The sequence below is a fragment of the Pinus tabuliformis genome, chromosome 2_2 (genome assembly GCF_031772625.1).
Source record: "Pinus tabuliformis cultivar Carrire ecotype Pingquan chromosome 2_2, CPIR1, whole genome shotgun sequence".
NCBI classification, from domain to species: domain Eukaryota; kingdom Viridiplantae; phylum Streptophyta; class Pinopsida; order Pinales; family Pinaceae; genus Pinus; species Pinus tabuliformis.
The window spans coordinates 84,891,594-85,388,610 of record NC_142300.1 but is presented as its reverse complement, the minus strand read 5'-3'; the positions used below and the strand labels follow the sequence as shown (position 1 = coordinate 85,388,610).

The window sequence follows — 497,017 nt, the reverse complement described above, 5'->3', positions numbered from 1 at the left end:
GTCTCAATAATCAATTACAACCATTAGAGCACCTTCTAGGAAAATAAAATATAAAGAAAACTTCAATAAGTACATGAGGAAGGAGTTTCCAACATAGATAGTAAAGTAACAATTTCAATAATGTTTAACCTTGTTCATTTCTTCTTAGTTAGCAGTCATCCAACCTTTCTTTTTTAGAGTTTTTGAATATCAAAGGTCGATTCCTAACCATGTCTTCTCTTTTCTTCCAGGTCTTTTTCATCCATTATATGGTTCATGGGAGCCCCATCACAATTTATTACGATGAACACATTTCTTATTTTTTAGATAGTATAAAATATTTTTAAGACATTTATATTTTTAAAGCTCTGAGACAACTACTTGGGGCACATAACTAGTGTTATTTCAAGACTTTGAGTTTAAAGCATGAGATTTCAAGAGTGTGTCTCTTTAAATCCCTTATGATCTTTATTGAAAGATCATATCAGGTTCTCTACATATGTGGTCCTTTAATTTCATATTGCCAAGTGATATGATTGGCTTTACTTCATGCTATGCTGAAAATGGTATGCTATGAGACTTTTCATTTTATTCTTTTGGGTCTTATATAATAATTATCTTTGTGAATGCTATTATTGTGAATACTTATTTTGAGTAGGCCTGGTCCTATCTCATGAAACTCCCAAATGATTAACAAGCTCATATGCAAAACATGCCAGTAGGAATGTCCAAAAAAGTGTACAAGGAGATGGTCAAAGAAATGGACATAATTGCATCACAAGAGAAGCCATCTCAACAACAACGTGCTTCAAATGTATGTAATCATGATTGACTTTGTACATATAAAAAAATAATTTAGCATTAAATATTATTTTTCAAGTATTTTCTTGCAGAAATGAAAACAAAATGGAACTCATTCAACACATAAAATAGGTCGACAAGAAAGAAAAGAGTTGATATCAAAGTTTGTGAGTAATTGCTAATATTTACATATAACAACTCGAGGTTTCATTTTTGTATATTTTAAATTGTTTTACAACAACCATTCTTGAATGTCTTCAAATAGGTGCTAACATACAAAGAAGAGTCATCAGAAGAATTGATTCACGTTGGGTTAAATATGGGCTCTGCGTATATGTTGGCATATAAAAAATTAATTGTGGAAGTTGTAAGTATCTATGTTGTTTTACTTCTCCGAGTTTATAATTAATAGAACAAAAAATCATTTATATTAAATATATGATTTATAATGGGGTTTAAAACATGCAGGAAACAAAATATGGAACTACATTGGCAAAAGACTTGTTGCAACAAGGCATGAGACTTGTTGCAACAAGGCATGAGACTTGTTGCAACAAGGCATGAGACTTGGTTTTGAAACCATCTACACAATTTATGAGTCACTTCTTGCTATGGTACATTGTTATTCGATTTACATTGATGTATATTATTTATTTCAATTTTCATTATTCTCACCAATGTAGATACATTCATTACACTTTATTTGTATGTTTGCAGTGGAACAATATCAAGAAGATGAAAACAATTGATGCAATCAACAAAACATTCCTCCAAATAACCCAATTAATGGAAGTAGCTTGAGCACTGAAAAACAGTTATAGTGAAGAATCATGATCTATTTGGATTGCAACCTATTGTATTTTTTGAAATAATTGTCTTTGAAAATAAGACATTTTGTTTAATGTAATGGACATAGTGTCCCAATTGAAAGATAAGGGGTTACCAATAATAATCCCATTTTGTATGGCAAAGAGCCTCTTATTGATATATAATAAAATACATTTTAATTTATTCTACTGTGTTATCTAATGTCATTGTGAAATGTTAAATCACTGATTAAATACATGGATGATTAAATATTATAATGAAGAGATGTGAAATCTAATAATATAACAAATTAATCCAAACATCATGTACACATGCACTAATCAAATTTTAATTTATATGAATATTGTTATAAGATATATGCCAATTTTTTTTAATGAATAATGGATATAAAAAATTACAATAATTGCATTGTCACAGGTCAATGTTTCCATAAAAATGTAAATCTCATACAAAAAACTTGTGTGTCCATAACATAAAAGTGCATAGGTGCGTTATGTTATATAAAAGCATCGTGAATGCATCTTTTTGCATGACTGGTGCCTTTTCAGAAAATAATGGCACTGGAGCGTTTAGTTCTGTAAGAACCGGTATTGTTTGCAATTAACGCCCTAGTGCATTGTAATTATTAGTGTATCAATGCTTTCATAGAACTAACACCTCGGTCCTACAAAATATTATTTCCATCCCTGGTGCATTATTAAAATTAACATCACCAATCCTTTTATATCACTAACCCACTGATGCATTTATATAAACAATACATATCGTCGTTGCGAATTTAAACAAAAGCATTGGGATTGCAATTATTTTTTGCGTGAATTGGTGTCGTTCCTTAAAAGAATGCCCCGTGGTGTTTTTTAATATATAAGCATCAGGGAAATATACATTTCAAGCACCGATGTTCTTTGCATTCAACGTTAAAACCTCCATCCGCCCTTATTTTTTCAATTGTGATGAAGTTTCATCTCTGCTAAAACATCCGCTATCACAAGCAGATGTTTTAACGAACATTTTTTGACAATTTTTGCCAATTTTATAACGCTAAAAAGCTTTGTTATAACCTCCGCTAGAAGGTATTTTCCTTGTAATGAACTTGACAAGGGGAAAAATATCATTGATGCAGAACCTAATGCCACCATTTCCACCACCAAGGTCAAGAAGAGTGAGGTCGAAGATCCGAAGGAGGGTGAGCATCTCTTTCGCTCACAAATGTTTGTCAAGGATTCTCCACTGCAATTCATTATCAATAGTGGGAGCTAAAAGAACTTCATCTCAATAGAGGTCATTAAGTGGTTGGGCCTGCCGACAACACCACACCTACAACCATATACCATTGGGTGGCTCCACCAAGGGCGATATCTCTGCATTAGCCAATAGTGTCGCCTTCCCTACAACATCAAGCCTTTCACAGATGAGGTATTGTGTTATGTTGCTACCCTTGAAGTTTGTGATGTTTTATTAAGCCAACCATACTTGTGGAAGTATCATGTTGTGTATGAATCCATGCCGCATACAATTATTATTACTCTGGGTATAAAACTATATAGGATATTCAAGGTAGCCCCGCCAACTGCCATTTCTTCGATCTCTGCTAAGAAATGTGGTAAGATCATCTCCCAGACCGAGAAATTTGTTTTCTTCTTGATTCGCTCTCAAAGTAAGGGGAAGGTTGTGGCCACATATATGGCCCCCATAAAGAGTTCCTATGTGTAGCAAAATAAATTTGATAAGGATGTGGAATAGTTTAGGGACACCTTCTCCTCACCCACAGGGGTACCTTTTGCACTGTCAGGTCAAGCATTCAATCAATGTGACTCTCATAGCACCTTTACCCAATGGGACAATCTATAGTTGCTCTCTTCTGGAAAACGAGGAAATCAAACGACAAATCCAAGAGTTGCTACAAAAAGGGCACATTCGACCAAGTTCCTCACCTTATGGGAGCCCAATTGTATTCATATAGAAGAAAGATGGGACTTGGAGACTTTGCATTGATTATCGAGTACTGAATAAAATCATCGTTAGGAACATGTAACCAATCCCACAAATTTATGACCTTCTTGACTATATCAAGGGGGCTAAGTACTTCAACAAGATTGATTTAAAGTATGGCTATCATTAAGTTCCAATAGAACTCACATCTGTATGGAATATCGCCTTCAAGTCCAAGGAGGATCTCTTTGAGTGGTTGGTCATGCCCTTCAGGTTGACAAATGCCCCTGCAACTTTTATGAGGCCGATGGATGACATCTTGTGGCCTTTCACCAAATCGTTCGTGGTTGTATATCTGGATGATATCCTCATATTTAACAAGATTTGGGTAGAGTACTTGCACCATATTCAACAGGTCCTTCAAACCCTACGACAACACAAGCTATGTGCCAACCTGAAGAAATGCTCCTTGAGCATGGACTAGGTCCAATATCTGGGTTATATAATTGACGAGCAAGGTGTGCATGTGGATCCAGCTAAGATCCAAGTCATTCGGGATTAGCCAACCCCGAGGAATCTAACAAAGCTTCAAAGCTTCTTGGGCCTTGCCAATTTCTATCTAAGAGTTGTGTTGGGGTTCTCTCATATCACTTGGCCCTTGAATCAAGTTACCAAGGGCAAATTGAAAGCAAATATTTTTTGGTCCAAGTCAAAGCATAAGGAATTTTTTGAACTGAAACATCGCCTTCGCTCTGCACCAGTCCTCATCTTGACAGACTTGCAATAACCATTTTAGACTAAGACAAATGATTTTGATTATGCGATTGGTGTAGTCCTCACTCAACAAGGGCATCCAGTGGCATATCATAGTGAGATACCATATGATATTGTTCGAAGATACCCCACCTATGAAAGGAAATGTATTCCATCGTGCACGGCTTCCAACAATGGAAACATTATATTTTGGGGAAGGAGACGATCATCCACACGGATCATCAACCCCTTCAATTTATGTAGACACAGGGGAAGTTGCAGAAGGATTGCCATAAAAAATGGTCCACATACCTAAAACAATTATATTTGAACATTAAATATAAGAAGGGTAGCACCAATCACGTCGCAGACTGCCTCAATTGGCCCCCGATTGTGGCACTAAGCACAATTCTCAACTCTTGTGGGCACAATATCTCTAGATGGTCACAATTATATGAAAATGATAAGGAATTCATTGCCACCTACAATATGTTGATGGCTAGAAAGCTAGTTCCAGACTTCCACCTTCAGAATCGATTGTTGTGCTATTTGGGACATCATTGTGTTCCTTCAAGATAGCATGCCAAGTTAATTTGGGAGGCGCATTACAGCCAGGTCGTAATAGAATTTGGTGTGGAAAAGATAGTAGCAATACTGCAAGAATATTTTTATTGGCCCAAGCTCCAACATGATGTTGGAAAATATACCACATCCTGCATTACTTGTGACATCGCCAAGCCAACCATTAAGAAGCATGGCATGTACACTCCTTTACCTACTCCTATTCGACCTTGGGAATCCATCTTCATGGATTGTATGTTTGGCCTTCCTTATACCAAGCATGGTAATGACTATGTATTTGTGGTTGTTGATAGATTTTCCAAGATGGCCATATTGGTTACCTGCAATAAGAGTATCACAATAGAAGCCACTGCCAAACTCTTCTTCGAACTAGGGTACATTTTGTTATCTCATACACCATTATATTAGATCGGGATAGCAGGTTCCTAAGCACATTCTAGTTGAGCCTCTAGTCATTATTAGACAATTAACTCACCAAGTGGACTGCATTCCACCCCCATATAGAGGTCGTCAACAAGATGATAATGAACATACTACGCATGTACAAATCTAAGCATATACGAACATGGGATGAGAGTCTTCCCTCTGTCCAACACAACTGCAAAAAATCTCTCCATAGCTCGACTTGCCACAACCCCTTTCAAGTGAGCCTGGGATTTCAACCATTGTTTCCCATTAATGTTGCAATGCCTCTTGTAACTACATAGACAAAATTTGCACATGTTCAATCTAAAGATGATAAGGGCATCAATTTTATTGAACACATTCAAAACATCTGCTAGCAGGTTCATGATATCATTGATAAATCCAATAATAAGTGCAAACAACGTCATGATCAACATCAGGTGCCAAATAAGTTTCAAGTGCGCGAGAAGGTTTGGTTGCATTTGCAGAAGGAAATCCTTGCTGGAGCCCATTGAAAGGTTCAACCACTTCGATAGGGGCCTTACACCATCACCAAGGTTGTGGGTGACAATGCTTTTGAGCAAAGTATCCCCCCCATTCCTTGGCCTACACTAATTATTCAATGTGGATTGCCCTTGGCCATACTTTCCACCATTATTGGACACATCAGACATTGTTGACCAACTGACACCAACAAGGCTTAACTCATATTGTATTAAACATACCACAACTCATCATATCATGGACACACAAATCAAGAACACTCACTAATAAAGGATCCAAATATAGTTGTCAAAGTCAACCAACTCCTTCACCATGGTAAGTGGCTCACCAAGGACCAAATTCAACAGAAGTTTCCCCATCTCATGGAGGCACTCAATGCAATGTGAACCATTACTTCCTAAGGGGGGAGGATTAATCCAGGTGGATATTGGTGGCCACCCACCTATTCCATTTGGACCCCCATCATTGTTCCTTTTAGTTTCCTATTTTCCAGCACAATTTCATATTTTGGCAGTTTTCTATTTTTGACAGTTTTCCGATCCTGAACTTTTGGAGTCGTTTTGAGGCCCTAAACAATGTTTTTTTGGGATACTTGCCAACATAGATCAAGGATGGATGCTTGTAGTCAAAAGTAGTTGTCCTTAGATAGAAAATTTTAATGAGTTATCGTCCACACCAAACGAAGATTGTATGTCAAAGTTACAACCCTAGGAAGTTGATGTTCTGGCTAACCCTATCGAGGCCCACAAGCTTTTGGTGCTTCATCTCCTAGGGTTAGATTTTGGGATGTTTATGGATTCTCGTTATTTCTTCACGATGAAAAGGCCTCAGAGCCTCATTGTAACTCAATTAAGAGGGCATGCAACCGTCACATCTCTTCTTAGAGATAAGATACCATCGCCCAAATTAGTTTGTTTTCATTTTGCATGTAAACAACTTTCAACATTTTTTATTTATTAATTGACAGTTTCATTGTATCTATGTGTTGTTGCTTAAATCTGTATTTCATTTCGTTCCTTCATAAATCCAGATATAAGGTTTTGAATAAAGTTGAGGAACTAATGAATATGCATACTTTGATTAATTTTTCTATGGTATGAAATACTTTTGGACATACAAGACTTTATATGAGATTTATAAAAAATGTGTTACCATCATTATAGTACTTAAGGATTTGTTGAAGAAAGGAATAAGTTTGTGTAAGTAGACCAAGAATGTGATATATCACTTAATACTTCGTAGGAGAAGTTAGGCATTTCGCTATCTTAAATTATATGAATCTATCTCATGTGCATGTGGATGCCCCATCCATAATAGTTATATTTGTTCCAACATGACCCAAATAAAGTAATATGAACCACCTTATGTTCTTTACAAGTAGAAGTTTGTCCAATGTGGAGAAAAACTACTCAAAGATTGAAAAGGCTATTTGGAGCCAGGGTTATGGGATCATTATCTCAATATACAAGGCACAATTTCTATGTAAGGAGATGATACCCAAGCATTCTATTGAAACTAAGATTAATAAAAAATGTGTAATATCAATGATGATGAATTAAAAATTGCAAAAAAAGGCACAAGCTATTTGGGATGCAATTTTTTCCATGAAAATGAGCTTTTTGTGTGTTTTATACATGAAAATCCCAATTAACTAAAGGCTTCTCGATTATAATATATTGGCTTTGTTTCTCCTATGTGTTTATTTGTTAAGGAGGCTCGAACTTGAATACAAAGCCTTTCTATAGGTATTTTCATATAACACCTCTAACGTTGCACTATCATTCTTAGGAATCCTTAATGTTATGCCAAATTTGTCTAGAGTGTCAAATAAACAATGAAGATAATGATATTTTCCTCCTTAGGATGAAAGATATGTGTGAGAACATTAAAAGTGTTGTCAAAAGAAAGATTAATTATAATTGATAAATACTCGAAATTGGATAGTTTTTTTGTTGTGTAAGTTTAGAGATTGTATTGATATTTCAAACTTTTATATTTCACTAGAGATATTGTCTGTCTCTAGCTTGACACAAGGGAAACTAGATGAGATATAGATTAAATAACAATCCATATTCCAAAAAATAGCTAAGTAAAAGCACACCCAACATGTAAAGAATCTAGCTAGAGATGCTGCCCCACATAGGAGGAAACCAACATTGAGGAACATTAAAATATAGGATGACTTGTATGAGAACATGTCTAGTTTAAACAAAGTTTTACCAAAAATAAAAATGTCTATCCCATAGGTGGGATGATGCAGGGGCATCCGTAATTCTCATTGACTGAGAGGTCAAAAAAATTTACTAGAGGAGTTGGTTCCTCAATGAGTGGTTTGTTAGGATAGGAATTATTTGAAAATGCCATGTAATTCTTTAAATTAGGTAATTTGTTGCAGTGGTTGTAGTTTTTGTTATTTTCCCTAAAATGGTCTTTTGATCCTACATTCATGGATCTGGACCAAACCATTGTAATCTTTATATTACTTGAATTTTAATAAAACGAGTTTGAGAGTGTTGTGTGAGAGCTCTTAATTTTATTCAAACCAATCCTTTGCATCCTTTATATATATATATATATATATATATATATATACACACACACACACACACACACACACACACACACACACAATGCGCACGATCTTGTGGTTTTCTGAGCTTAATTGTTGTAGGCATGAACAACAGACACACACACACATGTTTCTGGATTGCGGAAGGAGTGAAAGAAATGACGAATGGAGAGAACACAGAGAGTGGCAAGGCCAAAGGAGAGTGAGAGAAAGTGTTTAAAAGAGTGCATATAGCTAAGAGAATCCATAGTATAGAGGCACTGATATAAGCTAGAAGCACCAACACTTAGCCAATTTGCATTGCAGTGAAGTTTGCTAATTAACGCAACCTGGGGTCGTCAGTGGACATAACCCGTAACGACAAGAGCCTGAAACTATTGAACCTGGAGGTTTCCACCCGACGACTTTTAGCAGCCTCCCTTTCCATCGGGCCAGGCTACTCTTACCAGACTTACGTGACAAAGTGGGTCAACGTAGAGGAGAAAAGCAAAGGAGTCATTATAGTTGACAGTGGACCATGGGTCCCACCCGAGGGCTTACCCCAACACTCTTTGTGAACGCGATATATATAGAGCGACTCAGGACTATTAATTGTGGGTTCTACCTGGAGGGCTTACCCTGACGGCCTTTGCAAACATTTTTCCCATTACGTTGGGACATGAAGAGAGGGTTGGAGATATTATATGGAGTTTTGAGCAAGCCACTGTTTACTGTGTTATTTGTGGACGGTGCCTCTTAGGCCCGATCTAAAGCCTAAAAAAAGGGTCATGAAGGTCCTGCTCCAAGAAACAGGGAATTAAGGAAAATCTTGAGCCATACTTGCTTAGAGTTGGACATCCTTCTAACTCCTCCCACTGTTAATAGATCTTCCACTGTGATTATTAACGAGATTTCTATCCCGAAAGCGATTGAAGGAAACGTCGATTTTGGGAATAAAAATGTGATTAAAGGGTAAAGAGGGACCGATTTTGAGCAAATCTAATTTAGATTTGCATCATGGTATAATCCTCTGGTAAAACCAATAGGAGAAACAAATTTCTAAGCAACATAAACATAACCATAATAAAGAATAACCTTGGCACGAAGAAGACAAGGACGTGTCCAAATTGATGGACTAATTTGTTTCCTTGTTGTAGGGTGACATTATAGAACTTGGAGGTGAACCCATCTCCAGACATGCCTACCGACCTTCCATATCTATGAGTAACATATTCGACTCCTTGAGCTTGCTCGTGAGGTTATCGAGTGCTCGTCTTCTGTCAATGAGGACCTTCCCAATAGGAATTTTAATCTGCTAGTAATGATCAATTGTGTAGAGGTAATGGTTCTAGCGACCTCTAGTGTTTTAAGTGTCTGGAATCCAAGCTACCACTCCCTCCATAACCTCTGAATCCAAAATGAACTAACATTTGTGACATACCTCCTCTTCAACTTCTTGAATTTCAGCTAGGGTATGAGCTTGATATTGACCGAGTGACAATTCAATGTAAAATCTGGCTCGAGAACCACCTACATTACCATATCCTCCCTCCCCTCTTGGTGATAATGGGTTTGCTGTCTCGTCATGGTAGCTGGAGGAATTGAATTTAGAAAACTCAAAACATAGGGATGACAGAAATGGAAGCCAAAGAAGAAGGAGAAACTATCCACATAAATAATGAAGAGTTAGAGGAAGCTGGAGCAAAGCCTTCCCTATTTGACAGAACCAACAAAAGTGTGAGAAAAGCCAGGGGGAAGAGATCACACATAGACGCATGAGAAGGGGAGTTCCAATTGAACGTAATGGCGGGAGCGAGGAGTGTCATGGAGAAAATGAGTTGAAATAAAATAGAAACTATAACCTCACATTAGAGGAAATCCCCCTTATCAAAAACTCTAGATTATCTGCAATGAGTGGGATTATTGTAATCCATAATGCGCTATCAGTGGCGCCTTAAAGAGTGAAGGTCATAAATGAATCGCTGAGTCGAAAATGGCATGAAGTCTTATCATGTCATGTGCTTTGATCGAAGTTATCCACCAAAGTCACTCCCATAATAAAAATTTAAATTTCATAATTATTCAATATTTAATTAATTAATTTATCTTATAGAAAAATATTCAATAATTGACATAGAAGTTATATATTATTCACTAACCTTATAAAACTAGGATAAAATAAAAGATTATTTTAATATAATGACCAGTTAAAAAAAAATATAAATTTCTACTACATTTACATTATTACATTCTTTTAACAATATAAATATTATATCACTTTAAAAATCATTTATAAAAATATTTAAAAATACTAAATTAACACCTATTTAGCCATAACAATAAAATCCCACTTCGCCCTCGAGTATGCCGTAAAACTGCTTCTGCTTGGCTAAGAGCTCGTCTTCCTCGGACGTAAGGAAACAGGTTAACGGCCCAAGACCCAGAGGCATCTGGTAGGAGTGAAAGCCTGCTCCCTTACGGACCACCAGCGGGTTATTACAGGTGGCGTGGTTTTCCTTGATAACAGTGATGAGTCAAACCGACATTCGCGGATAACAGCCAGAGATGGTTGTCCTCACTGTTAGTTTAACACCTGAGTTTGATAGGTTTTGCTACCAAAAAAAAAAGATGGTGCTCAGTCGGTACCGCATAAAGGTGACAGGATTTGAACCTATGACTCTCTGTACCCACAACAGATGCGCCACACCCTTTTGAGAAATTCTGTCCGATACAGCATTTCACCTGCTTCACACCGCTGGCGTGGTCCCATCAATCGATCAATCACGGACAAGCTAAGGAATAGGAAGGCCGAATAAGCGAGAAGAGAAAGAAGAAGAAAGGCAGGTTGTTTTATTATATAACTTTGATTTCAGTCGAGCCCCGTTGCAGGTCCTTATCAGTCGAGCCCCGTTGCAGGTCCTTATCAGTCGAGCCTGTGCTTAAGCATCCTCTCCTTAACAGTTGAGCCCCTCCGGTCCTCGTGGGGCCAAATTAGGCTATTTCTGATGTCTACACAGGTTACCCAGCTTGGGCATGTCAAGTAGCCATAAAACGCACGCAAATGACCTTTCAGACGATTTCTGAGGTTCCCAACCGCTTTTAAAAAATAATATTACAATATCCTTTATTCTTTAACTACATAATTGATGTAAAAAAAATACTCCATAATCATTTGCGAAAAGTAAAATTATATAAAATTATTAATAATTAATATAAAACAAAAAAAATTACTAAATTAACACAGATTTTTTTATAACAATAAAATATCACTTTAAAAAAATAATAGTTAACTACACAAGAAAAATAATATTACAATCCCTTTATTCCTTAACTACACAAGGGGTTTGGGGTTGGTATAAGATAAAAACAGCAAATATTATAACATACAATTATCAAACAAATTGAAGCCTCCGCCGCCACCGCCGCCGCCGCCGCCACCACCACCCCTTCTTCTATGACAATGAAAAGCAATATTTATTTCACATGAAAACCCTTTTGAAAAAGGTCAATTTTGGACACTATAAATACTCTTTTGGGTGTATTTTGGATGGATGTGGACTTGCGGATGAAAAATGAAATATAAGCCCATGTCAACTTGAGGAGGAGGGAGAAAGAGTCTGCATCAGAGCAGTGTGCAGTGGAACAGTGGAGGCTACTTTGACGACATGGCTACTTGTCAGGACAAGCTGGACAGTTTTGTGCAATGGTTGCAGGTGCATCTCTGTCCTTGAGTTTTTCCGCTAATTATTCCTATAAAAAAAACCTGGTATTTCACCCGTCAATGAGCCATGTTCTCAGAGACGTGTTTGTAAGAATAGCAATTGCAAGAAGAAAATTTGTACTTTTCATTCGTGTTTGACGGTGACTCTCGCATAAACATATTAAATTCCAGAGTTTAAAATCAGAAAAAAAAACAAACATACGTAGGGCTTCTAAACAAGAGATGTTTTCGAGGACAATGCATACACAGGTCTACATTTCAATCTTCTAAATTTATCCACGACAGGGAGCTATAAATATCATTCCCTACGCCTCCTACAAGTACAAATAGAGCAATAAGAATCTTCAGAATATTGTATATCATAAGAAAACCAACACAAAATCCATACAGTTAACTTTGGTCTTCATTTGTTCGAAAGCAGGGGCATTTCATACCCCACAAATTTTCGAGCCTTCAGAGACACGTTTTATTTCTCGTGGCCGTATCACCTGTGCAAGCTGATCATTTTCTGAGAGTGCGGAAGGGCATGTTTTCCACTCGCTAATAATAATAAGCATCGTGTCAAAAAACCCAAAAAATCATGTTGAATATGGTTTTGTGTGATCACTTATCACCAGATAAATACATGATTACAGTCCATACAGTTGTATTTATCTATTTTAGAATCCACTCAGGCTATACAGGTTGATTGGAGGCTATAGAGGACGAACATAAGATCTCATTATATTAGATTATTATTAATTTTTTTTGTTCCAATATAGAATGCCCGTTTCATGTTTGGATCTCGTAACCTCTTATGTAGGTGTGTCGTAGTCCCGGGTTGTCTGATCTAACAAACTGATGATATACTCCCTGGTCATATATTGGAATTTGGAAAGAGGGGCAGGTGTAGGATGACCTATCTGGCCAAACATTAAATAAACTAACCAGACCTCAATGTAGATAGGCTGTTGTCACAGCAATTACATTCCCTACATTGATTCTACGTAGATTACCATTGAGATTTAATTGCAATTGGATCATCATACAATTTGTCATCTATCTTGGTACTCTTTGCATGGAAAAATTGGAGCAAATAGTTTGTAGGGACCATTTTAGTGGCAGGTCTTAGTTTGGAAAATGGGGGTTCAGAACCTTTTGGAGCCATTTTGAGGAATCAAATGGTATATTTTGGGATTAAAAAATTGCAAGTTTAGCTCCATTCCCTCGACACAGTGCTACACTTTGAGGCCTTTTCAACGGTGCAAAAATCGCCTCAACCAAAGCTTGTACTTGGAAGTTATGTCTCCCGCAAGTTGACCTACGTTGTTGACCACCATGTTACAAGTGGATGTCATGTCAACCCCCATTACTCACATATGTGGGGCTACCCACTTGTGGACTTTCAAGAAGATTCTAGAAGGTCCAAAACTTTATCACTAATTGAGGGTTGAGGAAGTCAAAACTCTAACCCTAGATGGCTATTGAGCTATGCTAAATATCAGGCTACTAGGAGGAGAAGGGGTTCGATTGTTTAGTATCATTGGTCCATAACCGAGCAAAACATCTGGGAGTGGTATTTTGAGAGAATAACATAGGAGGATGATTCTGTAGCAACCGTTCAGGCCATAGTGTCAAAAGGTAACTCCATAGTGAGTTCTCATTCCTTTGTATGTGCATTTTAAAATTGAAGCAAAGAGAGAAGAGCACATGCCTCACCTTCTAGTTGGGTTTTCTCCCATATTAGGTTTCCCAAGATATATTTTGTGTCTATTTGTGTGGACGATGTGTTCTTTTACTGATTTCTTTCATTTTTGATTTAGTCATTTCATAAATTCAGGCAATAAGCTAGAAATAATTAATTTTGGATCTAAGGAAATAATATGCATGAATCTAAGATTTGACAAATTGTTCTAGCGGAATATCCACGACAGTTTACAGATCAAGATTGGTACCATTGTGTCTCGATAGTGTTGGATAAGATTTGGGTAAGAAGGGCTGAATGGTTTTTAAATTAAAGTCATACAACTCACGTTGAGATCCATAGGAGAGAGAAAAGGATTGAATGTAGCCATTGGCGAACTCTAATACTTGTAATAATCGGAGAAAATAACAATGCTACCCTAGAGATACCTATCATTAACAATCAAAATAACAATAAATACCAGTGTTAGAGATGATCCATGGTAGAGCTAGAGAGATATAAAGCCATGCATGAGAGGGGTTGGGGCGTTGGGGGTAGGATGCCCAAGCACAAGTGGGAGAGAGAGAGAGATGCCCAAAGCACAAATGAACACCGAAGATATAGGTGCCTTTTGGCATAAACACTTTATAAAAGAACAAGGCTTATAGGCTCATGAATGATCAAGTAGATTACAGGTTTACGAGTTACGAATGACTCTTGAGTGTGTATTTATGGACAATTCAAGAGATAGGGTGCCCTCGCCATATGGGCCCACATACAAGTTGACTGGGTTGTAATATTTCCTTTAGGGTTGAAAAGAGCACATGACAAAATTGTACCAATATCACAATATTTATTCTAATTTCAAATAGAGATGATATTGAATGCACTACAATGTAAACAAGTAGTTGATTTTACCAACAACATCAATAGGACATAACAGGCTGCAAATTCACAATCTTACTCCTAGTGTTGTTACACCACCAGACCTTGCTGTATAGTCTCATCAATTTATAAACATTGGCAATCTTTTATTGGATGTACCAATAATATACATAGGGATTACAACATCAGTTAATCCTATCAACAACATTGTACATTCGGCTGATTCAATGCACAAATAACCAACTTACAAGATCATCAATTTCTTTGCTGCCTCAGGAAACACCTTAACAATGTCCTTCACTCCTCAGATTGCACCTCACAGACTTTGCTACCTAGAATACAATAACAGACCTTTGCTACCTCTGGAGATGCTCTAACAGGCCTTCACTATTGCCTTGCTGCTCCTAGAGATGCCCTAACATGCCTCGTTGTTGCCTAGTGGTTTCCCTAAGAGACCTCACTGTTGTTGTAGTGCCCCCTATGGATTAATGGCCCAAGGGAGTATGAAGTAGCCTATCCAGCCCCATAGGCTATAGTCATTGATAAAGGGGGAAACCCATTGTCCAATATTTTGGGGCAACATTGGATAAATTTTGGGGTAGCTTGGGGCAAAGCCCCCAACTTGGGGTTTGCACTTATAACCCCTCACATTAATTTAAGGATAAGGACCCCCACAAGGAAAATCTATAAATAAAGGAGAGATGGAATCATTTTCTCATCATCAAATTGGATTGAGTTATTTCTGTTTTTCTTGTGCTGAGGCTCTGAGGATTTTAAGACCCCTGTTTTCCTTTGTCTAGCTTCGGTGGAGGTGATCCCACCCTAGCTAGTCTTTTTTGATTTTAGTGGTGAAAGATTCCACCCTAGCCAGGCGTCCTTCTTCAAATTGACTAGAAACATTCGTCTGCAACCAATCATTCTAGTATGATCTGGCTCATAAGAGGGATTTCTATGGAAGATTCACTGTCATTCCTTACTCATTTGAGATATCATATTTTTGGGTAGTGAAGGTACAATTATGGATGTCTCTGCGTCACAGGTTAATACAACAAGATAGTTAGCGGTCAAACATCCTAGGGCTATGGCCATCCATTGGAGGAGCTACTGAGCTCTAGTACATACAATTGTTCAAGTCTGCGACAATGTTAGAATCTCTGCATGCTGGATAAAGGTCTCTTGTGGCTATCCTGAGGTCCATCTGTGTTAAACAAGTTTTGTGTGCCTGATTAGCGCATCTGTGCAAGGTCTTCTATAGCACCTTGTTAAGGTACTACGGCCTAATCCAGACCCTCCCTGCGGCTGGTCAAGGACACTCCTACAGCCCCTAGTTAGGGTTTTGTGCAGCGCGAGCAACAACTATATCCAACAAACAGGTCCAAGAAATTGCAACTATTCTCCAGGTCGGCAGGTGATCTTCAAGACAATTCACACTCATGTTATAGTAAGCTTAGAACAACACAATAGATAGAAAATTAACATAGCATGCTTGGATTAGTTAATATAACATAGTTATAGTTGAAGGTTGGTTTACTAAATTGTTGACACTGAAAATCAGTGCTGTATTGGTGGATTATTGGTTGGATATATTAACTGTTTCTTGGGCAGTCAACCCTAAATTGTTGACTGCGTCACATGTTCAATACAACAAGATAGTTAGCGGTCAGAACATCCTAGGGCTGTGGCCATCTATCGGAGGAGCTACCGAGCTCTAGTACATATAATTGTTCAAGTCTGCGATAGTGTTAGAATCTCTGCATGCTAGATAAAAGTCTCCCGCGACTATCTTGAGTTCCATCTATGTTAAACAAGTTTTGTGTGCTTGATTAGGGCATCTGTGCAAGGTCTTCTATAACATCCTGTTAAGGTACTACGACCTAATCCAGACCCTTCCTGTGGATGGTCAAGGACACTCCTACAACCCCTCGTTAGGGTTTTGTGCAGCACGAGCAACAACTATCTCCAACAAACAGGTCGAAGAAATTGCAACTGTTCTCCACGTCTGCAGGTTATCTTCAAAACAATTCAGACTCCTGTTATAGTAAGCTTAGAACAACATAATAGATAGTAAATTAACATAACACACTTGGATTAGTTAATATAACATAGTTATAGTTGAAGGTTGGTTTACTAAATTGCTGACACTAAAAATCAGTGATGTATTTGTGAATTATTGGTTGGATATATTCACTCTTTCTTGGGCAGTCAACCTTAAATTGTTGACTGCGTCACAGGTCAATACAACAAGATAGTTAGCGGTCAAACATCTTAGGGATGTGGCCATCCATTGGAGGAGCTACCGAGCTCTAGTACATACAATTGTTCAAGTCTGCAACAGTGTTAGAATCTCTGCGCGCTAGATAAAGGTCTCTTGCGGCTATCCTGACGTCCATATGTGTTAACAAGTTTTGTGTGACTGATTAGGGCATTTGTGCAAGGTCTTCTATAGCATCTTGTTAAGGTACTACGGCCTAATCCAGACCCTCCCTGCGGCTGGTCAAGGAAACTCGTACAACCCCTAGTTAAGGTTTTGTGCACGAGCAACAACTATCTCCAACAAACAGGTCTAAGAAATTGCAACTATTCTCCAGGTCTGCAGGTTATCTTCAAGACAATTCAGACTCCTGTTATTGTAAGCTTAGAACAACACAATAGATAGTAAATTAACATAACACACTTGGATTGGTTAACATAACATAGTTATAGTTGAAGGTTGGTTTACTAAATTGTTGACAATGAAAATCAATGATGTATTGGAGGATTATTGGTTGGATATATTCACTGTTTCTTGGGCATATTGTTGTGGAAATCTTTATATTCATGTATCCATAGAAGGATACATATTGTTGTATGAATGCGCATTACTGTTGCATATTATTTTTTGATTTATTTGGGAAAACCCTAGTCAAAATTAGAACCCTAAGGAAAAATTTCCTTAGGATATTATAGTGGTATCAAAGCTGTGCATCCTTCTAGTTTGTGAATGTATGAGCCTCGTATGCTTCCAGAAGATACAAGTAACGATACAATTAGAAAAGAATTATTTGTAAGTTGCATGAAACGCCGAAACATTTCGGAGTTTCTGAAACGGGTACGTTTAGATACGTCATCTCCCAAAAATGGAAACGTTGGCCAAAACGTTAGCCGAAATGTCATATATGTATATATTAAAAAATATATATAAATAAATAAGTGAATAACACATTATCTTGCAAGAAAAAAGGGAATAAGACCCATAGATGACATTTTAGAAGGAAAACAAGTCTATATTAAGTCTCATATATGATTACATGATGGTATAGTTTTGGTCAAGTTTCGGCCAAGTTTCAGAGTTTCGGGTACGGGTACGGCCTAAAATGCTGGGTTCCTAGAAGTTTCGTGCAACATAGAATTGTCCACAGCAGGGTTGTGGTGGAGCGCTCCCCCTCCTTGAACCCGCTCCCGATTTGTGCTCCGCTTGGGAGCGATCTCGAGAGTGCGCTCTTGAAATCGCTCCCTTTAAAAAAATTTCGCTCCTTGTTTTTTTGAGAGCGATTGCTCCTTGAGCGCTCCCTTTTGCTCCGGGGGCGAAATTTTAAAAGAGGGAGTAGTCGGGGAGTGACTTCACCCTCTTTTAAAATTTCGCTCCCATCAATGGGCAAAATGGGCTGCACAACGGAGAGGGAGGGTCGGCCGACGGATAGAGAGGGACGGGTGGTGGACAGGGAGGAAAGGGGAGGGGGGAAAAGGTTAAAAAGGCCCTCTCCCCTCCCATTATTTACCATTTGTCTTGTTGGAGAGAGCAAGAGAGAGTTTGGAGCTTGGAGAGAGCAAGAGAGAGGAGCTTGGAGCTTGAGTTGAGGAGGGAGATTGAAGGAGCTTGAGGAGCTTGCAAGGGAGATTGGAGCTTGGGATTGAAGGCCAAAGAGGTAGGATCTACACTCTAATCTAGCATTTTTGTTTTTTATATGTTCATTGCTAAATAAAAATGTTCTCTTCTCTATTTCCCATTCCCATTCCTCCATTTTTTTGCAGACTCAAAACTTCAAACATCATGGCTATATGGCTTGGCATTTTCTTGTTGTTGGTTCTTTTTTTTGTTATTATGGTGTTGGAGAGTAGAAGGAGGGTTGATCATGATGAAGAGGATGAAGAAGTGGGTTATAGTGGATTTGATGAAAACCCTGGAGAGGAGTACCTTGGTGAGGAGGAAGAGAGTGGAGATGATGAGGCCCCAAAAACTAAACAAGACCAAACCCCATTGTGGAAATATGTTTCTAGGTCTGAAGTAGGGAAAGGGGGTGGAACCACTAAATTTACATGCAACCATTGCAACAACACTTACATAGGTTCATACACCCATGCCAGAAGGCACCTTTGTGGGAAAAGGCCATGGGATGGAGATAAACAAATAGGAATCAAAGCTTGTGTAAGTGTGTCAGCAACACAAAGAGCCAAATACATAAGGGAAGAGGAGGAAGCCCAATACAAATCTAAAAAATCAAAGGGTTTCTTTGAACATAGCTCACAATCACATGCACAAAGAACTCCATCAACATCCTCCCATGGCAGTGGATATGGAGGCACAAGAACAAACATCTCGTTAAGGCGTTGAATCATATTAGATTTCCTTGACGAAGGGTGTAGGAATGATGTGGATTCAAAAGTTTATCGGTTTCTCTATGCATGTGGGATACGATTCAATGTTCTTCGCTCACCTTATTGGCATGAAATGGTTTTTGCCATAAATTATGCCCCTAAAAGATACAAGAGCCTTGGATATGACATGGCTAGAACAATTGGATTTGATCATGAAAAAGCAAAAATAGCACATTCTTTGAGTAAAATGACAAATTCTTGGAATGAGCATGGGGTGTCCATTGTATCTGATGGATGGACAAAAGTAAAAGGCAAGCCATTGGTAAGTGTTCTTGTTGTGTCTGTTAGTGGTGCCATCTTCCTTTCAGCATATGATTATTTAGAGAAGTTCAAGATCGACATCAACATTGCAGAACCATTACTTGAAACAATTGAACGTATTGGGCCATACAATGTCATCCAAGTCATCACTAATAATGCTGCTAATTGTAAGGCAATAAGAGCAATTATTGAGGATAAATACCCCAACATATTTTGGTCTGGTTGTTTGGTTCACACAATGAACCTTTTGATGCATGATATTATTAAGAACAAAAACCGACAATACAAATGGATTGGTGATTTGTACAAGAGAGGCAAAAAAATGATAAAATTTATTACAAATCATAGCCATACCCATGGGCTTTTCTACATTCATTCAGGATTGGAGCTGTTGAAGATTGCGAAGACTAGATTTGCTAGATATTACTTCACCTTCAGGCGCCTTTTGAAGGTAAGAGAGTCATTGGCTATCATGGTATCAAGTCAACATTGGCATGTATTAAAGGACAGGGCTCCAACCGCAGTTTACAAGCAAGGTTTTGAACAAGTGGAGGAGACCGCTCTTGATGGTCTATTTTGGGCACGTGTGAGGGAAGTATTGCAATTCACCAAGCCCATTTATAACATGGTTTATTTTGCAGATATAGATAAACCAATAATTGGGGAGGTGTATGAGCGGATGGATAGCATGTTGGGGCAAATAAAAGATATTGTTCAAGAAAATGATCCCAACTTGTATACAATGATTCACAATTGTGTGTGTGCACGGTGGAATAAACTTAATGTTCCACTACATGCCTTGGCATATATCCTTATGCCAAAATACTACTCTCCATCTTGGTTGGGCCAACTTGCACCTGGGGGTGGGGTTAGGATCAAACCCCATACAGATCCAGAGGTATCTAAAGGATATATGGAAGCATTAGACAAGTTGGTACCTGACAAGGAGGAGTGTGCTAATCTGCATCTTGAATTAGGTAGATACTTCAGTTGCACTGGTTTGTTTGGTTCTTTGCATGCAATGGAAGATAGAGATAGATTTGATGCTCTCACATGGTGGGAAGCATATGGCGGCATGGGACTTTTGCCAAAATTGGCAAAAAATGTTCTCTCACAGGTTGTAAATACTTCTTCTGCAGAGAGGTGTTGGAGCACCTACAACTTCATACATAATGTGAGAAGAAACAGACTCAATGAAAACCAGGCAGAAAGCTTGGTTTATGTGCACTACAACTTGAGGTTGTTGAGTCATTATTGTGATCGGGCTTATGAGGATCCAACATATAAAATTTGGGACAACCACCCAGAGGATGATAATTTGGAGGATGGCACTATACATCTTGAAGAATTGGAAGCAAAACTTTTGAGAGATGATGATGAAGCAACAACAATCATGCCACCCTCGATCCCACCATCTAGTAGCAGTGCTAGTGCTTGAGTTCCAACTATTGTTCCTTTGCTTCTGTCGCCTCTATCTACATCCTCACGTGGAGGGCATGTGCCTTCATGTTGTGCAACTATGTGGGAAGAGACTCTTAGAAGACCACTAGTACCACGACCTGCTTAGAAATTAGACATTTCTCGTGGCGGCAAGAGGAAGCTGTAGGTAATAGATTTACTTGTCTTTTGAAGTTTGAAGTTGGCAATTATAACTCATTGGTAATGAATTATGAATATGATGCTTCGTGAAAGTTGTTTCATTTAATTTCATTTTATAACCTTTCATTTCATGTTAGAATTTTTATATAATTTTGGTGATCAATGATGATAAATGTTATGTATTGAATTTTGAAAGCTTGAAACTTTAAGATTGATGAATCATGAGACTCAATATGTTGTATGTTACTAACTTGTGGACGTGGTTGATGAAGATTATAACTTCTAGATGATTGATGTTATATGGTACAATCTATGTTTTTATGCCTTTTATATCTAATTCATCATTCTACATGCTTTTGTTGACATATATGCATCAATATATATATATATATATATATAATTCGCTCCCCGATTCGCTCCCAAATCAGGAGCTTTTGAAAATGTCGCTCCCGCTCCTGCCCCCCGTTTTCACTCCCACTCCCACTCCCAAGTAACCTTGATCCACAGTACAATCATGGGGGATAGGGAAGGATGAGGAGGACCGACTATTAATGACCTCTTGCATGTGATAATCCATGTGCAGACAAAAATAACCAGTTTGTTGGTGCAAGGGCTGTAGTAGATGGCCCAGGGACAACAACAAATGACGCAACTCATCCAAACCATAAACAATCTAAGTGACAATGTTGCTAATGGTTTGAATGTTGGTAACAAGACTAGTGTTGAAGGGAGTAGCAACCATAATCCTGGCCCCTTCAATACTTTTGCACAATCTAATGCTAGGGCAACCAATGGAAGTAATCATAGGCCCTTACTTCCTCAATTTTTAGACGGTTAACCAGTGACAACCCAAGGCGCAACAAATCATAATGGATACTTTCAAGAGTATGCATCACTAGAAGAAAATACACGAGCAACCATATCTTTCCAAGAATATAAAAACATCGAATACAAGAATAGACCCAGGGGGCAACATTAATCAGGGTCTGATGTGAAAGGTAGGAAAACTACCCATTCACTCTTTTGATGGATCATCTAAATGCTCAGCTAGGGCTTGGGTACAAAAGTTGGACACCTATTTCCGACTTAATCCCATGCAGGAAACATACACTATCCAATTTGCCACATTATATTTGGAAGGGGAGGCACATGAATGGTGGTACCATGGACTGGTCACCTTGGGGCACTCCAACATAACCTCATATGTGGACTTCACTCGAAGATTGGTAGAGCGTTTTGACCAAAAGGATCCTGATATACACTTTAGAGAGCTAGCATAGCTCAAGCAGACTGGGTCGCTGGAGTCCTACATCTCGAAATTTTAGCAATTGGTAGTCATGGTGACAAATATTTCGGAACAGAGGTTGGTTATGTTCTTTGTAGAAGGTCTAGTTGAACCATTGTACAAGTGGGTCAAGGCTTTCAAACCCACCACATTGTTGGAGGCCATCACCAAGACTCGAGATACGGGATGTGTAGCACCAAAAGTGAAGACTCCACCCACACCACAAACCCTCCAAGGGATACGGACAAGAAGTCATCTTAGGAAGATGGAACCAAGAAGACTCTGTTGGATGACGAGACTTGTAACGAGTTAAGAAGAAAGAAACTCTGTTTCACTTGCAAGGAGCCATGGGAATCTAGTCATCAATGTTTGGGAAAGGGAAGGATTAACTACATTGAAGTAGTGTCTGATAGCGACAAGGAAAATGACACAACATCGACACCAAGCAAGGAGCCTAGCATTTTCGAAGAAGTATTGCCCTTGGAAGAGGTCGAGGGAGACATGAAGCCACATCCAAAAATTGAAGGAGGCACTATCACCACCCTCTCAAGAGTCCCTAAATATCACACCCGCAAAATCAAGGGTGTCATAAAAGGACAATGAATCATAGCATTGATTGATGGTGGAGCAACGTACAACTTCATTGATGTAGTCGTGGTGGTAAGGAGAGGCATCCCTACCCAGGAATTTGAAGGTTTTGAAGTGAGGGCAACTGATGGGTATAATATGACATGCACATAGGTAGTTCCATGTTTGAGCATCACATTAGGTAATTATACACTTACTGATGATTTTTATGTGATAGAATTGGCAGATACTAATGTGGTGTTGGGAGTACAATGGTTGTACTCGCTAGGAAGATTTGTAATGAACTACCAAGTGATGGAAATGGAATTCCGAGACCCAAATGGCAGCAAGGTAGTATTAAGAGGCATGACCAATGGTGGCCCCTGAGTTGTAACAACCAAGCAAATGGAGGTCATACCTAAGCAGGACGAGGTAATTTGCATGGCAGCTTGTAGAAGTGCAAGCCCCAGATCGTCAAGTAGCAACTTACAAGCTTATGAGTTGGAATGCAAAAAGGACATTGGACCTGACATATGCACGCTCATGAGAGATTGGAGAGCCCACCTCTTAGTAGAGTACTCCAAAAATAATTTTGCCTGCAAATTAGTGGATGGTCTCATCCTTGATGACAGGTACAAGGTAGAAGATGGGATCATTTTCTATGAACACTAGATGTATTTTGTCCCTGAATCTACACTCAGGAAAAGGCTCCTTAAGACCACCCACAGTAGACCAGCTGAAGTCACATTGGAGTCTTACCCTCAATCCAGGGATTGCACCAATATGGAGCAAACATTTGGCAAAAACAGGTTAAAGGCTGATGACAAGGACCACAAAGAAAATCATATTGCAACAAAATACTACACAACTAAGCATATTTTAATTGCAACGGTAGTTGAGCTGCGTGCCTAAATGTTCCTAGACAGGAGTCAACAATAACTTCAAATGAGGCACTAAGTCTGGAAGAGCTACCAAAATGAGCTGCAATATTTGGTGGAGGACACATAGTTGTTGAATTTTCAACCATTTGGATTGGGATGGGTGCCAAAGTAGATCTATTCTATAGATGCAAACTTCCTCTAAGAGGTTTTGATGATGAAATGCAAGTTGTTGTGGCAAAGAACCTTGAAAGTAGGTTTATTAATTTACACCCAAATACAAACTTGTCAAAGTTGGTAAGAACAAAAGGGGGGATTAAGGTCTATATAGATCGGGGTGATGAATTGACAGTAGATGTTGTGTTGTTTGTTGTTGGTAGAAAGCCTAACACAAATAGTCTCAACCTTGATGCTGTTGGTGTTGAGTATGATAATTTAGGTGTTGTGAAGGTTGAGGAGTACTCTCGAAGTACAATTCCAAATATATGGGCAATTGGAGATGTGACAAATTGGATTAAGCTTACACCTGTGGCACTAATGGAGGGTACTTTCTTTGCTTATTCTGGTGAAAGCAACAACTATGGCATGATGACATCTCTCACCAACATGTTTATTATTGGGTTGCAAAAACTAAGGAAGGATGCTGTAAAAATTGAAGAGGAGTTCTCATTCTTAGAGATAGAAGGGCAAATTTTGCAGCACCCAGGTTTGTCATTACTTGGGGACAAGCAATGTCGCGAGGGGGGGCTGTAATGCTCCCTATGGATTAATGGCCCAAGGGAGGACGAAGCAGCCTATCCAACCTCGTCGGCTATAGTCATTGATAAGGGGGGAAACCCATTATCTAATGTTTTGGGGTAACATTGGATAAATTTTGGGGTAGTTGGGGCAAAAAGCCCAAATTGGGGGTTGCACTTGTAGCCTCTCACATTAATTTAGGGATAAGAACCCCCACAAGGAAAATCTATAAATAAAGGAAAGATGGAATCATTTTCCCATCATTGAATTGGATTGAGTTATCTTTGTTTTCTTGAACTGAGGCTTTTGAGGGTTTTAAGACCCATATTTTCCTTTGTTTAGTTTCGGTGGACGTGATCCCACCCTAACTAGTATTTTCCCATTTCGATGGTGAAAGATTCCACCCTAGTTAGATATCCTTTAAATTGATTGGAAACATTCGTATGTGACTGATCATTCAAGTATTATTTGGCTTATCAAATGGATTTTTGTGGAAGATTCGTTGTCATTCTTTACTCATCTAAGATCTCGCATTTCTGGGCAACGAAGGTACAATTGAGGACGTCTCTGTGTCACTGGTCAAAACAATAAGCCAGTCAACGATCAAACATCCCAAGGCTACGACCATCCATTAGAGGAGATACTGAGCTCTAATACAGATAGTTGTTTAAGTCTGCAGCAGTATTAGAATCTTTGTGTGTTAGATCAAGGTCTCCTGCGGCTATCCCGAAGTCAGTCTGTGTTAAACGAGTTTTGTGTGGTTGATTAGGGCAGCTGTGCAAGCTCTTTTGCGACATCCTGTCAGGGTTTTGTGCAACACGACTAACAACTATCTCCGACAAACAGGTTTGAGAAATTGCAACTATTCTCTAGGTTTGCGGTTATCTTCAGGGCAATTCAGACTCTTGTTACAGTAAGCTTAGAACAACACAATAGAGAGTAAATTAACATAACACACTTGTATTGGTTAGTATAACATAGTTAGAGTTGAAGGATGGTTTACTAAATTGTTGTTACTGAAAATTAGTGCCATATTGTTGGATTATTGGTTGGATATATTCACTGTTTATTGGGTAGTCAACCCTAAATTGTTGTGATTTGATTGAAGAATCATATTGCTGTAGAAATCTTTATATTCATGTATGCATAGAAGGATACCTACTGCTGTATGAATGTGCATTGCTGTTACATAGTCTTTTCTGATTTATTCGGGAAAGCTGTAGTCAAAAGTAGAACCCTAAGGGCAAAATTAAAATTTCCTTAGGATATCATAGTTGCCCAGAGAAGTCTTAATTGACCTTCGCTGTCCCAGCAATGCCCTAGTAGGCCTCATTGCTGTCCAGATATGCCCTAGTAGACCTTGCTGCTGCTCAGAGGTGCCCTAACAACCTACGTTGTATGCCCAGAGATGCCTCAAGCCCTTGTTGTTGCCCCAATTGCCAAGAGGCCTTTGCTACTGCCTGTAATTGATCCTTACTGCTATTCATAATGCCTTAAACCCTACTGCTACCAGAATCTCCCTACAACCCTTCGCCGTTGCCTAAATATACCCTTACGACTTCCAAAATTACTCTAAACTCTTTGCTTTTGCCCGAATGGAGCTTCACTGCTTCTAGAATGGAGCTTCGCTGCTCCCAGACTACCTTTCTCTTCCTCAACACTATCCTAACAACTCCTTGTTGCCCATAATTCACTTCGCTACCCTTGCTATCCTAGAAAAGCCTTGTTGCAAACCTATGCTATCCTAGAATAGTCCTTTGCTGCCTTAGAGAAGAAGACACTAGCCAGAGTTTGAGCCTGTAGCCAGAACAAGTGGAGAGATTGGCTAAGGTGGGATATTTCACCACTGAAACCAATAATAAGAGAAAAAACAGTTCTAAACCCTCTAGGAGCCTTAGCTCAAAATCAAAAGAGATAACAATCCATGATGATCAAATTGAATCTCTTCTCTCCTTTTTATATATTTCCTTTGGGGTTTTTCCCTCCTAATTTAAATTTTGAATGGCTCACAAATTTCCCCCCATTTTCTCGAAATTTGACTTCTATTGCAAGTTTCCCTCCATTTACCCCAAATTATCTAATGTTACCCAAACAACATCAAATAATTGGCTTCCTCTTTACAAATGACTATAGCCTACGAGGTTAAATAGGCTACTATGTTCTCCCTTGGGCAATTTAATTAGAAGAGGACATTACATAGGTTGACTTAATTATAACCCAATATTACAATAAATGAGTATAAGATGGCATTAACCACATCCTTTAATGATTTAATATCGGTTTGCCATAATCACATGTGACCATTACACGCTTCCCAACACCTCCCCTTTAGTTGAATAGGGGCCATAAAGAAAGGATGAAATACAAATGTGAGTGGGTTTATAGATATACAACTCAATAGAGTCGATCGTGGTTGATATACAAAAGTGAGTGGGTTTATGAATATTCAATTTTAATACCACTAAGAGAGCTCAAATGTTGAGATTGGATTTATGGATACCCATTTCAATTATAGCTAAGAGTGGGTTTATGGATACCGAGCTTGAATATAGCTCACCCAATTACATCTAAGATTTTGTGTATGAATACCAAATAAGATATTAGTTGTCTATACTCTATATTGTACCTTCATTCTTAATATCAAAAGTAGGATCTAAGGGTCTAAGATTTCATTGATGGGAGCTATATGTAAATCAAAATACAACACATTAGGACCATTTACAACATAGAAACCATTCTTCTAATTACTATGATAGAGTTTGGCATTACACCAGTGGACATAAGGTCAAGCTTTCAATCTTTACATGGAAGGTCTAGACAATGATTTTTTTAGACAACAAAAGCAAGTTCAAGATATCCATTGAATTAGAACTAGCACTTCACAATTTGCCACATAATACTTTTTCAATATGGTGACACCAAAGCATGGATAACATAACCAAATTACAATAAGCATAAGCATATGATTCACATTTCATAAATTCATCAATTATTTCATCTCATTAATTCCATATAATCTCTTAGATGGAGGTCTTGTTTTTTCCAAATGATAATCTTAGGGTTTAGGGTCAAAGTCCTTAGTCTCATACATATAATACCTGCTCCCTTGATTAGAAGTGTGATTCCTTGATCATCAGGGTCATAATAAACAAAAGGAAATGGTTATTTAATTTACAATATTCTTGCCTAATGATTATTTAATCTATAGGTCTCTTGCCTTATTATTCACAAATACATTGCTATATAAAATGGCTTAAAGTCTTATAGAAAGGTGTTAAAATTAGCAACTAGGGCCAAACTCCATGTGGGTCATCTTATTTATGGCAACTGATATTTTTCTTGGATTCCTCTCATCGAGAGGTGTAGGATTGATCTAAAGATCATACGATTCTGAGAAGTATTCATGGAGTTATGAATTTATTTGTGTTATAAGACAATTCGTCAAGGTCGGCCAACAACTAAATAACACCCACATGTGCTCAACGTTTTAGTATAAAAGGAGATGACTTGAGAGTCATTTCACACACACTTCTCTCTTGATTTCTCTCCACTCGCTTTGGGTTTTAGTGGAAGAGAAATCTAGGAGTGGAAGCCCTAGATGTTGGAGGAAAGGAGGCTACCCTAGCCGCAACAAAGAAGACATGCCAAGCGAAGCTATGGAAGGGATCTATACGTTGACCTAAAGGAGCCCTTACCTTTGTCATGGATGAAGTTTAACACAGCTATGGAGGAGGCCTTAGCAAGCCCTAGCCGCAGGTAGCCGCAACAAGAAGAGGCCAAGGCAGCGAGGAGATCAGGGACTGGTTTGTGGGTTAAACAGGGCACCGAGTTGCTGAAAGGAAGGCCAAGTTGCTTGCTGGGAAGACCGAATTAGGAGACCTCTCTCGCAGGTTTGTTTGGGCACTGTTTTATGGACAAAATTCTTATATGGTGCTGGTTGTATGCTATAGGTGGACTGTGTGCTAGGCCGTAGGCCATAGCACCACAGTTAGGGTTTGCGTAGGGAGGATTAAGGGCTAGTATATGCCCATAACAACAACGTACTAAGTGTGGAGTCTCATGAAGGTGTGCCACAGTCTTTGAGGGTTGTTTGTGGACTGTTAGATGTGTTTGTAAGGGCTGTTGCAGCATGACCAGATGCCCTAACCAGTCACAGTATAAACAACAGTGAAAGCAAACTTGGAACAACAATGTTTAAGGTATGTTGGGTTGCTGTAGGTTACAATGGGACAACAACAAGCATGATGTTGCAAACACAAATGGGACAAGAAGCAATCATAGGAGTAGCAGTCACTAACAGTGGGACAACAGTGCCAGGAATGTGACAACAAGGTGACCCATGAAGTTTGAATGCATGATAGTGCAACAACATGCATGGGCAACATGATAACAATGATGGCATGGTACAACAATGTTACAATGACAACATGATAGCAGCAATGTTACAGTGATGGCATGGTACAACAATGTTACAATGATGGCATGGTACAACAATGTAACAATGGGACAACAACAAAGGCATTCTCACAATGAAACAACAGTAAGCACATGGTGGCAAGCATGGTGCAACAAATGGCACATGATGGTACATGATGCAGTATAGTGATGGGTACTGTCATGATTGGTGAAGCATGATGAGATGTAGCATAGTGATGATGGGTGCAACATGGTGCAGCATGGTGAAGTGCAGCATGATGATGAGGAGCAACAAAACGATAGGTGCAACAAGGTGATGGAGTCACCTTGGAGAATTAGTTGAAGCAGCATGTCTTCAACTGAGTTCAACTACCTCATATATCATCTACTTAGATATGATCTATGCTCTTACTTAGATAATTCAAAGTGTTGACTTCTGTTGAATATGTACTATCTCTCTCTCTCTCTCTTTACTGAACTATTGAAGAACATATAAGAATTGATCAAGGGTTTCCCCACATTGGGGTTTGTCCTTGGCTAGCGCCACATCTTGTGTCCTCTTGTCTTGGCTTGTCTTCTGCGATCTATGTTTATGTTCTATCTGCAATTTACTTTAATGTTGATGTGAATGCTAATTTGGAAAAGATATTGAGCTAACTATGAAAATTGAAATAAATTGCTCTAAGCATAGAGCATACCTAAAATTTACAAAAGGTCACTCATGGACTTGAAGCCAAAATATGATACAAGCCATCATACGATATAGTTAAATACCCCACGACAATCTTCAAAATCATCTATAACACATACACAATAATCTATGCATAGCGTTCATATAATTTCAGGGGTGGGGGGATCTAGCCTCTTCCTTCTTGCAAGAGGCCAATGTAAGACTAAACATGGTTCAAACCAATCCTTAACAAAGATAACCATCTAACCATCTAAGTTAATCTGTTAAAAGCATTCACATTAGTTGCCAAAACTTTCCATACATAACAAACACAATTTTTTAGGGTATGGGGGATTTGAGTAGCCTTTCTTGAGCTGGTTATATTTTCATCTTTTGGGAAATGAAATGGATGAGCCTAAATTTGAAATTTGGTGAGCATGTGGATATTGATTGCAACTACTTGTTAAAATTTGAATGTCGACGAACACAGTATGGCCAAGTTATAGCATAATTTCATTTGCAACCTTTTTGCATTTTTAAAGGTCATATAGGAAAATTTGAAGTTGATTTTTGGTGGACACACTTGTCATTACTTTAACCTTCACTCCTTTGTGATGTTAATGTTGGGCCTAACCTATAATTTAATCCAAGATGAGAGAAGTGGGTTTTTTAATCTTCTAAATCTTTGCAACCCCCTCCTACATTTAATGAAATTTGTCCCCCACATAACTTGAACAAAAAGAAGTTGATTTTTGGTGGACACATGGGGATATGTGCTAGTTAGTCCAAATTTGGTACTTGTTATTGCAAAATCTAGCACCTTAGCTCAAAGCCTCACTAAGCAACCTAGAGTGAGCACAACAAGGGGAGTGTTACCACTGTCACCTTAGCAACAACTCCCCTTATTTAGTGATGGACACAATCCACGACAAGGGAGGCTTCTCTAGTAGATCTTAGGGATTAGGTAACCCAATTTGACTTGAACTAAATGCCCCCTGTTACATGCCAGATGTACCTTGCAGAGAAAGGAAGAAAACCATCAAAGTTGGACAAGACACCGGTTAATGTTTCAAGTCTAGAAGTCCTATAGGGCAATTTTGCTCCTCCTCTCTTCTTTCTCTATGCAATTTCTGTACCCCATGGGGAGATTGTAAAAAATGTTACTAGCATGATGAAATTATGTAAAAGGCTTAGCCCCTTGGGACTTGGTTATCAAGGAAGTTGCTCTAGAGTGTTTTTTTTTTTTACTTAATTATTTTTTTCTTTTTAGCGATTAATAATTAATTGAGTTTTTTCACTCACATTCTCCAAAGCTATTGTGTGTCTTAATAACTAGGCCATAAAGGTGTTTTGTGAGTCTAGGGTCAATGTATATTACCATGCTAGGCATTATATTGAGTCTTATGAAATTGCATTAGGTATTATTGTTGGACACAGATTGTCATTGATGTCAATATGGCAATATTCGAGGAGCAGACAGAGCCAAGAGGAGCAGAACAGAGGCATAAGGAGCTACAGGAGCAAACGGAGCGAACAAAACCGAGCATATATATATATATATATATATATATATATATATATATATGCCAAAGAAGAGGAGCAAACGCAGCCAAGAGGAGCAGAACAGAGGCAGAAGGAGCTACAAGAGCACACAGAGCCATCGGAGGAGCCAAGAGGCAGCAAACAGAGCTATCAGAGCTATAGAGGAAATAGATTGCACTATTGGGAGCCATCGGAGGAGCAATGGATGCATTTAACAGCTATCAGGAGCTATCGGAGCAAGAATGTCAAAAAATGCACTATCGGGAGCTATCGGCGGCCAAAAACCCATATATGTGTGCTTTAACATTATTGGCAGCCAAAAACCATATAAATATGCATTTAATGCAAACGGAGGCGGAAGACTTGGTTATATATGCAAATACACCATCGGCAACAAAAACCATGCTTATATGCGTTTAACACTATCGGAGGCGCAAACGAAGGCCAAAGCATATATATATATATATATTCCAAATCCATTATCGGAGGCGGAGCAGTATATTATATCGGCGGGTTCTATCTAAGTGTCACCCTCGAAACCTCCGATTGCGATACTGTATGTGAATCCGATGGCCCTATTATATTGCACCCTATTGCTATATCGCATCCGCGGTAATCGCGATGTATAAAGGGCTATCAACCCCAAACTCCCAACTGCGATATTTATATCGATATCATATAACTATGATATGTGCGAACCTGCTGCGCATTGTGTTATGGTTGAATGCTATATTGCATCCACCCATCACAACAATACACAAAGGAATTTCACTCTCCCGAGCGCCGATTGCGATGTAAATCATGGACCCGATGGTCCGATTGCAACATGGTTCAATGCAATATCGCATCTTCAAGTGGATCGGCCGTTGGCCATCGACGGTGTCATGGGCCTGACATATAAAGGACCTCCGGAAGTCGCAAATCGCCGATTGCAATTTAAGTAGCGGACCCGATACAATAATAGATGTGGGTAAAATAAATTTGAAGTCCGCCATTAGCGTTTTTCGCCTGTTTTTCATATATTTCCTGTGTAACTCAAAAATTTATTATGCTGGGCTTTTGAGGCAAAAATACATTAAGGAACTATTCTGATGGTTTAGGAGGCTGAATGTCAGTTAAATGGGGTGATTTATGGCGAGTGTGATTGTGATTGGGACACGACATCTCCGTTAAACTGAAAAAATCTGTGTATGTCCATAATGATTGGAAAATGAAACACTGTTACAACGTAACGTGCTACAATGATTTCTCTGAGTTTTCCTTGGACTTCTCTTATGAAGTTACGTGTCCATGGAGTATCAGTGAACTCGAACAGCTCAGAGGAAGCCACAACGATTGCGGAGGGAAGCCGAAAGATCAAGTGAGGTAGAGGAATCTATAGTGATGGAGGAGGAAGCCAAAGAGGCAGTGGAAAGTGGAAACGATCAGTCAGAGGTGTATGAAACACATAAAAACAGAAAAACAAGGGGAAGTACTATTGATGAATGCATAATCTGTAAGAGAGGAAGCCGAAGAACAGGCAAGAGGCAGGAGAGACCAGAGAAGCGGGAGAATTGGAGAAAGGCAAAAGATGAGTAGTTTTGGGTGTAGAAAACTACAACAAAACAGTTGATACCAGGTTTGGGTTGGAGCCCAAGAGGTTGAGCCTCTGAACTAAACAGGATTGAAATCCTTGGGAGTTGGTGCTCCTAAGTGCAGAACTATTGCAAGATAGAGTTGGTGCTCTGGAGGTTTGGAGCCTCACTAAAGTCCAAGTTGGAGCTTGACAACAATTGCAACCATATATATATATATATATATATGTATTTATTTCATTGCACTGTTTTTGGGTTAATAAAAGCATTAATTCCAGCTATCCGTTTTTGCGTTTCATATATATATATATATATGTGCTTTTGGTAACAACAAGAACAACAAAAAAAAAGAAATACTGATTGAACCCCCTCTCAGTGTTTCCAACAATTGGTATCAAAGCAGGCTTCTTCATACTAGCCTAACAGCTTGAAGAAGGATCCTCAGCCATGATGAGAAATCACGAAGCATCAGGAAGACCTCCTTTGTTCGATGGCACTAACTTTGGTTTCTGGAAAAAAAGAATGACCTACTACTTGATGTCCGTTGGACTTGAAGTCTGGCATTTTGTTCAAAATGAATACCAAATGACTACCACTCTTCCAACAGATCAAGACGAGAGGAAAGCCTACATCGCAAATGCAAAGGCTTGAACTCCATCACTAGCGGAATCACTGATTCCGAGTTCACAAAAGTCATGCATTGTACCTCTGCCAAAGAAATGTGGGAGAAGCTAGTTGGCTTATACGATGGAGACTCAAAAGTCAAGAAGGCAAAGCTTCAAACTCACAGAAGACAATGTGAAAGTCTGAGGATGGAAGATGAAGAAGATATTGCAGCATACCTCCTCCGAGTAGCTAAGTGGTCAACTCCAGGATTAGACAAAAAAATTGAAGAAAGTACCATTGTTCAAAAGGTATTAAGATCTCTTCTAGACAGATTTGAATCCAAAATAAGCGCCATAGAAGAAGCAAAGGATCTAGATACCCTCAAGATGGATGAACTCCATGGAATCCTCACTGCCTATGAGATGAGGAAAGGTGGCCCAAGCTCCAAAGATGCAGCATTCAAGGCCTCAAAGTCAAAGAAGGGGAAAGAAAGGAATGACTGTAGTGATGAATCCAATGTGGAATCCGAATTGCCTCAATATGTACGAAAGCTGAAGAAAGGATCTAAGCTTAAAGGCAAGTACCCTCTTATCTGTTTTAAATGTGGAAAAATAGGTCATTATGCAGCAAAATGTCCTCATAAACATGATAGTGATGATGAAGGAAATTCTAAAAGAATGGCACACAAAAAGAAAGGGTTCAATAAGAAGAACTTCTTCTCTAAGCAAGATGAGTCTGATGAGGATGAGTTTATGGTCATCAAAAAGAAATTAGATGAGGAAAGTGACCATGATGAAAACCAAGAAACATTATTCATGGCATTCACAAATGATGATGACTCAGGGCTGGAAGGAAATGTAGATGAACTGTTAATAAGTGCCATTGAAGAAAATGAGAAACTACGGAATAAAATCATTTCTCTCAAAGTGGAAAACGAGGAAACAAGAAGGAGAGAAGATCTCTTGGAAGCAAAGCTAAAAGAAAAAGAAGAGACTTGCGAAGAACGTGAAGCCGAGATAGTGTCTCTAAGAAAGGAGTTGGAGCAAATTAAAAAGGGCTGTAAAAGCTCTCAAATACTTGAGACTATTCTAAAAAGTCAAAAACCTCAACATGACAAGTCTGGAATAGGTTTCAAAGGAGAATCCTCAAGCACTAAGAATAGTGCGAAAAGCTATGCCGATGCACTCTCCTGCAGTCCAAAAGAAGAAAAAGTATGTTATCAAAAGCGCATTCTAGATCCGAAGAATGAAGAGAGAATTACTCCAAAGAAGAATGTGGAGTCGAATCATGGATACTACAACAAATACAAACCTGTATTCCACCAAGGGCCCATCTCAAATCCAAAGAATGAGGCAGGAGTAATTCTCAAAAAGGAAATCGACTCAAACCGTCGTTGTTTCAACAGGTACAAAACCATCTTTCTTGGACACTGTTTTCACTGTAAAAACTTCGGTCATCAAGCCAGACATTGCATGGCTCGCAGAAGTGAAACGCCAAAGCTAAAGGACCAAATAATCAATTCATATGCCCCTAAAAGGCAGGGACAAATCAAAACCTTCAATTCATTTGATCCCTTGACCAAATTTGATATGATTTGCTCATTCTGCTACAATAATGGACACTATGAACAAGACTGCCCACTCAAAGGAAGAAAGACGAGTAGTAAGAATTCCAACATGGATAAATGCGGCTTGGCTCTATATGCTCAAAATAATGAAAATCATTGGTTTGTGGATAGTGGGTGCTCCAGACACATGACAGGAGACAAAAGGAAGTTTGTCTCATTGAGCAAAAAGGAAGGGAATGTGTCCTTTGGAAGTGGATCTGGCAGAATTGCGGGAAAAGGAATTGTTACTCTGATCAATGGAAAAGGAAAAGCTCAAGATGCTCTGCTAGTAGACGGGCTCAAACACAATCTCCTGAGTGTCAGCCAAATCTGTGATCAAGGACATAAGGTTGTCTTCAACACCAAAGACTGTGAAATAAGGAACTCTTCCTTAGGGGAACTTGTGGCAAAAGGGGTTAGAACACCAGACAACATTTACATTTTGAACAAGATTCAAGAAAATAAATGCTACCTGAGTCAGACAGATGAAAGTTGGCTGTGGCACAAGCGACTTGGACATACAAGCTTCGAAAATCTGATCAATATCAGCAAGATTAGAGCTGTACGAGACATCCCAAGGCTGTTCAAACCAAATCAAGGAGTATGTGGTCCATGTCAACATGGAAAGCAAACCAGAACTAGCCACAAGACAAAGGAGCTCTCTACATCAAAGCCCTTGGAGATCATCCATGCTGATTTGTGTGGACCAACTAGAAATCAGGCACTCCAAGGAGAAAGGTACTTTGTGTTATTTGTTGATGACTATACTAGAATGATGTGGATTTATTTTATAAAGTATAAATTTGAAACTTTTGAGTGTTTTAAGAATCTAAAAGCCCTTGTAGAAAATGAAAAAGATTCAAAAATTAAGTGCCTCAGAACAGACAGAGGGGGAGAATTCACATCAAACGAGTTTAGTGAGTTCTGTAATATTCATGGAATTAAAAGGGAATTCTCTGCTGCCAGAACACCTCAGCAAAATGGGGTAGTTGAAAGAAGAAACCGAACAGTCCAAGAAATGGCAAGAACAATGTTATTAGCAGCAGACTTGCAGCCAAAATTCTGGAGAGAAGCAGTAGGGACAACTGTCTATACATTGAATCGAACTCAATTAAGACCAAACTGTGAAAAAACTCCTTATGAGTTATGGAAAGGAAGACCTGCTTCAGTGAAGTACTTCAAGATCTTTGGAAGCAAGTGCTTCATAAAAATCAAGGATGGCTCACCAAGAAAGTTTGATTCTCAGGTTGATGAAGGGATATTTCTTGGATACTCTACACGGAGTAAGGCTTACAAGTGCTACAATTTTCGACTGAAGAAAATAGTGGAAAGCATTGATGTAAAGGTTGATGAAGACCTTCCAGAAAAAGAAATTGAAAAACATGAAGATGATCTTCTCATTGAAGAAGAACCTAAAGAAGAAGAACCTGAAGAAGAAGAAATAGATGAGGAAGAAGAAGAAGAGGAGAAAGAACCACCTCATACCCCTTCAAAGATGAAGTTTATCCAGAAATATCATCCAGAAGAGCAGATTATTGGCAACAGAGATGAAGGGATGCAAACCCGAAGAAGGGTGACCATTACACCAAAGAGAAACGTTATTGCTCTGCTATCTATGATAGAACCAGAAACATTTGCAGAAGCAAGTAAGGATCCTCATTGGGTAAAAGCCATGGAAGAAGAAATGTCCCAAATTGAGAAGAACAAGACATGGGAGCTGGTACCTCGTCCAAAGGACAAAAACATAATAGGAACCAAATGGGTGTTCAAAAATAAAATGAATGAGGAAGGACAGGTTATCAGAAACAAGGCAAGGCTTGTCTGCAAAGGCTATTCACAAATTGAAGGAATTGACTTTGAAGAGACATTTGCACCAGTAGCTCGTATGGAAGCTATCAGGATGTTCTTGGCATTTGCTTGCTCAAAAGGATTCAAAATCTATCAAATGGACGTGAAATCAACATTTCTAAATGGGGAACTCAAGGAAGAAGTCTACATGGAGTAGCTAGAAGGGTTTGATCTAATAGAATGAAAGGACTTAGTCTGTAAGTTGAAAAAGTCTTTATATGGGTTGAAACAAGCTCCTAGAGCTTGGTATGCAAGATTGGATCACTATCTACAACAACAAGGCTTCAAAAAGGGAGTGGCTGGAAGTAATCTATACATAAAGACAGATGAAGGTAAGTTACTAGTTACTCTTGTTTATGTCGATGATCTGATTTTTGCTAGCAATAATGATGAAATGAGCCATGAATTTTCTCAAAACATGTCAAAAGAGTTTGAGATGTCAATGATAGGAGAGCTGTCTCACTTCCTTGGACTTCAAGTATCTCAAACCAGAGCAGGATTGTGTATATCTCAAACCAAATATCTAAAAGACATGCTCAAAAGATATGGAATGGAGGACTGTGCACCCATGAGCACACCTATGATCACAAACTGCAAATTGAGCAAAGATGATGACTCACCTCCAGTAGATGCAACTCATTACAGGGCAATAATTGGAGCCCTTCTATACTTAACAACTACAAGACCAGACATAATGCAGGTAGTAGGAACGGTGGGAAGATTTCAATCTACTCCCAAACAATCCCATTTATTAGCTGTAAAAAGAATTCTTAGATATCTGAAAGGAACTCTTGATTTCAGTCTTTATTACCCAAGGAGCTCAACACTGACTGTAACCAGTGTTCCACGGGGACTCGCCTTCCCCCCTTAGGGGTCTAGTTTCCTCGCTCCCCCGTGCTCCGGGGACTTGGGGACAAGTAGGGGACGTTTCCCCACGCTCCCAAAAATGAGGAAACTCAGGGGGACGTGCCAGGGGGACGTTTCCCTTTCCTGAGGGGGCGTTTCTGAAAAGGGGGACGAGGGGGGACGTGGGGGGACGAGGGGGGGTGAGGGTGGGGGGCGAGAGGGGACGTGGGGGGACGAGGGGGGACGTGGCACACCTTTAATGCATTAAAAACCATTTTAATTAACTAAACGCTGAACCTAATCTTTAATTAACAGTTAATTAACGCTTAGGGTTTTGGAAAATCGTTGTTTCATGTTATAAAAATGGCAGCCTGAACCATGAACAACACACTCACAGCCTTTGCAAGTTTGCTGAGCGCTCCACTCACAACGTTCGATTTCACTGTTCAGATTCATCATTCCAGAACTCCTCCCTCCCTCTCATCGAGCGTCCTACAAGCAGCAGCTCCCATCGAGCATCGTGCGAGCAGCACCTCCCTTCAAGCATCGTGCGAGCAGCGCTGCGTGCGAGGAGCGGACTGCTACAGCCTAACAGGTTAGTAACAGTTCATTTCATGAGCATTTGCCACTGCGTAACTGCGTTTAGAGTGCATCTAAAGAATGCGTTTGGATATGTTTGTGTATATGAACTGCTGTTCATTGAAGACGTGTTCACTGTTTCGGTGTTTCCAAGCCCAAATTCTTCTGAATGCATGGCAAACACTGCCCTTCCAAATTTTCCCATGTGATGGGGTTCAAATGTGATATAACTTATAAGTCTCCAACAGATCAATAGTGCGCATTGTTTGGTGTGTCTTGACGGCTGTTTTTTTTAAGCGACAATGCTATCGTAACTAAACTACAGATGGAGGTTCCATGTTTTGATATTTTCTTCCAGCCATCAGTTCTTCCGTGGAGTCACCATGGTTCCGTGGAGCACCTCTGCTTTGACATTTTGATTTTACTCTTGCGATGAGATCCGAAACATAGAAGTCACGCCAACTAACCTTGTGTCAAAATATTTTAATTTCAGTATGAATGCAACTTTCTCGAAAGAAACCAGGTTTCCATGTTTCACTTATAAATTTAAAATTTTAAATATATTCTGCAGGTTTTCATATGACGGCCTTGTCTACGGCCACACTGGTTTTCATATGACGACCTTGTCTCGATTTTAAATATATTCTACAGGTTTTATCATTGCATAGTACAACAGCCCTTTCCGAATCATTGGGCATGTGAATGAAGTTTGGGCAATCATCACAGCGTCTGTCTCAGAGCAGTGTCAACCAAACTTGACTGTGCTGAAGAGTGTGAGTTGAATGCAGCTTCTCAATGTGTATATATTGTAATGACCCTTTGCAAGTACTATTGTGGAATCCATGAAAAATAAATTCTCTCGCTCTAGAACTTCGCTATAGTAACTTAAATTTTTAATAATACAAAAGATGGGGACCTGTGTATACTTGCTGGCTTGTTTGTATAATCTCTAGACTCCTGTAGATCCTTACGCGATATTGTTATTTAGAACCTATCTAAACTAGTACCAAGGGCATATATTTAAGTTAAAACTTTTCATATGATGGCCTTTTGTCGGACGCTGTTCAATTTCATAGATGAAATGCATTCGTATTAAAAACACAGATCTATAAACCAAGATTTGAATGGGACGTAACTTACCAGCCAGTCATTATGTTACTAGTTTTAATTTTAAAGCCTTAAAGTCTGGATATTTTATTATTTTGGGCATATCACTTACATCTTTATGATCTGATCTTCAATACAAAACTGTGCAAGAGGAAGTTTGTAATGGTCGAGGTCTTCTATACATCTGAATTCACTTGCTATCAATAGACCTTGTCATGATTCTCGGTCTCCCTTTTAGAGCAAAATAGTGGCATCTTCAGAGATCTGAAGCAAAGTTTGTAACTAATTCAGGGCACGTTGACAGAGCTGAGAGATTTATCATTTATGTGCAGACTACAGAACAATTGAGCATAGGTTTACAATTTTAAATTATATCCTTTTCTTTCCTAAACACAGAAGGTATTAGAGTCTCGACTATTAGTTGAGTGAATAGATTATAGAAACAGTTTTAACTTTAGGAGCAAAGGATTTTTTTTCATTTCTTTTTTTATCATTATGTTTTGACTCTTTCAATTCAAACCAAATTGTCATAGTGGACTCAATTAATAAATTATATTTTATATTTATAAGTTTTTAAGACCCTGACGCTCCCCCACGTTTCCTAAAAAATGGTGGGGAGCTTTTGCATAGGCCGCTCCCATGCCCCCTCGCTCCCTCGCCCCCTCGTCTCAGAACCTTGGTGGAACATTGACTGTAACTACATACACCGATGTTGATTGGGCTGGAAGTATAGATGATCGGAAAAGTACTAGTGGAAATGTGTTTTTCCTAGGAGACTGTTTAGTATCCTGGCTCAGCAAAAAACAGTCATCCATATCATTATCCACAACCGAAGCCGAGTGTATTGCTGCAACAGACTGTTGTACTAAGATACTATGGATGAAGGAAGCTCTAAAAGATGTCAACATATGTACAGATCAACTAATTACCGTCTATTGTGACAACACAAGTGCTATCAGTCTCAGCAAAAATCCAGTGATGCACTCAAGGACCAAACACATACCAATCAAGTATCATTTCCTTCGTGAGCAAGTAGCTGAACAAAACACCGTCCTGGAATATATCAGTATTAAGGAGCAGATAGCTGATATTTTCACAAAACCTCTTCCTCGAGAAGCATTTGAACATCTGTGTCAAAAGATGGGGGTTATCTCTTTATCATCACTCAAGTTCATTCATCAAGATGCAACAGGACAGGGGGAGCAGTTTGACAGGGGGAGTCTGTATGCATTCCTTTGCCATTGATGACAAAGGGGGAGAGCAGAAGAATATTGCCATCAATAACGAAGGGGGAGATTGTTGGACACAAATTGTCATTGATGTCAATATGGCAATATTCGAGGAGCAGACAGAGCCAAGAGGAGCAGAACAGAGGCATAAGGAGCTACAGGAGCAAATAGAGCGAGTAGAACAGAGCATATATATATGCCAAAGAAGAGGAGCAAACAGAGCCAAGAGGAGCAGAACAGAGGCATGAGGAGCTACAAGAGCACACAGAGCCATTGGAGGAGCCAAGAGGAGCAAACAGAGCCATCGGAGGAGCCGAGAGGTAGCAAACAGAGCTATCAGAGTTATAGAGAAAACAAACTGCACTATCGGGAGCCATCAGAGAAGCAATGGATGCATTTAACAACTATCGGGAGCTATCGGAGCAAGAATGTCAAAAAAATGGACTATCGGGAGCTATCGGCGGGCAAAAACCCATACATGTGTGCTTTAACATTATCGACGGCCAAAAACCATATAAATAAGCATTTAATGCAAACGGAGGCGGAAGACTTGGTTATATATGCAAATACTCCATCGGCAGCAAAAACCATGCTTATATGCGTTTAACACTATCGAAGGCGCAAATGGAGGCCAAAGCATGCATATATATATGTATATTCCAAATACACTATTGGAGGCGGAGCAGTATATTATATCGGCGGGTTCTATCTAAGTGTCACCCCCGAAACCTCCGATTGCGATAATGTATGCGGACCCGATGGTCCTATTATATCGCACCCTATTGTTATATCGCATCCGCGGTAATCGCGATGTATAAAGGGCTGTCAACCCCAAACTCCCGACTGCGATATTTATATGGATATCATATAACTATGATATGTGCGGACCTGCTGCGGCATTGTGTTATGGTTGAATGCTATATCGCATCTGCCCATCGCAACAATACACAAAGGAATTTCACTCTCCCGAGCGCATTGTGATGTCAATCATGGACCTGATGGTCGATTGTAACATGGTTCAATGCAATATTGCATCCGCAAGTAGATCGATCGTCGGCCATCGGTGGTGTCATGGGCCCGACATATAAAGGGCCTCCGAAAGTCGTGAATCGCCGATTGCGATTTAAGCAGCGGACCCAATACAGGAATAAATGCGGGTAAAATAAATTTGAAGTCCGCCCTTAGCGTTTTTCGCCTGTTTTTCATATATTTCCTGTGTAACTCAAAAATGTATTGCGCTGGGCTTTTGAGGCAAAAATACATTAAGGATCTGTTTTGATGGTTCAGGGAGCTGAACGTCGATTAAATGGGGTGATTTATGGCGAGTGTGATTGCGATTGGGACACAACATCTCCGTTAAACTGAAAACCCTGTGCATGTCCATAATGATTGGAAAATGAAACACTGTCACGGTGTAACGCGTTACAATGATTTCTTTGAGTTTTCCTTGGACTTCTCTTATGAAGTTACGTGTCCATGGAGTATCAGTGAACTCGAACAACTCAGAGGAAACCACAGTGATTGCAGAGGGAAGCTGAAAGATCAAGTGAGGCAGAGGAATCTACAACGATGGAGGAGGAAGCCAAAGAGGCAGTGGAAAGTGGAAACGATCAGTCAGAGGTGTATGAAACACAAAAAAACAGAAAAGCAAGGGGAAATACTGTTGATGAATGCATAATCTGTAAGAGAGGAAGCCGAAGAACAGGCAAGAGGCAGGAGAGACTAGAGAAGCAAGAGAACTGGAGAAAGGCAGAAGCTCAGCAGTGTTGGGTGCAGAAAACTGCAACAAAACAGTTGATACCAGGTTTGGGTTGGAGCCCAAGAGGTTGGAGCCTTTGAACTAAACAGGATTGAAATCCTTGGGAGTTGGTGCTCCTAAATGCAGAACTATTGCAACACAGAGTTGGTGCTCTGGAGGTTTGGAGCCTCATTGAAGTCCAAGTTGGAGCTTGGCAACAATTGCAACCAGTTATATATATATATTGTATTTATTTCATTGCATTGTTTTTGGGTTAATAAAAGCATTAATTCTAGCTATCTGTTTCTGTGTTTCATATATATATATATATATATATGCTTTTGGTAACAACAAGAACAACAAAAAAATAAAACACTGATTCACCCCCCCTCTCAGTGTTTCCAACATTTATAAGACTTTTTAATAATTAAAAATTTCCCGCAAAACAGAAAATTTTAAATAAATTTCATGTAACAAATAAAAGTGGTACTAGGATGTTTCATTTGGTATGTAGGTACTCATTTTCATTCTTAGAGTACCCTTATTTCCTTAGTACTCGTACCCCCTTTTGGGTGAATTTTTTTGATTTTTTCTTTATGAAAAATCAATTTTAGTAAAAAAGGTGAGGAAAAAGACAAAAAAAAGCAAATTTAATAAAAAGATAACATGTTCCAAACAAGTTTTTCTTTGTCTCTAGTCAAACTAGTGCTCTCAATCACTTGAGAGAAGTTGATGAAGCACTTAAGTGGAGTTCATGACGGCTAAAAATACACTTGGCATTGGGAGGAGATTCCAATGAAGGGTTGCGCGTTTCCTTCAAGATGTGGCGCTTCCTCATGAGGGGGTGCAATTTCCAATGAGGGATTCACCTTCCTTGACACATGTGGCGCCTTGGAGTGGGTGTTTAGTGGTCTTATGAGGGAGTTGTGGCAGCTGCCACTCCACACATAGCAGCTCCATCTATCTCAAGTGGCAACCCTCTCTCTCAAGGTAGCGCAAACCCCAAGGGGGGTGCGCCTCCTTCTCACATCTATAAATTGCAACTCTCTTTCATTGTTTGGGCCAGTTGGAAAGAGTGGGGAAGAGATTGCTGCTGCTCATCGTAATTGTTTTATCATTTTGTATTGGAATAAAAGAAAGGCTTTGGAGGCTACCATTGTGCATTTGTCTTGTGTGGTGGCTTGATTTTTACTCGTGGTATTATTGTTTATAATGTATTGTCTTGAATTTCTTGTTATTATAGGCCTTTAAAGGGGTATTTCTGCCCATAGGAGTAGATACACGAATTTAGTTATTTGTTTATCTTCTTGTTGTCTTACATTTGGAATGAAAGATTACATGTACTTCGATTTTGATTGCCATGTTTTCCAAGTTTCATATGTAAAATTGCATGTATTTTAACCTTTTTCTTGGCAAGTCTTTAAGAAATTGCAGGTATCTCAAGATTGAAGGATTGGGTCCTCTTTGGATAGAGTATCCATTGTCCTTCAACACATAAGGAGCTACATGCCAACCAAGCACCAACAATAGTTACCATTTTGCTAAAGATTCCACTCAGTCTCTTTCCTTTCTTACTGCTTACAAGTTCTAGAAAAATCTCACAGAATTCCTTGGTTATTTTTATGAAATTTCCCTGTCATATCCAGCAGATTAAGTGCTAAATTGCTGGTGTCCTAGCAGCAACAATAAGCAGCTAGGAAAGGTTAATTTATTTTGGCTTTTCTTTAGTTGTTTTATAGTAGAATTTGCTTCTTTTCTTCAATAAATTTCACTTGGAATATTTCGTATTTTTCTACTAACATTGCAGGTGTTCCCAAGTGTTTTGGGGCATCTTTCGCAAGTCTTTTGTTTGCTGATTTTTTCAGGTTCATGAACATACAAGGGGAGGTGCTACTGAATTTATCTGATTTGAACCATCCAAGGAACCGGAAAGAAACCCATAACTGTCCTTCTTGTAAAAGAAGATAAAAAATCGTTATTTCCCTTTATTCATAAGGGATACCCAACATCATAACAACAATTGTAACTTCTATACATACTTCCTTCACCTTGTCAACCACCTCATATTCATATAAGGACATATTATGTTGATTTCATCTTATCAATATGTGAATATGTTCAAGTTATATGCCTTCATGTGTCTTTCTAAAGGGAGAGGTATTTCTTCATCGACCATGCCCATGAGATAGAGCATTCAACCATGCTATATGCAACTAAATGATGGCATGACTTAATCTATAAAATACATGCATACATACCTTTGGTCATCTAGACTTCCTGCGACAACTTCCTTTCCTTACCTTAAAGTACTTCGACCATGCTGCATTCTTATGTCATCATACCATCATCCTTCTAAATAGTAGATCCCACACACGGTGAAATGATCAGTGAGACACTTGCTTCTTCCAAGTGGAGGTGAACCTTCTAATGAAGATTCCAATAGAGGATCTTGATTATCCTCATCCTGCAAATGTTCCTCTCTAATGATGATGATGCATGATGAATTCTTTTTATCTTCTATCATGCTAGATGACATTCTTTCAACCATATATACTACCTATGCTTTCAATGTTCTTACCAACATCTAATTCTTTTCTATGATGACTGTTACATCCATGTAGACTTCTACTTCAACTATCCTTTCAAGTTTCTATAATGATATCATGAGCTCTTGTTTCAATCATATGCTTCTATGATGCCATCTCTTAATATGATGCATCCTATCATACTTACAATGCATTCTACCATGATAGCTATCTTTCACAAAACTGAAAAGAACTAAGTGAAGAAGATCTTCCACTTCTTTGGTGACATGGGCTTCATTCCTTTCTTTCCTTTTCTTGTTGTCCTTCGTGAGTTTCAAACAATCTCTCTTGAAATGCCCATATTCCTGACATATCACTCTTTTTTTTAGGACCAAACTTCCCAAACTTTCCTTTTCTCCTAGACATGGCAGCAAATGCTTGAATTTCTTCGTTTGGTCCTACATCGCTTTTTTCTTTTAACCTGGTTTCTTCAATCTTGCACAATGACCAAAGTTCATTGAATGGGGTGGATTCCTTCTTTCCATAGATGTTTGATACGAGGTTGCGCAATTCATCAGGTAGTGCATTAAGCACCATAGTGGTCATTTCTTTATCAGAGATTATTTACCCCAACTCTTGCAGTTCTGGTATTTCTGACACCCTCATAAGATATGAGGCTATCCCTTCTTCTTTTGATACCTTCAGTTTATGTAGTGCGGTTCTCAAAGATATTACTTCTCTTGTAGTGCTTACGGAGAATAATTCTACCAGCTTATCATAAATGTTTTTTGACTTTTCCAATTTTGCTACGTAAGGGATGAGAGAATCCTTGATTGATCCTATAAGGATTCTTTGAGCCCTTATTTCCCCCTTCATATACTTTTCTGGAGCTTGAGCTTCTTCCTTTGGCGGTTCGACAATTAAACCCTTAACATATCCAATGAATTCATTTTTTATGAGGATTGAATCTGTCCTCTTCTTCCATGCAAGGAAATTTGATGACCCGAACAATTTATTGCTCTCCTTGCAGAATGAAGTCATTTTGATAGTAGATTCAGTCATAGATATAAGGATACTTACTTGTCAAGTGAAGATGCTTCTTGATGATGATATCTTCAACTTGATGCCTTCTTGAAGATGTTGATAATACAAGATGTCTTCTTGATGAAGATGTCTTCCTTCAAGTATGCTTTGAAAAGTGATCCTTTCTTCAATGAGAGGGAGATTGCTTTGATTTCCTTGATGATGATGATGGCAATGCTTCTTCTTGCTTTCCTTGGATATAGAGACTTCAAGATGCTTCAATGTGTAGTCCTTCTTTGAGTGGAGGTAGGGTCCTTGAGGTCTTCTTTTCCTTGTGATGATGATTGTAAAATGTGTGAGCTTCCCAAGAATGCTTCAAGTGTAGAACCCTTCTTTAGATGAGCTAGGGTTTTGAGGTCTTCTTAGATACTCCTTAGTTCCTTCCTTCAAGATGATGAGTGTGTTAGTCCCTTCTTGATGATTTCCTTGTGCTTGACCCTTATGTATCCTTCTTCAATAATGATCTTCAAGCTGCCTTTTCTTCTTGTCGTGGTCACTGTTGACCATTGGAGTGGCACCTGATGATTATATGAAGACTCCATGCCCGAGGATGATCCAAAAGACACTTGTACCATCGGATAGCATTCGTCAACAAAGTTTTTTAATTCTACTTTTATTTCTCATCATCTTTCTTGTACCCAGATTCCACACGCTGCGGAGAATTGTAATAAGTGATATTAGTAATGATGAATTTTGAGTCTGTAATAGGCTTAGAATGTTGGGACTCGATCAACAAACGAGTACACCTTGGAGTGTTTTTTTATCTTGTTAATTATCCCTTATTTTTTAGAGGCGGATAATTTTCAAGGTTTTTTCACTCACTTTTTACTCCAAAGCCGGGGTGGCAGTTTGAAGGTTGAACCCGTAACACATCTTAGTGTCTAGAGTCGATGTATATTACCATACTAGATCACACACAAAATTTCGTGGAATTTGGTTAGGTCTAGGTAGTCATTTTTTAATTTTTTAGATTTTCCACAGGTCTAAAATTGCAAATCTATGTTGCACGGGTTCCCGAACTCGGGGGTGGGTTCTCGAACCCGTCCCTAAGTACCGGATTCGGGTACGGGTTCTTCTCAGAAGAACCCATAAGAACCGAGTTCTCCAAAAACAAAATTGGGTTCTTTTCCTTTAACGGGTTCTTTGGGTTCTTGAGTTCTTCGGTTTGGCTTCTTCGGGTTCTTCAGAAAAAAAATTATATTAAAAATTTAATTTTCAAGTAAATTTCTTTATTTAAATTTAAAAAATAAAAAATAAAAATGAATAATATGATATTTATTATTAACAAATGTCAAAAACTTAAAAGTTAAAACCTAAACTTTTTACTAACCCACAGCCATCGAATTTCATTTTTGTTTTTGGTTGAGCTGTTCCGATATACCCATTTCACGTGGCCGAGGTGTCTTTGGTTCACATGCATCTTTGGCAGATACAGACAAGAAGAAGGATCCAATTGATTGGTGGTGGCTTCATGGTGTTGATGCTCGTGAGTTGCAGCAATTTGCCATACGGTTATTTGGATAGGTGGCTTGTTTGAAGTTCCTCATCTTATTCAAAGTTTGAAAAATTCTCAATTAAAAATAGGAAATTAATTTTAATTTTAAATTTTTAAATTTTCATTTTAGTTTTAGTTTCTATTTTTAAAATTTTAATTAATTTAATGGGCTTACCCTAATATTTCAGGTAGCTAGTTCTTCATCTTGTGAGAGGAATTGGAGTACTTATGCCTTTATTCATTCAGTAAAGAGAAATAGGTTGGGCTCAAAGAAGGCAAAGAACTTAGTGTACATTCATAGCACACTTCGTCTCATATCTCGAAAAAACCCAGGGTACAAGGAGGGTCCTTTCAAGAGATGATACCAACACATAGATGATGCTATGTGTGTGGAAGAGGAGATACAAACAGATGGCCTTATTGAGATACCTCCAATTGCTATGGATGAGCAAGAGCCTCAAGATGAGAGTGATTCCTACCTAGAGAGCATGCTAGCTGAAGATCTAAGTGATGTTGGTGACATGGCTTGAGGAAGCCATTGTTCATTAGGCTTTAGCTATTTTTATTTTAGTATTTTAAAATTTCCTAGTTCATGTTTGGAGATGCCTCAAGGCAAATTTTGAGTGTAGTATGACAATGGACATATATCATGATTCATGATTCTTATTAATATGCAAACACTGAACAATTTTTTAGCGATAAATTTTGAAATATCAATGTGAATGTTGAATGTTCAATGAAGTGCATGTTTAAATGATTAAAGTTTTCTTGTTTAAAGTTGAAAAATATACAAATTCAAATTTCATATATATTATTAATTATAATTTATAAAATATAATTATTAAAATTTAATATTATTATATTACCTGACGAATCCACGTACCCTGTTTCAAAAAATGTCGTCCCCGTCCCCGTCCACGAATTCACGTTTCCTGGCAACATAGTTGCAAATAAATTGTAATAAGTGTAGTCTAGAGAAGTTGTATGGGGTATGAGTAATAAAAATTACACTTCTCTCCTTCAACTTTCTACTAGGGGTTAATAATGTGTTTTGGACCCTCAAAGCCCACATTTCCTAAGTCTAGTGGAAATTGTGGCATTTAATTAGGCTAGAATTAAATAAAATAGAGATAAATAAATTATTCCATGTGAAAGAATGACGTGGAAACGACTTGGAAATTATCTTAAGTCAAAGAGTTGAGCACACTGCATCATAAATACACCATTATTTGGCAAAATTGAATTTCCCAGAGATAAAGCAACAGTTGCACTGTGGAAAATCGAATTTGTTAGAGGAACTCATGTAATAAAGGGATATTCTATGGAATATTTAGACTAAGGATTTCATGGGGCCTTCTCTCACTGTTAGCTCGAGTGTTTCTACACTTAGCATTTCACATGGAGGATCACGAGTTTCACTTGGAGGAGATCACGCAGTTCCTAGGGATCTGCACAGAGCATATTTGGATCATCATCTGAGGTGGCAACACTTGGTTTGAGTTTGATTTGGTTTGACGAGAGTTATCTCATTGCTTTGGTTCACTCATGGATATGTTTACTATGCCATATAGAGAAACCGATTTTCTCTGGGTGCCACATGAGGAATTCGATTTGCCTTGGTGTTTCTATCATCTCCACTTGGAACTCGACTTGTTTTTTCTTGGGATTTGCTCCCAACTCTCTATATAATGAGGCTATCAACTCTCATATTGTATCATGTAATACGAGCTATTGTGCTTGAAGAGAGGCTGTGGGATTGTATTCCCTACTTGCAATATAATACAACAGTCTTTGGGGTAAATTGTGATGGTGTTCTTCTCTTTGCATATGTGGTAAATTCTTGACTTTTTGTTATGCTTCTACTTATTTCCTCATGCCATTGTTTCTTTCATGCTTGTTTCAAGTTATGTTAGTATGTAACTATCTCATATTACCATTAGAATTACTTATTTGCTTTAGGAAAAGAAGTCTTCTAGTAGATGTTAGATGTATATCTAGGAACTCTTTCCACTACATTTATTTAATTTCATGTGGACTTAATGATTTGTGGTGAAGTTTTGTAGAGGAATCGTTCTTTGGTCAAGCTTTTTTAAGCGTGAGGGGAAATTCTCGGAGGAATCAACCCATTCTTGAAAAATATTCAAGGAGAACCCGCATCTGTTGAACTCCAAAGTCTCATCTATATCTTATTTTTGTCTTGCAGGGATTCTTTCAAGTTTCTTAAGTGTCTTATTTATTACATCAAAATCACATTAAAATTTTTATTGTTCACGTATTGCACTTCATTTATCAATATCTGGCTATTTCAAAGAGCCAAGTCATGGCTAGTCAAAGAGGAGAGCTTGCTCATACTCTTTGGCCTAGCCTCTTGTAAATTATTTTGTAACATATTTTGTAGTTTTCCTAAGCTAATATTTGTTGTGTTGTTGTAGCCATTTCTAACCTGTTCCTTGCAGCTGCGGGATTCATCATCAAAAAACTACTTACAAGTTTGCGTTCGGGACCTTGGGGCTCGAGTTTACTTACTGCTTCCACCTTTAGGCCAAGTTCTTCTTGGACGAAGCCGTGTTCTTCTTAAGAAAGGTCGAGCTTTTTTGGCCATCTCTTTCTCTCTCTTGGCCATGGCCATAGAGGAGGCTTATTTTCTCTTCTCCTTCTTAAAAAATCTGCACTTTCTTGAGCCTTTGTGGGCCTCAAACTACATAAATTTTCAGCTTGAAAATGTTTATGGTTTGAAGCCAAATTATTAAGACTTTCCTTGGATTTTATAGAAGACTTCATTGTCTTTTCCTTCTTGTAACAACTAATAAATTTTTTGATTTTGGCAGCGTGAGCTTTACCCATTGGTATCCCACCTTTGGAGAGGCTTGGTGGTTTGATTTTGTTGGTTCATTTCATTTTGTATGCATATCATCTAATTGAGAAATTAACACAACATGCATCACACTTATTTTGCATGCTTTTTAATTTAATTTACTGCATGTTTCAAGTTCTTAACAAGTTCAAATTTGTTTTTATGCAAACACTTTTTACTTGATCTTATTTGGCTTGAACATAGTTCCAAGTTTACTTATGCTTCACCATTAAACACATCTTACATGCATCAAGTATTTGGACAAATTTTCTCCATAAAGTAACATTTTATTTCATGTCAAGCAAGGACATTTCAAGTTGAAGTTAATTTTCATGGTTTGATTAATTTACTTACATGCCCCAAGCATCATTAAAACTTACCTCCAACTCAAGTTGGTTGAATAGGCTTTTTTAGGGACCCTCTACCTCTATTGACTCCTCATTGTGAAATCCAAATATTTGGGCGAGGATGAAGCCTAAGGACTAGAGTTCAATTGTAACTTTGCTTTAGCGCTAGATAATAAAATAAACCAAGAACACCATTTCATCACATTTCCTTTACTTGCAAAGTTCTTAAATTTCTTGCTATTGATGGTTAAAAGTCTCACAAATCTTATGTCAAGAAGCACTTTGGATGCAAGCATTGTAATCTCTTAATTGTGCAACAAGTTTAATTTTCTTGTACTCGGAAATTGGCTTACCTTTGTAACTTAATTGCATATTGTCATGAATGGTTGATTTCATTTTCAAGTACTATTATTTTGGGTTGCAAACTTAATTGCATGTTGTCATCTTGGTCTAACATTTGAGTTCCTTTCATCATCTCATTCTCACAAGTAGATTTCTAATTGTATCCTTTTGATCAAGATAGTTTCCATGCTTTGATTTGTAAACTTGTTCATCTTAAAAGCATTTATAAAATCTTGTGCTAACAGTTTATCGTTTCACTTTTCAGGATTACTTTTGCTTTCCATTTGAAAGCATTTCACCTCATTTAAGCAAATATAATTTCATTTTAGAGCAATTTATTTGAAGGCATTGGTTGAATACTCATGTATTGGTTCTTGTCATAATTATTTGATGTCATATTGCTCATATCACATTTGCTTATAAATCTCTAAAAGTAATCCATAACACTTTACTCTCTCCTAGAAACTCACATCTTAATTTTTCTTTAGGTACCACCCCCCTTAGCTAACCTAGGAGATAACTTAAATGAAGAGAGTCGGGATTAGTGTGACAACCCCTTCTCTGAGTTCCCTGCCACCAACCACACCTTGTGGGGTTGAAAGCTTTTCTCACTGACTTGTAGGTAGGTGTAGGCGGCAAGAGTAACAGTCACCTTAGCTTTGATACCATGTTGAGAAATCTAGGGGCAACAAATTAGGTGATTTCTCTTACTGCTTGTGATGTATTTTTCACAACTTATTTAGATTCTTCTTTTACTTGATTATATTTAGTGTTCTTATCAAACAACTACCAAATCATAAAGAACAATAAGACAAGAGGACACAGGAAATAGGCAATCATCCAGGGCCCAAAACCTCTCCTCTTGAGAGGAAAACCCACAAGAATTCTTCTCCTCTTATAGAACTTCAATTGATGAATTCCAAGACCTAAGACCCTTGACCAAGACTCCTCTAAGACCAAGTCAATGCCTCTCCTTGATGAACTTTCTTTCCAGTGATTTCGACCCCAACAACTTCTTCAACAACTTTGACCCCAACAATTTCTTCTACAACTTCGACCCAATAGTTTCTTCTGCAACTTCAACGCAATAGTAACTAGTCAACACTTTGACTTGCCCAACAATTTTTCCAGCGCTTTGACTTGCCCATCAACTTTCTAGCACTTCGACTTTCCCAACAACTTTCTAGCACTTCGGCTTGCCCAATAACTTTCTAGCAACTCGACTTTCCCAGCAACTTTAGAAACCCTAACACAAGAGAGAGAGAGAGAGGCCCAAATCTTCGATCTTTCTCTTTGTCTTTTTTTTTGTCCTTTCCAGCTTCTATCTTGAGGAGATCGAACTTGCATGTTGTGTGTCCAAATGAGGTTGAGTTACTTCTTATTTATAGGTTTTCTAGGGGTACAAATTGCTTCCTTGAGGCTGACTTGTTCTTTCATGTACGCTGACTTGCTTGAGGCATCATGACAAGGTCTTGGATGGTCTTTTGACTCTATTTGACTCAAATATTTTTCCTTTTACAATATGTAACATGCCCAATGGGTCTTCCATACATGAGAATGACTCAATTGACTTGTAGACTCAATGACAATCCCTAGAAGCACTCAATGGGTGCTTGAACTATAACTAAATTTCCCTTGAGCATGAAACCCATGCCCTAAGAATGACAATAATAAATTTATTTTTTTCTTTACATCAAATGCATAAAATCATGATAACATATGTCATTATGAAGACCGAACTTAGGTACATATTTCAACAAGTATCACATGCAACAGGGATCCCTTGAGAGGTAGCTTGACTCCTTTCCAACACCTTTCAAGGGGTACTTTGCCTTGTTTTGAGAGAAAATCTGACTTTGTGGCCCCAACGTTGCCTCTCCAGAGATGAGCTTTGGGCCTTGAGCAACTTCTACATGATTCTACACCTCTGGATGTGCCTCTAGATGCTAAAATGTTGAGCTTGAGAATGTGGGCATTAGACTATTTGATGATGTGCCCAAATGGACCTAGGGCACCCCCAGGTTGGCCTTTATCTTGTTTGATAGATGATGCCTTGTTCTGCAGCCTAGATGAGGCTGGCTATCACTTAGATGACTTGGGAGGGTTAGCACATTATTCCTTGATGCCGATGCTTGCTCTAGATGGTGCCATGTCACTCCCACATGCCTTGGAAGGCGACGTAAGCCTATTTTTGGATGATGTCATGGTCGAGGAGGTTCCTTTGGAGATGTACATGTGCACTTTGAGGATTTCTTGAAGTGAGGAGTACTCTTGGACCATTGGCTCACTTACTTGATGCATTATCGACCATTCCTGGAGCATGGCGTCAATGTGGAGAGCATTTATTCCCACGTGTGTGACCTATTATTTTTTGGCATTTAATTATGTTTTAGAGCTATCTCAAGGCCGGTTTGTGAACTTTGACCCAGTTGAACACTCAAGTAAACTCATTTTAGGATTTGTTTGTAAAATTAGTGAGATGATACTTTGTTGTCCTAATATAAATAAAGGGTAGTCTCACTCAATCATCGTCATCATTCATCTCACTTCTCTCTCTTTGGAAGTGTGCACTAGCTATTGTTCTCTTTTCTACTTGGAGGAAATGAAATTTTATGGAACAAATTGTTATTTAGAGGAGAAATTTTGTACGAGGTGACTTCTTTGGGATTGATTGACAAGATTCTTGTGCAATGTTGTAAGTTTATTGTTGATTTTCTTCCATTCTGCGTGCTATATTACATGAATTAGGGTTTCTATATGTGCCATGTTAAAATTGCTATATTTTTCTTGAAATCTTGATTGTTCATGATATGTAAAATTGTTTTCTAGCAAAATTGTTTTTTAGGTCAAACCCCATGATGCATTATGCCCAATGAAACGTTAGCCCTAGATTGCTGCTTTATAACTGACATCCATAATCTTAGATTTCTTTCAATTAACAAATATGCTACTAGGAGAAAATCTGTCACAAATTTCCCATTGCCCCCTGTCTCAACCAAAGCAAACTCCTCACGTGGATGACACTGTTAGTTGCCTGAAACTCCATGGATTCCTGTCCATCCATAATGTGTTCATACAGTTTCTAGACTCTAGACAACATTAACAATCTATTCCAAGTCAGCGTTGTTTCGATCTTAGTAGGACTCTGCAGTGCAACTTTAAAGTTAGAAAAAATTTCCATTAGATACTTTCAATGTGGCATCAGAGATTTGATCACCATTCTCCTTGCTCTATTTGTATTCGGCAGGAGAAAAATGATGAGTACCAGCTCAATAAGAAAAAACCAAAAAAAAGATGGATGTGCCTGCTAGCATGGTGTTATATTTCTATCATGAGCCTCACCAGCGCAAAAGTAAGAAAAAGGACAAAAGACATGGTTGCTCTTGGAGAATATTTACAATGGAAAAAAGCCTAAAGGTAATAATAGGAAATAAGTGGAATGCAATCTTGTAGTGGAGCAATGAGATGAGACTAGATAATCTTATTAATGTCCAATGAAAGATAACAAAAGTAGGTTAAAGCAATGTTGGACGAAGTGGGGACGTTTTTTGGAAGCGAAGTGTTAGAAGCGTCAATTTCCAAAAATCTAGGAAGCGAGGCATCTACTATATATATATATTTAATTTTTTGCATTTATATTCAATAAAAACATCCAAAATACCAAATTAGTTGTAGAAGATATGAAAACTTGCATATTTGTACATAAATCAAGATAGATATGGCATCCATTGTACATCAATGATTAATTATTCGAGCATCAACCATCTAGATTCTAGCAATTACAAACATACATCAAATTTTTAAGCATTAGCAATTTAGCATATCATAAAGCAAAAAAACATTTAGAACATAAAATCATAAAACATTCAAATAACTTATCTAGCATGTGAACCACTGTCAACATGAGTCATGTCCAAAATTCAAATAATAATGTTTACAAATAGGCTACTCGGCCACCACCAAGTACACATTGAACTAGGAAGAGTAAGGCAAAAAAGGTTCAAATTCCCAAAAAGGCTACAAGTCTAATCTATGACAAAAGTAGTAAACTGTGAATATATCTACTCATCTCTCCTCCTTCCACCACGAACAATACGCGAGCCTCCACATGGTGGCAATGAAGAAGATGTTGGCTGTGGAAGTTGTGGTAGTGGAACTGATGAAGATGAAGCCCCTGCTGTTGGTGTTGAAGCATGGAATCTTGGAACCATGGGACCGGATGGGGGTGGCATCTCAACTCGATCATCATCATCCTGGATAAGGGAATCCTCCAATTGCTCTAATCGCAACACTCCATCCTCCAAATTGGCTTCCTATGGATTTTTGTCCCAAAGCTTAAGGTCTTTATTAGTCTTTGCATCATCACAGTAATGGGACAACAATTGTAAGTCTTTGCATCATCACAATAATGGGACAACAATTGTAAGTTGTGGCGAACATAAACCAAGCTCTCCGCCCTATCTAAATTTAACCTATTCCTTTTAACACTGTGGATGAAATAATAAGAGCTCCAACACCTCTCTGCAGAAGAAGTGTTTACCACCTGTGATAGCACCCAAAATGCCAAAGTTTGTAGAATTGGAGTAACACCTCCATGCATGTTCCACCACTTAAGAGAAGATAAATTCTCTTAATCTCTAATTGCATGATTGCTCCCACATGGACCAGTGCCAAGTGTATAGTTGCTCAAATGTTTCCGTAGCATGGCAGACTCCTCCTCATCAGGGACTAATTTATCTAATGCTTTCATATAACTAGATAGAACCTCTAGATCTAGGTGTGGTTTCCTCTTGCTCCCCCCCAGATGTTGGTGTTGAAAGCCATGATGGATGATAATGTTTAGGTGTTAGAACATATGCTAAGGCATGCAATGGAATGTTTAGCATTTCCCATCGTTTTTCCACCTCTGCACGAATATAATTGTACAAGGGGATATCTCCAAGCTCAACAATGTCTTTAATTTGCCCCAACATACTATCCATTTGCTCATACACCTCCCCAATTATTGGCCGATTTGAAACTGCAAACTTGATCATGTAATAAATTGGTTTGGTGAATTGCAAAACATATTTAATCTGTGACCAAAAGTAACTGTCAAGAATAGTGTCCTTGACTACATTAGCACCATCTCTATCAGTGTTAATGTCATCCCATGATTCAAAGGTCACCATATTAGTTAAAGCTTGTCTCACCTTCACTAGCCGCCTAAAGGTGAGGTAATAACTTGCAAATCTTGTTTTTGAAAGTTTAAGCAACTGCAACTTGGAGTAAGTGCCATAAAAGTAGTTTACCCTTGTATGCCCTGTGATAAATTTAATGAGTTGCTTCCCTTTCTTGTAAAGCTCATTAATCCATCCACATTCTTTATGCTTCACAATATCATGCATCAAAAGGTTCAATGTGTGCACCAAGCACCCAAACCAAAAGATGTGTGGATGAGTATGCTCAATAATTTTTCCTGTTGCCTTACAATTTGCTGCATTATCAATGATCACTTGAACCACATTATTAGGACCAACATCTTTGATTGATTTCAATAGGAGATTTGCAATGTTTTGGGAGTTGCACTGATGGAGGAGTCATGACTTGCAAGAAACAATACACTGCTAGTAGAAACACCAAGAACATTTATCAAATGTTGGTTTCTAACATTTGTCCACCCATCTAATATAATGGATACCCCACAATCCACCCACTCATTTATAAAACGTGTCAAAGCTCTTTGAACCTTTTCTTTTTCTCTTTCTAATAGCACAGTTATAACTTTCTCATAGTTGGGGCTCTTGTATCCTTTTGGGTCTTCATTGATAGCCTTAACCATATCATGCCAACAAGGAGAGCGAAGGACATTGAATGGTACACCACAAGCACAAAGAAACCGGACCACCTTTCCATCCACATCATCCCTCCCAGCAACATTCAAGAAATCTGCTATTGTTCTTCTATTTTCAAAGGTTGCAGAAGCACCATGAGGAGATGAGCTACCAAATCTAGAGGTTGCACTTGATTCAGAATGAGTTTTTTGTTTCTTGTTTTTCTGTTGTGCAACCTCCTCTATTTCAACATATTTTCTTCTTTGTTCCATTGAAATCTTAGGGCAAATTGCTATCCCCACGGGACCCTTTTTCTCATCATTGTCCATCACCCCACAAAGATGCCTCCTCACACGGGTATATGAACCACTATATGGTTTTCCTCCATGACAACCATGAGGGCACACAAACTTGTAGCTTCCACCACCTTTCCCCCCTCAAGTTTGGTCACATAATTCCACAAGGGTGTCAATGCTTTCCCCTCATGCATTTCAGTGTCCTCTTCAAACCCTTCCTCCTCATCATACATTGGATCACTCATATGGGTACCACTATCCTCTTCTTCTTCTTCCTTTCTATTCCTACTCCCCAACACCATCATGAAAACCAAAAGTGGAATGATACATATAAGCCAAAAGAACACCATTTTGGAATATAAATATAGATGGACAACCTGCAATGAAATGAGCAAGAAGAAAGGATGGGAACAAGTAGGAGAGAGAGGAGAAAAAATACAAACAACAATGACAAAAAAATGAGGGAGTTTGGGGTTTGCACTTATCTCTTTAGCTCTCGTAGATGGCAGCCCTTATTTACTCCTCCTTCACTCCTGCAAGCTACTCCAAGCTCTCTTCTCCTCCCTTCTCCAAGCTTTCTTCTCCTCTCTTCTCCAAGCTCTCCAAAGATGCAAGAATGAGGAAAGAGAGGGGGAAATAGCTTTTAACCCCATCTATCTTTTCCCTAATTCATCATAAACCCACCCCCAACCTAAGTTAGAGCCTCAAAAAAATTAAAAATAAAATAAAAAAGGCTGCCTCTGCGGAACTACCCATCGGGCCTCGAAACAGCTCGAGATCTGCCCGGATCCATGTCCGATCCGCCGCGGATCTGAGTTGGATCCCAATCCGGAATTGTGGATTATGCTCGCGCGGTTCCGGATTTCCAGGGATTGGCTCAATCTGGCAGAACCACGGATCTGATTTTCGGATCTGTGGTTCCGCCGAAGGATCACCCAAGGATTTGTACGGACGCGGTTCCACCCTTGGATCCTTGGGGTGGGGGGATCGTGCAACATTGGGTTAAAGGGGCTAACAAACTACTTCCAGGTCTAGTTCAAAGTGGAAGGGCCAAGGCATCTCCTAAGATCAATGCTAAAAACAGAAAGATAATAATGTATAAGATTTAAGAGACAGCTAGAGGCTAGCCACTAAATGTTTAACTAAAGAAAGCTATAAAAGTCTGAAAGAGAATATAATTGTTCAAAGAGAATTTGACATATGAAAGATGACAATTGTTTTCTTAGTTGATAGATGCTCTATTTGAATAAAGTGGAAACAAAAATTTGATTGATTAAAATTGTATATAGATATGGTTGAATTATTGGTGACATTAACAAATTCAAAAAATTATTCTTGGGTATCATAAAATGAACAAGAGGATAAATCTATGTATGGAAATAATTTTGTGTTATGTCATATACTAAAGACTAGATCAAAAGCCAATTGCATGTGCATGAGGCCTTAGTGTGGATGCAATCAAGGGGGAACGATGCGAAAAGGACTGAAATTTAATTCTCACGAGTCACAAGAATGTTTTCAGTTTCATAAAATACAGGCAATTATAATGATGAAATATGCTGGTGAACTGGTAAGAAAGGGAAGGCCAAGTAGGATATTTCTATTGAAGGTATTTACCTTTACCATAAAACTGAGTTATGCCAATGGCATAGCTTGTGCTTCTAATTATCTCATTTTTCAGCTTGTCCATGATGAGGTTTTACTTGAAAAACAGGTTAATGGAGTCCAGCTGCGGGGTTGCAAGATTAGACCCTGTGATTTGGGAGGATTTGGTTTATATTCGGAAACTGATAATAATAGAGGTACATTTTTCAGGCCACGACATCTTGTCTCATTAGACTAAAGAATAATAATCAGTGTTGCTGTAAATGATTTCAATTTTTTTTGAGCAATTTTATATTTTCTTAGTTGGAATCTTCAGTACCGTAAAGAACACTCTACTAAAAGTAGCTTCAGCAGAGAGCATGCAAGGTGAATTCTAGAAAACACTGAAAGATATTAGTGCACAATTTTTTTGCTTCTGTTACATTCTACATTGGCTTGTTCTATTATAAACTAACAATACCATGACTCCCACAGTAAAATCGTTTGCATTTTTATGATTTAATATATAACTTTTGGAGCTCTTTATTTTTTTTTCTTGGAAAAAATTGTAACGATTTCATTTCAGCAAAAAATATAATGTTACATTTTGGATGTGCATGGTTCCCCTAACTATGATCACTGTGGATCTTTCCAAAACATAAAAAGTAAAATTATCAAAAGAGTCTCTGACTGTCCTAGAGGCCCGGATCCTAGGTTCACTTAAAACATATATAAAAAGCAGATTAATAGTCCGTCCAACAAACATTTAATCAGTCCATTATGCTACCTAAAATAAGTAACCTTCGATCATTTACATCAACAGTGTAAAAGACTAAATATCCCAAACCAAAGCGAAAACTACAGCCAAGGTATTGACTGGAAAAAGGAAGGTTTGACAGCGACTCGGGAAGCAATCCCAGCATTAACTTCATAAAGCTCTAAGGTCCCAACTGGTAGCTCCGAGGCCCTCTCCAACAACATATCAGCTTCCAAGTTCAGTTCTCTATATCCATGGATAAAAGAGATGAGAGTATATTGGTGTGGGATCCATTTGACTTGATCATAAACTAGCTTCAGAATCAGATCATGGATGCTGACAGTTATATTGACCCACTCAATGGCAAGCTTTGAGTAGCAAATAACATGCAATCTTGTCAATCCTCTCTACTGCTTGCGCATTCTCTAAAGCCAGAGCATTTCACTCTGCTCAGTTGTTCATTCCTTCTCCAGGACCAGCCCTGAAACATAAACTGTTAGTATAGGAAAGATAAAGAATGCCTCCTGTACCACATACATCTAGCAGCCCTTGACGGACCCCATCAAATTAGGCCTAAGGAAATGATTTATAATATTTATCTCTGCTATCTGCCTTGGAGGCTTAACAGTCCCAGCAGACCAAATACCCTTGTAAGAATAGCTGGTCTCGTTTTGTCATCACAGAAATCTGCACAGGCAGATTTGGTCTGATAAACCAACCCTTATCATGGTTGGAGAGCCTCTCCATTTGGACGGGTGCTTTTCCAATCACGGGGGATGTTGATTTTCAAGTGCTAATTATACAAGCACAAGTTTCTGAAATTGATAATTACTTCCAAGGATTACTTTGACACTTTAGAACATCATTAAGCAATTATACTTAGAAAATTAAACTGTAAATACGATAGAAACAGTAGAGAGCACAGTAAACACTGGAAATTTACCCTGGAAAATCATAACTAGGGAAAAACCCAGTAAACTTTTCTTAGGAGAAATGATTCAATTCAACAAAGGTACAATCTGATTTTTCCCAGTCAATCTTGGTCAACCAGACCATAGAATTCAACATAAGTCAAACCTGGTCAAACAGAGAAGTCATTGCAGGTCAAAGGTCCTTCCTGCGGTCAAACTTCGGCCGTGTGGCTTCTGCGGTCAACTGTGGTTGACTGCGGCCCTGTTATGTGGTCAGCTGAGCCTCTGTAGTGGTCAACTCTGCTCAGAGTCTCGGTCAATTCTGGTCAAACAGACCGTAGAACAGTTCAGTCAAACCTTAGAAGAAACTCCTCTTTATCTCGCACGTGTGAACAGAAGAATAGAGATGAGTTGATCTGGATTAGTGTGTTGAAATGAGGGAATCAAGTGTCTATTTATAGTGATTTACGGTGTCCAAGTGGCACATCCTTTAGCTGGGCTGACCTGTCCTTTTGGAGCTGACTTGAGCAAAACTAAGTCACCTGACACGGGGACACAGGACATGCAGGACACGAAAATAAAAGAGTTCGATACGGGACACGGAGACCCCCTGGAACAGGACTCATAGGACACGTTATATATATATAGAATTTGTGTACTATCATAATATGATGTATCTATTAATTCTTTTAATATATATATATTAAAAAAATTAATAGATACATCATATTATGATATTACACAAATTCTCATGATGATACAAGTAACAAATTCAATCATAGATTCATACATGTACATTGTAAGTTTGTAACATTATGCATACAATCATGATTCATCAATGATACAAGTTTACAACTAGAAATTAACCATAAACTGCAGCTTTCTCATTAAGTCATCAAAATCAAAATGTATTACATAGGTATTGAGTCCTGAGGACTCTTGACTAGGAATGCCAATGGAAAATAGCAAATACAAAACAAGGTAGACACTAGAACCCGGAACCATAGAATAGGAAGGAAGAATCTCATATGCTGCTGGCTGCTGCAGTGCCGCCTATAGCTCAGAGTCATCAACATCAATACCACCACTGCTCTCTTCTGCATCCTCCTGCTCTTTATCAAATGTAATCTTTGCATCTACTGGTGTGGAGGATGACCCCTCAAGAGTATCACCATCATCAAAAGTGACAGGCCCTAGCACTGGGTCAATAAGATCCAAGTTTACCAATGCCAACTCAACATTGTTGTTCAAACCCATGTCATCAAGAAATACATCCCACATCTTTGTCTTTCCCTTCAACCACTCCTCCCTCTGCTTGTAAATAAGACAAATGTTGGCGTGCACATACACCATTTTCTTTGCCCTGGACTCCTCAAGCCTACTTTTCTTCAAACTATACAGATTCCCATATGTGCTCCAATTCTTCTCGTAACAAGAGGATGAAGTAACTTGAGAGAGGAGCCTCATGGATAATTGCTATAGAGGAGGGCATGTTTCCCCATGAGTTGCCCACCAAGAATAGGGCTTCTTAGCCCCCCCCATCTCTGATAACATCATAGCCTGCAAATTGTCCAGTGCCAATGGAAAACTCTGCAAAGGCATCCTCCACCTCATCAAGGGATGCTCTATCCTGAAATATCCATCTCAATGCATCCTTCCTTTCTTGTGAAATCTCACCATCCATGTGAGGAGGGAATCTGTGTGAAGGTCCACCATTCAACCACTCATGGTTGTAGTATTTTGGATTCAATGAGTGAGACAAGCAATGCAAAGGTGTGCAATTCTTGTCCTACCTGCTGACAAGAATATCTAGTATGGTGGTGAAGAAGGCCTCCGCTGATGTCTCATACTCATGGCACTCATTTTGAAAAATAATGGTCCTTATGGACTCAATCATGGAATCCCATCCCTCATAAACCTCTCCTAGGATGGGTTGGTCTCCACAAATCACAACAAAACAATGATAGGGTCCATGATCTTAATAGTAAGATCTACCCTCTCCCACCAAACATCATCTAACACTGTGTCCTTGACTCTTTTTGAGGCTGCTTGATTTGTCTTTCTCCAAAAAGACCAAAACTTTGAAATAACCATGGACCCAAGAGCGGTCTTGACCTCCCTCAACCTCTTCAACATGATGAATGTAGAGGCAAATCATGTATCTGCAATCTTCAACAATGATAGATGTGTGTACTCTTTGTAGATTGTGAGGGCATTGGTATGATTTTGTACAAAGTTGCGGATATGCCGTGCATCCTCAATAAGAGTTCCAATCCAAGGTACATCAGAAGCAATAGATTTAAGTGCTAAATTCAAGGAATGGACAATGCAAGGTGTCCAAAATACTTGTGGATATTTAGCTTCCACAATCATGCCAATAACTTTGCAAATAGGTGCATTGTCTGTAATAATTTGCACACAAGAATCAATACCTACATCTTCAATAACTTTAATGAACAACTCACCCATATATTGTGCATCCTTGTATTTTCCAAGAGCATCCACTGCTTTCAAGAAAACTGGTCCATTCAAGGAAGACACCATGAAGTTGATGAGTGGATGGTGTGCTGCATCTGTCCATCCATTAGAAACAATACTAACCCTAGATGTTGGCCATGCTGATTTAATAGGCTCAAGCATTTTATCCACCTCCTTCTTTGCCTTACTCAACAATGTAGTTCTAAGCCTCTCTGACCCAGGAGGCACATACCCCGATGGAGCCCCTTGAGTTAGAGCTCGGCACATCTCAATAAATAAAGGTGATCGTGCAACATTAAATGATATGAAGTTGAGATAGAAGGCAATGGTGATATCAATCTCTTCTTGCCTCTCTTGCTAAAATATTTTGTCCATTGGACCAAGTGCCCTCTTTTTTGTTGCTTGACCTGCACCCCCAAGAACTCTCAGATGGATAATTGGCATTGCTTTTCCTTAAGAATGGAAGGGGATCCTCATCCTTGTTTTTCTTAGATGATGTAGCCACCATTGTCACACCAACATTGGCCTCTCTTTCTAATTCTTTCCTCTTAGATGCAGTCACTCCTAAACATGCTCCAATTCCACAAGATGGTAAGCCTAACAAGTGTGCTTTCACACAAAAATAGGTGCTCTTGAATTGAGTGTTGCAAAAGTTTCATTTCCAAATAACATTGCCTCCTCCCTTTAACTTGTTGCATGGCCCTTGATCTCTTGAAACATACTTCCACAAGGGATATTTACTTTCTTGAGCTTGTTTTCTTGCTAAATTGATGTTTCTCTTAATGTTTGGAGCTACTGTTGCAACCCCACTTCCAACAAATGGAACACTAGCAGATCCTGATGAAATTGAAAGGGGGGCATTTCCTTGCTGCGTTTGATTGAGGTATGACTGTTGTAAAATTAAAAAAAGAATGTAAACAAAATGACAGGCACACTGCTATTGCAAAACTAGAAAAAATATGGAAGGGAAATCCATATACTCGTATCTTGAATCACCTCCAAGACACGCTTATCTCGTTTGCTGGTTGTTCCCACAGTCCCACAACTCCAAAACCACAATTGCAAATGAGGAAAAACGGCCCAATTCTGGCTTTTATCAAGCCCATGGGCCCCTTGTTGCCTGACATGTGTCCGAAAATCGTGATTCGTTGTGGGAGCGAATCAGACTCCTATGTGACACAAATTGCGATTTCGGGACAATCTCTAGCCTTGAATCAGACACGTGTCCCTTGAGAATTGTTTCCGACAAGTTTGATTCGGGAAATGTGGGGGGGGGGAGCGAATCCAGTGACATAGGAACAAAATAAATTAAAATTTAATTTTTCCCTCCTTCAATCTGGTCAAATCAAATTTAAATAAAAATTACCTATTTAAATTTCTTTCATTTAATTTCTTTTAAGGGCCGACTTGAGTCGCTAGGGAATATTGACCACAACTACCCAAAAATCAACACTCCCTCTTAGCTAGGGATGTATTCACCTTGACTTCTTCAGATGTCCACTTTGTTGAAAAAATTCTCCTCCCCAAGAAAAGATTGAATGAACTAGCCATGTTGATGTATCCATCTGCTTCATGTTATATTCTAGAACCATGTGGAAAGCATCTTGCATCAACATCATGCAAAGGATATAGTCATCTACTAGCCAAATCCCCTTTGCAAATGGATCTAGTTAGTGAGTCACCCACTAGCCAAAACCCTTTGGCAATATGATCAAAACCTTCTGACCAGAGTCAAACAAGACTAGTCCTAGTTCACTAGCTCAACAAGTTGTCACTTGGAGCAAAGTCAATACCTTTGACCAAAAAATGGTGAAACCTTGGGTCAATTACCATTCTTACATGCCAATTGAATGGTAAAACACTTGCTCGATGCTAAAGGCACTCACTATACCCACTAGCCAAGTACCTCTTGGCAAAATGGTCAAAACCGTCTGACTTGGGGAGCACTTTGGGCCTTGATGCTCTCTGGACCATTCTCCCTAGCCACATTACACGGCCCTTGATCAATACCCTTGATTTGTCAATATCTCGACCTAGGGAGAATGTTTGCCCTTGATAATACAACATCAACACTCCCTCTCATGGACAGAGACATTCTCAACTACTCTAAGCTTGTCCCTGAAGTAAACAAACTTCATTTTGGGATAGAGGCTTTTGTGAGATTGTCAGTAACCTGCTTGTCTATAGAAATATACTGGAGCCTCACTACTCGTTTCTGCACCATATCTCGGTACTTTATCTCATTGTGCTTCGACCTATCATCATAGCTGTCTCCAACACTTGGTCAAACAATCCCGCGAGTAGCTTTCGAACCCACATTGCTTCACAACTCGCCAAACTAGCTGCAATATACTTAGCCTTTGCAAAGTTGAGTGCGACAGATGCCTGCGTCCTGCAAAACACAGACTGAAGCAACATCTTGATGTGCTCTTCTCGTCTTCGGCACTCCCTGCTCAATCAAAATCTATATATCCCAGCAGCTGTACTTCATCATTTGAGACATATCTCAATCCATATCTCAATACATGTTGTGCCACATGCCTCAACTCAACTATAAACTAATCGACTTCCTTCATTGGATTTATTGCACTCAAATTATCAAAGTTCCAGGGAAGCGGACGTACCAATTTTTTCAATGCAATCAGATCACATATCAGTGGTCTGTGTGTCATGGTTATCCCATTCTGCAAGTTATGTCATGTAAATGATCTTTAGTAAAACCTTGAGTCTATGTAACAACCTAGGTAAGCCTATAATTTTGATGACAAATTTCATCCTAGGAGGTTTTTTAACCTCCCTGATTACCTGTGTTTCTAAACACGGCTAATCAGAAGAGTTTTTTCCCTCTAGCTTAAACTCCAAAGCTAGGGTGAAATTTATTGTCAAATTATTAGGTGATTCCTATTGTTTTTAGTCGAGTCTGATGTAAAAGTGGCTTGGGAATAATTTAAGCTAGTCTGCTTAATTATTTTATTACAAATCACTTGGTTTACTAGATCATCTAATGTCGCAGATGGGTTATATGTCTTGAGGGTATAAGCCAAATGTGTATTCCCTCTTTGAGTCTTGTAAATGTAAAATCTTATGTATTAGAGGGTGGAGAAATAATTAAATCCCCTCATGTGTAAATTAATTAATTTTTCTGGCAAAATAAAATTAAATCCTAAGCCAAAAAATTAATTAATTAGAGTTAAATTAAGTTGTTTTAGGAAAAATAATTCTCCCAGTGGAAAAATTCGTGGGTCCTAAAGGAATCAATTTTTAAAGGTTCTCTACCAAGGGAATATTGTATATTTCAAGAAAAATTGGACCCTTGAACCTTGGTGGTTAAATCAAAGTCAAATTTTTGAGGAAATTAGCTCAAAATAATTAACTTTGAGCTAATAGAAATGGAATTAAATGATAAATTCGAAAATTCCTCAAAAATAAAAAATCAAGGGCCAAAATTAAAAGACCTTGAAGTGTTTATCAGCGACCAAGATTATTTTGACAAGGATCAAAGAAACTGACTGTTATTTTTCCACTTGGAAGATAAATCTATAAATTAGAGAGTCATTTGAGTCTCTTGCATCTTGATCTCTGGCTAGAATATTGCTGCTGAAACATTTTTGTAAACTATTGTCTCGCTAGGAATTATTTTTTCTGCTATAATAAAAGACTTTGGGGTGCAACTCGAGGTGTTTTTGTTCATTGATTTGTAGTATGTATTGACTACGAGTTTCCTATGTTGTGCCTTATGTGATTATTTTGAGATAATACATAGTGTTTGCAAGTACTCAATCCTTGGTCTCCAAGTTCATAGACTGTGGGCAAGGATTATTTTGTTTGGATCTTTAGTTTTGATATGGTGGATTAAATCTTTGCTAAAGCTATAGTGAGCATAAGTTTTTTGAAGCATTTTTGGCTATTCATCAAAGGAAAAATACTATAAAATTTATTTTCTCAAAATTCATTTAAAAACCCTTGTATAATTTGTAACATAATTTTGTAATTTAAATTGTAAATTATTTTCTAACTTGGGTTGGTTTTTTTTTTAGATTTATTTTGTATATATTTGGGATTTGGGTGTTTTATTTTTATTTTTTGCAGGTTGGATCAAGGGATCAAGTGAATAAATAACTAGATCTAGGCTCTTGAGGGGAAGATCTAGCCTCTTGAAGATTTTGCAGGGCTACCCATTGAAGATTTTTTAGCAAAATTCAGATCCAAGGAAGATTTTTTTCTTTTCTTTTCGAGATAAGGGTTTTACTTTTCAGCCCTCCTGGGACCAGATTTGGCCCCTCCAAGGCCAGTGTCAGCCTCCCAGGCCCCAACATTAGCCCTTTCTCCTCCCGTGTCAGCTTTTTTGGCCTCTCTAAGGCAAGTCGTGAGGCCTAGAGGCCTCGACCTCCTCTCTAACCCCCTGCGCAGAGGGTTTTAGTCCTTTCCCGGGCTAGCCGTGGGCTTTTTTGGTCTCGGCCTCCCTCTGGAGGGCTAGACGGCAACCCTAGAGGGTTTGTCGTGGGCTTTTAGCCCTTGAAACCCTCAACATCCTCCTTGTAGCCTCCTCTACCAACGTCCAGCCTCTGAGCCCCAACGTTCACCTTTTTGGGCCTTCTCTCTCCTCCTTAGCCCCTGATCTGCCGTTCTAAGCCTCTTTTCCCTCAACGCTGGCCTTCCTTGGCCTAGCGTTGGCTCTTCTTGACCAATTTTAGCCATACTTTGCCCTAAACCCTAGATCTAAAGCTTTTTGGACTGAATATTTGATGGCTTTGCAGGTTTTGAAGCTCAAAAATTCTATTTTTCAAGTGCCAACTTGATCCCAAAGTTTCAACAAATTTTGACCAAGGGATCTTCAAGGCCTTGGGCCTAAGGCTTGACCTCTAAACCCTAGTTTTATTTATGTTCTATTTAAGCAATTAAATTAGTAATAATTAAGCCCTAAAATCACATACTAAATGGTCAAAATTGATCAAAATTGCTAAATCTTGATTTTCGTGAATTTTGGTCTCTTGGGCATCTTGGATTTGGGTTAAATCTGATTTTTTGTTGGCTGGAATTTTCTGCATAACTGAAAATTCCAGATCTGAATTTTCTGAAGCACATTCTTAATTAGGATAAACAATTTGAAATTTTCAGTTTCCAGTGAATTTTTGCCATTATTAGATATTTTGGGCATTGTCTTAGGCATTGTTAGTTGGCTGATCTGTCATTTATTTACTGCTGTAAGAAACATACCAGATCTGAAATTTTTTGAATCATACTCTCTAAAGACCCTAAAAAATGATTTTTTCCAAGTCTGGTGAGTTCTTACTATTTTTGGGCATTTTGGGTATTGGTGTTGATATCATTTGTTTGCTGATCTGTTGGTTAATATACTGCTGTAACAAATATTTCAGATCTGAAAATTTACTGAAGAATTCATCTTTAGAAGAATAAAATATCTAATTTTTCAATTAATCAAGATTACTTGGCATTTGGGAAAATTTTTGTAGCATTGGGCAAGCATATGCATTGTTGGATTGGCATTTACTTACTGCTGTCACAACTTCTTTACTGTTGTCATAAATTGTTTACTGCTATCATAATAGTGACTTCCTGCTCATCAAAAGATCATAGGAACATAGAGTGCCTAAGTGTCTTCATATTTTGTTCCTAGCATTTACATTGTTAAAGTGACTAACGTTTTTTCTCTTGTTAGGTTACATGCTATAAGAATTCATACTTCACACTCACTTAAAGCACTTAGATCATAAGTCAAATCTGGTGATAAGTCTCTTGGGAATATTGACATCTTGTGAATCTAATTTTATATTTCTTGGCATTGAGTAATAAGATCACGTGTAATCTTGTTTTACATCTTTGATAACTATGATTGGCATCTTGATTGATAAGTGTATAAGTTGGTTTAATTGGTTAAACATCTTGTGGAAATTTCTTGAAGATTGCACTTGTATCTTTCAACATCTATCCTGCATAAGATTGTATCTTAATATTAAGTACTCTTGCTTTAAGACAATTCACAATAAGTACTTAAGCAAGATAAACAATTTTAACTCAACATAATCTCACCCATAATCTCTTGCACAAGCATACTAAGTCTAGATTGCATTAATAATTTACCTCCTAGCATAAGCTAGGTTGATAAAAGTCTAGGACAATCCTTCTCACCTAGCTGGAAGGGCCTAACAACTCTTCGGTGGTTAATACGGTGACCTTGCAGTCGTCAGAGCCATAGTCTTTGCAGCACTAGAGGCATCAGGTGGTAGGAGCCTAACAAAAGGTATCGTTAATCAGGCCTTAGCATGCTTCTTGTTGGCCTCCTTCCCACAACCTACCTTGGAGCCTGACTTCAAAATAGTTAAGGGAAGGTTACACTTTTTTTTTTTTGACAAGAACGGTTATAGGATTTCATTATTTGCTTGGCTAACGGCCACACAATCGGTTACAAAGGAAGGAGCAATTTTCAACGTGCCTTTCTACCAAATGGGAATTGGCTCTTGCTCTTATCAGCTTCCTCTTTTTACAATTGTTAAAGTGCACTTTTGTTGCTAATTGTCCAAGCTGAAAGATACAAACGAACTGATTTAAAAAAAAGCAGTAAAACATGGCTTTTTACGGGATAGGCGCCCACAGGATTTCCTTATTTTTGAGAATAGTTCCAGCCTCTAAGTGAACTGCCTTGTTTGCCTGAATGTCTGCTGCTTTATTATTTGTTCTCAGTACATGAAAATAAGTCAAGTGTAGAGACTTTGACATGCTTTTGATTCTTGTAATTAACCTTGCTAGCTGCAGATCTGTTGGGTTGGAGTTGGTCGCCACTGCTCTTATGATTACTTGGGAGTCTCCAAAGATATTTGCTTCCTGAATTCCCAGCTCTTTGAGGAAGATTACACCTTGAAAGAGGGCCAACGCCTCGGCTTGCATGCTAGATGTATGGCCTAGACCCCAGGCAAAATTATGTGGAGATGTGTTGTCTGGCATAATAATGTGTCCTCCAGCCCCGACCTTCCCTGGGTTCCCTTTAGCTGCTCCATCAAAGAATAGGGAGGGAATTGGTTGATTGGACAGCCAATCTTGAAAATCTTTCTCATTTTTCCTAATTTGCCAATCTTCGAGTGCTGGAGGTGAGCTTCTTGGCTTGTGGAAGCTAAGCTTAAGGACAAAACCCAGTTCTCTGTCTTGCTGACTAAGATTTGAGTCGTCACCTATGCCTTCCAGCCACTCGTTTAATTGGCATTTCACTGAGTTGGCTACTATTCTATGATCCTGAACTTTGTTCTGGAATATCCTCCTGTTCCTTTCCAACCAAACCTGCCAACTGATGAATTTTGGCAATGCACTCCAAGTTGTTCTGATCGTTTTGTTTTTTGGTTGAGTGCCTGAATATCTGGCAATCCAACCCACGAACAAATCTTGAACATAAGTGGGAAAAATGAGGTCATAATTCCAAGGATCTAGCAACTCCTGCCAAATAGAGACTGTAAAATTGCATTCAATCATAAGATGAAGGGCAGTTTCTGAGTTTGCCTTGCAAAGAATGCATCTGGAAGGTCCATTGAATCCTCTTTTTTGGAGTTTGTCCTCAGTGAGGATTTTTTGGTGACAGAGAATCCAACAAAAATGGTCTATTTTGGGAATAGTGGGGAAATTCCATATGCCTGCCCAAGGGGCAGGATTGGGAGGCACGTGGGGGCGCTCTAGATACTTAGAGTATCCCTGCTTGACTGTGTAGCCTGCTCGTTTTTTCCCCAGCCTCTCACGTCCTTCCTGCATGCGTGGATAGGGGCCAACCCGTGTAAAAGAGATCTGAGCGTTGTCCATTTAGTTTGCAAGACGCTGGGCACAGAAAATTGTTTCCAACCCGCCCAGGAATCCTTTGTCCACATCGAAATGTCCCACAAAGTGTGGACATTTGCCGCAGCAAGCCAAGTCTTTAACGCTGTAAGCTCTCCCAATTCTTCCAATGGAGGGCGATCTAGTATTCTGTCACTCCATAACTGAATACGCTTGCCATTTCCAGGGATCCAATGCGAGTGGTTTTTATCATCGGAGCAGTTCTGTTAATGAAGCTGCTGAAGTGAGTTCTGAATGTGTTTTTTGGCTGATCCAAACACCTGAGCCTCATTCCTCTGAAATATTTCCTCCATAATGCAATCTGTGCCCAATTTGGATTAGGAGCAATAATTTTCCAAATTAATTTGGCTCCCATAGCTAGATTTTGAGCCTTGAGATCTTTAAGATTCAGTCCCCCTTCAAAAATTGGTTTTGTGACTGTTTCCCAATTGATTAGGGAAAATCTCTTATCATTTTGTTTGCCACCTTTCCAGAAGAAATGCCTGATTAGTTCCTCCATCTTTTTGATAATTCCCATAGGTGCCAGGAGGACAGAGAATTTGAAAATTGGAAGACTGCTGAGAACTGCCTTGATGAGCACTGCTTTGCCGGCGATGTTGAGCCAAGAGGATCCCCAGGCTTGCATCTTTGCTTTGAATTTGTCTAGCTGAGGAGACCAGTCTTTGCTTGACGCCCTCTTGTTGAAGATTGGCAGCCCAAGATATTTGAATGAGGACCAAATAGTGGAGGCTGCAAATCCCAGACATCTAGCTATGGAGTTTGCAGTAGAAGCAGGGATGTTCCAGCAGAATATTTGACATTTCCCCTTGTTTAACACACTGCCTGAGATCTTACAGAAGTCGTCCAAAACTACTTTGAAATTAATAGCTGATTGCGGTGTGGTAGCTCCCAGCAGAAGAGTATCATCAGCAAAAAGGGCATGATTGATGTGTTTCATCCCTCTTGCAATGCACAGCCTAGTAATGACTTGTTCTTGCTGCTTTTTATTCAAGTAGAAACTGAGAAAAGAAGCCTGAATGACGAAAAGGAGAGGTGAGAGAGGGCACCCCTGCCTCAGCCCTCTAGAAGCTTTGAAAAAATCAACGGCCCTACCATTCACCAACGGGGCAATCCAAGGCTCCGATATGCAAGCTTTTATCCACTTTATGAGGCTTTGCCCGAATCCCAATTTATACATTACATCAAACAAAAACCTATGTCTAACACGATCAAAGGCATTGGCTAGATCTAGTTTGATAACCATACCTTTTTCCTTTCGGTGCTATCTGGAATGAATTGCCTCTTGCACCAGCACGAAGTTGTCCACCAGCTGCCTACCTTTGATGAATCCCCCTTGATTGCCCGGTATGATTTTAGGGAGGAATCTTTTCAACTTGTTTGCTATCACTTTGGTGATCACTTTGTACCCAATGTTACATAATGAAATTGGACGAAATCTATTGAAGGAGTTTGCCCCTTTTTCCTTAGGGATGAGGGTGAGAAATGCCGAATTTGTGCAGCCTCCAATCTTTTGACAGTCCTGGGATTTCTGAATCATTTTGAGGAATTCCTTCTCAATTATCTGCCAACAAGTTTGTAAAAATCTCGGTGTGAAACCGTCCGGTCCCGGGGCTTTATCCGGATCCATGGCGAAGAGGGCCTCCTTGGTTTCCTTGTGCGTGATTTTGCTTTCTAGAACCTGGTTCATTTTGGGGGTGATGAGATTAGGGAAAACGTTTAGTAGACTATCATTTTGTTCAACTCCTATTTCTTCCCTGTACAGCTTCTCAAAATGATCTGAAGCTGCCTTTTTTATGCTTGCAAAGTCCTTTAGAACGCTGTTTTCTTCTTTTATTTCAATGATGGAGTTCCGTCCTTTCCTAGCTTGAGCTTGTTTATGGAAAAAAGAGGAATTCCTGTCTCCAGATTTGAGCCAAAGATTTCTAGACTTGAGCCTCCAGTACTCTTCTGCCAGGCATGCCTTATGGAAATTTGCTGAAGCTTGGCCCCCTTTTCCAAATCCTCTTTTGAAATTTCAGCTGTTTCAAGATAGAGATGCTGGCTTTCAAGTTCTATTTGAGATTTTTTCCTTTCCGCAGCTGGGTTGGGCAGGGTCTTGGCCCAATTTTTTAGCATGGCTTTAACTCTTCTAAGTTTTTCCTCCCACACAAAGAAGGCAGAACCCTTGACTGGATCTTTCCAGCAGTCTCTGACCTTGTCCATAAAGTCTGCCTCTTTGATCCAGAGAGAGCTGAACCAGAATGGAATAGGCCCCAGGTCCTTAGTGGTCAGCAGTTCCAAGCTAATAGGCTTGTGATCTGATATGCTGTTGTGTAGGATGTGCGATCTAGCTTCTAATCCGAGAAGCAGGAAGGAACTTTGCACCAAAAAACGGTCCAGTCTTGCAGCTATGTGTCCTCTGAAAGCGCGTGTATACGTGGCTTTGTCAACTGGAACCTACGTATACCTCCTTTTCCTTTATTCTGGGAGCTAGTGAGCCTGAACTGTCATCTGAGTGATTTGCCGAGTGAGTTGCCATCAAGGACAATACCTGTGTCATACCTCTATCATAATGCTAACAATCTCCCCCTTTGGACTTGATGGCAACAACCACACCAAGTCACTCTCCCCCTTTGACATCAAGGGCAAAGGGGCAGACCAAGATATTCTCTTCCTTGATATACATTCCACTGTCCATACTCCCCATGAGTACTTGCTGAAATCTCTGCTCTGCTGAAGTGCGCTGATCATGCTCCCCCTGACTGTAAGCAAGGTCTGCAAAAAGATGTTCTACAAGAAGAACATGACTCTATACATCATAAATGACCTTCCTATCACCAAAGACTCATACATACATCCATCTCCCAACCAAATGGGGATATACCAATATTGACTCATCCACCCAACCAAGTGGGGATACACCAAAAACTTATACATGATAAGAAAATTACATCATCCATCCCAGGCATAGTGGGGAAACAAGATAGGTCGTTACATGACCTTGATAATAAAAGAAATACATGACATAGAGACTAAATATCTAAGACAAGACCATGATAGTCATCAACAAGTATCATCAACAGTATCTGTCAATCACCATCCAGACCAGCAACCATGATCTCCCTTTGCACCTGTTCCACCTGAAACAAAAACAGCTGTGAAATTGAACCAAGATCTTCTAAGATAATGCCAACAATGCATTATTAGAAGTATATGCTCCCCCTGAACCTGTGCCAGATGGTCTCTGTCAGACCCATATCAGACTCTTTTCATCCTGAGTTTGGCCCACTGTTTGTCTTCAAACCAACATATACGCGACTGTATCCACAGAAACCGGCGTATGTACGCGGATACTCTTCATGAAACTCGCGTACAACCACTGTTCTTTGAAGCAGATAAGTGTTAATTAGCAAGATGATGCCTCAACTACTCCCAGCTTATGTCTGAGGTATTCAAATGTCTCTCTGGGCAGTGGTTTGGTGAATATATCAACAACCTGTTCCTTGGAGGGAACATACTCCAATTTGATCTTTTGTTCAAGCACTTGTTCCCGGAGAAAATGATATTTGATACGTATGTGCTTGGTCTTTGAATGCATGACTAGATTCTTTGAAATACTGATTGCACTTGTATTATCACAAAAAACAGAGATAGGTGGAGTACAAGTGATTTGAATGTCTTGCAATGTTTGCATCATCCAAAGGAGTTGTGTGCAGCAAGATGCAGCAGCCACATATTTTGCTTCAGCTGTAGATAATGCAATTGAACTTTGTTTCTTGTTGAACCAAGACACTAATCTGGAACTCATAAAGAATGCACGACCACTAATACTTTTTCTGTCATCCACGCTTCCTGCCCCAATCTGCATCTGTATATGCATGAAGTGTGAGATATGTATCTCTAGGATACCATAAGCCATAGTTTTGTGTTCCCTGAAGATATTTGAAAATCCTTTTAACTGCTTGAAGGTGTGCTTCCTTTGGATTTGCCTGGAACATTCCAACTATTCCCACTGCATGCATGATGTCTGGTTGGGTACCTATCAGATAGAGAAGACTACCAATCATGGATCTATATGTTGGTTGATGTACTGCTGTTGATTCATCATTTGCGCTGAGGCTGCATCCTGTTACCATAGGGGTACATACTGGTTTCGAATCTTCCGTCCCATATTTCTTCAAGATCTGCTTGAGGTACTTGGTTTGTGATGGAAAGATACCGTCTTTGTTTTGTTGGACTTGTAAACCAAGAAAATATGTGAGCTCACCAAGCAGGGACATTTCAAATTCTTTCTGCATCACCAAAGCAAATTTTTGACTCATGGTTTTTTCATTGCTACCAAAGATGATATCATCAACATACACAACAAGTATTAGCAATTTATCATTGTCAATTTTTATATATAGATTGCTATCTGTTGATCCTTTTGAAAAACCTTGTTGATGGAGGTATTTGTCCAAACGATAATACCAAGCCCTTGGAGCCTGTTTAAGGCCATAGAGAGCCTTTTTAAGTTTGCATACAAGTTTTGGATCATTCCCAAGGATGAATCCATCTGGTTGCTCAATATACACTTCTTCTAAGTCTCCATTTAGAAAGGCAGATTTCACATCCATTTGATATACTTTGAACTTCTGAAAACTAGAAAGAGCAAGGAACATTCTTATGGCTTCAAGTCTAGCAAATAATGCATAAGTTTCTTCAAAGTCTACACCTTCTTGTTGAGCATACCCTTTACAAACAAGTCTGGCCTTGTTTCTAATAACATCTCCATTTTCATTCAGCTTGTTTTTGAATATCCATTTGGTCCCTATGACATTCTTATTATTAGGTCTAGGAACCAATTCCCAGGTGTTATTCTTTTCAATCTGCTTTTGTTCTTCATTCATGGCCTTGATCCAGCATTCATTTTGCATGCTTCACTTACATTTCGTGGTTCGATGGAGGAGAGCAATGCTAGATAACTTGAAGCTTCGGTAATAGTTCTTGTTTGAACACTTGCCTCTTTCTGCCCCAAAATTTGATTCTCTGGATGATTCTTTTGGACGTACCTGGATGGAGTCTTTTCTTCTACCCTTATCTGTTCTTGTCTTTTCTTCTACCCTTATCTGTTCTTCTAGTGCCTCATAGGTTTCTTCTTCATCATTAGTTTGATTTGAAGTTGAAGGATAGTCCTCTTCATCTTCAAAATCTTGGGTTTTTATCTGCTTTGGATTGTCGCTTGCTTCATCAACCACCACATCAATACTTTCTCAACAATTTTTCCAAGTCTTTTATTGTGACACTTATATCCTTTACTTTGGGAAGAGTAACCAAGGAGAATGCCTTCATCTGCTCTAGGTTCAAACTTGCCAAGCTTTTCATCAGTCCTTTTGATGTAACATTTGCTTCCAAAAACTTTGAAGTATTTTACCGTAGGAGTCTTACCATACCAAAGTTCATGAGGAGTTTGAGTGTTGTTTACCCGGACGTTTGTTTTGTTGAGAATAGTAACGGCAGCAAATGCAGCTTCACCCCAGAAGGTTGCAGGAGTTCCAGACTCATCAAGCATAGCACGAGCCATTTGTTGAACCATTCTGTTCATCCTTTCTACCACTCCATTTTGCTGAGGAGTCCTTGCAGTAGAGAATTCCCTTCTTATTCCATGTTCTTCACAAAAGTCGAAAAATTCATCCGAGGTAAATTCCCCTCCTCGATCAGACCTGAGGCATTTGATTTTGCGATCTGATTCATTTTCAACCAAGGCTTTGAAAGCTTTGAACTTTTCGAAAGCTTCGTCTTTATGCTTCAGAAGTCCTATCCAACACATCCTGGAAAAGTCGTCAATGAACAATATAAAGTATTCTTCTCCACGAGGTGACTTTTTCCTTGATGGACCACATAAATCAGTATGGACAAGTTCAAGTGGCTTACTAGCTAATCCTTCCTTCTCAGGAAAATGTGTTCTGGTTTGCTTACCAAACTGACATGATTTGCATATTGTATTGTCTAGAATTCTGATGTCAGGAAGATCGCGAACAACCTGATATTTGCATGCTTTCCTTATCTGAGGGAAGCTTAGATGCCCCAATCTTCTGTGCCATAGCCAGTGTTCATCATTTTTACTTAGATAACATTGTTGCTGTCCTCCCTTGAGTATGTATAGATTATTTGGAGTTCTTATGCCTTTGATCACTGTTTCTTCTGTATCAAGCTCACAAACAATACATCCATTTGATCGAAATACTACCTCGTTTCTTTGATCACACATTTGACTAACACTCAATAGATTATGCTTTCATCCATCAACATACATAACATTTCCAGCTTTGACTTTTTCTTTCAAAATAACAGAGCCTTTACCTTTTATGAGTGCAGGAGTGTCATTTTCAAATGAGACCTTCCTATCCTTTTCTAAGGCACTATATGACTGAAGTTTTTCTTTATCACCCGTCATATGTTTCGAGCATCCACTGTCGATGTACCACTGATTTTCTTGTCCTTTCGCATGTAAGGCTATACCACATTTTTCTGGTTGTGGTTCTTTCTTTCTCCATGTTTTGGGACCCAATGAAGCTTGCTCCTTCTGAGATGTTTGCCGAAACATACTCCTGCTTTTAGAATCTTCCTGAACGAAATTGTTAAAAATAGAACATTCTATTTCATTTTCAAGAGCAGAAAAGTTATTGTAGGTCCTTTTCATGATCCCAGTCGTGCTTCTCTAGTCATGATGGTCTTGTAGGCAACACATTGAGCAGCTTTGTGTCCAAAATTATGACAAGAGAAACATTGGCCATTAAAGAAATTCCTGCGGTTATCAAATCTACCGACCAGGTGATTGTAGTTTCCATTGACATTCATTCTTGAGGCAAATTGAGAATGATTTACCTGCGGTTAGTTGTAGCTTCTATTCATCCTTGAAGTAGATTGACCCCGATTTGTCTGGTGATCCTTTTTATGCCTTTGCTGACGATTGTCAACCTGTTCACTTCTCCTTGTTGCATCAAGATAACTTTTGGAGGTGGATGGCTTCTATGCTTGAGATGCTTCTTCAGTATATCCAAGACCTGTCTTGATCAGAGAAGAACGCTGCACTTTGATAATCTCATCTAAAGTTTCAGATCCTTTAGCAAATCTAAGATTAAGAGCTTTTGTTTTCTCAATATATTTTCTAAGTCCCACAATTTCACATTTTAAGTTTTCATTGTGTTTTTCCCTTTCAGCAAGTTGAAATGTCAGATTATCTATAATCATACTCTTTTCTTCTAAACAAATTTTAAGTTTAGAAATTTCTTCATAGAGACCTTCTTCATGTATAGCATCCAAGATATCATCATCTTTAAAAGCCATCAAAAGTCTATAATCATTACCATGTTCATCTTCATCACTATTTGAAAATCCATCGTTGTCTTCATGTGTATAATAGCTCTTCTTACTTACGTTCTGTTTTCTGTTCCATCTAACTGGTTCCTTACCTTTATCAAGCTTATCTTTATGAGGACATTTGGCTGCATAGTGACCGACTCTTCTACAAGCAAAGCATTTGAAAGGTAGCTTACCTCTGAATCTTCCAGAACCCCGTTGAAGGTTCTTGACAAAGTTTGATTCTTCCTCTCCTTCTGACATATGTCCTGACTCATTGTATTCTCCTTTTCCTGAAGCTTTGAATGCGACTTCTCTCATGTCTGATGGACCCCTTTTTCTCATTTCGAAAGTAGTCAGAATTCTGTGCAGCTGTGACATGGTAATACTCTGAAGATTTTGCTTTTCTTCTATGGCAGAAACTTTTGATTCAAACTTAGAAGACAAAGATCTTAGAACTTTTTCAACTAAAGTAACTTCTTTTATCTCTTCACCCAAGTTTTTCATGCGATTAACAATCTCATCTATACGTAAGAAATAATTAGCCACACTTTCATCATTTTGCATTTTGAGAGTTTCATATTGAATTCTGAGAGATTGTAGTTTTGCACGTTTTACCTGATCATCTCCTTCATAACTTAGAATGATCTTGTCCCATATTTCTTTGGCGGTTTTGAGCTGCATAACCTTGATGAATTCTGATTGAGATAGAGTCCCCAATAGAGTATTGACAACCTTTGCATTTGTTTCATACTGCTTTTTACCAGCCGTATCTGTAGGAGTTGCTGATGGAAATGTGTATCCTCCTTCCACGATATCCCAAACTTCTGTACCAAGAGATTGAAGATAGGCTGTGGTTCTTACCTTCCAATAGACGAAGTTGCTCCCATCAAAGATTGGTGGCCTGATGGATGCCTCCTTTTCGTAGTTGCTCATGATGATAGATCTTCCTTCAAGTGATCAAGCTTCTTCTGAAGGACCTGCTCTGATACCAATTGTTGGAAATAATATTGAGAGGGGGGGGGGGGTGGGGTGAATCAGTATTGGCAATTTAACAATCTTTCATTTCCATAAACAAATTATTATAGGCTACTTCTTTTAATTAAATCTGCGTATATACGCAACTGTGTCTAGAGAAAACCGCGTATATCTTGTAGATTTCTAATTTAGTTCACTGATCTTAATCTGTGTATTAGAACCATAAAACAATAATCAAGTGCAATAAACAGTACAGGCAATCACACACATGAACACAAGATATAAGGTGGAAACCTAATGTGGGTGAAAACCACCTGCTGCAATTTGTCTCTATCTTCTTCTAATAAGAAACTTCTTTTTACAATGTTTTTGTATTGGTGCAGTCTTATACCTGTACGCAGGCTTCTACTTGCAGAAGGCTACAACCTTCTCTCGTTCTCTAGCTTCTCCTGGAAGGGAGCTACAACCCCCTTAGCTCTTGTACTAGCTGATGTACTAGTACGTAGGTGCTGACCTACAGAAGGCTACAACCTTCTCTTTTCTTCTAGGGACCACGTTTCATAAATTTTCAGACTGGATCCATCGATAACATTAATCAAACATCAAATATATCTGCATTAACCAATTTCCTTTGCACCAACCAAAACTGAATCCAACAATCACTTCTCTGAATGCTGTAACCAGAATACAATAACAGTAACTAGAAACCAATCTTGAACTCAGAACACTGCAGCAATAAACAAAAGTAGCTAAAACATATTTCATGAGACGTACGCTACTTCAATATGTATAACTTGCGTGCATACGTTGTTATATTAAGGCAAACCTGCGTATATGTAGTTTTGAAATACCGAACTAGCGTGTATACGCGCCTTTTCTATGCGGAACCTGCGTACAAATCTATAAAAGATAATTTACCCTTTTCAAATATTCAGACATCAGTTATACCCAAATCATCAGATTTATAGATCAAGTCATGCGCCAAATATAACAGATCAAAATCACACAAAGATACTTCTCTTCAAGCCTTGAGATCTTGACCCATCAATAGAACTTATCCTTCTTCCAGTGCTCAGGTTCCTCCTTGATTCAGATCCAGCTATGCACCATTACCCAAAGACCAGTGTTCTAGATCTTGCTCTTCATAAGATATTCGATCCTTGAGTGCCTTTGCCTAATGATATCCTTCCTCTTTTATAGTCTTAGGCCTTACTCAATACCATGGTCCAAAACCATATAGAATCAATACCTTGGACTCAATACTTGGGTCAATACTTCGGACCAAATACCATGGACCAATACCAAAATACCATGGACCAAAACCAAGTTTTCCAACCTATACGCTCTTTTTGTGCATGAAAGTGCGTGTATACGCATACGTGCCTTTTGGTTTGTGAAAGCGTGTGTATACGCGGCTTTGTCAACGGGAACCTGCGTATACCTCCTTTTCCTTTATTCTGAGAGCCAGTGAGCCTAAATTGTCATCTGAGTGATTTACCGAGTGAGTTGCCTTCAAGGGCAATACCTGTATCATACCTCTATTATAATGCCAACAGTTTGATTCTCAATCCATGATGATGCAGGAGCATCCTGCTTTAGAAAAATATGGGGGGTGTGATGTTTTCAATTTATTTGTATATTTTTAATAAATTGAGTGACAAATATGTGTGTGAGGTTTTAATTGTAAATATTCTCAATTATGAGAGAATATGAGTGATGATAGACTTGTAAAGATCTCATAGAGATCTTAGGGATTAGGGGATCCTAGAATAGAGGATTAGTTGAGTTAAAAGTGGAATTAGAGGATTTTTAGGATTTGGATGAGAGATTTACGGATCAAGAGAGATATTGTTGGAGTTTGTTAAGGGATCTAGAACCTACTTGGGTTCTAATCCATTTGTATATATTTAAGAGGAGCCCATGAGGCATGAGAAGGTAGGAGTTTGAGAGTGAGGAATGAGAATAATTCTCATGTAAATATCTTATTAATGAATTATTTCTGAGTTTTAATGTAGATAAGTATTGTGCAGGATTGAATGTTATGTGTTAATCTTTAATTTTGAGGCCCTTAGATTTGTTGCGTAATGGATTAAGCCACAGGCCCGAGGATCGTTTCAAAGTTGCAGCTTTGCTGCATTACATGAGCCGAACTCTCATTGGAATCTCATATATCCATAGGAGCAATGAATACATTATTATATAGCAAACATATTTCTAATTTGATTATCCATTATCTGACTAATCCACTTCCCCTAATAATTTGCTGAATGATAACTGACTACGTCTATTAATTTGCTGCCCTAATTCTGATAACTCAGAACTCAAAATTTACTGGCTAATTTGTCAGTGATTACATAACATAATATAAGCATTATCTTCAACAATAGTGGCCCCCTTTGAGGTGCAGTGGGTCTTGCACTTGAGCTTTTGGACTTTATCTCAAAAGTGCGAGATTTTGCTTTAATATATTTGGCACTATTACCAAGGATAAAGTCCACTTCCCAGAAGACAACATTGGATGAAGTTCAAGCCTTAAGATCTTTCCATCTAGACGACTCCGTTGGAAGAACAAAGACCTTGTTCTTACAGATTTTGAAGACTTTGTGCTTGTGAGATGAGACAAGCACGATTGTGAAGGCACTTGCAACTCACCTTGGCAACTCCAGTGTGAAGAGGTATGAAATTGCATTTATCATCAAATTGGAAATTTTCATGGTGGAAAATTTGCATGGATGAAGGATGGCTCCTTAAGATTTGCATACATTATTTCTTGCATATATATTGAAAATATCTTGGGATACTCAAGTAAGTCTCCTTTAAAGCTTTATGAGAAGCTTCCACAGTTTGAAGGAAACTCTTTTGCTACTATCCCATATGTCTTTGTATTTATGAGACACATGTCAAAATACAAGGAAAGAGACGAAGATGCCATGATGAGAGTCTTCATTCTTTCTTTGGGGCAAGGGAGCTATGGTTGGCTAAAGCAAGCACTCTTGCAGTCCGAAGAGTGTACCATCCGTCAAAGTGTTAATTGAGGAGTTTCTCAAGCATCATAGTCCTAGACATCAGAGTTTCAAAGACATCTACCGGTACTTGTTGGAATCCCTAAAATAGGAAGAGCCTCTTGCCCTCATTGGAGCCAATGATGTCCTAGACCAAGAAGACAAAGATGGTTTTGCAGCTGTCATAAATGAAGAGAGCAACATAGAATTTGAAGAAGAGAGTACTGTTGATCCCACCAATGAAGGTCATGATGAATATTATGATGATAATACCATACAAGATTTTGAAGATGTTGAAAATATCATTGTGTTTGGGGTAGATGGGCACCATTTCAATGACAACATCAAGTGGCAAGTAGACAATCTCAGAAACTACTTAGTGTATTTTGATTGTCCTCCAAATTTTGATAAGAAATGGTTGCGTGAAAAAGGAAATGAACAAGTTCCTGAAAATGATGGAGATGAGTGTAATACATAACAATGTAGGGCTGTCATCATGATGAAATTTGACCCTAAATCTGGTCAAAGGGTCACAGGTGGGTTGGTCCACAATACCAAACTTTTTTTTAAGAATGGACTAAAATTTAAGCAGTGAAGCACAACATGGCCAAGGAAATAATTGCAGTGTTCCACGGGGATGCGTCCCCCCACCTAGGAAACGCGTCCCTGTGCTTCCTTGTGCTCTGGGGAGGTTGGGACGTCTAGGGGACGTTTCCCCACGTCCCCAAAATGTAGAAACGTGAGGAAACTTGAAGTAGGGACGTTTCCAAAAAAATTCGAGGTCAAATCATAAAAAAAAGTCAAATCCCTAATATTTTTTATAGAATATTATAAATATACTATGAATCGATGGGGGGGAAGGGTTTTTGGTTATTTCATATTTGAAGGGACGAACAACATGGTGGTATGTTGATCCAGATGATGATACATAGGTAGATATGGAGAGGGACTTGGTGAGACACAAATGGGGTTGGTTGATGTGCCACTTAGCATGTTTGAGAATGCAAGTGATTCAAATTTAGATGGTGACATGGTTGATCTTGATTTATTCATGCAACAACTGGATGTAGAGACTAGCAGGGCATTACCTTGAGCAATTATGCTTATTTGTCATTTGATATGTTCTTACGTTATCTGCTTTTCTGTTTCAGACTTTGGTTTGTTTTGAATCTTGATATATGATATATTAGACTTGACTCTACAAAAATTTGAATCTTGATGTATCAAACTTGACTTTTATTTCAATATTCAATATTCATAGTTGGAACTTCAACGTGGTTTAAACTTTTATTTTCATTGTACAATGTTACAGTTACATGTATGATTCTATCATGCTTTTTGTTTTAAATTTGTTTCAGTTATATGGTTCATCGATTTATCCTTCATGATGTAAGTGTTATACAGTTAAATTATAAAACTTCAATGATATATTTATAATTTTTTGGTATTTTACTATTTTTGTTTGGATCCCTTGTGTTAAAGACCCCGACGTCCCCCCACGTTTCCTAAAAATTGGTGGGGAGCTTTTGCATAGGCCGCTCCAGTGTTTCCCCGCTCCCTCGTCCCCACATTCCGGAATCTTGGTGGAACTATGCATAATTGTTTTGGAGACGGGTATGTGGCATTCTGATGGTCATATTACTGAAGAGAAGGCAAGTGGCATCCAAGGAAGCGATAGGCTAGGCCAACCCCTTTTTGTGACACATGACAACTTTACACATCACATCCTGGAATTTAATGTACCACTTGTTTATGGCAACAATGATGAATATAACAGAGCATACCCGAACTCCATGGGAGGTCGGTTCTTATAAGCCAGTTTTGAAAAAGACTGAGACCTTTGAGCAATTTTTGATTTGTTCCAAAAGTCTTGTCTATGACAAGTAGGGTAGCAAGGAGAGATAGGTTGCTGATGATCACATGGATGAGAAAGATCTGAATGCGATCCTAAGGATAAGGGGGTGTGTGTTGATCTTGTCACAGGGCCATTGTAGGAGTATGGTAGAAAGAATAAGGCTGCCACTTGTTTTTGCCTCACACACACACCTAAGTTAGTGAGAAAAGCCCTTAACCCCACAAGGTGTGGTTGGTGGAAAAATTAAGAGATGGGGCTGTCACCTATTCCCAACTCTCTCCGTTTAAGCTCTCTTCTAGGTAAGCTAAGGGGGGTGGTTCCTAAATGAAAAAACTAAGTTAAAAGGTGATGTGAGGTTTCTAGGAGAGATCAAGGTTAATTTGGATTACTTGAGATTATGAACAAATATAATAAGAAATATGAAATGAAATATACTTCAATAACCATCAACACACAAATAAAAGATGAACATATAAAACCAGTGCCTTCAATATTGCTTCAAAATAAATAACACTTTTTCTAGAAATGAAATGTTTCAAAGTGAAACACAAGTAACCCTGTCAATCAAATAGATGTTAGATATCACTTGCAAGATTTAAAATTGTTGTCAAAGAAATGCTTTCAAAGTATAACCATTCACAATTCTAAAGCATGTAAAGAAGCAATATAAAATAACTTGCAAAATGAAACAAGCTAAAACTTCACTTGCAAAATGAAAGATATGGTACTTGCCCAAATGAGATATTACAAAATAATCAATTCAAAACATCTTTATCATGGCAAGTATATAAATGGATTGCAAGTAAAATAGCTTGAAAGGTAAAGTATGTTAATATGAAATGCACTTAACTAAGATTAGATGCAATTATCCTTGTTAATTTTAAGCTAAATGGCTACTCTAAGTGAGAGATCTTCTTCTTGAACTCTTGCCAAAGGGTAAAAATTGGGGTGATTGTAAGAAAGAGGGGCTGAGGACACAATGGTGTCGTTAACGGTACCCTTCCCCTGAGACTTACTAGCCAACTTGTGCCTTCGTTCCTACAAGGGGACAAACCACCTTCATAACTGCAGGGTCACACACTCTTTACCTTACTTCGTACCAATTGAAATAATTTCCAAGAAAATCTTTTCCCTATGATGTCTATCAACCAAGCTTATGCTTGGAGGTTAATTGAGTTAAAATGCAAACTATGCTAAAATGCCTAAATGCTATGCAAGTAAGTTTTCCCAAGAGAGATTTGCAATGCTTCAATATAATGGAAATGAGATAGTGTTCAAAGTAAATTGCAAATGTAACTTCAATTGGAAAAAGAAATTAGCTTGAAAATGAATTAAAGTGATGCAAGTAAGTTTGCTTTGCAAAATAGGAACTGCCTCAAGTAAATGGGAAATGCTCACAATGATATAACTTCAAAATTGTTCAAGACACATAAACATAAACTTCATAAGCAAATGAAATTGTAAATTGCTCCAAGTAAATGCCACAAACCATAAACTTATAGCAATTGGAAATGAGATGAAGCTAAAGAAAAGTGAATGCTCGCTTGTAAAGTATGCTTGGAAAATAAGTGAGCAAGATAACAAATGAGCCTATAGTGAGACAATTGTATCCCAAATAAAGAAAATTGTTAAGCAACTAAATTAAACTTGCCACATAACTCCAAATACTTGCATGTAAGAAATGAGTTGCTCTAAAGAAAAATATCAACTTGTACCTCAAAGTAAGAATGAAATGCGGTTGTGTTAATATTAAGATGAACTAAAAAAGAAGGTTAGAAAAGATGCAAAATTAATCCACCCACACAAAATCCTCCTTTTAAAAGAGGAGAAAGGATGCCTTGGGTAAACCCAAGCTCCCACAAGAAAAAAAGATCTTTTATTATGATATTACAATGGAGTTAAAGACTCTGAGAGGGCTGCCCAAATGATGAAGGGAAATAGTACAAGATTTGGAGCTAGAGATAGCTATAATATCCCTCCAACAATAACAACCTCAAGGGCCAATGATAACTTGCTAAAATCTGAAAATTACAGTCTCCACAAAGGTCCACGGCCTATCCTTATTTGCAGCTCCTTCTAGTGTCCACGACTTCTTTGAAATAAATCTTGTTTGCTTGAGAGGTCCTACAAGAAAACTAGTTAGAGTTTTGTTACAACTTGCTACCTACAGCTACCCGTTAGTGAGAAAACCCTTTAACCCCACAAGGTGTGGTTGATGGAAAGGACTAAGAGAAGAGGCTATCACCTATTCCCAACCTCTTTGTTTAAGCTATCTCCTAGGCTAGCTAAGGGGGTGGTCCCTAAATGGAAAACTAAGTTAAAATATATAAGTTTTCTAGGAGATGTTAGAGTGAAATGGAATACTTTTTATTTTGAAATTACAAGCAAATATAATATCAATAATGCTAAAATCAATTTCAACCACCATCAACATATGAGATAATAATAAGCATATGTAAAACCGGTGCCTTCAAAATATTGCTCAAAAATGAATGATACTTGCTCAAAAAAAAAAATGCTTCAAACTGAAACACAAGTAATCCTGAAAATGAAACAAAAGATGTTAGCAAACTAAAATATTAATGCAAGATATTAAAATTCTTTCAAGATATATGATTACTTATTAATCCAAATCATACAAGGAAAAATTATCTTGCAAAGGAAACCAATTAGAATTCTACTTGCAAAATGAGGTGGTACTTACCCAAAATATCCAATTCAACACATAGTCATAAATGACAAGTGTAATGATTATTTGCAAGTAAAACAATAAGACGTGTTAATATGAAATGCACCTAAACTAAAATTGGATGCAATTATCTTGGTTACTTTATCTAAATGTTTAATCTAGGTGAGAGATTTTCCTCTTGAGCTCTTGCCAATGGGTAAAAATTGGGGTGACTATAAGAAAGAGGGGACGAGGACACAAGGGTGTCATTAACAATACCCTTCCCCTGAGTCTTACTAGCCAGCATGTGCTTTTGTTCCTACAAGGGGACAAACCACCTTCATAACTGCAGGGTCACACGCCTTTACCTTATTTCGTATCAATTGAAAGAAATTTCCAAGAAATCTTTTTTCCTATGATTTCTATCAACCAAGCTTATGTTTGGAGGTTAATTTGTTTAAAATGAAACTAAATTAGAATGCTTAATATGATATGCAAGTGAGTTTGCAAGTGTTATGTAAATGATAAAATTGCTTCAAGTAAATATGCTCCACAAGATCACTTGTATAGTTGTTCAAGTAAACACAAGAGGCATAAGCTTCATGAACAATTTAAAATTGTGAGTTGCTAAAGATAAATGATGAACCAATAACAAACTAGAACAAATGAAGCTTGGAATAAAACAATGTAAAATTCCTCAATGTAAATTGCAATGCTTTGAAAATGAATTGAGATAAGATTGATGTTCACAATAGCTTTGCAAAAAGAACTTTAAACTTGAGAAAAGAAGATTAACTTGATATGAAAGTAAATAGTTGCTTGTCCAATACACAATGCTTCAATATACTCAAAATGGAAATGTGGCATAACAATAAAACATGGATTATTTAGACAAGTGCCAATCTAAATGTATCCAAGTTTGCTGAAAAAATGATAGAGATGCTTGCACAAAGTAAGAATAAATTGCTTTGCAAATAAAAATGTAAACTTGAAACTTGTAGCAACAAATAATAAGTGGTGCAAGTTTAAAGCATGTAGTAAACTTGAAGAAAAGGAAATGTGATTTGTGTTACTTCCCAATTAGAGCATGTATGTGAAAATGAAAGAAATGGAGATGTTAACCAATGAATCCACCCACAAGCCTTTCTCCTTAAATGGAGAAGTAGGATGCCATGGCTAAAAACCCACGCTCCCACACAAAATACATAAATTTTTATTATTATGGTTTACAATGATGGTTAGAGCTTCTTAGAGGGCTACCCAAGGAATTGAGGGGAAAATACATTGTGAGATCTTGAAACAATAAGGAAATCCCTTAAATTATGGGAGCCTCAAAAGAGATGAAGAGTTTCTACAATTAGAGAATACAAGCTCCAAAATGATACAAGGCCTAGCCTCTTTGACAAACTTTCCTAATGCCCACGACCTCCTTGGAATAGGAATTGAAGCTTGAGAGAACCTACAAGAAAGAATGTTAGGGTTGCAAAACTAAAAAAATTGATAGTCTGAAATCGAGAGCATGTAAGTGAGTGATAATGCTACAAAATAATATACAAAAAACTAAATCAAGTGATGGGAAAAGACCCTATCACCTGCCTAGCTTATAAGAAGCTCTTGATTAGCTAGATAAAGAGATGGAAGTGTTGAAATTTCTAAGTATTACCCATTAGAAATTTTATTTGTATTTTCTAGTTTATTTTTCCTACTTGTTTAATTTCTAACAAGTTATTTAACCATATAAACACTGAAATAAACACAATACAGTCTCAACCATCTATAGATCAACAGCTGAAAGAAATAGACAAACACACAAGGGACACCGTTATTTTTGGACAATCGTCCCCGGAAAAACCCATCTTGGGAAAACCAGTGCATCAGTTCTGAGGGTTTTAGTATTCCGCAGCTTTTCTGAGTACATTGGGTGCCAAACTGGCTCACCCGACAAAGATAAAAAATCCAGCAGTAATAACTCTCTTTAGAAGCAGATATTCTGAAAATCTGCCCCATGAAACCCTCTCCAGCACAATCTGAAGCACTGCATCAACCCTCTTGGCCTCTGCGTTAGCCTGAAACCCTCTACGTTAACCCTCTGAGGCTCTGTCCAACCTCTCTGGCTCTCTGCGTCACTCCTGTAGCCTCTACGTGGATGACGCAGGCCCTTCTAGTTTCTACATAGTCATTGTTGGCCTTTGCATGGCTCCCTCTGGCTCTGCGTCTGCCTCTCTACTTCTGCGCTAGTCTCTCGGCACTATCTCTGCCTCTTTGCCTCGTACTCACTGCCTCTTGCTGCAACTCTGATCATTGGTTCGATTTCTCTTAGTAAACCCCGCTCTAGAAAGTCGAACTGACTAATCACTCTGGTGTATCTCAAACTGACCCTCAAGCCTCCTCTTATACTTTTTCTTTTGACTCTTCAACGACCAAGATTACATCTCTATTCAACGGCTAAGATTAGATTTGGCTTGTTCCATGTCATTTAGAACCTTCTAACCCAGTTTTATATTAATACCCATTAATATTTTTATTTTCCTAAGTTTAGACTTAGGAACCATTAAAAATATTAATTATTTTAATATCTCCTTCACCGCTCAAAATTTCCCCAAACTAATTCTGGGTCTTGGAGATCTCATGTACTTTAGCCTCTCCACCAATTTTCATGGCTAGAGCACATTTGATGCTATCCCAAGTCAACACTCCCTCTTAGCGAGGATTGTGCTCTAGTAATACTCCACCACTGAGCATCACCCTGATTATACGACACTGGTACCTATGCTGATGCTAGGCCTTCCCGCCCAACATCCTCTGCACTGCTGCATCCTGTACTGTTGCCCATGGCTCTGCTAGTGCCACTGCTACATGTGTACGACAACCCCCTCTGCATTCATGCTGCTACTAGTCCTTTCTCCCAACACTGCATTTGCATTGCAGTTCTCTTTCATCATGCTGCATCGTGCTACTGCTACTGCACTGCGACTCAGTTATTAAGAAGTAAGTAACTGATCCATCCAACTACTGACATCCTTGTCAGGCTAGAAACCCTCTCGATGTTGGAGCTCTCTCTGCTGCTATAGTGTGCTCCCTCTACTGCCTTTGTGTTGCTACAACAACTCTGTGCCTCTCGCACCGCTGCAAACCTCTCTGTGCCATCCTGCACTGCTGCAACCTCCTCTTTGCCTCTCACATTGATGCATTTTTGTGCATAGAAATCAAGGCTAAACGACTCCCTGTTGACCAGCATTGTCTGCAGCTAGGGTTGAAAGCAGGTGGGCTGCTTGACTAGACTTTGACTAGGCTGAATTTCACTGTTTTGAGGGTTGTTTTATCTTGCTGTTTGGAGGCCGAAGTTGACCAATTTGCTGAGGGTCAAATCTGCCTTGTTGACCAACGTTGACTTTTCTGGTTAGGGCTCTTTTATTGCTGTTATAAATTATCAGATTTATAAATTGTACTATCTCTGTTGAACTATTGAAGACTAAAAGAAGATTTGATCAAGGGTTCCCCACATTGGGGTTTGTCCCTAGTTGGTGCCACATCTTGTGTCCTCTTGTCTTAGCTTGTCTTCCACTGTTTATGTTTATGTTCTATCTGCATTTGACTATCATGTTGATGTGATTGCTAATCTGAATATTGATACTTGGCTAATAAAGAAATTGAAGTAAAATTTCTCTAAAGCATAGAACATACCATTGTTGCCTAAAATTAACATGGTATCAGAGCTGAGGTGAAGACAATGCCCAAGCAAGAGTGAAAGAGAAATCACCAAAGACAGTTGGACAATGACAAAAGGCTCAATGGGTTCATCATCCTACTTCTTGGCTGAAGACAAACTCCATGATAAATGTCACTATCATGGATGGAAGATGTCTCTTGATTTGACCTCAGAAGAAAAAGAAGTGATGGACTATGTGCAGGGTAAAATCCCTGAACCTCCTTCAAGTGCACCGACTGTTGCGAAGACCAAGTATAATAGGGTTGAAGTCAAAGCAAAGAAGATTATCAGGGATTCCATTAACAAGCATTTGCTGGCCTACATCTCTGAATTGAAGAGCTCCAAGGAGATCTACGACAGGTTGGTCGGCATGTTCAAGGTTAGTAATGCTAATCAAATTCTATTTCTTAAGAATAAGTTGAAGGATATTAAGAAGGGCAAGGACGAGGGCATTCAATCCTATTTCTTGAGGATTACTGAGATCAAGAATGATCTACTCTCCATTGGAGAAGTCATTCCTGACAGGGAACTTACTCTCGCCCACCCTTGGAGGACTCCCACTTGAGTGGTATGTATTTAAAACCACTATACTCAACAATGATCGAATTCCAAGGTTTGGAGAATTGATGTCGAGATGCATTCAAGAAGAAACAAGAATGGAGCAAGAAATGCCTTCTAATAGAAGCAACCCCACTGCATGCTCCACTCATGCCAAAAGGAGAAATAATGTAGCGTCTAAAGGTCATTTCCATGGAAAGCTTGGATCTAAGGGAGGAAGGAAGGGCAGGTGCTTTGTTTGCAATAAGTTTGGCCACTATGCAAGGGAGTGTCCAAATAGAAGGGACACATTGCATGATGATGATCATAATCATTCCAGGGGCAACTTCAACAACAACAATCAAGGGAATGGCAGGTCCAATGGCGAAGAAAAAAGGAATGCGAGACATCAAGGAAATGGCCAACCCTCCAAGAAATCAAGGAACTCTAGGTATGAAGAATCAAATATTGTTAACAATAAGCAAGAAGAGTACTATCTTATATGGGTCCTCTCCATTGCCTCTCCTCCAGACATGTTGGGAAATTGGTTGATTGATAGTGGTGCCTCAAGGCACTTCACCGGATGCAAGGAAGCCCTCTCTAATCTAATAGAAAAAGAGACAAACTTGAAGATCATCCTTGGAGATGATGCCACCTATCTCGTGAAGGAAGTAGGGAATGTTACCCTTCAATTGAATCAAGGTAACACTATTAATTTGCAAGAAGTACTATATGTACCGATCTCAAGAAGAACTTGGTGTCCATTTTAGCCATGTAGGACAAAGGATTCAAGGTGGCATTCATCAATGGAAAGGTATGTGTTTGGAAAAGAAATTTTAAAGATGCTTTTACTCTTGGGTTTAGGGTTGACACTTTGTATCAAGTTGGAGGAAGTCCATTGGGAGCCATGTCTTGCAACACATCTCTACAATCTGAACTATGGCACCGGAGGTTTGCCCATCTTCATTATAAGGCCCTACCCGATGTGACACAGATAGTGACAGGTATGCCCGAGTTCAAAGTAGAGAATGAGGGTGTATGTTCGGGATGTGCCGAAGGAAAACTTACAAGGGGACCATTCCCCTCAAGTAATAGCAAGACCATAGATATATTGCAATTGATCCACCTCGACGTATCTGGTATGATGCCTGTAAACTCTTTGGGAGAATACTTATATACTCATATAGATGTAGAAAATGCAATGATAAGAAAACTCTAGAAATTTATTGGAAAATAGTGAGAGATTTGTACACCTAGAGCATACTCCAAAATCAATTGTCAATGCAAGATAACTTTACATTAACAAATTTACAAGAGCATATGGAAATAACATAAATCAAAAGCATGAGCAAAAGAATTTATACCAATAGTGAGCCAATCATCATACTCGACTGCAACAACACTCATGAATGAACCCCAAAGTCTTTTATTACAATTGAGAACAAGTGTACATAAGAGCAGACTTGCAGAGCTCCTGGAGGACTTGCATCTTGCTCATATTTGGGAGATCCGGCCTGGATCTACAGGGATCGGGCCATGCCAATGTGTACATAAGCGGGTCTGCCCCATGCAACCCTTCGCCTTTGCATGCATGAAGCCACTGTAGAGGGGTGAGCCAGACTATCACTAAGCTGGCAGATCCTATATATATCATGCCGATTTCTGACAAAATTCGGCCCCCAACTTGAGTTCTGAGCCCAAACTCTGCTCCAGCTATGAATGTAGGGCTGAGTGTGCTCGTTAGAACCCAGAAATCGTGTTCATTCAGGGCCTCGTCTCCGTCTACAATCCTTTCGCTCCTTGTCGCCCTTGGCTCTGAATCCGTTATGGGTTCTAACCCTAGCAGATCCGTATTTCTCTTCAAAACCCCCAGAAATTCCAAGACCCGTCTGAGATCTGCCACACGACGGAAGCCGTTGTATAGCTCCACCATGGATTCGTGCTCTCTTTGTTTCACTGCCGTTTTTTCGTTCCAGATCTGCCTGGAAGATTTGGTCACGTTTTCTACCGCTGCGGAAAAAGAAAAGGAGGGGGCCGAGATCGGATCCGTCACATATATTTCAGGGTTCCTGCAACCCTCATACAGACCGGAGATTGTAACCACCACGGGAGCCATGGAAAAGCAGTTTTTGGGTTCGAGTCACCCGGTCTCCTCGTCCGCTCGAAATTCTCCTTCGTAAAAATAAGAGATATCTGCATAGCCCATATCACTTATTACATATTACATTCAGATTTCATTTAAATTTCTGTCCTGTGGAAAACTTAAAAAATTTAAAAAATGGCCTTTAGACTTAATCAAATTCCATGAAACTCCAGTACTCCAACTTTGAGGTTATGCTTGGAGGAAAAAGCTCAATTAATTATTAAGTCCTCGTAAAGATATAATAATTAACCAAGTGAAAAAAAACTTCCTAGAGTAAACTCACTTGATGACAAGGTCTCAAGTTACCCAGGCTTGTTACATGACTCAACTTCATTATACTAGCATCACTTTACATCATCCCCACAGGGTTTGTGGAATTTGAGTAAAATAGAAGAAGATGAGAAGAAGTAGAGTTGAAAAACTTTGGTGATATGATGATCTTTGATAGTACATGGAGCTTCTAATACATCCTTGGGCATGGAGTCTTAAAAAAATCTTTGGGTACACTCTAGTGGTCAACACCACTGAAAATGATTTTTCGCATCAGTTTTTGGTTAAATATGACTGTATTCTAAATTTCTAAAGCAAGAGGACAGCTTAAAAGGTGTTCAGTCAGTTCCTTCCAGAATGGAAGGCAGAAAAATGTGAAATCATCATCCATGATCCAGATTGCCAGCTGATCAATGATGAAGGAGATGAAAATTTGCCACACCTAAAGAGAGTCGTTGAAGGATGTCTGGTTCTGTTTCCAGTTGGTGATCACATCCAAACAGATACTAATTTTATGTATCCACTAGCAATGTTGAAACCTCCAACATGTAATTATTCATGTTTGGACATCTCCCTGTTTCCAATGGTAATCAAACACAGAGGGAAGGGACATTGTTCTTTGGAGGTTGATGAGGTGGTCATATTGGACCATGGATTTCACTTTAGCAGATTTCTTTGTGATATGCTAGGGATGAGATTCTGGGATTCTCAAGCACTCTGTTAAGGAGCACTTGTCCCGAAGTAGGAGCCAGATGTTACCCACCCTTTAGTTGGGTAGTTGTGAAATTTTGAGCCTATCAGCACTCATATACTGATATCATGGTTTTGTATATAAAACTTTGACTCTCTATGAAACTAAAGTTTTAGTGAAGCATCTCCATACAAGGTACATGGTTGACTTTCAAGCTTTGAACCTAACAATCTTCAAAAATACATAGGCTATGTGTTGAAAAATTATACCCAGACCTTGTTCAACTTGTTGAGAAGGATACTCTAATGATAAATGTGAAGGATCAGCAGGCTAGCAAAGAAAACAAAGACTGGACGTATGCAGAAGAGAGAAATTGCAATTCTTGCATCCTGTAGAGTATTTCAATTGGGGCTGTAGTTGATAGGATGAATAGTCCAAGGTCTGATCTCCTCTGGTAATTTTGAAAGTCACATGGGCAATCTTTCTTATGGAAGATTATGCCAAAATCCTGTTGGGCATGGTTCTATTGCATGGTCTCCAGTTCCACCTCAGTATACCCATGAACACTGCCTATTGGAAGGTCCTGGAAGACATGTACATCCAAACATGAATATGCTCCCCCATATCCATGGGCAAGACGGGAACTTTGGGTTTGGAATGAAATTTTTACGTGGCAAGTGCAAGCTTTGTGGAGTTTTCAGGATCAATTCTTGAGAATAAGAAGCATGATACGAAGGAGAATGCTTCAACTGGGGTAGATGGGTCTCAATATGCAGAAACAGTTGGCCAATCTAGTAATTTAAAATCTAAAATTATCATGACTGATGAGAGTTTAACTTCATCCTCTGTTGGAGACATGGCTGTAATGGTGCAATCTGATGGCACTGACTTGAACATTGTTTAAATGAAGAGCAATGATGCATTATTGCATGTTGGTGAAATGGGTTCATGGCAGGCTGGATTTAGGGGAAAAGATATTGGTGATAATAACAATATCAGAGCAAGTTTTACTTCTGCTTCTTCATTTAAAGAGCAGGAAGCAGCATTAGGAGCCCATGAATCCCCACAAGCTCAGTGGTCCAGGCTACCTTAGTCTCCACTGTCCAAACAAAAAGCATTGGGATGCCATTGCTTGCACCTAAATCAAATGGAGCAGTTTAAAAGCAAGGTATGATATGGAGGACTACCATGTTGAGCGACCTGTGGCAGCAATGATCAAAATACCAGGTACATAGCGATAAAGGGAGGTTTTTCTAATGGTTCTAGACTGTAATGCGTATATTTCAGACATGTGGTGCTCTCATGTACTGAAAACAGAGCAAATGGTTATTATAAACAGGCTTTATATATATATATGCAGTGCTGGAAGAGTATGGAGCTGGTCTGTGTGTGTAATTGAACTTTAGTTTAAATATGCTGAGCCGACATCTGTTTTGATTTAAAATATGAATCTGAAATAGAGACAAAGACCTGGGGCGACCCCTGTATGCTTGAAATGATGAGATCCTTGTGAATTGCACCCTTTGAATGACACTTTTGACTTGAAGGTTGCACCTGTGAATGGGGATATATCATATGCTAGCATTGCAAGATTGACGGAGAAGACTTTAGTTTTGGGGTGGCTTGATTGCATGTTTAGTTGGAACAGCTGGTCAGCATTGAAGGTGGGATATGGCTTGGAAAAGGCCATTTGGATGATGTTGTACTTGCTAGGTTCGTGTGTGCCCACTTCAAAGGGTTACATGGCAGGTTCTAACTTTTAACGATTAATTGAAGGTTTCTTGCACTTTGAAGTGCCTTTGAAGGCTAGATACTGCACCAAAGCACCTCTTTACCCCTTATTTGTGGAGATGGGTCATTGTTGAGGGATTTTCCCCTTAATTTTTGTACATGTGGCTTGGATGCCTCTAAAGTTTTGTACTTTAGATTAATTAATTGAAGAAGAGGGGGCCTTTTGCCCCTCAATAGGCTAGAATATGGGATTTTAGCCTTAAAATTAATATTTTAATGTAAGAGGAAGTTGAGCACCTCGTCTATAGGTAGAGGTGCACTTCCTCTCTTTTTCTAATGGTTGGATTAGGGGAAGAAATCCCTTAAGAGTTTGGAAATTTCTATGATTTTTCTCTGTTATAATTTGGCTATGGATGGATGAGTTGTGTGACTTTCTTGGGGAATTTGTTTATGTGGATTTTGATATCTTTTCATGGATGGTTATGGTGAAGCGGACAAATGAATTGTAAATGAAGTAGGTTAACTTCTTTAATCTTGGTTTTATGTTCTATTGGATGGATGAATGATGTATTAAGCATGTTAGCATGATATTTGCTTCATGATCCTTGTTAGACTAACCCTTCCTCCAAGTCTTTGAGGAAGCAGCATGTTAGCTCCTTCCCTTAAGTCTGTGACAATTGAGAGCCTCGATTCAAAACCCTAAGGTTGGTTTATTTGCCTTAGTTGTTATTGTGTCTTGTATCTACTCCAAGTCTTCCAAGTGTGCAGTTCCTTGACCCCATATGCCCCCAAAAGAATATACTGGAAAGCTAAGGCACTGATTTTCTATCCTCCATTGCCCATATTTCTTGTAAAATCTTCTATACCATTTTGTTAGGGTTTTACTCTCATGGTGATTCCTAGGTTGTGTTTGACGATTTTTCCCTTTGAAATCAAATCTGGAAGTAGCGCTAAAGTCATAACAATGCTATTCACCATGAACCCTAATTGTTCTATCTGTTGATTGATGGAAGTACAAGTAAAAGCCTTAGGGGGCTCTTGACTTGGCTTGTCCGGGCCATTTGATCCCTATGATCTACTAGGGAGAACCCCTTTTGAGCTGGAGGAGAGCTGGCCAGAAGCGAGAAGAGGGTTCTTATGGTGAAAGTGGCCCCCTTTGAAGTGCAGTGGGTCTCACGCTTGAGATTTTGGGCTTTATTCATGAAGTGTGAGATTTTTCTGTAACAGGTCTGTACTTCCTACATGCAATGATGAGGGAAATTGTGCAAATTCCTAGGCTTGACACTATTCTTGTCATGGAATTGTTGTGGTTGCATCTTTATAAGATTACTTCTACCATGATGTTCATGAATTCCATATGGCTGGGTATTTTCACTAATTTAGTTCATCAGATCTTGTCTCTTGACCCCTTTTAGTTCTATATTCTATCAGATATAGGCAGTCTAGACAATGACCAATGAGAGTAGAGTATTTTCTATTCTTCCATTTCTGATTAGTATTTGTTGAAGCAATAAGTTGAGTTTTTCTTTTGTTTTAGAACATGGCTCTTTAACTCATCTATATGCAAATAATAACAGTTCACATACTGTTGTCTTTTGAAATGAGAACCTATCGTTGATAACCTGATTCCTGTCTGCTGACTGAGAAAACAAAGAAAGTGATGTAGAATTACGTCAAATGCAAATGCTAAAATCCTGCCAAAATTATAGAAGTGAAAAGAAATATATATAGTAAGATTTTGACAGTCAGCAAAGCTTATAATCAAGAAATTCGATGTGACTTCACAATTTTGTTAAAATGCCACATTTAGTATTTGACCTCTGTTGGCATTTGTTGTACAGGTACACTTCTCGTGGCTCCACTCAGATTGGCTATCACTCCAATGACAGTACTACAAGATCCTTCTTTAGGACCAGAGTATGGGAAGCTCTTTGAGGAAGGAGATGTTGATGATAGGTTTCTTATGATTCTGTTTTTACTTGTAGAACGTGCTCGTGAAGATTCATTTTGGTCACTGTATCTTTGATGATCTTTTTTAGTTTTATTAGATGATATTTTTAAAGAGAGAAAATATTCGTTTCTTGCAATTGCATGGCCTCAATTAGGGTAAGAGTTAATTTCAGTGAGAGCAAATTGGAATGATGAGATTCAAAAATTAAAATAAGCCATGCAATGGGTATTGGTTAGAATGCACCTACATACGCCTGCCCTTAGCTTTTCTTTGGATAGCAGATATCTGGATATGCTACCTTCTACATTTGGAACTCCCCTTTGGTTTACAGATGATGAGTTTTCAGAGCTCAAGGGCACTGCACTCTATCATGCAACCAAGCTGCAGGTATAGCTTTTCATTTGATGTGACTAATGTTTATGTTCAATGAAACTGGATGTATTCTTTGCCTTCATTGGTACTTAAACCCGAATTTTCAGTAGTCTAAGTCTAATATTAAGCTGGATAAGGAATGAACAATGATTTCAGATACTTTCCAAGAGATATGGAACGTAGAGCTTCTGCAGGACAAATTTTGAACAAATTAGCTAGGTTTTTTTATGGCAAGCAAACCAATTAAGCTGAGCAGTATACCAGGTTTGAGGCTGTTTAATGGGCAAATCAGAAGCTTGTATCCATGAACTAGCCATCACTATGATAATTAGGCAATGAGAGTCCAAAGGGTGAAGCAAAGTGTTAATCAGGGTTACTATTGACAGATAATTAGAGTCATATGGAGAGTAGACCAAAATGCTTGATCAATGTCTATCATGAGTGGGTCAAAGGGAACAACTCCTCAAACTAGTATATTTTGTGCATTCAGCAGCCTCAGGGCTTTGAGGTAAATGGGAAGGAGTCCTGTGTTTACAAGCTTAAGAAAGATTTGTATGGACTCAATTAGGCATTGAGAGCATGGTATTCTAGGATAGATGGATACCTTCAAAATATGGGCTTCACCAAAAGTGAAGCAGATCCTCACCTATATTATATACTTCTTGTTGATGTTAATAGTTTGGATAGGTGCTTCTTGTTGATGTTAATAGTTTGGATAGGTGCTTCTAGCTTTGTAGACCTCCTTGATGAATGATCGATTATAGACCCTTCTTGTCCTTGAAGTGATTGAGACTTCTAGGCTTGATGCTTCGACTTTGTAGATGCTTCTCCTTGATGAGTGTTCTTGAGTTGCCCTTTCCTTGATGTGTCACCTTAGCTCTGATACCATGTTAAAGAATCTAGGGCAAAGTAGTGTAGTGTGATTCTTTGTTACTTGATAACAATTTGTGGAGTCTTTTTACTTCTCTTGTTAGCGTAATCTTCTTCTTCTTCTTGTTAATGCATGTGTGTGTACTTCATCAAACTGCTACCAAAACATAGGAACAAGAACACAAGATATTGGCTGTCTGCCAGGGCAAAAACCTCTCTTCTCTTATTGAAGCTTCTATTGATCAATGCCAAACTCTAGACCCTTGACAAGAGTATCCTCCAAGCATAAGTCAAGTCCTTCCTTCTGTTTGCAACTTATTCCCCGGTACTTCTTCCAGCACTTTATTCTCCGATGCTTCGTCCTCCTTCTGACACCTCGTTCTCTTACTTTGATTCTTATCTAGAGATAGACCTTCTTTGAGTGAGTCTTCTAGATGAGGTGTTCCTCTTCTATCCCTTGCTCAAGTATACTTCAACTTTGACCAATCGAGATCCTTATTGAGTGTATCACTGTTTTGCTAACCCAGTTTCTCGCACTCGTGGGAGGTTGACTAGGTGTTATATGCCCTTCTCTCCTTTGCTTGAGTGTCTTTCTTCTACGCTGGAGTAGGAGGCCTTGTAGGCCTAGTTTTAGCCCCAAACGAAGGTAGATGAGTGTCTATGGATTGCTGCTGTCCTAGCCACAGGGACAACCCTTTGTTTTCCTTGCACGTGTGACTGCAGCAGCCCTAGAACAAACCTCTTGACTTCGGTGGTATATCCTTCATCTTCATTGCCCTTGGAGACCCTCTTCCTTCTTTCTTTCTTCACTTTACCCTTCGCAGATTTTAGAGCTCATTGAGTGCGTTATGGAGGAGTGGACAACCTCTATATATAGAGGTCTATCCCTCCATTTAGGCCGACTAGCCACCTTGTTTGTGGGCCGACTTTGAGGGTTGTTTGGAGGTTGATTTGTTGAGTAGAATTCAGATAGTTTCCATGGTGGTGTAGCATGCTTGAAGGAGCTTCTTGATGGTGCCATTGCATAGGAGTAGAGTTGATTTTGCTTGGAGGTTTTCCCTTCGACTTTAATATATATTTATACATGGTGTAACATGCCCTTAAGGTCTTCAACGTAATTCTTTTGACTCTTTGACTCACCTATAACACTTTGACATGTGCTAGACCTACTTCAATGAGCAAGAAACTCATTGACATATACTATAAAAATAATATTTCTTTTCTTGAATAAGTACAAATATCAAAAATACATTTATGAATACTGAACCCAGTTATATTTCCTTCAATAGGGCCTGGTTAACGGTACCTCCCCTTAGGTTCTAACCACTCGATGCCTCCGGGCCTGCAGAGATTGTGGCTCTAACGACTGCAAGGTCACCATGTTAACCATTAAAGAGGTGCTAGGCTCCTCAAGCTAGGTGAGAAAGGTGGTCCTATTCTCTATCGACCGAGCATATGCTTGGAAGTAAATTGGTTAATGCAAGGAACTAATCCTAGTATGCAAGTGCAAGAGATGGGTGAGTGCCCTTTAGGTGATATTATTTAATGTTCTGAAGTACTTAATCACAAATGATCTTCGATTATGACAATAGAGTACTTAAACCATATATGGATGATAATCCTAACCACAAGAGAAAAGTGGTTAAACTTAATGGTGCCAGAAAATGAGACAAGTAATACCAATAGACAAGATCAATGCTACATTGATACAATTAGCAACTTCAAGATTTAAAATCAATGAACAACCAATATGCCAATTAGATACACAATTAGATTCTCTTATCACACTTATGTTTAAACTTGATTATGAGATCCACAAGAAATATCTAATTCAACAATGAACAATGAATGCACTTAAAGAATGACCATAATAGCATTGAGAAGCTAAGAGCATTAATCTACAATGCCACTTAGAGCAATTTTGGCAATTAAATCAAACACTTATTAACTTGATTAGAGCACTTGTGTGTGAGGATGCAAGAGTGAAACTAGATTCCAATGACCAAAATTCAGCCCAAATCACTTCAACCAAGAAGTTATTATGAATTACAAGAGTCTATTAGCCAATTTTAGAGACTTATATGTGTTTTATCACTGCTGCAACCTTGTATTCAGAGGTTTGCAATTTTATATCAGCAGTCAAAAGACAATGTTCAATGCCCAAAATAAGCTAGAAAATTTATGCATTCAACTTTCCAATGATTACCAATGATTATGAGACTGCTTAGAAGTTATAGATTAGAAGTATTATATTCAAATTAGACCTCAAATTGATGTATATCAGACTTAGAACAACTCAGAAAATCAGTGATTCAGTCCTTAATAAAACCATAAGGTGCCAAATTTTTGACGCCACAATGGCTCCAATGATTAGCTAGTTAGGATGAGTGATTATCAAGTGATTTTTTAGTGAATTTTAATGAGTTAATTTGAGTTATATGACTGCATTAAATGGTTGTAGGAAAACAGACAGGAAAAATAAGAGGGAAAGAGGCAAACCCTTAGGCCTAATGGCCTAGTTTGATGACTAGTTGTCCTTCAAATGACTTGAGACTTGGACCAATGACCTGCAACACAAATTGTCAACTGAAAACAAGTAGATCAACCCTCTTATGACTGTAATTAGGGCACTAATGGCTGGTTGAGGCCTTGTTTGACAACTTTGGCCCTTGGAACCCTGGCCCAAGAGGATAGTTAATCTACAAAACCAAGTGTTAGCCAGATAAACTCAATTTTTTTGATTCAAATTACAATAAACCAATGCCAAATAATTTTCAATGATGTCCCAAACCTGCAACCACAAAAAAATAGCTCATTAACTGTTGCAAAACCTACAACTTGGCTAAACTGACTTCAAAACCCCATAAAAACCCTAGCGATGGAGAGAAAAAGCTTAATAGGGTTAGCGGCTAGGACTAAATGCCCTCCTAGGTCTACGGCCTAGGGCTGCAAGGCCTCTATGGTTTGCGGTTGCCTGGGAAAAGGCATTTAAGGCCTGCCGCAAGCCATCCAAGGGTCGCTGCTCAGGGGAAAAGGCCCTTACGGCCTGCGACTTAGCCCCAAAGGGCTGCCACTAGAAGGGAGAGCCCTAAAAGGGCTTTGGCAGGGGGAAAGGAGGGGGGCCTAGGCTTCCAAGAGGCTGGACAACTCCCTTAGAGGGAGGCCGAGGGGTTAGGAAGCCCTTAGAGGCTCAAGGCTAGGGCTGGACGTCTAGGCCCTAGGCCTTAAAAAAATTACAAACCTTGCAAAATACCAAAATGCCGAATAATCACTGCCAAATTGCTGGATGCTGGGCTTGGAGGATGAATGGAGGCTAGATCTTGCCTTCCTAGGCCTAGATCTACCCCAAAACCCCAACAAAAATCCTTTTGATCAATCTTAACCTCACCTGCACGAATGAATAAAAAAATCCCACAACCCCAAATATATACAAAATATAAAAAACCCCAAAAAACAATAAAACCACAATTGTTGCAAAACAAATGAGTTAGAAATATTTTATAAATTATTTACAAATAATTTACAAGTTATTTACAAATATATAATGTTTGCAAATTAAAAATTTTTGGAAAATATTTTTGTTTATTGAGTAATAGCAATGGATGAATGTATTTTTTGAAAAATTTGAATATTGGCCAAAACCTGTCCTGCAAAATTAAAATACCATATAGAAATCTTAGAGCCCAAACACAGTCGACTTTTCCCCACAGTCTGTGAACTTGGAGCCCAAGGGTCAGTGTACCTGCAAATCTCTATAGTTTTTCTCAAGTAGAATTGTCAGATCATATGGTGAATCAGATCACCTAAGATAAAAAAATATTTACCAATAGAATGCTCTTATCACCGACAAATGAAATAACAATTCATAATTTTTTTAGCACAATATAGGAAAGCACATAACTAGCACATACCACAGATCAATGGAAGAAAAACACCATGAACTGAATCCCAAAGTCTTTCTCTTATGATACAAAATTTTTTCCTGCAGAGCAATGCTCAGTACTAGCGTTACAAAATTTACATCATCCAAAAGATATCCAATAGAAGCAAAGTGACTTCTATTTATAGAGAAACGCCTCCGAGTGGAAAATAACGGCTAGTTGGCTTGATCTTTGTCAAAATAATCTCAATCGTTGAAAGTATCTTGATGATTTTTTAATCTCCATCATCAAATTTTTAATTTTGAGGAAAAATTCGAAATTTTCTTAAAACCCATTTTTAATTAATCCAAAAATTAATATTTTGGATTAATTTCCGTAGAAATTTGACTTTGACTTAACCACCAAGGTCCAAGGGCTCATTTTTTCTTAAAATATCCATTTTTGCCTTGGTGGGGGATCTCCAAAAATTGACTTTCCTTTGACTCGCGATTTTTTGATTATTTTCCAATGGGAGAATATTAATTTCTCTATAATTATTTTTTGACTCGAAATTAATTAAATTTCTGGCTTAGGGTTTTTATCTATGTTGCATAGGTTCCCGAACCCAAGGGTGGGGTTCTCGAACCCGTCTCGGGTTCCTGTCTCCACGTTTCGGGTGCTGAAACGGGGACCTTTGAGAAGAACCCTGAAGAATCCGATTCTTCTTGAAAGAACCCGAGACTTCGAAATCATAAACCGGGTTCTTTTGATACATCGGAAAAGATTGCAAAGTGTCGATGTAGATGTAATATTCCCAACTCAGATATACTCAATTTTCTCTTAAAAGCTCTGAGTTTTTAATAGAGTTTTAATGAGTCTTAATTGAGGTATTTTATCAAATAATTGAAGGACAACTGCTGTAGATGTTGGTTTTATATTTTCTCTCAAGTGACATGGACATGTGGTCATTGCAACAATGGCAAAATGCTTCAAATAACTAGACAACTTATTTATAAACTCAGAATTAGACTTTCACTGTTGTTACAACTTAAAATGATGAAAAATTCTGAGCATAAACAGCCATGCAATTAACTAGACACCAATAGATATAGTGAAGGTCAAAACGGTGGAACCTGGTAGCATTACAGTAGTATATAAATGGAATATCAACCTTTAAATAATAGATCTTCAGCCATTAAAATCAGTCTTCTACAGCAGAGATGGATCAACAATAAACATAGCTTGTTCTCTGAAAGAGCTAATATTGTTTAAGAGCAAATTTCCCAAATTTTACAATGCCATTGCAAATGACACACCTGGAACATGCTCCATCTGATAAGAACTTAAACTTGTTGATTGTCAGAGTTTCTGCAATTAACTTGATTTCTTGAGTAGGCACAAGCTGCTACAGGATTTGGCAAAAATCTTGAAATTTGGACAGTGAATAAGGATACATAAATTGCGCTCTATTATCTCTTGCGTCCTCCTTGTATCCCAAAACATCACCGCCTTCCCCAAATAATAAGGTTTCCGCCTTTTGTTGGTCAACTGACATCCTGAAGGGTTTGACGAGGCGGTCACACCTTTATAAGCTTTATGGTCTTAAGTTCAATGTATATTTAGTTAATGAGACAACGAAGTTTATAATTTTCAATTTTTATTGAGATAATTAATATTATTTATTGAATCTCACTTTTATTGAAGTTTATTAATTTAATTCGTATCTTATGAACTTATATTTAAAATTAATTATTGAAGTTATTTGGGTTTTAATAAAAGAAATGTTAATGTCATACATCCTTTTTAAACATATTTATTTTGTTCCTTTTAGTTAATATAATATATACAATTTCTTTTAGTTACTATAATAAATAATATATAATTATAATTCCCTTTTATTTTGTATAATCCATTGTATTTACTTTATTTTTGAATAATGTATTAATTATATATTATGATGGTCGTATACATATCAAGTATCCCACTCGATATATTCATTATATTTTGGTGAGTTAGGTATTTACTTCAATAATCAGTTCATTACCCTATACTTGGACATTTTTCAATATTAGCTAGTATGTATACTAGTGTAGTACATGCGATGCATGCATATGTAGCTATCATGTGCATGTCTCCTATGCATGTTAATAGTCCTATCCACCCTTTAATTCGAGATGGGTAATTACACCTATTAGGTGCTTCTAATCCTAAGGGGAGGGACATTTCATAGGTAGGCCCATCAATCCATAGATGCATGCGATAACTATGGTTATGGAATGGGGAAGACTTCAAGGAAGATGGCCATAGCCATGGTACCAATTAAAGGAGGTCCAACATCTTTGAGTATAATGATGATAAGAGGGAGCAATCGTGGAGGCATGAGCTACCCCTTTCCTCGGCCTTCCTTTTCCACCCCTTTGGTGCACCTCTTACTTTAATAATTTATGTTTCTTCTTGCATAGCATAGGTGACCCAACTTGCTTTATGCTTTTCCAATACCCCTTAAAGATGTAGTAGTGTATTGCTCATTGGGTTTGGGATATTCATAAGTTTCTCTATTTAGATAGAGCATGAAATGCTTAGAACTGGGTGATGGCTAATTAGTGGGGTAGATCTCATGCTAGGATTTGTCCCACGCTCTTATTCAATGTCAACCATCTTTTGCATTTATCATTTTCTTTCATTTGTGACTTCATATGCTTTTATCTTTCTTTGCGTCAACCTCTTAGGGCAAATTTCTAGGCCCTGTAAAGGATTATTGTGAAGGATTATTGTATGAACAGGCATATGGCTTGTGGAGTGTTCTCCTTCCTTAACGAGTGAATGTATGGTGTTGCCCTACCTTAAGGGTTTGATCAATAAAGAATCATTTCATATTATTTCTGGGTTTATTTGCATTATCTTATATTTTCATATCAGATCTATAATATTTCCGGGTTAGATCTATAACAAGTGGTATCAGAGCTATAACAAGAATTTCAGATCTGCACTGCTATTTTCCCGCCGTCATCAAAATTCCTGAAAAAAAGAGCTGATTTTAAATCAATGATATCTCCCTCATCCTGACTTCGATTCGACTGATTTTTTTTGGAAATTGAGTATTTTTTCACAAAGAATCCAGATTTACAATTAGATTTTGCAAATCTTGTACCAAGACGTACATATCTGTGCCTCAAACTCGCTGCCCCGAAAAATTGTCTACAACCCCATTGATTTTTAAATCAGCGATATCTCCTTTAGCCGGACTCCGATTCGACCAATTTTTTTTTTGAAATCGGGTATTTTTTCACATAGAATCCAGATCTACAATGAGATTTTGCAGATCTTTCAGCAAAACGTACAGATCTGATCTGCAAACTCGTCGACCCCAAAATCCTACAAAAAAAATAAAATAAAAAAATTCTCCACTATTTGCCCAAGAAAGTGCTCTGATACCACTTGTTATAGATATAACCCGGAAATACTATAGATCTGATATGAAAATATAAGATAATGCAAATAAACCCAGAAATAATATGAAATGATTCTTTATTGATATCAAACCCTTATGGTAGGGCAACACCATACATTCACTCTTTAAGGAAGGAGAACACTCCACAAGCCATATGCCTGTTCATACAATAATCCTTGACACTATTCCTTGACATGGAGTCTTTAGCCTCTATATAGACCTCATACATACAATACCATGGGTCATTACTATGGTTCCCTCATACCATCAAACTAATACCATGGGCCCATTACATTATTACCAACTACTTGTGGTCCCTTACATGATATGGGTTAACCACCTTATTTATTACTATGGCCCATCCCATTATTACATTATTACCTTGGGTACCTCCCTTAGTACCCCATATTATCCCCCTAGGTATATAACATTCCACCCCCCTTAGCATGTTTCGTCCCCGAAACATGGGAAGAACACAAATAATAAGATCTACTCAAAAGAGTAGTCCACTGGTACCATGCACGTGAATCTAGCCATCCAAGAGAAAGGTGAACCCTCGGTCTCGCTGGTGCCTCGCTCGCTTGAGATGGAAGTTGACTGTGGTAGCTCTTCTGTGTTGATGTGTAGTAGGTGGATCTTCGCTCCTCTCTATATGTCCTGCGGGGGTTGTTGTCTATGTGGCTAATTGGTTGCCATCTTGATGGTTGTCTTGCGGGGTGATGTGGGTGATGATATGTTGAAGTTTTAACCCACGATAGCTTTTTCTTTAATTCACCCTGCTGTGGTGCCTGTTGTGGTGTCTTCTTTTCCAATATGACTTCAACCACTGAGCCCTCCTCTGATGTATCAACACCTGTAACCTTTTCTGCTTCAGCCTCTGTTTGTGTTTGATTGTCTATCATCACTGGCTCATCATCTAATATGTCAGACCCTGGAACATCTTCTCCTTCAGCCTCCTTGGACTCTACCTGTTTATTAATGGAAATATCCTGTAATTCAATTTTCTTCTTTTTATACCAGAGCTTTTGGAATTTCTTCTACACATTAATATTGATAGTACCCGCAGATTCCATCCAAGGATATCCCAAAACAACATCCATATTATCCATCTTTGAAGTATAAAAATCACCATGCAACACATACTTATCCATAGAAAGCTTCAAATCCTTATAAATTTGAACATCCTCATCATCAACCTGTGTATTTTCAATTTGTTTTGCTGGAACTTGCAATTTTTTTGCCAAATTAACATTGATGAAATTATGCTTGCAACTAGGATTTATAGAAACAATGATCTTCTCTTTCTGAATCAATCCATGAACCTACAATAAGGAGATACCAGCAGAAAATAACCCTTTAGGTTCCTTGGTTTCCTTCTTTTCTGTAAAAATAAAATCTTTGCTAGGTTGTGTGTCTGTCTGTGTGAGCTTATCCACAAGATTAGTTTTACGGTCAAAGTGGTCCATAAGATCTTTTGTGAATGTGTCCCAAGTCAAGGGCCTTCGATAGCAACGTTGATGCCATTGCCACCATTGCCGTCTTTCATTGTCCAAGTACAGTAATCCCACACTCAACTGAGTCTCATCATCCATGATGTAATTCAATCTAAAATATTTCTCCATTTGTGCTAGCCATTTGGCTGGATGAGAGCCATCAAATTTATACAAGTCCCTGAAATTCTGACCTAGGGCCGCCATCACAAAAAAAATTGGCGAAAATTTGAAATGGTCACAATTCCATCAATATTGCTCAGAATTCGTATTATGACCTGTTTTCGGAAATGGAACAACCATTCTGCATCTGCCCATGTGATAGAAATCCTGATCCAGACACTGGAATTTCAGATCTACGCTGCTACTCTCCCGTCGTCACCACAATTTCTGCAAAAAAGAGCTGATTTTAAATCAGCGATATCTCCCTCATCCGGACTCCGATTCGACTGATTTTTTTTGAAATTGGGTATTTTTTCACAAAGAATCCAGATCTGCAATTAGATTTTGCAGATCTTGTGCCAAGACGTCCAGATCTGCGCCGCAAATTCGCTGCCCCGAAAAATTGTCTGCAACACCACTGATTTTTAGATTAGTGATATCTCCTTCATCCGGACTCCGATTCAGCCGATTTTTTTTTTTGAAATCGGGTATTTTTTCACATAGAATCCAGATCTGTAATTAGATTTTGTAGATCTTGTACCAAAACGTACAGATCTGATCTGTAAACTCGCCGCCCCCGAAATCCTGCAAAAATAATAAAAAAATTCTCCACTTTTTTGCCCAAGAAAGTGCTCTGATACCACTTGTTATAGCTCTGATACCACTTGTTATAGATCTAACCCAGAAATATTATAGATCTGATATGAAAATATAAGACAATGCAAATAAACCCAGAAATAATATGAAATGATTCTTTATTGATCAAACCCTTAAGGTAGGGCAACACCATACATTTACTCCTTAAGGAAGAAGAACACTCCACAAGCCATATGCCTGTTCATACAATAATCCTTCACAATATTCCTTGACATGGAGTCTCTAGCCTCTATATAGGCCTCATACATACAATACCATGGGTCATTACCATGGTTCCCTCATACCATCAAACTAATACCATGGGCCCATTACATTATTACTAACTATTTGTGGTCCCTTACATGACATGGGTTAACCACCTTATTTATTACTATGGCCCATCCCATTATTACATTATTACCTTGAGTACCTCCCTTGGTACCCCATATTATCCCCCTAGGTATATAACACCCTGACTCAAAGATGTGGATATAAGGTGCCATATCCAATGACTAATGAAAATCAACCCAAAGAATGAAGTGGATATAAGGGAGAAATGGAAGGTGGTATGGGTTTCCTTGAGCACACTATATCAATTAGTGCATCTCCTAATAATGAAGGAAAAGGACCTCAAGGGAGGTCACACTATACTAGGAGCAAAAGATAATCTCCTAGGTGAAGCATGGGAGAAAGGGTACGATCAAGAGCGGTCAGTCATCTAGCTTGGCATATGATCCATATTAGTATGCCCCAAACATTAAATGAAAGCACATAATTAAAAAAATAGTTAGTGTACCTCCTGATAGATGACCACCTTTCTTCAAGTTGTATGCTAGATGGGCGAGAGCAGTAACCATAGCATAGGTGGAGAGCTCTGAAGCAAAGCTCTATGTGGATCATCATAGGGGTGTTGGCTGGCTGACCAATGGGTAGAATTTTTTTCTCATAGGGGTCACCCACTTTTGGTGGTTAAAACTTAATAGTTCCCATGATGCCTTAAACTTTCCAATCTAGCAGTTCAATTGGCCTTCATTTTGAAGAATAGGCCATCTCAACTCATCATAGGAAGGGGTTTCGTATCTCGAGTCAACAATAGCAACAACATCAAACATAGGTTGGTAGAATGAATAGTTCTTGGCAATGTTGAAAGGAATATAACTCCATAGAAAACACCTACCCAATATATTGTTAGCTTCTTCCTTCTCCTTTATTTTAAGCACCGATCTGATAGAAGGTTATGAACTAGGTGTGGTTTTATAAACGAAAAAAGATGAGGTAGATGCGGGATTGACCATTGTGGAAGGTGATGCAACTTGAATTTTCACAGCGCCTTTGCTCTCTTTGGCTTCATCCTTATATTGCAATGCTTTGGTGGCAATATGGATGGTTTTTGGACTTGCTTTTGAGCAAATCTCTTTATCATGTCCCAAAATTTGTGCAAGGTGGAATTTCAACTAGGAGATTCCCCCTGTCATATGCTTCTCACACAACTTGCAATTCAAAGTTTGTCTATTGAATCCCCCATTAGGTACATCAAATTCCCATATAGGGTTGAAATTTCTTGGCAGTTTTAGTCTTCAATGTAATGATTAAACCTAGGGCACGAAAAATATGAAAAAAATTAGAATCAACATTCTGAGAATCAAAATACACAAAAATTGCACAAAAAAATACAAAGTAAATGATATATAAATGGTAGATCTCCTAAATTCCAATAAAAATTTAAGGAAAAAGTGGGAAAATTGATAGGCATTCAAAACCTATCAAAAATTTGTAAAGACTAAAAAATGGAAGTGGACATACCTGCAAATACACCACTAGTTGTGGGAAACCCTCCCCACTCCACAATAAATTGATGATGGCAAACAAAACACACTCTCGCCCTAGCAAGATGAAGGACACTAATGGGTAAAGGAAATCCCATGAAAAAAAGACAGTGAAAATGGATGCCTGTACCTGCAGATGCGTCCGTGGTTGAGAGAAATCAATCCCCATTCCAAAAGAACACGGTGATGGCAAAGGAAAATGGTGTTCTCTTCCTCCTTAGCTCAAATAAAACAAGTCTCCTCCTCTTTTTCTCTCCAAATCCTTCTTTCTGTTTGCAAAATGAATCAAAAAAACCACTTAAAGCACCCTTGTTCGCAGCTTGGCAATTTTTTGGATTGTTTCGCTATTTCATCATTATTTTTACAATAAAATTGTGATTTTTTTGGCTGGTAAAAATAACTGATTTTTAGCTGTGATAAAAAGAAAGGGGTAAATACTAAAAATCACAAATGCATGATTTTTTTGTGATGCTCGTAACACTGATTTATACTGATGCATAATTAGGGCTACATGTCTTGTTTTAGTTCGCTGTTATGTGTTGTAATTTTTAGATCTTAAAAGTTAACCAATTCTAGATTTATGCATTTGCTCTAGCACTATTTTCTACTAGTTTATAATTCATTTTGAGGGCTAAATTGTATTGTTGTTGTAACTTGTTTACTTCTGTAATTTCCTACCTTTTATGCAATTTTTGCTGCAGCCATTGGTAATTTCCAGATTTGAGTGGGCTAGGGATTGTTTTGCCTAAGATTGTTGCTTGTTAATCCCCTAGATCAGCTCTGGAATATCTTAAACCAAAATTTGGAATTGACTTCAATAGCGACCTAGGTCCTAATCCCTAACTCACTTGAGAATTCTGATTGGTGGTGTTTTGGGTAGCTACCTAGGAGGCCTTAGACTTGATTGTGTCTTGCCTTACTACCAAGGAAGCCTCCATTGTTTTGGGATTTAGCCTTCACTAAAACAAGGGAAGTTGTTGCTAAGGTGACAATGGTCATGCTTCCGATGTTTCATTAAATCTTGGCACCTTGTGAAAGCTTTGCACTAAGGTGCTAGATTTTTTGATAACATAGCTTTCGTAGGATGAGGGTCTTTATGTAACTCTTATGTCTTTTTGTTGTAAACATTATGTTTATTTGTTGTATCTTTGGTGTTTATTTGAAGTAATATAAGCTGCATTTGAAAAACAAAACAAAAATTAGAGGATCTCAAATGTTACATAACCTTGTAATCAATGAGCCACAGAATAGTTAAATATATAGAGACATTATTTTCTATAAAGGCGCACACGTGCATATATTAGGAATGGAAAAGACATTGATACCTTTGAGTTGGGGATAATCGGACTTAGGGATGCTGTCATTTTGATCAACAATAGAACTTCATGATTTGTTCTCCCATGAGCTTAATGAGAAGGTTACATGGACATTTTCATTATTTATTGTATGCTCAATTTTTACATCCATTCCAATTGTTTCTTAACCTGGGTCATACACCAAGTGCTAAATTTAGCTTCATGGGTTGTCAATCCACGTTTGAATATCCTATAGCCACCTTTATCTTCTAGATGATTGACATACCTGGTTACCCTGGCACTTGATCACTCCATCATCATGAGTGGGTTTAAATAATTGTGTCTTACTATGTGAACTTAGCAAAGACAACAACACCAAGAAGTGACCACCCTATAAGGCCCTTCAATACAATACACATAAATACCCTTGCCTTTTAGCTGAGAGATATCACCCACTATTCTGAAATGCTCCTCAATAACATACAATATGCCTAAACTACAATGCAACATTTTTTGGTGACATGAAAGACTTCTATTTACCATTTAATGCTTGGAATCAACCTGAAATTTTTGTAATTACCAACCATAGCCACTATTTCCAAAATTAGCTTGCAATATGTGGACCCAACATATAATTTTTCAACAAAACCATTAATATGTTGGAGAAACAAACATCAAGCTTTAATGTTAAATGTTAACATGTGAAGATTTGTTAACGTTAGTGATGCAATCAATATGTAGCCATTAATGTTAATGTTAGGTGGTTAACCCACCATATTTATAGAGTCTGTGATATTGTGAGTTGGTTAACCCATTATATTTAAGGATTTGTGATATTGTAAATTGTGTATCTTGACTCTTGAGTAGTGAAATGTGAGAGAGAGAGAGTTGCAAATAGCATCCTGCCTAGGACCAGCCTCTTATGATTTGTTTACACTACATTTTAACATTAATGTCATGTATATTCTCCACTGCCATCTGTATTTTGTTATGATTGCTTGCATACACCAAAATTTCGTACTTGGTATCAAAGGAAAACAGATCAAGGTTGCCCTGACATTATGATTATAGAGCATGTCAATGTTAGTGTTAGTTTCTAGAAACAAAAATAGCTCAAGGTTGGCTTGTGTCCAGCTGGTTTATTTCAGCAGTACCTATGTCAATCACTAATAAATGTTATTCCCTAGGTTGTCACTCGTTCTCTCCTTGGCTGTCCTTCATCGTGTCTCCAATACCATGATATCTTAAGGCATGTAAAAAACTTGGATGCAAATACACCACTGAATATGGAGAGAAATATCACTTGAATTCATACTTCCAAAAATGTTCTCTCCTTGGCTGTCCTTCATCGTGTCTCCAATACCATGATATCTTAAAGCATGTACAAAACTTGGATGTAAATACACCACTGAATATGGAGAGAAATATCACTTGAATTCATACTTCCAAAAATGATCGACACATGTTTAAATACATCTCAAGTCTGATAGGAGAGGTGGACGACCAAGAGTTTGGTGGGAGACAAAACACCAGTCATGTTTGACTTATTTATTACTTAATCTAAAACTATTTAGTATTTATAGTGCGTAGTGACCATGAAATGAATAAATATACCAGCAGAGTTGTCATGTTAATTAGTGAACTTACCAACGTTAGTATCACCCTAAACAAAGATGACACTTGGCTTACATTCCAAAATAGTAGAATCCCAACATAACTCCTCTCCGAAAACATACTTGGGGTGCTAATTAAATAAGTTCTATTTGAGAATCTTGTTGAGAGATAGTTCCAATAAAAGTCCACCTAAGATTGATTGATGCTTCTCCAATGTGTTGATATTGCTCGTAGCTTCAATTGTCTTTTTGACTTGTTTTCTCATTTGCTTTGAGGGCAAAGCCTTCCTAGATAGGAGGGAATGTAATGTTTGTAAATTATGTAAAAAATATTAATTATGGAAGGATTTGTCTCTTAGATTATGGAAAAGCACATGAATAACCATTTTTTTTTGAAATATTCTATCGTGATAAGTTTATTGTTGCCGAAAGTATTTGTGTTGTTATAAGTTTATTGGAAGTGGGTTTCTAAGTATGAGGTCACTTTCCTGGATGTATTATTTCTGAAGATCTGTCATACTAGCTATTTTGAGTTTGTGTAGTGCATTCTACTGTGGCATAGGATGCTTTTGGTATTGAAGAAATATATAGAGGGTAAAGTTTTTTTTCCCTTAACAACTAGAGAATCCTAGGGAACTAAGGTGTAGATTTAATATCTCTTTAAATTATCCTAGATGAGTAGGAGAAGTAGTTATAGTTATGAAAATGTTAAAAAAAAATGCATTTTGTTCTTTACCCAAATGAAAGCATATTCCCTTCTAGTGTTGTTCTTTCCTACGAATAACCTAAGCCTATATTACTCTCTAGAAGTGAGAATTGTCGACATCGTGTTTGGCTACCTCTCCAAAAACACTTGAAGACATACTGTAAAACACAGAGTCTATTATAAATTTATACCTCATATATTGTAAACCTCTAAGTATTTTTATGTTGGTATTGCAGCTAAAAAATTTGAAAGATCTATTCAATGAGAGGGTGAAGCAACTTGCTGAGACATTTTTATCATATGTTGGCATGCCATGCCGGTAAGAATCAATTGAATTTGGTTTAATTTTTTCAATTTATCCTCTTTAGGTATAATAATTCTTTACTTTTCAAATTTATGAGTTAGATATTAGTTTGTGTTGCGTCCCCATTTTTATTTTCCTCTATAGTACAACCATGATGGTTTTCCAGCGTATGTGATGGCCAAGATATTTGTCACATAGTTTGTGTCATGTCCCCTTTTTTATTTTCCTCTATAGTACAACCAGGATGGGTTTCCAGAGTATGCGATGGCCAAGCAGTAGGAGCAGGATTGCATCATTAGCGGTTCCGGAGGAGTTTTTATGGAATCCGATGGCATTCGCTTAGCATATTCCATCATCCACACAACTTGCATTTCGTTCTGTTGGATTCTGACAAATTTCAAAAAACGAGGTTATTGTTGGGCTTGACTTAATTAATTATGCTCGAGATGGTATTCCGGGAGGATCATTTGATGGAACGCCTTGGTGTAATAGCTTGTTGGAATCATAACGAAAAGATCTACAGGATCGGATGCTGATAAGTGACTTCTAGTGGCCAAAGAGAGTATGACGGGTGATTTACCATTTTCTTGGATTAAAAGTGACAAAAAATAATTAATTAGGGAAAAAGGCTAAAAGCAACTTAAGTAAATTAAAATTAAAAATTCACTTAGATGGAGTCAAGAGGGAACTTCTAGAATAATAATAAAATAATAAAATAAGATGCTTCTAGAGGCTTGAAGATCTATCTATTGGATCTTTAAAAAGGAGAAGGAGAAGATCATTTGGGACATCCTTGAGTTGTGATATTTTCTTGTGGAGAGGTTTGGAGAACCGAGAGTTCCCAGCTTCAGTTGTAGCTCCAGAACGGAAACCCTCGGGTGATTCAGGGAGAGTAGGCGAGAAACCATCTCTCACCTTGGTGAATTCAACTAGAATTCATAGGTTGCAGCTTATTGATATTTTAGTTCGGATTTTGGAGGCCCAGTTTCTGCTTGTAGCAAATATTTATGGAGGCCATTCTCTCAACCATTTTCAATATTTGCATGTACTATCTATATTAATAAAATAAGGTTGAGTTTCCTCTGCATGTTTTGTATTGTTATTCTTCAGTTGTGGAAGATATTTCTAGTTTGTTGTTGATTTTGTGGTTCAAATTTGTGCTCATGGTTTATTTAAATTGACTGCTAAATTTTCTGAAGCAATATCTAGCAAATTTATTATTTGGGACATTACAGTGGTATCAAAGCAATGCATCTTGCCAACTTGCGGGTTTTCAGTTGCAGCTATTATGGTTTGAGGGTCTCGGGATTATTGCAGTGATTCCGCAAAATGTCGAATTTTTCAATTTGCTTGCTTATTTCGACAATTTTGGGGGAATTTATCTTGGCCGCCCTACAAATTTTTTATTACTAAGCATTAGATAGTTTTTTTCTAATTTGTCTTTTGCTTAATGATTGGGCGACAACATGGTTGTTGCATTTAAAAGAAAGTGACAAACATGTATCAAAATTTCTTCTTTTTTGCGAAGGGCCAAAGTTTATGAGTTGATTTTTTTTTAAGGGCCAAATTTTTATTGTTTGAACAAATTATTTTAAAAGAGGGCAGATTCTTTTATGCAAATGCCAAGTTAATCATTTTATTGATAGACCATAAAAGTATTAATGGGGCCAAAGGTTTTAAAGCCATCTGCAAAGGGCGCAACGAGATATATCTCTAGTGAGCTCCACGATTGCTCAGGCCGAAGATTTATTCCCAAATTATTTGCAGGTCGAGTCTCTTAATGTGAAATCGGGCAGAGTTTTGCAATGCTCAGACTAGAGTCGAGTTACAATTGGTTGTGAGGTGGAGTCACATCGCACTATGGTCAACAGAGCTCGTGGAAAGGCAACAAAATTGAAGGGGATACCGAGTTATTGAGGTACATTTTGGTGCTCAACGATTTTTGTATTAAAGCCACGGGGGCTGACTCATACATTTGTAAGGCCGAAAACCTTTCTCTATTGCAATTCAAAGGGAAATATTCACTTGAAGCATGATTATTATCAACACATGTATCTGGGCACAATCAACAGTTGCTAGAGTAGGCCGAGAACCTTTGATAGTCTGAGTTATTTTGTTGCCAGACTGAGAATCATTTTTCAGAAGCGACTGACTTATTTGCTAATGGTGACGAGATGTTTTTTAAAGAATTGTTATGCTGAGAGGAAGTCTCAAAACAAGATTGGTGCGTGGCTATCGATTTGCGATGGATGCATTCAGAATCAACGATTGGGTCAAGCGTTGCGTGGAGGACAAATTTGTTGAAATTGTTCAGTAGGAGTTCGAAATTCTCTAGAAACAGGGTGTGATTATTTCTACTTGACAAGCCGTGTTTGTCTTTCGCTGTTTTCAGAGCTTAGTAGTCTGGATTGCCATTAAACTGACAGACCGTAAGCAATTCAGGAGTACAAAATTATTTGGAAGCGGAGTATCTCAGAGGTTGGATTTGTCAGAGGGTCAATGCACATGAATGTTGGAATCAACTCTTGTAGAATGTATAGATGGCTGAACATTATCATGAAGAGTACCTTGCAGGGACATGCACTAGGTTCCTTTTTCCTTGATATCCACTGCATATTTCATATTAAAATTAAAAGAAGGGTGTTCATGAACTTGTATCAATGTTGAATGTGTTTTTGGACATTACCAATCGGTCTTTGACAACTTGAAGCATTATCTCGAACCATATTGCTCATTTGAAATTAAAACTTCAAAGGACATGCTTACAAGTGTCTTTAAAACTGTAATGTATCTTCGCTGAATGAGTGAGTCATAAATGAAGTCTACATGAGGTACTCTCTATGTAATTGGGCTGAACATTAGTGTTGGAAACAATGTGTAAATGTTATATGTTGCCAGAGTTTGGTATATGATCCAAAAGCTAAGTCTTCTAAGTTGAATGATGTATGTGCAACACTAGGGTTTGTCAGTAATAAGTCAGCTGGCCATGTCATTTGTATGTCTAAGCAAGATCGAGTTAGGGCAGTAGGTTTTTGATTGTTGAGGTAAGTCTTGTGCTATTGCTATTATTGCATCTTGCAAACATGTATGGGTGATGTGTTGAGGTCTGAGTAATTGCTACTGTAAAGTCTGCCGTAAGACTTTAAGTCAGAATGTTGAGCTAGGGTCTAATAGTGCGATGCATAGTGTCCAACAATTGCTGAGTCAAGTGAGAGGTCCATTATGTACTTTTGTTACGCTGTCAGTCAATGTCCTGCTAGTCGTACTTGACTTCATTAGACTAAAACATGGATCAAACCTTCACAAACTCCCTTAATAAACTAACAACAACAATCAACAGAACCCTTCCAAGGGGATACTTTCTATGCTACAACAAGAGCAGCCACAAAAGGAACATGAAATGGGATATAAAATCTGTTCACTTGGGACAAATTTGAGATTTACAGGGCTTTCAGTAAAAGCCCTTCTCAAATTGGAAGAACTTGCTTCACTCCTCTCTAAGGTGTATCAATTAGATGGGAAGAGCTTGATTTGGGCTCTAAAGCCAACCATGCTTTCCATAGTACAACCCAAATATTTGGAGCACCCTTGTGTAGGGGTCAAACTCCCAGTTGCCTCTTGTCTCAATTGTATCATGATGCTGACCGCACCTATATCTCCTTATAGTGATGACATAATGAGGAGAGTCTTCAGACTGATAGTAGAGACATTTAAGGATTTGGATAAAAGTGAGGGTCCTACCTTTGGGAAGAAGCTATAGATTCTAGAAGTCATGGCCTTGGTTAGATCTTATGACCTCATGCTTGACTTAGAGTGTGATGACATTAATTCTCCATGTTCCAATGCTTCTTCAGCATTAGGAAACATCATCCTGACACTGTCAAAACACTTATGAATTCCATTTTGTCTTCATGTGTGGGAGGTCATGATGCCATTTGCAGGAAGTTATAGTCTACATTGTTGGTCATTTGGAGAGAACAATTGGTCTCACCTACTGCTTATGAACTAGCCGAAAGGTTGGTTGAGAAAAACATTGGTCTGTTTAGGAGACGATTGACCCAGGAGGAATTGCAGAGGATTTGTGGTGAGTCGTGACCAACCATGCAACAAGAATGAACTGAGGAGAAAAGGTCTTTGCTTCGTTTGCAAGGAACCTTGGGGACTTGAACGCTCATGCTTGAGTGACATTGAGGAGATGGCAGGGGTAGATCAGGGGGAGATTTCTTCTGACCTTCAGGATGATGATTCTTATTCTATGGTTGGGTCCATGGGTTTTTTGAGGAGTGTGACCAGTCATGGGGAGTTGTTGACATCAGTGCAAAGTTGCAGCCATGTTTAGTAGAGGAGATTGATGAGCAACAGATTGTTCCCATTCAGCATGAGCAACGTGGAGCATAGTGTGTGTGATGGGCCATCTTTGGAGAGTCAGCTAGTGGTTCAGGTTGAGCCCATGATGGTGGAAAATGAGTAACCATCCTTGGGGCCAACCATTGATGAGGAGCAGGTAGATGTACAAACAACGAATAAGGTGGTAGTATTTGCAGACACTTGTTGTCAAGAGGTGTTGGAGCTTGACATGATAGTTTTTCAGAAGGTTAGTAGACCAGAGGAGCGTGGAGTTTGTAGTTAGGTGAGGGAGGGTCTTTTGGAGATGGTGGTGCATCCATCCTTGGTCCTACGCACTGATGAGGTGTAGATAGGTGTAGTAGCAGCTGGCATAGCTGCAGTACTTTCCGGGAGAAACCCTCTCTAGGAGTACATGGACAGGGCATGAAACACGGTTTGACCACTTGTACCCATTATAGGGAGAGAGGCATGGTTTACTAGTTGGACATTGTTGATTGAATAGACAGGGTTGCGTGAGTTTAGCGTGGACCAACATCAACATAATAGACTTGTTCCTTACATTGGTGCCCATGACTTAGATTGGCGGGAGATCATGAATTGGTACCCTTATGACAGAGTATCCTTAGTCAGGAGCATAGTATAGTAGGGGCCCTTCGAGATGAGGGATACTACATGCTCCAGTTGGTAGTAGGATGTAGGCTGATAGTTCATCAACATTCTAGCTTGATCCGAATTGGATCCTAGAACACTCTCTAAGTTTTCATGACTGCTTCAAATTTTGCTAAAAGATTCAAGTCCTAGAAAAAATCAAAGCTATCAGAAGGAATCCTCGTAACAGTTGCAATTGTGGCTAGAGTGGAGCAACAAGGACCCTCGGTCAAGCACGTAGATAGTTGGCCCATGGTAACGCGCGCTGGCAAAACCGGAGGCCAAATCAAGAAACGGGGGTGGTTTCTGATACGCGATTAGCGCAGGGCATCCCCCTCAGTGAAGGAAAGCCTCGAAGCGCCCGGACCCGAAATCACTATAAAATTTGGAAAAGTAACGCATTCGATTCTGTAGCGCGGGATTCCACAAACCGGCAGGATATCGGAAGGCCTCGAGGCGGTAAGCAGTTTTCACTGAGTCCCGCCCGATGCCACACATCGAGCGACACGTGTCCGGCGGATGAGAGAGAAAACCGCCTGCATCAGACAGGTAAACATCGTGCGACTTGTCCGCCCGATATGAAGGACGACCATAGGATCTGGGGGGCCCAGATCAACGACGGAGATGCGTCCCGATGACTAACCGGATTTGACAAGTCAAAAAGCAAGATGACAGGGGATTTGAAGTCCGACGTGGATGATGAGTTGGCAAACAATTCATGATTTGCGGGCGATCTTGAAGCAAACGGAATTAACGACCATTCAAAAATGATTCAAGGAATCTGACACCCAGTTCGTTGGGAAATAGGTGGCCACCTCCCTGCGAGGCATTACCTAGTGATGATGACGCAGAGCAGAGGAATTTGAATGGACAGAGGTAAGGAAACCAGAAGGCCGGGAAGCGGAAATGAGCAGTCAAAGAACAGACTGGCTTTAAAGCCATGACCTGACAGAAGCAGAGAGGATAACACAAAGAGGCACACACAGAGACGCAAGAAGCTAATAGCAGAAAACAAAGAGTAGAAGCCGAGCTGACCTGAAGGTAGCATCGAGCCAGACAGAGCCAAAGAGAGTCAGAGAGTCTGTGTACTCCATTGAAGGCTTGAGAGGTTCAAGCAAACTCCTCGACATAAGCCTGTCATACTACTGTGACCCTCAGAGGTTGAGTTTCAGTAAGGATAGTCTGTGCACTCCGTTCCTACTGACTTCATTCTGTTTAGTGAGTCTCGAATCAAGCTCACTGTTGTAAAAATTCTGCTTGAAAACATAATAGAGAGGCCACCACTGGAAGGCTGGACCAGGAGACGTAGCCCAGGAGCATTGGGTGAACTCCTTATTAAACTTGTTTTGTTTACATGTTTGACTGTTATGTTTTCTTTGATTGTCTCAGTGTCTATGTATTTCGCAATCTTATCGATCCATTGCATAAAGTAACATAGGCACATCCATGCACATGAGTCTATAATACCTTTAATTCTTTGTCCTGGATAAATTCCAGATCAAGTGGTATTAGAGCTCTAGGTTACTAAGGTTAGACAAGCTTGTGCTGGATTTTGTTGTTGAATGCTAACTAGATCAAAGCTTAAATTAGGAGAAGGAGAATTGGCTGAAACTAACCCGAAAATTGGAAGAGTCTATTCTAAGAGGAAAATGTCAGAAGAAAATCCCTTGGAATCAGACCCCCAGTTCATGGATAGTTTTATGACCATAAGATCCATGGTGGAGGAAATGTATAGGGACTTTAAGAAACATAGAGATGAGGATTCATCAAGCTCCAAACAAGACAAAGGAGTAGAAGAATCTCTCCTCCATGACCACTCTAAAGGCAAAGGGAAAGAAGAAAAATTTCTCACGCCTCCTAATAGCCCTGAAAATAAAAAGAAGACATCTTTGATTAAATTAGATGTTAAATTTGATTTACCAATATATGATGGAGAGTTGAATGCAGAGAAGCTGGATAATTGGATCAGACAGATTGATGTTTATTACATAGTGCAGAGCATTGACTCAGACAAGAGTAAGATTCAGCTGGCCAGCCTACGCCTTGGAGGCACTGCCTTGGTATGGTAGGAAGGCAAGACACAAGATGACATGAAGAAACATGGTAAGATTCTTTCTGTCTGGAGTGAATTTGTTTTTGCAATTAAAAATCAATTCTATCCACTAGCCTACATGCAGCAAGCCATGATGAGCTGGCAAACTCTTCGACAACTAAAAGGGCAACGTGTAGAAGGTTACACCCAAGAATTTAGGAAAAGAGCTTTGATTCTAGGAATTTATTTAGACTCACCTGAGACTCTGTTGAAGTATATAGGTGGTCTACACAGCTACATGAGGCACACTATTCTCATGTTTAATCCCACCAACATAGATGAGGTATTTGTTCAAGCTACGCATCTAGAAGCTAGAGGTAAGAATGGGAACCCAAAAGTTGGGGGATCATCCAAACCCACTGCAAGCAAAAATAAGGAGAAAAGAAAACAGAAATGGAAAGAGAGGAAGACAAACACTGTACAGAAAAGCAAGTCTTCATGCACTCACTGTAAGAAGGATGGGCATGATGATGAACACTGCTGGATTCTGCATCCGGAGCTGAAACCTAAGAAGTTCGAGGGCAAGAAGAAGAAGATTGCTGCAACTATTCAAAAGGATTTGGGGTCAGACTCAGGAGATGAAGCAACAATCGCAGCCACAGGTATAAAAGGTAAAAATTCTGAAGCATCTATTAGTAATTCTGCATAATCTACTGATAATGAAGAAAATGAGAGAAGAAGACATGAGCTTTTTCATATTCGAGTTATTTCCAATCATCAAAAGATTGATACTTTGTTTGATAGTGGCTCACAAGTAAATTTAATTTTTGAAGCAATTGTAAAGAAATTGGGATTACTAACCACACCTCAGAAGAAACCATATCCATTAGGTTGGTTATGTGATAAAGCAAAGCTACAAGTGACTAGACAATGTAAACTTAAGTTTTCTTTTGGGTCAACATTTGTAGATGAGGTTGAGTTAGATATAGTTCCTTTGGATATATGTGGAATTGTTTTAGGAAGCCCTTACTTATATGATAGAAAAGCTATTTTCTATAGAGCTGAGAACAAGTATCTACTCGTTAAAGATGGAATCGAATATATTGTAAGAGCTCATAAGCTCAAGAATAATTATACTCTCATAAACTCAGGGCAGATGAAACGAATTGTAAATTCATGCAAACAAATTTTACTGATGGTTGTAAAGGAAAAGAAACTTGATAAAACTAATGTATTTGAGGGCTGTGATGCTAAACAACAAGCTGATTTAGAACAAGTTGTTTCAAAATATGATATATTGTTTCTAGAACCTAAAGGTCTGTCGCCCGAAAAGGAAATAGTGCATGATATTTATTTGCAGCAAGATGCTCGATTGCCTAACATCGGAATGTACAGGTTGTCCGCTTTAGAGAATGCAGAAATCAAGAAGTAGGTACAGGAGTTGCTCGAGAAGGGGTTCATCATACCTAGGACATCACCATGCGGGTTTCCAATTGTTCTGGTGAGAAAGAAAGATCGCTCGTGGAGAATGTGCATTGATTACCGAGCACTGAATAAGATAACGATAAAAAATCATTATCCCCTTCCTCGCATAGATGATCTATTAGATCAGTTGAAAGAAGTTGTTTAATTTTCCAAGTTAGACTTGCATAGTGGCTATCATCAAGTCAGAGTTGCAGAGCAAGATGCATGGAAGACTGCTTTTAAAACAAAGCAGGGATTGTATGAGTGGCTGGTTATGCCTTTTGGCTTAACTAATGCTCCTGCTACTTTCATGAGAATAATGAATGATGTACTCAGACCTTTTCTTGATGATTTTGTTATTAAATATCTGGATGACATTCTTATATTTAGAAAAACGCGGGAAGAACATTTAAAGCATGTTAAGCAGACTCTAGATGTTTTGAAAAGAGAAAATCTTTATGTTAAACTCTCAAAATGTGAATTTGGAAAAACATCTTTGAATTATTTGGGACATATAGTAGGGGGTGGTGAATTGAAGATAGATCCCTCTAAGGTTGCAGTCATTATAAACTGGCCTAAACCCAAATCTGCTACAGAAGTTAGAAGCTTCTTAGGAGCAGCACAATATTGGAGAAAGTTTATTTCTAACTTTTCCTTAATTGCAGCTTCCTTACATGCTTTAACAGGATTGAACAAGGTGTTTCAGTGGGGAGGCAAATAGCAGAAAGCCTTCGACACCTTGAAAGAAAATATTAGTAGAATGCCAGTACTAGCACTGCCCGATCTTCAAAGACCATTCGAGATTGAAACAGATGCCAGTGACTATGCCATGGGAGCAGTGTTGATGCAACACGATAAACCCATATGTTATAATTGTATGCATTAGTACAGAGTGTGAAAAAGTGGAAACATTACTTAATGGGCAAAGAGACAGTTATACATGCTAATCATCAACCAGTTCAATATCTACATTCCCAAACTAAGTTGCAGCAATCAAGACACTATAGATGGATGGGTTTTCTACAACAATTTCATTTATTCATCAGATATAAAAAGGGCATACACAATAAAGTTGCAGATATGTTGTCCAGATTAATTATAAATGCATCTACTATACTCAAGCATAATTCAGTATTGCATGAGAGTTACATTGAACAATATGCTCAAGATATAGATTTTAAAGATGTATATGCAACTTTAAGTCAAGGCAAACGAGTAGAAGAATTGGATTATCATGTTAAGGGCCAACTCTTGTATCATTTTGGGAAGCTATGCATTCCACAAATTGAAAGAGTAAAGATAATTCGAGAAGCACACACTTCTCTAATATTAGGTCACTTTGGTGTAAGTAAAATAGTTGCACAGATGCAAAGATTTTGTTATTGGCCAAAAATGAATGAGACAGTTTCTAGATATGTAAGAGGGTGTACCATGTGTGCAAAAAGCAAGCCCAACAATAGAAAACTAGGCTTGTACACTCCACTACCAGTTCTTTCTCATCCTTGGGAAAGTGTCTCCATGGACTTTGTTGGAGGACTGCCTAAATCTAGGAAAGGTCATGATTATTTATATGTTGTTGTGGATAGGTTCAACAAAATGTGTATTTTAATACCTTGTAAAAAACAGATTACAGCGGAACAAACTGCAAAGTTGTTCTTTTAGCATGTATGGGTTCATTTTGGATTACCCACTTCCATAATATCTGATCGAGATAACCGATTTGTTGGGAAATTTTGGTCAAGTTTGTGGGAATTGATGGACACCAGGCTGAAGAAGAGCACAACTTTCACTCGCAAAAAGATGGCCAAATAGAAGTGGTCAACAGGACAGTGATCCAGTTACTCAGAGGCTATTGCAGCAAGCATCCCAAACTTTGGGATGAACCATTGTTTTAAGATCCGGTCAGCTCGGAACCGACTCGGCCGAGTTGGTCTGAGCCGGGAAAAAAATCTCAACCCGACAGAAAATTCGGTTCGGTCGGCCGAGTTATGACTGACCCGACTGAGTTATAGCATGACTCGGCCGAGTCAGTTCATGCAGCCAGTGAACCCCAAAAACAACATTTTTTTTTATATTTTTTTTAATTTTTTAGGATTTTGCTGAGTGTTGGGGACTCCAATTGGATTATCACTTCACTTTTATGTTTGTCCTTTGAGAGTATAGGAGCAAGTGGAAATCAAGAGCTCAAAGTATTTATCCTCAACAATGGCAGATGAGGTTGCTAAGAAACAAAAATGAACAGCTTCTTAGATTAACCAATAATATTTAAAGTTTAAGCCAAGTAGCAATCTTTTGGAGAATGTGAATTACGAAATTATGTTAGATTGCTTTAGCTGAACATACTTATAGCCAAATGTCCCAACATAAGCACTGTTAAATGATTTTTCAATTTATGAAGTATCACTTGCAACACACCGGGTTACAATAGTACTTCCAATGATTGATCAATGAAACATTACAATGTCATGTACACTTAAGTATGTTATTTGCTTAGAGTGTTCTCACTTTACAAGATAACATTTATATATCAATGACTTTTAAAGAGTATTTAAGAACAACAACTCAAGATTAAAGGAGATTGCTAACAATGATTATGTGAGAAGCAACTTGACAGTCAAATTTAAATGACTATGCAAATGAAATTCTGAACTAAGAGGTTAGTATTTCTAAGATGGCATTGCAGAACAAAAAGCAATCAATCACCAAAGCAAATGCTAGAGCGAAGAAATGCACCAGACTTCAAAATATACCATTGTCAAAGGATATCAGTCATTGTACCCCACTGTCAGTCAAGGTCAGTGCATAAATATGCAAGAACAAGAGCTAGGATACTTACTGAACCCCTTGTGATTAGTCTGTGATTAAACTTGATTGTTTTAGGGTTATTATAATCAATCTTTAATGTGATTAGGCTTTGTATGGTAATGCTTCAGATCTGATAATTTAGGCAGTCTGCAATAGGTCACAATGGAGGAGAAACAGGGCACCAAAGTTCTACGGCCCTCCTCCAAAGATGCAAAGCTAATCCTGCAATCACACACATTAGCTATAGATAGCCATAGTGATAATCCACTTGCTCCTATTTCTAGCCTCCTTGGTTATGTGTTTTTTGTTTTGAATTTTTGATCATGTATGTATTGCCATTGGACAGTGCACTAGGTGCCAGTTTGATATAATGGATCTATTCATGAGCCTACTTTGATCATATGTTGTCTTTCATCTATATTATAATGCTATGTGTTTGGAAACATGAATGAAAATCTTTAAAATTATGTTCTTTTATAAAAAAAAATATTTAATGTATTTTTTACAACGACCGAGTGATCGAAATTGAGCCGACCGAGTCGGAGTCGGAGTTGGAGCTTTAAAACATTGGGATGAATATTTATGTTATGTGCAACATGCTTACAACCGAGCTAAACATTCTTCTACACAAAGATTTCCTTTCGAGACCTGTTTTGGTTTCACACCAAGGTCTCCCTTGGATTTTGTCTTTGGTAAAGACATAGCATTTGATGGACACAATGATGTGGACAAGGCAACCAAGTTCATTGAACAAATCCAAGAGATTCACCAGACAGTACAGGAACAGCTGGAAAAGAGCCAAGCCAAGTACAAGGCAAAGCATGACAAGCATCAGATGAAGCATGTTTCCAAGTTGGTGATCAAGTCTGGCTGTATATCAGCAAAGATCAATGCAAGGTGAAGGTAAGAAGCTAAGGCCAATAAGGTATGGACCTTTCAAGATACTTGAGAAAATTGTTAAGAATGCTTTTCGCCTTGATCTACCAGCTTATATGCACATCTACTCAGTGGTTAATGCAGACAACTTGAGACTATTTGAACCTTCATTATGCGAAGATCCCGAAGAGCAGAGTCAATTGCCTTCTATTGATGATCTGTTTCCTGAATATCTTAATGAATTGCAGGAAGATACAGTTCTGGACAGGAAGGTAAGAACTATGCGCAGAGGAGATGTTGAATACCTCAAGATTGGACTCAATGGTTCAAAACCAAGCAGTGCGAAATGGATAGAAATTGAGCAAGCGAGGAAGCAATACCCTAACTTGATTGATGCTTAAAAGAAAACCAACTCTTGGTGGTCCAAAAGCTTTTCAGTGGGAGGGCCGTGATCCGAATTGGATCCTAGAACACTCTCTAAGTTTTCATGACTTGTTTCAAATTTTGCTAAAAGGTTCAAGTCCTAGAAAAAATCAAAGCTATTAGAAGGAATCCTCGTAACAACTGCAGTTGTGGCCAGAGCGGAGCAACGAGGACCTTCGGTTGAGCGCGTAGACCGTTGGCCCATGGTAACGTGCACTGGTGCAAACTGGCAAAACCGGAGGCCAAATCAAGAAACGGGGGTGGTTTCTGATACGCGATTAGCGCAGGGTGTCCCCCTCAGTGAAGGAAAGTCCGGAAGCATCGGAACCCGAAACCCCTATAAAATTCGGAAAAGTAACGCATTTGGTTCCGTAGCGCGGGATTCCACAAATCGGCAGGATATCGGAAGGCCTCGAGGCAGTAAGCAGTCTTGACTGAGTCTAGTCCGATGCCATACATCGAGCGACACGTGTCCGGCGGATGTGAGAGAAAGCTGCCCGCATCGGATGAGTAAACATCGTGCGACTTGTCCGCCCGATATGAAGGACGACCGTAGGATCTGGGGGGCCCAGATCAATGGCGGAGATGCGTCTCGATGATTGATCGGATTTGACAAAGTCAAAAAGCAAGATGACAGGGGATTTGAAATCCGACGTGGATGATGAGTTGGCAAACGATTCATGATTCGCTGGCGATCTTGAAGCAAACGGAATTAACGGCCATTCAAAAATAATTCAAGGAATCTGAAACCCAGTTCATTGGGAAACAGGTGGCCATCTCCTTGCGAGGCGTTACCCAGTGATGATGACGCAGAGCAGAGGAATTCGAACGGACAGAGGTAAAGAAACCAGAAGGTTGGGAAGCGGAAACGAGCAATCAAAGAACAGACTGGCTTTAAAGCCATGACCTGATAGAAACAGAGAGGATAACACAGAGAAGCACACACAGAGACACAAGAAGCTAATAACAGAAAAAATAGAGTAGAAGCCGAGCTAACTTGAAGGTAGCATCGAGCCAGACAGAGCCAGAGAGAGTCAGAGAGTCTGTGTACTCCATTGGAGGCTTGAAAGGTTCAAGCAACTCCTCGGCATAAGCCTCTCATACTACTGTGACTCTCAGAGGTCGAGTTTCAGTAAGGAGAGTCTGTGCACTTCGTTCCTACTGACTTCATTCTGTTTAGTGAGTCTTGAATCGAGCTCACTGTTGTAAAAACTCTTCTTGAAAACATAATAGAGAGGCCACTATTGAAAGGCTGGACCAGGAGACGTAGCCTAGGAGCATTGGGTGAACTCCTTATTAAACTTGTTTTGTTTACATGTTTGACGGTTATGTTTTCTCTGATTGCCTCGGTGTCTATGTATTTCGTAATGTTATCGATCCATTGCATAAAGTAACATAGGCACAACCATGCACATGGGTCTGTAATACCTTTAATTCTTTGTCCTAGATAAATTCCAGATCATAGCCTATTGTCTCTCGGATGGTACAGACACCGTGACAACAACAATGGGGGCTGTCACTCTGATCCCTGCCCACTCCATTCTAGCTATCTTCCAACAACAAGTTATGGGGGGTAGTCGCTATGGAAATGAGATGATGGAAAGCAAGTTGGGAACCAACTTGCTTAGGAGACACAGTTGAGTGGCCTAACTACTTGGTGAAAATTTAGCAAGATTAAGGATTTGATTAGATTTAGAATTGAGATCAATGCCTTATGGAGTCAAGTTCTTGCTTATTATAAATCATGACCGAGTAACCTGATGGACAACTGTTGCTTATATGATTGACTAACCTATATGAGATGCAAATCCTAAGACCTAAGTGTGATGCAAGGATCTTGGTTATTTTTAGATTATATGCCTAATCTAAATGGAACCTTTCCCTTAGCTATTTTGAGAAACAATCTTTAGAGTAAGTTGTGGAATGGAAGCCAGTGGGAAGCAGGCAGAGGCCTAATTAACGATACCTTCCCCTGTTTTCCAACCACCCAGTGCCTCCGGTGCTGTAGAGAGTGTGGCTCTGACGACTACAAGGTCACTGTGTTAACCACTAAGGAAGGATGAATCTCTCAAGCTAAATCAGAAAGGTTTGTCCTAGGAGTCTATCAACCAAGCTTATGCTTGGAGGTAAGTTATTAATGCAACTATGCTTAGGGTGAAATGCAAGATTATGACTGAGTCTTAGTTTAAGATTTGTTTGTGTGATTCAAGTACTTGAAGTTAATTATGTTATAACAAGAGTACTTTAACAATTTATTGGAAAACAATCTTAAACAAGACCAAGTGCTCAATGATACAAGTGCTAACAATAGACAAGAGACCCTCTATTCAATAATTAGCCAATGAGATGCCAATAACCATTACTTGAGATAAGATAGATGCCAATGATAATGCTCTTAGACAATGACAACAATTAAGGAACTTGAAGCACTTATCCACTTATTAATTAACCAATGATATCAATTAAAAGGACTTAGAGCGCTTATCCACCAATGATTATCAATACAAGATGCCAACAATAATTACTCAAGATGTTCTTATCAGAATGCCAATTAGATCTGTAATGCCCAAATTGACCTAACTCATCAACAAGATTAGAACTTAGATGTTTGAGTGTTTGAAGTGCCAAGTTAACGAATTCTCAAATCTACCTCAAGATAATCAATTATTAGAGCTTAACAACAAACTACTATGAAAAAGACACTTGTGATGAAAATAGAACAACAATAAGTAAATCAATATAGACCCAAGAAACAACAAGCCTATGATAACCAAAGATGCTCAATGAGATGCCCAACACTTTGCTTAATGTAAATTATGAGTTTAGCCCACTTTAAGATGCAATATTTAGTGACATATCAAATCTGAAATAACTTATTACAACAGTAAGTAAATCAGAAAATTGGTGAGCTATTGATGCTATAGCAAGTCCCAAATCAAGTGCAAAACTTGGAAAAATTTGCCAAAATTGAAAATTTGAAATTTTTTAGCCCTCTTAGGTGTGATATTCAGAAAATATCAGATCTGATTATTCAGTTATGCAGAGAAATTCCAGCGAGCTAAAATTTAGATGTAGGCTAGATATGCAATACCTAAGTAGCCAAAATTTTAGAAAAAAATTATTTTGCAATTTAGGAGTATTTTGACCAATTAGATGTATTTTTAGGGCAGTAATATCACTGTTAGGAATCGGAATTTACAGCTGTAATAAAACAGTGATAAATTAGGGTTTAGAGAGAAAACCCTAGGCCCAAGGCCTTGAAGATGAACTTGTCAAAGTTGCAAAAAATTCTCCAATGATTCACTTGAAAACACCAACTTTGAGCAACTTTTTCCTGCAAAACCCACCAAGTATTTAGTCCTAAAACTTTTAGAAATGGCTAAGGGTCAAATTAGGGCTAGGAGAGGGCTAAAGGCCAAGGAAAAATGCCAAGGAAGACCATGAAAGAGGCAAAGAGGCCAAGAAAGGCTAGCGGCTCAAGGAGGAGGCCTAAGGAGGAGGGAGAAAGCCCTCTTAGGTTTTGTGGCTAGGGTTATAGGGCTGAAAATCCCACGGCTAGCACTTAGGGCAACCGTTTATGGTTTAGGAGGGGAGCCGAGTGGCCTAGGGCCCATGGCTAGGCCTTAGAAGGCCTAAAACCCCTAACGTTGGGGGTAAGCAGGGAGGTCGAGGCCTCTAGGGCTTACGACCTACCCAAAAGAGGGCAAAAATGATGACAGAGAGGGCCTTAAGGTTGATGCAGGGGGATAAAGGCCAATGTTGGTCTTGGAGAGGCTGGATCTGGGCCCAAGAGGGTTTAAACTCAAAACCCCAACTTCATAAAAATTTATTTGCTTCAGATTTGGATTTTTCTGCAAATTCTTAGATGGTTGGCCTTGCAAAAAATTGTAGAGACTAGATCTTACCCTCAAGGGCCTAGATCTAGCTCTATTCCAACTTTCTCCACTTGATTTCACCTACACAAATAGATTTACAAATACCCAAAACCCCAAATATATACAAAATCTCAAAACCCCAAAACCCCAATTAGCAAAAATAATTTACAAATAATTTACAAAATTTACAAATATACAAGGGTTTTAAAATAAATTTTGAGAAATAATTTTTTTATTGAGTTTTTCTTTGATAAATGGCTAATAATACTTTGGAAAATTAATGCACACTATAGCCTTAGCGAAGTTAAATCAACCACATAAATATTTGGAGTCCAAACAAAGTTAGTTCATGCCCACAGTTTGTGAACTTGGAGACCAAGGATTGGGGAACTTGCAAACACTATATATATTTCTCAAGAAAATTTGTTAGACATATGGCGAATCAAATCATCTAAGATAAACCCAAAATCTATCAATAGAATGACTTTATCCCCATCTAATGAAAAACAAATTTTAACATTAATCAACACAATATAGGAAAGCCCGTACCTAGCACATACCACAAATCAACGAACATTGAACACCTTGAACTGCACCCCAAAGTCTTTATTATGATTCAAATAAATGTTCCCAGCGGGACAATAGTGTTACATCAATGCTTCTGCAACAATTTCTTAGCCAGACATTAGATGGATTTGACATACAAATAACTCTAATTTATAGATAAATCCTCATAGTGGAAAATTAACAACTAGTTGGCTTGATCTTCGTCAAAATAATCTTGGCCGTTGATAAATCCTTGATGATCTTTTAATCTTAGCCGTTGAAAATATTTATTTTGAGGAATTTTCGAATTTCTCATTAAATCCTTTTTTTTATTAGCTCAAAATTAATTATTTTGAGTTAATTTCCTAAAAAAATTGACTTTGACTTAACCACCAAGGTCCAAGGGTCCAATTTTTCTTGAAATTTCCAATATTCCCTTGGTGGGGGACCTCCAAAAATTAATTCTTTTGATACCCATGAATTTTTCCACTTGGAGAATTTAATTTCTCTAGACATTTAATTTTGACTCTAATTAATTAAATTTTTGGCTTAGGATTTTAATTTAATTTTGCCAAAAAATTTAATTAATTGACACTTGAGGGGATTAAATATTTTTTCCACCCTCTAATATTTTAGCCATGGTGTTTAAGTATGAGGGACCATGCACTAAAATATTTTTTACATAAGATTTTTACAATTCAACCCTCAAAGGGGGATACCCGTTCGACTTAGACCCTCAAATTACATACCCAATTTTGTGACACAATATGATCTAATAGACCAAGTGATTTGTAATAAAATAATTTAGCGAATTAGCTTAAATTATTCCCAAGTCACTTTTACATAAGACTCGACTAGAACACTAGGACTCACTTAAGACTTTGATGACAAATTTCACCTTAGCTTTGGGGTGAGGTTACTGGGAAAAAATCTTCTTACCATCCATGTTTAGAAACACATGAGTCAATGAGACAAAAAACCTCCTAGAATGAAATTATCGCCAAAATAATAGGCTTACCTAGGCTGTTACATACATTCATGGTCTTACTAGCATCATTTACATTAAAATTTCGCAAAATGGGTTTACAACAACACAGTGCTGATGGCTGATGATCTCAATCCTTTGAAGAAAAATATGGTACATCTACTTCCTTGGAACTTTGACAAAATGAGTGTAATTCAACCCCACATCAGTAGAGTAGCGTTGACCTCGGCCTATGCCATAGGTTGGATTGGAGAGAAGTGATGAGTTGGTATTTGATTGATGGAGCAACAACTATAGCCAAAGACAGAGCACAACTGGAGCCATGTGACAGGGGTGCTGTTGATTGGCCATGGTGGCATTGGGATCCAGGAGTTTCAGTTGATGGCGGGACGAGTCAGAGACAATGTTTTAAAAACGACCGGTCTGAACCGGTAACCGGTCAAACTGGACGGTTAGCTAGCCCACCGGGTCAAACCGGTAAAAAAGTCCGGTTTGACCCTCCATTTCGCCAAAAAAGTGGACAAACCGGTCCTAACCGACCGGTTTAGGACGGAACCGGCCGGTTTGTGGTCAAATTGATTGGTTTTGTCCTAAACTAGTCGGTTTATTGCCAGGGCAACTATAAACCCCACAAAATGCATTTTTGTGAGTTTTGAAGCTGTTTTGAGGGAAATTTGGGGTTGTTTTCCTCCAAAAATAGTCCCTCCAAGAAAAACATGCCTACCCTCTCATTTTCTTGACACATCTCAACCTTAACAATGTTGGCAATTAATGGTAATGTTAAATTCTTAAAGTAAAAGTGACATTTCCTTTAATTTTCATTTTCATCCTTTTACTTAAATTTTTAACATTACCATGAAATGACTCAGGATGTTTGAGAGTTGTTTCGACCTCACTGGATTTCATATGGAGAAACTAGAATTTTAGATTTCATGGTTTGGGACTTTGCAATATTTCCATTTGATTCTATCATGCGTGAGCATATGAGATTTGCATTTGATCAAGAGCATGAAGCCCTTTAAGAATCTTGATCATGGTCGCATTGATTGTTGAACTTTGTTGATGTTGGTGGTACCGATTGTTGAACTCCTCTACTATGGCCTTAACAAGAATGCACCCTTCACTCAAAGGAAAACAACTGGTTAGGCATGCTAACCTTTTTCTACCACTTTATAAGGTTGAGGAGATGAACCCTTCGCTCAAACCAAAATCATTGGTTAGGCATGTTAAACCTTTTCAATTTCTATCATGTTATAAGGTTGAGCAATCCAAGTCTGAATACTTTGAGCTAGATGATGTTCATGTATCTCTTGTTGATGATGTTTATGTATTTCTAGTAGCGTTGAATCAATGATGAGTTTCATGAGTGACCATGTTGATCAGTGATTTGTAGTTTTGATGTCTATTTTTGCTACTACTACTAAAGTTGTAGAGGAGTTTTAGGAGTCCTCAAACTCGGAGGCATATTATTTATGTAGCTCATGTTGATGATCTCTTGTCTAGTAGTGGTGATGAGTTTGATCACGATGAGGAGTGATCATGTTGTTGATCACTAATATGTAGATTTGTAGTAGTTCAGTGACCCAATAACTTAGAGCATTGTTTTCAGACTCTAGAGGCCATTTAGAGCCTCATTGATTGTGTATTTTGTTGCGGATATGTTTTGCACTCGATGCCATTTTGATATATTCACCTTTACGTGGTATATAGATGAACAAACCTTGCATATTTTGTTTCTATTGGCTTGGAATCATGGTTTTAAATCTTAAAAATAGTTTTTTTGAATTAAAAATTAATTATTTAATGTATTTTTTTTTAAACCGGTTCGTTTAGACTTGATAGGTCCCGGTTCGAAACCCGGTTCATTGGGTGGACCGATCCGGTCACTAGTTCGGGTTTTTAAAACATTGGTCAGAGATTAGTTTGGGATCCATGTAACACATGGATCCATTCATGTTTGGTTAGCATAGAGGCATGGCGTGGCACAATGGTTCATATGGGATCCGGGTGTCGGCTTGCAGATGCCTCTGCAGTGGACAAATACAGATTGCTTAAGGGCAAGCAATCTTGGGGCCGGAGGATTTGTCATGTCCCCATTTTTATTTTCCTCTATAGTATAGCTAGGATGGGTCTCCAGAGTATGTGATGGCCAGGTCACAGGAGCAGGATTGCATCATTAGTGGTTCCAGAGGAGTTTTGAGGAGTTTTTATGGGATTTGATGGCATTCACTTGGCATATTCCATCATCCGCACAACTTGCATTTCGTTTCGCTGCATTCTGTGTTGAAGAAAAGTGTAACTAGGTTCGGTATTTGTCAATATAATTTTGATCTTTGTACTTGTCAAGAAAAAGAATATTATTTTTATAAATTATATGAATGAGTTTCTTGCTCATTCCATAGGTCTAGGAAAGTCAAAGAGTCAAAATTATGTTTAAGAGCTCTTCTTGAGCATTTATGTAATGTACATGGGTCAACCTAGTGTCAAGTAGCCCTCCAAGACAAGCACCATCCTCCAAAGAAGAACACTGCCAACAACACGATGTGAAAGACAGTCAAGTCGACTTCATAATATATAGAGATGACATGTCGGCTTAATAAATAGACTCCACAGTTCACAATGAGACGTCAGCTAATATGGAAGACGAACCATTATATATACCCCATTAGGGTCTGCGTAGAACAGGGGTACAAAACTCGGATCCTCTGAAATCTCGGATCGATACAGTGACTCAAAAATTTCAGATAAGTGCAGGTGTTCAGGTTTTTCAGATGGAGGGATCTCTGTGTTTTCTGGTGATGTTTTAGCCTCCTCACAGTGTCAATAAAGCACTGTCTAGGCATGCTAAAACATAGCGCCAGTCTTAGAATATATGCGGTGAAATACACTCTTGACATATCTCTGTCTCACGAATACAGTCTCGACATTTTTGTGAAGAAGAGGATCTTAAAGAATCACCCTCAGTCTCGGCATACACTTAAGATGCAATTATATTCCAAACTTAGAAGTAACAGTCTCAAGCATGATGATGATCTCAAGTAACAATCACAAGCATGATGATGATCTCAAGTAACAATCCCAAGCATGATGATGATCTCGTGATCCTACAAGAATACTCTCAATAGACATTCATATCTCGATATGGACCTCATTGTTATGATGGTGATCTCGATGAAGGTGTAGAGATGATCTCAGTAAAGGCACAATGGTGATCTCAATGAGCAGTCATGGTGCAACAATGATGATCTCGGTAAAGCAGTAATGATGATGATGATTTCAATTGTAAGAAGAGGATTGGTGTCTTGGTCTTGGAGTGGCTTGATAGGTCAAGGGTCATGGTCTTGGTATTCTTCAATTGGAATCTCTATAAGAAGAATTTTAAGCGGGTTTTCCTCTCCAAGTGGGAGAGGTTTTGGCCCTGGCAGAAAGCCAACTTCTTGTGTTCTTGTCTCTTTGTTTTTGGTAGTAATTTGATGAAATAAGAAACACACTGAAATAATGTCAACAAGAAGATTGTGCTAGCAGGAAAACTAAAATGCCTCACAAATAGTTATCATGCTAAGAAGAATCTCATTAACTCAATTTGCCCTAGATTCTTCAACATTCTGACAGCTTTCAAAAAACAGGGTTATTACTAGGCCTGACTTAATTAATTATGCTCGAGGGGGCATTCCAGGAGGACCATTTGATGGAACACCTCAGTGTAATAGCTCGTTGGAATTAGAAGGAGAAGATTTACAGGATGGGATGCTAAGAAGTGACTTCTAGTGGCTAGAGAGAGTATGATGTGTGACTTACAATTTTCCCAGATTAAAAGTGACTTTAATTAGTCTCTTAATTAAAAATAAAAAGAGGAAAATGATTAGTTGGGGAAAAAGGCTAAAAGTGACTTATGTAAATTATTATTAAAAAGTCACTTAGATGGAGTCGAGAGGGAGCTTCTAGAATAATAATAAAATAAGATGCTTCTAGAGGCTTGAAGATCTATCTTTTGGATCTTTAAAGAGGAGGAGAAGATCATTTGGGACATCCTTGAGTTGTGATATCTTCTTGTAGAGAGGTTTGGAGAACCGAGAGTTCCTAGCTTCAGTTGTAGCCCCAGGATGGAAACCCTCAGGTGATTCAACGAGAGTGGGCGAGAACCAATCTCTCACCTTGGTGAATTCAACCGGAATTCACAGGTTGTAGCTTCTTGATTTTTTGGTTTAGATTTTGGTGGACCAGTTTCAACTTGTAGCAGATATTTATGGAGGCCATTCTCTTAGCCATTTTCAATATTTGCATGTACTATCTATATTAATAAAATAACGTTGAGTTTCTTCTGCATGTTTTGTATTGTTATTCTTCAGTTGCAGATTATATTTCTAGTTTGTTGTTGATTTTGTGGTTCAAATTTGTGCGCATGGTTTATTTAAATTTACAGCTAAATTTTCTGAAACAATATCTAGCAAATTTATTATTTGGGACATTACAATTTCGCCTCTAGGTCTTTGGCATGCACTTATTTTTTTGGTTCAACAAAAGTTATAAATGACATTTCAAGGACATTGTAGCTTAATTTTAGTGTTTGAGTCACATTTGATGGTTCTATAAAAGAACATTACTTATTGTTGTGTTATAAAGGTAACTTAGATGTTGCTTGTTTGTTTTAACTTTTAACTAAAGTAGTTGCATCAAAATGTTATTAAATTGGCTACTAAGAATTCCCTAAGGTTTACAAGTTATAAAAGCCTCTTTTTTTGCAACTATTTAGAGATCTTTGGTTTTTAATTACTTTGACCTCCTTGTTGGGAAAGTGGAATTTCTGCAATCCCTTGGAAGGTTGCCAAAAGGGAGATGCCACGCTAGAGGCCTCTCTTAATTGGATCCGAAAGGTGTTGATATTTTTAGCATAGGTGGGGATTATGTTTGTGAAAATTTCACTACTGAAATTATATTGTGGCTACTAGAATGAATTCTTCTAATTGTAAATTAATTTAGTAGTTTATTGCTACGACAACAATGAATTAACCATACTGCAATCTTCACAAATAAAAGTATTGTGGAAGATAAATTAGAAACTTAGAAAATACTGGCACACACACACACACAAAATATAACACCGTTATTTTTGGACAAAAGTCCATGGAAAAACCCAATGTGGGAAAACCGGTGCAACAATTGAGGGTTTTTATTATTAAGTACCAGTGAGAAAATTCCGAGTAAAATAAATATCGTCAAATTGGCGAATCTATCCAAGAGAAATATTGACAAAAATTTACTGAGGGATTTTACCCTCTTTGATCAATCCCGACGCTGCTTGGACTCTAAAAAAGCTAGCCGTCCAAGTGGTCTGCGCAAGACCTGTGTCACCCTAGTGTTGCATGCCACACACACTGCTTGAATCGATTGACAGTCTAATTCAGCTCACACGGGGATTCGAGATTCGTAGGATACGGGGATTCGAGTGTCGGATTCGGACACGTTGACCCTCCAGAACAGGACACGTAGGATTCATTATATATTATTTTATTAAATATATATATATATATATATATATAAAAATTGGATATTTCTTACACAAATTCTAATTAATGATACAAATTCACTGATTTCAAACATATATCTTCATCTATAGCATGCATAGTACATACAAAATTCAAGTACATGTCAGTGGTCACATAAATCATGATTCATAAATGAAAGACAACTTACAACTACAATATAGTAAGATAAAGACACTGACAGCTGTAGTTTTCTCATTAAGTCATCAAATCAAAATGTGTTACATAGGTAGTGCTGGTGCAATGCCAATGGCAAATAGAAATAGAAAATATATAACAACTAGAGGTATACAAGCCTCAAGGCAATAGGTAGTGATCAATCCTCAGAGTCATCATCAGAATCAGCATCAGTGTCCTCATCATCATGGTCACCATTGCTCTCCTCTGCATCCTCCTCCTCCCCTGTATCCATAGTCACCTTTGCATTTGCTGCTGTGGAGGATGACCCCTCAAAAATATCACCGTCATCAAATCTAACAGGCTCTAGCACTGGATCATTAAGATCCATGTTGGCCAATACCAAATCAACACTGCTGTCCAGACCCATATCATCAGGAAAGACATCCCACATCTTTGTCTTTCCCCTCAACCACTCTTCCCTTTGCCTGTAAATAAGACGAAGGTTGGTGTGCACATACACCATTGTCTCTGCCCTGGACTGCTCAAGCCTGCTCTTCTTCACACTATACAAATTCCCATATGTGCTCCAATTCCTCTCACAACAAGAGGATGAAGTCGCCTAAGAGAGGAGCCTCATGGATAACTGTTGAAGAGGAGGGCTTGTTGCCCCATGATTTGCCCACCAAGAATAGGGCTTCTTAGCATTCATCCTGCAAATCGACTAGTGTCGGTGGAAAACTCGGCAAAGGCATCCTCAACCTCACCAAGCAATGCTCTATCTTGAAAACCCGGCCCGAATGCCTCTTTCTTCCCCTGTGAGATTTCACCATCCATGTGAGGAGGGAATCTGCGGGAATGTCCACCATTCAGCCACTCATGGCTGTAGTATTTTGGGTTCAATGAGTGAGCCAAACAATGTAAAGGTGTACAATTCTTGTCCCATTTGCTGACAAGAATATCCTGTATAGTATCACAGAAGGCCTCTGGTGATGTCTCATACTTGGGGCACTCACTTTGTAGAATAATGCTCCTCACAGACTCAATCATGGAATCCCATCCCTCATAAACCTCTCCTAAGATGGGTTTGTTTGTATGTGCAAATCGAAGCAAAGAAATGATAGGGTCCATGATCTGAATAATTAGATCTACCCTCTCCCACCAAGCATCATCTAGCACTGTGTCCTTCACTCTTTTAGAGGCTACTTGATCTGTCTTTCTCCAAAAAGACCAAAACTCAGAAATAACCATGGACCCAAGAGCGGTCTTGACTCTTGACCTCCCTCAACCTCTTCAACATCATGAATGAAGAGGCAAACCGTGTATCAACAATCTTCAACAATGATAGATTGTTGTACTCCTTGTAGATACTGAGGGCATTTGTATGATTTTGCACAAAGTTACGGATATGTCGTGCATCCTCAATAATCTTACCAATCCAAAGCACATCAGAAGCAATGGATTTCAGTGCTAAGTTCAATGAATGGACAATGCAAGGTGTCCAAAACACTTGTGGATATTTAGCTTCCACAATCATGCCAGCAACCTTGCAAACAGGTGCATTATCTGTAATGATTTGCACAAGAATCAACACCTACATCTTCAATAAATTTAATAAATAACTCACCAATAAATTGTGCAGCCTTGTATTCTCCAAGTGTATCCACTGCTTTCAAGAAAACTAGACCATTCAATGAAGACACCATGAAGTTGATGATTGGGTGTCGTGCTGGATCTGTCCATCCATCAGAAACAATGCTAACCCCAGATGTTGGCCATGATGCTACAATAGGCTCAAGCATTTTTTGCACCTCTTTTTTTGCCTTCGTCAACAATGTGGTTCTAAGCTTCTCTGAACCAGGAGGCACATACCATGATGGAGACCCGTGAGTTAGAGCTCGACACATCTCAATAAATAGAGGTGCGCGTGCAACATTAAATGATATGAAGTTTTGATAGAAAAAGAAGGCAACGGTGAGATCAAGCTCTTCTCGTTTCTCTTTTTGAAAAATCTTGTCCATTGGACCAAGTGTAATTGCTCTCTTTTTTTGCTGCTTGTCCCCCAATAGAACTCTCAAATGGAAATTTGGTGGTGCCTTTCCTAAAAAATTGGATGGGGGTCTTCATTCTTGATTTTGCAGCCACATTTTTCCATACCAATAGTGGACTTCTTTTCCATTTCTTTCCTCTTTTGTAAAGGAACATCTTTACAAGTTCCAATTCCACAACCTAGTAAAGCCAACAAATGGCCTTTCACACGGAAATACGTGCTTTTGAAAGAAATGTGAGAAAAGTTGCATCTCCATTGCACATCACCTCCTCCATTCCCCTTGGTGTTTGTCCCATCCTCTCTTGTGACATATTTCCACAAGGGATATTTCTCAATGTTGTCTTTAGGTCCTCCTCTTCCCTCAACATTACTTGCAGCAGACTCTGATGATATTGGGGGAGGAGGGGCATCTCCAATGGAGACATTCTTCCCTTCCATTGCCCCCTCATTGTTGCCTTTGATTGAGCCATGAATACTGTAAAAAAAATAAACAAAACATGCACAAATTTGTAAAAAAAATCATATACAAACTGCTGTAATAGAAATGCAAAAAAATAGAGCTGAAATGCACTTACCTGGTGCTTGAATCTCCTTGCCGAACGCTCCACACCCTTAGCTCCTTGCTCCAAACCCTTAGCTCCTTGCCCACAGCTCAAAGTATGCAAAACTGAAAGAGAAATAAGGTGAAAAACATAAGGAACAACGCCTTTTTTAAGCGCGCGGGTTTCATTTTAGGGGATTCGAATCCCAGAATCGGGACACGATGTGTCCGTACGGGATTCGTACGAATCCCATATGGACACGTCGTGTCCCGTTCTGGGATTCGAATTCCTAGCGAATCGTGTCCGATTCGCAAGATTCGAACTTGTGGGGGGTTTCTAATGAATCCGGTTACTTAGCTGACAGTCTAGCCGTCCTGCCTGCTGCTGACTCGGAAAATGCTTCTTCGGCCCTTTGGAAAGTCTTCTCGACCTCTGGGACTGAAAACGTCTTCCTCTTCAGCTGGATCAAATTGCTCTTCTAAAGCAACTGTGCAGTCCCTACGTTGCTTATTGGAGAAAATCTTGGTCTCCTCTTTTTGACTCTACTTCCCCTCTCTGTCTCTACTTCCCTTCTCTGGCTCGAACTCTTCCGTCAGAATGCTGCTGCTCCCTAGAAAATCGAATTGCCCAAGGAAATCGATCTCAAGTGTGTTCCTCCATCTACCCATCGACTTCTTCTTATAATCTCACTGTGGGACTCCAACGACCAAGATTAAAACTTAATCAATGGCTGAGGTTATTTCCTAGTCAATTCATGTGAGTTTCTAGAGAAATCTCACTTTCCTTAATTTTTTTTTTCTCAATTAGTCTACTCCTATTATTCATACAAAAAAGTTACAGCGAGGCTGGCCTCGAGATTTCTGGCCATGAGGTTGGCATATAGCAAAAACTTGACATCCTGACTGTAGAACCATCAAGATGACTTACAACAGTGAGCATGATATCCAGGAACATTGAACATACCAGATAGACACAAAATCTGACCCAAACAACGTTATCGGACTGAGTGAAGCACTGCTGTTTCAAGGATCGATTTTTACATAAATATAGGCAAAAAAGACCCTGACCTGAGACATGAACAAAAGCCTGAGACAGGCATGAGCCCTATGGATCAAAAGGGAGGAGAGCTTTAACTTCGGAGGCAAAACCATGGAACCAGAGGCGCGGACTGTCAATCTTCATCTGAAGTGGTTGGCTGTTCCTCAATAACCCTGCACCCAAAATGACCGGAGTCCATGGAGTCAGAGGAGCGGATTGCAGAGCTGGAAGGCTCTCCTCTTGTGCTTGGGCCGACATTGGCCTCAGGGTGCGTGGTGGGAAAGCTTCCAGTACCTTGGCGCGGGGTGGCAGTTTGACTTGCCACCTTCTGTTCCTCCGTAGCCCCCTGATGAACAGCACCCGAACCCGAGTTGTGCTCACATCTTTCGATGGTTACAGAAACGATGAAAGAGGCATTTGCTAGCGAACAGGGAATGCGATAGCGGGCAGTGGGATGCACATGATGTTGACAGGCATCTCCTCTAATCCCGTCCTCGACCTCGACCTTTGCCACTTCTGGTTGTTGGGTAGGCCGACGCTTCTTCAGATGGATCCAGAGAGGTCGAGATATGCTGGGCGGTGGCTCGACCACGTGAACCACCGCGCCGGATGATCATTCGCATCCTTTCTTTCGGCATGATTACGGGATGGAAGCAATTAAACGGAGGAGGGAAAGCAGAAGATCTACTGAGGGACGAAATCAACGAGAGAGCAGGAAACAGAGCCTGTGAAAAGCAAAAGGCTTTAGGAGGAGAAGCTAAAGGGAGGCCGGAGCGGTTTAAGGCATAAAAAGCTCTACAGAGCAAGACCAAACGGGAGGAATTCTCGTCATTCACCAGTGCCAAAAGGGAGCCTGCAGGCAGACGCTCGCTAGGAGAGAAGCCCAAGACCGTGACCTGGACTGAGCCGAGAGCATACCAGAGAACCGCAACAATGAAAATGAGACGGAGCGCCATCATTCCTATGACCAAACAGAGGGTGGGTAGAGTAAATGCTGCCTTACATGCATATGTGCGAAGCCTGTCGTCCATGCCAAGGGTCATGTGCTTCACGCAGGTGGGCTGCCACTTGCCCATCTCGCGCGCCTCCAACGAACCTTTATGACTAACAATCACCCACATCCGGGATCTCACCTTCCTTAATTAATTGCTGTTAATTAATCTTTTTACCTAAGTTAGACTTAGGAAAAATTTAATTACTAATTAATTAGCTTAATTAAGGCATCTCTAGGTGGATTTTCCGGAAACCTTTTCTGGGTTAAGGAGTTCTAATGTTTCTTAGTCTCTTTGACAATTGTTGAGACTATAACACCATCCGATGCTACAAAAACTAACACTCCCTCGTAGCGAGGAAGGTGTTCTAGTGCTGAATTGCTCCAACACCTTGTCTCTGCATCACCCTCCCATACACGATGCTGATGTCTGGCCAGTGTAATTGCGTGCCACTACACTCTGATTGCGTGCCACTACCCACCAACCACTGCACAACTCTGATGCTACATCTATGCTGCTGCTGACATTGCTATACTACTGCCAATTGTGCATCTGCACTGCAACTCCCTCTCAACTGTTGCTGTTGCTACTGCAACTACTGCAACTAACAAGCATCCGAAATACTGAATCAACTGTCTCTGTGCTGCATCTGTCTCTTGAGCATGTAACTGCTTCTAGCCACTGCACTGCCCACTGGGGAATCTGCACTGCAACTGACTCTGCCACTGAGCGTCTTGCTCTGCTATCAATCCTGCTTTGCGCTCCTCAATATCTGATTGCAACTAGTCTGCAACTGTCACTTCGGAATCTGACTACATCATCCGACGCTGATCCATCCTGGAACTGAATACTGTGGGTCCCCATAGCAAGGTAATGATCCATGAGGAAGACATCTCAATGGACCCTGCCCAAATCTTTCCGCTGCTTTGGGACTATAACTACAAACTTGGTGAAGTCTTCCTCCAACTTGGAGGACAATTTGTCTATCTCTGCGGATGCTGCGTCTTGCTCTTGCTTCTCCTGCTTGTCCTTCTTCCTTTGAGGACACGAAGTACTGTAGTGGCCAAACTTGCCACACCTGAAGCACTTGACCTTGGATAGGTCCGTCTTTTTCTTCTTCTCCCCCTATCGCTGACTAGGACCCTTTGATGCAAGTGCCACATTCTCTTCCTCCTCACCTTTTGAACCCTTACAATTGCTTCCACTGATAGAGGTTTTCACAAATGCTTGCCTTATCTCTTCCTGCTGTAGGTCTAACCACATCCTGTCCCACCCTGGTAGTGTATCTTGTCCCAAAATGCCTTGGAGGAAGACTTCCCATTCCTCAGAGACACTATTCAGGGCCAAATGCACAAGCTCTGTAGTTTGAGGTGCCTCTCCCACGACTGCAAGCTAATCTTGGATTTCTTGAATTCTGGTGAGAAAGGGATCAATGCCTTCACCCTTATGCATCCCGAGGTTTCTTAGCTTGTCCTTCATGAACACCTTTCGCTGCTCGGTAGGATTTTGATATAGCTGAGCGAGAGCATCCCACATTTCCTTGGTTGTACTCCATCTAGGATCATCTGCTTCGCCTTGGCCATCTCTTTCCTGTACTCTTTCAGCTGATCTTCATTAGCCAATACTGCCACCACACTCTCTCTTTAGGCCATATTCATCTAATAGGAAGGACATCCTGGCCTTCCATATGACATAGTTGAGGCTCCTTCCAACCTATCCTGATCTCTAAGCTCGGCTGTGGCCATCTCTGAAACTGGAATGAAAATCTCCCTCTTTCTCCTCCTTAACTGCTAATTTTGCTATTTTCACGCCCTTCTGGAGCGAGACAATCTGCTTGCAGCTACTACGGACTACAACTGGAAATGTGGATTTCTAGGCTAGAAACCCTCTGAGAGAAATTCCCTCTTGTGTGCGCACTTTCGTTTCCACTCGACGCTGATTCTGCTCTAGCAACTGCTGCAAAACCCTCCTGCACCCAAACAAGGAATTTTATCAGCAAAAATCTGAGCTACTGCTGCTCCCTCTACCTGCTGGAATCACTCAATCTAGCAAGCTGAATTTTTTTGCAACCCTGCACTGAAAAAATCGAATTGCTCATCAATTCGGATTGCCTGGCTAGGCATTGCGCAACCCTCAGAAAATTCGTCCTGCTACTCCCTTTGAGCAACGAATTTTCTACTTCTGCTTGTGAGCTTCCTCATGTGATCAAAATCGCTTTGATACCATGTGAAAATTTCACTACTGAAATTCTATTACAGCAACTGGAATTAATTCTTCTAACTGTAAATTAATTTAACAGTTTATTGCTACGACAACAACGAATTAATCACATTGTAATCTTCACAAATAAAAATACCGCGGAAGATAAACTGGAAACTGAGAGAATATTGGCACACACAGACACACACAAAAATATAAGACCGTTATTTTTGGACAAAAGTCCCTGGAAAAAACCAATGTGGGAAAACTGCTGTAGTAGTTGAGGGTTTTTATTATTAAGTAGTAGTGAGAAAGTTCTGAGTATAATAAATATCGTCAAACTGGCGAATCTATCCAAGAGATTACTGGAAAAAAATTACCGAGGGATTTTACCTTCTCTCCGAGCAATCCCGACACTGTTTGGTCTCTGAAAAAGCTAGCTGTCTAAGTGGTCTACGCAGGCCCTGCATCACCCTAGCTCTGCTTGCCACATGCACTGCCTGAATTGACTACCATTCTAGCCATCTTGCCTGCTGCTGACTAGGAAGATGTTTCTCTGACCCTCTGAAAAATCTTCCTGACCTTTGGAACTAAAAATTTCTTCCTCTTTAGCTGCATTGAATTGCTCTTTTGAAGCAACTTCGCAGTCCCTGCGCTGCTTCTTGGAGAAAATCTTGGTCTCCTCTTTTTGACTCTAGAACTGGAAAGCTTCCTCTGAACTCACTGTCTTTGCCCCTCTTTGTCTCTACTTCCCTTCTCTGGCTTGAACTCTTTCGGCAGAATGCTGCTGCTCTTTCGAAAATCGAATTGCCCAAGGAAATCAATCTCAAGTGTGTTCCTCCATCTACCCATCGATTTCTTATAATCTCACTATAGGATTCCAACGATCAAGATTAGAACTTAATCAATGGTTGAGATTATTTCCTAGTCAATCCGTGTGATTTTCTAGAGAAATCTCACCTTCCTCAATTAATTGTTGTTACTTAATCATTATCCCTAAGTTAGACTTAGGAAAAATTCAATTACTGATTAATTTACTTAATTAAGGCATCTCTAGGTGGATTTTCCTAAACCTTTTATGGGTTATGGAGTCCTAGTGTTTCTTAGCCTCTCTGACAACTGTCGAGTCTAGAATACCATCTGATGCCACAAAAACTTACAGTGTTCTCTTTGTGAGACCAAGCACACTTCATTGTCCAAATTACATAATCAACTTATGAGAATTTTGGTTCACAACCTAACAAATTAAGGTAAAGTATTGTAGCAACGATAAGCCTTTCTTCAACAATCACTTATTTATTAAAAATCGAAAACTTTTACCTTTTGTGTTTTAGATTAGATTCATTTACTAGCTTGCACTTCCAGTTTTTGTCATTGATAGCTAGTTTTGTGCATTGGGGTTTTGAGTAATAAAGTCGTATTTTAGCTAATCCTCAATATACCATATCTTGAGCTTTCTTTCCACACATATAGTTGAAGCTTGTAGTAGCTTCGGTGTTAAGGTAACCTAAAACCAACAATCTAAGCAAACAACTCTGATCTAGTTACTTTGCTGGTAATATTAACTTTTGCTTGCAACATAAAATGAGAAAAGCAATCACACAATACACAAATATATGTACCCTTCTAGATCAGTTCATCTTTCAAAATTATATTCAGAACTTACAAGAGCTCCCTGACAAGGAAAAAGGGTCTCGCAAATTAATCAAATAAACAACAAACCCGAAAGTTACAGTTTGCATGAAAATTGAGGTTACTTGCCCTCAAATTCGTACGACGGAATGGAATCCATATGGCGGTATGAAATTCGTACGAATTGCCGTACAAACTTCTCTGTTGGGTTGTCTAGCTACCCTTGTCCTTGCCTCTAACTGACTGCCTGTCCTGCTGAACACTGATTGCCTTCTCCTTGCTGAAATTCTCGCCATTTGTTGAAAATGAGATCTATGATTTTCTCCTTCACTCACGTGACTTGTGAAATGAATGTTCAATGTGTCTTTATCCTTTGCCCTGTCTCTTTTATAACTTTGACATGAGCCAAAAACCTAATATTTAACGATTGAGATCTAAGCGTGATATCTTTTAATTAAATTATTAAGTGACCCACTTTAGTCTCATTATTAATTAAAAATCATTTTAATAATAGAATGTTCACTTTATTAATTAATTAATAAAGTGAATTTATGAAAAAACATATAATACTTTTAAGACGATTTCCATAAGTAGACACCCTCATGGAAATACCTGTCAGAGCTACAAACACTATCATTAAGAAGGTATTCTACATAGGCCTGTTGTCATAGCATGTAGAAGATGATTTATTGTCTCTTTAGGTGCTTGCTTGGTGGAGTAAGTGATTTATGCCTTAGTAGAATAATTAAATCCAATTAATTGTTATGGACCATTAAGTCAATTTCTAAGGATAAATAATGAAATTGTTTAAGTGACTTAGAAATGATCTCAACCATTGATCTCCTAGATCTTCTAGAAGGGAGATTAGGGTTAGGGATTTAGGCTTGATGAAGTTTATAAAATAAACCTAAGGGAGAAGTGAAGACACATAAGGAGAGAGCGATTTTTCTCCAGAGAAAGTAGCTTGGCTAGACTGAAACACAGAGGAGGAAGAGTGTAGGTGGATTTGAGAGTGTTTTTGGGAGGCCAAATTGCTGGAGATTGTAGGGACGAATCGCTGAATTGAGAAGGAGGTCAATTTGTTAGAGAGGTTGATTTACCATAGCCGAATTTCTTGAGGCGCAGAGGTTGTGTGAGGGGAAGGTGCCTTGTGGAGGACATTGGATCTATGAATGCATTTTGATATTTGGAGCAAATTCACTTGTCTTTGGAGCTATTGTCTTGGATCAATGGATGGAGTTTCATGCATGTTATCTTGTAAGTGAGCATTTTGTTGCATAAATCTTTTCTTTGTGTAATGTGTGGAATAAATTGAATCTGTTGACAAGGGTTTTTTTGTGTAAGTTTTCCCATGCATGTGGCATTTTATTGAGCATTGTAAAAGAGCGATATTCCCTAGTATGCGAGCCCTAGATTCTTGTTGAAGGACTAATAAGAATTGTGTTTTGGGGCTGAAATTTTGTGTTTACTATGCATGATCTAATTGTTGGTTTTATAAGTTCTACTCTGCAAAATTTGTTTCTGGTTACACATTAGTGTGTTTCAGTTAATTAGTTAATTTGAGATTGTTATCAGATTTGGTGTGTTTGTGTGCATTGAGTCTAGTGCCCAAAATCTAACATGGTATCAGAGCATGGTCTTTGAGATGAGGAGTTGGATATGAGTTTTGCACAAGTGACAACTCTGATAGGGAGCTGTAGGAATTGCTACAGGTAGTAGTAGTGTTTTGAGACCCATGTAAGAGTGTTGGCTAAATATGGTAGATTGCTTGTATGGGTCGTGAAGGCCAGGGTTAATAGGCCTAGTAAGACATGGAATAGATTGTTCACACAAGGAGTTGTGGACAACTGTAGTTTGGTGTGTAGATAGAGAGAAATGGATGAGAGATTCATTCATCATATGTGCTAGGATATTGAGAGGAGATCAACACAAGAGAATGAGAGATTCATTATGATCTAGGTGTGAAGGTCTTGTGAAGAGATTTGAGCTTGGAGGGGCCGAGTAAGGGCCAGATCTGTTCCTGTGATAAGAGAGGGGCTAAGAAGGTAGGGCTGAGATGGTCAGAGGGCTGAGCTAGCCATTATAGATCCAAGTGAGAAAATTGGAGTGAAGGTTAAGCAAAGAACTTGACGGTCGAGAAGGCCTGCGATCCAGAGTCGGGAAGGAGTCAATCTTTAGAGGGAATCAGTAGGCTTAGAGGGAGCCGACAATTTAGAAGAAGACAACCTTCAAGTTTAGGAATTCATGGTACAAGATGACCACGTAGGATGCTTAGGAGCAGGATCAGTTAATTAGTTAATTTGAGACTGTTACTAGATCTAGTGTGTGTGTGCACTGAGTCTATTGCCCAAAATCTAATATGGTATCAAAACATTGTCTCTGAGAAGGGCAGTTGGATTTGAGATTTGCACAGGTGACAACTTTGAGAGGGAGTTGTAGGAACCGTTGCACGTAGCAATAATGTTTTGAAGACCCATGCCAAGTGAGTGGGCTAAGTATGGCAGACTACTTGTATGGGTCGTGAGCAGGGGATCAACATGCTTAGTGAGACATGGAGCAGATCATTCACACGAGGAGTTGTGAATAGTTGTAGCCTGATGTGTAGGCAGAGAGAAATGGATGAGAAATTCATTCATCAAATGTGCTAGGATGTTGAGAGGAGATTCACAACAAGAGAATGAGAGATTCATCATGCTCTAGGTGTGAAGGTCTTGTGGAGAGATCTAAGTGGATGGTCCAAGTGAGGGCCTAATGTGTTCTTGTGATATGAGTAGGGCAAAGAAGGTAGGACCGAGATGGTTAGAGGGTTGAGATAGCCTTTCAAGATCCAATTGAGAAACTTGGAGTGAAAGTCAAGCAAAGACCTTGAGGGCTGAGAAGGTCTGCAATCTAGAGTCAAGAGGGAATTAGTCTTCAAAGGGAGTAAACAACTTAGACGAAGACAACATTCATGTTCAGGAAGTCATGGTACAAGATCGCTATGCAGGATGCTTAGAAGCAGGAGGTTTCTAGGAATAGAGTGTCTTTGAGAAGGATCCTTGTCATATTGATCCAGATTTATACAGGAACACAATAAAGTACAAAAATATCCATAAATATAGAGATGCAACAAAAATAATACTTCATTTCATTAATGTAAAATACTGAAATATGCTTATAAACAGAAATGGAAATAAACCAGCTAGGGTGATGGTGTCTTATCTCTGAGAAGAGATGTGGTGGCTACATGCCTCTGAACTGTGTTACAATAAGGCTGGAAGGCCTATTTATTGTTGTGAAACAATGGAAAGCCCTAAACATCCAGAAACCAAGCCCTAGGAGATGAAACACCAAACTGTGGGCCCCATTTGGGTAAATTGGTACATCAACTTCCCGGGGTCGTAACTTTGGCATGCGATCTCTGTTTGACGCACACAATATCTTGTCAGAAAGATCTATCCGAGGACTACAACTTTGGGAAGAGCAACATCGGTCCATGGACCCATTGTTGCTCCTAGATTTCCCAAAAAAACGTCGTGTAGGGCCTCAAAATGACTCCTGAAGTTCAGGACCCAAAAAACTGCTAAAAATAGTAAATTGTGCTACAATTGAGGAAACTGAAAAACTAAAAGAGACAGTTGTGGGGGTCCAAGTGGGATAGGTGGGCTGCCACCAACATGCACTTGGATCACATATAGCAGGAATTACTTTTGTGTCATTTGGAGCAACTGTGGTAGCAAATCAAGGGTGGAAATGTGTTCCAGGTTCGAAGGTAGAGCCACTTCTAAGTGGTGTTGTGAGAATACATCCCTTGCTAAGAGGGGGTGTTGATGTTTTGGGTGGCATCGAGAGTATTCTCATGTGGGGGAAAGCGGGCTAAGTGATGGGGCTTTGCACCCATAGACATGTTGGAAAAGTAACTATGTTTGGTCTTCAAGTCTTCAATAATGTACTTGAGTCGTTATGTAATGTAGTTGTCAAAAGAATAAAGAAAACAATTTTTATTATTATTACTGTGACTTATTAAGGCATGGGTTTCATGCTTGGGTCGCCATGTTTTAGGTCAAAGTCCCCATTGAGGACTTCTAGGATTTATTCTGAGTCTATGGAATTATTGTACATTTAAAGAGACCCTTCTTGGGCTTTTGAATCATGTGAAAAGGTTTAGTATTGAGTCAAATATGAATTATGTAACCTCCACACCATGTCGGCCTAAGACCCTATTCGACCCCACAAGAAGCCTATAAAAGGAAGGACATCGAATTCATTTGGAGAATCACTTCTCATCAAGTTCGAATTCTCATTGCTGGGTAGAAGTGCGAAGTGGGTAGTTGGGAAAGTCTGTTGCCGGGAAGCCGAAGTGTATGTGAGTTTGGGTGAGTCTAAGGAGTCAAGGAAATCGAAGTTTTGGTGGTGGTCTCTCTCTGTTTCGTGCTCTGGATTGGGAGATCGAAGTCTTCCAAGTTGGATTGCTACTAAAAGTTGTTAGTTGCTGCAAGTTGCTGAATAGTCGAAGTTGCTGGGAAGAGGCCAATTTTCTGGAGGCTGACTTGGTGTGGAGCGAAGGTTTGGTCTTGGTCTAGGGTGAAGAGTCTCAAAGAATACTATTGAAAGGAAGAATTACTTTGAGTGGGTTTTCCCCTCGAGGGGGATTTTTCCCCGGCATTTGCCTACATCTTGTGTTCATTGTTTTATGTGCTGCTGCTTTTGGTAATTGCTTGATGAACTAAAGAAAGAAGATATAAAGAATCGTAATAATAAGAAACATCACAAGTAATTAACAAGATCAAGAAAATCTCTACTGCCTTTCAGATTTTCCAACCTGGTATCAGAGCTTTGGTGAAGAAAGAGGAAAAAGGCAAATCCATTCATAGGCACTATCTCAAGGAAGGAATCTATTATATTCGAAGAGGATGTATAACTCAATCAAGGGTGAGAACAAACTTGAAGGAGCATCCAACTTCAGATCTGGAAGAAGAGGATTGACCTAATCCTTGAAAAGAACAAGGCGTTGGATTTGGTAATAGGAATGTAAAGAAGCCTACAAAAGAAGCTAGTGATGCTGACAAAGCGAAATTCAGGGATTTAGAATTGGTGGCTATGTCTCTAATGGTAGAAGGGATAAAAGACAATCTTGTCCCATTGATAGCTAATGTCGATCAAGTTCAGGAGATGTATGAAGCCTTGTCGAAGCTGTTCACTATCAAGAACATTGGTCAAGTAGCAAGTTTGAAGAATGAGCTGAGGAATATGAAAATGACTAAAGAAGATACTGTGGCAACCTTCTTTGTGAAGATAACTAGACTCAGGGATGATCTTTTGGCCATCAATGAGATTGTTCCAGACAAAGAATTGGTGATCATTGCTATATTAGGATTGCCACCCTCTTGGGGTGCATTTGCTTCAGGTCTCAATAGTTGGAAGGTAGCTCCCACCTTTGAAGAATTATGGACTGCATGTAGTCAAGAAGAATTAAGGATCTCAATGGTTGCCAATCCTAAAGGAGTATCAAATGCTTATGTTGCTCATCATAAAGGAAAGAGATCGAAGGGACCAAGGAAGAAAGTTGACATGTCTAAGATAGAGTGCTATCAATGTCATAAGAAAGGTCACTACAAGAGTGACTGTCCTGAGAATCCAAGGAATAAGAAGAGAGGAAGAGATCAAACCAACTTTGCTGAAGGAGACTCAAAGAAAGTCAAGCTCGAAGAACCTGGCATTAGGGACTTACACTATTAAGTCCTTTGCTTGTAGCTTTACCTATCTTGTTTTATATGTTTTAGAATTTATAGGGTTTTAACATATTTTAGAAAAGATATTTTGTATTGCTTTAAGTTTGTAGGTTTCCCTCAAGCTTTGGAGGAAGCTCCCAACAACTCTTAAAGATAAGTATCTCATGCCTTTTTAGTTTTGGGTTCATTTACTCATTTACTTTTGATTATATTAAATACTAATCACCTTTTTCCCTCTGTTGTCTTGACTAGGGAAAACATCTACGAGGAGTATCTTTCAAGACAAGGTTAGTCAAGAATCAAAAGTATGCTTTAAATACATTGATTGAAAGGATTATTCATTTGATGATCTATTACTAACTTTGGTATGACTAGCTATATTGAATCTTAGTGATTCTTGTTTGGGTGATTCATCTCTTGATAAATCTACCCACCCCACTCTTATTCTTGATTGACTATGTTGAATCCTAGACAGGTTCTGTAAAACCCTAACTGAAGGGTATGTTAATGTGAATGTTTGAAATCCTAAGTTGCTTAGGGATATTGTGAAATGCTAGTTGATGTTTGATTGACGATGTCTTGTTTGGGGTTTTGGTGTGATCTGGAAATCCTAACTTGTTAGGGTGGAATGATGAGGTCTAAAATCCTCGAACCTTTAAAGTTTTGGTAATATATGGTTTGTTGTGTTCTACTTTGGAACCCTAGCACATTAGGATTTGGTGGAATGTGTGTTCTACATTGGAACCCTAGCTTATTAGGTTTTGGTGGAATGTGTGAGAAAGTCCCTTATATTGTCTTAGAATTGATTTACTTGGTATGTGTTTGATGAAACCCTAGTGTAATCAAAATGATTGTGTCTAACTCTTATTTGATATTGTTGTGAAGTTGGGTTTGACTAACACATGATATGAAATATATTTGCATGATGATGAAATTTAGGCATACATAGATATGTCCTTTTGGTTGAAATCCTAGGTTGGTCTAGGTCAAGATATATTAATGTTGTTGGACATATTATATGCCTATCTATGGTTATAAATTCCTAGATATGTGTTGACCTAATCATTGATGATGAGTTTTAGGATTTAATGGAAGTCCTTGTCTGAGATTCTAGGATGATGATGTATGAAAATCTAGGGGGTTATAGCTAAACCCAAGTGAAGTTAAAATTGTCTAGTATGTGTGATATAACAATCTGAGATCTATGTATGTAATGATTGTTGAGATGTGAAAGTAGAATTCTAAGGTGTCAGAGTTAACCCTTAGTCAAAGTAAAATCTCAGGAATATGATGATTTGAGATTTGTATAGTGTGGGGAATTTGTGAATTCTAGGGTTTTGGAGTTGAAGCTTAGTTGAAGTAGAAATCTCTGATGAATGTTAACTATGTGATAACTCGAGATGTGTGAGAAATTTGTTGAAATCTGAATTTTTGGTTGAGATTGATGTTTGCTCGGAAATCTACGGTTTGCAACTAACCCTAGTAGTCACTGGTCATGGTAGTGACTGTTTGATGGTTGATTGAAAAATCTAGGGGTTGGAACTAACCTTAGTGAAAGCTAGTTAGGTTAATGACTATGTTGTGATTGATTCTGTATGAAATCTAGGATTTGTATGAATCCCTATTGAGAAGTCTAACATATGTATTTTGTAAGGTTGTTAGATGCTTTGTGTATTTTGAAATATTTCTAAGATTTGCTTTATGTTGTAGTAAGTTATGTCATACCTTTGGAAGACACATTTAAACCCTAGATGGAATAAATGTTGTTATGAAGTAGTCTAGGGTGAATAAAGTCCCTAGCAAGATGTTGAAGATTATGTGTCTCTTGTTTATAATTAAGTCTGGGTATTTGATATATATATGAAATGCTTTTGTAATTTTGAGATGGCTAACATCATGCTTCTATAGTTTTGGTTGTACTTGCTATTAAGTTATGCAGGTACACAATCTTCAACTTGGTGAAGATGCTCATTGATGTGCTAAGCATGATGGGGATGATGATAACTCTGATGAAATGGTTGGAAGCCATGAAAGATTATTCGATATCGAAAAGAAGAAGCTGATCGTCTGGAGGAAACACGAATAGAAGAGATCTCTCTAAGATTAAGAGGGAGTCCGAATAAAAAGGTGCTTCCTAGTTGAGAGGGAGCGCTTAGATTGGTATTAATTGGAGAATGAATTTCGGAGGATATTTTGCTGCATGAGGAGTAGGAAGGAAAACATATGATCGAGGAATCTTTTTTCAAAGATTAGGTTGATAGTCCTACTATGAAAAATTGAGAAGCAACATCTATTGTATGTAAGACCCGGAAGATTTGTATTTGATTGTGTACATGTGAAAGTATATCATCGATTGGGGTTGTGTTTGTACAGGTGAATCTGTCAAAGAATTTGATATAATGCTGGTTACCAATAAGTTTGATTGGGAGAGATTAGTTATTCTTGATCTGCTGGATCAAGGGGTGTTGAGGCTTTGTGAGTGAAGCATTGCCTTAGAGGACATCTAGCTGGCACATTGTGTTAATGTCTAGAAGTTGGAAAGGTGATGTTAATCAAAGAGGTTTGTTTTGGATACACACCTGGATTATTGGGTTGATGGTTAGCAAGTAAGCCTAATGGTACATAGAGGGGCTGAAAGCTGGAGTCCATCTTAGTCCCACCTGGATAGATTGCCTTGGTTAGGAATCTAGTCGTTAGGATTGTGGTGCCTAAACTATTGAGTGACTGTTTGGATAGATTGCCTTGGTTAGGAATCTAGTCCAAGGCATTGCGGTGACTAAAGTTCTTTGTGGTTCATATAGTTTGAGATCTTCCATTGTATATGTACATTATGAATACCTCCCTAGTTAAGAGGGAGTGTTGGAAAAAGTAACTATGTTCGGTCTTCAATAATGTACTTGAGTTATTATGTAATGTACTTGTCAAAAGAATAAAGAAAAGAATTTATATTATTATTATTGTGACTTATTAAAGCATGGGTTTCATGCTTGGGTCACCATGTTTTAGGTCAAAGTCCCCATTGAGGACTTCTAGGATTTATTCTGAGTCTATAAAATTATCGTACATTTAAAGAGACCCTTCTTGGGCTTTTGAATCATGTAAAAAGGTTTAGTATTGAGTCAAATATGAATTATGTAACCTCCATACCTATGTTGCATGAAACTTCAAGGAACCTGATGTTTCGAGCCGTACCCGTACTCGAAACTTGGCCAAAACTCAACCATCATATAATCATCTATTAGAGTTAATTTAGAATTGTTTTTCCTTCTAAATTGTCATCTATGGGTTTTATTCCCTTTTTTCTTGCAAGATAATGTGTTATTCACTTATATATATATATATATATATATATATATATGTATGTATATATATATATATATATATATATATATATATATATATATATGACGTTTCGGCCGACATTTCCATTTTTGGGAGGTGACGTTTCTTAACGTATCTGTTTTGGAAACTCCGAACGTTTTGGTGATTCGTGCAACTTAGCACTACACCATGTCGGCCTAAGGGAAGATCAAGTTGGCTTAAGACCTTATTCGACCCCACAAGAAGCCTATAAAAGGAAGGACATCGAATTCATTTGGAGCATCACTTCTCATCAAGTTCGAATTCTCTCTACTGGGCAGAAGTGCAAAAATTCTGTTGTTGGGCAAAAGTGCGAAGTGGGTTGTTGGGAAAGTCTGTTGCCGGGAAGCTGAAGTGTATGCGAGTTTGGGTGAGTCTAAGGAGTCAAGGAAAATCGAAATTTTGGTGGTGGTCTCTCTCAGTTTCATGCTTTGGATTAGGAGATCAAAGTCTTCCAAGTTGGACTCTTGATGGAAGCGATTAGCTGCTGCAAATTGCTGCACAGTCGAAGTTGCTGGGAAGAGGCCTGTAACGACCCATCTTTAATTGCACATATTATGTGCACCTGTATAAAAAAATAATAATACTAAAATATAATAATAAAGCAATAAAAATGATAATTATAAAATAGAATAAAGATTTAGTATTGTATCAATAATAATTAATTAATCTAAAGTTTTAAAGTTATATTAAAACAAACATAAATAAACTTTATATATTAGAAAAAATATATATATATAAATAAAACAAAGTATATATATATAAGGTACATATCAATATAATCAAGTAATATAAAGTATGTCATATAACATAATAGTGCTAATATATATATGATGATCAAACGTTATAATACCTTCAATCTTATATATATAAACCATCGCATAAAAAGAACTAAACCTTAAGCAAAGCAGAAACGTCTGTACGGGAGGATGACTCACAGCTGGAGGACGCTGTCACCGCGAGAGTAAGCGGTGGAGTCGTTGGTGTACAGGGGGCCACCGCTTAGCCCTGACTATAAAATCACCGCGATAGGGCTGAGAAGGAGGCAGAAAAACGGAGAGTGGAGGGTAGGAGAACCAGGAAATCAGGAGTTCAAACCAGAGGGAGCTTTACATTGATCTGAGGTTCTGGGCACGGGGGCAGTGAGCTTCGGTGAGAAGCTTACTGGATTGGCTGGGAGGAATTGGTTTCCCGGTAATTGGATCAGAATAACCGCGGCGTCATCAACTACATTGGAGCAGGCAACAGTTCAGGTAGGTGTTCGAAACTCCTTACAGTTACTGTATTTCTGTTCTGCTTTATCACCTTATTTCAGTTATGGTCTTTACAAGGCCAATCTTTTCTAGGCTGACTTGGTGCGGAGGGAAGGTTTTGTCTTGGTCTAGGGTGAAGAGTCTCAAAGAATACTATTGAAAGAAGGAATTACTTTGACTGGGTTTTCCCCTCGAGGGGGGTTTTGCCTAGGCATGTGCCTACATCTTGTGTTCATTGTTTTATGTGCTGCTGCTTTTGGTAATTGCTTGACGAACTAAAGAAAGAAGATATAAAGAATCGTAATAATAAGAAACATCACAAGTAATTATCAAGATCAAGAAAAACTTTACTGCCTTTCTGATTTTCCACAAGACCCATGGTATTCTGATGACCCATGGTATTCTTATAACCCATGGTATTGCATCCTTTGGAAAAGTACAAGTACAACGGTGACTGATTCATTCTTGTTGTTGGCAAGAGAGCATCTTGTGGAGGAGAAGGCCGAGTAGGCCTCAGACGTGTGGAGGCCTGAGAGGGTCTGTGGAAGGTGGCCAAAACTGAAGGTTGAGCAAGACTATTTTGAGGTGGTCGAGTAGGTCTTAGGCATGCCAAGTAAGGCTATCTAGTATGTTGTAGCTGTGACAACAAAAGGGAGAGGCTGATTAGGCTAAAAGAAGGTTGAGAGGGCTGGAAAAGAGGGGCCGAAGTCCTTGTGGAGGATTGCAACAAAGAAAGGTAAAGCCATTGCACTAAAGGAGTGGCCGCAAACCTGAGGATATGCCTCAGCACACCAAAAGGAGACCACAGACCTGGAAGAAAGGACGCATGCCTGTCAAGAGGAGGTTGCGACACAGGTATAGGCCGCAGGCCTGCAGGAGACAGGTCGAGGCTTGTAGAAGACTTTGTTTGTCCTTGTTTGAACATAGAGAAGGGATGAGTTTTCCCCTCTATGCAGTAGTGTTTGGATAGCTTGGAGGGCTAAGTTTTCCCTTGACTTCCAGTGATTGAAAAACTATAGGAGCAGCCAATAGTGAGTAGATTGTGGCAAGTACAATGAGCAGACTGTGGTACTGAAACCGAGGAGGGTTTCAGCGGTTGGATAAGGGTTTCTTGTGTAAGTTTTCCCTTATGATTTGGCATTTTATTAAGCATTGTAAAAGGGCCATTTTCCCTTGTATGAGAGCCTTAGATTTTTGTTGGACTAATAAGAATTGTATTTTTGGGGCTGAATTTTTGTGTTTACTGTGCATGATCTGATTGTTGGTTTTATAAGTTCGATTGTGCCAAATGATTGAACACATCAATTTGTTTAAGTAAATTAGTTAATTTGAGATTGTTACCAAATCTGGTGTGTGTGTGTGTGTGCACTAAGTCTAGTGCCCAAAATCTAATGACATGGAAATGTTTTGGTGTTGTTTCCAAGTTGCATCTTGTTTATGTTAGAATTCGAAACAAGGAACGATGTCTCCTAGGGTCCTAGAAATTTTTAGTAACTTAGGTGATAAAATTTTCTTTCCCAATGAAAGAAGAGACTGTTGGTCATTTGTTTAAGGATCAAAAAGTCAAAAGTTTTAGAAATGCAAAGATTGTAGAGGTCTTCACATTGGGTGTATCTCGCAGTATTTATTAGAGGCCATTCGAATAGTTCATTAGCTTTGTTACATGGGAATCGCTCCCGAGAGGTGGGAAACCTGTTCCAATGGTTCCCACGCTCCCGGGAGCTTTGGAACTGTATGGGAATGTTCCCTTTTCAACGGGAGCTGCAATGGGAGCTCGGGAAAGTTTTGGGAGCTTTGAAGACTGTTTTTTAAGAATGCCGGCGTTCCCTGGGGTTGGGGAATACAAAGCTTGTAGAGAAATATGTTGAACTGCCCACAAAACATGAGCCTATGTTGAAACCTTTGCAGGAAGAAAGGCCAAAGACATCCTTAACACCAATATCCTTAATTGAGAAACTAGAGCAATATCTTGATGGGTTAAGGAAGCGTGTGGCACCTCAATGTAAGGGCGATATCTAGGATGTCATGCTGATGAGTATTTCTTTTGCTGTATATGTATATATTGCAGAAGATTGTGTGTGCATATTGTATGTGGCAATCAATGCTTAAACACTAGAGTTGCTTTACTTTTTCTCTTAAGAATAACTAGAGAAACATATGTAAAACTGTTCCTTTGTATTTTTAAGGCAGATTGCTTCAAACACTGGTCTTGTGTCAGAGAACTGATAATGAACTTGACATTTTAATATTTTATATATATAAAAGGGAGAGACTCAGGGAGAGAGACACCCAAAGAATATATTTATATATAAGAGAGATTATATATATATTTAAATTGATCTTAATATTTGTTATTTATATATTTAAATTGATCTTAATATTTGAATATTTTGGTTTAGTATTGATTTTAATTATTATATAGATTATATAATTAAAATAATATTTTTTATTTTTTTATTATATAATATTACCGTTCCCGATTAGCTGTTTCCTGTAATTTTGGGGAAACCTCTAGCCATTCCTGACACCCGTACCCAAGTTCCCAACGTTCCAAAAACTCATGCAACATAGTTCATGAGTAATGAAATTGAAGAAATTTCACTAGATTGGTCAACTTCACAATGGATGTTCGTGAATCCCATAAGCGTGTAAGAAAAAAATCTATGAATGATTGTAACTCAGTATTATGTCATTTACTTCTGTAGAAACATTTTGTAAGACACACCTATATGAAACACTTTTGAAAAGTTAGTATGCATTTTTATATTTATAAAGCACATCTTTCCACTGGGGCACACAATCACTGTCTTAGACTGAGAATTGGAAGTGGGTTAGTTTTGATTAAATTCATTCCCATTTGTATAGACAATCAAATTGCTAACTGAATACATCATTGAATATTTATATCTCTATTTTTTTTAGATTGGTTTTGTTGCCATATGGCTGTCTATACTTATTTCAAATATTATTAAATTAATTGTTCTTTTATTAACAATTTCTTTGTGTATATGATATTTTTGCAGTGAGATAGTCTTTGAAGATTTTCTATGGTATGTAAGTATTGAATGTTTCCTTGAATTGTCTACTTCTTTTGTTTATTGTTTGAATATTTGGTCAATATTTTTACATGAGTAGGTAGAACTTTGTTAGTGTTAACTATGTATCTATGAATGGATATGAATATTCCTTTTGTTTGATAAAATTGTTTTACTTTTGTTGATGTCATACAAATTTGTTTAATCATTATCAATTCTTAGACATAACTCAGTGATCAACAAAAGGAGCCATACAAATTTTTGAAAATTCTAAACACTGGAAGAAATGGGGTAGTTCTTGTAGGTTAGAAACAATTGAATAACGCTAAAAAAAGGTGTCAAGTAACTCTGCATAAATAAAGAACAATATTTTTTTTCAATAATTTGAAAGTAAGTATTTTGTGAAGTTTAATGGGTGGGAATCACGTTAGGGCAGTGTTACCCAACACCTATGGGTAGTATGTATAGGAGAATTTTTTTCTCCTAGATGGTCCTCAGCCAGCAGCCAGCGGCCCCTTGCAACCACCAGATAGCTCGATGTGCCATTATCTTCGCCACCTAAGTCAGCCATGTGGTCCCTCACCCATCTATTATGATTGTATGTTTGAAGGTGGGCCTCCCAACCTCGAAGGTATGGCTTTTCATTAGTATAGTTGAGTAATTTTCCTTACTTGTCATGGGCACTTTTGGGCATGGATTGGAGGGGGGATTAAGTGGAAAGTGTGGGCTAGGTCTATACTCTTGTCTCCTTTGCATGCTTTGGTGGTTAGCCTTGTACCCTAATCTCGTGGGATCTCCTTTACTAGCCATTAGCTTTAAGGTTGGCACTACATGGGAAATCCCAATTTTGGTTGCATCGTCTTTCTACTCGACACCATGTATATTAGTCCTTTCCACTCATTTTAACCCCATTCATCTCTTTTCCCATTCGGGTCCACATGTGTCCACTAGGTCCACATAGGGTTAGCCTCCCCTTCCCCTTGTCCACACCTTGGGTCAGGCCTGGAATGATACCAAAGGTTGATGCAGCTAAAAAGAAAAGAAAAAGCATAATTTGGCCACTCTCAATAGGAAATCAAAATGCAAAGGATGGCTGGGACATACAAATTTAGCACGTGGGCAAAAACAAAACATGACTTCTGCCCCTTATCCATGGCCATCACCCTGGTTCCTATGGGCCCTAGTTGAGCACCCTCCATCATTAAGGAACCCATGATTGTCCCAACCCTTGGTGGGCAATGAATTGCCCCACCTTAAGGAGGTATCCACTGCTATAAAAGAAGATCCAGTTCCAGGGCATGTTCTGTGTAAGGCGACAGTTCCATGGAGTGCTAGGAGCGGGAATATGTTGGAGAAGGATAAAGTGCTGAAAATGGTTAAAGGGATCTTGAACAAATTGACTCCTGAGAAAGTTGCTTCATTGAAAGATCAGTTGCTCAACTCTGGAATTACTACTGCAGACATATTGCAGGGTGTGATTTCACTGGTATTTGATAAGGCTATGATGGAACCAACGTTTTGCTTTATGTATGCGGAGTTGTGTGTGCATCTTAGTTCGGGACTCCCTGAATTTCCCCCAGAGGAACCTGATGGAAAACCTATACACTTCAAAAGAGTCTTGCTAAGCACTTGCCAGAAGGAATTTGAAGGCGCTGATAATATGCACGCAAAATTAAAAGAAATGACCGGACCCCGACTCCAAGAAAAAGAGCATCTCTTAAAACGTCGAACTCTTGGAAATATCAGATTCATTGCAGAGTTATTCAAACAAAAGATGTTACCCAAACCGATTGTTCATTTTTGCATTAAGGAATTATTTGGGGAGGACATCAAATCAACTCCTATCGCTGAAAATATAGAGCCCCTTTGCCAACTATTTTCATTAATTGTAAAGCAACTGGAAGAGATGGGGGACTCTACGATGAAACAGTGGAAGGGAACATTTGTTTCTCAGGCGAAACTATGGACAATTTACCACCGTCGTCCCCAGAATATTATCTGCGGAAAGCTCTCAGTTTTGGACGTCTCGTCGACTCAGAGACTCTTCCCAACATTGTTTTATATTATGAACGATCTTAGTCTTCAAATGTTGTGGAGATACTCCAAAATATTATTCCACTGCTTGTCCGCAGTTTCATCAGACTCGAGCCAGTGTGTAAATCCATACGCCGCGTCGTTTAGTCACCAACATGTAAGCCACCCGTTGTGTCGTTTGGTTCGGTTCACATGCTTGAATCTGCCGTCGGTTCACATGTTTCAATACGTATATATGGTAATACAAGCTCCTGCCGTCAACCATGCTGCTGTCAAGCAGGCTGCCAGCACAACATTCTTGTTCAACACCCTTTCCTGTGTTGCAGTTCGCTCTGAAATATTTTCTTGTACACAACTGCCCTGCTCTTCAAGTTTTTACAAAGAAGTTATCAAAATCGTTCCAAGTCGTGGAGAAGTCATCCAACTAGCTAAACGGCATAATAACGCCTACTTTTTTGTAAAACTTGATGCAGTCCACAAACATCTATATTACGCGATTCTCAAAATTGAGTGGTGGCCAGTAAATGCACATGACATAATCTTAGTCATTCTATGAGCTTGTTCTGATGAAGCGGGCAATACATGGGCAGAGTATGCGTGGTTTCAACCATAATAACAGAATTAAAAATTATAATTGTGAAGATATGAGTGCGTTCGGTTTACAAAATGGTCTTATCTATCTACCGGCTTTGACAATTGAATGGTAATGTTTTGACAATGACACTCAGTAATTGAAGGTGGTTTTCAGTAACAATTTTTATGCGGGTAGCAAATCGGTTCGGTGCACCCGTTTGGATTGGGCAATAGCGGACAGAGTGACATTTCATTATCAAAATATAAACCAACATATGTTATAGTCATACTATTAATTTAATTAATTAAAAATAATTTAATTAATTAAATTAAAATAAAATAAAATTTAGAGCTATTTAAAAAAAGGTATAGAGTTATTATTAAAAAAAAGAGAAAAAAAAAACTTATTTTAAAAAAAATTGAGTTAAAATTTTTTTTAGACTTGTTAAAAAATTTCTATTAATAATAATAATAATAAAAAAAATCCAAGGAAATAGTACTGATAAACTACATGACAAATCGATGACTAGATTGTATACATCGAGACGACAGACACTAAGTGAAGAAAATCGCCATCAATATAGCTTTGGGGACAAAGCTTCTGAAGGAAGGGGCTATGTTATGAATATAATTCATAACAAGTAATTAAATAAAATAAATATAAATATTAAATAATTAAATATTAATTAAGTTAAATGGTCATTAAGTTAAGTGAAAAGGCATCTCTAAAAGACATGCCCGTTCACGAAAGGTTACCTGCTTAGGTATATAAATGCGGGTCCTCATTGTAAACAAATATCATCTTATACATTTTATATATATTAATAAATTATTATTAAAAATACCTGTGTGTATTTTAACATATTAAGTTTTCAAGCTATTAGTTTTCTTGCTTTAGCCATAGTTTTATGCTTCATTGGCATATTTTTGTGATTTTGCGCAAGCATAAGCATTGATAGTTTAACATTTTCTTACTGCTGTTATAAAATTGATCAAGTCTAAATTTTCTGAATATTTATTGTTGAAATACATCTGCAATTGGCTAATCTCATTGATCTCATAGCTTGGCATAACATCTTGTGTTAATTGGTGAATTGGTTACTTGAAGTTTACACGTGTATCTCTTGAAGCTTATCTTGTTTAAAATTGCATCATAACATTGTTAAGTACTCTTAAGATAAATCTCACCTAAGTACTCAAGTAATCTAACCTATCTTAATCTAAGATAGCAGTCACTCATAATCTCTTGCATAAGCATCTCACATAGGTTAGTTAATCATTCGAGCAGCGGGTGTCCATCCGGTCATTTGGTTTCAATTCATAAGAAGCAAGAATTTGTGACTCCATTAAGGCACTGGTCTCATAATAGAAAATCTAATTTAATCATAATCTTGCTTAATTCCAACCAAGTGGCTAGGCCACTCAATCGTGTCTGCCAAGTAAGTTGATTTCTCAACTTACTTTCCTTCACGTCATTCCATAGGGACTACCCCCCATAGCCTGCTGTTGGGAGAGAACTAGAACGGAGTGGGCAGGGATCAAAGTGACAACCCCCGCCCTGAGCGTTGTCGCGGTGCCTGTACAATCTGGGCGACAACAGAGCCGAGCCGAGCCATGAAGAGAGCTAAGACACTATCCATGAGCCGATAATAGCGAATCCAGTTCTAGGAAAATGCAAAACCACTTCTAATGCTAGCACCCAACGACAGACAAAGCAACACCGAGTAGGCCTTCAAAGTGGAAAAAGATACAGGGCAAGGCAACATGAAGAAGAGGGCTATGGTGGCTAGTGTTCCCGCCACTAATCCCTCTCCCCCCTCAATGCCCGCCTCACTACATCTCTCAAACCTTATCTTATAACAAGTACAACTCACTAATCTATTTAATAGGTCTAAGGATAGAGTATTTGAACCCTAGTAAAGATTATCTTAACCTTCTAGGCTACACCAATACCTTATCCCAATCATTAGACCTTGCATCACCTTAAACCCTTCTTGTTGAATATCCTTTAGGTGATCTATATACGAAAGCCTCCCTTGTTGGATTTAGTTCACCACTAAAGAATTGGAGAAAGGCCTTGCAGTGATAGTGGTGGTTGATCCCTTGTTGCCATAAGGTCTATATTTTCCTAGTGGAGCTTTGCACTAAGCCTGCTATATTTTGTGGTAAGAAGTCTTATTCTTAATACATGGTTGGTGTTTATTGAAATGAGATATGATGGATTGAGAGATTGCACAGTGTGTGGTTAGCTCGGGTCAACTACATTTTTGGGTTTTTGCATGGCTAGTGATTTACCAATGCCTTGCCTTTCTACCATGGCATGGTTGGCCCAAAGTAGGTGTCGATATGTACCTTGATAAGTTGATCTTTCTTAATTTCTGGTTTAATATTTTCATGATGTATTTGAGTCATCATGTTGATGGTTTTGATATTTTTGTATTCACCAGTGTTCAAACAACTTCATTAGTGGTGATTGATGAAATGTCAACCATCATTGGATTTGTAGATGTTGACTTATCATTGAATTGTTTCTTAAACTTGTTTTCTACATGATGTCTCATTGATAAAACTTTGTTAGTATTGCCAGCTTGATTTTTAGTGTTGATCAATTCTGTTATAGTGTCTCGATCTGTACTTTCAACTTCTAAAAACTTTTTGCATTCATTTGAATATGTTAAGGTTTCTTTATATGCAATCTCAAATTCTAAAAAATTTCTTGATTCACTCACGTCCATGGATGTATTTGTCTACTTTGAAGATTGATGTATCCTTGTGTTTTAATATTTTTACTTCTGTAAGTAGGTTTTGGCTAAGCTTCTTCAAATCATTGCTTTCCTTGTCTTTATTTGACAAGATCATATCAATTTCTTTCTTGGTGTTATGCTTCTCTTGTGATTCTTGGCCACATTTAATTAAAGCATCTTATCAAATCATTGTTTGTTACTTCACTTGTAGGTCATGGTACCCATTCATATACATGGGTAACCCCAGGAGAAAAAAATTCTCTTGGGATACAAATTTCCAGCCAATAGTTACAAATATTCTCCATAGTCCATCCCTTTATAGCAGAGATCATTGTAAAGATGATAGACAACATTCTCCAGATACAACAACCCTCAGATGCCTCTTGTTTCTCATATGCTCAACCCATTCACTAGATCTACATGCTCATCTGGTGATGGTGGTTCAACACACACGAGGTACATTAGTCATTGTTTGTTACGAAGTTTTTACATTTCATGTATTAGGCATTTAAGTAAAGATCGTGTGTTAAAGTCAGAGAATGAATCATGATTCTTGGATGTTATGCTTGTTGCCTTATTTCACCTTGGTGGTCATCAATTTCTTGTAGTCAAATATAACCACTCTGGGGCTTTTCTTTCCTTGTCTAGGAGGAACACAAATAGGATGCCTAGCTAGAGATATCGTGACCAAACCCTTCCATAACACTTATCATTCATCCTTTTCTCTTCTTTCCATGATTTTGAGTTTGTTGTTGTCAGTCACTTGTATTGGTTCCCTGCTTGTCTCATCCTATGAGAAGAAGGGGCTTGCAAATACCCAGAGGTTGATGTTGCAGCAAGAAAGAATAAAAAAACATATGCCAAATGTTAAAATGCAAAAACAATGGCAAAGGACGAATTATAGTCAAAGGCCAATTTAGCTTAAGCTCTACCCCCTCATGTGAGGTCATCACCTCACTCCCATCCATATCAAAGTAAAAGGGACTTAAAAGAATATCCCAACTCGTATAAGCGATGAACTGCCCATATTAAAAGGAGATTCAAAGGAAAATTAATGAAGCTTGTACTTGTAAAACAAGCTAATGAAAGAAAAATATAAGGCTAATCAAGGGGTGGAAAAAGCACCATTTAGGAAAGGGTAACTCATGTACAAAAGTGTTCCCTCTACAAATACCCTCATGGATGAAACTCTTGTACAACCCATGTATACGAATATGATACCAATCATGAAGTCCACCCCTAACCATATCACTTATCAATTGAAGGGTTGGCCTAGGAACTGCTCCTCCCCCTGGGGCATATTCTTTCACTATCATTTGGGAGCACCTAATAAGGGTAGTTGATGACTCTCCCATACCTAAATTTGGTAACTTGCATAAAGTCATAAGCTAGTGTTAAGTAAAGAACATACCTAATGTGATCTACTGATGTGGATTTTGTTAGATTTTAATACTAGGTTCGGTTTATTTCTGTCCACAATTGTTTATAACCAGAAATTTTTTTGTGCTCAAATAAATTTTGAAATTCCTGGAAAATAAATACACCGATGTTTATAATTTTTCCTTCAGTTTTATTAATATGGAAAATTAGGGCCTTGACCCACAGAGATACACAAAAAATACAGCAATAATTGAACCTGAAAATGGCCCTCTGGATATTCGTCCTAAGGGAAATTCGACCTCTGGAAATACACTGTTCTGAAAGATAAATGGCCATGGGAAATCTTGACCTCTACCTGCAAATTTTGGCCCTTGTTGTATGGCCTGTGCACTGGAAGTCTCGACTCCTCTACAAAACTTGGACTCCAAGACTCGTCCCTCTAGCTTACTTCAGCTCCTCCCTATACTTCACGCAACTAACTGGAAATCTGTCTTCATTTACAATTTTGACGTGTTTAGAGTTTTTGGCCTCTCTCCTCCAAGTCTCGGACTCCGTCTCCAAGAATTTAACCTCCTCTAATTTCTGTTCCAGAAAATCCTTGCTGCACACCTTCTTCTCTTTAGTCATTGAGCCTCTCACTCGTTGAGAAAATCACTTTCTCAAATACAATATGTCTTCACCTCTTCCTTGGGATTATTTTATAATTTCATCTTGAGGTAAATCCCTAACCCTCAATCTTCAAAGTGATAGATGACTAGGAATAGGTTTAGTTCCTAACCCACTTAGATCAATGTTAGAGATTAGATCTAAGTTAGATGAATAATTAAATTATTTATCCTTAGAAATTTAGCTCAATAGCCAATGTTAATCAAGTAAATTAATTAATGTGCTTTTCCTAACTTAGACTTAGGAAAGAAATCGTAATAACCCTTACACCTAAGAAGAAAACACCTAAAGAGGCAATATGACATCTTTTGCATGCTAAGACACCAAGCCTATGCAAAAGTACTTGCCTCAGCTAATAACACCAATACTTGCTCCTAGTGAGGAAGGTGTTTTGCACCACCCTCAACTTATCCCTGTAGAAAACAAACTTCCCCTTCACTAGGGGCTTGGTGAGAATATTTGCAACCTGCTCACCTGAGGATATGTACTGAGGCTTTAAAACTCCCCTCTGGACCTTGTCTTTGATGAAGTGATACCTGATTTCTATATGCTTGGACTTGTCATGAAACATTGGATCCTTAGAGAGCTTAATGCAACTTTGGTTGTCACAGTGAATCACTGTCGAGTCTAACTCAAGGCAAAACACCCCCGTGAACATCTTGTGAAGCCAAATGGCCTCACAACTCGCCAAACTTATAGCCATGTACTAGACCTTTGTTGAATTGAGCACTAAACTCTGGTTCCTACTAAACCATGAAATCGCTGCTGTTCCCAAACTGAAGCAACACCTCGAGGTGTTTTTCCTGTTACCTGCACTCCCAACCCAATTTGAGTTTGTATAGTCCACTAATCACACTCCATCACCTTTGACATACCTATGTCCATACTCCACTGGACCTCAAAGATACCTTAGAACATGCTTTGTTGCCACTCAATGGAACCTACTTGGCTCCACCATAAATTGGCTCAGTGTATTCACAACAAAGCATACATCTGGCCCAGTGTCGACCAGATACATCAAAGAATCTATCCACTGCCTCTACAATGGGGAGTCCACCAACTCAGTCTAGGAATTATTGATAAAGTTTAGATCTCTTGTCAAAATCCTACTCTCTTAATATTTAAGGTTTTGGTATTGTTATGGTAAAAGCCTAACCTTTTAGGGTTTGTTGTTGATGTCTAAAAACCCTAGTTCTTAGGGTTTGGTAAATGAGGGTTTATGAAAAAACCCTTGTAATAATCAATATAAAACCCTAGAAATGGATATCTAGGTGTATAGCCTGGTCAAAATTTGTTGTATATTTAATTATAGAGTCTGTATCTAGGGTTTATGGTAAAACCCTTGTATGAAACTAATATAAGTGTCTAGAAAATATTGCTGGAATCATAGAGATGAAATTCTAATATGCTAACTTGATTATTGATATTCATGATTTAATGAATTCTTAGAAATATAATATTTTCGATTATTGATATGATTTAACTTTGACGAAACCCTAGGAAATGTTGTAGCAAGAAGTCTAATGGATGAAACCCTTAAATTGATTATAAAACCTAACTAAGTTTGGGTCTTGAATGTCTAAATTCTGATTTATTATGCTTCATATATATTTGTGTTTGGTTGTACTTGTTAAAGGTTTACAGGTACATAGTCCTCAAGATGATGAAGATGCTTACCTCATAATTTTGATGATAATTTGATGATGTGGAGCATGATGGAAAGTGGGAGCTATCAGAACCTCGATGACATTAAGGTTTGATAGATGACCTTGTTACCATGTAAACAAATGATGAAGTTGTTGGAAAGATGTAAATTCTTCGATGAATTGTTGGAAGAGCCTGTGTAATGTCCCCAATTAAATTAATTTTGCTAAAATGAATTTCTATTTTTGCAATTGGGTGTTGGGAAATATTTTGGCATGTAAACTTAGGAAAAGTGGGTGGAGGGAGTCCCCACTTAATTTTTGGAGAGATGGAGGCCACCAACATTAGAGAAAAGGAAAGATTAAATTGGTAGTGGGATGTGGGGGCCACCCAAAAAGGGGAATTCAAACCCCTTAGGAAAATCGAATTGCTAAGGGAAGGAGGTCGAAATATTGGATGGAGGGACCCACATGAGGAGGCAAGAAGAAATTATAAATAGGAGCATAGAAGCTATTGGGGTGTTTTTGTTCACTCATCTATTTTCTTTATTGCTCAAGCTGTTTAGTTGGGTCACTAGTGCTGCTTAGCACAGAGTTCTCCAAGGGGAGAATTCACCTTTCTTTCGGTGGACTTCGAGTGCCACCCTAGGAAGGCAATCTATTGCTACTTTGGTGAGAGGGTGTGGAGTATTGCAACATATTTCATTAGATTCCTTCAGCTAATTCGTATTCTAGGGAGGATGCAATAGAGAAATCATACCACTCATTTCGGCTAGCTTCCAAGGGTATTTTGTCGGGAGAAAATCAGTGGAATTGTTTGAGGGAAGGCTCAACCTTTGTGGAAAGTTTTGGAGCTAGAGGTGATTGCTATTGAAGGGAACAAATTTATCTTCCTAGGGCCTGCACAGGGGGTCACTAGACAACTGTTTTGTGGAGTTGGGTTCAACTATCTTGTGCCGGGATTTGATGTAAAACCTCTCCCCTATATTCGGGAAAAATTCCTATACGATTCCTAATGCATATTGATGATAAACAAGGAGAGTTTGCAGCGGATAGAGCCACAGAGGACGCAGTCTCTACTGTGGAGGGTATAATACCAATTTTGGGTAATTCTGGGAGGTCAGAATTAGCCCAAAATATTTCTGGGTTTTGTTGGTCAGGGGTCAAGGAGTTGGCTCCTAATTTTGCAGAAATTTTGGGGAAGTTTTGGTGCTCCAAACAACAGAATTATTTGGTAGCCAGTGGGGAGGAAAGAGCTGAAATTTTGGGTCCTGGATGGTTGATAGAATTTGCCAAAACCCTTTCTGGGTTTTTCTGGGTTTTTGACAAGGATCTCAGAAATAATTTGGCAGAATTTTCTGGGTAGATTTGAGGGGTCAAACAGGGGTCCCAACTCAGCCAACAATGTACTTCTTCAAGGGCTAACACAGTCATTTGTTGGGGAGCTTCCTGCATCGTTTTGGTAGCTGATATTTATCCACTTGGGGCATGTAGCTTGCTCTAAGAAAACCCAGTTGCACTCACTCCAATCTATTTTGTACTCCAACTATATAATAAAATTGGCCCATTTTGGTTGTGTTTCTGGCTCATTTCTGGTTTTCTGATCTGTGCACATTTTAATTGTGTTGAATTTGTTGCATTCGCTTGATTATCACTAATAATTTTCCATTAGGAACATTATAGCCTGTATGACAAGAAGAATAAGATAGTTGATGGACTTGTCCTTAGATAAAGGAAAGTGTATATTTCCCTAGTTGAGAGGGAGCTTGAAGAGAAGTGAATGACTTGATGAAAAGGCCATGAGGATGTTGAAATTAGAGAATAGCTTAAGCACTATTAATGGTTATTCATAATCAACAAAGTTGTGAACAAAACTTGGATGTTTTTGAAAGATGTGCTGAAGCTGAGTTTGGTGCTGCTGAAGAAGTTAAAGAAGATAACTTTTGACGAAGATATGTTTGATAATGTGATGATGACCTAAGCAACATCAATATATTTGAAGATTCCAGTGGTTTGTGCTAACTTGTATATATATCTGAATATTTGTTGCTAATTGGGATTGTGATTGTACAAGATCTCTCCATAAGAAGGTTCAACATTTGAAGCATGCGCAGATTGGTGGATATATCTGGTTTAGTTGATAGGTAGAGATGAAGCATCTTGGGAGGACATCTGGCCGACCTATGATGATGTCTAGATCCCAAAGTAGGGAGAGTGACGTGGGTCTTGGATCTTCGACCTTGGATACACACCTAGATCCTTGGGTCGGTGTTAGAGCTAAAGCCTGATGGTACCTAGAGTGGCTAAAGCTTGGAACACACCTTAGTCCTACATGGTTAGATACCCTGGGCAGGTATCTAATTTGTAGCATTGCTTGTGCTATGGATCTTCATAGAGCATATCATTTTGAGATCTTCCATGTACGTCTGTATATATGTAATTATGAATACCTTCCTAGTTAGAGGGATTGTTGAAGAATGTAACTAGTGTCGATCTTCATAATTATATTTGAGTCATAATGTAATGTATTTGTTAAAAAAAGAAAATGGAATTTTATTGTAAAAGAAATTGACTTTTTAAAGCATGGGTTTCATGTTTGGGTCAATGATTAATAGGTCAAAGCCTCCATTGTAGGCTTCTAGGGTTTATGTCAAGAGTCCTTGTCCATGTCATCATGTAATAGACCTTTCTTAGTCTTTGTTTATCAAGAAAGAAATTTATTTTTATATAAAATAAGTTATTTAGGCCTCTTCCACCAAGTTGGCCTAATTGGGAGGCGAAATCCAGTACATAAAGGTAACAACTCGACCTCATTTGGGACACAAATCCAAGCAATTCAATCTGCAGCTACAGGAGGACAAAATGAAGTGCAAAATAAGGAGCGAAGAAGCCTAGAAGAACAAGAAACCCTAAGCGAAGAAGGAAGAACCTTATTTTCTCTCTCTTGTGTCTCACACGTGTGAAAATCTATAGCTGCAGGAGGGCCAAAGTTGTAAGGTTGCAGTATGGCCAAAATTCTGACTTGAAGCTAGGTTGAAGTAGTTTGAAAAAAGTTGACTTCTAGTGTTTGGTTCATCATCTTGAAAGGTTGACTTGGTGGAGGAGGAAGGTCTTTTGGTCTAGTCTAAGGTCTTGGATTGTCTCAAGTTTGATTTGAATCTACTAGTGGAAGAGTTTGACTGGGTTTTCCCCTTCTTAGGGTTTTGGCCTTGGCCTAGTGCCTATAGCTGGTGTCCTTGATCTTCATGTTTTATTTTGATAATTGCTTGATGAAAAGAAGACAAAAGAAGAATATAAAGAAAGTAAATAAGAACATAAGTATATAACAAGTAATTGTCAAAACAAAAAAAATCTTTCTACCTTTCTAGTTTTCTAACAAAGGTGATCTCAATGGACCTTTCTTCCTTAAGCAAGGCTCTGATACCATGTTGATTTTCTAGGTGCAAATAGGGTTAGTACAATATTTCTGAAATTCTGATAATTACTTTTGATGTAGATCTTCTTTTAACTTTTTCCAATATATCATTCAACAATTATACTTTAGAAATTCAACCATAAAGAATAGTGGAATAATAGAGATCACAACACACAAAAGAAGACAAGATTTTACGCTGGGAAAACCCAAAAAGGGGAAAAACCCAACAACCTTTTTCAATAGAGAAATTCTTCTTGTTCAATGAGAGACACATCTAGACCTATGGTCAAACTTGGCCTTCTCCACCAATTCAAGTCACCCAATATGATGATGCACTACGCTCTGCTTGTCTGACCCAGAAGTTCAACCCTCCTACAATAGCCAGTTGCCCCAAAATTTCGGCCCTGCAACAGTTGCCCTAGTTACCCAAGAATTTCGGCCCTCTGCAATAGTTTGCCCAGGAAAAATGCGAACCATAGAGAGAGAGATGAATCCACACGTGCGAGTTGCTAGAGAGAGGGAGAAGAGAGAAATTTTGGCCTCCTTTGTCCTACTTCTTCCTTCGCTTGCTTGACCAAAAACTATCTTGTGTGAATGAATGCGAATGCCCAAAGGAAGGAGGTCGAGCTGCCTTTATATAATAGTCTATCTTGGGTGAATGGACGTGTCTCTTGGCCAAGGCCGACTTGACTTGGAGGGAAGCCGACTTGTCACTTTTGGAGCCAAAATTTACATTTCAAAAATTCAAATTTTCATCTTTAAAAAGTTGCAATGGGACTTTGACTCAAAATAAATTTTCCTTTGACTCAAGCATTTATAAATATGCTTTACAATGATAAATACAATTACATCAAGTGACCAAATGTACATTATGAAGACCGACCATAGTTACAAATTGTACATTGATGTCTTGAGGGCTGACTTGGACATCTTGTGGAGTCAAAAATTAGAATTCAAAAATTAAAATTTTTGTTTTTGACAAGGTCACAAAGTCACATGCCTTGTATTTTTCTTTTGACAAATATATGAAAAATAAATTTTTCTTTTTAGCATGAAGAACATGCTTTACATAAATATCAATGATAAAAATATATTAATATGAAGACTGACCATAGCTACAAAATTCAGCATAAGGTACATCCTCTATGCTTATATGGTGTGGCCAAAAAGTTTTGGAGTACCCCTGTTGAAAGAGGGGTGATACCAGGTAAATGGGGAGTCAATGTACAACCCTTGTCAGGCTCTCCGACTAATTTTCATCTTTACACTGCTTTGTTGAAGCTCCGTGATCGTATCGTGGCACTTGATCTTGCACATGGTGGTCATTTGTCTCATGGTTACCAGATTGATACTATGAAGATCTCAGTAGTTTCAGTATTCTTTGAAACAATGCTTTATACATGGGATGAATTTATAGGTAAAGAAGCTGGGGGTTTTTGGCTCAAGAAGAAATGAGGAATCACCATGTTCCATCATGGCTGCCTGCTAGCAATCCAAGCTTGCATTTCCATTCTAGATCTGCTTACTCTTTAGATCACTGATTGATCTGACAAGCTTGCTAATAATAGGAAATCAAAACTAGATACAAGCAAAAAAAATAATACAAAGGCTTGATAGCAAATAATTGCGAGATGACTAAATGAAAAAAAAATTGACTACAAAAATGTAATACAGATCTTGTCAATCACATGCCAAAACTGGTTCCAAATGTAAATCAAATTTACCAGATATTTTTGATTGCTTGTCTTTGCCATTGCATATTACCATGGAGAAATTTTACCATTGCATCCCCAAATGGATGTAGATCAGCAATCTTATTGGTGTAGAGACTTCATCTCCCATGGAAAATCTAGCATTGCCATTTCTTCAACCCCTGTCTGATATCATCACGTACCTCTCTTAACCTCTGATATGAACTAAGTTCGTTCTGACACAAAATGAAAATATTCAAAATGTTTTGAATAGAAAGAAATTCATGTGGACAATATATACATTTTACACAAGTAATTGATAATAGAAAATATGATGGTTGTTTGTACTTATTATTATATAATTATAAATCATTTAATTATATTATTTTATATATTTATGTTCGTAGCAACCTCATAGCCATGTCTCTGATACCATGTTAACAATTAGGTGAACAAGACAAGATAAGCAAAGTGGCAGAAAATGCCTTAAGCCATTCTCTTAACACATTGAATTGATCTTAGGATCTGAATTTATAGTACATCAATTGGACCATTCTAGATTTAGATCTCACTGACAACTCATCAATGGATCATGACAACACCCTCCTCAAAGATAAGGATTGCAACTCATATCTATCTGGTCTTGGACTTTGTGATTGTTTAGGGACTCACAATCTAACACATACATCATCAGTAGTAGATATGTCTAAAATTAACAATTTGGTTGACAAATGGAGTTAAAATGTTCTCTCTTGCAAAACTTGTCCTATAGAATAATTCAAACTTTCTGAGAAAAGAATGATGATTCTAAAATGTTCGAGACTTATATAGTCCATGTATTGTCTATGTTTGACTGGATTGGAGGGAGATATTCCTTTCTCTTTCACAAATTTTTGGTATATGGTTGTAGGACAAGTAGAGCAAGATGGCTTTAATCTTTACAGTTTCCAATTGAAAATGATTTATTGTAAAACTAGATAAGTCTATGATCTTGAAAACTATATTGAACTCTCACAAATTATCTGTTAAGAAATTTATTTTTATGTCGTGTATAAGATGAAATGTTGAATTGTACATTATTGAGATTAGCTTCTTGATTTTGAGCATTCTTTCATCTGATCCAACTACAGTTTCACTGTGTGGTGATGGACCTCTTTAGTCTGATCTTTTATCCACTTGTTTTCAGCTCCTTGTTCTGCATTGCAAATACATTGTGTATCATTATTCGTATTTTTCACTTCTGACTGAAAAATTTGGCAGGGCAAATTCTATATTTTGGACTCGAGCTTTAAACATTCCCTGTTCGCAGTCTTTTGTGTTCCCTTCTCAGCCACAAGTACAACTTGAATCTGGATGCCTACAAGAAAATCATTTCAACATGTCAGCATCAAAATTTGCAACTGAAGATACTAGTCCTGCTCATAGTAGTGAGTATATTGATTGAGTTGGGTTGAATGCCAAATTGTTGTAAATAGTACCTTTGTCAAATCTTATAGAAATTGGAGGGTCATTTAAAAGGGACTGATTTGATTAATAGAGATGTTGAATAATGTAAGAAAATCTAAGGGCATTGTCTCTTTTTCAGATTAGTTCTGTGGATGATAAAATTGTAGTTTGAGTTTGAGTAACGATGAAAACATTAGAGTGATATGTACTCATTTCTTTTGTACATGTTATGTTTCAGATACCAGAGATTGTGCAGAAATAGTATCTGAGCAATCATCAACTGTTTGGGTTGAGGGGTTAGTCCCAGGCATCGATTTTTGTAACCATGGTATTTCAATTTCTCAACCATTCAATGTTTATATTCATAGAGTTTACAGCTTCCCTATAAAGTTTCTTTTAGACCTATGTTTGTTTGAATTCAAGTCCAACCTCGTGATGAACACTAAAAATACATTTTTTTTGAATAGATTTCTAGCACTAAGTTATTGTTAATGCTCGTTAAGTTAGACAAGTTATTTATTCTGAATAGACTTGTAGCACTAAATTGTTGTTAATGCTCCTCAAGCTAGATAAGTTGTTTTAGATATGCTTGTTTAATTTAGGTTGGATTCATAAAAAGCTATGATTTATTTTCATCTTTACTATTCAATATTGTCAGATGTCGTACTAAATGAGTATTTTGTTATGTGATACAATGACGTTGAATTGGAGAGTTACATCTCTGTACTCCTTGTTCCCACTTTGTGCAAGTATCATCTGGTATGAGAGGCTCATTTTAGCTCTCATCGTAATCTTCTTTAGATTCTGTCTCTGCATGTAAGTTTGCATCCAAGGTTTCAACAAAGTAGGTTTATTTTCTTGAAATATCAATCTTCTTTTTGATGAGATGAATTTATGATCCTAGTTCACCCCTGCTCAACAACTATACCATCTTTTATGGACTACAATGTAACTCTTATGTTTTCCTATATGGATTATCTCGTTGATTGCTGTACCTTATTATACAATTTCCTTGTTTGCCTCAAACTCATTGCAGGATGGACCACATTGCCTTGGTTTGAAATGTCAATTCAAAAAAGAATGTGATTATTCCAAAAGAACCTTTAAAGAATGACATTGATTGGAGAAGCCTTAGACTCGAGTATACTAAGATTGTTGTGGATTTTATATTTAGGGTTTAATAATTGGACAAATGCTTGGGGCTGTTGAAAAAAGCATGAAACAATTCCTATTTCAGTGCCATATGTCATTCAATTTAAAATGTTGTATATGACTAAATTGGATTTGCCATTGGTTAATTGTTTAATTGATACTTAATCATTCATAAAAATAAATTTGTTTGCAGATCCAAAAGGAAAAGCTTTGTGGGAAGTAGATGATGAGAATGGATCAAGAAGTGAAGTTCCTTTTTCAATGTATCTCATAGCTGGTATGGGCAGCTCCTTTGCAAGCAGGTCAATTAAATTTATATCATCAAGTAGGTGAAGGATTGAGTGTAGTTGGGTTGAATACCATGGTCGCTTAGAGGATCTAAGGAAATATATTTTTACGTATATATCAAATGTACAAAATACTATTTTTTGCAATTGAAAAGTTATTTTAATATTGTTTAAGAATTAGAAACCATTAAACATGGTGGTGAGTATTCTCTCTCAAGCATAAACAAAATGAGGTGTTCTATTGTATTTGCTTATGAATAAAATTCAGAAGTTGGCATATAAAAAATGAAGTGTTGACTCAATGACGTGGGAAAACTTGACAACAACTCAGCATATTTAGAGATACAAAAATGTTTGAAAATTTTGGAAGAAAAAAGTTTTCCATTCATGAGAAATCCATCATTTACGCATTAAATTAGATCACATTGTATTCAGGAACTCTTGTAAATATTGAATAGTGAAATGACATTGTAAATGTATATCTATATTCAAAACTTGAATAAAAACCAAGTAATTAAATGACTTCAGTATATAGATGCCAAATAGTTCAATCTTTTGACACACATATGCCATTGAAAAGGGGGTCATGGTGTACATGATGACTCAAAAAACTGTTTGAAGCTCATAATGGAAACATGTTGTCCTTCATACCTACTGCCAACATTTTTCTTGTTACGGTACTATTTTTGATGCAAATAAAGAAAGAAGAATGGATAATTAATGAACATAAAGTAAGTGTGATATTTGGAGTCATTAATGATAGTTTGATTGTGGGTGGTGCTGCTGCAAAATCTAGTAGGTCTAGTGCAAAGCCTTACTAGGTGGATCCAAACCTTATGGAAACAAGAGATAAACTGTCACTGTCACTGTGACCTTGGCTGTAATGCCCTCTTTTTTAGTCTCCTTTATAATGTAGTTAGGATGGATTTCCAGTATGTGTGACAACCAGGTCACAGGAGCAAGATTATATCATCAGTGGACCTTGCTACCTGCTAAGTTGTACCTAGTAGGGGTGAGGACCCCATGGCCCAAGGTACAGGGCACCCATCAATTTTTTCAGAAGTTAAGAAGTTAGCAGTGTTGGAAAATTAGAAAGGTAGAAAGATTTTCTTATGATGATAATTATTTGTGATATTCTTGTGTTCTTATTAACTTTCTTATGTTCTTCTTTTATCTTTGTTTCGTCAATAAATTATCAAATACAAAACATGAAGATCGGGGACACCAGATGCAGGCAGACAGCCAAGGAAAAACCCCTATACATGGGAAAACCTAGTCAACAACTCTTCCTTCAGTAGTTTCTCAAGACAAGATGATATAATCCAAGATTCTTTGACCCAGACACGGAATTCCTTCAGTCACCAAGTCAACCCTTCCTTTCTCTTTAGATGATAACCTTCCAGCAACAACTTTGACCTAGAACTTCGAACTTGCAGCAACAAAACTTTGACCTAGTAGCAGAACTTTGACTTGGTAGCAACAATAAAACTTCAAATTGGTAGCAACAACAGAGCTTTGACCTCTCTAGCAACAAAACTTCGACCTCTCCAGCAGCAGAACTTCGACCTCTCCAACAACAAAACTTCGACCCCAACAATAGCCCAGTAACTTCACACAAGAGAGAGATAGCCCAAAAACTTTGATCTTGTCCTTCTCTTGCAATTCTCCTTCTTCTCTAGGAACTTCACACTTTTTCTGCTCCTCCTTGTGTATTGAACTTGTTGAGTGAGTGAGCAAATGGATCGAATTGCACTTCTATATATGGCCTCTTCTGTGGGTCCAATTACCCTAATGTAGGTCAACTTCATCAGGTAAGGGCCGACTTGGTGTGGAGGTGACAAATGACTTATTTGACTCAATAATAATTCTTTTTACATGATTCAAAAGCCCAAGAAGGGTCTCATAAAATGGACAATGACTCTAATGACTCCAAATAAAACCTAGAAGTCCTCAATGGGGAATTTGACCTAAAACATGATGACCCAAGCATGAACCCCATGCTTTAATAAGTCATAATAATATAATAAAATTTTCTTTTTCTTTCTTTTGATAAATACGTTTCATTATGAATCAAATACAATTATGAAGACTGTTATGAATATAATTCATAACAAATAAATAAATAAAATAAATAAAAATATTAAATAATTAAATATTAATTAGGTTAAATAGTCATTAAGTTAGGTGAAAAGGCATGTCTAAAAGACATTCCCATTCACGAAAGGTCACCTGTTGAGGTATAAAAGTAGGGCCTCATTATAACATCTTATATCACTTATACATTTTATATATATAATAAATTATTATTATTAAGTACCTGTGTGTATTTTAACATTCAAGTCTACAAGCTATCAGTTTTCTCGCTTCAGCCATAGCTTTTATGCTACAGTGATATCAGAGCCATGGCACACGATATAATCATGCGAGCCTTTGAACGTAGTTCGTCGCACAATGTGCCATTACATTTGCATCCTGATTACGTAGAGCAGTTTAGTGAAATTCAAGAAGCATTTCAACGATTAGAAAAATCATGTTCAGAAGTTACAACATGTTTAAAGAAAAATTATGCAGAGGAGGACGATAACGATGGTGATGAAATGAAACAAGGTGAAGTGTTAGATGATTATCGTGATGAAAATGAAGAGGTTGTAGAAAATTATGAAGATGACATATTTGAAAAAGAAAAAGTGGATTATGGGAAAGAGAAGGAAGAAAACCAAGAATGACTCAAACTCAAATCTGAACGAATTCACATTTGGAAGTATAAAGGGAGGACGAGACACAATCTTTTGGTATACCGTGAAGATCCTACTCTTGAGGAAGCTAGAATAGAGATGGGTCAAGAAATTCTGCTGGAAGTTGATGGAATGCCTTCTTATAATAGAAAATGTTGCAGGTCATATGCATCTGTAGTGCAAGAAAATGACCTTTCCATATTTCCAACAACAGCTCAAAGTGCACTCATTTATGCACACAAGGAGGATTCAATTTGTTTACCAGTAACATCTCAAAGGGCACACACATATGCACACCTGGTAATTTTGTGGGATTAAAAGGACTTTAGAACCTTGGTAATATTTGTTATATGAACAGTGCTCTTCAATGTGTGCTCCACATACCCGAGCTAGTCAATTTTTTTTTGGGGCATTATCAAGAACATATAAATCATGATAATCCTCTTGGTTATAAGGGCGAGTTAGCAACAACAATTGATCTAAATCGCGTGAAAGACAAGCTTTATACAGATATTGATGATGAAAATGAATGCTCAGATGAGACATTAGCAGAGACATATCATGCATACCATAAAGCATGGGAAGATTCCATCATTCAGGATCTGTCTGATTCCTTTATGCATTTACTAGTTACATTTCCCAAAGATCTAAAAATGACAGTTACAGTGTTTAGCAGTGATGGCATTGAAAGGCCTACACAACATCTAGCACACTGTGAAACTAAGATTCTGATGGCATTACTGCACTTGTACTCCATGCAGAAGGACAGGGATCTCGCGGTGTGTCTTGCTGGGTTTTTGTTCCAGTTGGCAGTGTTTCTTGCTGGGCTTTTGTTCCGGTTGGCAGGGAACAAATACGGCCTAGTTTGTTGTTCTGATTGGCAGGCTACAAATACCTCTCGTGTATATTCCCTTGCCGCCAGACATTTCCCGACCACCGTATCTGCTGGTCTAACCGTCGTCATTCGGTCCACTGCTTCATATCCTTCCCTGCTCCGTATCTTGTCAGTCTCGCCACTAAGAACCTCGTAGGCGTTGTTACAACACCCTTCGGCTGCCGTCCGTCTGCAATCTGGTAGCCCGTCGGCTGTCAATCTTCCGATTCCTTGTTTATCTGCGGCAAGGGACGTGACGCTCGGTCAGTGAGTGTGGCCTAGCTAGCCAATTGGTGTGGTCCGGTCACCATCAAATATCTCCCGATCAAACAGATCAATAACATCAAACATGCTTCCTAACCTTTGGGAGATTTACTTGAACAATCACAACTCCAATTAGTAAAAAAATTTTCAAATACATAAGTAAACACAAACCTTCGGGGTCCTCAGACATCTTGATGCTGCCCTGATTGTCTCAATTTATCACAGTAGGCCTTACAGACTTGCCAAACAAATCTTTGTAGAAGTTTCCTCAACCATACAACTTCCTTTCCTACTTCACATGTAGCATCATATTCTACAGATGGATCCTACTTTCCTTCTTTCAACAACACTTTAATATACATTCTCCAATTTTTTCTTCAAGGTATCCATCATGACTATAATATGCCCTCCCTCTCAACTTTTTTTTTCCAAGGAAAAAATCAGTAACCTTTTATTTAAAAAATGAAAAGTTACATTTGCAGATGCATAAAGCATTTCTGTATTATGCCCATAGGGCTCAAGTGCTTTCGCACCCCATGCAACGTTAAAAACTTAACGTGCACTAGAATAAGAAGAGAGAGAGAGAGTAATGGGGAAAGGCAAAAAAACTAGAAACCGATAGTGAGTTATGGGCTCACCCTTCAAGTTTTTCTCCCCTTTTTCTTTTCGACCTTGCGCCATTCTCCTTGAGTTGGATCGATCGAAGCTATGACTATCTGTGTTTCTACTTTCTGTGAAGCTGTTTCCTTGTCTGAATCTGAAGTGTCTGAGTGATGATGCCTTTTGGTCCCTCCCATATTCAGATCCTCTCTTGCCTTCTCTCCCTGATTTGTGTGTAACTGTGAGGCCTTATTATCTGATGTGGCTCCCTTCTGATTCTCCATTCCTTGAGAGGCCTCAGCATTCTCAGTGGGGGTTTCTTCCTCTTCTGCTTCTGATTCTTCGTCCTCTGAGACGGGGGTTGGAAACTGCCATCCCTTCCTCTGCTTCCCTTTTTGCTTCTTTTTGCTGTTTACCTTCTTTGCTTCTGGACATGTGCTTTGCAAATGTCCTGTCTGCCTACAGAGCCTACATCTGAATGCTGTGTTTTCGTAGTCTAGTGTTTGCAGCCAATTTTGTTGTTTGTAGATCAGCCTGATGTTATCTGGCAACCCTTTACTTAGATCTACTTCCACACAAATACGTGCGAAAGTATAGACCCTTTCATCAATCCTTTCCAGATCTGTTTTGAGATATTTCCCTATACTGTTCCTGATGCCTTCCAGCACTTGTACACTCCAAAAGTGAAGGGGAAGGTTGTAAAGGCGGACCCAGACCGGTACTTTGGATACCGTCATTTTGTTTGGATCGAAATCTGGGAACCATGGGGTCATAAACAACCCCGATGTTCCCCAAAACCAAGGCCCAACACTGATGATTGTATCTCTAACTACCTTTGATGCAAATCTTACGATGAAAAACCCCTTGGAGCATAGATGTATATCACATTCCATGGTCCACTTGGTGAAGATCCAGTGGAATAGGTCCATTGGTTTTGGCCAGAAACTGTTAAAACGACAGATTAGGGCCTGTGTTTCATATGACTTAACGAAGTCATCGAGCCCTGTAGCATCAAAGTTAAGGGCTGGAGTTTGCCCTAGCTGATCTACTATGTATGGTCTAGGTGTATATCCACCTTGATCTGGAGAGGACGCTGATTCCCTATTGCCCTGTAAGATGTTTTTATAGGAGGAACCTCCCTTGGGTTGATGCTAAGGTGCTGCCTTTTTTCCCCCCATGTCTCCTCCTGAGGAACTTGGCTGTCCCTGTGGCATAGCCCCTCCTCTCAGCCTGAGGTTTAAAGCAATGATTGATCCTGAACTTATCTCATAGCTTTTTAGCGTTCTACTGTCCTGGAGGGACCACCTACCGCTGACCAAATGTTGGATCTGAACCGGGTATCCTGTTACTGCCCATATTTGGTTTTTCAGCTGCAAAATAGTACTTTCTGCATGTACCCACACTAAACAGGTTTTTCCTGCAGGGGTTTTAACAAAAATTTGAAAAGGAGTTGTTGTTACCTGTTCCGTCTGTAAACCATCTTCTGGATCTGGCCTCGTATTGGGGCGTTTTTCCTTGTGCATGCCTAGATCCACCAACCCTCTGCCAGATCTTTGCTTTTTGCCACTGATCTGCTTCCTGGATTCTGACTGTTCTTGAGTATTGGCCTGATCGTGTAGATCCAGGCCGGATCTAAGCACAAACCCCGCAGATCTGAAGAATTTGGCCCCCGATCTGCCGCCATCAGGTTTCGGTCTCATCTTGCCGGAAGTCCTCTGCACAAAAGGATATTTGCATGCGCAGTCCTTTTCGAATATACCGTGGTGCCCGGGAATCCCAGTGGCACTGCTCATAGATCCGCAGAGCCTCCTGCGAGATCTGACCTGCGCTCCATTGGGATCCATCTCGATAATATTTATTTTCTCCAGTTGCTGCAATGCATGGCATGCAGAACCCCTGCTCTTACAAAAATGAGGTGGGCAATACCCATTTCTCTGACTGCCACCATAGATCCTGCGGAAAGGACCGAAACCGAATCCATTTCTCAGAAAAATCTTGTGTGCCATAGAAGCTGCGCTGTCATGATACCATTCGGGATCATATTGGGCAAGATCGATCCAGTGGGGGGGCTCTATCTTTCCCGTGGGATGGGCGGCGTACACCCTGACGAAATCGTGAGTACATGCCGTCGCCATGGAGCTCCTTGCCGCAGGTTTTCTCCCTGTGCCCTCGAAATTCTTGTGTGGTCAGCTAACCGCCCTCCCTCTCAACTTGGGAGATATATCCTTTCTTTTATCCAAGTTCCCTCTTAACTTAGGGAGATCAACTACTTTCCATGACATTGGAGAATCTTTCATGGCTTCAATCCTTCTTATCAGAGTCATCTTGATCATCATCATTTATATAACATCCTTCATCATGCTTGCCAATCAAGTCAACTTTTCTTATGAATATCTTCAACATCTTGAAGATTATGTACTTGCACAACTTAGAGAACAAGTACAACCAAATACATAGAAGCATGAAGTTAACTATATTAAAATCATATATCAAATACCCATACTTAGTTAGGTTCATAATCAACAAGAGACTATACTTCAACTTCTTGCTAGACTTTTGTTGCAAACCCTAGATCACATCAGTGACTCAATCAAGATATCAGTCTCATTATATCTAGGGTCTCAATATTTCTTTCAGACTCTTCTATGATATATTGCAGACCCTAGAAGCAATTCATACAAGTACAATTCTACAATGCATCTAACAATTTTCAGAATTTATATAATAGACTTCTACTAGGATTTAATGCAAAACCTAGATTCCATCTTTGAGATACTAAGCCAGCCTTAGATATCAACAATCAAATCCAATCATAACACAATCTAAGGTTTCAACAATATGACCAACTCTTTGTAAGAACTAGGCTTTATTATTACATCTGAAACAATAACACCATATCCTAGAATATCAAACTTCTAATAAGGCTTAGTTACAAACCCTAGAATATACGTACTATGAGCATCAACAATTAGGTTAACACATATAGATCTAGGATTTCATAATCATGCACAAGCATATCCAAATAACATATATTAAGCAAATCCATGATACAAACATTAAAGTTAGACTTAAAACAAACTTGATCAGGCTAGGGTTTTGATGAGACAGACAAACATACACCTAGGGTTTCATTCCTAGGAGCTTGCTCTAGATATATAAGGGGTTTGCTCATAAACCCTAATTTACCAAAACATTAAAGGTATAAGATTTCAATACACAAAAAACCCTAAAAGACTAGGGTTTCTATCATAATAGTATGAAAACCCTAAACATGACATTACAATCAAAACACTGTTACCGCTCAAACTAGCAGGGGACCTAAAGGGGATTCCTAAAGGGTTAAATGCTAGACCAAGGGAAACTAATGGAGACTTAGCCCACTGTGACCTTCGCATGGGAGGAGACCTGGTATATATGGAGTCACAAATGAAGGATAAATCAACAAATGGATATAAAGTGACCCAAACAATCCCTTTCCAGAAGAGGGTCAAGAATGGAGCTTGGTTTCTTTCTAAGCAAGGTACAATGTCTTCTATAAGGTTGTGGGGATTTGAGGGTTAGGTTTAAGGAATATAACTTGTGAAAGAGTTTCCAAATCCCTAAAATCCTTATTGAAATTGGTATCCCAGATGGTTCTTGAAGAATTGTCTTTTCAAAGGAGTGGGACCACACAGGACCAAGTGGACCCAGCCTAGGTTAAGAGGCAAGAATTTAGCAACCAATGATGTTCTTAACCTAGACAAGGAGGGGGAAAGGATCAAAGTGAGGATTTTCACTTAAAGGTGTCAAATTGATTCTATGTGGTGCTAGCCCAGGGAAAAGTTTGATCTCAGAGCTAGGGTTTGGGTTATCTCACATCTCCACTGTCGGAATGGCTTAAAAATTGGAGGAGGCCTTGAGGACACACCAGTGCAGGAGAGGCTAGGAGATCGAACTTTTTGGAGGGCTACTTTGTCGGGAAAATGATGCCCTAGGTGACCCAACTTGGCTAGACCTAGAAGAAGGTGAAAAAAAGTTGATTTTTGAGTGACCACCTCTTGGTAGATCAGTGCCTTAGTATTGGGAGAATGGACTCTAGGATAAATATGAACGAGGACCTTGTTTCTTAGTCAAGGAGGCCTTAAGACTACCTCGCTTGCCTTCTAGGGCAAAGGGAAGCAACCTTACAACTTTATACTTCAAATTGCAAAAGGTGATGGCTTATCAAGATGAATTCGTTGATAGAATTATCCCTAGGAAATTTCATTCAAAATTACATGGCCCATACATTGAGAGATGCTATATAGAGACAAAATTCCACAATTAAGCAGTAAATGCATGTAGCAAAGTGAAATTCCCAATCCAATGTATGTGACTAAGTAAAACAAGAATAAAATTAAAAACATGTACTTACATGTAATAGAACATATCCAACCATCCACAATTTGACAATAGAGAAGCTCCAAGATAAGATAAACCAAATCCAAACATCAAAATTCATCCATAAAGCTCCAATTCATCCTCCAAGAAAAAGTGCGAAATTCTCAAGAGAGAGAAGAGATCCAATCCAAAGTGATGATGAGCAAATGAACTCATCTCACTTGTATTTATACACTAATGAGGAGTTCGAATTAGTCTCCTAGGCCTACATAAGCCCCAAAAATAAAATAATGTGCTAATCAATGTTGCATTAATCGTTATTGGGATAATATCGGCGCGAGGAAAAAATTAGGAAAAATCGTAATTATCAGGAAATAATCGGAAATAATAGGGAAATAATCGTTTGGTACAAAAATATTCATTTTTTTCATTTTTTTTTTTCAATTTTTTTAACATCTAAACCATCTACAACATAAAATAAATACATTGACGCATAAATATGATAAAAGAACTAATATATAAGATGTTTAATATCATTTCTAGTGCTAAAATCACACATACATTGAATCATGTCCTAAATAGTAAGTCCTGACTCCTGAGTCCCAACTCAACCTCAAAATATCAACAAAAAATATGATAATGTATCTCATCATGTCATAATGTCATATACAATAAAATGAAGAAAATAACTAAAGTCTAATCCTATTGATTTCGTCTGCCCCTCTTGCGAGAAAATGCCACAGCTTTCCCTTTCCCTCTAGATGTAGATGCTGGTGCCTGTGCTGGTGGAGGTGGCAGTGGAGTCTGATGTGCTCTAGAAGCTGAAAAACTAGAAGTAGGAGCTATAGGAGGTAGACCACGTTCTCTATTGGTGGCAGTGGTAGCCCGGGCAGGTGGTGTCACCTCCTCCTCCTGTTCCTCCTGCTCCTCCTCCTCCCCCTACACTACATCTTGCACTAACCAATCATTAGCAGACTCCATGAGAGGCCTCTTGGCCTCAACCCTCCATGCAGCAGTGGTGTCAATCCCATCCAATCAGATGGCCTCCACATCAGGTGTCTTCTCAAGTTGCCTTACCCACAATCGAAGATTGTAGTAGACATAGACCATGTCATTAAGGTGCTGGGACTCCAACCTATACAAAGACCATGAAATAATAATTAATAATTATAAAATAATATTGTTTAATGAATTCAAAAATTTATTTGGAAATTTGCAATATTTTAAATGTTTAAGTGTTAACCTGTTGCGCTTCTTGTTGTGTATTTTTTCAAATACACTCCAATTGTGCTTACATCATGAGGAGCTACATGTTTGGCTAAGGATGCGAATGGCAAGCTTTTGCAGAAGGGGTACCCTGCCACCATACATTTTCCACCATGCATCTACAACAAAATTACAAATAAAATTTTAAATAAACATAAGAAAAAAATGGAATTTGAAGAGACAATGAAATTTGAAACAAAGTTACAAACTAAAAAATACCTGGCATTTTAGTCGTCCTATCAATGACAGCCATGTCAAAGCCAAATGTGCCACCTGCCATTCTATATGTCTCAATTTGTTTAGAGATCTCTATACGTTGTTCTGGAGATCGCACCATCTTCTGGAGATAGGATAAGAATCCATACATGATCTCAGCATCAAAATCAAACCCACATGCGTAAGAAAATGCAGGGTTCAGGAAAAGCCTAGCAGCATGAATGGGACGATGGAGTGTGTTGTTCCATCGCTCATCAATCACTCCCCATAGGAAGAGTTGTCTCTGAAACCCATCATCTCCCTTGCCATCATAGTAGGTCCAAATGGCTTCTTTGGCCCTGTTCATGGCCTCATACAAATAGCCCATTACGGGCTTCTCACCATCAACCAACCGAAGAACCTTTACCAAAGGTTCAGTAACGGTGCACACCTCCTGCACTCCTGCCCAGAAGTCTTCCTGGTATGAAACTAGTCTGCATACGACCTCTCCCTCTGGTTTGCGGCTCATTGGCAAAGCACGCCACTCCTCTGAAAGAAACATTCTCTTCACATCCCACATAGAATTCAAGAGGAATTGAAGAGATATGAAACTGGTGGCAAACCGTGTAATGACGGGGCACACCAACTCTTTGTTGTTGGCGAATCTTCTCATCAAGCTAAGCACAGATGTATGGTTATATATAAATTTTGTAATGCTTTTGGATGAATCAACAATATCTTTGACAAAGGGAATTTTCCCTATGTCCTCCAACATCAAATCAATACAGTGTGCAGCACAAGGTGTCCAAAATAAAATAAGATGCCTGTCCATAAGCATCCTACCAGTAGCAACATAATTTGCAGCATTGTCCGTTATGACTTGGACAACATTTTCTGCACCCACCTCCAAAATAAACACATCTAGCAAATCACATAAAGTTCTTGCATCTTTGATTTGTGCAAATGCATCAACAGATTTGATAAACATAGTCCCCTTGGGACAACTAACCAAGAAGTTTATAAGGGTTCTCCCCTTTTGGTTAGTCCAACCATCTGACATAATAGTGCGTCCTGTTTGTGCCCATGATGCCCTAAAATCCTCCAATCTTTGGGTGCAGTCACGCTTTTCATTTTGAAGAGTCCAGCCTTTGAAATCATGATAAGAAGGGATTTTGTACCCTGGGCCAACAGTTGCAATAGCATCAACAACAGGTTGGAAAAATGGATTATTCCTTACAATGCTGAAAAGAATATCACTCCAGAGGAGAAATTTTGCCAGCAACTTGTCAGCTTGTTTTTTCTCAGTTCTTTTTAGCATTGAACTAATAGATGGCTATGAACCAGGTGTGGTTTGAGGAACAAAAAATGATGTGGCAGCTACCAGATTGGTTGATGTTGCAGTAGAACCAGTGCCACTTGCTTCAGCTGACCTTTTTAGTTGCCTTTTGATTTCTTCTTTGGCCTCTCTGCTCTGGTCTAAATTTTCCAATGCTCTCATGGCTCTTTGGATGAGTTCAGGATTTGTATTTGTATAAGGCCCCACATCTTTTCCAGGGATTTTTGCAAGGTGAAACTTCAACCTGTACACCCCCCCAGACATAGAGTGGCCACACAACTTGCAAGTCAAGTTTAGTCTATCATTCGAAGCATCAGGTTCACCATATTCCCAGAAAGGATCCAATTTCCTTGGCATGTTTGTTTTTGAACTTTGAAGTTGCAAACTTGAATGGTGTTTCGGTGAAGTTGTGAACCTATGGGAAAATAAGGATTACAATTTAGTATTTACAAAATTAAAAGTTACAAATTTACAATTTAGTGTTTTAATTTTTAATTTTTACATTGTACAATGAAAACCCAAGTTACCCAACCAAAAACAACCATTCCAAAGTTCAAACCCAAGTTACCCAACCAAATGGCAAAAACAATGAAAAAAATCATAAACAATGTTTAAAAACAATGAAAACAAAAAAAAATTGGTTCCCATAGTCATACCAAGTTACCCAACCAAAAACAATGAAGAAATACAAAAACAATCTTTAAAAATAATGAAAACTAAAAAAAATTGGTGCCCATACCAAGTTACCCAACTCAAAAAAATGAAAAAATACAAAAACAATATTTTTAAACAATGAAAACAAAAAAAAATTGATCCACATACCTTTTCTATGGAGAAATCGGTCTCCTCCTCTTGATTTTCTCCTTTAAGCACTTGAATCAGCTTCAAACCCTCTCCAGCAACGTCTCCCAGCTCTCCTCTGCCCTCTGCGCACGACTTTGCAAATGATTTCATAAAAAAACCAAAAAAACATTATAAAACCTCACTGTCGGAGACCCCCACGATAATTTTGATTGTTATCGCGATAAATTCGAATTTATCGCGATAATTTCATAAAAATCAACCAAAAAAAATTACCCGCAATATTTCGTATAAAAATCGCGATAAAATCGTTTTCTCGAAAAAATCGCGATAAAACAATAAAATCGCGATTTATCGCGATTTTCACAACACTGGTGCTAATAACCTAACTTTTGGTGACAAGCTCACCAAACTAGCTCACAAATGAAATAATAAACCTCTTATTATTTCAAAAGGGGCATAGGGGACAAGAGCACAGACCTAGCCCATTATTTCCACTGAATCCCCCCCATTAGTCCATGCCTAGAGGTGTCCATGATAAGAAAATTACAATACTCAATTACTAAATGAGAAGGCATACCTTTAGGTTTGGGAGGCCCACCTTTTGGTGACAAGCCCACCAAACTAGCTCAAAAATGAAACAATAAATCTCCATGAGGCCTGATGAGGTTCATAGGTGCCATAATGAAGAATAGGACCCTCAAAAGTTATGGACAAGGGGTTGGCACCTTGTTCTCCAAACAATGAACTTGTGGTGCTCCTAGTGGGTGTGGGGGCACAATAATAACCTAATGGGTCTCCAAATGAGTCGAAGTTGCCTACATATCATCTGTAAGGGCTTTGATGATGGTCTAGGTGATGCCGCATCATCCTACGAGTCCTAGGTTAACTACCAAGTGCGTGGTACATTTGTGGGGCCGACTGGGCAAAGGTGAACCAGGTGCATCTTCCTCGTCCAATAGGTGAATCTCAAGCAATCTTTGAACATCCTTGGGGATCCATGGAGTGCTGTCTACTGCTGTGGTGGCCCATGGATCTCAATGCATACCTTACATGTGCCAATGTGGCCCTTTGGAGGGTTAGGACCCCATATAGGGAGACAAACCCAAGATGGAGATCATCTGCAAACCTGCATAAGATCCAATGCGTCCCCTAGCCTTCCAGTACAACAAGTCATTAGAGAAATAAGGTAAATAAGCTTACCAACCATGGACCACAAGTGGGGACTTCATAATGGCCAACCCTTCCATAATGGGCTTTAGTATGTGCCAATGTCTCCCAAACTCCAAATGGGGTTAACCAAGTATCCTATTAGGCGGTTTCTACTTCTAAAGGGGATAATACGTTCGAGGTACATCTTTTAAAAGGTGGTGGTATGTGATAGAGAGGTGAGTGATGTAGGGGAGTGGGAGCCCTAGGCCACATGTTGGGGTGCAAGGGTAGCTAATAAAGGGGAAGCCCACACTTGGGTTTATAATGTATAGGAGGGAGAAATCGTGGTACATGAGGTGCCCCAACGTTGATTTTTCCACCCTTCTTAATATGCCTTTTCCCTTTTTATGATTTTTCTTCGATTAACTGCTCGAGGCTCAAGGGGTAAGAGCATGTTGTATGAGATGTAGTACTGGATACCCTCTTTTAAGGTAGGGCGGTTCATTGCCCACTAGGGGTTGGGATAATCATGGGTTCTTATTTGATGAAGGAGGCTCATAGAACCTGTGGGAACTAGGGTGATGGCCATGATGATGGGGTAGAGCTCGTGTATTGGCTTTTTCCCACGTGCTAAATGTGTTTCTCCCAACCATCTTTTGCATTTTGTGGTACATTTCCCTGTTAAATGTGGCCAATTATGCTTTCATCTTTCTTTTTAGCTGCATCAACCTCCGGGGCCTCATTCTAGGCCTAACCCAAGGTTTGGGCAAGGGGAAGGGGAAAGCTAACCCTATATGGATCTAGGTGGGAGAAATGATGAATGGGGTAATAATGAGTGTAAAGGGGTTAATATATGCGGATAAGGGAGTGGGACCACGCAACCAAAATTAGGGTTTCACGCGAAATACCATCCTAAAGCCAAATGGCCAGTAAAAGAGATCCCACGGGACTAGAATCCAAGGTTAATATTCAAATAGGGGACAAGAGCACAGACCTAGCCCATTCTTTCTGCTAAATCCCCCCTTTAGTCCATGCTTAGAGGTGTCCATGATAAGCAAACTACAATATTCAATTACCAAATGACAAAGCATACCTTTAGGTTTGGGAGGCCCACCTTCAAACATACGATCATGGAAGATGGGTGAGGGACCACATGGATGTCTTAGGTGGCAGAGAAATGGCACAACAAGCTAGTTGTTGCTGCAAGGGGCTGTCGGTTGAGGACTATCTTGGAGAAAAAATTTCTCCTAGGGATATCACCCATAAAATGGTGGGTAACGAACCCCAAACATGAAAAGAATAGTATTTTCTAGATTTCATCAATAAGCCTAAGAAGACTAGGGTAACATAATCAATATCGACATTCCCTTAGGTTAGGGTTTTACAAAGAACCTTTTTAGGGTTCCATAAGAATGATCAAATGTATAATGAGGGTAGATTGAATCTGATGATTAATCACCCAGATAAGAATCTTTGTGATTCAAAGGTCCTAGACATAACTATGTTAGTAATGTAAAGCGAATTTAAAATAAATGAATATACCTTTATTATGAAGAGAACAAAGCTTATGGTTTAAGACATACCATTGAGTTGTTTTTTAACAAGCCTTGTAGGACATCAATTCTTGAAAAGCTTCCTTTGCAACAAAACTTCTATCATGCTTCAAGCTTTTTCTCCTTCATAACCCTCTGGTATATCAACAAGATTTCCTAAACAAGGAAAATATGAAAATAAATGTTATTATTATCTAATACAAACACATCTAGATAAGAGAGGGAAACCAAATATAAAAGGATAATGCAAGGAGTAAGATACTTGTCTTTGGTAACCTAGTGAGGACTCCCTCTTAATCCAATCTTGAGGGATACCTGCAACAACTCAAAAATGTTCTTCCAAAGCATGTTAGACCTACAAGTACTAGAAATCAAAACATAAAGGAAAGCAATTCAAAACTTAGAGTAGAAGGATATGTAAGGGATTGAGTCCCTAAGAGTCCCTCGCAAATAGGTCTTTGACTTTGGATCCTTCCATCTTGTTCTTCTTTGGTGAACCGTCGTTCCCAATGTTTGCTTGATCCCTATCTCTTCTTTTAGTCCTTGGATTCTCAGGACAATTACTTCTATAGTAACCCATCTTGTGACAATTGTAGGATTCAATCTTGGATAGGTCTATCTTCTTCCTTGGCCCTTTGGACTTCTTGAAGGTTCCTTTATTCTTGTGTTGAATGAAATAGGAATTCAAGATTTTCTCTTCTTCACTCTCCTTGTTGCTTACTAACGATATTTTGACTTCTTTTTGACTTCATGCATTCCATAATTGCTCGAATGTAGAAGTATCCTTCCAAATCTCTTGAGCGGAATCTATGTTGGATATATATGGGATGAGGTTATTTTTTATTCCATCCGCTTTTAGGCTCATGGCCAATATTTCTATTTCTCTAAACTTTGCTTTCTCTGCTTCACTTGATTCATCTATAAGCTTCTTTACTTTTCCTTTGACTAATCCAAGACTTTATTCTTCTTGAGGATAAGATCTATCCTTTTTTTCCATGCCCTGTAATTAGAGTCTCCTTCTGATTTGTTTTCTCCCTTCAATGAGTTAGACATGTTTCTTGAAGATAGTACGCTTCTCTCCTTATATGATCCCTTTTCTTGATGACCCTTATTCAACTTCTTAAGACTCCTTATTCTTCATTAGATATTCAGGCTTCCTTTTTCTTTCTTCTTCAACCTTAGCTCTAATACCATGTTTGAAAATCAGAAAGGCAGAAAGATTTTCTTATGATGATAATTACTTGTGATATTCTTGTGTTCTTCTTTTATCTTTGTTTCATCGAGCAATTATCAAATACAAAACATGAAGATCACAGACACTAGATGTAGGCAGACATCCAGGGCAAAACCCTTATACAGGGGAAAAGCTAGTCAACAACTCTTCCTTTAGTAGTTTCGCAAGACAAGACGAGATATTCCAAGACTCTTTGACCTAGACATAGACTCCTCCAATCACCAAGTCAACTCTTCCTTCCTCCTTAGATGATAACCTTCTAGCAGCAACTTCGACCTAGAAATTTGACCTTGCAACAACAGAACTTCGACCTAGTAGCAACAAAACTTCAACTTAGTAGTAGTAGAACTTCGACCTGCTAGCAACAACAGAACTTCGACCTCTCCAGCAGCAAAACTTCGACCTCCCTAGCAAAAAAACTTTGACCTCTCTAACAACAGAACTTCGACCCCAACAATAGCCCAGTAATTTCACACAAGAGAGAGAGAGAGAGAGAGCCCAAAAACTTCGATCTTGTCCTCCTCCTGCAATTCTCTTTCTTATCTAGGAACTTCGCATTTTTCAGCTCCTCCTTGTGTATCGAACTTGTCGAGTGAGTGAGCGAATGGATCGAAATGCACTTCTATATGTAGCCTCTTCTGTGGGTCGAATTACCCTAATGTAGGTCGACTTGGTGTGGATGTGTGAAATGACTTATTTGACTCAATAATAATTCTTTTTACATGATTCAAAAGCCCAAGAAGGGTCTCATAAAATGGGCAATGACTCTAATGACTCCAGATAAAACCTAGAAGTCCTTAATGGGGACTTTGAACTAAACCACGATGACCCAAGCATGAAACCCATGCTTTAATAAGTCATAATACTAATAATAAAATTTTCTTTTTCTTTCTTTTGATAAGTACATTTCATTATGACTCAAATACAATTATGAAGACCGAACCTAGTTACATTCTTCAACAAGTAGGGCACCTGTGAAAATTTCAACTACTGAAATCCTATTGCAGCAACTGTAATTATTTCTTCAACCAATGTTTTAAAACTTTGACTCGGACTCCTACTCGGCCGAGGGTCGACTCCGTCTCCGACTCCGACTCGGTATCGACTTGACCGCTTCAATTTCAATGACTCGGTCATTGTAAAAAATATATTAAATATTTTTTTTTTATAAAAACACATAATTTTAAAGATTTTCATTCATGTTTCCAAACACACAACATTGGAATATAGATAGAAGACAACATATGATCAAAGTAGGCTCATGAATATATCCATTATATTAAAATGGCACCCAGTGCACTGTCCAATACATACACGATGATGATATAGAGATCAAAACAAAAACACATAACCAAGGAGGTTAGAAATGGCCTCTACAACAACAGTCTTTGACCAGTACTACTAGCTACTGCTAGAGTTGCCAACATCATCTGGCTCAGTGTTACTTGGGAGCGGGAGTGAAAGCGGGGAGCGGGAGCGACATTTTCGGAAGCTCCCAGTTTGGGAGCGAATCTCAGAGGAGTTCGACAACCAATGTCACTAACATCAAGGTACATAGAGGGATTGGTGCTCTTGATTAAATACGAGTTCCATACCCTAATACATGACAAAATTCAATAGAAACATTGCAACCCCCCAATCCTGAAATCTTGAAAACTGATAAGTTTGTTGGATTTTGAATGAAATCTAAAATTATACTTTCTCCATATGAAATCCAATGAGGCCGGAACCACTCTCAAACATCCTGAGTCATTTCATGGTAATGTTAAAGGGCAATATGATCAAATACTAGGGTTTGGGAGAGGGGAATGGACCCCAAAGACCAACAAACTAATTCATAAACCCCTTTGGAGTCCCCCATACTTAGAAAAAAAAAGGCGTGCTTTTATGTTTCACTAGCCACTGTCAGCTACTCGACCGAGTAGTTACGGATCCGGCCGAGTCAGCGGAGTTATGACTGACTTGGCCGAGTCATGCTATGACTCAGTCAGAGTAGTCATAACTCGGCCGACCGAACCAAATTTTTTGCTGGGTTGAAATTTCTTTTTCTGGCTCAGACCAACTCAGCTGAGTCGGTTTCGAGTGGGCTGGATCTTAAAACAATGCTTCAAATTGTAAATTAATTTAATAGTTTATTGCTACAGAAATAATGAAATAAACACACTGCAATCTTCACAAAATTAAATTCTGCAGAAGATAAACTGGAAACTGAAAAAATATACTGGAACACACACATAAAAATTGGCACAATTAGTTTTGGACAAAATTCCCTAGAAAAACCCAACTTGGGAAAACCGTTGCAGTGCCTGAGGGTTTTTATTAGTATGCAACAGTGAAATAATCGAAGTACAATCTAGATGTCGAAAATTGGTAATCATGCAGAGAAAATATTGGCAAAAATTATCTGAGGGAAATTACACTCACTCCGGGCAATCCCGACACTGTCTGACCTCTGAAAGACTAGCCGTCCAACTTGGCTTGCGCATGCTCTTCATCACTCTGGAGCTGCCTGCCACATTTGTTGCTTGAATTAACTACCAATCTAGCTGCCCTACCTGTTGTTGACTAGGAAAATGCTTCATTGACCCTCTGGAAATTCTTCTCGGCCTCTAGAATTGAAAACGTCTCCCCCTCCAGCAAAATCGAATCGCTCATTTGAGGGTTTGCACTGCCTCTGCGTAGCCTCCCAGAGAAAATTTCGGCCTCTTTGCAAAGTACTCATCGGATCTAGAAAATCTTCCTCCGACCTCATTGTCCCTGCTCCTCTCAGTCTCTGCTTCCCTTCTGAAGCTCGAACTCTTCTGACAACTGCTACTGCTCTTTGGAAATTCAAGCTCTCCAAGGAAATTGATTTCAAGTGTGTGCGTTCTCCATCTACCCATTGACTTCTTCTTATAATCTTTTGTTGGACCTCCAACGACCAAGATTAATACTTAATCAAGGGCCAATATTATTTCCTAGTTGATCCTTGTGAGTTTCTAGATAATTCACACCTTTCTCAATTAATTCTGATTAATTAACCCCTTTTTCCCAACATTAGATTTAGGAAATATTTAAAAATAGGCTAATAATCTAATTGAGACACTTCTAGGTGGAATTTCCAGAATGATTTCTAGGTTATGGAGAACTCTTGTGTTTTAATCTCTCCACAAAGTTTCAAGACTAGAACACCTCCGATGCTACAAAAACTAAAAGCACCGATGCCCCATTTTCTCTCTCCTTTCTCTACACTTTGTCTCTCAAATTTTGCAACCCCTATGGGGAAGATATAATAAACGCTGCTAGCATGATGAACTTTTGTAACAAGCTTAGGTGACTTGGGACTCAATTAATAAGTGAGTCCACTCTAGATTGTCTTTTTCACTCGACCAATTATTTTCGCTCTTGAACGATAAATAATTAATTGAGTTTTTTTAATTGTTGCAGGAAACACCCACATCAGCTGTAGAGGCGTATTCGCATACCGTATGGATCTGCCTTCGATCCTTCAGTAGAACTGCGGATTCGAAATTAGATTCGCAGTTCGTCATTTTGTGCTGCTTTCTGGAACTTCGGATTCGCTTTGGCCTGATTCGTGTTTTTGTCGGCTGGATCCAAAAAGGATCGGCTGTGGATCGACCACGGATCTTGAGCGGATCCAAGAGAAGGTGGATGGTTCCGCGCGAGCTCTCTTTTTTTATTTTTTATTTTGGCTTTTGACTTGGGTTTAGGAGTGTTTTAGGTGGGTTGAGGGTGAGTTAGGGAAAGGAGAGGATGAGGTTAAAAGCATTTACCCCCTCTCTTTTCCTCATTCTTGCAACTTTGGAGAGCTTGGAGAAGAGAGGAGAATAGAGAGCTTGGAGCAGTAAAGAAGGGATTTCATCTACAAGATCTACATAGGTAAGTGCAAACCCCAAACTCCCTCAACTTTTTGTCATTCTTGTTTGTAGTTTTCTCCTGCCTCTTTTACTCTTTCCCATTCCTTCTTCTTGCTCTTTCTATTGCAGGTTATATTCCAATATGGTGTTCTTTTGGCTTATATGTATCATCCATTTTTGGTTTTCATGGTGTTGGTGGGGAGTAGAAATAGAAGGGAAGAAGAAGAAGAGGATGTTTAATTTGTAACTATGGTCGGTCTTCATAATGTACTTGTGGTCACTTGATGTAATTATTTTTATCATTGTAAACCATATTTATAAATGCTTGAGTCAATTTTATTTATTTATTTTGATAAGTCCCATTGCGACTTTTAAAAGATATAAATTTGATTTTTTAAAATGAATTTTTGGCTCCAAAAGTGACAAGTCGACTTCTCTCCATGTCCAGTTGGCCTTGGCCAAGAGATATGTCCTTTCATCCTAGACAGACTACTATATAAAGGCAGCTTGAGCTCCTCATTTGGGCAATTCGTTTTCCTCTCTCAAGACAGTTTCTGGGAATGTCAGCGACGGACAAAAAGGACAAACAAGGATGAAAAAGGACAAATTTTCTCTCTCCTATCGCTCTCTAGCAACTCACATGTGTAAAGGAATCTCTCTTTGTGATTCACAGTTTCTGGGGCAACTATTTCAAGGGGCTGAAATTTTCTTGGTTATTGGGGCAACTGTTGTAGGGCCGAAATTCTGGGGCAACTGGTATTGCAGGAGGGTCGAAGTTCTGGAAGTGCAAGATCAAATTTGGGTGACTTGAGTTGGAGGAGAAGACTAGGTTTGACCATAGGTCTAGTTGTGTTTCTCTTTGAACAAGAAGAATTTCCCTATTGAAAAGGTTGCTGGGTTTTTCCCCTTAGTGGGTTTTCCTAGGGTAAATGCTGTCTCTCTATGCATTGTGATCTCTACTGTTCTATTGTTCTTTATTGTTAAATTTCTGAAGTATAATTGTTGAATGATATATTGGAGCAAGTTAAAAAGATCTACATCAAAAGTAATTATCAAAATTTCAGAGATATTGTGCTAACCCTAATTGCACTAGAAAAACAACATGGTATTAGAGCTTTGGTGATGAAAGGAAGGTACATTGAGATCACTTTTGCAGAAACCCTAGAGAGATCATTTTATTAAATTCCTTCTTGTACATTGGCATCTATGGCTTCCTCCATGAAATTCGAAAACAAGCTAGAGGGAGCATCAAACTTCAGAGCTTGGAAAGTTATAATAGATATTATTCTTGCCAAGAACAAAGTGTTGGATATTGTGATAGGAAAGACTACTAAACTAATTAATGCAACTAGAAAGGAGAAGTTCAAGGAGGATGATATTACTGCCATGAGTCTAATAGTGGACTCCATTAGAGATCATCTTATTCCCTACATTGCAAAGCATGATACCTCTAAGATGTATGATGCCCTAATAAATCTCTACACTATCAAGAATGTTGGTCAGTCCATGAGTTTGAAGAATATACATTGGAATACAAAGATGACTAATGATGACACTGTGGCTTCATACTTCGTAAGGATTTTGCAAATCAGAGATCAAATTTCAGCTATTGGAGAATCTATTCCCAATCAAGAACTTGTGACTACAACACTCAATGGTCTTCCTAGATCATGGGATGCATTTGCAGCAGACATAAGTAGTTGGAAAGAAGCTCCTTCATTTGAGCAATTGTGGACATCACGTGTTCAAGAAGAAGCAAGATTGATGATCAGAAATCGTCAAGATGAAGAAGTTGAAACCCTTGCAACTTTCTTCAAGAGCGAGGGAAAGGAGTTTGGACCTCAACATAAGAAGGGGATCCTCTTCCTCTAAGCAGAAGAAATACTTATCAAAGATACAATGTTATGGTTGTCAAGAATATGGACATTTCAAGAGAAATTGCCCTAATATGGCTAACAAAAAAAGAAAAGCAAAACAACATGCTTCCGCAACAAAAGTTGAAGAAGATGAATAGCCTAATAAGCCTAAAGCTGAAAATGATTTCTTTTACTATTCCGCTTTGACAGGTTCCTTTACAGATGATGATGACATGTGGTTGGTAGATAGTAGAGCATCAAGATACATGACCAGAAAGCGTAGGAATCTTTCAAGCATGACAAAAAAGAAGTTGTCTCAAAGGGTTGAATTGGGAGACAACAACAACTATGCAGTCAAAGGAATTGGGAAGGCATCCATAGAGTTGGAATCTGGTAACAACGTTCATCTCAGCAATGTCCTTTATGTACCAGGTTTGAAAAATAATCTTGTCTTTGTTTCTTGTTTAGAAGATAAAGGAGATAGGGTTGCTTTTGTGGATGGAAAAGTACTTGTTTGGTCAAAGGGCTCTAGTATAGATGATGCTAGGGTTATTGGGATTCATGATGGTAGACTATATAGACTTGTGAGTCAACCAAATCAAGAACTAGTTCATGACAGAATACATGCAAGTGAGCTATGGCATTGAAGGTATGGACATATTCATTTTAGAGCATTGCCTGAATTAAGTGAAATAATGTTAGGAGTTCCCGAACTACAGGTAAAGAATGATGGTGTATGTAAAGGCTGTGCTCTTGGAAAGAACATGAAGAAACCATTTCCAAACAATGACAACAGGTCTAAGGAAGTTTTGGACTTGGTTCATTCCGATGTATCTGGTCCGATGCTCGTAAAATTGCTTGGTGGTTTGTTGTACTATGTGACATCTATTGCTGACTTCTATTGTAAGACAGATATATCTCTTGAAGACGAAAGATGAAGTATTTGACAAGTTCTAGGAATTCAAAGCTGAAGTGTGAAACTTGATAGGTAAAAGGATCAAGATTCTGAGATTTGATAATGGAGGAGAATACACCTCAAAGGAGCTTGTTGCTTTCTGCAAGCAGGTTGGAATTAAGGGGGAGCTAATTGTTCCTTATAATCCACAACAGAATGGCATAGTAGAACGGAAGAATAGATCCATCGAAGAATCTGTCAAGGCCATGATTAATGATTTGGACTTGCCGTTGTTCTTATGGGGCGAAGCATCAAGAACAACTGTGTACATTCAAAATCAAAGTCCTCATAAAGTTTTGGAAGGTATGACTCTTGAAGAAGCCTTCTCCAAAAGGAAGCCAGAGGTTGGACACATGAGAATCTTTGGTTGTCCTGTATATATTCATGTTCCTAAGGATAAGAGGAACAAGCTTGAGCCTTTAGGAAAGAAAGGCATATTTGTTGGATATAGTGAATCTTCAAAAGCCTACAGAATATACATTCTAGAGCAGTGTCGGATTGAGGTCAGTCGAGATGTCACCTTCGATGAGAAAGTGGCATATTGGAGGTCTAAGGAAGTCTCTGTAGATTCCTTGGAAGAAGTTAAACAGGAAGCCTCAAGGGAAGAGCACTCGAGTTCTATAGAATGTATCGGAAGGCCAGAAGGGCCTCAAGATCCAACAAAACTAGTCATAGTTCTAGAGATCAAGAAGAGACCAACATGGCTTAGATCCACATTAGAAGAGGCGGAAGGACATGCAACTCCTAATGGCACATCTAGAGAAGTGAAGAAACTTAAAAGGTTCTCCAGCTATGCAGCTCTCATGACAAAGTTCATTGATGAAGAACCTTCCACATATGAAGAAGTAGCCAATCAACAAGTGTGGAAGGAAGCAATGAATGAGGAGTACCAATCAATCATGAAGAATGATGTTTGGGAAATTGTGCCAAGGCCTGAAGGGAAGTCCGTGGTGACTTCCAAGTGGATCTACAAGATAAAACATGCTGCAGATGGTAGTATTGACAAATACAAGGCAAGGTTCATGGCTAGAGGATTCTCCTAGAAAGAGGGAGAAGACTATGATGAGAATTTTGCTCCAGTTGCTAGGTACACCTCCATTAGATCCATCATTTATCTTGCTACTACGTTGGGATGGAATTTGCACCAGATGGATGTGAAGACTACTTTCCTCAATGGCGTGATTGAGGAAGAGGTGTACATAGAGCAACCTCAAGGATTTGAGGTATATGGAAAGGAGTTTCATTTTTGCAGGTTTCAAGAAGGTCTTGTATGGAATCAAGCAAGCTCTAAGAGCTTGGTATACTCATATAGACAACTATCTGACGAGATTGGGATTTACCAAAAGCAAAGCCGATCCAAATCTTCACTTTAAGGTTGTGAAGAAGGCACTTGTGATCTTACTATTATATGTAGATGACTTATTTTTTGACAAGTGCCAAGCCTCTTATCATTTAGTGCAAGAAGCAGTTGGCTTCTAAGTTCAACATGAAGGATCTTGGGTTAATGCACTATTACCTGGGATTAGAAGTATGGAAAAAACCGGTGAAGTCTTCCTTGGTCAAGGAAAGTATGTGTTAGCGATCCTTTAGGGATTCGGTATGATGGATTACAAATCCATGGCGACTCCCATGGTGTTTAACTTGAAGAAGTTAAGAGGCTCTGACTCCAGATTGGTAGATCTTGTTGACCACTACTGGTCAACTACCCATGCAGTACACCTCCTTTCTGTTGGCAGAGAAGGGTAGCTCCTGAGCGACATGTCCGTGCCAGCCTACAGTCATCGACAGCTTGATCTTTCATGTTGTAAACCCAGTTTGCATGTTTGAAATGTAAATAATCTAAGCAGATCAGAGTCATGTATGTAAAGTTGCCTAGGTGGACCTAACTTTCTAATGACGATCTGCGTCCCGGGAGGTTTTTAGTCTCACCGATCCATGGATCGGCAGAGTTTTCCTTCAAACCCGACCCCAAAGCCGGGATGCATTTCGTTATTAGGACTTTAGGAGAATCCTAGCGTGTTAATCTGCTAGATTATAGTTGTGTCGCAGATCTGGGTGGTCTATGAGGGTCTATGTTAAAGTGGGTTCGTCCCCTTAAGATGTAAATTGTAAAAGTCATGATGTGATGTGTCTTGAGGGTTGAGAAATGTTTAAATCCCCTCATGAGTCCTAGGTCCTAGGTCCTAGGGGATGTTTCCAACGGTTTGGTTCAAATGATCCATTTAGAAAATAAATAAAATATTAAAATAAAATTAAAAAATAAAAAAATAAAAAAAATAAAAAATAAAAAAATAAAAAATAATAAAAAAATTCATAAAACAAAGCAAAAACCCTAAATAATAAAATAATAATATTTTTTGTGAACACATGCAAAATATCTTTTTTAAATAAAATCGACGGATGAGATCAAGAGATGTCTTGATCCTCATCAACGGTCGAGATCAGTTCTACATGGATCACCCAAAACTAGCCGTTGGGATCATTTCCTTTTTATAGGGTCTTAGGGGGTCATTTTACAGGTTTATCTGATCTGTGAGTCTGTACTGAAAGCTCTCTTGTAATCTGATTTTCTGATTAATAAAAAGACTTTGGGGTTCAAACTGGCTGGTGTTACTCTCTGGAATTGCTGTGAGATTTTTGCTTTTCTGCATATTTTAGTTTTCAGCAGTTAAATTAGTTTTTTTTTTAGAGCATTGTGAGTACAGGTATCTTGCTCACGTGCTAGGGTTTTGAATGTTGTAGGGTTTCTGAAATAATGGCAGGTATCTCCATTATTTCTTGAAATCTAGCAGCATTTCTTGCCCTCTTTGCTGAGGTTTGCTTGAAGTGTGCAGGAAAACTTTAGCTGAAGGCTATTTGTGGGCGTTTGGGGAAGTTCTGGGCTGAACCAGCCGACTCCCACAGGCTGTTCTGTGCAGAGCCTAGCTAATTTGTGCCCTGGGTTAATCTTTTGAATTCTCTTGCGTGTTTTACATTGAGAGATCTTCTTATGTTCACAGTGAAGTTCAAGTTTCTGATATTTCAAAATATTACTGCAATTATTGTTAAATCTAGCTGTCCAGAGCTGTAAAATTTCTGTAACTTTTGGTAAATTTTGAAGGTTTTCACTTTTAAATTTTCCATATTATCTGTCGGGGTTTTCTTTTGTCTTCCTCTTGCAGAGACAAGGCTCTTGTTTCCAGATCAGCAGATAATAGTGGCAAAAGACCAGCTCAAAACGTGTTGCTGTCGAGGATATCTGGGAATTTGCGTGTCTGTGGTATAAATCAATTTATCAACGGCTGTGGCATGTCTAATCTCCAATAGCCAGGTACGCTTTCACTTCCCCTAACGCTTGAAAACCAACTCTCCTCTTTAGCTTGAATGTCAGCGTAAATCATTTCTCAGCTCGTTGTTTGATTAATGCTCAGTGAAATACGATTTCATATGGTCGAAGTCTGAGTCGATTTCTTGTATGCGGGAGTTCATTTTCTCATTCACGATATCATAGCACATTTCTCCTGCAGTCGTTTTCATAAAATCGTTTGGTTTGATGCACGCAGTTAACGGCTAGGGTTTCCGCATATCATTCGTGCCCTGTTTCGCTTTGCGTCTCTTGTGTTTGTGCGTTTCATTTCACCATAGCTCAGCCTCTCGATTCGCCCTCATATGGTCACGCAAAACCCTTTACCTCCTGCTGTTTCAACCATCATCCCAATACCTGCGTTTTTTTTTTCTTGTTTTTTTTATTTTGCTGGGCGTAATCGTTTGGGTGGTCACAAGCTATATGATTGGGAATACGTTCTGCCATTTCAAACCCGTAGCATTCAGCTCTGGTTGCTCTTGCCCTCAAAACCCCTCGCCCAGTCACGAAATACCATGCTGGCCTTCATTTCTGCGTGTTGTTAGTCTACCAATTGTATTGGCGTGCTCGAATTTCCCTGCAGACGTGTTTTCACCAGCGTTTCCCTGTGCCAAGCATATGACTGCGTATCATTAATTCTTACAGCGTGCTTCTGATTATCGATTTACCATTTCATGTATGCACTCACGAATTTTGGCTCAGGAAAACGCGTGTGCAGCTGCGTTTGAGTCGTTTTATTCCTGCCGTCGCATTTTCGCTGGGGTCACACACACGGTATTACAGTCCAACTCCGCTGTCAGTCATCGAAGTTCTTCTGAATCGCGATTTTTGTTTGGTAGCCGGAGTTCTTCAGGATTAGTCGCTTGTCCCATTGAGTTTTGCGTAGGCGTAGGTTAGTTTCGAATTAGGGATTTAAGCTAGCGTTTCATTCTGAGCGTAGGATAGCAGTAGTTTAGAGTTAGTTTCTTTTTCGATTTCATTTAGATTTAGAATTTTTTTGATTTGATTTTGTTTTCTTTTAAAAAATAAAAAGTTTCGTATGGTTTTAGGTTTAGTTTTCTATTTTTATTTTTTTTAGTTAAGTTTCAAATTTATTCCATTTAGATTTTAGGATTTGTCTTTTAAATAAAATAAAACATAAAAAAAAAAAAGGAGCGGGTAGCATATGGTTCACGATTAAATTTTAATTGATTTTATTTGTTTTAGTTTAGCATAGGTTAGTTTAGTTATAACTTAGTTTTTTTTTTTTTTTTTAATAAATTTTAAATTTTAGAATTTAAATTTTTTTTTTTTTTTTTAAAAGAAATTTCCTTTTTTTTTTTTTAGATTTTTATAAATATAAAAAAAAAAAAAAAAAAAATTAATAAAAAAAAAAAAAATAAAAAAAAAAAAAGGAAGGGATTTTAGGCTTAGTTTCATTTTTAGTTTAGATTAAAATTTTTATTTAAAAAAAAAAAAAATAAATAAAAAAATTTTTAGAAAATTTTGTGGGAATTTAGTTTTGCCAGTATCAGTGGTTTTTCATTGCATATCTTTCACGCTGAGATCTGAACACGAAATTGATATCTGGTTTCTCTGTTGTTTGAAGCAATTTATTTCTTTTAGTTTGCTGGATATCGTTATTTGAAGAGCATTGTGGTTTTACTAAATATTTAAAGCATTGCTCTCTTTTCCTGATGATTGCTGGTCGTGGTTCATGTTCTTCGATCATCTAGCTAGTAATCATTTAGATCTTTTAAGGCACTGGTCTGCTCAATTCGTCAAGTCATTTTAGTGCTTTTCGTCTCCTGGCCCAACTGTCTGGCAGTTGGCCTTCATCTTTCCTCAGGGTCTACCCCCCTTAGCCGTGGGAGACAGGCTTAAACGGAGAGACCGGGGATCAGAGTGACAGCCCCCGGTCTGAGCGTTGTCGTGCCAATCCGCGCGACAACATTTTTTGGCGCCGTTGCCGGGGATAGAGTTTTTCTGTCCTTGGTCCTTGTTTTTCAAGCTTTGCTGTGCTTAACTTCTTGTTCAAGTGGCGACTCCACTTCCATTATTATCTGCAAGAGTGTACACTAGAAGACATCCAGGCAGTCTGTGCAACCCCACTCCGGATCCTGAAAAGGTTTACAGGGTGCGATCACACAAACTCGCTTCTCGTGCACTCCTTACAAATCTTGGACAAGAAGCCCTTTCTGACGTTCATCTGCTCTTTAGGGGTCAAGTTAGGCGCAACACCATGAGTCTGTTGGGCCCTTGTAATTTTTCTAACATTCCTGGAGCCCCCAATGATATTCCATCCGTTGGGATAGACAAATTGCCTAGCTTTCATGGAGATAATGCCATTACGGTAAATTCCCATTTGCGAGATTTCAACATATGGATGGCTAAGTATGCTAGATCTCCTGATTTTGATCATGAAGATGTCAGGATGACCCTCTTTATTTTGACTCTAGGAGGTGATGCTCATGACTGGTTTACAGAAAAACCTCCTAATTCTTTTGACTCTTTACAATCAATCATTAGTTCATTTAGAGAAAAATATGGAGATAAGAGAGAGGGAAGACATCTTGTAAGAGCTCTTACTCTGATGAAAAAGAGAGAAGACGAAACTGTTGAAGAATTTAATAGAAGGTTTAATGGTATTATTAGAGAATTACCTCAAGACTATAAACCTTTAGATAAAACTCTCCAAGATTTTTACATTGATGCTTTTGGTCCTGAACCTTCTTATGAGTTAAGGCGTGCTAAACTTGGTGATTATAGAGATTGCCAAGCCTTAGCTATAGAACTTGAAAAGGACAAGGCAGCTTCGGGGAAGTCTGAAATCCCAGGTTATGATAGGGCTGCTACAAAACTAAAGGAACCTAAGGGAAAAGCAGCCCAAGAGCCTGAAAATGAACTTGTTCTCAAATTGCTTCAAAAAATTGAAACCATGGAAATCAATCATAACAAGGAGATAAACACTTTGCAGAATAGGTTGATTCAAATGGAAAGAGCTCAATCGCAAAATTTTCAACCTCGAAATAATAATAACAGAAATAGTAACTGGCAAAGAAAGGGTCAATCCAGTGAGCAGAGGCCCCCTAATCCGCTTACCAATCTGGTGGATGATGCTCCTCCTTACTGTCGTGCTTGTGCTGATTTTCACGAAGAATCCTCTTGTCTCACTATCAGAAGACTTTTCGACAATGGAATGCTTGGGACAGGTGAGCAAATAAACGTGGTAGGGAGCAAGTTTGCTTTGCCCATGAATGATTGGATAGAGGTTAAGGAAAGAAGCTATGATGTTGTGAATCCTAAATCTGCTTTTAGTATAAATAACCTTGAAAACGAAGATGACATTTTGGCCAGGTTATATGGTGAAAAACCCTCTCCTGAGAAAATTCTGGAAATTGCGAGAGATAAGGGTTTAACATACCAGAGAAGGGATAAAGAGCAGAGCGGGAATCAAATTCCTCCTCGAACTTTAAACCCTGGTATACACTCTGGAATAGATGTCGATTTGGGGAGTTGGTTTAATAATGCTAAAATCTGGGTTCCCGTATCTGAGATTGCTAAGATCCCATCCCAAAGAGACAAGTTACTAAAAGCAATTCAGGGTCCTCAAGTCAATGCTTCTCAACAGAAGATTCGTGAGGTTGACTATCAGGATGCTCCTATTTACCTGCAAAGCGTAGATGCTGATAACAAGGATCATCAACCCTTCTTTATCACCTTGTTAGTCAATGGGTATAAATTGAATAACTGCATGTTGGATTCAGGTGCATCTGCTTGTGTTATGACTAAAAGGGTTATGGAACAGCTTAACTTAAGAGTTTCCAGACCCTACTATAATATATGTGCCATGGATTCTAAGAAAATCGAAGTACATGGTTTAATCAAGGATTTGCAAGTTCATCTTTCGGTCTACCCAGACATCATGGTGGTTATGGATATTGTTGTCGTTGATGTACCTGATGCTTGGGGTATGCTGTTATCTAGAAAGTGGGCCTCTGATCTAGGGGGAAGCATTCAGATGAATTGGTCATATGCTATGATTCCTTCTCCTAGCGGTGACGGTTTCGTTAGACTAAATAGAGAGCCTGAGAGGAAATTTCATGTTGAAAATCCTAAAAAGCCTCATAACGAAATAATTAGAGAGCAATCTGACATCGGGAACTATGCTATCCTGTCTAACTTCATAACTCCTCCCGACGAAAAGGTCAAAAGTCTTAAAGATGAAGTCTGGTATATGTATTTCGATGGTGCTTTCTCTAGTCATGGTAAGGGTGCTGGAATTGTGCTTAAGTCTCCCCTTGGTCACGTGTTCAAGTTTGCCTATCGTCTAGAATTTGAGGCAACCAACAATGTCGCTAAGTATGAAGCCATATTGTTGGGCCTTGAATTGGCCAAAGCCTTGAAGATTAAGTTGCTTAGCATAAAGGGGGATTCCGATCTGGTTATCATGCAGCTTAAGAACAAATTCACATGTAGAAATCAGAGATTAAGAAACTATCGAAATGCTGTGTGGGATACTATGGAGCACTTCGATGCCCTTAGCCTTGAAGCAATTCCTAGAGAGCTGAATAGTTCGGCAGACGAACTTGCCGTAGCTGCTACCACTTTCCAGTTGTCTGATGAGTTAATTAACGATAAGATTAAAATGGAAGTAATATTCAGACCATCTGTCCCAGACAACTCAGAGCATTGGCAAGTTTTTAATGATGAAAAGCAAGTCGTTCGTTTTCTCAATAGTTTAGACGAGTTTGAGGATTTCCGGTTAGTTTCTGACGAGGATGGGTCTTTAGATCATAGACATATCATAAATCCCACTCCCAGAAATGTGGTTGCCTTAGAGCAACATTTTGATCGGCATGATGCCACGAAGCTGAGAGAAGAAAACAAGATGGACCCTGGCGAGTACCTTGAAGTCAACATTGGTACTTCTGAAAATCCTAAAATAGTTAAAATCGGTAAAGGTACTAGTTTGGAGGAAAGGAAAAAGTTGACTGATTTACTTCGCGAATATCGAGATGTTTTGGCTTTTTCCTATGATGAATTGAAGGGCTATAGGGAGGATATTATGGAGCATACTATTCCATTAAAGGACGAAAATGCTAGACCCTTCCGGCAGAAGCTTAGGCAGATTAATCCTAAGTTAGCCCCCCTGGTCCAGAAAGAGCTTACGAAAATGCTTGCAGCAGGGATCATCGCTCAAACTAGGCATTCGACATGGTGTTCGAATTTAGTGATTGTCAGGAAAAAGAATGGTACAATAAGACTCTGTGTCGATTTTAGAAACCTTAATCTAGCGTGCGAAAAGGATAATTACCCTTTGCCAAAAATGGAAACTTTGTTGCAAAGAGTAACTGGGTCTGGGATGATGTCATTGCTAGACGGTTTTTCTGGGTATAATCAAGTTTGGGTTAAAAAGGAAGATCGACACAAGACCACATTCACGACACCATGGGGCACTTTTGAATACATCAGAATGCCATTTGGGCTAACAAATGCTGGGGCTACTTTCCAGAGGGCCATGGATTATGCCTTCAAAGGGTTAATCGGGAAAATCATCGAAATTTACCAAGACGATCTTACTGTTTTCTCTAAAGACGGTATCAGCCATATAGATCATCTTAGGAGGGTTTTTGATAGATGCAGAGAATATGGAATTTCTTTGAATCCGGCTAAATCTGTCTTTGGGGTAACTGAAGGGAAACTTCTGGGTCATATCATTTCTAAGGAAGGAGTCAAGGTCGATCCTGAACGAGTTGAAGCAATTCAAAAGATTCCTCTCCCGCATAACCTCAAGTCCCTTCAGTCTTTCCTCGGAAAGATAAATTTTATTAGAAGATTTATCCCAAATTATGCGGAAATTGCTAAGCCCATTCAAAGTCTTCTGAAGAAAGATGTGAAATTTGTCTGGCAGGAAGAGGGCAAAAGGGCTTTCCAAGAAATCAAGTCTGCTATCGCGAAAGCTCCTGTCCTTGTTAGTCCTGATTACTCCAAAGATTTCATCATTTTTTCTTTCGCTTCTGAGGATACCATTGCCGGTGTCTTGCTTCAAAAGAATAAAGATGGTCACGAGTAGCCTATCGCTTTCATGAGTAGAGCACTTCAAAACTCCGAATTGAAGTACAATACCATGGAAAAGCAGGCTTATGCCCTGGTCAAGTCTCTTAAGCATTTTAAAACTTATGTGGGTTATTCTAAGATCATCACTTTCGTCCCACATTCAGCTGTTAAGGACATATTAACTCAAACTGATTGCTTAGGGACTCGTGCTAGGTGGGTTACTAAGATACAGGAGTATGATTTAGAGATTAGACCCACTAAGCTGATCAAAGGCCAAGGTTTAGCTCAAATGTTAGCTGAAAGTAATGAAAAGACTCTTGGCTTGTTCTGCCTTGACGATCTATCTTCACCAGAATTAAGAAGGTTAGCTGAGCATGAATGGTATAAGGACATAGTTTACTACTTAACAAACCTTGCATGTCCTGACCATTTAGTCGCTCATAAGAGAAGGGCTCTTAGACTAAAAGCCACTAAGTACTGCCTTATGAAGGATGGCCTTGGATGGAGAAATCCAGAGGGCATAGTGCTTAGGTGTGTTGACGATGTTGAGTCCAAAAGATTAATTTCGGATTTTCATTCAGGATTTTGTGGTGGTCATTATGCTGCTAGAACTACCGCCCACAAAATCCTGAGGGCTGGCTATTATTGGCCTTCGATTTTTTCTGCTGTGCACAAGTTTGTTAGAACGTGTCAAGCCTGTCAGCTGTTCACTGGGAAACAGAAGTTTGCTGCCCTTCCTCTACAACCTGTTATTGTAGAGGCCCCTTTTCAGCATTGGGGTCTGGACTTCATAGGGAAGTTCCATGAAAATTCTAGCAATGGCTACTCTTGGATTTTGACTGCTACTGATTATTTCACTAAATGGGTCGAAGCCATTCCTGCTAAGAATGCCACTGAAAAGGTGATTATGGATTTCATTGAGAATAATATCATTACTAGATTTGGTGTCCCCGCTAAGATCACTACTGACAATGCCAAGGCTTTCAGTTCTTCAGAGTTTACATCTTTTTGTTTCAAATATGGCATTGTCTTATCTCATTCGTCGAATTACTATCCCCAGGGTAATGGTTTGGCTGAATCAAGTAATAAAAATCTCATAACAATTATCAAGAAAATAGTAGGAGATAACAAGAAGTCTTGGGACAGCAAAATCAAGTATGCTTTGTGGGCAGACAGAATCACTAAGAAGAAATCTACTGGTAAATCTCCCTTTGAATTGGTTTATGGCTTGGATGTTACTTTACCTGTGCACCTAAAATTACCAGCCTATCAGCTTCTCCAAAATTTTTCCACTGATAAAGATGTTGTTCAGAATAGGATAGATCAGATTGTGGAATTAGATGAGACTCGTCGGACAGCTTTTGAAACTATATGTAAAAATCAATCTAATATTAAGAAAAGCTTTGATAAATGCTCTAGATCTAGATCTTTGCAGGTTGGAGATATGGTTTTACTTTGGGATCGCAAAAATGAAAAACCAGGAAAGCATAAAAAGTTTGACAGCTTGTGGCTGGGACCGTACATCATTAGAGACATAGCTGGACCAAACTCATTCCACTTGAGCAGATTGGATGGTGAACCACTTCATCCACCAGCGAACGGCCAAATGCTCAAGCTGTTCTTCAGAGATGATATCTGATGCCATGGGGCATCTTTTGTATTGTATTTCTATCCCTACTCCTTGTCTTTTCAGCATTTTATTTCTGTTTTTAGGATTAGATTTACTTTTCATGTTATTAGTTAGTCAATAAATGAAGAGCTTTTATCTTTCCTGTACTTAATGCATATGATGATTTGGGAATGGATGCTACTTATTTTTATTTGTGTGTTGTATGGATGCAGATTCTGGATTCTCACATTCCTACCAGTGCAACAACGTGTCCCCAAGTAGAGCCAGATGTTGACCACTACTGGTCAACTACCCATGCAGTACACCTCCTTTCTGTTGGCAGAGAAGGGTAGCTCCTGAGCGACATGTCCGTGCCAGCCTACAGTCATCGACAGCTTGATCTTTCATGTTGTAAACCCAGTCTGCATGTTTGAAATGTAAATAATCTAAGCAGATCAGAGTCATGTATGTAAAGTTGCCTAGGTGGACCTAACTTTCTAATGACGATCTGCGTCCCGGGAGGTTTTTAGTCTCACCGATCCATGGATCGGCAGAGTTTTCCTTCAAACCCGACCCCAAAGCCGGGATGCATTTCGTTATTAGGACTTTAGGAGAATCCTAGCGTGTTAATCTGCTAGATTATAGTTGTGTCGCAGATCTGGGTGGTCTATGAGGGTCTATGTTAAAGTGGGTTCGTCCCCTTAAGATGTAAATTGTAAAAGTCATGATGTGATGTGTCTTGAGGGTTGAGAAATGTTTAAATCCCCTCATGAGTCCTAGGTCCTAGGTCCTAGGGGATGTTTCCAACGGTTTGGTTCAAATGATCCATTTAGAAAATAAATAAAATATTAAAATAAAATTAAAAAATAAAAAAATAAAAAAAATAAAAAATAAAAAAATAAAAAATAATAAAAAAATTCATAAAACAAAGCAAAAACCCTAAATAATAAAATAATAATATTTTTTGTGAACACATGCAAAATATCTTTTTTAAATAAAATCGACGGATGAGATCAAGAGATGTCTTGATCCTCATCAACGGTCGAGATCAGTTCTACATGGATCACCCAAAACTAGCCGTTGGGATCATTTCCTTTTTATAGGGTCTTAGGGGGTCATTTTACAGGTTTATCTGATCTGTGAGTCTGTACTGAAAGCTCTCTTGTAATCTGATTTTCTGATTAATAAAAAGACTTTGGGGTTCAAACTGGCTGGTGTTACTCTCTGGAATTGCTGTGAGATTTTTGCTTTTCTGCATATTTTAGTTTTCAGCAGTTAAATTAGTTTTTTTTTTAGAGCATTGTGAGTACAGGTATCTTGCTCACGTGCTAGGGTTTTGAATGTTGTAGGGTTTCTGAAATAATGGCAGGTATCTCCATTATTTCTTGAAATCTAGCAGCATTTCTTGCCCTCTTTGCTGAGGTTTGCTTGAAGTGTGCAGGAAAACTTTAGCTGAAGGCTATTTGTGGGCGTTTGGGGAAGTTCTGGGCTGAACCAGCCGACTCCCACAGGCTGTTCTGTGCAGAGCCTAGCTAATTTGTGCCCTGGGTTAATCTTTTGAATTCTCTTGCGTGTTTTACATTGAGAGATCTTCTTATGTTCACAGTGAAGTTCAAGTTTCTGATATTTCAAAATATTACTGCAATTATTGTTAAATCTAGCTGTCCAGAGCTGTAAAATTTCTGTAACTTTTGGTAAATTTTGAAGGTTTTCACTTTTAAATTTTGCATATTATCTGTCGGGGTTTTCTTTTGTCTTCCTCTTGCAGAGACAAGGCTCTTGTTTCCAGATCAACAGATAATAGTGGCAAAAGACCAGCTCAAAACGTGTTGCTGTCGAGGATATCTGGCAATTTGCGTGTCTGTGGTATAAATCAGTTTATCAACGGCTGTGGCGTGTCTAATCTCCAATAGCCAGGTACGCTTTCACTTCCCTGAACGCCTTAAAACCAACTCTCCTCTGTGGCTTGAATGTCAGCGTAAACCATTCCTCAGCTCGTTGTTTGATTAATGCTCAGTGAAATACGATTTCGTATGGTCGAAGTCTGAGTCGATTTCTTGTATGCGGGAGTTCATTTTCTCATTTACGATATCATAGCACTTTTTCCTGCAGTCGTTTTCATAAAATCACTTGGTTTGATGCACGCAGTTAACGGCTAGGGTTTCTGCATATCATTTGTGCCCTGTTTCGCTTTGCGTCTTTTGTGTTTGTGCGTTTCATTTCACCATAGCTCAGCCTCTCGATTCGCCCTCATATGGTCACGCAAAACCCTTTACCTCCTACTGTTTCAACCATCATCCCAATACCTGCGTTTTTTTTTTTGTTTTTTTTATTTTGCTGGGCGTAATCGTTTGGGTGGTCACAAGCTATACGATTGGGAATACGTTCTGCCATTTCAAACCCGTAGCATTCAGCTCTGGTTGCTCTTGCCCTCAAAACCCCTCGCCCAGTCACGAAATACCATGCTGGCCTTCATTTCTGCGTGTTGTTAGTCTACCAATTGTATTGGCGTGCTCGAATTTCCCTGCAGACGTGTTTTCACCAGCGTTTCCCTGTGCCAAGCATATGACTGCGTATCATTAATTCTTACAGCGTGCTTCTGATTATCGATTTACCATTTCGTGTATGCACTCACGAATTTTGGCTCAGGAAAACGGGTGTGCAGCTGCGTTTGAGTCGTTTTATTCCTGCCGTCGCATTTTCGCTGGGGTCACACACACGGTATTACAGTCCAACTCCGCTGTCAGTCATCGAAGTTCTTCTGAATCGCGATTTTTGTTTGGTAGCCGGAGTTCTTCAGGATTAGTCGCTTGTCCCATTGAGTTTTGCGTAGGCGTAGGTTAGTTTCGAATTAGGGATTTAAGCTAGCGTTTCATTCTGAGCGTAGGATAGCAGTAGTTTAGAGTTAGTTTCTTTTTCGATTTCATTTAGATTTAGAATTTTTTTGATTTGATTTTGTTTTCTTTTAAAAAATAAAAAGTTTCGTATGGTTTTAGGTTTAGTTTTCTATTTTTATTTTTTTTAGTTAAGTTTCAAATTTATTCCATTTAGATTTTAGGATTTGTCTTTTAAATAAAATAAAACATAAAAAAAAAAGGAGCGGGTAGCATATGGTTCACGATTAAATTTTAATTGATTTTATTTGTTTTAGTTTAGCATAGGTTAGTTTAGTTATAACTTAGTTTTTTTTTTTTTTTTTATAAATTTTAAATTTTAGAATTTAAATTTTTTTTTTTTTTTTTTTTTTTAAAGAAATTTCCTTTTTTTTTTTTAGATTTTTATAAATATAAAAAAAAAAAAATAATAAAAAAAAAAAATAAAAAAAAAAAAAAAAGGAAGGGATTTTAGGCTTAGTTTCATTTTTAGTTTAGATTAAAATTTTTATTTAAAAAAAAAAAAAAATAAATAAAAAAAATTTTAGAAAATTTTGTGGGAATTTAGTTTTGCCAGTATCAGTGGTTTTTCATTGCATATCTTTCACGCTGAGATCTGAACACGAAATTGATATCTGGTTTCTCTGTTGTTTGAAGCAATTTATTTCTTTTAGTTTGCTGGATATCGTTATTTGAAGAGCATTGTGGTTTTACTAAATATTTAAAGCATTGCTCTCTTTTCCTGATGATTGCTGGTCGTGGTTCATGTTCTTCGATCATCTAGCTAGTAATCATTTAGATCTTTTCTGCTCAATTCGTCAAGTCATTTTAGTGCATCTCGTCTCCTGGCCCAACTGTCCGGCAGTTGGCCTTCATCTTTCCTCAGGGTCTACCCCCCTTAGCCGTGGGAGACAGGCTTAAACGGAGAGACCGGGGATCAGAGTGACAGCCCCCGGTCTGAGCGTTGTCGTGCCAATCCGCCCGACAACAGATCCATCTATGTACCGACGAAATTGGTATGCTGATGTATTTGGTTAACACCAGGCCAGACATTTGCTTTGTTGTGAACATCTTGAGGTAGTTCCAGGTAGAACCAAGACATGAACATTGGATTGCAATAAAGCACATCTTGAGATATTTGTGTGGTACAATGAACTATGGCTTGAGGTATGTTGCAAATAAGGATGTAAAACTTCAGTGATATACAAATGCTAATTTAGTAGTAAGTGATGAAGAGAGGAAGCGTACCTCGGGAGTATGCTTCAGTTTGGGATCCGCTATGATATCGTGGATAAGCAGGAAGAAAAGGTCAATTGCACTTAGCACTATTGAAGCATAGTACATCGGAACTAATGAGGCCTATACCGAAGCAGTATGGCTTCAGAAGTTGTTTGTAGAATTGTTCGACCAAGAGTTGGAATCGACGGTGATACATTGCGATAATCAAAGTTGTGTGAAGCTTTCAGAGAATCCCGTGTTCCATGACAGATTGAAGCATATTGAGATCAAGTACCACTACATACATCCGTGACATGGTGCAGAGGAGAGCAATAAGGCGCAAATACATCTTCCACCGATGAGCAGACCATTGATATTCTGACGAAGTCGTTGCCAAAGGACAAGTTTGTGTACTTCAAAGACAAGATGGGGCTCGTGGAGATCATCGCTCTCATTGAGAGGGAGTGCTGATTTGTCTGTAACACGAATGGACATTCTCTTGAGGGGAGAATGGGTCCAAGAAACCCAAAGGGTTCAACAGACAGTGTTGAGTGAGTGTCTCTTGGAGGAGGATCCTGATCGCACACCAAAAATGGTGGAGTGAGGTCTTGGACCCTGATCAAACTTCAGGCATGGTAGAGTGAGGTCCTTCAACATCTGGACCCTGACCACACACCGAAGGGTGGAGTGAGGTCCTGGACCCTGATCACACACTAGGTAGGGTGGAGTGAGGTCTTGTTCAACATTTAGATTTGATGACGAATCAGGAATGGGGTTGAGTGAGGTCTTGGCCACGAGTGCTCACTAGGTAGGGTGAGTGAGTGCTTGCTAATTGAGGGTCTCAACATTTTGGCCTAGGTGGTGGCCATGGGATTCAAGGACCGATCACTTTGGAGGAATGAGTCTTGATATGCTTGTTACCGCTCAAACTAGCAGGGGTCCTAAGAGGGGATCTTATAAGGCAACTGCTAGGTCAAGGGCAACAATGGAGCGATAGCCCACTATCACCTCAGCTAAGGCTCCTTGCTCTTTATGGACTTTCACTGATGGGAGGAGACCTAGTATAAGAGGAATCACAATAATGGATGTGTCAATGAGAGGATAAAGGGTGATTCCCAAGGCCTATTCGTAAGAGAGACTCAATTGTGTGGCTTTCTTGCTTGGAAAGCAAGGTGATAGGCTCTCTAGGAAGGGCTAAGAGGATTCTCGAGGCTAGGGTTTGGGAATGTATCTTGTAAAGATGATTCCTAGGCCTAGAAATCCTTATGGAGACTTGGTCTTTATGTGATCTTTGCGGAGTTGAAGTTGTAAAGTTGTGGGACCACACGGGACCAAGTGGACCCAAAATTAGGTCAAGGAAGTGGAATTGATGAATCAAGGAGGGACCTGACCTATTTAGGGAAGAGAAGAGGATCAAAGGACATATTTTCTTTTTAGATTTAGATGTAATGATCCTAACGAGGTCACTAACCCAAAATCAACCTATGGCAAGAAATGGTCTTGTGGCTAGGGCTTGTTATATCTCAGCCTTCAGGATTCCACCTTCAGAATTGCTTGAAATTTGGGGGACCACTTGAGGAAACTGCAGTGCAGTAGTGGACCAATTTTCAAGGGTTTTGGATGGCTACAAATGATTTCGTCTGATGCCCTAGGAGACCTTCTGGGGTTATGCCTAGAATTGGAAGAAATGAAGAAAATAAATGCTATTTTGACCACCAAAGGGATATGAGGATCAATGCCTTATTGCTTGGGCTTAATTGAGTCAAGATACACATAGATCATGAAATTTTGTGAACTAAGGAGCCCTAATTAATCTTTGCTAGCCTCTCCAAGGGAAACAACTAGATCAATCGAGATTTATACTTCAAATTTGCGAAGGAGACAAAGTTTGGAGGTTTTTAACCTAATAGGGGCGTCTGGGAACATTCGCCCAATCCCTCAAAGGTCAACACATGCATTTAATCACTTATTCAAGGCCCCAAAAGAATTTCGCATTACATTTAACTCATACAAGAATAAATATAACAACATACATGTAGCTAACCAGTGAGATAACAAGAATAGCATCAAAATTTCGAGTTACATGAGAGAGAGTATATCCATTCATCAACTTCGCATTAGAGAAGCTCCAAAGACAATAGCGAAATCCAAACATCATAGTGCATCAAGAAAAGCTCAAAAAATTCATCCCAACAAAAAGTGCGAAAATCTCATAAGAGATACTAATCCAATCCAAGTGATGATGAGAAAATGAATCACCTCATCTATTTATACAATCTTTAATGAATTCAATTTAGCTAGTTTGGCCTAATTAAGCCCCAAATAATAAAATAATGTGCTATAATAACACTCCTTGGTGACAGGCCCACAAAAATAGCTCAATAACATAAGAATACGCCTCTCAAGAGGGCAAAATGCTCAATATAGTGAGTCGTTGGGCCTTTGAGGAGGCCTAATAAAGTCTAAGGGGTGTGATGATGTGAAAATGGACTCCAAACTTAGTGGACAAGGGGTTGGCCCCTTCTTTTCCAAGCAAGAACCTATGGTGCTCCCAAGTGGGTGTGGGGGCGCGAAGACATCCTTATGGGTATCCAAGCGGATCGAAAATGCTTGTAGCAGGGTTGCAGGGAAGCCCCCCCTCCCCCACGAACCCGCTCCCAATTCATGCTTTGCTCGGGAGCTAGTCGGGAGCGCACTCCTGAAATCGCTCTCGAAGGGGGAGATTTTAGGAGCATGCTCTCTTTAAAAAAGCGCTTCCTGGTTTTTAGGGAGCGATAAGGGGAGCTCCCTAGTCTTTTCTGCAATTGTTTTTTGCAGTAACATTCCAAATGCAATTGGTTTTCAAAGAAACAAATAATTTTTGAGTGGGGCAACCTAATGATCAAGCCTATGGCCCTAGTATTGATATGCGATTCATGGTAATGCTAAATTCTTAAAGTAAAAGTGACATTGTCCTTAATCTTCATTTTCATCCTTTTACTTAAAGTTTTAACATTACCATGAAATGACTCGGGATGTTTGAGAGTGGTTCCGACCTCATTAGATTTCGTATGGAGAAAGTAGAATTTTAGATCTCATTCAAAATTTAGCAGACTCATCAGTTTTTCAGGATTTGAGGACTGTGGGGATTGCAATGTTTCCATTGGAATTTGTCATGTATTAGGGTATGGAACTCGTATTTAATCAAGGGCATCAATCCCTCTATGTACCTTGATGTTAGTGACATTGATTGTCGAACTCCTCTCTCATGACCCTACTAAAAATGTACCCATCACTCAAACAAAATCTTGACTTGACATGCTATGTTTTTTCTATCTTATGTTAATTCTTAAAGGGTGATATTAATGACAAAGATCCCTATACAGATCCAGAGGTAATGACAAAGATACCTCTGGATATTAATGCTTAGAGGGTGATATTAATGACAAAGATCCTGATTTTTCAACTAGACTAAAAAATTAGACATTTCTCATGGCAGAAAAAGGCCCATGCATTAGCAATAGATAATAGATTTACTTGTCTTTTCTAGTTTCTAGTAGTTTTTATAACTGTTGACTCTTTCATATTTATTATTATATTTTTTGTAAACAATGTATGCCAATTTAAGTTTGAAGTTTGAAGTTGGCAATTATAACTCATTGGTAATGAATTATGAACATGATGCTTCGTGAAAGTTGTTTCATTTCATTTCATTTCATTTTATAACATTTCATTTCATGTTAGATATTATTTGTTGTAATGATTACACTTAGCTTACGAGTCGAACTTTGGTGATCAATGATGATAAATGTTATATATTGAATTTTGAAAGCTTGAAACTTTGAGATTGATGAATCATGAGACTCAATATGTTGTATGTTACCATGTTACTAACTTGTGGACGTGGTTGATGAAGATTATAACTTCTAGATGATTGTTGTTATATGGTTCAATCGATGTTTTTTATATCTAATTCATCATTCTACATGCTTTAATTGACATATATGCATCAAAATATAAAAATATAAAAAAAACATATGTTATATAAAAAATCACTCCCCGAATCGCTCCCAAATCGGGAGCTTTTGAAAATGTTGCTCCCTCTCCTGCTCCCAAGTAACCTTGGTTTGTCGACCATTTGTAAGGGCTAAGATGACGACATAAGCTCTCTCTCTACAATGGGAGACATCCTTTGGACCCTGGAAGATTTGCCAAGTGTATGGTGCAAGTGTGGAGCCAATTGGGCATAATGAACCAGGTGCATCATCTTCATCCAAAAGGTGGAACACGAGCAATCAATGATCAGTGTTGGGGATCCACGAAGTAATCTTTACTATTGTGGAGGCCCATGGCTCTCAAAGATCTCCCTACAAGTGCCCATGTGGCCCTTTGGAGGGCTAGGACCTCGCATAGGGAGACCAAGCCCCCAAATGGAAACCCACCTGCAATCCTGCATAAGATCCAATGTGCCCCCTTGCCCTACAATACAACAAATCATTAGAATAATCAAGTAAAAGAGTTTACAAATCATGGAATCAATGAGACACTTCATGGTGGCATGCCCTTCCATAGTGGGCTTTGGCATGTACAAGTGTCTCCAAGCTCAATAAGGGGGTTAACCAAGCACCCTATTAGGTGGTTTCAACCTTTAAAGGGGGTGACATGTCCATGGTACATCCATCAAATGGAAGGTGTCAAGTGATATAATAATGGAACAAAGTGGGGTCAAGGGAAGAATCCAAGCCACATGCTATGGGACAAAGGGGTAGCTATAATGAAGGAAGCCCACACTTGGGTATATGAGTGTAGGAGGGAGCAATCGTGGTACATAAGTTACCCCGACCTTTGTTTTTCCACCCTTCTTCATATGCTTTTTGCCTTTTATTGATTTTTCTTTGTAACTGCTTGGGGCTTCAGGGGATGAGAGCGTGATGTGTGGTATATAACAGTAGGTACCCCCTTTAAGTTGGGGCATTTCATTGCCCACCAGGGGTTTGGATAGCAATGGGTTACTCAATGTGGAGGGGGCTCATCTATGGTCCATAGGAACTAGGGTGATGCCATATATAAGGGTTAAAGCTTATGCTTGGCTTTTGCCCACGTGCTAAATTGGTGTGTCTCGACCATCTTTTGCATTTTGTGATCCATTTCTTGTTGAGAGTGGCCAAATTATGCTTTTTCTTTTCTTTTCAGCTGCATCAACTTCCAGGGCATCGTTTCAGGCCCGACCCAAGCTGTGGGCAAGGGGATGGGGAGGCTAAGCCTATGCGGACCTAGTGGACCCATGTGGACCTAGATGGGAAAATTGATGGTTGGGGTCAAAATGAGCAAAAAGGGGCGATGTATATGGTGTCGGGAAGCGTGACCACACAACCAAAATCAGGATTTCTCATGTAGTGCCAATCCTAAAGCTAGTGGCTAGTAAAGGAGATTCCACAGGACTACGATACAATGCTAAACACCAAATTGGGTAGAAGAGACAAGAGCACAAACCTAGCCCACTCCTTCCACCAAATCCCCCCACCAATCCATGCCAAAAGGTGTCCATGAAAATTAAACAAAATTACTCAACTAAGCTAATGAAAAGTCATACGTTTGGGGTCGGGAAGCCCACCTTCAAACATACATTCATAACAGATGGCGAGGGACCACATGGCTGACTCAGGCGACGGAGAAAATGTTATATCAAGTTATCTGGTGGCTGCAAGGGGCTGCTGGGTGGCAACTAAGGACCATCTAGGAGAAAAAATTTCTAATATGCATACTACCCACAGGTAGTGGGTAACAATGCTGATGACATTGCTATGGGTTTGGTACCACCCCCGATATGGTCGCTAGTGGATGCTGATGATAGATGATGATGCTGGTAATAATGGATAACCTTTTTCTTTAAAGAAATTTGTTCAATTTGAGAACATCTATGACAATGATTATGAATACCTCCCTAGTTAAGAGGGAGTGTTGAATTTGTAACTATGGTCGTTGTTCATAATGTATTTGTGGTCATTTGATGTAATTATATTTATGATTGTAAAGCATATTTATAAATGTTTGAGTCAACGAAAAATTTATTTTGAGTCAAAGTTCCATTGCGACTTTTAAATGATGTAAATTTGGATTTTTAAAATAATTTTGGCTCCAAAAGTGACAAGTTGACTTTCCTCTAAGTCATATCGGCCCTGATCAAAAGACACATCCATTCACCCTAGACAGACTACTATATAAAGGCAACTTGAGCTCCTCATTGGGCAATTCGTATTCCTCTCTCAAGACAGTTTCTGGGAAAGTGAGCGAAGGACAAGGACAAACAAGGATGAAGAAGAAGGACACATTTTCTTTCTCCTATCTCGTTCTAGCAACTCGCACATGTGAAGGAATCTATCTCTTTGTGATTCACAGTTTCTGGGGCAACTGTTGCAAGGGGCCAAAATTTTCTGGGTTACTGGGCAATTGCTGTAGGGCCGAAATTCTGGGGCAACTGGTATTGCAGGAGGGCTGAAGTTTTGGAAGTGCAGGATCAAGAGTGAGGTGCAGGATTAGATTTGGGTGATTTGACTTGGAGGAGAAGACTAGGTTTGACCATAGGTCTACGTGTATATTTCATTGAACAAGAAGAATTTCTCTATTGAAAAGGTTGCTGGGTTTTTCCCCTTAGTGGGTTTTCCCAAGGTAAATCTTGTCTTTCTTTTGTGCATTGTGATCTCTACTGTTCCACTATTCTTTATTGTTGAATTTCTGAAATATAATTGCTGAATAATATATTGGAACAAGTTAAAAAGAAGATCTACCTCAAAAGTAATTATCAAAATTTCAGAAATATTGTGCTAACCTTAATTGCACTAGAAAATCAATAGAGGATAGTTGTCCCCATATGAGTGACCAAATGTATGATGAGGAGGAGGGGTTTGAAGAGGAAGGGGATGAAGAGGGCATTGAAATGCAAGGGGGAAAAGCTGCATTGACGCCATTGTGGAATTATGTGACCAAACTTGAGGGTGAAAAGGTGGTGGAAGCTACAAGTTTTTGCGCCCTCATGATTGTGATGGAAGAAAACCTTATAGTGGTTCATCTACCGTGTGAGGAGGCATCTGTGTGGGGTGCTGGCCAGTGATGAGAAAAAGGGTCCCCTAGGGATAACAATTTTCCCTAAGGTTTCAGTGGAACAAAGAAGAAAATACATCCAAATAGAGGAGGCGGCTCAACAGAAAAACAAGAAACAAAAACTCATTCTGAATCAAGTGCAACTGCAACCTCTAGATTTGATAGCTCATCTCCTCATGGTAGTTCTGCAACCTCTGAAAATAGAAGAATAATAGCAAATTTCTTGAATGTTGCTAGGAGGGAGGATGTGGATGGAAAGGTGGTCCGGTTCCTTTGTGCTTGTGGTGTACCATTCAATGTCCTTAGCTTTCCCTATTGGCATGATATGGTTAAGGTTATCAATGAAGACCCAAAAGGATACAAGAGCCCCAACTAAGAGAAATTTAGAACTGTGTTATTAGAAAGAGAAAAAGAAAAGGTTCAAAGAGCTTTGACACATTTTACAAATGAGTGGGTGCATTGTGGGGTATCCATTATATTAGCTGGGTGGAAAAATGTTAGAAACCAACATTTGATAAATGTTTTGGTGTTTCTACTAGTGGCGCAATGTTTTTTGCAAATCATGACGACTCCTCCATCAATGCATCTTCCCAAAACATCGTAGATCTCCTATTGAAAACAATCAAAGATGTTGCTCGCAATAATGTGATTCAAGTGATCACTGATAATGCAAGAAATTGTAAGGCACCAAGAAAAATCATTGAGCATACTCATACACACATCTTTTGGACAGGGTGCTTGGTGCACACATTGAACCTTTTGATGCATGATATTGTGAAGTGTTGGAAATAATCTTGAGAGGGGGGTGAATCAGTATTATCAAGTCAAATATTCCTTTTTCAAAATCAAATGATATACGCTACTTCAGTTAATTAAACCCGCGTATATACGCAACTATGCAGAAGGAAACCCGCATATACAATGCAAACTTTTAATTTACTTTATCTTTCTGATGTTGATTGTTAATCTGTGTTTGAGAATCAAATAACCAGTAACCAGAAACAGTAAAGCAGAGCAGAAATACAATCGCACACAAGAACACAAGATATAGGGTGGAAACCCAATGTGGGTGAAAACCACCTGCTGCAATTCGTCTCTATCTTCTCTTTGTGCTAAGGTTCTTCCTTCATTCAGATCCAGATCTGCACCATAACCCAAATACCAGTATTCCAGATCTAGCACTTTATCAGATATTCAATAATAATTCAGATGATCTTTTGCCACATGATCTCCTTCCTCTTTTATAGTTTTAGGCCTTCCACAATACCACGGTCCAAAACCATAATAAACCAATACCACGGACCCAATACTTGGGATCAACACTTCTGACGAGGTACCATGGTCCAAAACCATAGGTTCAAATACCAAGGACTAACTACCACAGACCAAAGGTAAGTTCTCCAACATATACGCGCTTTTCCTTGCATGAAAGTGCGTGTATACGCATACGCACCTTTGAAACGTCTAACCCGCGTGTATATGCGTCTTCGTCTAGATGAACCTGCGTATATGTCTTTTCCTTCATTCTGAAAGCCTGAACTGAGATCTGTTACCAAAGAGAGTTGCCATCAAGGACAACACCTGTGCCATAGCTCCAAACCTGTGCCATAATGCCAACAATCTCCCCCTTTGGACTTGATGGCAACCCAAAATCCTCAAAGTCATTCTCCCCCTTTGTCATCAAGGGCAAAGGGTTGTGGTCCCCCTGAGTACACGCTGAAATTTCTGCCCTGTTGTGCTGACCATGCTCCCTCTGACTGTAGGCAAGATCTGTAAAAGATGTTCTTCAAGAAGAACCGTGACTTATACATCATAAAAGACCTTTCTATCACCAAAAGACTCAATACATACATCCATCATCCAACCAAGTGGGGATCATCCACCCAACCAAGTGGGGATACATCAGAAATTTGCATATGACAACCAAGTTCATTACATGTTCATCCTAGGCATAGTGGGGAAACCAAAATAGGCCGTTACATGACCTTGACACCATAAAAGAGATACCACAAAAGAGATACATGACATAGAGACGAAATATCTAGAACAAGACTTATGAAAGTCACCAATAACTGATAGTAGCAGCATTTGTCCATCACCATTCAGATCAGCAACCAAGATTTCCTTCTGTTCTCCCTCTGCCTCTGTTCCACCTGAAACCAAACAACAGCTGTGAACTAGAACCAAAAGCTTCTAAGATAATGCCAACAATGCAGTATTAGAAGATTATTTGCTCCCCCTGAACCTGTGCCGGATGGTCTCTGTCAGACCCATATCAGAATATCTTCAACCAGAGCCTGTCCCTACTGATATCCATCAAACCTCCATATACGCGACTGTCTCTGCACAAACCGGCATATGTACGCGGATCCTCCTCAGGCAACTTGCGTACACCCATTTTTCTCTAAAACAGTCAAGTTTTAACAGCAAGATGATGCATCAACTACTCCCAGTTTCTGTCTGAGGTATTCAAATGTCTCCCTGGGCAGTGGTTTGGTGAGAATATCAACAACTTGTTCCTTAGAAGAAACATACTCCAATTTGACCTTTTGTTCCAACTCTTGTTCCCGGAGAAAGTGATACTTGATCGGTATGTGCTTGGTCTTTGAATGCATGATTGGGTTCTTTGAAATGCTGATTGCACTTGTATTATCACATAAGATGGAGATAGGTGGTGTACAAGTGATTTGAAAGTCCTGCAAGGTTTGCATCATCCAAAGAAGTTGAGTGCAACAAGATGCAGCAGCCACATATTCCGCTTCAGCTGTAGATAAAGCAATCGAACTCTGTTTCTTGCTGAACCAAGATACTAATCTGGAACCCATAAAGAATGCACCACCACTTGTGCTCTTCCTGTCATCCACGCTTCCAGCCCAATCTGCATCTGTATAGGCATGAAGAGTGAGATCTGTATCTCTAGGATACCATAAGCCATAGTTTTGAGTTCCTTGAAGATACTTGAAAATTCTCTTCACTGCTTGAAGATGAGTTTCCTTTGGATTTGCCTGAAATCTTCCAACTATTCCCACTGCATGCATGATGGCTGGTTGGGAACCTGTCAAATAAATGTAATGACAAAACACAGTAACTAAAACCTGAATTACAGAAGCCTGAAGAATTAAATTGGTACTTACCTTAACTGCTGCTGATTCTGCTACTGAACTGGTGAATCTGCTGCTGGTGATGCCGTGGCTATTTTGATCCAATCTCCGGGAGACCAATACCACCCAACCAGACTGAGCAACCTAGCTGCTCAATCCAGAGAGCTGCTCAACAGAAGCTCTCTGTCCCTCCGTGCCCAGAACCTCAGACGACTTAAAGCTCTTCCAATAGATAATTAACTTCTCCTGGTTTTCTCCTGGTGAAATTCTGCTTTCGGTTCTCTCTGCCCCTCTCTGGTTTTTCTCCCCCTTCTCGATCCAGGCTGTTGGTTTTTATCCCCGGGCCTGGCGGTGGCCGCCCTCCTACCTGCAGCCACCGCCTTCCCCCGACCTGACACGCCCTCCATGCAATTTAACTCTCAGATCTTTTCCTGGCAAAGGGCGCTCTGCTATGAATTCTCAGCTGGTTGGACGCGCCCCCTATTAATGGATCCTTTAATGATTTTTTTAGGTATGCTAGCATAGGTTGTTTTACGCTGCATATGTATATTCATAAGTTTAGTTATATATATCTTATAACATTTGGATTATATATATATTATAAAGTTCCATTATATAGTATATAAAATTTATAATATAAAGTTCAATTATGTATTTTGTAAATTTAATATATATATATTATAAAGTTTAACTATATATTTTATAAAACTTAACTTATATATATTTATAAATTTAAATTGTATTTATAAAACTTAACTCATTTATTGTTTAAATATTATCACATTTGTTTTATTATAAGGTTTAAAACTTTATAAATGGATCAATTTAGCTGGGTCGTTACAATAAAGTAGACTTCCAATCATAGATCTATAGGTTGGTTGATGTACTGCTGTTGATTCATCATTTGCACTGAGACTGCATCCAGTAACCATAGGGGTACATACTAGTTTCGAATCTTCCATGCCATACTTCTTCAGAATCTGCTTGAGGTACTTGGTTTGAGACAAGAAGATACCGCCTTCATTTTGTTGGATTTGCAATCCAAGAAAGTATGTCAGTTCTCCAAGCAAGGACATTTCGAATTCTTTCTGCATCACCAAGGCAAAGCTTTGACTCATAGCTTCTTCATTGCTGCCAAAGATAATATCATCTACAGACACAACAAGAATTAGCAATTTGTCATTTTCAATTTTTATATAGAGATTGCTATCTGCTGATCCTTTTGAAAAACCTTGTTGATGAAGATATTTGTCCAAACGGTAGTACCAAGCTCTTGGAGCCTGTTTAAGACCATAGAGAGCCTTTTTTAGTTTGCATACAAGATTTGGATCATTCCCAAGAATGAAACCATCTGGTTGCTCAATGTACACTTCTTCTTCTAAGTCTCCATTCAGAAAGGCTGATTTCACATCCATTTGAAATACTTTGAACTTCTGAAAGCTTGAGAGAGCAAGGAACATTCAGATGGCCTCAAGTCTAGCAACGGGAGCAAAAGTTTCTTCAAAGTCTATTCCTTCTTGTTGAGCATACCCTTTATACACAAGTCTGGCCTTGTTTCTGATTACTTCTCCATTTTCATTCAACTTATTTTTAAAGATCCATTTTGTCCCTATGACATTCTTATCTTTTGGTCTAGGAACCAACTCCCAAGTGTTGTTTTTTTCGATCTGCTCAAGTTCTTCATCCATTGCCTTGACCCAGCATTCATCTTTGCATGCCTCTTTTACATTTTGTGGCTCAGTGGAGGAGAGCAAAGCCAAATAGCTTGAGGCTTTTGCAATTGTTCTTCTTGTTTGTATACCTGCCTCTTTCTGCCCCAAAATTTGAGATTTTGGATGATTCTTCTGAACATACCTGGATGGAGTCTTCTCTTCTATCCTTATCTGTTCCTCTGGTGCCTCTTGGGGTTCTTCTTCATCATCAGTCTGATTTGGAGAGTAGTCTTCATCCTCTTCGATATTTTCATAATTTACTTGCCTAGGAATGTATCCTTTTTCATCAACCACTACATCAACGCTGTCAACAATTCTTCCAAGTCTTTTATTGTAACACTTATATGCTTTGCTGTGGGGAGAATAACCAAGGAGAACGCCTTCATCTGCTCTAGGTTCAAGTTTGCCAAGCTGTTCATCATTATTCTTAATATAGCATTTGCTTCCAAAATTTTTGAAATGCTTTACCGAAGGAGTCTCACCATACCAGAGGTCATGAGGAGTTTGAGCGCTGTTCACTCGAACATTTGTTTTGTTGAGAATAACAACCGCAGCAAATGCAGCTTCACCCCAGAAGGTTGCGGGAGTTCCAGACTCATCAAGCATAGCACGAGCCATTTGTTGGACTGTTCTGTTCATCCTTTCCACCACTCCATTTTGCTGAGGAGTCCTAGCTGTGGAGAATTCCCTTCTTATTCCATGTTCTTCACAGAAATCGAAAAATTCATTTGAGGTAAACTCCCCACCTCTGTTGGACCTGAGGCACTTAATTTTGTGATCTGATTCGTTTTCAGCCAAGGCTTTGAAGGATTTGAATTTTTCGAATGCTTCGTCTTTGTGCTTCATAAGTCCTAACCAAACCATCCTGGAGAAGTCGTCAATGAATAATATAAAGTATTCTTCTCCTCGAGGTGAACTTGTCCTAAATGGACCACATACATCTGTATGGACTAGCTCAAGAGGCCTGCTAGCTGATCCTTCCTTCTCAGGGAAGTTAGTTCTGGTTTGCTTACCAAACTGACATGATTTGCATATTGTGTTGTCTAGAATTTTGATATCTGGAAGACCATGAACTGTCTGGTATTTGCATGCTTTCTTTATTTGTGAAAAGCTTAGATGCCCCAACCTCCGGTGCCATAACCAATGTTCATCATCCTTGCTCAAATAGCATTGTTGTTGTCCTGCTTCAAACATGTATAGATTATTTGGAGTTCTTCTATCTTTGATCACTGTTTTTCCTGTATCAAGATCACGAACACTACATCCATTTGATCGAAATATTACCTCGGTTCCTTGATCGCACATCTGACTAACACTCAGTAGATTATGCTTCAAGCCATCAACATACAAAACATTTTCAGCTTTGACCTTTTCTTTCAACTGAGCAGTGCCTCTTCCTTTTACGACTGCAGAGGTATCATTTCCAAAATAAACTTTCTTTCCCTTTTCTAAAACACTATATGATTCAAGTTTTTCTTTATCACCTGTCATATGCTTCGAACGTCCACTGTCGATGTACCATAGATTTTCCTGTCCTTCTGCATAAAAATATATCCCACATCTTTCTGGTTGCGGTTCCTTCATTCTCCATGTTCTGGCACTTGAGGTTTGTTCTTTCTGAATTGTGTTCCAAAACCTGCTCCTGCATTCGGAATCTTCATGACCGAAGTTATTACAAATAGAACATTCAATTTCATTTTCAAGGGCGGAAAAGTTGTTATAGGTCCTTTTTGTGATTCCAGTCATACTTCTTTGTTTTTGAGCTTCTCTAGTCATGATTGTCTTATAGGCAACACATTGAGCTGCTTTGTGACCAAAGTTATGGCAAGAGAAACATTGGCCATTGAAGAAACTTCTGCGATTATCAAATCTACTAGCCAAATGATTGTAGTTTCGATTGTCATCCATTCTTGAAGCAAATTGAGAAGTTTTTACTTGTGGCTGGTTGTAGCTTTTGTTCACCCTTAAGATGCATTGCCCCTGATTTACCTGGTGGTCTTTGTTTATTCTTGATGTAATTCGTCCCTATTTTACCTGGTGATCTCCATTAGGCTTTTGCTCATTCCTCCTTGCTGCATCAAGATAACTCTTTGAGGTGGATGCTTGAGATGCTTCTCCATTATACCCCAGACCTGTCTTGATTAGTGCAGAACATTGTACATTGATAATCTCATCCAGAGTTTCAGATCCTTTAACAAATTTAAGATTAAGAGCCTTTGTTTTCTCAATTTCTTTTCTAAGGCCAACAATTTCACATTCTAACTTCTCAAGAAATTTTTCTTTTTCATCAAGTTGGAATTGCAGAGTATCAATGATCATATTCTTTTCTTCTAAACATGTTTTGAGTCTAGAAATTTCTTCATAAAAACCATCTACATCTATAGCATCCATGTAATCATCATCTTCAAAAGCCATTAAAAGTTTATAATCATTACCTCGTTCATCTTCGTCACTTTTTGATAGGCCATCATTGTCTTCATGAGTGTAGTAACTTTTCTTAGTTGCATTCTGTTTCTTGTTCCATCTAATAGGTTCCTTCCCTTTGTCAACCTTATCCTTATGAGGACATTTGGCAGCATAGTGACCGACTCTTCCACAAGCAAAGCATTTGAAAGGTAACTTACCTCGGAATCTTCCGGCCCCCCGTTGAAGGTTTTTGACAAAATTTGATTCTTCTTCCTCTTCTGATGCATGTCCTAACTCATAGTAGTCTCCTTTGCTGAAGCCTTGAAAGCTGCTTCTCTCCTGTCTGATGGTCCTCCTTTCCTCATTTCATAAGCAGTTAGAATCCCGTGTAGCTGTGACATGGTAAGGTTTCGAAGATTCTCCTTTTCTTCTATTGCAGAAACTTTAGATTCAAACCTAGGGGACAAAGATCTTAGAACTTTTTCAACCACAATAGCCTCTTTTATTTCTTCACCCAAGTTTTTCATACAATTAACAATCTCATCTACACGAAGGAAATAGTTAGCCACACTTTCATCATTGTGCATTATGAGATTTTCATACTGAATCCTGAGGGTTTGAAGTTTCGCTCGTTTTACCTGTTCATCTCCTTCATAGCTCAGAACAATCTTGTCCCATATCTTTTTTGCGGATTTAAACTGCATTACCTTGACAAATTCTGATTGAGATAGGCATCCTAATAGAGTATTGACCGCCTTTGCATTTGTTTCGTCTTTCTTCTTCTCAGCCGGATCCGTAGGAGTTGCTGATGGAAAAGTATACCCTATATCTATGATATCCCAGACTTCTGTACCAAGAGATTGAAGATAGGCAGTAACTCTTACCTTCCAATATACGAAGTTTGTCCCATCAAAAATCGGTAGCTTGATTGATGCTTCCCTCTCGTAGTTGCTCATGGTGAAAGATCTTCCTTCAAGCGATCAAGCTTCTTCTAAAGAACTTGGCTCTGATACCAATTGTTGGAAATAATACTGAGAGGGGGGGGTGATTCAGTATTATCAAGTCAAATATTCCTTTTTCAAAATCAAATGGTATACGCTACTTCAGTTAATTAAACCCGCGTATATACACAACTATGCAGAAGGAAACCCGCGTATACAATGCAAACTTTTAATTTACTTTATCTTTCTGATGTTGATTGTTAATCTGTGTTTGAGAATCAAATAACCAGTAACCAGAAATAGTAAAGCAGAGCAGAAAGACAATCGCACACAAGAACACAAGATATAAGGTGGAAACCCAATGTGGGTGAAAACCACCTGCTGCAATTCGTCTCTATCTTCTATTTGCGCTAAGGTTCCTCCTTCATTCAGATCCAGATCTGCACCATAACCCAAATACCAGTATTTCAGATCTAGTACTTTATCAGATATTCAATAATAATTCAGATGATCTTTTGCCACATGATCTCCTTCCTCTTTTATAGTTTTAGGCCTTCCACAATACCACGGTCCAAAACCATAATAAACCAATACCACGGACCCAATACTTGGGATCAACACCTCTGACGAGGTACCATGGTCCAAAACCATATGTTCAAATACCAAGGACTAACTACCATGGACCAAAGGTAAGTTCTCCAACATATACGCGCTTTTCCTTGCATGAAAGTGCGTGTATACGCATACGCGCCTTTGAAACGTCTAACCTGCGTGTATACGCGTCTTCGTCTAAATGAACCTGCGTATATGTCTTTTCCTTCATTCTGAGAGCCTGAACTGAGATCTGTTACCAAAGAGAGTTGCCATCAAGGACAACACCTGTGCCATAGCTCCAAACCTGTGCCATAATGCCAACATGAAGCATAATCAATGTGGATGGATTAATAAGCTTTACAAGAAAGGGAAGCAACTCATTAAATATGTCATAGGGCATACAATGGTAAACTACTTTTATGGCACATACTCCAGGTTGCAGTTGCTATATTTGCAAGCTATTACCTTGCTTTTAAGTAGCTAGTGAACGTGAGACACACTTTAACTAATATGATGACATGTGAATCATAGGATGACATCAACATTGATAGAGATGGTGCTAATTCAATCATGGACACCATTCTTGACAGTTACTTTTGGTCACAGGTTAAATATGTTTTGCAATTCACCAAACCAATTTATTACATGATAGAGTTTGTAGATTCAGATCGGTGTGTAACTGGGGAGGTGTATGAGCATATGGATAGCATGTTGGGGCAAATTAAAGAAATTTGTTGAGCCTAGAGATATCATCTTGTACATTATATTCGTGCAGAGGTGGAAAAACGATGAGAAATGCTAAACATTGCATTGCATGCCTTAGCATATGTTCTAGCACCTAAATACTATCATCCATCATGGCTTTCAACACTAGCACCTGGTGGGGGGAGCATGAGAAAACCACACGCATATCCAGAGGTTCTGTCTGGTTATATGAAATTATTGGATAAATTTGTCGCTAATGAGGAGTGTGCCATGCTATGGAAACAATTGGGCAACTATTCGCTTCACAGTAGTCCATTTGGGACCAATCATGTAATTAAAGATTGAGAGAATTTGTCTTCTCTTGAGTGGTGTAACATGCATGGAGATGCTACTCCACTTCTACAAACTTTGGCATTACGAGTGTTATCATAGGTGGTAAACACTTATTCTACAGAGAGGTGTTGAAGCACATATTCTTTCATCCCCAGTGTTAAAGGGAACATGTTAAATATAGATCGGGGAGAGAGCTTGGTCTATGTTCACTGCAACTTGCGATTGTTGTCCCATTACTATGATGATGCAAAGAATAATAAAGAATTGAAGGTTTGGGGCAAATATCCAGAGGAGGACAATTTGGAGGATGGAGTTTTGCAATTAGAATAATTGGACGATACTCTTATTAAGGATTATGAGGATCGATTTGAGACGACACCCCCATCCGGTCTCATGGCCCCCAGGTTCCATTCTTCAACTAGTGTAGCAGGGGCTTCATCTTTAGGCTCAACAGTTCCACAACTTTTATTGGAAAATCAATATAGATGGCAGTGAAATGATTTTCCTCTTAATGACATTAATTTGTGATGTTTTATTTGTTAGCATTAGGTTTCTTAATTATACTTTCTTATCATCAAGATTAATGCCAGGAAACAAATAGAAGAGAACACAAGATATAGGCACGTTGCCAGGCAAAACCCCTCATGAGGGGAAAACCCAGTCACAAATTCTTCTTTCAATAGATTCAAAAGATGAGACGACCAAGAGAATTTCAAACTAGATCGAAGAGATCCTCCATCAAGTCATCCTTGTAATTGTGAGAGAACTGAATGCTTATCACTGTGATAATAACGAAATCATCTCACTGTGAGATCTTGTCACTATGGCAACACCATTGAATGCTTATCACTGTGATAATAACTAAATCATCTCATTGTGAGAGCTTGTCACTATGGCAGCATCGAAATCTTCTTCACTGCATCTAGACCTTGACATTATAGCCACACCAAAACCGTCTAGCAATAGCGCTGAACTATGGATACCGAGATCATCCCTGTGCCTAGACCGAGCTCCATTGTGACACTTGTTGAAATTTCTAAGTATTACCCGTTAGAAAATTTATCTGTATTCTCTGGTTTATTTTGCCTACTTGTTTAATTACTAACAAGTTATTTAACCATATAAATACTGAAATAAACACAATACAGTCTCAACCATCTACAGATCAGCAACTGAAAGAAATGAACAAACACACAAGGGACACCATTATTTTTGGACAATCGTCCCCGGAAAAACCCAACTTGGGAAAACCGGTGTAGCAGTTCTGAGGGTTTTATTATTAAGCAACTTTTCTTGAGTACATTGGGTGCCAAACTGGCTCACCCGACAGAGATAAAAAATTTGGCAGTAATACCTCTCTTCAGAAGCAGATATTCTGAAAGTCTGCCCCACGAAACCCTCTCCAACACAATCTAAAGCATTGCGTCAGCCCTCCTGGCCTCTGCGTCAGCCTAAAACCCTCTGCGTCAGCCCTTTGAGGCTCTGCGCAACCTCTCTGGCCCTTTGCGTCACTTCTGCAGCCTCTACGTGGATGATGCAGGCCCTTCTGGCCTCTGCGCAGTCACTACTGGCCTCTCCGTGCCTCCCTCTAGCTCTGTGTCTGCCTCTCTGCCTCTGTGTTGGTCCTTCGGCACTATCTCTCCCTCGTACTCACTGCCCCTCACTGCAAATTTGATCACTGGTTTGATTTCTCTTAGCAAACCCTGCTCTAGAAAATCGAACTGACTAATCACTCTGGTGTATCTCCAACTAACCCTGAAGTCTCCTCTTATACTTTTTCTGTTGAGTCTTCAACGACCAAGATTACATCTCTAATCAACGACTAAGATTAGATTTGGCTTGATCCCTGTCATTTAGAACTTTCTAACCTAGTTAATATTTTTATTTTCCTAAGTTACACTTAGGAACCCATTAAAAATATTAATTATTTTAATATCTCCTTCACCGGGCAGAATTTCCCAAACCATTTATGGGTCTTGGAGATCTCATGTGCTTTAGCCTCTCCACCAATTTTCATGGCTAGAGTGCATCCAATGCTACCCCAAATCAACACTCCCTCTTAGCGAGGAATGTGCTCTAGTAATACTCCACCACTGAGCATCACCCTGATTATACGACACCGGTACCTGTGTTGATGCTAGGCCCTCCTGCCCAAGATCCTCCACATTGCTGCATCCTGTATTGCTGCCCATTGCCCTACCACTGCCACTGCTACATCTGTACGACAACTCCCTCTGCATCTGTGCTGTTGCTGGTCCTTTCTCCCAACACTGCATTTGCATTGCAGTTCTCTCTCATCATGCTGCATCGTGCTGCCCATAGCACTACCACTGCTACTATTGCACTACAACTCAGTTACTGAGAAGTAAGTAAATGATTCACCCAACTACTGACATCCTTGTTAGGCTAGAAACCCTCCCGATGCTGAAGCTCTATTTGCCGCTATCTTGTGCTCCCTCTGCTACCTCTGCGCTGCTGCAACAATTCTGTGCCTCTCGCACCGTTGCAAACCTCTCTGTGCCATCCTGCACTACTGCAAGCCCCTCTGTGCCTCTCGCACTGCTGCAACCCTCTCTGCGTTGTGTGGGACTACTGCGCTCTAACACTCTCTGCCGCTTCATCTGCATCCGCTTCTATCGACGTCCACCATCCTGCTATTGTCACTTCGGGGCTTCCTGTAGCCGGATATGATCCAAGAGTTTGGGTACGTCAAGGATCCTGCCCTTCATTGACTACAGCGCGATGTCTCCCCACCTCTTCCCTAGAGGTACATGAGCACTCATGGCACAATCATCATCATCCTCTACCTCCTTTTCCACCTTCTCTGGCGTTGCCTTGGAGTCAGATGCCTCTCCCTTATTCTTCTTCCTTGGACACTGGTTCACATAATGGCCCATCTCCCCACAGTTGAAGCGCTTTATCTTAGAGAGGTCCTTTTTCTTCCTCTTCCCCTGCTCCACTGCAGATGCCAGAGCTACATCTTCTAACTCCTCTTTCTTGACCCAGGCTCCTTTTCCACTACTTCCCATCTTGGTCAGCCGTCTGATCTCTTCTTGGCAAAGAGCTACCCACAATTCTTCCCAATTTGGAAGATTTGCTTTGCCCAGAATGCTTTGGATGAATGTCTCCCACTCCTCGAAGACTCCGTTTAGGGCAGTCCTTACCATCAACTCCTAATCCGACGTGGCCCCTATGGAAATCAGTTGGTCCCGGATCTCTTGCAACCTGTTGAGGAAGTGATCTACCTACTCCCCCTTCTGCATCTGGTATGACTGCAGCTGATTCTCCAGTAGCATCTTCCTCTGCATGGAAGTGCCTTGATACAATGTCTTCAAGGTATCCGACATTTCCTTTGCCGTCCCCTTCTTGGCAATATGTTGGACCACATGATCCTTTTCCCCATCAAGGATTATGCATTTCGCCTTGGCCATCACATCCTCATACTTTTCATTATCAGCTGGGTCGACTGGGATAGCCACTGTTCTCAAGGTGAAGGCCTTTATGCGATGTCTATCTAGAACGGACATGATCCTGGCCTTCCAGATGACAAAGTTGGACACCCGTCCAGCCTGTCCTAGTCCCTCAGTCCATTCATGGCCATCTCTGTACTCTTCTTTTCGACTCCCCTGAGTCTCTACTTCCCTCCTGGAAGTTTTCTCTTTGACTCCCTCTGAGTCTCTACTTCCCTCCTGGAAATTCTCTCTTCGACTCCCTCTGAGTCTCGATTTCCTACTTGGAAATCTGCCTGCCAACCGTCAGGTTGCACCTCTCTGATCTCCTATGCTCTGGCAACACTGATCCAGATTTCTTGGCTAGAAATCTGCCTAGGTAGCGACTCCTTCTACCTTGGTTTTGCCCCATTAGGTACTGTTCTGTCTCGGCAGCAACAACACCCTGCCAGCTTCACTCCTCGCAATCTTCCCATAAGTTCCTATGCGCCAACAACTGAAGGAATGAGCCTCTAGGCTTTGTGCAATCCCGGGAAGGCTGATTTGCTCCCTTGGCCAACTGCGTCAACCCTCCTGGTCTCTGCGTGGCTCTTCGTGAGCCCCTTCTTCCTTCTTCTGCCTTTGCTCTGGCCTCTCTTTGGCTCGAACTGATGATGTAGGCCCTCTGCGTCAACTCTTCTCTGCTGCTTTCTGCCTAGGAAAAAATTTTGTCACTTGGGACAACTGTTTCTGTTGCAATTTTCTGATTCAGCTGGCTCCTTCAGCTCTTCTGTGATTTGCAACGCTCTGATACCATGTTGAAATTTCTAATTATTACCCGTTAGAAATTTTATCTGTATTCTCTGGTTTATTTCGCCTACTTGTGTAATTACTAACAAGCTATTTAACCATATAAATATTGAAATAAACACAATATAGTCTCAACCATCTACAGATCAACAATTGAAAGCAATGAACAAACACCCAAGGCACACTGTTATTTTTGGACAATTGTCCCCGAAAAAACCCAACTTGGGAAAACAAGTGCAGCAGTTCTGAGGGTTTGAGTATATTGGGTGCCAAATTGGCTCACCTGACATAGATAAAAAATCTGGCAGTGATACCTCTCTTTGAAAGCAGATATTCTAAAATTTTGCCCCACAAAACCGTCTCCAACACAATTTGAAGCACTGTGTCAGCCCTCCTGGCCTCTGCATCACCCTGAAACCATTTGCGTTAGCCTTCTGAGGCTCTGCATAGCCTCTCTAGCTCTCTGCGTCACTTCTGTAGGCTCTACGTGGATGATGTAGGTCCTTCTGACCTCTGCGTAGTCACTGTTGGCCTTTGCGTGGTTCCCTTTGGCTCTGTGTATGCTTCTTTGCCTTTGCGCTGGTCATCCAACACTCTCTCTGTCTCTCTGCCTCGTACTCACTGCCCCTCGTTGCAACTCTGATCACTGGTCTGATTTCTCTTAGCAAACCCCGCTCTAGAAAATCGAACTGACTGATCACTCTGGTGTATCTCCATTTGACCCTCAAGCCTTCTCGTATACTTTTTTTGTTGAGTTTTCAACGACCGAGATTACATCTCTAATCAACGACTATGATTAGATTTGGCTTGATCCATGTCATTTAGAACCTTCTAACCCAGTTTTATATTAATACCCATTAATATTTTTATTTTCTTAAGTTTAGACTTAGGAACCCATTAAAAATATTAATTATTTTAATATCTCCTTCACCGGGCAGAATTTCCCCAAACCATTTTTGGGTCTTGGAGATCTCATGTGCTTTAGCCTCTCCACCAATTTTCATGGCTAGAGCACATTCGATGCTACCCCAAATCAACAACAATGAAACATCCTCCCTGTAATCTGAACCGCACACTGTGATTTTACCAAACTTGTCATCAAGAATAAGCCCTCTCGTTGTTATCACATCGAATCCTTCTTCGTTGTATCCTCACTGAAATTTGCTCCATCATACTGTGATATCCGAACTGTGATACCCATCGGAGATATATGTGAGCTTGTTGTGATATGTGGAGCGAAGTATAGGCGGGTATATATAGTAGTATGACCATACGAAATAAGCCGACATGAACCATGAAGAGATGCAATTTTATTGTAGGCTGACATAAATCATTTTATGACTGTTTCTTTGAGGCTGATGTGTAGGAGTCATTGAGGACTCTGATTTGATGATAACCTTATTGAAGCCAATAGAAGGAGACTTGATGGAGGATGCTTTGACCAATAAACAAATTGACTTTGACCCGTATAAATAATCCTAAAGCTTACAATGGAGGCTTGACCTAAACATTTGACCCAAGCATGAAACCCATGCTTTAACAAGACAAATAAAATAATAATAAAATTATTTTCACTTACCTTTGACAAATAAATTACATTTTGACTCAAGTACAATAATGAAGACCGAACCTAGTTACATTTTCGAACAATCCCTCTTAACTAGGGAGGTATTCGTATTTACATACAATCACGGAGGTACATGGAAGATCTCAAACCATATCATCTATGAAGAAGTTTAGGCACCGCAATGCCATGGACTAGATTCCTGACCAAGGCAATCTATCCATTGGTCTCTCAACAATTTAGGCACCATGATGCCACATACTAGATTCCTGACCAGGGAAATCTATCTGGGTGGGACTAAGATGGACTCATCAGTCCATCTTAATCTAAGTTTGTTTGTATTAAATACTAATCATATTTCTAATCATATTTCTATTCATATTTTCCTTGTTTAGGAAAGGCTTGCTGAATACTCAAGGATTATGTCTTAGACTATAAATTTTTCTCTCTTCATGATAAATGTATATTCACTCTTGATCAACTATTCTACATTACTAACATTATTATGTCTAGCTCTCTTGAATCATAAAGATCCTTGATTGGGTAATTCATCATTAGATAAATCTACCCTGTTCATATCTTTGATTATTCTTGTGGAACCCTAAAAAGGTTCTTTGTAAAACCCTAACTTAAGGGTAAGTCGATGATAATGTGTGACACCCTAGCCTACTTAGGGTTATTGATGAAGTATAAAGAAAATGTTTAATGCTTTGATGATGTCATGTTTGGGGTTTTGGTATGATTATAAAATCCCTAATTTGTTCGAATTGAATGGCGATGTCTAAAATCCCAAACCTTTGAAGTATTGATAAATTAGGGTTTGTTGTTGAAATCCTAGATCTTTAAGGCTTGGTAGGGTTTGGAACTAAGCCCTAGTCGAAGTTTGATACTCTAGGATGAGAATGTTTGTGAATTCTAGGGTTTTGTAAACCTTAGTAGAAGTTCAATTCTCTAATATATGATGACAGCATGATAATCTGAATTTTATGAAAGATTGTTGAAATTTGAAATTAAGCTGTGATTGGTTTTGATAGTTAAAGCTTAGAGTCTCATGTATGGAATCTAGGGTTTGCATTAAATCCTAGTAGAAGTCTAACATATCAATTAAAATTGTTGGATGCATTGTAGAACTATATTCGTTTGAATTTCTTCTAGGGTTTGCAATATATTGTAGTAGGGTATGTCATATCTCTGGAAGAAATATTGAAGCCCTAGATATAATGAAGGTTGTTATCTTGATTGAGGTGCTAGAAGACTTGATGATGAAATCTAGGGTTTATGACAAAACCGTGACATGTAGTTGAAGTGTAAAACTATGTGGTTTTTGTTGTTTGTGAACCTAACTAAGTTTATGTATTTGATGTCTAATGTCTAATGCTTCCTTTATTATATGATTCTGATATAGTTAACTTCATGCTTCTATATGTATGTATTTGGTTGTACTTGCTATCTAAGTTGTGCAGGTACATAATATTCAAGATGATGAAGATGTTCATAAGTAAAGTTGATTTGATAAACATGATGACGAAATTTATATGAATGATGATTATCAAGAAGGATGGAAGCTATGAAAGATTCTCCGATGTCGTAGAAAAGAAGTTGATCTCCCTAAGTTAAGAGGGATCTTGGATAAAGAAAGGAGTATATCTCCCGAGTTGAGAGGGAGGGCATACTATAGTCATGATGGATATCATGAAGAAGAAATTGAAGGATGCATATTAAGGTGTTGCTGAAAGAAGGAAAGTTGGAGTAGGAAATGAAGCTGAATGATTGAGGAAAACTTTGTCAAGATTTGTTTGGAAAGCCTCGAAGTCCTATTGTGATGAATTGTGAGGCAACATCAAGATGTCAGGAGACCCTGAATGTTTGTGTTTACTCATGAGTATTTGAAAGGTTGTTACTAATTGGGGTTGTGACTATTCAGGTAAAACTCTTGAAGTTTTGAAAAAACATGCTTGAGGTGAGAGAAATTTGATGTGTTAAGGATTTGTTTGTGAGACACATTGCCTAGGAGGACATCAGGCTGACACTATGTGTTGATGTCTAGATCCCGAAGTAGGGAGGGCGGCATTGGTCATAGAACTCTGACCTTGGATACCCACCTGGATGCCTGGGTTGATGGTTAGTAGGTAAGCTTGATGGTACCTAAGGAGGCTGAAAACTTTAGTCCATCTTAGTCCCACCCAGATAGATTGCCCTTGTCAGGAATCTAGTCCGTGGCACTATGAGTGCCTAAACTGTTGGAGGACCTTGGATAGATTGCCCTGGTCAGGAATCTAGTCCATGGCATTGCGGTGCCTAAACTCTTCATAGTTCATATGTTTTGAGATCTTCCTTGTACTTGTTATTATGAATACCTCCCTAGTTAAGAGGGAGTGTTGAAGAATGTAACTAGGTTCAGTCTTCATAAAATGTATTTGAGTCACAATGAAATGTATTTATCAAAAGAATGAAAAAGATATTATTATTATTATGACTTATTAAAGCATGGGTTTCATGCTTGGGTCATCATGTTTTAAGTCAAAGTCCCCATTGAGGACTTCTAGGATTTATTCTGAGTCATTAGAGTCATTTTCCATTAAAAGAGACCCTTCTTGGGCTTTTGAATCATGTAAAAAGAATTAATATTGAGTCAAATAGGTTATTTGTCCCCTCCACACCAAGTCGGCCTCAATCTGGGTAATTCGACCTCACCAGAAGCCTATATATACAAGTAGTTCGAATTCATTTGGAGCACTCACTCTCTTACTCACAAGTTTGATATCAAGAAGAAAGCTGGAAAAGTGCGAAGTAGGAAAAGAAGGCTAACAAGAGTGTGAAGTTGGAGAAGAAAGAAGAAAAAGTCAAGATTAAAATTTTGGCTATCTCTCTCTCTCTCTCTCTCTCTCTTGTGGATTCCTCTAGGAGATCGAAGTTTCTCTTTCCAATTCGAAGTTGCTGCTGCTACCAGTGGTTGGGTTGAAGTTGTTGCTCCAAGGTCGAAGTTGCTGCTGAAGGGTTATCATTTGCAAGAAGAAAGTGCTGACTTGGTGTGGAGGAAGTTTGTGTCTAGGTCAAAAGTCTTGGATTATCTCAGGAAATTATTAAGGAAGAGTTGTTGACTGGGTTTTCCCCTAGATAGGGGTTTTGCCCTCACTACCCGCCTATATCTGGTGTCTGTGATCTTTGTGCTATTGTTTTGGTAATTGCTTGATGAACTAAAAGATAAAAGAACATAAAGATAAGTAAGCCACAAGTAGTTATTTATATAAAGAAAACCTTTCTGCCTTTCTGATTTTCTAACACTTTTCTCCTTGGTCGTGACCTCTCTTTGCCCTAGCAGCCCTAGCGTCTAGCCTTTTGACCTCTAGCCCTTACACCTTGGCTCATCTCTGCTTTCTTCCGTTTGTGATTTGGGTCACTTGATTTCTGAAGCTAATCATTGGTGTGTTTTGTAGAGAATTTGGCCAAATTTTGTCCCCATAGGGGGCATAGCTATTGAGAAAAATTTGGACAAATTTGGGAAAGTAATTTCAAGGTCCCAAGGCCTAAGGGTTTGATCTCTAAACTCTCTATTTCTCACTGCTTTGCTACAGCAAGAATAAATCATTCATAATAGTGGTAAAAATCAATCTAAGTGACATAAAATTAACTTGCACATGCTATAACATATTCACAAGTCACTTAAGCATTTTGGGCATTTGTCATTTGGCATAAATCTTCAAGTTTTCATGACTGTCATCTCTGCATAGAAGTCTGATTTCTAACAGTGGCATTTGCATCATTAAAAGGCCTAATACATTAAGAAATTGGCATTTTGAAAATTGGTTTGATAGTAGCTTATTTCACTTGCATATTGGCATCTCAAGTTTGCATCCACAATTGCTTTAAACACAAGCAATATACTGCTGTCATACATCGTCTGACTGCTGTTATAATTGCTCATTTATGTCACTTGGTACCATAAGATCATAAGTAACTTGAAGTGCTTTCAATGATTCATGCCTTTTTGTGAGAAAGATTTTGTTTTCATTATCTAATTTGCTTGTTGACATTGGTAATATTGGATAAGAAGACTAACATTTGTTTGTCCTTTGTGAGCTTACTCATAATCTTGTCAATTTTGCACTAATTTGCTCACTCCTCTAAAGCACATTAACATCATAGTCTAATGATCTTGGTGGCCCAAGTGAAATGAATCTAAAGATCTAAGTGTTCTTGGTTTATGCATTAGAGTTTCTTATTTCAAATTTTCATTGAACAACCTTTGCAATATTTTGGGCATCTAAGTGATATTTACTTAAAGGCTTTTAATCTAATTAAATAGCTCTTCATAATTGGAGTCAAGCAACATTGGCATTTATCTTGTTAAAATATCTCTGGAGATCTCTAATTGTTTCTAGTAATAATCGTTGTGGCATTGTCTTGAAGTAAGAGCATTGATAATCTTGTGATATTAATCATTGGTATCTTGTTAAGCATTGGTTAAATTATTGCTTATCGTTGAATAAGTTATTACGGGATTTGGGCACATCCTGTAGTTGTTGAATAATTGTGGGCATTGTTGTATCTTGTTGGCACATTCTTCTTGTGGTTAAAAGATTGCCTCTTGATTTTCATTAATAAGTACTCATTGTCATAATTGAAGGCTAATCATAACTAAAGTACTTAAACATTAAGCAATCTTAACCTAAGAATCAATCATAACCCTTGCACAACCATTACAAGTCTAGTTGCATTAATAATTTACGTCCAAGCATAAGCTTGGTTGATAGATATTTTGGGCCACCCTTTCTCAATTTAGCTTGAATTCAGACCCTCTTTAGTAGTTAACATGGTGACCTTGCAGTGGTCAGAGCCACAATCTCTGTAGCACCAGAGGCATTGGGTGGTTGGAACACAGGGGGAGGTATCATTAATCAAGCCTTTGCTTGCTTCCCATTCGCTGCCATCCCATAACCTACTCTATAGACTAATTCCAAAATAGTTAAGAGGAAGGTTATTTTAGTGTCCGTGTCTTCACACTTCCATCGGTGATCAAATTGCTCTTTTGCATGCATATTAGGTGTCTCACTCAATCAGATGCATTCCATTAGGTCATGGATCAACTAATGGTAGTGGTTTCATATCAATTTCCCTCATGATATTCACCTGCTGACCTGTTTACACATGTTTTTAGTCATTCACAATCATCCTGTTTCATTTCATTTATAAAAAACCAGTTTTAGGGTTTAGTTTCACTAGGTCTTAGGGTTTGTCATCATGGTCATCCGAATTGAATAAAAAGGTCTGTAGGCACATGAGGAAGATAAAAAGGTTCATAGAGTCATAAGTTTATTTCTATTAGGCTAAATAAAGCTCTTGAAATTGAGCATTTGCAATTAAAGAATCACTTGATGTAATTTTATGTAATTTTATTGTCCTAATATGTAATTAAATTGTTCCTAGTGACCTGGTGACAAAGTCAACTCCTGCCACTGCAAAAAGTCAATGTAATAAGTCCACCTGCAAAAAGGCAAAAGTTAGAATGTAAGTGAAACAGAGTATTTTGAAAAAGCTGGCAAAACATTAGAAAAGTGGGTTTTGGTTAGTGAAAAATTAAATGAGAAGGGATATAAAAGCCAATTCATGTGTTTTATGTCTTCATTGTTGAATTGAAAGAGCCAAAGGGAGAAAATTGCGACTTTGAGTAAAGGCGGCAAAACAGGGGAAAAAAATAGAGACATTTTCCTAGCGCTGCGCACCTATTCCTTGGTGCTGCGCATTAAAATGGCGTTGCGCACCTATTGCAATTTTTCAGTTAAAATTTGGTCTGGCGTTGCACATTAAAAGTGCGCTGTGCACCTGTTCCTTGGTGCTGCGCACCTATTAGAGAAGCCAGAATCGCTTCAAATCACTTCCAAACTTCCTAGAAAAACAATTGATGCCTGTTCCAAGTAAGTATATCACCTATTCTTGCTAAGACAAGTTATGCTTGGTTGCTTGAGTGTGTTTGGCTTCCTTTAGAGCAAACCCTAGCTAAATGGTGAACACAAACCCTAACTAATTGCTAAATCATCTCTTACAAGTGATCAAAGGTCATTTGATTTTCTTTCTTACCCCATTCATATTGAGTTTTCCAAATCCCATTCCCTCTCCCTCAATTATCAAAATTCACTTCCGAAAACCCCACTCTCCTTACCAAACCCTAGCCCTATACCCTATTCCCAAACCCTAACTCCCACATCCTACATTTTCACTACATCCACTTCATTATCAAACCTTTATTCCACAACATCATTCACTCCCCTCATTTCCCAAAGGAAACCCAAATTCCTATTCCCCCAAGCATTCACTTCCTCATACACACTGCTTACTTCATATTTCAAAATCTTTTCATACTCATCTTCCTTCACTTCAAATTTCATCACTCATCATATCACCAAAAGCATGGAGACATATTCAGATTATGAGAAGGAAGAGGAAACTCTCAGTGATTCTTGCAGAGAAGCTCATGTGCCAAGAAAGCCACACAAAGGGGGAAAGATCATCTGGGAGGAGCCCACCACTCTTACAGAATTGCTTGCTTTCCCTCTTTTTGTAGCTAGCTTTAAACACCAGTCTTGTTATTAGTTTTGTGAAATGGTAGAGGGTAAAATTTCATCATGAGCTTGCTAGGTTGTTTGTTATCCATCTCCACAATGGCCAAGTGAACCTTGCTGGTGTCTCTTTCACCTTGACACTTGCCACATTTCAGCAGCAATAGGCATCCCTAATGTAGGTAAACAGTGGAATAAGGGGCAATATGTGGGCAGAGAACATTATGAGCCTTACATTAAGGCTGAATATCACAGTCAAATCAGCAGGATTTTTCCTTTCAAATACTTGCAGAACATTTATGTTCCTCTCATGAAACTCATCATCAAGTATTTCACCTGTGAGGGAAGGTTTTCCCGCCTATATACATATCATATCAGGTTGTTGATGCATTTCACAAGAGTAAGAATGATGAACCTCCCTTACTTTATATGCAGGAATATTGAGAAGATGGCTCACTATGTGCAAAGGAAACCTTTTCCTCAACAACTCAACAGCATTTACCACTTCTCACTGATTAAAATTGTTGTCTTGCATTAGCTAAGCTTGCTGAATATACCATGGGATACTTTTATTGCCCATGGGATTTTCAAAGGCCCTCAGGGGATTTCATCAATGCCTCAGGAGGAAGGAGGGTCATCAGGACATTTTTGTATCCCTGAGTTGATTTCCTGGACCCAATTTGCCTTCTCTAATTGATCTAGCAACCAAAACCTAAAATCAAACAAAATTCTCTGATCTACTATACCTAGCATAAAATCAGCATTCTTTTCAGTCATCTCAAGCCCTAGTTGCTAATATCCTCATTGAGATTGAAAAGGAGAGAGCACTCTCCCTACCTGGTAGGGCTAGCTACCAGGTTAAGCGTGGTTTGATGTTACCCTAGACTTGCCTTCTTTCAGCCTGAGGTAGATTTAGGCACTAACAGGTTATACCTAGAACAGACATATAATTAAAAGTAACCAAGATTCTTGCATCAGACTTGGGTCTTAGGATTTGCATAACATATAGGTTAGTGAAGCATTCAAACAACAATTGCCCATCCAACTACTTGACATTTAATTGGTAATAAGCAAGAAGTTGACTCCATGAGGCACTGGTCGCACAATTCAATTTAATATCTTTAAGTCTTGCTAAAAATGACCAAGTAGCTAGGCCACTCAATCGCGTCTCCCAGACTCATTGGTTACCAACTTGTCCTTTGTCTTCATATTTCCATAGGGACTACCCCCCATAACTTTCTCTTAGAGACAACTAGAATGAAGGGGTCGAGGATCAGAGTGACAACCCCGACCTTAGTCATTGTCATAGTGCCTGTACAATCTGAGAGACAACAAGGCCCTATTGGGCATCATGTATCAAGTCGAAGGAATTTATGTAGGTCAATTTGTGTCATAAAGACCCTCCAAGATCAAGGCGGCCTAGCCATCAACAAATCAGCCTACAAGAGAGGGCATGTCAACCTAGTGATGACAATTCGGCTCCAAGGAAAGACTATAAATATGTAGGAATTTACAGGGTAAGTTCCTCAGAAAGAATACCAAAAGGACACCGCTCACAACCAGATCACAGATCAATACACCAGTATTTTTGACGTGGTTAAAACCCTCAAAGAGGGAAACAGTCCACGGCCTGTCCCAACGTGGGTACTACAGGCAATTTATTAATCAAAGAATGAAAATTTACATAAGCTTCTCTCATGCACGGTGTTAGTGTCGGTCTTGAAAGCCCTCCATCAGTGATCAAAGCTCTTTGCATTTGCATTAGTAGGTGTCTCATCAGTGTTAAATCTTGCATCCCGTTAGGCATGCCATAACCCTGATGGAGGAGCTGGTCTATTCATACCCCTCTTGGCTTTGCTGGATCAGGTCATATCATGTCATTTAGTTTTTCAAGCTTGTCTTGTTTTGTCTTAAGGTCAAAGGTCCTAGGTCTAGGGTTTTGGTCATTTGTCTCAGCAAGGTCATGTCTTTGAAAGTCCTTGAGTCCCCAGCAAGCCAGAGGGAGGATGGTAAACATGTTCCTTTGATATTTTCATCACATACAGTTCATTTCTAACCTTGGATTTAAAAACTCTGTTTTTAAAGCCAAGGTCATGTTAAATTTTTGTAAAAAGAATAAATTTCCAAAAAGTCTTCAAAAAGGCAGCAATAACCCTGGTCCCCTTGCCACAGTCCTTCAGATGATCTACCTGCAAAAAGAATCAAGTCAAAGCACTCAAAAAGTCAACTTCAGGATAAAGGAAACTAAAAATCAGTGTTTTAAAGAAAAGTGTCAAAATAGACTTTATAAAGTGGGTTTATGGATAAATTTTTTCAAATGAAGATTATAAAAGGTCATATTCCCTCCTTTCACTCTCATTGTGCATTTCAAAGCTTGCAAGAGAGGTTGTGAGAGAGTGATAGGCGAAAGAGGCAAAAACACAGCGTTTTCGGGCAGTTAGCAGGTGCGCGACCCGTTCAAGGAGGTGCGCGACCCGTTGGGCGGTGCGCGACCCGTCCAGACTCTGCCCGCAGTTCAAATTTACTACGGGCGCGACCCGTTGGGCGGTGCGCGACCCGTTGGGAGGCCTGCGCGACCCGTTGAGCCGCTGGCCTGTAAAACTCAAAGAAATTCCCTAATTTCTCTTCAAATCATCTACATTGCTCGAGGTAGGGTCTTTACTCATTGTTTTGGAGGTTGATGATGAAAATAAGGTTGTATGCTATGATTTTAACCTCACATTATGCGAATGAAAGGACATAAATGGCTGCTTGTTAATGTTTGTAAAATGCTAGGGTTTTGTGACTGTTTCAAGTGATTTTGTCCCATTTGGTTCCTTCCCTCTTTTCCCCTTTCATTCACAGTCATGCTTTCATCTCTGTCCCATATTATTTGTACATAAAATGTAAACTTTTTCCCCCATCCCTAATCTATAAACCCTCCCCCTCTCCCAAGCACACAAAACCCTAATTCCCTCTACCATACACATGCAAAAATAAAAGCAAAAAGAAAAGATACATTTGCAAATAAAGAAAAGAGTCATGTGAAAATAAATGTTGCTGTATATCTAAAGTCATGTACATAACCCCTACATGCCCTTGACATCCCCTTGTACATGAAAACCTTCCCTCTATGTTAAAACAATGTACATGTACTCCTTATCAAAAAATTTGCCTTATGATACACATGAACTCCTATAAGTAAATTTGGTGTATGGTTTCCCTATGTCCCTATTGATACATGTATGCTCCTTCCATGTTTACTATCACACATGTTTTTTGTCCCATATACAAACATCTTTGCAAATGATTTCCTAAATTCAAATACATGTTCCTATAAGCATGATCATTTGTAAAATTTCCCTTGAAATTCCCTGTTATTTTCATGTATTCCCATTCCTTGTTAAGAAGTTCCCTCCCCTAACATTTCCCTCATGTTTGGTTCCCCTTGAAACAGCATAGATTTCAGCACCTTTTGCAGGCAGAGACAGCAGTTCATTTTGTCCACTTTGCTCCAAAACCATGTCAGAAACTGAAACTTATGAGCAAAGTGATGACCGTTCATCATCTACAGAGGTTGAGGAACAGAGGAGGCCTCGTAGAGGAGGTAAGGGAGGACATCATAAGCGGGAGGAGCCTACTTCTTTGGCAGAATTACAGGCTTGTCCTTTGGCAGTGAATTGCTTCCGGTACATGTCTTGCTATCAGTTTTGTGAGAGGATCTCTCAGATTCAGCATCATAGAGAGTTGGCCCGCTTGTTTGTCTTACACCTCCATGATGGACATGTCACTCTTGCAGGGGTGAACTTCATATTGACACCTGAGGTGATCTCAGAGGCTACAGGGATCCCAAATGTGGGTGAGGTGTGGCCTAAGCGCAGATTACTTGATTTTGTTCACTTTGAGCCCTATGTCCGGCCATCATTTGTGAGACTGCTGATGGGTGTTTTCCCATTCAGATTTCTCCGGAGCGAGTATGCTCCCCTCATGAGACTTATCATGCATTATTTTACTTGTGAGGGCAAATTTTCACAGGTGTATTCATATCACATTCGCCTGTTGATGTATTTCACCCGGGTGAGGATGATGAACCTCCCGGTCTTCTTATTTCATAACATTCAGAGGATGGTGCCCATGTTGCAGAGGAAAACCCCGGCTCAGCAGTACAGGAGCCTTTGTCACTATGGTTTGATCCAGCTCATAGTCTCTCATCAGTTGACTCAGCAGGGCATCTCATGGGAGGAGTTCATCTCCCGTGAGTTTTTCACAGTGCCACCTCAGCCACATCAGGAGGCCATTCATGAGGAGGGTGGACCATCTCAGCAGCCTGATGCTCCCGTTACCCGACATGTCAGCTCCACTCCTTTGGTCACCTATCAGAAAGGCCCAAGGGCCTTATTTGCAGCAGCTAGGCGAGTATTATCTCCACAGCAGGTGGAAGGGGTCTCACCTTCATCTTCAGATCAGCGAGTGTTATCTCCACATCAGGTGGAAGGGGCCTCGCTTTCTTCACCAGCACAGGTACTGCAGAGGGGCAAAGAGCCCATCATTCATGAGGATCCGGTGATTGATCTCGAGGCCAGTTCTCCTAGCCAAGAGGCAAAGGAGATCATTCAGCATCTCAGGGCCGAGAATGATGTTTTGCAGCGGAGACTCGAGGGTGCCCAATGGACCATCACTTATCTAGAGCAGCGGAACACACAGCTAGAGGAGGAGAAGGCACTTGATGAGCTTTGGAGGATTCGTAGTGACCGAGTCCTAAACCGTAGGAGGCCCGGTGATCCATTGCCTGCTGACCGGGAGTCATTGCTCATTCAGGAGAATGCTCACTTGGAGAGGCTGTTGGCTAAGGCCAACCAAGAGAAAAAGCTGCTAAGGAACATGAAGAATCACTATTGGGCGAGGATGCATGTTTGCAAGGCAAAAATGAAAATGTTCCAAAGGAGGTTGACCGAGGCACTAAAACGGAGAAAAAGGCCAAATCCACTCCGTATCTTGGCTGAGGCATCCCTCAAGGATCATGGCACTCACTAGCATCATCTACAGCACAAATCCCAAAAATTTTGGAGAATTTTGGGTAATTTTGGTATTTTTGGGAAATTTACAGGTTTTGGCTTCTCAACGGGTCTCACCCCCGGTGAGACCCTTTGTCATCGTAGCTCCGTTTTGCAAAAACTCAACATTTTTGGATTTGTCATGCAAAGTTACACATGCCTATGGATGGACTTGAGTTTTCATGGAGTTTTGGGCCTCCAAAAGGTCAAAATACAGCCAAATTTTGACTTTCTGCCCCTTTTCTGAGATGCAGAAGTAGTCTTGGGAGAATTGACTTTTGACTGGGAAAATGACCTCCAAATCCAAAAATTCCGGTTGGGTTGGAAAGTAGACTCAGAGACCTTTCCAACGAGCTATCCTGCACCTCATTCTGACACCGGGAAGGCCTCCAAACAGGGCTCCAAAGTGCGCGACCTGTTGAGGAAGATGTGCGCGACCCGTTGAGGGAACTTTGCCAGATTTGACCAGTTCAACTCAGAAATTGCAGTTTAGCTCCAGTTTGACTTTCTGAGGTCGATGGTGGTCCTCTTGACTGTAATTATGACACTTTTTGGATAATTTTACTCTTGTTTAACTCTTCTAGAAGTTTCTCTCATGTAAAGGGTAAAAATTGACTGTATGAACTGGTTTCCAAGTTTATAGAGGCAAGTTGTTTTGACTGCCTATTTTGTAGTGCTTAGTTTAGAAGTTGTTCAAACAGCTCCTAGGATAGTGAGCTCGACCCATGGAGGCAGGGAAAGAGGTTAGATCATCTATATTATGTACTTGCTTGCTCATTTTCATGGTTGGACTCTTGAGGGATAAGCTATCATTGTATATTCTCACTTGTATCTTTGCAATTTTTGGCTAAGGAAGACCAGGGTTTTGCAGTCATCTTTGGGATTCTTGTGGACTCATGTGTTGATGGTGTGTTTCTTCATGTTATTGTAAGCTTTGTTATGTGATTCATTTCCTTTCTATACTGCTGCATATTAAACAAATGAAGTGATAAAGTTAGAATTCATGCTTGCCATGCTCTGCTTTTAAATTTGTTTAATTTATATGTTTTCTGCTGTCTAAAGAGAATTCAAATCCATTGTTTGCTCTCTTTAGCTTTCTTATCTTTCCTCCTAATCATCCACTTCAGTTAAAGACATCAATACAGGCTCCTACCTTGCCCCAAAGACCCCCCTGCAGAAACTGTGTCAAATCCCCGCACCCTAAATTGCAGCTCCTCAATTTGCCACCAAAAACCCAAAAAACCCCCAAATCAACCTTCAAATCAGTTTACTAGCCTAATATCAGTGTTACCTTGATTGGTCATCTCTTCCTATTGAAAATTTACCGAGATTGACCGGAGAGAGCCTTCTCCTGCCCGTAGGGCTAGCTACGAGGCTGAATGGTTTGATGTAGCTTTGAGATTTGCCTTTTCAGCCTGAGGTGAAATTTCAAGTGCTAACACACGGATTACTCGAACAATGACCCTCCATGCGCTTTAAATAGAACTCATGGACCAATCGGGTGTCAAGCCACGGATCAAGTGTCGGTAATACCGAGGAGAGAATGAACCGTCGGATCACTACATATCGTGACCGTCGGATTGTAAGTTACAAAATGTACAACGGTAAAGAAACACACTTTACCTAACTCTATACCTAACTCTACACTAGACCAAGTTGAACTTAACTATATCCTATGTGTCGGAATATCCTAACATCCCCCCTTAAGAACAACTTGGGATAGGATTGAAGGATTTACAAATATGACACAATAGGAGAAGGAAGGAGGCACTAGAGCCTATCCCCCCTTAGTGACAACTTCCTGAACTCCAAGCATATATCGAAGTTGAGTGAACTTCGCCTCTGTGAGAGCCTTTGTGAAGATGTCTGCAACCTGATCATCTGTTGGACAATATTGCACTTCAAGAACATGGTCATGAATGAGCTTTCTGATGAAGTGCATGTGTAGTTCAATGTGTTTGCTGCGCTGATGCTGGACTGGATCTTTGCATAGCTGAATGGCACTTTGATTATCACACCAAAGTGTGGTTGGATGCTGCTGCTCAAAGCCAAACTCTGATAGGATCTGACGAAGCCACAAGGCTTCCTTACTAGCTTCCACGGCACCACGATACTCTGCTTCTGCTGACGAAAGAGAAATGGCAGCCTGTTTCTTACAAGCCCATGTAATAGGTCCTGAACCAAGAGTGAAGACATAACCGGCAGTAGACTTCCGATCATCAGGGTCACCAGCCCAATCAGAATCAGTGAAACCAACTAATAGAGGAGCTGCTTTGGCACTGTAATGAATCCCAAACTGTACTGTACCTCGAACATAACGAAGTATTCTTTTGGCTGCTTTCCAATGACTTTCACGGGGGTTTTGCATAAAACGAGCAACAAGGCCAACAGCAAAGGAAAGATCAGGAGGAGTATGGGTTAAATACAAGAGTTTTCCTACAAGTTGACGGTATAAGGTAGCATCAACTTCAGGAGAAGTACAAGAGACTGAAAGTTTGACTCCAGACTGAAAGGGAGAAGGGGCTGGCTTACAGTCTTCCATGTGAAAATGACGAAGAATATCACAAGCATACTTGGACTGGGAAAGGAAAATACCCTCCTTGGATTGCAAGACTTGAAGACCGAGAAAATAGTGTAAGTGTCCTAAGTCTGTCATTTCAAATTTCTTTTTAAGGCTAGACTTCACATGGTTTATAAGGTTGGGATCACTACCAGTAAGGATAAGATCATCAACATAAAGAACAAGGATGATAAGAGAGTTGCCCACTTTCTTGGTGTAGACAGTATTGTCAGAATGGCACCTAGAAAAGCCAGATTCTAAAAGAAAGCTATCTATTTTGGCATACCAAGCCCGAGGAGCTTGCTTGAGACCATAAAGGGATTTCTTAAGTCGACAAACAAGGCTGGAGTCTGTTTGTATGAAGCCAATGGGTTGTTCCATATAGATTTCTTCCTGCAAGTCCCCATGCAAGAAGGCAGATTTAACATCCATCTGATGGACTTCCCATTTTAAAGAGGCAGCAAGGGAAAGAACAAGGCGGATAGAGTTCATTTTGGCAACAGGGGAAAAGGTTTCAGTGTAGTCAATGCCTTCAACCTGTGAAAAGCCCTTAGCAACAAGACGAGCTTTATGTTTATCAACTTTCCCATCTGGTCCATACTTGGTTCTGTAAACCCATTTACATCGAACAAGTTTGCGTCCCTTTGGTAGAGGAACAAGATCCCATGTATCATTTGTCAACAATGAATGATATTCTTCATTCATAGCTGCTTCCCAATGTGGATGGCCTGAAGCTTCTGCAAAAGTGTCAGGATCATGATTTACTGGAGCTTGAGCCAGTAAAGAAGAGGCTCTTTCAAACTGAGAACGGGTACGTCGCTGATCTGTAGGATCACCGGCAAGATCACCTGCTGCATCCCGAGTAGCATGGACCCATCTTGGAAGTTGAGGATCCTGAGAAGGTGGGGGAGGATTATCATCCTCACTTTCATCATCTGAAGAAGAAATGTTTTCAAAAGTAGAAGAGATAGGAAGAGGTGGCACATCCGCCGGACTAGGCTCGCAGGCCGATTTATTTTCATCAAATTTTACATCTCTTCTAATGATAACATTTTTGGACTTAAATGGAATAAGTCTATAACCTTTTACATCTTCAGAATATCCAACAAAAGTACATTTCTCACTCTTAGGTTCTAAAGCTTTATGCTTTTCATCTGGAATATGGGCCCATGCTTCACTTCCAAAAACACGAAAGTGACTTACATCTGGTTTAATGGAACTCCAAGCTTCTTCTGGAGTGATATTCTCTAGAACCTTAGTAGGAGTGCGATTGATTATATAATTTGCACAATTAATTGCTTCGGCCCAAAAACTAAGACTGAGTCCTTTAGATTGCAGCATACAATTAGCCATTTCCTTTAAGGTGCGATTTTTCCTTTCAGCTACACCATTTTGTTGTGGAGTGTATGGAACAGTATGTTGCATTTGAATTCCATTTTCGGTGCAAAAGTTGATGAATGTGTTTTTAACATATTCTCCACCATTATCAGTTCTTAGCTTAAGAATTTGATGTCCAGATTGTTTTTCAACAAAGGCTTTGAAGGCCAAAAATGTGTTAAATACTTCGCTCTTGAGTTTTAAGAAGTATACCCAAGTGCGTCTGGAGAAATCATCAATGAAAGTTAAGAAATACTTGCAGCCAGAGAATGAAGCAACAGGAAGTGGACCACATAAATCACTGTGCACAAGCTGTAAAGGGGCTGAGGCGTGCCAAGAGGCACATTTGTCAAAATTGTCCCGATGATGTTTTCCGAGTACACATCCGGAACAAACACCATCTCTGCAAGATACCATAGGAAGACCTGTCACCATATTTTCTTTACATAGATGCTGAAGGGAGCGATAGTTTAAGTGACCAAATCGCTCATGCCAAAGTTTGCTCACTTCATCATTATGAGCAACAAATACTGAGGGAAGATTTGATGACCCAAAGTTGTGAAACTTATACAACCTTGTGGAATCATCAGCAAGACCAGCAGCTAGAATCTGTTTAGGATCTTTTAGATCCTTGATTACAACATCATGAGGTGAAAATTCAACAATTTTACCTTCACCTGAATGAGTTATCTGATATACAGATAGAAGGTTGCAGGATAAGGTTGGAACACATAGTACATCATTAAACTGACCATTGTCTAGATGAACAGTTCCAGTCCCTACAACATTAAGAGATCTATCATCACCAACATATATATTTTTGGTGTTACAATCATTTAAAGAAGAAAACATGGCTTGGTTTTTGGCCATGTGATAAGAGGCTCCAGAATCAATGAGCCACTCATGAGAAGGAGAAGAAGAAGATACATTTAATGCATAACCAGACTGAGATGATTGACAACGACATGCAGAAAGTGCCATTCCAGAAGTTGAAGTTGAAGTAGGCTCCACATGGATGTTATGTTTCTTCATTGCGGCTTCCAAGGCTTCCATCTTCTTAAAGCATTTAGATTCTAAGTGGCCATCTCGATTACAAAAGTTACAATGTCTATCAGTCTTCTTCCATTTGTTTTTATTGGTCTTATCATTTTGCTGAAATGATCTTTCATTTTGAGGCTGAGTTGGTTTAGGACCATTCTTTTGAGGATATGACTTCTTAGGATTCTTTGAATTTGGTTGCTGCTGGGCGGCTAACGCTTTCGTGGAAGAGTTTCCAAGATTAAGAAGACCAAGGTGTAAGAGTTTTTCTTGTTCTCTTATTAAGGAATCACAAAAGGAGTCAAAGGAAGGGGCCTTGTAGTCTTTTCCTTGACAAATGAAAGCTTCCCTTGTAGAATGGAAAGTGGAAACAAATACAGAGTAGGCTGGTCCCAACTTAGTAAGGATGGAATAAATAAGGTTACCATCTTTTTTCTTAACTTTAACACCTTCCAAGAGATATCTAAGGGTCTTGAATTTGGACAAGAAATCTTCAATGCAAGAAAAATTATTAGGATCCAAAGTAAGCAACTCATTTTCAAGTTGATGGGCTCTAATTTCATTTTTAATCCCAAAAACTTTAGCGAGTTTTTCCAATGCTTCATGAGGAGTCTCAAGTTCTGCAATATGGAATCTAAGATCAGGAGAAATAGACATCCCTATCAAACCACGTGCTTGATCTTGTCTATTTTCCCATTTTGCAGCCTTGTCTTCATCTTTAGGTTTCTTCTCTTGGTCTGTGGCTATTCTGAAGAGACCTTTACTTCTAAGTAAATCTTCCATGTAGGCTACCCATTGGAAGTAGTTAGTGCTGTCAAGAATGACTTGGCATGGACTTTCCATTTTTAAAAAAAAACTGAAGCTGAAGATGCTGAAAGTAAGTGTTCCAATGGATAGATCTCGAAAAATTAGGCTGTTTTAAAAAAACGGCTCTGAAAAAGGCTTCCGGATGAAGAAGTTATGGCTTTTTGAAAAAAAAATTTGTTGAAGTTGCTGGCAAAGTGCGCGAATGAAAAAAAAATCCGCCCCCACAAAATGGAGACTTGAACCCAAGACCTCTACTCTCTTAAAATAGCTTTGAACCAATTGATCTATACAAAAAATTTGAGAGAGAGAGAGAGAGAGGGGGGGGGCCTCGGTTTGCGTGCTTGCCTTGAGAAAGCTCTTTTTCCCTACAAAACACAAAACACAAAACCCAACACGAATATGCAAAGAAAAACGAACCTTGCGGCTCGAAGTTAGCTTTAGCCAAAAAACTAGATATTTTTTAAAAAAAAATCCTCAAAGTTAGCTTTAGCCGAAAAACTAAATATTTTTCTCAATGTTTCTGATTTTCCAAGATCACACTAAGGTGCAGGGAAAAGAGCATACGCATGAGAAAAATCCTTCCTTTCTGTTTCTGATTTGCCCAGATCGCACAGAGTCGCAGGGCAAAGAGCATACGCAGAAATGAAAGGTATAGATCCGGTTAAAAAAAAAGGTAAATAAACCGAAACCGAAATAAGCAGAGAGAAAATAACAGTAAACTGCAAAAACACTGTATACCTCCCGATCTGAAAAATGACGCAGCTAGGGCTACTGGAAACCTTTTCGCGTGAAACGAAAGGGGTTCCTCACTGGAACAGATGCTCCGAACGCAACAGAGCAGTCCTCTCGGCCCGAAAGCAGTCAGAAACAGCAGATCTAGGAAACGACAGCCGCATGCAGTTCTACCGGCTTCAGATTTGGATCACCAACGGACGCGGCCCTCAAATAGCTCTGATACCATGTAGGAATTTACAGGGTAAGTTCCTCAGAAAGAATACCAAAAGGACACCGCTCACAACTAGATCACAGATCAATACACCAGTATTTTTGACGTGGTTAAAACCCTCAAAGAGGGAAACAGTCCACGGCCTGTCCCAACGTGGGTACTACAGGCAATTTATTAATCAAAGAATGAAAATTTACATAAGCTTCTCTCATGCACGGATTACTCGAACAATGACCCTCCATGCGCTTTAAATAGAACTCATGGACCAATCGGGTGTCAAGCCACGGATCAAGTGTCGGTAATACCGAGGAGAGAATGAACCGTCGGATCACTACATATCGTGACCGTCGGATTGTAAGTTACAAAATGTACAACGGTAAAGAAACACACTTTACCTAACTCTATACCTAACTCTACACTAGACCAAGTTGAACTTAACTATATCCTATGTGTCGGAATATCCTAACAAAATACAAGGTATTTGACCTCATTGTGACATCATCCAAGAAGCTTGTTGAAGAACAAGAAAGAGACCAAGAAGAAGTGTGAAGAAGAGGATAAGGAAGAGATGATAAGACCGAAGTTTTAGAGACTGTTTTTGGGCTATTCCTACCACACATGTGAAGATAATTAGGGCATTTTCTAGTTACAGCAAGACCAAATTGCAGTGACATCAAAGGATCTGAAATAAGGTGTCAAAAAGATCAGTTTGCAAGCCGAGTTACCTAGGGAAGAGGATCAAGCCAAGCGAAGAAGAAAAGGAACATAATTCTTGCCCTAAACCACTCACACGTGTGAAATTGCAGGAGGGCCGAAAAGTGCAAATCTGAAGTAAAAGCCGAAAATCTATAGTGAGGCCGAAATCTGAAGAGTTGAAGCTAGTTTGACTTGGGTTGACTTTGTGAAGGACAAGCTGATCAAAGGAGAGGTTGACTTGGTCTTGGAGGGGTCTTTGTCAAGGGTCTTAGGTCTTGGAATTCGTCATTTGAAGATTCTATAAGAAGAGAAAAATTCTTGTGGGTTTTCCTCTCAAGAGGAGAGGTTTTGGCCCTGGCTAGTAGCCTATATTTTGTGTCCTCTTGTTCTTTTGATCTTCATAGTTTGGTAGCTGTTTGATGATAAGAACACTATAATAATCAAGTAAAGAAGAAGCTAACTACAAAGTACATCAAGTTAAGTAAAAGAACATCACAAACAGTTATCAAAGTAAGAGAAATCACCCAAATCTAGCTGCCCTTGAATTCTCAACACAACCATTGTCCACTAAGGGTCGATAATCATAATCATAGGCTGGGTCTTGATCATATGTTATTAACAATATCGACAAGGAGGTAGTTATCATTGATCAACAATGAATAAGGGTCTAATCCATATTATCTGCTTAGCAATACAATGGAGTATACAGACTCAGTAATAAATAGAAATACATATATATTTTATTAATAATTGAAGGATTATTACAATGAATGAGGGCTCAGGCTTAAATATAGCCCAAGAGCCATTACATGAGGGGGCATGATCTTGGATCGTGCCCCTTAGTCTAAAAATAGAGTTAATTAAGTTAGTAGAATAATTTTATACATAACAGTTCTTCCTTCTCAAAAGAATGCTTTGTCCTCAAAGCATACGTAACGATGGGTGTTGTTGAAAAAATGCTTGTGTCTCCCAAGAAGCTTCTTCTTTTGGTAGGTTCTTCCACTTGATCAAGTATTCTTTAATTACTTGAGATCGCAACTTCCTTTCCCTGGTGGTAACAATTCCTTCTGGTTCGAAGATGAACTTGCCTTCATCATCTAATATGGAAGCGTTGTCTGTGTTGATCAGTGTTGTTAAAATCGCGATAAATATCACTATCGCGCTTAAATCGCGATTTTTATCCCAAAAAATCGCGGGCTTTTTTTTATAACGATTTTTTCGAAAAAATCGCGATTTTTATTGAAAAAAGCGCCGAGGCGCGGGGCAGCGGGCTTTAAGTTATGAAAATCGATTTTTTATTAGTCATTTCTGACTTTCGCCGCGCGGAGGAGGAGGAGACGCCTTGTGGAGGAGAGCTGAAGGGTTTGGGAGCGAATCCAAGTGGTTTTAGGAGAAATCCAAGACAAGATCACCAATTTGTCCATAAAAACGGTATGTAGATTAATTTTTTTTTGTTTTCCTTGTTATAAACTTTGTTTTTCATTGTTTTTGGTTGAGAAATTTCATATGGGCACCATTTGTTTTCAATGTTCATTGTTTTTAAAGATTTTTTTGTAATTTTTCATTGATTTGGGATGGGTAACTTGGTATGACTATGGGAACCAATTTTTTATTTTTTTTTTCATTTTTTTTAAACATTGTTTATGTTTTTTGATTTTCATTGTTTTTTGGCATTTGCCATTTGGTTGGGTAACTTGGGATTTTGTAAATTTGTAACTTGTAATTTTGTAAATGCTAAATTGTAATTTGTAATCCTAAATTCCTATTTCCTAATCCTTATTTTTCCATAGGTTTGCAAATTCAAAATTCAAAAACAAACATGCCAAGGAAATTGGATCCTTTCTGGGAATATGGTGAACCTAAAGCTCCGAATGATAGACAAAACTTGAATTGCAAGTTGTGTGGAAAGGAGATATTCGGGGGGGTGTACAGGTTGAAGTTCCACCTTGCACAAATCCCTGGACGTGATGTGGGGCCCTGTATAAATACAAATCCTGAAATTATCCAAAGAGCCATGAGAGCATTGGGAGAATTAGAGCACACTAGAGAGGCCAAAGAAGAACTCAAAAGGCAACTAAAAAGGTCAGCTGAAGGAAGTGGGCCAAGTGGCACTGGTTCTACTGCAGCGTCAGTCAATCCGGTAGCTGCATCATCATTTTTTGTTCCTCGAACCACACGTGGTTCACAACCAACTATCGGTTCAATGCTAAAAAGAACTGAAAAAGAACAAGCTGATAGGTTGATGGCAAAATTTCTCCTCTGGAGTGATATTCCTTTCAGCATTGTAAGGAATAATCCATTTTTCCAACCTACTGTTGATGCTATTGCCAGTGTTGGCCCGGGGTACAAAATCCCTTCTCTTCATGATTTCAGAGGCCGGATTCTTCAAGAGGAAAAGCGTGACTGCACCCAAAGATTGGAGGATTTTAGGGCATCATGGGCACAAACAGGATGCACTGTTATGTCAGATGGTTGGACTGACCAAAAGGGGAGAACCCTTATAAACTTCTTGGTTAGTTGTCCCAAGGGGACTATGTTTATCAAATCTATTGATGCAACTCATCAAATCAAAGATGCAAGAACTTTATGTGATTTGCTGGATGTGTTTATTTTGGAGGTGGGTGCAGAAAATGTTGTCCAAGTCATAACGGACAATGCTGCAAATTATGTTGCTGCTGGTAGAATGCTTATGGACAGGCATCCTACTTTATTTTGGACACCTTGTGCTGCCCATTGTATTGATTTGATGTTAGAGGACATAGGGAAAATTCCCTTTGTCAAAGATATTGTTGACTCATCAAAAAGCATCACAAAATTTATTTACAATCACACATCTGTGCTTAGCTTGATGAGAAAATGCACCAACAACAAAGAGTTGGTGCGCCCCGCCATTACACGGTTTGCGACGAGTTTCATATCTCTTCAATCCCTCTTGAATTCTATGTGGGATTTGAAGAGAATGTTTCTTTCAGAGGAGTGGCGTGCTTCGTCAATGAGCCGCAAACCAGAAGGAGAGGCCGTGTGCAGACTAGTTTCATACCAGGAAGACTTCTGGGCAGGAGTGCAGGAGGTGTGCGCTGTTACTGAACCTTTGGTAAAGGTTCTTCGGTTGGTTGATGGTGAGAAGCCCGCAATGGGCTATTTGTATGAAGCCATGGACAGGGCCAAAGAAGCCATTTGGTCCTACTATGATGATAAGGGAGATGATGGGTTTCATAGACAACTCCTTCTATGGGAAGTGATTGATGAGCGATGGAACAACACACTCCATCGTCCCATTCATGCTGCTGGGCTTTTCCTGAACCCTGCATTTTCTTATGCATGTGGGTTTCATTTTGATGCTGAGGTCGTGGAAGGATTATTAACCTGTGTCCAGAAGATGGTGAGATCTCCAGAACAACGTATAGAGATCTCTAGACAAATTGAGACATATAAGATGTCAGGTGGCACATTTGGCTTTGAGATGGCTGTCACTGATAGGACGATTAAAATGCCAGGTATTTTTTAGTTTGTACTTTGTAACTTTGTTTCAAATTTCATTGTCTCTTCAAATTCCATTTTTTTCTTATGTTTATTTAAAATTTTATTTGTAATTTTGTTGTAGACGCATGGTGGAAGATGTATGGTGGCAGAGTACCCCTTTTGCAAAAGCTTGCCGTACGCATCCTCAGCCAAACATGCAGCTCCTCAGGATGTGAGCGCAATTGAAGTGTATTTGAAAAAATACACAACAAGAAGCGCAATAGGTTAACACTTAAACATTTAAAATATTGCAAATTTCCAAATAAATTTTTGAATTCATTAAAGTTTTAAACAATATTTTTTTTATAATATTAATTATTAATTATTATTTCATGAACTTTGTACAGGTTGGAGTCCCATAGACTTAATGACATGGTCTATGTCTACTACAATCTTCGATTGTGGGTGAGACAACTAGAGAGGACACCTGATACGGAAGCCATCTCATTGGATGGGATTGACACCACTGCTGAATGGAGGGTTGAGACCGAGAGGCCTCTCATGGATCCCACTGATGATTGGTTAGTGCAGGATGAGGGGGAGGAGGAGGGGGAGGAGGAGGAGTAGGAGGAGCAGGAGCAGGAGCAGGAGGAGGAGGAGGAGCAGGTGGAGGAGGAGGAGCAGGAGGAGGAGGTGACCCCGCCTACCCGGGCTACCACTACCACCAGTAGAGGACGTGGTCTCCGTCTACCTTAGCCTCCTATAGCTGCTACTACTAGTTCTTCAGCTTCTAGAGCACGTCAGACTCCACTGCCATTTCCACCAGCACAGGCACCAGCTTCTACATCTAGAGGGAAAGAGAAAGTTGTGCCATTTTCTCGCAAGAGGGGCAGAGGAAATCAATAGGATTAGACTTTCATTTTATTGTATATGACATTATGACATGATGAGATACATTATCATATTTTTTGTTGATATTTTGAGGCTGAGTTGGGACTCAGGACTTACTATTCAGGACATGATTCAATGCTATGTGTGATTTTAGCGCTAGAAATGATATTAAACATCTTATATATTAGTTTTTTTATCATATTTATGTGTCAATGTATTTATTTTATGTTGTAGATGGTTTAGATATTAAAAAAATTGAAAAAAAATGAAAAAAAATGAATATTTTTGTGCCAAACGCTTTTTTCCCGCTTTATTCCCGGCGCCGATTTAATCCCGATCGCGCTTTTAACAACATTGGTGTTGATTGGTGTTTGCCTAATGCCTTTTTAAGACAAGATACATGGAAAACGTTGTGAACTTGACTATTATCTAGAAGGCTTAAGCTATATACTTCTTCACTGATCTTTTTGTTAATCTGATATGGTCCATAAAACTTTGGCACCAATTTGTTTTTTCCGTTTTGCTTTAGGGATAATTGCTTGTAAGGATGAAGTTTAACAAATACCCATTCTCCGACTTCAGTTTCTCTCTCTGTTTTGTGTAGGTTGGCCTGTTGCTTCATGCGATTTCTTGCAATAGTTAGATTTTCTGTTAATGTTTGAAAGACTTTTTGGGTTTCTTCTAACTGCTACTTAACTGCAGGAACTTTTGTTTTAGAAATGGCCAATTCCTTCGATTTAGGAGGTTCATATCCATACAGAGCTTGAAATGGGGTCATTTTTGCAGAAGAGTGAGAAGTTGAATTGTACCACCATTCAACGAGATGTAACCACTGAGCCCACTTCTTTTGTTTGTTTATTGCATAATAATGAAGGTAAGCTTCTAAGCACTTATTGACAGTTTCTGTTTGACCATCTGTTTGAGGGTGATATGCAAAACTCATGTTGAGTTATGTTCCAATATGTTTGAAAAGCTCCTTAAAAAAATTCCCTTTAAACTTGACATCTCTATCACTAACAATGACTTTAGGAAATCCATGTAATTTGTAGAAATTCTTGCAAAATATCTCGGTGATCTCTTCTGCTGAATCTGATTTCTTCATTCCTATGAAGTGTGCATACTTTATGAGTCTGTCTACTACTACAAGAATTTTATCATTTCTATTTGACATGGGTAATTCTTCCATAAAATCCATTGATATTTCTTGCCATTTTTGGTTTGGGATATTTAAAGGGTGGAGCAGATCTGGGGTCATAATGTTCTCACTTTTATGTCATTGACATTGATCACATTCTGCTACATATTTTTGAATATAATTATTCATTCCCTTCTAGAAAAATGATTGACGTGCATTATAGTAGGTTTTAAAGAAACCTACATGTCTCGCTGACTCATGAGACTGTTTGAGAAATTTGACTTTAAATTTGGAACTTGGACATAGGTAAATCCTTCTCTTGTACCACAAAATATCGTTTTTCTATTCAAATTTTGAATTTTGAGGGAGGTTATTGATTATAGCACTTGTTTCTGGATCTTTTGCATACTCACTTCAGATTTTATTAAGCCGTTCTGGGACTATAGTTGAGGCTGCAAGCAAGGATGTTTCTTCATCTTTTTGGAAATAACATCTGCCACTACATTGTCCTTTCCCTTTTTATGTAATATCTCCATGTCAAATGCATCAATTTTTTCAATCCACTTTTGTTGTTCTTCAGAGAGTGTTTTCTGTTGGAGGAGGTACTGGAGACTATTATGGTCTGTTTGTATGGAGAACTTACTTCCCAAAATTGTCTCCACTTGGCTAAGGTGTGCATAATGGTGAGCATTTCCTTGTTGTATGTAGACTTGAGACATTCTTGCTTGTTGAGATTCCTGCTTTCAAACGCGATTGGATGACAATCCTGCATTAATACCGCTCCTATGCCAAATCCTGAAGCATCACATTCAATTACAAATGCCTTTGAAAAACCTGGAGTTGCCAATATAGGTGTATTAGACATAATTCCCTTCAAGTCTAAACCTTTTTTTGCTTCATCATTCCAACGAAATGAATTTTTCTTTAGAAAGTTTGTCAGAGGTGCAGTTACAAGGGCCTAATTTTTAATAAACCTTCGATAGTATCCAGTTAACCCCAAGAAACCCCTTAACTTGGATATGTTAATTGGTTTGGGCGACTCTTTTATAGCCTTGATTTTATTAGGATCTACTTTTACTCCTTCCTTGGATATTATATGTCCGAGGTACTCTGCTTCCCCTTTCCAAAAAGTGCACTTGGATTTCTTGGCATAGAATTGATGCTCTTCTAATACAGTGAGAACTTGTTCTAAATGTTGTGGATTATAATTTTCCTTTGTTTTGGTGTTCCTCATGGCATGGTTAGGATGGACTTTCAGGGTTGGGGTAGATAGGTCACAGGTGCAGGTTTACTTCATTAGTGGGCCCAGGGGCTTCTAGAGGTGCTTCATGGGGTTTTGAGGAGTTTTTATGAGGTCCGATGGCATTTGCTTGGTATATTCCATCATCTGCACAATTTGCCTTTTGTTCCATTGCATTCTGACAACTTTCAAAAAACTGAGTTATTAATGGGCCTGACTCAATTAATTACACTTAAGGTGGCATTTTAGGAGGAATACTTGGAAGAACACCTTAGTGTAATAGCTTGTTGGAACTAGAACGAGAAGATCTATAGGATGGGATGGCTAGAAGTGATTTTCCCACATTAAAAATAATATTTTAATTAAGGGAAATGTGCTCAATGATTAAAATAATAATAAAATAGGAGTTTCTAGAGGGGTCCATCAGATCTATAAAAAGAGGAGGAGGAGACCATTGGAGGACATCTTGGATTTGACATTACCTCTTGTATGAGAGGTTGAGAACCCGGTTCTCTATTTCATGGGTAGCCCTATAACAAAAACCCTTGTGTGATTTTGGTGAGAGTGGACAGAAACCCACCTCATCTCCTTGGTGGATTCAGCCAGAGTTCACAAGTGCAGTGATTGATTTTAGTTTAGTTTTGGGAGGCCGGTGCAACATTGGAGCAGATTTGCCGAGGTCAGCGTTTCATCTCAGCTACATTGATTGTATTTGCATGAAACCCAGTTTGTCTATCATAATAAAAGCTTAGATTATTTTCTGCTTATTGTTTTATGGATTTGCATGCATTCTCATGTTCTATTTTACATGGCAATCTTCTGTAAATTGAATGGAAATTTTATGGTGAAATTAGGTTGAGTTAAATTTGTGCATAATTAGCTAAATATCCCATTTGAGGCATTACATAGATGCTCCTTCCATGTTTTACTATAAATTAGAATATCATTGAAGAACACTAACACAAACTTACTTAGATATGGACCGAATATCTCATTCATGGTGGCTTGGAATGTTGTTGGAGCATTAGTTGGACCAAAAGGCATTACCTTAAACTCATAGTGACCTTCATGTGTATGGAACACAATTTTTGCTGTCTTCCAGCCTTATCCTTATTTTGTAGTACCCTGATCTCAAATCTAATTTTGAAAATTATTTAGCTCCATGTAGTTCATCCAGCATTTTATCGATAAATGGAATTGGAAATTTGTTAATTGTTATCTTGTTTAGCCCTTGGTAATCTACGCATAGCCTAAACAATCCATATTTTTTTCGAACTAATACAACTGGAGCAACACATGGGCTTCTTCTTTTTGTGATAATACCGCATTTTAAAAAATCTTGGACTAATCTCTCAATTTCAATTTTTTGATGATGTGGATATCGTTATGGTTTGATGTTGATGGGATTTGATCCTGAGTTGACTTCGATTGTATGTTCAATTTCTCTTTTAGGAGGCAACTTCATTGGAAGGTCTTGGAACACCTTCTCGTGCTTTTGGATTAGTTCTTGAACTTAAGGTGACTCTTCATTAATGATATTTGAAGTTAGCATTTCTAATTGATGACACTGCACGAAATAAGTTGGTGCTCCCTTCCGAATCATTTTCATCACCTAGGATGATGATACAATTTGATTCTCAGGGTCTGGAACCCATATATCTTGTATTTCTTCCCTTCCCATTTAAATTTTATAAATTTCTTTTGATGGTTGGTAAAGTAAGTGCCTAGGGTTTGTAGCCATTGGATACCTAGGACCACATCCACTCCTCCTAATGGTACAATGTAGAATGTAGAATCTAGATTATAGCCTTGAATCTGTAATTTAACTTTATAACATTTCCCTACTTTTCCAATTTTCTTACCGTCAGCTACCATAACTTTCATGTTGGGCATATGAAACGTGAAAATGTTAAACCTTTTCGCCATAGTTGAGTCCAAAAAGTTGTGAGTGCTATTGGTATCAATTAGAACCATTATGTTGTTTTTTTGATATGACCTTTTAACTTTAATGTCTGGGGGTGCGATATACTTGTCATGGCCGATAATGACACTTGCTGAATATTCTCGTTATCTGGTTCTAGAGAAGTTTGTGGAGAATCTTCGATCTCTTCTATGTTTGAGTCTTCACTCTCTGAACCATTAGTTGCTTCACACTTATACAGGTTCTTGGTTTCTTTTCCCTTAGCACATCTATGTTTAGGGTCCCATTTTTTGCCACAACGTCTACACTTACCTTCTTTCATTCTTTTCATTTCCAAATTAGTTTTGTCTCCTTCACGAAGATGTGGTGGAACATATTTTGTATTATCTGTGTTCGTAGTTTGGGGAAATCTTCGTCTCGAATATACTCTTTCAACTTTTGGCCACTACATCTTTTCGTGCTTCTTTTCAACAACTTTTGCTTTATGTCTTGCTTCTTCTATAGAAGTGATGTCATGAAGCTCAAGCTCAACCTGGAGATGGGGTTTAAGTCCGTGATGTATGATTGAATGAGACGAGTTTCTGATAATCCAGGTACTCGTGTAGCTAAAGTTTCCCATTCTCTAGTGTATTCGTCCACATCTCCTTTTTGTTGTAGTCTGGTGAGTGTTGAGAAGAACTCTTCTTCCTTGACACCTTGGAACCTCTTAAAGAATGCATTTTTGAATTTCTTCCAACTGATAGCAAGTGTTGTCTTTTTCCACCACATATACCAATTATATGCTTCGCCTTCCATTTGCATGGATGCATGCCTGATCTTTTCATTGTCATTGTCAATACCGTAAATCTCAAAATATTCTTCTGCTTTATTGAACCATGCAACACTACATTTCTCATTACCGTCAAATTTGGAGAGCTCGAGTTTTTCTCTTTGTTGATATGTAACAATTGGTGGATTGAAGAAAGGGCATTGATTCGACAATTGCATATTTGAGTATTGATTCTAGAGTTGCATATTTTGAAAATTCGTGTTATTATATTTTTGATTGGATATGGAAGAAGCTTTTGGAGACTCAAAGGTTTGATGTGAGTTTGATGAGTTTGATGTATCCAAAGAATTTGGATGTTGAGTAGCTTCGTTATTTTGGGGCATTTGATCGGGTGTAATCTTCAACTTGTCACAAATACAGGTTAACATTCCTATTGCTTGATTATGATTTAGATCCACCTTGTTTGAAAGGATTGCATGATCCTTTTTAAATTTGTTATGGTTATGTTCGAACTAACTCTCTATTCTCTTTGTTGTATCTTAGAGCTCCTTGATTTCATTGGAATGTTCGGTAACCTTATTCTCAAGATCAATCAATTTTTTAGTAAAATTGGTCATTGACATTGATGATGACATTGATCGGGTATGAGTTGGAGTATACTTATCAAGCTTAACCTTTTTTCTTAACTTGACTCTAATTTTATTTTTAATATATAATATAATTTAAAAAATAAAATAAATAAATATACCTTTTTTTTACTTTTTAATTCAAATATATATATATATATATATATATATATATATAATTTAGTTTAAACCTATATATATGGCTTTATGATTTAATAACCTATGTTACTACATATAACATGAAGTTAATTACATAAAGTGAACGATGGAGTTGAAAGATGTGACAGTTTGTTGGGAAGGTGTGTGAGTGAATGAATCAACGGCTTTGGGCAGGGTTTGAAATCTATGCAAACTGGGTACAAACAACAGAAACTGGTAGCGGATAGTGGATATGAACACAGGACGTGGTGAACGGGTGTGAACTATCGGATGGAAGTCAAGGGGAATCTTGGGAGACAGGGACGCGGTCAGTAAGGCGACGGAGAACGAAATATGGTCACAGCTATTGAGAAAAATGACAAAATAGGGTAGCGAAAACAGGGTCACTGCAATGGCTAGACGAAATACATGGAGGTCTGGAATGGTGGCGGAAATTGTTGGTGCGACAGAAATGATGGCGGCAACGTAGCAACACGACTGAATAAAGCTACTACACAACAATGGATTGCGAGTTGGCGAAGAATAGAGAACGGAAGCAACGAACAGTAACTGGCTAATCAGATAGTGCCATGATGACCCGGGCTAGAGGAATGAACCCGACTCTGATACGATATGGAGTATACAGACTCAGTAATAAACAGAAATACATATATATTTTATTAATAATTGAAGGATGATTCCAATGAATGAGGGCTCAGGCTTAAATATAGCCCAAGAGCCAATACATGAAAGGGCATGATCTTTGATCGTGCCCCTTAGTCTAAAAATAGAGTTAATTGGGTTAGTAGAATAATTGTATACATAACATACAAATACATCTATGTGGCTCTTTTCTTAATTTGCCACCTTGAGTAAACACACACACATCATTGAAGGATAATGTGTCCATTGCAGAGAACTGTAAACAGAATTTGACACCATAGCTACCAGGGTGTGTGACATTTTCTATTAATAATTATAATATTATCCCACATTTTGCCCAAATTATTGACACTCTCTCTATGTGTTTTAAATTTTAATCCTTCAAGGATTCAGTAGAAAATTGCTTGTTTCCATATCATTTGTATTCAAGAGCCATATATTTTATTCATGAGCCATATTCTTTATTGATTACTCCCACTGCAGATAATGCATAAGATCTCTCCTGCATTCATGTTTAACAGTGCACCTGATAGTCGTTATTCTCATGTGATTTGTTCCTTTTTAGTACCTATGGAATTTAGTGTTCTGCTTCATATTTAATCATTACATATTGCTTCGTCTTGTTCAAGGAGGATGATCTATGAAATCTTTCCTTTATGTTTTGGTAAAGTCATTCTGTCGTTCTTTTAGATGGACATGATACAAAAATGATTTTTTGCAGAGTACTAGTTTTTCATCTTTCATTGCCAACATTTTCTGTTTTTCTTTTTAGAATTCAGTTTTAAATGAATGTTCTATTTAGCTTCTAGCATAACTGAAAATGGTACCATTTTTCCAACAACATAAAATTTCTTATTCAACTATTATTATTGTTTTAAATTAAATATTTCTTTTTAAATGCATTTTTTGAAGGTCCAAATGTTGCATTTGCTGCTGAGGAAGAGATACGAATAAGCTATGGTAATAAAGGCAATGAGGTAGATTTGTCAAACCATGAAATTGCTCAGTTTGGATTGGCTGTCTTTATTACAGGCTATTCATACGGAATCATATCCATATGATGTGATTCTATTCAATGTTAACGATTTCTCCTGAATTTGTTGGACAGATCTGAGATAATTGAGCTTTTCTATTAGACTAATTTCCATGGATATTTTAAATGGTATACTGTAAAACTACCTATCTGAATCGTTTCTTTTGAACCCTACTTGAAAATGTTTTTGTTTTGAAATATTTAGGTTCTGTGTTATTCTATATGGACGACTGTGGCCAATATTAGAGGATACTATTTTGTACTGGACAGTAGTCTGCTACATATTTAATGTGGAAGTTAGATCATTATGCTGTTTAATCTGGAAAATATTTATGGTTCTGCGATAAATGGGTAACAATCATTTTCATCAAGTCTCTGAAGATCTATAATGCTTTGCTTTATTTTTTACTAGTCTCACTGTCACACTTCTAAAATAAAATTTTGAGGCTGACATTGGGGGAAGAATTTGAAATCCTTTTAATATATAAATTCATTTTGTTTTGAGGAATGATATTTTTTGGGTTGAAATTCAATTTTCAGGTTAATAGACAAGATAGATTGATAAATAAGATAACTTTATCAATGCCCAACGAATGATCACAAAAGTAGGTTAATGGGACTTCTTGTTGGAAAATCAAGGTATTTGTAGATTAATGATGATTTTCCTTGCTTGATAATTACTTGTGATATTTGTTGCCTTTTTATTATTTAGTTTTTACTTCATCAAGGAATTACCAAAACATGAAGATCACAAAGACACAAAGAACACAAGATATAGGCTAAAAGCTAGGGAAAAACCCCACAATTGGGGAAAACCTGAACAATCCTCTTCTTATAGAATCAGATCAAAATGAGACCTCCAAAACCCAAAGACCAATCCAAAACCTCCTCAAGCCTCAAGTCAGCTCTCCAAAAGTCTTTCTCAATCAAGTCAAAGCTCTCCAAGTCAAATATGGTCAACCTTTACAAATCTCGTCCCTCTTCCTCAGGTCTGCAATTCGGCCTGTAATCTTCAGCCCTACAACAGCTGGAAAAACCATAGGATCTTTGCTCGTGTGAGAGAAAATGATCAAAACCATCAGATTTTCTTGTTCTCTTTGACTTGCTCCTCCTTTGTTCTTCGCTCTTGATTTCTTCTTGTTTAGGTGTAGATCAAACTTGCTGATGATTGGTGTGCAAATGAGTCGAAGTCTCTTCCCTTTTATACCCTTCTCAAGGGGTCGAATAGGCCTCTTCTAGGCCAACTTTCACTGGCAAGGAGGACTTGGTCTTTGGAGTCCAAATTGACTTTATAAACTCAAAAAAAATGATTCTTCCTTAATACAAATTGCCCAAATGGGTCTTTTACCTATGACAATGACTCTTCTGACTCATGACAAATATTTTCTTGACTTGACAAACCCTAGGAGCATGAAATGCATGCTTGACCTAGTTGACCATTTAAATGGAGCATGAAACCCATGCTTGAAAACAATATTTTCTTTCTTCTTTTGCATAAATTAATACAAGTACATAGATAAATATGAAGACAGGACCTAGTTACTTTTCCAGCTCTACCTCTTAACTAGGAAGGTATTCATAATGACTCAATAGGTCCATCTCAAGTTGAAATATTCTCATACGAAGGGATCCAAATTGATAAGCATCACTAGTGATATTAACATCATATCCAACATTGTCACATTACCAAGGCCTTAACAGGTACACTCTATCTCTCCACAAGATTAGAGCACAATGCTGGGAGGCATTCCATGGGACACCACATTGCCTCACCGAGGTACATACTCCACCTAGGATACCCAGAGTATGTCCTTCACTAGACCATTTCCCTCAAGGAAATGTCTGTCCACTAGACCATTCTTTATCCAAGTCCATGTACTTGACTTAGGATCTCCATCCTAATCCATCATAGTACATGACTCAAGAATGTTTGTCCAAGATGCTTATTCAATCCACCATTCTCCTTATCCATGTCAATACCTTACACAAGGAGAACCATGCTTATTCAATCTTTCATTCTCCCTATTTGTGATGCATGCACTAGACTTGTGGTAGTTAGTCCTGGCCTAGTACATGACACAAGGAGAACCAATGTCCAACCTTACTCCCTCTCAACTTGAGAGGAGAAATCCATGCTTACTTCCTCTCAAATAGGGAGATTCCATCAACAAGCCTCAACTTGTGTCAGAAGTATTCATACTTCCCTTACATCAGCTACCTGCAATTGTTGTAGCTTCCTCAACCAACCCTCGTATCACTAAGTTTGCTCATCTTGCAACTTCTTGAACTAGGGCTCCTAATCTACTTCCTAACAATCTAGGATCCAGTACTTGAGGTCTTCACCTACTGCATCCAAAACTGTGTCCAACATTACTTCCTACACTACACTGCTTCCTGCCTTGAAGATAGTCCTGCACACAGTTTCTTCCACTGACTAATTATCACAGTACAAGGTTAGCCAGTCTATTGTTCAATCAGTCTTGAATAGAACTCGGTGTTGGAAATGTAACTAGTTTCGGTCTTCATAATTGTTATTGTACTCTTTTCAATATGTATCTTATGTAACGAACAAAAGAAGAAAAGAAAAAGTTATTATTTTAAAGCATGGGTTTCATGTTCATTATTGATGGTCTTCTAGGTAAAAGCATGTTCTTTATGCTTCTAGGGTTTGTTAGTTCACGAGTCAAGAGAGTCAACAACATGACTATAAGATCCTTCCGGGAAAGATTTGTTGAGAAATCTAGAAGTAGCTAAATAGGTGATTTCTCTTTCTTTGGTAACTACTTGTGATGTCCTTTTACTTAACTTGATTAGCTTCTTCTTCAACTTGACTATTATTGTGTTTTCTATCATCAAACTTTTACCAAACAATAAAGTTCAATAAGGCATGAGGACACAAAATGTAGGCTGTAATCTAAGGCCAAAACCTCCTTTTTTGAGAGGAAAACCCACAAGAACTCTTCTCTTCTTATAAAACTTCAAATGACGAATTCCAAGACCTAAGTTCCTTGTCAAAGATCCCTCCAGGACCAAGTCAATCCTTCCTTTGATGAACTTCTCTTCCCCAACATCAACGCTAGTCAAACTTGCTCCACAACTTCAAATTTCGACCCTTCCTCATATTTTTGACTTTCTGCTTCAGGACTCCATTTTTGGCTTCTACTGTAGAAACCCTAGGTCACACGTGTGAGATAAATATGGTGATTTGCTTCCTTTGTCTCCTTTGCTTGGATAGTAGCTTCTTCTCCAACAATTCAACTTGCAAAATGATCCTTCTTTTATTTGATTTCGGCCTCTTGCAATATTTCAATCTTTGCTGCAATGGTTGATGCCCTAACTCTTTCACACATGTGAGGAACAATGCCTAGAAATAGTCCAAAATTTCGATCTTTCTTCTTCTTAAATTTCTTTCCTTTTTCGTTAGCTAGAAGGCTTCTTTTTCGCTTGATCGAACTTGTTGTGAGCTTGATTGATGACTATACATGAGGTTGAGTGCTTCTAATTTATAGTCTTCTCTTGGTGGTTGAATAGCCCTATCATGAGGTTGACTTGCCCCTCCTTGTACGCCGACATCTTTTCTTGAAGGTTGACTTGTCTTGGAGGATTTCTTATGACACTTTGACTTTACAATATATTTCTTTAACTTGATACATGATGCCCAAGAGGGTCTTCCATACATGACAATGACTAAGTTGACTTGTTGACTCAATGACAAGCCCTATAGGTACTCAATGGGTGCTTGAACTATAAGTAAAATAACCTTGAGCATGAAACCCATGCTTCAAGAATGACAGTAATAATTTTCTTTTTCTCTTTACATAAAATCATGATTACATATGTCATTATGATGACTGAACCTAATTACATATTTCAACACTCCCTGTTAACTAGGGAGGTGTTCATAATCTATACAAGGTACTTGGACATTCTCATACTAAAGAATTCTCATAAGAAGAGTTGGATTGGTAACCCATCTTATAAGTTATTATTTCAACTTATTTCATTGCATCTCATCGTACCAACTAGCATTGTCACATAGCAAGGCCTTGACTAACAACTCCATCTCTCCACAAGATTAGAGCACAATGCTAGAAAGACAATGACTGAGACACCATCATCATTGTCTCTTGAGGCACATACCCCACCCGGATGTTCACAAGGTATGTCCTTTTAGGACCATTCTTGTCTTGGAATAACACATCCTTAAGGAATTTCCTCTTCGACAACTCTTGCCTATTGGATGCCTTACAACATCGTCAAAGAGTATCGAAATCTACCTCAGATGCGTCCTCCATTCTTTCTTCATACCATGAAAACAAGAATGATGTGTCTATCCCTCCCTCTTAACTAGGGACTTGTTTCCAACATCAACTATCAATTTTTTGGTGGAGATTATGGTACTATCAGTTGCTTGTAGGGATCCTCTTTCTGTATCATGTCATGAACTTCATCTTCTTCATTATGGAGCCTTCTTCATCATAACTTCTTCGTAGGGCTTTGACCATCTTTCTTCATCACTTCCTTCAACGAACCATAGGGTTGAACCAATAGTCATGTCATCCTTTTCTTCATCAGAAAGTGATCTTTCTTGATTTGAAAATCACCTGTGATTGATCTCAGTTAATTAATTAATGAAGGTATTACAGACTCATGTGCTGATGTGGTGTCTATGTTATCTTAGGCAACGGATTGATAAGATTGCAAAATACACAGACACTGGAAAACGGAAAACAGTAAGAGAAATACAGTAAGCAAATACAAAAACACAACAATTTAATAAGGAGTTCACCCAATCCTCATGGGCTACGTCTCCGGTCCAGCTTTTAGTGGTGGCCTTCTTTATTGTGTCTTTAAGCAAAGTTTTACAATGAGGAGCTCAATTTGAGTCTCCTGAAACAGATGATGCTTAGCAGGGTGGTACTTGGATTCCCCAAGCCACTAGAGTGCACAGAATCCCCCTTACTAAGTCTCGACCTCAACTAGTCTGAATGGGATGAGTCCAATTTGGTACTCAGTGCCCAACAGATACCCTCACAGGAATACTTGAACCTCTCAAGCCTTCTGTTTGTTCGATGCTACCTTAGCTCTGCAGGTCAACTCGATTCTCTGTTCTCTGCTTCACTCTTTGCTTTGTTTCCTCTGTCTCACTGTCTCCTTTTTCTTCTTGTCTCCTCTGTTCTGTTCTCTGTCTATTCATGGCTTAAAGCCAATCCGTCTCTTGACTGTTCGCTTTCTCTTCTGCCTCTTCAGATCGCCTGCTGCTGTCCGCTTGGAATTCCCTGCCTCTGCGTCATCGCCACTGTGTAACGTTTCACAGGGAAATGGCCACTTGTCCTCTCATGAATTGAGCGCCAACTTTCCTCGAACGGTTCGTTATTTCAGTTACTCTGTGAAATGATTCATTCGCCAGCTCAGCGGTCAAATTGGACTTCAAATTGTCATATGCCATAGCTTATTTCTCCCTCGGAATCCGGTTTCCCAATGGGCGCAATCCATGCCATTAGATCTAGGGCCTTCGGATCCCACGGTTATCGCTTTTATCTCGCAGTTGACTTGCTCAGACGTTAGCCTGTGATGAGAGCGGTTTTCTCTCTCATCCGCCGGACACGCGTCAATCAATGTATGGAATTGCTCGTTCCCTTGCCAAATTCGCTTACTGCCCGAAACGCCTCCGATATTCCACCGGTTTTGGAGCGCGGGACCTGCCTTTCGCTTTAGCGCTTTTCCTACGGTTTCCTGGCTTCCCATGTGACCGAGCGCTCAGGGCTATTCCATTTCGAGGGGTAACGACCTCTGTTTTCTGATCTGAGCTTCCTAACTGCTATTTTTGCGCCACTGCGTGGTCTCCATGGGCCTCGGTCAGCGCGCTTTGACCGAGGTCCTCGTCGTTCCGTGCTGGCTACAAACTGCCACTGTCCAGAGGTCCTTCCTGATAGCTCTTTGTTTACAAGGTTTTTGAAGTTTGTTATGATTTGATACAGTCATAAAACTCTGATAATTTTTATGGATCTAATTCGGATCACAGCCTTCCACTGAAAAAGCTTTTGGACCACCAAAAGTTGATTTTCAAGCATCGACTAAGTGAGAATACAATTTTCTCACTTGTCCAATCTCTATCCATTTCGCACTGCTTGGCTTTGAACCCTTGAGCCCAACTCTGAGGTACTCAACATCTCCCCTACGTGTCGTCCTCACCTTCCTGTCCAGAACTGTGTCCTCCTGCAATTCATTAAGATATTCAGATAGCAGGTCATCAATAGAAGGCAATTGACTCTCTTCTTCAGGATCGTCAATTAGTGAAGGTTCAAACAATCTCAAGCAATCTGCATTTACGACTTAGTAGATGTGCATGTAAGCTGGTAGGTCAAGGCGAAAAGCATTCTCACCAATTTTCTCAAGTATCTTGAAAGGTCCATACTTGATAGGCTTTAGCCTTTTACCTTCACCTTGCATTCTGTCCTTGCTGATATACAGCCAGACTTGGTCACCAACTTGGAAACTATGCTCCATTTGATGCTTATCATGCCTTGCATTATATTTGGCTTGGCTCTTTTCCAACTGTTCTTGTACTGCTTGGTGGATCTCTTGGATTTGTTCAATGAACCTAGTTGCTTTGTCCACATCACTGTGTTCCTCAACTGTGGTGTCTTTACCAAAGACAAAATCCAAAGGAGACCTTGGTGTGAAACCAAAACAGGTCTCAAAAGGAGATCTTTGTGTAGAAAAATGTTTTGCTCGATTGTAAGCATGCTGCACATAACACAAATGTTCATCCCAAAGCTTAGGATGCTTGTTGCAATATCCTCTGAGTAACTGGATCACTGTCCTGTTGACTACTTCTGTCTAGCCATCGGTTTGTGGATGAAAAGTTGTGCTCTTCTTCAGTTTGGTGTCCATCAGTTCCCACAGACTTGACCAAAACTTTCCCACAAATCGGGTGTCTCGATCAGATACAATGCAAGTGGGTAATCCAAAATGAACCCATACATGTTGAAAGAACAGTTTTGCAGTTTGTTCAGCTATAATCTGTTTATTACAAGGTATCAAAATACACATTTTGCTGATCTATCCACAACAACATATAGATAATCATGACCTTTCCTAGATTTAGGCAGTCCTCCAACAAAATCCATGGAAACACCTTCCCAAGGATGAGAAGGAACTGGTAATGGAGTGTACAAGCCTAGTTTTCTATTGTTGGGCTTGCTTTTAGCACACATAGTACACCCTCTTACATATCTAGAAATTGTCTTGTTCATTTTTGGCCAATAACAAAATCTTTGCACCTGTGCAATTGTTTTACTTACCCCAAAGTGACCTGATATTAGAGAAGTTTGTGCTTCTCGAATTATTTTTACTTTTTTAGTTTGTGGAATGCATAACTTCCAACAATGATATAGAAGTCGGTCCTTTACATGATAATCCAATTCTTCTACTCGTTTGCCTTGACTTAAAGTTGCATATACATCTTTGAAATCTATATCTTCGAGCATATTGTTCAATGTAGCTTTCATGTAACACAGAATTATGCTCAAGTATAGTAGATGCATTTATAATGGGTCTAGATAACATATCGCAACTTTATTGTGTATGCCCTTTTTATATCTGATGACTAAATGAAACTGTTGTAGAAAACCCATCCATCTATAGTGTCTTGATTGCTGCAACTTAGTTTGGGAGTGTAGATATTGAAGTGGTTGATGATCAATATGTATTACTGTCTATTTGCCCATCAAGTAACGTTTCCACTTTTTCACACTCTGTACTAATGCATACAATTCTTTATCATTTGTGGGATAGTTAACTACTACAGAATTAAATGTCTCAGAATGATAACATATGGGTTTACCGTGCTGTATCCACACTGCTCCCATGGCATAGTCACTGGCATCCGTTTGGATCTCAAATGGTCTTTGAAGATCAGGCAGTGCTAGTACTGGTGTTGTACTAATCTTTTTTTTCAAGGTGTCGAAGGCTTTCTGCTGTTTGTGTCCCCACTGAAACACCTTGTTCAATCCTGTTAAAGCATGTAAGGGAGCTGCAATTAAGGAAAAGTTAGAAATGAACTTCCTACAATATTGTGCTGCTCCTAAGAAGCTTCTAACTTCTGTAGTAGATTTGGGATTGGGCTAGTTTACAATGACTGCCACCTTAGAGGGATTTATCTTCAATTCACCACCCCCTACTATATGTCCCAAATAATTTAAAGATGTTTTGCCAAATTCACATTTTGAGAGTTTAACATAATTTTTTTCTCTTTTCAAAACATCTAGTGTCTGCTTAACATGCTTTAAATGTTCTTCCCATGTTTTGCTAAATATCAGAATGTCATCCAGATACACAATAACAAAATCATCAAGAAAAGGTCTGAGTACATCATTCATTATTCTCATGAAAGTAGCAGGAGCATTAGTTAAGCCAAAAGGCATAACCAGCCACTCATACAATCCCTGCTTTGTTTTGAAAGCAATCTTCCATGCATGTTGTTCTACAGCTCTGACCTGATGATATCCACTATGCAAGTCTAACTTGGAAAAATAAACAACGTCTTTCAATTGATCTAAAAGATCATCTATGCAAGGAAGGGGATAATGATTTTTGATTGTTATCTTATTCAGTGCTCGGTAATCAATGCACATTCTCCACGAGCCATCTTTCTTTCTCACCAAAACAATTGGTGATCCACATGGTGATGTGCTAGGTCTGATGGACCCCTTCTCGAGAAACTCCTGCACCTGCTTCTTGATTTCTGCGTTCTCTAAATAGGACAACCTTTTATACCTGTGGCTGCAATAGTTGTTTCATCTCCTGAGTCTGACCCCAAATCTTTTTGAATAGCTGCAACAGTCTTCTTCTTCTTGCCCTCGAGCTTCTTAGGTCTCAGCTCCGGATGCAAAATCCCACAGTGCTCATCATCATGCCCATCCTTCTTACAGTGAGTGCATGAATACTTGCTCTTCTGTGCAGTGTTAGCCTTCCTTGCTTTCCATTTCTATTTTCTTTTCTCCTTATTCTTGTTTGCAGCAGTGTTTTACAACTCGGACTCGGACTCGGACTCGGCCGAGGATCGACTCCGACTCGGACTCGGACTCGGTAATGACTCGGCCGGCTCGATTTCAATGACTCGGTCGTTGTAAAAAATACATTAAATATTTATTTTTTTTATAAAAAAACATAATTTTAAATATTTTAAACATAATTTTAAAGATTTTCATTCAAGTTTCCAAACACACAACATTATAATATACATGGAAGACAACCATTCAATTCCATAATAACATACCCTGCATGGAGACTGAGTTATTGTGGGTGTTTGTGAGATACTGAGCTGTGACCTGGGCTGAGTTTGGTGCCTGTTCGCGGAACTGATATATTCAGTAAAAAGGGGCTAGATTTATCAGTTTTGGAGGTCCAGCTACAGCCAACCTTTGAGAGGACGTGTTGCTGATTAGAAGACTGTATAAACAACCTGTTTATTGGCATGTATCTCGGTGGAAGAAGGGCTGAGTTCACAACCATCTAGGAGCCATTATAATTTATACCTGAAGATGACAATCCTAAAACCACTCAACAAGTGACTGAGAAACTAAAGTTTGTATCACTGGAGCTACCCCAGGTTCCTCTTATACTGTGCACTGTAATTCTTCAAGAACTGTCCCCTAAATAAAGTTGTATGGTGAAGGGTCTTCTGAATCCATATTAAGAGGTGAGTCACATAAATGAACATTTCACACGGTTATATCCAGTAGATAGAAGGTTCAAAAATCAAATGCTGAATCAGGTTTCCCTAAAGCTGCCTGAATTAGTTTGCTGAAAGACTTTAAAGTTTAAAGAGCCATGCACTTGAGTATTTTTTTTATCAAATATCAGCAAAAACATGAATTTTTTTACCAAATATCAGCAAAAACATGAATTTTTTTTATTAAAATTGCTGCCCAGCCGTCCTTTCCATGACTCGGCCGAGTCAATACAAACCCGGCCGGGTTGACCGAGTCAGCAATGACTCGGCCGAGTCATTGGATGACTCGGCCGAGTCATTGCTGACTCGGTCAGCCGAGCCGGGTCATGGGCCGGGTCAACCTGTGGGCTAATGAAACGGTCAGAAACGGCCGTTTCCGTTTCAACCCGCCCGTTTTGTAAAACAATGGTTTGCAGTGGGTTGGGATGATCCCCCAACTTCTAGACTTCCATTCTTTCCTCTAGCTTCTAGATGAGTAGCTTGTACAGATACCTCATCTATGCTAGTGGGATTAAACATGAGGATAGTGTGCCTCATGTAGCTGTGTAGACCACCGATGTACTTCAACAAAGTCTCAGGTGAGTCTAATGAGATTCCTAGAATCAATACTCTCTTCCTAAATTCTTGGGTGTATCCTTGTACACTTTGCCCTTTCAACTGTCGAAGAGTTTGCCAGCATGAATTTTTTTTATTAAAATTGCTGCCCAGCCGTCCTTTCCATGACTCGGCCGAGTCAATACAAACCCGGCCGGGTTGACCGAGTCAGCAATGACTCGGCCGAGTCATTGGATGACTCGGCCGAGTCATTGCTGACTCGGCCGAGTCATTGCTGACTCGGTCAGCCGAGCCGGGTCATGGGCCGGGTCAACCTGTGGGCTAATGAAACGGTCAGAAACGGCCGTTTCCGTTTCAACCCGCCCGTTTTGTAAAACAATGGTTTGCAGTGGGTTGGGATGATCCCCCAACTTCTAGACTTCCATTCTTTCCTCTAGCTTCTAGATGAGTAGCTTGTACAGATACCTCATCTATGCTAGTGGGATTAAACATGAGGATAGTGTGCCTCATGTAGCTGTGTAGACCACCGATGTACTTCAACAAAGTCTCAGGTGAGTCTAATGAGATTCCTAGAATCAATACTCTCTTCCTAAATTCTTGGGTGTATCCTTGTACACTTTGCCCTTTCAACTGTCGAAGAGTTTGCCAGCTCATCATGGCTTGTTGCATGTAGGCCAATGGATAGAACTGCTTTTTGATTGCAGAAACAAATTCACTCCAGACAGAGATGGGCTTACCATGTCTCTTCATGTCAGCTTGAGTCCTACCTTCCCACCAAGCCAAGGCAGTACCTCCAAGGTGTAGGCTTGCCAGCTGAATCTTTCTCTTGTCTGAATCAATACTCTGCACTTTACAATAAACATCAATTTGTCTAATCCAATTGTCCAGCTTTTCTACATTCAACTCTCCATCATATATAGGTAAATCAAATTTAACATCTAGTTTAATCAAAGATGCCTTCTTTTTATGTTCAGGGCTATTAGGAGGTGTGAGAAAGCTTTCTTCTTTCCCTTTGCCTTTTGAGTGGTCATGGAGGAGAGACTCTTCTTCTCCTTTATCTTGTTTGGAGCCTGATGAATCTTCATCCTTATGTTTTCTAAAGTCCTTATACATTTCCTCTACCATGGACCTTATGGCTAGGAAACTATCTATGAATTGAGGGTCTGGCCCCATAGAACCTTCCTCTGACATTGTCTTCTGAGGATAGACTCTCCCAATTTCAGGATTAGTTTCGACCAACTCTCCTTCTCCTAATTTGAGCTTTGATCTAGTTAGCATTCAACAGCTAAATCCAGCACAAGTTTGTCTAACCTTAACAACCTAGAGCTCTGATACCACTTGATCTGAAAATCACTTGTGAGTGATCTCAGTTAATTAATTAATGAAGGTATTACAGACTCATGTGCTGGTGTGGTGTCTATGTTATCTTAGGCAACGGATCGATAAGATTGCAAAATACACAGACACTGGAAAACAGAAAACAGTAAGAGAAATACAGTAAGCAAATACAAAAACACAACAATTTAGTAAGGAGTTCACCCAATCCTCCTGGGCTACATTTTCGGTCCAGCTTTCAATGGTGGCCTTCTTTATTGTGTCTTTAAGCAGAGTTTTACAATGAGGAGCTCAATTTGAGTCTCCTAAAACAGATGATGCTTAGCAGGGTGGTACTTGGTTTCCCCAAGCCACTAGAGTGCATAGACTCCCCCTTACTAAGTCTCGACCTCAACTGGTCTTAATGGGATGAGTCCAATTTGGTACTCAATTCCCGACAAATACCCTCACAGGGATTACTTGAACCTCTCAAGCCTTTTGTCTGCTCGATGCTGCCTTAGCTTTGCAGGTCAGCTCAACTCTCTATTCTCTGCTTCACTCTTTGTCTGTTTCCTCTGTCTCATTGTCTCCTTCTTCTTCTTGTCTCCTCTGTTCTGTTCTCTGTCTGTTCATGGCTTAAAGCTAATCCGTCTCTTGATTGTTTGCTTTCTCTTCCGCCTCTTCGGATCACTTGCTACTGTCTGCTTGGAATTCCCTGTCTCTGCGTCATCGCCACTGTGTAACGTCTCACAGGGAAGTGGCCACTTGTCCTCTCATGAACTGAGCGCTAGCTTGACTCAAATAGTTCGTTATTTCAGTTACTCTGTGAAATGATTCATCTGCCAGCTCAGCGGTCAAATCAGACTTCAAATCGTCATATGTCGTAGCTTATTTCTCCCTCCGAATCTGGTTTCCCATTGGGTGCAATCTCCGCCGTTAGATCTGGGGCCTCCAGATCCTACGGTTATCGCTCTTAGCGCGCGGTTGACTTGCTCGGACAGTAGCCCGTGATGGGAGCGGTTTTCTCTCTCATCTGCCAGACACGCATCAATTAATGTATGGAATTGCTCGTTCCCATGCCAAATCCACTTACCGTCCGAAACGCCTCCGATATTCCTCCAGTTTTGGAGCACGGGACCTGTCTTTCACTTTAGTGTTGTTCCTATGGTTTCCTGGCTTCCCACATGACCGAGCGCTCGGGGCTATTTGTTAAGTTATGGTATGTTCTATGCTTATAACAGTTTACTTCTTTTTCTTATTATATTCCACCGATTAGCAATCACATGTACATAAAGTAAAGTGCAGATAGAACATTAAACGATCGATAGAAAACAAGCCAAGACAAGAGACACAAGATGTGGCGGCTAGCCAGGGACAAACCCCACAATGTGTGGGGAAACCCTTTGATCAAATCTTCTTTTATCTTCAATAATTCAGCAGAGAGAAATAGTACAATAAATCTGATTCATATCAGCAGTAGGAAACCCTAGATCAGTAGCATCAGCATTAGCGGCTTCATTATCAAACTAGGGCAGACCATATCTCACAAACCGACAGTCAGATTGACTTCATTCCACCACCAAAAGTTTCGGCTTCCAGAGGAGGTTCAGATGAACCTACAGCGCAGTTCAGATGAGGAGATGTTCTAGGCCACGCAAGTCAATCTTTACTTCTGCAGTTGCAGCTTCAGTTTCAGCAGTTTCCGGCTTCAAACTAGGGCAGTCTATATCTTGCAAACCGTTCGTCGGATTGACTTCATTCCACCACCAAAAGTTGCGGCTTTCAAAGGAGGTTCAGATGAACCTACAGCGCAGTTCAGATGAAGAGATCTTCTAGGCCATGCAAGTCAATCTTTACTTCTGCAGTTGCAGCTTCAGTTTCAGCAGTTTCCGGCTTCAAACTAGGGCAGTCGATATCTTGCAAACCGTTCGTCGGATTGACTTCATTCCACCACCAAAAGTTGCGGCTTTCAAAGGAGGTTCAGATGAACCTATAGCGTAGTTCCAAAGAGGAGATCTTCTAGGCCACGCAAGTCAATCTTTACTTCTGCAGTTGCAGCTTCAGTTTCAGCAGTTTCCGGCTTCAAACTAGGGCAGTTGATATCTTGCAAACCGTTCGTCGGATTGACTTCATTCCACCACCAAAAGTTGCGGCTTTCAAAGGAGGTTCAGATGAACCTACAACGCAGTTCCAAAGAGGGGATCTTCTAGGCCACGCAAGTCAATCTTTACTTCTGCAGTTGCAGCTTCAAATTCAACAGCTTCCGGCTTCACATGTGTGAGAGAGAGAGACCCATTTCAGCGCAGTAGAGAAGAGACTCATATCTACGCAGTAGAGAGAGAGATGTGATGAGATGAGTGAGTCTAAATGAGGAAAAGTCCTCTTATATTTATACACAACGTTGGTGGGTGAATAGATGCGACTGTTGGCTTCTGAGCCTACATGAGTTGTAGGTCGGCTTGATAATAATTCCATAATCAAAATAAATTCATATCTCCATGAATACTTATCGGAATTGGATGATCTTTATATCAATCCTACACCTCTCGACGAGAGGAATCTAATAAAAATATTATTAGCCATGAATAAGATGACCCACATGAAGTTTTGCCCTGGTTGCCAATTTTAACACTATTCGATTTCGAGGGGTTTTGCCCAACGCTAATCTCGCATCAGAAGCGGCCTCTGTTTTCTGATCTGAGCTTCCTAACTGCTAGTTTTGTGCCACTGCACAGTCTCCATGGGCCTTGGTCAGCGCGCTTTGACCGAGGTCCTCGTCGTTCCGTGTTGGCTACAAACTGCCACTGTCCAGAGGTCCTTCCTAATAACTCTTTTTTTACAAGGTTCTTGAAGTCTGTCATGATTTGATATAGTGATAGAACTCTGATAATTTTCATGGATCCAATTTAGATGATTTCTATTCCACATCTCGCTTTCCTTCATACAACTACCTTTTCCAAGTCATGTTCTTTTAGGACCTTCCATCCAATTTCAAAAGTAAAAAATGAACATTAAATCAAAGTTACCTTTTTATGATGGCCTTTCGTCATGACATCAACTTCTTGTAACATCAACATTCTGCGTATGTATGAATCCATCTCCAAGACCTTCATTATCAAGGTTCTCTTTTTTCTAGTATACATACCAGGGTCTTCATACCTTCTTCTTCCATGGAGATTTCATTGCTAAATCTTCTAGTTATCGGATGTTGATCAATTATCTTATCTTTCGTGACTATAGTTGCATCATTCACGAACTCTTCTTCCTTTCTTCACATATTGCTTTCCTCAGGATCTTCTTTACATGGTTCTTTCAACATAGGAACCATGATTGCAACCACCTCATATTCCATATGAAGTCATATTATGTTGATTTCATTTTATCAATATGTATGTAATGATCCTAAACAAGAATCTAAGTGATATACAAATCATGCAAACAATCCAACAATCAGAAAAACGAAATATACATTAAACACCCATGGAAACACTAGAAATACAGAACCACTGAGCCATTTTATTACTTCTTTAGGAGAAAAATACAATAGTAAAATAGAATGGTGCACCTGGGCTTGTCTCAATGGACAAGCTTGACAAAACCTAGGTGAGAAAATGTTGAACTGAAGGCTGCTACAACTGCTGCACCAAACTGAACTGCATTGCCCCAGGAAACTGCTCTGTCTGTTGACTTTGAAGGGATGGAATAACTGCTTCTCGTGCTCAAAAAATTATGAGATTTCAGCTCCTTGCTCCTTGGCCTAAACCCAGAAAAACCCATGAAGGAATTGGCCAAATGTTGACCTCGGAATTTTGGCCCAAATTCCCCTTAGCTCCTCTAGCTGCTAGCTGAGTTGGGACCCCTGTTTGAACCATTAGATCTACCCAAAAAATTCTATAAAATCAAGAGTGTGATCCTTGCCCAAAACCAGAAAAAACCCAGAAAGGGTGACCCTTGGTTCCAACCTTCAGAAATTGACCTTTCACAACTTGGCCCTCCTCCAATTTCGAATTCTGTTGTTGTGACTGATGCTATCAATCTCTGCTCTCCCAACTCCAACAATCCTCCTCAATTGGCCCTCCAAGTGATCTCCTACTTCTCCAGGGTAGCTCCAACTCTACAATTCCTTCCTCCAACTCCCACGTGAGCCTAGTGGTTGCTCTCTGCGCAGGCCCCATGTAATTGTAAATTGAATAGCTGGGATGTTGGCTTTGTTGGCTCCAAAAATCACAAGAAAGGCTGGCCCTTTGTTGCTCTCCCAATCCTCTAACTCTTTCAACAAATGCTTGATCATTGATAGCTCCAAACTCCCCTTGCGTATTCTCCCGCTAGCTAGAAATACACAGTCCCTGTTGTGGCTGAATGGTAGTGTTGTACACACTCCCGGAACTCTTGAAATACTTATGGAACTTCCTCTCTAGGGCGGGCACAGATGGTCCCCTGAAGTAGAGGTTGAATCTCCTGCTTGAGAGATTTGTGGCTAAATAGTCGGTTGACTCAGCTAAGCAGCAGAGCGAACAATCAAGTAATTTTGATTGCAAGGTGTAAGAATGAATCCAAAATGAGAGTTGCTCCCTCCTTATAACTCCTTGGGCCTCCCTAGCTTGATGTGGGCCCCTCTATCCACCTATTGAACTTTCCCTCCAAGCTATTCGAATGGGCCAATTCGAACTCCCATGTGGGTGGCCCCCAAATTCCACTAGCAACCAAATAAAATCGAATTGCCTCCTATGTCCCTATGTCGAAAATGATGGGTTCTCTTCCTGAGCCAAAACTGTGTAGCAACACCCTGTTACAAATGTATTTGAGAAGGGACATGACAATGTAGAAGAGTTCAAGGCACATTGTCTACATGCCTTCATGCATCATTCTAATGGAAGAGATCCTCCTTCTTCGATCATGCTCATGAGATAGAGCATTCAACGATGCTATCAACAACTGTATTATGACATGATTTTATCTATTAAATATACATACCTTTTCCTTCTTTTGGTCCTCTAAACTTCCTTCTAGCAACTTCTTTTTCTTGCTTGAAGATGAATGTACTTCAACCAACTCAACATGCTACATTCCTTTGTCACCATACCATCATACTTCTAAACAATGGATCCCACACAAGGTGGAATGTAGACAATCAACGAGACACTTTCTTATTCCAAGTAGAGGTGAACCTTCTTATAAAGATTCTAGTGGAGGTTCTAGATGATCCTCATTTCGCAAATGCTCCTTTCTAATAATGAGGATGTATGATGACCTTTCTTTATCTTCTATCTTGCTAGATGACTTCCCTCTTACCATATATATTGCTACTTCAGTTGAACTTATATGCTCCCAATGGAGATGCCATTTCTATCATGATGACTACTATAACCATGTAGACCTTTTACTTCAGCTATCCTTCCATGCTTCTATGATGATGTCATCTCTATCTTGCTATAATGCATCCTATCATACTTATGATGCTTTCTATTATTTTCTGTATCTATGTGAAGGGGATTATCTCAGTCATAGTAGAGATCTTTCACTTGCTGCTTCTTTGGTTTCTTCTTTTCTGTTTCTTCCATTTCTTCTTTGGTAACATGGGCTTCATTCCTTTCCTTTTTCTTCTTGTTGTCCGTCTTGATTTTAGGACAATTCCTTTTAAAGTGCCCATATTCATTACACTCATAGCATTGTATCTTTGACATATCGATTTTCTTCTTTTTTCCGAGGACCAGAATTTCCTCTTCTCCTAGCCACGACAACATATACTTGAACTTGTTCATTTGATCCAACATCGCTTTTTGTCTTCAACCTAGTTTCTTCAATCTTACATAATGACTAAAGTTCACTGAGTGAAGTGGCTTCCTTCTTTCCATACATACTTGATACAAAGTTTCCCCATTCACCAGGTAGTGCATTCAGTAGATCAAACGTTATTTCTCCTAATTCTTGTGGTTTATCTCTTATTTGAGATACCTTCATAAGGTATGCAACTATTCTTTCATCATTAGATACCTTCATTTTGTATAATTCGGTTCTCAATGATATAACTTCTCTTGCAGTGCTTACATAGAACAATTATACCAACTTTTCATAGATATCTTTCGATTTCTCTGTTTTACTACTCAAGGGATGAGTGAATCCTTGATTGAATCTATGAGGATTCTTTGAGCCCTTATTTCCCCTTTCATATACTTCGATAGTGCTTGAGCTTGCTCTTGAGATGGTTTGGAGATTGAACCCTTAACATATTCAATAACTTCATTCTTTATGAGGATCCAATCTTATCCTCTTTTTCCATGCAAGGAAATTTGATGACCCAATGAATTTGTTCCTTTCCTTGCATAATGAAGTCATTTTTATAGTAGATTCCGACATAAATGTAAAATACTTACTTGTCAAGTGAAAATGCTTCTAGATGATGATATCTTTAACTTGATGCCTTCTTGATGATGTTGCTTCCTGGATGATCTTCTTCAAGGATGTTTGAGATGTGATCTTTGCTTCAATGTGAGGGAGATCACCATGATGTCTTTGATGATGATGGCAATGCTTCTTCTTGCTTCCTTTAGAAATGTAGATGGAGACTTCAAGACGCTCCAAATGTGTAGTCCTTCTTCCATTGAGTGGAGGTAGGGTGCTTGAAGTCCGCTTCTCCTTGTGATGATGTGATCCTTGAAATGATTACTCTTCCTTGGTTCTTCCTAGTCCTCTTTGATGCTTCTAAGTTCCTTCGTTCAAGATCCTTCTTCAATTGGCTGATCTTCAAGCTGCCTCTTCTTCTTGTTGTAGTCACCTTAGCTCTGATACCATGATAACTGTTTGTGCTGTCTTTCTACCGAACTTTATTAGATTCTTCTTCAAATTGATTATTATTGTGTTTTCTATCATCAAACATCTACCAAGCAATAAAGATCAATAAAACAAGAGGACACAAAATGTAGGCTGTAAGCAATGGCCAAAACCTCTCCTTTTGAGAGGAAAACCCACAAGAACTTATCTCTTCCTATAGAAATTCAAATGATGAATTCCAACACCTAAGATGCTTGTCAAGGATTCCTCCAAGACCAAATCAAATCTTCCTTTGATGAGCTTCTTTTCCACAATGTCAACACCAGTCAAACTTGCTCCACAACTTCAAATTTCGACCCTTCCTCAGATTTTTGGCCTGCTGCTTCAAGGCTGCAATTTCGTCTTCTACTACAGAAACCCTAGGTCACACCTGTGAGATAAATATGGTGATTTTATTCCTTTTAATCCTTCACTTGGACAATAGCTTCTTCTCCAACAATTCGACTTGCAAGATGATCCTTCTTTTTACTGAAAAAAAAATTAACTCAGACAAATAGATAAAGCACACATAATAAACCAGACACCAAAGAATGGCGGAAAAAGGCTTCAGCCTCAGGTATTCTCACATTTTCATTCATTTTTTTAAAATAATTGAATATAGTGTTACAAATAAATAGATGAGAGATAGTGTTCTCAAGATAGTGCGTGCTATCTTAGACACTTTTGGTTGAGATAATTTCTCCTTTGGTTGAGATAATTTCTCACCAGACACACACCAATATAGGAGTTACCTAAACTAACTCCTATCTTAGAGGAACAACCCAAGAGTTAGGCACAAATTCCTAGCTTGGAATATTTAATTAATTAATTTATTTTTGGATTTATTATTGTTTTGTGAGAGAGGCTAACATTCCCCCCTCAATGATAAATCCAAAATAAGAATGAGGAACCATATTCCAAGCTCTCATGTTGATCCTCAAAAACATTGCCTGAAAAAAACCGCCAAAACTGGATGCTGGAAAAAAACTCAAATCTGAAGAGAACATGAATCAACTGCATGCTTGATTCATCTCTGAATGTCGCTTGACAACTCCATCACGTGCCAAGCCGCAAAAGGATCCAACTGTCCTTTGTTTGAAAACAGCATCCGGTGTCCACTGACACAATTTGATGAACGCCCACTGGCGTATTTGCTGATGATGATCGCCCACTGGCTGAAGATGTCGAAAAACGACTCAATGTTGTTTTTGCTATGATGAAAGTTGCTCACTGCTGCTTTGGCTGTCGATCGCCCACTAGCGAATTTGCTGATGCTCACTGCTGATGAAAAAAGCCCACTGGCTGATGAAGATGCCCACTGGCTACTTCACTGATGTTGTCGAGACTTTCAGTCTGACAACCACTTGTCAATTTCATTGACATTTTCCTCCCTTTGTCAGCTGAAAGGAGAGACAATCTTCTCCAAAATATATTTGAACTCCCCCCCTTCAGGTGTAGGAGAGTTTCACTGTCGTACTCCCTCATTCAACTGCATGAGAGTACCATCATCGGTTCACTGCTGGTTGCACTATGTGTGATTGTAGTCGGTTGTAGAACTGAGACAATCTTTTGACTGTGGATGACCATTCCCAAGGATCAATCCATTCATAATGTATCTTCAATCTGGTTGATTTTTGTTGGTTGCGACATTTTTCTGAGGAATGATTGGGCTTGCCACAATGGCAACAAGGATGGAGATCAAAACACTGATCTTCCATATGACCGGTTCTTTGACAATGAGAACATTTCGGTTGGACATTAACTTCAGGTTGCATGCAATTCTGTTTGTCTGCAATTTTCTTAGAACCTACTGAGGTGAGTTGTTCAAGAAATCCTGCACTCACAAACTTAATTGGCTTGGAATAATTGTGCTTTGAACTGTTTCACTTGATTTTGTTACTTGAATGACAGGCTCGCTTGCTATGGGACTTGAATGGCACGCTCACTTGATTTGTTGCTTATTGTACTTGCTGAGAACACTTGCTAGAGTTGTAGAACTTTCTTGCTTAAACTCTGGAATTCACGCTCGCTTGATGACGATCTTGTTTGCATGAATGACTTCACGCTCACTTGAATGAATAGCCACGCTCGCTTGATGTCGATCTCAACTTGCTTGATTGGTGTTAGAGTTGAACTTGTTTGGTTGCTTTGATGGTTGCTGCAATGAACTTCACGCTGGGTCGCTTGAAGGTTTGAACTTTGTACTGTTGTGATGCAAATTGCTTGAATGAATACTCACGCTTGCTTGTAGGAGATGTGAACTTGTTGCTTGTTTGCTTTAGAGTTAAAATTCATGGACTCACTTGAGTGTCGAACACTGTCGAAAATGCACCCAAAAAGCTTACAATGATTTCAATGACTCACTACAATGAATTCAATTTGACTCGATGGAAGACTTGGGTGTCGGTTTCAACCGAGAATGCACCCTTACAATTCAATGTAATTTGAGTTTGATTACAAGTTCAATAATGTTGATGTAGACTGTGCTTTGAAACGTTGAAGTTTACAGATTCATTAACTTGAATGTAGTGATGTAGACTTTGCTTTGAAATGCTAGAGTTTGCAGAGTTATGAACTTGATTGTATTGAGTGAATTTGTTTGTTGAGGTAGAATGCCGATGTTGAAAATTTTGATTATTTGTTGTAGTGACGCAAATGCATGTGTTGAGCTTAATTATCCTTCCTTGAAGCTATTCTGTTACAAGTGTTGTGCTTTCTTGCATTGAACTTTATGTGTGTTAAATGAGATCATTTATGTGTCAAAACTAGACACAAATGATAAGCAACAACATGAAGCCATAAAAACACTCGCCATCACAAATACACATGGTGTACCTAAGATCCCCTTATTCAATTTCGGGCGGATCTTGGACACAATCACCACAAATAATATGTCTTTATTGAGTATTGAGATCATCAACCTTTCATCTTTTACAACATTGCCATGAAAGCTTTCTCAAACAATGAGAATTTGACACTCACAAATTTGGAAGAAAATGCGTTCAAAAACCTGACTCAACCTCCTACATCAATGAGCTCTCCTTTGAAAAATCTATCACTTCAAAGATTTCAAAAATTAAAGCAGCCTTTCTCATCTCTCATCATATTCACCATTAATTCTCTCTTCGTCCCAAATATTATTCTCCACTAACTCTAACCCATTAAAGTTCATGAAACATTAAGTGTTAAACTTCATTCTCACCCCACTCATTCTCTCACATTCCACTTATTATCTCTCATCATATATTAAAAATTACCACGCTTCATTACAAAATATACTCCTTTTTAAAGTTCCATAAAACACTTTAATAGTTTTAAGGTCGCTTTATCAAAAGTGAATTACGGTTGTATTCGTTTAAACTTTACATTTATCCGTGTAATTTTTCATTGAAATCACTTTTAAAAAAAATGATTGGCACGTTTCAATATGTATATTATAAAGCCATAGCTTTATGAAAATTAACACAACTTGCCTGGAAAACATTGGTTCTTAGACAATTGTCTCTGGCAAAGGCTGGCAGCTTCTTCTGGAAAATGTTGATTCTTCAACGCACTTTTCTTCATAATCTCGCTCGCTATTCAAACATTAGAAGGTTCCCGACATTGATATGGGGGGCAATACATCCCACATCCCTGCCACGGAGGCTGCCTGGACATCCTACTCTATCGTCCTCTTCATACCATAGGGTCTCGGGAAGCTTATTTGAATGATTTATCTGTCCGGGGCAATAATTTCTATGAAAGGCGCAGGGTTTGTCAAATGTGGGTTTTCAGAGTAGTTTCGATGAAGGCCATGGCGACCGAGAAAACAACCGAGGAAAGAAAATCCTTTTTGCAGGACTTTCCGGCCAGTTTGTATAAGAGGATTTCCAGGATTGGAGCTCGAAAGCACAGTGCGGATGGTCAAAACAAATGTTGCTCCTCATAAACTGGTCGCTGGTTTTGCCTCAGATCCGTAGCAATTAAGTGGTCTCTTTGTAATTTAATTTGCACGATTCAATCACAAGCGACAGATTGATTCCGTGGTTGAGTTGCAGCTCCGCAGGCTCAATTTAACAGTAATAGAAACCCCTTAAAATTGCATCCCCTTAAAAATCTATCAGATTAAATGCCAAAACAGCATCAAACCAATCCAGATGTGATAAATGGAACTCGACTTCTGAATATATATTACTTGTGACTGTAGCGTTGTTTACTCTATTTATGCTAATCAAAGCTATGCAAAAACTCCATTAAAAGATGGATGGAAGACTGTTGTGAAAAGTCAGACTTTGGAGAATTTATTTGCATGACGGAAGAGGGACCACGGATAATTGAAGAAGGGCATTCATTAAAATCAGAACAATTTAAGCAAAAAATACCTTTCCAACGCTACTTGCAGATTCCACGTTCCAGATTAAGCTCCTTTCTGTTTCCTTCTTCATCATACATACCCGGTCCTACAGCAATCACCGTTCCAGTGGAAGGTTTTTCCTTAGCAGTCTCTGTCAACAGTATACCTCCAGTTGTTTTTTCCTCGGCTTTTGTTACCTTGATCAGAACACGGTCATTCAATGGCTTGAGGTCCTTTATGTCATCTGTCTCAAGAAGGCCAACAATGTCATCCTCTTTAAGAAGAAGATGATCAACTCCATTGAACTCGAGCTCTGTACTTGCATACTTCGAATAAATAATTTTGGCTCCAAGCTGAATGCTGGGTTCAACCTGAGTTTGGCTAAATTTTTTTCCCTCGCCCACAGCTACGACCTCACCACCCTGGGGCTTGTCTTGGGTAGTATCAGACAATATAATTCCACCTCGACTTTTCTCTTCAACGGCCTGAATCTTTACGAGCACTTTATCACCTAGTGGCTTGATTGTAGTGAACTTTGGGGCCACAGTTGTGGCCGCTTTAACAACCAAATTTCTTCTGAATGGTTGTTGGTGAATGGCGACGCTGGAAGGAGCTCTGGAGGAAGAGCCATTGATGGAAGAACTTAAGCCTTCAAACGACAATAATCCTATACGCGAGGTGGGCGCACAACCCAGCTCTGATACCACATACTGAAAAAAAAAAAATTAACTCAGACAAATAGATAAAGCACACATAATAAACCAGACACCAAAGAATGGCGGAAAAAGGCTTCAGCCTCAGGTATTCTCACATTTTCATTCATTTTTTTAAAATAATTGAATATAGTGTTACAAATAAATAGATGAGAGATAGTGTTCTCAAGATAGTGCGTGCTATCTTAGACACTTTTGGTTGAGATAATTTCTCACCAGACACACACCAATATAGGAGTTACCTAAACTAACTCCTATTTTAGAGCAACAACCCAAGAGTTAGGCACAAATTCCTAACTTGGAATATTTAATTAATTAATTTATTTTTGGATTTATTATTGTTTTGTGAGAGAGGCTAACACTTTTATCTGATTTTGGCCTCCTGTAATATTTCAATCTCTGTTGCAATGGTTGATGCCTTATCTCTTTCGCATGTGTGAGGAATAATGTCCAGAAACAATCCAAAATTTTGATGTTTCTTCTTCTTGAGTTGCTTTCCCTTTTTGCTAGCTTGAAGGTTTCTTTTTCCCTAGCTGGAAGGCTTCTTTTTCCCTCGATGGAACTTTTTGTGAGCTTGATTGATGATTATAATTGAGGCTGAGTGCTTCTAATTTATAGTCTTCTCTTGGTGGCCAAATAGCCCTATATTGAGGTTGACTTGTCCCTTCTTGTAGGCTGACATCTTTTCTTGAAGGTTGACCTGTGTTGGAGGAATTCTTATGACGCTTTGACTTTACAATATATCTCTTTGACTTGATACATGATGCATGTTGACCACACTTTGTCAACAGTCCAAGGAAGCAGAATGCAAAGTTATGAATACATTTTTTCAAAGTTCAAAGTCATCATCCAACACTATTGTATCATTGTAAACCCAATTTCTACAAGTTATATTGTAAATGATGCTAGTATGACCGTTTAATTATGTAACAACACCTAGGTAAGCCTCTGATTTTGGCAAAGAATTTCATCCTAGGAATCTTTTTAACCTCACCGAATTATGTGAGTTTCTATGATGATGGAAGATGGCAAGTGAACTCCTCCAGACCCCATAAAGCATCTCCAAAAGCGCCTGGGCCAGCTGATGACGTAAACCTGCTCCTGTGACCTGTCTGCCTCCAACCCTGAAAGTCTATCCTAACCATGCCATAAGGAACACCATAAAAAGGAACATCACATTGATTTATCTTGGGAGAGAAAGTGATCATCCTTGGGAATTCGTGATGCAGGGGCATCCGTAATTCTCATTGACCAAGAGGTCAAAATCATTTACTAGAGGAGTTGGTTCCTCAATGAGTGGTTTGTTAGGATAGAATTTGTTTGAAATTGCCATGTAATTTGTTTAATTTAGGTAGATTGTTAAAGAATTGTTATAATTGTTTAATTTTTCCCTTAAATGGTCTTTTGATCCTATATTCATGGATCTAGACCGAATCGTAATGTAATCTTTATATTCCTTAATTTTCAATAAAAATGGGTTTGTGCATGTGGTGGCGAAAAACCTTAATATCATTCCAACCAGTCCTTCTGCAATCTTATGAATAATACACATCCCAATTATAATATTGTATTTTATTAGCAAGGCTAAGAGGCGTATATGTGTATGCATCGCTTGTTGGAGTGCTTGCAAGAGGGCGGAGAAGGGAAAGGAGTTTCCCAAGAGAGTGGCGTTAGAGTGCACAAAGGCAAGCCCATAGAGGAGATGAGTGAAATACTTCATGTTTTCATTCCGCATAGGGATCCGTCATAATCTGTCATGGTTTGACGAGTTTTTACAGGAAATTCATCAGGCACTTCATCAAAATGGGCACACTAATTATGGAAACAATTAAAAAGAACCACCAACCATTTTGGTGGACTGCTGAAGCTGAGATGGGATTCCAGATGTTAAAGAAGATTACAGAACAACTAGTCCTTGCACTTCCAGATTTTAACAAGCCTCTCCAAGTGAAAAGCAATGCCAACAATGATGCGATTGGAGCAGTACTAAGCTAGGAGGATAAACCCATTACTTATCACAGTTAGAAATTGAATGAGTCCAAAAGGAAGTATACAACCTATTACAAGGAATTCTATGTAGTGGTTCAAGCTCTTAAGAAATTGAGGCATTATTTATTGTCTAGGGAGTTTATTCTTTACATTGATAATCACGCCTTGTAGTTTATTATGCAAAAACCTAAATTAAATCAAAGACATATCAAATGGGTTGAATATTTGCAAAGCTTCACATTTGTTTTGAAGCATATAAGTGGGCAATCTAACAAAATCGTTGATGCTTTAAGCAGACGACAATTTTTGTTTTAGGAGAGACAAATTTAAGTACTTGGATTTGATTTTATGAAAGAATTATATGGAATAGATCCAGATTTCAAAGAGGCCTACAAATCTTGCAAAAATCCAACTGCACAGAATTGAAGTCCATGGCTTGACTATATAATTCAAGATGGGTTGTTGTTAAAAAATAATCAGTTATGCATTCCTAATTGTTCCATGAGAAAGAATTTGATCAAGGAGAAACACATCGGTGGTCTTGGAGGACATTTTGGCAATGATAAAACATATGAGCTGCTCAAATGACACTATTATTGGCCCAAGTTAAGAGCTGATGTGCAAAAGTTCGTGAAAAATTGCAGAATCTGTCAATATGCCAGAGGGAAAAGCCAAAATATGGGATTGTACACTCCATTGCCAATTCCAGAAAGACCATGGGATTCCATTAGCATGGATTTTGTTTTGGGTTTACGGAAGACACATAAAGGTAATGATTCTATCTTTGGGGTGGTAGATAGATTTTCAAAAATGGTTCATTTTATTCCTTGTGCTAAATTTAGTGATGCTAGCCATGTTACTAATTTGTTCTTTAAAGAAGTGGTAAGACTCCATGGAATTCCCAAAAATATTCTCGCAGATCGAGACACTAGATTCTTGGGACATTTTTGGAGAACATTGTGGAAGAAATTTGGCACAAAATTGCAGTTCAATTCAGCATATCACCCACAAACGGATGGTTGGACTAAAGTAGTGAATATAGGTTTGGGAAACATTCTACGCATTTTGATTGGAGATCATCCCAAATAGTGGGATCAAATTCTAGCACAAGCTGAATATGCATACAATGGAACTCCCGAGTCCCAACAGAAGTATTGGACAAGGCCCTTTCCAATTTGTGTATGGAATGAACCCAAAAGGAGTGCATGAGCTCAGAAATCTAGGAAGAGCAAAGAAAATAAGTGCAGCAGGAGAATACTTTTCTACTGCTATACGAGAAATCCATGACCAAGTAAAGCAGGAATTACATGACTACAATTTAAAATATAAAAGCAGGGCTGATCTCAACAAAAAGGAGCAGAACTTTGAAGTGGGAGATTTAGTACTTGCACATTTGAGAAAGGAAATATTTCCAAAGGGCGAGCCCAACAAGCTAAAATTTAAGATCAGACCTTGCAGGATCTTGAAGAAATTCTCTGCTAATGCCTATGAACTTGAATTGCCACCTGGAGTTGGAATTTCACCAATATTTAATGTAGCAGACTTATACAAGTATGAGCCCGTGACAAAACAACCAACAAGTGATGATTAGAAGCAACAACTAATACAGTGGGAAAAGCAGTTATTGACAGTTGAACCTTTACAGCTTGAAAGGATTTTGGACAAGAGATTAATAAAAAAGACTAGGGACAAGGAGTATTTTGAATATTTGGTAAAGTGGAAAAACCTTCCAGTCACAAATGCAACTTGGATGACAACCACACTCATATAGAAAAGTGGCAAATCTGTTGAAGAACTCATGGGTAGGAGTACATGAAATCTTTGCTCCTTGGGTTTATGATGCAGGGGCATTTGTAATTCTCATTGACCGGGAGGTCAAATTAATTTACTCTGACCATCTTATTAAGTATCAAAGTTAAACATGCTGGGTTGTGGAGAGCAGGTGGACTGCGCCTGGAAGACTTACCCCGACGACTTTGTTTAACACCTTTTTCCATTTCACGGACTTTGTATCGGCGGCATTATAATATTGTACTTTATTAGTAGGGTCGAGAGGCATATATGTGCATGCATCACTTGTTGGAGTGGTTGCAGGAGGGCGAAGAAGGGAAAGGAGTTGCCCAAGAGAGTGGCGTTAGAGCGCACAAAGGAGCCGAGTGAAAGGCTTCACGTTTTCATTCCCTACAGGGATCCGTCATTAGACGATGCGACAATTGACAAAAGCGTCAATTGATGGGATCTGCCCGGCAGTTGTTACTCCGACCATCTTATTAAGTATCAAAGTTAAACGTGCTGGGTTGTGGAGAGCAGGTGGACAGCGCCTGGAAGACTTACCCTAACGACTTTGTATAACACCTTTTTCCATTTCACCGACTTTGTATTGGCGGCTTAGAGTTTATTTGTGGGTCTCGCCCGGAGGTCTCCACCCTATAGCTCTTCACGAGTGCATTATCTATTTGTGATGGGATATCTATAAAGTGGTCCATAACTTAAATTGTGGGACCCACCTGGAAAGTACATCTCGTTGAGCTTTTGTATGTGGCTTTCGTATAGCACGGAGCTACTACAATATGCTTGTTAGTATTTGGTGGAGAGGTTGAGAGGGTCTTGCCCAAAGGGTTTACCTTGGCGACCTTTGCAGACAGGACGGTGCCATGTAGGCCCGATCCAAGGTAGAAAGAGGGTTGTGGAGGTCCATCGTATATGTGAGGATTTGGCTATACTCTCATTAGAGTTTGTCATCCTTCCGACTCCTACCCACTGTGATTTTAACGGGATTGTATCCCGAAAGGTTGAGGGAAGTGCCGATTCTGGGAATTTGCTTTGTGCCGGGATCAACTCTTGACACATTTGAGTTAGATTTGCATCAAATTGCTCTATTAGTTGAAGGCTAATTACTTGACTTCTAGTGGATACTTTTCTTATCCTTGTCTTAATCTTCTTGGAAATAGTAACCTGCAACAACTATATTGATCTTTCCAACGACTACTTTTTAATTGACTTGACTTATCCATGTATTAAAGAGTGCATTTTTGACCACCCCAAGATCTATAGCGTCCTTGGGAATTTGGAAAATTTGAGACATTGGTTTGTTCCTCTCGTTTTGTAGACCAATTTTTACATTATATGTGGAAGTCTGACAAGATTTGCCCCTGTTATGCCATGTGGAAACACTGCTCTGCCACATCTTCACATCCAAGTGGATGATTTCTAATGCCTTGGAGGATAATTTTTTTCTAAGACATGGGTTTTGTTCTACTTTGCGAGTAGAGCACTTTTGAAGTATTGCATGTGAAAATCGGCCCAATGCTCCCCCTATTCTGCCACTAGAAAACCTGTAACACTATTGTTTGACCAACTTTGGCCAACCATATCTTGAGAATGCCTTTACCAAATGGAAACATTTCAATGACATGTCATCCTCTCATTGAGCTCTACAATTTGGGACCCTGTTGACTTTTTGACTTGTTTGACCCTATAGCTCTTCATGAGTGCATCTCTATTTGTGACGGGATATGTATAAAGTGGTCTATAACTTAAATTTGGGACCCACCTGGAGAGTCCATCTTGTTGAGCTTTTGTATGTGGCTTTCGTATAGCACCGAGCTACTACAGTATGCTTGTTAGTATTTGGTGGAGAGGTTGAGAGGGTCTTGCCCAAAGGGTTTACCTTGGCAACCCTTGCAGACAGGATGGTGCCATGTTGGCCCGATCCAAGGTAGAAAGAAGGTTGTGGAGGTCCATCATATATGTGAGGATTTGGCCATACTCTCATTAGAGTTGGTCATCCTTCCGACTCCTACCCACTGTGATTTTAACGGGATTGTATCCCGAAAGGTTGAGGGAAGTGCCGATTCTGGGAATTTGCTTTGTGCTGGGATCAACTCTCGACAAATTTGAGTTAGATTTGCATCAAATTGCTCTATTAGTTGAAGGCTAATTACATGACTTCTAGTGGATACTTTTCTTATCCTTGTCTTAATCTTCTTGGAAATAGTAACCTGCAACAACTATATTGATCTTTCCAACGACTACTTTTTAATTGACTTGACTTATCCATGTATTAAAGAGTGCATTTTTGACCACCCCAAGATCTATAGCGTCCTTGGGAATTTGGAAAATTTGAGACATTGGTTTTGTTCCTCTCGTTTTGTAGACCAATTTTTACATTATATGTGGAAGTCTGACAAAATCTGCCCCTGTTATGCCATGTGGAAACACTGCTCTGCAACATCTTCACACCCAAGTGGATCATTTCTAATGCCTTGGAGGATAATTTTTTTCTAAGACATGGGTTTTGTTCTTCTTTGCGAGTAGAGCACTTTTGAAGTATTGCATGTGAAAATCGGCCCAATACTCCCCCTATTCTGCCACTAGAAAACCTGTAACACTGTTGTTTGACCAACTTTGGCCAACCACATCTTGAGAATGCCTTTACCAAATGGAAACATTTCATGTGACATGTCATCCTCTCATTGAGCTCTACAATTTGGGACCCTGTTGACTTTTTGACTTCCGCGACCACTTTGCCTTAGAAAATGTAAATGCCTTGGGATGTTTGAAAATGTCACTGACTATGACATTTCTATATATGAGAAACATATGAAGGATACGACACTCCACGAACAGACTCGATAGACTCATAACCATGGGGAAAGACATAGGTACACCCAATGTGGGTTGGGTTGACCCCTATACTTGGTGATCACCCCTACGCTGCAGGGCTCCCACAAAACCAAGAGTCCACATATAAGCTTACATCAGGCCCTCCAATACTACTAGGGATGAAAAAAACCTGCTGCAAAGTGCAAACTCAAAGGGACTGAAAATGGTCCGACCAAAGCAAGACTGACTCAACGTGACACAGGGTCTAGGATGCCTGCAAGGCCTCACATGGTTGTTACATGGCGTTTGACTTGTGACCTTAGGGTTACAATGGTGCTTAAGAATGCTGCAATGAATCTATAGGTACCCTTGCTGAAAGAGGGGTAACAGGCCCGTTCCTTTGTATTTATCTGTAGCAATTTCCAGCCACTTTGGGACTGCTGTAGCATGTCTTTGCAAATCATTTGTCTCCTAAAACATTGTTAAAACAGCCCACTAAGTCTGCCCAATGCCCATTTGACTCGATTTTCCCAGTCTGGAATCTAGACAATTGTCCTCCCTTTGTAACCACCTAAAAATTATAAAAAAATCATTATTAATTTTCTGTTTTGCAAATCTAGGAAACAGTAGATTAATTAAAAATCGGATTTGCTACAAGTCTAGTAAACCATCATTTTACCGTGTTTTACTAGTCTTAATTTTATGTTTGGTAAACCTATAATTTACTGCCATAAAATCTCATTAGAAACCAGATTTTGTTTATTCCCCGGATCCCCTTTCCAATCCTTATACCTTGTCAGATTCAGTTTGCTTAGGGGAGCCTCCCTTTGTTCGGGATGAGAGCTGGTCTGAAGAGAGGAAAAGCACTAGTGAGGTGATAATGGGCAGTCTTTCCAAGTTCCTCTTGGGGTCTCACATTTATAGGAAAGACATTCACACCTTAAGGGACAACCTAGGATGTAATGCTCCACAAATCGACAAGGAGAATGGATCTATTTAATGTTGAAGCGCAATCACAAGTTTCAACCCACATACACATACACAACTAGTGTAACTTGTGAATTCAGGTACACTAATCTGACCTTCAGGTGTGTGAATTTCCTATATCTCAAAGGTGTTTGATCACATTGACAGACGCATGAACCTTTGCATGCTATGGCGAGCCAAATATTGTAAGTTCTTGGGCCTCATTGAATTATATTTCTTTATTTTGAAAATCTTGGTCAATATACCTTTCCGTATCTTGTGTGCAAGATTAAAAAGTTTCATAGTTTTCTTCGGCATTTTTGCATTTTTCAAATGATTCTTGTATTCACTGAAGACTGTAGGTTACTCTTTATTATTTGGAGAATAGGTAAATCAATACTTTTCTTCCTTTGGTCACTTGCACAATGCACCTTTGAAGCTTAGGCCTAAGCTAGTGTGATATCATATGGGAGGGATAGAGCTAATAATTAATTACTGTTCCTTTCATTTTCAATTTTCAGGTAGTTTAGAAGTTGTTTATTATGCTTGCCTTCTAAAAGGGTAAAATCATTTTGCAGGAATTGCTATACCTCTATGGGTTTGTTATTGAGAATAATCCAGATGATTTTATAATGGTATGATTCTGCTAAAACTATCTAAAATGTTTGCTTCGTACATTTACCTTTGGTTGTGTTCCTTTTATTGTTCATACATGTTAGATAATGACAACTTTAAGATTTTTCAGAGAAAATAATGTGGACTGAGATTAGACGCATTGAATTGTAGTCGTGACATAGAAAGGGGCATCTAGATTTATCTAGCTTCAACATATAGGCCCATCAATTGGTTTTTTATTGCATTCCTCTTTTTACATCGTATCTTAATTCTCTCAAGTCTTAAGGTGTTCCTGATTTTCCAAATTAATCATGATACCATTGTTGGAGAACAAGCAAATGCTGATGACACAAAATCATGTAAGTTAACAACGTTATCTTATTGAACTTGGGCATTATTAAGTGCACCAAATAATAAAAGGGTGTGCACAGGACCTCAGTGGTCCAAACTTCATATACAAAATATTTAAAGTAATAACATAAAAGTATCCATATAAATATAATGTATTTAATATATAAAATGATTGATTATTGATTGATTGATAGATTATTGTAATAGCATGTAATATTGTGTATATCTAAGTTGCACGAAGTGTCGAAACATATGTTTAGAAACATTTCCTCCCAAAAAAGGAAACATCAGCTGAAACTCGGTTGAAACTTCATATATGTTTATATATAAAAATAAATTTATAAATAAGTGAATAACACATTATTTTGCAAGAAAAAAGGAAATAATACTTGTTACCCACCACCTGTGGGTAGTATCTGTTACCCACCACCTGTGTATTATATATAGGAGAATTTTTTTTTCCTAGATGGTCTTCAGCCAGCAGTGCCTTGCAGCCACCAGTTAGCTCGATGTGCCATTATCTCTGCCACTTGAGCCAACCATGTGGTCCCTTTCCCACTTGTTATGATTGTATGTTTGAAGGTGGGCCTCCCGACCCCGAAGGTATGGCTTTTCATTGGTATAGTTGAGTAATTTTCCTTACTTGTCATGGACACTTTTTGTCATGGATTGGTGGGGGGATTCAGCGGAAAGAGTGGGTAGGTTTGTATTCTTGTCTCCACTACCCGATTTCGTGGTTACCCTTGTATCCTAGTCCCGTGGGATCTCCTTTACTATCCATTAGCTTTAGGGTTGGCACTACATGGGAAATCCCAATTTTGGTTGCATGGTCCTGCTTCTCGACACCACATACATTCCCCCTTCCACTCAATTTAGCCCGATTCATCTCTTTTCCCATTAGGGTCCACATGTGTCCATTAGGTCCACATAAGGTTAGCCTCCTGCTCCCTTCATCCACACCTTGGGTTAGGCCTGGAACGATGCCTTGAGGTTGATGCAGCTAAAAAGAAAAGAGAAAGCATAATTTGGCCACTTTGAACATGAAATGTACCACAAAATGCAAAAGATGGTCGGGACATACAAATTTAACACGTGGGCAAAAGCCAAACATGAGCTCTACCCCTTATCCATGGTCATCACGTTGGTTCCTATGGGCCCTAGATGAGCCCCATCCATCATTAAGGAACCCATGATTGTCTCAACCCTTAGTGGGCGATGAATTGCCCCACCTTAAGGGGGTATCCACTGCTATATATTACACAAGATGCCCCCATCCCTTGGAGCCCTGAGCTGTTATGAAGAAAAATCAATCAAAGGAAAAAGACGTATGAAGAATGGTGGAAAAACAAAGGTCGGGGTAACTCATGTACCATGATTTTCTCCCTCCTACACTCATATACCCAAGTGTGGGCTTCCCTTATTATAGCTACCCATGTACCATGTCATGTGGTCTGGAAGTTTCCCCTGATCCCCACTCCGTTCCAATACCTTATTATGTGCTACCTACCACTTGAGGGATGTACCATGGACACTTGTACATGCCAAAGCCCACTATGGAAGAGCATGCCACCATGAAATGCCCCATTGATTCCATGACTTGTAATGATTTGTTGTATTGGAGGGCAAGGGGATGCATTAGATCTTATGCAAGATTGCAGGTGGGCCTCCATTAACAATCATGACACAATTATGAGGTTATTTGGTTTATCACTTGAAGCTCAAGTTAAAGATTGGTATGCTAGCCTCCCTCATGAAATTGCCATTGATTATGATAATTTCGAAGATATATTTTTAAGAAGATGGGGTGGCATCCCAAGTAAAGATAGTACCCTTCATGACCAAAGGAAAGCTCCCTTGCTACCAAGTCAAGGAGACCCCTTTGTGCATGATCAACATGAGCCAGGTAATGGGGCAAGAGATCTTGATAAAAATATCAATAAGGAATATGCCTTCGAAGATAAGGTCATGGGTGCCCCTGTAATTTCTGAAGAGAACCCTCCTCTCATTACATATGGTAAAGCCCAAAAGGAAGGTCTCACTAGTCAAGATGAAGAGGTTGGAGATAACCTTGAGGATGCAAGTGATGAGCAGGAAGATGAGTCCTCGTTGGTTCGACATGATGAAAATGATATTTCTGACAACACGTGTGTTGGGAAGGATGAGTCTATGGAAAGTAAAGTTAAGACTAACCTTACCTTTCTCAAGAATATTACTCTTGATGATTCTCCTCTTGAGATCCTTGAAGAAGGTAATCCCATTAGCCCCTTGGATGATGACATTGGAGATTACTTCCACATTGAAAAGGAGAAATGGGAAATTGTTGGTCCTCATTTTGATTGTGCTCCTTTTTATGAAATCGACAAGGAGGATGAGGTTCAAATTGGTCTTCCCTTTCCTTCTAGCACTAATTATGATGACATATAAATCGATGCCCCTGGATAGGAGCGCTATTATTTTCCCTTGCATGAAAAGGGTAGTTGGAAGTAATCGGTTCTCCTTTTAGGAGAGAGCCAATCTTTGATACTAATTATGATTCTATATTCAAATCACTTGAGCCTTTAGATTATGATTTTGAGGAGGAAAAACCCGCTGAAAATCACTTCACCCTCCCCTTTGACTTTTTCTCTTGTTCATCATTTTGAGGCTTCCACAAGTGATTCCCTCACCCCTTTTTTCATGATCTCTAGTGACCATGGGACCTTTTACCTTCGAGGGTATGATGTTGAGGAAAAACCATCCACTAGTTGCATCCCTTCTTCTCCCTCATACCCTCCAGGTTGTGAAAACAATCACTTCGTTGAGCAACCAATCTATTGTCCCCTTCTGTGTTCCAAATCTGCTTTCTCTTCCCATCATGACCTTGTGGCATCTACAAAGCATAATATTATGGACAAAGATTGTGATAGGGACTTCTTGAGGCTGATCATTCATTCCTCCATGGTGTGCTTAGAGGGAAGGCTCCACACTCCTAGATTGACTTATTTTCCTTCCTTTAAGGGTTCTTTTCACCTTGAATGGAGATCATGTTTTCCCACCTCCTGCCCCCTTCATCCACTATGTGATTGTGTCCGCACTGGGATTTCCTCCATGAGTAATCATATAGACAAGCATATTTATGTTGATCTAATGATATGTTGGCTACATTGGCTCTATGATTACACTTAGTATTAACATATTATATGCATGTTAGGGTAGGATGCATTGCATGCTCATTTTCTCATCAGAACTATCATATGATATTCTCATGATAGATTAGTTGCATTTAGATTAAAATTGCATTTTTACTTTCTTGTTTATTTGTATGGCCTAATACTAAGCTTGGGTAATCATAAGACACCAAAAAAACATGTTGCTCCTTGTGCTTGGTCATTGATATTTGTAGGTAACAGGTCTGCGGTACCAAGAGATTGCTAGTGTTCACATGACCTCCTATTCGAGTAGCTTCATGCACCTCTTCGAGAGCTCATGTCCCAGTTGGAGGCAAATGTTACTCACCACCTGTGGGTAGTATATATAGGAGATTTTATTTCTCCTACATGGTCCTCAGCCGACAGCCAGCAACCCCTTGCAGCCACCAGATAGCTCGATGTGCCTTTATCTCCGTCACCTAGGCCAGTCATGTGGTCCCTCACCCACTTGTTATGATTGTATGTTTGAAGGTGGGCCTCCCGATCCTGAAGGTATGGCTTTTCATTAGTATAGTTGAGTAATTTTCCTTACTTGTCATGGGCACTTTTAGGCATGGATTGGTGGGGGAATTCAGTGGAAAGAGTGGGCTAGTTTTGTACTCTTTTCTCCACTACCCGATTTTATGGTTAGCCCTGTATCCTAGTCTCGTGGGATCTCTTTTAATGACCATTCATTAGCTTTAGGGTTGGCACTACATGGGAAATCCCAATTTTGGTCGCATGGTCTCGCTTCCCCAAACAACATACATTCCCCCTTTCCACTTATTTTAGCCCCATTCATCTCTTTTCCCATCCGGGTCCACATGTGTCCACTGGGTCCATGTAAGGTTAGCCTCCCCCTCCCTTCATCCACACCTTAGGTTGGGCCTGGAACGATGCCCGAAGGTTGATGCAACTAAAAAGAAAAGAAAAACCATAATTTGACTACTCTCAACAGGAAATGTACCATAAAATATAAAAGATGGTTGGGACATACAAATTTAGCATGTGGGAAAAAGCCAAACATGAGCTCTACCCCTTATACATGGTCATCAACATGGTTCCTATGGGCCCTAGATGAGCCCCCTCCATCATTAAGGAACCCATGATTGTCCCAACCCTTGTGGGCGATGATTTGCCCCATCTTAAGGGGGTATCTATTGCTATATATTACACAACGTGCCCTCATCCCCTGGAGCCCCAAGCAATTATGAAGAAAAACAATCAAAGGAAAAAGGCATATGAAGAAGGGTGGAAAAACAAAGGCCGGGGTAACTCATCTACCACGATTTTCTCTTTCCTACACTCATATATCCAAATGTGGGCTTCCCTTATTATAGCTACCCATATACCATGACACGTGGTTTGGAAGTTTCCCTTGATCCCCGTTTTGTTCCAATACTTTATTATGTGCAACCTACCACTTAAGGGATGTACCATGGATGTGTCGTCCACTTTAGAGGTTGAAACCACCTAATTGGGTCCTTGATTAATCCCCCTATTGAGCTTGGAGAAACTTTTACATGCCAAAGCCCACTATGGAAGGGCGTGCTACCATGAAATGCCCCATTGAGTCCATAACTTGTAAGTTCTTTTACTTGATTATTTTAATGATTTGCTGTATTGGAGGGCAAGGGGACACATTGGATCTTATGCAGGATTGTAGGTGGGTCTCCATTTGGGGCTTGGTCTCCCTATATGGGGTCCTAGCCCTCCAGAGGGCTACATGGTCACTTGTAGGGTGAGCGTTGAGAGCCATGGCTCTCCACCATAGTAGAGAGTACTTCATGGATCTCCAACACCACTCGTTGATTTCTCGCGTTCCACCTTTTGGATGAGGATGATGCACTTGGTTCACCATGTCTAGCGGAGTCCACACATGCACCATACACGTGGTAGATGTTCCAGGGTCCAGAGGATGTCTCCCGCTGCAGAGGGAGGGATTATGTCATCATCCTAGCCCTTACAGATGGTCTACATGCATTTCTAATCCACTTGGAGACCCATGAGAATTTCCTTGTAACCCACACCACTTGGGAGCACCACAGGGTCTTGCTTGGAAAACAAGGGGCCAACGCCTTGTCCACTATGTTTGGAGTCCATTTTTACATCATGGCACCCGTAAGACTTCATTAGGCCTCCTCAAAGGCCCAACGACTCACTATATTGATTATTTTTCCCTCTTGAGAGGGAAAAATAAACCCTCTCCACTGACATGGTCATCTCCTGCCCTGGAAATCCACCCTGGCTGTACTATGAAGAAGAATAAAAATGGGGACATGACAATTTGCTTGCATTTTTATCATAACTAGCCTATGTTTTGACTTTTATTTGAGTAACACTCAAGGATCCATCATCCTAGAGTGTTTCCACACTTTCGGGTTGCTTTAGTGACAGTCCAAATCTGGTATTTTTGTGTTCGCTGGTTAATTTGTAGGTTTGGAAGTGTAGGACACTAGCGAGCTAGTGCAAGTTAGGTTACAAATAAAGTGGAAACCAAGGAGAAATCATCTCACTTGATGTATGTACCCTTCCCTCACTCTTGAGTATCAAAGGTAATGTTTATTTTGAGTGAGCTTCACATGTTAGTTTGTATTTTCTAAAATTATCATTCATATCTCATACTTGCATTTTGTTGAATTAAATGCTAACCTTCATCATACTTTGTGTTTTTAGGCACTAGTATTTTAAGGTTGTTGAAGTGTGTGTAGGTTGGGATACCCACTGTGGTGTTGTGGGAGTTGGTTTAAAGTGAGAGAAGATTATGTTGAGGTGACAGTGGCTACATCGCTTGTGAGGTGACGTTGTCAAGGGTGCTAATCCAGGTAGTAACAGGGCCCTAAGCTCACATGCTGGCATTTTTTGCTTTTACAGACTAGGAATTTCTTAGTACTCCTGTTGTCTACATGATGTAACCATCTTGAATTATAATGTATTTGTTGTCTAAGTGAAGTGTTTTCACAAAATAAAATTAAATAAATGCAATAATTTCGAAATAATATCTTAAAACAAATCTATAGAGGCTCAAGCATATCTTTATGGGGTTCACAAGTTATGTTATTCCCTCCCATTTGGCGATTTGTTTGGTGATTTGTTTAGTAATTATTTATGCCAACTCAAGAATAACAACAAGAACAAGGGGCCGGGTGGGGGAGCTTATGCGCATGGCACTAATTTGCAGTGCACAGTGGGAAAGTTATTCCTTGCAGCTTTTGATGGCTCTTCTAAGAGCTCAGTTAGGGCGTGGGTTGGGCATGAGGTTGAGGGCACATAGGGTTGTGAGGGGCACGTAGATACACCTAGTGTGATGCAAGAGTCACACTTGATTGAGATTCCTTTGATAGCTTTGGCTAACAGCTTGGGGGAGAGAGTAGAGAATACACCCATAGGTCCAGACATTGATGAGGTGCTCGGAGATATAGAGGTGTCCACTATTGAGGAGGTGCCATTTGTTGTTGAGGTATCCATTGATGAAGCATCCACGGTCGTGATTGAGTTTTTAGGCGATAGCAGCACACAACCGGTTGATGAGGTGCTGGGAGACATCTCCACCATTGATGAGGAGCCGATAGGCACAAAGGCATCCAGATCTATGACTAAGTTGTTGGACGACAACCACCTACAGCTAATCGGTGAGGATGTTTTATATGATCGGTTGTCGATGGAGGAGCAGTGGGAGGCTCAAGTTGAGGCTTTGATGGAGGAGGATGTGTAGTCGTCCTTTGCGCTAGATATTGACGAGGGGCAGCGCAGAGAGCACATATTGGGATTTCATAACAATTCGCTTCAGATGCATGCTTATGGGGCCTACAACGTTATTATCTCACTCTTATGCATTGGATAGAGGGAGGCAAAGTTGCTTAGACAAATCATAGGGGATGACCAAGGGAGCAGGAGCGAGCGACTTGAGCTGAGTATGGCACAACATCAGCATGGAGGGCTTGTCCTGTACATAGGAGCTTGTACATTCAATCCCTCCTTTGGGATTTGATGGTGAGAGGTAATAAGTTGGTACCCAATGGTGCGCTAGGAGGTTGGATACATCCATGGCCGCAGTTCAACAAAGGCCTTGTTAGTGGGGTGGTGGATTTAGAGACTAATCACAACGCGCTTTTAGCCTTCAGGTCTCCATCAGATGCCCGGGTAGCACTAGTGACAAGATGGATTGACAGGACAGTGGATAGACACCGTGAGTTGTCATGGCAGGCTGGCCGTACATGGGGTCGTAGGAGGATCTACATACTGTGGCTGGGGCTGATTGGAGGAGGTGGCATTGACAGACCACCAGACAGAACATTGTATGGGGATGAGGATTTTCTGTGGATATGTGGGGCACAGAGGTCACGAAGCAGCAACACCTTAGTGACACCACCACTAGCATTTAGGGAGGTTTGCCTGTCATATCTCTTTGAGAGGATCAAGAGGGGAGGACCACTCATCCGATGTTATGGAGGTGTGGTAGTGGAGATGGTGACCTTAACAGGATGCAGGATGATGCTTGTGGTCTCAGTCTTAGACCTTGATATCCAAGGCTTTATAGGGGTATGCAGCGGTGCACAATAGTATGCAGAGGAGCACAAAGGTTTGCAGTGGCGCGCAGTAGTGTGTAGTGTTGCACCCTGGTGTAGGAGCGTTTCACACCACAATGCATTTCCTCATAGAGTGACAAGCACATCGATACAGGGGGGATACCGATTGATTTGGGATGATACAATATGGAGCAGGGTTTAGTGGTACACAAAGATGTGCGACTGGGTGCAGTTGTATGCTAGGGGACATGAGGATACATGGTTTTATGCAATAATGTGCATGGATGAATTGCAAACTTAGGGAATGCTACTAGCAAGGAGATTCCTTGACGAGGATGTCAGGCATACCATTGGGGTGGACATACCCAAGTTGGGAGAGTAGATCAGTCACGAGACGGGCTGGGAGTGTCCACATAGGTTCTTGATCATAGCCATCGGAACCCACGCATTGTCCACTTGTTGGCGCCATGTGTAGTTGAGGGGAGCCTTATTGTGTCTGATCCAAACCCATAGTGTGGATAACAAGACTTGGGGGCCTTGCTTGAGACGGTACTATGAGATTCAGTGCCTTAGGGGCACGATAGATATTCTCTAGTGGAGGAGCAGGGTTGGTGCGTGAATTAACAACCACAAGCTGGGGGATGAGGTGATCTTTTGTGGGGGTGGCATACCATTCATCAACTGAGCTTACACCTAGGGAGTTGGTCATGGGAGAGACATGTGGTACTCTTTCCGCGACACATGTCAGGATCCTGCATGAGTAGGGGATATCGTGTATGACTGAGGCAATTTTCTAGTGTGTGTCAAGGCTTCAAACATTGTATTGGCACATTATTGAGGGGGGCAGCTTGCAGACTTAGTGGTGATGGTTGGCAGGAGCAAGATAGATCCACATACATTGAGTTGATTGGGGGTATTCGATACCCATCTATTGGTTGCATTCAGTGTTGAAGGATGTGTAACTAGGTTCAGTCTTCATAAATGTAAGTTTGAATTTTGTATTTATTCAAGAAAAGAGAAATTATTTTTATGATATTTGTCAATGAGTTTCTTGCTCATTGAATTAGGTCAAGCACATGTTTAAGTGCTTCTAGGAAGTCAAGAGTCAATGTATTTATGTAAGACCCTTTGAGGGCATGTTACACTATGTATAAAATAGAATAGGGGTCAAAGGATAGCTCCAAGAAAAGTCCCAAGTCCTCTCCGTGCAACAACATCATTCAAATGAAGCAAAACGAAGAAAATAGTGAAGATATGGTCAAGTCGGCTTGAAGATAGAATGTCGGCCTAATGTCAGCCTAGAGGAGGGACAATCCTCTATATATATAGGTTGTCCAGGAAGTCAAGAGTCAATGTATTTATGTAAGACCCTTTGAGGGCATGTTACACTGTATAAAATAGAATAGAGGTCAAAGGATAGCTCTAAGAATAGTCCCAAGTCCTCTCCATGCAACAACATCATTCAAATGAAGCAAAACGAAGAAAATAGTGAAGATATGGTCAAGTTGGCTTGAAGATAGAATGTCGGCCTAATGTCAGCCTAGAGGAGGGACAATTCTCTATATATAGGTTTTCCACTCCCTCATAAAGTATATAATGCAAGCTCTGAAATCAGTGAAGATGGAGGTCAAGAAAGTGAAGGGAAAAGGCAAGTCTAAGGGTCTCCAAGTTAAGAAAAGAAAGGAGGAAGAAGGCTGAAGTGTAGGGGACTGTTTCTAGGGCTAGAGACAATCACACGTGCAAGGAGGAGGAGGACAGATTGCGGATATAACAACAATAACATTTTAGTGCAAGATTCGTTGGTGATTGGGCTAGATATTAGGCCTATAAGGCCTCCCAAGCCAAGCGAAGAAGTCTCACTCTCTAGCGAAGGTGAAAGGACCCTAATTCACTAAGGGTACCTTCCACATGTGAGAAAACTAGGGAAACAGAACAACAGTACAGTCATACACCCATATCTCAAGAAGGATATCGTTTGGTCAACAAAAGAAGTCTGTTGACCACTACGTGTCAACTACCCATAGCAGTACACCCCCTTTTTCGCAAAAGGGATAGCTCTTAATCAACATGTCCGTGCCATTCGACAATCATCATCAACCCGATCATATTATGTTGTAAACCCAATCTGCGTGTGTAAATTGTAAATAATCTTAGTAGATCTGAGTCATGTATGTAAATTGCCTAGGTAAACCTAATTTTCTAGTGATAATCTATGTTCCAGAAGGTTTTTTGTCTCATCGATCCATGATTGGCAGAGTTTTCCTTTAGCCTAACGCCAAAGACAAAATGAATTTTGTCATTAGAATCTTAAGGGAATCCTAGTGTACTTCGAGTCTATGTAAAAGTAATTTGGAAATAATTCTAACTATTTGGTTAGGTTATTACAAATTGCTTGATCTTCTAGATTATATTTGTGTCGCAGAACTGGGTGGTCTATGAGGGTCTATGTCAAATGGGTTTTCCCCCTTGAGATGTAAAATTGTAAACGTCATGATGTAAAGTGTCTTGAGGGTTAGAAAATGTTTTATCCCCTCATAGGTCCTAGGTCCTAGGTAATTTTTCCAAAGGCTAAGTTCGAGGATCCAATAAAAATAATAAAAGATATAAATAATAAATAATAAAAATTAAAAAATTAAAAATAACAATTAAAAAAATTATTAATTAAAAAATTAAAAAAAGTTAAAAAGTTAAAAAATTAATAAGATAATAATAAGTCAAAGTTTTGAGAAAATAAATGCAAAGTTCTAATTTTTTAATATATTAAAATACATTTAAGATTTCGACGGATGGGAGTAAAAGTGATTTTGATCCTCATCGACGGTCGAGATTAGTTTGACATGGATCACTTGAACTAGCCGTTGGGAATTTTTCCTTTAAATAGAGTGTTAGGGGTCATTTGAGAGATGGGATCTGTGAGTCTTGTGCTAAAGAAAGCTCTCTTGTAGTCATTTTTTGTGCAATAAAGAAAGACTTTGGGGTTGAAAATCTCGCTGGTGTTACTCTTTTGGAAATGCTGTAAGATGTTTTATTTTTCTGCATAATTTTATTTTCGGCCATTGATGATAGCTTGATGAAGATTGATTTAGGCATAGGTATCTTGTTTGATCTCTAGGGTTTGAATGATAGTTTAATTTCTGAAATATAATGGCAGGTATCTTCATTTGATCTGGATTTCAATATTGTTTTCTCCCTCTATGTTAATGGTTGATTTTAAGTTGTGCAGGAAATCCCTTTCTTTAGATTACCAGGCGTTTGGGGAAGTTCTCAGCTGAACTAGCCAACTCTCGGATTGCGTTTTCTGAAAGAGCCTAGCCAGTTTTGATCCTAGGCTTATCATTTGAATTTTTTTTTAATGAATGCATGAAGGGTTTTCTGAAGTATCTCACATTAAATTTAAATTCTGAAAATATTACTGTGGATTATTGACAAATCTGGCTGCTTAAGAGTCGAAAATCTGTAAATATTGTAAATTTTTAGCTGGTTTTAGGGTTTTCAGTTTTGTTTCTTGCACATTTTACTTCTCGGTGTTCTGTTTTTGCCATTGCAGGTTGCAGGTATAGATTTTAAAAGTTTTTCAGGGTTTCCATTAGGCAATCTGAAGCGGATTGATTTAAATTTTTTACAATTTCTGAAGAAATTCAAGGGTTTTCTGCTGCTACCTGGAGGGTTTCTTTTTTGCAAAAGGATTTTGAAATTTTGTTTCAGGTGTGCACTGTTCAAACCTCCAGGTTTGCATCCTTCAAGCTACAACACGACACACCGAAAACCTTCCATTCACGCAGTCTCAAACTCCAACGTTCAGACCCGCAAGGAATCGAATTTTTTTACGTTGCTTCATTTCCAAAATCTGTCCCTCTGCTACCCTAGCCATTACCATTAAAGTGGCCATCAAAACACCCACACAGCTCCTTACTCTTCCATCCACGCTTCTTTTCGCAGCCACCTCCTTTTATCCCCACCTACAAAACAAACGCTCCAAATCCTCACACTTCTTTCCCTCAAACCCTCATGCAGCAAATTTGTTTTCCTCCTACCAGAGTTGCGGGGGAGCGCTCCCCCCCCCTTCGAACCCACTCCCAATCCACGCTCCGGGCGGGAGCAGGTCGGGAGCGCATTCCCGATAAAAAAATTTGCGCTCCCTGCCAAAATCGGGAGCGATATCGGGAGCGTCGCTCTCGTCGCTCCTGGAGTGAAAATTACAGCTCGGGAGCGATCGCTCCCGATTGCTCCCAAGCGTTAAATTTTCGCTCCGGGAGCGATTCGATCGATGCCGGGAGCGATCTGGGCGGAAAAAAAATCACGGACGCAAAAAAAAATCAATTTTTTTTTTTTAAATTATGTTTTAAAAACACAATGGGGCAAAAAAATTTCATTATCACGTGAATGAGTTGAGTAGAAGCTGGAGAGCAAGAGCAAAGGAGAGAGGAGAAGCGAGGAACAAGCACCGAGGAGCAAGGAGCAAGCCTGCAAAGAGGTTAGTAACTTAGTAATTTAGTTAGTTTAATTTAGTTAGGTAATAATTTAGTTAGTTTAGTTAGTTTAATTTAGTTTGTTAACTTTATTTAGTTAAAATCATGAATCTAAATTAAATTAATAAATTAAATTAATTAATCTAAAATTCTAAATAAATTAAATTAATTTGTAGATTCAAAAGCCTACAAATATCAAACATCATGGACCTGGCTATATTTCTTGGCATTTTCCTCTTCTTGGTCCCTTTTATGGTTATTATGGTGTTGGAGAGTAGGAAACGGAGGGGCTAAAATGAAGAGGAGGATGAAGAAGCTGGAGAAAGTGGATTTAATGAAAATCCCGGTGAGGAGGAGCTAGAGGAGGGTGAACATGACTCTTAAAAAACTAAACAAGACCAAACTCCATTGTGGAAATATGTTAACAAGCCTGAAGCAGGGAGAGGGGGTGGAACCACTAAATTATATTGCCCCCATTGCAACAATGATTACATAGGTTCATACACCCGTGCCATAAAACACCTCTTCGGGAAAAGGCCATGGGATGGAGACAAACAAATAGGAATCAAAACTTGTCCAGCGGTGTCAGTAGCGGATAGAGCCAAATACATAAGGGAAGAGGAGGAAGCCCAATACAAATAAAAAAAATCAAGGGGGTTTTTGAACCAACCTCACAATCACAAGCACAAAGAACTCCTTTAGCATCCTCCCAAGGCAATGGATATGGAGGCACAGGGTCATCAGATTTAAGGCGTAGAACCATATCAGATTTTCTTGATGTGGGTTGTAGGAATGATGTGGATTCAAAGGTTTACAGGTTTCTCTATGTATGTGGGATACCATTCAATGTTTTTCGCTCACCTTATTGGCACGAAATGGTTTCTGCCATAAATGATGCCCCTAAAGGATACAAGAGCCCTGGGTATGACAAGGTAAGAATTGTTGGACTTGATCATGAAAAAGAAAAAATATAACATTCTTTGAATAGAATGACAAGTTCTTGGACTGACCATGGAGTGTCCATTGTATCTGATGGATGGATGAATGTAAAAGGCAAGCCATTGATAAGTGTTCTTGTTGTGTCTGTTAGTGGTGCCATCTTTCTAACTGCACATGATTACTCAGACAAGTTCAGGATCGCCATCAACATTGCAAAAGCATTACTTGAAACAATTGATCGTATTTGGCCATACAATGTCATCCAAGTCATCACTGATAATGCTCCTAATTGTAAGGTAGTGGGAGCAATTATTGAGGATAAATACCCCAACATATTTTGGTTTGGATGTTTGGTTCACACCAATGTTACTTGGGAGCCGGAGCGAAAGCGGGAGCGGGAGCGAAAACAGGAGCGGGAGCGACATTTTCAGAAGCTCCCGGTTTGGGAGTGAATCCCGGAGCGTTTTATATATATATATATATATATATATATATATATATATATATATTTTATATTTTAATACATATATGTCAACAAAAACATGTAGAATAATGAATTAGATTATAAAAACAAAAAAACATAGATTGAACCATATAACAACAATCATCTAGAAGTTATAATCTTCATCAACCACGTCCACAAGTTAGTAACATAGTAACATACAACATATTGAGTCTCATGATTCATCAATCTTAAAGTTTCAAGCTTTCAAAATTCAATATATAACATTTATCATCATTGATCACCAAAGTTGTACTTGTAAGCTAAGTGTAACCATTACAACAAATAATATCTAACATGAAATGAAGTGTTATAAAATGAAACGAAATGTTATAAAATGAAATGAAATGAAACAGCTTTCAACTTTCATGAAGCATCATATTCATAATTCATTACTAATGAGTTATAATTGCCAACTTCAAACTTAAATTGTCATATATTGTTTAAAAAAATATCATAATAAATATGAAAGAGTCAATAGCTATAAAAGCTACTAGAAACTAGAAAAGAGAAGTAAATCTATTATCTATTTCTTATGCTTGGGCCTCTTGCCACCACGAGAAGTGTCTAACTTTTTAGTCTTGTTGGAAAATCAGGATCTTTGTCATTAATATCACCCTCTAAGCATTAATATCCAGAGGTATCCTTGCCATTACCTCTGTATCTGTATAGGGATCTTTGTCATTAATATCACCCTCTAAGCATTAACATAAGATAGAAAAAGCATAGCATGTCAAGTCAAGATTTTGTCTGAGTGATGCGTACATTTTTAGGAGGGTCATGATAGAGGAGTTCGACAACCAATGTCACTAACATCAAGATACATAGAGGGATTGGTGCTCTTGATTAAATACGAGTTCCATACCCTAATACATGACAAAATTCAATGGAAACATTGCAATCCCCCAATCCTGAATTCCTGAAAAACTGTTAAGTCTGCTGGATTTTGAATGAAATCTAAAATTCTACTTTCTTCATATGAAATCCAATGAGGCCGAAACCACTCTCAAACATCCTGAGTCATTTTATGGTAATGTTAAAAATTTAAGTAAAAGGATGAAAATGAAGATTAAGGAAAATGTCACTTTTACTTTAAGAATTTAACATTACCATGAAAAGCATATCAATACTAGGGCCTAGACTTGATCATTAAGCTGCCCCATTCAAAAATTATTTGTTTCTTTCAAAAAAATATTGCATTTCAAACATTACTACAAAAAAAAAATATTGCAAAAAATGCAAAATGCTCCCGAAAACGCTCTCGAATAGGCAGGGAGCGAAAATTTTTTTAGGGAGCACGCTCCCGAAATCGCTCCCTTTTCGGAACCGATTTCGGGAGCACGCTCCCGACCCACTCTCGCGCGGAGTGCGGATTGGGAGCGGGATCAAGGGGGGGAGCGCTCCCCCGCAACATAGGTTCACACATTGAACCTTCTGATGCATGATGTTTGTTGACACCTAATCCTCAACGGATGGGTGAACTAGAACGTGAACAGTCATCAAGAAGATGAATTGTTCCGTCTCCTTTTTGTATATAAACAATAGTTCTTTAATGAAATAATATCTCAGTTTTTCTTCCGTTCATTCTGGAGTTACTCTGGCCTGACATGGTATCAGAGCACAGGTTCCAGGATCTAAAATTAGTTGTAACTCCTGCCTCTGCCCTGAGCACTGCGCTGCTCTGTCCTGCGTTGCTTTGCCTCTGCCTGGCCTGACATGGTCTGACAATTCTCTGCGCATCCGTTTTGAACCCTCAACCAACCATAACCAATGCCTTTGGTATAATTTGCCAACCGTTACACCTCGGACGTGGCTCCATAATTCCCATTGAACTGTGGACAGTGTAGAGACCACATCTGCACGCCCTGGTTAATTATCCTTTCTGACGGCGTGCCATCACCATTCCTGCCTCTTGAGATGAAGAAGTCCATATTTCCCAAAATTACAAAACCGAACCCTCCTCCCAAGACCTCGAACGCGAATTTGTCTCAAGACAAGGAGCTGGGAGAAGATAAAGCGGACAGAGAAGCCTTAATATCGCTTCCAACAGCTGAAAGTAGACGATTTGTGTGTGTTCTCCTCGTTACAGGCGTGTGTTCAACAGCAGTATTGACACACCTCAATGCGTGTATTCGGTTTTAGATGTTGGGTTCGAATTACAGTTATTGTATGCATTATCATTTATGTATTTGAAACGAGTTGCTGTACGCTGAAGACGTGTGTATGGCGTGACTGTTTAATCTGTTTGAAGTCTGTGCATTAACACTACTTGATTCGTGCAGTGGTTAGAGAGAATCCAACTTGAATGTGGTGCTCTCTGTCCATATACTCTGCTGATTCTATGCATCCGAGTCTATTCTCTTTGTATTGTAATCGATACACTAGCTCATCTCCTAGAAATATCTCTGCGAAGTTTCAATATGTTGGTTGAAATATGTTGAATTCTATGTGCGTTGAGCCTTGAAGTCTGTGAGCAGTTTAATGAAGCACTCAGTCCATGTGTTGGAATACTACATGTGCGTTTAATATTAGTATCTCTAGCCAATCCTTAGTGCATTGAAGGTTGGCCGGTTCTCTTTGTGGTGCTGAACGCTGGTCAAAACTCTAATGCCTCTGCATTGAATGAAATTGTTGAACCCTGCATTGAAATACACAACATATGCATTGCAGTGAGCGTTGTATTGAAACGGGTAGGTACATTGAACAGTATGTGCACATGTGTGCATACATTATTGTAATGTGCAGCGCCTGAAACGTTTATCTATGAAACGTTGAAAACTCCTGTAATGTGTGCAGCATTTATATATGTACATTGTTTAAGGGGGTCGAGCCTGTCTACACATCATTTGTTTCAGAGGATTATAGTTTTTAAGACTTGGAGATGCTGATGAAAGTATTTAAAATCATCAGCCTTTGATTTGAATGCCTATGATATTGCACAGTTTTGTTCATTCAAAGCAGTTGTAATATTCCACAGTTTTTTTTTATCATTTGAATGATAATGCTGCTTTGAAAAGTTAAAGCATTAAAGTGATATTGAAGTGAGGAAAGTTTTTTTTATCAGCAGAGAGATTTTTTTTTACAGAATGCATTCAATCATCTCTATGGTCGGAATAGTTCTCATTGGCAAGGAGAACTATTTTGAATGGTCTCGGATGGTAAAACACACCCTCATCTACAATGAGTTGTGGAAAGGAGTGTGTGTCGGAGAAGAAGACAAAGACCCTGTGCAGCCTACATCAGATAAAGAACTTGTCATTTGGGAAAACAAGAACAGCAAAGCCTATGCATTGATCGCAGCATCTGTAAATGAAGAAGTAAGTCGTCATATTTCATCCTATTCCACTGCCTTTGAAGCTTTACAAAAGCTGAAAGAACTCTATGATTCACATTCTGCACTTGAAGTTGTTCAGCTCATGATTAAACTCTTCACTCTTGAACTGAAAAATAATGATCCCCTTGCTCTTGCATCTGAAATAAAGTCTATAATGCATGATATTAAATCCACTAAGATTGAGCTGGATATCTCTCTTATTGCCTTTCTCAAAGCACTCTATCCTACCTACTCCAATTATCTTGAGTCTTTACAAGCAAATGGAAATCTTAAAGACATAACCTTTGAGTCTCTTGTGAAAAAGTTTGCTGAAAGAGAGAAAGCCTTTGGAAAGAAAACAGTCCCTGAATCTTCTGAAGAGACTGTTTGCCTTGCTCATAAAGAAAAGCATCCTGCTCAAGATTCTACAAGAGGAAGAGGTGGACGAAGAGGAAGAGGAAGATACTTCAGAGGCAGGGGGGCAGACATTCTCAAGCAGAAAAGGCAGATCTGCATTGCATTCGCTGCAAACGAAATGGATCACATGATGCTTCTACATGCAAGCTACCATGGGACAAAATTGAGCAGAGAAGAAATCAGCAGAAAGGTAAAACTGATGATACAGACAAAGGTAAAGCACCTGAATCCGCTCACTATATTGAGGCACAATGTAACATTGGAGTAAATGAAGATTTGTTTAATGCTTCACTTGCTTCTTCGAAAAATGATTGGCTGCTTGATTCAGGAGCAACCTGTCATATGACTCATAGGAAAGATTTTTTTGAAGATTTCACTGACAATGTTGATGGAGCAGTATACTTTGCAGATCAGTCAAAAATCAAGCCATCAGGGCTTGGCACAATCAGGCTTAAATTGCCTGGTCTTCCAGACTTTCTTCTGGATCATGTTCTATATCTCCCACAGCTCAAGAGAAACTTGCTGTCCTTGGTCCACATCCGCCAGCAAGGTCACTCCATTCATATGTTTGATGGAAAGCTTGAGGTAAGAAAGGCATCTGACCACTCACTTGTCATGAGGGGTATAGAAGAAGAAAGACTTCTTAAACTGCAAGGAACCTCTGCTCATGCACAACATTTCTCATATATTTCTCATCATGAAGAAGGTACACTTCCGTCAAGTTTATTATGGCATGCTAGATTTGGACATTTAAACTATGATAGTCTCCGCTTGTTGAAGAAAAATGGTGTTGCTGGTTTGCCTACAATTCCTAGAAAACATAAGCAATGTGATGCTTGCATTCTAGGAAAGCATAGCAAACAGTCTTTTCATGATTCACATTCAAGAGCACATAGGAAGCTTGAACTCATTCATTCAGATTTATGTGGTCCAATGCCTGTTCCTTCTGCAAATGGAAATAAATATATCATGACATTTATTGATGATTACACCAGAATGTGTTGGGTTTATTTATTGAAGAACAAATCTGATGCTTTTCAAACATTCAAGAATTTTCATAAGTGGATTGAAAATGATGCACAATCTCATATTGGGTCTATTCGCACTGATAATGGAAAAGAATATACATCAAATGAATTTGAAAACTACCTTCGCCAACATGGGATTAAACATCAAACAACTGTGCCTTATAATCCTCAACAGAATGCTGTAGCTGAAAGAATGAACAGAACAATCTTGAATATGGTACGATCCATGCTTTTCTTCAAAAATGTAAAGATAATGTTTTGGGCTGATGCTGTTCTATGTGCTGCATATATAAAGAATAGATGTCCATCTAGTGCTATAAGAAACAAGACTCCTTATGAATTGTGGTATGGACATGTTCCTTTGGTAAAACATCTCAGGATCTTTGGTTCCACCTGTTATGCTTTAATACCAAAGGTACATAGAAACAAACTTGGTGCTAGAAGTTGTAAGTGTATCTTCCTGGGGTATTCAAACCAATGTTGCAGGAAGCGCCCCCCCCGGATCCTAGGCCCGAAGCGCGCCTCGTACGGAAGCGTCCCCGGAAGCACGCTTCCGAAAATGGCGAAGCGCGCTTCGGCCTTTTTAATGCGCTTCCTGGAAATTAGGAATCGTCGGCCCCGAAGCGCGCTTCGGATGGCGCTTCGGGCCTCCGAAGCGCAGCGCTTCGGGCCAGGAAGCGTGCGCTTCACGCAGCGCTTCGGAGCGCTTCCTCCAAAACCGCGCGCCCAAGGGAAAAAAACCTCATTTTTTTAATTTTTTTTTAAAGTTAACTTAAGTTAGCATTGAGGGGGTGGGTTAGGGTGAGGTTAGAGTGAGGTTAATGTGAGGAATGAAAAGAATAAAGCCCCCATTCATTCCTCATTTTCTCACTTTGAGTTTATGAGAGTTGGAGAAGAGAAGAGAGGAGAGGAGAAGAGAAGAGAGGAAAAGAGAGGAGAAGAGAGGAGAGCTTGGAGGAGTGAAGAAGGAAGAGCAAGGAGAAGGAGGAGGAGCTTGGAGCAAGAGCTTGGAGGACTTCATCTACAAGAGCTAAAGAGGTAAGTTCAAACCCCAAACTCCCTTATTTTTTGTGACAATTTTTTTGTATTTTTCTCCTCCCTCTCCTACTCTTTCCCATTGTTTCTACTTGCTCCTTTATTTACAGGTTGTCCACCACCTATATCCATATTCCAAGATGGTGTTCTTTTGGCTTCTATGTATCATTCCACTCTTGGTTCTAATGATGGCAAAGGTGAATAGGAATAGAAGGGAAGAAACAGAAGAGGGCAGTGGTGATGGTACCAATATGAGTGACCCAATGTATGATGAGGTGGAAGGGTTTGAAGAGGAAGGGGATGAACTTGAAGGGGACACTGAAACACAAGATGGGAAAGCTACATCAACACCCTTGTGGAACTATGTGACCAAACTTGATGGGGGAAAGGGTGGTGGATCTTACAAATTTGTGTGCCCTCATGGTTGTCATGGAGGAAAACCATATTGTGGTTCATATACCCGTCTGAGGAGGCATCTTTGTGGGGTGCTGGACAGTGATGAAAAAAAAGGTTCTGTGGGGGTACAAATTTGCCCAAACATTTCAACTGAAGAAAGAAGAAAATACATCCAAATAGAGATGGCTGCACAACAAAAAAACAAGAAACAAAAAACTCATTCTGAATCAAGTGCAACTGCCACCTCTAAATTTGGTAGTTGCTCATCTCCTCATGGTACTTCTGCAAGTTCTGGAGGTAGAAGAACAATAGGGGATTTCCTTAATGTTGCTGGGAGGGATGATGTGGATGGAAAGATAGTCCGTTTTCTTTGTGCTTGCGGTGTACCATTCAATGTGCTTCGCTCTCCCTATTGGCATGACATGGTAAAGGCCATCAATGAAGCCCCAAAAGGATACAAGGCCCCCAACTATGAGAAAGCTAGAACAGTGTTATTAGAAAGAGAAAAAGCTAAGGTTCAAAGAGCTTTGACACGTTTTACAAATGAGTGGGTAGATTCTGGGGTATCCATTGTATCAGATGGGTGGACAAATATTAGAAACCAACATTTGATAAATGTTCTTGGTGTTTCTTCTAGTGGTGCAGTATTTATTGCATGTCATGACTCCTCCTCCATCACTGCAACTGCACAAAACATTGCAGATCTCCTATTGAAATCAATCAAAGATGTTGGTCCGAATAATGTGGTTCAAGTGATCACAGATAATGCAGCAAATTGTAAGGCAGCAGGAAAAATTATTGAGCGTACTCATCCACACATCTTTTGGTCTGGGTGCCTGGTTCACACATTGAACCTTTTGATGCATGATATTGTGAAACACAAAGAATGTGGGTGGATTGCTGAGGTTTACAGGAAAGGGAAGCAGCTCATTAAATTCATCACAGGGCATACAAGGGTAAACTACTTCTATGGCACTTACTCCAAGTTGCAATTGCTTAAAATTGCAAAGACAAGATTTGCTAGTTATTACCTCACCTTTAGGCGGCTAGTGAAGGTGAGACAAGCTTTAACTAATCTGGTGTGTGCTGAAACATGGGATGAAATTAACACTGACACAGATGGTGCTAATGCAGTCAAGGACACTGTTCTTGACAGTTACTTTTGGTCACAGGTTAAATATGTTTTGCAATTCACCAAACCATTTTATTACATGATCAAGTTTGCAGATTCAGATCGACCAGTAATTGGGGAGGTGTATGAGCAAATGGATAGCATGTTGGGGCAGATTAAAGACATTGTTGAGCCTAGAGATACCACCTTGTACAATTATATTCGTGTAGAGGTGCAAAACCGATGGGAAATGCTAAATATTCCATTGCATGCATTAGCATATGTTTTGACACCTAAATACTATCATCCATCATGGCTTTCAACACCAGCACCTGGGGGGGGAAGCAGGAGAAAACCACACCAAGATCAAGAGGTTCACCAAAAATATATGGCTGCATTGAGTAAATTAATCCCTGATGAGGAGGACGCTGCATTGGTACGGAGACAGGTGAGCAACTATACGCTCAACACTGGTCCATTTGGGAGCATGCATACAATTAAAGATCGAGAGACTTTTTCTGCTCTTGAGTGGTGGAACATGCATGGAGGGGGTACTCCACTTCTACAGAGTTTGGCATTGCGGGTGCTATCACAGGTGGTAAACACTTCTTCTGCAGAGAGGTGTTGGAGCTCTTATTCTTTCATCCACAGTGTTAAAAGGAACAGGTTGAGTTTAGACCGGGCAGAGAGCTTGGTTTATGTTCATTACAACTTGCGATTGTTGTCCCATTACTGTGAAGATGCAAAGTCTAATAAAGACTTGTTGATTTGGGACAAGAATCCAGAGGAGCCCAATTTGGAGGATGGAGTGTTGCGACTAGAGCAATTAGAGGATGCTCTTTTCCAGGTATGTCCATTGTGGTATTAATTTTCCAATTTTCCCTTATAAAGCATTTCTCTAATTCATGCTTTTAATTTTTTTGTTAACTAGTGGTTTTTTTTTGCATGAATTTTTTGAGCGATTCTAGGATGATGATGACCGTGTTGATATGCCACCACCCCCATCTGGTCCCTTGGTTCCTAGGTTCCATGGTTCAACACCAACAACAGGGGGTTCTTCTTCATCAGTTTCAGTGCCACGACTTCCATAGGCACCATCTTCTTCATTGCCACCACGTGGAGGCCCGCCACCACGTTCTATTCGTGGTGGAAGGAGGAGAGATTAGTAGATATATTCACAATCTACTACTTTTTGTCATAGATTACTCATTAGACTTGTAGACTTGTGAATTTGAATTTTGAACCTTTTTGGCTTGGTGGTGACCAAGTGACATATTTTGTAAACATTATTATTTGAATTTTGGACATGACAAATGTTGACAGTTGCTCACTTGCTAGATAAATCATAATATGCTCTATGTTTTATGTTTTATAATATGCTTAAATGTTTTATGTTTTATAATATGCTTAAAAATTTGATGTATGTTTGTAATAGCTAGAATATAGATGATTGTTGTACATACTAGTAACTACAATGGAATCATGGATGCCATATCTATCTTGATTTATGCAAAAATATGCATGTTTTCATGTCTTCTACAATTAATTTGGTATTTGGGATGTTTGTTTTGAGTATAAATGCAAATATATATATATATATATATATATACAGCAGACGCTTCCGCGGACGCTTCGCTTCCTAGATTTTTGGAAAATGACGCTTCCGCTTCCGCTTCCGCGCTTCCGCTTCGCTCCCGCTTCGCTCCCGCTTCGTGCAACATTGATTCAAACACATCTAAAGCATACCGCCTCTATGATGAAGTAAATAAAAAGTTTGTTTTATCTAGAGATGTCATTTTTCTCGAATCATCCAAATCTGACAATGTTGTTGAGCGGCAACTTGATCGCTTGGATAGATTCGCAAAAACAAAATCATTTCAAGAATTTGATAATCAGATTCCACATCTTGAAGGGGGGATTCCTGTATTAGAACAACATGTGGAATCTTCTTCTGAAGAACAATCTCCCCTGCATGAAACTCCAACAACGGATGATGCTTTAAGTGATGTAATTGATAGAATTGGGAGACTCAATCTTGATTCAGTCCCAACTCAATCAACTGAGCAGCCTGGACCATCTCAGAAAGGTCCAGCAAAGTGGCTGACAAAGACACTTGAAAGTGTTCATCCTAATGAAATTGGAAAAACAGGAACCAGAAATACAAACCGACAAGATGGAGGTGATGTAGATGACTCTAATTCACCTGTTGATATGGATGTTACTTATGATTGTGAATTGAACTTGTCTACAGATTTTGAACCAACTTCCTTCAAAGAAGCTGCTTCTCATGATGAATGGAAAGAAGCGATGCAGAAGGAGTATGATGCCCTCATAAAGAATGGCACTTGGAAGCTGGTTGATCCTCCATTTGGAACCAAACCAATTGGCTGCAAGTGGGTCTACAAGAACAAGTACAAAGTTGATGGCTCACTTGACAAGCACAAAGCTAGGCTTGTGGCAAAAGGTTTTGCACAGAAGGAAGGGGTCGATTATGAGGAAACTTTTGCCCCCACAGCAAAATGGGCCACCATCCGGACACTCTTTGCACTAGCTGCTCAGAACGGTTGGAAAGTCCATCAAATGGATGTAAAAACTGCATTCTTGAATGGAGATCTAAAAGAGAATGTTTTTATGTCCCAGCCTGAAGGATTTGCTGTGAAAGGACATGAACACAAAGTATGCAAACTTGTGAAGTCCTTGTATGGCCTCAAACAAGCACCACGAGCCTGGTATGAAAAACTAACTGAGCATCTTCTGAAACTCAACTTCAAACATTTTGATCTTGATGATGCAACTTTATTTGTCAAGAAAGTTGGCAAAACAGTTGTATATCTTGTGGTATATGTAGATGATCTTTTAATGATAGGGAACAATGAAAGCTATATTGCATCCATAAAGAAAGAATTAGGTAAAAGTTTTGAAATGACTGATTTAGGCTATGTTCATTACTATCTTGGCATTGAAGTAACCCAACATCCAAAATCCATATTTCTTTCTCAAAAGAAATACATTGGAGATTTGTTAAACAGATTTGGCATGACAGAGTGCAATCCTCTTTCTACTCCAATGGAACAAAACTTGAAGCTCACATCTATTGAAGGAAAGGAATTTGAGGATGCAACAAAGTATAGACAGCTTGTAGGAAGTCTCATCTACCTCACTACTACCAGACCAGACATTTCATTTGCTGTTGGAATCCTCTCCAGGTTTATGCAAAAGCCTTGTGAGGGACATTGGTCTGCTGCAAAAAGAGTTCTAAGGTACTTGAAGGGAACTCAAGACCTTGGAATCAAGTATACACAGGTGGATGACTTCAACTTGATTGGATACTCTGATTCAGACTTCGATGGAGACAAAGAAACTGGGGTATCTACTTCAGGATATGCTATGAGTCTTGGATCAGGAGCTGTCTCCTGGAGATCACGCAAACAATCAGTACCAGCAGATTCCACAACAGAAGCAGAATACGTGGCAGCAGCTGAAGCAACGAAAGAAATTGTGTGGCTCAGGAAAATTCTTGAAGATTTGCAGGTAAAACAAATGCAATCAACTCCACTCATGATTGATAACACTTCTGCAATAAAGTTGGCCAAGAACCCAAAGTTCCATGATCGTACTAAGCACATCAATACTAAATATCATCTGATCCGACATCATGTTGAGGCCAAAACAATCCATCTCCGTCATTGTTCCACAAACGAGCAAATTGCAGACATCTTCACCAAAGCGCTTGGAAGAGAAAAGCTTGAAAGATTCAGAACGATGCTTGGACTCACCAACATCCCTTTAGATTAAGGGGGGGAATGTTGACACCTAATCCTCAACGGATGGGTGAACTGGAACGTGAAATAAACAATAGTTCTTTAATGAAATAATATCTCAGTTTTTCTTCCGTTCATTCTGGAGTTACCCTGGCCTGACAATGTTGTCAAGAACAAAAATGCACAATACAAATGGATTGGTGATTTGTACAAGAAAGGCAAACAAATGATAAAATTTATTACAAATCATAGCAATACCCATGGCCTTTTCCGTAGTCACTCGAGATTGGAGTTGTTGAAGATTGCGAAGACCAGATTTGGTAGCTATTACCTCACCTTCAGGCGCCTTTTGAAGGTAAGAGAGTCATTGGCTAGCATGGTATCAAGTCCACATTGGCAGGTATTAAAGGAAAGGGCTACAAATGCAGCTGACAGACGAGGTTTTGAACTGGTGGAGGAGGCCGCTCTTGATGGTCAGTTTTGGACAAGTGTGAGGCAAGTATTGGATTTCCCCAAGCCCATTTATCACATGATTCGGTTTGCAGATACAGACAAACCAGTGATTGACGAGGTATATGAGCAGATGGATACCATGTTGGGGCAAATAAAAGATATTGTTCATAACAGAGATCTCGACTTGTACAAACTGATTCACAATTGTGTGTGTGAACGGTGGAATAGACTTAATCTTACACTACATTGCTTGGCGTATATCCTTACGCCAAAATACTACTCTACATCTTGGTTGGGCCAACCTGCCCCAGGTTTGGGATTAGGACCAAACCCCATTTAGATGCAGAGTTAACTAGTGGATTTTTGCAAGCATTAGAAAAGTTGATACCTGACAGGGAGGAATGTGCAGCTGTGCACCTTGAAATAGGAAAATACTTCAGTGGCATTGGTTTGTTTGGTAACTTCCATGCAATGGAAGACAGAGATAGATTTGATTCTCCCACATGGTGGGAAACATATGGTGGCCAGGGACTTTTGCCAAAATTGGGAAAAAAATTTCTTTCACAGGTTGTAAATACTTGGTCTTCATTCATCCCATAGGGTTTACCCCCCTTAGCCTCGGGAGATAGCTTAAACGGAGAGATTGGGGATCAGGGTGACAACCCCCGGTCTGAGTGTTGTCGTGACAATCTGTGCGACAACATTTTTTGGCGCCGTTGCCGGGGATAGAGTTTTTCTGTCCCTGGCGTTTCAACGACATTCATCTTCTCATTTCTCAGCATTATTTCATCTTTTTCATCTCTCATTTGAGTTGGCAGATTCAACATTTTTTGGCATCATTTGAATCTTTTCATCGCCTTATTTTTCATCATATCAACAACTACTCTTCAGTTCCTTTTTTGTTTGGGTAGCAACTCCATTTCTTTTATTTTTTCCCAGACAAGAAGCCTCCCTTATATCTGCTTGTTGGTTGCTTTTTGGATCCTTGAATTAGATTCATTGTTCAAGTGGCGACTCCACTTCTTTCATCTCTTGATTTTCTTGAGCAAAGATCTCTTTCTATCATCCGTTTGGTCCCTTGTTATTCATCATGGATTATTCGTTTAAACCATGTCATTTTACTGATGTTCTCCATGATGTTCCGGAAGTGGCCATTTCTAAATTACCTTTGTTCTCGAGTTTTGATTCAGTCGATGTTAGAAAGCATCTAGGCAAGTTTACTCGTATAATGATTATATATTGTAGACCCCCTCAGTATAATCATGAAGATGTCAAAATGCGTCTTTTTGTCTTTTCTTTGAAGAGGGTGATGCTTTGAATTGGTTTAACAATTGTTCTAAGGATTCTTTCACTTCTTTACAAGACATTGTCAATGCTTTTAAAGATAGATATGGTGATCCATATAGCTCGCCTTGTGCCCCTAAAATTGTGCAACAGAATGAAAGTAATCTTATAAAAAGTTCAGCTGTCGATGAAAGATTTCATGACAATTGTTCATATTAGAATGTGCCATCCACTTGTACCATTGCAGATCAAATCCATGATACTAGAAAAGCAGGGACAAATTATAAAATCAGTGTCAACAATGAAAAGGAAGATCAGAAGCAAATTATACAAGAACTAATGCGGCTGGTAAAAAATATGGAGATCAATCAAACTAATTACGCCAATGATGTGAGAACTTTATGCATCCACCTGGAAAAACGTAATAAGGAGATGGAGATCATGCAAAATCAGCATGCTAAGGAAATTGAGGCCATGAAAACTAATCATGACACAGAAGTTAGTTTTATGCAAAGCAAGTTATCGGGCTTAGAGGAAAATATGACAACCATGAAAGCTAATCATGATAGGGAAATTAATTCTATGCAAAATAAGTTATTGACCATGGAAGAAGACCATGCCAGGAAAATCAATGCTATGAAGGTTGAACACTGTAGTTAGATGGATGCCATTACAATATAGGTTCAGAAATTTCAACAACGGTCAGAGGATGAAAGAAACCAGGGAACGTCAATAGATCAGGAGCCTCCTTATCTATTATAGCAAGCTCCATCTTATTATGAGGTCCTTTGTTCCATTGGAAAGTGGATGATTGAAGGTGACCTGGATAAAAGGAAAATTAATAATCAGATTGATGCTCACACGGTTAATCCACCAGTCATTGAAGATCAAGTTATAACTCATGGCACCTGTGATATTGATCCATCATCCTTGACAGGGCAGATGCAAAATGAAGAAAGACATGTCACGGATATCTTACATACTTCATCTGAGAGCTTTGAAACAGAAAGTTTTACATCATCAGTGATACAGCCTGCCACGAAGAAAAAGCTCAAGAAAAAGAAAATGAGAAGAAGATTTGATGCATCAGACGACTGTGAGCAGCTTGATTTTCGGATAGGGAAAAGTCCTACCGTATGCAGAATTGGACATGGCACATCTGATAAGTAGCCAACAGATTTGCCTGAAAGCAGGCAAATGCTTAGTATACACTATATTGAACACATCTGATGCCATGGGGCATCCTCTGTATTTCTAACCCTACTTGTTTTTTCAGCATTTTCATTTCAGTTTTAGATTAGATTTACTTTTCATGTTACTAGATAGTTAATAAATGAAGAGCTGATATCTTTCCTGTGCTTAAAGTTATATGATGATTTTTGGATGGATGCTACTTATTTTTGGTTGTGTGTTGCGTGGATGCAAATTTTGGATTCTCACATTCTTACAGTGCAACAACATGTCCCCAAGTAGAGCCAGATGTTGACCACTATGTGTCAATATTGAAAATGAAATTAACTCAAATAGATTACAGAAAAATACACATAAAAATCAGAGACACAATATTGGCGGAAAAAGGCTAAAGCCTCATGCTTCTCTCTCATTCTCATTCATACATTCATCAAATAATTGAATATAGTGTTACAAATAAATAGATGAGAGACAGTGTTCTCAAGATAGTGCGTGCTATCTTAGACACTTTTGGTTGAGATAATTTCTCCTTTGGTTGAGATAATTTCTCACCAGACACACACCAATATATGAGTTACCTAAGATAACTCCTATCTTAGAGGAACAACCCAAGAGTTAGGCACAAATTCCTAACTTGGAATATTTAATTAATTAATTTATTTTTGGATTTATTATTGTTTTATGAGAGAGTCTAACATTCCCCCCCTCAATGATAAATCCAAAAATAAGAACGAGAACCATCTTCCAAGTTCTCATGTTGATCCTGAAAAACATTGCCTGAAAAAACCGCCAAAACTGGATGGTGGAAAAAACGCAAATCTGAAGAGAACATGAATCAGCTGCATGCCTGATTCATCTCTGAATGTCGCTTGACAACTCCATCATGTGCCAAGCCGCAAAAGGATCCAGCTGTCCTTTGTTTGAAAACAGCATCCGGTGTCCACTGACACAATTTTGATGAACGCCCACTGGCGTATTTGCTGCTGATGATTGCCCACTGGCTGAAGATGTTGAAAAACAACTCAATGTTGTTTTTGCTATGATCAAAGCTGCTCACTACTGCTTTGGTTGTCGATCGCCCACTGGCGAATTTGCTGATGCTCACTGTTGATGACAAATGCCCACTGGCTACTTCGCTGATGTTGACGAGACTTTCAGTCTGACAACCACTTGTCAATTGCATTGACATTTTCCCCCCTTTGTCAGCTGAAAGGAGAGACAATCTTCTCCAAAATATATTTGAACTCCCCCCCTTCAGGTGTAGGAGAGTTTCACTTTTTGCTATGATCAAAGCTGCTCACTACTGCTTTGGTTGTCGATCGCCCACTGGCGAATTTGCTGATGCTCACTGCTGATGACAAATGCCCACTGGCTGATGAAGATGCCCACTGGCTACTTCGCTGATGTTGACGAGACTTTCAGTCTGACAACCACTTGTCAATTGCATTGACATTTTCCCCCCTTTGTCAGCTGAAAGGAGAGACAATCTTCTCCAAAATATATTTGAACTCCCCCCCTTCAGGTGTAGGAGAGTTTCACTGTTGTACTCCCTCATTCAACTACATGAGAGTACCATCATCTGTTCACTGCTGGCTGCACTATGTGTGATTGTAGTCGGTTGTAGAACTGAGACAATCGTTTGACTGTGGATGACCATTCCCAAGGATCGATCCATTCATAATGTATCTTCAATCTGGCTGATTTTTGTTGGTTGCGACATTTTTTTGAGGAATGATTGGGCTTGCCACAATGGCAACAACGATGGAGATCAAAACACTGATCTTCCATATGACCGGTTCTTTGACAATGAGAACATTTCGGTTGGACTTCAACTTCAGGTTGCGTGCAATTCTGTTTGACTGCAACTTTCTCAGAACCTGCTGAGGTGTGTTGTTCAAGAAATCTTGCACTCACGAACTTAATTTGCTTGGAATAATCTGGGATATGTAAGTTGGTGTCATCAGTGACATACCCTAAGCCTCGTCGATTCTTGTTATTTTGAATTTCTTCCCAGGGCTTGATGATGGGTTTGGAAGAAATTTGAATTTGATCATGAACAACTTCGACACTTGAAGTTGTTTGGATAAGTGATTTGGAATCAACATCTTTATCTTCATTTGTATGGTTGAATGACTTGGAAGAAGCACTCTTTTGTTGCAGCTCATCTTTTTGTAGTTGCGACTCTAGTTGAAGAAACTGAATGGTTTCATGTGTTTGTTGTAGATGCCGTGAAAGATCAGCAAGAGTTTCTTTGCTGATGTGCACCATGTCTTCATCACTGGAGATGATCAAACTGTGAAGAATGTTTAACAACTGAATATGTTGCGCCATCTGAACTTGCTTATTTGAAATCAGGCTCTCTTGTCGTAGATGTTGTGCTTTGAACTGTTTCACTTGATTTTGTTACTTGCATGACAAGTTCGCTTGCTATGGGACTTGAATGGCACGCTCGCTTGATGATGATCGTATTTGCATGAATGACTTCACGCTCACTTGAATGAATAGCCACGCTCGCTTGATGTCGATCTCAACTTGCTTGATTGGTGTTAGAGTTGAACTTGTTTGGCTGCTTTGATGGTTGCTGCAATGATCTTCACTCTGGCTCGCTTGAAAGTTTGAACTTTGTACTATTTTGATGCAAATTGCTTGAATGAATACTCACGCTCACTTGCAGGAGATGTAAACTTGTTGCTTGTTTGCTTTAGAGTTAAAATTCGTGCATTCACTTGATTTTGCTTAAAGGAAGGGTGTCGAACACTGTCGAAAATGCACCCAAAAAAGCTTACAATGATTTTAATGACTCACTACAATGAATTCAGTTTGACTCAATTCAAGACTTGGGTGTCGGTTTCAATCGATAATGCACCCTTACAATTCAATGTGATTTGAGTTTGATTACAAGTTCAACAATGTTGATGTAGACTGTGCTTTGAAACGTTGAAGTTTACAGATTCATTAACTTGATTGTAGTGATGTAGACATTGCTTTGAAATGCTGGAGTCTACAGATTCATGAACTTGATTGTATTGAGTGAATTTGTTTGTTGAGGTAGAATGCCGATGTTGAAAACTTTGATGAGTTGTTGTATGTGTGGAGCTTAATTATCCTTCCTTGCAGCGATTTCATTACAGGTGTTGTGCTTGCTTTCATTGAACTTTATGTGTGTGGTAAATGCGATCATTTATGTGTCACAACTAGACACAAATCATAAGTAACAACATGAAGCCATAAAACACATGCGCCATCAAACACACACAGTGTACCTTAGATCCCCTTATTCAATTTCGGGCGGATCTAGGACACAATCACCACAAATAATATGTCTTTATTGAGTATTGAGATCATCAACCTTTCATCTTTTACAACATTGCCATGAAAGCTTTCTCAAACAATGAGAATTTGACACTCACAAATTTGGAAGAAAATGCGTTCAAAAACCTGACTCAACCTCCTACACCAATGAGCCTTCCACTGAAAAAATTTATCACTCCAAAGATTTCAAAACATCACCCTTATTACTCCATGACAAAACTTTATTATCACACATATGTGATTTCCAATGTAAAAATCCCCACTTCACACTTATTACTCCCAAAAATAAAAAATAATTTATCGCATGTTGAAATATCACTCAACCATATTCCACTCCTTATCTCTCCAAAAACAATTTAATAAACAACTTTACCTTTTCCTTACCCAACTTGACTTATGCATTTAAATCCTCCAAAGCGTTTCTTTTACATATCACCAAGGACTATAAAATATTTTATTACTGTAATGAAAAGTAATAAAATATATTTTCTTATGCCATTAGAACTTGTGCATCGCTTCATGTATAATGTTTATGAATAACTACGCATAGACCTTGAAGGAAGTGCTTCAATCTTATGCAGGTTTTCCTTTAATCTTGTTTTGTTTTAACCAAAATCTTTGGCCACCATGTATCATTCATGAAGCACATAAATATTTATAAAGAAAATTGTTTCAACTTTTGATAAGTAAAATCATTCTCCGCATTAAAATTACCTGAATCTTCACGCACCGATGCAGCTTCATAAGTCGATGTTTCAGTATCTTCAGGTATGTTTGAGCGAATTAGGCGTGCTTCCAGAACTGTTGTTCAATTTGATGAAGTTTTCCACTGGATTTGAGGTCGGAATTTGCAGTCCACGCAGAGCGTAATGTAGATGGATTTCTCGCTGCTAATAATATGGAGTTGGGGGAGATTATCAACATTCCGAAAGAGAGGCTTCAATCGTGGTCTCTTGGGTATAGAGATGGCGCTGCTGCACTGTCCAATTTCACTTCCGCTACTTCCATTGGCTGCACCTGCAAGTTTCATTTCTCATCCAAAACATATACATTTACGAAAAGTAGCAGTTCCCAAGTTTCGAAGTGCTCCACCAACAGTTGCACTTCTTAATTTGAATCCTCCTCCCTATGATTTTGATGCATTAGAACCACATATGAGCAAACAGACTTTGTCTTTCCACTGGGGCAAGCATCATCAAGCTTATGTTGATAACTGTAACAATCAGATTAAGGATACAGAGCTGGCAGAGTGTACCTTAGAAGACATTATTAAGAAAACATATAACAACGGTGATCCTCTTCCAGTATTTAACAATGCTGCTCAGGCCTGGAATCATGAGTTCTTTTGGGAATGTATGAAACCCGGGGGTGGGAAAGAGCCTAAAGGAGAGATCCTTGAACTTATAAAAAGGGACTTTGGTGCTTATGATGAATTTTTAAAGGAATTCAAGCAAGCATCAACAACACAATTTGGCTCTGGTTGGGCCTGGCTTGTTTTAAAAGACAATAAACTTGTAATTGAAAAAACTCCAAATGCTCTGAATCCTCTTATCTGGGGTCATAAGCCGCTTCTGACCATAGATGTTTGGGAGCATGCGTATTACCTTGACTATCAGAATCGACGGCCAGATTACATATCGACATTTATGAATGAGCTTGTTTCCTGGGACGCTGTCAATGCTCGGCTTGATCGTGCCAAGGCTTCTGCAACATGATTGGTTTCTAGGACTTTAGCTTTTACATCTCCTGACAGTTATGCTCTGCATACATTACGAACAAACTCACACGGATGCGCCGAATTGTTCAGCCATAGCGCGTCACTGGATTTTACCGCTGGCTGTTTTAGGAAGCGAGTCTGTCACAAAAAAACCTTCTTGGGAATCTTGAAGGCAGCTAAATTCTTCCTGCAATTTCCAGAGCAATATACTTGCAGATTCAAACAAAATGCAGAACAGGTATCTTTCAGCTCTGATACCACATATTGAAAATGAAATTAACTCAAATAGATTACAGAAAAATACACATAAAAATCAGAGATTGGCGGAAAAAGGCTAAAGCCTCATGCTTCTCTCTCATTCTCATTCATACATTCATCAAATAATTGAATATAGTGTTACAAATAAATAGATGAGAGACAATGTTCTCAAGATAGTGCGTGCTATCTTAGACACTTTTGGTTGAGATAATTTCTCCTTTGGTTGAGATAATTTCTCACCAGACACACACCAATATAGGAGTTACCTAAGCTAACTCCTATCTTAGAGGAACAACCCAAGAGTTAGGCACAAATTCCTAACTTGGAATATTTAATTAATTAATTTATTTTTGGATTTATTATTGTTTTATGAGAGAGTCTAACAGTGAACTACCCATAGTAGTACACCCCCTTTTTTGCAAAAGGGATAGCGCTTAATCGAGATGTCCGTGCCATTCGATAGTCATCATCAGCCCGATCATATTATGTTGTAAACCCAGTTTGCATGTGTAAATTGTAAATAATCTTAGCAGATCTGAGTCATGTATGTAAATTGCCTAGATAAACCTAATTTTCTAGTGATAATCTACGTTTCGGAAGGTTTTTTGTCTCACCGATCCATGATCGGCAGAGTTTTCCTTCAGCGTAACCCCAAAGCTGGAATGAATTTTGTCACTAGAATCTTAGGGGAATCCTAGTGTACTTCGAGTCTATGTAAAAGTAATTTGGAAATAATTCTAACTATCTGGTTAGTTTATTACAAATTGCTTGATCTGCTAGATTATATTTGTGTCGTAGAGCTAGGTGGTCTATGAGGGTCTATGTCAAATGGGTTTTCCCCCTTGAGATGTAAAATTGTAAAAGTCATGATATAAAGTGTCTTGAGGGTTAGAAAATGTTTTATCCCCTCATAGGTCCTAGGTCTTAGGTAATTTTTCCAAAGGCTAAGTTTGAGAATCCAATAAAAATAATAAAAGATATAAATAATAAATAATAAAAAAAATAAAAATTAAAAAATTAATAAAATAATAATAAGTCAAAGTTTTGAGAAAATAAATGCATAGTTCTAATTTTTTAATATATTAAAATACATTTAAGATTTCGATAGATGAGATTAAAAGTGATTTTGATTCTCATCGACGGTTGAGATTAGTTTGACATGGATCACTCGAACTAGCCGTTGGGAATTTTTCCTTTAAATAGGGTGTTAGGAGTCATTTGAGAGATGGAATCTGTGAGTCTTGTGCTAAAGAAAGTCTCTTGTAGTCATTTTTTGTGCAATAAAGAAAGACTTTGGGGTTGAAAATCTCGCTGGTGTTACTCTTTTGGAAATGCTGTAAGATGTTTTATTTTTCTGCATAATTTTATTTTCAGCCATTGACGATAGCTTGATGAAGATTGATTTAGGCACAGGTATCTTGTTTGATCTCTGGGGTTTGAATGATAGTTTAATTTCTGAAATATAATGGCAGGTATCTCCATTTGATCTGGATTTCACTATTGTTTTCTCCTTCTATGTTAATGGTTGATTTTAAGCTGTGCAGGAAATCCCTTTTTTTAGATTACCGGGCGTTCGGGGAAGTTCTCGGCTGAACCAGCCAACTCCCAGATTGCGTTTTCTGAAAGAGCCTAGCGGGTTTTGATCCTGGGCTTATCATTTGATTTTTTTTTCTTTTATGAATGCATGAAGGGTTCTCTGAAGTATCTCACATTAAATTTAAACTATGAAAATATTACTGTGGATTATTGACAAATCTGGCTGCTTAAGAGTCGAAAATCTGTAAATATTGTAAATTTTTAGCTGGTTTTAGGGTTTTCAGTTTTGTTTCTTGCACATTTTACTTCTCTGTGTTCTGTTTTTGCCATTGCAGGTTGTAGGTATAGATTTTAAAAGTTTTTCAGGGTTTCCATCAGGCAATCTAAAGTGGATTGATTTATATTTTTTACAATTTCTGAAGAAATTCAAGGGTTTTCTGCTGCTACCTGGAGGGTTTCTTTTTCGCAGAAGGATTTTGAAATTTTGTTTGAGGTGTGCATTGTTCAAGCCTCTAGGTTTGCATCATTCAAGTTGCAACACTGCACACCAAAAACCTTCCATTCACGTAGTCTCAAACTACAGCGTTCAGACCTGCAAGGAATTGAATTTTTTTTCGCTGCTTCATTTCTGAAATCTGTCCCTTTGTTGCCTTGGCCGTTACTGTTAAAGTGGCCATCAAAACACCCACACAGCTCCTTAGTCTTCCATCCACATTTCTTTTCGCAGTGTAATATCCCTTATTAGCTAGGAAACCGGATTCGTCCTAAACCCCCTGCGAATCCCGAATCCGGCGAATCCGACACGATTCGGTCCAGATTCGTGCCCAAATCACAGGACACGTCGTGTCCATTTCGGACACGTCGTGTCCGAGGGCGTGTCGCGATTTTCAGTGGCGTGTCGCGATTTTAGGACACGTGTCCGGTTTCCAGGACTCACTAAGCTCAGCGTGGGTATGAAAAGGGCGTGTTTGCTCATTAATATTTTCATTTGGTAAGTGATTTGTGCTGTTGCAGCAAGGAGTAGAGCATTTTGGCAGCTTCATAATCAAGTCTAGGCCCTAGTATTGATATGCTATTCATGGTAATGTTAAATTCTTAAAGTAAAAGTGACATTCTCCTTAATCTTCATTTTCATCCTTTTACTTAAATTTTTAACATTACCATGAAATGACTCAAGATGTATGAGAGTGGTTCCGGCCTCATTGGATTTCATATGGAGAAAGTAGAATTTTAGATTTCATTCAAAATCCAGCAGACTTATCAGTTTTTCAGGATTTTAGGATTGGGGGATTGCAATGTTTCCATTGAATTTTCTCATGTATTAGGGTATGGAACTCGTATTTAATCAAGAGCACCAAACCAAGAGCTTCTGAATATGTCGCTCCCGCTCCCATTTTCGCTCCCGCTCCCCGCTTTCGCTCCCGCTCCCAAGTAACATTGTTCCTGATGATATGGGTCTGGACACCATTGTTGAGTTGGCATTGGCTAACATGGATCTCAATGATCCAGTGCTAGAGCCTGTTAGATTTGATGACTTAGAGGAGTCAGCCTCCATACCAGCAGATGCAAAGGCGACTAAGGATACAGGGGAGGAGGAGGATGTAAAGGAGAGCAGTGGGGACCATGATGATGGGGACAGTGATGCTGATTGATGCCTTGAGGCTTGTATACCTGTAGTTGTTTTATATTTTCTATTTCTATTTGCCATTGGCATTGCACCAACACTACCTATGTAACACATTTTGATTTGATGACTTAATGAGAAAACTACAGTTGTCAGTGTGTTTATCTTACTATCTTGTAGTTGTAAGTTGTCTTTCAGTTATGAATTATGAATCATGATTTAATTTTTTAATAGATTTATCATTTATGTGACCAGTACCACTGACATTTATTTGAATTTTGTATGTACTATGCATGCTAATAGCTATAGATGAAGATCTATGTTTGAAATCAATAAATTTGTATCATTAATTAAAATTTGTGTAAGAAATATGATAATATCTAATTTTTAATATATATATATATATATATATATATATATATTTAAATATATTATATATATATATATATTTTAATAAAATAATATATAACGTGTCCTAACGTGTCCTGTTCCGGGGGGTCAGCGTGTCCCGAATCCGACACCACGAATCCCGAATCCTACGTGTCCCGAATCCCCGTGTCAGGTGACTTAGCTTATTAGGGGTATCCCTCAAACACAAGCAAACTCCAACCAGAGATGGACTGGGAGGGCGTTTACCAGATATGTCGCCTCTGAAAAGAGGACGAGATCTGGAGGCTACTTGGCCCTTTCTAGACTCTGTCTAAGAGTATAGGAGAAAAACACACAAGTGGTATAGTAGCCGGGAAGCTCAAAGAGATAAAAATAATAGTAGTGCAACATACAATAATGTATACATGGAATATAAGCAGATACTCGAGAAATGCAGAGAGAAATGCTAAGCCATTTTATTATACTGAGTAATGGAAAGAGTACAAGAGGTGATCAGAAAGATAGCACCTCGACTTGCACAAGGAAAGTGAAGAAATATACTCAGAATGGTAAGCAAATGGCCTCTCTCTGAACTGCGTCTAAGCTGCCGGAGAACTGTAGTGCTGCTGCTACTGCTGGAATCAAGTGAGCATTGGGGTTGTTCCCCTCCTCAGAAAATGCTGAAACTTTGGAATCAACCTCTGCTGAATAAACCCAGAAAAGCCCAGAAAGCTTTCCTAAAATAGTTGACCCCCGAAAATCACCCCCTTGAGGATCTACGCTATCCCTCAAGGCTCTGCGCTGCCCTTGAAGAGAATCCTCCAAAACTCTACTCGAAACTCTGCCAAAATCCTCCAATATGCAAGGGTTGATCCCTTGCTCAATCTCTAAGCTCAAATCCTCCACATAAACCCAATCCAGAGCTCCTACCAAAAGAGATTGCGTCCTCCCCTCTCAAGACTACACAGTCATCAAAATGCCCAGTTCCTCCTCAACTCCAGAAATCGCTCCTCCTGCAAAATACTAATGAAACTACCTTGCTCGAGCAGGCACTCGAAGTCCCCCGGGGCTAAGGGTGAGATCTCCAAACGGAGACACTTGATGCACTAAAGAGTGCTGCAGACAGGCTAAACAACCAGCGTGCTCTAAGTCGAAGTCACTAGCTCAAATGCAACATAATCCAATGCCAAAATGAGAAGGCTCCTCTCTTCTTTATAGCGTTGGCCTCTCCAAAACCCTAAGGTCCACCTCCTCCAACGTAGTCTCTCTCTTGCCATGTGCTCCTTCTCCATTTGCGCAGTCCCTCCAAGTGTCTACGTGGGCCCCCTTCTCTACGTGGTCCTTTGGCCCCCTTGGCTCCCCTTTTAAGTTACAATGTTGTGTTACTAGGGAATGAATTTATTCAAAAAGTGAGTTATGTTCCCCTTTCCTCACCTTTTTATTTATAAATAACTATAGCAGGCAAAATTGAGCAAAATCAAATATTCTAATTAGCCATGGCTAATTAAGAATATTACAGTCTCCCCCGAAAAAATGTTGCTTGTCCTCAAGCAACTGAAGTGATGGATGCTAGAAAATTTTCTCACTCTCCCAAGTGGCATCCTCATCCGGTAAATTCTTCCACCTCACCAAGAATTCGCGGACTGTCCTGCTCTGCAGCTGCCTCTCCTTGGTATCAATAATAGCCTCTGGCTGCAACAACAAATGCCCGTCATCATCCGTGGGTGGTAGCTCATCTGTCACTGTCACCTACTGCCCCAATGCCTTCTTCAGGCATGATACATGAAAAACGTTATGAATCCTGCTGCCTTGGGGCAGCTCCAATTCATACACAACCTGTCCAGTCCTGCGTATCACCCTGTATGGCCCATAAAAGTGGGGCTTGAGCTTCTCAACTCCCTTCTGCTTCAGTGACGACTGTCGGTATGACTGTAATCGTAGGTAGACCAAGTCCCCTACCTCAAACTGTCTCTCCACTCAACCCTTGTCAGCATACAACTTCTACTGGTTCTGTGCTATAGCCATATTATCCTTGAGAGCTCGGAGGATATCCTAACTCTCTTGGATCCAAATTTTGGCTCTCGGAGCCTTGCTAGCACCAAACATCACGTCAACAAAAGATGAAGGATGATATCCATACAAAGCATAGAATGGTGACATACCAATGGACATGTGATGTGTAGTGTTGTAGCAGTACTCCCCCAGACGCAACCACTTTAGCCATGCTCGTTGCTGCTCACTGACATAGTTACGCAAGTAGCCCTCCAGCCACTTGTTAACTATCTCTATCTGCTCGTCTGTCTGTGGGTGATAACTGGTACTTGGTGTCAACTCCGTCCCCACCAACCGAAAAAGCTCCTGCCAAAACTCGCCCATGAAACGGCTGTCCCTGTCACTGGTGATGGTCTTAGGGAGACCATGTAGCCTAAAGACCTCTCTGAATTACAGCTCAGCCACCTGCGCTGTTGCGTAGTGTGCAAATATGGCAAAAAAATGTGCGTACTTTATCAGTCGATCAACGACGTCAAAGATACAATCCTTGCCCTGCACCATGGGCAACCTTGTGATGAAGTCTATCGAAATACACTCCCATTTCCCCTTCGGAATGGGAAGAGGCTGCAATAATCCTGCAGGATGGCTCATCTCCCCCTTGTTCCTCTGGCAAATATCGCACTTCCGGATATGCTGGAGTACGCCCTCCTTGAGGCCCTTCCATGAGAACCTCTCTCTAATGGCCCTGTAGGTTTTGGTAAACCCTTGATGGCTGGACAATGGTGAATCATGTGATGCCTGAAGTATCTTCTTCTTGAGCTGAGATCCCTCAGTCAAGAAGATCCGGTCCCTATAGTAGATGATCTCATCGATTACCTTGTACCCAATGTTTTTAAAACCGGAACCGGTGCACCTAATGAACCGGTTTACCGACTGGAACTGGTCTAACCGGGACTGGTTTGGTCTAAACGAACCGGTTTTAAAAAAATATATTAAATAATTAATTTTTAATGAAACAAAACTATTTTTAAGATGTAAAACCATGATTCCAAGCCAATAGAGACAAAATATGCAAAGTTTGCTCATTTATATACCATGTAAAGGTGAATATATCAAAATGGCACCGAGTGCAATACATATCATCGACAAAATAGCAAAATACATAAGAAATGAGGCTCTAAATGGCCTATAAAGTCCAAAAACAATGTTGCAAGCTATGAGGCCATTGGCCTACTACAAGTCTACAGTGTACACATGATCAATCATCAAGTTCATCACCACTGCTAGACACAGGATCATCATCAGGAGCTACATAGACATCATCTGGTTCAGAGTCTGAGGATGCCTCAGCTTGATCTACAACCTCAGTATCAATGCCACCAATGACAATAGAAGTGGACCTAATGGAAGCACAAGTCTGTCGACCTGCATGACTAGTGCCTTCCATTGGTTCTTTGCCTTTCCTTGATGCCGCTACTGATCCTGGTTCTGGTGCCACCACATAATCTGCTTCATCCCCCGCTAAAGCCATGTCGATATCAAAATCAGCGTCAAACACAGGGTCTTCAGTCTCCTCCACCCATTCTGATGTTGGATCAATATCATCCAACACAATGGGATCTAGATCGGGAGTTTTGCTCATCATTTGGAGCTTCGATTGCATTTATTGTTTACCTCCAAACCATGAAATCCTGAAAACCATTAAGTCTGCTGAATTTTGAGTGAAATCTAAAATTCTAGTTTCTCCATATGAAATCCAATGAGGTCGAAACCACTCTCAAACATCCTGAGTCATTTCATGGTAATGTTAAAAATTTAAGTAAAAGGATGAAAATGAAAATTAAAGGAAATGTCACTTTTACTTTAAGAATTTAACATTACCATTTATTGCCAACATTGTTAGGGTTGAAACACCCTTAGTTTCCCCCCAAAAACCCTAAAACACAGTCAGAAATATGCTTTTTTAACTTTATGGTGGGCGTGCCTAAAACGGCCAGTTTAGGACAAAACCGGCCGGTTCCGTCCTAAACCGGCCGGTTTTCACCGGTTAGAGCAAAAAAATGGAGAAATGGGCATTCAAACTGGGTTTTCTGGCCGGTTTAGACCGGCTGGCTTGCTAACCGGCCAGTTAGACCGGTAACCGGTTTTTAAAAACGGTTTTTAAAACATTGCTTATACCTGTCATCTGCCACTTGCCCATCCAGAACCTCACATGCAAATCTGTCCTTGGAGTACTCTACTAAGAGTCGAGCCCTCTAGTCTGTGTCCAAGCTCATAAGAGACAACGTGGCTGGTCTACATGAAAGGGCATCTGCTACCACGTTGTTCTTACCCTTGACATACTCAATGTCAAAGTCATACGCTTGGATCTCACTGATTCACTTCTGCTGCCTCTCCTGTCGCTGTTTCTGCTCCAAAAAGAATCTGAGGCTGTTGTGATCAGTCCTCACCTTGAATCTGTTACCCACTAAATACCGCCGAAATTTGGCCAATGCATGTATAATGGCCAGCATCTCCTTGTCTTATATAGAATACAACCTCTCATGCGGAAGGAGCTTTCGGCTCTCAAAGGCTATAGGGTGACCTCCCTGCATCAACACTGCGTCGATCCCCTCTCCCGACGCATTACACTCCAAAACAAATGGTTGCGAGAAATCCGGCAATGCAAGCACTAGGCAGCTGCTCATAACCTCCTTGAGCCTGTCAAAGACTCACTGCGCTGTATCCGACCAACTGAATGCCCCCTTCCTCGTCAGATCTGTTAGGGGTGCAGCAAGTTGTGAGAAACTCTTGACGAACTTCTGGTAGTAAGTACAAATGCCAATGAATCCCCGAACTTCTGTCACGTTCCTCGGCTCCGGCCAATCTCTGATAGCCCTAATCTTCTCCTCATGGACTCTCACTCCGTCCACCCCTATGATGTGTCCCAAGTACAACATCTCCGTCAACCCAAACTCACACTTGGAGAGCTTGGCATAGAGCTGCTGCTCCTCCAAGATGCGCAACATTGTCTCAATGTGCTGGAGATACTCCTCCCAAGTCCTGCTGTAAATGAGAATATCATTAAAAAAACCAACACAAACTTCCTTAAGTGACTGCGGAAGATGTGATTCATGCAACACTGGAATGTAGCTGGGGCGTTGGTTAGCCCGAAGGGCGTCACCAAAAACTCAAAGTGCCCATAGTGACACCTGAAGGCGGTCTTGGGAATGCCCTGCTCCATCACGCAAATCTGATGGTACCTAGATCTCAAATCAATCTTTGAGAAGAACCGTGCTCCTCTCAACTCATTCATCAACTCATCGATCCTGGGTATGGGGTACTTGTTCTTCAAGGTCTTCTTGTTCAGGGCCCTGTAGTCAATACACATCCTCAATGTGTCGTCCTTCTTCTTCACCAACACCACGAAAGAAGCAAAAGGACTCGTGCTCGGCCGAATGTGCCGAAGAGCCAGCAACTCCTGAATGGCCCGCTCAATCTCATCCCGATAGGCCTTGGGATGCCTATAGGGGGTAGTAATCACTGCTTGTATGCCCTGCTCAAGCTCAATGGTGTGCTCAAACCTCCGGGCCGGTCGCTGTCCCGGCGGAATCTCCCCAAACATTGTGGTATACCAGTCAAGGTTGGACTGTATCTCTAGGTGTATTGTTTGCCCTTTAGTCCCTGCCTCTAATGCACGCAACTCCACTGCCCACTCTATGTCTCCCTTCTGAAAGAGTGCCTCCATCGATGAGCCAAAACAGTATGAGGCGGATATGTGTGCTGTCCCCATATCTTCTCATTCTTCCCTGTCTTCTCATCATCTCACTCCATTTCTAGGGCCTTCCAATCTGTCGTGACCTTCCCTAGAGTAATAAGCCACTAAACACCCAGTATCATGTTGGTGTTTGGAATATTGACCATGAAAAAGTGGTCAGTCAGTGTGTAGGTGCCCATTGTCACTGATAACTCTGGGATATAACGAGCACACACCATGGTCTGATCTCCTAGGACCAAAATTGAAAAGCCATCGAAGCTCTCTGTCTGTATACCTCTTCGCTCAACCATCTGTGCATTGATGAAGTTGTGGGTTGCCCCATTGTCAACCAAAACTGATACTCGCTAGCCACATACTGTCCCCTGTACGCATAGCGTCAAATACTTGGGAACTCCTCACAATGCTGCAAGGGCCCCTCTGGTAGGTGAAAAAGCTGCACCACCTGCTGGTGGTGGTGGAGGTGGCAAAGGATCCTGCGTGGCATGACTATCTCCTGCCTCCACATCATCCTCCTCATCCTCTTCCCCGCTGCTTTCGGAGAAGACCTAAATAAAATGTGCTTTGCCAGCAGCACATCTATGTCCCGGTGCCCACTGCTCCTGATAGGTAAAGCACAACCGCTTCTTCTTTAGCTCCCTCCTGGCATCATCATCAATCTGTGCTCGACCTGGATTCCCCTTTGGAGGTGGAACCCTCACATTCTTCCCCTTAGGCTAGAAAGCCTGTCTCTGGGGATAAGGTGTCCGAGTCTTGGGTAAGGCATCCTGTAAGTCCCGGGTCCTACTAATAGCATCCTGGAGTGTGGCTGGTCTAGTGGATTTGATTAGACCCCGAAGTGGCTTTGCTAACCCCTCAACAAACATGTAGATCCTCCGTGCCGCGGATAGATCTGGCACCATCACTAAAACCCTCAAGAAGTCTGCAATGTAGGTCTCTGGGTTCTCGGTCTGTTTGAGCCTCGTCAGCTCAACAAAGTGTTATTTTGGATCCGTCCAGTCAAACCTCTCTATCAATCTCTTGGTGAACTCGACATATGTCGTCACTGTGGAGTGTCCGAGTGTGACCATCCCATGGAACCACCAGTCCTGGGCATCACCATCCAAATGTAATGTTGCCACCTTGATGGCCTCTGTCTCCGACATCTGGTTAAGTTGGAAATAGATGTCTAGCTTCTCCACCCAAGACTTTGCCGAACTGTTGGATGAGCCATCAAACATAAGCAAGTGGAATCTACTAGCTGTGCGGTGGGTGTCTCCATCATGATAATGCTGGTATCCTCTGTGATGGTCGCGGGGTCTACTATCCCGCTGGAGTTGAACAAAGTCTCTGAATGAGAGAGCATCCCTGAACTCCTGCCTATAGGCCTGGTACTCTGCAAAATAATCACCCATATGATCGGGCTCTGCCTCTTGCTGGGCTCTGGCCCCCATGTCTGCTCCTAGGAAAGTGGGCATGGTAGAGCGTGGACGGGCATGTGAGGCCATCTGTTGAGTAGTATCACGCTGACTGGCACCCTGCTCTGGCAAATGGTGGGATGTACCCGATCCCTCACCAACTTGGAAAACTCGTGGGTTCTCACGCTGTCTAGCCTCCACCGCCGTGAATCTCTGCCCCATCACCTCGATCTGCCTCGACAGATCCTGCACTGATTTGAGGAGCATGTCCGCAAATCTCTTCCCGTCCTCATCTGCCATCAGATCCTCTTGCTCTGTGTCCACCACAGGCTCCTCCTGTTCTGTGTTCACCACAGGCTCCTCCTATTCTGTGTTCACCACAGGCTCCTCCTATTCTGTGTCCACCACCCAAACACAGTCTCTGTCTCCGTAGGTGTTCTCCAACCTACGCTCAATATCTCTGTATTTCCTACCTTTGTAACAGATGTAGGGCTTCTCCCTCGGTGTCATAGCCTACTAGCTCCACAGGCTGAGCCAGATCTATGCTCTGATACCACTGTAATATCCCTTATTAGGGTTATCCCTCAAACACAAGCAAACTCCAACCAGAGATGGACTGGGAGGGCGTTTACCAGATATGTCGCCTCTGAAAAGAGGACGAGATTTGGAGGCTACCTGGCCCTTTCCAGACTCTGTTTAAGAGCATAGGAGAAAAACACATAAGTGGTATAGTAGCCGAGAAGCTCAAAGAGATAAAAATAACAGTAGTGCAACATACAATAATGTATACATGGAATATAAGCAGATACTCGAGAAATGCAGAGAGAAATGCTAAGCCATTTTATTATACTGAGTAATGAAAAGAGTACAAGAGGTGATCAGAAATATAGCACCTCGACTTGCACAAGGCGAGTGAAGAAATACACTCAGAATGGTAAGGAAATGGCCTCTCTCTGAATTGCGTCCAAGCTGCCGGAGAACTGCTGTGCTGTTGCTACTGCTGGAATCAAGTGAGGATTTGGGGTTGTTCCCCTCCTCAGAAAATGCTGAAACTCTGGAATCAACCTCTGCTCAATAAACCCAGAAAAGCCCAGAAAGCTTTCCTAAAATAGTTGACCCCCGAAAATCACCCCCTTGAGGATCTACGCTATCCCTCAAGGCTCTGCGCTGCCCTTGAAGATAATCCTCCAAAACTCTACCCGAGACTCTGCCAAAATCCTCCAATATGCAAGGGTTGATCCCTTGCTCAATCTCCAAGCTCAAATCCTCCACATAAGCCCAATCCGGAGCTTCTACCAAAAGAGATTGCGTCCTCTCCTCTCAAGACTGCGTAGTCATCAAAATGCCCAGTTCCTCCTCAACTCCAGAAATCGCTCCTCCTACAAAATACTGATGAAACTACCTTGCCCGAGCAGGCACTCGAAGTCCCCCGGGCTAAGGGTGAGATCTCCGAACGGAGACAGTCGATGCACTAAACAGTGCTGCAGACAGGCTCAACAGCCAACGTGCTCTAAGTCGAAGTCACTAGCTCAAATGCAACATAATCCAATGCCAAAATGAGAAGGCTCCTCTCTTCTTTATAGCATTGGCCTCTCTCAAAACCCTAAGGCCCACCTCGTCCAACGTAGCCTCTCTCTTGCCACATGCTCCTCCATTTGCGCAGTCCCTCCATGTGTCTACGTGGGCCCCCTTCTCTACGTGGTCCTTTGGCCCCCTTGGCTCCCCTTTTATGTTACAACGTTGTGCTACTAGGGAGTGACTTTATTCAAAAAGTGAGTTATGTCCCCCTTTCCTCACCTTTTTATTTATAAATAACTATAGAAGGCAAAATTGAGAAAAATCGAATATTTCAATTAGCCATGGCTAATTAGGAATATTACACGCAGCCACCTCCTTTTATCCCCACCTGCAAAACAAACACTCCAAATCCTCACACTTCTTTCCCTCAAACCCTCACGCAACAAATTTGTTTTCCTCCTACGCAACTGAGTTTTCAAAATCCATTACGCTACTCCAACTCCCTAACTCCTTCACGCTGCTGCCATTTCTCACGTTGGCCCAAACTTGCGTCAATCCCAGCTCCTATGTAGCTCCCAAACCTGATAGTCATCCCCATGCTGGCCATTACCAGCATTCCAGCTCTGTGTTCCTTTTCACCCGCAATAAACCCTCAGTTTTCAGCACCCTACGCTGCCACCTTCTCTCTCTGTTTGCACGCAATTCCTCACCCTCACGCAACAAACTTGTTTTCCCTTCTATGCAACTAAGTTTCCAAAAAAATAAATCCGTTATGGTCCATCTGTTCCATGCATCACCTGCTCGCTGTTGTCCTTCTAGCTCCACGCTGCCTCAAACCTCCAAAACCTGTGTGCAAAACCCTCGGATCAGCAATTGTCATTGCTTCCCTTGCTCTTGCACCTGCAAAAAACATATGAACCCCTCCTCCGTTGAAACCTGCAACCAAGGTTGCACGAAATGGGGAAACGGGTACGAGTTTCCGAAACAGGAAGCGATACGAAACGCGACCTCCCCAAATTTTGGAAACGGGGAAATGCGAATATATATATATATATATATATAAGAAATATGTGCAATCATAAAGCATATATGATACATTCTAATTTATTACATTATGATAAAATTGTCAATTGTCAATGCATAAACTATAAGTATCTAAATTTGCATCACATTTACTCATGAATAATCACATAATGAAAATAGAAATATCCAAAATCAGCCACGAGAAATTTCTAATTTCTTGTCTCGTGCTTGATTGGGAGTCTCCTCCTACATAGTCGAACGACCTTAATGCTCTTGATTAAATACAAGTTTCATACCCTAGTACCCTACATTCTCTTGATTATTGGGAGTCTCCCCTGCATAGAGGGCTTGGTTCTCTTGATTAAATACAAGTTCCATACCCTAGTACATGATAAAAGCCAATGGAAACATTGCAATCCCCCCAATCCTGAAATCTTGAAAAACAGATAAGTCTGCTGGATTTTGAGTGAGATCTAAAATTCTACTTTCTCCATATGAAATCTAATGAGGGCAAAACCACTCTCAAACATCCTGAGTCATTTCATGGTAATGTTAAAAATTTAAGTAAAAGGATGAAAATGAAAAATAAAGGAGAATATCACTTTTACTTTAAGAATTTAACATTACGATGAACTGCATATCAACACTAGGGCAAAAGTTCACTTTTATAACTTTAGACAGGCATCTGGAAGCAACTAGAAGTCACTAGGCTAACGTAAGAATAGATTAAAAAAAAAAAAAAAAAAAACAAATGCTGAAACGTGGGTCGTATGGCCCTGAAACGCGTTTCAGGCCGTACTGGCCACGTTTCAGTTTCGTGAAACGTGGCAGGGCAGCCTGAAATGCGTTTCAGGGCCGTACCAAACGCGTTTCAGCGTTTCGTACCTGTTTCCGTATGGAAACGCCCTTCTGCCCCACGTTTCCTGCAACATAGCCTGCAACACATCAAGCATTAAAAAAACAAAAAAAAATCGATTTTTGGTATACTCGTATGTGTTGAGGTTAGCGTAGATGGTACTCTAATGTTTTGGTTTTAGTTTTGGTTCCTTTTTTAGTTTAGATGCTTTGTTTATTTTGATAAATAAAAAATAAAGTTTTCCTAGATTTGATTTAAGTTTTTTTTAGATAGATTTTAGTTTAGATTATTTTCTAGTTTTAGATTTATTAAATTTTTGCTTTAGTTTTAGATTTTGATTAAATTTAGTTTAGATTTAATTTTGTTTAAAGTTAGATTTTAATAATAAAAAATCATAAAATATAAAAATCATAAAAAGTTTGAAAATAAAAAATTGATTTTTTTTTTTTTTAAATTAGTTAGTTTCAAGTTTAGTTTAGTTTTATTTTTTTATAATTCAAAAATCATAAAATAATAAAAATCATAAATCATAAAATAATAAAATCATAAAAAAGGTTTGTTTTTTTTTTTTAATTGGTTTTTGGTTTGTTTTGTTTTTTGTTTTTTTTTTTTTTTCCAGGTCTGAGTTTTATTTAGAATTTAGATTTTATATTTTGTATATAAATTAGAATTTAGATCTTAGTTTTAGACTTTATTTGATAATATTTAGTTTTAAATTCCATTTCATTTGTATATATTTAAATTTCATTTTTCATTTAGTTTAAAATTTAGATGTTTTGGCCTATTTTGATATAAGAAAAAATAATAAAAAATATATAAAAAATTAAAAATATTTTGAAAAAGCTTAACAAAAAAAAAATTGATTTTTTTTTTTGGTGTCTCTTGTGGTATCTATGTTCCACTTTTCTATAGTTAAATGCACCTAAATGTTTATTTGAAGTTACTTATGTGCAAGTGGTAACTGGTCAGCATTTAAATTTTATGATCATTTAAATCATTGGATTTTTCTTGAAATTTAATTACTGGATTATTGTTAAGGCATTGTGCATTTATTGATTATCTCGCATTTGGCAAAATTAATCTTTGCTTGGGTTATTTGATGATAAATGATTGTTTTACATAGTTCATATTCCTGCAACATCTAATAAATAATCATTTAATCATTAACTCTATAAGGCACTGGTCCATTAAATTTCTAAAATGAATTAGGTGCTAAATCACCTTGCTGTTTCTCCCAACCCAACTGGTCCACAATTGGTTTTCATTCATCCCATAGGGTCTACCCCCCTTAGCCTCGGGAGACGGCTTAAACAGGGAGATCGGGGATCAGGGCGACAACCCCCAGTCTGAGTGTTGTTGTGACAATCTATGTGACAACAAAGTCTACTTGAGCAAAGGATAAAAGAGGAACATCTCATCTAGAAGGCTCACTCAAGGAAGGTCTATCTCTAGACTAGAAACAAAGAAGGAGGAAGAAGTGTTGGGGAGCAAAGTGCCGGAAGAAGAAAGTCTATGTGCCGGGAAACAAAGTGATGAAAAGAGGAGAGGACTTGACTTGTGCTTGGAGGGCATCTTAGTCAAGGGTCTAGTGTTTGGCAGTGATTAATAAGAAGTTTCAATAAGAGATACTTAATAAAGGGTTTTCCTCTCTAAGAGAGAGAGGTTTTGGCCCTGGTAGAGAGCCAACATTTGTGTTCTTGTCTTTATGTTTTTGGTAGCAATTTGATGAAACACACACACTAATAATAAGAAAAAGGCTAAGCTATGATATTTGCAAAAGTGCTTCACAAATTGTTATCAAGTAGTGAAGAATCCTAACAAACACCAATGCCCTTAATTCTTCAACATTTAGGGGGTAGCTATTTGGCACATGTGGTTTCCAGGGGTCATCAGTACTACACAGTGGTAGGGACATGGCAGTTTAGCATGCATCAGATTAGTTCATGATATATGGAGCCTATATATTGGTTACATGCAGGGACTAGAGACGATGCACGAATGGATTCTAACAATTGCCAGAGCTTTGCCACAACAAGTCTGGCTATGGGATCTTGGGATTTAGCTAGTTGATATATCACTCTATCTCTTGATGAGTGGAGTCGTGACGGATTGTGATCTAGTTCACTATTGGGTTAACACATGGCGGTTTGCGGATGCGTTCATTATATGCCGAGGCAGGCTTTCCTTGTTGCTGCATAGGTTCAGGATTAGCTTTGGACGGGTAGGATTTGACATCATCGATATGCTTGGGCACGATGTATTTGGCCTTTACTGATATTTCACCATCAAGTTGTAGGAGAGGAGGATACGATATGCACACGATGGGCAGTCAGTTATAATTAGAGTTGCACAGTGTCGACATGGTGGCATCCTTTTGAGATTAGCGTGGGACCCTCGTATCGAGGGATTCATTTATGACAGGATTGTGCAGAAATTCAGGGTGACTCAATCACACATTTGGGACTCCGGTTCTACTTGTAGTTGTTAGTTTTTCTAGCATTGGATGTGTTCTAGCCACGAAATTTGGTGGAGAGGATAGGATACATGAGATCTCCAAAACGCAGAAACCCTTTCTGGAAATTTCGCTTAGAAGTGTCTCAATTAGATTATTAATTAGTTTTTAAATAATTCCTAAGTCTAAACTTAGGGAATATGGTTAATTAATCAATATTAATTGAGATCAGGCAAGAATATTCTAGAAACTCACACAGATCGATCCAGAGATGATCTTAACCATCGATTATGTTTTAATCTTGGTCTGTTAAAATTGGCAACGAGGGAAAAACTTCATGTGGGTCATCTTATTCATGGCTGATAAGATTTTTATTAGATTCCACTCGTTGAGAGGTGTAGGATTGATATAAAGATCATCCGATTCCGATAAGTATTCATGGAAATATGAATTTATTTTGATTGTGGAATTATTATCAAGCTGACCTACAACTCATGTAAGCTCAGAAGCCCAACAATTGAATCTATTCAAACACCAACGTTGTATATAAATATAGGAGGACTTTTCCTCATTTGGACACATTCATATCATCACATCTCTCTCTCTCTACTGCGTAGAAAAGAGTCTCTTCTCTACTGCGCAGAAAAGGGTCTCTCCCTCACACATATGAAGCCGGAAGCTGTTGAAACTGAAGCTGCAACTGCAGAAGTAAAGTTTGACCTGCGTGGACTAGAAGATCTCCTCATTTGAACTACGCTATAGGTTCATCTGAACCTCCTCTGAAAGCCGCAACTTTTAGTGGTGGAATCAAGTCAATCCGATGGACGGTTTGCAAGATATCGACTGCCCTAGTTTGAAGGAAGCTGCTGAAACTAAAGCTGCAACTGTAGAAGTGAAGTTTGACCTGCGTGTACTAGAAGATCTCCTCATATGAACTGCACTGTAGGTTCATCTAAACCTCTTCCGGAAGCCGCAACTTTTGGTGGTGGAATCAAGCTGATCCGCAGTCGGTTTGTGAGATATCATCTGCCCTAGTTTGATGATGAAGCCGCTAATGCTGATGTTGCTGATCTAGGGTTTGCTACTGTTGATATAAATCAAATTTATTGTACTATTTCTCTATGCTGAATTATTGAAGATAAAAGGAAGATTTGATCAAGGGTTTCCCCACACATTGTGGGGTTTGTCCGTGACTAGCCGCCACATCTTGTGTCTCTTGTCTTGGCTTGTTTTCTCTCGATCGTTTAATGTTCTATCTACACTTTATGTACATGTGATTGCTAATCTGTGGATAATAATAAGAAAGAAAAGTAAACTGCTATAAGCATAGAACGTACCATAACTTAACATGGTATCAGAGCTGAGGTGAAGGCAAAGTCCGAGCAAGAGCAAGAGCAATCGCCGAAGAGAAGATTGGAAAGGCTATCCTAAAAGAATGATGGGGTCCTCAACACTCTTTCCTGTCGAAGACAAGCTCCGTGAGAAAGCTAACTATCACGAATGGAAGATGTCTATCGATCTAACCCTTGAGGATCAAGGAGTGTTGGATCATGTGAGAGGCAATATTGTTGAGCTTCCATCAAATGCACCTCCTGCTGCCAGGAACAAATGGAAGAACAGAGAAGTTAAAGCGAAGAAGATCATCTGGGACTCTATCGACAAGCACTTGGTGGCCTACATCTCTGAACTGGACACCTCCAAGGAAATCTACGATAGACTGGTGATTTTATTTAAAGTTAATAATGCAAATCAAGTTTTGTTTCTTAGAAATAAGCTAAGAGAAATCAAGAAGGGTAAAGATGAGAGTATGCAAGCATACTTCTTAAGAATAACCGAGATCAAGAACGGTCTCCTATCTATTGGGAAGACTATTACTGATAGAGAAATGGCACTCACGACTCTTGGAGGATTACCATTCGAATGGTATGTGTTCAGGACTACTCTTCTGAACAATAATATAATTCCTGGTTTCGAGAAATTAATGGCTAGATGCATTTAAGAAGAAACAAGGGTAGAAGAGCAATAAATGCCTATGCCTAAAGGTCCTCCTGCTGCCTTTTCTTCTCACGCTAAGAAAATAAATAATTCGGGGACTAAATCAAAAGGAAAGGCTGGACCTAAGGGTGGAAGAAAAGGACAATGTTACATTTGCAATAAAGTAGGTCACTATGCAAGGGAATGCCTTGATAGAAAGGACTCTCACCGTGACGATGATCAAAATCCCTCTCATGGTAATCGAAGGGATGGAAAATTCAATAGCAAAGGTAAAAGGAATGCTGGAAATCAAGGAAGAGGACATCCAGTCAAGAAGGCTAGAAATTATAGGATATATTACATGCACCTGACCTCCGAAAGAACCTGGTGTCCATCTCGGCAATGGAAGACAAAGGCTACAAGGTAACCTTCAGCGATGGCAAGGTACGTATATGGAAAAATAATGTTAAATATGCCTTTACTCTTGGGTTTCATGTTGATTCATTATATCAGGTCGATGGAAGTCCGCTAGGTGTCATGTCTTATGACACATCTCTTCAGTCCGAACTTTGGCATTGGAGGTTTTCCCACCTTCATTATAAAGCTCTACTTGGTGTAAGACAAATGGTAACAGGGATGCTCGAATTCCGAGTAGAGAAAGAAGGTCTATGTCCAAGATGTGTCGAAGGAAAGCTTAAAAGGGGACCATTCCCCTCAAGCCAAAGCAAGACCTCCGATATATTACAGTTGGTTCACTTAGGCATATTTGAGGCTGGCATTAAGAGGGAGACTACTACACCACATACTCCTGAGCAAAATGGTGTGGCGAAAAGGAAGAACTGTACGATTGTGGAAGCTGTCTCTATGGGTAGATGATGTAACAATGCCTGATTTGGAGGAACCCATGGATCTTATTTATCCACCTGAGCCTTCCTCTTCTAGGAATGGGCCTTCATGGCTTAGGGGGATACTTGATGATGCTGAAGGACACGCCACACCTCGAGGAACCTTTCGTAAAAGTAAGAAACCTAACAGGTATCAGGGATGCTTGACCATCATGAGCACGATCATACAAAATGAGCCTTCATCATTCTCAGATGCCATCAAGCATCAAATATGGAAGGATGTTATGAGCGAAGAATATGAGTCTATTATGAAGAATGATGTCTGGGAAGTAGTTCCCAGACCCCAAGACAAGACAGTTGTCACGTCAAAATGTCTTTACAAGATAAAGCATGCAGCAGATGGAAGTATGGAAAAGTATAAGGCTCGTTTTGTTGCTCGTTGTTTCTCCCAGAAGGAAGGTATAGACTATGATGTGATATTTGCACTTGTTTCCAGATATACGACCATCCGCTTGATCTTAGCCCTTGTGGCTTCATAAGGATGGAACCTACATCAGATGGATGTCAAGATTGCGTTCTTGCACGGTTCGATCAAAGAAGAGGTCTATGTGGAGCAACCCGAAGGATTTAAGATCTATGATTGAAAATCTCATGTATGCAGGTTGAAGAAGGCTCTCTATGGGCTAAAGCAAGCACCCAGAGCATGGTATGAGAGGATCAATAGTTACTTGATGAAGCTGGGATTCACTAGGAGTGAAGCCGATCCTAACCTTTACCTTAAGGTTGAAGATGACAAGCCTCTCATACTGGTGTTATATGTGGATGACCTCTTTCTAATAGGTGCAAACCCTCTCATTCACAAATGTACGAGGGAGTTGGCTTCTGAATTTGAAATGAAGGACCTAGGATTGATGCACTATTTCCTAGGACTTGAAGTGTGGCAGAAGCCAAGGGAAATTTCCTATTTCAAGGAAAATATGTGGTAAAGATATTGGAAAGATTTGGTATGATGGACTGCAAGCCTGTGACTACCTCAAGGATCTTAACTTTTAGAAGTTATATGGTAGTGATGTCGGACCAGATTTGGGAAATGCCTTTGAGTTTCATAAACTCATTGGCATTGATGTTCTTGGTGAACCTCTATTCGAACATATGTTTTGCAGTTAGCATTGTGAGCTCATATGTGGTTGAGCCTAACTGGATTGATGCCAAGAATCTTCTAAGATATCTTCGTGGCACAATTACTAATGGGTTAAGATACTCTGCCGGAGATGTGAGACTACTTGGATATACTGATGCTGATTGGGCAGGCAGTGTGGTGGACCGTAAGAGCACTTTCGGGGGCTATTTCACCTTGGGATCTGCTTCGATATCCTGGATGAGCAGGAAGCAGAAGTCAATGGCTTTAAGCACCACCGAAGCAGAATATATTGCTGCTAGCATGGCCTCCTGTGAGGTAGTCTGGTTGCGAAAGCCCTTCAATGAGCTGTTTGGATATACATTGGATACCGCTGTGATTCTCTGTAACAACCAGAGGTGGGATTCGATTATTGAGGAATCCCGTATTTGTCGATTGCTCCAGCAGATAGACATCATCTGGGATATGGTAAGTTGATGAGCAAGGAGGCTCCATCGCATTATGATGATGTACAGGTCGATACACCTTGTCAAAGCCCCGAGGAAAGATTTAATCTGCGATTTTTCCAAACGACTTGGAGTCATCAAGAAACCATTGTACAAGGGTCCTGCATGTTGCATACATTGAGCTCTGGGAGCTCTGAGGGCTTACGGTTCTTACTGGAGCAACATACGACCACAGGGTGACTCACCCTCCCCTGGTGGTGCACACTGGAACAAGATGATTCGCTCTCTTGTGGGACAAGATGATTCGCTCTCTTGTGGAATAGGATGATTCGCTCTCCTGTGTAGCAGGATTGATGTGTTCTCCTGTGAGGCCTGGATTGATGTGTTCTCCATGGCGATTGTAGCAGGATTGATGTGTTCTCCTGTGAGGCTTGGATTGATGTGTTCTCCATGGCGATTGTAACAGGATTGATGTGTTCTCTTGTGAGGACAGGATTGATTAGTTCTCCTGTCGAGACATCCTACCCATGCAGTCTGGGACTCATGGGAAGTACCTCTCATCTGATCAATGAGTAGGGAAATGAAGTTAGGGACCATAGTAGTACCGATGGACGCGTCGTTTTATCTACCATACTCCCTACGCTAGGATGACCTCCATTGATCTGGGATCAATGATACTGGTCTGGGACCAGTGGTAGGAGTTGTACCATACTATGACGCTTACTTCGAGTCAGTTGAGACTGGTCTGGGACCAGTGGTACATACTCTAAGACTGACTTTGTGTCAATGCAGTACTAGTCTGGGACCAATGAGAGTGGTACATACTATGATGCTGACTTCGGGTCAGTTGAGACTGGTCTGGGACCAGTGGTACACTCTTTGAGACCGCGATACTGGTCTGGGACCAGTGGTAGGAGTGGTACTTACTATGAAGCTGACTTCGGATCAGTTGAGACTGGTCTGGGACCAGTGGTACGCACTCTGAGACTGACTTTGAGTCAGTGGAGGATGATACTGGTCTGGGACCAGTGGAGTTGTATACACTATGACGCTGACTTCAGGTTGGTTGACATTGGTTTGGGACCAATGCTACATACTTTGAGACTGACTTTGAGTCAGTATGATACATCCTCGATCATTTCTTCTTCTTCATAATTCGGACAAAAGCAAAGCAGAACAGAACAAAGCAGAGCAACGCATAATAGAGCAGAGCCCTACAGATCAGTACAGGGCAGAACAAGACAAAGCAGAACAAGCAGAATAGGGCAGAGCAGGGCAAGGGTCAGGTTGTACAGGGCAGTGCATTTGATGGATGAATAATAATGACCGATAGACAGATTGCAGATGAAGTTCTCCCTAGTTGAGAGGGAGTGTTAAAATTGGCAACTAAGGAAAAACTTCATGTGGGTCATCTTATTCATGGCTGATAATATTTTTATTAGATTCTTCTCGCCGAAAGGTGTAGGATTGATATAAAGATCATCCGATTCCGATAAGTATTCATGGAGATATGAATTTATTTTGATTATGGAATTATTATCAAGCCGACCTACAACTCATGTAGGCTCAAAAGCCCAACAGTCGCATCTATTCAAACATCAACGTTGTATATAAATATAGGAGGACTTTTCCTCATTTGGACACACTCATATCATCACATCTCTCTCTCTCTACTGCGCAGAAAAGAGTCTCTTCTCTATTGCGCAGAAAAGGGTCTCTCCCTCGCACGTGAAGCCAAAAGCTGCTGAAACTAAAGCTGCAACTGCAGAAGTAAAGTTTGACCTACGTGGACTAGAAGATCTCCTCATTTGAACTATGCTATAAGTTCATCTAAACCTCCTCTGAAAGCCGCAACTTTTGGTGGTGGAATCAAGTCAATCCGACGGACGGTTTGCAAGATATCAACTGCCCTAGTTTGAAGGAAGCTGCAACTGTAGAAGTGAAGTTTGACTTGCGTGGACTAGAAGATCTCCTCATCTGAACTGCAATGTAGGTCCATCTAAACCTCGTCTGGAAGTTGCAACTTTTGGTGGTGGAATCAAGCCGATCCGATGGTCGGTTTGTGAGATATCGTCTGCTCTAGTTTGATGATGAAGCCGCTAATGCTGATGCTGCTAATCTAGGGTTTGCTACTGTTGATATAAATCAGATTTATTGTACTATTTCTCTCTGCTGAATTATTGAAGATAAAAAGAATATTTGATCAAAGGGTTTTCCCACACATTATGGGGTTTGTCCCTGGTTAGCCACCACATCTTGTGTCTCTTGTCTTGGCTTGTTTTCTGTTGATCGTTTAATGTTCTATCTGCACTTTACTTTATGTATATGTGATTGCTAATATGTGGATAATAATAAGAAAGAAAAGTAAACTGCTATAAGCATAGAACATACTATAACTTAACGTGGTCGTTGGTGCTCCAAGAATGGATTATAAAATGAGATCGTTGTGGTGATGGAGAATACACCAGTGTAGAGACTCAGTTGCCCAAGAAATTCGATTTTCTCAGTGGCAGTAGCTCAGCAAAGAAGATAGAGTGAGAGGGTTAGTAACAGGTGGAAGAGGAGGGTAGCAGCATTCCGGGAGGAAGGTTTCTAGCCCTCGGAAGAGGCAAAGGAAGGAAGGTTGAAATTCTGAGAGGGTCAATGTAAGCTCTGCGCAGAGGGTGACGGAAGACGCTCATTGCAAAGGCTAGGAAGGTAATTTCGGAGGCAGAAAGTCGCTGTAGTGTGAGAGAAAATTCTCATAATAATTTTTCCAGTATTTTTCCTCAGATTAGATTACCAGTTGGGCATCTAAATTATTGTACTCATAATTGCTGCTGAAGAATAATAATAAAGCCCTCATTTGCTGCATCGATTTTCTCGCATTGGGTTTTTCTAGGGACAATTATCCAAAAATAACTATGTCAAAATTCTTGTGTGTGTGCTAGAATTTCTCAGTTTTTAGTATTTTATTTTCTGCAGTATTTTTATGGTGAAAATTGCAGTTGTGATTTTATTCATTGTTTGTTGTAGCAAATAAACTGCATAATTAAATTTACAATTAGAAGAATAATTTATAGATACTGTAATAGATAAATTTCACATGGTATTAGAGCACAGTTGATTAGTTGGAAAGCCTAGAAACGAAGGAAAGTAATTTCGTTGCTTAGCATGGGCAACACAGTCTTTTTGGCAGGAGGCCGAGTTACTTGAGGAAGTTCGAGTTTTTTGAGAAAGGGGCAGAAAAATTCAATCCTTGCAGTTCGAGTGATTCTAGAGGCAGATGGAGTAGCTTAATTATTTCGTTGGGCATCTCTCTAGAAAGATGTAGAAGGTTTTGCAATAGATTGCTAGTGCAGAACTAGTGTCGGGTGAAAGAGGAATATCAAACTATAAATTCCTCAGCAGAACCATGGACAAAAGTAACATTCAGGAGACTTCATATTTTCCAGATTGGAAGACAAATTTGCTTGCTTATCAGGATCAACTTCACAATGTCTCTGGTATATAGACAGTGGAGCATCAACTCACATGACAAGGGTTATAGAATATTTCTCTAGCTATAAGGAGGAGCAGATAGACTTCCAGATTACTATGGGAAACAAGACGAAATGTACTCCAGTAGGGAGTGGTACCATAGATTTGCAGAGGGATTTAGGAGCAAGCACCAGTGCTACATATGTATTGCATGTGCCAGGATTGCGTATGAACCTGATTTTAGTATCCTAGTTACAGGATAAGGGGTATGATATTCGCTTCATAGGGAAGAAAGTGTTTGTCAAACACCCACGCCGGAAAAAGGTAAGACAGATTAGAGTTCGAAGTAACACATTGTACCAGTGATAGATTGATTCTCCAATGGCACTAATATGCAGTGACAGTAGTAGTGGGAATGATTTGAACGAGTTATGGCATTGGAGAATGGGACATCTACATTGTGGAGCACTCAGGATGCTCAGAGAAACAGTAACAAGGGTTCCAGAACTTGGCACGAAACACGGTGATGTGTGCAGAGGATGTGTACTTGGAAAGTATGCTAAGGAAGCGTTTCCAAGAAGTGATAGTAGAGTTCATGGCATGTTAGGAGTCATACATTCAAATATTTGTGGCCCGATGCCCACTAGAGCTCTCAACGGTGCTGAATATTTCGTTATCTTCATTGATGACCATCAAAGGAAAACCCAGATCTACTTTTGGAAGACCAAAGATGAGGTCTTTGATCGTTTCAGAGAGTTTAAAGCTCTCGTGCAGAATGCGACAGGGAAGAAGATCAAGGCGCTTCACTCAAATAATGGTGGAGAATATATTGATAAAGACTTCATAGATTTCTGTTCGAAGGAAGGCATCAAAAGGGAATGGACAACTCCATATAATCCATAGCAGAATGGTGTAGTGGAGCTGAAAAATAGAACCATTATTACAGCTGCAAAGGCTATGTTATATGACTAGGAATTACCTAGATTTCTATGGGCAGAGGCATGTAACATGACAATATATATACAGAATAGAACTCCTCATAGAGCATTGGGGAGAAAACGCTAGGAGGAGTCTTAACAGGGAAGAAGCCAGAAGTTAGTCACTTCAAATTTTTTGGCAGCATTGCTTATTGCCACATGCTAGATGAGAAACATACCAAACTAGATAAGACTATAGAGAGGGGGTTCTTCATTGGGTACAACAAAACCTCAAAGGCATCCATGATCTACATTCCTAGCAATAGGAAGATTGTAGTAAGGCGGGACGTGAAGTTCATGGAAGAACGAGCTTTCAGGAGATCCCATGAGATGCCTGTAGGTGATCAGAATCAGTGAGAAAAAAATCGTTTGGTCCAACAGAAGGGATAGCCAGTGGGATAGGTAGGAGGACAGTCACAAGGATCGAGTACTGTGACTAGTACCAGTATTTCCTTAGGTGCAAGAAATCAGGGGAGTTCTTAGCAAATGGAGCAGCAAAGGCAGGATGAGGAGTTCGCTGAACCTCCCACGACTAGTGGTTGAGCCAGTAGAGAGGTTCATCAGACAACCTGATAGGTACCAAGCATTGGTGGCTTAGGTTGCAAAACCTTCTAGCTTTCAGGAGGCCACACAACATCAAGTATGGGTATATGCCATGTAGAAGAGTATAGTTCTATCATGACGAATGATGTTTGGGAGGTAGTGCAAAGGCCAGAAGATAGATCAGTTGTGGGTTTCAGATGGATCCTACAAGATCAAATTTTCTATAGATGACAGTGTAGAAAAATAAAAAGCTAGGTTCGTGGCAAAGGGGTATGCACAGAAAGAAGGGATAGATTATGAGACCTTCACCCCAGTTGCCAGATACACTTCTATCTAGTCAGTTGTATCCCTAGCAACTCAGATAGGATGGCAGATTCACCAGATGGACATCAAGGGAACCTTCTTGAACAGGATGATAGAGGAAGAAGTGTACATAGAACAGCCATAGGGCTTCAAGACTCATGAGAGGTGCACTCATGTGTGCAGACTGAGGAAAGTTCTATATGGACTCAAGCAGGCTCTGAGGGCATGGTATGGTAGGATTGATAGCTCCTTGCAGCGAATGGGATTCATCAAGAGTGACGCAGATTCCAACCTTTACTATTTGTTAAAATTGGCAACTAGGGCCAAACTCCACGTGGGTCTTACTTATTCATGGCAGCTGATATTTTTCTTGGGTTCCTCTCATCGAGAGGTGTAGGATTGATCTAAAGATCATCCGATTCCGACATGTATTCATGGAGATATGAATTTATTTGTGTTATGTGACAATTTGTCAAGGTCGACCAGCGACCAAATTACCCCCACTTGTCCTCCACGTTTTATTATAAATAGAGGTGGCCTTCAAGTCATTTAGACACACTCACACTCTTGTGATCTCTCTCTTCATTTTGTTTTGGGTTTTGATGAAGGAGAGATCTAGAGGGAGTGCCCTAGGCTCTACACTGCCCTAATGAAGAAGCCCTAACATAGTCATGGAGGAGTCTTACAAGAAGCCATGAAAGAGTCTAATACGCTGGCCTAATGATGCCCTAATCCACAATAAAGGGAAGTCTAATACGCAGTCATGGAGAGATCTTAACGTTGCCAAGGAGAGATCCTAACACTGCCAAGGAGAGATCCTAATGCTGCCATGGAGAGCCCTAATTATAGTCAATGAAGCCAACCCTATAGATGCAGTCATGGAGGATGAAAGAGAGGCACCTATGCTGTCCTAAAGGAGGCTCCTACACAGTCCCAGGAGAGGCTTTATCATAGGTAAGGAGATGCCCTAGGTGCAGTTCAGTTGGTTCCCTATCTGCTGTCATAATGTGCCCTAGCCACAGGCTTATGAAGAATCCTATATGCTACATAAAGAAGGTCTAAATGCTGGCAAGGGAGACCTAATATATACACTGCTAAAGTATACTTATCTGCAATCCTGTAGGAGTCTAGATCACAGTCATGGAGGACGAAGAAGCTCCTCCTTAATGCTGTCATGTCACAGTAAAGAATAAGGCCTGGCCACTATTAGTGCAGCCCTCATTTTGCAGCGAAAAAACCCTATACACAACAAATGAAAAGACTCCTTATACACAACAAAAGACAACACTTATTCACAGTATTAGGAGACCTGAAAGGACAACATGAAATTGGTGGCAATGTGGTAAAAGAAGTATGATGACAACATTGTGTTAGAAGGTTGTTCCTAGGACTGTTTACATGGTTGATAAATCACAGTGTTGACAGTGAAGTCAAGCCCTTGTAAATATATTGATTGTTGCTTAACTTGCTGCTGGGCTAGGCCGTAGGCCATAGTCAGCAGCTAAGGCTGTTGCATCAGTGTTGACAACATGGCAGAGGTGGTGTCTCACGTTGATTCATTGTAGTCATAGAAAGTCCTACATGGTTGTTTGAGTAAAAGATGAGTTGATGAAACAGTGACTGCTAGTACTGCAGAAGGAGGACAACATTCTGGAAGATGCTGCATGGTTGGATGCAACATGATGATTGGATGAAGCATGGTGATGGAATCACCTTGGAGAATCAGTTGAAGAAGTATGCCTTCACCTAAGTTCAGAACTGTAGTCCAAGTCATCAGATCTACAACCTCATTATGTTATCTTCATGGTGAAGATCTTTGCTCTTATTTTGACAAGTTAAAGTGTTGACTTCTGATGTATATGTACTATCTCTCTCTGTTGAAATATTGAAGAATATAAGAAGAATTGATCAAGGGTTCCCCACATTGGGTGTGTCCCTCGCTGGCGCCACATCTTGTGTCCTCTTGTCTTGGCTTGTCTTTCGTGATTTATGTTTATGTTCTATTTGCATTTTACTATCATGCTAAATGTGATTGCTAATCTGGAATTGATATTGAGCTAATATGGAAAATTGAAGTAAATTTGCTCTAAGCATAGAACATACCTAAAATTAACACTATTTGATGGTAGAGGGTGAGCCACTCATCCTTGTTTTGTATGTGGATTATCTCTTTTTGACAGGTTCATTAAGGTTCATAGAGGACTGCAATAGGAACCTAGCAACAAAGTTCGACATGAAGGATTTGGTGTTGATGCACTATTTCCTAGGATTGGAAGTGTGGCAGAAGGATGGGGAGATATTCCTTAGGCAAGGAAGATACGCTACAGATATTCTGAAGAGGTTCAGAATGCAGGATTGCAGACCCATGTCTATGCCCATGATCACCAACTGGAAGAAGATAGATGCATCGGATGAGAAGGATGTCTACCCTGTTGTCGCACAAAGTGTCTAGTCATCGCGACAATGTTCAGATCGGGGGCTGTCACCCTGATCCCCAATCTCTTCGTTTAAGCTGTCTCCCTACAACAGGCTAAGGGGGCTAGACCCTATGGAAAAAATGGAATGAATAAGAACTAGTTGGGAACCAACCAGTTCGGGAGACGCAGTGAGGCGATCAACTACTTGATTAAGATTTAGAAAGACTTAGGATTTGATTAGATTTTATACGATTGATACCAGTGCCTCATGGAGTCAACGATCTTTCTAGGGAAATGAAGACCAAGTACTTAATTAGCCACTGTTGCTTAGATGAAGGAATATCTTATATGAAATGCAGATCCTAAAACTAATTGTGAGATGCAAGAATCTTGGTTAATTTTAGTTAAATGCCTATTTAAATGTGAATCCTTAAATCCTTTCTGTGTTGAGCTTGATTTCGTAGTAATTGGCAGAGAGAATATAAGGAGAAGCATACTAAGGTGTGATTAAGGATACCTCTCTTGAAATTCTAACATACTCGGTGCTTCTGGCGTTGCAGAGAGTTGTGGCTCTGACGACTACAATGTCACTGTTTTAAGTACTATTAAAACAAGCTTCTCAAGCAAAGATTGATGGATACCTATCTCTCTATTGACCAAGCTTATGCTTGGAAGTAAATTTTATCTATGCAAAGTTAACTTATATGCAAATGCACCAGAAGATGGGATGAAGTTAGACTCGAGGATCAGAAATACTCGTGTCGCAAAAAACTCTCAATTACGAAAATGAAATGTTTGTTTTATTAGATGAAGACTCAAAAATTAAACCCTTGAAGATATTACAATTAGAACACAAGCTTATTTCGAATCTTTATGATACAGTTATAGCTCAAAGAGAACAAAAAAGACTTTTTTGCAATTAATATCAATGTCAACAGATGTTCACAAATATCCATCTTAGGAAACAAAGTTGCAATCTATTATAATTCCACGACATAGTTCTTTAACAATCGCCTGAAAATATTCACGAAATGTCTAACATGTAACACACATTAAATAATTCAAGCAATGACGATCAATTTCAATAGATGCACAATATTCTAGCAATTAAATTTCTAGAGATCCAAATGCTTTAAACAACCATGAAATTTAAATGCTAACCAATTTCGATCCTAGAATTAAAAGATTTATGCTTAGTGACCCAAATCTAGGAAAATTTACCACTTTTCTATAGTTAATCTTTAGATACAAAAAATTTAAGTGTGTTTAAGTATAGAGAAATAAAAATGTTGATTCCACAAAAGTTCTCTTTTAGATTTTTACCTTAGCACAAAAGACACCAAAATTTAATTAGTCCTTAGGAAAATTTTTTCAATGTGCTAAGTTCTATGAAGCAAGACGCAATGCTATAAATGATTAATTAAGACCTTTTAAATGTGAACAAAGTAAATAAAAGGATTTCATAATTTTTAAATTTTTTAATGGGCCAACGGCCACATAAAAAATTTAAAATCTTTTAACACTAAAAATTTACTTTTGATTTAAAAAATTTGGGATATCTCAAAGTTAATGTGAAGCCCCTTTTGACTTTTTTTTTTAGTTTTTCTAGGGTTTTTGTCTTAGACTTTTAGGATTTTGTATATTTCCTTCAATTTTTTTGAATTTTTTAGATTTTTTAAGTTTTAGAATTATAAAATAAAAATCATAAATTACAAAATAAAAATGATTGAAAACAAAATCAAGATTAAAAGACAAAAATCGAAATTTTTTGGCACTTAGTGAATCGTAACTAAAGTCTTTTTTAAATGAAATAAAGAAAAATAATGCACTAACCTAAAATGAAACTAACGCATACGTACGAACAAAGGTCGAGTGTTTTTGTTGTTGTTGTTGTTGTTGTTGTGCAGGTCAAGCCCGACGACAGAAAGAAGAGAGAAGCTTGATGGAGGAAAGCAGTTTGACGACAGAGAAGGATGAGGAGTGGTAGGAGATTAGGCAACGGTAGCAGACTGAAGGGAGGACGCAACAAAGGGTTAACGGTGGGCAGCGTTGGATGAAAGAAGCTACATGGAGCTAGACAGAGATGCCTGAGGATGCAGTGAAATGGAGCAGCGGTGAAAAAGGAGGGACGACGCAAGGGGATGGGGTGTAGGAAGGATAGCAGATTTGGGCAGCGATGGGAGATGGAGCTGCAAGATAACGCGTTTTGAGTTTTGCTGTGCAGATTGGAAAGGCAACGTGGACGATAAGAACGTGGAAAGAGCAGCTGAAGGGAACCACGGGGTTAGAGGGTTGTAGATTTGATGGGCAGCATATGGAGCAGAGAATGCGTGAGAGAGGTTTTTTTGCAGGGATGGGAAGCTATGATAGCGGGAAAAATGTCGAAAATTTCCAGAGAACAAAAAAACGCAGAGAATAAACCCAAGGCAATAAAACAAATCTGAAATTTTCTGAAATCCCCAGGCACAAAGAAAAAAAAAAATTCGAAAGCCTCAAGAAGGCAGCCAAAACTCAAGACAAACCCAGAAAAACGAATTCCACTCTTGTGCTTCAGATTTATCAATGAAACCCTCGTATGACTGTTTCCAGACTTAAAATAATTTAAAACCCTTAGATTGCAAAAATAATGCCCCTGCAATAATTGGTTTTGAGGCTAGATCTTACCCTCCAGGGCCTAGATATGGTTTCAAATCAAACTTGACTTTCAGATCTTCAATCTGTCCCTGAAAACACAAACACTCAGAACCCGGATATTCAAAAATAAATAAAATCCCAGAAACCCAAATCAAAAAAACAAAAAAAAATTACAGATCTATGCACAAAAATGGCAGATCTACCAAATCTAGCGAGTGTGAGTCCTACTCTGCTCCCAGATCTGATAATCTAAGGCTCTTTGAAGCCAAATTTATCAATTTAGCACAAGAAAAATTAAAATTTTGAGTTTAAAAGGAGGTGCTTAGCCCAAAACCCTTCATGTATCACCAATAAAATTTGTTATGATAAGCTCAGAATCAAATCAAGCTGGGCTTTTCAGAAAATACGAATTGGGAGTTGGATGGTCTAACTGAAAACTTCCCTGAATGCCCGATGATTAAAAAAAATCAAGAATTTACTGCAAAACTCAATTCAACCATCAACATAGAGCGAGAAAACGATAATAAAATTTAGATAAATAGAAATACCTTCTATTATATTCAAAACTTTAATTATCATTCAAACCACAACAACTGAGCAAGATACCTGTACTCAAATCACTCTTCAGAAAACTATCATCAATGGCTAAAAAGAAATCTATGCATAAAAATGACACATCTTACAGTATTTCCACGAAGACTAACACCAGCAGAAATTAATCCCAAAGTCTTTATTTATTGTTCATAAAAAGATTAGAAGAGAGATTTTCACTTAGCACATGACTCAAAGATCGGATCAATCAATTCATAAATGACCTCCTATTTGAAGATTTCCAACAGCTAGTTCGAGTGATCTTTGTCAAAGCAATCTTGACCATCGATGAAAATTAAAATTTCTTTTAATCTCATCCGTCGAAATATTAAATTCTTGAGGAAATTCGAATTTTTCAATTAAATGCATTTTAATAACTCAAAAATAAAATTTTGAGTTAATTTCCTCAAAAATTTGATTTTAACTTAAATCCCAGGGACTAGAGGCCTAAAATTTAGCAAAATAATTAATTTACCTTAATCTCGAGACCTCTTAAAATTTGAATTTTAAGATTCCACAAATTATGCCTTTGGAAGACTTAAATTTACCTAGGACCTATAATTAATTAAATTTATGGCTTAGGATTTTAATTAATTTTTGGCCAAAAAATTTAATTAATTAACCTATGAGGGGATAAATTATTTTACCAACCCTTAAGACACTTTACATCATCATTTTCATATATTTTACATCATAAGGGGGAAAACCCATCTGAAATAGACCCTCACAGACTACCCATTTCTCTGGCACAAATATAATCTAACAGACTAAGCAATTTGTAATAAAATAACCTAACCAAATAGTTAGGGTTATTCCCAAACCACTTTTACATAGACTCGATCTATAACACTAGGACTTGCCTAAGATCCCAGTGATAAAATTCATTTCGGCTTTGGAGTAAGGCTAAAGGAAAACTATGCCGACCATCTGATAATGGATCGGTGAGACAAAAAACCTCCCGGAATGTAGATCGTCACCAGAAAAATAGGTTTACCTAGGAAATTACATACATGACACAGATCTTCTGAGATTATTTGCATCATATACATGCAGAATGGGTTTACATTATAACATGACAATCAGGTTGATGAAGAACGCTGGACGACATGGACACATCGATCAGGGGCGGTGTACTGCTATGGGTCGTTGACACGTAGTGGTCAATAGACCCCACCTTGTATAGACAATGTATTGGATCTTTCATGTATCTAGTCAATACTAGGCCAGGTATTTGCTTCGCAGTCAAATACCCTTAGACAGTTCATGGTAGAGCCAAAGAGGGTACACTGGGCAGCAGCAAGGCACATTCTGAGATATGTGCGTGGCATAGTAGAGTATAGGTTGAGATATACCCGAGGAGATGATGTCAAATTATGTGGATTCACGGATGCATATTTGGAAGGCAGTTCAGCGGACATGAAAAGTACCTCTGGGTATTGCTTCAGTGTTGGACCAGGGATGGTTTCTTGGTGTAGGAGGAAAGATAAGTCATTAGCATTGAGCTCTGTGGAAGCAGAGTATATGGCAGCAAGCACAACTACGTGCGAAGCTATATGGATTTAGAAGTTGCTAGTGAGCTTGTTCAGGCAAAGGATGGAGGCGACCAATGTCTGCTGTGATAATCAGAGTTGCATAAAGCTCTCTGAGAATCCAGTGTTTCATGAAAGGTCAAAACACATAAATATTCGATGTCATTTCATCAGAGATTGTGTACAACGTGGAGCAATCCATCTACAGTATGTTCCCACAGAAGTGCAAGTTGTAGATATACTCACAAAATCTCTGGGAAGAGCTAAGTTCGTCTATTTTAGAGAATAGATGGGTATGGTGCAGAACCCATTTTAGTAGCAGAGGTAGATCACTGTAGATGATTCTCAGTTGCAGCAACAACATATGAGAGGGAGTCGCAGAGCAGATGTAGTGTTAGCAGTAGTACAACAGGTTCAACAGCAACACAGATGCAACGTATATCAAAGTTATGTAGTGGTTGGTGAGTAGCAACAACCAGACATCAACAGCATGACAGGAGATGATTTAGAGAGAGGGTGTTGTAGTAGGATGTGCAACATTAGAACACATTCCTCGCTAAGAGGGAGTGTTAGTTTTTGTGGCATCAGATGTGTTCTAGCCACGAAATTTGGTGGAGAGGTTAGAATACATGAGATCTCCAAAACCCAGAAATTGTTTATGGAAATTCCGCCTAGAAGTGTCTTAATTAGATTATTAATTGTTTTTTAAATATTTCCTAAGTCTAAACTTAGGGAATATGGTTAATTAATCGATATTAATTGAAATAAGGCGAGAATGGTCTAGAAACTCAGACAGATCGATCCAGAGATGATCCTAGTTGTCGATTATGTTTTAATTTTGGTCGTTGGTGCTCCAACAATGGATTATAAGATGAGATCGATGTGGTGATGGAGAATACACCAGTGCATATACTCAGTTGCCCAGGCAGTTCAATTTTCTCAGTGGTAGTAACTCAGCGGAGAAGATAGAGCCAGAGGGTGAGTAACAGGTGGAAGAGGAGGGTACCAACATTTCGAGAGAAAGGTTTCCAATCCCCGGAAGAGGCAAACGAAGGAAGGCTGAAATTTTCATAGGGTCAACGTAAGCTCTGCGTAGAGGGTGACGTAGGAGGCTCAACGCAAAGGCTAGGAAGGTAATTTCAGAGGCAAAAATTAGCTTGGGGTGAGAGAAAATTCTCACATAATTTTGCTAGTATTTTTCCTCAGATTAGATTTCCAGTTGGGCATCTAAATTATTGTACTCATAATTGTTGTTGTAGAATAATAATAAAACCCTCATTTGCTACACCGGTTTTACTGCATTGGGTTTTTCCGGGGATAATTGTCCAAAATTAATTGTGTCAAAATTCTTGTGTGTGCTAGAATTTCTCAGTTTTCAACATTTTATTTTCCGCAGTATTTTTATGGTGAAAATTGCAGTTGTGATTTTATTCGTTGTTTGTTGTAGCAAATAAACTGCATAATTAAATTTACAGTTAGAAGAATAATTTCCAGATACTGCAATAGATAAAAATTCACAATAGTGACAATTTGAGCCAGCAGAGAGAGGGAGTGCTTGTTCAGGCATTGGTTGAGGACAAACAATTTTTGGTGGGGAGGACTGTAATATCCCCAATTTTGTGAGCATGAGAATTTTTCCCAATTTGGGTAATATTAAGTAAAAGGGGCAAATATTATTTTGGAGAAAGGTGACAAGTATTATTCTATTGGAGATTGGTGGAAAATTATTAATTTATTAAAATGGAGGCAAAAGCCACTTAGTGGAAAATGGCGCCCACTAATAAAAAATAATTAAAAAGGGAGTCTAGGAGCATGGGGAGAAATTATAAAAGGAGGATGAGCTCATTTGCTAATAATCTTTTGGCTATTACACTTAACCCTTCATCTTCCTTTGGAGTTGTTTAGCGCAAGGGTAGAGTGCTGCTTAGCAAAGGAATTCCAGGCGGGATTCCACCCCATCTTCGAAGAACTTTGAGTGCCTCCCTAGTTGGGAATTCAGAGAGTCCATTGTCGGGCTTTCATAGAGTTCCATTGATAGCAATATTCCCAACTCTTCTTATTTCCTAGGGGTAGAGGAAATTCAAGTTACTCATTGTGGTCCAGCATATAGCGAGTTGGACTATGGGTTATTTGTAGGAGGAATTTCCTATTTGGAGCCAGGAATTTTGTGGTGATTTTATAGAGATAGAGAGAAAAAAATATGTGGGATGAAATTCTATTCATTTGGAAGTGCATAGGGGTTTCTAGCTTAGCCTGCGTAAAGGAAGAAGGGAGAAGAATTGTTGAGAGATAACGACTGGAGATAGGAGGTAAGTGGAGGATTAGTCAGAGCTGGGAGAAATTTCTTGTGGTAGATTTGTGCATAATTCAGTAATATCAAATTGTGGGGCGTTGTTTGGCCAGATTGAGCTATTTGCAACTTGTTGGGGGTCATCGGGGGTCGGTGGATTCAACCCAAACCCTTTCTGGGTTTTTGTGGGTTTGGTGAGAGGAGTCTAGTGTTAATTTCACAAAATTTTCTGAGCAATATTTCTAGCAGAAATTAGTGTTTTAGTCAGCAGACAACTGTTGAAATTTCTAAGTATTACCTGTAAGAAATTTAATCTGTATTCTTTTGGTTTATTTCTTCTACTTGTTAATTACAAACAAGTTATTTAAAACATATAAATAACGGAATAAACGCAATACAATCTCAACCATCTACAAATCAACAACTGAAAGAAAACAAACACACAAGTGACATCGTTATTTTTGGACAACTCGTCCCCGGAAAAACCCAATGCGGGGAAACCGGTGCAACAATTCTGAGGGCTTATTTATTATGCAGTATATCCTTGAGTACAACTGGGTGCCAAACTGGCTCACCTGACATAAAAAGATAATTGGCAATAATACCTCTCTATTCAGAAGCAGGTATTCAGAAAACCCGCCCCATGAAACCCTCTCCAACAACACTGAAGCTTTGCGTCAGCCCTCCTGGCCTCTGTGTCAACCTCAAAACCCTCTGCGTTAGCCCTCTGAGGCACTGCGCAACCTTTGGGACCCTCTGTGTCACTCCTGCTGCTTTCTGCGTGGATGACGTAGGCCCTCTAGCCTCGACATTGTCTCTGTTGGTTTCTGTGTGGCCTGCTTTGGCTTCTGCATCTGCCTCTCTACCTCTGTGCTGATCTCTCGGCACTATCTCTGTCTCTATGTCTAGTACTCACTACCCGTCGCTGTTGATCACTGGTTCGACTTTACTTAGCAAAACCAACTCTAGTAAATCGAATGACTGATCACTTTGGTGTATCTTCCAACTGACCCTCAAGCCTCTTCTTATACTTTTCTCGTTGGTCTTTCAATGGCTGAGATTAAATCTCTAATCAACGACTAAGATTAGATTTGGTTTGATCCATGACTTTTGGAACCTTCTAACCCAATTTTATATTAATACTCATTAATATTTTATTTTTCCTAAGTTTAAACATAGGAACTCCATTAAAAATATTAATTATTTTAATATCTCCCAAACTGGGTACAATTTGTCCAAACCATTTCTAGGTCTTGGAGATCTCATATGCTTTAGCCTCTCCACCAATTTTCATGGCTAGAGCACATTCGATGCTACCCCAAATCAACAACAACAACAAAAATTGTTGGAGAAAGGTGTACTTTACCCTGAGACCATTTCCACCACTTGGGTTTGTGAGATTTTTATGGGTTATTATGGGTTCCTTGTGAGGAGGCTCCAGTTAATTTCCCAAAATTTTTGAGCAGTTTGGAGGCTCAAATCACCAGTTCCACTTCCACAACAATAACAGTTTACAGGGTCATGCGAGCTATCAATCGAGGCCATTTCCAGCATTTGAGACTACATCCTTCTACTTGGGTTTGGCGTGCTTGCACTGTGCAGTAGCAAGCCCAGGTTCTACGGTCCTTATCTTATTGTACTTGATTTATCCATATGAATTAATAAAATGGCTCAGCTTATTTGCCCAGTTTCTTGGTGATTTTGATGGTGCACGCGTATTTGTGATTTTATTTGTTATAGCCTAGTTCATGTGTCTATTATTAGCTTTAAATTTCAATTCGTAATATTACACCTTTTTTGAGCTTCCTAGAAATTTTGTATGAAGCAAAAGGGGGAGAGATGTTGAGAGTGTCATTTACAAATAGAGAGCTCACTCTCCTCCCAAACCATTTTGAATTGTTGAGATCATTTTGCCACAATGTAATTATTTTTTCGAAGCTTTGGTCTCAATTTTGAAGTTCCTTTTTCTAGGATATTCTAGATATTTTTCAAATGTAATTTTGTGTTAATTCAAGACTACCACAAGGCTATCAAGATTAATCTATTTGAAGCGCAACTTTGTTACTTGAAGGGAGATGTCTATGGTAAATCTCTCACTTCTCCTTTGTTGGTGTGAGGTAAGTATTAATTCTTCTTCTTGGGACATAACCTTGAGGTTCCTCAACAAGGGTTTTGATTTTATTTCATTCCATAGTTGATCTTATGGTTGAAGGCTTTTCCTTTGGAGGGATCCCTTCTAGTAGGGCTTGGCTTCATAACTTGTCTTCCTTGGACAAAGAGGTAATTTTACTTCTAGGGTTCTACCTCTTTGCTTTAATCCTCAAGCATTGAACAACCAACTTAAAAGGGGCATTCATCTTGACCCCAATTGCCCTAGTGGAGATAAATCATAAGGCACCTAAGTCCTAATCCAACAACCAACCATGTTTTTACAAAATTCAAGTTCTTGTCTTTTATTTATTTATAAAATGAAAAAATTCATAAAAATAGAATAGAAAAGATTGAAAGTAGAAGATTCTAACTGTCAAAAATAAAAGTAAATCATTGGAAATCTTTCATTTATTGTCAAGAAGAAAGTTCACAGATTATATTTTTGAGCTTGATATTTTTCTTGGGATTTATGCCATATTGATAATCTAGAGGTCCAAGGAAAAACGGTCCTCTAGTGTTTTTCTTTCAAGGGTTATCTATCATCATTTTGAGAGTTTTAAAGGTGTCTTCACAATTCTGAAGTTTTGTCACAACAATATCTTCTCAAGGATTGGTAAGGCTCCTTGCTTAGGATTTGTGAAAGGGGTTGTTTCTAAGTCCTTAAGTCTCTAATTACCTTTTTGAAGTATTTTAATTGTATATTATCAATATTTATAAGCAGTGTTGCGGGGCAGCACCGCCCGCCCCCTCATCCCGCTCCCAATCCACGCTCTGGGCGGGAGCGACTCACACTCCCGAAATTTCTCCTAAAAAGGGAGCGATTTAGGGAGCACGCTCCCTAAAAAAAAATTGTGCTCCCTGCCTTTTCAGGAGCGTTTAGCCTTTTTTGCAGTGATGTTCCAAATGCAATTTTTTTTCAAGGAAACAAATAAGTTTTGAGTGGGCCAACTTAATGATCAAGCCTATGGCCCTAGTATTGATATGAAATTCTTGGTAATGTTAAATTTTTAAAATAAAAGGATGAAAATGAAGATTAAGCCTTTTACTTATATTTTTAACATTACCATGAAATGACACAGGATGTTTGAGAGTGGTTCCGACCTCATTAGATTTCATATGAAGAAAGTAGAATCTTAGATTTCATTCAAAATCTAGCAACCTTATCAGTTTTTCAGGATTTCAAGATTGGGGGATTGCAATGTTTCCATTGAATTTTGTCATGTATTAGGTATTGAACTCGTATTTAATAAAGAGCACCAATCCCTCTATGTACCTTGATGTTAGTGACATTGGTTGTCGAACTCCTCTATCATGACCCTCCTAAAAATGTACGCATCACTCAAACAAAATCTTGACTTGACATGCTATGCTTTTTCTATCTTATGTTAATGTTTAGAGGGTGATATTAATGACAAAGATCCCTATATAGATACAGAGGTAATGACAAAGATACCTTGATTTTCCAACAAGACTAAAAAATTAGACATTTCTCGTGGTGGCAAGAGGCCCAAGCATAAGAAATAGATAATAGATTTACTTGTCTTTTCTAGTTTCTAGTTGTTTTTATAACTATTGACTCTTTCATATTTATTATGATATTTTTTTAAACAATATATGACAATTTAAGTATGAAGTTGGCAATTATAACTCATTAGTAATGAATTATGAATATGATGCTTCATGAAAGTTGAAAGTTGTTTCATTTCATTTCATTTTATAACATTTCATTTCATGTTAGATATTATTTGTTGTAATGGTTACACTTAGCTTACAAGTACAACTTTGGTGATCAATGATGATAAATGTTATGTATTGAATTTTAAAAACTTGAAACTTTAAGATTGATGAATCACGAGACTCAATATGTTGTATGTTACCATGTTACTAACTTGTGGACGTGGTTGATGAAGATTATAACTTCTAGATGATTGTTGTTATATGGTTCAATCTATGTTTTTTTATGTTTTTTATATTTAATTCATCATTCTACATGTTTTTGTTGACATATATGTATCAAAATATAAAATATATATATTATATAAAAATGCTCCGGGATTCGCTCCCAAACCAGGAGCTTCTGAAAATGTCGCTCCCGCACCCGTTTTCGCTCGCGTTCCCCGCTTTCGCTCCTGCTACCAAGTAACACTGTTTATAAGTGTTTAAAGCTGTCTTAGGTGCTGCAAGAGGTTTCATCTTCATTAGGGCATTTTCCATATTTGATCCTAGGGGGATTGGACCCCATTTTCGTGCAAGCTTGGATCAGATTGCTATAGTCTACCATTTGCTTGCATTTTTATCATAACTGGCCTACGTTTTCACTTTTATTCGAGTGCTCAAACTCAAACACTCCAGGATCCATCATCCTAGTGTGTTTCCACACTTTCGGGTTGCTTCAAAGACAGTCCAAATCTGGTATTTCTGTGTTCGCTGGTTAATTTGCAGGTTTGGAAGTTTAGGACACCAGCAAGCTAGTCCAAGTTAGGTTACAAATCAAGTGGAAACCAAGGAAAAATCATCTCACTTGATGTATGTACCCTTCCCTCACTCTTGAGCATCAAAGGTAATGTGTATTTTGAGTGAGCTTCACATGCTGGTTTGTATTTTCTAAAATTATCATTCCTATCTCATACTTGCATTTTGTTGAATTAAATCCTAACATTTATCATACTTGGTGTTTTTAGGCACTAGTATTTTAAGGTTGTTGGTGAAGTGCGTGTAGATTGGGATACCCCCGTGGCATTGTGGGAGGTGGTTTAAAGTGAGAGAAGATTATGTTGAGGTGACAGTGGGTGCATCACTTGTGCGCTTACCCCTTAGCACCTTGACCAGACCTTGTCAAGGGTTCTAATCCAGGCAGTAACAGGGCCCTAAGCTCATATGCTGGCATTTTTTGCTTTTGCAGACTGGGACTTTCTTGGTACTCCTGTTGTCTACATGATGTAACCATCTTGAATTCTAATGTATTTGTTGTCTAAGTGAAGTGTTTTCACAAAACAGAAATAAATAAATGCAATAATTTTGAAATAATTTTTTAAAACAAATCTATAGAGGCTCAAGCATATCTTTATGGGTATGTATAGATCCGTTCAACTACTTACCTTTTAAATTTTGCATCCTTTCAGACCTATAAAATCAATATCGAAGTCTGAAAAGAATCTGTACAAGTTACGAGATACTTGTGCACTGTACAAGTGAACAAAATGAAGTCTTTGTGAGAAAAAACTCTACGATTCCATAAAAGTACGTTGATTTTTTAAATAAAATATACGAATATATAGATAGTAACTTTATAATGTGCTCCCATAGTTAACTGACGCTAGTGTACTTAGGAGTACTATGTGTTGTTATCTGTTGGATAATAATAAAATTATCTTATTTTATTATTGTAGCGTTAACTTTATCAATCATCATTCATCATTAATGATACATTTAAAATACATTCTCGACTATTGATACACTAATAATATTCATTTTTATTAATAGATTATGTCATTGATGTTACTAATACCTTTATTAATGGACCATAGTACATTGACTCATATCCCTAATATTACTAATCTATTAGTAATATATTATTGGTAATGCACTATTAATATATTAATAATGTATTCAGTATTATACATGTGTTCGTGTTGTGTGCACTTTTTGTTTCTTGGAATTTTGATAGTGCCATTCCTGAAATCCTTACTCATTTACAGGTTCTAGTTGACACAAGGTTGACCTTTTTTTCACTTAGAAATTGTGTCGAAGGTGACTCTAAGTGTTCGACACACATTTGTGATATGTCTGTGCAGTTATAATTCAGTAGGTATAGGAGCCAATTACATGTATAACTACCAATAATAATTTTTCTCCCTTCAACTAGTCTCTTCTGCATAGATGCCATGTGCATTCTGTCTTGCTAAAAAGAAATCAAAACTGTATGAGTGGTGAATGCCATGAATGCCTCCAAATTTTAGTGATGGGCTGTAAGTTAAAACTAAGTTGCCTCCAAATTTTAGTGATGGGCTGTAAGATAAAACTAAGTCAAATTTAAAGCAGTCTTCATTTAAAATTAGAAGAGGTCAGTGTAACAATGCCATTGTATATACAACTAGGAAAATAAAAGCATTGCTTTCTATGTACAACCTTGTGCAGGTGCATTACCCAAAAGAAGCTCTTCAAAGGTTCGATTGTGCTGAACTCAAGTTACAACTTCTTGAAGAACAGGTCTTTTTTCTTACCCCTCTCATATTCTATTTCCTTTTTGTCAGTGCATGTAGATGTGCATACGATCCATTCATTTTCATATCTTTGTTTGTGTGTATAGACATAAAAGCATGTGCCAATGCTTTTCTAAATAATTTAGCCATCCTTTTTTGTGGGGCGTGGTCATTGTGGAAGAAACATGATTCTAATTATTACATATTTTGCAATGGACCTCCATGGAGTTTCAGAAGCTCCAATTGCGTTGGCTTTTACCTACATCCTTATTGCACAAAAGAGTTTCGAGTGAAATTTCACTACCATTGGAGGCCTGCAAGAAGGATTGGAGTCAAATGAGTGGCTATAGTTGGAGTGGTCATCGCAAAGTACCCTCTTATATGGATAATCTCATTTTTCCAGAAGATCTTATGGCAGCTCTACGTACCATAGCCATGCAAGAAGATGATGTGCATGGTGTTATATCTTTGCTCACTGAGGTAACTTAGTCATGGATTATTAGTAATTGCTATCTCCTTTTCTGCATCACGTGGAAAATGAGTTGATTTACTTTTGAATTCAGAGAAGCTTCAGTATTAAGAAAATATGCTTATAGGATTGTTAAATTCATGCTTTTTCTACTCAAAACTTGCATGTACTATCTACATGATAACCTGTTTTCTTTCGTTTTCTTAGTAACAGAGATAGATATCTAGATTGCCAAATTATTATTTTCAAAACAAAAACATTTATCACTAGAGAACATAATTTTATGTCCATAGGGTACACAACTTATGTTATCCCCTCCCATTTGGCACACATGTGGAGGAAAACTACTAAGAAAACCAATTTTCTGTAGCCTCAATATAGCCTTGTTCACACATTCTAGCTTACCCACATGATATACTCATCTTTTGGCACTATTTGTGAGGATTTTGTTGACCATTAATTTGACTAAAGGGCTAGTTATTCTTGTGCCCAAGGGTTTTAGCCTTCCACCTCACCATTTCACCTCACTCGTGTACATGTCTTCCTAGGCCACTAAGTGGTGCACTCCACCACGAAGATCCTTTTTTTCTTAGCATGTACTTGTTCACGCTTTTGCACACGTGAAGTGTAACTGATTTCTCCACTTTTGAGGTTCATTTACATGTGTTTTGAGGACATAAAGTGGACCCATGATACAATTTTTAAGGCTGCACTTGTTCAAGTTGTAATCCCATTAGCCCCTTGGAAGTTGATATTGGAGATTATTTTCATATTTAAAAAGAGAAATGGGAAATTGTTGGTCCTCAATTCAATTGTGCTCCCATTTATGATACTGATAGGGAGGATGAGGTTGGGATTAGTCTTCCCTTTATTTATGATCACATATCCATCGATACCCTTGGGAAGGAGGATCATTAGTTTCCCTTGAATGAAAGAGGGCAGTTGGAAATAATTGATTCTCCTTTTTGGGAAAACCTTATCTTTGGTACTAATGATGTGGCCATTGCTCCTACCTGCCTTCCTTGTGATTCAGGGAGTATATCCAAATCACTTGAGCCTTCACATTATGGTTTTCAGGAAAAGAGCCCCATTGAACACAATACTTCAACTTCCCCATTGCCTTTCCTTCTTGTTCATCATTTTGAGTGATCCATAAGTGATTCCCTCACCCCTTGTCATTTGATCTCAAGCAACCATGAGCCCTTTCCCCCTCCTAAGTATGGTGTCAAGAAAGGGCCCCTCATTGAATATACTTTATCTCCTTGGGCACACCCTCAAGATTATGATCACTCCATGACCTCCCCTCTCCAATGTGACCATCACCTTGAGCAACCTATTTATTGCACTCCTTCCATCCCTCACCCTCTGTTCCCATCCCATCATGACCATGTGGCATCTACAAAGCATAATATTATGAGCAATAATTGCGATAAGGAGTTCTTAAGGATGATCATTCATTCCACCATTGTGTATTTAGAGGGGAGACCTCGCACTTCTGGATTGACTTAATTTCCTTCTCCTATGGCTTCTTCTTACCTCGCATAGAAATCATATTTTCCCACCTTCCACCCGTTTCATCCCCCATGTGATTGTGTTTGCATTCACGTTGGGATTTTCTACATAAGTAATCATATAGTAGGCATGTGTATATTAATTTGATGATATGTTGGTTGCATTGGCTTTATGATTACACTTAGCATGTGCATTACACTATATGCATGTCAGGGTTGGATGCATTGCATGCTCATTTTCTCATTAGAACTAACATCATATGATATTTTTGATGATAGATTAGTTGCATTTAGACTAAACTTGCATTTTACTTTCTTGTTGATTTTTATGGCCTAATACTAAGCATGGGTGATCATAGGACACCACAAAAACATGCCACCCCATGTGCTTGGTCTTTGATATGTACAGGTAACAAGTCAATGGTACCAAGAGATTGCTAGTGTTCTCATGACCTCTCGTTTGAGAAGTTTCACACACTTTCTGAGAGAGCATGTGCCAGTTAGAGCCAAATGTTACCCACCACTTGTGGGTAGTGTATATAGGAGAATTTTTTTCTCCTAGATGGTCCTCACTGGCAGCAAACAACCCCCAGATAGCTTGATGTGTCATTTTCTCTGCCAACTGAGCCAACCATGTGGTCGCTCACCCATTTGTTATGGATGTATGTTTGAAGGTGGGCCTCTCGACCTCGAAGGTATGGCTTTTCATTGGTATAGTTGAGTAATTTTCCTTACTTGTCATGGGCACTTTTGGGCATGGATTGGTGGGGGGATTTGGCAGAAAGTAGGGTTAGGCCTGTATTCTTGTCTCCACTTCCCAATTTCATAGTTACCTCGTATCCTCTTCCCATGGTTTCTCCTTTACTGACCATTGGCTTTAGGGTTGGCACTACATGGAAAATTTCGATTTTGGTTGCATGGTCCTACTTTCCAATACCGCCTACATCACTCCCTTACCACCCATTTTAGCCCCATTCATTTATTTTCTCATCCGGGTTGACATGTGTCCGTTGGGTCCACAAAGGGTTAGCCTGCCACTCCCCTTGCCCACACCTTGGGTCAGTACTGGAATAATGCCCTAAAAGCTATTGTAGCTAAAAAGAAAAGAAAGAGCATAATTGGGACACTTTCAATAGAAAATGTACCACAAAATGCAAAATATGGTTGGGACATACAAATTTAACATGTGAGAAAAAGCCAAACATGAGCTCTACCCCTCATCCATGGCCATCACCCTGGTTCCTATGGGCCCTAGGTGAGCCCCCTCTATCATTAAAGAACCCATAATGGTCCCAACCCCTGGTGGGCAATGAATTGCCCCACATTAAGGGGGTATCCACTGCTACATATTATACATCATGCTCTCATCCCTTGGAGCCCTAGGAATTTATGAAGAAAAATCAATAAAAGGAAAAGGGCATATGAAGAAGGGTGGAAAAACAAAGGTTGGGGTAACTCATGTACCACAATTTGCTCCATCTTGCACACACATATCCAGGTGTGGAATTCCCTTATTGTAGCTACATATGTGGTTTAGATGATTTCCCCTGATCCCCACTCTGCTCCATTATTATATCATTTCCACCCACCATTTGAGGGATGTACCATGGACATGTCACCCCCTTTAAAGGTTGAAAGTTGAAACTACCTAATAGGGTCCTCAGTTAACCCCCTATTGAGCTTGGAGACACTTGTACATACCAAAGCTCACTGTGGAAAGGCATGCCACCATGAAGTGCCCCATTGATTCCATGACTTGTAAGCTCTTTTACTTGATTATTCTAATGATTTGTTGTATTGAAGGGTGTTATCGCTTGCTTCCTACACCTACCTACAAGTTAGTGAGAAAAGCGTTCAGCCCCACAAGGTGTGGTTGGTGGTGGGGAACTCAAAGAATGTGTTGTCACACTAATCCTAACTCTCTCCATCTGAGCTATCTCCTAGGTTAGCTAAGGGGGTGGCCCCTAATGAAAAGTTAAGTTAAAAGATGTGAGTTTCTAGCAAAGTGTTATAAGTGAAAACAAATTACTTTTAAGGATTTATGAACAAATATGACGTGAGCAACATGAAATAACAATGTCAATGACAAAACCACAAAACCAGTGCCTTAAAAGGAATTTGCTCAACAATTTAAAGATATATTTGCTGAAAGTAAAATGCAATGCTCTCAAAAGAGAAAGCAAAGTAACCTTGAAATGTAAACAAAAATTGTTAGCACAAGATATGTAAGATATAAAATGCTTTTGAGATAATCAACTTTATATATCAAAATATGTGAAATATATCTTGCCAAAACCCAAAAAATAGTAATTAACTTAGAAATGTAAAAGAAAGGAAGTGCTAAACCAAGACATCAATATCCAATTAGACTTGAAGCATGAAATTAAAACATTTGTTTGAAAGGATTACAATACTTGCTTTTGGAATAGACTTTGCATATGAAAACTCAAACCATTAAGAGACAAGTAAAGTAAATGTAATGGAAAGTGCTCTTGGTTAATTTTATTAATTATCTCTACAACAAGATTACAATTTAACTCTTCAATCTTCAGATCTCACACTCGCCCAAAGATATGAATCTCACAGTGAGGAGTCAATAGAGGAGTAGAGAGTTCTTAAGATGCCTACTTCAACCAACTTATGTTGGAGGTAAAATTTTAATGAGGTTTGGGGCCTTCCTATACTAAAATGCCTAGAAGAAATGCATGTAATTTTTCCCCCCAAAAGAGAAATTGATTTGCAATGCTTGAAATTGAAGTAGTGTTCAACATAAGTTGCAATTATAACTTCAATTGGAGGAATAAAATTAGCTTACATGTGTTTCATGTGTCTCATCAATGAATTAAAATGATACAAGTAATTTGCTTGAAAGTAAAATATGTTTCAAATAGACAATGACAATAAATTGCTCCAATATTCAAGATGACAATGTAGCATAAAAATGAAGCATGTATTCAAGTGCTCGTGAAACAATTTACCAAGGTAAATGGTAATGAATCAAAGTTTGTTAAAAATATAAAATGCTTGCATGTAAAGGATGAATTTCCCAAAGTAAAGTGTAAGCTTGTAGCTCCAAGCAACAATGAGATAGAAAACACAAAGCTCAAATGAAATTGTAACAAACTTTAACTTAAAAATGAAATGTGATAGTGAGGTTGTGTTAATTCCCAATTAAAGCATGCAAGTGAATGAAGTGTGAAAGTTTAAACAATGCAAATGTCAATCACCCAAGAGAAGTCTCCTTTCAAATGGGGAGAAATGATACCATGGGAGAAATCCCAAGCTCCCACAAGCAACTTAGATCTTTTATTAATATTACAATGAGAAGAGGACCCTTCAAAGTCCTCAACTAAACTTCAAGGAGAGTCTTCACAATAATTGCTTGAAACTTGGACACTAGACCTCCTTTCTTGAGAAAGTAATGACAAGATTTCACAAAACTTATGCAAGGGTAATAAGGGGAAAGTTTTCTCTAAATGCCCATGGCATAGAGAGGAAAATGGGCAGCCCTCTAGTGAACTCGACTTTGGCCAAAATAAGTCTCAAAAGGGCTCATGGCATCCTTGGAAATCGTACCCCCAACAATTGCCAAAGGTCCTGCAAACACTTGTTAGATGTTGCAGGAAGTTGCTCTTCAAAATATGCTACATGAGTTAGCAAACAATCCAAACAATGGCTGCAAAATAAGTTAAGTATTAATGGAAAAATCAGCAAGATAAAATGTATATATACAATTATAATTCTCAAAAGGCTAAGCTAAAGAGTGAGAGTAAACTCTCGTTCATTGATTAGCCATCTTCAAGCTCTTATAGAACAAATGAAAGAAATGAAGTACAATGTTGTTTTTAAAAGAGATTTAAATTTAGAAGTACTCGGCTTGTGTACAAGTTATGTTCCAAAACACCTGCAAAACAATTTGTAAGATAAGACTATGAAGGCTCAAAGAACAAATGAGATCTCCTTTAAGAATGTATCAAGAACGGGTTGGTCTCTTCTAAGACTTCCCCTTACACTCGCTTTTGTGATCCCAACAAGATTTTCCCTCCACAGAACTTCAATCAAGAATTAGTTCCATATATATTTAGCAATAAACAATGATAAGAAACTCTAGAGATTTATTTAAAATCAATTAGAGCATACTTCTAAATCAAATGTCAATGCAAGATAGCTCTACATTAACAAATCTACAAGAGCATATGGAAACAAATTAAATCAAAGCATGAGTAAAAGGAATTATACCAATGATCAACAATTCATCACATTCCCAAAGGAGGAATACCTCATGAATGAAACCCCAAAGTCTTTATTGATATTTTTGAAAGTGTACAAGACATTAACACTTTTGCAAACACAATAGTTAGTAACAAAATGATACAAATGAGAGCTCAAGATTCTATTAGATAGAACTATGAGAGCCAATCCCAATGTAGAAGTGATTAAACAAGTGGCACGAGGTGACAATATTAAAGAGAAATTCAAATTTGTTGAATGGAGCTCGAATGCCAAGTGTAAAAATCGAATTTTGGCAAGTGGACATCATTTTTTTCTTTCCTTATGTTCCAAATTCAAATTTTATGATGGAATGGCAAATGTATATGGGTGGTGACCCATGTGGAGACAATTTTCCACAAAAATCTTTACCAAATATTCTCCCAAATCCTTCCAAATGTGCATTAACTTCACAAATTCGAATTTTCCAAGTAAGCATTTTTCTCATTTAATGCCAGAAATTCAATTTTATTTGAGCACGTCCTTTCCTTGATTTTAAGAGTCCACATGACCTTGGGACTTCACTTTAACTCCCCCATAATTTTCCATCTCATTTCCACAACATTTAGCATGTGTGAATATTTATTTTTCTCCATTTATTTAATTTCTGGCTTAATTAATTGTCAGATTTTCCATTAAACTTAGGAAAAGTGGATTTTGAGGGTTCAAAACACATTTTTAACTCCTCAAAGTGTGTCATTGTAGAAATTTGAGGGTGTGAGGTGAAAATTTCATTACTCATATCCCATACAATGTTTCTAGACATCACTTATTACATTACAACTACAATTTTATTAGCAATTTTCGCAGTGTGGAAAATCTAAAAATTAAAAAAATGACTACCTAGACCTAACCAAATTTCATGAAATTTTTTATGTGATCTAGTATGGTAATATACATCGACTATAGACACTAAGATGTGTTAGGAGATCAAGCTTCAAACCATCACCCCAACTTTGAGGTAAAAAGTGAGTGAAAAAACCCAAAAAATTATATACCTCTGAAAAAGAAGGGATAATTAACCAGATAAAAAAAACACTCCAAGGTGTACTCATTTGCTGATTGAGTTCCAACTCAGAATCAAAACTCATCATCACTAGTATCATTTATTACAATTCACCGTAGGGTGTGGAATCTGGGTACAAGAAAGATGATGAAAAGATAGAAGTAGAGTTAAAAAACTTTGTTGACTGATGATATATGATGGTACAAGTGTCCTCTAGATCATCCTTGGGCATGGAGTTTTTCATTTAATCATCAGGTGCCACTCCAGTGGTAAACATTTGACTCTATATGGGTATGCATGCTAGATATGAAGTGATAGTGTGCAAGAACCTGAAATCTGCATCCACCGACAATAGACATATATCAACAGTATCCATTCAAAATATCATCAAATGAAATAAAGTATAGAAATGAAAAAAGAGAAATTTATTCTAAGTGCATAAATGACAATTTATTCATGAAATAAAACTAATTAAACAAAAGTGGCACGGGATAAGGTTAGAAATATGATACAAAAAAATGCCCCATGGCATCATATCTTTTCTTTGTAGAACAATTTGAGCAGTTTGCTATTCACAGGTAGCTCGAGTGGTTCACCGTTCTCCATCCAAAGTGCTCAAATGGTAGGAATTTTGTCTAGCTGCTTCCTTGATAAAGTATGGTCCAAGCCACCAATTGTCAAACTTACCATGATTACCTGACTTTTCATTCTTGCAATCCCATAACAAAACCATACCATTGTTACAAAACATTCTATTCCTAGATGATTTGTCAAAATTTCTTTTTACCTTAGATTGATTTTTACAACAATGCTCAAAGGCTCTTCTTTTGGTTTCATCCAATTCTACAATTTGGTCAATCCTACATTGCACAACATCTTTATCAGATGTAAAACTTTGTAGCAATTAGTAAGTTGGTAGCCTCAAATACACAGGAAGGGTAACATCGAAGCCATTAACTAAATCAAAGGGACTCTTTCCAGTAGAACTCTTCTTTGTAATCCTAACAACCCAGAACGCATATTTAATTTTACTATCCCATGCCCATTTGTTATCCCCTACTATCTTCTTGACTATGGTTATCAAATTCTTAGTACTAGACTCTGCTAAGCCATTAACTTGAGGATAGTAGTTTAATGAATGGGATAAAACAATGCCATACTTAAAGCAAAACGATGAGAATTCAGCATAGCTAGCATTGTCGGTAGTAATTTTGGTAGGGACACCAAAATGAGTGATAATCTTATCTTCAAGAAAATCTATCACTACTTTCTCAGTGGCGTGTTTTGTAGGGATGGCCTCTACCCATTTAGTAAAATAATCAATGGCAGTTATAATCCATGAGTAGCCATTAGTCGAATTTTCATTAAATTTCCCTATAAAATCTAGCCCCCAATGTTGAAAAGGAGCCTCTACGACCATAGGTTGAAGAAGCAAAGAAGCTAACTTCTGCTTCCCAGCGAATAGTTGACAAGCTTGGCAATCTCTAACATACTTGTGCACATTAGCAAAAATAGAAGGCCAAAAATCACCAGCGCTCAAGATTTTGTGCATAGTAGTCTTAGCAGCATAATGCCCTCCACAAAACCCTAAATGAAACTCAGAGAGAAGTTTCTTGGCTTCAACTTCATCAACACACATAAGTATTACCTCTTCCAAATTTCTCCAACCCAGACCATCCTTCATAATGCAATACTTAGTTGCTATAAGCCTTACTGCTCTTCTCTTGTGGCCAACTAAATGGTTAGGACATGATAAATTTTGCAAATAATAAATAATGTCTTTATACAATTCAAGTTGACCCAATCTTTGAAGTTATGATGAAGCTAATTCCAAATCATTTTGACAAATCATTCCTATCGCTTTCTCATTTCCTTCAGTCAAGATTTTGGCCAATCCCTGGCCTTTCACAAGCTTGGTAGGTCTAATATTGAAATCATACTCTTGAATCTTCAAGACCCACCTAGCTTGAGTTCTTAAGAAATCAACTTGGACTAAGGTATCCTTTACAAAAGAGTGGGAAACAAATGCAATTATCCTAGAATACCCCACATAAACTCTAAATTGTTTAAGAGACTTGACTAAAGCATAAGCTTGCTTCTCCATGGTGCTACACTTCAACTCAGACCCTTGAAGGGACCTACTCATAAAAGCAATAGGGTGCTCATGCCCTTCACTATTCTTTTGAAGCAACACCCCAACAATAGTATCTTCAGATGCAAAAGAGAAAATCCAAAACTCCTTTAGATAATCAGGGCTTACTAGAATAGGTGCTTTGACAATAGAATCCTTTATTTCCTAAAAACCTTTTCTACCCCCATTTCCCCAAACAAGCTTAACATCTTTCTTTATGAGGGTTTGGATGGGTTTGGCAATCTTAGAGTAATTTGGAATGAACCTTCTAAGAAAATTAATCTTTCATAAGAAGGATTGAAGGGTTTTAATATTATGAGGCAAACGAATCTTTTGAATAGCCTCAACTCTTTTAGGGTCAATCTTGATCCCATCCTTTGAAATGATGTGACCAAGCAACTTCCCTTCAATCACTCCAAAAGGAGATTTACCAGGATTTAATGATATTCCATACTCTACACCTATCAAAAATTTGCCTTAGGTGGCCTATATGGGAAATTCGATTTTTAGAAAAAACAGTTAAATCATCTTGATAGATCTCAATAAATTTCCCAATTAGACCCTTAAAGGCACATCCCATAGCCCTTTGAAAATTTGCTCTAGCATTCGTTAATGCAAAAGGCATCTTCAAATATTCAAAATTACCCCATGGTGTGGTGAATGTTGTTTTATTTCTATCCTCCTTCTTCACCAAGACTTGGTTGTATCTTGAAAATTCATCTAAGAAAGACATCATTCCAGATCTTGTTACCCTTTGAAATAATGTTTCCATATTAGGTAAAGGGCAATTATCTTTTTTACAAGCTAAATTAAGATTTCGAAAATCTATACATAGCTTGATTGATCCATTCTTCTTCCTTACAATAACCAAGTTTGAACACCATGTGGAATGCCTAGTGTGAGCAATAATACCAGCTTGAAGCATCTTTTGCAATTCTTTTTGCACCAAGGGAGCTAACTTAGGATTGATTTGTCTAAGTTTTTGCCTAAAGGGTTTGGCATTTTCGTACTTAAGAGGGATAATATGTTCCATAACATCTTCCTTATAACCTTTCAACTCATCATATGAAAAAGCCAAAACATCTCTATATTCATGAAGTAAATTTATCAAATTCTTCCTTTCTTGCTCATTGGTACCCTTGCCTATTTTAATAATCTTTGGATCATGAGGGGTACCAATATTCACTTCAATGAATTCCCCTGGGTCAATTTTCTTATCATCTTTTCTCTTTGAAGCATCATGTTTGTCAAACATTTGCTCCAAGGCTACATGTTCCCTAGGAGTGGGATTTGTCACCACATTACACTCCTCATAATCACATCCTTCCTCTTTGTAGCCAGCCTTAAATTCAGAAAATTCCTCCATGTTATTTAAAAAACGAACCACTTGGCTTTCATCATTAAAAATTTTCCAATGCTCAAGATTATCAGGAACTGATGGCCTAAAGATAATCTCCATCTTAACTTTATCATCCATCAAGTTCTCTCCAAGCTGTAATGTAGATGCAGCAACAACCAGCTCATCAACTTGTTTATTTCCTTCCCTAGGAAATGCTTGAAAGTCTAATGCATCAAAATATTCCATATTATCCCAAACAACATTTCGATACTTCTTTAATCTATCATTCTTGCATGCAAATTGATTCTTAGTTTGAAGAATGACTAGATCAAAATCCCCCTTGATATTAAGCAACTTTATCCTCAAATATTTTTCCAACTCAGGACCTAACAATAGAGCCTCATACTGTGCTACATTGTTGGTTGCATCGAATTCCAATCTATAGGAAAACTTGAATATGTGACCAAGAGGGGAGGTAAGGACAATTCCAACACCCTTACCATACCTAGAATGGGCACCATCAAAATTCATGTGCTAAACTGCATCTTTCTTACAATCCACCTCCTTCTCCAAAGGAGGAAAAGAATTAGCCAGGATAGCATAGTTTCCCAAGTTATCAGATTCATACAGAATTTTATTATGAGGCTCCTTGGGATCTTCTACATGAAACTTTCTCTCCAACTCCCTATCCAATCTAACCATGATTCCCTCATTATTAGGGGTGGTAGCATAACTTAAATCCATTTGCAAACTACCCCCAGTATCAGCTCCCCACTTTCTGGACAATAACATCCCCCAAGCATCAAGCACATCAATCACCACAATATCCATGGTGATCATAATGTCAGGATGTACAACCAAGTGGACTTGAAGATCTTTTATCAAACCAGAAACTAAAATGATCTTTGAATCCATTGCACAAATGTAGTGGTAGGGTCTATAAATCCTCAAATTTAACTGATTCATGACTTTCTTAGTCATGACACAAGATGATGCCCCAGAGTCAAACATACAATTGTGTAAAAGCATTCCATTGACCAACATAGTGATGAAAAAAGGTTGGTGGTCTTTGTTATCTCTACACATATCACTACTTTGCAGAGTGATAGGGGCATCCTCGTATCTATCCTTAGAAAAATTAGACATTTCTTTTCTATTGGGAGCATCAATGGCTTTCAACAATTTATATCTTTGGGAGGAAATCTTCATGATTTCAGTGATAGGAACTAAAATCTTAGCATTATTAATCCATCCTCCCAAGTCAATATTCAACTCCGATGTGGGTGGAGTGAAAGTTTTACTATTATTTCTTTCTTTATTCTTTCCCCTTTCCTTATCCTTGGCTATCTCTAAAATCTGAGTCGATGAAGGCTTCTCTCCATATAACTCAATGATCCTATCCAAATCTTCAAAATTATTTACATTAGGAGGATGGAGACATTTTATTTACCTTTTGACTACTCTCCATAACTCCCATCCAATTTTTCAAGGACAAATGATGCTATTTTCCAACTACATTGATTTTCTCACTTGTTCCCACCATATCTCCTTCTAGGATCCTTCTTTCATAAGGACAAGTGAGTTCATCATGTATGTCATCACAAGGTCTACAATAAGGCATGGAATCATCAACTACGTTTGTAGACTCAAGTGGATTAGGTGGCCTATGGTCATTGGGAGTTCCTCTCTTTTGACATCTATCATTTCTTCTATTTGGGAATCTCCCACCTTGATTTCTTTCCATGGCCACTGATCGATTTTGGATAGCATTCATTTGACTAATGTGATTTGCTTCCATACTCTTGATGAGTTGGGTTAACTCCTTATTAGGACCATGTGTATTCTCTTCTTTAGCCTTGCCTTTGGAATCATTTGGTTTCGATGGCCCTCTAGTGAAACCAGAAAGTTTAGACTCTCCTGATTGCTTTCTAGCTTTTTCCATTTTTAAGGCTTCAGTTTGAGCTACACCTAAATTCGCAAGCTCCTTCCTCCTCAACTCATAAGCAGTGTCAACACCAAAAACATCCATATATGAGCATAAAAGAAATTCATCAGGAGGTTTAACAGTAGCAGACATGTTTTTTACTAATCCATTGAATCTCTTATTAAACTCTTCCATGGTTTCGTTCTCATTTTCTTCATATTGCTAATGGCGTTGATCAAATGTTTATTTTCTTTCTTCTCTCCAAACTTATCTAAAAATGCAGTTAGAATGGCTTGTAAAGAGTTATATGAGCTAGTAGGTTGCTTAGTCAGCCAATCAAGAGCATCCTCTTCTCAAGATAAAATAAAAGACTCATCTTCACATCCTCATAATTAGCAGTGTTACACCATTTAGAGATACAAACATTAAAGATTTTCACATGTGATTTAGCACTAATGACATTGTTACCTTGAAAGGAAGGCAACTTTTCAATAGCCTTGTCAGGGATATTGTGAGGATAGCCATTTATGTTAGTGAAGTCACAAAGAGCAAAAAGATCATCTATGTTTCTATGCTCTACTTGTTCTTGAAAAAAAAATGAATATCAGAAATAGCCTCTTGCCCAAGACTAACAAGAGCTCTATTGTGAGTGTCTATTCAACCTCTCTCTAAAAACCCTTTCAAGTTCAGGAGAGGGGCTAACTAGACCACTTGAATGTCTCCTAGTAGAGACTCTTGCAAAATTTGGATTGAGTGGAGTCCCCACTTGAGCAAGAATCTAAATCTAAAGCTCAAAATTGTTGAAACCAAAAGGTTAGTTGATTTCCAGGTATAAGAAAGCTTGTCTCCGACAATGGTGCCAAAAATGTTATCACGTGCTGCCTACACCTACCTACAAGTTAGTGAAAAAAGCCTTCAACCCCACAAGGTGTGGTTGGTGGCAGGGAACTCGGAGAAAGGGCTGTCACACTAATCTCGACTCTCTTCGTCTAAGCTATCTCCTAGGTTAGCTAAGGGGGGTGGTCACTAATGAAATGTTAAGTTAAAAGATGTGAGTTTTTAGGAGAGTGTTATAAGTGAAAACATATTACTTTTAAGGATTTATGAGCAAATATGATGTGAGCAACTTGAAATAACAACGCCAATGACAAAAACCATAAAACCAATGCCTTATAAGGAATTTGCTCAACAATTTAAAGATATGTTTGCTCAAAGTAAAATGCAATGCTCTCAAAAGAGAAAGTAAAGTAACCCTGAAATGTAAACAAAAATTGTTAGCACAAGATATGTAAGATACAAAATGATTTTAGGATAATCAACTTTATAAATCAAAACATGTGAAACATATCTGGCCAAAATCCAAAAAATAGAATTTAACTTGGAAATGTAAAAGAAAGGAAGTGCTAAACCAAGACATCAATATGCAATTAGACTTGAAGCATGAAAAGAAAACACTTGTTTGAAAGGATTACAATACTTGTTTTTGGAATAGAATTTGCATATGAAAACTCAAACCATCAAGAGACAAGTAAAGTAAATTTAATGGAAAGTGCTTTTGGTTAATTTTATTAATTATCTCTACAACAAGATTACAATTTAACTCTTCAATCCTCAGATCTCACCTTCGCCCAAATATATGGATCTCACAGTGAGGAGTCAATAGAGGAGTAGAGGGTCCCTAAGATGTCTACTTCAACCAACTTATATTGGAGGTAAAATTTTAATGAGGCTTGAGGCTTTCCTATACTAAAATGCCTAGATGAAATGCATGTAAGTTTTTTCCCCAAAAGAGAGATTGATTTGTAATGTTTGAAAATGAAAGTGTTCAACATAAGTTGCAATTATAACCTCAATTGGAGGAATAAAATTAACTTAGAAGTGTTTCATGTGTCTCATCAATGAATTAAAATAATAGAAGTAATTTGCTTGAAAGTAAAATTTGTTTCAAATAGACAATGACAATAAATTCCTCCAACTGAGATAACAATGTAGCATAAAAATGAAGCATTTATTCAAGTGCTTATGAAACGATTTACCAAGGTAAATTGTAACGAATCAAAGTTTGTTAAGAATATAAAATGCTTGCATGTAAAAGATGAATTGCCCAAGTAAAGTGTAAGCTTGTAGCTCCAAGAAACAATGAGATAGAGAATGCAAAGCTCTAAAGGAATGGTGGCAAACTTTAACTTAAAAATGAAATGTGATAGTGAGGTTGTGTTAATTGCCAATTAAAGCATGCATGTAAGTGAATGAAGTGTGAAAATTTAAACCATGCAAATGTCAATCCACCCAAGAGAAGCCTCCCTCTAAATGGGGAGATAGGATACCATGGGAGAAATCCCAAGCTCCCACAAGCAAATTAGATCTTTTATTAATATTACAATGAGAAGAGGGCCCTTCAAAGTCCTCAACTAAACTTCAAGGAGAGTCTTCACAATAATTGCTTGAAACTTGGACACTAGACCTCTTTTCTTGAGAAAGTAATGACAAGATTTCACAAAACTTATGCAAGGGAAACAAGGTGAAAGTTTCCTCCAAATGCCCACGACTTAGAGAGGAAAATGGGCAACCCTCTAGTGAACTCGACTTTGGCCAAAATAAGCCTCAAAAGAGCTCATGGCATCTTTGGAAATTGAACCCCCAACACTTGCCAAAGGTCCTGGAAACACTTGTTAGATGTTGTGGGAAGTTCTCTTCAAAATCTGCCACACAGGAGTTAACAAACAATCCAAACAATGATTGCGAAATAAGTTAAGTATTAATGGAAAAATCAGCAAGATAAAATGTATATGTACAATTATAATGCACAAAAGACTAAGCTAAAAAGTTAGAGTGAACTCTCGTTCTTTGCTTAGTTATCTTCAAGCTCTTAGGTGGAAAATGAAAGAAATGAAATACAATGTTCTTTTTAAAAGAGATTTAAATTTAGAAGTACTCGGCTTGTGTACAAGCTATGTTCCAAAGCCCTTACAAAACAATTTGTAAGATAAGACTATGAAGGCTCAAAGAAAAAAAGAGATCTCCTTTAAGAATGTATCAAGAGCAGGTTGGTCTCTCCAAAGACTTCCTCTCACGCTTGCTTCTGTGATCCCAACAACATGTTCCCTCTACAAAACTTCAATCAAGAATTAGTTCCATATAGATTTAGCAATAAACAATGATAAAACTCTAGAGATTTATTTAAATCCAACTAGAGCATTCTATAACTACAACATACTTCTAAATCAAATATCAATGCAAGATAACTCTACATTAACAAATCTACAAGAGCATATGCAAACAAATTAGATCAAAGCATGAGTAAAAGGAATTATACCAATGATCCCAAAGAGAAATTCGAATTTGTTGAATGAAGCTCCAATTCCAAGTGTAAAATTCGAATTTTGGCAAGTGGACGTCATTTTTTTCTTCCTTTATGTGCTAAATTCGAATTTTATGATGAAATGAGAAGTGTATATGGGTGGTAACCCATGTGGAGACAATTTCACACAAAAATCTCCACCAAATATTCTCCCAAATCCTCCCAAATGTGCATTAACTTCACACATTCAAATTTCCAGGTAAACAACTTTCTCATTTAATGTCAGAAATTCAATTTTATTTGAGCACTTGTCATTTTCTTGATTTTAGGAGTCCACATCACCTTGGGATTGTTGAAGAATCTAGGGCATTCAGAAATTAGAGAGTGGTCGAGCGCCTCCGGTCCTTAACAGTCGAGCCTGCTTACGCATCCTCTCCCTTATGGTCGAGTACCTAAAGGGACGGAGTCACTCACTATTCATATGGTGAGGTCCTCTCCCTCTCCCTCTCCTCTCCCTATGGTCGAGCCCCCTAAAGGGTCCTTAATAGTCGAGTACCTAAAGGTGATGGCGGCCTTAACAGTCGAGCTTGCTTACGCATCCTTATGGTCGAGTACCTAAAGGTCCTCTCCTTATCAGTCGAGCCTGCTTACGCACCTATGGTCGAGCCTGCTTACGCATCCTTAACAGTCGAGTACCTAAAGGTGATGGCGGCCTTAACAGTCGAGCCTGCTTACGCATCCTTATGGTCGAGTACCTAAAGGTCCTATGGTCGAGCACCTAAAGGTCCTCTCCTTAACAGTCGAGCCTGCTTACGCATCTTCTTCTTAACATGATAACAATTTGTGAAGTGTTTTACAACTTTTCTTAGCTTGATCTTTGTTGCATGATTAGTGTAGGCGTTTGCTTCATCAAGCTGCTACCAAAAACAAAAGAGACAAAAACAAAAAATATTCGGCTTTCTGCCAGGGCCAAAACCTCTCCCTCTTGAAGAGGAAAACCCAGGCAAAATTCTTCTTATAGAGATTCCAATTGACAAATACCAAGACCATGACCCTTGACACATTTTGCCACTCCAAGACCAAGCCATCAATCATCTTCTTTGTCACTGCTGAGATCATCATGATTGCTGCACCATTGTTGCATCACTGAGATCTTCACTGCTGCTTCTTCATCATGTTACTGAGATCTCTTGTCTTCATTGAGATCATGACCTTCAAGATCGGGATCATAACTGAGATAGGATCATGATTGTACGTGTGCCACTATGAGATCCTTTTCATCATCATCATGTTGAAACTGTGATGATCCTTGTCACTCCTCATTATGATGAGACTGATCTTCCTTGTCACTGCTTCTTCTAATTATGCCGAGACTATGGTATTGCTCCTTATTGTGAAGAGACTATGATACTGCTCCTCCTCATTGCACCGAGATTGTGATAGTCACTGACATTATGACTGTCTTTACTTTCACCAATACTGTAACCAAGTTTATTATTGCACTGAGGTCTGTTAAGGATATGCGAGATAGTAGGAGCACCGAGACACATATACATATGCTGAGGCTATTAGGTGATAGGCCGAATATTCTTCACTGTAATACCAAGACTTTACTTAAGGATTAGCGAAGTCTTGAGATCATCGTCATGTCGGTACTATCTTACTATTCCATACCTCTCCATCCAAAGGCCTGAGCAACTTGCTTCCTGAGATGCAGATCTCTGCTTCTATACCCATCGGAGGTCTCCTTCATGCTCCTTCTATCCATCCGAGATCTAGTCTGCCTACACCTTATACCCATCCGAGGTGTAGTCAGTGTAGAAATTTCTCATTTCCCACCCCGGTTTTCAGTTTCACCTTATTTCTCCAAAATAGTTAAATGCCCTTTCCCATATCCATACATTCAACAATTGGAAAATAAATTTCGCTGAAAACACATTCTGTAAATTTTACAGAATGCTGGAAAATGCAGAAATACAAAAATCAGCACATACAAACAGCCATTCAACACATTTAAACACAGTGATTTTTGGTCAAGGTGACCTTGGAAAAACCCCCTACAACTCTTGGGGAAAACCAGTTTGAGAGCTCTTTCTTATTTCTGGAAAATGCTTTTTACAGTAAGAAATATTCAGCAAAAAGTCAGCAAGCAAATTTATACAACTTATCTCATTTTCCGTGCCTCACAGCCAACTGAAAAACTTGCAAACAGCAAAACAAAACAGCAATAAATGTTGTACGGCCTCCTCGATTTTTGTGCCAAATTTCAGCCTTAAATGTTGTTGTACGAGCTGCCTAGAAAAGCGTGCAATATTCCATAAATACGATGTACAGATTTCCTTGATTTGCGTGCAGAAAAAACCAGCAGTTCAACTGTACAGATTTGCCTTGATTTGCATGCCAAGGTACAGCCACTTGCTGTACGAATTTCTGCTCCTCGATTTTTGTGCACTTGTTGTACGAATTTCTAGAAAATCGTGCCCAATATCTATCTTTCACTGTGTGCTAACTCAGCTGTACGGATTCACTAAAATGCTGCCTTGGAATGTGTGCCAAACTGCTGCCTCGTTGTCCTCCCTGTCCATAAATCTCCCTTGCTCTCTTGCTCTCCTTCTCTCAATCTGCTCATGAAAGAATGAATGACCTTTTTCCTCATTTTCCTCCTTTAATCTAACCCTAAGTGACTTTTGGGGAATCCCTAAATCTAATGGCTGAAATAGATTGAGATCTAGGGCTGAGATTAAATGCTCATTTAAATTTCACTTTCTATTTTTTAATTCACCCCACGTTAATAAAAACCCACTTAGTCGTTTATTTCCAAAGTCACTTTTCCTTTCTAATTTTACATTGACTTTATTAAAGTCACTTTAAAATTAGACTTTAGTAACTTTATCACTTAAAGTCACTTTTAAATTAGATTTGACTTTATAAAAACTATAAAGTCACTTTAGGAGAAATATTAAATTCTTTTGGACACTTTTCCCTAGGCCAAAGATCAAAGCCTTAGGGAACCACCTGTCCTCCGGTACAAATTTCAACACTCCCTCTTATCGAGGAAGGTGTTCCTCACCACACCCATCTTGTCTCTGAAGTAGTCATGCTTGCCCCGTGGTAAGGCTTTGGTAAGAATACCTGCAACCTGCTCATCAGTGGGAATATACTCAAGCTTCACAGCGCCCTTCTGAACACAGTCTCTGATGAAATGATATTTGATCCCGATATGCTTTGACCTGTCATGAAATACTGGATTCTCCGTGAGTTTAATGCAACTCTGATTATCACAGTAAATCACTGAAGGTCTCAACGGCTGACCAAATAAGCCAAACAACATCTTGCAAAGCCAAATGGCCTCATAACTAGCTAGACTGGCTGCCATATACTCTGCTTCCACTGAACACAATGCTATTGACTGCTGCTTTCGGCTGAACCATAACACTACTGCTGAACCCAACCCAAAACAACACCTTGAAGTGCTCTTCCTATCAGAAGCAAAACCTGCCCAATCAGAATCAGTATAACCTGCCAATCTCACTCCATCCCCTTGCCTGTAGTCTAGACCATAATCCACTGTCCCTTGCAAGTACCGCAAAATGTGTTTTGCAGCCACCCAGTGAACCTTCTTAGGCTCACACATAAACTGACTCATCGTGTTGACTGCAAAACAAATATCTGGTCTAGTGTTGACCAAATACATCAAGGAACCAATCAGCTGCCTGTACAATGTGGGATCCACCAACTCGGAATCCGAAGCATGAAGCTTCTTCCAGTTGGTGATCATCGGTGTCGACATGGGTTTACAATCCTCCATGTGAAATCTGCCAAGGATGTCCACAATATACTTCCCCTGCCCTAGGAAGAAATTCCCCTCCTCCTGCCACACCTCCAAGCCCAAAAAGTAATGCATCAAGCTGATGTCCTTCATCTCAAACTCCGCCGCAAGATCTCTCTTGCAGTGCTCTATGAGTCTCTCTACACCTGTAATGACCAAGTCATCCACATACAACACCAGAATGAAAGGCTCCTCACCTATCACGATATAGTAAAGGTTCGGATCTGCCTCACTCTTTGTGAAACCCATCCCTTGCAAGTATGTATCTATCCTGGAGTACCAAGCTCTGGGAGCTTGCTTCAGGCCATAAAGGGCCTTCTTCAGTCTGCACACATGGGACTCCTTCCCATGCACCTCAAAGCCCTGTGGCTACTCAATGTACACCTCCTCCTCTATGAAGCCATTGAGAAATGCAGTCTTCACATCCATCTGGTGGATCTTCCAACCCATCTCTGTTGCTATCGATATAATGGAGCGGATCGAAGTATATCGAGCCACGGGAGCGAAGGTCTCCTCATAATCAACTCCCTCTACCTGGGAGAACCCTCTAGCCACAAACCTCGCTTTGAATTTCTCAATGTTGCCATCTGCAGCATGCTTTACCTTGTAAAGCCATCTGGAAGTAACCACGGATTTGCCCTCAGGCCTCGGCACCACCTCCCAAACATCATTCTTCATGATAGAAGAATACTCCTCCTGCATGGCCTCTCTCCAGACCTGCTGGCTAGCTGCCTCCTCATAGCTAGAAGGCTCAGAGTCAAGGATGCTGGTAGTCATTGCCATATAACTACAAAACCTCTCAGGTGGTCTACTCTCTCTGACCGGCCTCTTAGGCTCAGCAACAGATGTGGCATCTCTCAAGGTGTCCTGAAGCCACTTGGGCTTCCTTTTCCCTGAGCGTACTTCTCCCATTGGAGAATGAAACTCCTCATCATCATCATCGGGAGCCTGAACTCCTGACTGTCTGTCTGCTGTCCTCCTGCCTGCACCTGAACTTGTAGAAGCTGAGGTACCGTGTGAACTGTCCATTAGTGGACTCCCTAGTGAACTGCTCTGCATGCTGCCCGCAACACCACCCCTCTGGCTCGGCGAGCCACTGCTCACTGACGGACCTGACATCCTCATAGATGTACCTCCAGATCCTCCTGATCCCTGCCCACTGGATCTCTGCCACTGACTCAACTGCTGTTGAGGGTTTGGCTGATCCAGATACTCTAACTCCTGTGATCTCCTAAAGGCTTTGTCCTCCTCGAACTTCACATTCCGCCTGACAACAGCTTTCCTCTTTGCAAGAATGTAAATCCGAAAGGCCTTTGAGGTCTCACTGTAGCCCACAAAGATACCCTTCTCTGCGGTGGGCTCTAGTTTGGTCCTTTTCTCCTTGGGTATGTAGGAGTATGTAATGCACCCAAAGATACGAAGATGACCAACATCAGGGTTCTTCCTAGAAAAAGCCTCCTTCGGAGTCATGTGCCCCAAGGCACGATGCGGACTCCTGTTTTGCAAATAAACAACTGTGTGGCAGGCCTCTGCCCAGAAGAACAATGGCAACCCCTGATCATGTAACATGGCTTTGGCAGCCCCTCCGATGGATCTGTTCTTCCTCTCTACAACGTTGTTCTGCTGGGGGTTGTAAGGAATAGTGAACTCCCTCCTAATGCCTGCCTCCGCACAATAGTCAACAAAATCTCCAAGGGTGTACTCTCCCCCATTGTCTGACCTCAGGGACTTGATCTTCCGACCTGTCTGTGTCTCCACAAGAGCTCTGAACTCCTGAAACCGTTTGAAGACCTCACTCTTGGTCTTCAAGAAATAAATCCACGCCCTCCTGGAGTGATCATCAATGAATAAAACATAGTACTCATATCCACTCAAGGAAACATGAGACATCTGACCGCTCAGATCGGAATGAATCAAATCAAGAATCCTAGTCGCTCTGCTGTCACTGCTGGGAAAAGGGGATTTGGCAAACTTGCCCATCGCACATCCTCTGCAAGTATCAAAGTGATCAGTACGGAAATCTGGCACACCTGTAGTTATCTCCCGCAAGGTCCTCAAGACTCCATGATACATATGCCCCATCCTGCGGTGCCAAATCTCACACAGCTCAGAACTGCTAGGTCTACTGTCGGTACTACTGCTCAATGCCAAAAGGGGCTGGAATGCAAACTTGTACACCTTCGCATGGTGTACACCTATCACTCTAGTTGAATCAGCTGGAGTGCCCCTGGGATACATCAACACCTGTCCTCCCCTGAACAGTACCTCATATCTTCTGTCCTCCAATGCTGAGACGGATATGAGGTTCTTCCTCATCCCTGGCACATAAAGAACATCTGACACCTTCAAGGGAGGTTCGGACTCCCTCTGAAATGTCAGTGTCCCCACACCGACTGCTCTAACAACTCTGTCATCACTGAGTACTACCTCTATATCAATGCCACTCTCTGAAAGCTCTGAGAAGTACTCACGGACTCCTGTCATGTGACGTGAAGCCCCACTGTCCACATACCAGATACCCAAAGATGCTCCGCTAATCAAGGTAAAAGCATGCTCCCTCTGAACTTGTGTGGCAGGTGATCCTGCACTAGAGGAATTACACGCAGTGAACGCAAACTCCCGGTCAAAACGATCTGCAAAGTCCTCAACCTCTGCTGAAGCTGCCATGCTCTGGTTCTTCCCCTTCTTCTTCTTCTCCGGACACACAACTGCATAATGTCCCATCTTTTGACAATTCCACCACTTCACCTTGGAATAGTCCTTCTGTGTGTTATCTTGTTTACCTTTACCTTTGCCTTTGCTCCCAGCATTGCTTGTGGAAGCCTGCTTTTTCCCTTTGCCTTTCTTGCCTCCTGCCAATAGTGATACATCCTCATCTTGCTCAACTGGCTTGGCTGCCCCAAGCTGACCTTTCCTGATCTTTGTCTGAATGTAATCATCCCAAAACCTCTCCCATGTGGGAAGGGTCTCACGTGCACAAACCCCATTAGCAAAGTTCATCCATGAACAGGGGAGGCCATTCATTGCAATTTGCACCAACTCAGTGGGTGGAATGACCTCTCCAACTACTGCCAACTCATCTTTCACATTAGTAATCTTTGTGAGATATCCAGCTGCACTATCATTGCCCATCTTAATAGTCTTCAGCTTGTCCTGCAGGACCATTTTCCGGTTCTCATTGGTACTCTGGTAGAGATTGAACAATGTTGTCCACATCTCATGGGCATTTCTCTTTCTTCTCACATGAGGAATGCAATGGTCTTTGACTCCGTCTAGAATCAGTTTCTTACCCTTGTTGTTCTTTTTATTATAATCAGCCAACTGAGTGGCATCAGTAGGCACAACAACGGGGTTCTGTGTGGTATGCACCATGATGTCCCAGACTTCTGCCTCCTCAAAGATGCTCTGCATTCTCTCATTCCAAACGTTGTAATTGGAATGCCCATCCAACCCATCCTTCACCCTCAATCCCAATGACATCCTGCTATCCTAAAATTGAAAAATAGCACTGCTGTAGTAAAGATAAAATTGCTGTTTGTGAAAAAGCAGCTTGCTGGAATTTTCTGAGTGAAAAATCAGCAGGTTGTAATTTTCCTCCTTGCTGTCCCAAACTACACTTCAACACTCAAGCTCGGATACCATATAGAAATTTCTCATTTCCCACTCCGGTTTTCAGTTTCATCTTATTTCTCCAAAATAGTTAAATGCCCTTTCCCATATCCATACATTCAACAACTGGAAAATAAATTTTGCTGAAAATACAAATTCTGGAATTTTTACAGAATGCTGGAAAATACAGAAATATAAAAATCAGCACATACAAACAGCCATTCAACACATTTAAAGTTTAAACACAGTGATTTTTGGTCAAGGTGACCCTGGAAAAACCCCTTACAACTCTTGGGGAAAACCAGTTCGTGAGCTCTTTCTTATTTGTGGAAAATGCTTTTTACAGTGAGAAATATTCAGCAAAAAATCAGCAAGCAAACTTATACAACTTATCTTGTTTTCTGTGCCTCACAGCCAACTGAAAAACTTGCAAACAGCAAAACAAAACAGCAATAAATGCTGTACGGCCTCCTTGATTTTTGTGCCAAATTTTAGCCTTAAATGTTGCTGTATGACCTACCTAGAAAAGCGTGCAAGCTGCCATAAATACGCTGTACGGATTTCCTCAATTTGCGTGCAGAAAAAACTAGTAGTTCAGCTGTACGGATTTGCCTCGATTTGCGTGCCAAGGTACAACCACTTGCTGTACGGATTTCTGCTCCTCGATTTCTATGCACTTGCTGTACGGATTTCTAGAAAATCGTGCCCAATATCTGCCTTTCACTGTGCTAACTAAGCTGTACGGATTTGCTAAAATGTTGCCTTGGAATGTGTGTCAAGCTGTTGCCTCCTTCTCCTCCCTGTCCAGAAATCTCCCTTGCTCTCTTCCTCTCCTTCTCTCAATCTGCTCATGAAAGAATGAATGACCTTTTTCCTCCTTTAATCTAACCCTAAGTGACTTTTGGGGAATCCCTAAATCCAATGGCTGAAATAGATTGAGATCTAGGGTTGAGATTAAATGCTCATTTAAATCTCACTTTCTATTTTTTAATTCACCCCACTTTAATAAAGACCCACTTAGTCATTTATTTCCAAAGTCACTTTTCCTTTCTAATTTTACATTGACTTTATTAAAGTCACTTTAAAATTAGACTTTGGTAATTTTATCACTTAAAGTCACTTTTAAATTAGATTTGACTTTATAAAAATTATAAAGTCACTTTAAAAGAATTATTAAATTCTTTTGGACACTTTTCCCTAGGCCAAAGGTCAAAGCCTTAGGGAACCACCTGTCCTCCGGTACCAAATTTCAACAGTTAGACCCTTAAACAATTGCCCTAATGCAATGTGGATTTGCTCCTTCTCTCCATACAAAATTTCAAAGAGAAAATGCGAGTTCTATCCCTTGTCTTTTGTGCAGACCCTAGCCACCTATTTATAGTGGTTTGTGCTCCAAAATGAGTTGACTTGAACTTGTGAACCGACATGTTTTTTATCCAAGCCGACATGACTGCCATTTATATATTTAATTTAATATTGAAGCCGACTTGAAGAGTTTCTTATCGATTTGCTTGCAGACTTCTTGAGCTTGCCAATGGAGGATTGTTCTTGGTCTTGGAAGGTTGCTTTGACTTGAATACATTTTACATAGGCTCTTAAAGAGCTCCTTCATACATGACTTGACTCTTTGACTTTATTAATAAATCCTAAAGACATCAAGAAGAAGTCTTTTACCTAATGACACTTCTTGCTCATGAAACCCATGTAGCAAGGCATACAAAAATAATTTATTCTCTTTTATTACATCATTTACAAAGATCATGTCATTATGAAGACCAAACCTAGTTACACTTTCTTCAATAAGGACTTCACTTTAACTCCCCCAGAATTTTCCACCTCATTTCCAAAACATTTAGCATGTGTGGATATTTATTTTTCTCCATTTATTTAATTTATGGTTAATTAATTGCCAAATTTTCGACTAAACTTAGAAAAAGTGGTTTTGAGGGTTCAAAACACATTTTTAACTCCTCGAAGGGTCATAGTAGAAATTTGAAGGTGAGAGATGCAAATTTCATTACTCATACCTCATACAACTTCTCTAAACATCACTTATTACATTACAAATACAATTTTATTAGCAATTTCCGTAGTGCGAAAAATCTAAAAATTTGAAAAATGATTACCTATACCTAACCAAATTCCACGATTTTTTTTTGTGATCTAGTATGGTAATATACATCGACTCTAGACACTAAGATGTGTTAGGGGCTCAACCTTTAAACCCTCACCCTGGCTTTGGGATAAAATGTGAGTGAAAAAACCCAGAAAATTATTCGCCTCTAAAAAAGAAGGGTTAATTAACTAGATAAAAAAGCACTCCAAGGTGTACTCGTTTGTTGATAGAGTCCCAACATCCTAAGTCTGTTACAGACTCAAAACACATCATTACTAGTATCACTTATTACAATTCCCCGCAGGGTGTGGAATCTGGGTACAAGAAAGATGGTGAGAAGATAGGAGTAGAATTTAAAAACTTTGTTGATTGATGGTATATGATGGTACAAGTGTCTCTTGGATCATCCTTGGGCATGGAGTTTTTTATTTAATCATTAGGTGCCACTCCAGTGGTCAACAGAGGGCAAGAGCACGCATTGGATCTTATGAAAGATTGTAGGTGGATTTCCATTGTGGGCTTGGTCTCCCTATACGGGGTCCTAGCCCTCCAGAGGGCCACTTTAGTACTTGTAGGGTGAACATTAAGAGCCATGAGCCTCCAACATATCAGAGATTACTTTATGGATCCCCAACAACGCTCATGAATTGTTCATGTTCCACCTTTTGGATGAGGTTGATGCACCTAGTTCACCATGCCCAACCGGCTCCACACTTGCACCATACACTTGGCAGATGTTCTAGGGTCCAGAGGATCTCTCTCGCTCTAGAGGGAGGGCTTATGTCATCATTCTAGCTCTTGCAGATGGTTTACATGCATTTTCGATCCATTTGGAGACCCATGATGATGTCCTTGTGTCCCCACACCCACTTGGGAGCACTACAGGTTCTTGCTTGGAAAACAAAGGGACAACCCCTTGTCCACTATGTTTGGAGTCCATTTCTACATCATGGCACCCCTTGGATGTAATGAACAAAGTTCATATACATAGCGGAGTAAGCTTCAAAATACTTCGAAGATGTAAACATCTATTGTAGGACAAGTAATGTATATTAAATATTGTATAAGAATTGATATGATATATGAAATTATTACAAATGAGAATGAGAACCTACTTATATACCATAGGCAGGTGCCCTTTCATGAATGGTCATGTCTCTAAGACATGCCTCTTCATTACTAATTAATTAACTATTAATTAATTAATTATTATTTATTATTATTATATTTATATTTGTATTTATTATTTTTATATGAATTATATTCACAACATTGCCCCTTTCTTCAAAAAGCTTTGTCCTCAGAGCTTACCAATGAAAAGCCTTAATCTTTTTTTCAGCTCGTCGTGGAACTGTCATCTTTGTTGTTGCAAGACGATATGATCATTGGAGCGATAAATAAAATTGTCGAATCGAAAATGGATTTGACTATCCTAGATTGATACACTGTGAAATCTTCTAGCCACTGGAAATTTGCAATGAATTGTTACCATTGGACTGGATTATGCAAACTTCAGTATTCTTTGGAACATAAATTTGTTGTTTTCCTTTTGAGTGATACTGGTACATAGATTGATTGAAAAGTCTGCTCTTGTGATTCAGATGTTGATAATGAGTTCTTCTGGTTGGACTTTGCCTTATCATGTTAGTGGCAATTCCTTGATTTCCTTCAAGTGTTGTTGTTTTTGAGTTGGCATCATCATTTGGAATGTCCATCGTTTGCAATGCAACTTTTGAATATGTTTTAACTTCTTTTGGTTTCTCATCCTCTTGAGTTGTGATATTAACTAGATTGGTATTTATTCCATTATCTTCAACTTGGACCAAAACGACTAAAGACTTCAATGCTTCTTCTTGAAGTTGTTCTAACTTGTCATTTAGTGACTTTTTTTCAATTTTTAGTTTCTTTATTTGTGTAAGAAGGGCTTGGTTATGATTCTTTAGGCATAGAAGCTCTTTGTTTTCTGAATTGTTGAATTTGTTTTTGGTATCCTTCTCTTTATCTTTTGTACTTTTGATTCATTCTAATAATTTTTTTATTAAGGTTCTTTAAGTGTAAATTTTCCTCTTCCTTCTTTGATAGACTTTTGTTGAGCTTCTGGTCGGAACTTTCTTTTTCTTGTTTTAGTCTTTGTTTCTTAACCTTAGATTTCTTGATTTGTTCAAGTAACTTTTGATTATGGTCTCTGTTGAAAATAGTGTAACTAGGTTCGGTCTTCATTTTGTCAATGATATAATTTGTATCAAGAATATTTTTATATTATTGCTTGAGTCATGGGTTTCATGCTCAAGAAGTTTCTTGGTCTAGTAATGGCTCCCATTTAAGAGCCTTAAGTTCAGTAATGTAAAAGGATTGTTACACTTGTAAATGTAATTATTATCAGCCAAAAAGTCCTTCTAGATCATCAATGAAAACCACTAAATGGTATCCACCGAATTGATACAAGGAAGCTGCTTGAAATAATGTATTCGATCAATTCCAAAAGCCTCCGATGACGTCGGCCTAACCAAGGGATCAAGTCGGCTTAAAGATGAGGAGACAAGCCTATATATAGGCAACGATGATACCTCCATACAACAAAATAACTCTTACACATTTATGAAGAGAAGTCAAGATAAAGGAGACGAAGAAGAGATAGCTGCAGTCAATGAAGAAGTATGTTCCCTCATCCGAAGTCTTCATCAAGTCTGTTCACATGTGCGGTTTTTTGATCTGGGATAGGGCATCAATTTATATTGATGTATTGTTGGTTTAGAATTTCAATTTAGCAGTAGATTGAAGGAACGATCCATAGCCAAGAAGATCGAAGTAATAGAAGGGCTAGAAGAGCCCTAATCTTCCTCGCATGTATGTCTACTTTTTGAAGTAGACAGTTTTGTTCTTGCTGCCCTAGAACAGTCACTATCTCGGCATCAAAGAATCTTAGATCAAGCTCAAATCAAAGGGTTATAGTATATATGGTTAGCTACAAGAAAAGCAAAGAAAAGGGAAGGCTGGATGAGACTATCCTAGATCATAATTGTGAATTTTCATTCTCTTGTTGCAGATCTACTATGCAGTGCGAAGTAGTAGAAGGAAACTTCTTACTTAGGTACATCTCGGAGGGTTTGTCATTTTGATGTTGAAGGCAGTCTTGTGTCAACAGTCTTGGAATTCATCAATAAAGATTTTATAAGAAAGAGTAAAAAGGGTTTTTTCTCTCATGGTTTGGAGAGGTTTTTTCCCTGGCTTGGTGCCAATATCTTGTGTACTTATGCATTGTTGATCTTCTCGTTTTGATAGCTAGTTGATGATAATAACACATGCTAACTATAAGAAGCTGAATATAAAGAAATAATATCACAAGCAGTTGTCATAGTTAAGAGAAATTGAAATTTTGTCTTGCCCTTAATTTCTCAACAACGCCTTAGGCGCAAAGCTTCCTCGTCTTCTTCTTTTGACTTATTGTAAAACATGTCTTCAAGATTTTTATATTTCTTTATTGATGCTTCATTCTTTTGTTGAAGTTTTGCGATTTCTTCTTTTAATCTTTTAATTTGTGTCGGGGTGTTATCTTGATATTCTTCTAAAGTAAACAATCTTCGACATTTTGGACAAGGTATTGTGCGATTTTTAAAAATCGATAAATATTGATCTTTTGTTTGACAAAATGGACATCTAGTCCAAAATGTAGAATTATGTATGGAATCCATAACCACTTCATTTATCTTCAAATTAGACTCCATTTTTCATTTATCAAGGTGAACTTTGGGTTCTAAAAGTAACCCATTTTAATACTTAAGAAATTCTTTGTAATTTTTTTAATATAAATAATTAATTTATAATTAACTATTTATATGAAAATTAAAAAATTGTAATAATATATATATGGTACTATATGATAACTATATAGTATATGTTTATATATGTATAATAAATTTTGGTGGACAAAATGTTGTAGGTCAATGTGAAACAACACAATTTGGAACAAAGCAACGTTTGGTGGGGGACAATAGGACGAATGAGCAAATGATGTCGGGGAACAGAAACTGAGCCGGACAAAATTAAATTGTTGACTAGTTTTGAGTGGATGATAGCTAGGGAGGAGCGTGGACAAGGGAAATGGTTGGTGGTGGTGTTGTTGGGCGGAAGCAATGTTGCACAAAGTGGGGACGTTTTTTCGAAGCGGGGATGCGAAAGTGTCATTTCCTAAAAATCTAGGAAGCGAAGTATCTTAAAAACGTTTACTATATATATATATTTATATTTTTTTGCATTTATATTAAAAAAACATCCAAAATACCAAATTACTTGTTGAAGACATGGAAACATGCATATTTTTACATAAATCAAGATAGATATGGTATCCATTGTACATCAATGATTAATTATTCCATCATCTACCATCTAGAATCTAGATTCCTCTTCTCTTGTCTAGCCTTTACCTCTACTTCAATTCTATAGGGATATTAGTCAACATTGCCTAATTTTGATCAAACAACATAACCCAAGCCTTATAATATGGTAGAGAAAGCTTAACATGCCTGATCATTGATTTTGACTTGAGTGAAGGGTACATAATTGCTAAGGCCATGACAAAGGAGTTCAACAATCAGCAACACCAACACTCGAGTACATATAGGGCTTAGTGCTCTTGATTAAATGTCAACCACATGCCCTCATACATGATATAATCCAATGAAACGCCACAATCCCATTGATCCTGAAAATTGCTAAGTCTGCTGAATTTTGAATGGGATATGAAATTCTATTTTCCCCATATGAAGTCTGATGAAGTTGGAACCACTCTTAAACATCTTGAGTCATTTCATGGTAATGTTAAAACTTTAAGTAAAAGGATGGAAATGAAAGATAAAGGAGAATGTCAATTTTACTTTAAGAATTTAACATTGCTATTAGGGAGCATCTAGGAAGCATCCAGGGAGTATCAAGGGGAACCTTGGGAGTATTCGGAAAGTGTAGTTCCTCACATAATAATTTGAAATAAATTAAAAAAAAAAACGAAAAAAGCCCCTTGGAATCGTGTGAATGTCCACTTTCTCTTGGATCCTCTTGTGATCCACAGTGGATACATGCTCGAACCTCCACATATCTGCACCCGATCCTTTCCGAATCCGCGGATCAAGCAGTAGGAACCACGAATTGCCCCTCCATGGATCCAATTTTCTACGAATCGCCAGAAAAGGTGGAATCGCGGATCCTATTTCCGGATCCGTGATTTCGTTGAAGGATCAGTGGTGGATTCGTACAGGACGTAGTTCTGCTTCCAGATCCTTTATGGCAGGGAGGGGGACAGTTCCTACAACACTAGGTGGAAGCCAGCGATAACGGTGGGGCGCTGCCAGTGATGGAGGCAGTATTTCGGTGATAGCGATTGCTGTGGCGGCTGGATAGTCGGTTGTGGAAACGGCGTTGGATTGCTATTGGGCAGTCGTCGAGCTATATGCAACGGTGACTGTAGTGGGCGAACAGTGGAGAGATACTGAGGAAGTCAGCGACTGGTCGTGGAAGTGCGGTGGCAGGACTCGGTCTGGCAAAATAAGCACAGGCATATGTTGTAGTGGTATGGTGGATATGTGGCCTACAACAAGGGTTGGGCCTACAATGGGTTTTTTTATGCAAGTTTGCGAACTAGAAGCACAATGTAACGTGGCTGATAGCGACAAAGAGTTGATTCCAGGCTGCGGTGTGTGGTTGATGGTTGGGTGGCCGTTAGAATGTTTGTTAACGAAGAGCAGTGATGGAGCCAATGAGGGGTGGTGTCCGCCACGCCCTTTTTTTGTGGAGACGACAAGGGATGACATATTGATAATTGTAGTGCGATTCAAACAGAGGTGCAGTTAGTCGTCGAGACGTGATTTTGTTGTTGAATGCGACAGAAGTGGCTCGTGGACGTGGTTCTGTCAGTGTTATGTAATTTTGGCGGTTGGACTATGTTGAAAAGTGTAACTAGGTTTGGTCTTCATAATGACATGTAATTGTGATTTTTGTAAAAGATGAAAATAAGAAATATAAAATTATTATTGTAATGCTTGCTTCATGGGTTTCACGAGCAAGGGATTTTATTTTTAGATGGCTCCCATTGTGAGCCTTTAGGATTTGTCAAAAGAGCTAATGTCATGGATGAAGAACCCTTGTTGGGCATGTTACAAATGTATTTAAGTCTATAGGATTGCCTAATAGCCCTCCAAGACAAGCACATGGTTGTCCCCTTCAAGTCAGCCTCAAGATGAAGTAGATGGCACATGTCGACTCACCTAATTAGAGACACATCTCTTCGTTGAGGTCATGTTGGCTTATATATATGGGCAAACCACTATATATATGCGTGAAGGGTATCCACATTTCTACAGTGAATAAATTCAGACATATCTTTGAAATTCAGGTGAACAGTTCAGTGACAAGTTCGGATGTCAAAGAAGGAACTCAGATAGATGAGGCAGGGACAATGAAGATTTTGTTGAGAAATATAGGGCATTCAAAGTTACAAGATTTCTCTTCTTGATAATTGCTTGTGATGCACTTTTACTTCTTAGATTATAGTCTTCTCTTTGTTAGTTTATTAATTTGTTCTTCTCATTAAGACAATTACCAATATGCACAATAAAAGACAAGTGACACAATATGTAGGCTTGTCAGCTAGGGCCACAACCTCTCACCTCTTCAGAGGAAAACCCGATCAAACTTCTTCTAGATCTTCAATTGATAAGTACCAAGACCATGACACAGACCCTTGACTCTAGTATCCTTCCAAGATCCTTGTCACTAACCTCGATGTCCTGCCTCTTCTTTTCTTGACTTTTTGGTTGGTCTCAAACTGCTCCTCCTCGGCTCCTTCTAGAGAAACTCGGTCTCTATCCTTCACTTGCTTCTTCTCAACTTCTCTAGGCTTTCACTGGTTTCTAGAGAAAACTCAGTCTCTAGATATTCGTCACGCAAAAGAATTCTGTTGCCCCAGAAGAAACCTCCTTTCGTTATACCCAGAAAAATCTCTCCTTTGTAGATCCTAGAAGAATCTTATCTTCGCATTGCCTAGAAGAAACCTCCTCTTCTTGCCCAGAGGAATCCTATCTTTGCACTACCCAAAAGAAACCTCCTTCGCTTGCCCATAAGAATCCTATCTTCGCACTGCCTAGAAGGAACCTTCTTCGCTCTTCTTCGCACTTTCCTTGAAGCCTTTTTATTTGTACTCTCTTAGACTCCTCCTTCGCACTTCTATCTCCCTTCACCTTCGTACTTTTGCTTGTCAAAGTCAAGTCGAGTTGCTTGATTGAATTGTATATCTTCAAGTGAGTCTGATTGGCACTATTTATACCCCTCCACACATGTCCTTTAGGCCGACATGTTCACTTTAGGTTCGGCTGACTTCATCTAGTAGTTTCTCTCATCGTTGTAGGCTGACTTGAAGAGGATAGGTGACAAGGTCTTGGAGGATACTTTACATAGACAAGATTGACTCTTTTACAAAGTGTAACATGACTTCATTACATGACAATGACTCAACGTTTTATGACTAGATGAAGAATAAATCCTAAGGACTCTCAATGGGAGTCTTGACTCAAAAACAAAATCCTTTGCTCATGAAACCCATGAAACCCATGCAAATTGACACATCTCCTTATTGTCAAGGGCCTTTTTTCTGACTCCTAGCAGAGTCTTCACATCCTTTCGGGAGATATTCTAGTCCAATCTTCTTGGATTTCGGATGTTGAATGCCTTCTACCTTCATTGCATATTTTCATGATCTCTTTTTTTCTTTCCACACACTTCATTCCCAGGAGCTTCCAATCAAAGTTCCTCAATTGTAGTCAATTCCCTTATGAATCATATGAGAAAAAATTATGTTGATTTCATCTAGTGTGATTTATGCTCTTCTGTGATCTTTCGGAGGAGGAGACCCCTTCTTTTGATCATATTTTCCAAGATAGTGATCCATATTATCTGCAACCATATGACATGAATTTCATAATATTCTATTTAAGCATACATACCTCATCTTCCTTTCAGTCATCCAAACTTCTTGTAGCAGCTTCATTCGAAAGGACTTTATCCTTCAAACCTGCTTTCCTATTATGTCATCGTACCATCATCCCTTGAACCCCATGACTTGAAATTCCTTATGAAAACCTTTGCTTTATTTCTATATCGGTGAATCCTTTGATGAGAATTCTATCAGAGAAACTTGAGAATGTTTCATATCCTCACCCGACAAATGTTTTCTTTATTGACTATGATGATCCCAGTCGATGATGACCTCTGCTTCTAAGTATTAATGAGGTTTCCCAAGAGCTTCCTATTCTTTATAAATAGTAGAATCTATTCCAAACATCCTTTTTGTTTGCCATGTCGCGAGCTCTTACTTTTAATGCTTCTATCATGATGCTTCTTTCTAGTTTAATGCATCCCATCTTATTTTCATTGCTTCCTATCTATAAGTTACAAGTGAAAGATACCTTCTAGTGAGGAAGATCATCTCAGTCACGGTAGAGATCCTTTTGCTTCTTTCTTCTTAAGATTCTTTGTCTCAAGTTCTTTCACTTCTTTAGGAGTATAGCCTTCTTCCTTGTCCCTTTTTTGTTTAGGACAATCTCTTCTATAGTGCCCAAGACTTTGACAACCATAACATCTTTCCAAAGCCACATTCTTCTTTTTCCTCTTTGGAGTACCAAATTTTCCAAATTTTCCTTTTCGTCTTGTCACTAATTGTTCCATTCTATCTGATTTTTTGTCACTTTCTTTCTCCATCCTGTCTATCTCTACCTTGTAGAGAGACCATAATTTGATGAATGGGATAACTTCCTCGTCATCAGTAGATATGAGGTTACCTTGTTCATCAGTTAATGCATTTAGAATAACAAAGATCATTTCGTTATTAGATACCTTCTCTCCTTGATCCTGCAATTGAACTTTTATTTGAGATGCCTTTGAGAGACATGACGATATCCGTTCATCCTTTAACACCTTCAATTTATGTAGATCAGATCTAAGTGATATGATATTTTCTATCGTGATTTTAGGGAAAATTTCTCCTAGCTTGTCATATATTTCTTTAGATGTTTACAACACAGCTACATAGGAAATGAGTGGATCTTTGATAGATTGCTTAAGAATCTTTTGAGCCTTGAGATCCCTTTCCATGTATTCAGATAATGCTTGTTCTTCGGATGGCTTGGAGACCTTTCCATGGACATGATCAATGACTTCATTTACTTTGAGGACAATGTCTATCCTTCTTTTCCATACAAGGAAATTTTATATCCCAACTAGCATTTGGTTCTCCTTGAAACATGAAGTCATTTTTACTCAATTAATAAAAAGGTATTTACTTGTGAAGATCAAATCTTCAACTTGATGACGAACTTGCTGCTTCTTACTTCGAATTTTTAAGAAGATTCTTACTTCAGTGAGGGAAGACTGCCTTCTATGATATCTTTTCTTCAATAGAGAGAAGATTTCCTTTTGATCTAATCTTCCATAAATTTGAAGAGCTTCTACTTCCTTGGTAATGTATGAGTGATAATCTATGAAGTGCTTCTAGGGTTTCGGTCTTTCTTCCTGCTTCTTCTTGAAGATAATTTTAAGACTCTTGCTTGGAATATTCTTCGATGAAGATCTAGATCTCTTACTTGGTCCTTCTTTGAAGTTCAATTCGTGTGTGTCTACTTGCTTTGAATGCCCCTTCTTGTCTTCAACACCTAAGCTTAGATACCATGTTGAGAAATCTAGGGCATTCAAATTTACAAGATTTCTCTGCTTGATAATTGCTTGTGATGTACTTTTACTTCTTAGATTATAGTCTTCTCCTTGTTAGCTTATTAATGTGTTTTTCTCATCAAGACAATTACCAATATGCACAATAAAAGACAAGTGACACAATATGTAGGCTTGTCAGCCAGGGCCAAAACCTCTCACCTCTTGAGAGGAAAACCTGATCAAAATTCTTCTTCTAGATCTTCAATTGATAAGTACCAAGATGATGACACAGATCCTTGACTCTAGTATCCTTCCAAGATCCTTGTCATTAACCTTGATGTCTTGCCTCTTCTTTTCTCGACTTCTTGCTTGATCTCGAACTGCTCCTTCTAGAGAAACTCGGTCTCTATCCTTCACTTGCTTCTTCTTGATTTCTCTAGGCTTTTAGTGGTTTCTAGAGAAAACTCGGTCTCTAGATCTTGGTCACCCAAAAGAATTATGTTGCCCTAAAAGAAACCTCCTTTCATTATACCCAGAAGAATCTCTCCTTTGTAGATCCCAAAATAATCTTATCTTCGCACTGCCTAGAAGAAACCTCCTTCGCTTGCCTAGAAGAATCCTATCTTCGCACTGCCCAGAAGAAACCTCCTACACTTGCCCAAAAGAAACCTCCTTCGCCTGCCCAGAAGAATCCTATCTTCGCACTGCTCGGAAGAAACCTCCTTCGCTTGCCTAGAAGAATCCTATCTTTGCACTGCCCAAAAGAAACCTTCTTCTCTCTTCTTCGCACTTTCCTTGAAGCCTTTTTCTTTGTACTTCTCTTAGACTCCTTCGCACTTTTGTTTCCCTTCACCTTCGCACTTCTGCTTATCGAAGTCAAGTCGAGTTGCTTGATTGAATTGTATATCTTCAAGTGAGTCAGAGTGGGTCTATTTATACAACTCCACACATGTCCTTTAGGCCAACATGTTCACTTGAGGTTAGGCCGACTTCATCTAGCAGTTTCGCTCATCGTTGTAGGCCAAGTTGAAGAGGATAGGTGACTAGGTTTTGGAGGATACTTTACATATACAAGATTGACTCTTTTACAAAGTGTAACATGACTTCATTACATGACAATGACTCTAACATTTTATGACTAGATGAAAAATAAATACTAAATATTCTCAATGGGAGTCTTGACTCGAAAACAAAATCCCTTTCTCATGAGTCATGAAACCCATGAAGCAAGTCAATAAAATAATTTTTCTTATTTACTTATCATTACATAAAATCATATTCACTTGTCATTATGAAGAACGAACCTAGTTACACTTTTCAACAAATTTGTTTAGGGCTAGTCACAGAAATAGAAGCTTGGATCTCTGAGAGAATGGTCTTTGTGATGCAATTCGGACAAGGGAATATAGATTACAGTTCGGTGCTCTAAAGTAGTCTCAATTCGGTGTTATGAAGGACCTACAGTTCAGATTATATCATAGTGATTTGGTAAAATCTTTGTCTCACAACAAAGTGATGTAGCCACATGGCCGCAATTACCCAAATAATTCAGACCTAAGAATAGTTTGCTCATATCCTAGAATTAACTCTAATTATTGTGCGCTCTGAATTGAAAACGCCTTTGGACATGGAAGACATTTCATCAAATCGGCTCTGCAGTTTCATCATCACAGGTATATAGTTCAATCAAAATGCGTTGTCGATACTACCTCTGATGCATAGGGAATGAGATCTCTCCATTTTCTCAATTAAAACTGTACCTAACACAAATTGGTAGTGTTGTCGCGCAGATTGACACGACAATGCTCAGACCGGGGGCTGTCACTCTGATCCCCGATCCCTCCGTTTAAGCTTGTCTCCCGCGGCTAAGGGGGGTAGACCCTAAGAAATGATGAAGGCCAACTGTCGACCAATTGGTTGGGAGACACAGGACACGATATAATAAGCACCAGAAGGATTTAGAAGTTAAAAGACCAATGCCTTAAGAGATTATTGTTAAAACGATTACTTGTTAGATGATATAGAAACATAAACAGTGAACAACAATCATTTGTCATCAAATAACTTTAGAACAGTGCAAGATATCAGTTAAACTCACAATGCTCTTAGAATGACCAAAACGATATCTAGCAACTGAGAATTTTGAAGAGATGAATGCTTTAAACCACCATGAGAATCATAAATCATTAACCAGATATCATATTCGTGTCCAGACTTGAAAATTTAAATCTCAGCATAAAAGATATAACATGATAATTCCCGAGAAGAACTGGACCTGGCAAAAAGGAAAATTTTCCAAAATTTTTTATACTATTTCAAATTTTTTTTTTTTTTTGCCTAACTATAAAACAAAATAAAATTTTAAAACTAAAAAGAATCTAAACTAAAACAAAATTTAGAATTTAAATCTAAAAGCTAGACCCTAAATAGTCCTTTTATGAATTTTTTTTTTTTAAACATTAAACAAAGCCCAAAAGAAAATATAAAAAATCTAAATTAAAATTAATTAATCTAAAACCTAATCTAACAAAACCTAACAAAATCCTAAACTAAAAGTTAAATTAAAACTCAAATTATTAAAAATCTACTTTAATCTAACTAAAAAAATCTAACTAAAAACTTTATTAAAACTAAGACTAAAGCCCTAAAAAAAAAAAATTTATAAATGAATCTTTTTTAATTTAATTTTATTTTTTATTTTTCATATTACAAAACAAAACCCTATATTAAGATTTATTTAGGAACTAAACTATACAAAATGAAAATCCTAAAAAAAAATTAATTCAAACCCTAAAGATTAATTCAGACTCTAAAGCTTAATCGATTTTATATTTTATATATTCTTTTATTTAACATGAGCCAAAACAACAACTTGTCTTCGATATATTTTAAGAAGAAAAAGAAAAACTAAAAAAATTGGGAGACTAACGAGACTTAAAAAAAAAATTAACGCATGACCTCAACTCATGAATATACCAAACCCAAAAAAAATGAGCCCTTACCGCGATTCTTGAACGTCAAACCCTGATTTACCTGCACGAGACACCGAAAAAGGCTTATGATGAAAACTTACGCTGGAAAACATTTCTTATCAGGTGACGGCGGCGATCTGGAGAAAAATGCGTGGATGGGTCCGAGGCTGCTGACCAAACATGAGTTTCATTCAAACCGTAACACTTTTCTAATGCTGCACAGGTCGACGGCAGACACAGGCTCAGTCACCAGACGGCAGCGTTTTGGCAACTTCAATTTCAGGCATATGATGGCTTTAACACGTGATGCCGACAAAAGTCGTAGATTCAAAACCGGGAGTTTGCAGGTTCAAGTTTAGACGGCGGACAGAGCAGCGTGGAGACGTATATTAGATTTTCAACGATTGCATAAGAAACGAATACGTCAAACCCTGGCCCGATGGTGAAGTCGACAGACGGATCGCAGTCATTGAAGTCGACAGACAGATCGTAGTCATTGAGGATCTCTAGCCTATCTGCGGATACCCTTGACAGCGGCGTTTTGGGCGCTGAGAATGCCGAGCTGTTGGTCGCATGTAATCACTGAAATCGCAACCCTGATGCTGGCGCTTATACGCAGTCACGCCTTCACCAAAATAGAAACCAGGACCTTAAATATTTAAATTGAAGTGTAGGCTTGCTGGGTTCCGGAATTCGATCAATCCCTTTATGATTTCGAGAATCTCTTTCTGAAAATTTGATCTTGATGAAAACCCTGTACAAGAAAACAAAACCCTAATGAAAACTGCATAAAGCAAAAATTTGAAACCCTAGATCAGCTTAATTAATTTACAGATTTTGGCCCCTTAACAGCCAGATTCAGCAATAAGCACAGAAATATTTTAAAGAATAAAAACTTCAGGTTTTCACTGTGAAGAACTTCAGAAAATCTCTCATGCAAATTAGAAAAAATAAACTGAATGATAGACCCAGGATCAAATCCAACTGGGCTCAGCAAAAAATGCTTGCGGGAGTTGGCTGGTTCAGCCGAGAACTTCCCCTAACGCCCGACAATCTTCTTCAGTAAGAGTTTTCCTGCACAGCTCACTTCAACCATTAGTAAAGAGGGCAAAAATGCTGCTAGATCTCAAAAAGTAATGGAGATACCTGCCATTACTTCAGAAACCGTAACACCACTCAAACCCTAGCAAGTGAACAAGATACCTGTGCTCACAATACTCTACAATACGCTATTATTAATGGCCAAAAAATAAAATATGCAGAAAATTAAACAATCTCACAGCATTTCCAGAGAGTAACACCAGCTAGATTTGGACCCCAAAGTCTTCTTTTATTAACCAGAAACAGTTTACAAGAGAGCTTCTTCAGTACAAGACTCACAGATCCAATTGATCTGAAATGACCCCCTAAGACCCTATATAAAGGAAATGATCCCAACGGCTAGTTCGAGTGATCCATGTCGAAATGATCTCGACCGTCGATGAGGATCAAGACATCTCTTAATCTCATCCGTCGAAATTGTTAACTTATTATTAAAAATAATATTTTGCATGCATTCACTCAAAATATTATTATTTTATTATTTAGGGTTTTTGCTTTATTTTATAATTTTTTATAATTTTTTATTTATTTTATTTTTTAATTTTTATTTATTTTATTATTTTATTATTTTATTTATTTTCTTAAATGGATCATCGAACTAAGCCTTTGGAAACATCACCTAGGACCTAGGACTTAGGACTCATGAGGGGATTTAAAACATTTTTCAACCCTCAAGACACATTACATCATGACTTTTACAATTTACATCTCAAGGGGGGAAACCCCTTTATCATAGACCCTCATAAACCACCCAGTTCTGCGACACAACTATAATCTAGCAGATTAACACACTAGGATTCTCCTAAAGTTCTAATAACAAAATGCATCCCGGCTTTGGGGTCAGGCTGAAGGAAAACTCTGCCGATCATAGATCGGTGAGACGAAAAACCTTCCGGGACGTAGATTATCATTAGAAAGTTAGGTCCACCTAGGAAATTTACATACACGACTCATATCTACTAAGATTATTTACAATTCATACATGCAGACTGGGTTTACAATAAAAAAGATCAAGCTGCTGATGACTGCAAGATGGCACGGACACGTCGATCAGGTGCTACCCCTTTTTGCCAAGAAAAGGGGGGGTGTACTGCAGGGGTAGTTGACCGGTGGTGGTCAACAGGTAGTACTATTGAAATTTGAGTTCTGAGTATAGCTCTCAACGTGCAGTGAGGCTTGGAAATCCATTCCGGCATCAATACTTGTTTGAAAACTATGATCAGGGTGACAAAATACATGCATCAACAGATCCAGCGCATTTACAGATCTTCTTTCACGTATTTGCCTTGTCATATGATAGGAATGGATGTGTTTTGTCTTCTATTCACGTGCCACCCCAAATTTACACCAATCACATTAGCGCTAGCAATCACCTCTTCACATGGACAATGACTTTCCTTCTCTCATCATTCTTGACATTCTCATAGAATCTGGGACTAGAAATTTCTCATAGAAATGATATTGGCCCTTGGGCTTAAATCCTTCCCTCATTCAGGTGATGATTTTGTCAGCAACATACACATCTTGGACAGTGTGGCATCGATTTCTCAGCTCACAAACACTTCCTAGTGCATGTTGTCTTCTCTTTGGCCTTATCAACAAACCATTTCGATAAATACACAAATCAACCCAAGCATCCCACATAAACTTAGAATTAAGTTTTATATTCACAAGCAATATTTACAGTAATGAATCTCTTCTCGGCCTGATTTTCTAAATCAGTGGCCTCTTCAACTCTATTGAGTATTCCCCTATTCCTACCAAATAGCTTCCTATATTTTTTTAATTGGCCTCTCTAATGCCTTTGAGGCTTACAAATATCTATACAAAAGGATTCTGCAACCAATTCTAGTTCAGATCAATAATTTGCTCAACCATATCCTAAAAATCTTCTAAATCCACTTTTGACTCAACTAATTCCTAAGGATCCTCTCAACTCCACAAAATCATAAACCAACTTCTAATCTGATTTATAATCAATATTTCAGAATCTCTCAATCCTCACCAATCACTCGTGTTCTCCTTCATTCGAGAACGTTTACAAATATGCCTCACAATATTTAATTAAATCCTATTCTAAAGTTCTCACATAAAATCACTCAAAACATTGTAAATTACATTAGTTAAATACTTAGGGAACCAACTCACTTGAAAACACAAGATCCCCTAGATTCTACTCAATGTACAAAATTTGGAACCATGATGCTCCTGCATTAGATTCCCAAGGTAGAAAATAATCATGATCTCCAGATCATGTGACTTCATATGCTCATAGAAAAACCTCAAGGGCCCCAAACTTTAGTCTGTAACTGTCCAAATGCCCTGCACCTTTGCTGCTGCTGCATGTCTGCTGTCTTCTGGTTCATTCTCCTCTTTTCAATCAGCTTCAAATCCTGATTGATCATCCCTTCTGCTGTCAGTTTTCTCCATCTGGATTGTTTCATCATTAACTTCCACAGTTCCTCAATCACCATGTCCAGCGTATCCTTGGGTTGGTATATACTCTGCCATTTGTTGCTTCTTCCTTCTTGTTGAAATTTCCTGCTGCTGTCCACTAGCTGTTGCATCCCCACATTTTGCATATCTTCAGGATTCTTACTCTGAATTGCTCCAGAAACTGTTGTAGATATTTCTGCTACCCAAACTTCTTGAATATCTTTGAAGATATCTCCCTCTGCAATATCCAATCGCTGCTCCTTGTCTGCAAATTTACTTTCAAAAAGTAAACTGTTGTTATGACTATCCTGTAACTCTGCCTTCTCTTCACTTGGATCTATATTTAGTTTGCAATCTTTTCCATATGCATCTTCCTTAAGCCATCGCTCAAAGAATTGCACTTCATCCTCAAGCTCTTTTGTTTCCCAATGTTGAAATTGAGATTTCTCTTCCTCTTCCATGGCTATCTCCTCTTGTACCGAATCCTGATTCTCCCGCATACTTTCCAGCAATTTAATATCTTTGCTCCATGGATTAAGCACTTCCATAGAATCTTCCTTTTCCTCCTTCATTTGGCTGTTCTCCTGTGCCAAATATTCTTTAGTCTTTGCAGCAGTATCTTCATCAAAACCTGCAATCATAAACCAATTATCAAAATTAAAAATATAAGGCCTCAGTGCCTCTTCCTCCTCTGGCAACATCTCAGTATGCTGCTCTGAGTTTTCCTCTAACTCCTCTGTCAGCACATCAATATGCTGATCCGAGCTCTCCTCTGAACTCTTAAGACTTTCATACAGTCTCACCTCTTCCTTTTCATCATCAAGAGATATTCCTTTCTCTAACTTGCAGATAATTCCATCTGTTCCCTCAAGCATTTCTCCTTGAATAGAATTGCATGTGGAATCCTCAAATTCCATCCTTGACTCAAAAAATCTGAGTTCTTCCTTAACATCTTCCAGTAGTTGTCCTTCTTCTTCCCTCAGTTCTATGACTGTCTTCTCTTTGTCTTGAGACAAATCTGCCTCACCTCGTTCTTTTGCATTACTGTCTTCCTGTAAGCCCTCTTCAAGAGCTATCCTTTCCCTGTCTTCTGCAATACCTGCAGTCATGCACAAATTATTAATTTCAAAATGATAAGGCTCAGTAGCCTCAACTGATGGTTCAAACATTTTCGCTCCATCCTCAAGTTCACAAAGAACTTGTTCTTCTCCAGCAACTTTCTTTTGCTGTAGCTCAACTCCTTTGAGCTTCTCCAACTTCAATTGAACATCCATTATCTGCTCGAGCTTCCTAAGCTGCTCTATTAACTGAGTGTTCACCTGATGAAAAAGAATACATCAGGTGGACTATATGAGAGAAATTCCCTGCAACTCTCTGCCCTTCAAATGAAGCTTCCATTTGCCATTACATTCAGGCTACGACCCCTGACTAGATATTTTTTTAAGGATTAAGGCCGTTCAACAGAAAGGCTCACCATTGCAACAATATACTTGATATCTCCAGATGAAAAAGAATACATCAGGCGGACTATACGAGAGAAAATCCCTGCAACTCTCTGCCCTTCAAATGAAGCTTCCATTTGCTATTACATTCAGGCTATGACCCCTGACTTTGCCTGCAAGCGGAGGAACAGCCTGCAACCCTGCCAAGAGGCATATACAGCAGCTCAACATAAGAAATCTTTGATATGTACATAACATAAAAGGCACTATATAGAGATGAGAAGAGAGATACTGGATTTACATATAAATACAAATATTATGAAATATAATTTTTACATAAATATATTGTTGCATTGATAATGTAAATATTTTAACAATAATCAAAATTGTATTTTTGATATCCATATATCCATTGATAGTTGTACAGAAGGGATTTGATCCCTCAATCAAACAGTGAATCGAGGCTTTAAACTAGACGTGTGTATCTGAGAATTAATTTTGGTAACTTGGATCACATAATTGTATACAATATATTATTAGTAGTATTATCCAATTTTAAGGTCATAGCCAAACCAGACACCAAATTGGTGTATGAGACCCCTTGTTTGTGGGACAAGGGACCCACCTCTGAGCAGCGATTTGACTGCTAAGTCTACAAAGGCATACATGCTCTACCTCTCTGATTTTGAACCTGTGACCTCTTGGGAGGAAAGTTGGAAACACATACTCTTAACCATTAGGCCCACTCAAGCTGTATACATATATAAATGCTCTTTGGTTTTGCATTTTTCTCTTCAGATAGTAACAGTTAATTGATAATTTTCAATGCAGTTTAGAGTTTAGCGTTGTTATTGAGTGCTAATTCCATGAACTTAAAGTAACGTCTCATTTGTATCATCTCAGCTTCTCAATTTTTTTTTATCTAAAATACCGAGTGTCATAGGTTTAAGGTCAGTTAATTCTGTTTTTCTGTCTTGTATTTGTCACCAGTGAGTGCAGTTATGAGTATTCATGTTAAATATTGGTAAGACTATTTAAATATATGTGTCACGTGGTATTCTCATGTATTGGTGTCTCAGCTTTCTGAATCTGGATACCGGAGGCAACCTTCTGAAGAAGATATCAAAGCAGCAATATGGGAGGTCTGTGGAAATGCTGGTGCCCTGCAACTTTTGGTTGATCTTCTTACTACAAAGTAATTCTATCTTTCTCTTTTAGAGTCACAGTATTCTGTTGGAATTCTTCTTTAGAATGCATATTTTTATATTGCTTTTCTGTGCAACGGTTTCTACAAGTTAAGAAAACTGTCAAAATATTATATTAACCTCTGAGATATTTAATAAAGATGCATAAAGGAATTATACACGAAATAAATGGATGGTTTCTTCTTTAGTTGGGATCATAAGAGTAGCATTTGAATGCAGCTTGTTCAAATTTCAAAGGCACGAATGAGATATGCCTGGGCATTTGAAATACTTCTTGTTTTGAAGTTATTTCAAATAGTTTCTTCTAAACTTATGGCCAAGTTTTACGTCACTTTCCTTAGCAGACGCTGTCATCATGGGTTCTGCTCATGCTAAGAATGGAGATTGATAATGAAAATAGAGTTTGAATGTAATAACCATGTAGAATATCAAGCTAAGTATGGAAGATATGCATCCATTGAATTACTAAACTAATCCAAGGGTTAACAACTCAATAAGTTGGTAAAAATCGACAGTCTTACCAAGTGGGCCAGATTTCAGGTCGTATGGCAACATAGACAGCCTAGTCTCTGGTCATGCATTGAGACGGAAGAAGAGGCCATGGTCATTGCGAGTGTTCAGAAAACCTAAGTGGCTAATAAATAGAAAATGACGTAGGTTTGCAGACTATGGACGGCTTCCATTATGAGTACAAAATTTTCAGAGACAAGTGAACATTAAAAATTATCGATTGTTTTAAAATATTTAAAATATATATGGGATAGCAGTCAGAACCCTTAGCCTTAGTTGCCAAATATTCATTTGTGTGAGTGGCCAAAGCAAACCCAAAACAACTGAAGTTAATTACTTTCCTGGAATAGCTTTCTAGGATGGAAACATTCCAGAACTCTGAATTTGTTTAAGAATTGTCATGATTTTTTCATCAATTAACTACGATATTTCATTGTGGGCACAAAGCCTGCACTGCAGAATTATTTTTCCTGCTAACGAAGATGCAAACTTCCTGCCAAAGTATCAAAAAAATTGTCATTATGCACGTCTTGCGAGTAGCATTGTTCAGGGGTTGCTGCAAAAGTTGGACTCGGGAATAAATCGGCAAGGGTTTGAAAATTGAAGAAGTCTTAAACGTCTGGAGAAAATCGGAAAAATCGGCAAAAACTCTGCAAAATTTTAAAAATTACAAAAAAAAAAAACAATTTTTTTACTCAACGCTAGGCTAGATGAACCCCAGCAAGTTTTTCAATCGATTTGCGATTTTATCGCGATTTTTACGATTTAATCCCGATTTTTAATTTTGAAAAACTCGCCAAAAACTCCGCTGATAAAATCATCTGGTTGAAAAAGTCGCTATTTGGCGATTTTATCGGGATTTAATCCTGATGTTGGACTCTACAATTTTCAGATACTGAGAAGTTGAAAGCCAGCATAGCAGTAACTGTACAAACCATGTAATTGTAATCGCAAAGCGGTTTTATTGCATCTATCTTACCAAAATGTTATATGGCCTTGAAAATTGGAGATAAAGATAATGTACCTTGTCATTGTACATGTTCTAACACTGCATTTGGGTTTACTGAGTCACAGAACAAGTGAGTTGCTTTGTTAGTCACCCGGCTACTCCTGCAGTACCATCCATCCAAGTGTAATAATTTTGAACTTAAAGCAGTAACAAGCATATCCATAGGCATTTGAATAAAAGCCCTCCGTGAGAAAATTAAAAATGCTACAGCCCGAAGTTAAGAACTCTCATTTATGCCTTGTGAATATGTATATTTTGCTGCTTCTATCTTGTCTACGTTTTGTCTGGAGTAAGCATTCCTTTCCTTCTATAGGATGAATGATTGGTCGTGAGTTTCACACTATTCAATAGTTTCTAAGTGATGTTTGTATATCATTGTTTCCTGACTAGGATTATGGAACTTGAGGAGGGTTCTGGAACTGAAGCCAATGACAAAGCACTCCTTGAAGGATTATCTACTACGGAGTTTTCCCCTAAGGAACAACAGGATGGGTTGAGGTATATTTTCCAGTACAGTATAATTTTCAAAATCTCTTATTTATTCCAAAATTGGTATAGGTAAAGATAAAATTTCGAAATACATGATGACGCAGGTCCTTTTCTTGAATTACTTAAGGATTCTCTCAAAACTGTTTTTTCTTTTTTTTACTTAAAAGATGATTTAATTCATGTAACATTCTTTTCCTAACAGTGAGCATGAATGTAACATCTTTGAGCGAAAACGGCCAATGTCAAAGAACACATATTCAGCTATAGTTTATCGGAGAGGGCAGAAACACCTTGCACATCTTTTTCTCAAGGAAGCACAAGATGCATTACATTTATGCTTAAGTGAAGAATGCAAATTTGACAGTTAAGAGGAGCTTGATATGGGGCATATGGTACAGGCTTCAACTCGGTGTCTCATTGTACCATAGTTCTTGCTAGAATAACTATGTTGTGCTAATTTAAAAAGTAAAAACAAGTTTTTGATTTCTTATTCTTAATGTGTATACTATAAACTGCACATAAGATGACAACGAGATGATCTATTTCGTTTCCTCTTCCCAATAAGTTTGCCAAATTAACTCCTTCAATGATGAGCAATTAATAAACTGTGCTTTGTTAAACAGCAACGAGCAAAATATATTCAATACTTAGTCATTTTCAACCTGATGAAGACTGAAAACAATATCATCTTCGTTAGAATGGCCTTAAACATTATTTAGAGATAGTATTTTACTCTCATAGGATTTCAGTGGACTGTAGCTCGTAAACCACAAAAGACCTTAGACCACAGTCCATTACACGCTTGACTAAACCTCATACAAGTTGGATCTTTTATTTCCTTGCTATTCAAGTAATTTTATTCCTATGAACAAGGTATATTTATCACCCAATGGTTTTGAACAATCCTCAAGCTAATTCATTGTAAACACAATTTAAGCAAACCATGGAAGAAATTGCCATGGTGTTTTATGGTTGATTATTTTGTAGACTGTTATAAGGTGATGGATAAGATGCCTTGGGGTTTGAAGGTGTCATCGTGATATTATTTTGTAAAAGACAACACGAAACTCCTGTAGCCACTTTTGCATGGCTGATAGGCCAATTAGTTAGTGTGGAGTTTAGTCCTCATCTGGCCACCAGTTCAATTTCTGTGGGTTCTTTTGTTGCATATCAGCCCTTGTCAGATTTGTCAAATTTGGGAAAAGAACTCCAGTAGCCTCCTAATTTGAAGATTCCAATCTTTTATGCCCATTTCTTGATTTGAGGAATGAATCATAAGAGGGTATGTGTTTTCCAATTATTAAACTTAAAACAAAACTAGAAGTGTTTATATTGGCTTTTATTTAATTAGGTCATAAATGCATTGTAGGTGTGTGACTTGTAGGACATCAAATTGCAGGTCTCCATTGAAAATGAAACATATTAAACAACATTACAAGAGAACCTATATTCAAATGTCGCATAACTAATTAATAACATATCACAAGATAGTGAAGGGTGAGATACCAATCTCATTCATTATATATGGGTGTTTAGTGTGGGGCCATGTGTATTTACTATTTAGCCTCACACGAACTGGCTCTTTGAACCCAGATAAAAAAGATTTGTCATTTTCCATTTTTTCTGAAAATGAATCACCCAAATTTTATGGGATAAAATTATTTCACCTTAAAAATGCCAAAATTTTATAGAAATTATATAAAATTATTAGAAATTTGAATATTTTTACAAAAATATAACCAAACATTTTATAGATTACATACTAGGGGCTAGCAAGATTAACCAAATTTTCTACACTAAGATAAATTTCCATTCTTAAAATTTTCCATGTTGAAACCTTAGGTTTCCTTGCTTGCATAACATGACCTTTGTGTATATATTGATGTTATCATAATCAAACTGGTTTTGCCAAAACCAAACAGTCCAATCAGTTCTGAAAGAATTCTGGTCCAAATCATGGCCTCAAAGTCAGCTTCATATGGAACCAACCTTACTTGCCTGAATTTGCCAATTTTGTTCTGCGCTGTACAACTGGCCAGTTCCATCAGAGAACCAGCCATATTTAGCTGCACCAACTGGTTTCATATTGCACCATACAACCAGCACGTGGGGCCAAAAGAAAAAACTAATAAAATTCAGTGTTTCCATCTCCATTAGTGGGAAAAAACTAATAAAATTCAGTGTTTCCATCTCCATTAGTGGGAGATGATACACTGATACCATGGGGATTCAGTGGAAATTGCACAAATGGATTAGAATCATCAACAATCATTTCTAAGTTATATTGAGTAATTAAATCTAGTGAAATTCCAAAACCAATTTATGGATAGTAATTTTGGACTTGATTTCATATTTCCTTGTGATTATAAAATCCATAAAATCTATATTTGGATCTTATATTCCTTGCAATCTAGCATGTGGTTCTGTAATGGTCTATTGTGTCCTGCCAACATGCAATACCAAAAGAAAGACAACATTCAACATTTTATTATGATGGGTTTGAATATAATTACAAAGTTGACACTCAACATTAAAACAGACACACATCAAGTAGTAGGATCATTATGTGAGATCTGCCATTAAAGATTGGCATACTTTGTTTTATACCAATATAGTATCTCAAAGTCGACCAAGTTTTTTTTTTAAGAGAGGAAGCCAAACTACATACCTACATAGCACAAGCCCTATGTTGTGTGTTTTTAGATTATGAAATACATAGCTATTAATATGAAGAAACTAAGAGCAACATAGAATAGGGCCAATGACCTCATCATAATCCAAGATCATAATAATTGTGAATAAATCAATTATGAACACATAATAGTACAATCTGAAATGTTGTGAATGTGAGAGCATGTTAAATACTCAATAATCACTATGAATGGAAGACTTCATAACTCCTGTAAATCACATTAACCACTTACATATGTAGCACTATTAACATTGTAATGCCAAATAAGTGTATGTTTCAATTAAGTTGTCTGATATTATATTTTAATCATTAATATATATAAAAGTTAGAGTAGCAACCACCTTGTACATTGAGAATCATAACCACTAGTGGGGAAAGCTCTCTACTCTTTTGTATAAATACACTTCATTTGTAATTTATTGTCATGTGATTCTTTTTCATATCTAATAAATTAATTTATGTTAGTGCACATCCCATTGTTGCACTCTCTTGTGCATGTGTTTATTTGTCTTTCTGGCACATTTGTTCTTGTATTTAATCTCCTTTCTCTTGGTTGAATTCTCTCTCAATGTTGTAATCCTTTAACATTGGTGTGTTCTTCTCTTCATTGCAGAATTTGGGTTTGTATAATTTCATTCAATTCTCTCACTATTTCTTGTGAATATCAATATGGTGTTGGTGTTAGTGTGAGCATAACTTAATTAAACCATTGATCCAAACTTTTTTTCCCAATGGCATCACTTGAGGGCTATGAAACTCATCTTTTTGATCATTTCTTTTTACGAATTTTTTCCTAGGGTTTAAACCCTTCTTTAAAGGCTCATTTGAATGATTGATCTAAAGTTTATTGGCTAGTAAATTTGCTTAAGGCTTCTATATGATTTTGGAACTAAGGCTTTTGTATCATATTTTTTACAGAGGCTTCCAACGATTTAAAATCCTCATTCAATGTTATCTCATTCTTCCTAAAGTTCAAGTTCTTCAAGGCACATTTTTTTCCCTAGACTTTAAATCCTCTTTCAAGGCTAGTGCATTTTTGATAAAGTTTAAACCCTCCAAGACCAACCGACCTTTTCTAGGTTTTCTATGTTTTATACCCTCATTATGGCTAATGTTCTCATCCTTCATTGATTCTTGTAATGGTTCGAACTCTAAACATAAGTATACAAAATTATTTGTAGAATTCAAGACCATTAATTGACAAACATAAAGAAGACTTTGTTATAAGAGCATAATCCATAGGAGCAATAAGTGATGGAACTGATGTGCAAATTGAAAATTCAACTTACTAGCAATGTTGTGAACATAAATCTATTGTACTTTAGCCTTTGATCTAGTTCTCTGCAACCAACATGTGGGGGATTACTCTCCCAATCATAGGTTCAACACATCATATCTTTTATAGTTGGACAACCTCAAGCCCACAGTCAACTACCTCTACCAATGTCTAATTATTGTTTTCCACTCATTTTCTAAATAAAAATATGTTTTACATCCTTCTCCTCATCAATTAAATAAAACTCCTTTGCTCCAAAATGTAGGGAAACACTTCATGCACATATTCCACTTGTCATCATGCATTTTTATTTTTATCTTAAGCTTAATTTTTACCATAATTTATCTTTACTTATTGTTGACCACTACGTGTCAACTACCCATAGCAGTACACCCCCTTTTTCAACAAAAGGGGTAGCGCTTGATCGACGTGTCCATGCCATTCAACTGTCATCATTAGCCTGATCATGTTATGTTGTAAACCTAGTCTGCATGTGTAAATTGTAAATAACCTTAGCAGATCTAAGTCATGTATGTAAATTGCGTAGGCAAACTTAATTTTCTAGTGATAATCTACGTTTTAGAAGGTTTTTGTCTCACCGATCCATGATCGGCAGAGTTTTCCTTCAACGTAACCCCAAAGCCAGAATGGATTTTGTCATTAGAATCTTAGGGGAATCTGTAATACCCCTTATCAGAGATATCCATCAAACACAAGCAAACTCCAACCGGAGAAATAGCAGTAGTGCAACATACAATAATGTAACATGGAATATAAGCAAATGCTCGAGAAATGCTAAGCCATTTTATTACACTGAGTAATGGAAAGAGTACAAGAGGTGATCAGAAAAATAGCACCTCGACTTGCACAAGGCAAGTGAAGAAATACACTTAAAATGGTAAGGAAATGGCCTCTCTCTGAACTGCGTCCAAGCTGTCGGAGAACTGTTGTGCTGCTACTACTGCTAGAATCAAGTGAGGATTTGGGGATGTTCCCCTCCTCAGAAAATGCCGAAACTTTGGAATCAACCTCTACTTAATAAACCTAGAAAAGCCCAGAAAGCTTTTCTAAAATAGTTGACCCCCGAAAATCACCCCCTTGAGGATCTACGCTTATCCCTCAAGGCTCTACGCTGCTGCTGAAGCGAATCGTCCAAAACTTCACCCGAAACTTTGCCAAAATCCTCCAATATGCAAGGGTTGATCCCTTGCTCAATCTCCAAGCTCAAATCCTCCACAAAAACCTAGTTCTAAGCTCCTACCCAAAGAAACTGCGTCCTCCCCTCTCAAGACTGTGCAGTCATCAAATGCTCAACTCCTCCTCAACTCCAAAGATCGCTCCTCCTGCAAAAGACTGATGAAACTACCTTACCCGAGCAGGCACTCGAAGTCCCCCGGGGCTAAGGGTGAGATCTGCAAACGAAGACACTCGATGCACTAAACAGCGCTGCAGACAGGCTAAACAACCAGCGTGCTCTAAGTCAAAATGACTAGCTCAAATGCAACATAATCGAATGATCAAAATGAGGAGGCTCCTCTCTTCTTTATAGTGTTGGCCTCTCTCAAAACCCTAAGGCCTACCTCCTCCAACGTAGCCTCTCTCTTGCCACGTGTTCCTTCTCCATCTGCGCAGTCCCTCCAAGTGTCTACGTGGGCCCCTTTTCTACATGGTTCTTGGGCCCCCTTGGCTCCCCTTTTAAGTTACAACGTTGTGCTACTAGGGAGTGACTTTATTCATAAAGTGAGTTATGTCCCCCTTTCCTCACCTTTTTATTTATAAATAACTATAGAAGGCAAAATTGAGCAAATTGAATATTTCAATTAGCCATGGCTAATTAGGAATATTACAGTCTCCCCCAGCAAAATTTTGCTTGTCCTCAAGCAACTGAAGTGATGGATGCTACAAAATTTTCTCACTCTCCCAAGTGGCATCCTCATCCGGTAAATTCTTCCACCTCACCAAGAATTCCCAGACCCGTCCTGCTCTGTAGCTGCCTCTCCTTGGTATCAATAGTAGCCTCTGGCTACAACACCAAATGCCCCTCATCATCCGTGGGTGGTAGCTCATCTGTCACTGTCACCTGCTGCCCCAATGCCTTCTTCAGGCATGATACATGAAAAATGTTATGAATCTTGCTGTCTTGGGGCAGCTCCAATTCATACACAATCTGTCCAATCCTACGTATCACCCTTTATGGCCCATAAAAGCGGGGCTTGAGCTTATCGGCTCCCTTCTGCTTCAGTGACCACTGTCGGTATGGCTGTAATCGTGGGTAGACCAAGTCCCCTACCTCAAACTATCTCTCCACCCGACCCCTGTCAGCATATAGCTTCTGCTGGTTCTATGCTGTAGCCATATTATCCTTGAGAGCTCGGAGGATATCCTGACTCTCTTGGACCAAATCTTGGCTCTCGGATCCTTGCTAGCACCAAACATCATGTTAGCAAAAGATAAAGGATGATATCCATACAAAGCATAGAATGGTGGCATACCAATGGACATGTGATGTGTAGTGTTGTAGTAGTGCTCCCCCAAATGCAGCCAGTTCAGCCATGCTCGCTGCTGCCTACTGACATAGTTATGCAAGTAGCCCTCTAGCCACTTGTTAACTATCTCTGTCTGCCCGTCCATCTGTGGGTGATAACTGGTACTTGGTGTCAACTTCGTCCCCACCAACTGGAAAATCTCCTGCCAAAACCCGCCCATGAAATCGCTATCCCTATCACTGATGATGGTCTTAGGAAGACCATGTGGCCTGAAGACCTCTCTGAAGAATAGCTCAGCCACCTGCGCTATTGTGTAGTGTGCGGATATGGCGAAAAAATGTGCATACTTTGTCAGTCGATCAATGATGACAAAGATACAATCCTTGCCTTGCACCATGGGCAACCCTGTGATGAAGTCCATTGAAATACTCTCCCATTTCCCCTCCGGAATGGGAAGAGGCTACAATAATCTATGGGATGGCTCATCTCCCCCTTGTTCCTCTAGGAAATATCGCACTCCCGGATATGTTGGAGTATATCCTCCTTGAGGCCCTTCCAAGAGAACCTCTCTCTAATGACCCTGTAGCTTTTGGTAAACCCCTGATGGCTGACCAATGGTGAATCATGTGAGGCCTGAAGCATCTTCTTCTTGAGCTGAGATCCCTCAGTGAAGAAGATTTGGTCCCTATAGTAGATGATCTCAGCGATTACCCTGTACCTGTCATCCGCCACCTGCCCATCTAGAACCTCACATGCAAATCTGTCCTTGGAGTACTCTACTAAGAGTCGAGCCCTCTAGTCTGTGTCCAAGCTCATAAGAGACAACGTGGTTGGTCTACGTGAAAGGGCATCTGCTACCACATTGTTCTTACCCTTGACATACTCAATGTCAAAGTCATACGCTTAGATCTTACTGATCCACTTCTGCTGCCTCTCCTGTAGTTGTTTATGCTCCAAAAAGAACCTGAGGCTGTTGTGATCAGTCCTCACCCAGAACCTGTTACCTATTCAATACTGTCGGAATTTGGCCATTGCATGCATAATGGCCAGCGTCTCCTTGTCGTATATAGAATACAACCTCTCATGCAGAAGGAGCTTCCGGCTATCAAAGGCTATAGGGTGACCTCCCTGCATCAACACTGCGTCGATCCCCTCTCCCGACGCATCACACTCCAAAACAAATGGCTGTGAAAAATTCGGCAATACAAGCACTAGGCAGCTACTCATAACCTCCTTGAGCCTATCAAAGGCTCGCTGTGCTGTATCCAACCAACTGAATGCCCCCTTCCTCGTCAGATTTGTCAGGGGTGCAGCAAGCTGTGAGAAAATCTTGACGAACATTCGATAGTAAGTACAAATTCCAATGAACCCCCGAAGTTTTGTCACGCTCCTCGACTCCGACCAATCTCTGATGGCCCTGATCATCTCCTCATGGACTCTCACTCCATCTACCCCTATGATGTGTCCCAAGTACAACATCTCCGTCAACCCAAACTCACACTTGAAGAGCTTGGCATAGAACTACTGCTCCTCCAAAATGCGCAACACTGTCTCAAAGTGTTGGAGATGCTCCTCCCAAGTCCTGTTATAAATGAGAATATCATCAAAGAACACCAACACAAACTTCCTTTAGTGACTGCGAAAGATGTGATTCATGCAGGACTGGAATGTAGCTGGAGCATTGGTTAGCTCGAAGGGCATCACCAAAAACTCAAAGTGCCCATAGTGACCCCTGAAGGCGCTCTTGGGAATGTCCTTCTCCCTCACGAATCTGATGGTACCCAGATCTCAAATCAATCTTTGAGAAGAACCGTGCTCCTCTCAACTCATCCATCAACTCATCGATCCTAGGTATGGGATACCTGTTTTTCAAGGTCTTCTTCTTTAGGGCCCTGTAGTCAATGCACGTCCTCAATGTGTCGTCTTTCTTCTTCACCAACACCACGGAAGAAGCATAATGACTTGTGCTCGGTCGAATGTGCCCAAGAGCTAGCAACTCCTGAATGGCCTGCTCAATCTCATCCCGATAGGCCTTGGGATGCCTATAGGGGGTAGGAATCACCACCTGTATGCCCTGCTCAAGCTCAATGGTGTGCTCAAACCCCCGGTCCAATGGCTGTCCTGGTGGAATCTCCCCAAACATTGTGGCATACTGGTCAAGGATGGACTGTATCTCTGGGTGCACCGTCTGCCTTACAGTCCCTGCCTCTGATGCACGCAGCTCCACTGCCCACTCTACATCTCCCTTCTTGAAGACTGCCTCCATCTAATGAGTCAAAACTGTCTGAGGCGGATATGTGTGCTATCCCCGTATCTTCTCATGCCTCCCTATCTTCTCATCATCCCACTCCATCTCTAGGGCCTTCCAATTTGTCGTGACCTTCCCTAGAGTGATAAGCCACTGAATACCTAGTATCATGTTGTTGGGTCCCTATAATACTAGTGATTACCCCATTAATATTGTAGTTATACCCCTTATTTATATTGTTGTGCCCCTATTACCCCCATATTGTTATTTCTGTGCCCCATAGAATCCCTCTATTGTTATTTTTGTGGCTTTATATTATTATTGTTAGGTCGGCTGGATTATATTGTGACTCCTTAGACTCCTATATATATAAAGGAGGTTTTGTCATTTGTATCATCCAAGAATTGTTCATTTATGTAATGTAAAGGAGGTTGCCCCCTCGAAGAGGCTGAATTCTAAGGCATGGATCTCTCTTTTCTATCTTTTTGTGCGCTGGTTTCATAACATTTGGTATCAGAGCTTTGGATTCTAGGGTTTCGCTGCTCCAAACAGGTCATCGTGGCATTTTCGCTATAACTTTTTTTCTGTGACGTTTCAGAAGTCGCAAAAAAAACCCATTTGAGAAGAATTGTCGCTGAACTTTGGGTTCGAATTTCAAAGCTTTTCGCGCGATATTTTCGGAGATATGATCTGAGGAAGTTGGTCTTTTTACAGACTCCTGAATTACATTCAAAATAGGTGACCTGGGGAAAATCGTCATAACTTTTTCTCTGAGGATTGGATTGAAATTTCGTAAAAAGGTACAGAAAGAGGACGGACTGTAGTTTCTTGTATGCGTGTTTCAGATCCAAAGGTCGAAACAGTGACTCGTGGCACGTCGTACAAGTTCACTCTACTGAACTAGTCTATAAGCAAGTCACTGTGGGAGATTTCACATAACTCTTCCTTGGAGAACCCAATTTGGGTCAGACTTGTGGCATTGGAAAGAGGACACAGAGGGCTACTACAGCTCACAAATTCAGAAGTAGATGATTGGAAAGTACAGAGATACATCAGAGGCAATATCGAGCTCTTACAAAGTGAAAAAAGGTGTGTAGATTTTCTTAAATTTTTGCTTAAGCTTTGGTTTGAAAATTTATTTTGAAGGAATTCAAAGGGCATAGTAGAGCATTATTATCGGTAACTGATGCCCCGAGGAAAGAAAATGCAAACACCTAGTAAGGAAACCTGAAAGCTCTAGCATGACTCATGAAGAAGAGGAAGAAATGCAACATGATATATCAAAATTACAAGACCAAGTGCAACAACTGTCCCTTGCACAAAAAGGAACAGAATCTAAGATGGATGGTTTAAAGAAAGATGTAGAAGCTAAGATGGATGGTTTAAAAAAAGTGTAGAAGCTAAGATGGACTGTTTAAAGAAAGACGTAGAAGCTAAGATGATTGACGTGGAAGCTAAGATGGATGATTTGAAGATAGATTTGTAGACAGACATGGACGAATTGAAGATAAATATGAATAAGTTGCTACAAGAAATAGTCCCTAAGGGTGAAAGAGTACTAAAGGAAACTCATGATGAGAACAAAAGAAATGTTAATCATGATTCCATAGACTCTAATGTTGGATCGAAGACTCACCATGTTCCAAAAATCGATATGAGGAAGTTTGATGGCAAGGATCCCGCCACATGGATATTACAGATGGAGCAATTCTTCGATCTCAATAATGTGCAAAACACACAAAAGGTACGTATGGCAACTTTATATTTGGAACCAAATCAGTTTGTATGGTATCAATGGCTTTGTTCTCGTAAACAATTTATCACTTGGGCAATTTTTACGGAAGAATTGATAGCACATTATGAGGATACAAAAAACAACACTTTTTTTAGCCAATTGATAAGTCTCAAACAAAAGGGTTCAATAATGGAGCACATTGAGGAGTTCCAAAAATTGAACATAAGGGTAAAAGATATTCCAGAGGAGCATAGGATTGATGTGTTCATAGGGTCTTTAAAGGATAATATCCAACATGATGTGCGCCTTTGGGAACTTGATTCATTAGAGAAGGCATTCAGGTTAGCAAGAAAAATGGAAAGCAAAATTATGGCAACTAGGAAGCATACCATTCACAACTATAAAGACGGAAGTGTTGTTGCCCATAGTCTTCCACAACCTACAAGGTTGACACCACAACAATTGGAAGAAAAAAGAGCAAAAGGGCTTTGTTACAATTGTGATAGCAAATACACAAAAGGTCATAAGTGTGCTGAGAAGAAATTATTCTACATAGATTGTGAAGAGGAAGAAGAAAATGAGCAAGAAAGGTCAAAAGAAGAGGATATATTCTAGGAACAAAGCCTAGATGAAGAACAAATAAATCTGACCATATCTTGTAATGCATTGGCGAGAATTACCACTCCTCAAACCATCAAGATAGAAGGACAAATCAAGAAGAAAAAGGTAATAGTGTTGATTGATTCAGGAAGCACCCACAATTTTATTCATTGTAGGGTAGCAAAAGAATTGAATTGCTTCCTATATCCAGCACCAGAGTGTCAAGTGATGATTGCAAATGGAGGAACAATAAATTGTTCTGGAAAGTGCCATAATATCAAGCTATCCATGGAAGAATATGTATTGACTAGCCCAATGCTTTCCATTCCAATGGGAGGTGCTGATGTTGTACTAGGAGTCCAATGGCTACAATCCTTGGGTACAATAGCTTTTAATTTTCAAGAACTTTTCATGAAATTTTCTGTGGAAGGAAAGGAAGTTGAATTAAGGGGTATTGCAGGGAAACCAGGAAAGATAATCAGCTCTAATGGCATGACAAAGCTTCTAAAAAAGGAGCAAAGAGGTGTAATTGCACAATTATGTTCGCTAGATGTTTCCACATTGGAATCATCTATTTCTCCAGATCTCCAAAAAGTCCTGGACAATCATTCCAAGGTATTTGAGACTCCCAAAGGTCTCCCACCTATGCGTGATCATGATCATGCTATTCATCTGATTCCAGGAAGTGTTCCTCCAAACATCAGGCCGTACAGATATCCATATGTCCAAAAAAGTGAAATTGAATGTATGGTTGCAGAAATGCTAGAGGCTGGTATAATTCAACCAAGTCAAAGTTCTTTCTCAGCTCCAGTAGTATTGGTGCACAAGAAGGATGGATCATGGCGCATGTGTCCAGATTATAGGGAGCTCAACAAGCTCACTATTAAAGATAAGTTCCCCATTCCTGTCATTGATGAATTACTGGATGAATTGCATGGATCAATTTACTTCACCAAGTTGGATCTTCGTTCGGGATATCATCAAATCAGAATGAAGATTGAAGACATTCTGAAAACGACATTTAGAACTCATGAGGGTCATTATGAATTTTTGGTCATGCCTTTTGGCCTTACCAATGCACCTTCAACATTTCAAGGTTTGATGAATTCAATTTTCAAACCATTCCTTAGAAAATTTGTGTTAGTATTTTTTGATGATATACTAATCTACAGCAAGTCTTGGAAGGATCATGTTGAACATGTTGACAAGGTGCTACAACTATTGGAGGAGAAACAATTATATGCAAAAAGATCCAAATGTTTCTTTGGAGTTCAGGAGGTGGAATATTTGGGTCATATTGTATCTCATGAAGGAGTTAAGGTAGACCCTAGCAAAATTAAAGCCATTAAGGAATGGAAAATCCCCACATCCATAAAGCATCTGCGAGGATTTCTTGGGTTGACAGGGTATTATCGCAAGTTCGTTAAGAATTATGGGAGAATAGCAACACCTCTAACAACATTATTGAAGAAAGATTCATTTTCATGGACTCTAGAAGCAACAAAGGCCTTTAAACATCTTAAAGAGGCAATGTGCCAAGCACCGGTCTTAGCTACACCGGACTTCACAAAAACCTTTATTGTGGAATGTGATGCTTCAGGAAATGGAATTGGTGCTGTTTTAATGCAAGATGAAAGACCCATTGCTTTTGAAAGTCGTCCAATCAAGGGAAAGTTTTTAAGCAAAGCTATTTATGAGAAGGAAATGTTGGCAATACTCCATGCACTTAAGAAATGGCGACCCTACCTAATGGGAAGACACTTCAAGGTAAAAACGGATCATGATAGCCTTAAATACTTTTTAGAACAAAGATTATCCTCTGAAGAGCAACAAAAGTGGGTCACAAAGATGTTGGGTTATGACTTTGAAATCATCTACAAAAAAGGGAAGCAAAATGTGGTGGCAGATGCACTCTCAAGAAAGGATGAGGATATGGAAGCATTGTTGTGTGCCATTTCTATTATCCAACCATATTGGATAAACTAAGCAAAGGAGGAATGGAAGAATGACGAAGAAGTGTGGGCACTTATTCAAAAGCTACAACAAGATTCCAGTACGTCTGATACATTTAGCTGGCAAAATGATTCGTTATGGTACAAAGATCGCTTATACCTCTGTAAGAATTTCCAGCTAAAACAAAAGATTCTTATGGAATTGCACACTTCTCCCTTAGGAGGGCACTCAGGATTTTTAAAAACTTACCACAGGGTTAAGAAGGAATTTTTTTGGGATGGCCTTAAATCAGATATTCAAAAGTTTGTGGCGGAATGTTTGGTTTGCCAACAAAATAAAGTTGAAACAATTAAGACACCGGGTCTATTACAACCTTTATCCATTCCAAGCCAACATTGGGAGGAGGTTTCAATGGATTTTATCACAGGTTTACCCAAGTCTGAGGGAAAGAGTGTCATCATGGTGGTAGTTGACAGACTTACCAAGTATGCACACTTTTGTGCATTATCACATCCATTTAAAGCCAGTACAGTTTATACTGCGTTTATGGAAACAGTTCAAAAGCTACATGGAAACCCAAAGATTATTGTAAGTGACAGAGATCCCATTTTCACTGGAAATTTTTGGACAGAATTATTTTCTTGTCTTGGTACTCAGTTAGCTCATAGCTCATCTTATCATCCTCAATCTGATGGGCAAACTGAGATAGTAAACAAATGTTTGGAAGGATATCTTCGTTGCTTTGTATCTGATAAACAGACACAATGGGTCAAATGGTTGCCTCTGGCTGAATGGTGGTATAACACTTCCTTCCATACAGCAACCAAAATTAACCTTTTTTTTGGCACTTTATGGGTACCAACCACCATCAATCACATCATATTTAAGAGAAAATTCTAAGGTTCAGGCAGTGGAACATCACATCGAACATCAACAACAAGTCCTCCAACTCTTAAAGGATAACCTCGTGTTGGCACAAAATAGAATGAAACAACAGGCAGATCAACATCGCAGTGAAAGAAGTTTTGATGTAGGTGATTGGGTATTCCTACGGCTACAACCATATAAGCAAATGTCCCTAAAGCAAGCTAAGAAGGATAATAAATTATCACCAAAGTATTATGGTCTGTACAAGGTGTTGGAAAATATTGGTACTATGGCATACAAATTGGAGCTTCTTGCAGCTTCTCGATTGCACCCAGTTTTCCATGTTTCATGTTTAAAGAAGGTTATAGGCGACAAGCTCCCAGTTCAAACAATATTGCCAGAACTTGACGAGGAAGGAAAAATTATATTGGAACCGGAAGCAGTCACAGAAACAAGAACTCGACAGCTACGAAATCGATCAATTTCAGAGTATCTTATCAAGTGAAAGAACTTATCCGCTGAAGATTCCACATGGGAGGATGAGAATTTTATGCAGAAGTATCCAGAACTGCTCAAGCGTTGAGGACAACACTTTTTTGAAGGAGAGGGGCATGTTGGGTCCCTATAATACTAGTGATTACCCCATTAATATTGTAGTTATACCCCTTATTTATATTGTTGTGCCCCTATTACCCCCATATTGTTATTTCTGTGCCCCATAGAATCCCAAAATTGTTATTTTTGTGGCTTTATATTATTATTGTTAGGTCGGCTGGATTATATTGTGACTCCTTAGACTCCTATATATAGAAAGGAGGTTTTGTCATTTGTATCATCCAAGAATTGTTCATTTATGTAATGTAAAGGAGGTTGCCCCCTCGAAGAGGCTGAATTCTAAGGCGTGGATCTCTCTTTTCTATCTTTTTGTGAGCTGGTTTCATAACACATGTTGGTGTCTGGAATATCGACCACGAAAAAGTGGTCAGTCAGTGTGTAGGTGCCCATCGTCACTGATAACTCTAGAACATAACGAGCACACACCATGGTTTGATCTCCTGGGACCAAAGCTGAAAAGCCATCGAAGCTCTTTGTCTGTATACCTCTCCGCTCAACCATCTGTGCATCAATGAAGTTGTGGGTTGCCCCACGGTCAACCAAAACTGATACTCGTTAGCCACGTACTATCCCCCATACGTGCAGCGTCAAATACTTGGGAGCTCCTCGCAATGCTGCAAGGGCCCCTCTGGTAGGTGCAAAAGCTGCACCACCTACTGCTGGTGGTGGAGGTGGCAAAGGATCCTGTGCGGCATGACTATCTCCTACCTCCACATCATCCTCCTCATCCTCTTCCCCACTGCACTCGGAGAAGACCTCAATAAAATGTGCTTTGCCAGCAGCACATCTATGTCCCAATGCCCACGACTTCTGACAGGTAAAGCACAACCGCTTCTTCTTCAGCTCCCTCCTGGCATCATCATCAATCTGTGGTCGTCCTAGATTCCCCTTTGGAGACGGAATCCTCACGTCCTTCCCCTTAGGCTGGAAAGCCTGTCTTTGGGGGTAAGGTGTCTGGGTCCTGGGTAAGGCATCCTGCAAGTCTCAGGTCCTACTAATAGCATCCTAGAGTGTGGCTGGTCTAGTGGATCTGACTGGACCTCGAAGTGGCTCTGCTAACCCCTCAACAAACATGTAGATCTTCCGTGCCGCCAATAGATCTGGCACCATCACTGAAACCCTCAATAAGTCTACAATCTAGGTCTCTAGGTTCCCAGTCTGTTTGAGCCTCGTCAGGTCAACAAAATGCTATTCTGGATCCCTCCGGTCAAACCTCTCCATCAGTCTCCTGGTGAACTCGGCATATGTCGTCACTATGGAGTGTCCGAGTGTAACCAACCCATGGAACCACTAGTCCTGGGCCTCACTATCCAAATGTAATGTCGCCACCTTGATGGCCTTTGTCTCCGACATCTGGTTAAGCTGGAAATAGATGTCCAGCTTCTCCACCCAAGACTTTGTTGAACTGTTTGATGAGCCATCAAACGTAGGCAAGTGAAATCTACTAACTGTGCGGTGGGTGTCTCCACCATGATAATGCCAGTATCCTTTGTGATTGTCGCGGGGTCTATTATCCCGCTGGAGCTAAACAAAATCTCTGAATAAGAGAGCATCCCTGAACTCCTACCCATAGGCCTAGTACTCTGCAAAATAATCGCCCATATGACCAGGCTCTACCTCCTGCTGGACTTCAGCCCCCATGTCTGCTCTTAGGAAAGTGGGCATGGTAGAGCATGTAGGGGCATGTGAGGCCACCTGCTGAGTAGTATCACACTGAGTGGCACCCTGCTCTTGCAAATAGTTAGATGCACCTGATCCCTCACCAACCTGGAAAACCCGTGGGCTCTCACACTGTCTAGCCTCCACCGCCGTGAATCTCTGCCCCATCACCTCGATCTACCTCGACAGATCTTGCACTGATTTGAGGACCATGTCTGCAAATTTCTTCCCATCATCATTTGTCATCGGATCCTCTTGCTCTGTGTTCACCACAGGCTCCTCCTATTCTGTGTTCACCACAGGCTCTTCCTGTTCTGTGTCCACCACCTGAACACAGTCTCCCTCTCTGTAGGTGTTCTCCAACCTACGCTCAATATCTCTGTATTTCCTACCTTTGTAACATTTCTCCCTCGGTGTCATAGACTGTTAGCTCCACACGTTGAGTCAGATCTATGCTCTGATACCACTATAATATCCCTTATCAGAGATATCCCTCAAACACAAGCAAACTCCAACCGGAGAAATAGTAGTAGTGCAACATACAATAATGTATACATGGAATATAAGCAGATGCTCGAGAAATGTAGAGAGAAATGCTAAGCCATTTTATTGTACTGAGTAATGGAAAGAGTACAAGAGGTGATCAAAAAGATAGCACCTCGACTTGCACATGGCAAGTGAAGAAATACACTCAGAATGGTATGGAAATGGCCTCTCTCTGAACTGCATCCAAGCTTCCGGAGAACTGTTGTGTTGCTGCTACTGCTAGAATCAAGTGAGGATTTGGGGCTGTTTCCCTCCTCAGAGAACGCTGAAACTTTGAAATCAGCCTCTACTCAATAAACCCAGAAAAGCCCAGAAAGCTTTTCTAAAATAACTGACCCCGAAAATCACCCCCTTGAGGATCTACGCTATCTCTCAAGGCTCTGTGCTGCTGCTGAAGAGAATCCTCCAAAACTCCACCCGAAACTCTGCCAAAATCCTCCAAAATGCAAGGGCTGATCCCTAGTTCAATCTTCAAGCTTAAATCCTCCACAAAAACCCAGTCCTGACCTCCTACCCAAAGAAACTGCGTCCTCCCCTCTCAAGACTGCGTAGTCATCAAATGCTTAGCTCCTCCTCAACTCCAAAGATCGCTCTTCCTGCAAAAGACTGATGAAACTACCTTGCCCGAGCAGGCACTCGAAGTCCCTTGGGGCTAAGGGTGAGATCTCTGAACGGAGACACTCGATGCACTAAACAGCGCTGCAGACAGGCTAAACAACCAGCGTGCTCTAAGTCGAAATGACTAGCTCAAATGCAACATAATCAAATGATCAAAATGAGGAGGCTCCTCTCTCCTTTATAGTGTTGGCCTCTCTCAAAACCCTAAGGCCCACCTCCGCCAACGTAGTCTCTCTCTTGCCACGTGTTCCTTCTCCATCTGTGCAGTCCCTCCAAGTGTCTATGTGGGCCCCCTTTCTACGTGGTCCTTGGGCCCCCTTGGCTCCCCTTTTAAGTTACAACGTTGTGCTACTAGGGAGTGACTTTATTCGTAAAGTGAGTTATGTCCCCCTTTCCTCATCTTTTTATTTATAAATAACTATAGAAGGCAAAATTGAGCAAAATCGAATATTCCAATTAGCCATGGCTAATTAGGAATATTAAATAATCCTAGTGTGCTTCCTATCTATGTAAAAGTAATTTGGAAATAATTCTAACTATTTGGTTAGGTTATTACAAATTTCTTGATCTGCTAGATTATATTTGTGTCGCAAAACTAGGTGGTTTATGAAGGTCTATGTGAAATGGGTTTTCCCCCTTGAGATGTAAAATTGTACAAGTCATGATGTAAAGTGTCTTGAGGGTTAGAAAATGTTTTATCCCCTCATAAGTCCTAGGTCCTAGGTGTTTTTTTCTAAAGGCTAAGTTCGAGGGTCCAGTGAAAATAATAATAATAATAATAATAATAATAAATAATAATAAAATTAAAAATTAAAAAATAACTAAAATATAAAAATTAAAATAAAATAAAATTTCAAAAATAAATTAAAAATAAATAAAAAATTGAAAAAATAAAATAAAATAATAATAAGTCAAAGTTTTGAGGAAATAAATGCAAGATTTTAATTTTTTAATATATTAAAACGCATTTAAAATTTCGACGGATGAGATTAAAAGAGATTTTGATTCTTATCGACGGTCGAGATCATTTTGACATGGATCACTCGAACTAGTTGTTGAGAAATTTTTCCTTTAAATAAGGTGTCAGGGGTCATTTCAGATCATTCGATCTTAGAGTCGTGTGCTAAAGAAAGCTCTATTGTAGTCATTTTTTGTGCAATAAAGAAAGCCTTTGGGGTTGAAATCTTGCTGGTGCTACTCTTCTGGAATTGCTATAAGATGTTTTATTTTTTGCATAAATTTATTTTCAGCCATTGATGATAACTTGATGAAGAGTGATTTTCAACACAAGTATCTTGTTTAGTCGCTAGAGTTTGAATGGTAGTTAAATTTCTGGATATGATAGCAGGTATTTCCATTACATTTGGATTTTAGTATCGTTTTCTCCTTATTCGTTAATGGTTGATTTAAGCTGTGCAGGAAATCCTTTTTTTGAGATTATTGGGCATTCAGGGAAGTTCTTGGCTGAACCAACCAACTCCCAGATTGCATTTTCTGAAGAGCCCAACCAGTTTTGATCCCGGGCTTATCATTCAAATTTTTCTTGTGAATGCATGAAGGGTTTTCTGAAGCATCTCACATTAAATTTAAAATTCTGAAAATATTTTTGTGGCATACTGAGAAATTTGGGTATTTAGAGCCTTTAAGTTGTGAATACTATAATTATTTAGTTGTTGTTTTAGTTTTTTAGCTTCATTCCTGCATATATTATTTCTGGGTATTTTGTTTTTATTTTTGCAGGTTGCAGATCTGAAGGTGTAGTCTTGTTCTGAAGCCAGATCTAGGCTTACGAGGGTAAGATCTGGCCTCAATGTCAATTTTGCAGGGATATTTTTCAACAGATTTTCAAATTTTCTGAGGAAATTCGAGGGTTTTTCCAAACTATCTATTGCTTGGGGTCACATTGTGTTACAGGAAAAAATTTGAAATATTTTTAAGCAGGCTGTGTAAAAATTCCCACGTTGCAAAATCTCGTAGCATCCATTATTTCTGCCTATGCTGGCCATCTCACTCCACTCCATCTGCCGCGACTTATCTCTCCGCAGTCCTCCTCTTCCTTGCGATTTTCTCATGCAGCACGTTGCTCCACGTCCTCACTTCCTCATCGACCCTCTCCACTGCTGTCATTGCAGCTCCCTCAAACCTGAGCCACCCACGTTCATTTTCACGCATTGTTTCATAGCCACATCCGCACCTGCATATTTCTATGCATGCTACCCTCAATCATTCCCTTGCTGCCACTATACTGCTCTTCTCATCGCACCCCAGACCTTCACTCCTTCATCACGCTGTAAGAAAAATCTGAACTCACTCAAACACTGCCCTCTCCTTAACACTCAAACGCAGTTTCCATTCTCTCATCGTTGCCTGCTCTCTACGTGGTTTCCTTCCATTGCCGGCTCCTCTCATTTCCTCTTCACGTCGCAACCCTCTACTCCAGCAATCCGTCGACTCGCTAATCCTTGCACGCAAGTCTTCCTTCAACTGCCGTCACCAACCGTTCTTCAAACCTGCGCAGCAAACGACAAACAAAAAAGCGATCAATTCTTTTCATATACAACTAGGTTTCAGATCGGCGTATTTGATTTTCATTTGAATATGCGTTCGTCTATTTTATAGTATCTTTGATTTTGATTTTCGTTTTCTTTTTGGTTAGGTTATATATATATATATTTCTTTAATTTATGAATTTAGTTAATATTTGGGTTTTGGCTTCAATAGATTTCGATTTTGGCTTGGATGATCAATTTAGTCAGCGATTTTGTTTTATTTTATGTATATATTTATTAGTTTTAACATAAAAAGTTCAATTTTTATCTTGTTATATAGTTTTAGAGTTAGACCTTTTTTTATTTATTTACTTTTACTTAAGTTCTAGTTTTATTTTCAGATATTTTTAGGTGTTAGTTTTTACTTATTTTATAATTTTAGTCTTAGAATTAGATATTTCTCAGGATTAGTTTAGTTTTATTTCAAATAAAAAAAAAAAATAGATTTGATTTATGTTTTAGGTTTGAATTTTTATTTAGATTTTAGATTTTGTTTTGTTTTGATTCTTAAAAAGAAACAAAAAAACAAAAACCCTAACAAATTTTAAATTTTCAAAATTAAAAATCTAAAAATTATAATTAAAATAAAAAATAAAAATAAATAAAAATAAAAATAAATAAATAAATAAATAAAAATCTTGAAAGAAGTTTTTTGTGGTAGCTAAATGCGCTTAAATTTTATCTAAAGGTTAGCTATATGAAAGTGGTAACTGGTTAGCATTTAAATTTTATGGTTATTTAAAGCATTTGATCTTTTGAAGTTTAATTGCTAAAGCTTTGTGCATTTATTGAATATCTTGCATCTGCTGAAATTAACCATTGCTTGGATTATATAATGATCGTTACATGTAGGAAATTTTGTAAATATTTTCAAGCAATCATAAGCAACAATAGCTAATTAATTATTTGGTTTTCGTTAACTCGATAAGGCACTGGTTTTAAGCTTTTGAAAATCTAATCAAATTCTAACATCGATCAAGTGCTTGTTTCCCCCTGCTGTGTCTCCCAAGCCAACTGGTTCCTAGTTGGCCTTTCTTTTTCCCATAGGGTCTACCCCCCTTAGCCTGCTTTAGGGAGACGACTTACATGGAGAGATCGAGGATCGGGATGATAACCCCCAGTTTGAGCATTGTCGTGCTGTCTGGACAATCTGTGCGACAACATTTTTTGGCGCTGCTACCGGGGATGGAGTTTTTCTGTCCCTGACGTTTCAACGACATTCATCCTTCTCATTTATCATCTTTTCATTTGGCTCGACAACAACAACATTTTTTGGCGTCGTTGCCGTGGATAGAGTTTTTCTGTCCCTGGTGTTTCAACGACATTTCATCCTCATTCTTCTCTCTCATCTGGAATCTAGAATCTTTTCATTTGAGCTGGCAGAGTCAAAATTTTTTGGCATCATCTCATCTTTTTCGCCATTCATCAGCCTGTCAAACGACTAGCATTCTTTGGCATCATTTGATCTTTTCATCACCTTATCTTTCATCATACCAGCAACTACTCTTCAGTTCGTTTCTTGTTTGGGTGGTGACTCCATTTCTTTTATTTTTCCCAGACAACAAGCCTCCCTCATATCTGCTTGTTTGTTGCTTTTTGGATCCTAGAGTTAGATTCATGTTCAAGTGGCGACTCTAGATTCATGTTCAAGTGGCGACTCCACTTCTTTCATCTCTTGATTTTCTTGAGCAGAGACCTCTCTCTATCATCCATTTGGCCCCTTGTTATTCATCATGGATTATTCGTTTAGCCCATGTCATTTTACTGATGTTCTCCATGATGTTCCGGAAGTGGTCATTTCTAAATTACCTTTATTCTGAGGTGGTGATTCAGTCACTGTTAGAAAGCATTTAAGCAAGTTTACTTGTATAATGATTATATATTGTAGATCTCCTCAGTATAATCATGAAGATGTCAAAATGTGTCTAATTGTCCTTTCTTTAGAGGGTGATGCTTTGAATTGGTTTAATAATTGTCCTGAAGATTCTTTCACTTCTTTACAAGACATTGTCAATGCTTTTAAAGATAGATATGGTTATCAAGATAGCTCGCCTTGTGCCCCTAAAATTGTGCAACAAAATGAAAGTAATCTTATGAAAGGTCCAACTGTCGATGAAAAATTTCAAGACAATTCTTCATATCAGAATGTGCCATCCACCTGTACCATTGCAGATCAAATCCATGATAGTGGAAAAGCAGGGACAAATTGTAAAATCAGTGTCAACAATGAAAGGAAAAATTAGAAGCAAATTATAGAACTACTACGGCTGGTAAAAAATATGGAAATCAATCAAACTAATTACGCCAATGATATGAGAACTTTATGCAACCCACCTGGAAAAATGTGATAAGGAGATGGAGATCATGAAAATTAAACACTTTGATCATGTAATTGATATATAGAGTTAGCATGCTAAGGAAATTCAAACCATGAAAGCTAATCATGACAGGGAAATTAATTTTATGCAAAGAAAGTTATCAGGCTTAGAGGAAAATATGACGATTATGGAACTCAATCATTCAAATCAAGTGACTACCATGGAAGCAAATCATAGGAAAGAGATAAACTTTATGCAACATTGTTGGATGACCATAAAGGCAAAGGACGATAAAGTAATAAAAGATATGGAAGCTAATCAAATATGTCTTCAGAATAAGTTATTGATCATAGAAGAAGACCATACCAGGGAAATCAGTGCTATGAAGGTTGAACACTCTAGTCAGATGGTTGCCATTACAATACAGGTTCAGAAATTTCAACAACGATCAGAGGATGAAAGATACCAGGGAATGTCAATAGATCAGGAGCCTCCTTATCTGTTGCAACAAGCTCCATCTTATTATGAGGTCCTTTGTTCCATTGAAAAGTGGCTAATTGAAGGTGACCTGGATAAAAGGGAAATTAATAATCTGGTTAATGCTCACACAGTTAATCCACCAGTCATAGAAGATCAAGTCATAACTCATGGCACCTACGTGATTGATCCATCATCCTTGACAGGGCAGATGCAGAATGAAGAAAGACATGTCACGCATATCTTACATACTTCATCTGAGAGCTTTGAAGCAGAAAGTTCCACGTCATCAGTGATATAGCCTGCCACAAAGAAAAACGCAGAAGAAAGAGAACGAGAAAAAGATTTGATGCATCAAATGGCCGTAAGCAACTTGATTTTCGAATAGGAAAAAGTCCTGCCATATGTAGAATTAGACATGGCACATAAGAGAATCAGCCGACAGATTTCCATGAAAGCAGGCAAATGCTCAGTATACACTATATTGAACACATCTGATGCCATGGGGCATCCTGTATATTTCTAACCCTACTTGTTTTTTCAGCATTTTCATTTATGTTTTAGGATTAGATTTACTTTTCATGTTACTAGATAGTTAATAAATGAAGAGCTTATATCTTTCCTGTGCTTAATATTATGTGATGATTTTTGGATGGACGCTACTTATGTTTTGTGCTGTGTTGCATGGATGCAGATTCTGGATTCTCACTTTCCTACAGTGCAGCAACGTGTCTCTAAGTAGACCCAGATGTTGACCACTACGTGTCAAATATCTATAGCAGTACACCCCCTTTTTCGACAAAAGGGATAGCGCTTGGTCGACGTGTCCATGCCAATCGACTGTCATCATCAGCTTGATCATGTTATGTTGTAAACACAATCTGCATGTGTAAATTGTAAATAATCTTAACTGATTTGAGTCATGTATGTAAATTGCCTAGGAAAACCTAATTTTTTAGTGATAATCTACGTTCCACAAAGTTTTTTGTCTCACCGATCCATGATCGGCAGAGTTTTCCTTCAGCCTAATCCCAAAGCCGGAATGGATTTTATCATTAGAATCTTAAGGGAATCCTAGTGTGCTTTGTGTCTATGTAAAAGTAATTTGGAAATAATTCTAACTATTTGGTTAGGTTATTACAAATTTCTTGATCTGCTAGATTATATTTGTGTCGTAGAACTGGGTGGTCTATGAGGGTCTATGTCAAATGGGTTTCCCCCATTGAGATGTAAAATTGTACAAGTCATGATGTAAAGTGTCTTGAGGGTTGGAAAATGAATTATCCCCTCATAAGTCCTAGGTCTTAGGTGTTTTTTTCCAAAGGCTAAGTTCGAGGATTCAGTAAAAATAATAAAATAATAATAATAATAATAAATAATAAAATTAAAAATTAAAAAATAACTAAAATATTAAAACTAAAATAAAATAAAATTTCAAAAATAAATTAAAAATAAATAAAAATTTGAAAAAATAAAATAAAATAATAATAAGTCAAAGTTTTGAGGAAATAAATGCAAGATTTTAATTTTTTAATATATTAAAATGCATTTAAAATTTCAACGGATGAAATTAAAAGAGATTTTGGTCCTCATCGACGGTCGAGATCATTTTGACATGGATCACTCGAACTAGCCGTTGGAAATGTTTCATTTAAATAGGGTGTCAGGGGTCATTTCCGATCATTCAATCTTAGAGTCGTGTGCTAAAAAAAGCTCTCTTATAGTCATTTTTTGTGCAATACAGAAAGACTTTGGGGTTGAAATCTTACTGGTGTTACTCTTTTGGAATTGTTGTAAAATGTTTTATTTTTTTGAATAAATTTATTTTCAGCCATTGATGATAGCTTGATGAAGAGTGATTTTAAACACAAGTATCTTGTTTAGTCACTAGGGTTTGAATGGTAGTTAAATTTCTGGATATGATAGCAGGTATCTCCATTACATTTGGGTTTTAGAGTCGTTTTCTCCTTCTTCATTAATGTTTGATTTAAGATGTGCAGGAAATCCTTTTTTGAGATTATCGGGCATTCGGGGAAGTTCTTGGCTAAACCAGCCAACTCCCGGATTGCATTTTCTGAAGAGCCTAGCTAGTTTTTATCCCAGACTTATCATTCGAATTTTTCTTGTGAATGCATGAAAGGTTTTCTGAAGCATTTCATATTAAATTTAAAATTCTGAAAATATTTCTGTGGCATACTGAGAAATATATCTATTTAGAGCCTTTAAGTTGTGAATGCTATAATTATTTAGTTGTTGTTTTAGTTTTTTAACTTCATTCCTGCATATATTATTTCTGGGTATTTTGTTTTTATTTTTGCAGGTTGCTGATCTGAAGGTGTAGTTTTGTTTTGAAGCCAGATCTAGGCCTGCGAGGGTAAGATCTAGCCTCAATGTCAATTTTGCAGGGATACTCTTCATTGGATTTTCAATTTTTCTGAAGAAATTCGAGGGTTTTTCCAAGCTATCTATTGCTTGGGGTCACATTGTGTTACAGGAAAAAAATTGAAATTTTTTTAAGCAGGATGTGTAAAATTCTCACGTTGCAAAATCTCGCGGCATCCATTATTTCTACCTATGCTGGCCATCTCACTCCACTCCATCTGCCGCGACTTATCTCTCCGCAGTCCTCCTCTTCCTTGCAGTTTTCTCATGCAGCACGTTGCTCCACGTCCTCACTTCCTCATCGACCCTCTTCACTGCTGTCATTGCAGCTCCCTCAAACCTGAGCCACCCACGTTCATTTTCACGCATTGTTTCATAGCCACATCCGCACCTACGTCTTTCTATGCGTGCTACCCTCAATCGTTCTCTTGCTGCCACTATACTACTCTTCTCATCGCACCTCGGACCTTCACTCCATCACGCTGCAAGAAAAATCTAAACTCACTCAAATGCTGCCCTCTCCTTAACGCTCAAACGCAGTTTCCATTCTCTCATCATTGCCTGCTCTCTACGTGGTTTCCTTCCGTTGCCGGCTCCTCTCATTTCCTCTTCACGTCACAACCCTCTACTCCAGCAATCTGTCGACTCGCTAATTCTTGCACACAAGTCTCCCTTTAGCTGTCGTCGCCAACCGTTCTTAAAACTTGCACAACGAACGACAAACAAAAAAGCGATCAATTCTTTTCATATACAACTAGGTTTCAGATAGGCCTGTTTGATTTTCATTTGAATATGTGTTGGTCTGTTTTATAGTATCTTTGATTTTGATTTTCGTTTTCTTTTTGGTTTGGTTTTATATATATTTCTTTAGTTTATGAATTTAGTTAATATTTGGGTTTTGGCTTCAATAGATTTCGATTTTGGCTTGAATGATCAATTTAGTCAGCGATTTTGTTTTATTTTATGTATATATTTATTAGTTTTAACATAAAAAGTTCGATTTTTATTTTGTTATATAGTTTTAGAGTTAGACCTTTTTTTTATTTATTTACTTTTGCTTAAGTTCTAGTTTTATTTTCAGATATTTTTAGGTGTTAGTTTTTACTTATTTTATAATTTTAGTCTTATAATTAGATATTTCTCAGGATTAGTTTAGTTTTATTTCAAATAAATCAAAAATCAATTAAAAAAAAGATTTGATTTGATTTAGGTTTTAGATTTGAATTTTTATTTAGATTTTAAATTTAGTTTTGTTGATTCTTAAAAATAAATAAATAAAATCCTAAAAAATTTTAAATTTTCAAAATTAAAAATATAAAAATTTATAAAAATTAAAATTAAAAAATTAAAAAAAAAAAAAAAAATCTTGAAAGAAAAGTTTTTTGTGGTAGCTAAATGCGCTTAAATTTTATCTAAAGGTTAGCTATATGAAAGTGGTAACTGGTTAGCATTTAAATTTTATGGTTATTTACAGCATTTGATCTTTTGAAGTTTAATTGCTAAAGCTTTGTGCATTTATTGAATATCTTGCATTTGGTGAAATTAACCATTGCTTGGATTATATAATGCTCGTTACATGTTGGAAATTTTGTAAATATTTTCAAGAATCATAAGCAGCAACAGCTAATTAATTACTTGGTTTTCATTAACTCCATAAGGCACTGGTCTTAAGCTTTTAAAAATCTAATCAAATTCTAACATCGATCAAGTGCTTGTTTCCCCCTGTTGTGTCTCCAAAGCCAGCTGGTTCCCAGTTGGTCTTTTTTTTCCCATAGAGTCTACCCCCCTTAGTCTGCTTCAGAGAGATGGCTTAAACGAAGGAATTGGGGATCAGGGTGACAGCCCCAGGTCTGAACGTTGTCACGTTGCCTAGACAATCTCTGTGACAATGCTCATTTTTGCTTTCTACCTTTATGGATATAATAGATTCAGTTATTTATTTATATGATCTCCCACTCTATTTATTATTATTATTATTATTTAATAACATGGGGCATTACACATTCCTTTTCTTCAATAAACTTTGTCTAGAGCTAACTTTAATTATGTTATCTGTTTTTTTTTTTAATTCCCTCATATCTTCCACATCAGCCTCTCCTAGACTAGTATAACATCACCCCAAGTGACCATAGTAGGCTTCGAAAGTTCCCAAGAAATGTGGGAAACACTTTAATACTTATTTACTTTTAGAACAAAATGTTGAAAAAGGTGTAACTAGATTTGGTCTTCATAATTATTAAATGCACTTTTGGTTCTTGTATATTGTAAAATGAAAGAAAATTCATTATTGTTATTTTTGAAACGTGAGTTTCATGCTCAAGGTCTTTTATTTTAGAGGTCAAGCACTGTTAATTTTAGGCTAACATGTTCTTTTCTTAAGACAGTTACTTCAGAGATTCATATTAGCCCGATTTTCCATTAGCAGTCACATAAGACATTATTATCATGATAGTAACTGAAGAAAGAACATAGACGAAAGACGTAGAAGACAAGCCAAGATAAGAGTACACAAGGATATGGTTCAAGCCAGGGAAAAACCTTAAGATGGGGAAAACCCTTGATCAATTCATCTTATTATTAATAGAAAATGTTCAACAGAGAGAGAAAGTACAATAATTAAAGTCAAAATGCCTTGCCAATTTGAAGATCAAATATGGCTGTCCTTAGACAAGTGAATAACCCAAAACTGCAATATCATCATTCTGTGGCCAACTAAGATTTGGTTAGGGTTTCTTACAGTCCACTATCGTTACATTCAATTGATCTAGAGATTCATATTATCCCGATTTTCCATTAGCAGACACATAAGACATTATTATTAATAGCAAATGTTCAACAAAGAGAGAAAGTACAATAATGAAAGTCAAAATGCCTTGCCAATTTGAAGATCAAATATGACTGTCGTTGGAAAAGTGAATAGCCCAAAACTGCAATATCATCATTTTGTGGCCAACTAAGATCTGGTTAGGGTTTCTTACAGTCCATTATTGTTCCATTCAATTGATCTAGAAACCATCCTTTCAACTCTGGCTTTCCTTGTCAAGCAAGAGGTTGTCCATTGCTGGCTCTTAGAATTTATCTAACCCCAAGATAGGTTTCTCGACCCCTCTGTTTGACTTGGTGCATGCCTGCGGACCTTCCTGAAATAATGGCTTTGAAGTGCATACACTGAAAGGGAGAAATTCTTCCTTAAATTGACCAAATATCAGCTCGAAGTCAATACCCAAACATGACCAGACTTTCTAAGGTTTAATTTGGACTTGTAATGATAGAATTTACCCATACAAGTTGCCTTGAAGTTTCATCAAGTCATGCAGTTGATTATCTGAGGGATCTTGACCCTAATTGCTAAAGAAGAAACCCAAAACAGACAATCCTTCTTCCTCCTCAAGAGCTTGGCTACCTTAGATATAAATTGGAACGCTTTGATGTATCAAATGAGGTTGAAGGCACCTCTATATATACAAATTGTTGATGGTCAAAAGACATGACCATTGGGCTTTATGATGATGAGGACAACCTTAACAATTTGCACATGAGTGGTCATAAATTCAAAAACATACTTCTGCTTGTCCAAATTTGATGATCTTTAGGTCGATTTTGGTCCTCTTGAAAAGTGCAGTTCAATGCAATAATCATCTCCAACAAATGAGTTGTCCATTGGTGGAATTTGGCCCTAGTTGCCAAATTTAACTCCCTTTCAACTAGAGAATTCCACCTGGTAGCCTATCATGCCATCTAGTCATCATGAACTATCTTGATGTCACATGCCATCTTTGTATCATATTTCTTGTCTGCTCTGCTGAACATTGATGAGAATAATGAAGAAGAATTGATCGAGAGTGAGTCATAAGACCTTACCACTCTCCATTGAAAAAAAGTTAGTCCATATAACCAGATGTAAAACCATAATCAGACTTGATACTAAGTGATCAAGTTTGTTGAACATCATTCATCCTAGACATAGGGAGTACAGTAGTACACGATGTGTCCATCGGTAGTGCTATGGTCCCTATCCACTTTTCCCAACTCATTGTCCAGATGAGAGGTACTTCCCATGTGTCTCGAACTACATGGTTAGGATGATGTAGGAACACCAACAGGGAAAGAATATATCACATCCTGCTCAAAACCACATGTAGGGAAAAGAGAAACCACAGAAACACATGTCACAACCACACATAGGGAAAGGATAAAATACATCCTACAAACACACATCATAATCACACATAGGGAAAGAACAAACCACATCCTACAAACACATGTCACAACCATCAATCGTAGAAAGGATCTTACACGTGGCGAAAGGATGAACCACATCCCGCCGACATGTCAACCATCAATCGTAGGGAATGAGCATCCTACATGTGGGGAAAGGATGAACCATGTCCCACCGACATGTCAACATATGCCTATATCCATCTGTCATTGGGTACCTGCAGGAGAAGGTGAACCACTCATCCTGCTCATATGCCATAGGAGAAGGTGAACCACACATCCTATGCATATGTCATTAATAGTAGGGGAACATTAACCACTCACCCTACACACATGTGTTATCAATCGTAGGGGAAGGTGAACCACTCACCCTATACATGCCATTCGTCACAGGGGAAGGTGATTCACTCACCTTTTACACCACGCACCTATAGGGGAAGGTGAACCACTCACTCCATGGTTGCTCATAGCTCAAGAAGTACCCCAAGCCCCAAGGAGCTCCCAGAGCTCAATGTTCAATCTTAACCAAAGATCCCTTCATATAGGGAATAGTGCCAAGCTGCTTTCTGAAAATCAAGACTAGATCAATGGGAGCCTCATAGCTCCATTTAGCAACATATAGATGTATATACAACAAACATATTGATTTACAATAGAGATCTTGGGAGCACTTAGCAATCCTCTGCTTCTTGCATATCTTGATGAAGAAAACATTTAACTGATCTTACTCCCTCTTACTCAGGGAGACCACAAGCCTAAACTTGTCTTTCCAAAGTGCAAAGTGTCCATCAGACAACCTGCTCATCATGAGATCTATCCACTCAAACATGCCATAAAACAGGAATGTCCTTTTTCTTACCATATAAAGTGGTATTTGGTGTCAACATGTGAAACACTGGATTCTCATAATCCTAATTTGCAATATACAATGAAGGTGTGCTCAAATGGCTCACTGAAGAGCTAACTCAAATGGCTTCATTGTAAGCCATGCTTACTTATTTATAAATTTAGCCTTAATTAAGCTCTTAGACTTAAGTCTTTTATTCATGAAATAAGGTGAATTATAACACCTTACTATTCAGTGTATTGTGACTCAACAATTTTCGATAGTGTACCTCAAAGCACACATAAGATGTCTAAATTCGAATCAACAACATCTCCATTTTATTAGACCTCTAAGGGATAAATCAACTCCCTCTTAATATTGGAAAAGAAACCTTGCCCATCGAGTCATCTACAACCGATTATTGGTCCTTATGACCTTTGACATGTACAACCTTCTTGAAATAATCATGGGGCAAGAGGAGATAACAATCTATTCAACCATTTTTGTATGAAGAGGAGCTGACACAAAGCTTTTCCCAATTTTCTAAAATACTTCTAATTCCTTTGATCCTCGTGTAAGAGATTTCGATGATATGGTTGAAAAGGCTAGACGAAGTCTATCATCAACTATTGCTCAGGTTCAATCCCATCAGCATAGAGAAAAATGACAAGAGCATTACAACCGTCTCCTTTTCTTGGTCAAGCATATCTATTTCCAAGGAGATAAAAATAATGGTGATGGCTCGTATTGTAGCTACTAAATCCATATCGACAATAGAGAATATTTCTTTATTGATCGAACCTTTTTCTTTTCATTCCTCTAGAGACTCGGGTAGAGATTCACCCACCATATGGTAAGATTCTACCAATGACCAGAATGCACATCCCCATCTATGACTAGAAATCTTTGCCATCACATCTGCTTCTGTACTTCATGGTCGAAAGCCTGTAATGGGATGCCAAGTTCTTGTAATTGTTCTTCAAGAATGAAGACCCCTAAGGTACTTCACCCCTTATCCAAGATGCCAAAGTCGAAGGTACTGCAATAGCTAGTGCATATAAGAACTAAGTATACAGGTGCAGATATACAACCAATTATCCTCTATTCAACTCAAAAGAGTTCTAGCTTATTGATAGAACAAATTGAATAATAGAGATTGATAAACAAAATTTAGTCATAGTAGAGCTTGGATATGCTAAGAAATTATCACTGTTTACACTGTGAGAATACCTTGTTTACTTCCAATAATACTTTCCAGGTCATGGATACTATTACTTATGAAATGCCTTGCATTTGCAACTATGATTTTGCTCTAAACAACTTGAGGTGACAAATTGGAGATTTTCTTGGAACATTTTCAAGTGGGCTACGAGACAGATTTGTCATGTAGACATTTATTCACCATAGTAGCACAATAAAAATGCTGAAGCTATAATTTAAAGTAAGTGTTAATTTTATGTATGTTCTATGCTTAGAGCAATTTATTTCAATTTTCACAGTTAGCTCAATATCTCTTCCAGATTAGCAATCACATCAGCATTAAAGTAAACTACAAATTTCTATAATTTAAAGTAAGTGTTAATTTTAGGTATGTTCTATGCTTAGAGCAATTTATTTCAATTTTCACAGTTAGCTCAATATCTCTTCTAGATTAGCAATCACATCAACATTAAAGTAAACTACAGATAGAACATAACATCAATAACAAAAGACAAGCCAAGACAAGAGGACACAAGATGTAGCGCTAGCCAGGGACAAACCCCAATGCGGGGAAACCCTTGATCAATTCTTCTTATATGTTCTTCAATAGTTCAGCAGAGAGAGAGAGATAGTACATATACATCAGAAGTCAACACTTTGACTTGACAAGATAAGAACATAGGTCTTCTCTAAGAAGATGTCTCATGAGGTAACAGATATGGACTCATGTGATTCCATCACCCTATCACACTGCTGCACCATCATACCATGTCCATCACAAAGCTGCATCATTGCTCAGTTGTACCTCATCATGTTGTACCCGTCTTGTTTCTCTTCATCTTCATGCTGCACACATCATGCTGCTGCACCATATCATCATCATGCACCTCCTTGTGCTGCATCTTGAAATTGTACCTTGCTGTGCCAGTCATGCTGCATCCCCTTGTGCTGCATCTTGATACACTTATGTTGCACCTTGATACACTTGTGCTGCACACCCTGATACATGGCCCATAACAGCTCTTGCTATGGTGCTATGGCCTGCGGCCTAGCACATAGCAAGAAATGTATCACAGATAGTGTCCAATCATTATTAACACAACAAGATTTAGTCTATATAAATGTCAACTCTTGAACATGTTGTAATGCTGCAATTCAGGGACTAATTAGGATATTGACCATAGTCCCTAACAACCCATCTAAGCTGGCCCAAAATTGCTCTTAATGATTGTGGTTGTCCTCCAATGAGTTTCTGCCCTCCACACTGCATCATAAAAATCCTCCTTTATATAGTAGACCTCCAAAATCATCCCACTAATGAACTGTTGTAACCTTCTCTTTTCCTGTGGCTAGGGCAGTCATGAGACTGCATATAAGGAACCATTCAGATCCCTTCTCTCAGCAATCTAAGGGCACATGAAACCCTCCACAAATGCGACCTAGAATAGTTTTAAGGTGACTACTTTTAGGCCTACGTTCAGCCATGCATAGACTATGTCTAAGGAAAGTTTAACCCTTCCTTAAATATGCAGCTAAGGTTCCTTTAAGGTTTTCTCATGTCTCTGGATTAACACTGCCTTGCTGCGTGTAGAAGTTCCCCTAAATAGTGGGTAGATCTCCCTTCTTTGCTGCGGATTAGGGCCTCCACTTGGCTACGTATAGGGCTCCTTAGATCTACGGATTAGGGCCTCCACTTGGCTGCGGATAGGGCTCCTTCTTTGTTGTGTATTAGGGCCTCCTTTAGACAACTACTAGGGCTCCTTTTGGCTTAGGGCCTCCTTTAGACAACTGTTAGGGTTCCTTTTGGCTGCGTATTAGGGCCTCCTTTAGACAACTGTTAGGGCTCCTTTTGGCTACGTATTTGAGCTTCCTTTGACTATATCTAGGGTTGCGTTCTTCAACTGTGCCTAGGGCACATAGAACCCTTTCTTCATTGCATCTAGGGATTCTCCCTCTTGACCTCTCTAGCCACTATACCCAAACGAGTAGATAGATATCTTGAGGAGAAGTGAGTGTGTAAATGACTTGAAGACCTCCTCCTTTTATAGTAAAATGTGGAGCACAAGAGGGGGTAGATTAGTTGCTGGCGGACCTTGACGAATTGTCCCATAACACAAATAAAATCATATCTCCATGAATACTTATCGGAATCAAATGATCTTTAGATCAATCCTACACCTCTCGATGAGAGGAGTCCAAGAGAAATATTAGTTGTCATTAATAAGATGACCCACGTGGAGTTTGGCCCTAGTTGCCCATTTTAACACTCTCTCTCAACTAGGGAGAACTCCATCCGTTGGTCCATTTGTCCCACTATACTATCTCTACCATCAGTGCCATGCACTGCTCTGCTCTGCTGAGCTCTGTTCTACTGAAGCATGAAGAAGAAGAATTGATCAAGAATGTCTCATACCATTCTCTGCCAACCCGAAGTCAGTTTCATCTGAAGAGAGTGTGTCCTATCACTCTTACTGACCCGAAGTCAGTTTTATTGATCCCATATCAATACCACAAGAGAGTGTCTCAAACCACTCATACTAATCCCAAACCAATTTCATTGATCCCAAATCAATGGAGGTCACCTTAGCATAGGGAGTACGGTAGATACAACGATGCGTCCAACGATAGTACTACTATGGTCCCTAACCCCATTTCCCTGCTCATTGATCAGATGAGAGGTACTTCCCATGAGTCCCAAACTGTATGGGTAGGATGCCTCGACAGGGGAACTAATCAACCTGTCCATAGGAGAACGAATCATCCTGTCCAATAGTCGTCGCAGGAGAACTAATCATCCTGGCCCACAGGAGAATGAATCATCCTGTCCAATAGTCGTTGCAAGAGAACTAATCATCCTGGCCCACAAGAGAACTAATCATCTTGTCCCACAGTCGCCATGAGAGAACTAATAATCCTGGCCCACAGGAGAACCAATCATCCTGTCCCATAGTCGCCACGGGGTGTCACAGAGGAAGGTTGAACCTTTCACCCTGTACATAGTGCACCACTAGGGGATGGTGAGTCCAATTTTCCACCAAGGTTCCAAGACAAGGGAGCGAGGGAGCGAGGGGGCGCGGGAGCGGCCTATGCAAAAGCTCCCCACCATTTTTTAGGAAACATGGGGGAGCGTTAGGGTCTTAAAAACTTTATAAATACAAAATATAATTTATTAATTGAGTCCACTATGACAATTGGGTTTGAATTGAAAAGCTGCAAAGCATGATCATTGATATGAATATCATTATCTAATATCATATAAATTTAAAATTATAATTTATAATCATACATCATACATTATGATTAAAGTTTAAAGTTTAAACCATATTGATGTTCCACTTCCTACTATGAACATTGAATACTAAATAGTGAATATTCAATATTGACATAAAATTATAAAAGTCAAGTCTGATACATCATACATCAAGAGTCAAAATTTTATAGAATTATAAAAGATTAAAGTCAAGTTTGATACATCAAGAGTCGGCTGTGCGTGTGAGGGTGTGAGGTCTCAACTATGCGTGTGAGGTCTTAGGCTTCAGCGGTGTGTGTGTGGGTGTGAGGTCTCAGCTTGCGGCTTTATAACATAATAAAACTGAAGTTTGAAACAATGAAACCCTACGCTTAAGTGTTAAGAGCGTTAGTTTTAAGGTTAATTAAATTTTAGTTTTAAGTTAATTAAATTTTAGTTTTGTTTTAAAAATTAAAACGTGTTCTCGTCCCCCCTCATCCCCTCACAACCCCCTCGTCCCCCTTTTCGGAAATTCCCCCTCAGGAAAGGGAAATGACCCCTTAGCACGTCCCCCTAAGTTTCCTCATTTTTGGGAGCGTGGGAAACGACCCCTACTCGTCCCCAAGTCCCCAGAGCATGGGGGAGCAAGGAAACTAGACCCCTAAGAGGGGGGGCGAGTCCCTGTGGAACATTGGGTGAGTCGCCCTGTGGTCGCATGTCACTCCAAGAAGTACCTTGTGCCCCCTGGAGTTCCCAGAGCTCGATATATGCATCATACATGACCCTCATAAGAGGGTATCTCAACGACACCAAGTCGTTCACGGAAAGTCAAGAATTTGACCTTTCCCAGGGGTTTCATCAAAATGTCGGTGATGTGTTCATATGTACTGATATGTTGAAGCCTTATTGCTCCTCGTTGTACCATATCCCGGTTATAGTGGTACCTGATATCAATGTTCTTGGAGTGATCATGAAATACGAGATTCTCTGATAAACGAAACCCACTCTGGCTGTCACACAAGATCATGGTAGTATCCAATGTGAATCCAAACAGCTCACTGAAGAGCTTCCGCAACCAAACTGCCTCACAATAGGCCATTCTAGCAGCAATGTATTCTACCTCATCGGTGCTCAAAGCCATCGACTTCTGCTTCCTGCTCATCCAGGATATCGAGGTAGATCCCAAAGAGAAACAACACCCGGAAGTGCTCTTTCGGTCCACCACACTGTCTGCCCAACCAACATCGGTATGTCCATGTAGTCTCACATCTCCGGCAATGTATCTCAATCCATGAGAGATTGTGCCCCGAAGATATCTCAGAAGATTCTTGGCACCAATCCAGTGAGGCTCAACCAAATATGAGCTCACTGTGCTAACTGAAAAACATATGTCTAGATGGAAGTTCACCAAGAACATCAATGCAAATGAGTTTATGAAACTTAGAGGCATTTCCCAAATCTGGTCTGACATCATCACCATATAACTTCTGAAAGTTAAGATCCTCAAGGTAGTCATGGGCTTGCAGTTTACCATTCCACATTCAGAATCCAACTCCTCTTACTTCTGCAAGTGAGAGGGTCTGCACCTGTCTGAAATAGGTTGTCCTCAGAAGGTGTCAGTATGAGAGGTCTATCATCCACGACCTTCAAACAATGGTTTGGATCAACTTCACTCTTAGTGAATCTCAGCTTCATCTGACAGCTATCAATACTCTCATATCAAACCTGGGGTGATTTGGTTCAAGCCATAGAGGTCTTTCTTCCAACGGCACACATGAGATTCCCGATGATGAATTTCAAACCCCTCGGATTGTTCCAAACCTATGGACCTACTACATGAGGGGAATGGTCCTCTTGTAAGATTTCCCTTCGGTACATCTTAGACATGTACCTTCATGCTCTTCTTGAATTCAGGTATCCAAGTCACCATCTGACTCACATAGGTTAGGGCCTCATAAAGTAGATTTCAGGTGTTATAGTTGAGATATGTCATGATCCCCAATGGACCATCCTGCAACTTGACACAAATTGCCAACCCTGAACCCATGAGTAAAAGCATATTTGAAAATTTCATTTTCAAACACATACCTTTCCATCAATGAATGCCACCCTGAAACCTTCGACTTCCATTGCCAAAATGGACAACAGGTTCTTCTTCAGATTAGGTACATAAAAGGGATTCTGTAAATGAATCGAGTTATCCTCATTCAGTTGAGGGGTAACACCCTTTCCAAGATAGGTGGCATAAACTCCAAGTATAATTCCATAAATGTTTCCATCTCTACCAAATTAGAGAGAGAGCACCCTTCTATCCGATGGAGTGCCTTGAAGCACTGGGGTTCCTTGCTTTCTCTAAAGAGTCGGTTGTATCCTTGATGACTTGCATTACCTATCATTCTTCCGATCATTGAAGATGTCCCTAGAATGATTGTTATCATCATCAAGTGATGTGTCCCTGCTAGTCGGACACTCCTTCGCATAATGGTCGAACTTATTTCAACCAAGGAATCTACCTTTCCTTCCACCCCTAGATCTGGTTTTCCCATAGAAGTGATCTTTAGGTAGGCCATTAGAAACTTCTATTGTGCCATTCTAATAATATTCTCTACTTCGACTTCACCCTTGGTGAATTAGAAGAGGGATGAGGAATCCATTGATCCTTCTGTCCTTTCCCAATTGTCTTCGGTGATTTCTCTTTCACTTTTGCTTGGGCTTTGTCTTCACCTCAGTTCTGATACCATGTTAATTTTAGGTATGTTCTATGCTTAGAGAAATTTATTTCAATTTTCACAGTTAGCTCAATATCTCTTCCAGATTAGCAATCACATCAGCATTAAAGTAAACTGCAGATAGAACATAAACATAAATCACAGAAGGTAAGCCAAGACAAGAGGACACAAGATGTGGCGCTAGCCAGGGACAAACCCCAATGTGGGGAAACCCTTGATCAATTATTCTTATATGTTCTTCAATAGTTCAACAGAGAGAGAGAGATAGTACATGTACATCAGAAGTCAACACTTTGACTTGACAAGATAAGAACATAGGTCTTCTCTAAGAAGATGTCTCATGAGGTAACTGATATGAACTCATGTGATTCCATCACCCTATCACAGTGTTGCACCATGTTGCACTATCATACCATGTCCATGTTATGAAACCAGCTCAAGAAAAGATAGAAAAGATAGATCAACGCCTTAGAATTCAGCCTCTTCGAGGGGGCAACCTCCTTTACATTACATAAATGAACAATTCTTGGATGATTCAAATGACAAAACCTCCTTTATATATATAGGAGTCTAAGGAGTCACAATATAATCCAGCCGACCTAACAATAATAATATAAAGCCACAAAAATAACAATAGAGGGATTCTATGGGGCACATAAATAAAAATATGGGGGTAATAGGGGCACAACAATATAAATAAGGGGTATAACTACAATAGTAATGGGGTAATCACTAGTATTATACGGACCCAACATGCCCCTCTCCTTCAAAAAAGTGTTTTCCTCAACGCTTGAGTAGTTCTGGATACTTATTCATAAAATTCTCATCCTCCCATGTGGAATCTTCAGCGGATAAGTTCTTCCACTTGATAAGATACTCTGAAATTGATCGATTTCGTAGCTGTCGAGTTCTTGTTTCTGTGACTGCTTCTGATTCCAATATAATTTTTCCTTCCTCGTCAAGTTCTGGCAATATTGTTTGAATTGGGAGCTTGTCGCCTATAACCTTCTTTAAACATGAAACATGGAAAACTGGGTGCAATCGAGAAGCTGCAGGAAGCTCCAATTTGTATGCCATAGTACCAATCTTTTGCAACACCTTGTACGGACCATAATACTTTGGTGATAATTTATTATCCTTCTTAGCTTGCTTTAGGGACATTTGCTTATATGGTTGTAGCCGTAGGAATACCCAATCACCTACATCAAAACTTCTTTCACTGCGATGTTGATCTGCCTGTTGTTTCATTCTATTTTGTGCCAACACGAGGTTATCCTTTAAGAGTTGGAGGACTTGTTGTTGATGTTCGATGTGATGTTCCACTGCCTGAACCTTAGAATTTTCTCTTAAATATGATGTGATGGATGGTGGTTGATACCCATAAAGTGCCATAAATGGGGTCATTTTTGTTGCTGTATGGAAGGAAGTGTTATACCACCATTCAGCCAGAGGCAACCATTTGACCCATTGTGTCTGTTTATCAGATACAAAGCAACGAAGATATCCTTCCAAACATTTGTTTACTATCTCAGTTTGCCCATCAGATTGAGGATGATAAGATGAGCTATGAGCTAACTGAGTACCAAGACAAGAAAATAATTCTGTCCAAAAATTTCCAGTGAAAATGGGATCTCTGTCACTTACAATAATCTTTGGGTTTCCATGTAGCTTTTGAACTGTTTCCATAAATGCAGTAGAAACTGTACTGGCTTTAAATGGATGTGATAATGCACAAAAGTGTGCATACTTGGTAAGTCTGTCAACTACCACCATGATGACACTCTTTCCCTCAGACTTGGGTAAACCTGTGATAAAATCCATTGAAACCTCCTCCCAACGTTGGCTTGGAATGGATAAAGGTTGTAATAGACCCGGTGTCTTAATTGTTTCAACTTTATTTTGTTGGCAAACCAAACATTCTGCCACAAACTTTTGAATATCTGATTTAAGGCCATCCCAAAAAAATTCCTTCTTAACCCTGTGGTAAGTTTTAAAAATCCTGAGTGCCCTCCTAAGGGAGAAGTGTGCAATTCCATAAGAATCTTTTGTTTTAGCTGGGAATTCTTACAGAGGTATAAGCGATCTTTGTACCATAACGAATCATTTTGCCAGCTAAATGTATCAGAAGTACTGGAATCTTGTTGTAGCTTTCGAATAAGTGCCCACACTTCTTCGTCATTCTTCCATTCCTCCCTTGCTTCGTTTATCCAATCTGGTTGGATAATAGAAATGGCACACAACAATGCTTCCACATCCTCATCCTTTCTTGAGAGTGCATCTGCCACCACATTTTGCTTCCCTTTTTTGTAGATGATTTCAAAGTCATAACCCAACATCTTTGTGACCCACTTTTGTTGCTCTTCAGAGGATAATCTTTGTTCTAAAAAGTATTTAAGGCTATCATGATCCGTTTTTACCTTGAAGTGTCTTCCCATTAGGTAGGGTCGCCATTTCTTAAGTGCATGGAGTATTGCCAACATTTCCTTCTCATAAATAGCTTTGCTTAAAAACTTTCCCTTGATTGGACGACTTTCAAAAGCAATGGGTCTTTCATCTTGCATTAGAACAGCACCAATTCCATTTCCTGAAGCATCACATTCCACAATAAAGGTTTTTGTGAAGTCCGGTGTAGCTAAGACCGGTGCTTGGCACATTGCCTCTTTAAGATGTTCAAAGGCCTTTGTTGCTTCCGGAGTCCATGAAAATGAATCTTTCTTCAATAATGTTGTTAGAGGTGCTGCTATTCTCCCATAATTCTTAACAAACTTGCGATAATACCCTGTCAACCCAAGAAATCCTCGCAGATGCTTTATGGATGTGGGGATTTTCCATTCCTTAATGGCTTTAATTTTGCTAGGGTCTACCTTAACTCCTTCATGAGATACAATATGACCCAAATATTCCACCTCCTGGACTCCAAAGAAACATTTGGATCTTTTTGCATATAATTGTTTCTCCTCCAATAGTTGTAGCACCCTGTCAACATGTTCAACATGATCCTTCCAAGACTTGCTGTAGATTAGTATATCATCAAAAAATACTAACACAAATTTTCTAAGGAATGGTTTGAAATTGAATTCATCAAACCTTGAAATGTTGAAGGTGCATTGGTAAGGCCAAAAGGCATGACCAAAAATTCATAATGACCCTCATGAGTTCTAAATGCCGTTTTCAGAATGTCTTCAATCTTCATTCTGATTTGATGATATCCCGAACGAAGATCCAACTTGGTGAAGTAAATTGATCCATGCAATTCATCCAGTAATTCATCAATGACAGGAATGGGGAACTTATCTTTAATAGTGAGCTTGTTGAGCTCCCTATAATCCGGACACATGCGCCATGATCCATCCTTCTTGTGCACCAATACTACTGGAGCTGAGAAAGAACTTTGACTCGGTTGAATTATACCAGCCTCTAGCATTTCTGCAACCATACGTTCAATTTCACTTTTTTGGACATAGGGATATCTGTACGGCCTGATGTTTGGAGGAACACTTCCTGGAATCAGATGAATAGCATGATCATGATCACGCATAGGTGGGAGACCTTTGGGAGTCTCAAATACCTTGGAATGATTGTCCAGGACTTTTTGGAGATCTGGAGAAATAGATGATTCCAATGTGGAAACATCTAGCGAACATAATTGTGCAATTACACCTCTTTGCTCCTTTTTTAGAAGCTTTGTCATGCCATTAGAGCTGATTATCTTTCCTGGTTTCCCTGCAATACCCCTTAATTCAACTTCCTTTCCTTCCGTAGAAAATTTGATGAAAAGTTCTTGAAAATTAAAAGCTATTGTACCCAAGGATTGTAGCCATTGGACTCCTAGTACAACATCAGCACCTCCCATTGGAATGGAAAGCATTGGGCTAGTCAATACATATTCTCCCATGGATAGCTTGATATTATGGCACTTTCCAGAGCAATTTATTGTTCCTCCATTTGCAATCATCACTTGACACTCTGGTGCTGGATATAGGAAGCAATTCAATTCTTTTGCTACCCTACAATGAATAAAATTGTGGGTGCTTCCTGAATCAATCAACACTATTACCTTTTTCTTCTTGATTTGTCCTTCTATCTTGATGGTTTGAGGAGTGGTAATTCCTGCCAATGCATTACAAGATATGGTCGGATTTATTTTTTCTTCATCTAGGCTTTGTTCCTGGAGTATATCCTCTTCTTTTGACCTTTCTTGCTCCTTTTCTTCTTCCTCTTCACAATCTATGTAGAATAATTTCTTCTCAGCACACTTATGACCTTTTGTGTATTTGCTATCACAATTGTAACAAAGCCCTTTGCTATTTTTTCTTCCAATTGTTGTGGTGTCAATCTTGTAGGTTGTGGAAGACTAGGGGTAACAAAACTTCCGTCTTTATAGTTGTGAGTGGTATGCTTCCTAGTTGCCAAAATTTTGCTTTCCATTTTTCTTGCTAACCTGAATGCCTTCTCTAATGAATCAGGTTCCCAAAGGCGAACATCATGTTGGATATTATCCTTTAAAGACCCTATGAACACATCAATCCTATGCTCCTCTGGAATATCTTTTACCCTTATGTTCAATTTTTGGAACTCCTCAATGTGCTCCATTATTGAACCCTTTTGTTTGAGACTTATCAATTGGCTAAAAAAAGTGTTGCTTTTTGTATCCTCATAATGTGCTATCAATTCTTCCATAAAAATTGCCCAAGTGATAAATTGTTTACGAGAACAAAGCCATTGATACCATACAAACTGATTTGGTTCCAAATATACAGTTGCCATACGTACCTTTTGTGCGTTTTGCACATTATTGAGATCGAATAATTGCTCCATCTGTAATATCCATGTGGCGGGATCCTTGCCATCAAACTTCCTCATATCGATTTTTGGAATATGGTAATTCTTCGATCCAACATTAGCATCTATGGAATCATGATTAACATTTCTTTTGTTCTCATCATGAGTTTCCTTTACTACCTTTTCACCATTAGTAAGTATTTCTTGTAGAAAATTTGTCAAATCTGTCTTCAAATCTGCCATGCCTGTCTTCAAATTTGTGTTCAAATCTATCTTCAAATTGTCCATCTTAGCTTCCATGCCATTCATCTTAGCTTCCACGCCATTTATCTTAGCTTCTGTTAACTTTTGTGAGCGTGACATTTGTTGCACTTGTTCTTGTAATTTTGATATATCATGTAGCATTTCTTCCTCTTCTTCATAAGTCATGCTATAGCTTTCAGGTTCCTTACTAGGTGTTTGCATTTTCTTTCCTCGAGGCATCAGTTACTGATAATAATGCTCTACTATGCCCTTTGAATTCCTTCAAAATAAAATTTCAAACCAAGCTTAAGCAAAAATTTAAAAAAATCTACACACCTTTTTTCACTTTGTAGGAGCTCGATATTGCTTCTGATGTATCTCTATACTTTCCAATCATCTAGTTCTAAATGTGTGACCTGTAGTAGCCTCTGTGTCCTCTTTCCAATGCCACCAGTCTGATCCAAATTGTATTCTCCAAGAAAGAGTTATGCACAATCTCCCAAGATGACCTGATCATAGACCTTTCCAGAAGAGCGAACTTGTATGAAGTGCCACGTGTACAATTTTTGATCTTTGGTTCTGAAAAATATATACAAGAAACTAAAGTCCGTCCTCTTTCTGTACCTTCTTACGAAATTTCAATCCGATTCCCAGAGAGAAAGTTATGACGATTTTCCCTAGGTCACCTGTTTTGAATGTAATTCAGGAGTCTGCAAAAAGACCAACTTCCTCAGATCATATCTCCGCAAATATCGCGCAAAATGATCTGAAATTTGGACCCAAGGTTCAGCGCGATTTCTTCTCAAATGGGTTTTTCTTGCGACTTCTGAAACGTCACAGAAAAAATTTTATAGCGAAAATTCCACAATGACCTGTTTGGAGCAGCGAAACCCTAGAATCCAAAGCTTTGATACCAAATGTTATGAAACCAGCTCAAGAAAAGATAGAAAAGATAGATCAACGCCTTAGAATTCAGCCTCTTCGAGGGGGCAACCTCCTTTACATTACATAAATGAACAATTATTGGATGATTCAAATGACAAAACCTCATTTCTATATATATGAGTCTAAGGAGTCACAATATAATCCAGCTGACCTAACAATAATAATATAAAGCCACAAAAATAACAATAGAGGGATTCTATGGGGCACACAAATAAAAATATGGGGGTAATAGGGGCACAACAATATAAATAAGGGGTATAACTACAATAGTAATGGGGTAATCACTAGTATTATAGGGACCCAACAGTCCATCACAGAGCTGCACCATGCTCCATCATTGTTGAGTTGTACCTCATCATGTTGTAGCCATCTTGTTGTTCTTCATCTTCTTGCTGCACACATCATGCTGTTGCACCATATCATCATGTTGCACCTCCTTGTGTTGCATCTTCAAACTGTACCTTACTGTGCCTATCAGGCTGCATCCCCTTGTGCTGCATCTTGATACACTTATGTTGCACCTTGATACACTTGTGTTGCACACCTTGATACACTACCCATAACAACTCTTGCTATGGTGCTATGGCCTGCGGCCTAGCACATAGCAACAAACGTATCACAGATAGTGTCCAATCATTATTAATGAAACAACATTTAGTCTATAGAAATGTCAACTCTTGAACATGTTATAATGCTGCAATTCAGGGACTAATTAGGGTACTGACCATAGTTCCTAACAACCCATCTAAACTAGCCCAAAATTGCTCTTTATGACTATGGTTGTCCTCCAATGAGTTGCTGCCCGCCATGCTACATCATAACAATCCTCCTTGATATAGTAGACCTCCCAAATCGTCCCACTAATGAACTGTTGTAACCTTCTCTTTTCCTATGGCTAGGGCAGTCATGAGACTGCATATAAGGAACCATTCAGATCCCTTCTCTTAGTGGTCTAAGGGCACATGAAACCCTCCACAAATGCGGCCTAGAATAGTGTTAAGGTGACTACGTTTAGGCCTACATTCAACCATGCATAGACTGCGTCTAGGGCATGTTTAACCCTTCCTTAGATATGCAGCTAAGGTTCCTTTAAGGCTTCCTCATGTCTGCGGATTAGGGTTGCCTTGCTGCGTGTAGAAGTTCCCCTAAACAGTGGGTAGATCTCCCTTCTTTGTTGCAGATTAGGGCCTCCACTTGGCTACATATAAGGCTCCTTAGATCTGTGGATTAGGGCCTCCACTTGGCTGCGGATAGGGCTCCTTCTTTGCTGCGTATTAGGGCCTCCTTTAGACAGCTGTTAGGGCTCCTTTTAGCTGCGTATTTGAGCTTCCTTTGGCTGCAGCTAGGGTTGCTTTCTTCAACTGCGTCTAGGGCACATAGAACACTTTCTTCACTGTGTCTAAGGCTTCTCCCTCTTGACCTCTCTAGCCACTAAACCCAAACGAGCGGAGAGAGATCCTTAGGAGAAGTGAGTGTGTAAATGACTTGAAAACCTCCTTTTATAGTAAAATGCGAAGCATAAGAGGGGGCAGATTAGTTGCTGGCCGACCTTGACGAATTGTCCCATAACATAAATAAAATCATTTCTCAATGAATACTTATCAGAAACGGATGATCTTTAAATCAATCCTACACCTCTCGATGAGAGGAGTCCAAGAAAAATATCAGTTGTCATTAATAAGATGACCCACATGGAGTTTGGCCCTAGTTGCCAATTCTAACAGTAAGTTGTCCAATGTCCAACGTTTCACCATAGTTGTCAATTTGCTCAGGATCATATAATTTTGATCTCTTATGTACTTAAGAATAATAAATGAAGAGATGTGCATAAGTTTGTTTATAGTCTGCTATTACACAAACGATGTTGGAGGAGATCCTTTGAATCGAACTTCGAAATACTATGCAAAGTTGATTTTAGATTTGTTTCTTCTATTAAGGCCATAACTTATATGCTAGGAAGCTTTAATCTCATTATACCACAATGAAGTTTGCCCGGGATTCAAACAAAAGCAATATATCAAAGTTGGATCCATCTTGAGTGACTAGATATCTACAAAATTTTAGGCTCATTGTGACATAACCTTGATGTGATCACAACAGTGTCAGGACCGAAAATTCACAGCCTTCAATTTCAAACACTTATCTTGTGATGCTTGCTTCAAAGATAAACATGGACCAATGTTTGTGGATCAAATAAAGTGAATTCCCCAACAATGAACAATAGGGATCCAGGCCCTACTTTGATAGGGATTTTTTCAGTTTCATGTTGTTTCTAACTCCTTTACGACATGGACTGCTTCATAAGGGATAATCCCAAAATTCTTCTTCTTCTTCTGTAGGTTTTCATCAATTATACAGATGAGATGCAAAGTACATGATACGGCTATCAAAAACATGTTCCTAACTTCGTTTGTGAACAAGTTTCATCATCAATACTATCATCAATGCTTGCTATTAGGGCTGCAACATACAAATACCATTACTGCTTTAGGACTGTAACGATGCCATACAACCATGAAACTAATATTGTTATACTGTCAAGATCAATACTTCTCATACATTGTACTATGTGAGGTCATGATCATAAATAATATTATGTTGTGAGTGACCATAATATTGAACTGTGGCGTGATCATAAAAACCGAGTTATGCATAATTGAGATGTCATATAATTTTGTGATGCCATACATATCTAATAAAGATGAACTGTGATCTCGATGATGCCACACACACACACACACAAATATATATATATATATATATATATATATATATATATATATATATATATATATATATATATATATATATATATATATATATATAGTCTTATAGCAAGACCAAATATATTATTTTGTAGTGATGATGCCATACATGTACTGTATTATAGTGAGATCGTATACACACAATCCTATAGCACTATCTGAGACCAACATAAATAGAGATACCACTTGTCTGAAACCATGCATACAAAGGTTGTTGTGCAAGACCATGTGTATCTATAAGTGTCGATACCCATCCATACAAAGACTTGTCTATATAGAGAGACTCGAGCGATGATAAAAGAGTGTGACCATACATAATTTGTTGAGCATGAGAACCTTATCAATGATGAATCCAAATATTGCAGAAGTGTCATCATCCAACAAAGATTTATGACTGTGGTGAAGCCATAACAGATATATCATAGTAAAGTGAAGGTAAGATCTTGTGTCATACGTAGTTATTGTTCTATGCCATGCGAAGATAATCCATCTACCAAGCCATGCAAATTCAGTCTCTGTGCTAACCAAGTGAGGATGTCATAGATCATAAGAGAAATTTTTCTTAGAAAATAAGAAAAATATGCCTCAAAACAATGCCATACAAGCCTTAGAAAATCCATCATCCAAAATCATATGACTGATCTTGATGAGGAAGGAGACCACATCGAATTATCAATAAACCCTTCAGTGATTGATCTTACTCTTGCCTGGGATTGACCTCTCCTGGCTCTGATACCATGTTAATTTTAGGTTAACATGTTCTTTTCTTAGGATAGTTACTTCAAAGATGATCCATATTAGCCCGATTTTCCATTAACAATCACATAATGCATTATTATCATGACAGTAGATGAAGAAAGAATGTAGACGAAATATGCAGTAGTCAATTCAAGACAAGAGTACACAAAGATATGGCTCAAGCCAGGGAAAAACCTCAAGACAGGGAAAACCCTTAATCAATTCATCTTATTATTAATATCAAATGTTCAACTGAGAGAGAAAGTACAATAATAAAGTCAAAATACCTTGCCTATTTAAAGATCCAATATGTCTGTCCTTGGACAAGTGAATAGCCCAAAACTGCAATATCATCATTTGATCAATAGTTGTCAGCTAAGATCTGGATAGGGTTTCCTACAATCCACTATTGTTCCTTTCAATTGGTCTAGAAACCCTCCTTTCAAATGCGACCTTCCTTGTCAATCAAGATAGGCTTCTTTGCCCCTCTGTTTGACCTGGTGCATGCCTACAAACCTACTTGAAATAATGGCTCTGAAGTGTGGACATTGAAAGGGAGAATCATTCCTTAAATTGACCAAAGATTAGCTTGATGCCAATACCCAAACATGACCAGATTTTCTGAGGTTGAATTTGGACCTGTAATGACATGATTTACCCATACAAGTTGCCCTGAAATTTCATTAAGTCCTATGGTTGATTATCTGAGGGATCTCAGCCCTAGTTGTTGAAGAAGAAACCCAAAACAAACAACCCTTCATCCTCCTCAACAGCTCGACTACCTTAGATATAAATTGGAGCCCTTTGATGTATCAAACGAGGTTGAAGGCACCTCTATATATACAAGTTTTTGAGGGTCAAACGACATAACCATTGGGCTTTATGATGATGAGGTTGACCTTAACAATTTGCACATGAGTGTTCATAAATTCAAAAACATACTTATGCTTGTCCAAATTTGATGATCTTTAGGTCGATTTTGGTCCTCTCGAAATGAGTTCAATGCAATAATAATCTCCAATAGATGATTTTCCAATGGTGGAATTTGGCCCTAGTTTTCAAATTTAACAAGCACACAATGAGTGCTTCTAGAGTTTTTCTTAGCATCAAGAAGTCAAAAGAGTCATTGTCATATGAATAAGATCTCATCGGGCACATTATAACTTGTAAGAATAATTATTTTTGTATTTAAAAGTGTCAAATAACCCTCCAAGACCAATTTTGCCTGGCAGCTAAGAAGTCAACCTCAATTAAGGCATTTCGTCTACCTTGGAAGCCTATATATAGAAGTGAACTTGACCTCCTTTGGACATCATTCATTGTCAATTTTAGGTATGTTCGATGCATAGAGAAATTTGTTTCAATTTCATAGTTAGCTCCATGTCTTTTCCAAATTAACAATCAAATCAGCATTAAAGTAAACTTCAGATAGAACATAAACATAAATCGCAGAAGACAAGCCAAGACAAGAGGACACAAGATGTGGCACTAGCCAGGGACAAACCCCAATGTGGGGAAACGCTTGATGAATTCTTCTTATATGTTCTTCAATAGTTCAACAGAGAGAGAGAGAGAGAGAGAGAGAGAGAGAGATAGTACGTTTACAACAAAAGTCAACACTTTGACTTATCTAAATAAGAGCATAGATCATCTTTAAGAATATGATACATGAGATTAGTTGAAGACATGTTGCTTCAACTAATTCTCCAAGGTGACTCCTTCACTTATCGTTGCGCTTCATTTCGTCATCATGCTGCACCTCACCACGCTGCACCATGTTGCACCCATCATCACTATGTTGCATCTCATCACACTTCATTAATCATGATTGTACCCATCACTATACTGCATTATATACCATGTTGCCATCCTGACTTATGTGTTGGTTGCACCTTGCTTGCTTGTTGTCCCTAGCATGCTTGTTGTCCTTAGCATGCTTGTTGTTGCATGCTAGTTGTCCCTTGCATGCTAGCTGTAACATTGCATGCTTGGTGTATTTGCTGCTAAGTACCATATAACTGTCCCAATGTTAGTTAGTTCTCCCTTGCATGTTGCTGTCCTTTGGAGACAGATGCTCTGGTTGTTTTGGCAGTTCCCGATAGTTCTGGAAATTCCAGCTGTTCCTGGTAGTTCCAACAATTCCGGTTGTTCTAGACAGTTCCAGTAGTTCCAGATTTTCCAGCAGTTTCGGCTTTTCCAGCAGTTCCAACATTTTTGGCATTTCCAGCTTTTTTGGCTTTTTCGGCTCTTCTGGCAATTTTGGCTTTTCCTGTAGTTCCTGTTAGAGTCAGTCTAGTAGCCTCCATCAGCGATCAAAGCTCTTTGCATTTGCATAAGTAGGTGTCTCATCAGTGTCATCTTATTGCATTCCATTAGGCATGCCATAACCCTGATGGAGGAGCTGGTGTCTTTATTCCCCTCTTGGCACTGCTGGATCAAATTGTTTCAGTCAATAAACTATTTCAAAGTTGCTTGTCTTGTCTTGAGGTCAAAAGTCTTAGGTCTAGGGTTTAGGTCCAGTTTGTTTTCAAGGTCATGTCTCTAAAGGTCAATAAATGCCCAGCAGGCCAGAGGGATGATTATCAAAGTGTTTCTTTAAAAGATTTCATCTTGTACAACTAATTTTTTTACCTTGGATTTAAAAACCCTGTTTTTAAAGCCAAGGTCATTTCTCAAAATTTTGTAAAAATTGTAAAAATTCAAAATGATTCAAAGGACAGCATGTAACCCTGGCTCCCTTGTCAAGATCCCTCAGATGCTATCCCTACAAAAATTATCAAAGAAAAGCATCAAATCAATCAGTTTCAGGACAAAAGAAAACCAAAAAGTCAAGTTTATAAAGTGTCATGGAAAAAACATTATAAAGTGGGTTATGATATGAAATTAATTCAAACAAGGCTATAAAAGCCCTAATCTCCCTCTATCAAGCCTCATTATGCATCCAAGTGATAGAGCAACTGATTGCAAGAGAGTTTGAGTGAAGTTTGTGAGTTGGGAAGGCGCGCGACCCGTCAGAGGCGCGCGACCCGTCAGGCACCCTCCGCCAGTGTTAATTTACAATGCGGGTGACCCGTCAGAGGCGCGTGACCCGTTGGGTGAGGCGCGCGACCCATCAGCGCTCTCTCTGCAAAACCGCCAGCAAATTTGCCAAGGAGCCACAAATTGCTAAATTGTGCAAGGTAGGCCCTCCATCATAAAAAATTATTGCTTGTTACAGTTCAAGAAGGTCATGATTATATTTGTAAAGGTCTCCATTTGCAAGTAGAAGTCTCTATTATGCTTTGGCTTGAAGTTGTAAAAATTGCTAGGGTTTATTATGTTGTTTTGAGGTATCCCATTGTTCTCATTTTTTCCACCTCCCATTACATTTTCCTTATCATTTTATGTAAATTTCCCTTCCAAATTTGTTAAAGAGCCCTAAACCCTACCCTTCTTCCCAAGAAATCAAAAGAAAAATTAAACCCTAGCCCTTCCTCCCATATCATTATTGTAAATAAATTTGGAAAATAATGTATATGCAATAATCCTTTCCCTAAACTCCCTGTTTCATTATTATTCCCAGTTTCCCTTTAAAATATCCCTTCCCTAACATTTCCCTTGTGCTCCTTGTCCCCTTGAAACAACATTTTAATCAGCAGTTTGCAAAGCAGAAACAACAGTACATTTCAGCCACTTTGCTCCTAAAACAATGTCAGAAACCGAAACCAATTATGAGAAAAGTGATGACCATGCATCAGCTTCAGAGTTTGAGGAACAGAGGAGGCCTCACAAGGGTGGAAAGGGTGGTCATCATAGGAGAGAGGAGCCCACCTCTTTGACCGATTTGTAGGCTTGTCCAATGGCAGTATCATGTTTCCGTTATATGTCTTGTTATGAGTTTTGCGAGAGGATCTCTCGGATTCAGCATCACAAGGAGTTGGCTCGCTTATTTGTTTTGCATTTGCATGATGGACATGTGAACCTTGCTGGGGTGGATTTTACATTGACACCCGAGATGATTTCTCAAGCCACAGGGATACCGAATGTCGGAGAGGTGTGGAACAAGCGCGGGATGTTGGACAGTGCTCAGTTTGAGCCTTTCATTAGACCTGCATTCATGAGACATTTGACGGGTGTATTTCCCTTCAGATTTTTGAGGAGTGAGTATGCTCCCATGATGAGGCTTATCATGCTCTTTTTCACCTGTGAGGGCAGATTTTCACAGATATATTCGTACCATATTTGCCTGATGATGCATTTCACACGGGTACGGATGATGAACATCCCTGTTTTCATGTGCCAGAACATTGAGAGGATGGTGCCCCTGATGCAGAGGAGGAGCCCAGCACAGCAGTATAGGAGCCTTTATCATTACGGTTTGATTCAGCTTGTGGTCAGACATCAGTTGGCTCAGCAGGGCATCACATGGGAGGAGTTCATCTCTCATGAGTTCTTTACAACACCACCACCACATCCGGAGATTGTTCATGAGGAGGGAGGACCATCACAGCAGCATGATATCCCTGGGACTAGCCATGTCAGCTCTTCTCCATTGGTCACTTATCAGAGAGGCCACAGGGCCTTATTTGCAGCAGCTAGGCGAGTATTTTCTCCACACCAGGTGGAAGGGGTCTCGCCTTCTTCATCAGCACCACGAGTGTTATCTCCACACCAGGTGGAAGGGGCCTCGTCTCCGACAGCAGCACAGGCATCAGAGAGGGACAAACAACCCAGGATTGATGAGGGGCCATCAGGTGTTCCAGATATAGAGCTTGTTGATCTTGATGTCAGTTCTCCTAGCCTAGAGTCAAAGGAGATCATTCAGCACCTTAGAGCTGAAAATGATGCATTGCAGAAGAGATTAGAAGGGGCACAATGGACAATCTCATATCTAGAACAACGCAACAAGCAGTTGGAGGATGAGCAAACTCTTGATGAGTTGTGGAGGATTCGTAGTGACCGCAACTTGAATCGAAGAAAACCCGGTGATTTAGTACCCGTTGAGCGAGAGGCTATGCTTATCTGGCTCAATGCTCATTTAGAGAGGCTGTTGGCTAAGGCCAACCAAGATAAGAAATTGCTGAGAAACATGAAGAATCATTATTGGGCACGGATGCACGTGTGCAAGGCGAAGATGAAAGTGCTCCAAAGGCGGTTGGCCAAAGAACAAAAACGAAGAAAAAGGTCCGACCCCCTCCAAATCTTGGCCGAGGCTTCCTTGAAGGAGCATGGCACTAAATAGCTCAGCCCCATCACAAATTCCAAGAAATTTTGAGCATTTTGGGTGATTTTTGGTTTTTAAGGCAAAAACAGGTTTTTCCGCTTGACGGGTCTCACCCCCCGCGCGACCCTTTCACTTGGCAACTCTATTTTCAAAAAACTCAGCATTTCTGGATTTGGCATGAAAATTTACACATGCTCACCCATTGCCAAGAGATTTTATGAAGTTTTGGGCCTCCAGAAAGTCAAAAAACAAGCAAAAAATGACTTTCTGCCACATTTTTGACACACAGAAAGCAGTCTTGGGAGATTGCAATTTTGGAGGGGTAAATGACCACCAAATTCAGAAATTCCACTTGGGTTGGAAAGTAGACATCCAGACCTTTCCAACAAGCCTATGCTTGCCCCCTTTGGACACCTGGAAGTGCCCCAAAAGTGCTCTCAAAGGCACGCGACCCGTTTAGGAATGGCGCGCGACCCATCAAGCAAATTGCTCAGGATTTCAGCCTACAGCTCAGCAAAACGTAGTTTTGACTATGTTTGACTTTTTGGAGTTGATTTTTATCCTCCTTGTTGTAAATGATGTAATTTTATGACACTTTTACACTTATGTATCTCTTCTAGAAGATTCATTCATGAGATAGGTGAAAATTAAATGAATGAATTGGTTTCCTAGCTTATAGAGGCAAGTTGTTTTGACTGCCTAGTTTTCAGTGCTTAGTTTAGAATTGGTTGAAACAGCTCCTAGGATAGTGAGCTCGACCCCTAGAGGCAGGGAAAGAGGTTAGATGATCTATATTATGTACACTCTTGCTCATTTTCATGGTTGGACTCTTGAGGGAGAAGCTCTTATTGTATCACTCACTGTATCTCTGCAATTTTTGGCAAAGGAAGACCAGGGTTTTGCAGTCCTTTTTGGGATTCTTGTGGTCACATGTATTGATGGTGTGTTTCCCTGTGTACTTGTAAGTGTGTTATGTGAATCATTTCCTTACTTTTCCTTCTGCAAATTAGGCAAATGAAGCGTTAAAGTAGAAATCATGACTGTCATGCTCTGCTTTTAAGTTTGCTTAATATCAATGTTTTCAACTGTTTAAGGGGAATTCAAGGTTATTGCTTGCTCTCCTTAACTCCTCACCGGTCATTCTCATCCATCCATCTCTATCAAAGGCATCAATACTGTTTCCTACCTCGCCCCAAAGAACCCCTGCGAAAACTGTGTCCAATCCCCGCACCCGAAATTGCCATTCCCCAATTTTCCACCAAAACTTTAAAAATCCCAAAATTAAACCTCTTGATCAGTTTACTAGCCTAAAATCAGTGTTTCCCTATTGGTCATCTTGCCCATTGAAGATCTTTACTGAGATAGACCAGAGAGAGCCATCTCTTGCCCCGTAGGGCTAGCTACGAGGCTAAGTGGTTTGATGTTGCCTTGGAGTTTACCTTTCTCAGCCTGAGGTGAAATTTCAAGCGCTAACAGTTCCGACTTTTTCGGTGTTTCCTGCAGTTCCAGCTTTTCTGGCTTTTCCGGCAGTTCCATATTTACCAGTAGTTTCGGCTTTTTCGGTAGTTCCAGCTTTTCCGACAGTTCTAGCTTTCCTGGTAGTTCCGACTTTTTCGACATTTCTGACAGTTCTGTCTTTTCCGGCAATTTCAGCTTTTTCGAAATTTTTGACTTTTCTGGCAATTCCGGCTTTTCTGGCCTTTCTAGCATTTCCAACTTTTCCAGCTTTTCTACCAGTTTCGGCTTTCCCGACATTTTCGGCTTTTCCAGCAGTTCTAGCTTTTCCTGCAGTTCCGGTTTTTCTGGTAGTTCTGGCTTTTCCGGCTTTTCAGGCTTTCTGCCCTCTAGATTAGGGCAACGTTATTCCTTAGGATCTCTCCTCCTACTAAAACCCAAAAACAAGTAGAGATAGGAAGAGATCCCAAGTGTGTTGAAGTGACTTGAAGGCCACCTCTATTTATATTAAAACGTTGAGCACATGTGGGGTTTATTTGGTTGCTAGCTGACCTTGATGAATCATCTTATAACGCAAATAAATTCATAACTCCATGAATACTTATCGGAATCGGATGATCTTTAGATCAATCCTACACCTCTGGATGAGAGGGATCCAAGAAAAATATCAGCTGCCATAAATAAGATGACCCACATGGAATTTGGCCCTAGTTTCCAATTTTAACATTCATTCTCTCATCAATCAAGAAAAGGAGAAGAAAAACAAGGCTAGCAAAGAAGTAGAAAGACTAAGGACAAGTGTTTGGGTTATTTCTCTCTTTCTTTTCACACATACGAAGGAATGAGGCTAGGGTTTTGCTGTTTCAAGATCGATCTTGGAGAAATTGCAGAAATAAGGTCGAAGGAAGGTCTGTTAGGTCATCCTCAAGCCCTAGAAGAAAAAGAAACTCAAGAGAAGGTCAAGAGAAGCCCTGGAAGCCCTAGATTTGCTCAGACATGTGAAGGCAACAACAATTGCAGGAGTCGAAAATTTTAGACCTGCAGTGGAGGCCGAAATTATGTAGTTGTGGGTTAAAGTTGTGTAGTTGGAAGAGATTTTATTGGGCTTGACTTGGACAAAGGAATCACATCATCAAGAAGGTCAGACTTGGTCTTGGAAGGATATTAGTCTTGGTCTAGAGGTATTGGAATTCATCATTTGAAGAATCTATAAGAAGAGAAGAGTTTTGTGAGTTTTCCTCTCAAGTGGAGAGGTTTTGGCTCTGACTTGCAGCCTATATCATGTGTGCCTGTGTACTATTGATATTCTTGTTTTGGTAGCTATTTTATGATAATAATAACACAATAATAAGATAAGAAGCTAATAAGCAATTAAGGGTAAAAAATATCACAAGTAGTTATCAAGTTTAAGAGAAGTCATCTTAATTTTAGCCCTATAGATTTCTCAACATGGCTTCAAAGTCAGATTAGCTTAGGGCATAATAAAGATCACTACATCCTTGAAGAAGTTTTTCAAGCAATGTTCCATGGTAGCAAGGTATCAAGGCATGTTGGAATCTCCTATTATCCATTGAGAATAGTATGACTAAGACACCTACAAAAGACGAAGGGCTATTCTCAGTGCTTACATGCACATTTGAATATGAGAATATTCAAGTGATCAATAATGGAGCATAAAGACATATGACAGGTGAGCATAAGAAACTAAAGACCTTATCAAGAGGAAAATATTCCTACTCCGTTGAGCTTGGTGAAAAGAAGAGCTATCATGTAAGAGGAATTGGATCAACCTCATTGGAGCTAGAGAATGGAGGAAATATTCATCTCAACAACATCCTATGTGTTCCAGGTTTGCATAAGAATCTACTTTCTATTTCATGTTTAGAAGATAAAGGAGATAGAGTTGATTTTATAGATGGAAAGGTTGTAGTATTGGATAAAATCTCTAGTATCGAAAATGAAAATGTCATTGGGATTCATGAAGGAAGACTCTACATATTGATTACTCCTCTCTCTCAAGATTTGGCTCACATTGAAGTAAGTCCATGTGAACTTTGACATAGAAGGTTTGGTCACCTTCACTACAAAATCTTACCAACGCTAAATTCAATGGTGAATGGCAACCCTGAACTCAAGGAGGATCACGAAGGAGTATGCAAGGGATGTGCATTAGGTAAAAATGTTAAGAGACCATTTGGAAGCAGTCCTTCAAGGTCAAAAGAAATTCTGGATCTCAATGATTTTGATATATGTGGTCCTATGCCTACAAAGTCTCTTGGAGGTCATCTATATTATGTAGCATTCATTGATGACCACTAAAGGAAAACTTGGATCTATTTGTTGAAGTCCAAGTATGAAATATTCAACATTTCCAGAATTCAAAGCTGAAGTAGAGAACATTATAGAAAGGAGGATAATGATATTAAGATACGACAATGGAGGAGAATACACTTCAAAGGAACTCATAGATTTTTGTAAGGAGGCTGGGATTAAGAGGGATCTGATAGTCCCATATAATCCTGAAAAAAACGGAGTTGTTGAACGAAAGAATCGATTAATTGAAGAAAATATAAGAGCCATGTTACATGATCAAGATTTGCCATTTTTCTTGTGGGGTGAAGCAACAAAGACTGTTTTATATATCCAAAATTGAAGTCCTCACTAATCATTAGACAATATGAATCTTAGAAAAGAATTCACTGGGAAGAAATCGAGTGTGGACCATCTTCAAATATTTGGATAAGAGAAAGAACTTGGATCCTACAAGCATGAAGGGAACATTTGTTGGCTATAGTAATACTTCAAAGGCATATAGGGTCTATATAAAAGAAGTACACCGAATAGAAGTAAGTTGATATGTGATCTTTGATGAAAGTATTGCATTCAATAAATCAAAGGACCTCCTAATGGACTCTGATGATGAAGAAATTCCAATATTTGAGGAAGAATGCAACCTGTGATCATCCTTGAAAGAAGAAAAAGACCTAATTGGTTGAAGTATACTCTTCTAGATGTAGAAGGACATGGAGCATCCAAAGGCACATTCAAGGAAAGTAAGAAGCCGAAAACATACTAAGGATATGCAACCTATATGACGAAGTTAATTGAAGTAGAACCATCCACCTTTGAAGAGGTCGTCAAACATCAAGAATGGAAAGATGCCACGAATGAAGAGTATCAATCAATAATGAAAAATGGAGTTTGGGAGATCTTACCTAAGCTTAAAAATAAATATGTGGTAACTTCTAAGTGGCTCTACAAGATTAAACATGCAGTAGATGGAAGTATTGATAAATATAAGGCAAGACTTGTGGCTTGGAGTTTCTCTCAACAGGAAGTCATTGATGATGAAGAGACATTTTCACCTACATCAAGGTATACAACTCCATGTTTGTTGGTTTCTTTAGTAGCATCGATGGGATGAAATATTCATCAAATGGATGTCAAGGCAATATTCTTGAATGGAATTATCGATGAAGTCTATATAGACATTAGGGGAACCTTGAGGTCTAAAATGGGCCTCCTAAGGAAATAATAAAATAATAGCTAAACCAATAAAATAATATTTATGGATTTGCAATTCACTTTTTGCACCACAATCCATGTAACCATGGTGAAATTTTATTGAAAATTTGTACCAAAATAAAATTTTAAAAAAAGTGTATTGATGTGACTATAAATAAGAATGAACTTTTCAAGAAAAAAGTCATTGTCATTGAACAACTAACGCATTTTTCCTTTGTACTTAAATAACTTGAAATATATTATAAATATAAAATCATAAATTATTAATTGTATAATATACTATTAATTAAAATTTATTTTATTTAAATTATGCAATTAAATTATATAATAACATGTAATTAATTAATATACTGTATAAAAGTCAAATAATATAATATAATATAATATAATAAATGCAATATATTATTTTATGTATTAATTTATAAACCGGTTACAATTGTCATAAGATTGTCTAAGAGTTTATCAAATAATTTATAAAAATTAAAGATTTAATTTTTGTTTGGGACGTAAAAACTTGAAATTGAGAAGAATTTATAAGATCAATCATTAAAAAAACCATAAATCATACAAAACTAATATATTGTTTTTCTTTAATTTTAATATGCTTGTATTATTATTAATATTATAATACATTATTCATAAATTTGATTTATCCTAAAATATTAAGGTCATATTTTTATTTATTTTGGTTTCACGTATATAATATATATGTATAAATATTAACTTATAATTATTTTGAAATTGTAATATCAAATAAAATGAGATGAATATATAATTTAAAAACAAATATATGAAAATATACAAATATAATATTTATTGAAAAGTGTGTAAAGACATGAAGATTGTAAAGAGATATGCATTGTTTCTTTCAAAAAATATGAATGACATTAATAATATTTTATTCAAAAAATGTGAAATGGATTTTTTCATGAGTACTTTACTTTATGACTTTAAAAGTACTTAAAGCACTACGATGGTTAACCATGAGTTTTTATCTACCATTGAAAATGTGACAAGTACCTTTAACTCAAGCAATGCCATCTCAACCATTAGGGATGCTGTCATCCCCTAAGATGTGATTGGTTCTCATAAAGTGAATTTTGATTGTACATTCTACTTAGGAGGCCCATTTTCAACCTAAAAATTCCCCTAATGACAACCCTTTGGATTTGAAGTAAAATATAGAGAGACTTATGTTTGCAAGTTGAAGAAGGCATTGAACACATACTTCATTAAATTTGGAAATAAGGATCTAGAAATTCAAAATAGCCTAAATACACAATTATAGTGATGTCCTTGTAATAAAAAAATTCAAATTTTAATGAAATATGTGTTATTGCATGGCCTTAAGAAAGCACCAAGGGCGTGGTATGCAAGGATGGATGCATACCTACAAATATTGGATTTCTCGAAGAGTTATGTTGATCCAAATCTCTATGTCAAGGTTGTGAAAGATGAGCTTGTAATCATTCTCATATATGTGGATGATCTTCTCATGAAAATTGTAGAAGGTCATATTCAAGAGTGAAAAAATCAACCGACAACAAAATTCGATATGAAGGATCTAGGGCTGATGCACTATTATTTGGGGTTGGAAGCTTGGCAAGGACCTGATGAGATTTATCTAGGTCAAGAAAATTATGTGATCAAGATGCTGAAAAGGGTTGACGTGATGGATTGCAAACCTATTACAACCCCTGTGATCACAAACTTGAAAATAGTAAAAAGTTATGAGTCAAGCCCAGTAGATCCTACAAGGTATAGACAATCGATTAGTTTACTGTTGTATTTGGTAAATACTCGACTAGACATTTATTTTGCAGTGAATGTTCTCAATCAGTTCCAAGTAGATCCCAAGCATGATAATTGGATAATAGCCAAGCATATATTGAGAAATCTATAAGGAACAATCCACTACTGCCTGAAGTATGATACGAGGAATGATGTCCACTTGATTTGATACACAGATTTCGACAGGGGAGGAAGTGAGATGGGTGGGAGAAGCACTACTTGAGGGTGTTTTAGTTTGGGATCTGTTAGCCTTGTTGGAAAATGGCCCAAAAATGGATCCAAATATGCTCTAAAGTCTCCAAATTTTCTTAAAATCATGCCAATGGGTCCATATATGCTCTTGAAGTTTTCAAATATTGCTTAAGATCATCCAAATATCTAAATAAGCGTAAGAGGAGAGCCCTTGGAAGGGTGGAAATACACTATCGGGAGGCTAAAATACTAAAAAATCAATGAAAAACCATGTATTTAAGGCATGCATAGTCCAATGCACAACAACCATTAAATCTGGCCGATCAATGGTCTAGATCTAAGTGGAAAATCGCAATCAACACAAGCATGCAATGGAAATCGACGCAAGACACTGTCGATCAGTGATCATCGATGACTGGATCGGTGGGTCGCATCGGCGAAGGTATCGACGATTACAGTAAGGGCCCTGGGCATGAGCGATAAGCGATTTGCGATCAGATCACATAGCTATATCACAACAGAGCAACACCAAGGGGCGGAGCCTTTACACCTTCGTATGTGCGATGCGATGATGCGGACCCGATGGTATTCTAAATAGTATTTGATAATATTTGAGGTTCACAGAAAGTCCAGTTTCAATGCATTTTTATGTATTTTCGTTATATAACAAAATACAAAGGGAAGCTTGGTAGCGCTGATAGTGATGAGTCCCGAACCCGAAATGTTTTAGGAATGAAATCTATAATATTTGAAGTCCAAAGGGAGACCATTTTCAATGTATTTCCCGTGTTTTTACGTATTTCAGAATACAAAGGGAAACACAGGGCCATGCCACTTGCGATAGGCAACAGTGACCCAAGGGCGGACCCGATAGGAGAATAATCCATATCTAAGGACTTTTTAAGTCCGAAAAGGACAGAGATGAGCGATATTTTCACAATGTTGCTATGTTTTCTGTATTAAACAGAAAACAATCACTCTAAGCCTTTAAAGGGAAAACAAAGGCCCAAATAGCCATTTTAAGACAGAGACAAAAGGTTGTAAGGGGAAAAACGACAGCCCAACATGCGCAGCTTGTCCAAAACATACAAAAACATCAAGGGCCATAACGTAACACAACCACAACAACAAATGATCATGGAGCATCAACAACCCAATGCAGCTCATCAAAACAGACATCATGGGGCAGCTATGGCACGAGAGAGCTCCCAGACAGCTCATCAAACTACCTGAAGGTGGTTATTCCTCTGTCAAAAGGAGAAAACCTCCAAGCCATGCTTTCCTAGTCAGGGAATCAAACATTTAAGGGACAGAGAAGACAGATTAAGACTCCAAGCCTTTGAGAGCTCAGGAGCATTATAAAAGGCCTATAAAAGGCTGGAAACTAAATGTAACAAGGGTTCAACTTCTGGAGACTATTGAGACTTTGCTACTCAAGCTTCTCATTTTCATTCATTAGCATTATACAAGCTTCTTTTGTTGTTATATGTTCAATTTCCATTTTCTCTTCCGTTCTAAGTTTGCACTTGAACAGTTTGTTCATGTTTCTTTTGTATATAATGCCAGATAACTGTCATATTATCTCTGCATTGATAAATCATATTTTCAAGCTTATTTTACTGCCTGTAGCTAGCCATTCATATGTGTTTATATATATATATGCATCTGCCAGTATGGTCAATATTCTCCATTTATTCATTGAATCTACAAATTATTGATTATTAGTGGTCTAAAGCCTTGTAAGTTGAGGGTGTTCATGCATGTCTTGAGTAAATATAGAGTTTAAATGGTTATCTGGCTTGATCCAAACCATCTTTCATTCCAATAGTTCAGAGAACAATATTGAAGATTATATGTTACCAGGCATCTCCAAGATGCAACCTAGGAGAGTTTCCTAGAGTGACAAAATAATTGGTATTGTTGCCAGGGAGAGGAAACGGAAGCTCAGCTTCCCTGGGAGACGACACAGATCCAACTTTGATGATAGACAAAGTATAGGCACATTTTTGGTTGTAATAATCTATCTGGCGACTCTACTGGAGGCCGAACCTCTTGGCGACTCCACTTCATAGTTTTGGCTAAGTTTGTGAGGCATACTCGGAGAAATCCTTAGAAGTCATAAGCTGACCTAGTATCTGATCCTGAAAAAATCATCAAATAAATAAAGTTATTGCAAAAAGGAGCATCAGGTTCAGGTAAACCTAAACAATCTCCTATATCTCTTCAAGAAAATCCTGCAATAGAACAAATACATGTTGAGAGTATAGCATCTAATACTAGCAGTGAAGAAAAAGAGATTCATAAAGCTCCTTATTCTTTAGGTTCTCCTTTTGTTGTAATCCCAAAGAAAACCTCATCTCCCATCCATCATACTCCTTTAGTCTTATCAGTCACTCCTCAGCCCTATGTCATTCACACTGCCAGTACTCTTTTAGCCACCATAGTTATGGCAGGTCCACAAGCACCTACCAAAATGGAAGGAATCATAGTTGCTAGGTATGGACCTCTAATACTGCCCACTCCTTTGAATGCCATGCCTACTGGAGAATATCAAAAGTATATGCCTAAGTTCACTGGGACTGAAGGTGTTACAGCTAAAGAACACCTTGAGTCATTCTATAGATATGATGATAGCCTGGACATTAGTGAAGATGATGTAGAAATTTGAATAATATAACACTTATTCACAGAGATTATCCTGATTATACACTATTTGTGGAATGCATGCATAATACATAACCTCCTCTACCATTGATCATCAATTTGCTGAATTAAAAAACAATCGCATGCACACATTGAAACATCAATTACACATATCAACACAATATGTAATGGGCAAAGCATACAGCTAAAAATCCCAAACTATATGTATATTATAATGATAGAGAACATGTAACAATACATAGTACAATACTCCTCACAAGTACTCAGTACTATCTCCACATGCTACACACAAAACTAGCTCAAATATGAACAAGTCATGGGTTCAAATCTCCTCCACTGTTTTTCCTGCCTCTACTACGCAATCCAAGTTGAGAATAGATCAGATCAAAGTTTGAATTCCCTTGGCTTGTACTGCGCAATCCTCATTGGTAATCTCAATCAATGATTGTGCAAATCTCACGCACAACTATAGTCACAACTGATAGTAGTCTCACCCTTTCACCCACCTCTAACACTTGTCTCCACTGAACTGTCCATGCACTGAGTTAACTGATGTATTCTTTAGTTGATTTATGAGTTAATAATTAGTGAATTAATTAATAATTAATTCACATCACTCATCACTAGTGTTTTTGGCAATTAGACTAAATACAACTAGTTCAACTAAGTCAAACTGAACACAACTCCATCAACTCCTCAATCAACTCCACCAAACTCAATCACTTGAGTTCTAACTGAAGTTCATCATGCAATAGCTCAACTAACCCATAGGAAAAGCGTATTTCCTTTTGGAAGTTTCATGTGTCACATCCGTAGCTTGAACTGAAGTGCTGCAAGAGGATAAGATAATGTTTATAGTCCAAATATTATTAAGAGCTAATAATATTCGACTGTTCTATTTTTTGACTATCAGTCTAAAAATAGACTCCGGCCATATGTCTAAAAGTAGAGGTCCATCTATTTTTACCAACATGACCAATCATCCATAAATAGCATCCTGCAACTCATAGACCATGATCCATATGTCTAAAAATAGACAGTCTAAAAATGGACTTTGTGCCAAAAATAGCCCGCGGGCCCACTCAGTGAAGGCAACTTCTTTTCACTAAGCTCTATCATCTTGTTGCATTTTCAACAGATGATGTCTGGATGAGAGTCTTTGTCCAAAGCCTAGATGGAGGGGCTAGAAAATGGTTCAGAGAACTAATTCCAAGATCTATAGCAGATATTGAGGCTTTAGATGATGCATTTCTAAAGCATTGGGGGGATAAGAAGGATCTCTTCAAATACCACACTGAGTTTGGGAACTTAAAGAGGGAAAATGGTGAGCTGTTGTCTAGTTTTAATAAGAGGTTTAACCGCATGTACAGCAAGATACCAGTTGAGGTAAAACCCACCAATACCTCTGCTAGACTCATCTATGCCAGTGCCTTTGATTCTGACTTCTGCTTATTGTTGAGGGAGAGGCGATGTACTTCTTTGGCTGATATGCAAGATGCAGCCCTGGAAGTAGAATCAAACATCATGGTTGCAGAGAAGCTCAAGGGAAATGCTGATAGAAGGAGACAGAGGGGCGAGTCTTCATCATTTTCAGATCCCAATATTGATAAAATGGCCAAGATGATAGAGTTATTAGCCTCTGGAATCTCCAAATTAAAGGTTGAGCAACACTCTGGGAAAGGAAGGGTTCCTAATACCTTTGCTCCTCCAAATCGAAATCCATATAAAAGAGCTAATGAGTAGTTGCAGATCTTGCAAAAAAACAAAGATGCCAATGAAGACCAAAGGGTGAAGACCCCTTTTCAAAATGCAGTCATGGAGGAAGAGCAGTTTGAAGAAGATGATGAGATCCATTGTATGGAAGACAAAGGCAGTGCCCCCTTTTTGACCTTAGCTACCTATGAAAAGTCATTATTCAATGACCAGATCAGCCAAGAGTGGGATGGTGAAGCTGTTCTACAAACTGAAGATCAACAAAGATATAATCTGAGGTCAAAGATGAATAATGCCAAGGAAACCCCTGTTCAAAGAGCTGATGTCCCTGCAGTGAAACAAGTTCATAAGTAGAAGCAGCGTGCATTTGATCCCATCATCCTCAAAGCTCCAACTCACCAGGTAAGAGGCCTTTACAAGTCTCTGTCTCCGTTCAGTTTTCAATTAGAAGTTCAGAAGCTAAGAATATCTATGCCTCTGATCGAATTAGTGAAGAATGAGTCCTTCAAGAAATCTATCCTTGAAGCTCTTGAGCCTAAAGCCATCCAAGCCTCCACTGACTATGTAAATATACAAGATGACCAACCAAATGTCATTCTTAGCCCAACGATTGAAAATTGTGAAGATAACTCCCCATCATTCTATGTTTCTCAGTCTATTCATGATAAAATCCTTCACAATTTCCTTCTGGACACTGGAGCCAGCCATAATCTAATGCCTAAGGCTATCATGGATAAATTGTGTCTTGACATTACCAAGCCTTACCATGACATGTCTTCTTTTGACTCTAGAAAAGTGGAATGTTTGGGACTAATCAAGGACCTAGCCATCACTTTGTCTCACCTGCCCATGAAGAGCATGATGATAGATATTGTGGTAGCAGATGTACCCCCCAAGTTTGGCATGTTGCTCTCCAGAGGCCGGATCAAGAGATTAGGTGGAACATTGCAAAATGATCTATATTATGCTACTCTCCCAGTTTTTGGAGGTGAAAATAGGAGATTGTACATAGAGGCTTAGTTGGTTTATAGCATTAGTGATGAAAGGAATCCCACTAATCATTCCATCTATGCTATTGACACTGATTTTGGAGATTTTTTTCTTCGGATTGAAGAATCTCAGTTGGCCTCTACGCAGTGTAAAAAACCAGTTAGATCACAGAGGAAGAAGGCCCACAGATTTGGGACATGTTCTTTGAAGGACCTTGCTCTAAAGAAGCTGCAGGAGCAGGTTTAGTCCTTGTGTTCTCCACAGAGGAATACATTGATTCATCTTTCAGATGAACTTTTAAGGCCACAAATAACACAACAGAGTATGAAGCAAACCTTATCATTTAGTAGGTGTACAAAACCTTCCAAGCAAAACATCCAAGGCTGAAAGCATACAGAGATGAGGTGCAATATAGACCATCTCTACCTAATAATATCAAATGCTAGAAAGTTTTTGAAGTAGATGATCAAATTAATAGGCTTTTGCAAGTATTTGATGAATTTGTTGATATGCACATTGACCAAGAAAAAGAAACCTTTAACAGAAAGGAAAAAAGAGTCAATTTTCAGTTTGGTGACTGGTTTCTCAAAAGGGATGCATTAAAGGAAGGAGGAGATGTTTTTGATGGCCTAGTCAATGGGCTGTTCTTCAAACTTTATTTCAGTTAAGGCTTTCAAGCCTTGGTATTGTAAATATGTTTTTTCAAATTTTTATTTCATGCTAAATAGACTCCATGCTCAATGCAACACTAGGAGGAAGATTTGATCTTGTTTTTTTATAGGAAATGCATTGTTATGTAGTTCTTGAAACCTCACAGAGAGGCTTTCATCCCTGGAAGGAGCCAGTGTTAGCCTTGTTGGAAAATGGCTCAAAAATGGATCCAAATGTGCCCCAAAGTCTCCAAATTTGCTTAAAATCATGCCAATGGATCCATATATGCTCTTGAAGTCTTCAAATATTGCTTAAGATCATCCAAATATCAAAATAAGTGCAAGCCCTTGGAAGGGTGGAAATACACTATCGAGAGGTTAAAATATTGAAAAATCAGTGAAAAACCATGTATTTAAGGCATGCAAAATCCAACACACAACAGTAGTTAGATCTGGTTGATCAACAGTCCAGATCTAAGCGTAAAATCACAATCAGCATAAGTAGGTAGCGACAATTGGCGCAAGACACTGCTGATCAGCAATCACCGATGATCGAATTGACGGGTCGTTATGGGCGGAGGTATTGTTGATTATAGTAAGGGCCCTCAGCATGAGAGATAAGCGATTACGATCAGATTGCATTACTATATCACAGCGGAGTAGCATCAAGGGGCGAAGCCTTTACACCTTCGTGTGTGCGATGTGATGATGTGGACCAGACGATATTCTAAATAGTATTTGATAATATTTGAGGTCCGCAGAAAGTCCAGTTTGAATGCATTTTTGTGTATTTTCGTTATATAACGAAATACAAAGGGAAGATTGGCAGCAATGATAGCAATGAGTCCTGGACCTGAAAGGGTTCGGGAATGAAATCTATAATATTTGAAGTCTAGAGGGAGGCCATTTTCAATGTATTTCTCGTTTTTTTACGTATTTCAAAATACAAAGGGAAACACAGGACCAGGGCACTTGCGATAGGTGACAACGAACCAAGGGCAGAACTGATAGGAGAATAATCCATATCTAAGGACTTTTTAAGTCTGAAAATGACAGAGATGGGCGGGATTTTCACAATATTGCTGTGTTTTCTGTATTAAACAGAAAATAGTCACTCTAAGCCTTTAAAGGGAAAACAGAGGCCCAAATAGCCATTTCAAGACAAAGACAGAAGGCTGGAAGGGGAAAAGTGATATCCCAACATGCGCAACTTGTCCAAAACAAACAGAAACATCAAGGGCCATAGCGTAACACAAACACAAAAACAAATGATCATGGAGCATTAATAGCCCAGCACATCTCATCAAAACAAACATCATGGGGCATCTCTGGCACGAGAGAGCTCCCAGACAGCTCATCAAACTACCTGAAGGTGGTGATTCCTCTGTTAGAAGGAGAAAACCTCTAAGCCATGCTTTCCTAGTTAGGGCATCAAACAGTTAAGGGACAGAGAGGATAGATTAAGATTCCGAGCCTTTGAGAGCTCAGGAGCATTGTAAAAGGCCTATAAAAATATGGAAACTAAATGTAACAAGGGTTCAACTTCTGGAGACTATTAAGACTTTGCTACTCAAGCTTCTCATCTTCATTCATTGGCAATATACAAGCTTCTTTTGCTATTATATGTTCAATGTCCATTTTCTCCTCTGTTTTATGCTTGCACTTGAACAATTTGTTCATGTTTCTTCTGTATCTAATGCCAGATAACTGTCATCTTATCTCTACGTTGATAAATTAGATTTGCAAACTTCTTTTATTGCCTATAGCTAGCCATTCATATGTGTTTATATATGTGCATCTTCTGGTACAGTCAGTATTATCATTTACTCCATGTAGCTAGCCATTCATATGTGTTTATATATATGCATATGTCGGTATGGTTAGTATTCTCCATTTATTCATTGAATCTACAAACTATTGAGCATTAGTGGTCTAAAGCCTTGTAAGCTGAGGGTGTGCATGCCTGTATTGAATAGTATAAATATTTACTATTTATAATTGTTAATATGAATTAGTTTAATATATTATTTTAATTTATATAGAAATTAATATATTTTAGTTCAATAAGCTATTTTTAGTTTTTAGTTCAAATCCCTAATTTAATCCTTAGGTCTTGTATTAATATATTAACTCTTCCAAATTTTTTTTAATAAATAATAATAAAAATAAAAATAAAAATAAAAGTAATTTATTAAAATAAAATAAAATAATTATATAAAATTAATTAATTAATATTACAGCCGACAGTGTGTTGTTCATCCTCATCACTATTTATTCTTTCTTAGTAGCTCTTCTTTTATCATCATTCTCATATCCTGATGATGGATCCCATTTGGGATTTGAAACGTTGGTATAAAAATGTTCAAACTGTGGATTCTCCGGTCACTGATTCAAAAGATACAAGCCACAGATCTCTTAAATCCAAAATCTTGTCCCGGTACGGAGGGGATACTTGGAGTGAAATCCTTTTACTCGAAAGGTTTAGAGTGAGGATAGCAAGAAGGGCTGCAGATTTGCATTTTCTTAAAAACTGTCGGGACAATAATATCATTCCTCCATTTGCACAAGTAAAACATAAATTGCAGAACAGATATAATAGTAAGGCGTTTTTTCAACTAATCTTCTCTCTAATTCAGTCAGAAATCAGAAGGGTTAGGGCTTCTCTAGAAAACCTTGGACGTTTAGCTCTCTCAACCCACCTTAAACTAGCTAACAGCATCAATAAGAATCTCTGGGCTATTATTGATGCCAGGACTGCTCTAAAAGCAGATAATGAGGGACAGATTTCTCAGGCAAGGCAGCGCAAGAAATTGTCCAAACTATTAAATAAATCTCATGAGATAATTGGAACCCTGAACCCCGCCATTGGATCTGCACAGAATGTCAGCATTAAGGATAAAGATAATGTTATTAAAGATTGCGTAGACAACTCGTTGGATAGGGCACAGAACTCCAAAGAAGAATCGTTAAAAACCTACTGTTCGCACAACGCAGGTGGCAAGGGTCTCTCAGCATTAGTAGCACCACTAATGCTTCAGAAATCAAACAACGTTGTCAATTCCCAGAACGAAAGCTTAACTTTGAAAAGGGGCAGTGGGAACACGAAGTCATTAGCACCTGCAACAATAAATTAAAGGAGGTAAACTGCGCAGAGATTATCATTAATCATAACGAGTTGATTCATGATCCAAAGATGAGTGGCAACTGAAATCAAATAGACATTAGCACCTTCGATAGTAATTCAAACGTTGTCACTTCCCAGAATGAAAGCAGAACTTTGAAGAGGGGCAGCGTGAATCAAGATGTTATTAGCACCTGTAACAATGATTTAAAGGATGTAAACTGTGCAGAGAGTATTAATCCAAAGATGATTGGCAACCGTAATAAAAAAGACATTAGCACCTTCGATAGCAATTCAAACGTTGTCACTTCCCAGAACGAAAGCAGAACTTTGAAGAGGGGCAGCATGAATCAAGATGCTATTAGCACCTATAACAATGATTTAAAGGATGTAAACTGCGCAGAGAGTATTATTAATCATAACGAATTGATACATGATTCAAACGTTGTCAATTCCCAAAACGCATTGAAGAGGGGCAGCGGGTATCACGAAGTCAGTAACACCTGTAACCATAATTCAAAGGATGTCATCTGCGCAGATATCATTGAGCATAACGAGTTGATACCTGATCCAAATATGATGAGTGGCAGCGGAAATCACGAAGACATGAGTACCTGTGATAACCATTCAAACGTTGTCAGCACTAGAGAAAACTGCGCAGTTATTAGTATTAAACATAATAAGTTGATACCTGATCCAAATATAATGAGTGGCAGCGGAAATCATAGCACGTGTGATAATAATTCGAAGGAAGAAAGCTGTGCAGATATCATTAAACCTGATCCAAATATGATGATAAACAGTGGTATTGGTTATGATAACAAGCTGGATAGGGCGCAGAATGCTGAAGCTAATGTGTTGAATACCCATGCAGATGACAATCACAGTGCAGATGGCAAGGGTCTCTCGACATTATTGGCTCCAATTATTCTTCAGAAATCAGATAACGTTGCCAATTCGCAGAATGATGACATAACAATGAAGATTGGCAGCAGAAATCATAATGATAATTCAAAGGATGACAACATTGAAGTTAAGTCCATTAAAAACTGCGCAGATGATACTAAACATAATGAGTTGCACAATCAGCATTCGGTGAGTTCCAAAGATGGCACGGAAGACAATAGCAATCAAGGCTTAGAAAAGAGCTTCCAGAAAGGAAAAAGTTTGTCTTCTGAAAACACTTGTGAGTCAAAATCAAAAAGAAAAGTGGTCAACCTGTCTTCCCTGGAATTAGATCCTGTAGTCATTAATGTTCTCAGCAAAGGTATGGGGTTTGCGGTGGCCCCTAAAAACCTTCCCATTGAAAAGATGATTTGTAGCATAGAGGATGGGATCAGTAATCTTACTGTGGAGGATAAAGAAACATTGAAGCAAGAATTTTCTCTCATCATGAGAAAAGCCAAAACTCCCAAAAGCAACCTAAGTAAAGAAGAACAAAAAGCCTTCAAATCCTTGCAGACCAATGACAAGGTTGTGGTTCTTAAAGCAGATAAAGGAGGAGCAGCAGTCATCTTGGATAAAGAAGACTATTTATGTAAAATGAATGATCACCTAAATTGTGGCAGTTATAAGAAACTGAACAGTAATCCCATCCCCAAAATCATGAAGGATGTAAAAAAGATCATCTCAGATTCCAACCTTGACGAAAAATTAAAGAAGAAATTAATCCCCTCTTGTGAAACTATCCCTAGAATCTATGGATTACCCAAGATCCATAAAGAAGGGGTCCCCCTTAGACCAATAGTTAATACTATTGGTTCCCCAACCTATGAACTTGCTAAATATGTTGCCAAAATTCTTAAACCCCTTGTCGGAAATACTGATTCCTTCATCAAAGACTCCCAGGACTTTGTGAATCTTATTAAAAATGAGAGGATGGAGCGTGATGATATCCTTGTTAGCTTTGACGTGGTATCCTTATTCACAAAGATCCCTGTTGATGAAGCCATTCAGGTTATAAAAGATGTTACTGATCCAGGGACTGCAAAGCTGGCTGAGATCTGCTTAAGGTCAACTGTGTTCACCTTCCAAGAAATATTTTATGAGCAGACATCCGGTGTGGCAATGGGATCACCCCTTTCGCCAATCGTGGCCAATCTATACATGGAATACTTTGAAAAGAAGGCCCTGGAATCATATCCTTTAAAACTAGCGTGGTGGAAGCGGTTTGTCGATGGTACCAATATAAAATGGACTCATGCTAAAGCAGAACTCGACAAGTTTTTCATTCACTTAAATTCTATCTCTCCAGAAATAAAATTTACGATAGAGCTTGAAGAAAACAAAAGCATCCCATTTTTAGACGTTCTAATCATCAGAAAAGAGGATGGCTCTTTGGGCCATAAGGTTTTCAGGAAATCAACCCACACAGAAAGTTATCTCCATGCTGATTCCCACCATCACCCTGCCCAGAAGTCTGGTGTTCTAAACACACTTGCCATTAAAGCCCTTCAAATTTTTGACTCGGAGCATCTAGACGAAGAAAAGAAGCATCTAGTTTTAACTTTTAAGAGTATAGGCTACAAAGAACAAGAAATTAAAAAAGCCATAGAGAAAGCTGAAAGAAAGTTGTTATTTCATGAGCCTAAGGCTCAAGACCAACCTCAATGTGGTAAAGTTTTTCTACCTTATATCCATGGAGTCACAGAAAAAATCGCTAAAATCCTAAGAAAGAAAAACATTATCACACATTTCTCAGCTCTTGGTACTATCAGGCAAGGTTTGAAGTCTGTAAAAGATGATATTGACAATCATCAGCTTAAAGGAGTCTATAAAATAGATTGTTCTTGTGGAAAAAGCTACATTGGTGAAACAGGTCGCTCCCTCCAGACAAGACTCAAGGAACATGGCGCTGATATTAGGAACGGAAGATCTCGTACTTCAGCCTTGGCAGAGCACTCCTCAAAGACTAAGCACCATATCTGTCTGGAAAGCGCATCAATTATCGCAAGGGAAGAGCAGCATCAGAGACGAAAGATCAGAGAAGCACTTGAAATTATCAAGCATCCTCATAATCTGAACAGAGACAATGGTATGGAGATTAGCGGAAGCTGGCTTCCCTTGATCAGGGAAATAAAAATCGCAAACACATCCCCAGGTAAAGCACTCAATAGGTAGGTTATCCCTCTCCTTTCTTCTGTTATTAGTCTGTTCTTTTTATTAATATCTAAATAGAATAATTATCATTAAATACTATAATATACTAATTTCTATAGAGCTATTAATTAATATATTAATTAATTATAAATATTAATTATTTATAATTCTTAATACGATTTGGTTAATATATTAATTAAATTATATAGGAATTAATATATTCCCCTAGTATTTATATAAAAATTAATATATTACCCTAATATTGTTATAGATATAACCTTTAATTTAATCAGTTAGCGTTATATTGCTTTAATATAATAATTTCTATATAACTATTAATTAATATATTAATTATTATATTAAACAATTATAAATATTTACTATTTATAATTGTTAATATGAATTAGTTTAATATATTATTTTAATTTATATAGAAATTAATATATTTTAGTTCAATAAGCTATTTTTAGTTTTTAGTTCAAATCCCTAATTTAATCCTTAGGTCTTGTATTAATATATTAACTCTTCCAAAAAAAATTTAATAAATAATAATAATAAAAAAAAAAAGTAATTTATTAAAATAAAATAAAATAATTATATAAAATTAATTAATTAATATTACAGCCGACAGTGTGTTGTTCTTAAAAATTTATCCTCATCACTATTTATTCTTTCTTAGTAGCTCTTCTTTTATCATCATTCTCATATCCTGATGATGGATCCCATTTGGGATTTGAAACGTTGGTATAAAAATGTTCAAACTGTGGATTCTCCGGTCACTGATTCAAAAGATACAAGCCACAGATCTCTTAAATCCAAAAGTTTAAATGGTTATCTAGCTTGATCCAAACCATTTTTCATTCCAATAGTTCAGAGAACAATATAGAAGATTATATGTTACCAGGCATCTTCGAGCTGCAACCTAGGAGAGTTTCCTGGAGTGACAACAAGATCCTCCATGATCTCCTGGATGAGTAGAAAGCAAGAATCGGTTTCTTTGAGTAGTGTTGAGGTTGAATATATTGCAGTCTGTGAAGTAAGCAAAGAAGTTGTCTGGATGAAGAAGTTGTTGTTTGACTTGTTTGAAGGACCAATGGACCCTACGACAATACATTGTGACAACGTCAGTTGTATAAGGTTATATGAAGGCCCAGTGTTTCATGGAAAGATAAAGAACATAAATAAAAAGTATCACTACATTCGAAAGATGGTGTAGGATGGAGTGTTACACCTACGATATATCTCCATTGATGAATAGGTAGTTGACATCTTAAAAAAATACCTTCCTAATAATAATCTTGCGTATTTGAGAGACAAGCTTGGACTGGTTGATATATCCTCTTTGGTTGAGAGGGAGAGATGGACACATCATTCTTGTCTTCAATTTGTGAAAAAACAATGGAGAATTGGGTAAGCATCTGGCATCCAATACTCTTTGAGGATGATGTATGGAATCCGAGATAAGAGTAGTCGTAGAGGAAATTCCTTGAGGATGTGGTATTCCAGGATAGGAGTTTTCTTGGAAGGACATACACTGTGAACACCCAGGTGGGGTATGTGCCTTAAGAGACAATGATGATGGTGTCTATCAATCATTGGTCTTTCCAACATTGTGTTATGATCTTGTGGAGAGATAGAGTTGTTAGTCAAGGCCTTGCTATGTGACAATGCTGGTTGGAATGATGCAAAGAGATGGCTTACCAATCCGACTCTTCTTATGAGATATCTTTATTTTAAGAATGTCCATGTACCATTTTTGAATACATCCCTAGTTAAGAGGGTGTGTTGAAAAATGTGTAACTAGGTTTGGTCTTCATAAATATGAAATGTAGTTTGATTCTTGTATATTGTAAAATGAAAGAAATATTATTATTGTTATTTTTGAAGCATGGTTTTCATGCTCACGGTATTTTATTTTAGAGTTAAAGCACCCATTGAGTGTTTTTCCTAGGGCCAAGAAGTCAAAATAACCATTTTCATATGAAGAAGACCCCATCAGGTGCATTGTAACTTGTAAAAATAATTTTTTATTTATTTAAAAGTGTCAAAATACCCTCCAAGACCAAGTCGACTTGGCAACTAAGAAGTCAACCTCAATTAGGGAATTTCATCCACCTTGGCAACCTATATATAGGAGGGAACTCGACCTCATTTGTACATCATTCATTCTCTCATCAATGAAGTGAAGGAGTAGAACAAGAAGGTTAGTGAAGGAGAAGGGCGAAGGACAAGTGTTAGCGAAGGACAAGCAAAGGAGATGGGTGTCCTCAATACCCTTGCTACTCGGGCCCTAAGAATCTCCGACAAAAAGAGCTTTGAGAAAGAAAAATCCCATCTGCTTGATGTCTTTGTTGAGAATGGTTATAGTAAATACTTGGGTCAGAGGGCTTTTCTTAAGGCTTCCAAGAATTCTCTGACTAAAAGGGAACCGAAGGAACGAATTCCAGGTGTCCTTCTTCCATATGTTCAAGGGACCACTGATAGAATTGGAAGGATTCTCAGGAAGCATAGTATCCCTGTGACCTTCAGGCCTTGAACACCATTCGTGGGTCCCTAAGATCTGTAAAGGATCCTATCGACCCTAAGGATATGAAAGTTGTTTATTTGATCCCTTGTTCCTGTGGGACCCCCTATATTGGAGAGACTGGTCGCTCCATTAATCAAAGGATTAGCGAACACGCTGCGGACCTTAAACATAGGAGAGCTAAGTCTTCCGCTTTAGCTGAACATGCTGAGAAAACCAATCATCATGTTTGTATTGAGGAGGCTAGTGTTATTGCTAGGGTTTCGCGTTTCCATCATCGTAAATTTAGGGAAGCGCTTGAGATTGAAAAAAGGCCTTGCAATCTTAATAGAGACGATGGCTGGAAAGTTAGTAGATGTTGGGTCCCTGCTCTCTCTTCCTAGTTGGTTTCCGCCCTCCTCCTTAGGGTTAATTTCTTTTATTTATTATTTTTATTATTTTTATTTATTTACTTTTTATTATTATTATTTATTATTTATTTAATATTAACTTATTTATTTTAACTGATTGATGTTTTATTGATTTATTTTTATCGATTCGTTCTATTATTCCTTTATATATTTTGAGTCTTTTTAACTAGTTTACTATTTTTTATTCTTATTTTATTTATTTATTCGTTCTATTATTACCATTTTTAACTAATTTTCTATCTAACCTAACCTCTTAATTATTTATTTTATTTATTTATTCGTTTTATTATTTTTATTTTCTGAGACTTTTTAACTAATTTTTTCTAACTAACCTATTTATTTTATTCTTATTACCATTTTTAACTAATTTTTATTTTATTTTTATTTTATTTTGACTTATTTTTCTAACTAACCTAACCTCTGTGGTTTTCTTCAATTTTATTATTAATTAATTGATAATTTTTAATAATATTTATAGGCTTTTAATTTTTAGGTCCTTTGTTTTTTGATTTGATTATTTTATTTTTATTCATTTTAATTTATTTTGAGTATTTTATCTTTATTGTTTTTTTTATTTATTTTATTATTATTATTATTATTATTTTTATGTTTTTCGTAGTAACTAATTTATTTATTGATTTATTTACTTATTTATTTTTAATTTAATTTTCATTTATCTATTTATTAGTTTTATTTTGAATATTTTTAACTAATTTTTTCCTAACTAACCTAACCTCGTTTTGACATTGGTTAGGTCTTTGATGCATCTATTTATTATTATTTTATAATTTTTAATAATATTTTTAAATAAGATTATTTTATATATTGCTTTTAGGGTCCATTATTTAACTAATTTCTAATTTTTATTAATATTTGTGAACTAAGTACCCTTCAATAATATGTTTTAGTCCTAATTCTTACTAACTAAGCTAATAAAATATTTTTGACCCTGGTCCTAGAGTCAAACTAGCCGTTGGTCAGGAGGCTCCGTTCTGCCTATTTAACTTGCTTAGCTGGATCTGTTTCTTCAACTTGTCCTGACGATGAACCACACTTGTTGGTTCGAAATGCGTCGACAAATGGTATTCCATACGATTTTCGCCGAAAAATCTCTCTAAATTGATATGGATCACAGAAGCCTGAACTCTATTAAGGTTCATACATACCGTCCTTATGATTCCGGGAGTATATTCAAATCACTTGAGCCTCTAGAGTTAGATTTTCAGGATCCCATTGAAACTTCACCTTCCCCTTTGCCCTTTTCTATTGTTCATCATCTTGAGTCTTCATTGAGTGATTCCCTCACCCCTTGTCATATGATTTCAAGTGACCGTGAGAAATTTCCCCCTTCCAAGTATAGTGTCAAGGAAGAGCCCCTCCTTGATTATACTTTACTTGCTTGGACACACCCTCAGGGTTTTGATCACTCCATGAACCCCCTCTCTGATGTGACCAT

General features: G+C 38.9%; 1 protein-coding gene and 2 pseudogenes across 8 annotated transcripts; 2 read left to right on the top strand and 1 right to left on the bottom strand.

Moving 5' to 3' along the window:
* The first annotated feature begins 11,825 nt into the window (after nt 1-11,825).
* On the top strand, nt 11,826-422,825 carry LOC149191548 (SET domain-containing protein). 8 transcript variants are annotated; one of them, XM_089404322.1, is made up of 16 exons: nt 11,827-12,045; nt 58,795-58,882; nt 97,392-97,566; nt 97,780-97,888; nt 114,019-114,101; nt 159,548-159,574; nt 174,966-175,132; nt 175,390-175,479; nt 176,497-176,580; nt 268,155-268,219; nt 299,878-299,934; nt 375,103-375,174; nt 375,402-375,647; nt 419,395-419,510; nt 421,430-421,537; nt 421,731-422,825. In XM_089404322.1, exons 1-16 carry the CDS (start codon nt 11,998-12,000, stop codon nt 421,894-421,896), a joined length of 1,701 nt encoding a protein of 566 aa, XP_089260448.1. In that variant the 5' UTR covers nt 11,827-11,997; the 3' UTR covers nt 421,897-422,825. The 8 variants fall into 8 exon arrangements, with proteins under 8 accessions (XP_089260451.1, XP_089260450.1, XP_089260448.1 ...); XM_089404323.1 differs by having other exon boundaries at nt 11,829-12,045; nt 97,783-97,888; XM_089404325.1 differs by lacking the exon at nt 58,795-58,882 and having other exon boundaries at nt 11,826-12,045.
* On the bottom strand, nt 291,065-291,849 carry LOC149191550 (20 kDa chaperonin, chloroplastic pseudogene; annotated as a pseudogene).
* Nucleotides 332,078-332,937, top strand: LOC149191549 (superoxide dismutase [Fe], chloroplastic pseudogene; annotated as a pseudogene).
* Nucleotides 422,826-497,017: the final 74,192 nt, after the last annotated feature.

Coding starts and splice junctions, on each gene's coding strand:
- LOC149191548 (XM_089404322.1), top strand. CDS start 11,998: ATGGCTACTTGTCAGGACAAGCTGGACAGTTTTGTGCAATGGTTGCAG. Junction 12,046..58,794: donor GTTTTGTGCAATGGTTGCAG/GTGCATCTCTGT, acceptor CTTGAAAAACAG/GTTAATGGAGTCCAGCTGCG. Junction 268,220..299,877: donor ATGGTAATAAAGGCAATGAG/GTAGATTTGTCA, acceptor ATCATTTTGCAG/GAATTGCTATACCTCTATGG.